This window comes from Mastigoproctus giganteus, chromosome 2 (assembly GCF_048544385.1).
Source record: "Mastigoproctus giganteus isolate SK-2022 chromosome 2, ASM4854438v1, whole genome shotgun sequence".
In the NCBI taxonomy this organism is placed as follows: Eukaryota; Metazoa; Arthropoda; class Arachnida; order Uropygi; family Thelyphonidae; genus Mastigoproctus; species Mastigoproctus giganteus.
The window spans coordinates 11,994,038-12,556,286 of NC_143576.1; the positions used below are offsets into that span (position 1 = coordinate 11,994,038).

The following is a 562,249-nucleotide window of genomic DNA, read 5'->3' on the forward strand; positions in this document are numbered from 1 at the left end:
TCCTGAATCCAAGGGTGCCCTCAGTATTACAGATGGTTTGAATATCTCTTTTGGCTTCTTTAATATAATTAATGGATTCCATCAATCAGATACCTTTTCAACAATTTCTCTAATGTTAATTTATATTTTAATGCCAGAGAACTTGTGTTAATACAAAAAGAATTCTTTGCATGCTTGGCAGACTTCTCTCTAATATGCTAAGGCAGATTATGAATTAAGGCATGCCAATAATTTTTTTTTTTCTTCTTCTGTAAGGCATAAACTGTAATCCCATAATCTAAGGAGGATTTGATCCATTCCCAGTGTTGGTAGCACACTATGATCAGTTTCTCATGTCATGGAGGAGATAAATTTTAAGTATATTCAATGTTAAGCTTGAGAACTGGGTATTGTTGGATGATAGAATTGGTTGAGTTCTCAGCTGTTTTGCAAGTTCAGGAAGCACAGAGGCAATGGCCATTATGTGATATATCCATAAGTATATTTTGTTTATTCATATCTGAATTTTGTTTATTGGTATTGGGCATATGTTCTGTTTAGTTGGGAAGGGTGCAGAACTGAGAACCAAATCAGTTTTGCAGGAACACCTTCCTGGGTGTAAGAATAAGCATTATTGGACCTGAAAGGCTTAGTTACTTTTAATAATCACCGGTAACTTATCCAATAGTTCTGCTGTATAATAGTACCAAATATGTTTTTTAAATTTTTTAATAATATTTGTATACATAATAAACAGAAACATATTTGAAATTTCACACACTTAATGCTCTTTCAAACTGTAAAATAGAAGAGTAAGAGATTGATGTTTCTATTTTTTTGACTTAAATGTTTTTTATTAGACATAAAACAGAAACAATTTTCAGTAGAATTTTTTTAAATAAAAGGCATAAAACACAGCGTGTTTTATGCCTTTTATAACACGCTGTGTTTTTATGCCTTTTATTTAAAATTTTAAAAAAATATTTAAAAAATTAAAATTAAATTTTATTTAAAATTTAATTTTTTAAATTAAAACTTAAAAGCACATAAAATAAGTACTGTACTACATTCCATTAAGAAATATTGGTACCGTTTAAGTAGAAATAAAAAAAAACTCAAAATATTTTCCAAAAATTAAAAAGAAAGTTGGGCACCTGTCAGTTATTCTTCTTTTCTTTTCTTTTTTTTTTTTTTTTCATTAAACAGTATTTCAATATAAAATTAAAAGAAAGCATGGCAAGTTTTTCTTTTTAACATTTTTTGCATATTGTTTGGAATTTTGACTTTGTTATAAAACAAAAAAACTTAAATGAAACACGACATAATGATAAACATGACTAACAGTAATAGGATAATCTGTTTTTTTTTTTGTTTTTAGTGTAAAATGAAATTTGATTTGTACCTGTAATGGGATCTTTGAGTTCCTATGGTTAACCAAAGTGAGAATTTTATTTAAATTAAAAATGAATTAGATTTATTTGTGCATTATTTTTTATGAAATAATATTAACATTACCAATATTAGAATGCCCAAGAAAAACCAAAGAGGTAAAAATTATCACTTTGACTCCTAATAGCTGGGTCCTAGCAATGTCCTTAATTTTTTTTTCCATTTCAGAGAGCATTTCTTTCTTTCTTTTTTTTTTTTTTTTTTTATTAAAATCTGTACCTAAAAATTTGGTCAACCCTGGATAAGACCAAAAGAAAATCATCCAGTCAATTAAAAACATGAGGTGTCAGCAGCTCATGCCAAAAATGATTTGTACATGGCACTTTTTGGTAATGTTAATATAGTAATGCAATAAATAGTGAGTAAAGCAAATATATAATAAAAAGGTAAAACATAATAGTTATGCTTTTAGATAAGAAATACATTGAGCCAGGAAGGGTTGTTCTCTCTAGTTATTCTTTCTATAGAAAGAAAATTAGTTGTGAACATAACAGATTTTAATCAGAAGATTACTGACAAATTTGCTTAAAGAAAGGAACAGAAGATGGATTTTTTCCTTAAGTAGGTAAGCTTCAACAAATATTTGTTTTATTTTTCATTGATTCTTTTTTCATAATTCATAACCTAGAACGTTTAAAAAAAAAAAAAAAATCAGAATTTGAGTTGCAACTGCCCCTCTCTTATACTATGTATTTCCACTGGACTGGAGGTGTACTGCTTACTGCTGTTAAAATATGTTTTTCAGGTGCTTAATGTCAGTTATGGAACGAAATTTGATGATTGGCCACTGCTAAATAATGGTAAGAAATTTGTCACTGCTTTGTTAAATTTCATTTTGTGCAGGTTTCTGTAAGTGAAGTAAGAGTTGTTTGAAGTAAAATATTAAATAGCAATCACTACTGAGTGGGTTTTTTAAAACCGCCTGCTCAACGATAAGTAGTATTGGTGAGTAGATCAGCTCATCAGCAGCTGTCCTAATTGGGAATGTGAATAGAATGTGAATATGAATATAAGTATTAGCTCCAGTATTTGGTAAGATAAGCTTATTTAGAACAGATTTTTAATTTTTTTTTTTTTTTAATTCTGCTTGGAGTAGTTGACCTTTTACTAATGGATTGCAATACAGTAGGCCCTCGATTTAACGGACAAAAAATTACTTTCGTAATGGAAAAATTTAGAACCTATTTATATCTGTAGCATCTCACATCTGTCTAATGTGCAATGCTATCAGACAGATATGCTTAAAATTCCTTCTATTGAAATAAAGGCTGTTTTACTGCTAGATAATGTACCTGCTCACCCTTATGCTGAGAGGTTAATTAGTAGGGATAGGAGAATTAAATGTGTTTTTCTGCCTCCTAACACTACTTCACTGATGCAGACGATGGATCAGGGTGTAATTGTTGCTTGTAAGAGGTTGTATAAGAATAAGTTTTTGGAAGAGGTGATGGTTGTTTTGGAAGAAACAGAAGATGTAGAAGAAGACACAAGAGGCACCAGGACACAGCAAAATTTGCTCACATCAGATCTGCTATCTTCAACTTAGCAGCTGCGTGGAAAGATATCAAGATTACTACCTTGGCCAATGCTTGGAAGTTGTTATATGACGTAGAACCTGAAACGGACTTTGATGGAGTTGAGCCATCTAATTTTCTGGACACTCTTCTGGGGGACGGCAACAAAAATGCAGTTGAGAATAATGTGGAACAGTGGCTCGAAAATGATGAAAGTGATCCGGGCTATCAAATTTTTTCTGAGGGAGAGATTGCAGAAAATGTTTTTATGGAGAACAAGAGGACGATGATGATGATAACAAAGAATCAGTTGTACCTCAACCTAAATTGTCTGTTATAAGACAACATACATTATATTGAATCATCATCACACCCTTTCATATGAACATTTTAGAGAATTTCGATCTACAGTAGTAAGGAAGCAGCACCAAGGTGTAAGGCGACTGAAGCTTGATGATTTCTTCAAGACCCCTTCATCAACTGGACCTGTTTCACCAGAACCCTCTACCAGCAAGGAATTAGCACTTCCCCCTCCAATGACAGTTGTTTCTGACTCTGAAAATTGTGATTCTTTCACTTAAGTTAATATTAATATTGAATATTATGTATCTTTTTTTAATGTTTTTTATTCAATGGAGTTCAAGTATTTTTTCCCTCTAAAATGGATTTAAATGAAAAAACTAATGTTCACATTGAAAACAACTTTATGTGAGCTTTAAGGGAAAAAAACTCCATTAGTTACATTGTATAGTTTTTGACGTGTTTAATTAAAATAAAGTTTGGTTCCTGTCGTAAATTTTATCTATATATTTTTAACAGATGTTTTAGTATAAATTACTCAATGTACATTATAATAATATTTTATTCATACTTATACATTATAATAACATTTCAGTACATCTTGTACATTGTAAGTTTGTTAATAATATATGTTTTTAAAACACATTTGATTTAATGGACTTTTGGCAATAGCAGACACCCTTTCTCCCAATTCGTCCGTTAAATCGAGGGCCGCTGTACCTATTATATATATTTGTTTATTTTTTAATAAAAAATAAACAAATATATATTGCAAATTTAAAATTGTCATGCTACTTGTCACAGCACTTCCAATGAAAAAAAATATTAATTACAACGAATGTTAAAAAAAAAAAAATGTTAGTTATAAACATAAACATTAGTTCTTTCCCTTTTCATAAAACTTACTTGTATACAATTAAAATGAGCAGATATCATCTTTTAAGGGCACAAAAGGTGATATTCTTTTACATGTTGGCACTAATGACATTAACAGTTGGAGATCTGCAGACTTACTTAACAAGTACTTATTGTTCAAGATTTAGACCTAAATGGATGTCAGATGAACTAATGAGGCTTGTGGAAGAGAAGAGAATACATGAGATGCATATAAATTATCAGGTGACACAAAGGCCTCTCGTAGCTATAAGCTGGTCTGTAATCAGGTCACAAAGGAGGTTACAAAAACAACAAAGACTTCTTTACTTATGTAAAATCTAGAAAGAAGGGGATGAATCAGATTGGCCCACTTGATATTGATGGTTCAACTGTTGATGACCTAATCAGATAACTGACAAACTGAATGAGTATTTGGCATCCACATTCACACAAGGAATTCTGTGGGAAAGGGAGTGCAAAAGTTTATCAAACTCTTAACAGGGAGTTAAATGATTTTGTAATAACTGAGAGCTAAGTGGAGGAGAAATTGTTGAAGTTAAAGATAAGCAAGGCACCTGGGGTGGATGGAATCAATGGGAAGTAAGTATGTGGAGGGAAGTAAGCAAACCCTTGGCCATAATTATGACAGCATCCTTAGATTCAGGAGAGTTCTCCATGGATGGGAGATGTGCAAATGTATCCCCAATTCACAAAGGGGGATTGATTGATTGATTTAGATTTTATTGGCGCATTAGCAGCTATGACTGTAATGCGCCATCAACCGATGGATCTAAGGGTGACACAAATAATTACAGACCAATTAGTTTAACCTCTGTTATGGGGAAAATAGTGGAGTCACTGGTTAAAGAAGAACTGTAGGATCATCTAGACAAGATTGCAGTAATAATTCAGATGCAGCATGGGTCTGACCAATATGATTGGATACTACGATGCAACCACAAAGGAACTGGATGCAAAAAATAATTTTGATATCATAGTATACTTGGATTTCAGGAAAGCTTTTCATACAGTTGCACATGGAAGACTGCTGTACAAATTGGAGCAGTATGACATTAAGGGCAAGTTGCTACAGTCGATAAAGGGATGGTTGAGTGGGAGACGACAGAGAATAATAATGGACACTGCTCTTTGTGGACTAAAGTTATTAGTGGAGTTCCCCAGGATTCAGTGCTGGGTCCAATGCTGTTTAGTGTATTTATCAATGATATCGATGAAGGTATATCACGCTTAATGTACAAGTTTGCAGATGATACAAAGGTTCACAAGATTGTTAATGACAATAAATACAGTATGCTACTGCAACAGGATCTAGAAAAGTTTGGCAGATGGGCTGAGAAGTGGCGACTGAAGTTAAACATTGACAAATGCAAAGTATTGCATATGGGTGGCAGTAACCCAAGAGAAACGTATCAACTGTGGGAGTACGTTTCGCTTGGGTTACTGGAAAGCTTTACCCCCAAGTCTTTTTCGTTCTCCACTCACGGAAGTGAAGAACGAAAAAGACTTGGGGGTAATTGTGCAGTCAGATTCTCTGAAGTTCTCTTAGTGGTACAGACAGGGTGTCAGAGCAGGTCATGGAGTCTTCTCAATTATATATAGGAATTTTGGTAGCAGAGACAAGGAGGTGATTATCCCTTAGTATAAGGCAATGGTCAGGCCACATCTTGAGTACTGCATACAGGTCTGGAGGCCTTATTTTAGGAAGGATGTAGAGTTGCTACAATGAGTACAAAGAAGAGCAACAAGATTGGTGAGAGAAACAAAGGGGCGCTCTTACCAAGAAAGGCTTAAGTTCTGCAAGTTGCAACATCTGGATACTAATCACATGCGAGGTTTTTGTTTTTGTTTGGTTTTTTAGGAGCATTAGCAACTGAGGCCATATTGCTCCGGGATATGCGGTGGTCATTTTCTGACCTTTCCGCATCCTCCGTATTCGGTGGTGACGGGCTCGAACCCCGGTCTAATCAAAAAGCGTGTGCTACGCACTGCTGCTCCTTCCCACCTGGCTACAGAGACGCCTACATGCGAGGTGATCTGATTAAGATGTATAAGGCCTTGAATGGTTTGAGCAGGCTCAGTGCTGATGCGATTATTCCACTTGCTCAGATTACGAACCTGAGGGGGGCATAGATTCAAATTGAGGAAAGATAGTTGTAGAATAGATGTGCAGAAGTTTGCCTTTAGCCAGCAGGTATTTGATTGCTGGAAGACTTCCATCTGTTGTTGTGGAAGTTGATAGTTTAAATAAATTTAAGGCTGAACTAGACAAACATTTGGAGTGACTGGGTGGGTGAAATGGGAAATTTTATTTTTGGCTGATGCTGTATAAGCTTGCTTTGTTGCATTGTATGCCTCAACTAATGCTAAGTACTGCTCAATGTTGAAAACTTGTTGTAAGTTAGGGTTAAATTTGAAAGTGTCTGCATTTCTGCCCAGACATGATAGGAGGGGGTACATGATGAGCGATATCAATCAATTAGGCACTGGAAAAATTGTGCAAGGCTCATGGGGTGAAATTTTTCTCTGAGTGGTCTGGGTTTCTTAAGAGAAGAGACTGCTTTTACAGGGTGGGATACAATTAAATAGAATGGGTGCAAGAATATTTGCTAATGCTATCAAGGCAATGTTAGATGGGTCAGGAAACTGCTAACTTTGGGGGGGGGGTTCACAGACTAATAGATTAACAGTAGCCACAGGCAGAGGTGAAAATGATTCTTACACTGCTTCTATTTGAATGAGCTGCAGCCTGGAAGGCACTGTGCTAGGGATTTCATGGACTGCTGGGAAATATCATGGAACAAATAAATACACAGGCTGTGTAATGGCAACTAATTGTAACAACGGTGCATGTATACGAATGCAAGGAGTATAGTAAATAAATTTGATGAATTCAAAGTGCTGATCAAGACATCAAAGGCACATATTTTTGGGAAATCAGAGACATGGTGTCACACAGGTATAATGAATGCAGAATTGGAATTTGGGGAGTACAATGTGTACAGAAATCTAGGAAGTGAATAGGGATTATGCTATTAGTTAAGAAACACAAAATGTAAGGCAGTGCATCCAGTTGACATGGGTGGACAGTGCAATATTCAGTAAGTTTGGTGTGATGTAAGCACTGGGAAAGCAAAATTGAGAGTAGGAGTGTGTAATAGGCCAAATGATGCTGAATGGTACAAATAATTGTATAGAAAAAGTGTGCCAGTAAATCAAAAGGTCTTATAATGGAGGATTTAGCTTCCTAGATATTGACTGGAACTTGTGGATTGGTCACACACACACACACACACACACACACACACACACACACACACACACACACACACACACACACACACACACACACACACACACACACAAGCAAAATTCTTGTGGATTTATTAGATGATTGTTTTCTATTTTCTACAGCATGTTAGAGAGGCAACTATATACCAACTAAGAAATACTGTTCAAGATTTAGGTGTAAATAGATGAAAGATGAACTAACGAGACTTGTGGCAGAGAAAAAAATGCATGGGATGCATATAAATTATCAGGGGATGCAGAAGCCTATGGTAGATATAAGCTAGTCTATAATCAATTCACAAAGGAGGTCAGGCAAGAGAAGGCAGATTAAAAGAAATCTTTGGCAAAGGATGCAAAATAAAACAGCAAAGACTTCTTTACTTATGAAAACCCTATTAGGAACAGGCGAGTCAGATTGGTCCACTTGATATCAATGGTTCGACTGTTGATGATCCTGCACAGGGAGTTGACAAACCGAATGAGTATCTTGCATCCACATTCACACGAGGAATTCTGTGGGAAAGGTAGTGCAGAAGTTTATCAAACTCTAACAGGGAGTTAAATGATTTTATAATAATTGAGAGCAAAGTGGAGGATAAATTGTTATAGCTAAATATAAGAAAGACACCTGGGGTGGATGGGCTCTATCTGGTTATATTAAAGGAGACAGCAAAGGAAGTAAGCAAAGCCTTAGCCATGATTCTGAGAGCATCCTTGGACTCAGGGGAAGACCTCATAGACTGGAGATGTGCAAATGTGTCTCCAATTCACAAAGGGGGATCAAAGTGTGACACAAGTAATTACAGACATATTAGTTTAACTTCTGTTCTGGGGAAAATAATGGCGTCACTGGTTAAAGCATTGCAGGATTATCTTTTTTTTTTTTTTTTTTTTATTTAGACCCCAAACACGAGAGGTATTAGAACCTATAGTACTTAGTACCGTGCTTTGGGTTGGAGGTTGGGAAGACGAAAGATATTTGTTGACATTGGACTTGAACTTCTGTAGACTGTAATTTTCAGGAAATACATATGAAGGAAGGTTGTTCCAGAAAACGGCAGTTGAATGAATAAACGAGGAAGATGAAAAGTTGGTTCTGTGAGTTTGAAGTTGGACAGTAAATGGATGTTGGGTGGTGGCAGCACGTGTTCAGACTGTTTTGAAAGAGACGGCGGGAATTATAAAAGCCAATTCAGAAGAACAGTGCCCATGGAAATATCTGTAGAAGAGGCATGCAGCAGAAACTACGTCTATGAGACAGCGAGTGGAGAGAGAGAGACTGTTAGAGATGAAGCATTAATTAACCCAACAGACCTCTTCTGAATGGAATCAAGAAGCCTGAGAGAGGTTTTGGGGGCACCACCCCAGATGTGGGGAACAATATTCCATGGTAGGATGGATTTGCGATTTGTACAGAGTGAGCAGCTGTTTGGAAGAAAAGTAACGTCGAGAGTGAAAGAGAAAACCAAGTTTTTCTAGTTGCAGAGGAAGCAATATTTGTAATGTGCATGTGCCAAGAGAGAGAGAGAGAGAGAGAGAGAGAGAGAGAGATTAGAAGTCAGGGTAATGCTCAAAAGAGATATATCATTTTGCCTAGAAATTGGAGTGTCACTAAAGATAAGCATAGGAGCAGAAGAATCCTTTTTGCGAGATATAAGACAAGGCTGAGTTTTAGAAGGATTGAAATCAACTAAGTTGTCTCTGCCCCACTTGAGAATTACCTGAAGATAGGCATTTAAGGAATTGGTAGCAGATTTTTGAGAAGTTGAAGCTGATTCAGCGGGGCAAGGTTTCTCAAAATGGAAAGTCGAATGCAATGTGCTATCATCGGCAAAATTATGGATAGGATTTCCAGTCAATGGAAGAAGGTCATTAATATACAAGAGGAAAAGAGTGGGGGGAAAGAACTGAACCTTGGGGGACACCAGCATTAGTGGAGAAGTTAGAAGACAGAGAGCCATCTACCATCACCCTCAGTGAGCAATCAGAGAGAAAACTGGATAACCAATTACAAAAAAACAGTTGGCAAACCATAAGATGGAAGCTTGTTTAGAAGACCTTTATCAAAAGCCTTTGAGATGTTAAGAGCAACTACTATTTTGATGGAAGACTGAACCTTTCCATTGAATTAGTCCATAAATGGGTAACATAAGCCAGAATATCACCAGTGGATTGACTGACACTGACAATCCATACTGGCGATCATTGATCAGACGGAACGTTTCTAGGTAGTTTAAGAGTTGGTGGTTAATTGATTTCTCCATTACTTTAGAAAGTGTAGAAGTAATTGCAATGGGACAATAATTGGATGGGAGGCATTTGTCATCCTTTTTAGGAACTGGCTGGATATGAGCAAATTTCCAAGCAGAAAGAAAAACACTTTTGGAAAAAGAAAGTGAAAAAAGGCGGCAAAGAACAGGAGTAAGTTCAGGAGCACAGGTTTTGAGAACAAGTGGAGAAATGCCATCAGGACCTGGAGCTTTCTGAGAATCAAGTTTCGTAAAAATCCTTATGAGATCCTTTTGACGGAAGACCACAGGAGGCATGGAATGGAACGTGTTAGGAATGGTGAGAGGAGTTTTACCAAGGTCATTAATACATGAGTTGGAAGAAAAATGGGATGCTAACAGGTCAGCTTTATCCTTGGCTGAAGTGAAAACAGAGGTGGGAGCAGAGATGGGCAAAAGTTGTGGCCAATAGCTTTGGCAAGAGACCAGAATGGTCGGCTACCATTAGGGCAAGAAGAAAGTTTTCTATTCTTTGCCTGTTGAAACTCTAGTTTGGACTGATTAATAACTGCTTTACAATTGTTGAGAGCTTTGGTGTAGGCAGAAAATGAAACTGAAGAATTAGAAACTAGCCAATTACGATATGCAACGTTCTTCTCTTGAACAGCCTTAGCACATTTATTGGAAAACCAAGGTTTAGATAAAGGATGAGATTTTAAAGTGGAGTGTGGCATAAAGGATTCCATTCCTGCAAAAGAATAATTTCACTGACACGATCTGAGCAAATGTTGACATCAGAAGTTTTGAAACAGTAATCCGACCAAGGAAAAGAAGAAAAGAAATCTCGCAGTTCATCCCATTTTGCATTCTTGTAATGACAAACAACACAAGGTTGGGAATAGCCATGAGATAAAGACTCCATTGGAGAAGAGACAATCAACAAGTTGTGATCTGAGGTGCCTAACGGACCTCTCAATTCGACCATGTACTTAGAAGGGTTGTTTATGAGAAAAAGATCAAGCGTGTTGGCGGTATGATTAGGATTGTCTGGTATTCTTGTAGGTAAATGAACACTCTGTTGAAGGTCATTAGTAATTGGAAAAGCCTCAGCATCTCGACCAGCTGGGTCAGTATGACTAGAAAACGGAAGCCAGCTGGAGTTGTGAACATTAAAATCACCAAGGAAAATTGCCTCACTATTAGGAAAGTCTAGTTGAAAAGAGAGGAAGTCAAAGAGCTCCAAGTAATTAGTGGAGTTGGGAGAACGGTAGAGACAACAGATGAATTTTACACAATAAGGTAGAGAGATTTTAAGCCAGAGAAGATCGAAAAGAGGAGATTCCAAATTACCAAGTCTTTGATAGGGAATATCAGGACGGACATAAGCACAGGTACCACCTTTGAGGCGGAAGGAATCATACAGTGAATAATTTGGGAACTGAGATGAGCAGTAGTTGAATCAACCGATAACTGAGATTCTGTTAGAAAAAGTACATGGGGTTTTGGCAGTGGAAATAGACATTGTTGAGATTAGAATTGAGACCATGTATATTTGTGAAATAAATTAGGAAGTGTTTGGGAGGTTTAGATCTTTTCGCAGATAAGCTTGTTCTATTAGTTTAACAATTCATGGTGTATTCAATAGTAAGAAAAAGTGGGTGGGACATGCTGTATGAAGTAATGAAATTTTTGGATATGGCGTACACATGGTAAGAATAGACTCAGATCCTTGACATAACGTGGCCTCGACAATTTAACTTTTCAAGAAAGACGGCAAATTTACTGACAAAATCACTTGATCAAAAAATTGCTTGGCATTTAGGATCCTGGAGTTTGTGGGTATCTCATTATGTCCAAGTATTCAGCTTATGCTCACTTATATAGAGATGCTACTGGATAGTACAGCCTATTTATTACAAGACTTGGTCTCTGGAAAATGAAGTCTTGAAGGAATTAATAAAGGTTAGGAGATTGAGAAATAGATCTGAATGTTCTTGATGCAATACTAATTCTGGTCACTAATTTTATAAGAATGTGTGATCAAACTAAGGTAAAATAATGATAGGCTGGAGTAGCCATCAATTTGTTCATATTGGAACACGATGCCTCTGAATAGCTGGGGTTGATGTCCTGGCAAAATTTAGAGACCTATTCAGTGGGTCCCTATTACCTACAGGGAAAACACACAGGTAGGTAGTTTCCTTTTTTCCTGTGTGAAAAGCCTCTGGCTTCCTTCTACTGCAGTGTTTCTCAACCTTTTTGAATCCACGTCTCCCTTTCAATTAACATAAAAATCTCATGCCCTCCCAATATTATTTAAAATGTGAAAATTTATTAATTATCATTATGGGGACTAAAAGCAAATCAACACAACTGTTATTAATGTAAGTATTGGGCTTGCTTGTTTGCAATAATATTTTCTGTGTTGGGTGTTGTGGAAGATAAGGCACAACATAGGTCACTTTCAATGTTGAGTCTTGTTTTTATAGCCACAAGTGCAGAAAACCAGCTTCACAAATGTGAAGCTGGTTTTCTGCACTTGTATGTCGATGAAAATGGGATAAGGACATGCAAAGCCTGTTTACACTTGTTTTGGAGTAATTAGGGAGATATTTTACCCAAAAATTATTTTTCATCACATTACCTTTGGCAACTGAATCAAACTTGAGTTCCAAAAATTCCTCCTAGATATCTTCTGGCAAAGATTGAACATCACTGAGAAAAGGATTCCTCACAAGTTTCCAAATAGAATATTCAGTCATGACATCAAGAAAATATCATCTGAATTCATTCTGAAGACAAATTATTAAGTGGGATTTTATTTTCTTGGAAATTATTTCAACTTGTCTTGGAGAGATCCATCAAGTTGAGAAAATGAAGCAACGTTTTTAGCAAAAACATACTGAATCCATAATTCAGATTTGGCTATAAATGCCTGCAATTCAGATAGGTCAGAAAGCTTCAAATAAGTTAAAATCAGCTGAAAGCTTTCATTTTTGAAGGCTTTAAGAAATTGGTATATGCTTTGAAATTCGAAACTAAGGTTTTGAATTTCAAGGCCTTTCTCAGCTCATAAACCTGACCAAGTATTCCCTTCGATAACCAAAAAACCTCAGTATAGAACAGAAGAGCTTTATGCTCAGCATTTGAATGAATTGATTTGATTTTAATCTTCATAAAGCAAAGAAAATAATCTTGAGTTTAATGGCCTGTTTTTCACATAATTCAGTACCTTAATGCACAGGTTGAGATCTTCACATATTGCTAGGAACAGTTTTAGAATCTAATGCTTGATGGCAAATTACACCGTCCCGAAAACTGACAGTTTTTCCCTTTAATTTTTTACAAAAACTCCGATTACGAGCCTAGTATTGCTGGTGCACCATCAGTATACACTCCAATCAGTTTGTCCCAATTCATGTTATTCATTTTGGAGAATTTTGAAATAGCTTAAAAAAGATATCATCAGCTTTAGTAGTGGTTTCCAAGGTGCAGGAAAACAAAATTTCTTCTTCCACAGTATTGTGAGCTACAATCACGGATAAACAGGTAACCCTCGTATAACACGGTAGTTAGGTTCCCATAAAATGTTGCGTTGTGCGAAACCATGTTATACGGGACTAAGAAAAAGTAAAAAAGGGGGGGGCTTATGTTCCAAAAGCTAACAAAAATACAGTTTCGTTAACAAAACAAACAAAAATACACCATTCTAGATTTCGTGTATCTTTTACTCTCTTTACAAAATCATTAATCTGGGTTTGTTTGCTTTTGCTTGATAAATCTTTGTGAATTTCATCATATGGAACTAAGCATTTTTGAAGCTTCCTTTTGAACTTTGGGCTCCTTCCAGTCGAAGAATCTGCATTCAAAAAATAAGATTCTAATTGCTTGGCTAACTTTATGCCTTCCATAAAGTTAGCATAAAGCTTCCTAAAATGCCTTTTAGTGTAAAATTTGGAAAATTAGAATTTTTATCTGTGCTATCATCCTCTGAATTGATTTGGTTTTGCCTCTGATGCCATTTCCACCAAATCTACTTCGCCAGCCTCTTTTATCTACCAGTAATTCTTGAACATCTTCAGTAATCATATCTTTTTTAAAATTTTTTTTAGGAGCATAGGCAACTAAGGCCAAGTTACTCTGTGTATATTGTTGATAAATTGCGTGTCCTGAGGTTGATTTTCTGTTTTGCTGGATGAAAAACCCAAGTTTCCGGCAGGAAAAACCATGCTACTTTCGCCTGACTAACTCAGCCACATTATGAAAAAGACCCATAAAAGTTCCTCCCATCATTGAAGGGATTTGAACTCGTCTTTTCCACCCGGTGTGGGGAGGAGGGCAATTCTATGCTGTGCGATTCAACTGTGCTACCCACTAGGGCTTCAGTAGTGATATATTAAAACCTTCCCCTCCTACCGATGTAGCAAGTTCTACTATCTCACCGATTCCCTTTTCTGCCGGTTTGACCATATTTCCTGAATGAACTGATTATGGCCATATATTTTTCAATACGCATTTACTGTTGACAGTTTTAGTTCTTTCAGCGATAAAGCTATGGTTCTGATACAGTTTATACTTGAGAAATCCATGCCTCCATTACTTCAATAGATTCGGAATCAATTTTTTTCCAAAATCCATTGTAACGATTTTCTAATGTAATGAGTTTTAAAGATGGATATAATGCCTTGATCTAATGACTGAATATAAGAAGTTCTATTAACCTAGTAAAACTGTGATGGTAGGAAGAAAACTTCAACGTTTGGATGGCCTCGTTATCCAATAGTAATAAACTTTGAAATCTAGATTTTTCCACAAGTTCAATAGAACAGAACGTAACACAGGGATTTTCCAACAAAATAAAATACAGGGATTTCCCAATGTCTTTTTTTGACTAGCGAGTCAACAGTGGGGATTCAAAAAGAGTGGAATTACATCCAATGTAATAGCAGGGTACACACACAAAAGCTCAAAAATACCGTTATGCAAGGATTGCTGCAATTTATCAATCGTGTTAGAGCGAAACCACATTGTGAAAAAAAGCTACTGACGCATTTTTTTTGCTACTAATAGCAAAAAAAAGGACCATGATCTTTTGCAGATGATATCCTCAGATAATTCATCTATTTGGCACATCACTGTAGATCAGACAGGAAATATTCTGTAATTATTTTCTCAATTTCCTCCCCAAGTAAAATTTTGGTAGCAGTGAGACTGTAAGGCTTTACAAGAGTTTCTCCAATAATATGTTTCTTTGCTTTGCAATTAAAAAAAGTTTTCAGAGCCTTCACAGATTCCTGAAAGTATGTTTCATTACTGTCCAATCTCATATGCTGCAGGAAATCTCACTCTGCCAGTTTTTAGCTAGATTTGGGTGATTTCGGTTCAAATGTCATTCTAGTTGAGAAAGCTGCATGGCATCATTGCTCGGTGTTTTTAGGTATCCAATGCACTAGGAATTTGTAGCCCAACTTTTGCAATACAGTAAACCCCCGCTATTCGCGGGGGTTACGTTCCTGAGAAATGCCGCGAATACCGAAAACGCGAATACTGAGTTATGGCTCCCACAGTAATAAAGGGGTTCTGTTCCAAAGTATGAAATATATAAGAAAAACTAGTATAAAATTTTGTCTATGTATGTATTATATATACCTTCATAATATGACTATGTACACAGACAGTACATAGTGAAAAATCGAAATGAAAATAAGAAACAATTTAATATTAAATGTAATATTTATTAGAAATTTCAAACCAGCGCCTTTGCTAGCTAAAAAACTTATCCCGCCAGTTCTATCAAGTTTCGGTAAAGTGTTGATAAAGGAGTTTTGCCTTTTCACGAATGATGAGTGAACTTAACGGAGTTTTATTTTGAGTTCGGTCTTCTATCCACAGATTTAAAGCTTTTTCCAATTTTTCTAATTTAACATCACGAGTTACAGAGTAAATTTTTGAAGCAATTAGTGCGTTTTCAGGGACACTTCGGCGGATTTTTTCTTCCAATTTCTTGATTGATCGTACCGTTGACTCATTGATTTTATAATGTTTTGCCACTGAGGAGACATTTTCACCATTAGAAATTTTATTCGCTAATGTCATCACCTTCTTTGATCTTTTCACATTTCCCTTGTTATTCGTAGCCATATTTTTGTACGGGTTAACACACTCGAAAAAGTCTGTTTTACACTGCAAAACGGTAGATTTATCACTTTTGTAAGCATATCAATATTAATAAATTGATAAATTTATTCAATTTATAAGCATATAAATTAAAAACAAACGACGAAACTTCCCATGGCAAGCGCATAACACATACTGAACAAGGATTAGCGAGAAACATACACGCTCGCGATTTTGTCACCCCTCTCCTCCCACCCACTGAGCGCTGTTTTGACTGGGGAAGATAATTTTAGCCACGCCCATGTTTTTTATGACGGAAAATGTTCACAGCGCTTTAAAATTCACAGTTTTTTTAGGTTTCATTTTATATTAAATCAGCGATCGTGAATACAGATACCGCGAATAGCGGGGGTTTACTGTATATGTAAAACCATACTTGATATAACTGTAACTCATATAATATTAATTTTTTGGGGTCATCAGAATGCACTAACCAGTATTCTCAGAATGTCATATTTTGTATCAGTGACACTATAGTTGCACATGTGCGGAGTAATGAGACAAGCTATTCACAGTGTACTACTGAATCACAGATGATGGCATTAAAATCGTCATTATTTTCGCAATAAGATAATCTTAAGTACAGGTAATCCCCGCTTAATGCTGATAATTCGTTCTGGAAAAACAGAGCGCTAAATGAATCCACACTAAGCAAGCTCCGCATTCCCATAAGGTAACATATGTATTTGTAAGTTGCAGTCGGTGCCATAGGATATTTCCTAATCAATAATAAATGGTATGAAAAGATGCACAAATGTCGGTCAAAATATTCTGCATTACATATGTATGTAATTATGTGGTAACTACTTACGTATCAAAATTAAACTTAAAATTCCAATTAAAATCATGAATTTAATTGATTTAATTTAATTGATAATTTTAATCATGAAAAATGTGTCGATTTTGGGTTGAACTTTGGTCCTATTCCAAATAAACTAAAAGGGGTATTAATTTTAAATCCCCCACAGCATTACCACCCAACAATAAAGCCAACCGATCCTTCCCCGCTTTGAAACCTAGCATGTTTTTTTTTTCTTTCAACATGAAACTTCTTTTAGGCATTTGTTTCCACAAAAGTTGTGCTTCATCTATGTTAAAAGCTTATTGAGAAGTATAACACATAATACCCCTCTTCAATAATTTTAACAAGTTCTTTTTTGAAAGTTTTGGCTCCTTCATCTGCACTTGCAGCTTCTCCCTGGATTTTAAATCTATTCAACCAGCCCTTACCAGTTTTAAATGGTTCCACATTTTTTTTTTTTTTTAGGTGAGTTTTCTTCAGATCATCATATTGGCTAATCTCTCTCTCTCCCTCTTTTATAATATTTAACTTAACTGAATTCTGCATTGGATATTATCTTCAATAAAATTAGTTAAAAGTTTTTCCATTTCAATCCTAATAGTCGGCCTAGTCCTAGTTGCTTGCAGTGGAACAGCTATCTTTCCTGCTGCTAAAATTAATTCTTTATTTTTTTATAATTGTTCTTACAGTTAAACTTGCAAGTCCTAAATTATGGCACACATCCACTTGTCGTTGACCGGAATTGATTCGCTTCAAAACGTCTAATTTAATTTTCAAATCTTTGAAATTCTAATGATAATCTTTGTACTGCACCCAGATGTTGCTTTTTCATTCTTATCAGCCATTATTAACTCTTTGAAAATGTAACTGCGTTGGTTGCCTTAATTATGATACAATGTTCAAGTCAACTGTCCGTTACGCACGATGTCTAATACTGTACTGAGTGATGACCAGAATTCGGATAAATGCATATAATGAAAATATTACAAGCAATATACTTGATCATTTTTTAAAATGTTGATCTCGGAACTATGTAACAAGTCACTGTACTGCAATTAATTTCAGCATGCGAGAAAATTTCACTGAGCATGGGAAACATTTTACTGCGGTTTTGGTATTCATTTTCAAGCTATCGACTCCATCAAATGAAACAATTTCATTAAATATGCCAAAGATGCAATCTGTAAAAGAGCGTTATAGTGATCTGTGACAGTGTTATAATCAGGGCCTGCTGTACATATTTCTGTGGATTTGCAATTAAAAAAAAATATATATACAGGGTCATCGAAAAAGGTGTCCGTGATTTCCCCTTTAATTATTTTCCAAAACATTCGATCGATTGCTGTGATCATAGCAGCAAACCGTGTGGTAATTCACTAAGTTTTATTTGACACCTCAACAATGACCTTGGCTGCACCATGAGTGTGCACAGAATGATTCCTATGTGCACTGCCTCAGTCAGTGTCAGTAAGATGACCACCAAGAAGTCCTGACCTGACACCATTAGACTTTTTCTTGTGGGGTTTAAGGAACATTGTCTATGCAGAAAAGATTCACAATTGCACCATTTAAGAGAGAGGATCACAGCTGCAATAGCAACCGTTACGCCGGAAATGATTGAGTGCACACAGAAGAAGATTGACTACCACTTGGATGTTTGCTGAGCAACGAACGGTGCTCATATCGAAACATACTAAGGTATGAAGTAAAACTTGAAATATTCCTGTAGAAATTAACAAATAAATCAATTGATTAATTGATGTAAGTATTTGCATTGTTATTTTATCATGAAATCACAGACACCTGATGGTAATTAAATCAAAGTTTTAATTACCATCAGGGGTAAAGGAAAGGGTTTTTGCATCCATAAGGGTGAGTACAGTGGTCTCCGACAGTTCATAAATTCTGTACAGTGGGATCAACTGACAATGTTACCAACAGTAAACTCTAAGTGGGAAGCATTCAAGGAATTAATCGTGGATGCTACTAAACGTTTCATACCTATTAGGAAATATTGTTCAAGGTTTATGCCAAAATGGTTATCTAATGAACTAATGAGACTCGTACAGAGAAGAAAAATGCATGGGATGCATATAAATTATCAAGCAACTCAGAAGCCTATGGCAGATATAAGCTAGTCTGTAATCAGGTCACAAAAGAGGTTAGGCAGGCGAAGGCAGATTACGAGAAATCCTTGGCAAAAGATGCTAAGAAAAACAGCAAGGATTTCTTTTCTTATATAAACTCTAAAAGGAAGGGGATGAATCTGATTGGCCCACTTGACATCAATGGTTCGACTATTGATGATCCTGCTCAGATAGCAAACAAACTGAATGAGTATTTTGCATTGACATTCACACATGAGGAATTATTAAGGTTTGAAAATGGCAGAAGCACCTGGGGTGGATGCGATCGATCCAGTTATATTAAAGGAGACGGCAAAGCAATTAAGCAAACCCTTGGCCATAATTATGAGAGCATCACTGGACTCAGGGGAGGTTCCCACGGACTGGAGATGTGCAAATGTATCCCCAATTCACAAAGGGGGATCGAAGGGCGACACGAGTAATTACAGACCAGTTAGTTTAACTTCTGTTCCGGGTAAAATAATGGAGTCACTGGTTAAAGATGCATTGCAGGATCATCTAGACAAGACTGCAGCAATAATTCAGACACAGCATGGGTTTGTTAAGGAAAGTCTTGTCTGACAAATTTGACAGGATATTATGATGTGGTTACAAAGGAACTGGATGCAAAAAATAATTTTGATATCATATATTTGGATTTCAGGAAAGCTTGTGACACTATTGCGCATGGAAGACTATTGTACAAATTGGAGCAGAATGGTATTAAGGGTAAGTTGCTACAATGGATAAAAGGATGGTTAAGTGGGAGAAGACAGGGGGGTAATCAATGGGTGCTGCTCTTCGTGGACTAATGTTATTAGTGGAGTCCCACAGGGTTCAGTGTTGGGTCCACTGTTGTTTTGTATATATTTATCAATGATATTGATGAAGGTATATCAGGATTAATGTCAAAGTTTGCAGATGATACAAAGGTTGGCAGGGTGGTTAATGACAGTAATGGCAGCGTGCTACTGCAACAGGATCTAGATAATTTGGGCAGATGGGCTAAGAAGTGGCAACTGAAGTTTAACCTTGACAAATGCAAAGTACTGCATATATGGGTAGAAGTAACCCCAGAGAAATGTACCAACTGTGTGGTACTACACTTAAGGTGGTAGAAAATGAAAAAGACCTGGGAGTAATTGTGCAGTCAGATATGAAGTTTTCTGAGCAATGCAGACAGGCTTCCAGGGCAGGTCATGGGGTTTTGTCAATGATATATAGGAATTTTGCTAGCAGGGAGAAGGAGGTGATTGTCCCTCTGTATAAGGCAATGGTCAGGCCACACCTTGAGTACTGTGTACAGGTCTGGAGGCCTCATTTTAGGAAGGATGTAGATTTACTTGAGTGTGTACAGAGAAGGGCAACAAGATTGGTGAGGGGAATGAGTTTGGGTTTGGGTTTTGGTTTTATTGGCGCATTAGCTACTAAGGCTATAATGCGCCAAGACCACAGGGGAATGAAGGGATCCTCTTACCAAGAGAGGCTTAAGTTCTGCAAATTGCAGTGGCTGGAAACTAGGCACCTGCGCGGTGATCTGATTGAGGTGTATAAGGCCTTGAATGGGTTGAGCACACTGAATTCTGATGGAATCCTTCCACTTGTTCAGATTATGAACCTAAGGGATCATAAATTCAAATTAAGAAAGGACAGATGTAGAATAGATGTACGGAAATTTGCCTTTAGCCAGCGGGTGGTTAATTGCTGGAATAAACTTCCCTCTGCCGTTGTGGAAGTTGATAGGTTGAATAAATTTAAGGAGGAACTGGACAGGCATTTGGAGGGAATGGTGTGATTTTTTTTTTTTTTTTTTGGCTGATGATGCATAAGCAGCATAATAAAAATTAAAAATAAATTTTTTTTTATGGTATTCAATATGCTTTTTCAAAACTGCAGATGTGCCCCAGTTAAGAATCACTGTTCTACTATGGTCAGTATTAATACAAGCCAATACATTTAGGTCTGACATTTGAAGACTTTCCTCCTCTGGGCTGTAACAAATAAGAAAGGGAATCTTATAATCTCTCTTTCACAAGCATCCAAAGAAAGAATCCTTTAATTTTTTCTCCAGCCATGAGTGAAACATACTTGTAGACTCAAGAATACAAGAGATGTTTAAGTCTTTATTATAAGTCACAAAGGAGGCAAATGTGTGATCAGCACCAAAGCAATTAAGGATATAGGGCAGTGTGCTGTGCATATAACTACATGTATTCTTCAGCTCATTTGTTGGACAAAAAAAAAAAAAAAAAAAAAAAAACACACTCAGGGAGTGTTCCCCCCCCTCCCCCCAGGTAAAAAAAGAAAAATGTGCAACCCTCACATGAGATTAACCGATCCACACTGTAAAAAAAAAAACACATAAAAGTTTCTCCTCATCATCAGGATCCTCTTCTACCTAAACCTATCATGGTGGAATAGTATTCTGTCGATGATGAGAGACTGTAATTACCATGAGAGACAGCTTTGTTTGTTTGTTTGTTGTTTGGTTTTTAGGAGCATTAGCAACTAAGGCCATATTGCTCCGGGAAATGCGGTGGTCATTCCCTGACCTTTCCGCATCTTCCGTATTTGAGGGTGACGGGCTCGAACCCCAGTCTAATCAAGAAGCGTGTGCTACGCACTGCTGCTCCTTCCCACCTGGCTACGGAGGCGCCTCCATGAGAGACAGCAGTTACAACCACTGTACTACCTGTGAAGCCAAAACATATGGACTTATTATAACTCATAGCTTGCTTAAATTTCGAAATTTTCTAAAATTCTATGTTAGTGTTAGTTTATACTTTATCTATCTTGGTTGAACAGTTAGTTATTTTTACATTAAATTATTTGTTACTTTCACACAAGTTTTTTTTTAATTCACATCATAATTAATACCTCTGTGCTTAATATGCCTTTCAACATGGCAGAAGTGCATGTTGAAAGGCGTATTGGTTTATGCTTATGGTTTCCATCTATACTCATTATTTACGATTAAATTAGGACCAAACTTCTATTCTGCAAGAAGAGAAACAAAACATGAAAATGAATTTTTTTTAAAAAAATTTTAAACTAAATGAGCACGTTTCTTGAAAGACTTCATAATTTATTTTGTTCTCATTCATTTATCTGCATTTCATATGCCTAAACTAAAATGTATTTAATAATGTGCATGTGTAAAACTTATTTAACAGATTATTCAAGTTACAGAAATATCAACCATGGCACAGTGAAATGACATGAACTGATAAGTGAAATTTACAGATCTTTGGTCATGTCAATGGCAAAAGGAACTTTTAAGGGCTTTTTTAAAATGTAGCTGGGTTAGGCAGTCTCAAGTGAGCATTACTTGCTTTTTCTACCTCTCAGCACATGCCTTTAACACAAAACTTAATATTGCAAGCTCAATCTGTTAATAACAGGTAAGACTGTAAACAAATAATGCTAATTCTTTAGTGTTCAACTTTTAGTTGCAAAATTTAACCTCTGTTGATTAAGGAAACATGAAATTTTATAAATATAATTTATATAATTAAGGTTCTTAGAGATAGTTTTATATAATTTTATTATATAAATTATATAAATAACTAAATACATTTTGTTGATTTACTACTACTTATTAAAATTCTAGATTATTTACAGTTTACTATAAAGTAAGGTCATTTCTCCAATTCTTAAAAAACTGATACTGCAATGATTAGTGTTTTAAAATAACTATACTGTTTGAATAAAGAAGAAATTAAAAATGATGAAATTCACAAAATAGTAATGATGATGTTTTACAAAATAAAAGTATCATAAAAAAAAGTGCACAATCATATGTAATTACAGATAACAGACAGATTTCAGAATAATCACTGTCCAGTATTTACTGGATGTCAACAGCAACAAGCATCTTCTGTGATTTTAATCTATATATGAGAACTGTAGGTTCCCATTAAAAAAAAAATAATAATAATCACTATCATTAGTTTTACATGATTTTTCAGCTTCCAAATTTAAAATAAATGTACATTACATCAACAAAGTACAAACATATGTAAGTTATGGTAATTCATTGTTGGAGTTGTTTAATCTTCTAAAAAAACTTGGTTGAAATTTATTTTATTGTGCTTACCCATGAACCTTTGCAACAAGGAGTGAAGAGCTGGCCTAGCTCTGCCCACTGGTTCGCAGATTGGACAATCTATTCGTGTGCATAACTTTGTTTCCTGATTTGGCACTGGTTTAAAATCGGGAAACAATTTTCTCCCCTTTGCAACTGGTTTTAAACCAGGAATAGATTGGCCAGTCACTGCAAACCAGTGGGCGGAGCTAGGCCAGCTCTTCATTCCTTGTCGCAAACATCCATAGGTAAGCACCATAAAGTAAATTTCAACCAAAATATCTATTAGTTTTTATTCTGTGGATTGATGTATTGAGTAATTATTATATTCATATTATCTTTTAAAAGCATATTTATGTAGCCAACTGTTTAAACTGAAGTAATTAAAAGCACATGGCTATTGGTTTTGCTGCCACTTGACAGCATCGGCGTGATTTTTCATCCATCCAGATGGAAAACTACTTGACTTTAAGAACCAATTTTGTGTAGTTTTGGTGGGAGGGGGGGACCTCAGATTTTTCCAGTAACCTCTCTGAAAACTGACAAACTCAGCTGCAGTGAGAAGAAAACCCAAAAGAATGTCTCTCTCCTCCCAGTTAGCCAAGTCTTTGAACTTGATATGAAAGGTTAATGATGGTAAATCCATGGATGGACTATAAAATCAGTGTACTAATTAAAGTCCATCTGTACAAATACAGAAGGACTATAAAATAAAACAATCTGCTCAATAATATGAAGAATAATATTAAGAAATTATTTTCAATTTTTTAGAGGGTGGGGTGGTGATGATGGTGATTCAAAATTGCATGTAATAAATTCTACAATGGGTTCCTGACAAAAAAAGAACTTTTTAAGAACAATGTTAAAATTTCATGACACTTCCAGAATTAGAGAAATAGATACAAAAACAACATGTTACACTGAATACAGTACACAGCTTTAAAACACATTCATAACTCAAATGATGTGAATTCAGAAAATAAAATTTATAAAAAGAAAAAACATGAAATGCAATTGGTTCACAGGGTACTACAACCAGCATTTAATCTGTAACATGACAGTACAGGTTTCAGCAAAAACTTGCACATGATGAATAATCATTGCACTATCACATGCAATTATTACTTGCAATGGAAAGAAACATGAGAATCATTCACAAAGGGTATGGAAATTAGAGAAAAAAATACTAATTGGGATGCTGCCTTAATCCATCCCACCTGAAAGCTGCAGTTGAGTTAAATTATGGTAATGCAATTCGTGTTCCCATATTATTATGTGGTTTCATCTTTCCATGTAATTTCTTGATATTTAAACTGACTGAAATTATTATGGAGTATTCATATAATGAACTAACTAATGTGCTGGTATTGGGGTGAATGCATGGAAATGGTTCTTTGACTGCCACATGTTATGCACGGAAATATCCAAATATGTGTATGTGTACAATTCTTCTCAGTCACTCAGAAACTATGTGAGATTGGTAGATTGTAACACCATCATGTGGATGCGGGCACATAAACAAGCTACAGAAAATGTAATAGATGCTGTTAACCGTGAATCAAATACAAAGACAGTAGCAGCACGTTGGAACATTATATTCTTTTGTGTAGGAAACAGTATGGAAACAGAACATATTAAAATATCCAGAATTTATGCACTGATGTCTACAGACTTTCCACCATTAGAGAGTCTACTATATGTATTACAGAAGCATGCAGATGATCCTATGTTCCTTACCAAGATTCTGTAGATGAATAAAGCCTGCTTTTCAAATATGTTTCATAACATTCACAACCAATATATGTGGGTACAACTTACATAACATGCATATCAGATACTATCATCAACAGTGTTTCTCTGTCAGTTTCTAGACCAAAATAGAGGGATATGATTATTAGTCCATGTACATGTTTTGCTGGATTATCTTCATGGTAACGAGTACCTGGACTTTCTCATCCATCCTGATGTGCTTTTGGAAGTGTTACCCTCGATATGCACTGATGAATGTAGTTCAACCACTATGGTGCACCTGCACACCTGATTCTATCAGTAAGGTAAATTCCGAACAACCATTACTCTGGATGTTGGACGAGTTGCAGGTTTGATGCTCCAACAAAATGGCCTGCCTGGTCATCAGATCTGAATCCCATCAACTTTTATTTTTGGGGTCACATTAAAGGCACGGTGTACCCTGCTGAAGTAAACACTAATCAGGAACTTCGGATGATTTTCAAGAGGTTAGAAATATGCCACAAATTCTGGAGTGTGTATGAGTTTCATTTGTACAGCATGCAAATATTATGTGCTGCTGCAAATGGCACTCACAATGAACATTTACTGTGAATAAAAATTGCATTGTTACACAACAGGCAGTTTTGCACTGAGACCTGCACCTTTGTCCCAGATAAATGCAAAAGCAATACCACATAAACATAAATGAATAAGTATGCAAATGATATTTTCTGAATTTACATCAATTGTGTCATGTGTGCGTGTGTGTGTGTTATTTAAATGTAATCATGTTATTTTACATCCATTTATCTAATACACGAAGCCAAGCAATTCTGAATTAACTTGCATGTCTAATCCACAGCACAAAAACTCTCAGAAATGTTCATTTAAAGTCTAGTAATATATAAGGAATCATCTTCATTGCAACATTATCTATCATGCTAAATTTATAATGATGGAAGTTTCATGGTGCTGTATTCAGAATGTTGTTTGTTATTTGGTTTTTAGGAGCATTAGAACTAAGGCCATATTGCTCCGGGATATGCGGATTTCCGCATCCTCCGTATTTGGTGGTGACGGGCTCGAACCCTGGTCTAATCAAGAAGTGTGTGCTATGCACTGCTGCTCCTTCCCACCTGGCTACGGAGGCACCGTATTCAGAATGTAGGATGTAGAAGGGAAAAAGAAACTGTCATTAGCACCATGGCAAGTACTAACATCATTTGCGGATAGATGCATAACACAGGAGTAATACTTATCACTGCTGTATGATATTTAGAGTGGCATGAAGACCAACCATTTGGCATACTATGATGATGATGGAAAATTCTAAAAAGAAATGAAATTAGACTACATCTTCTTTCCTGGGAAGGAAAGGTTGAGGTATGAAAAATTAATGAGTAATATAAGAGCATTCCCAACAGTGAAGGTGGCAGAGTTGTGTGGTTGTTTGACAGTGATTATAAAATATATAAACAATATAAACTGATATTAATTTTGCAGTTGCACAACTTGCACTTAATAGTTTTATTACTTAATATCCTTTTGCTTCCATACCTGAATCCTTTTTTTTTCCCTTTTAATTTTTATTTTTTAAAAATAAGGTGACCAAGGCTGGTGCAATTTTTCTACACAGGTGTTGAATATCAATATTTTCACAGTTATTTTGGTTTAATATATTTGTGTAAATGAGGGTTAATCTTATTTTGGACCAATAGAAATATATGTGTCAGTGATTCAGAAATACTGAATCATTGCCACATTATATTTTGAATACTGATTCTTAAAATTGAAGAATTTTCCTCAAGATGCTTTCTGGCTCATGGTTATTTTTAAATGTTTATTGGTCTCAGCACAGTGTCCAACTAATTTTGATATAGGGGGTACAATTAGGGTACAATTTGTGAAGTATTTCATTAAAGGAAGCAAATCCTTTAGTAAAATACTCAAAAACAATATATGGAGTAAAAATGAGATATTAATCTGAAGCAGTGACAGAAAAATGTAATATAGTTACAATGCAGCATTTATGAATTTTACTGGAAGCCAGCAGTTTGTGGCTGGCACTGGATGGTACTAAGCTAGATTGGGAGGAAAACAAACTAATGTAGGGTGTTGGCAAAGAACTGTTATGCTGCTGGATAAGATACTGAGTTAGACAATATTTCAAAAGGACCTTCCTTTTTCACCAGTGGTAAGTGCTAGCATTTAGAGTCAAACAAACACATGCCAGCTGCCACTAGTGATTGTCATGGTTAACCTGATCAATTTCTGTTACTAATGGCAGTAACAGAAATTTACTGCCGTGGTTATTTTAAAGTTCATTAAATACTGCCTTGTTACTGTCCGCCACCAATACTACTGGTTAAAGTCTTCACTTGTGTAGTATTTTATGTTGGACTTCACATGCAATAATATTTACTTATTATGTCATGGTTTATTATTAGTCAGCCAGTCTCACTCGGCCAGTTTTAAAACTTTTTGTTCATTAAATAAATTGATCATTATCAATAAATTTAACATACTTTAAATAAGGGCTAAATTAATCTGTATCTGATCTAGTCTTTCTTAGAAAAAATGTTATATATCAAAATAAAATCTACACATCACAGGTGTTATCACCACCACTACTAGAAATGAGAAAATGACCTCCCAATGCCCATGAGCAAGATGCCTCTTGCTGCTTAAATTCCAGTGGTTCACTTTGAAGAAGAACTTCCCTTTTTCTTGGTTTTTGACCTTACTGGCGGTGGTGGTGGTGCTGCTGCTGCTGCTGCTACTGTTGTACCTGCTGATGAAGATGATGATGACGATGATGATGACTGAGAAGACTGAGACTGATGTTGTCGAATATGCTGTTGTAACTGTAACTGTATTTGCTGTTTCTGAAGGGCCAACTGGAGATGATGCTGTTGAGAAGTAAGCGGGACAAGAGCTGGTGTAACTACACCCGGTGAAACAGAGGGTGGTGGTGTTCCAGCTAAGAATTTATAAAGAAATGCGTAAAAGTAATTTTAATATTACATTATTAAGATGTTATAGCAAGAGGTTCAAAAAATACATTATCTATTCATTGAAAATAAAAATTTTACTAAGAACCACGAATTATCAAAGTACATAATACGATTTATAGGTTGACAGGAATTACAGTATAAATGATAAAAGTGCAATAGTTCTCAAAATAATAATAGTCAATTGATATACAGTATCTTCTGCTGCAGCAATGCTTTGTATGAAAGTATGGTTAAAATATGACATTAGCTCATAAATTCCTGGAAGTGAGTATACATTAAAGGAAATGATAGATTTTAATAGGAGATCAGACTGTAAGGATTCTTCTCATATGCAAAGGAGAAGACACTATAAGAGTCACATCAAACAAAAAACTTACTTATACAGTCAAAAATAGATGCATAAGGGTAGTAAAAAGGTAGAAAATTTAACCTGTTTAATTATTTTGCATTACTCACAAAGTTTTACCTGAACATATATATATAATAAAGAAATACAACCATCGCTACCTGGTAATTTTTTTAGTATTAGTATTGGTATACAATGCAGTGCAGCAAGTTTGTGAGGTTTGGCTAGCGTGTTATGAAGGTTATTTGTATATACAAGAAGAAAGGCACATTTCCTTTCTTTTCTGGAAAGCTAACTTCTTTACTTAGAAAAGCAGAAATTAAATAACTATGTAAATGAAGACTTTCAAATTTGCTTAGAGACTCGCTTTGTACTCGAGGCCAAAATCGTAGTAAAGGAGTAATTTAAGTACCCTAATATATCTATAGCATATAGATATATTAGGGTACTTAAATATATATCTACTTATAATTTTGGCAGGAACTCTATGTGGTTATTAAGAATTCACTTACTAAAGATTTACGTAACATACTAAAACTATCCAGATAAATCATAAATTCTCATAGATATACAGTTATGGCTAGAACTAAGACTATTAAGAAGCCAACAGATTGGAAGCATAACACAGTGTATGACAGCCTGGTGGCTTGTCATGACTGTGGTCTTTGGCAAATCTGCACTCTCCTTGTTACAGTCCTTTGACTGTAAATGATAATGATACATTTTTATGTATGACAGATATAGGGAATACTCGATATACCGTATACACTCATATGCATAGCAAAAGACACTAAGTGTCACATCAACCAAAAAATTTACTTAAGCAGTCAAAAATGGATACATAAGGGTAAAAAAACAACTGCATTAAAACTTTACACATTAATGAATAAAACTGAGTTGCTGAGAAAACAAATAACTGCTTAAAAGCATATTAAACTGATGGATGGCAAATACACTTAATAGTAATGTGATAAGTCATGCATATCTGATCCTATGAATGAATCATCAGGGCTTGGGTGTTTTGGTTCAAAATGAGTTAATTTCTTGGGAAATTCAATTATAAGATAAACTGGGGAAATTTTATGTATTAAAAAGAGATTGGATTGGATTGGTTTGGAGTTTATTGGCGCATCAGCAACTGAGGCTATAATGCGCCAAATACCGGTCATATATAAAAAGTGATAATATTCAGTGACCTAAGTAGTTAGGCCACCATGTCGAGATATAAAAGGAGTAAAAGTACAAAACATATGAACAAAGGAATGCCAAATGAATTTTAAATTCGATTAAAAAGGTTTACTGATTTTAAAAAGTTAAAAACAGCAGACACATTGTCATTGTCGGATAAAATCTGACTGAGTGTATAAGGCTCAGCCAGAGGACTAAAAGCAGTGAAATAAAAATCACGTTCGTGTCTAAAACGTGGACACTCGGTTAAAATGTGGCGTATGCTTAAATAGGTGTCACAATTCTCACACATAGGACAGTCATCTGCCCTCAGCAAAAAAGCATGTGTAAGATGACTGTGTCCTATGCGGAGCCGAGCTAAAACAACTTCCTCTCTGCGATTCCTGCGCAGACAAGACTGCCAATGTCGGATTACAGGCTTTATCTGATAGAGCTTGTTTGTGACTTGCTCATGCCAGGATTGTTGCCATTGGGACAGTAATTTATCGTGTATTAACTGCCTGTAGTCTGTATAGGGGACTAACAGGCAATAACTGTTGTGGGGTTCGGGTGACCTGGCCGCAGCATCTGCCAGTTCATTTCCCGCTATCCCAATGTGGCTTGGAATCCAGCAGAAACGAATGTCAAATGAACACTCAAACAAGGAATGCAACGTCTGCTGAATCCGGGTCACAAATGGATGAGGATTATACCTCCTACCCGATAAAGCCCTGCAGCGTACTTAGAGAATCACTGTACACCATACACTTTTGATACCTATGGGTTTTAATGTGGTCCAAGGCTAACTCTATAGCATACAACTCAGCTGTATATATGCTGCATTGTTGGGGAATCTTTCCAGATATAGAAAGACCTGGGAAGATAGCAGCAGATCCAACAGACAACTCCGACTTCGAGCCATCAGTGAAGACAGGCAGGAAGTCGGAGTATTCGGCCCGGTGGGCAGCATAGAGTTGGTGGTAGATAGAAGATGGAGTTATGGACTTACCCCAATTTTTAAGGGAGAAGTCGCACGATGGTAGGCGAGCATGCCAGGGTGGAAGTGGTTGCCTTGGTGACTGGGCAACATTGTCTACCATGATGTTGAGCTCTCTGAGCAGCTCTTGGACACGGATACCAAAAGGCCGATTGGCAGTCTGACGAGTGTTATATAGGTTTTCCCATCGTGGCTTGAAAACGGATTTCCACGTAGGGTTAGGGTTGTCTGGCAGGGATTTTAATTTAAGCGTATATTTTAAAGACAATTGCTTTCGTTGAAATGACAGTGACGGTTCAGTTCCTTCAACATATAAACTCTGGACAGGGGATGTTCTAAATGCTCCAGTAGCGATACGAATGGCTTGGTGGTGAACTGGGTCCAGCCACCTAAGTACACTGTTCCTAGCCGATGCGTACACTTGGGACCCATAGTCTAGTTTAGATCGGACAAGTGCATGGTAGAGGCTGAGTAAAGTGGAGCGGTCTGCTCCCCATTTATTCGAGGAAATAGAGCGTAGAAGATTCAACCCTCTTGTGCACTTTGTCCGCAGTTGACGAATATAAGGTAAAAATGTCAACTTCTTGTCGAAAATGAGCCCCAAGAATTTTGTCTCGGGTGCTACTGGAATGATGTTTTGTCCGAGTTTTAGTTCTGGTTCAGGGTGAAGGTTCCGTTTGCGACAAAAGTGCATGCAGACTGTCTTCTGTGGCGAGAACCTAAACCCATTAATCACTGCCCAAGAGTTGACGTGGTCTATGGCATGCTGCAATTGCCTTTCAATGACCCTCATATTGCATGATTGCAAAAAGATGCTAAAGTCATCTACAAAGAGGGCACTGTTTACGGTTGGAGGAAGTTGTTCAGTTATAGAGTTAACTTTGATTGCAAAAAGCGTAATGCTTAAAACTGATCCTTGTGGAACTCCCTCTTCTTGGCAGAATGGCCGGGAGAGGGTGGATCCTACACGAACTTGGAAAGACCGGTCTGTAAGAAAGTTTTTGATAAAGAGGGCAATGTGTCCTCTAAGACCAAAGTTATGTATGTCTTTTAGAATTCCATATCTCCAAGCCGTGTCGTACGCTTTTTCCATATCAAAGAAAACCGACACCTGGTGCTCACGTTTCAGGAAAGCATCACGTATAGATGTTTCCAAGCGGATTAAATGGTCAAGTGTTGACCTGTTCCTTCGGAAGCCACACTGTATTCTGGAAAGAAGGTCGTTAGCTTCTAAATACCACAAAAGACGAGCATTGACCATTCTTTCCAGAATCTTGCACAAGCAGCTCGTCAGAGCAATAGGACGATAATTTTTTGGTATTTTTGGATCCTTTCCAGGTTTCGGAAAGGGAAGGACGGTTGCCATATGCCATGAGTCCGGAAATGTCTCTTCAATATATATTCTATTATAGAGACGGAGCAAATGAACCATAGATTCAGATGAAAGGTGTTTTATCATCTCATAATGGATGTCGTCCGGCCCAACAGCACTCGCCTTGGATAGCGAGAGTGCTGCTTTCAGCTCCCATTGTGTAAACGGCTGATTGTATTCCTCGCGATTGTTAGAGGACAGCTTCAGGTGATGTTTTTCTGATCGTTGTTTGTGTGCGAGGAACTCTGTGGGGTACGATGTTTCTGAAGACACTTTAGCAAATGTCTCCCCAAGAGTATTAGCAATTGCAGTTAGATCTGCAATTGTACATCCATTATGTTCCAGGATTGACGAAGGATGTGAGGTGTATTTGCCCTTCATTTTCCGAACTTTGTCCCAGATGGCTTTGGGATTGGCAGCCCGAGTAAGGGAAGATGAAAATTTGATCCAAGATTCCTTTTGGCTCTGACGTCTAATGTACCGTGCTTTGGCACGTGCACGTTTAAAGGCTATTAAATTATCTGTCATGGGGTAACGACGAAATATTCCCCATGCTTTGTTTTGAGCCTTCCTAGCTGTTGTGCATTCTCCATTCCACCATGGTTTTGGAAAACGTGGAAAGCGGGACGATGTCCTTGATATTGCAACTGTTGCTGCCTGGACTATACTTTGTGTGATATGTTTTACTGACTCATTGATTGGCTCCTGGTCGACTATAGTGGTATTGAACGTTGCCAGTTGACGAAAGGCATTCCAGTCGGCGTGATCGATCTTCCAACGTGGGATCCTCGACTGGTGACATTGTCTCCCATTTGAAATGGTGGATAACACGGGGAAGTGATCACTGCCATAAACGTTTTCTTCAACCTCCCATGTACTCAGAGGCAGGAGGGAAGGGGAGCAGATGGAAAGATCAATGGCAGTAAATGAACGGGTAGCAGAGTGAAAAAAGGTGTTAGATCCCACATTTAGAAGGGCCAGATCATTGTTTTCAAGCAATCGCTCGATAATCTGACCTCTTCTGTTGATGTCAGAACTACCCCACAGCGGATTATGTCCATTGAAATCCCCCAATAATAGAAAAGGGGGTGGCAGTTGCTTAATGAGATCATCAAGGTCTGCCTGGGCGGTGTCGTTCCCAGGTGGCAAATAAATGGAGCAAACAGTTAAAAGGAACCCAACTGTAAGACGAACTGCTACAGCCTCCAGATTAGTGGTGAGAAGCACAACTTGAAAGGGGTTATGGTTACCCACAAGGAGAGCGACTCCTCCGTGGGCAGGTCCATCCCCAGCTCTGTCTCTGCGAATAACTGAGCAGTTACGTAAGTAAGGGTCCTCGTTTGCCTTTAAATACGTCTCCTGTAAGCAAAAGCAAGTTGGTTCATGCTTACTCAGGAGAGCCTTGATGTCATCTCTATTTCTACGAAATCCACGGCAATTCCATTGGAGAAATTTAAATGTACCCATTATTTTGATTTACTGGGTCCGTCTGGTGGCTTCCGAAGGGCTGAGGGCTTCATTTTCTCAGTCCTGGGTTTATCTCTCTTTGGAAAGACTGGACGTTGGCCTGTATCCATTTCTTCTTCGTCTTTCACAAAGAGTTCCAGGACAGGGTCGTCCTGTACCTCCTTATTTTCGACATCCATTGTCTCTTGAATTGTAGATGCCTGTTCCCCTTTCTTCTTGGTTTCTTTAGTACTCTGTTTTGGAAGTGGTGGAGCACTAGGAGGTACGGATATAGCAGTGGCGGCTGACTGTGATTTTTGGGTGGGCTTTTCGGAACTTAATAAATAGCGCGCAATGGGGGTAAAAGACTCCCTTGGTGGAATACTCATATCAGTCTGAGTACCAATGATACTTTCCCCAGAAGCTTTCTGGGCATATGAGGGCTTGGCGCTATTTATAGGTTGGATGCGTCTTCTGGCCTCCTGATAGGAGATGTTTAGCTCTGTTTTTAGTTTCTGAATTTCCTTCTCCTCTTTCCACCGCTGGCATGCTCGAGAGTATGCAGGGTGTTCCCCTTGGCAGTTTGTACAACTTGGCTTAGAAGCTAAACATTCCTTGCTCTCGTGGTCTTTAGCACCACAGCGAGCACAGGCGGGGTTGCCACGACAAGCTGTTTGAGAGTGGCCATACTTTTGGCATTTAAAACACCTCAGTGGGTTGGGGATATAAACCCTCACTGGGCAGTTTAAATAGCCTGCTTTTATGGAACTTGGAGGCTGTGGGGTGTTAAACGTTACGATGAGAACTCGGGTAGGGACGAGATTCCCATCCTTCCGCATCGATATTCTCTTGACAGCCGTCACTCCTTGGTCTTTAAGTTCAGAGCAGATCTCTTCTTCAGAAACATGAAGAAGATCCCACTCTGATATGACACCGCGTGAGAAATTCAAGGTTTTATGGGGAGTAACGATGATCGGTAATCCCCCTAATGATGTGGCTTTCAGTAGTTGCTGCGCATGTTTTTGGCTTGCAGCCTCAACTAAAATGTCTCCAGAACGTAGCCTTTTGACAGATTTTGGAGATCCTGTCAACCCTTCTAATCCTTTCTGGATGAAAAAGGGTGACATTTTCCCGAGTGCCTGCTCTCCGGTTGAATGGAGAATGAGGAAAAGTGGTGTCACAGATGGTGGTGTATCCTCAGTTCTGGCTCTTTTTGCAGAGGTATTTTCTGTGATTTCATCTCAGTTAGGTAGGGGCCTTGTTGGGGCCCCAGAAGAAAGATTTAAATTACTCATGAGAGTAAAGGAAAAGTGTCTGATGCCTAAGTACCTCACCCACCACGGAGCCCTACGAGGGGGCGCCCACTCGTGAACTAGCAGGTACTGCGTACACGAATGGGACGCCGAGTTCGCTTAGAACACCATACCCACGTTACCAATAAGTCTTTATCCCGTCCCAGGACCAAAGGGAGGGAGACTTATTGGAACGCAGTTGACCCTAGCAGTATAAAACCACCTGCCGATTGATCCCAGTCGAGCCGGTCCGGGACCACCCGTCTCGTCGAAGCAGGGGCCAAAGTGGTGTATTAAGGCTGGGCCCCTCAACCACCAGGATCCCCCTTTCCGCTTCCACGGGTCGCGGCGCATGGCTGCACACGCCGGATTCCAATGGTGTAACCCTGGAACCAAGGTATGGGCGTTGGATCCCAGTGATGCTAATCTGGAAAACCAGCAGCATCACTGGGAGGTCCCCTCACCACGTACAGGTGCCCACGTTGAGGGGTATTAAAAAGAGATGAAATAAAACCAGTGTCTCAGCCTATTGCAGAAGTATAAGGTCATGGTGCAGAAATGTTCTGTGTAAGATCAAAATGTTTTGTGTCTGCAATTTTGTCCAGAATGATGTTATGATGAGAACATATCAATTAATTCCAGACTTGATGGGTTCTACAGTTATGGATTATAGAGCCCATCAATTTGTAACCTTATGGTTACAAATTTTTCTCAGCATGGCTTGTACTAACTGGTAAATCAAATTTAATAGGTGATGCTCATTTGAAGAGGATGTGCAAAGCTCTTCTAAAGTCAGAGGATTTAAGGGGAAAATGCTCACTGAAAAGGAGAGGGGGAATCTTCATCAGTGGCATGCATTAAGTTTACTTGCACTCTCCTCGAGAACATTTGTTGGAAACTTCAATATATCATATGATATGTGGCTATTAAATAACGAGACTATGTGCAGAGCAATTATTGTTAGGATATCAGAGACACGGTGTCACACAGATATAAGCAGTGCAGAATTGGAATTTGGGGAGTACAAGCTATACAGAAAGGATAGACAGGGTAGGAAGGGAGGAGGGGTTATGCTGTTAGTTAAGAAACACACAAATCTAAGGAAGTGCATCCAGTTGACATGGGTGGACAGTGCAGTGTCGAGTCAGTTTGGTGTGATATAAACACTGGGAAAGGGAAAATGAGAGTAGGAGTATATAGGCCTAATGATTCTGACGAGTACAACAAAAAATTGTGCAGAGAAATAGAGTGTTGCAGTAAATCAGATTGTCTTAAATGGGAGTTTTAACTTCCCAAATATTGACTGGAACTTGTGGATTGGTCAGTCGCACACTAGCAAGGCTTTTACTGGATGATTTTTTTCACAGCAGCATGTTAGAGAGGCAACAAGACGGAGTAACACTCTTGATCTGATTATCAGCAGTGATTATTCATGCATTAAGAATTTACAGATAAAGGAACCACTAGGTGGCAGTGATCACAGTGTACTGATTGGGATTTACTTAAAGATGTAACTGCCATCAAGGGTAAAGGGAGGGTTTTTGTTTTCGGAAAGGTGACTACAGTGGTTTCAGACAATTTTTAAATTCTATATAGTGGGATCAACTGATGTTACCAACGGTGAATTGTAAAGGAGAAGGCTTCAGGGACTTCATCTTGGAGGCTACTAGGCTTTTCATACCAACTAAGAAATACTGTTCAAGATTTAGACCTAAATGGATGTCAGATTAACTAATGCGGCTTGTGGCAGAGAAGAAAAATGCACGGGATGCATATCATGTGACACAGAAGCCAGTGGCAGATATAAGCTAGTTTGTAATCAAGTCACAAAGGAGGTTAGGCAAACGAAGGCTGATTACAAGAAATCCTTGGCAAAGGATGTAAAGAAAAACAGCAAACATATGCAAACTCTAGAAGGAAGGGGATGAATCAGTTTGGGCCACTTGATGTTGGTGGTTCAACTGTTGATGATCCTAATCAGATAGCTGACAATGGTATGGGTATTTTGCATCTACATTCACACATGAGGAATTCTGTAATGAAAGGGAGGACAGAAGTCTATAAACTCTAACAGGGAGCTAAATTATTTTGTAATAACGGAGAGCATAGTGGAGGAGAAATTGTTGAAATTAAACATAAAAAAGGCACCTGGGTGGATGGGATTTATCCAGTTATATTGAAGGAGGCAGCGAGGAAAGAAAGCAAACCCTTATCCATAATCATGAGAGCATCCTTAGATTCAGGGGAGGTCCCAATTGACTGGAGATGTGCAAATGTATCCCCTAATTCACAAAGAGGGTTCAAAGGGTGACACAAATAATTATAGACCTGTTAGTTTAACTTCTGTTCTGTTCTGGGGAAAATAATGGAGTCGCTGGTTAAAGAAGTGATGCAGGATCACCTAGGCAAGACTGCAGTTATAGTTAAGACACAGCATGGATTTGTTAAGGGGAAGTCTTGTCTGACCAATTTGACTGGATAGTATGATATTGTCACAAAGGAACTGGATTCAAAAAATAATTTTGATATCATATACTTGGATTTCAGGAAAGCTTTTGATACTGTTGCATATAAAAGACTGCTATACAAATTGGAGTATGGCATTAAGGGCAAATTGCTGCAATGGATAAAGGGATGGTTGATTGGGAAATGGCAGAGAGTGGTAATAAATGCACACTGCTCTACGTGGACTAATGTTATTAGTGTAGTCTCCCATTGTTCGGTGCTGAGCCCATTGTTGTTTTGTGTATTTTTAAATGATATCGATGAAGGTATATCAAGCTTAATGTCCAAGTTTCCAAATGATACAAAGGTTGGCAGGGTTAATGATAGTAAAGATGGTATGCTACTGTAACAGGATCTAGAAATGTTAGGCAGATTGGCTGAGAAGAGCAACTGAAATTTAACATTGACAAATGTAAAGTAGAGTTGCTAGAACAAGTATTGAGAAGGGCAACAGAGAGGAACAAAGGGAGTGCTCTTACCAAGAGAGGCTTAAATTCTGCAAGTTGTAGCATTTGGAGACTAGGAACCTGAAGGCTTCAATGGTTTGAGCAGGCTCAATGCTGATGGAATATGTCCGCTTGCTCAGATTAAGAACCTGAGGGGGCCATAGTTTCAAATTTAGGAAAGACAGTTATAGAATACATGTGCAGAAGTTTGCCTTTAGCCAGCAGATAGTTGACTGCTGGAAGACTTCCATCTGTTGTTCTGGAAGTTGACAGTTTAAATAAATTTAAGGCTGAACTAGACAAACATTTGGAGTGACCGGATGGGTGAAATGGGAAGAGTTTTTTTTTGGCTGATGCTGTATAAGCTTGCTTTCTTGCATAATATGCCTCAACTAATGCTAATGCTAAACCTACACACCAAAAGCCACCCGTGAAACAAAGATCTTGAACATTTTCCTTGTTATCTGCCAAGTTGTGTTCCAACATGCTCATTCAGTATTATTAAAGAGGGCTGTGTACTCTGGATTCATTATTACTATTGGATTACTGCGGTCACAGAGCGAAATGGAGAAAGAAAAAATTATGACAAGTTTAATAATAGGAAAAACATGTTTTCCTATTATTAAACTTGTCATAATTTAGCATTAGCATTAGTAGAGGAATATGATGCGACAAAAACAAGCTTATGAAGCATCAGCCCAAAAAAAAAAAAAAAAAAAAACGCTCCCATTTCACCCCTCTGTTCGTTCCAAATACCTGTCCAGCTCAGCCTTAAATTTATTAGGCTATCAACTTCCACAACAAAGGATGGAAGTCTGTTCCACCAACCAACCATCTGCTGGCTAAAGGCAAACTTCCACACATCTATCCTACATCTGTCTTTCCTCAATTTGAATTTATGCCCTCTCAGGTAATTATTCTATGCAAGAGGAAGAATTTCATCAGCATTGAGCATGCTCAAACCATTCAAGGCTTTATACACCTCAATCAGATCACCTCGCATTTGCATAGTCTCCAGACACTGTAATTTGAAAACTTAAGCCTTTCTTCTTAAGAGCAACCCTTTGTTCAATTTACTAATCTTGTTGCTCTTCTCTGTACTCATTCCAACAGCTCTACATCCTTCTTAAAATGAGGCCTCCAGACCTGTATACAGTACTCAAGGTGTGGCCTGACCATTGCTTTATACAAGGGGTTAATCACCTCCTTATCCCTGCTATAAAAATTCCTGTATATATCATTGTACATATCCAACTCTGTGTTACTATACCACTGTCAGTGTAGTACCACAGAGTTGATGTGTCACTCTGGGGTTACTGCTTCCCATATGTAGTACTTTACATTTTTCAATGTTAAACTTCATTTGCCACCTCTCAGCCCATCTGCTCAACTTTTCCAGATCCTGTTGCAGCAGCATACTGTCATTAACAACCCTGCCAACCTTCGTGTCATCTGCAAACTGGACATTAAGCTTGATATACCATCATGAATATCATTTATAAATAAAGAAAGCAACAATGGACCCAACACTGAACCCTGAGGGACACCACTAATAACATTAGTCCATGATGAGCAGGGTCCATTGATTACCACTCTCTGTCTTCTCCCACTCAACCATCCCTTTATCCATAGCAGCAATTTGCCTCCAATGCCACAATGTTCCAATTTGTTCAGCAGTCTGCCATGTGCAACAGTATCAAAAGCCTTTCTAAGATCCAAATACATGATATCAAAGTTATTCCCTGCATCTAGTTCCTTTATAACCACATCATAGTATCCAATCAAATTGGTCAGGTAAGACTTTCCCTTAACAAACCATGTTATGCCTGAGCTATAACTGAAGTCTTGTCTAGATGATTCTGCAGTGCTTCTTTAACCAGTGCCTCCATTAACTTTCCTGGAACAGAAGTTAAACTAACAGGTCTGTAATTACTTGTGTTGCCCTTTGATCCTCCTTTGTGAATTGGGGTCACATTTGAACATCTCCAGTTCATGGGTACCTCCCCTGAGTCTAAAGAAGCTCTCATAATTATGGCTAAAGGTTTGTTTACTTCCTATGCTGCCTCCTTTAATATAACTGGATAGATCCCATCCACCCTGGTGAGTTTTTTATGTTTATCTTCAACAATTTCTCCTCCGCTTTCCTGTCAGTTATTACAAGATTATCTAGCTTACTGCCAGAGTTGAATACACCACTGGCATTTCCCTCCCTGAATAACTCCTCATGGGTGAATCTAGAGGCAAAATACTCATTTAGTTTGTTAGCCACCTGAGAAGGATCATCAACAGTTGAACCATCAATATTCAGTGGTCCAATCTGATTCATCCCTTTCCTTCTAGAGTTTACATAAGTAAAGAACTCTTTTTTGTTTTTCTTTGCATCCTTTGCCAAAGATTTCTCATAATCTGCCTTTGCCTGCCTAATCTCCTTTGTGACTTGCTTATATCTATCATAGGCTTCCATGTCACCCATTAATTTATATGTATCCCATGCATTTTTCTTCTCTGCCATATGTCTCATTAGTTCATCTGACATCCATTTAGGCCTAAACCTTGAACAATATTTCTTAGTTGGTATGTAAAGCCTAGTAGCTTCCAAGATAAATTCTTTGAATGCTTCCCATTTTGAATTTGTTGTCTCAGACCACCGTAGTCACCTTTACGAAAGCAAAAACCCTTCCCTTTACCCCTGATGGTAGTTACCTCTTTGAGTAAATCCCACTTCAGCACACTGTGATCACTTCCACCTAGTGGTTCCTTTATCTACAGATTCTTAATGCATGAAGAATCACTACTCATAATCAGATCAAGAGTATTACTCCCTCTAGTTGCCTCCCAAACATGCTGATGTAGAAAACAATCATCCAATAAATCCACAAAAGCTTTGCTAGTGTGTGAGTAACCAGCCCATAAATTACAGTCAATATCTGGGAAATTAAAATCCCCCATTATAAGACTCTCTCTGATTTACTGGTCCACTCTATTTCCCTGTACAGTTTTTTATTACGCTCATTAGACCTATAACACAATCGTACTCTCAATTTTGATCTCCCAATTCTTATGTCACACCAAACTGACTTGACACTGCACTGTCGAGCGATGTCGACTGGCTTCACTTTCTTGGATTTTATGTGTTTCTTAATTAATAGCATAACCCCTCCTCCCTTCCTATCCTACCTGTACATATTGTACACCCCAAATTCCAATTCTGCATTCCTTATATCTGTGTGACACCACGTCTCTGATATCGCAACAATATCTGCCTTTGATGTTTTGAGCAATATCTCCAATTCATCAAATTTATTTACCAAATTCCTAGCATTTGTGTATATGCAAGTATACATGCACCTGTTCCTATTCTTAGCTTCCCTAACACAACCCATGTGTTTACTTGTACCGCAATGACTCCCAGCAGTCTGAAATACCCTGCATCTTGTTTTCCAGGCTGCTGCTCATTCCAATTGAAGCAGTGCAAGAATCGCTTTCACCTCTGCCAGTGGCAGAGGTGAAAGCGATTTATCTATTAGTCCTTGTATCTCCCCCCCCAAGCTAGCAGTTTTCTGACTCGTCTAACACTGCCTTGATGGCATCAGCAAATATTCTTGCACCCTTTCTATTTAAGTGTATCCCATCCCTGTAGAAGCAGTCTCTCATGTTAACAAGTACAGACTAGGCGGAAAAAAATTCTACCCCTTGAGCCCTGCACAATCTTTCCAGGGCCAATTTGATCGACAAGGCTCTCATCATATATTCCCTACCATCGTGTCTGGGCAGAATTGCAGACACTTTCAAATTCAACTCTAATTTATGACTTTTTTTTCAACAGTGACCTGTACTTGTTAAGTAATTCAACCAGTCTCCTACTGTTAATATCATTAGTGCCAACGTGTACAATAATAATATCATGTTTTGTGCTCTTAAAAAAATGATATCAGCTCTACAATGTCATCAACCACTGCCCCCTGGCAGACATACCCTGGTCCTGTTCCACCTATCCTTTTTACATAGCATGTTCCCTATTTCCCTGACAATAGAGTCACCAACAACTACTAGTTCCTGTGGGACCAGCGCATTCTTCCTTGGGGGTTTTTTCTGTATTGCGTGATGATCAAGTGTTGTGTGATGATCAGCGCTCTGGCATTGATATGGGCAGCTGAGAGCTTGATGGGCCCCTCAATTTAGATCCTTCGAGGGCATCCACCCTGTCTTTCAAGCTCTCATATAGGCCCATAACAATGCTGAGTTATCGCCTGATTTCCTCACACTCCTTACATCGCGCACAATATCATGTCCCGTACCTAATTGCTCCACAAACATCAAGCAAGCAAGCAGTGCATTTTAAAAGGCTGTGATTCAGAGGGCAACTGCCCACCTCAGTTTTCCCCTGAGCCACAGCACTCCATTTAGCTTTTGCCTTGCTGCTCGGGTCTGAGTCATGATTTCGATTCAATTTCAATAAAATTTCAATTTTAGTACAAAATTATAACCCTAAACTTGTATCCCAACGCAGTTGTAACACTATATATCTATATATATTTTTTCAGTATCGAGTATTATCTTCGAGTTTCGTTATATAACTTGCGTATCAAGTTATGTATTAATTAATTATATTACGTTTGTAAAATCTAAGTCATATGTATTTAGTTAAAAAGTACAATTTAATTGACAATGAAGTTTAACAAGATTAATAAATTTTACTGATTAATTGATAATATTATGTACTACACTATATTAAGCTAACGCTATCTAGTTCGGGATATAACGTATCGTGTAACAATGGCGGCAAATTACGAACAGTAAACCTACAGACACTTAGTATTAATTAACTTCCAAAATCTTGCTGTCTCAATTCAGAATAAGCCCAGGATCCTGACTAGGTCTATAAGCTACTTATAGAAAATAATTTAATATAACAATTAGTCAATAAAGCGGCTAAATATAGCTAAAAAACTTCCTGTTCGCCGGCTCTGCAAAATTTGTAAAACACGTGAATTGGATACCCTTAACATACAGAGTGGACACTCCCATGATTTTTTTTTTTATTCTGTCTCCCTTTTGCTCTGTGTCTGCAGTAATCCAATAGTAATAATGGTCTTTCAGGTTTCTCATTCAAGTGAGACAAGTTTTTATTAGGTGTTTTTGCAGTTTGCTGTAAAAATGACAGACAAAAGAAGTGACAAATGAATCAACCTCAAATTTTTAACAAAACTAAAGAAAACACCAACTGAAAGTTATGAGTTGTTACATAAAGTTATGAGGAAGATACTATGTCAAGAACTTGCATGTTTGAATGACAAAAAAAAAAAGATTTTTTAGAAGGAAGAGGGAATGTTGAAAATGATGAATGACCAAGCTGCTCGGTATCCATGAAAACTGATGAAAATGTGAAACAGATAAGGACATTGATTATAAGTGACCGTCATTTAAGCATTAGAATGATTGCAGCAGAACTCAATATGGAAAAAGAAATAGTTAGATAAATTTTAACTGAAAACTTAAGCATGGGTAAAGTGTGTGTGTGTGCCAAGATGGTGCTAAAAATTCCGAATGAAGACAAAGAATGAGAAGACTTCAAATTTGTAAAGATGTTTTGAAAAAAAAATGAAGATACAGACTTTCTGAGTACTATAATTACTTGTGATGAAAGTTGGCTATTCTAGTACATCCTAGAAACTAAAAGACAGTCAGTATAATGGAAGACAAATGTATTCAATCCAATAAAAAGCAAGAATGTCAAAATTGAAAATAATGCTTCTTGTTTTCTTTGATATTAAAAGGATTATTATGGCTGAATACATCCTACAAAATCAAACTATCAATCAAACAAGCTACACTGAAGTTCTCACAAGTTTGCATGAGAAATAATTTGAAGCAAGAGACCTGAATTGGGGAAGGGTAGTTGGATGCCCCCATCAAGACAATACTACAACACACAATGCATGCTCTGTGTGCCACATTCTACTGACCATAAAATGAACATGCACCTTACCTGCTAAACTTAGCCTCTTGTGACATTTTTCTCTTACTATTATTATTATTATTAGTGGCATGTAATGCAAGGAAGCAAGCTTATAAAGTATCAGCCAAGAAAGGAAAAAAAAAAAAAAAACCCACCACTTGTCCATCTCCCTCCAATAATTTCTCTAGTTCTTCCTTGAAATTATTCAAACTGCTACTGTGTTGCTTGATGCACAAACTTGAGCTCTGGCATTCAGTTGGGCAGCTTAGATCTTGATGGATCACCCATTCTAATTCTTTCGAGGGCATCCACCCTACTCTTAAAAGTCTCATAAAAGCACATCAGAATGCAAATTGTCACCTAATTTCTTCACACACACTGGAAACACACAGGTCTGGACACATTCCACAAGCAGCATATTTAATTAGGCCATGATTCATAGGAGAATTGCCCCCTTCAGTTCTTCACTGAGCCACAGCACTCCCGCTACTTTGGGCCTGCTGCTTTGATACTCAAGTCCTCCTACGGAAGAAGGAAAATGCATGGGTTGTCTATTTCCTTTTATTATTATTTTACTCTTTTTTTTTTTTTTTTTTGGCTGGTGCAGCATAAGTCTTGGGCTTCCTTGCACCATATGGCCATTACATTAGCCATTAAGCTTATCTGCGAAAAGATCTAAACCTCCCAAACACTTCCTAGTTCATTTCACAAATATACGTGGTCTCAGTTCTAATCTCAACAATGTCCATTTCCACTTGCAGTCTGCCAAACCCAATGTACTTCTTCTGACAGAATCTCAGTTATCGGTTGATTCAACCACTGCTCATCTCAGTTGCCCAAATTATCGCTGTATGATTTCTTTCATCTCAAAGGTGGTACTTGCGCATATATCCATTCTGATATACCCTGTCAGAGATTTGGTAATTTAGAATCTTCTCTTTTCGACCTTCTGTGACTTAAAATCTCTTTACCTCATTCTGTCAAATTCATCTGTTGTCTCTATCATTCTCCCAACTCCACTAATCACTTGGAGCTCTTTGACTTCCTCTCTTTGCAACTTGACTTTCTCCAGTCCAACTTTCCTAACAGTGAGGTAATTTTCCTTGGTGATTTTAATGTTCACAACTCCAGCTGGCTTCTGCTTTCAAGTCACACCAACCCAGCTGGTCGAGATGCTGAGGCTTTTGCAATTACTAATGATCTTGCACAGATTGTTCATTTACCTACAAGAATACCGGACAATCCTAAACATACAGCCAACACGCTTGATCTTTTTCCTCACAAACAACCCTTCTAAGTACACGGTCAAACTGAGTGGTCCTTTAGGCACCTCAGATCACAACTTGGTGATTCTCTTCTCCAATGGAGCCTTTATCTCATGACTATTCCCAACCAACCTCATGTTGTTTGGCATTACAATAATGCAAAATGGAATGACCTGTGAGATTTCTTTTCCTTGGTCAGATTACTGTTTCAAAACTTCTGATGTCAACGTTTGCTCAGATTGTGTCAGTGAAATTATTCTGGTAGGAATGGAATCTTTTCTTGACCTTTATCTAAACTTTGGTTTTACAATAAATGTGCTAAGGATGTTCAAGAGAAGAACGTTGCATATCCTAATTGGCTTGTTTCCAATTCTTCAGTTTCATTTTCTGCCTATACCAAAGCTCACAACAATTGTAAAGCAGTTATTAATCAGTCCAAACTCAATTTTGAACAGGCTAAGAGTAGAAAACTTGCTTCTTGCCCTAATGGTCTCCTGCATTCTGGTTTCCTGCCAAAGCTATTGGCCGCAACTTTTGCCCATCTCTGCTCCCACCTCTGTCAAAACCAGATGGTTCTGTTGTCACTTCAGCCAAGGATAAAGCTGACCTGCTAGCATCCCATTTTTCTTCCAACTCATGTATTAATGATCTTGGTATAACACCTCCCACCATTCCCAACATGCTCCATTCAATTCCTCCTGTGGTCTTCCGTCAAAAGAATGTCAGAACGATTTTGACAAATCTTGATGCTAAGAAAGCTCCAGGTTCTGATGGTATTTCTCCACTTGTTCTCAAAACCTTTGCTCCTGAACTTATTCCTGTTCTTTGCCACCTTTTTTCACTTTCTTATTCCAAAGGTGTTTTTCCTTCTGCTTGGAAATTTGCTCATATTCAGCCAGTTCCTAAAAAGGGTGACAAATCACTCCCCACCTTACGTAATACTCGACTTCCATAAATTCGACTTTATGTAAGTTTTTGCTGGCCAGTGCAAACCTAAAGAAATCGCGGAAATGTATTTTGCACCCCATAGGAATAAATGCAGGTATTGTGAAAATATCGTAATGTGAACCCAATAACATTTTTTTTTTTGGTAATTAGTTCCAAGACCTCAAAGTTGAAATTTTTGCTATAGAACTAAGTTATTTATCTCTCTAAAAGCTAATTTTTATAATGGAGAACTATCCTTTCATCATTATCATATGTTCTGTTATAAGAATCAATTTTGAAGATATTTTTCTAAAGAATATTTCTGGAGGTCACAACCATAAAACAATAAAAACAATTTGCACTTTCCAGTTTATAGGGCTTTTCTGTTAGTGCAGTCTATTTAAAATAGACTGCACTAACAGAAAAGGGAGTAAATGGGAGTAAACTCGATCTTATTGCAGTTGCGATAATAACAATAACTGGAATTGTGTGGGTTTTTATGTTGTTATGGTGAAATGCATTCCCCTTCATTGAAATCCTCAATCATATAAAAAAAATAAATTGTCAGAATCTTCTCTTCATTCCTATTTACTTATTACAATGATGAAGGGAAAATGACCAATGGAAAGTGCAAGTGGTGGCAGTGCTAGGAAATGAAACAAAATTGATTTAGAAATGAAGATGATTAATTAAGAAGTACGAAGCAGGACAAAGTTTGTCATCTATTGCACAGGAATTAGGTCTCGCTGCTTCAACAGTGAATACTATTTTAAAGGACAGTGTATATAAAAGAACATGTTAAAGGATCAACACATTTAAGATTAACAGTGATCACAAAACAGCATTCAGGTGCTATATCAAAGATGGAAAAGCTATTAATAATATGGATGGAAAATCAGATCCAGAAGCGAGTGCCCCTGAGTCTAATGGCCATTCAAGCAAAAGTAACAAGTATTTATGAAGATATTAAGGATAAGCACGGCGAATCCCAAGTCAAGTTCATGGCAAGCAATGGGTGGTTTAATAGGTTCAAGCATCATGCTGGGTTCCACAACGTTAAAGTATGCGTGAAGTCACCAGTGCAGATTCTGCAGCAGCAGAGAAATTATGATGTGTTCTAAAAAACCCCTTCTAAATTTCCGAAGCCATTAACCTCTGCAGCAGCGTACTTATCAGCTGGAGACGTTGATTCTGGCAATGATGCTCAAAAGGTAAAACTTGCCTGTCCCCTCCCTTTTTTTTGTAATTTTAAAAATTTGAAATTTTTGTAATTGCACACTTTTGTAATTTTTCCTATGCATGAGATAAAAAAAAAAATTGAATAAATAATTCTATTTACATGTTCGTTGAAAAATATTTTTTGCTTCAATCAAATTGAGCAAGCATAGTTGTGAGTGCTGCATAAGCACTCACAACTCACACATTTTACGACTTACATAAAATTTGATTTACGCAGAGTTCTGCGAAACGCAACCCTTACGTAAGTTGGGGAATGCCTGTATATTCAATTTAAAAATAAAATATCATATTCAAAATGGCAATAATTACGTTTCAATTTTTGTAACTTACAACGGCATATCAAAAAACTTTTCTCTTGACCGTGCTCTATGTGTTCCAGGAGGCTGAGGTTTGGAGCATATATTACTGCTTTTCTATGTAGTCACCACCAAAAGCGACACCTTTCTCCCATGTTTTGCAGAACTTCTGTATGCCATTTTTATAGGTCTCACTTTGCTCTTGAAGCCAAACTTCTGTCACAGAAATTACCGCTGCATTGCCAAAAAAAAAAAAAAAAATGCTTTCCATGCAAAAATGATTTTGGCTGTAGAAAGGGAAAGAAATCAGGTGCTAAGTCAGGGAAATAATACTGGAGTGGCAAGATATGAAGTCCTAACTTCCAGTCAATGTTTGCAACAGCAATGTGGGCTGATGCATTGTCATGAAGCAACAGCACACCTTTGCTGAGCACTCCTGTCACTTTTCCTTAATGTTGCATGTATCTGCTTCAGTAAGTTATACCTTTCTTCAAGTAATATGTAAAAATAATGCCCATTTCATCCCAGAAAACCGACAGCAACACCTTTCTTGCAGATGGTTGCACCCTGGCCTTTTTGGGTGTTTGTGATGATGGATGTTTCCACTGTTTCAAAACCTGTTTTTTTTTTTCTGGGTTAAAGTAATGTATCCATGATTCATCCATAGTCGCCAATCAGAAAGAAAAACGTCAGGATCGCTGTCACATGTGGCAATCAGATCAGCAGAGCAGGCTTGCTTTTTTTCTTTCTGAAGATATATGAGCAAGCAATCATAGTGCTAAAACTATTCATATTAAAATAATTGTGAATTATGCCCTCCACTGATCCATAACTTATTACAGTCTCAGCAATTATCTGAGTAGTTGTTATCCAGTGGTCACTGAGAATCAGCTGTTCAATTCTCTCCACAAATTCAGCAGTGTGAGATATGGATGGCTGCCCATTTATTTCCTCATCATTGATGCTCTTCGAGTTGCATTCAGCTGTCTCTGTCAATGTTTTACAGCATATGATGGACAGATATTCCCAAGCATCATAGACATCTATTCCTGGATAGTCCTTGGTTATTTACCACGTAAAAATAGGAATTTGATAATGGATCGATATTGAAATTTATCCATGATGACACTATCACATATTCAGCGATGTAACAAAAGAGTTATATCAATGAAACTTCTGTCATATATTACTAGGTAAACAAGCAATACAGTTAATAAAACATGATGTTCATAGAATATACAGAAGAAGGTAAGGGGAAAAACTTTTTGATATCCCCTTACATGATCTTGCATATCAATTTTCACACCTCAAACTGTAATTGTAGTTACAATTTCTCATTAAATTTGTTTTTGGGTCAGTAACATTATTGGGACTGCAAAACTAAAATATTGTTTCTAGTAACAGCTCTGAAACACCCCCCCCCCCACCCACCTTGGCACTTTTATAATATGAGTATTTCTGAACAGTGATGTAATCTCTAAAAAAATAAAATATTGTGTTCCTATTTTGACATTAGTTATTTATTTAAGTAAATTTCATCACTCTTCTCAAGTTGCTGTGAAAGTTATTCAAGGTTTAAATAGTCTGAACGCTAAATTTTTGTGGAGAAAAGACAGAATAGTCCTCAAGCACCTGCTGTGGGATAAATTTACCCATGCTGACATCAGCAATTAACTACTACTAATAAACACATAGCACACACAAATTGTTGAACCTTACCAGAGCTAGGTGACACATTACTAGTTGAAGTATTAGGTGTTGAAGGCCTCTGTTGGTTGCTGCCCTGGGTAACAGCAGTAGATGATGAACTTCGACTTGTTTGGTTGAGAGGCCTTTGCAAAGCACTGATTAGAGGTACAGGCTGTTGACTTCCTGACACCTAAGAGGGAATTTCACATTAGATTAAAAAAAGGAAAAGAAAATCAGAAAAAAAAGGTATTAAAGCCTTACATTAAACAATTTGTACTCTAACCTCAGAAATTCTAGAATCCAGCCCTGCACCTCTGCTTACCTTCTATAATACCTGGATTTCTAGAAAAGAGTAGGCTTATTTACTTGGAATAACTATACCTGATTTTTTTTTTTTTTTTTAAATATTGTAGACAATTTCTATCTCTAAAAAAAATTAAGGTTATCTCTTTTTCTCCAATTATTACTCATAAAAATTTCAAATCCCATATGATGAAATACTGATCTCAGAGACAGGGAAGTGCTGCCTCTAAAAATCCTTGACATCGAAAGAAGGTAATATTAATAACCTCCGCTCTCACAAAACTTACGCCACTTCCTGCCAAAGTGCAGGCATTTTCTACAGATATTTCCATGAGACTGTTCTTATGAACTAGCATCTCTAATTCTACTGCTTTCCTCTCAACCAATGAGAAATGCACAGGAGCAGCCATGATCCACTCAAAGTTCAACATAAAACTTATGATTATGATTTTATGATTAGGATCACCATAAAAAAGTAATTAAGCAAAGAATAAAATAAATAATCAGGTATGCTACATTATGAGACAATTTTTCTGACAGTCTATCTGGAATCCTTCAAATACCATAAATCCTTTCTGTTCTGATTAGTGTCTGTGACTGACCATGCATTTTATTTGCATTAACCTCACACATTATTCAAATAATGTGTGAGGACCAACAGTGGGACCAACTGATGATGTTACCAACAGCAAACTCAAAATGGGAAGCATTCAAGGAACTAATCTTGGAGGCTACCAGGCTTTACATACCAACTAAGAAATATTGTTCAAGGTTTAGGCCTAAATGGTTGTCAGATGAACTAATGAGACATGTGGCAGAGAAGAAAAATGCATGGGATACATACAAATTAATGGGGGACATGGAAGCCTATGATAGATATAAGTTGGTCTGTAACCAAGTCACAAAGGAGATTAGGCAGGCAAAGGCAGACTACGAAAAATCCTTGGCAAAGGATGCAAAGAAAAACAGAAAAGAGTTCTTTACATATTTAAACTCAAGAAGGAAAGGGATGAATCAGATTGGTCCACTGGATATTGATGGTTCAACAGTTGAGGATCCTGCTCAGGTGGCTAACAATCTAAACGAGTATTTTGCATCTACATTCACGCATGAGGAGTTATTCAGGAAGGAGAATGATGTAGGTAAAGTAAACATTGGTAGTGAGCTGGATGATTTTGTAATAACTGAGAGGAAAGTGGAGGAGAGATTGTGGAGGATAAACATAAAAAAGGCACCTGGGGTGGATGGGATCTATCCAGTTATATTAAAGGAGGCAGCAAAGGAAGTAAGCAAACCCCTAGCCATAATTATGAGAGCTTCTTTGGACTCAGGGGAGGTACCCATAGACTGGAGATGTGCAAATGTAAACTCCAATTCACAAAGGAGGATCAAAGGCTGACACAAGTAATTATAGACCTGTTAGTTTAACTTCTGTTCCAGGTAAATTAATGGAGGCACTGGTTAAAGAAGCACTGCAGGATCATCTAGACAAGAATTCAGTTATAGCTCAGACGCAGCATGGTTTTGTTAAGGGCAGGTCTTGCCTGACCAATTTGATTGGATACTATGATGTAGTCAAAAAAGAACTGGATGCAGGGAATAACTTTGATATTATATATTTAGATCTTAGAAAGGCTTTTGATACTGTTGCACGTGGAAGACTGCTGCACAAATTGGAGCAGTGTGGCATTGGAGGCAAATTGCTGCTATGGATAAGGGGATGGTTGAGTGGCAGAAGACAGAGAGTGGTAATCAATGGACACTGCTCAACGTGGGCTAATGTTATTAGTGGAGTTCCTCAGGGTTCAGTGTTGGGTCCGTTGTTGTTTTCAGTGTTTATGAATGATATTGATGATGGGATATCAAGTTTAATGTCCAAGTTTGCAGATGATACAAAGGTTGGCAGGGTTGTTAAGGACACTGCTGACGCTATGCTGCTGCAACAGGATCTGGAAAGGTTGAACAGATGGGCTGAGAGGTGGCAAATGAAGTTTAACATTGACAAATGTAAAGTACTACATATGGGAAACAGTAACCCCAGAGCAACGTATCAACTCTGCGGTACTACACTGACAGTGGTGGAGAATGAAAAGGACCTGGGGGTAATTGTGCAGGCAGATATGAAGTTCTCTGAGCAGTGCAGATGAGCTGCAAGAGTAGCTCATGGTGTCTTGTCAATGATATACAGGAACGTTTCTAGCAGGGATAAGGAGGTGATTATTCCCTTGTATAAGGCAATGGTTAGGCCACATCTTGAGTACTGTATTCAGGTCTGGAGGCCTCATTTCAAGAAGGATGTAGAGCTGCTGGAACGGGTACAGAGAAGGGCAACAAGATTAGTGAATGGAACAAAGGGTTGCTCTTACGAAGAAAGGCTTAAGTTTTGCAAATTACAGAGTCTGGAGACTAGGCTCCAGCGAGGTGATCTGATAGAGGTGTATAAGGCTTTGAATGGTTTGAGCATGCTCAATGCCAATGGGATTCTTCATCTTGCTGAGAATAATCACCTCAGAGGGCATAAATTCAAATTGAGGAAGGACGGTTGTCGGATAGATGTGCGGAAATTTGCCTTTGGCCAGCGGGTGGTTGGTTGGTGGAACCGACTTCCATCACTTGTTGTTGAAGTTGATAGCCTAAACAAATTTAAAGCTCAACTGGACAGGTATTTCGAACGAACGAACGGAGGGGTGAAATGGGAGTGGTGTGTGTGTTTTTTTTTTTTTTTTTTGGCTGATGCTGAATAAGCTTGCTTTCTTGCATCATATGCCTCTACTAATGCTAATGCTAAATAAAATGCATTTGCTGTATATGTGCCACTTAACTAAATATACAACCTTCATCTAGTCTCTTGATCAAGGAATACTGTGATTATTTGAGTCAATATGGGTGAATTAAAAAAAAAAAACAAGTAAAATATTCTAACCGAATGAAGTAAAGGAATTTCAATGTAACTTTAATGTCAAAGACACCATCTGGAATGATAAAAAGGCACAGGACGAGGTTGATAAAGAACTTTACACTTTAATTCATGGATGGCACATAATTTGTGACCATCAACAAGTATATACAAATTACACCGGTTGGGGAAAAAAAAATTTTTTTTTTTTTACTCCCTGTTAAATTCAGGCTGATTCTTGTAGGATTTTACATTGCCAAACTCAAATATGGAAACCATATTTCTGTAACACCCACCAATTTTAAGGAAGGATGGATTACAGTAAAAAGGTTTTCATATAGAGGGTGTCTCAAAAATTTGGTACAAACATTTAGGGGAGGTAGGTAACATCTAAAGGAATGTGAATCGCATAGGAACCCATAACCGGAAATGTCACGGGAAAGTAGTAGCAGAGGCACAAGAAGCAGAAATGACACAAGACAGTAATTAGTGGCAAACATTTATTTGACATAATATTAACAATGGAGTACGAGATGAATGCATTTCATGATGTTACAACAGATGCTCAAAGGTTCCACCATGAGACGCGATGCATGCATGACACCGACGCAGCATGGATTGGCGGACACAGTCGAACAGACCTCGAGTTTCTTTGACAGTAGCAGCAGTGTAGACGAGTCTCGGCCTAAGATCCATTTCCGTCTCCATAGGCAATTCATACACGATAGATCTGAGGGCCCCACAGAAAGAAATCAAGACTCGATAAATCAGGTGAGTGTGGGAGCCAGGCAACGGGTCCACCACGGCCAATCCATCAACACCCAAAAACGCCTGTTCAAATGGTCATGAACACCTCTTCCATAATGGGCAGGCGCCCTGTCATGTTGAAAGCAAATGTTGTGTCTCACATTTGCTGGAACATCGTCAAGTAACCCTGGTAGAACTTGTCAAGAAAGATAGTGGAGTTCATGCAGGATGGTAACAGGTATGGGCCGACTAAGCAGTCACTGACCATACCTGCCCACACATTTATTGCGAAGCGATGTTGTGCTGCATGGGGACGCACACCATGTGGTCTGTCGTGAGCCCACACACGAGCATTGTGCTGATTGAATAAGCCTCATCCGTGACCAAAACATAGGCTGGAAAATTCAAGTCTTGAACACTTTCTTGGAGAAACCACTGCGCAAAAGCCACATGTGCAGGATGATCTTGGGTGAGCAGTAACTGAACCCTTTGGAGATGAAAGAGGTGTAAGGAATCGTTGTGCCAGACACGCTGTACACTGCAACGAGACACTCCTAAGGCAGAAGCAATGGCACGTGTGCTGGTAGTAGGATTATTCTGGACGGCATTCAACGGCATTGTTATGGGTTCCTCTGTACAAATGTTACCTCTAAATGACCAATAATCGCACAAATTTTGATGCACACGCGCAAATAAACAGTGGTCCGGTACATGTCTGTCTGGGAAGCGTCCTCCATAAATTCATTGAGCGGCTCGTCCACTGCCCTCTGCTAATCCATACACTAGGTGCATGTCTGCCAGCTCACAGTTCACATATCGATGTATGCTCTTTGTGGCGACTACTGCTTGAATGAGTAAACCAGAAATTTTCCCTCTCGCGAACTGATGAACAGCGTCGTGTACCGACTTATGGTGACGTTTCTGGTTATGGGTTCCTATGCGATTCACATTCCTTTAGGTGTTACCTACCTCCCCAAACGTTTTTACCAATATTTTTGAGACATCCAGTATTTTAAGAAAATGTTACATACAGTATTAAATACTGAGCAATGAGTCTATTAACCTTATTCTATTTACAAAAATGTTTTCTGATAAAAATTACTTATTTTGTCGTTTTTTGCCTTTTATAGTTGTTGGCTGGTGTCACCTGTATGAAATTCCAGCAGTAGTCTGCCAACATATTTGGACTCCATTTTCCATGGTATCTCTTTTCCACTTGAGAAATATCTTGGTGAAACCTTTCATTGTGTTCATTAGAGACCACTCCCAACTTTACAGGGAAAAAGTCTAAATGGGAATGTAGGAAATGAAGCTTTAATGACATGTTACATCCCAATTCTGTACACTAAAATTAGTTCATCCACAATTTCACTGTAATTTTGTGCTTTCTCATTGCCTAAAAAATTCCGCCAGATGTGTTCAAATGCTTTCCAGGCTCTTATTTCTGTAGCATTTAATTTTTTAGTGAATTCCTCATCATGGAATAGCAGTTTGATTTGAGGACCCACAAAAATTCCCTCTTTTATCTTGGCCTCACTGATTCGAGAAAACTTTCTCCTTTTTTGTCCATCATTTTCACAAACCTAGCTTGATGTGCAATGGTGGTAAATAGATTTTTGAATTATTCACCAAAGGAGGATGTACTACATTTTTCTGGCCTGGTGTAGTTTCTGAATAGTCTGGTCAATTTTTTTACCCTGTAGTGGCAATCCTTCACTCGGCTGTTCCACTGACATAAAAAGCAGCAGTATTTATGCATCCACCTTGCAACCCAGTCAGCAAAGCTACCACTTTTAGGTCAGCATAGATATTCCATTTGTATTCTTCATAGCATTTTTTTTTGCAAAAGAACCTGTGGGGATCTCATACATTTCCTTCATGTGAACTGCATGGACCAATGGTATAGATAGATACTTATTTCCATTATGGAGTACAACTGCTTTCGAACTGACCTTGGACGAATCAATGAAAAGCCTCCACTGCTCAGGGACACATTCCAGATGTAAATCTTTCATTAATTCATGGACATTGTTACAATAAGCCGAAGCACCATCCATGGAGTAATAGATCATTATGTTAGATTACCTCTTCCTATAAAAAGACACTTGACACCCTTTTCATGAAGATTCCCCTGCTGAAGCAATGATCCTAGTAATTAAGCCTTGGTTTGGAGAGGTCCAAATTGTTCAATTCTGCCTGAGTGAGTGATTAGATGCGGCTTTGCATCATCAAGCCTGAATCTGTACTTGTTCTGGGTTCTGCATCTTCTGGAGACTCCTTTTCTGATCCTGAATCAGTTAAGTCCATGAGTTTCTGGTGGCTTTGTATCATCGTGAGGAACTAGCCTTAGAGCAGAAGGTATTAGTGAATGGAACAAAGGGTTGCTCTTACGAAGAAAGGCTTAAATTTTGCAAATTACAGTGTCTGGAGACTAGGCACCTGCGAGGTGATCTGATTGAGGTGTATAAAGCCTTGAATGGTTTGAGTATGCTCAATGCTGATGGAATTCTACCTATTGCTCAGAATAATCATTTGAGAGGGCATAAATTCAAATTGAGGAAAGACAGATAAAGGATAGATGTGTGGAAGTTTGCCTTTAGCCAGCAGGTGGTTGGTTGGTGGAACAGACTTCCATCCTTTGTTGTGGAAGTTGATAGCCTAAATAAATTTAAGGCTGAGCTGGACAGGTACTTTGAACGGAGGGGTAAAATGGGAGCGTGTTTTTTTTTTTTTTTTTTTTTGGCTGATGCTGCATAAACTTGCATTCTTGCATATGCCTCTACTAATGCTAATGCTAAAGGTTAAACATCAATATGGAGTGAGGAGTACATGTGCAGTGTGTACTTGTGAAAGGGTTAAAGGTAACTTGGAAATAAAAAAATAAAAAAAACTAATTTTGAAGAACCTACTTGTAGAAGGGAAACTGGAGTGGTACTTCTTAATCCTTGAGCAGTATTCTTTAAACTAGTAGCCATTAGCTGGGCTGCCAAATTTTGAGCATTCAGTCCTCCTGATACTCCTAGTGGCAAAGATAACACACTAGGAGGGCTGGTCATCATAGTAGGTGGAGAAGTGATGACACCTAAAATCAGAGTATGCATTAGAAAGGGAGAAAGGCATATATGCAAGTATATGCAATTTTGCATATAGGATAAAAAAGTGATTTTTTTTATTCTATAAAACCCATAGTATAGGGCTGTTTTGCTAAATAAATGTATGCTCAAAACATAATTTATGCACATGGTAAGTCATTCTTTAAATGGCATGTACTAAAATATTATTATTTTTTGAACAGTTCCTTCCATTTCATAACAAAAAACAAAACAAACAACTGTACATTTGAGTTGATCAAAACTTACATTGTTAAAACATTCAAAATCTAAATGATAAATTAATAAGGTGATTACTGCCAACTTCCGAAAAGCAATCTAAACCATGCAGCTGATACAGTTTACGCTATAGTAGCTACATATTTTTATTAAGTGCTATTTAAGTTTTGCTAAATATATTTTACTATGGTTAATGAGATTAATTTGTATTTTTTAAAGTAATTTTTAAACAAATTGCAGAAATGATTAAAAGCATCTATACTTTTCCTTTCAACTGAGGTGTAATTGTTGATAAACATCTCCCTACCCAAAAAGCTTGGCAGAGTCCTTCAAGCCTATAGTTAATTGACCAGGGTTTTGCATCATAAAATCACTCTGTATTAGATGGGACTGCAGACAAATACATTTTGCCTTGGCTCATGACATTTTTATAACATAACTGTATGCATCAAAGAAGATACTGTTTCAGACTTTTCTCTCTTTAGAAATGTTAAGTCAAAGTTTTGTTTATACTAATAGTCCCGGTGTCTCAACTTGGCTGTCAAGAGCATTTCCAGTTTCATCAAAAAGAAAAGATCAAAACTGATCTGCAAGAGGATATTCAATCAGTTTACAGACAGAGTATCCCCTCATACTCAGCACTGCAGTACCCTTTGGGATGATATGGTAATGGAGTTGCAACATCAACTTGGAAAGGCTCTGATCTAGGGCTTGTAATAAAAAAAAAAAAAAAACCCTTTTTTTTTTAAAAAAAAATTTGTTGAAATTTTTCCAGACTTGCTCTGTGTAGGGATCCATACATGGATGGGGCCTGCAAATTTAATGTACCTCTGCTAACAATAATCCAAAACTACACACAGAGTATGAAATAATCTAGAAAAGGGAAGTGAAAAGACAATTCTTATGAAAGAATATAATGCTGGTTTGTCAATGATACATCATTAAATCACAGAAGTAAGATTTAATTATGAAGTTTGCTGCTGCCTCTGATATTAAAAAGTCATTAGATAAAAGGCAATGTTACATAAACCACAGCCAGAAAACTTGGATTTGTTTTATATGGTTTATGCTCATTCTATAAGATGTGTTTTGATAGAGAAGGCCAAGAACTTTTTCGAGCACAACAGTGTTTATATGTTGTGTGTATGTGAAACTCAATGTTGGTTAATTGAGATAGGATAAGTATTGGGCCAGGGGTATAACTCCCCATATAGCTGGACTTTGTTGTTTATCCAGCCCCATTAACATCCCAAATGAAGCAGAAAAAAATTAATGTTTTCTGTTAAAAAGGGAAAAAAAAAAAATTATAGGAAACTCAATAGGTTCACTTTGAAGGGAATGAACATCAGCCTTTGTGAATTTCAAAAGGATCATACTCCGTAGCCGAGTGGGCAGGAGCGGGAGTGCAGTAGCACACGCTCTTTAAGTAGACCGGGGTTCAAGCCCCTGACTGCTGAATACGGTCGATCTGCCAACCCGCACTGGACCAGCGTGGCAGATTATGGTCCATTTCCCTCAGCATGAATTGTTGAGGAGGCTTCCATCCTGCAGTGGGTTGATAATGGCTGCACTTTACTTTTTTTTACTCCCACCACTGATTGCTACCCAGCACAAGTAAATGAATGATTCAAATATATCAGAAGAAAACCGAATTTAAAAATGTAATATACAAGGTATGGCTATTAAATAATGGGACTGTTGCAATAAAATAAATATAATGAAATACTTCATAGCTTATAAGTTATACCCTTTAAAATAATTGCTCCAGGATTGCACACACTGTTTCATACATTTCTTCCAAACACAGAAACATTTCTGGAAGTCATCTTCTGTAAGCCCTTTTAATGCTTCGGTTGTTTTTCTCTGAATGTCTTCAATGGACTTAAATTAGTTTCTCTTAAGTACACTTTTTCAGTTTAGAAAGAGAAAAAAAGTCACAGGGAGCCAGAGAGTAGGGTGCATTTGTCAGTTTTTAAATTATATGCAGTGGAACCAACTGATGAAGTTAACAACAAATTCTAAATGGGAAGCATTCAGGGATGTTATTATAGAAGCTACTAGGCTTATTATGTCAACTAAGAGAAACAGTTCAAGGCATAAACCTAAATGGATGTCAGGTGAATTGATGAGATTTGTGGCAGAGAATAAAAATATCTAGAAGGATGAATTAAAAACAAGGGATTTAGGAGACATGATTCAGGAATATATGAAGTTCTCTGGTCAGTATATAAAGGTGTCAAGGATGGTCCATGTGTCTTAACAATGGTTTATCCAACATTCGCTTGTAGAAAGGCCACAATCTTGCTGTATAAGGTAAATGTACAACATACTAGGAATATTGTATCCAAGTACAGAAACTGCATCTTAAAAAACAGTTACCAGTACATGCAGTTTATTTTATGATTTATGTTTTAAATATTTGCTGATTGGAAAACAAAATTACTTACCTGATGATACAACAACAGAAGGTGATCCGCTTGAGGCTACAGTACTAGTAGAAGAAGTTGAAATATTGTTACCTTCAGCGCTTATTGATTCTCCAACACCAACCTATGAAATTAAAACTATCATTGGTGAATTACGCTTATTTGAAATGTAAATTCTGAATATGAGTTATTTTTCCAAGTTCTAACTTTAACCATAAGAATTTTATGGTATAAGTGTGATTATACCATACTTATATAATAATTTCCTATCCTATTCATTATATAAGTATTACAATTAAGTGATACCCTTTATAAATGGCTGTAATCTTCACTTTTACTTCATTGAAAAAAGTGAAGTAAAGCATTCTAGAAAGAATGCTTTCATCAATTCACCATCTCACAACTCACACTTCATAATGGTTGCAATCATTAATGTGGATTTAGGCAAACTTGCTATATCAGGTATAGGATGGCTTTTTGCAGATGGAAGACATCAACATCTCTAGAAATTGGTGATTGGCTGCAGATAAATAGATGTAATGTTCCTTTGTGCACTGTAAGATGTCTTAAAATATATGAATTTTATGAATCAGGCTGTGATAAAAGATTCTGAGAATGTCCAAATATTTGATGAAATCGATTTTACTGCAATTTTACATGGGAATTTAACTCTAAAATTGATTAGTATATATTCATTCACAAAATATGTTGTTTGTTTGTTTGTTATTTAGTTTTTAGGAGCATTAGCACCTAAGGCCATATTGCTCCGGGGATATGTGGTAGTCATTCCCTGACCTTTCTGCATCCTCCGTATTTGGTGGTCACAGGCTTTAACCCTGGTATAATCAAGAAGCATGTGCTACGCGCTGCTGTGCCTGCCAACCTGGATACGGAGGCGCCTTGCAAAATATCCAAAACAGAAATAGTAACAGTAAAGTAGAAGGGTATAAATACAGGACTTGTCTGGCTAGTCGAAGTATGAAGTTGTCACTTTGTGATTGCCTATATTGTGATTAGCATCAGAATTAAAAAGAAAATCAATACAATTCAGAAAAACGGAGATGAAATGATAACAGTGTTATTTTAATAATTAATTGTAAATTAATTTTCAGTGTTAGTGAAGTTCAAGCATAAATTCAGTTGCTCTTGTTGTTGTTTTTTTGGGTTTTTTGGCACAAGGGCCTCCTGGGCCATATTGTGCCTTTTCATTATTAACTTATGACTGAGTTATTAATATAATTGTTGTCAGAGGCCATTGTATACATTTATGCTCTTCAAGTATCTAAACAGCGCTTCAAAATTTGCATTATTTCCCAGTATGTGTAGTAAATTTAAAGGTTCCAGCAGATTGGATGCAGAATAAAAAGTGGATTTCTGGTTACTTGAATAATTAGGGCATTCTATTAGAATATGTTTGATTGTTAGCTGAGTCTGACAGAATGAACATTGAGGTGGGTTTTCTCCCATAAGCAAGAACAAATGAGTTGTATGTGTGTGTCCAATACGGAGTCTTGCCAAAATCACTTCTTCACGTCTGCTTTTCCTGAAACTAGAAGTCCACAACTGAGGTTCTTTTTTAATCTGAAACAGTTTATTATTCACTTGTGTTTGCCACAGATTAGTCCATTGAAGCCTACATGCTGTTTTAATAGTGGATTTATAATCAATGTGTGGGACTTTCAGATGATAGAGTGATCTATTTGTAGGATGTTTAGCAGCACGATCTGTACTTTCATTACCTGGGATGCTGACATGCTCAGGGATCCAGCAGAAGGTAACCAACTGTTTGGATGTTTGATATTGGTATAATTGAGACCGTATCTGTTTCAGAATGGGATGTTGGGAAGAAGTAGTAGATTGAATGGCAGTGACGGTACTTAAGGAGTCGGTGTATATAAGAGCTTTTTTGATTTGCTGTTTGGTTATATTATCTAGAGCTAGTTTTATTGCATAGAGTTCTGCGGTATAGATACTGCATTCTGTTGGAAGAGACACAGCTATTGAAAAAGCAGAAGAAATTGCTGCAGCACCTACAGCTTCATCTGTTTTGGAGCCGTCTGTATATATGTGAAATTTCTCTGCGTTTTCTAAGGTGTGGGCTTTATGCAGCTGCTGGAAGTTGTTGTTTGGCAGGGAGCCTTTTCTCCATCTCAGAAAGAAATTATCACAGAGATGTGAGTAATGAGACCAGGGATGTTCAGAAGGATCTACGTCTTCAAGGATATGCTGGAAGTTAATATTCCAAGTGAGCATCAGTTCTTGCAATCTAATACCCACAGGGCGGTTTTCATTAGGTTTATTACGATATAGCATTTCATACTGAGGGTTAAACAGGTATTCCCAGCAAGGATGAGATGGAATACTTTTTATTTTTGCAGCATAGCTACATAGTAAGGATTTTCGTCTAAGGTGTAATGTCGGTTCATCTGCATCAATATACAGGCTATGGACTGGAGATGGCCTGAAGGCACCTGTGGCTATCCTTAGGGCACTACGTTGAACAGTATTTAGACGTAGCAAGGAATTGTTTCTTGCAGAGTCATAGACAGGTGACCTGTAATCTAAGCGGGACCGGATAAAACTTTTATAAAGATGTGTGAGGGAGTGTCTGTCAGCACCCCAGGAGTTAGATGACACAGCTCTTAAGATGTTTAATTTCTTTTGACAGGCCATTCTAAGGTAGGCTACGTGATTGGAAAAATTAAGTTTACTGTCTAGATATAAACCCAATAAACGAAAATTGTTGGTAAGAGGAATCCGATTGTTTTTTAAATATATTTCAGGATCTGGATGTAATTTTCGTATTTTACAGAAATGAATTGCAGTCGATTTATTTTCTGCTAATGAATAGCCATTCCGTTGCACCCACAATTATATTCTGGCTATGGACATTTGAAGTTGCCTTTCAATGGAAATCATGGTTAGTGATTGGCAAGAGATAATCAGGTCATCGACAAACATGTATGATTCAACTGTCTTTGGTATGTCTTGTGTTATATTTGTAATTCTTATTGTGAATAGTGTTGCACTCAGGATGGAACCCTGCGGTACACCCTCCTCTTGTTCAAATGATTTGGATATAGCGTTCCTATATCTGACCTGAAAAGTTCTGTAGTGTAGGAAATTTTGTATAAATTGTGGTAACTGCCCCCTCAGACCGAATGATCAAAGATCCTGAAGGATATCATATCACCAAGTGGTATCAAACGCTTTCTCAATATCGAGATTGACCATAACCAGATGTTGTCTCTTGATGAAAGCATTGTGGATATTTGTTTCTGCTTTAATCATCACATCTAAGGTTGAGTGATTTTTCCGAAAACCATACTGATTTCGGTTTAGCAAATTGTTTGTTTCCAGAAGCCACGTTAACCGCCCGTGCACCATTTTTTCTAAGACTTTGCCTAAACAGCTAGTCAGCGATATCGGCCTGTAATTATTCGGTATGGTATGATCCTTACCTGGCTTCGGAAAGGCTAGTACAATTGAGTGACGCCATGAGTGTGGATAAGTATTTTCTAAATAAATTTGATTGTAGAATCTCAATAGGGAACTTATTGCTTTATTATTTAACTTTTTTAACATTATATAGCATACTCCATCCAGGCTGGCAGCAGTACTTGATGTTTTGTTTAGAGACTCAGAAAGTTCCTTTAACATGAATGGCTGATTGTACGGCTGAGATGCCTTAGTATAAAAATTTATTTTATGTTGTTCTGCAGATGCCTTAATTTTTTGGAAGGTTTGACTGTATGTGGACACTGCTGATATACTGGCGAAAGACTCAGCTAATGCGTTTGCTATTTCTTTTGGATCAGACAATTCTTGCCCTTTCCAGTTCAGGATTGAGGCTGGAGACTGCACAAATTTACCGTTAAGTGCTTGAATTTTCTTCCAGACGAGTCTGCTGTCCGTATCCTTGTTTATGGTGGAAGCAAAATCTATCCAGGCATCTTTCTTTGCTTTTCTTCTTTTTCGGCGGAAATTGGTCTTGAGTTTTTTAAAGTTAATAAAATTAGCAGTTGTAGGAAATTTTCTAAACAGATTCCAAGCTCGATTTTTTGTCTGTTTAGCATGTGTGCATTCCTGATTCCACCAGTAATGTCTTTGTCTGCGTTTCCCAGGTAAAGATTTTGGTATTGCAGAATTTGCAGCTTGTAATATTTGATTTGTCATATGATCGTTGACACTATCTATGGGCTGAGACTGGACTATCTCATCATCAAACTGGATTAGGGAGGAAAATTTATGCCAGTTTGCCCTATAGAATTTCCATGTGGATCGCTGCAATGGAGATAAGTTTACTTGTGTTTGAATACTGCAAAGAATCGGTAAGTGATCACTGTTTAGCGGGTTATCGAGAACTGACCACCCCATATTGGCATAAATGGAGGGAGAGCAGATTGAAAGGTCTATTGCAGTCATGGATCCTGTAGTAAAATGGATATATGTGGGTTCACCAATGTTTAACAGAGTAAGGTTATGAGTATCAAGCAGCAATTCTATTATTTTACCCCTTTTGTCAATTTTTGGCGATCCCCATAGAGGATGATGAGCATTAAAGTCACCCAGTGGTAAGCAGAAAGGAGATGGCAGCTGATCTACTAGCTTTTCTAAATCATCTGCGGAGAAAGCAAAATTAGGAGGGAGATATATAGAGGCTATTGTAATGGTGATACCAATTTCAATGCACACTGCCACTACTTCAAAAGGAGTCTGAAGGGATACATGCTTGGATGGAATGTTATTTCTGACAATGATAGCCACCCCTCCATGAGCTGGCGTGTCAATGCTCCTATCTCGTCTAAAGATGGTATAATTTTTGACGGACGGGCACACTCGTGAATTTAGAAGAGTTTCCTGTAAGGCTATGCCAGCTGGTTCATACCGATCGATTAGATACTGCAAATCATCTTTTGAATTTCGAAATCCTCTGCAATTCCACTGAAGGATTTTTTCCATTATGTGGTTTTTTGTGTTGTTTTTGATTCTGACTGTTTTTTAGTTGCAGCTTGCTTGTATCGATCAATTTTTGCTTTGCCTTTCCTAGGAAAAACGGGTCGGGTCACATCCATCTCATCACTTGCATGTAGTTCTAAAATTGTATCTTCTGCTTCGTGATGTTCATCAATGTCCATTCCGGTGGTCGATGTTTGAGGTTTTTTGGTTTCTATTACTTTTGGTTTTATTGTTGAGGAGGCCTCCGTTGGTATGGTGATTGGGGTATTATTGGACTGTTCACTTGTTTTTTGTGTAAGACACTGTTTTGAAACAGAAAGCAACGAACGTGCCCAGTTCACAATTCATATATTTGGAGGAATCGATACTTCAGTTTGGATCCCTACAGACTGTGAAGATTGAGTTGCTGCGGCATGTTTGCTTTGTCTCTGTTTTGATTATCTGTCTTCTTGCCTCTGAGTATGTCACTTTGTTCTCTACTTTATATTTTTGAATTTTTTTTCCTTGCTTCCATAATTCACATGTTTTTGAGAAAGCTTGGTGGTTACCCTTACAATTTGGACAATGCGGAGTGGTAGTGGCACAATCAGATTGGTTATGGTCTTTTGACCCGCAGATGGGACATACTGCCTCACCTCGACATGCAGTCTGGGAGTGTCCATATTTTTGGCATTTGTAGCACCTGATGGGATTCGGAATGTATGGTCGGACACGGCAATGCAGGTAGCCTGCTTTCACAGATGTTGGCAAGTTAGGAGTACTAAAGGTAAGAATTATGCTTCTTGTTGGAACGAGTGTACCGTCTTTTCGGGTCATGATTCTCCTTGCTTGGATGACTTTTTGATCATGTAATTCTTGGACAATTTCCTCCTCTGGTACAAGTAATAAGTCCCATCCTGTTATTACTCCCTTTGAGGAGTTTAAGGTGGCATGGGGAGTAACTTTTATTTGGTGTCCTCCAAAAGTTGTGAGCTTTAATAGCTTTACAGAATGTTCAGGTTGAGTTGTTTCTATTAGAAGATCACCTGATTGAAGTCACCTTACTGATTTAGGTGAACCAGCAGCAGACTCAATGCATTTCTGCACTAGAAAAGGTGATAATTTGCTCAGAGGCTGATCTGATAGAGAATGCAAGATGAGGAAGGCTGGTATCTCCTCTTTAGGTGTTGTTTTCAACCTCTTTGCTTGAGAATAGTCATTTTCATTGTCACTTTTATTTGCTAGTCTTGAGCTCGATGGCTCTAAAGGCGGAAATGAACTGTTTTCCATCTTTTCTCCTTTCAGGCCTGGGAGAGTGGATTTCTTCTCCCAGGTTACCGGCCCCGCCACGGGGAGACAGGAGCAGTGCCGCTAGAGTGATCAAGCGGTATAAGGGTTAGTACGTTAGTTTAAAAAGAAAAAAGAAAGGTGGATTTCCTTTCTTAAAACTTGCTTACAATTTGTAAGACTAAGTTATTAATTAAAGACAATGTAAAAAACTTTTTAAACTAAATAAGAACTTTGGCTCTGAGTAAACGCTCTATGAATCACTCTGAAATTCGCTTGATCACTATAACGCTTGGCACCCAGGGCTTCAGTTGCTCTGTTTTCAAACTTTATCAAAGAAAGCAAGCAGAAAAGGGCATTTTGGTTATGGTAGCCAACAGTAACCTTTTTAGTTACACCACACTCTCATCAATAGGGAAAGTACACACCACACTCACTAGTTTTTACCAATGGTTTGTGTGAATATCTACTTCACTTGAGTCATTGGAAAAAAATAAATAAATAAAGGCTTTAATTTTTGTACCTTTGGCCATTCATCAACTTCCCTAATTGTATTGCTCAAATTGGTATGAAGTACAAGAAATATATGTGAGCAGAGGCACAGAACACACTTTGTCAATGTTTCCATAAGACATGGATTATACCTGTTTCACATATAGACCAGCTTCAATAAAACAGTCAAAGCAGTTGTAACTGCTTTGGTAACCATACTTAATATAAATGGAAATTTATGTATTTGCAGGCTTATTAAAGGAGATTACAGGCATTAAATTCTAAGCACTACAGAATGGTAATATTATTTAAAAAAATTGTAATTGTTTTAAAATTACAATTTATAAGCCATCAATCTGATTGTCATTAATGATGTACTTGCCTCCCATTGGTTTTTAGTAACTGTGATTGACAGAGAAAGTGATCTTTACTAATTACTGACAGGAGAGTATGATTGCTTTGTTTAGTTTTTGTTGTACTGGCACAAAAAAATGACTAAACTGTAATACCAAGTCCACACCATGAAAAGTAAAGAAAAGGGTCTTCAGTAAGCTTTAAGAGAGGTTAACCTCTCAATGATATACTAGTATAAAATAGGCTAAAAGGCAGCATATGGACTAAAAATAAATGTTCCATATTTGTACTAATTAATAATTTGTAAAAATTTAAAACATCTGACATGTAGTCATTGTCAATAAAATGTGGCTGAGTGTATAAGGCCTGGTCAGATTGGTAAAAGCAGTAAAACATATTTTGTGCAACGGTAAAATTAGTCGTCTCTGAAAATATGTTTGATGGTTAAAATGGTGTCACAAGATTCAGGTATAGGAGTGTCATTAGTGCTAAAAAGGCTGACGCCGTATTCTGTATGTGAAGTTGAGTAAGAACAACTTCCGCTTTATGATTCCTGAGCAGTCTAGATTGCCATATTTTAATTATAGGCTTTATCTGATATAATTTATTTGTTTTTCCATTCCACAAATATTGCCATTGAGAATATATCTTAATGTGTATTATTTGCCTGTAGGCTGTATAAGTGACTGATAGGCCAAGGTTATTTGTGGGAATTGCTGATTTGTCTGCAGTTTTTATGCATTAAATGACTTGTTGCAGGGATAAACACTGTTTGATGTGAAATTAAATACCTTTATCTTTTTAAGTACCTATTAAAATATTAATCGTAAATACGAATGATTTTAATTTCAGTAATCTACAATATTTCAATTCTTCTACTACAATAATAGTACTAAGAAATGAAATATTGTAGATTACTACTATGAATCAAATTTATATTCTTGAAAGAACATAAATTTGATTCACCACTCTGATTCTCACTGGTTCAAATACAGAATGATTATTTTAAAAGAGAGCCCATGAAAATGCAAATAACAGAGAAAATGAGTGCTGGAGCATAAAATTTACAAGTAAATTCTCTGATGTTACAAAAAATTATCACCATCATCATCCAAATATAACTGAGCAAGACAAAGCAAAAAGTATGTTGGGAGTGATGTGGTATGATGTGGTATGTAGTATGTTGGGAGTGATGTGGATGTGACGTTACTTTTCAGTTCACCAGAGTAGATGGATTACTGTTGCTGGAGCATGACATTTACAAGTAATCTCTATTCTCTGATGTTACAAAAAAAAATGTTGAAAATGATTATTATCATTATCAAAATATAACAGGACAGGACAAAGTATGTTTGAAAACACTGTTGGAAAAATTGATAATGCATGTGATGTTGCTTTCACTTCATCCAGTGAGCGTGGACTACTGTAAGTATTCTCTTTGACACAGACCCACCAAAAGAAGTCTAATGGCAACAAATCTGGTAAATGTGATTGTCACATTCCTTTTGAAATCATCTGATCTTCATAAAAAAGAGACAGCTCAGCCATAGAGTGTAGTGTGATTTGTGCTATCTTGCTGAAACCACATGCTAACAATCTCCTCCTCTTCCTCATCATTAGATAACCAGCAAGTCACAAACCAAAGACACGGTCCATGACCTCCTGCTGAGAGGTTATTGCTTCTTTGAAAAAAATATGGGTCCAACAATATTGAGCTGGGGTATTGCATGTTTGTTTTGTTTGTTTGTTATTTGGTTTTTAGGAGCATTAGCAACTAAGACCATATTGCTCCGGGAATATGTGGTGGTCATTCCCTGACCTTTCTGCATCCTCCATATTTGGAGGTCACGGGCTCAAACCCTGGTCTAATCAAAAAGCATGTGCTACACACTGCTGCTCCTTCCCACCTGGCTACGGAGGTGCCGGTATTGCATGACACACACTCTAATCATCACTGGGTATAAACAAATTTCATGTGCTATATGGTGATTTTTCATACACCACAGATGAATATTCTGTAAGTTTGCATGTGCAGTCAAATGAAACTAGGCATCATCAGAGAACAAAGTCCAGTTTAACATCTGAGGGTTTTCATCCACTCCTTCCAGTAGCTATCCTCAGGGATGGCTTAATTTTCTACAGTCTGGTAGCAAAAGTTGCTACAAGACATGCACTTTGTAAATACAGTTTTCATTTCTTCACACTTCTACACAACAACTGATATATGGTATTCTCTTTTGTTGTGTAAGCTTCCATAAGTTAAGTTGACTTTCGGCGAGACTCTCTCTCTAACATGTCAGAAATAATACTCAGTTACAACAGATGACATGCTAACATGTTCACAACATTCACATTCCCAAGCCCCCTAAAATTTTTTTCACAAGGTTCCACATCATTGATTTTGATGGTGCATTTCAACACCAATATCGCCTATAAAAATAACATTAAGTAGTTTTAAATGACGTTGTTCTGAAGTAATGTTCCATTCATAATGAACACATGTTCCTCTAAGCTGAATGCCAAGTTCATTTATTGCATTCCCATTGTTTTACAGGCTGTTGACAATAAAGAGTTACTTGTAAATTTCACATTTCTAATATTTTTTTACTTCAATTTCATTGCATTTTCATGGGATCTCATTTAAAATGATACAAGGAAAGAAAATCATATATTGGGCCATTAAGTAATGGATACGTGAGAAAGTAGAAAGGGTGAGACAAGACTGTAGTCCCTCTGCCAACATTGTCCAATATGTAGAGGTTTGTTTGTTTTTGTTATTTGGAGCATTAGCAACTAAGGCTATATTGCTCCGGGAATATGCAGTGGTCATTCCCTTGACCTTTCCGCATCCTCCGTATTTGGTTGTGATGGGCTCGAACCCTGGTCTAATCAAGAAGCATGTGCTACGCACTGCTGCTCCTTCCCACATGGCTATGGAGGCACCAATATGTAGAGGTAATAGTAAGAGAAAGAGGTCTGAAGAAAGAAGGAGAGAGAGAGAAAGAAGGAACATGTCAAGATAGGGGATAAAACTGAAAACACATGAGTGAGATTTTCAGATGATATCTGATATCAAAGTTACAGATTTTTGTCAGGAAGACAAAAGAAATCTTTTGGACAGTAAGAAATGATAACTTTAGCATTTAGCATTAGTTAAGGCATATGCTGTAAGAAAGCAAGCTTATACAGATTCAGCAAAAAAAAAAAAAAAAAACCCTTCCCATTTGACCCATCTGGTCACTCCATATGTTTGCTAGTTCAGCTTTAATATTTAAGCTATCAACTTCCACAACAACAGATGGAAGTCTTCCAGCAATCAACTACCCACTGGCTAAAGGCAAACTTCGCACATCTATTCTACAACTGTCTTTCCTAAATTTGAATACATGCCCCCTCAGGTTCTTAATCTGAGCAAGCGGAAATATCCCATCAGCATTGAGCCTGCTCAAACCATTCAAAGTCTTGAACAACTCAATCAGATCACCTTGCAGATGCCTAGTCTCCAGATGCTGCAACTTGCAGAATTTAAGCTTCTCTTGCTAAAAGCACCACTTTGTCCCACTCACCAATCTTGTTGCCCCTTCTCTCTATTCATTCTAGCAACTCTACATCCTTCCTAAAATGAAGCCTCCACATCTGTATACAGTACTCAAGGTGTGGCCTAATCATTGCCTTATTCAAGGGGATAATCACCTCCTTATCCCTGCTAGCAAAATTACTATATATCATTGACAAGACTCCATGAACTGCTCTGGCAGCTCATCTGCACTGCTCAGAGAACTTCATATCTCACTACACAATTACCCCCTGGTCCTTTTCATTCTCCACTTCCCTGAGTCTAGTACCACAGAGTTGGTATGTTTCTCTTGGGTTACTGCTACCCATATGCAGTACTTTGCATTTCTCAATGTTAAACTTCAGTTGTCACTTCTCAGCCCATCTGCTCAACTTTTCTAGATCCTGGTGCAGTAGCAGTTGTCTTTACTGTCATTAACTACCCTGCCAACCTTTGTATCATCTGCAAACTTGGACATTAAGTCTGATATACCTTCACTGATATCATTGATAAATACACAAAGCAACAATTGGCCCAGCACCGAATCCTGGGGGACTCCAAGAATAACATTAGTCCACATTCTCCACTTCCCTGAGTCTAGTACCATAGAGTTGGTATGTTTCTCTTGGGTTATTGCTACCCATATGCAGTACTTTGCATTTCTCAATGTTAAACTTCAGTTGCCACTTCTCAGCCCATCTGCTCAACTTTTCTAGATCCTGGTGCAGTAGTAGTTGTCTTTACTGTCATTAACTACCCTGCCAACCTTTGTATTCATCTGCAAACTTGGACATTAAGCCTGATATACCTTCACTGATATCATTGATAAATGCACAAAACAACAATGGGCCCAGCACTGAACCCTGGGGGACTCCAAGAATAACATTAGTCCACATATACAGTGTCCATATACAAAGGGTACTAGGAAAGTTTTGCAATACAGCTTTGTTTATTTAATTTTTTCAAAGTAATTTCCTCTACATTCAATACACCTCTCCATCCTCCGAAACCAATCTTTAAACCAGTTCTGCCAAGTTGTCAGCTTTTTATTTGTAAGCATAAACAGTAAATTAAGTTTACTGTTTATGCTTACAAATGAGGTGCAAGGAAGATAATGTACTGAATTTATTTTGTTCTCAAAGCATAGTGAAAGAAACTATACCATTTAAAGTTACCTAAAATTTAATTTTCCTACGTTGTTAAAAGATTTTACCTGCAAAGTTGAAACAGTAAGGGTTGTAGGAGTTGAACTAGTTGTTGTTGTAGCATTATTTCCATGACTACTGACTGCTGGAACAGATCCAACCACCATACCAGCAGGAGATGTAAGGAAGGTTGACTGCCCAGAGTTTACCATAGTCAATGATATAGGTACTGCAATACTCTGAGAAACATTCATACCTGTTAATGATACCTAGAAAGGAAAACAAATTAAAATTAATTTTACTTTTAAAAAACTGGAAAGAAAACAGCAAACTATTAGTGTATTCCTTTGTTATAATACAATTTTGTAAAACATATATAACATATTGCAAAAGAACCCAAGAAATAGATCAAAAATACAGAGTAACTTAATCATTAAGCTGGTGATTGTGAAGTGTGCACCTCCATATTCTACAACCATTATGTTAGTTATATGCAAACCATTTTACAGCAAAGACCAAAGATATGTCATTCACAAATATAATGTGTATTTATTATTGAATATTATACATTATTTCTTGTTTAGGATATCAGAACATACACATAGGCATTTTCATAGTGTCTGGCTCTGAATAAATTGGCAATATGCTGACTCATTGGTGTTAGTGCAAGATGGGGGTGTACTGATAACAGGAACCAATCTGAATAACCATTACTGGAATGGTAAATAACATTTTTCGATATCTTTGGCAATCTTAATTAAAGCATTTCTCTGGCATAGGTTAAAATCATTGAATTTGTCTTCTTTTATATCTTGGGGGAGGGCGGACATACTCTGTAACAAGAATAGTGGATGTTTTTGCCCTTTTATGAGTAACATGTCTGTAAATAAAAGGAAGTGTCTATCTATTCATGAAAAATTTAAGATAATTTGTGAGTTAGAATGTGCTAAAAAGAATGTTGAAGTGTGCAAAAATTTAATTTATCATCATATACAATTTCAACTTTATGGATAACAAAAAAGCAATTTTATCTACATAAGAAAATGAGGAAATTAATTTAGTGATAATAATCAAGCACTGCCAGAATGATTTAAAGCACAGAAGAATGCTGATTCCGCCATCAACAGTCCTATTTTAAAAACAGGCAGAAAAATTTGCAAAAACAATTAGGCCATGAGAATTATCTGCATAAAAACAGATGGCTTGATTTTTTCAAAATAATCAAGCCATAACACTGTTTATGCAATAGTTGGTGGAGAAGCCCTGTCAGCAGATTATAAAATGATAAGTGAATGGATGAAAACTGAGCAGAATGTAAGAAAGGGTAAACAGAAGAAGACATCTAAAATTCAGATGAAACAGGAGTTTTATAACATGGCTGAATGCTACTTTTAAATTTAAAAGTGAAAAATGCATTCATAGAAAACAACTTTAACTACCAAAAAACTTTTTTTTATTGGAAGTTCATAAAAATTACTGTTTCAAAACCATAAAGAAGCTTTCCACTGAATATGCTGATAACTAAAAGGAACAAAATTCCGATTATTTTCATGTGGAATGAGTTTTTTTTTTGGGGGGGGGTAAGAAAAAAACTTTTACTCCTGGTAGATAACTGTTCAGTGTACCCTCACAATTGTAGGATTTATTAAACATAAAACTGGTGTTTCTGCCTCCAAATGAAACCACAATTTGCAACCAATGGACATGGGGTGTTATTAAAAGCTTCAAGGGTTCTTTCAGGCAATTTCTGGTTCTCTAGCTGGCTGACTGAAGAGAACAAGGATTAGATGAGTATTTCTGTATTGGTTACATTCTTTTTGACAAAAAGTTGAATGGAATACATTTACACCTAACATAACAAACTCTCTTTGGAAATATGGCCAATCATTGGGAGAATTTTCCACTTATATGACATTGACAATTTTGTTCATGTGGATGATTTCATAACTTCTGGAATTGCTAAAGAAAGAGATATAATAAGAGATTCCACAAAACAAAGAAGACAATGTTAAATTTGTTGTTCAACAAATACAATCACTACAAAATCATTGTCAACTTGTTTACAAGATCTTGGTGTTAGTGCAAGATGGGGGTGTACTGATAACAGGAACCAATCTGAATAACCATTACTGGAATGGTAAATAACATTTTTCGATATCTTTGGCAATCTTAATTAAAGCATTTCTCTGGCATAGGTTAAAATCATTGAATTTGTCTTCTTTTATATCTTGGGGGAGGGCGGACATACTCTGTAACAAGAATAGTGGATGTTTTTGCCCTTTTATGAGTAACATGTCTGTAAATAAAAGGAAGTGTCTATCTATTCATGAAAAATTTAAGATAATTTGTGAGTTAGAATGTGCTAAAAAGAATGTTGAAGTGTGCAAAAATTTAATTTATCATCATATACAATTTCAACTTTATGGATAACAAAAAAGCAATTTTATCTACATAAGAAAATGAGGAAATTAATTTAGTGATAATAATCAAGCACTGCCAGAATGATTTAAAGCACAGAAGAATGCTGATTCCGCCATCAACAGTCCTATTTTAAAAACAGGCAGAAAAATTTGCAAAAACAATTAGGCCATGAGAATTATCTGCATAAAAACAGATGGCTTGATTTTTTCAAAATAATCAAGCCATAACACTGTTTATGCAATAGTTGGTGGAGAAGCCCTGTCAGCAGATTATAAAATGATAAGTGAATGGATGAAAACTGAGCAGAATGTAAGAAAGGGTAAACAGAAGAAGACATCTAAAATTCAGATGAAACAGGAGTTTTATAACATGGCTGAATGCTACTTTTAAATTTAAAAGTGAAAAATGCATTCATAGAAAACAACTTTAACTACCAAAAAACTTTTTTTTATTGGAAGTTCATAAAAATTACTGTTTCAAAACCATAAAGAAGCTTTCCACTGAATATGCTGATAACTAAAAGGAACAAAATTCTGATTATTTTCATGTGGAATGAGTTTTTTTTTTTGGGGGGGGGTAAGAAAAAAACTTTTACTCCTGGTAGATAACTGTTCAGTGTACCCTCACAATTGTAGGATTTATTAAACATAAAACTGGTGTTTCTGCCTCCAAATGAAACCACAATTTGCAACCAATGGACATGGGGTGTTATTAAAAGCTTCAAGGGTTCTTTCAGGCAATTTCTGGTTCTCTAGCTGGCTGACTGAAGAGAACAAGGATTAGATGAGTATTTCTGTATTGGTTACATTCTTTTTGACAAAAAGTTGAATGGAATACATTTACACCTAACATAACAAACTCTCTTTGGAAATATGGCCAATCATTGGGAGAATTTTCCACTTATATGACATTGACAATTTTGTTCATGTGGATGATTTCATAACTTCTGGAATTGCTAAAGAAAGAGATATAATAAGAGATTCCACAAAACAAAGAAGACAATGTTAAATTTGTTGTTCAACAAATACAATCACTACAAAATCATTGTCAACTTGTTTACAAGATCTAGATGTTGTGGAGACTTTAACTAAATTTTCTGAAAACAGTGCACTTCTCATGGTGTTTTTTATATTTTGAGTGCAATAAAATGAAACCTAAGAGATCTCAAAGTGAAATCAATGAACCAAGGCCACATTTCTAAACTACCACTGTGAAAGGAGAGTGATTCTAATGATGCATCTGTAAGTAACTTTTTTTATGTTATTCTCGTATGTTAAATATGTAAACTCTTTATTTATTTACTTTTATGTATTTATCTGTACCTATTCACTTTTACTTATTATATTGACACTATAATGGCTATATCGAGCAAAACTACTCAGTCCTGTAGTCTTCATTATAACTGAGTTTGCGTGTACAGTCAGTTCTGTTATAATGCAGTACATGTATTCCTAAAAATCTCTGCATTAAAAACAATAGGGCTTATGGGAAAAATGGGGATAGGGGCAGAGCACTCAAAAATTTCAGTGTGGTAAGTAAAATACTAAAGAAAGTTAGAAACACAATAAAATTGCTAACACAGGTTTAAACAAATTAAATTTCTAATAAATAAATAAATATTATAGTAAATACAGCACTGTAATATATACATACTAATTGATATTTCTGTTCACTGACATTTTTTTTTTGGACTGTAAAATTTAAAACAGTAAAAAAGATAAGCAATCAATAACGAGCACAGCATGCACAAGTGAGATACGCAGTAGCAATTTCACACATTAAAAATAGGAAGCTTAAAAAATAGGAATCAAGAGAAGATTTCATGGAAGTGGAAACACATTTCGCCATAATAATGTAAAAACCCACACAATTCCAGCTATTGGTATTATCTCAAATGCAATAAGATCGATTTTACTACCCATTTATAATTAGATTGCACTAACAGAAAAGCCCAATAAACTGAGAACTGTAAATTGTTTTTGTTTTGTGGTAGAGGATACATTTCTGGAGGAAATGTATCCTCTGCTCATGCTATTATGCCTCACAAAATTTCTGTTCGAACTTAAAAATGTGAGCTCCTGGAAACACGAGTCAGCCTACAATATCATCTGTTATGTTGTGAATACAGCGAATGACAACAGTTTGTTGTCATTTGCTGTATTATATAGCTCTCACACCTTTGACATTTTTAAGTTTCGTACACTTGTATGTATTGCTGTGCAGGTCACTATGTTCAACTTGGTGGCGAGTTTTGTGTTCACCTGACGTTACTTGAAGACAAAATCACGCATAAGCCAAAATCGCGCCCACATTGTTCCCTAATATATCAGTCATGTTGGAGCAAATTCGCGTTGCCAAAAAAAACGTTATAGCAGAACTGACTGTATATGTATATAGTAATAATAAAAATAATAAAATGAAATAAAATAAAATACATTCCAAAAATAATCCAAGGAAGCAAGCTTTCCTTTGAATCATTTTTGGATGTCAAAACATCACAATCCAAAAAAAAATTCCACTTCATTTATTTACCTGTTTTTTTAATAATCTGTCTAAATATATTAATACTATCCACTTCCACAATACCAGGTGGAAGTTATGGCAACAATCAATTAATCCTCAGCTGAATGCAAATTTGTGCACATCTATTCTGCTTTTCTCAATTTAAATTTAGGTCCCCTTAAGTATATCATTTCAGAAAGAGAGAATAAAAATGCCAAACAATAAGATAAGGCTATAAAAATGCTGAACCCTTTTATAGCCTGTCATTTCAGAAAGAAAGAGTAAAAATGCCAAACAATAAAATAAGGCTATAAAAATGCTGAACCCTTTTATAGCCTTATATACTTCACAATTAGGTCACCACACATATGCATAATTTTCAGGTGCTACAATTTCCAGAACCCAGTACTCCTTAAGAATATTCTTTTATGATCCCAACTAATCTTGTTGCCTTTCCCATACCTATGTCCTTCCTAAAATGGGGATTCCAAACTCATATGTAGGTTCAAGATATGTTGCCTAACAATTGCTTTATAAAAAAGGATAATCACCTCTCTATTTCTGCTGGCAAAGTTCCTGTATATTATTTAAAAAACTTCATGAGCCATTATAGTAGATTTCAACAGCCCCAATTTCTCTTCAGCTTTCTTTCAATTATCATAAAATCATTAAATTCCTAATTCAAATTAGGTATACTTCTGGTATTTCCTTAAAAACTTCTTTGATGAATGTAAATGCAAAATATTTATTCAGCAACCTGGGGGAAAAGTTGATGAAGTTGTAGAGCAGATATCTTTTAAGGGCACAAAAGGTGATATTGTTGTACAAGTTGGAACTAATGACATTAAGAGTAAGAGATCTGCAGATTTACTCAACAAGTACAGGTCAATGTTGAAAAAAAGTCGCAAGCTAGGATTGAATGTGAAAGTGTCTGCAATTCCCTCCCAGACATGTAGGAGGGAGTATATGATGAGAGCCTTGTCGATCAATTCAGCCGTGGAGAGATTGTGCAAGGCTCAAGAGGTAGAATTTTTTTCAGTCTGGTCTGTGGTTGCTGACAGGAGAGACTGCTTCTACAGGGATGGGGTACACTTAAATAGAGAGGGTGCAAAAATATTTGCTGATGCTATTGAGGCGGCGTTAGGTGGGTCGGAAAACTGCTAGCTTGGGGAGATACACAGACTAAAAGGTTAACAGTGGCTGCAGGCAGAGGTGGAAGTGATTCTTCCACTGCTTCTATTAGAATAAGCAGCATGGAAAGCAAGGAAATGGAGATTTCCAGGACTGTTGGGAGTCATAGTGGAACAAATAAATACATGGGTTGTGTTAGGGTAACTAACAGTAGAAACAGGGGCATGTATACTTGCATGTACACCAATGCTAGGAGTATAGTTAATAAATTTTATGAGCTTGAAGTGCTAGTCAAGGCATCAAAGGCAGATATTGTTGAGATATCAGAGAGGTGGTGTCACACAGATATAAGCAGTGCAGAATTGGAATTTGGGGAGTACAGTGTGAACAGAAAGGATAGACAGGACAGGAAGGGAGGAGGGGTTATGCTGTTAGTTAAGGAACATAAAATTTAAGGAAGTGTATCCAACTGATATTGGTGAACAATGCAATGTTGAGTCTGTTTGGTATGACATAAGCACTGGGAAAGGAAAAATGTGAGTAGATGTGTGTGTGTTATAGGCTTAATGAATCTGACGAGTATAATGGGCAGTTGTACAGAGAAATAGAGTGGGCCAGTAAATCAGAATGTCTTATAATGGGGAATATTAACTTTATTGACTGGAACTTGTGGGTTGGTCACTCACACACTAGGAAGACTTTCTTTGGATTTATTGAATGACTGTTTTCTACAGCAACATGTTCGAGAGGCAACCAGAGGAAGTAATACTCTTGATCTGATTAAGAATTTGCAGATAAAGGAACCACTGGGTGACAGTGATCACAATGTACTGATGAGTGAATTACTTAAAGATGTAACTCCCATCAAGGCTAAAGAGAAGGGCTTTTGCTTTTGTCAAGGTGGCTACATGGTTCTCAGAGAGTTTTTAAATTTTGTACAGTGGGATCAACTGATGATGTTACCAACGTTCAATTCTAAATGGGAAGCCTTCAGCGACTTAATTTTGGAGGCTGTACAAGGTTTAGGCCTAAATGGATGTCAGATGAATTAATGAGGCTCGTGGCAGAGAAGAAAAATGTATGGGATGCATATAAATTATCAGGTGACACAAGAAGGCTATGGTAGATATAAGCTAGTCTGTAATCAAGTCACAAAGGAAATTAGAACGGCAAAGGCAGATTACAAGAAATATTTGGCAAAATATGCATAGAAAAACAGCAAAGAGTTCTTTACTTATGTAAACTCTAGATGGAAAGGGATGAATAAGATTGGACCACTTAACAGAGATGGTTGACTACTGATGATCATGCTCAGGTAGCTGATAAAGTGACATGAGGAGTTATTCAATGAGGGGAATGCCAGAAGTTTATCAAACTCTAACAAGGAACTAAGTGATTCTATAAAACTGAGAGCAAAGAGGAGTAAAAATTGCTGAAGTTAAACATAAGAAAGGCACCTGGGGTGGACTGGATCTGTCCAGTTATATTAAAGGAGGCAGCAAAGGAAGTAAACAAACCGTTAGCCATAATTATGAGAGCTTCCTTGGACTCAGGGGAGGTCCCCATTGACTGGAGGTATGCAAATGTATCACACAAGTAACTATAGACCTACCAGTTTAACTTATGTTCCTGGGAAAATAATGGTGCCACTGGTTAAAGAAGCATTGCAGAATCATCTAGACAAGACTGCAGTAATAGTCAAAACACAGCATAGGTTTGATAAAGGGAGGTCTTGTCTGACCAATTTGATTGGATACTATGATGTGGTCACAAAGGAACTGATTGTCACAAACAATTTTGATATCATACACTTGGATTTCAGGAAAGCTTTTGATGCTGTTGCACATGGAAGACTGTTGTACAAATTTGAGAGGTATGGCATTAAGGGTAAGTTGCTACAATCGATAAAGTAAAGGGATGGTTGAGTGGAAGACGACAGAGAGTGGTAATCAATGGACACGGCTCTTCGTGGACAAATGTTATTAGTGGAGTTCCCCAGGGTACGGTGCTGGGCCCATTGTTGTTTTGTGTATTCATCTTTGATACTGATGAAGGTATATATGAGGATTAATGTCCAAGTTTGCAGATGATACAAAAGTTGGCAGGGTTGTTAACGACAGTATGCTACTCCAACTGGATCTAGATAAGTTGTGCAAATGGGCTGAGAAGTGCCAACTGAAGTTTAACATTGACAAATGCAAAGTACTGCATATGGGGTAGCAATAACCCAAGAGAAACATACCAACTGTGTGGTACTACATTCAGGGAAGTGGAAAGTGAAAAAGAACTGGGGAGTAATTTGCAGTCAAATATGAAGTTTGCTGAGCAAAACAGATGGGCTGCCAGGGCAGGTCATGGAGTCTTGTCAATGATACATAGGAATTTTGATAGCAGGGACAGGGAGGTGATTATCCCGTTGTACAAGGCAATGGTTTGTTTGTTTGTTATTTGGTTTTTAGGAGCATTAGCAACTAAGGCGATATTTCTCCGTGGATATGCAGTGGTCATTCCCTAACCTTTCCGCGTCCTCCGTATTTGGTGGTCACGGGCTCGAACCCTGGCCTAACCAAGAAGCGTGTGCTACGCACTGCTGCTCCTGCCCACCTGGCTACGGAGACGCCATAGGCAATGGCCAGGACATTGCCTACACGTCGAGTACTGTGTACAGGTCTGGAAGCGTCATTTTAGAAAGGATGTAGGGTTGCTAGAATGAGTACAAAGAAGGGCAACAAGATTGGTGAGGGGAACAAAGGAGTGCTCTTACCAAGAAAGGCTAAAGTTCTGCAAATTTCAGCACCTGGAGAGTACGCACCTGTGAGGTGAACCGATTGAGGTGTATAAGGCCTTGAATGGGTCGAGCAAGCTGAATGCTGATGAGATTCTTTCTCTTGCTCAGATTAAGAACCTTCGGGGACATAAATTCAAACTGAGGAAAGACAGTTGTAGAATGGATGTGTGGATGTTTGCCTTTAGCCAGCAGGTGGTTGATTGGTGGAACAGACTTCCATCTTTTGTTGTGGAAGTTGATAACCTAAATAAACTTTAGGCTGAGATGGACAGGCATTTGGAACAGATGGAGGGATGAAATGGGAGGTTTTTTTTTTTTGCTGATGCTGCATACACTTGCTTTCTTGCATCACATTCCTCTACTAATGCTAAAAACCTAGCAAGATCATCAATAGTTATGCCACTCATATACAGTGGTAGCATATGCTGATTAATATCATTGATAATAAAAAAGATTAATATGAAGTGGGCCAATACGATTTTTCTTTTCGTCTATATTATGTATATTCCTGTATTTCATGTACCCTTTCCCTGTATTCTCTGCTACTTTTCTGTGCACTTTTAGTCAGACTTCTCATAATACTGTTGCACATGGAAAACTACTGTACAAATTGGAGCAGTATGGCAATAAGGGAAATTTGCTACAATGGATAAAAGGATGGATGAGTGGGAAAAGACAGAGACTGGTAATCAATGGATACTGCTCTATGTGGACTAATGTAATTAGTGGTGTCCCTCAGGTTTCAGTGTTGGGCCCATTGTTGTTTTGTATATTTATCTATGATATTGATGAAGGTATATCAAGCTTAATGTCCAAGTTTACAGATAATACAAAAGCTGCCAGGGTTGTTAATAACAGTAATGACAGTATGCTGCTGCAACAGAATCTGAAAATGTTGTGTAGATGGGCTGAGAAGTGGCAACTGAATTTTAACACTGACAAATGCAAAGTACTGCATACGGGTAGCAGTAACCCCAGAGAAATGTACCAACTGGGTGGTGTTACACTCAGGGTCGTGGAGAATGAAAGAGACCTGGAGGTAATTGTGCAATCAGATATGAAGTTTTCTGAGCAGTGCAGACAGGCTGCAAGAGTAGCTCATGGGGGTCTTGTCAATGATATACATGGATTTTGCGATAAGGTCTGGAAGTCTCATTTTAGGAAGGATGTAGAGTTGCTAGAACGAGTACAGAGAAGGGCAACAAGACTGGTGAAGGGAACAAAGGGGGCTCTTACGAAGAAAGGCTTAAATTCTGCAAATTGCTGCTTCTGGAGAATAGTGCACCTCATTGAGGTGTATAAGGCCTTGAATGGATTGAGCAGGCTTAATGCTGAGGGGATTCTTCCTCTTGCTCGGATTACAAACCTGAGGGGGCATAGATTCAAACTGAGGAAAGGCAGTTGTAGAAGTGTGCGGAAGTTTGCCTTTAACCACTGGGCAGTTTATTGCTGGGACAAACTTCCATCTGTTGCTGTCGAAGTTGATAGCTTAAATAAATTCAATGAAATGGGAAGGGTTTTTGTTTGGCTGATGCTCTCTCTATAAACTTGGTGTCTTACACCATGTGCCTTGTTAACTCTATTGCAAATTAATTTATACTAATTTGCAATAGAGTTAACAAGGCCTATGTCAGCTGATAATTCAGAATCATTCCTCACAATTTTCTTCTCTGCCACCAGTCTCAGCATTTCATCTAACATCCAGTTAGGTATAAACCTTGAACAATATCTCTTAGTTTTATATAAAAAGTTTACTAGCTTTTATGAATACTTCCCGAAACATTCCCTTCCATTTGTATATATTAACATCAGTTGATCCCACTGAAAAAAGTTTAAGCAAGTTAATGGATGCAGTGCATTACACTTTAGGCCCATCAGCAAACAATAATAATTCATGATTTATAAAAAAAAAAATGGGGGGGGGGGGGAATTATCAACAATTTTATGCATGAATCTATATTTTGCTTTTGCCATCTGCCAAATTTCCCATTTATTCCTTCGACCAGTGCACAGCAATAGACAAAATACTTCGGCTACAGTATACAATATATAGATTGCTTATCCAATATGTATGAGAAAAAAAAAAAAAACGCATATGCTAACATGTCTGTGTCCAAAATAATCCAGACATTTAAAATTTGTCATGATAAGACATTCCAATTTACTGGCTTGCTCTATTTGTCTATATAGTTGTTTGTTATACTCATCACAGTCATTTGGCCTATAGCAGGCTCCTACTCTCATTTTTGCTTTCCTTCCTAGGAGTGTCACTGACTCAAAATAACACTAGTAATTTATGCAGAGTCCCATGACAATACAGAACTTTTTCTTGTCAATTTTAAATTTGTATTAATTGATATGTCCACTAAATTTTAATTTTTTCTGCTATCTGAAAAGAATGTTCTGTAAAAAAAAATTCTTTATTAAGATATTGTGACACAGTGAGGCAAATCTGGATTCATCCTAAGTATATGAGTAACAAATGGACAAGGACACCAATTGTTTATTTTCCAACTCACAAAGGAATGTTTTGTTTTGAAAATATACAGTATACAGGACACCTACCAAATTATGCAAACCTATATTCTGAGGCAGTCCTAATCCACTGATATTGACACTTGATGTTAGGTTCCCAGGAGGAGAAAGTGGTTCATTAGAAGATCTGTTTAACCCAGGAGGACCTCTTGTAGGTAATGTAGAATCAGTAGATGTAGGAGGACTATTTGCTGCTAAAAAATAAAACTTTATTGAGTTCAGTTTTTTTTTTTTTTTTTTTTCCTCTCTTTCATTGTACCCATGGATGTTACTTCTTAAATGTACTGCAAAGGAATGATGCATAGAAATTTTACTCGTCTTACTTTTTTTTTTTTTTTTTTTTTTTTTTTTACTAATTCTATTTAATAATACTGGTTCAGGCTATGAATAAAATTGTAACTAGTACATCATTCTTTTGTGAGCCTTATTTCTTTTATTTACGAGTTATTTCTTAATTATATATAGCCTTATTTCTTTTATTTGCAAATTAACGTAAAATATATATCCTTCTGCAAGTAATCATGCTTAGATGATACATGTTCTGTGTTATTATCAGATGACACGGGCTTATGAGAGGCAAAACCAATTAACAGGTAAAGCAAAATTGTTGGGTAAAACAAAACAAACAAACAAAAAACACGGAAATTACAATATTAAAAAAAAAAAATTTACACTTACACTGCATTATGAAAACCAGACTTTTTAATTAAACTATAATGTATTCTTATTTATGATGTAATTAAATCTGAACATTCCCACTGGATTCTCTTACAAGTCTTCTGGACAGAATAAAAAAAAAATAAAAATAAATAAATAAAATAACTGTCCTCCATGGCAGTTTAGTGGTTTTACCCCTTTCACTCATTTGGAGATCTCTTTATTATTATTATTATTATTTTATTACTATGGTAATAATAGGTTTGAATTCTGTTGGAGGCTGGAGAAGTTCTTAGAGGTCTAATTATTGAAATCAGGATGATATTTGGCAATCCATAATAAGTGATGTTAATACAAAGGAAGACACTATAAAACGACAAGCAAATGTTAAGTTTATTGGAACAAAATTACAAGATGACTAATTTTGATATTACTCATTTCAAAACTTAATTGATGAAACAAGCTCTCATGATGTTACTCAGAATAAAAATTAAAATATACAATAATAAATAACAAAATAAATTTGCAATTAGAATTGAAGAAAGGTGTTTTAATTCAGAAGAAGACAGTGTAATCCAAGTTAATAACAAAGCTACATTACAATTTTTATAAAGGCACTGTTTTTTTTTTTTTTTTTTTTTGTTTTTTGGAGCATTAGCAACTAAGGCCCTATTGCCCCAGGAATATGCGGTGGTCATTCCCTGACCTTTCCGCATCCTCCGTATTTGGTGGTGAGGGGCTTGAACCCCGGTCTAATCAAGAAGCATGTGCTACGCACTGTCGCTCCTTCCCACCTGGCTATTATAAAGGTGCAGTTCAAAAGTTAAAGGTAAACTAGAAAAGGGTTATAAGGAAAACACCTGATGGAGATGGATAGGCACAAACCACAGGTGATGTCTGCCACTGTTTTCAAGTGCATGGTCAAGAACTTCATGCATGAAACAAAGCTGAGATAAACTAACTAAAATAAGCACGGTATGGAGAGAGAAAATAATGTTAAACTTAAAAGGTATAAAAGTTATAAACAAGTACAAGTAAGATTGGGGAGGATACCACAACACAGAAACATCCATGTATAATTAGGATAGCAAAATTGTATAGAGGAAAATAAGATAAAGCAAGTGATTTGCTAACAGATTTCTTAATAAGAAAGCAAAAGACTGTGAGCAGCATGAAAGATACTGAGACATTGTAAATGTGGTAACTGGTGACCATCTACATGGAATAGATGGAGAACCCATAGTACACAGGAGACAAACTCCCAAGAGTTATTAGGAAGAGATAAAACATTGCAACTTGATTAAAAATAAATCACTGCTAAAGTGGGCTGACTAGGCTAGCTGGGTGGGTAAAGTGCCTGCCTGGCAACCCAAAGGTCATGGGTTCGAATCCCGCCTTGGGCTTGGATATCACGATGGTGCCGCACTATCCGGTTGGATCTCACGGCCATGATACACGAAGAAAGCAGGAAAAAACTGGTTCCTTGGTGTATTGCTCACATCATATGATAAAAAAAAAAAAACTGCTAAAGTTGAGCCTGGAAATTGCAAGGCTGCATAGAGCAGAGTAAAACTAATCCATGACAACATACATCCACAGCGAACTAAAAATCTGAGGAGGAGGGGTTGTAGAACAGTATGTGAAAGTCGTGTGTTTGATCCTGAAATACAGAGAAAATGGGGGGGGGGAAGGTTTGGCATGGAAGATTAACTTGTGGAGATCACCAGGCAAACTGAAACATATGAACATAGAAATTAGATGTCCAAAATGCATGTGCACTGAGAAATATGAAAAATGATAATATATAAAGTTCCAAAATCACAGATAAATAATCAAATGTGTTGTGGAGGAAATGATAAGAGGCAATGATGGGGAATTAAGCCATTGTAAATATTTAACAAGCACAGGTAATATATATATACTTCATGAAAACCAAGAAACTGGGGGAGTGGGTACTACACACACACACACACACACACAAGTTCCTGTTCAATAGTCACAAGATAACCCTTTTTTAGCCATGCTGGACATTATTTAAAATTTCATTTCACTGTATATTCTACTTGCTTTTGCCATAATTGTTCTTGTTGTTTAGGATTTCTATGCAATCTAGCATATCATTTTTACTGTTTAAATTTGTGATATTTCACTCTATCTCTTTCTCTTTCTCTCTTGAATCTTCTGCTAATCTCTCCATCATATAAATTTATCCCTTTAGGTTTTAAATATATTTTTGGCTTTTGCCATTTTACAATTGAAAATTTATTATTTCAATTTCTATATCACTATAGTTATTGGTTATACTATTCCTTGTTTATATATATATATGTGTATATATATAGTGTGTGTGGGTGTGTATAAGAAAGTGAAGTGGAGGGAAGGAAAACAGGCAAAGAGGTGGGGGACTGGACAAGGAAGAACTAGAAAAACTTTTGGAGCGAATGGATGGGTGAAATGAGAAGACTTTTTTTTTTAGCTGATGCTGTGTAAGCATGCTTTCTTGCATCATATGCCTGTGCTAATGCTAACTGTATAGGTACATGGGACCAAGTACAAGGAACCTTGGAACCTTGTACAAAGGTAATGCATTACAGTATATTACCTTAAAGAACTATAAATAAAACCAAACACTACACCCCTTCTCAGAGAGAGAGAGAGAAAGAAAAAGCGAGAGAGATGATATAAAATATAAGGAACCCCATGGGATGTACTAACAAGAAACAAATAAATATTTGTTGCATGTACATATTTTATGTGCTTTTTAACTAAGAGTTATACATACATACATATGTATGTATGTATAACTTAATTTCCAATTCACGGTTGTTACGGAGGGAATAAAAGCGTAGGTTTCCCTGCCTTTACAAGAGTTATTCCATTTAGTTTCCCGAATATTCATTAACTCATCATGTATCCTCCGTCTCTCGACCACAAGCAGCCGCCCCACAAGCACCCCCCTCCCCCGGGCATGACCGAATATGTAAAATCTCCACGGAGCTGCCTCTTCTAAGACAGTACCTCAAGCCTGTGCAGATTACCAATAAATCCACAGGCATCTTCCCAGATATTGCATTCAGAGCGGCAGTAGAGACTGGTGATACCTAGCAGACCTTGGTGATACCTAGAAGAGCGAACCTTTGGGCAGACATTAATCACTTTATGATACCAAGCTCCAGCAGCATATGTGATAATGGGGAGAAATACACACTCATATAGCATATTTAATGATCGTCCTTTGATTCCCCATTTCACCCTTATTACTCTGCAGAGCTTGGCATAAAGGAGTTTAAGTTTCTAGTGAACTGAAAATTTGCCCACATCTTCAATGACATTCTTGCATACATCATATGTCACACAACCTCATTCATTTGCCTACACTAGCATAAACCTCTAACACACAAGTCCTAATTGGTCCTTACCAATGAATGACTTGTGTTTGTGTTAATATGTATTTCTTTTATTATAGGGCATCACTTTATAATGCAGAGAGCAAGTATATGCTATATACTTGCTCTATATCAATATATGCTATATACTTGCTCTCTGTTTCAACACTGTCAAAATGCTTTTCATGAGTAAATGTTCCCCTTTTTTAAAAATTTGAAATTTTACACTGATAAATTAGCAACGCACAAAAATAATTTATAAAATTTAAAGCCTTCATTTTCTGAATCCCATCACCAATATCTATTAGTTACAGTTAGTTCCAAATCTTGTTTTTTATTTGAGTCCACAGGTTTGTAGCAAAGCTTTCTTATAGGCAACTTACCTAAGTTAGTTAAATTTTGTTGTTCAGCTGCTGATGAAGACTGAAATCATTGCTTTACATTATGATTCCAGTCTTCATTTTTATTAAACGTGAGTTAGTTTCCCAAATTTATTAAACTGAAGGACATATGCAGCAAAGTGTTGTTATTCCATAGTAATAGTAATAATATTATCTTTGACTCTTGAAACAGGTGAGAGACTTTGTAGACATTAGTCCATATTTCTATCAGTTGTGTAGACTGGTTTTTCGGAGGTTCCATGATGCATTGGCCATGATGGTTAGATTCATAAATAACTAGGTGTGATTTTTTTTTTTTATTGTCCATCGTGTGTGTTCAAGGTCCAATTTTCATGCAATGTGTGCATTCAAGGAATAATTTATATGTTGGGGACCAAAAATCATGGAATAACTTAGGGGAAGGACAGATTCCCACCACCTGGTTAACTACTGCCTCAACAGAAGCAGACTTCTAAAAATTCCCCAGTTTCTGATGGGATTTTTTAAAATCACATTCACAGCTTTTTATGTTCTAATAAAACACACAAATTCAGTCACATCTTGAAAATTCAACGGGAAATATCTGGTGTGATCAGCAGGCATGAAAGGAATTAAATTATAGTGGAAAGTGGATTCAAGCCTTGTTCAAACTTCTCATGCAGTAAATTTTTTTTTTTAAACTTTTTATAATACAGTAAACCGTCGATTTAACTGACTAAAAAGGAAGAAGGGATGTCCGTTAATGCCGAAAGTCCGTTAAATCGAATGTAACATGGGGGGGGGCATTTTTTATTGTTCTTAATGTAAAAAAAAAGCTTTAAAACAATATATAGTACTGTACGATATAAAATTATGTTGCAATTTGGCCTTTGATTTACGGATATCAGAAACTGTTTTTTACGCTGTAAATTTCACAGACACGTGCTACTGTGATGCCCTTTTCTAATTTCTCAATTAGCTCTAATTTCTGTGCCACATTTAAGTTCACACGCTTTCTTTTAACTCCTCTATCATTTGATGCCATTTTAAATTGTAAGGATTGCAAAATTATTTAATAAATAAAGCCACAATTCAGAAATCACAGAAACACTCTGTATACAACCTGACCGCACGATAGCTTGAGGCAGACTGAGACCGAAACAAAGCGAGTTGGTAGACCTGCAGTTTAGTGTCCCGAGTCATGTTCAGCTCGCAAGTCACTGCCTGCTATTATCTGTTATCTGTAATCTGGGAAAACAACTATTTGAACACGTTTTCATAAAGAATAAGAAACAATTTCATGACTAAAATTTTATGAATTGGATTATAAAAATAAAAGTAGGTAATTATCAAAACAATAATGGAAATAGATAATTATTATTAATTTTTAATTAATAATAAAACTTTATACAGAATGAATTTTGTATAAAAGTTTTGTATAACCTAAAAAAAATAATATGGTCGAGATTAATATGTACATTACTGTATTATTATTTGTCCAGTCCGTTAAATCCGAAATCCATTATATTGGGGTCCATTAAATCGAAGGCTTACTGCATTAACATTAGAAAAGCGACAATATATTAATTAATGCTCATTTCAATCAACTTTTATAATACATATAACAATTTAAATAAATGTAAAAATATATATGAAAAAAAAAAAATACTTATCCTAACCATTAGAAATAGGAGAGGGACTTCTAGGCCTGCAAGAAAAATTACAAAAAAGATTACACAGTCATCAAAATTTATTTACTAATAAAATCAAACATTTTTTGAAAACTTAAGAACTTTAAAAGAACAATATTAATCATTAAAAATAAATAAGGTTATAAACTAAGACTTCTTAAAACCAATTTCAAATCTATTTCAGATTTATTATTTATATAATTAAAGTTTCTGCCATTTCCAGTTTACATCATCTTAACAATCACCCACAAGCAAAAGAAAACAGTTTACTGTATACAGTCAAAGCTCTTTATAGCAGCCCTCTTTTTAATGTTGCGGCCCATTAAAACAAGGTCCTGGCTGTTTTCTCATAAATGTAATACTATTTTACACTTGTTGTGACCTTGAAAGACAAATGAATTCTTTATAATGACTCAAAAATTTCCAGCACTGTGTTTTGTTTATTACAATATCCAAATTTAAAAATGAAAGAATGCTAATTTATTAACACTAATGATGCATATGCAGGCTGACCACGAGAACTCATTCGTTGAAATTAACATAACGAAATTAACTTCAAATTAACTAATGTAACGAAATTGACTACTTCAACTAGAAGTTCATTTCATTATAAAGTATATATTTTTCATTTGTCATGTATTTTCATTATACAGTATACGACAAAAGAGAAGACTATAACTTTGAAATAATATACCTAAGCAATTGGAGCTCCAATATACCAGATACAGAGAAATGTTATCACTCCACAAGCAATAACAATATGCAATAATAATAAAAACAGATCTGAAGCACTGAAGATATTAAAAGATAAACTCTTAAGAAGAGATTAAGAATTCCTGATAGATTCATCAAATATTACTTAAGTAAAGTAGTTCATAATGGAATAATAAAAAAAAAACAGGGTCCATATAGATTAACAACCAAACTGCAAATATCAAGACAGTGCCATTATATGGAATTTTGTAAATAAATTAATCCAGCTTTCATGGGCTAGTCTAAACCCTGTACCATGTAAAGAGAACACCCTCCAGTGGGGAGGGGAGAGGGGCAGCTTTGTGAAGGCAATAGGTTAGTTTCATCATCATCATCATCAGCCATTTTCAATCCACTGCAGGATGAAGGCCTCTCTAGCAACTTTCCAGTTCCTTCTATTTTGAGCACTGGCCATCCATTTACTACCCACAAACTCGTGAATTTCATCTATCCATCTCCACCTTTGTCTTCCAGGTTTTCTTCTAGCTCCTCTTGGATACCATTCTGTTATTTTCTTAGTCCATCTGTCATCATGTCTTCGAGCTATGTGTCCTGCCCAAGACCATTTTAGTTCTTTAGTTTTGATAAGAATGTCCTTTACTTGAGTTTGCTGCCTAATCCATGTGTTTCTCTTCTTATCTAACAGTCTGATTCCCAATATGATTCGTTCCATTCTTCGCTGTGTAGTTCTCAGCTTCTCTTCCATTCTTTTGGTGAGTGCCCAAGTTTCACTTCCATAAATCATGGTGGGGAGTATACATTGGTTCATTATTTTACGTTTCAGACAAACTGGGATATTGCTCTTCAGTATGTGACTATATTTCCTGAATGCTATCCATCCAAAATTTATTCTTCTCTTGACTTCCAGCCATTTATCATTATTACAGCTAATAACTTGTCCCAGATAAGTATATGACTCCACCTTTTCAATTACTGCTCCTTCAATCATTATTTCCCTTTCTGTGGCATACTTGTTCATCATTACTTTTGTTTTAGCCATATTCATCTTTAGTCAAAAATCCTTACTAACTGTGCATAACTGATTAAGATTTTCCTCTAATTCTTTGGAATCGTGGCTTATGACCACAATGTCATCTGCAAATCGTAAATGGTTTAGGTACTCTCCGTTCACATTGACTCCTTTCTGCGACCAGTCTAATCTTCTGAAAGCTTCCTCAAGGGCAGCAGTAAACTGCTTCGGAGATATTGTGTCTCCTTGCCGAACTCATTTCTCAATTTTAAATTTCCTACTGTCTTTGTCTAGTCTAATAAAGGAGGTAGCATAGGTTAGTTTAGTATAGTTTAATTAGTCTAATTCAATTTAATGTAGTTAGGTATATAGACATAAGATGTATATAGAATTAGTTAATATAGGTATATATATATATATATATGTTCAATTCATATATTGTTGTATTAGGCTTTTTAACTTTATTTTTGTAATATAATTTTTTTTTATAAGAGGTCACCCCTTAAAGCCCGCGACAGGAGGCAACGATCTTGAAATTAAGCTCTGAAAAGTAACTGAATCATTTTTTGATTCAATGGCAATGTGCAGTTTGCTACACTTATTGTTTTCATACTATTTTTTTTTTTTAATAACTAGTAATTAACAATTGATGAACTGTTACCCAACTGTATAACATTTTCAGTAAAAACTTATTTACTGAATTTACTTATTTCAAAATAATAGTTCTTACTTATATAAAATTAAAGGTAACATAACGTAGATGACAGTTACCTGCACATATAAAAAAACCTATAAAAATTCATTCCGTATAAAATTAAATTACACTAAATTAAATTTATTGGCTATGCTGCAAGGGTATATGTACAGGAAACTATTGAAACGTTATAGGATGTATATATGGACTACTTCAGCATATTTTGAAATGTGGCATCCTGAGGAGATACTGTTTCATAGAGATATATCAGCCAGTCACTTACGAGTTTAGATTATAATAACAAAAGTTTAAGTATAAGGCAATATTGTTAAGTGGAAGATTAATTATAAGATTATTACATATTTGTATACATACAACTACTTACGGATAACATATCTACCATGTCCAGGGCTGTTACTAGCATGGATGGAAAATCGAACTCCCAGATAACCCGAGCACTAACTTTATATTCTTCAGTCATATACTGTTCACTTTCCTCTAATTCTTTACAACTAAAATTTTACACTGGGCAATTAGTGTAATATAAGGGCAGGAGTGTCTATTTCTTTCCTAATTACTTACTTAATATTAGGTAAGTAATTAGAATAAGGAGAGAAATAGGATATTGCTTCCTGTTAGCTAAACCACTATACAATTTCCTATAACCACAAAACACAACATGAATGCAAAAAATATAAATATATACTCCATATATACAGGTTATACTAACAAGCTCTATCTTTTCAGCCAGTCACAAGATAGGCAAGTCGATATACATACACAAATACAAACACAGATATAAAAAAACACATATACAGGAACCCCATAAATAACACGCGCACGTGTGTGTTATTTATGGGGTTCTATATATATGTGTATATATACATTGTATATTTATGGTTTCTACAAAATTGGTATCTTTGCCAATGACAGCCAAAATTAAGATTTTACAAGCTGTAGATAAGGGCATGAATTCTAAAACCAATATTACTGAACACTTGAACATTCCTAAGGGTACAATGTTTGCCATTCTGAATGACTGAAAAAAGATTGAAAGCTTAGAGAGAAATCTGCTGCACCAGGTAGGATAAGAGCATGAAGGGCAAAGTTCGGATATTGAAAACGTACTCTTGGAATGGCTAATGATGATGTGTGCAAAAAAATACGACTAGTAAATATGGTAACGTTTTTTGTATTCTCTCTATTTTGTGAACTCCTCTGACCTTGAGGTCATTCTGAAGTATAAAGAGAAATTTTATTTATTTAAGTATCAAGCAAACCAAAAGGCTTAGATGTCATCTAAAATATACGAAGAATGGATCAGAGGCTTAGATTGTAAGATGACCAAGGAGAATGGAAAAATTTTTCTGTTTGTGAATAAATGCATGCCTCCTTACCTATGTGCAATAAGGGTTGGGTACCTATCGCCTCTTAAGGCCTCCGTAGCCGAGGGGTCAGGAGCAGGAGTGCAGTAGCATACGCTCTTTGAGTAGACCGGGGTTCAAGCCCCTGACTGCTGAATATGATCGATCTGCCAACCCGCACTGGACCAGCGTGGCAGATTATGGTCTGTTTCCCTCAGCATGAATTGTTGAGGAGGCTTCCATCCTGCAGTGGGTTGATAATGGCTGCACTTTACCTTTTTTACCTACCAACTAATAAAAAACAGTTTTTCTGCCAAGCTATAAGCTAGTGCTTTATCAAAGAATGCTATTAAACAAAATCCTGCTCTACCTCATAGGCAAAACTGATGTGCTATACAGGTAATACATTTGTGTTTCAGCATGGAATAATGTTAACAAAAAAAGTGACTGCCAACTGCTTCAAATATCCTGGATTTGCTCCTTTGAATGAAGCTGCAAATGAAGTTTTGCACACTTCTTCCTATATTAATCAGAAAGAACAGTCTGATAACAGTGAAGAAATTTTTGAGGATGTGCAACATTCTCTTCCCCCATATGTAATTCATAATTAACCTTACTAAACCATATAACCATTGTAAAATGTATACAATCTTTGTTTTCTTTTGTTTAATATTGTGGTACATATTCGTGTGGTACATATTCGTATTAAATGTTAAAACACTTTTCTTTGTTCGTTTGCTGATTTTGTGAACTATCAATATAACAACCATTTATCTCATTCCCTTCAGGAGCTATATAAATAACTTCAACTGTAAGATATGAATAACACTATAAATAACTTCAACTGTAAGATATGAATTCAAAGTGACCATTTCTGAAGTGTTTCCCTCTATTTCTGAATATGTTCAACACCATTCATAACAAAATAAATTTCACTTTATTAATATATTAAGCTAAAGGCAAATTTCCGCATATCTATTCTACAACTGTCTTTGCTCAATTTGAATTTATGACTTCTCAGGTGAGTCCTCTGAGCAAGAGGAAGAATTCCATCAGCATTGACCTTGTTCAAACCATATCAGGCCTTATACCTCAATCAAATCACCTTGAATGTGCCTAGTCTCCAGATACTGCAATTTGTAGAACTTAACCTTTCCTGGTAATAGCGACCCTTTGTTCCATTAACCAGTCTCGTTGCCCTTCTCTGTACTCGTTCAAGCAGCTCTACATCATACCTAAAATGAGGTATCCAAACATATATATAATACTCAAGGTGTGGCCCAACCATTGCCTTATACAAGGGGATAATCACCTCCTTATCCCTGATAGCAAAATTCTTGTATATCATTGACAAGACACCATGAGCTACACTTAGAGCCTGTCTGCTCTGCTCAGAAAACTTTATATCTGACTGCACAATTACCCCAAGAGCTTTTTCATTCTCCACAGCCCTGATTGTAGTACCCCACAGTTGGTACGTTACTCTAGAGTTACTGCTACCCATATGCAGTATTTTACATTTGTCAATGTTAAACTTCAGTTGCGACCTCTCAGCCCATCTGCTCAACTTTTCTAGATTCTGTACTGTCATTAACAACCCTGCCATATCATTTGCAAATTTAGTATCTCAATATTTGTAGTTGGTATAGTATGAAAAGCCTAGTAGCTTCCAAGATTAATTCTTTGAATGCTTTCCATTTAGAATTTGCTGTTGGTAACGTCATAAGTTGGTCCCAATGTATAGAATTTAAAAACTGTCTCAGACCACTGTAATCGCCTTTACAAAAGCAAAAACCCTTTCTTTAACCCTGATGGTAGTTATCTCCTTGAGTAAATCCCACATCAGCACACTGTGATCAATGCAACCTAGTGGTTACTTTATCTGCATATTCTTAATGCATGAAGTATCACTACTGATAATCAGATCAAGAGTATTACTCCCACTTGTTGCCTCTTGTTGAGTCAGTTTGGTGTGACATAAACACTAGGAAAGGGAAAATGAGAGGAGGAGTTTGTTACACTGACTCCTATATGGATGCGGCACTGTTATATGGACACCGCATGGGTTTGTTGGGGGGAGGTCTTGTCTGACCAGTTTCGTTGGGTACTGTGCTGTGGTCGCAGGGGTGAGGATGCAGGGAATGGTTTTGATGTTGTGTGCTTGGATTTCGGGAGGGCTTTTGGTGCTCACACATGGGGGACTGCTTTACAGACTGGAGCAGTGTGGCATTGAGGGTGGGTTGCTCAGTGGATGGGGGATGGTTGGGTGGAGATGGCAGGGAGCGGTGATAGATGGATGCTGCTCTGTGTGTATTGATGTTGTTGGTGGAGTCCTGCGGGGTTCAGTGCTGGGCCCATTGTTATTTTGCATGTTTATCGGTGATGTCGATGAGGGTGTGTCAAGCTTGGTGTTTGGGTTTGCAGGTGGTGCGGGGTTGTTGATGGCAGTGAGGTTGGTGTGCTGCTGCAGTGGAATCTGGGGTTTGCATTGACAAGTGTGGGATGCTGCGTGTGGGTGGTGAGGTGGGGCGGAGAGTGTGTATGGGGTAGTTGTGTGGTCGGATGTGGAGTTCTTTAGGCGGTGTGGACAGGATGCCGGGGTGGGTCGTGATGTCCTTTGTTGTTTGGTTTTTAGAAGCATTAGCAACTAAGGCCATATTGCTCCGGGATATGCGGTGGTCATTCCCTAACCTTTCCACATCCTCCGGATTTGGTGGTGACGGGCTCGAACCCCGGTCTAATCAAGAAGCGTGTGGTACACACTGCTGCTCCTTCCCACCTGGCTACGGAGGCGCTGGTGGGTCGTGAAGTTTTGTCTGTGATGTGTAGGAGTTTTGCTGGCATGGGCAGGGAGGTGATTGTCCCCTTGTGTGGGACGGTGGTCGGGCTGCACCTTGAGTGCCGCATGCGGGTCTGAGGGGGTTGCTGTGGCAGGTGCGCTCTTGCTGGGGGAAGCTTGGGTTCTGTGGGTTGAAGCATCTGGAGACCGGGTGCCCGCTGGGTGACCTGATTGAGGTGTACCAAGCCTTGAATGGCTTGTGGAGGCTCAACACTGATGGGATACTTCCACTTGCTCAGATTAAGAACCAGAGGGGGCATAGATTCAGATTGAGGAAAGACAGTTGTAGAATCGATGTGCGGAAGTTTCCTTTTAGCCAGCGGGTAGTTGATTACCGGAAGAGACTTCCATCTGTTGTTGTGGAAGTTGATAACTTTAATAAATTTAAGGCTGAATTAGACAAACATTTGGAATGACCAAATGGCTGAAATGTAAACAAAGGTTTTTTTTTTTTTTTTTTTTTGGCTGATGCTATATAAGCTTGCTTTCTTGCAATATATCTGACAAACTGAATGGATATTTTGCATCTACATTAACATATGAGGAAATCTGTAAGGAAGGGGACCCAGAATTTTACTAAACTCTAACGGGGAGCAAATGATTTTGTAATAACGAAGAGCATAGTGGAGGAGAAATGGCACCTGGGGTGGATGGGATCTATCCAATTATATTGAAGGAGGCAGCGAGGGAAGTAAGAAAACCCTTATCCACAATTATGAGAGCATCCTTAGATTCAGGGGAGGTCCCCATAGACTGGAGATGTGTAAATGCATCATCAATTCACAAAGCAGGTTCAAAAGGTGACACAATTACAGACCTGTTAGTTTAACTTCTGTTCCAGGAAAATTAATGGCAGCACTGGTCAAAGATTATTTATTTGTTAGTTTTGGTTTTAGGAGCATTAGCAACTATTGCTCTAGGGATATGCGGTGGTCATTCCCTGAGCTTTCCGCATCCCCCATATTTGGTGGTCATGGCCTTGAACCACGGTCTAATCAAGAAGTGTGTGCTATGCACTGCTGCTCCTGCCCACCGGACTACGGAGGTGTCTGGTCAAAGAAGCACTGCAGGATCATCTAGACAAAACTTCATGTATAGTTCAGAAACAGCATGGGTTTGTTAAGGGGAAGTCTTGTCTGACAAATTTGACTGGATAATATGATGTGGTCACAAAGGAACTGGATGCAAAAAATAATTTTGATATCATATAATTGGATTTCGGGAAAGCTTTTGATGCTGTTGCACATGGAAAACTGCTGTACAAATTGGAGCGGTATGGCATTAAGAGCAAGTTGCTGCAATGGATAAGGTGATGGTTGAGGGGGAGATGGCAGAGAGTGGTAATATACGGACACTATACATGTGGACTAATGTTATTAGTGGAGTCCCCCAGAGTTCGTTGCTGGGCCCATTGTTGTATTGTGGATTTATTAATGATATTGATGAAGGTATATCAAACTTAATGTTCATGTTTGCAGATGATACAAAGGTTGGCAGGGTTGTTAATGAAAGTAAAGACAGTATGCTACTGTAACAGGATCTAGAAAAGTTAGGTAAATTTGCTGAGACGTAGCAATTGAAATTTAACTTTGACAAATGCAAAGTACTGCATATATGTAGCAGTAACCCAAGAGAAATGTACCAACTGTGTGGTACTGCACTCAGGGTGGTGGAGAATGAAAAAGACCTGAGGTAATTGTGCAGTCGGATATGAAGTTCTCTGAACAGTACAGTCGGGCTGCTAAAGCAGGTCATGGAGTTTTGTCAATGATATCTAGGAATTTTGCTAGCAGAGTCAAGGAGTTGATTATACCTTTGTATAAGGCAATGGTCAGGCCACACCTTGAGTACTGTGTACAGGTCTGGAGACCTCATTTTAGGAAGAATGTAGAGTTGCTAGTTCGAGCACAGAGAAGGGCACACATAGTCTTCCTTTCTCATAATTATGACACATTCATAATTATGGCTAAAGTTTGTTTACCTTGCTGTTTCTTTCAATATAATTCGATATATTCCATCAGCATCAGGTGACTTATTTACTTTGATGTTCCTCTCAACTATTTCAAAATACACTGCTCTCTGGTTTCACAAGGCAGGCTGTGACCTGTGTTATAGGACAGCCGTAACATAACCAAAGTCTACAATTTTTCTCTAATTCATTGATTCTATAATAGTCTAAGAATCATTTTAATGTTACACTACCGAGCACAATAAACATAGTTTTTCATTCAGTATTTTTTAATAACTAAAAAATAAACCCACGTGAAATGAAGTAAAATAGAAAAGTACTTTGCGTGACATGAACTTGTTTAAAGCACATATTTATATTGTATGACCACAAATACAAGCATGTTACCATGATAATGATGATAAAACAATTACAATGTTTAATTGTTTTATTAGTCAGACAAAATTTTCAAAAATCATTTATTTTCATAAAAATATATAATAAATCAACAAAAAAATTCAAGCAGTTTATTTTATCACTACTTTAAAAAAGTCTGTAATTTTTTGTTATTTTTTATGGGAGAATCTTTTTTGTAAGATCATATTTTTTAACAAAATTAACTGTAAAAACTTTATTTGCTCAACTTCCTGCTGTGCCTCTAATCACCCAATCATAGTCTTTAAGCCTTCTAGTGCTTTCTGATCTGTGGGAATGTCAACAGGCTCCTCCACTAGTTCTTCCATTTCCAAATCACTTCCCTCTATCCTTTTCTTGCTAGTGACACTTTCAACAATGCTTTTATCTGTTAATATGTGACACATTACTCTTTCAATTACAGTCAGCATTTCCTCGATAGCGTAAGGCTTTCTAAGCTAACAGAAATGTAAAAATTCACTGATATACACCAAACAGTTACAAAAGAGCCAACTCGCGCAGGTAAATTCTCAAACTACAGATTGCCTTTTTCCATATGCAGTGACAACCCTCACACAACCAACAGACACTCGATACTAACTACAGTCGGTAAAACAACCTGACATCTTTCAAATGCAGTGCTCCTCCTCTGTTTCATGTTTGAGAAAACCATTCTTTTATGGTCTTGGAGGAGATAAGCAATTCACATCACATCACTCAACCAAGCTATGGGTGTGGCGGTTAGTGACCTTGAAAAAGATTAGCAAATCCTACCACTCAAAGAAAGGGTAAGGTAGGAGAGGATATCACTGCATTAAAAAAAAAAAAAAAAAGAAGAAGCAGGAGGGTGTATGTCCTTGGGATTCCAGAGAAACCCAGCATTTTCCCTCTCTTGCCAAGACTTGGTCATTTGAGTGGGGAAGCCTCATGCAACAAGGTTTGCAGAAGTAATATTTTTCTCAGAATTTCTTTCAAAGGCAGGGTAAGGCAGAAAGACCTGTAGTATATCCAAATGTATGATACAAATGGCTGTATTAGGGGAGTGGTGTACTTTAAAGGTAAGTCTTATACATATTTTCCACTTTTGTAATCCTTGTAACAGACTTTCTAATTTAGTGCAATATGGTCAAAGCAGACTGCATTATAAACCTCCAAAGGACAACATCAATAATCTGGAATCCTTTTTTTTTTTTTTTTAACCTCCTTTGTACCAAATTTGTTTGTCACATCTACAGCTCTCCCACTTGAGACAAAGTCAAAAACTGCTGAGTGAAATTTTTCTTTCATTCTTTCAAGTTTAACTTTCTTCAGTCTCAAAAACTTTGTCAGGTTAGATATAAATGAGCATCCCCAGGGAGGTACAAATTTAAAGTACTTAATGAAAGCTCAAATTTTTTCAGTTAGATACTGAAAGTTTCAGCACGACTGACCTGGGGAATAACATATACTACATACACATCTACTTACAAGTTAATAATGGTTTCAAACCAAAATAAAAAATATATATACAAAAAAAAAACAAAAAAAACACTGGTGTTCAAAAAGCCACACATCTATAATGAGGTTTGTGCTTCTTTAGCATATTTCATTTTATGTGACACAAAATGAACACTGCCCCACAAGGCACAAGGGTACACTAGCATGCCCATTTGAGCAGACCATAGTTCAAGCCCACAACTGGTAAATATAGTTAACAATTGTATTCACTGTTGAAATGATTAATTGTAAACTCCTTTGACCATGGTCATGCAAGAGTATAAACAAAACTTTTATAATGCAAAATGAATAAAACAATAAAAGGGTTTGGGAAGTTTTCTTAAATTATATGAGGTGCATTCAGAAAGTTCAACCTGTTAATTTACTTTATCTCAGTATTTCAAGGAGGGCTGAACTACAATAGAAGATGATCAATGTCTGTTGAATCTGACACAAATGAATGCAGATGATAGGCACAAAATAGAGAGCCTTGTGCAAAGTCATTCATGATGTTTATCATTTGACATGTTGCATAAAAAACCAAAAAGGGATGCAATACAAAATGATCATTTTGGTTCACCATACCCCTAGAAATAAATAATCACTTAGTTTTTAAAATAAATTCACTTTCTGCATGTACCTCACTAAAATTAGAAAATTCAAGTAAGCACATAACCTTTTATTTGTGATAGAACCAGGAATGTCTGAGTTTTTCTGAATTGTTCCTTCTAAAATGGAAGACTTAGGACCTAAATAAGAAAAGGAAGATTTATGATACCTTTAAATCAGTTAAATACTTAATCTAATTATAGCAAATCAATTTCTAACTTGTTTATAAACTTGTTTAACCTAACTTGATACTATGACCCAAATAACTTCAACACAAATAACTAGAGAAAACAGGTAAAAGAAAATATTCCCACAATATAGGCTATTATCTTTCAGTGGAAGCATTGAAATAATTTCAAATTTATACACATTGTCTGATGAAAGACCACTAGTTTTGAAAGTTACCATATGTTGGTACATTTTTCTTAAACAAATGATAAAATATTGGCTTTACAGAAATATTCACGAGGCTATTATTTGGGAAGGCTATTATTATTTTTAAACAAATTTAACCTATTTGTTTAAAAAGATAATAAGCAATTAGGTAAGCAAATGGACTTTGTTTCACAACAGTTCACAACCAGACAGGTACACAGGTAGAAGAAAAAATATGTAAAAAGGCTGTACCATCTATCTTAATTATTCATAATTTAAAAATAACTTTATACAAAAAAATTGTTGGACATATCCTGTGTTAATTAAGGTATACAAGAATAATGCTTCATCCATTTGTTTAAGTTGTGATATCACTCAGAGGTTTTTAAAAGTAATGTCACGATGGTATCTACCTTACGTGTTAGGCTATTGTGTGGATTTTGTTAAAAAAGCTGTCAATTAGGAATGTTTAAAATCAGTTATGTTAGAATAAACAAGACTTTTTGAAATTTTCAAGATGCTTGCAGACATCATGATAGGTAGTAGTAGTAGTAGCGGCATGTGATGCAAGAAAGCAAGTGTATGAGCTTATGCAGCATCAGCCTAAAAAAAAAAAAAAAAAAAATCACACCATTCCCTCCAAATGCCTGTCCAGTTCCTCCTTAAATTTATTCAGCCTATCAACTTCCACGACACATGGAAGTTTGTTCCAGCAATTAACCATCCGCTGGCTAAAGGCAAATTTCCGCACATCTATTCTACATCTGTCCTTTCTTAATTTGAATTTATGCCCCCTTAGGTTCATAATCTGAACAAGTAGAAGGATCCCATCAGAATTCAGCGTGCTCAACCCATTCAAGGCCTTCATCATCAGCCATTTTCAATCCACTGCAGGATGAAGGCCTCTCCAGCAACTTTCCAGTTCCTTCTGTTTTGAGCACTGGCCATCCATTTACTACCCAAAAACTCATGAATTTCATCTATCCATCTCCGCCTTTGTCTTCCAGGTTTTCTCCTAGCTCCTCTTGGATACCATTCTGTTATTTTCTTAGTCTATCTATCATCAAATCTTTGAGCTATGTGTCCTGCCCAAGACCATTTTAGTCTTTAATTTTGATAAGAATGTCCTTTACTTGAGTTTGCTGCCTAATCCATGTGTTTCTCTTCTTATCTAACAGTCTCATTCCCAATATAATTCTTTCCATTCTTGCAGAATGGAATTGCAATTTGCAGAACATAAGCCTCTCTTGGTAAAAGGATCCCTTCATTCCACTCACCAATCTAGTTGCCCCTCTCTGTACACGTTCAAGCAAATCTACATCCTTCCTAAATTGAGGCCTCCAAACCTGTACGCAGTACTTAAGGCGTGGTGTGACCACTGCCTTATACAGAAGGACAATTACCTCCTTTTCCCTGCTAGCAAAATTCCTATATATCATTGACAAAATCCCATTACCTACCCTGGCAGCCTGTCTGCATTGCTCAGAAAACTTCATATCTGACTGCACAATTACTCCCAGGTCTTTTTCATTTTCTATCACCTTAAGTGTAGTACCACACAGTTGGTACGTTTATCTGGGGTTACTTCTACCCATATGCAGTACTTTGCATTTGTCAAGGTTAAACTTCAGTTGCCACTTCTTAGCCCATCTGCCCAAATTATCTAGATCCAGTTCCAGTAGCACACTGCCATTGCTGTCATTAACAACCCTGCCAACCTTTGTACCATCTGCAAACTTCGACATTAAGCCTGATATACCTTCATCAATATCATTGATAAATATACTAAACAACAGTGGACCCAAAACCGAATCCTGTGGGACTCCATTAATAACATTAGTCCACGAAGAGCAGCACCCATTGATTACCACCCTGTGTCTTCTCCCACTTAACCATCCTTTTACCCATTGTAGCAACTTACCCTTAATACCATTCTGCTCCAATTTGTACAATAGTCGTCCATGCGCAACAGTGTCAAAAGGTTTCCTGAAATCCAAATATATGATACCAAAATTATTTTTTGCATCCAGTTCCTTTGAAACCACATCATAATATCCTATCAAATTTGTAAGACAAGACTTTCCCTTAACAAACCCATGCTGTATCTGAATTATTGCTGCAGTCTTGTCTAGATGATCCTGCAATGCATCTTTAACCAGTGACTCCATTATTTTACCCGGAACAGAAGTTAAACTAACTGGTCTGTAATTACTCGTGTCACCCTTCAATCCCCCTTTGTGATTCGAGGATACATTTGCACATCTCCAGTCCGTGGGAACCTCCCCTGAGTCCAAGGATGCTCTCATAATTATGGCTAAGGGTTTGCTTAGTTGCTTTGCCGCCTCCTTTAATATAACAGGATAGATCCCATCCATCCCAGGTGCTTTTCTTATGTTTAACTTCAACAATTTCTCCTCCACTTTGCTTTCAGTTATTACAAAATCATTACATATCCTGCTACAATTTGATAACCTTCTACCATTTTCAAACCTTAATAATTCCTCATGTGTGAATGTAGATGCAAAATACTCATTCAGTTTGTTTGCTATCTGAGCAGGATCATCAACAGTCGAACCATCGATGTCAAGGGGACCAATCAGATTCATCCCCTTCTTTTTAGAGTTTATATAAGTAAAGAAATCCGTGCTGTTTTTCTTACCATCTTTTGCCAAGGATTTCTCGTAATCTGCCTTTGTCTGCCTAACCTCCTTTGTTACCTGATTACAGACTAGCTTATATCTGCCATGGGCTTCTGAGTCGCTTGATAATTTTTATGCATCCCATGCATTTTTCTTCTCTGTTACGAGTCTCATTAGTTAATTTGATAACCATTTAGGCCTAAACCTTGAACAATATTTCTTAATAGGTATGAAACTTTTAGTAGCATCCACGATTAATTCCTTGAATGCTTCCCACTTAGAATTTACTGTTGGTAACATCGTCAGTTGATCCCACTGTACAGAATTTAAAAACTTTCTGAGACCACTGTACTCACCTTTACGGAAGCAAAAACCCTTTCCTTTACCCATGGTGTCACACAGATATAAGGAATGCTGAACTGGAATTTGGGGAGTACAATGTATACTTAAAGGATAGACAGGATAGAAAGGGAGGAGGTGTTATGCTGTTAATTAAGAAAAACATAAAATCAAAAGAAGTGCATCCAGTTGATATGATGAACAGTGCACTGTTGAGTCAGTTTGGTGTGACATAAGCACTGCGAAAGCAAAAATAAGAGTAGGAGTGTGTTATAGGCCTAATGACTCGAATGAGTACAATGAACAATTGTACAGAGAAATAGAGTGGGATAGTAAATCAGAATGTTTTATAATGGGGGATTTTAACTTCCCAGATATAGACTAGAACTTGTGGGTTGGTCACTCACACACACTAGTCAGAATTTTGTGGATTTATTGGATGATTGTTTTCTGCAGCAGCATGTTCGGGAGGCAACCAGAGAAAGTAATACTCTTGATCTGGTTATCAGCAGTGATCATTCGTGTATTAAGAATTTGCAGATAAAGGAACCACTAGGTGGCAGTGATCACAGTGTACTGATGTGGGATTTACTTAAAGATTTAATTACCATCAGGGGTAAAGGAAAGGTTTTTGCTTCCGTAAAGGTGAGTACAGTGGTCTCTGACAGTTTTTAAAGCATTCAAAGAATTAATCGTGGAAGCTACTAAAAGTTTCATACCTATTAAGAAATATTGTTCAAGGTTTAGGCCTAAATGGTTATATAATGAACTAATGAAACTCGTAATAGAGAAGAAAAATGCATGGGATGCATATAAATTATCAAGTGACTCAGAAGCCTATGGTAGATATAAGCTAGTCTGTAATCAGGTGACAAAGGAGGTTAGGCAGGCGAAGGCAGATTACGAGAAATTCTTGGCAAAAGATGCTAAGAAAAACAGCAAGGATTTCTTTACTTATATAAACTCTAGAAGGAAGGGAATGAATCAGATTGGTCCACTTGATATTGATGGGTCAACTGTTGATGATCCTGCTCAGATAGCAAACAAACTGAATGAGTATTTTGCATCTACATTCACACATGAGGAATTACTAAGGTTTGAAAATGGCAGAAGGTTATCAAATTGTAGCAGGATACGTAATGATTTTGTAATAACTGAAAGCAAAGTGGAGGAGAAATTGTTGAAGTTAAACATAAGAAAAGCACCTGGGGTGGATGGGATCTATCCAGTTATATTAAAGGAGGCAGCAAAGCAATTAAGCAAACCCCTAGCCATAATTATGAGAGCGTCCTTGGACTCAGGGGAGGTTCCCACAGACTGGAGATGTGCAAATGTATCCCCAATTCACAAAGGGGGATCGAAGAGTGACACGAGTAATTACAGACCAGTTAGTTTAACTTCTGTTCTGGGAAAAATAATGGAGTCACTGGTTAAAGGTGTGAAAAGGAAGCATCCTGGTGAAGACACTACAGATTCAGAGAGAAAAAGAAAAACAATATCAATAAACAGAGGTGGACTGGATCAAAAATTCTTACCCGGGAAAATCTGTAGTGGCCTCATACTAGCGATTATGGCCAAAATCACAGCGGCCTCCGGCCCACCGGGGTTTCCCCCGTAAGGCTTATGGCCAGTCCACATCTGTCGATAGAGAAAAAATATGAAATTGTGAAACACTTTGAGCGAAATGAAAGATCGTGTGATACTGCACATGCTACAGGCCTAAATGAGGCAATGCTGAGAATTACAAAGAATGCAGAGAAAATAAAAATAACTTTCGTAGCAGGAACAACTCAAAGTGTAATTAAAATCCATTAGATTAAGACACAAAGAATTGGAAGAGATGGAATGGCTGTAATCTGTTTGGATAGAAAATCAAACAAAAAACAAGTTTGCTTACGATAGAAGCAAAAGCATTAGCAATATTTTATTATGTAATAGTCGTAATAAAATATGTAAGTATTTTATTACAATTATTTATTGTTTGGTAATGTTTTGGTTAAAAATGTGTGTTCAATCTTGGGTGGTCGGCACCTAACCCTATTTTTCCCACAGGGCCTGTTGTTTATATTGCACGATTTTGCATTGCACGAGGGTTTCTAGGAACACAACTATCGTGCTATACGAGGACTGACCGTATATATATATATATATATATAAAAGTGGATGAACACTAGACTTTTGGAAAGGCCAAAAGAGGTTTACGAGAAAGCGGTTGAATTTTTTGACACTGATTTGAATTTAGTGGTATTGTTAGGGGGGTACTCATTCAGTTTAGTTATAGAGTTGGGGGGGAGACTGGGGAAACAGGTAGAAGGATGGGGATAATAGAGTAGGCATCCCCAAAGAGGTCAGTGGGGACAAGCCCCACCAGGGGATGGGCGAGGCAGGGAGGGACAGAGAACCAACTCCTCCTTCCCCTGCCTGGGGATGGAGTTTTAAAGGGAACCGGGTTAGAGTACCCAGTTCAGATCGTCAAATGGCGTGTTGGCAGCAAAGCTGCAGTATGTCTTTATCAGTGATGGTTGTCAAGTCCATGTCTTGTCGAATCTGGTAGGAAGGTCAAATTGCCCATCCCCCTCTGGGGGTGAGATATGTTAGCTGGCAGTGGGGAACCCACCAGGTGAAGGGAGGTGGGAGAGACACACATTAGAATATATATATATATATATATATATATATATATTTTTTTTTTTTTTTTTGTTAGGTTATATTTATATATAACCTTAATTTTTTAAATATAATACCAACTGGATATATTGTCTGATACTATTTTTTTTTTTCTATTTCTATTCCTCATATTCTTCTGCATAACTTCATATATACAGGGTGATTCACTACCAGTGCAACAAACTTGCAGGAGGCGTAGGGGGCACAAAGACGAATCGGAATCACATAGCATTGCAGGGTCCGAAATGCCTTCGGCATGCGGTAGAGGACGTTGAACGGGAGGTTGCGTGAACAGCGATTCCGCTGGAAGTCAGCATTTGCGAACCGGTTCCCGAGGCAGTAGGATGGACGAGTATTCAAGCGTTGAACTGGCCAACATGCACCCTGCGTATGGAGCTGCGGACTCTAATGGGCACGCCGCTCTGCGCTTGTACCAGGAACGTTTCCCGCACAGGCATGCTCCTCATCATACGATTTTCGCACGTGTGCACAGAAGGTTATGTGAGACTGGTTGTTTCATGAGAGGTACCATGAATCAAGAGCAAACGACGAGGATGCCAGACAATGAGGAGAATGTCCTACATCTTGCAGAAGGCAATCCGAGTACGAGTACTCGAGCGATAGGCCAACGATTGGGTATTTCCCAATCCATTGTATGGAGGATACTGTCAACAAACCAAATGAGTTCATACCATCTGCAACGCGTCCAATCATTGGAGCCTGCGGATTATCCACTCCGGAAGACTTTTGCTACTTGATTTCTTCAACAGAAACGGTTTGCAAATGCTGACTTCCAGCGGGATCGCTGTTTCACGCGACCTCCCATTCAACGTCCTCTACCGCATGACAAAGGCATTCTGGACCCTGCAATGCTATGTGATTCTGATTCGTCTTTGTGCCCCCTACGCCTCTTGCAAGTTTGTCACACTGGTAGGAATCACTCTGTATATATATATATATATATATATATATATTTTTTTTTTTTTTTCCACTCACTCATCTCTTTCTCCCACACCAGGTGGGGATGCAGTGGTGTGTAATGTAATTTAAATACTAATGCTTAATAATTAAGCTAAATAAGAAAGAATATAAAAGATTAAAACTAGGGTTAATATGAACTTAACTGTAACATTTATGGTTTGTGTTCTTATTCACTCTTATTCATTCTTCTGGCTTTTATTTCATTTGTTCGACTCTTGCTTTCTGTACTGCACTTTCTGGGCACCTCAACTTACTGTTATTCTTCAGTTGTGGTGCAGGCCTAGCTGCAAGTTTTTTTCAGGCCTGGGGAGAACGTAGTGATAGTGTTTGCGTTGTTAGTAAATGTTTGTTAGTATATATAAAGTGATGTAAGTTATTATTAATTTTGTATTCTTTCAGCCAATTACATTTACTTTTCCGCTCATTCCCATTCACCATAACACTCATTCCTTCTTTCACCAAAACTGACATTTATTCCCTTTTACCATAATTCCTAATTTACTCTTTCACTCAGTGACCAGCCTATTCATCCTGTCTTTCAGTCTACATTGCATCTCCTTGCTACCAGCTTACTGATATTTTTCAGCTAATCTGCTTCCCTGGCTGCCTGTACATCTACCTCCCCCACATGGTTACTCATTTGGTGTGGGGTCCCCAGGTTCCTACTCATGGCAGGGTACCCAGGTCAATCCATTTTTGTCATGTCAGGGCACAGAATCTTCTGTCCTGACAGTTATTAGGTCATCGTCTGGGCGTGGTGGGAGATGTAGGCGATTTTAACTATTGATTATTATTTAGCTGGGGGGCTGAATTGCCATTCTTTGAATAGTTCTGCGCATTTCGAATACTTTCTGTGTGAAGGTTGTAAAGGCTTTATAATTTTCTTCTTCTATAATGAATAGATGTTCTTCTCCCCTTGGAAGGGGGCCAATCTGTGCTATTAGCTGTGTTCTGGGGATGTCATAAATTATACATTCATATAGAATGTGTGCCCAGTCTTCACTCTTGCCACAGGTGCAATTTGGGTCATCAGTGTTTCAGCAGTGTGAACAAAATGGATTACATATGCACTGGTATGAGTTGAGGTATGTAAATTCTCTAATTCCACATGTAATTCCGGAAAGAGCAAATAGAAATGTAAGATTTAAAGGTTGCATATACTGTGTAATGATCCAGTTTCAGTATCTATGCATTTGTATAACATCTACGCAATTCTGCATCTATGTAATATAGTATAACAGTGAATTTTCATTATAATGATGTTTTGACTTTAGTTACCTACGGCAGTCTTTGAAAATTTCATAAGCTAATTATAAGTTGTGGGACACAATTCAAACTTTGAATTTCATTGTGATGGATTTCAAATTATCCATATTAAAATGCACATAAAATCCTATATCATTAGTCAGGGAATGGTAGAGACTCTTCAAAATACATCACATTTTGAATAATCAATCAAATTAATAATGAGGTGCTGTACTAATACTAATTTCTAGTATTGAGTCATCTTGTGATCATCTACATCCATTTCTAGGACCGTGTCTTTTTTTTAAACTTTTTTTCAGACCTCAGCACTTTTTCTGGTATTTTAGGTATGAATCAGCATTCATGGGAATTGAGATAGGTGAATTTAAAGCCTATATTTGTCTGATTTTGTGAAGGGATCAGTTCATTCTTAATGAGCAGAGTTCATACTCAATTGATTATAGGTATATCTGGTAGTGGAAACATCTCTAAACTGCTATTGTACATCACATTTTGTACTATGGATATGCAGGTGTGAACATTGGTGGATGATAATATTTGTTTTCTTTGTTTCTGATGTTACTTTATTTTGGACTTTGAATCCAGTCTGAATCCAGCTTTCTGTTTTCCAACATTCACATTCTTTTGAATAAGCAGAGTGAATTCCTCTACAATTTGGAAATGTTTGTGATTCAGCTGGGCTGTCTGCCTTAGTATGTTCCTTAGATTCACATGAGGCACACACAGAAACTTCTCTAGAGAAGTTGTTGTATGTGCCTCATACTGTTATGAGTGACCAAATTTCTGGCAATTGAATCATCTTACTGGATTTGGAATATGTGGTCCACATCACAGTTCAAGTGTCTGCTTTCGCATGAGGGGATATTTGGTGTATCAAAAGTTAAAATGATGGCACAGGGGTAAACACTCCAAACTCATTTAGTAATTATTTTTTTTACTTAGGCTATATTTTGCTCTTGCAGTTCATGCTCTATTTCTTCCTTAGTAACATGTAATAAGTCCCATTCAGCTATTATACCCTGGAGGTGGCATATGGTATGATGTGGATGATGATTACAGTGAAAGTGTCTGCTAATGTTGTCAATAGCGTCAATATTCTGTTATTCCACGAAGTAGGTTACCTGATTGGACACCTGAGGACAAGCAACATTCTCAGCATTTCTAAATCATGGATGGTGATAACTTGCTAAAAGGTTGATTAGTTAAGGAGTGCAATGAGATAAAGAATTAAGGTGGCTCAATGTTGTTAATTTCTTTTTTTTTTTTTTACACTAGAAGGACTTAGAATTTCTTGCCCACCTTAGATAAAAATCAAGAGAGTTATATAGTAATGAACTAGTATGATTCGTAGCTGTTCCTTTTAGCCCTTGGAGTGAGAATTTTCCCCAGAGGCTTCTGGCCCCACTGTGGATAGGTAGAAATGGTGCCATCTAGTAACCAAGCAGCTAAGAATGAGATTATGAGAGATCTGCCTTTAAGGTCTGTTTTAGAATGATATAGAATACTACTTTATAGAGAGCTCCCTCCAAACTGCACTATAATCATTTAGTGACCAAAGATGGCTTGGCACTTGAAGCCAAAGTGGATCAGACTTCTTTCTTCAGTTCAGGTCAAACTTCACTACTTCTGATTTTCACAAATTTGATTAATTTTGTATTTTTTGAACTAAAGTTAGTTGGTTAGGTCTGATGGCAGGATCCAAAACAAAATCCAGACCTGATGCCAAAATTAAGATGATACACTCTGTACACACCTAGAAAAATAAATTCACTTTATAAATATACACATGGCTCATTAGTGTCATTTTTTCTCAGTAATATAGTATGAATAATTATGTATACAGTAGTTTCCTTTTCCTAACATATCAAAATATGTTGGTTCCTTCTTACCATCAATTTTTTTAGTAAATTCAACATTTTAACTTGGAGAAATTTGAAAAAATACAAAAAAGAGCTCACTGGAAACACTACTGACAGAAGAAACCATCGACACATTGGCTGTGGTACAGGGAATCAGTTTAGGGGGGTGGCTGAACTTTTTTACTGATGATGCCGTTGCATCTGAGGGCTCATTCTGTAAAAAAAAACATTTAATCAGTGACATTGTGAAATTAGCATTTATTTTAAACCTTATTTTACATATATTGTTCTTGTTTTTTTTTTTTTTAACATTAACAAAATTAATTACAGTTCTGCAAGAAATAATTACAGGCCTTAACACTGCAACAACATATTCCAATGTATTACCATATTTTTGTGGTAATCTCAAAATCAAAAGTGTTGTATCTTCTGATTTTATTTATTATTCATTGAATGATAAACCTTAATTTAATAAAATTATATAAAATAAACCATGAATTGTAAAGAAATTATAAAAATACCTATTGAAATTATATTTTAATATGATACAATTAACAAACGTAGAAATGTTACGAAATGAAAGTTTATTTATTGTGGCGAGTGTACAAAATGAAACTCCCACCTTTTTTAATCCCTAATTTCACACTCATCATGAATATACAGGGGCAGACAAAAAAAACTGCATCACTTCTGAATTTTGCAAATAATGTGTTTTGCCCTGCACTGTGGGTTGCAGAAATGTTCGAAATGCATTTGTTAGATAGGATATATATCTCTGTGAATAAAATCCAATAAAAAGACTCCACCTCATATACCTAATTGCCATAAATATCTTCCCAAAGGGTAAAATGCGTAATTAATGGGAATATGAGAAATTATGCAAATGGCAATCATGACAACCAAACACACATTTTATTGCATTTGCGTGTACAAACTGAAATGACAAGTTAACGTAATAGTATTATGTACTATAAATTAGCAAAATAATTCTTCAATATTTTGTTGTGCCTCCTTGAGTTGCAATTGCAGCCTTGATCTAGCATAGCATTATCAACTGCTGGATATATGGTTGCCCAATTTCGTGGTATCACACTCTTACAATGCTTTCCTGCAGCTGAATCTTACTTGTTGGCTTCTTCTGAGCAATTTCAGATTACATTATGTACCAGCAATTTTCAATAGGATTCAAATCTACACTGTTGCCAGGCCAGTCGAACACTGTAATGCCATTTGTGAAGTATGACTGCACCTTAAGGGAGAAAAACGAAGGAAAACATTCGTGTAAGTATGTTTTAAGCCTAGTGAGACAAGAAGACAAACTCATCATTAAATCTAAATAGAAAAAAACTTACCAATTTTGCTGTGTGGCAAGGTACTGAGTACTGTTGAAAAATGCAGATTTGGATCTGTGTGGTGATCCCTAATAACAAGTTTCAGGCACTCCTCCAAGATAGCAGTGTAGGTTTCTGCATTCACCATTCCATTAATAAACTTAATTCGCCCCACCCCTTTGCTTGTTATGCATCCCCAGACCATCTAACTGATGGGGAACTTTACAGCCGGTGCAGTCAGGATGGTATGCCTCCAATTTTTGTCTTCTGACATATCGCTTCCCATCCAAGCCATGCAGGTTGAATTTCGATTCGTCAGAAAAGATGATGGTGTCCCATTGCTCTTTTGTTCATGAAACATGCATTTTTGCCCAAGCAAGTCGCTTCTTCCTCATTTGTTGGGTCAACAAAGGCTTCTTCTTGGGCCGATAGGAGAATGCAGACCACATTCCAAAAGCCGTCTTTGGATAGATGCCAGAGGCCATCTCAAAGTCCAGTTTTAGATCAGGAGCACTAGCATGGCACAATTACAAAGGCATAGCCATTTGAAATATCGATCTTGGGAAGGTGCAGTCACTCTCTTACAGCCTGATCCAGGACTTTTCTTCACATCACCGGTTTCACTGTTTAATTTCAGCACCTGGGATACTGTTGATCGGTGGCAGCTTATTTTATCAGCAATGGTATGCGTAGAAAGCTCTTACTGGGATGTAGCAACAACTACCCTTTTTTTCCCTTGGTGTCAATTGAACATATGGAGCAATGCTTACACTCCCACAAAACAGGATACTAATGAGTGTATACCTTTCCAATGCCATATTTATAGAAACGGCTAATGCAATACCTTGCAATTACTGTCTGATGCAATACAAGTGTTATTATTATTTTTATTATTATTTTTTTTTATATAAACCCCAAACACGAGAGGTATTAGAACCTATAGTACTTAGTATAGTGCTTGGGTTGGAGGTTGAGAAGACGAAAGAAGATATTTGTTGACATTGGATTTGAACTTCTGTAGACTGTAATTTTCAGGAAATACGTATGAAGGAAGGTTTTTCCTGAAAACAGCAGTTGAATGAATAAACGAGAAAGATGAAAAGTTAGTTCTGTGAGTTTGAAGTTGGACAGTAAATGGATGTTGGCTGGTGCACGTGTTTGGACTGTTTTGAAAGACAGAGCGGGAATTATAGAAGCCAATTCAGAAGAACAGTGCCCATGGAAGTATCTGTAGAAGAGACATGCAGCAGAAACAGAATGCAGCAGAAAGCAGAAACATCCTTTTGACGGAAGATCACAGGAGGCATTGAATGGAGCGTGTTGGGAATGGTGGGAGGTGTTTTACCAAGATCATTAATACATGAGTTGGAAGAAAAATGGGATGCTAGCAGGTCAGCTTTATCCTTGGCTGAAGTGACAACAGAACCATCTGGTCTGGACAGAGGTGGGAGCAGAGATGGGCAAAAGTTGCGGCGAATAGCTTTGGCAAGAGACCAGAATGCTCGGCTACCATTAGGGCAAGAAGCAAGTTTTCTACTCTTAGCTTGCTCAAACTCTAGTTTGGACTGATTAATAACTGCTTTACAATTGTTGCGCGCTTTGGTGTACGCAGAAAATGAAACTGAAGAATTAGAAACAAGCCAATTAGGATATGCAACATTCTTCTCTTGAACAGCCTTAGCACATTTATTGGAAAACCAAGGTTTAGATAAAGGACGAGATTTTAAAGTGGAGTGTGGGATAAAGGATTCCATTCCTGCAAGAATAATTTCACTGACATGATCTGAGCAAACGTTGACATCAGAAGTTTTGTAACTAATCCAAACAAGGAAAAGAAGAAAAGAAGTCTCGCAGGTCATCCCATTTTGCATTCTTGTAATGCCAAACAACACGAGGTTGGGAATAGCCATGAGATAATGGCTCCATTGGAGAAGAGACAATCACCAAGTTGTGATCTGAAGTGCCTAAAGGACCTCTTCACTTCGACTGTGTACTTAGAAGGGTTGTTTGTGAGAAAAAAAAAAGATCAAGCGTATTGGCTGTATGATTAGGATTGTCCGGTATTCTTGTAGGTAAATGAACAATCTGTGCAAGGTCATTAGTAATTGCAAAAGCCTCAGCATCTCGACCAGCTGGGTCAGTGTGACTAGAAAACAGAAGCCAGCTGGAGTTGTGAACATTAAAATCACCAAGGAAAATTACCTCATTGTTAGGAAAGTTGGACTGCAGAAAGTCAAGTTGCAAAGAGGGGAAGTCAAAGAGCTCCAAGTGATTGGTGGAGTTGGGAGAAGGGTAGAGACAACATATGAATTTGACACAATGACGTAGAGAGATTTTAAGCCAGAGAACATCAAAAAGAGGAGATTCCAAATTGCCAAGTCTCTGACAGGGAATATCAGAACGGACATATATGCACACGTTTATATCCAACTTTGAGGTGGAAGGAATCATACAGTGAATAATTTGGGCATCCGAGATGAGCAGTAGTTGAATCAACCAATAACTGAGATTCTGTCAGAAAAAGTACATGGGGTTTGGCAGACTACAAGTGGAAATGGACATCGTTGAGATTAAAATTGAGACCACATATATTTGTGAAATGAATTAGGAAGTGCTTGGGAGGTTTAGATCTTTTCGCAGATAAGCTTGCTCTGTTAGTTTGACAATTCATGGTGTATTCAATAGTAAGAAAAAGTGGGGGGACATGCTGTATGAAGTAATGATAATGAAGTAAGTAATGGTAAGAATATACCCAGATCCTTGACATAACGTGGCCTCGACAATGCTCCCTGCATACACACTACTCGGACTCCCTCCAGTCACTATCTGGCAGAGTAGTGGTAGCAAGATTATACACTAGCTGATCCGGAAGCCTCCTAGAGAGTTACCAATAGGTTTGGTCCGGTGTATTAATTAGCGGCCGGCCTGCGAACACCGTTTTAGAGCTGTACCCTCGAAATGTAAGGAATATTGGATTTCGCCACAATGTTCATCATAACCTCAAAAGTCATCAATCATACTGCATGATGGAAGAGATAGGGAAGGGTTGACTGGAACTTAGCTCTAGAGACTAAACATGGGTTCCACCACTTCAATAAGCCTTCAATAAGCAAAGTGGTGGTTTTGCACCGGTTGATAAGTCATCTACCACCTAGTACTGCCTGGTAACATAGAGGGGCGGTGTTCCTCCATGTGGTGTGGGTGCCACACCTCGACCCCTGCTTACGTTGGTTCACACCTGGGTGGTCAAACACCATGTACTTGTGCATGGAGGTTATACCCGGGATTACTAACAGTCCCAACATCATGAAGGTGCAAGCAGAGGATTTGGCTGTCACAGACCGTCCGGAATTCGCCGAAATTGGGTCCACTTGACTTGAGTGTCACCCGAATATCAGTTCCATCAGCGTGTTGTCAGGCTATTATTAATTGAAGGCTAGTATTATTACTACTAGCCATGTAGTGCAAGGAAGCCTGAGGCTTATGCTGCACCAGCAAAAAAAAAAAAAAAAAATTTCCAAGTTACTCTGAGTGAGAGAGAGAGAGAGAGAGAGAGAGAGAGAGAGAGAGAGGGTGGGAGAGAATCACCAAGAGAATCACTAATGTAAAGAGAAGAATGATGATATCCAGCTCAGGACCCTGGGTTTGCCAAGCCCATACTCACCAGATGTGAGCCCCTGGGACACAATACCTTTGCTTTGCGACAAACAAAATGACTGTAATCAAACAATATCTTATACTTTTCACTACAAATGTTACTTTTTTTTAAGGTGATGCAGTTTTTTTGTCTGCCACTGTAGATATGCTTTTATAAGTATCAACAAAAATGCAATGCTTTTAAAAATTGTTATTGGTCCTGATATAGATACAGAAAGAATAATATGATGCAATAGGGATTACCCTTATATTTTTGCTATAGGATGGCTTCTTTTGACCAACTCTCCTAGTCTAACGCGTTAACAATTAATTTGTAACAATGATATAATTATAAGATGGGACAACCCCATGATACCATGGATTTTGTCTCACTACGTTCTGATGGTGGGGAAGACGTTTAATTAATCTTATAATTATATTGTTGTCACAAATTAATCATCAACATGTTGGACTGGGAGAGTCGGTTGAAAGAAGACATCCTATAGCAATAAAATAAAGGTAATTGCATCTTATAAGATAATAGAATATAGGAATAACTGAGCATTTAATAGCTCTCTATTGTCAAAGAAAGAATAATGTATAATTTAAATTTTCATTGAAACTGCATTTCTGGTACTTTCTTTATCTTGAATTCTCAATCATGCAACTGCCATGTTTTATCATGCATGGGAAAAAAATTTGTCTAAAAGGTTTCTGTGATATTTATAACATCATTCAGCACTTGATAACTTAAACAACATGAAACTCTAACCAATTTTTTTACTATTCTTCTAGCATTAGTGTATAAGAAAGTAAATGTCATCCTGTTTTTTCTCTAACACAGCCCATGTAACTGCCAGTTCAATGTGGATCTTCATCAGGCCATATAACATACCTCTTACTAGGTTATTCATGCTACTGCATGTCACAAAAGATGCAATGCAAGGATCTATTCTATCTCTGCTTATGGCTATTATTAAGTTATAAGTCTGGGTATCACCCCCCTCCCCGCCTCCAAACTAATAGTCTTCTGACCCTCCTAACACCATCTCAATAGCATTAGCAAATATTCTTGTACCTCTTTTATTTAAGTGTATCCCATCTATATAAAACTGCCGCATCTGTTAGGAAGCACTAGCCATGCCAGGAAAAATTCTACCCCTTGAACATTGCACAAACTTCCTCCTATTGTGGCTTTTCTCAATATCTCCTCATACTTGTTAAGTAAAGCCTCAGATTGCCCATACTTAATATCATTACCAACACAACAATATCCCCTTTTGTGTTCTTCAAAGATGACAGCTATTCAACAATATCACCATTTGCCTCTGGCAAGCATATCACAGTCCAATTTCACTTATCCTTATTGCATAAATATTCCTTCTTTACTTGGTAATAAAGTCACCAATAATAACAATTTCCAGTGGTGGTGGTGGTAAGGTTAGGAGAGACTTGTCCCACTTGGGGTTTCCTAGTGTTTCTAGTTTCCTATTTCCTAGTTACTTCACCCAGGGCTGACTGTTCCCAGCTGGTTTGCCACAATTGTTGGAGAGCTATGGCTATTTTCTTCTTTTCCTGTCTGATGTTATTAGTCAAGTCCAGAGTAATACCCAAATTTTGAGGGAATATTGTTTTTTGAGTCTGTAATGCAAGCCTCTTTGAGTAATTTCCAGATATAAGGGCATGGTTCTGGCTAATACTTGCAGGGCAGGGATACTTATAGTATGCCAGGCTCTGGTGATGGCAAGTAGAATAGCTCTTTGAATTGTATCTACTTTTGATTTGTTTCTAACCAATGATGTTCTACTGTACCAAATTCCAGCTCCATAAGAGATAACTGGAAGAAAAACAACTTTATATATAAGAGCAAGGGTTTTTCTTTTTAATCCCCAGTCAGATTCACTGATTCTGGAGATGTTATTTGTTATTTGGTGTTTTAGGAGCATTAGCAACTAAGGTCATATTGCTCCGGGATATGCGGTGGTCATTCCCTGACCTTTCTGCATTTTCCGTATTTGGTGGTGACGGGCTCGAACCCCGGTCTAATCAAGAAGCGTGTGATACGCACTGCTGCTCCTTCCCACCTGGCTACGGAGGCGTGATTCTGGAGATCACAGCTGCATAGTTTCTTCTTTTTCTTTAGAGGTACAGTCAGTCCTCGTATAGCACGATAGTTGTGTTCCTAGAAACCCTAGTGCAATGCAAAATCGTGCAATATAAACAACAGGCCCTATGGGAAAAATAGGGTTAGGTGCCGACCACCCAAGATTGAACACACATTTGTAACCAAAACATTACCAAACACAATAAATAATCGTAATAAAATACTTACACATTTTATTATGACTATTACGTAATAAAATATTGCTAATGCTTTTGCAAATCAGGGGATGACTGTACAGTCAGTCCTCGTATAGCACGATAGTTGCGTTCCTAGAAACCCTCGTGCAATGCAAAATCGTGCAATATAAACAACAAGCCCTATGGGAAAAATGGGGTTAGGTGCCGACCACCGAAGATTGAACACACATTTGTAATCAAAACATTACCAAACACAATAAATAATCGTAATAAAATACACATTTTATTACGACTATTACGTAATAAAATATTGCTAATGCTTTTACTTCTATTGTAAGCAAACTTGTTTTTTGTTTAATTTTCTATCCAAACAGATGACAGGCATTCCATCTCTTCCAATTCTTTGTGTCTTAATCTAATGGATTTTAATTACACTTTGAGTTGTTCCTGGTATGAAAGTTGTTTTTATTTTCTCTGCATTCTTTCTAATTCTCGGCATTGCCTCATTTAGTTCTCTAGCACGTGCAATATCACATGGTCTTTCATTTCGCTCAAAGCGTTTCACAATTTCATATTTTTTCTCTATCGACAGAGGCGGACTGGCCATAAGCCTTACGGGGGAAACCCCGGTGGGCCGGAGGCCGGTGTGATTTTGGCCATAAACCAGAATATGAGGGTACTATAAATTTTTCCGGGTAAGAATTTTTGACCCAGTCCGCCTCTGTTTATCGATATTGCTTTTCTTTTTCTCTCTGAATCTGCAGTATCTTCACCAGGACGCTTCCTTTTCACACCTTTTAAGCATTTTACTCATTTTTAGGGAATAAAGCACAATTACAAAACGAGGAGGCACACTTGATACACATAAACAAAGCTGCGCGCGTGTAACAACTGAATAAACAACAGCGTAAAGGCAGAGATACACTATTAACACCTCACATTTTACTAAAGCACATTTCTAGGGGTTACTACCATAAAACAATAAAACAATTTCCAGTTGCGTTTCTGCTAGTGGAATCCATTATAAACTGGTAGTAAACTCGATCTAATTGCATTTGCGATTATACCGATAGCTGGAATTGTGTTGGTTTTTATGTTATTATGGTGAAATGTGTTTCCCCTTCACTGATATAAAAACATAAATATGTTTTCAGAATCTTCTCTTCATTCCTATTGTGTTGCGTTCGGTTGGGGTGATTCTGCGTTCGACTGCCATTTCTCATAAACACAAAGGTGAATCGTGCATAAGCAAATTTAGTTCGTGTTATATAAGATATCGTTCCCCTATTTATAAATCGTGTAGTGTAAACATGTGTTATACAAGGACTGACTGTATGTCAAATGAGAGTAGAATGACAGTTTACTATCAAATACTATCCCCAGGTATTTTAGTTCTTTTACCAGTTTAATTGTGGTATTATTGACTCTGATTTGAGGTCTCCTGTGTTTAAATGTACCTTTAAGCAATATGGATTTGTCTTCTCTGAAGAAATAGTGAGTTGGTGGATTTTTGCCCATTTTTGAAGTTTCTGTAATGCTTGATTTGCTTGATGTTCTAGATTTGCTCTGGAATTTGCTTGGACAATCATAACTAAGTCACCAGCAAAGACTATTGTTTCAACTCGTCCAATATTTGCATTTAGGAGCTCATCCAGCACTGAGTTCCAGAAAAATGAGCCCAGTACGGAACCTTGTGGGCATCCTTTTATGATAGGATGTTTAACTTCTTATTATTTTGTTCTTACTACGATTTGTGTTTTGAAGGTAGCTTTTATACAGTAGAATAGGTTTATAGGTACATTTGCATGGCATAGCCTTCTGAGATTGCAAGGCCACCTCAGTGCATCAAATACACCTGTAAAGTCTATGTAGAAAACCAGCATGTATTGTTCCTCTGTACTATTCGCCAAGCTCTGGAGGGTTGTAAGGTCTGATTGGGGTATAAGAGGCCGAGAAATAACCTTTTGTATGAATGACTATTTGTCCCCATCATGACGTATGCCTCAGGAGCTTGGGCACATAGAATAAGTAAGGTGGAAATGCAAAAATATATTTGGCAGGCACAGAGATTTGCCTTATTGGGTGTGACTAGGGCATGTAGAACTTACTCCTCAGAGGTCCTACAGATAATATCTGGGAAAATGCCTGTTAAGTATGTTATACTGTTGAGCAGTTTGTTATAGTATACCAAGAAAAATATAAGAAAGACTATGACTATTCTGGGAGTGTCATCTTGCCCAGATGAAATTAAAGTTTATGTGCAATCAGATCTTAAAACTGAGAAAGCACGAATATTACAAGAACTGATGACTTTATGGCAAAATTCTAATAAAGAAAGACAGACATATCTGCTCTTCCCACAAGTTGGATTAGCAAATAAAAAGAAGCTTTGGCTGCAGTTCAGCTTAAATGCAACATTCCTTGTAACAGGACACGGCTTGGCATATAGATTGTTCCAAATAGGTTTAAAAGAGCAAGAAATTTGTCAATACCAGAGGAAGATTCTCAATGTACTATGTTGGAACGTGAAAATTATGTCGATTTAAGAATAACCTTGGAGATGTCTTCTGGCGTGGACTTAAAAGAATCTCTCAGGGTATTGTTTACAGAGAAAAGATTAAGTATTTTAATGACTTTCTAAATGCTGTGTTTAGAAGATGGAAAAACTTATTACTAGACAGTAGAAGCCAGCCACTTCATGGATGGGATGGAAACTTCTTTGACTCAAATATATGGATTAAAAAGTTGTCAAGACATATTCTCTTCAGAGAAGGCTAACTGGCAGTTTCTTTTCGTTTCATTTGTTTATGTTAAAATTTTTATAACTAACCATTTCTGAACTCTAAAACTCAGATTAAGAAAACAATATGTCCCAACCCATGGATAGGCTTCAGTCTAGGGACTGGTTGAACATATGGTATCTTAAATGGAATGTACTATTAGCTGTATATATATATATAGTCCCACTGATTTTCCATGTATCGTTCCTCTGTACTATTAGCTTGAACATTGTACGCCAAGCCCCGGAGGGTTATATGGTCTGAATGGGGAAAAAAAAGGCCAAATCTTGTGTATGAATGACTATTTGTCCCCATCATGATATATGCCTCAGGAGCTTGAGTACATAGAATAAGTAAGGTGGTAATGAATAAATATACTTTGCAGGCACATAGATTTGTCTTATTGGGTGTGACCAATAAGGCGAATCTCTGTGCCTGCAAAATCTCTGTGAAAGGGAGAATTTCCTGCATTTCTCTGATTTGACTGATAGTGTGTTAGTGATAGTGAAAATTATTAGGAGACAAAAATGCATTGTAAATGTCAATCCTTAATGAGGTGTTAACACCAAAGAGTTTATAAGGTTTTACTTGGCTCTGAGTTTCGCTGAGTCTTATATTGTAAGTTGTTCTTAAGAACCATTGTTAAAATTAAATCTTGTGTATATGAGAGGTTAATGGTTATGTCTTTACAGGAAAATAAGTCCTGTTAATGATATACATTACAGGTATCGAATTTTAATGACTATGTACAAGATATTAACTTGCAGGAAACTATGTTTTAGAAAAGTGTCAAAAACACTGTTTTCTTTCTTTTGACATTTATTATGAATATTTTTCTCTTGGAGACTTATATGGCTATTGTTATTGTTATTATTATTTTTGGTGAAAGGGCTGTTCAGGCCATATTGCACCTATCAATGATGTGGAAGATACTATGATGACTGTTTTGCAAACAGTCAGATACAATCATATAAGTTTATCCGTTTGAGAAAGGAGAAAAATTCTGTGGGGTTGGCATTGTTATCTATGATATGACAGAGCTTTAAAGATTCTTTAAGATTAGGAAGAAAACTGAATGAGAGTTGCCGGGCATGCGAGTACAAGGTGCATTCAACAAGAATGTGCTTCACTGTGAGTTGAGAATACAGTGTGTACACTGTGGAGGATCGTTGCCCGTGAGGAGAAATAGGTGAGTAACGTGACTGCAACCAATTCTTGCTCTGGCTAGGATTACTTCTTCCTTTCTGTTTTCCCAGAAACTAGAGGCCCATAACTGTGGATCTGGTTTTATCTGAAAGAGTTTATTATCTGTTTTAGTTTGCCATAAGTGTCCATTGTTCCTTACATATTCTTCGTATATTAGATTTGTAGTCAACATATGGAACGAGAGAACATGATGACTTTAAATTAGATGGATGTTTGGCGGCATAGTCTGCACATTCATTTCCAGATATCCCAGTGTGGCCTGGGATCTAGCAAAAGATGGCTATTAGCTGGCGTTCCTGAATATGTATCAACCTACTTCTTATAGTTTTTATCAAAGGATTCATTGGTGAGGAGGTATTTTCTAAGGCTATAAATGTACTCTGCGAGTCCATATATATTATACTCTTTTTGATGGACAGATGGAGAATATTTTCTAGGGCAAGCTTGATGGCAAATAACTCAGCTGTATAACTGATGTATTCAGTGGGAAGTGATACAGAGATGGTGTTAAAAGGGAAAACTACTGCGGCACTTACTCCACTATCAGATTTTGATCCATCAGTATATATTTTTGTAAAACGAGTATAATTTTCTGTGTGAGCAGTATGGAGTTGTTGAATATTTATATTTGCAAGGGAACGTTTTCCCTAGTTTAGGAAGTAATTGTCGCAGGATGATTTAATATAGGACCATGGGGGTATTGAACAGTTTGGATCTTGGAGGACTTTTTTGAATTGTATATTCCAAGTTTCTGATAGTGCCTATAATCTGATACCAGTAGGCTGAACTGCGCTGGGTTTATTTCTATAGAACATTTTAAACTGTGGATCACTAAGTATAGGCCAAATGGGATGGGTAGGAATGTTTCGAATTTTAGTTGCATAATTCAGAAGTAACACCTTTCTTCTGAGACAGAGTGGACCTTCATTAGCTTCAATATAAAGGCTTTGTACTGGTGATGTTCTATATGCTCCTGTAGCAATCCTGAGGGCAGAATGTTGAATAGGAGCAAGGCGTGTTAGCACGCTCTCCCTGGCAGAGTCATACACTGGGGCACCATAATCAACACGGGACCTATTTAGAGTTCTATACAGTTGAAGCAGGGTACAGCGGTCTGCACCCCATGTTGTCGAAGAAAGAACTCTGAGTATATTCATTTTTTTCTGGCAAATAGGCCGCAAATATTTGACATGTTCTAGGAAATTAAACTTACTATCAAAAATCAGGCCGAGGAGGCTATTTGTTTTTTTTTTTTTAGGAGCATTAGCAACTAAGGCCATATTGCTCCGGGGATATGCGGTGGTCATTCCCTGACCTTTCCATATCCTCCGTATTTGGTGGTAATGGGCTCGAGTCCCGGTTTAATCAAGAAGCATGTGCTACACACTGCTGCTGCTCCTGCCCACCTGGCTATGGAGGCATTCTAGCCAAGGAGGCAGATGACTGTTATAGGATGATTCGTTAAGTGCAGCTCTGGGTCAGGATGCATCTTTCATTTGTTACAAAAATGAATGACACTAGATTTCTGATGTGATAGTCGGTAACCATTCTGCATCATCCATGGCTCAATATTGTTAAGTGAGATTTGTAGTTGCCTTTCGACGAAGTTCATATTCTGTGAACTGCAGGAAACAGTCAGGTCGTTGGCATAGAGATATGAATTTATAGGGTTGGGTATACATTTGGTTATATTATTTATTCTTATTACAAATAAGGTAGAACTGAGCCTTGAGGAACTACTTCCCCTTGTATATAGATTTGCGAAAGGACTTGACAATAGCAGACTTGAAAAGTTCTATGCTAAAGGAAGTTTTGTATGAAATATGGTAAGTTGCCTTTCAGGTCAAGGGAATGGAGATCTTTCAGGATGCCAAAATTCCAAATGGTGTCAAAGGCCTTCTCTATGTCGAGGCATACCATAACGAGATGCTCGTTTCAGATAAACACATTCCTGATGTTCGTTTCAGCTTTTACCATGAGATCCAGGGATGATCAATTTTTTTTTTAAACCAAATTGATTATCATAGAGTAGATGTTTGGAGTCGAGATACCAGGTCAGTCAGCAGTGTATCATTTTTCCCAGGGTTTTAATCGAGCAGCTGGTAAGATAAATAGGTCTATGGTTGTGAGGGATAGAGTGACCATTCCAGTTGAAAATTGGGGAGGACAGAGGAGGAAATTTACCATTTAATTGTTTTATTTTCCTCCATATTATTCTAGAATCTGTGTTTTTGTTAACTGAATTTGCAAATCGGACCCAGGAGTCTCTTTTTGCTTTCTTCCTGATATGGCGAGCCTTGGCTCTGAGTTTCGTAAAATTTATAAGATTATTGGTAGTAGGATGTTTGCAGAATGTATTCTAGGCTCGATTTTTTTATTTTTTGGAACTTTTACAATCCTCATTCCACCAATAATTTATGGATCTACAGGAGTTTGACTGTGAATGTGGGATGGCAATAGACACAGCTGCTAGGATTTGTTTAGTAATGTGGTTGGTGACTATGTCAATTGGATAGATCTGATTATCAAAGGATACGTGATAAGTGTACTTTGCCCAATCAGCCTTGGAAAATTTCCATTTCACGCGGTTTTCTGAAGTTACAGATTGTGAAGTTTGAATTTTACAGATCAGTGGATAGTGGTCACTGTTAAGTGGATCATCAAGAGCTGTCCACTCAATATAAGGAAAGAGGATCGAAGAGCATAGCTGGTAGTATGGTGACTGGTGTGTTGTTAGCCCCGCTTGAAATATGTTGCTTTGATGAGTGAGGTACAGAAGAGAGCAAGGATCGAACCAATTCAGAAATGGAGATGTTTGGTGGAACCATTTCATTCAGTATCAGTTTGGACTGATACCAAATGAAATTGTTTAGAGGCTTCGGCATATATATATGTCTGGGCAGCTGTAGTTGTAAATGATTTCTTGCTTCTGGGAATGAGACTTTCTTTTCTATTTTGTATTTTTGGATTTTTTTCTCGTATTTCCACTGTTCACAATTTTTGGAGAAGGCTGGATGGTTGCCTTTACAATTAGGACAAAACGAAGACCGGGCATTACAGTCAGCTTGGGTATGCTCTTTCGATCCACAATTTGGACATACTGAATCACCTCGACAGATCCTGTCTCTGTCCTCAGTCTCTCTGGATTGGAAGAGTCACTATTAGGTTGATGCAAATCCATATGATTCGGATTTGCAGTTTTAATCGGTGGAAAGTTGTTGTATTCCCTGTTTTGCTCCTTTTTGCCCTGAGGGTTTGCTTTACCACCAAGGTTTCCGGCCCCGCCATGGGGAGGCAGGAGTAGTGCCACTAGGTGACCAAGCGGCTGAGTTATTTAGTTAGTACTGTTAGAAATAAAAACAGAAAGGTGGCCTTCCTTTCTGGGCCTTTGTTTGTGAGGGTCCAAATTTCTGACATCTTATTGGGTTCGGTATATATGGGCAAATGCGACAATGCAAATACCCTGCTTTCACTGATAGAGGTAGGTTGGGTGAGCTGAATGTTAGTATAATGCTCTGAGTCGGAACAAGCTCGCCATCTTTTTTCATCATAATTCCTTTGGCCTGTGTGACTTTCTGATCCTGCAGTTCCTGAACAATTTCTTCCTCTGAGACATTTGTTAGGTCCCATTCTGAAATTACGCCTTTGGATGTATTAAGTGTGGCATGTGGGGACACCTTAACTAGAACTCCACCGAATGAGTTGAGTCTGAGTAGAGACTCAGAGTGTTTAGAGCTGGTGGTCTCTACAAGCAGGTTGCCAGATTTTAGTCATCTCACCATTTTTGGGGAACCAGCTATGTTCTCAAGACATTTTTGAATGAGAAATGGCGATATATTGCTGGTGTGTTAGTGAGTGCAGAATCAGAAAACTTGGGTGTTCAATTCGAGGAGCATCTGTCCTCAGTCTCTTTGGATTGGAAGAGTCACTATCAGGTTGATGCAAATCCATATGATTCGGATTTGCAGTTTTAATCGGTGGAAAGTTGTTGTATTCCGTGTTTTGCTCCCTTTTGCCCTGAGGGTTTGCTTTACCACCAAGGTTTCCGGCCCCGCCATGGGGAGGCAGGAGTAGTGCCACTAGGTGACCAAGCGGCTGAGTTATTTAGTTAGTACTGTTAGAAATAAAAACAGAAAGCTGGCCTTCCTTTCTGGGCCTTTGCCTACTTCTTGTAGTGCAAAAGTGCTGCAGTAATTTATAAATAAAGAAAACGGTAGTTGGAACAAAATATAATTTGTTCAAAGGCTCTTTGGATATAACACTTTTTGGAATGCACAGAAATCAATTGGTCACGGAACGCTCGGCACCCGGGCCGACTTATATGGCAGTTAATGAGATAAACTTTAAAGTGTTAGGTCTTGGAACATTTGCACAGCTTGGATTCCTTTAGCCACACTTTTTGCTGCTGTAGTTGACAGTCGGTTTGTGCTGTCACATAATTGGATTTCAGTTGATGGATGTTTGAGGTTTGTTGGATGTGGTTGAGAACTGAATTAGGATTCTATATGAAAATTACTTTCAGAGACTTGGAATGGAGGACTTGAATTCTGATTCAGTCATGGAGACTCCTCTAAATGGGGGTTGTTTCCCTTCACTACTTCATCAGAATAAAATTGTTTCTGGCACTCTCATTGCTTTGATTGTGACACTCATTACCTTGATGTGACACTCATTACCTTTATTGAATTTAATTGAACTTACTGCAATTAAATTTCTTCCAAATTACTTCATCGTGCATGAAGTAATCTGGAAGAAGATTTGGTGTTATCAACCTGTTGCCATAGGTTTTGGTGGAAACTTAAAAACAAGAGAGTTGTTGACTAAGTTACAGCTAAACTGAAAAACTGGATGTCCAGATGTCTCGGGTTGGAGAAAAATTTAACTCTATTCATGAGATATTTATTTTAAAACAAATTGTGGCAGTTTGTTATATTACTTATTATTCTGGTTTAGAGTCTGAACCAAATTTTGTAAATAGGTTTACTAAAAGTTAAAATTATTATTATGCCAAAAAAGGCATGCGACTGGGTTTCTGTTGGATACTGCAGTCTTAACTAAAAATCATTGAATTGTTTGGTTACAAATTTTTGCAATTATATCCTGAATAACTGTTAAAATTATAAATTTAGATAAGTTTTTGTTCACTGGTACTTTCACTTCTAATTCTTTGGAAATGTGGCTGAAATCAATTGTCTGTTGATGGGAAGAACTGAATGGTTAGATTGTTACGGTTTTGGTATTTAAATAGTAGCTATTGATGGATTGGTAGCAAAAACTTGTTAAGCATTTTCATTTCAAGACTGCGTTTTATTATATTACTTGCTGTCTATTGTTTGTAGACTTGTATATAATTTTCATTTGATACTGTTTGGTTGCTAGCTTTGCAGCTCTAATCAAATATGTCTAAGAATCTTAACCCTTCCAATCCCCATACTTCTCATTCTTATCTCCACTTCTTTTCCCTAAACACCTTGGGGCTCCCAGGCTTGCCTGATAGCCCCAGTAAGAGTCTTAGGTAAAAAATAGTCTCTGGCGTGCCTCCTCGTGGCCAAGGTTGGGAGTTAGGGGACCAGGTGTCCCCTGCCTGTGAAGTCACCAGGTGCTGGCACTCAACATAACAACACACATACTTACTCACCTACATACACACTTGCTGGCCTTAGCCTTTTGCCATTTCAGATGCTACAGCAGCATATAGGAGAAACCCTGGAGACTGCAATTAAACAAACACATCTTGACACCTTGTACTATTAGAGGTAGTCACTATGTAATTCAGGGCATCTTCAGTGGAGGAGTCTGGTTTAAAACCATATCTGCATCTAATTGTAAGTCTGCCTGCGTGTAAAGTGTACTGATGGCTAGTGGCACCAGGGGTTTCCCCTATCTCTGTGTTGCTTTCATTGTGGGTGTACCAGTTGGCTGGAAGGGTCAGAGATTTAAAAGTGTATGGACATTGTCTACATGTAGTGGTATGTACCATTGTTCATCTGGCCATTTAGCCACTGGACCCTCCGCTGAGGCCCAAGATTGCTCCACTTTTGCCCAGTGGAAGCAGACCAGGAATCCAGTAGTTTTATATTTACTCTGGCAGGCCCTGCCACCTAATTTCCTGAGATTTCAGTAGCTAGGACCTAAAAAAAAAAAAAAAAATGCATGCGCTCTTTTATATGCACGTACATATGGACAGATCCATACATATGCGATACATATATCCATCATCGTTGGTTTTGATGATTGTTACATGAGAGGGATACCACTTGCATAATAAAGGCTGAAAATATGGGCGAACAGTAATTTGGACATAATTAAGTTTTTGTGCATGGGGAATTTGCTGGCATAAAGATAGATTGAGTGGAAGAATGAAGGCTGGAGGGTTAAAGCAGAAAGATGGAGATGATAGTGTAGTGTGGTTTTGATGATCATTACGTGAGGGGGGATAGCGCTTGCATAATAAAGGCCGAAAATATGGGCAAACCGTAATTTGGACATAAATTAAGTTTTTGTGCATGGGGCATTCGCTGGCGAAAAGATAGAGTAGATGGGAGACTGAAGGCTGAGGGGGTTAAGGTAGAAATATGGGGATGATAGTGTAAGCAACCCCAGAAGTCAGTGAGGCAGGCCCATACCTCACCAGGAGAAAGTAGAGGGTGCCAGAGGGGGACCATCCCCCATATGTGCAGGGGGAGGGGGTGGAAAGGCACCAAGCAAGGGAGCCCGGTGCGATCACCAACAGGCATCTGTAGGAAAACTATACATAGACCCAGCTGGTGGTGTCCAATCTGGTGTCATTCCAAGTTGTCATCCGTGGAACCGGGGTCCCGTCCATGTTAGTTCTTTACCTTAGTGTGGTTTATTTGCTAAGTCTTCCAGTCCTCAGGAATGTGTCTTGTTCACATAGACCCAGCTGGTGTAGGTATCCAAGTTTGGTAGTCATCTCCATTTGTCATTCATTGGACATGAGTCCCATCCATGTTAGTCTACTTTGGAATAGATTGTTTCCTGAGTTTTCTAATTCTTGGGGGTAGGTCATTTCTAGTGTCCCAGTCCAAGTGAGCTGAAGAACAGATATTCTCTGGTTATAGTGGTAGTGGCAATTTGGTTTCTCCTCCTCGTGAACAGTGCCTGCGTGTAATCTGAGAAGGCTTGATACATCTCCTTTGTGTCTAGGAGGTGATGTTCTTGTCCTTGTGGTAAGTAATGGATCCTGGTGAATAAAACACCATGTAGGCCTTCATAGAGCCGGCAGTCATACATGAGGTGCTGCCAGCTCTCCAGCCCACCGCAAGCGCAAGTTGGGTCATCCTGGAACCCGAGTAGAGCGCATAGTGAGCCATCAGTCTGTACAAGAGTAATCTTTCAATGAACTAGCTCTAGCTCTTTGAAAAAAATTTTTCTGTCTTGGTGGACCCAGCTATGTCCAGCTACAGTCAAATCTGCATATATACCACACAGTTCAGGCAATAAGGCCTTGATTTGAAGAAGTGCAATTAGAAATTCCCATCCCCTAAATGAAGCCATCATCACTGCTTTGGGTTATATGCTTTGTTGTACTATTCCTAGGATTAAATTTAGTTAAAAAAATCAAATTAGTCCTACAACACAGGAAACTCAATTTTCAGGAAAACAGGATATATATTATGCAAAAAGGATAGGTGGAAGAGGACTAGGGTATGTCTGCCAGGGGCAAAAGCTGATTACATTTTACAGAAGATGTAATCTTTTAAGGGCACAAAAGGTGATATCGTTGTACACGTTGGTACTAATGACATTAACTGTAGGGCTCTGTGGATTTGCATAATAAGTACATATATGAATGATGGAAAAAAGTCACGAGTTAGGGTTAAATTTGAAAATGTCTGCAATCCTGCCCAGACATGATAGGAGGGAGTATGTGATGAGAGCCTTGTCAATCAATTCGGCCCTGCAGAGATTGTGCAAAGCTCATGGGGTAGACTTTTTCACAGCATGGTCTGTGCTTGTTAACAGGAAAGACTGCTTTTACAGGGATGGGATACACTTAAATAGAAAGGGTGCAAGAATATTTGCTGATATATCAAGGCAATGATAGGTGGGTCAGAAAACTGCTCGCTTGGGGGATTTACAGACTAATAGATTAACAGTAGTTGCTGGCAGAGGTGGAATTTATTCTTGCAATGCTTCTATTGGAATGAGCAGCAGCTTGAAAAGCAAGTTGCTGGGGATTTCAGGAACTAAGAGTCACAAAACAAGTAAATATATGGGCTGTGTTAGAGTAACTAAGAGTAACTTAGTTACTCTAACAACAGGTGCATGTATACTTGCATGTACACCAATGCTAGGAAATAGTAAATAAATTTGATGAATTTGAAGTGCTGGTCAAGACATCAAAGGAAAATATTGTTGGGATATTAGAGACGTTGTGTAGCAGATATAAGGAATGCAGAATTAGAATTTTGGGAATACAATGTGTACAGGAAGGATAGATAGGGTAAGAAGGAAGAATGGTTATGCTGGTTGTTAAGAAAAACAAAATCTAAGGAAGTGCATCCAGTTGACATAGATGGACGGTGCAATTTGAGTCAGTTTGGTGTGACATAAGCACAGGGAAAGCAAAATTGAAGGAAGCAGTTTGCAATAGGTTGTTTGTTTGTTATTTGGTTTTAGGAGAGTTAGCAACTAAGGCCATATTGCTCTGGGATAAGCGGTGGTCATTCCCTGACCTTTCTGCATCCTCCATATTTGGTGGTCACGGGCTCAAACCCCAGTCTAATCAAGAAGTGTGTGCCACGCACTGCTGCTCCTGCCCATGTGTTGCACCAGGGGGATCAAAGGGTGACTTTTGTTTGTTTGTAGGCTTTACGGCAGAAGAGCAGCAAAGGCCATAATGGGCCTAACTATGGTGAAGTTAAATACGTAGTTCTGTCTGTATAGATATTATTCAAGTTTATACCGCGTTGTACAGTTTTATCTGTTTGAGGAAATCAAAAATTTTGGTCAGGTGTCGTGTCTGCTAGGAGGTCAGAAATGGTGAAAAAGGTGTTCATCGTGGAAAATGAGGTAAACATAGCTTGTCGCTCAGTATTGTATTTGGGGCAGTCAATAAGTAGATGTTGGACAGTGAGCTAAGTGTTGCACTTTGTGCACTGCAGGGGATCAGTGGCCACAAGCAGATAAAGATGGGTCAGATGCGTGTGTCCTATCCGCAATCGGGCTAATACGACTTCTTCATGTTGGTTCTCCCGTATGCTAGAGCTCCAAGGTTTTAGATCTTTTTTAATGCCGAGTAGCTTATTGTTGCCTTGGTTCTGCCAGATGTGTTGCCATTGTTCAAGACATCACTTCTGTATAACGTACTTGTAGTCAGATGCAGGTGTAGTAAATGATTGGTCTATAGGATCGGTAGCAGTTTTGGCAGCTAGGTCGGCCTGTTTGTTTCCAGATATTTCCGAGTGACCAGGGATCCAACAAAAGAGAACTTGTTGCTTCTTCTGCTTTAACTTAGTCAGAGTATTCCAGATCTGTATGAGTAAGGGGTTATCATGATTTTTATTCTGCTGTATAGCTTGAATGGCACTAATGGAGTCGGTATAAATAACACTGTGCACTATTGCTGTTGAGAGTATGCAATTTAAGGCTATGCAGATAGCACAGAGTTCTGCGGTATATTTGCTACATTCGGTTGGGAGCTTCTTGGATATGACAATGTTGGGACAAAGGGTGACGCGAGTAATTACAGACCTGTTAGTTTAACTTCTGTTCCAGGGAAAATAACAGAGTCACTGGTTAAAGAAACATTGCAGGATCATCTAGACAAGAAAGCAGTAATAAATCAGACACAGAATGGGTCTGTTAAGGGGAAGTCTTGTTTGATCAAGTTGATTGGATACTATGATGTGGTCACAAAGGAACTGGAATGAAAAATTTACCAATGATAAATTTTGTACATTTATCAATGATATTGATGATTGAATTTTGTATATTTATCAATGATATTGATGAAGGTATATCAAGCTTAATGTCGAAGTTTGAGGATGATGGAAAGGTTGGCAGCGTTGTTAATGACAGAAATGACAGTATGCTACTGCAACAGGATCTAGAAAAGTTGGGCAGATGTGCTGAGAAGTGGAAACTGAAATTTATGAAGTTTTCTGAGCAGTGCAGACAGGCACTGCCAGAGCAGGTCATGGGGGTCTTGTCAATGATATACAGGAATTTTGCTAGCAGAGATACGAAGGTGATTGTCCCCTTGTATAAGGCAATGGTCAGGTCATACCATGAGTACTGCATACAGGTCTGGAAGCTTCATTTTAGGAAAGATGTACAGTTGCTAGAATGAGTATAGAGAAGGGCAACAAGACTAATGAGGGGAACAAAGGGATGCTCTTAAAAAAATTGGCTTAATTTCTGCAAAGTGCAGCATCTGGAGACTAGACACCTGTGAGGTGATCTTATTGAGGTGTATAAGGCCTTGAATGGATTGAGCAGGCTCAGTGCTTTAGCATTAGCATTAGTAGAGGCATTTGATGCAAGAAAGCAAGCTTATGCAGCATCAGCCAAAAAAAAAACCCACTTCCACTTCACCCCTCTGTTCGTTCAAAATACCTGTCCAGCTGAGCCTTAAACTTATTTAGGCTATCAACCTCCACCACAAGGGATGGAAGTCTGTTCCACCAACCAACCACCCGCTGGCTAAAGGCAAATTTCCGCACGTCTATCCTACATCTGTCTTTCCTCAATTTGAATTTATGCCCTCTCAGGTGATTTTTCTGAGCTAGAGGAAGAATCCCATCAGCATTGAGCATGCTTAAACCATTCAAGGCTTTATACACCTCTATCAGATCACCTCGCTGGTGCGTAGTCTCCAGACACTGTAATTTGAAAAACTTAAGCCTTTCTTCGTAAGAGCACCCCTTTGTTCCATTCACTAATCTTGTTGCCCTTCTCTGTACTCGTTCCAGCAGCTCTACATCCTTCTTGAAATGAGGCCTCCAGACCTGTATACAGTACTCTAGGTGTGGCCTGACCATCGCCTTATACAATGGAATAATCACCTCCTTATCCCTGCTAGAAAAATTCCTGTATATCATTGACAATACTCCATGAGCTACTCTTGCAGCCCATCTGCACTGCTCAGAGAACTTCATATCTGCCTGCACAACCACCCCCAAGTCCCTTTCATTCTCTACCACTGTCAGTGTAGTACCAAAGAGTTGATACGTTGCTCTGGGGTTGCTGTTTCCCATGTGTAGTACTTTACATTTGTCAATGTTAAACTTCATTTGCCACCTCTCAGCCCATCTGCTCAACCTTCCCAGATCCTGTTGCAGCAGCATAGTGTCCGTAGTGTCCTTGACAACCCTGCCAACCTTTGTATCGTCTGCAAACTTGGACATTAAGCCGGATATACCATCATCAATATCATTTATAAATACAGAAAACAATAATGGACCCAACACTGAGCCCTGAGGGACTCCACTAATAACATCAGTCCACGATGAGCAGTGTCCATTGATTACCACTCTCTGTCTTCTCCCCCTCAACCACCCCTTTATCCATAGCAGCAATTTGCCTCCAATGTCACACTGCTCCAATTTGTGTAGCAGTCTTCCATGTGCAACAGTATCAAAAGCCTTTCTAAGATCCAAGTATATAATATCAAAGTTATTCCCTGCATCCAGTTCTTTTGTGACTGCATCATAGTATCCAATCAAGTTGGTCAGGCAAGACTTCCCCTTAACAAAACCATGCTGTGTCTGAGCTATAACTGAAGTCTTGTCTAAATGATCCTGCAGTGCTTCTTTAACCAGTGCCTCCATTAATTTTCCTGGAACAGAAGTTAAGCTCACAGGTCTATAATTACTTGTGTCAGCCTTTGATCCTCCTTTGTGAATTGGGGTCACATTTGCACATTTCCAGTCTATGGGTACCTCCCCTGAGTCCAAGGAAGCTCTCATAATTATGGCTAAGGGAATACAATGTGTATAGAAAGGATAGACAGGACAGGAGGGGAGGAGGGGTTATGCTATTAATTAAGAAACACATAAAGTCCAAGGAAGTGAAGCCAGTCGACATCGATGGACAGGGCAGTGTCGAGTCAGTCTGGTGTGACATAAGCATAGGGAAATCAAAATTGAGAGTAGGAGTGTGCTATAGGCCTAATGACTCTGATGAGTATAATAAGATATTGTACAGGGAAATAGAGTGGGCCAGTAAATCAGAGAGTCTTATAATGGGGGATTTTAATTTCCCAGATATTGACTGGAATTTGTGGATTGGTCACTCGCACACTAGCAAGGCTTTTGTGGATTTATTGGATGATTGTTTTCTACATCAGCATGTTCGGGAGGCAACTAGAGGGAGTAATACTCTTGATTTGATTATCAGCAGTGATTCTTCATGCATTAAGAATCTGCAGATAAATGAACCACTAGGTGGCAGTGATCACAGTGTGCTGAAGTGGGATTTACTCAAAGAGGTAACTACCATTAGGGGTAAAGGGAAGGGTTATTGCTTCCGTAAAGGCGACTACGATGGACTGAGACAGTATTTAAATTCTATACAGTGGGACCAACTGATGATGTTACCAACAGCAAACTCAAAATGGGAAGCATTCAAGGAACTAATCTTGGAGGCTACCAGGCTTTACATACCAACTAAGAAATATTGTTCAAGGTTTAGGCCTAAATGGTTGTCAGATGAATTAATGAGACATGTGGCAGAGACGAAAAATGCATGGGATACATACAAATTAATGGGTGACATGGAAGCCTATGATAGATATAAGTTGGTCTGTAACCAAGTCACAAAGGAGATTAGGCAGGCAAAGGCAGACTACGAAAAATCCTTGGCAAAGGATGCAAAGAAAAACAGAAAAGAGTTCTTTACATATTTGAACTCGAGAAGGAAAGGGATGAATCAGATTGGTCCACTGGATATTGATGGTTCAACAGTTGAGGATCCTGCTCAGGTGGCTAACAATCTAAACGAGTATTTTGCATCTACATTCACGCATGAGGAGTTATTCAGGAAGGAGAATGATGTAGGTAAAGTAAACATTGGCAGTGAGCTGGATGATTTTGTAATAACTGAGAGGAAAGTGGAGGAGAGATTGTTGAGGATAAACATAAAAAAGGCACCTGGGGTGGATGGGATCTATCCAGTTATATTAAAGGAGGCAGCAAAGGAAGTATGCAAACCCCTAGCCATAATTATGAGAGCTTCTTTGGACTCAGGTGGGTACCCATAGACTGGAGATGTGCAAATGTAACCCCAATTCACAAAGGAGGATCAAAGGCTGACACAAGTAATTATAGACCTGTTAGTTTAACTTCTGTTCCAGGTAAATTAATGGAGGCACTGGTTAAAGAAGCACTGCAGGATCATCAAGACAAGAATTCAGTTATAGCTCAGACGCAGCATGGTTTTGTTAAGGGCAGGTCTTGCCTGACCAATTTGATTGGATACTATTATGTAGTCACAAAAGAACTGGATGCAGGGAATAACTTTGATATTATATATTTGGATCTTAGAAAGGCTTTTGATACTGTTGCACATGGAAGACTGCTGCACAAATTGGAGCAGTGTGGCATTGGAGGCAAATTGCTGCTATGGATAAGGGGTTGGTTGAGTGGCAGAAGACAGAGAGTGGTAATCAATGGACACTGCTCAACGTGGACTAATGTTATTAGTGGAGTTCCTCAAGGTTCAGTGTTGGGTCCGTTGTTGTTTTCGGTGTTTATGAATGATATTGACGATGGGATATCAAGTTTAATGTCCAAGTTTGCAGATGATACAAAGTTTGGCAGGGTCGTTAAGGACACTACTGACGCTATGCTGCTGAAACAGGATCTGGAAAGGTTGAACAGATGGGCTGAGAGGTGGCAAATGAAGTTTAACATTGACAAATGTAAAATACTACATACGGGAAACAGTAACCCCAGAGCAACGTATCAACTCTGCGGTACTACACTGACAGTGGTGGAGAATGAAAAGGACCTGGGGGTAATTGTGCAGGCAGATATGAAGTTCTCTGAGCAGTGCAGACGAGCTGCAAGAGTAGCTCATGGTGTCTTGTCAATGATATACAGGAATTTTTCTAGCAGGGATAAGGAGGTGATTATTCCCTTGTATAAGGCAATGGTTAGGCCACATCTTGAGTACTGTATACAGGTCTGGAGGCCTCATTTCAAGAAGGATGTAGAACTGCTGGAACGGGTACAGAGAAGGGCAACAAGATTAGTGAATGGAACAAAGGGTTGCTCTTACGAAGAAAGGCTTAAGTTTTGCAAATTACAGAGTCTGGAGACTAGGCACTGGCGAGGTGATCTGATAGAGGTGTATAAGGCTTTGAATGGTTTGAGCATGCTCAATGCCAATGGGATTCTTCATCTTGCTCAGAATAATCACCTCAGAGGGCATAAATTCAAATTGAGGAAGGACGGATGTCGGATAGATGTGCGGAAATTTGCCTTTGGCCAGCGGGTGGTTGGTTGGTGGAACCGACTTCCATCACTTGTTGTAGAAGTTGATAGCCTAAACAAATTTAAAGCTCAACTGGACAGGTATTTCGAACGAACAGATGGGTGAAATGGGAGTGGGTTTTTTTTTTTTTTTTGGCTGATGCTGAATAAGCTTGCTTTCTTGCATCATATGCCTCTACTAATGCTAATGCTTACTTCCTTCGCTGCCTCCTTTAATATAACTGGATAGATCCCATCCACCCCGGGTGCCTTTCTTGTGTTTATCTTCAACAGTTTCTCCTCCACTTTACTCCCAGTTATTTCAAGATTCTGTGGCTTACTGCTAGAGCTGAATACACCTCTGGCATTCCCCTCGCTGAATAACTCCTCATGTGTGAATGTCGATGCAAAATATTCATTTAGTTTGTTGGCTACCTGAGCAGGATCATCAACACTTGACCCATCAAATATCAAGTGGACCAATCTGATTCATCCTCTTCCTTCTAGAGTTTACATAAGTAAAGAACTCTTTGCTGTTTTTCTTTGCATCCCTTGCCAAGGATTTCTCGTAATCTGCCTTCGCCTGCCTAACCTCCTTTGTAACTTATTTGCATATCAACTTGTATCTATCATAGGCTTCTGTGTCATGTGTTAATTTGTATGTATCCCATGCATTTTTCTTCTCTGCCATATGCCTCATTAGTTCTTCTGACATCCATTTTGGCCTAAACCTTGAACAATACTTCTTAGTTGGTATGTAAAGCCTAGTAGCTTCCAAGATAAGTTCTTTGAATGCTTCCCATTTTGAATTTGCTGTTAGTAACATCATCAGTTGGTCCCACTGTATAGAATTTAAATACTGTCTCAGTCCATCGTAGTCGCCTTTACGGAAGCAATAACCCTTCCCTTTACCCCTAATGGTAGTTACCTCTTTGAGTAAATCCCACTTCAGCACACTGTGATCACTGCCACCTAGTGGTTCATTTATCTGCAGATTCTTAATGCATGAAGAATCACTGCTGATAATCAAATCAAGAGTATTACTCCCTCTAGTTGCCTCCCGAACATGCTGATGTAGAAAACAATCATCCAATAAATCCACAAAAGCCCTGCTAGTGTGTGAGTAAGTGCTGATGGGATTCTTCCTCTTGCTCAGATTACAAACCTGAATGGGCATAAACTGAAATTGAGGAAAGACATTTGTCGAATAGATGTACGGAAATTTGCCTTTAGCCAGTGGGTAGTTGATTGCTGGAACAAACTTCTATCTGTCGTTGTGGAAGTTGATAGCTGAATAAATTCAAGGAAGAAGTGGAAAAACCTTTGAAGCAAAAGGATGGGTCAAATGGGAAGTTTTTTTTTTTTTTTTCTATGCCGTACATGCTTGCTTTCTTGCATCATATGCCACTACTAATACTGCTAATGCTAAATTTGTATCTGAATACTAAACTATAATGCTATATGATATGCTAGTACAATAGTAATAATGTTATTCTCATATAATATGGCAATATATATTACTCAATATTTATAAAGCATTACAGTGTTAATTATATTCTTTCAAAAACTCACAAAAGTAAATTTTCAAGAGGTATACTTACCTCTGGATATGGTTAAAAACTTCCAGTGACAGCAATATTCTAATAGCAACAGCCAGTTTTGCTTTAATGTTCAATTTTACACTTAAAACTATTCCTTTACTACAAATTACATTGTTTGTTAAGCATAAAAAAATATATACAGTATATATGAATTTCTGCGCAAACTAATGAATGTCTGACACAGAACAGAACAGCTTCATTCCCAAATATACTAGGAATAGTAGAAACATGATGGACAGTATCAGAAATATTTGAAAAACAACGATTCAAATTATGTTAAGTAGAACACAAAAATTGCAGTTGGTAAGTTCGTATAATAATGAACAAAATTCCAAAATCTATAGTAATATGTGCTCCATTTCAGACAGAATAATGGTAATCAAATGAAGAATACAACCGTTTTACATAAATATAATACAAATATATGTCCATCCATACATACATACATATGTATTCATTATGCGAAGCTTTGGTATTCAAATCTCCATAACACTCTGGATATTTGTTATTGTTGGAGTGGAGGTTAAATGGTGCACGGCTACTGTAGCCAAATTAACTCTGATAAACTGGGCTCATCTCTAATAATATGAATTAGGTGTGTGTTATAGGCCTAATGATTCTGATGAGTATAATGAGCAATTGGGTAGAGAAATAGAGAGGGCCAGTAAAATAGTGTCTTATAATGGGGGATTTTAATTTCCCGGATATTGATTGGAATTTGTAGGTTGGTCACTCGCACACTAGCAAGGCTTTTGTGGACTTATTAGATGATTGTTTTCTACAGCAGCATGTTTGGGAGGCAACTAGAGGGAGTAATACTCTTGATCTGATTATCAGTAGTGATTCTTCATGCATCAAGAATCTGCAGATAAAGGAACCACTAGGTGGCGGTGATCACAGTGGGCTGAAGTGGGATTTACTCAAAGAGGTAACTACCATCAAGGTTAAAGGGAAGGGTTTTTGCTTTCGTAAAGGTGACTACGGTGGTCCGAGACAGTATTTAAATTCTATACGGTGGAACCAACTGAAAATTCAAAATGAGAAGCATTCAAAGAATTAATATTGGAAGCTACTAGGCTTTTCATACCAACAAAGAAATATTGTTTAAGATTTAGGCCTAAATGAATGTCAGATGAACTAATTAGACATGTGACAGAGAAGAAAAATGCATGGGATACATATAAATTAACATGTGACACAGAATCCTATGATAGATATAAGCTGGTCTGTAACCAAGTTACAAAGGAGGTTAGGTAGGTGAAGGCAGATTATGAGAAATCCTTGGCAAGGGATGCAAAGAAAAACAGCACAAAGAGTTCTTTACTTATGTAAACTCTAGAAGGAAGGGGATGAATCAGATTGGTCCACTTGATATTGATGGGTCAACTGTTGATGATCCTGCTCAGGTAGCTAACAAACTAAATGAATATTTTGCATCAACATTCACACATGAGCAGTTATTCGGGGAGGGGAATGCCAGAGGTGTATTCAACTCTGGCAGAAAGCTAGATAATCTTCTAATAACTGAGAGTAAAGTGAAGGAGAAATTGTTGAAGATAAACATAAGAAGGGCACCAGGGGTGGATGGAACCTATGCAGTTATATTAAAGGAGACTGCAAAGGAAGTAAGCAAACCCTTAGCCATAATTATGAGAGCTTCCCTGGACTCATGGGAGGTACCCATGGACTGGAGATGTGCAAATGTGACCCCAATCCACAAATGAGGATCAAAGGGGGAGACAGGTAATTACAGACCTGTTAGTTTAACTTCTGTTCCTGGGAAATTAATGGAGGCATTTGTTAAAGAAGCATTGCAGGATCATCTAGACAAGATTTCAGTTATAGCTCGGACACAGCATGGGTTTGTTAAGGGGAAGCCTTGTCTGACTAATTTGATTGGATACTATGATGTAGTCACAAAGGAACTGGATGCAAAGAATAACTTCTTTGATATATATCAAATTATGAGAGCTTCCCTGGACTCGCGGGAGGTATCCATGGACTGGAGATGTGCAAATTTGACCCCAATCCACAAAGGAGGATCAAAGGGGGAGACAGGTAATTACAGACCTGTTAGATTAACTTCTGTTCTTGGGAAATTAATGGAGGCATTTGTTAAAGAAGCATTGCAGGATCATCTAGACAAGACTTCAGTTATAACTCGGACACAGCATGGGTTTGTTAAGAGGAAGCCTTGTCTGGCTAATTTGATTGGATACTATGATGTAGTCACAAAGGAACTGGATGCAAAGAATAACTTTGATATCATATATTTGGATCTTAGAAAAGCCTTTGATACTGTTGCACATGGAAGGCTGCTGCACAAATTGGAGCAGTGTGGCATTGGAGGCAAATTACTGCTATGGATAAAGGGATGGTTGAATGGGAGAATACAGAGTGGTAATCAATGGACACTGCTCTTCGTGGACTAATGTTATTAGCGGAGTCCCTCAGGGTTCAGTGTTGGGTTCATTGTTGTTTTCTGTATTTATAAATGATATTGAGATGATGGTATATCAGGCTTAAAGTCCAAGTTTACAGAAGATACAAAGGTTGGCAGGGTTGTTAATGACACTAATGACAGTACACTGCTGCAACAGGATCTAGAAAAGTTGAGCAGATGGGCTGAGAGGTGGCAAATGAAGTTTAACATTGACAAATGTAAAGTACTACATATGGGAAGCAGCAACACCAGAGTGAGGTATCTCTGTGGTACTACACTGACAGTGGTTGAGAACGAAAAGGACCTGGGGGTAATTGTGCAGGCAGACATGAAGTTTTCTGAGGAGTGCGGAGGGTCTGCAAGAGTAGCTCATAGTGTCTTGTCAATGGTATATAGGAATTTTTCTAGCAGGGATAAGGAGGTGATTATCCCCTTATATAAGGCACTTGTCAGGCGACACCTTGAGTATGTATACAGGTCTAGAGGCCTCATTTTAAGAAGGATGTAGAGCTGTTGGAACGAGTACAGAGAAGGGCAACAAGATTCGTGAATGGAACAAAGGGTTGCTCTTATGAAGAAAGGCTTAAATTTTGCAAATTACAGTGTCTGGAGACTAGGCACCTGCGAGGTGATCTGATTGAGGTGTATAAAGCCTTGAATAGTTTGAGCATGCTCATTGCAGATGGGATTCTTCCTCTTGCTCAGAATAATTGCCTGAGAGGGCATAAATCAAATTGAGGAAAGACAGTCATAGGATAGATGAGTGGAAGTTTGCCTTTAGCTAGTGGGTGGTTGATTGGTGGAACAAACTTTCATCTGTCATTGTAGAAGTTGATAGCTTAAATAGATTCAAGGCAGAACTTGACAAACATTTGGAGCGAGTGGATGGGTGAAATATGGTTTTTTTTTTTTTTTTTTTTTTTTTTGGCTGATGCTATATATAAGCTTACTTTTTTTTTACATCATGTGTCTTTGCTAATGCTAATTAGCTGCAAAGGTTTGTGCACATTAAACAGTGATCTGAAAGACATAATTCTGGCTGAATGGTAATGTGTAAGCACTCAATGGGAATACATTTAATGAGTAGAGGATCCTTCCCTAGCAGTAAAAAGAGGTGTATTATATGCATATTAACAATTCATGCTCTCACAAGCATGATTTTTTTCATGTATGTTTAATTGGAAACCGGATCTTCACAGCTGTGGATTCCATTTCATTTCAATCATAGCTTGTTATAGGACTGGGTCAGTTTATTTTCATTGAGATGAAGTAACTGAGATCTGATTTGTGTCAGAAATTTTGCATCCTATTTTGTAGGGCCAATACTGCACTTAAAGAGTATGTATATATTATAACCTGCGAACACCAAAGGTTAATAAGGAGAGTCAAAGCCAACTTGACTACACAGAGTTGACTTGTAAAAACATTGTATTCAAGCAGTTATAAGGCAGAGACAGTGGATATAAGAAAGATCACTGCTGCTTCCACAGATGTGACAGTTTTTGAGCCATTTATATAGCAATACTCTGCATAGCACTGATAATTGGTACCAAAACTGTTCCATGTTATGTGAAACCATGCTGATTGAGGTATAATTATAATGGGTTTTAATTGAATGCATACCAGAGAAACAGTTTATAAACAAATTATAATAAATCTATAAATAATTTGCACTTGATAGCCAATTAAAAGGATTTGAAATAAAAAATATTGCAAAAATTTTATTAATGAAAAGGTAACATCATGAGAGATGAGAAAAAGGCTTTATTGTTTATTTAGGTGTTTCAATAATAAAGTCTGGTGAAGTCGTCTCTTCTTTTTCTCAGCATACAATCTTTGTGGCATTGAATCCCATCTTGTAAAATTTGCCGTATCTTGATGCTACATTCAACATCCAGATCTCCATTCATAATCACCTTACAGGCCATGTCAATCCCCCAAAAAACTTTCTCCAATTATTCTGGTGAAAATTCTTTTGGTTCCACTTCAGAATTGTTTTCCTCTTCTTCATGTGCAGTTTGCTCGTCAATTTCAAGGAGAGTAGCACCACCTAAGTTATTTGCATGTGAGTCAATGCAGTCACGTGCATTGGCAGTGTCCAAAGTTTCAAATCAAAAACAATGAAATCATTTGCCAAATGGGACAAAACATGCTGCCACACAGAAAGCATATTGTTGGCAGTGATTTCTAGCCAAAATGAAAATATATTTTCAATCGTATTTAAAGGGATAAAAAATAAATTGTGCCAGGTGGTATCAAACACTTTTTCAATGTCCAGAGAGACCATGACAAGGTACTCATTTCAGATAAAAGCATTCTGTACATTGGATTCTGCCTTGATCACAAGGTCCAGCACTGGCTAATTTTTTCAGCTTATTATTCATCACCGATTGAGATTCTAGAAATGATACTGATCAATTTTGAAGAATTTTTTCTAATGTCTTACCAAGGCATCTGCTAAGAGAGATATTGGTCAATAGTTTTGTGGATCTGAGTTATCCTTTCCAGGTTTAGGAAAGACAAAAACTATTGAGAGGCATCAAGAAAGAGGGCAGTGGCTATCTGAGAATATCCAATTAAAAGACTTCAGTAATGAATTCAGAGTTTTCTTGTCAAGGTGCTGAAGCATGAGATAATGTATCCCATTAGGTCCTGGTGCACTGTTTGCTGATCTGTTCAGGGAACTCTTTAGGTCAAAAATTGTAAAAGGTCAATTGTGAGGAAGTTGTGCCATTGTATTGAAGTTTTTAGCTTATACTGTTCTGTGTTGGGTTCTTATTTAAAGGTTGACTGATATATGCTGGTGCAGCTGAGATTTGAGCAAAGGATTTTGACAGGACATATGCAATTTCTGCTGGAGAAGAAAGTCTATCATTTTACCTTAGAATAGGCATTGATACAGGAACAGATTTACCAGTCAGTTTTTGATTTTTTTCTAGATGTTTTTTACTGTCTGAATAGTTTAAGCAAATCAGATCCTTGGGCTGAAACGTGGGCAAAGGTTTTGCCCAAGTTTCAGCTTTTGCTATGTCCTCAGGAGTAGAGAGTTCTTGCCCTTTCCATGAAAAAATTGGGTGAAGGGGTGGTTGGAAATTTGCCGGAAATCTGCCTGATTTTCTTCCATATTAACCTGGAGTTAGTGTTTCTATTTATGGTAGATGCAAACCGAATCCAAGAATTCTTCTTTGCTTGTCTTTGAATGAGACATGCTTTTGCCCTTAGCTTCTTGTAGTTAATAAGATTAGCTGTGGTTGGGGATCTACAAAATAAATTCCATGCTTTATTTTTTAACTTCTTTGCATTTGTGCATTCTACATTCCACCAATAGTTAAGGTGCTGTCGGGACCGAGGGTTCGACAATGGAATTGAACATTTAGCTGCAGATAGTAGGTGTGAAGTGATATAATCTGTGGCTTCATCTATTAATTGTGCTCGTATAAATTTCAGCTGACTGAAATTTGACTCAGTCGGCTTGAGAGAATTTCCATTTCCTGCAGGGTTGGGCTACTGGTGGTTGTGCAATGAGCAGATCACAAATAACCTGAAAATGGTCACTGCCCATGGGGTTGTCCATAACAGACCATTCCATGATTGGAAACAGAATCGGGGAGCATAGCACGAGATCGATTGCAGACGTTTGTCCAGTAGGTAATTTTATGTGAGTGGGTAGACCTGTATTAAGAATGGTAAGATTTTGCTTATCCAGAAATGTTTCAATTAGTCGACCATGCCTATCTAATTTAGTCGATCCCCATAAGGGATAGTGGCTATTGAAATCCCCCCAAGAGACAGACAGGTGAAGGTAACTGTATTAGGTTTTGAAGATCTCGGTAAGAGAAGGTATGTCTTAGTGGGAGATAGATTGATACTAGTGTTAACGCAATCTGGACTATCAAATGTACGGCAACAACTTCAATTTCAGTTTGTAGAACAATCTGCTTGGTTGGGCTAACTAATCTGTGAGCTAACCAAGATAGCCACACCTCCACGGGCAACATTTGAAGAATTACGATCTTGTCGATAAATAGAATAGTTCTTTATGGTAGTAGAAATTTGAGGAGTTAAATATGTTTCCTGTAGACAAAAACTGACTGGTGAGTAGCAGTTAATTAAATCTTGAATATCATTAAGGTTGCTACGAAATCCTCTACAATTCCATTGTAGAATATAGGGCATTAATGGTGTTTAGCAGAAGACGCTGCATCTGACTGTTTTTTTGATGTGACTGATTTATGGCATTCAGGCTTTGGTTTTTCTTTTTTGGAGAAGAATGGCCAACCAGTGTCCATATCTTCTTCCACATATATTTCTAAGATTGGGTCTTCCTGTCTGGATGAGTCAATTGTATCCATGGATGTGTCCTGAATATTCTTTTTTATGTTTGAGCTCGGTTATTTGATGTAGCATCAATCATTGGAGGAGGAGGAGATTTCACAGGTATTGTTAGAGCAGTATTGCTTGCCTGGTTCAAGTGCTTGGGGATACTGGACTGTTGCTGAGAGAGAACAGTCCAAGCCCAGTCAGAAAGTGAAGTGTTGGAGGGGACTGTAACATCAGTTTGGGAAACCACTGATTGATATTTTTGTGTCACACTGGAGTATGTACGTTTAGAAATACTGGGAGCAATTAATTTCCTTGCTTCTTGAAAGCTTACTTTATTTTCAATCTTGTATTTTACAATTTTCTTTTCAGTTTTCCATTTGTCACATGTCCTAGAATAAGCATGATGGTTGCCCTTACAGTTAGGACAGGTCATTTCTGTTGCCGAACAATCACTTTGAGTGTGATCGGAAGACCCAGAGTTGTTTGTTTGTTTGTTTGTTATTTGGTTTTTAGGAGCATTAGCAACTAAGGCCATATTGCTCCGTGAACATGCGGTGGTCATTCCTGACCTTTCCGCATCCTCCATATTTGGTGGTGACGGGCTCGAACCCCGGTCTAATCAAGAAGCGTGTGCTACTCACTGCTGCTCCTTGCCGTTGAGAGTGGCCATATTTTTGGAACTTATAACATCTCAATGGATTAAGTATGGTTGAATGTGGCAAAGAAGATAACCTGCTTTTATGGAAGAAGGTAGATTTGGGGTATTAAAAGTGAGTATAATATTCCTTGTAGGTGCAAGTGAATTGTCCTTTTTAATTCTGATTCTTTTTACTGCAATTACATTTGCTGATGAAGTTCTTGACTTATCTCCTCCTCCTCCGAGACATTCAATAGGTCCCAGCTGGATATAACATCCTTAGATGTGTTTTAGGGTACCATGGGGAGAAACTTACTGAAATTCAGGTCTCCTGATTGCAGTCGCTTGACTGTTTTAGGAGATCCTGCAAGACTTTCGAGGTGTTTCTGGATAAGAAATGGAGACAAGTGAGAGGCTGATTTGTAAGAGAGTGCATTATGAAAAATGCAGGAAAATCTGTCTGAGAAGTTGGTTTTAAACCTCTTGGGTTGAGAAATGTCATGTTCATTTTCTATGTCTGGCCAAGAGCTTGTCGGCTCTAGAGGAGGAAACTAATTATTCTGTTCCATAATTGCTCCTTTTGGCCCTTGGCAGATTAACTGTTCTGACAAGGTTTCCGGCCCTGTCATGGGGAGGCAGGCGCAGTGCCTGGTGTGACCAAGCAAGAAGTAGTAGGTGGTAGTAATAAATATATAAGAAATAAAGAAAGATGGCTTTCCTTTCTTGCTCTGTAAAGTACTTTTTTAACAAGAGCTGTTATTAAATAAATAAATTTTTTAAGGACAGGAACGTAAAAGAACTATGAATCACGTTTTGTAAAATCACACTTTAAGCACAGAGAATTCACTCAGTTACAATTGCTTGGCACCCGGAACCACAGTGCTGTGCCCGTTTGCGTCATCTGACCCGGCGCTCACCTCTAACATCAACCTTTCGCTGACCTTTGCAGTTTTGCCATTAGGTCATTGTTTGACCATTTTGATGCAAGTCCTGGTACACTTTAACTACAGCGGCTCTCAAACACCCCACCAGTTCAGCTGTTTGGGAAATAGAGGCACCAGCTCGTAGAGCACCCACAATCTGTCCTTTATCAAAGTCCGAAATCCTTCCTTTTACCCATCATGCTCGGAATTTAACTGCCTACTGACACCTTACCTATGCTACGTAGGTTGACTAACTCCACACTATCATACCTCATATGGTCAATGGGTCGCATTCAGTTTTCATAGGGATGGTCATAACTCAGTGATCACTCAGTGTATATGGGGGGAAAGGAGTTTATGCAGGCAAAGGCAGATTATGAGAAATCTTGGCAAAGGATGCACAGAAAAATAGCAAAGAGTTCTTTACCTATATAAACTCTAGAAGGAAAGGGATGAATCAGATTGGCCCACTGGATATTGATGGTTCAACTGTTGATGATCCTGCTCAGGTGGCTAAAAACTAAATGAGTATTTTGCATCTACATTCACGCATGAGGAGTTATTCAGGGAGTACAAGAGGCGAGTTAAACTCTGGCAGTGAGCTAGATGATTTTGTAGTAACTGAGAGCATAGTGGAGGAGAAATTGTTGAAGATAAACACAAAAAAGGCACCTGGACTAGATGGCATCTATCCAGTTATATTAAAGGAGGCAGCAAAGGAAGTTAGCAAACCCTTAGCCATAATTATGAGAGCTTCTTTGGACCAGGGGCAGTACCCATGGACTGGAGATGTGCAAATGTGACCCCAATTCACAAAGCAGAATCAAAGGGTGAAACAAGTAATTATAGACCTGTTAGTTTTACTTCTGTTCTAGGAAAATAAATGGAGGCACTGGTTAAAGAAGCACTGCAAGATCATCTAGACAAGACTTCAGTTATAGCTCGGACACAGCATGGTTTTGTTAAGGGAAAGTCTTGCCTGACCAATTTGATTGGATACTATGAAGAGGTCACAAAGGAACTGGATGCAGGGAATAACTTTGATTTCATATATTTGGATCTTAGAAAGGCTTTTGATACTGTTGCACATGGAAGACTGCAGAACAAACTGGAGCAGTGTGGCACTGGAGGCAAATTGCTGCTATGGATAAAGGGATAGTTGAGTGGGAGAAGACAGAGTGGTAATCAATGGACACTGCTCATCGTGGACTAATGTTATTATTGGAGTCCCTCAGGGTTTAGTGTTGGTCCATTGTTGTTTCCTGTATTTATAAATGATACTGATGATGGTATATCAAGCTTAATGTCCAAGTTTGCAGATGATACGAAGGTTGGTAGGGTTTGTTAAGGACACTAATGACAGTACGGTGCTGCAACAGGATCTAGAAAAGTTGAGCAGATGGGCTGAGAGGTGGCAAATGAAGTTTAACATTGACAAATGTAAAGTACTACATGTGGGAAGCAGTAACCCCAGGGTGACATATCAACTCTGTGGTACTACACTGAAAGTGGTATAGTACCACAGAGTTGATATGTACAATGATATATACAGGAATTTTTCTAGCAGGGATAAGGAGGTGATTAACCCCTTGTATAAGGTAATGGTCAGGCCACACCTTGAGTACTGTATATAGGTCTGGAGGACTCATTTTAAGAAGGATGTAGAGCTGTTGGAACGAGTACGGAGAAGGGCAACATGATTAGTGAATGGAAGAAAGGGTTGCTCTTACGAAGAAAGGCTTAAGTTTTGCAAATTACAGTGTCTGGAGACTAGGCACCAGCGAGGTGATCTGATAGAGGTGTATAAAGCCTTGAATGGTTTGAGCATGCTCAATGCTGATTGGATTCTTCCTCTTGCTCAGAATAATCACCTGAGAGGGCATAAATTCAAATTGAGAAAAGACAGATGTAGGATAGATGTACGGAAGTTTGCCTTTAGCCAGCGGGTAGTTGGTTGGTGGAACAGACTTCCATCCTTTGTTGTGGAAGTTGATAGCCTAAATAAATTTAAGGCTGAGCTGGACAGGTATTTGGAACGAATGGAGGGGTGAAATGGGAGTGTTTTTTTTTTTTTTTGGCTGATGCTACATAAGCTTGCTTTATTACATCATATGCCTCTACTAATGCTAATGATACTGATGAAGACATATCAGGCTTAATGTCAATGTTTACAGAAGATACAAAGCAGTGAGAAAACTATGCATTCTGACCCCTCACCCCACTGTTAAATTGAAAAACAGCTCCACATGTTCTTTAACAGCCATACCTAAACAGCCATCAGGACATCTGGCTGCTTGGACCTTCCTGTGGTGACCTTGCAGTATGGTAGTTTCAACACTGATACAAGGGTTAGTAGGGTGGTTAACAAATCAGGGTATACTACTGCAACAAGATCTAGAAATATTAGGCAGATGGGTTGAGAAGTGACAAAGTAGTGGGGAATGAAAGAGATAGAGTAATTGTGTAGTCGGATATGAAGTTCTCTGATCAGTGCAGACAGCTCATGGGATTTTATTAATGATATAAAGGAATTTTGATAGCAAGGATAGGGAGGTGATTATCCTGTTGTATAAGGCAATTGTTAGGGCATCTTGAGTACTGCAAACAGATTTTCCAGGTTTTTTATTGCATTTTCCCCTTCAAATAAAAAAGTAATAAATATGAGGAATTATAATAGTAAATGGTGAAATAAAAAGAAATGTTTGTAGTATCATATTAAAATAATCATAATAATAAGTAAAATTTTTCTCTGGTTTCATATTTTATCTACTCAAAAATACAGGGTTGTTAAAATTAAAGTACCCCTATGTAGAAGGCTCTGGAGTGAGTTCTAAGGCTCGTACTGAAGAGAAATTTGGAAAACAAGGTCAATAAAGAATGCTTTCCCCATTTATTGGGAAAAAAAAATAGTTACAAAATTTGTCACTATATGGCACTGCAGCAATACAAATCACTTGAACAGTGCTATAAATGTTCAATGTGTCCTCCATTTTGATCAACAACAGCTTCCATTTTGAAGAACAGCATTTTCTACAGCAGAACATAACATATCAACTGGAATAGCCGGCACGTGACATCTAATGCTGTCCTTCAGATCTGCCAGAGTTTGACATCCTTCCCGATACACCTGGTTCTTCAAAAAACTCCACAACCAGAAGTCGCATGGAGTGAGGTCTGGTGATCAGGGTGGCCAAGATGTCTGGAAACAATGGCTGATGACCCGTTTGTCTGTAAAGTGTTGCCTCGGCAATCTTGGACACAACGGTGAATGTGGGGTGGTGCACCATCTTGCAATGAATAGGGTATCCTGAAGGCACCCATGTTGTCGCAGCTGTGGTATTGTGAAATTTGCCAACATTTCATAATATTGCTGTCCAGTGACGGAACAGGTGCAGGGTCCAGTCAGTAGTACCTGTTCAAAAAAATATGGCCCAATCATGAATGTGGCCGTAAATCCACATCACACTGTCACTTTTGGAGAATGCAACGGGACCTCTTGGATAACTCAAGGATTTTCTGTTGCCCAAATGTGACAGTTGTGCATATTCACTTGTCCATTTAAGCAGAAGTGGGCTTCATCACTCCAAAGGATGTTCCACAGCCAAGTGATATCAATTGTCATTCATGCCAGAAACTAAAGTATGTATGTGAAACATACATACTTTAGTTTCTGGCATATCTGCATCACTATGCTTTAGCTGCTGTAGCATGTGCATCTTTTAAGGATAGCATCGCAACACCTGACGCATTACTAGCCTTACAGTGGAATATGGCATGTCCACTTCATGCGAAACAGCTGGCACACTTGCACTACCACATGGAGATTGACTTGATAAATCCATGACAGCCATAGCCACATCTTCAACACAAGAGGAGTCCACTTGCTTTCGACTTCTACCTAGTTGAACACCAAGATGTCCTGTGACTTCAAATTTTGCAAATCATTTTGCAGACAGCACAAACAGTCATAGGTCTATGCCTTATTCACTTCTGACGCCGGAATTCTCTGATAGCCGCAGCTGCATTGTTGCCGTTCTGATAGTACTGCTTCACTAATAGCGCCTTTTGCTGCAACGTTGTTGGCATTGCTGCTTTAGTGCAGGCAAACATCTACTGTATGATTTTGAAGAGACTGCTTTGCTTTTATACAGTACAGTAGAGCTGAGTAGTGGCGCTGTGGCAATAACTTACGATTAAGCAAATAACGTAAGTTATTTGCATAATCGTAACTAAGATATTTAAGTGCAATACAGTGACAAATTTTGTAACTAATTTTTTTCCCCAATAAATGGCGAGCACATTCTTTATTGTACCTGTTGTCCAAATCTCTTCAGTACGAGCCTTACAACTTGCTCCCGAGCCCTCTACATAGGGATACTTTAATTTTAACAACCCTGTATTTATTTAATTTTCTTTTTAAATGTACATAAGTTCTCTGATTTCAGAAGGCTAGGTGGTAACTTGTTCTAAATAACTGATTATGACCAGAAGGCAAATTTTCTTACATCCGGTCTACAATTATCTTTCCTGTTGATATCACTCCAGATGTTGTTCGGAGTTTTATGGATACTAAAGCTACTTTGGCTATACTGTATCTTTTAAAATTTTTTAATCATGGCAGTTTTGCTCTCCCTGATATCAAGGTTGCATTAATACAGTTAATGATATTAATTTAAAGAAAGTTAAAAGGTAATTAATGTTTGATCTCTTTCTCATGACTGTACATGTCTGAAAAGCTGTTTATCAAACAGTTTGACAAAACAAACATTCTATTATGCTTTATTGTTAAGTTGAAATCAGCAACACTGAGGGAGATCAGTTTTAATAGAAGGTATGAATGTATTAGCATTAGCATTAGTAGATGCATAAGATGCAAGAAAGCAAGCTTATGCAGCATCACCCAAAAAAAAAAAAAAAAAACCCATTTCCACTTCACCCCTCCATTCGTTCGAAATACCTGTCCAGCTGAGCCTTAAATTTATTTAGGCTATTAACTTCCACGACAAGGGATGGAAGTCTGTTCCACAAACCAACTACCCGCTGGCTAAAGGCAAATTTCCACACGTCTATCCTACATCTGTCTTTCCTCAATTTGAATTTATGCCCTCTCAGGAGATTATTCTGAGCAAGAGGAAGAATTCCATCAGCATTGAGCATGCTCAAACCATTCAAGACTTTATACACCTCTATCAGATCACCTCGCAAGTAGACTAGTCTCCAGACACTGTAATTTGCAAAACTTAAGCCTTCCTTTGTGAATTGGGGTCACATTTGCACATCTCCAGTCTGTGGGTACCTCCCCTTAGTCCAAGGAAGCTCTCATAATTATGGCTAAGGGTTTGCTTACTTCCTTTGCTGCCTCCCTTAATATAACTGGATAGATCCCATCCACCACAGGTGTCTTTCTTGTGTTTATCTTCAACAATTTCTCTTCCACTTTACTCTCAGTTATTACAAGATTCTCTAGCTTACAGCCAGAGTTGAATACATCTCTGACATTTCCCTCACTGAATAACTTCTCATGTGTGAATGTTGATGCAAAATATTCATTTAGTTTGTTAGCTACCTGAGCAGGATCATCAACAGTTGACCCATCGATACTAAGTGGACCAATCTGATTCATCCCCTTCCTTCTAGAGTTTACATAAGTAAAGAACTCTGCTGTTTTTCTTTGTATCCCTTGCCAAAGATTTCTCGTAATATGCCTTTGCCTGCCTAACCTCCTTTGTAACTTGATTACAGATCAACTGGTATCTATCATAGGCTTCTGTGTCCCGTGTTAATTTATATGTATCCCATGCATTTTTCTTCTCTGTCATATGTCTCATTAGTTCATCTGACATCCATTTAGGCCTAAACCTTGAACAATATTTCTTAGTTGGTATGTAAAGCCTAGTAGCTTCCAAGATAAGTTCTTTGAATGCTTCCCATTTTGAATTTGCTGTTGGTAACATCTTCAGTTGGTCCCACTGTATAGAATTTAAATACTGTCTCAGACCATCGTAGTCGCCTTTACGAAAGCAATAACCCTTCCCTTTACTGCTGATGGTAGTTACCTCTTTGAGTAAATCCCACTTCAGCACACTGTGATCACTGCCACCTAGTGGTTCCTTTATCTGCAGATTCTTAATGCATGAAGAATCACTACTGATAATCAAGTCAAGAGTATTACTCCCTCTGGTTGCCTCCCGAACATGCTGATGTAGAAAACAATCATCCAATAAATCCACAAAAGCCTTGCTAGTGTGTCAGTGACCAACCCAAAAATTTCAGTCAATATCTGGGAAATTAATATTTTAAGACTTTATTTAAAGACCTCATTATATAACTCTATTTAAAGAACCCATTATAAGACTCTCTGATGTACTGGCCCACTCTATTTCCCTGTACAGTTTCTTATTATACTCATCAAAATCATTAGGCCTATAGCACACTCCTACTCTCAATTTTGATCTCCCAATGCTTATGTCACACCAAACTGAGTCGACACTGCACCGTCTAGCGATGTCGTCTGGCTTCACTTCCTAATAGCATAATCCCTCCTCCCTTCCTATCCTGTCTATCCTTTCTGTAGAAGTTGTACTACCCAAATTCCAGTTCTGCATTCCTTATATCTGTGTGACACCACGTCTCTGATATCCCAACAATATCTGCCTTTGATGCTTTGAGCAATACCTCAAATTCATCAAATTTATTTACCAAATTCCTAGCATTAGTGTACACGCAAGTATACATGCACCTGTTTCTATTCTTAGCTACCCTAACACAACCCATGTGTTTACTTGTACCGTAATGACTCCCAGCACTCTCTGAAATATCGTGCATCTTGTTTTTCAGGCTTCTGCTCATTCCAATAGAAGCAGTGCAAGAATCACTTTCACCTCTACCAGTGGCTACTGTTAATCTATTAGTCTTTGTATTCCCCCAAGCTAGCAGTTTTCCGACCCACCTAACACTGCCTCGATAGCATCAGCAAATATTCTTGCACCCTTTCTATTTAAGTGTATCCCATCCCTGTAGAAGCAGTCTCTCCTGTTAATGAGTACAGACCAGGCTGAAAAAAATACTACCCCTTGAGCCTTGCACAATCTTTCCAGGGTTGAATTGATCGACAAGACTCTCATCATAGACTCCCTCCTATCATGTCTGGACAAAATTTGCAGACACCTTCAAATTCAACTCTAATTCACGGTTTTTTTTTAACAGTGACCTCTACTTGTTAAGTAATTCTGCCTGTCTCCTACTCTTGATATCATTAGTGCTAACGTGTACAACTATATCACCTTTTGTGCCCTTAAAAGATGATATCTGCTCTACAACTTCAACCTTTGCCCCCAGCAGACATACCCTGGTCCTGTTCCACCTATCCTTTTTACAAAGCATGTTCCCCGTTTCCCTGACAATAGAGTCACCAACAACTACTAGTTCCTGTGGGACCAGCACATTCTGTCTTAGGGGTTGCCACTGTGTTGTGTGATGAACAAGTGCAAGCTCTGGCGTTGATGTGGGCAGCTGAGAGCTTGATGGTCCCCTCAATTTAGTTCCTTCAAGGGCATCCACCCTGTCCTTCAAGCTCTCATTTAGGCCCATAACAACGCTGAGTTGTTGCCTGATTTTGTTGTTTGTTGTTGTTTATTTGTTATTTGGTTTTTAGGAGCATTAGCAACTAAGGCCATATTGCTCTGGGGATATGCGGTGGTCATTCCCTGACCTTTCTGCATCCTCTGTATTTGGTGGGCACGGGCTCGAACCCCCGGTCTAATCAAGAAGCGTGTGCTACGCACTGCTGCTCCTGCCCACCTGGCTATGGCCCTGATTTCGTTACACTCCTTGCATCACACACACACACACACAAAGACATCCCCCATGGCAATATCATGTCCCGTACCTGATTGCTCCACAAACATCATGCAAGTAGTGCATTTTAAAAGGCTGTGATTCAGAGAGCAACTGCCCCCCCTCAGTTCTCCTCTGAGCCACAGCACTCCCATTAGCTTGAGCCTTTTGCTTTGCTGCTCCGGTCTGAGTCATGATTTCGATTTAATTTCAATAAAATTTCAATTTCAGTACAAAATTATAACCCTAAAATTATAACCCTATCTCAACATGGTTATAACGGTATATATATTTTTCAGTTCAAGTATTAATTATCTACGAGTTCCCTTTATATAACTTCCGTATCAAATTATATATTAATTAATTATGTTACGTTTGTAATCTAAGTCGTTATATATATTTAGTTAAAAGTACAATTTAATTGACAACGAAGTTTAACAAATTTAATAGATTTTACTGATTAATTGACAATATTATACTATACTAACGCTATCTAGTTCGGAATATAACGTATCGTATAACAAAGGCGGCAAGTTATGAACGGTAAATCTACAGACACTTAAGTATTAATTAACTTCCAAATCTCGCTGTCTCAATTCAGAATAAACTAACGATCCTGACTAGGTCTATAAGCTACTTATAGAAAATAATTTGATGTAAAAAAAAATGGTCAATAAAGCAGCTAAATATGGCTAAAACACTTCTCGTTCAGCGGAGCTGAAACTTGTAACATGTGGATTTGATACCCTTACCGATACTTTTATGCAGTTACAAGGCCGAGTAAAGAATAAATACACCAGATTAATCAGAAAATCACAAAATAATTTTCTTTATTGTTAAGTTGAAACCAGCAACACTGAGGGAGATCAGTTTTAATAGAAGGTATGAATGTGTTATATGTGTACCTCCAATATGTAACCTAGCAAAGATAACTTCTTCAAGTCTATTTCACAGAAAACTTAATTTCTAGTATTTGCATTATTGTTTATTTGTTATTTCCAGATTTGAATGAATTTCGCAGACTTTTTATAATAACAGAGCCATTATACCATACTCTGTGTATTGATATCATCCTACTTGAAGGATTTCTGGCAGACTGACAACTCTGTTCATGCATGGTATTCCAGAATATCCAGAAATCAAAAGAACCAGCTGCTGAATTCCTTCTAAGAGAGATAAACAGGAACGAATGTGTAAAGTATTGTAGATTCAGATTATGGGAAAGAGATCCTCTCACTGTAAGGCATATATTACATTTAATGAGTGTCTAAAATTAATGGTTTTTGAAAAGAAGGATTCATTAATGGTGGGGAGTAGTGTTACACAATTTTTTTTGCCTTGGGTGATTTTGATCATACTTATTTGCTATTGTGAGAGTAATCCTTTAAGCTGAATACTTGCTCTTTAGTTTATTTCTATATAAGACTTGGCATCTAGGATTATGTTTTTGTTATTTTTGTTATTTTGGTTTTTTTTAGGAGCATTAGCAACTAAGGTCATATTGCTCCGGGATATGCGGTGGTCATTCTAGGATTATGTATTAGTAAAATAATCTAATAGGATTATGTATATATTACAAATTGAATGACTGAGAAGGCTTTATCTTTTTGCACCACAAAGTAATGTAGAAGAAATTGTCTGCAAGGACTAAGGAGAGATGGGGAACTTTTAGTGTATAAATTTTGCACGAGTGACATTAGGCCTTATCTATCATAATCATATTTAGCAGTCAAGGAGAGTGGACCATATCTATCATAATTGTATTTAGCAGTCAGGGTTCATGCCCATGACTGCAAAATATGATTAATGTTAGTATTCATAATTTATTGTAAACTCCACTAACCTGGTGGCCATGCCAGAGTATAAACAAGAATATTTGAAAAGCTTCTGAAGCAAGATGATGGACAGGATCTAATCATTTGGGCAGAGTCCATAGTTTTTTAGTTTTCTGATTGCTTGAATGTGCAAGTGGGTTATATCAGTAGTAGTTTTGTGTGGCTGTTGGCTAGCAAAGTGGCTTGAATTTCAAGTTATGGATGCCACAGTAAGAATGGATAAAGTGTTGAAGTGTAACAGTAGGTTATATTCATGTTCATAGCAGAATTGATGAAGAAGCTAACCATGGAGAGATTGTTCCAGAATTCTGGAAATTGCCAGTAGTTTTTTTTTTTTTTTTTTGGTAGTTGTTGGCGCATAGGCTTCTGTGGCCATGATGCACCTCCCAAGGTTTTTGCAGTAATTTGATCCAAGCCCAAGGCGGGAATTGAACCCACGACCTTTGGGTTGCCAGGCAGGCACTTTACCCACCCGGCTAGCCCAGTCGGCTTGCCAGTAGTATCGCATGTAGGTACGAGAGCCATACAGAAGGATGGGAATTCATGATTAAAAGGTATTTTTTCAATGAATAAAGGGAAGGGAGGGAGAGAGAGGGACTCTTGGATTGGAGAGGTGCCGATGTATCACCAATACATAAAGGCAGTCCTAAGAATGATGTCGGAAAGCACCGACTAGTCATTCTGACTTCGGTGCAGTGGCAGATACAGAAAAAAAATGACAGGAGGGGCACCATTCCGTTAACTAGAATGGTGATCCCATTAGCATCATGGCAACTGTAGCTGAAAGTCAGCTGAAAATAGCTGAGCCACAATGCAAAAATAGATAAAATCCTATGTTAACAATGGGGGGGGGGGGTGGAACTTTTTTGTAGCTAAAGGAAATTTAAACAATTGGTGTATATTTTCCAAAAAATGACAGGTGGGGCATGTGCCCTTACTCTGAATCTGCCATTGCTTCCATGGTATGCAAAATCACGGAGACAATGATCAAGTGCAAAAATAGGATCATTCAGGTAGAAATGGAATTCTGAACGAAACACAGCAAGGTTTTGTAAAGGAAAATCATGTTTAATCAATCTGGTTAGCTATTTTGATAGAGTTACTCATGAGCTGGATGTAGGAAACAATTCTGTCATCATTTATCTGGATTTCAGCAAAAGATTTGACTCGGTCCTACATGAGAGATAACTGTATAAGTTGGAACATGTTGGAATCACAGGAAAAATTTTAGATGGATAGCAGGTGGGCAGGAGGCAGAGCACTGTAATTAATGGTAACTTTTCAAATTTGGCTAATATAAAAAGTGGAGTTCCCCAAGAATCGTTACTGGGAACACTTTTCTTAAATTATATCAAAAAGGGGTAAAAGGCATGATGTGAAAATTTGCAGATAATGTTGAGATCCGATAGAGTAGCTAATGATCAGCACCAAGCAGAGCTTCTTCGGGAAAACTCTGATAGACTTCGGGGACGGGCAGAAAATTGGTGGCTATGTTTTAATTCGGTAAAATGGAGGGTCTTGCCTGGGGAACAGCAACTCCAAAATAACTTATATGCTTGATGAGGCTGAACTAAAATCAGCGGAGGAAGAAGGGGATTTAGGAGTTACAATATGGCTCAATATGAAATTCTCTGAGCAGTGCAGGCATAGCAAGGAAGATTATGGTGTCCTATACCATTTGCTTGAAAAGATGGGGGAGGAATCCCACTGTATAAAGCAATTATAAGGCCACACTTAAAATACTGTGTTCAAGTATGGAGATCACATCTTAAAAAAAAATCAGGCTTCTTCAAACGGTCCAAAGATGGGCAACATACCTGATGAGTTTGGTAAAAGGGTGTCCATGTCCAGGAAAGACTTTGAATATGAGGACTACACAGCTTGGAAACTAGGCACCTTAGATACTTGAATGAGGTGAATAAGGCTCTGAAAGGTGAAAGTAAACTAAACGATGTGAAAATTTTCAGTTATAAATTATTCCAGAAATAGGGTCATAAATCCAAATTATGGGGGAAAAGGTTTAGGCTGGATTGCAGGAAGTTTTCTTTTAACCAGTGTGTTGTTAATTGCTAATAAATTGCCTCTATGGGTAATTGAAGAAAATTCAAAGGTCAGGTTGAATTTTATTTCATTTTATTATTTTATTATTTTTTTTATGTAATAAAAAATACTAATTTTTGGATATGGGGGTGGGTCCCATAATCTAATCTAGCTCTTTTTTTTTTTTTTTTTTGATTTGGTAGTTGTTGGCGCATCGGCTTCTGTGGCCAAGGTTTTTGCAGTGTTTTGATCCAAGCCCGAGGCGGGAATCGAACCCGCGACCTTTGGGTTGCCGGGCAGGTACTTTACCCACTCGGCTAGCCCGGTCGGCTAATCTAGCTCTAATCACAGCATGAAAGACGTGCAAATGTAAACACAGTCATCCACTGATTTGCACAGGGGTTAAGTTCCAGGAAAACACCGCACAGTCCAAATCCACGCAATGCAAAACTTAGTTTATATGACATAATGAGGGTTTCGTACCTGTGCACAAAAAAAAAATGTGCAAAAAAAATTAAATTGAAAAAAATTGTCTTCATTCGGTAAGAAAAAACGAAAAAAAATTAGAAACATGTCCATAAAATTAATCTGCTAATACTTACCTCTAGATTTTTAATCCAAATTCATTGCTTCTTCGTCACTGTTTTCCTGTGATAAACTTGCAACAGTATCCGGCACTTTTTGGAAAAAAATTAGTTAAAATTGTTTGCTTAGAAGCATGCTATTTTTCTCTATAAATTTCTTCATAAGGAACTAAAGCTAATGATAAAGTTTTGTGAAAATTTAAACTCCTTTCCAAATTAGGCTCGATATCCAGAGTTTCTTGGCTAAGCTGATTTGCAAGTCTTAAAAACTCAGCTAGTCTCTTTGCAGTCAAATTTTTGTGTGCATCTTCTTCGTTTTTATCATTTTTGTTATCTTTTTCACATTGTGAAAAAATATCATCCACTGATAATTGTTCTCTATGAGATTCAAGGACTTCTGTGATATCTGCTGGTTCCAGTTCTTCAAATCTCTCTCTCTCTGCTAACCATTTTGCCAATTCTCACAATCTCAACTACCTACAGCATTTCGGCCATTTAGTGCAGCTTTGTGGCCACAGCTTTTCCACACTGCATTCTTCGTTGAGTTCTTAACTTCACCCCACGCGAATTCAATATTTTTTACAGCATCAAGAATGTTATTATTCTGCCAATAATCTCAAATTGAAAGACTGCCTATTCCATCAGTAGCTGCCACCAATTGTTAAAAAGATCTTCTTAGGTAATAAAGTTTAAAGGAAGTTATAACACCTTGGTCCAGCTGAATTAATGAACTTCCATTCACTGGAAGAAAGGTAGCTTTCAAATTTGGGTACAGATCACACAAATGCGCAGGATGACTGGGCACATTGTCAAGAATGAGCAATATTTTGAATGCTATGTTCTTCTTCAGGCAATATCTTTTTTGTTTTGACATAAAAGCAATTTAAAAACCAATCCTCAAAGATTTTAGCTGTCATCCAGGCTTTTCTGCTCGATTTCCAGTGAACGAGTTTTTTGATATTCCTTTAAAAACATGAAACACTTAAAGTCACCCTCTACATTGCCATATAACAAAAGTGTTAACCTATCTTTTGCACCTGGGGCGGTTTTCTCTTCTTTTGAAATTAATGTTTGGCTTGGCATACGTTCCAAAATAAGCCAGTCTCATCAGCATTAAACACTTGATTTGCTAGATAGCCCTCAGTTGCAATAACATCCTTTAAAGTTTTCAGATACAAAGAAGCAGCTTCTGTATCTGCACTGGCTGCTATGCATGTTAATTTTAGATTGTGAAGACTTTGACATTTTTAAAATTTTCTCAAACTATGGTTTTCTCAAACTTTCTGCTGTGCAGAAAGTTTGAGAAAACCATTCATCAATAGAAGCTGCTAACTTCCAATATAAAAATTTTTATATTAAATAACAGCTACTCAGGTATATATACAAACATCCATTACTGAGACTTATATACAGAACTAGGATACATTGAAAAGAAACAAACATGCTTAGATTCTCCTTAAATGTAATCTGCATGCTGAAACAAATAATTGGTTTGGAAATGTGTAATAATTATTTTCAGTAAATTACCAGAAAATGCTACCTCTTCTTCTATAAGGTTGAAGGAGTTAAAGTAATAAATATTTATATCTCATTATTTTTTTTATAAATTAAACAGTTGAAGTTTTTGTGGTTCCTGCCATGTTTGACAGCATCATATGAAATGAAATTACTAACCACTGCACCAGAACCAGACACTTGGATAGCATTTTCCATCATTTCTTTTGCTCCTTGAGTAAAGGTCACTTTTGGTGGTTGTCCAGAAACTAGATGAGTGATTTTGACAGACTTGCGACCTTCTTCAGTAAATATTTTTGTAAACTGGTCAATATACCTGAAACATTACATACTTCAGATTATTATCAATTGAAAAATGCATGAGAAGGGATCATTAAGTCAGCTAAATTTTTTATTTCATTCCAGATAACATGCCAACTGAATCAACTAGTAAAAAGTTGTTTGTTATATGTGTATACTGAATCACTAGGTAGCAATACCAGGCATGTTTTTAACAGCAATTTGAAAATGATAATGCCAAGGTCAAAGTGTTTATTTTTTGTGTAACAAAAGAGGTCAAACCTATCGAAATTCATCAACCTTTGATAAATGGTTATACCATGGATACTATAGACTCTGGTACAACTATGAACCCCAATATAACATTGCATACCCTGAAAAAATGATATGCAATGCTGTCTAAGGAAGTGATTCTGCAGAACAATGCAGGTTGTTAGTTACTTTGTTACTTTTGTGAGCCATCGCTATTTCCCTATGAGTCAAAGTATCCTTGTGCTACATGCCTGTGTGCCAAACTCCTGTAAACTGAAAAATAAACTTAACTATTTTTTGATAAAATTATAAAAGTTTAATACTGAACTTCAAGTATTCTTAACATTTTACCAAGCAAACAAAACTAATGACATATCATCAAGTGTCAGTGGCATCACCTGCCAACATTTTTAGTGTTAAATAGGATGAATTTATTATGATGCCATTGCAGGGCCAAGTGAGACAAATTAAAATTTTAACAAGAAAAATTTCACTCATTGTACTCATTTCAATTCATAAGGAATGTTGGCTCACAGCTTTTATCAGATTATGGGAAATTTTGCAAATAAATGAGTTTCACCTTGGGACATGTTAACAACATCTTTTTTAACATAGGGGCTCAATCAGAAACATGACTTGATGATGCCAATAACTTAAATTCACTACACTCTGTCTCTTTTCTGCAATCGGTGTGAACAGGAAGGTAAATGGGGTGGTAGAGTTAAAATATAATCAAAAAGTAGAAAATTAAATTTAAAATTACTTTATATAAATATCAACAGTGAAATGTTTACAGATACCATTTAAGGTAACAAAAGTAGAGGATGGTTACAAAAGTTTAGAAGCTATCCTTGATGGCAGTATACCATTTTCACCATTTGTCACTCATTCAGAGAGATACAAGTTCAAATCCTGTTGGAAACTAAAAGAATTCTTAAAGGACTCTTTAATCACAGCTGCAGGTAGCCAAACCTGGAGGGAGAGAGAGAGAGAGAGAGGAAGCAGTGTTTCACACACACACACACACACACACACACACACACACACACACACACACACACACACACACACACACACACACACACACACACACACACACACACACACACACAATATTAAATCAAGTTACAGACTGAAATTATTATATGTACCAACATATTACAGAAAGCTGTAGAAGTCAGGATATCAGTGAGGACAGGATATTAGAGCTGGAAAAGGAATTAGAAAATGTGAATTGGAATATCATCAGTTTGGTTGAAACAAGAAGAAGAAATGAATCACTTATAAGTTTATTAAGTGGAAATCTGCTGTACACCAATGGAAACAGTGAAAAGGAGTGAAGGTGGCGTTGGGTTTCTGGTCCATAAAGATTTAAAAAACAACATTTTGGAATTTAAAAGAACATCACCAAGGGTGTCAAGACTAATACTCAAGATTTCTAAGAGGTACAATCTAAAGGAGGTTGAAGAAATGTACACCGAAATTGAGAGTTTTCTAGATGAGCAGAAAACCCACTACACTATTATTATGGGGGACTTCAGTGCTAAGGTTGGAAAAAGACAAAACAGCGCAGAAAGTGGAACTATAGGAAATTTTGGAATTGGGGAAAGAAATGAAAGAGATATATTGTGAATGATGTTACCGTCCTGAATAAGGTAAATGTTGGAAGTGATCACAGAATGGTAATATGTACACTTGATATAGATGTAGAAAAGGAAAGGAAAAAACTGACTCGAGTAAATAATACAAAGGTCTTTGAGATAACAGAAGAGGAGAAAAAGCAGTATGTACTGGAACTTAAGAACAAGTTTGAGCTTCTGCAGACAGCTCAGGACCAAGATATCGATGAGGAATATTACAACTTTCTGAAACTGATAAAGCCGAAGAAACCTATAGGGAAAAAGAAATCCAAAGAAGCAAAAATTAGTCAAGAAACACTTGTTATGATGAACCGAAGGTGAAAAATGAAAAGCAAGATAAACACTGACAAGGAAAAAAATTGAGTATACTGAGTTATGCAAAACCGTTAGAAAGAGACTCAGAGAGGACATAAGAAGATTTAACACAAGAAAAGTAGAACAAGCATTAAGGGGAAACAATAAATCAGCAGCCATGAGCAGTAATACAGAAAGACAAATGATACTGAAACTGAAGAATAGCGATGGTGTACTTATAAACAGCAGAGAAGGCATAATTCAAATGGCAGAAGACTACTATAGAGAATTATACAAGGAGCGAGGGAATGATGCCAGCAGTGGGGAAGATAGATTGCAAATGAGCAACACATACCCAATATTCTTCCTGATGAGGTAGAAAATGCATTGAAGAAAATGAAGAATCAGAAAGCCCCGGGGAAGATGAAGTTACTGTAAAGTTGTTAAAATTTGGAGGAAGAGACATAACACAAAAACTGGCAAGGCTCTTCACAAAGTGCATTAGAAAAGGTGTGACACCTAAGGAGTGGAATAATGCAATCATAGTTTTGTTGCATAAGAAAGGAGATAAATCAGAAATTGGAAATTATAGACCAATTAGCTTGTTATATCCCACAACTACAAGTTGTTCACAAGAGTCATTACTAACAGATTAGAAAGAATACTTGATGAGAACCAACCAAAAGAGCAAGCTGGCTTTAGGACAGGATTCTCAACTATGGATCACCTTCACATAATATCACAGCTAATGGAGAAAGCAAATGAATATAAAACACCATTATGCCTGGCATTTGTGAATTATGAAAAGGCATTTGACTCCATACAACGTAAGGCAATGTTTCGGGCACTGGAAAGACAAGGCATAGATCCCCCACATATTATGATTTTGAAGAAAATATACGAGAATGCTACCTCCTTTATTAGACTAGACAAAGACAGTAGGAAATTTAAAATCGAGAAAGGAGTTCGACAAGGAGACACAATATCTCCGAAGCTGTTTACTGCTGCCCTTGAGGAAGCTTTCAGAAGATTAGACTGGTCGCAGAGAGGAGTCAATGTGAACGGAAAGTACCTAATCCATTTACGATTTGCAGATGACATTGTGGTCATAAGCCATGATCCCAAAGAAATCTTAATCAGTTATGTACAGTTAGTAAGGATTTTTGACTAAAGATGAATATGGCTAAAACAAAAGTAATGATGAACAAGTATGCCACAGAAAGGGATGTAATGATTGAAGGAGCAGTAATTGAAAAGGTGGAGTCATATACTTATCTGGGACAAGTCATTGGCTGTAATAATGATAAATGGCTGGAAGTCAAGAGAAGAATAAATTTTGGATGGATAGCATTCAGGAAATATAGTCACATACTGAAGAGCAATATCCCAGTTTGTCTGAAATGTAAAATAATGAACCAATGTATACTTCCCACCATGACTTATGGAAATGAAACTTGGGCACTCACCAAAAGAATGGAAGAGAAGCTGAGAACTACACAGCGAAGAATGGAACAAATTATATTGGGAATCAGACTGTTAGATAAGAAGAGAAACACATGGATTAGGCAGCAAACTCAAATAAAGGATATTCTTATCAAAACTAAAGAACTAAAATGGTCTTGGGCAGGACACATAGCACGAAGACATGATGACAGATGGACTAAGAAAATAACAGAATGGTACCTAAGAGGAGCTAGAAGAAAACCTGGAAGATAAAGGCGGAGATGGATAGATGAAATTCATGAGTTTGTGGGTAGTAAATGGATGGCCAGTGCTCAAAACAGAAGGAACTGGAAAGGCTTTCATCCTGCAGTGGATTGAAAATGGCTGATGATGATTACAGAAAGTACTAGGGATGAGAATATTCTTGACATCATCATAACTAATGAATCAGATGATATTACAGGGCTTAAAATACAGGAACCATTGTTAGGAAGTTATCATGAAATCGTCAGCTGGAAGATGAAGAAAAATGGTGCAGTAGTTAAAGAATAAGGCATGGATTTTAACTTTAGATTTTAACTTTTGAAAGTTTAAGGCACTGTATTGCATCTATGAATTGGGTGGATTGCCAAGGGATGGTGAATACATTTGAAGTATGGAATACTTTTAAAGCAAAAATTACAGAAGCCATGAACACATACATACATTTAAGGTAACAAAAGTAGAGGATGGTTACAAAAGTTTAGAAGCTATCCTTGATGGCAGTATACCATCAAAAATACAGAAAGAGGAGGATGCCAAAATGGATGACTGCAGGCCATAGCAGAAAAAGATAACATGGGACAGTTACAGAGTACTGAAGCCTACAACAGGTACAAGTTTATCTGTAATAGTACCACAAATAAAGTCAGGGAGGCCAAGGCTGCATATGAGAAAGCATTGGCTAAGACAATGAAGAATTGGGACATGGAATTTTTTATGTATGTGAATACAACAAAGCAGAAAGCTAATCAGATCGGACCCTTGTGCACTGGGTGTGGAAAAGGCTTAGATAACCCAACTGATGTTGCAGATGAACTGAATAGGTATTTTACATTGGTCTTCACTGACGAACCGTACTTCATGCCAAGAAGAGGCTGTGCGAGTGAGGCAACCATATGAAATTAGTGATGTCATAATTACAGATGATTGATTATTTGGATTTTAGCAAAGCATTTGACTCGGTCCCTCATGAGAGGTTACTGTATAAGCTTGAACAGGTTGGGATTACTGGTAAGATTCTAATGTGGATTGCTGGGTGGCTGCAGGGCAGAAGGTTATGATTAATGGATATTCTTCAGACTGGTGTAACATCAAAAGTGGAGTCCCTCAAGAATTGGTTCTTAAAACACTGTTTTTTCTCATTTTCATAAATAACATTGATGAAGGTAATAGAAGCTGTGATGTCAAAATTTGCAGATGACGTAAAGATTGGCATAGTCGTTAATGATCAGTGCCAAGCAGCACACCATAAAGATAGCTTGAACAGACTTCAAATATGGTCAGAGAAGTGGAAGCTGCTTTAATGATGCTAAATGCAAGGTCTTAACACTTGGGGAACAGCAACCCCCAAATAAATTATACACTCAGTGGGGTTGAATTAAAAACAGTGGTGTCGTACTGATGATTTATCAAATATTATCCTGTAGAGATAGCGAGAACATAATCCCACTGTATAAGGCAATTGTAAGATCACATTTGGAATATTGTGTTCAAGTATGGAGCCCTCATCTGAAAAAAAGACATGGGCATCTTGAAAGGGTCCAAAGGTAGGCAGCTCGAGTGGTGAGATCGGCAGAAGAATGACCGTATGAGGAGACTCCGATTATGTGGGTTACAGAGCTTGGCAACCAGACACCTCAGAGGTAACCTCATGTGAGGTTTATAAGGGATTAGTAAAATGAATGAAGGTGGAGTTCTTACTGTTATAAAGAATTCCAGAACTAGGGGTCATAATTCAAATTACAGGGATTGAGGTTTAGATTAGATTGTAGGAAGTTTTCTTTTAGACAGTGAGTCGTTGATTGTTGGAACAAGTTGCCCTCACAGGTAGTCGAAGCTGACAGTTTGAATAAATTCAAAGGTCAATTGGATTTACCTGTGAGATGAGGTAAGCATATAATTTGTATTTTCTTATCTACTGGTTTTTTTTTGCCAGTGCAGCAAAAGCCTGTGGCTTACTTGCTTGTTTGTTTGTTTGTTTTAGAGTTTTATGCCGCATTAGCATCTAAGGCTATAATGCGCCAGGCTTACTTGCACTATATGGCAAATACTATTACTATTACATAGAGAAATCAGTGCCCAGAGCATAAGCTTTTTATTAGCTTGCTTAACTTTATTTCACATTGTTTCTGTAATCTACAGTAAAGATCCTATAACTATATACCTTTTAATCCAACTGCGAAGATGTATTTTATTTTTGATATTGTTCAATTTATTTACTTGACAGAGCTTGTTCAAAAGTACTATACTCATTTTGGACAATAAAAGAAATTATATATGTATCATCTGTTGCAGAATACACAAATTCAAATTATTATTCAATGGTAGCAAAGCTTGTTGCTCATATCCATACATGTTTTTTGTCTGTGGAAGTGTGTGTTCACTGACTAATTCATGTTGTGTGGGCTGAAAAACCCAAAATAACTCATGCAAGGAACCCTACTTCCTCTGCCTAAGCTCGGCAACTTAATTAAGATTAATTATGAGCTCATCACTGGATTCAGAGAAAGTTCCTTTGTATTGGAGAAATGCCCAATGTAACTGCCAATCCATAAAGGTGATTCTAAGAGTGACGTGTTTAATTACAGAGAAGTCAGTCTAACTTCAATAGTAGGGAAAATCATGGAGATGCTGATTAAGAAGGTAATACAAGGGCAGTAGACAGAAGCGGTTAAAGAAGCACAGCACAGATTTATAAAGGGAAAATCTTGTTTAATTATTCTCTAGCTTTTTGAGAGTTGCTCATGGGTTGGATGTAGGAAATAGTTCTGGAAAAACCTATCAACTTCATCTATCCAGGGCCTCCATTTCTACAACATCAGGTAGAAGTTTATAACAACAATAAATCTGTTTTTCATGTACTTCCAACACAAACTTTGATACTTTTGATTTATAGTTTATGCTCTCCCATTTGCCTATTACAATTGTTTGAACTTCCTGACTGTTCGAAAGACAAAAAAAAAAAAATAATAAAATAAAAATAAATGCAATTTTGTTGTTTGTCAATTTACCGAATCAATATGTTAATGTAATATCATTCACTAATCTGTATGTGGTATATTTATCGTCATGTAAAAACCTTTACTTTAATTGCTGAGAATATAACTCAGAATTTATCTTCACTTGTTTTTGTTTACAGTTATCCTGAAGCACATGTTTAGTGTTTGACTCATACACTGTTAAAGAAGACACATGCAAACGTGAACAATGCTTCATGTAGTTCACCAATGTAGAGGGAGCTTAGAAGCTTATGCAATTGGAACTATAATGAAAAAAATAGTAAAAAAAGCTACCTTGCCAAGTTTAGGATATTAAGTGAGGAATTTTTTTATTGGATTTAAAAAATAAAAGGACTTTGATATGGATATAATTGGCTAACTTATAGAAATAAATGCACCAAATTGATTGAGGTGTATAAAGCCTTGAATGGTTTGAGCATGCTCAATGCCGGATGGGATTCTTCCTCTTGCTCAGAATAATCACATGAGAGAGCATAAATTGAGGAAAGACAGTTGTAGGACAGATGTGTGGAAGTTTGCCTTTAGCCAGCAGGTGGTTGATTGCTGAAACAAATTTCAATCTGTTGTTGTAGAAGTTGATAGCTTAAATAGATTCAAGGCAGAACTTGACAAACATTTGGAGCGAGGGGATGGGTGAAATAAGGGGGGTTTTTTTGGTTTTTTTTTTTTTTTTGGCTGATGCTATATAAGCTTGCTTTCTTGCATCATGTGCCCTTGCTAATGTTAATTCCTATTTTAATTTGTTGCATTTATTTCTGTAAATTTGTGTTTTATGCAGAAAGTTAATTGTGAAGTAGCAACCTAAAGTTTCTATTCTGAAAATGGAACATTGTTTGAATGGATTAAAAAAAAAAAAAAAAAAAAAAGAAAGAAAGAAAGAAAGAAAGAAAGAAAACTGCTAGTGATGAATAATCCCAATAAAGTTAATTCCAGAGATAGTGATGAAATATTTAAAGGGCCAACTTTGTAGAGATAAGATAAGAGACTTCTTGATTTATAATACTAACTTCTATCAGAAACGAAAACCATTATCATCAATGTTAAAGAACTAAAAGAAGAGTGCAACTCTATATTAATATCGCAAATTAATGAAGTTTTTTTTATTAGTGACTTGAAAATGGCCCACAAGGCATACAAGTACAAAAATAAAAGCTTAAAAAACAGATATTAAAAAGAATGATTTCTAACTTAATAATTTTTTTTAAAAAGAATGAGATTTAATTTAGATATTGTGTTATTAAAAAAAAGATTTCAAAGTTTTAGCAATAGGGAAAAATTGTTTTAATCATAGTGGCCATTGTAGCTTAAAGATTTTAGGCTTTAAACAAAAAGGTCAAGCTAACAAATAACTATAATTGCATTGTCTATAGTCACGCTGTCTGTAAATGCATTGTCATTGTGAATAGGAGAGGCATTTGTACATCGCCATTCCATAGGTACTAAACAGAATCCAATGATGTCTCATATTCATAGCCAAAAGTTTTTTAACCTCGCTTGATTCTTATTTTAATGTGGTTGGATAGATTCCATCAGCCCCAAGTGATTTTTCTTATCTACTTTTAGCTTCAGAAATCTGTTTCATTCTCTTCTCTGCACAAAATCACTTAGCCCTCAGTTATAACTTGGCATGCTTCTGGTATTCCCATTCTTAAATGCTTCTTGACATATAAATGTAGAAGCAAAATATTTATTCAGTTTCTCACTGTCCTGAACAAGATCAATAGTTGTGCCATTCATATCTAGTGGGCCAATGCTGTTCATCCCTTTCCATCTAGTGTTAACATAAGCAAAGAATTCTTGATATTCTTCTTTGCATTCTTAGCCAAGGACTTCACATAATCTACCTTAGTTTCCGTAATCCCCAACGTGACTTGGTTGCAGACTAGTTCGTACTTATTACAGGTTTCTGTGTCTTCTGATAACTTATAATCATCCCATTAATTTTTCTTGTTTCCTTCTCAGTTCACCTGACATCCATTTAGGTGTCAATGAACAATACCTCTTAGTTTGCATAAAAAGCTCAGTGGTTTCTATGATTACTTCCATGAATCCTTCTCAATTAAAATTTGCAGTTTGTGACGGTTGCAAGACAGATGTGTAGAAATTTTGTTTCAGCTAGTGGGTAGTTGTTTGTTGGAACGAACTTCCATCTTTCATTTGTGTTGTGGAAGTTGGTAGTTTGAATAAATTTAAAGAAGAACCAGACAAATTATTAGAGGGATTGGATAGGTGATGTGGAAAGAGTGGTTTGTTTTATTTTGCTGATGCTGTATAAGCTTGCTTTTTGCATCATTTCCCAATACTAATACTGCTCTATATAAACTAAGATAAGCTAGAAATGGCAGTTGAGTTTATAATATTGATAAATGCAGGGTGTTGCATTTGGAAATTAGTGTTTTTCTTTCTTTTCATTTTTTATGGCACATGGGCAATGAAGAACATAATACGCCAAATTCAAAGTTAAAATAAATTAAAACCAGTGGTAATCTAGAAATAAGCTACCATGTCAGTGTATAAAAAACAAGTGAAAAAACAAAATAATATGATAGGTACAAAAAACAAAATAATATGATAGGTACAAAAAAACAACTTAGATATATATATATTTTTTTTATGTAAACCCCAAACACGAGAGGCATTAGAACCTATACTACTTAGTACCGTGCTTGGGTTGGAGGTTGAGAAGACAAAAGAAGATATTTGTTGACTTGAACTTTGAAGATATTTGTTGACTTGAGCTTCTGTAGACTGTAATTTTGAGGAAATACGTATGAAGGAAGGTTGTTCGAGAAAACGGCAGTTGAATGAATAAATGAGGAAGATGAAAAGTTGGTTCTGTGAATTTGAAGTTGGACAGTAAATGGATGTTGGCTGATAGCAGCACGTGTTCGGACTGTTCTGAAAGAGACAGCGGGAATTCTAGAAGCCAATTCAGAAGAACAGTGCCCATGGAAGTATCTGTAGAAGAGGTATGCAGCAGAAAGAGTATATCTATGGGACAGCGAGTGGAGAGAGACTGTTAGAGATGAATCATTAATTAACCTAACTGCCCTCTTCTGAATGGAATCAAGAAGCCTGCGAGAGGTTTTGGGGACACCACCCCAGATGTGGGAACAATATTCCAGGGTAGGGCGGATTCGCAATTTGTACAGAGTGAACAGCTGTTTGGAAGAAAAGTAACGCCAAGAGCGAAAGAGAAAACCAAGTTTTTTAGATGCAGAGGAAGCAATATTTGTAATGTGCTTGTGCCAAGAGAGATTAGAAGTCAGGGTAATTCCCAAAAGAGATATATCATTTTGCCTAGAAATCGGAGTGTCACCAAAGATAAGCATAGGAGCAGAAGAATCCTTTTTTGCGAGATATAAGACAAGACTGAGTTTTAGAAGGATTGAAATCAACTAAGTTGTCTTTGCCACACTGGAGAATTACCTGAAGATCGGCATTTAAGGAATTGGTAGCAGATTTTCGAGAAGTAGAAGCTATTTGAGCAGGGCAAGGTTTCTCAAAACAGAAAGTGGAATGCAATGTGCTATCAATGGCAAAACTATGGATAGGATTTCCAGTCAATGGAAGAAGGTCATTAATATACAAGAGGAAAGAGAAAGAACTGAACCTTGGATGACATCGGCATTAGTGGAGAAGTTAGAAGACAGAGAGCGATCTACCATCATCCTCAGTGAGTGATCAGAGAGAAAATTGGATAACCAATTACAAAAAACAGTAGACAAACCATAAGACAGAAGCATGTTTAGAAGACCTTTATGCCAAACACGATCAAAAGCCTTTGAGATGCTTGAGTTTCACCGAAATTTCCATTGAATTAGTCCATAAATGGGTAACATAAGCCAGAATATCACCGGTGGATTGACACTGACGGAATCCATACTGGCGATTGTTGATCAGACAGAAGGTTTCTAGGTAGTTTAAGAGTTGGCGGTTAATTGATTTCTCCATTACTTTAGAAAGAGTAGAGGTAATTGCAATGGGATGATAATTGGATGGGAGGGATTTGTTCCCCTTTTTAGGAACTGGCTGGATATGAGCAAATTTCCAAGCAGAAGGAAAAACACATTCGGAATAAGAAAGTGAAAAAAAGGTGGAAAAGAACAGGAGTAAGTTCAGGAGCACAGGTTTTGAGAACAAGTGGAGAAATACCATCGGGACCTGGAGCTTTCTTGGCATCAAGATTCATCAAAATCCTTCTGACATCCTTTTGACGGAAGACCACAGGAGGCATTGAATGAAGCTTGTTGGGAATGGAGGGAGGTGTTTTACCAAGATCATTAATACATGAGTTGAAAGAAAAATGGGATGCTAGCAGGTCAGCTTTGTCCTTGGCTGAAGTGACAACAGAACCATCTGGTTTTGACAGAGGTGGGAGCAGAGATGGGCAAAAGTTGCGGCCAATAGCTTTGGCAAGAGACCAGAATGTTCGGCTACCATTAGGGCAAGAAGCAAGTTTTCTACTCTTAGCCTGTTCAAATTCTAGTTTGGACTGATTAATAACTGCTTTACAATTGTTGCGAGCTTAGCAGAAAATGAAACTGAAGAATTAGAAACGAGCCAATTATGATATGCAGCATTCTTCTTTTGAACAGCCTTAGCACATTTATGGGAAAACCAAGGTTTAGATAAAGGACAAGATTTTAAAGTGAAGTATGGGATAAAGGATTCCATTCCTGCTAGAATAATTTCACTGACACAATCTGAGCAAATGTTGACATCAGAGGTTTTGAAACAGTAATCTGACCAGGAAAAAGAAGAAAAGAAGTCTCGCAGGTCATCCCATTTTGCATTCTTGTAATGCCAAACAACACGAGGTTGGGAATAGCCATGAGATAAAGGCTCCACTGGAGAAGAGACAATCACCAAGTTGTGAACTGAGGTGCCTAATGGACCTCTCACTTCGACTGTGTACTTAGAAGGGTTGTTTGTGAGAAAAAGATCGAGCATGTTGGCTGTATGGTTAGGATTATCCGGTATTTTTGTAGGTACATGAACAATCTGTGCAAAAGTGCAAAAGTACAAGTGCAAAAGCCTCAGCATCTCGACCAGTTGGGTCAGTGTGACGAGAAAATGGAAGCCAGTTGGAGTTGTGAACATTAAAATCACTAAGGAAAATTATCTCACTGTTAGGAAAGTTGGACTGGAGAAAGTCGAGTTGCAAAGAGAGGAAGTCAAAGAGCTCCAAGTGATTAGTGGAGTTGGGAGAACGGTAGAGAGAACAGATGAATTTGACGAAATGAGGTAGAGAGATTTTAAGCCAGAGAAGATCAAAAAGAGGAGATTCCAAATTACCAAGTCTCTGACAGGGAATATCGGAATGGACATATGCACAAGTAACACCTTTGAGGCGAAAGGAATCATACAGCGAATAATTTGGGAAAATGAGATGAACAGTACTTGAATCAACTGATAACTGAGATTCTGTCAGAAGAAGTACATGGGGTTTGGCAGACTGCAAGTAGAAATGGACATCGTTGAGATTAGAATTGAGACCACGTATATTTGTGAAATAAATTAGGAAGCATTTGGGAGGTTTAGATCTTTTCGCAGATAAGTTTACCCTATTAGTTTGACAATTCATGGTATATTCAATAGTAAGAAAAAGTGGGTGGAACATGCTGTATGAAGTAATGAAATTTTTGGATATGGTGTGCACATATCATGTACCCAGATCCTTGACATAACGTGGGCTCAAAAATGCCCCCCACATACACACTACTCGGACTCCCTCCAGTCACTATCTGGCACAGTAGAATTAGCAAGATTATACACTAGTTGATCTGGAAGCCTCCCAGAGAGTTACCAATAGGTTCGGTCTGGTGTACTAACTAGTGGCCAGCCTGCGAACACCGTTTTAGAGCTGTACCCTCGAAATGTAAGGAAGATTGGATCTCGCCACGATGTTCATCATAACCTCAAAAGTCATCAACCACACCTCGACCCCTGCTTACGTTGGTTCACACCTCAGTGGTCACCCACTGTGTGCTTGTGAATGGAGGTTAAACCCAGCATTACTAACAGTCCCACCTCGTGAAGGCAAGCAGAGGATTTGGCTGTCACAGACCATCCGGACTTTGCTGAAATTGGGTTCACTTGACTTGAGTGTCACCCGAATATCAGTTCCATCAGCGTTTTAGACTCCCAGGTAGTAAGTACAGCTTGTCTGGCATATCTCAGAGAATGTCTGTGACATCCTCAAGGACCAGATATATTTGTACAGATACACGATGTGATGGTCACAATGTGATGGTCAGATTTATCAAGTGCATATAGCACTTGATAAACCTCTGGCATCCTCTTTCCTAAAGAATTCCTCATGTATGAATGTAGATTCAAAATAGCTATTCAGTTTGTCAGCAACCAGAGCAGGATCATCAACAGTTAAATCTTCAATATCAAGTGAATCATTTTGATTCATCCCCTTCCTTCTAATGTTTACATAAGTAGAGAAGCATTTTCTACTCTTCTTTGCATCCTTTGTCAAAGACTTCTCATAATCTGCCTTAGTATGCCTAACTTCATTTGCAACTTAAATAATCTGCAACTTGCAGACTAGTTTATATCTAGTATAGGCTTCTGTATTACTTGATAATCTGTGTGCATCCCATGAATTTTTTTTATCTTCCATGAGTCTCATGAATTTATCTGACATCCATTTAGGCCTAAGCCTCCGTAGCCAGGTGGGCAGGAGCAGCAGTGCGTAGCACATGCTTCTTGATTAGACCTGGGTTCGAGCCCATGACCACCAAATACGGATGCGGAAGATCAAGGAATGACCACCACATATCCCCAGAGCAATATGACCTTAGTTGCTAATGCTCCTAAAAACCAAATAACAACATTTCCAATTTCCACACTGCATAATATGCTTCTTAACTAAGAGCATAGCCCCTCTCCACCCTCCTGTGCCACCTGTTCTTTTTGTATACATTGTACTCCCCATATTCAAATTCCGAATCTCTTATATTTGAGTAACACCTTGTCTTCAATTTCCCCACAATGTCTGCATTTGATGACTTGAATGGTACTTCAAATTTATCAATTTTTATTTAGTAGCTAGCAGCATTAATGTACACACAAGTATACATGCACCCTGTTCTTATACTTATTTAAGTAAAAGAACACAGCCCATATATTTGCTTGCAGCAGGTCTTGAAATCCACGAAACCTTGCTTTCCAGGCTGGTTCATGTTCCAATAGAAGCCATGCAATAATCATTTTCACCTCTGCCTTTGGCTATTGTTAATCCATCATATCTTTGGGCATGCTAATACATATCTTTTTGTATGTTTCACAGTTTCAGAACCACTACTCTACACAAAAAATGAACAGATATGGGTGATGTCACAAATGAATACTGCATTTTAAAATTCTGTTAAGTGAGCTAGGCACTTATAGTTTCAGTATCAAGAGCTGAGATTTATGGTATTACATTTGCATTTTGGGAAACCAAGATTTTCTTGAGAAAGAGAAAGGAGGGATGGGGTGTAATTTACATTTCATGTTCTTGCGTAATTAAAAATTGTACGAGACAACAGTTTGGCAACTATTGTTTCTAAACAACTTTTAGACTGTTGTGTTCATAAATGTCAATACAACAATCTATAGAAAAATACATTCAGAGCCAACTGTTATTGAAATGTTATTTTGCCACCTCCCCATCATTGTATAGTATGCACTTTTGCTTTTATTAATATTAGTACAAAGAAAGAAATAAAACTGTTGTAAGATGTACTTACTTATCAGCACATCTTCTGTTACCAAGGGAAAAGCTACAAAAATAAATAAAAATTAGTATACAAAAGCAGAGGATGCAAACTGGAAGAAATAGTGCTTTTGTTCTTCTTTTATTTGGTTTCTCTATTAAACTTTTCTCTATTAAAATTCAAAATTAAACTTGAATCAATGAAAATACTACTGTGATATCCAGACATATGTAACTTGCTCTGACTAAAATCAGGCCAGGTTGATGAACAGTTTTTAATAATTCCTTTTTTAATGATTCTACTTTTCAAATTTATTTTACTTTCTTATTAATAGTCAAAGCTAAATTATGTTTTTTGACCTTCGTGGCTTTTTCATTCCATCATGTGACATTTATCTATAAAAAATGTACACTGCTTCCCTTACTTGACACCTGTAAATGCCTATTACCCCCCCCCCCCCCTAAACAAAGAAGCAAATAAATATAATGCTAGCAGTATAAATAATGTTATGGTGGTGGGATTTTTTTTTGGCATGAACTTAAAAACATGTTTAAGTCTTTTAAAAAGTTTTGTGTTTGAAGTATTATTAAACAAGTTAAGCTAATGTACATGTGTGTTACTTTTCATATGCATTCAATTTTTTTTTCTTAAATAACTGAATTTTTGTTCTTTTTCTGTGATCAACAGAAGTGAAAAGTAAATATAGTTATCTCCTTATCAATTAATAATTAAGATTATAACTTTACAGAACGCTTAATAAAGCTCTACAGTTTTACATTCTCAAAACATAGCCATTCAGTTTAATAACAACTATATAATATTTATTACTTTCCTTCCATATACTTTTAAATCTCTTCACGAGTGACATCACATTCACAAGTCTTATTATAACAATACAAACAAAGTGTGCATGGACTGTCTAATGCTAATGCTAATACTGTATTAAAACTACATTTAATCAATGAATTTTTTCTCATACAAATTGTATGGAAAAAATAATAACTACCTGATTTCTATTTGTCAAATTTTAAAGAAAATCCATCCAGTGGATGGATTTTCATTAAATTGGATGGATTTTCAAATTCTATTACATACAGAGAGGAGAGAGATGGACATGGTTAAGAGAATAGGTACATATAAGTGTACGTGAACATGCCTAAAAAGATTTAGTATTTAAACATGCATCATCTATGTTAATTTGTATATTTTTACTTCAAAATTCTTTTTCACTGTTGATGGACCCACCCTTCAATGAATTTTGACTTTAGCATCCACACTGCAATCCATAAGAGCTTTTTTTCAACAGGCCAAACACATGGAACTCGTGTATTAATAAATCAAGATCGTATACAGACTATCATGGTAATGAAACAGGCCTACGCGCTCTGGATTCATTAAGAAATTTATTATAGTTGCACACAGAGCGTATAAATAAAAGAAGAAATATATTAGCTTTCGGCTATATGGTAGCCTTCCTCAGAATTAAAAAGACACGAATGGCAGTTGGAATAGAGATGTGCACTGCCAGGTGCGTGAGACGCGAGATTTAATTGTTTGTTGACGTTTGTGGCTGTGACGCATGATGACGTGGCCAGCGTTTGTCCAATGATAGAACTACTGACTCTGTGATCGGGTTGACTTGGCAACCACTGTTCCTGTTCAAGGATTTATCCGAAGATTTTATATTTAACGATTCCAACCAGGTACGCTTTAGGTAATGGTGGGATCTGTCTACCACCACGACATCGCGGTGTGGGTCGATGTCGTGGTGGGTTGTCCAGACATGCTCGGCGATAGCTGAGTGTTCCACATCCGCTAAACGGATCGCTCTTTTGTGCTCCGAGAGACGTTTCTCGAGTCGACGACCAGTCTCTCCAAAGTAGCAGCTAGTGCAGTCACGGCAAGAAATGCGATAGACCAAACCGCTCTGTAGAAGGGTGGGGACAGGTGTTTTCACGTTGGAAATGAAAGAACGCAGTTTCTTGCCTGGGAGTTGGATGCACTTTATCCCGTGTGTTCTTAGGATTCTACCGATCTGTTGTGACAGGTTGGGGTAGTATGGGATAAATGCCCTCGTGGATGGCTCGTCACTGTTGGTGTTGCAGTTGGTCGTCACGTTGTCACGTGTCTGTAGATCACACCTGTCGAGGACGTCAATGGGGTAGCCACACCTCGTAAGGTCTACTTTGACCCTGGTGATCTCTTTGCGTCTTTCATCGGCGGAGCTGGAGTGTGTCCAGGCGCGAGTAAGCAAGGTTCGGGCAGTGGAGAGGAGGTGGCCTCGCGCGTGTGCTGACCGGAAGTTGGTAAACTGGCCAGCACACATGGGCTTTCGATAAACTGTCGTCCTCAGGCATGTGCCTTCACGTCGGACAAGTGTATCTAGGTATGGTATAGAGTTGTTCGACTCCAGCTCAATCGTGAATTTTATGAAGGGCGATAGTGAGTTGAGGTAGGATAGAAGTCGCTGACCTGAGTCTCTAGGGATGACCACGAACACATCGTCAACATAGCGACACCAAAAGGCGATGTGATCTGGTGCGTGTGTAAACGTACGTCCCTCTAACTCCTCCATCACGATGTTTGCTGTGACTGAGCTGACAGGGGAACCCATGGCCGTGCCATGTATCTGCTGGTAGACTGAGTCATTAAATATGATCGCACCCCCTGTTAAGCACAGTCTGAGGGCGGCGGAAATGTCATCGGGTGTGAGACCAGTTCTTTCGTTGAGGGTTCTATCATTGTCCAAGAGTTGTCTTGCACAAGAAATGGCAAGTTCCACAGGGATGGAGGTAAAGAGCGATATGACGTCGAACGATGCCATAACTTGATCCTGCGAGATGGATACAGCAGTGTTGAATTCATAAAAAGGATTCGCACTGTATCCATCTCGCAGGATCAAGTTATGGCATCGTTCGACGTCATATCGCTCTTTACCTCCATCCCTGTGGAACTTGCCATTTCTTGTGCAAGACAACTCTTGGACAATGATAGAACCCTCAACGAAAGAACTGGTCTCACACCCGATGACATTTCCGCCGCCCTCAGACTGTGCTTAACAGGGGGTGCGATCATATTTAATGACTCAGTCTACCAGCAGATACATGGCACGGCCATGGGTTCCCCTGTCAGCTCAGTCACAGCAAACATCGTGATGGAGGAGTTAGAGGGACGTACGTTTACACACGCACCAGATCACATCGCCTTTTGGTGTCGCTATGTTGACGATGTGTTCGTGGTCATCCCTAGAGACTCAGGTCAGCGACTTCTATCCTACCTCAACTCACTATCGCCCTTCATAAAATTCACGATTGAGCTGGAGTCGAACAACTCTATACCATACCTAGATACACTTGTCCGACGTGAAGGCACATGCCTGAGGACGACAGTTTATCGAAAGCCCATGTGTGCTGGCCAGTTTACCAACTTCCGGTCAGCACACGCGCGAGGCCACCTCCTCTCCACTGCCCGAACCTTGCTTACTCGCGCCTGGACACACTCCAGCTCTGCCGATGAAAGACGCAAAGAGATCACCAGGGTCAAAGTAGACCTTACGAGGTGTGGCTACCCCATTGACGTCCTCGACAGGTGTGATCTACAGACACGTGACAACGTGACGACCAACTGCAACACCAACAGTGACGAGCCATCCACGAGGGCATTTATCCCATACTACCCCAACCTGTCACAACAGATCGGTAGAATCCTAAGAACACACGGGATAAAGTGCATCCAACTCCCAGGCAAGAAACTGCGTTCTTTCATTTCCAACGTGAAAACACCTGTCCCCACCCTTCTACAGAGCGGTTTGGTCTATCGCATTTCTTGCCGTGACTGCACTAGCTGCTACTTTGGAGAGACTGGTCGTCGACTCGAGAAACGTCTCTCGGAGCACAAAAGAGCGATCCGTTTAGCGGATGTGGAACACTCAGCTATCGCCGAGCATGTCTGGACAACCCACCACGACATCGACCCACACCGCGATGTTGTGGTGGTAGACAGATCCCACCATTACCTAAAGCGTACCTGGTTGGAATCGTTAAATATAAAATCTTCGGATAAATCCTTGAACAGGAACAGTGGTTGCCAAGTCAACCCGATCACAGAGTCAGTAGTTCTATCATTGGACAAACGCTGGCCACGTCATCATGCGTCACAGCCACAAACGTCAACAAACAATTAAATCTCGCGTCTCACGCACCTGGCAGTGCACATCTCTATTCCAACTGCCATTCATGTCTTTTTAATTCTGAGGAAGGCTACCATATAGCCGAAAGCTAATATATTTCTTCTTTTATTTATACGCTCTGTGTGCAACTATAATAAATTTCTTAAGACTATCATGGTGCTTCCCAGTACATCTTTTGAAAGAATATCTTCCTGAATCGGGGTGGCAACATGTGGGTGTACATTATCATGAAGCAGGATGATCCAGTCTGTCAGCTGTCCTGGTAGCTTGCATTTGATACTGACATGAAGCAGGTATTGTTATGAACTACCATTCAACATCAGGTTCTTTAAAGTCTAACAGCAAAAGATCAGTATTCAAATAAAAATGGATGTATAAAGATTTGCCCAATAACTAGTAACTTCCAGCTAATAGTGATCCCGTGAATGGAAACGGCTTGTTGATATGAGAGACTAACAGAGGCTGACAAGGCTTGTGCAGAGTAATGGAAAGGCTACAGTAACCTAGTACAATAGCAGTAATCAACAAGGCATTTCAGAAAGCACAACTCATTGTACTTTGTCATGTATGTGGTATCACAGCCTATGAACCAAACTGGATTGAACTCTTGTCAGCAAAAAAACAAGAAGGTACAGTTACAGTGGGGTCAGAAACACTAACACTAGACAGTGAAGGGAATGGAAAATATTTCCTGCTGTGACATCCCCCAGTTCTCACTGTTTCTCGCTGTTGGGAAGATTAGAATATGGCAATAATACAGCACAAGTCCATAGACCCATTCCAATGGTGTGGAGAGTGTTTCTGTGTGGCACATTGATAAGAGTGGACAAAAATTTGATGCCACAGGTTATCTGTAAATTGTTTCTCACCAGACACGTCCCTTCGTGGTTGTAGGTATCAATCTGAAAACAGGTTCTTCCAAATGGGATAACAAGCCATATCACTATGCGAGAATTATACAGAACTGATAACAGGAACAACTAGTTCAGCCAACTGCAGTGGCATCCCCAGGCACCAGATCTCAGTCCAAGTGAGCACCTGTAGGATAAGGTGAAATGAGCTACTCAGAGTAGAAAGCTATGACCAACAAATCTACCATGACTAGAAAGAAACTGAACCAAGAACTAGAAAGAAAATGGACTGGCATTCTTGTGGCACACTTTTGACACATCATTGAGTCAATGCTATGATGAATCCAGGCTCTCCTGAGGGGGAGGGCTACTCACTATTATGTATGTGTAAAGTGGCCTTATAAGTGTACATTTTAATTCAATTAGTGAAATGAATTAAAATGTACACTTATGCAGATACTCTTTCTTTTAAAAGTTTGCATTGTGACATTTAATTTTAGTGTATAGTTTGTTTGTTATTTAGTTTTTAGGAGCATTAGCAACTAAGGCCATATTGCTCTGGGAATATGCAGCGGTCATTCCCTGACCTTTCCGAATCCTCTGTATTTGGTGGTGATGGGCTCGAACCCCGGTCTAATCAAGAAGCGTGTGCTACGCACTGCTGCTCCTTCCCACCTGGCTACGGAGGCGCTACAGTGTATGGTAACCTTAAAGAAAGCAATACGAGGTGTAGCTGTTAAATAACGAGACTGCACATGCAGCCACTATAAACCAAGTGCCACCTGTGAAACAAAGGCACAGAAGTTGACCATGAAACCTTTCCCTAGTTGTCTATCATGTCATATTCCAACATACTCAATTCACGTTGCAGTGAGGCAGATTTTCATTACCTTGGGTTTTCGCAGTTTTCTGGAAAAATTACAGACAAAAGAACCAAACAAAGAATCAATCTCAAATTTTTAACAAATCTAAAAACATCAACTGAAAGTTATGAGTTGTTACATCAAGTTAATAGGGAAGATACTATATTAAGAGCTTACATGGTTCAATGGCATAAAAGGCTTTTAGAAGAAAGAGAAAATGTGGAATGCAATGAATCGACCAGGTTGTCCAGTATAAAAAAACCAAAAAAAAAACCTGACAAATATGTGGATCAGGTAATAACACTGATTAGATTATTGTTTAAGAATTAGAATCAGAACTCAATATGGAAAAAGAAACAGACAAATTTTAAATTTTAATTAAAAATTTAGGCATGAGAAAAGTGGGCACCAAGCTGGTGCCAAAATTTTTGAATGAAAATCAAAGAATGAGAAGACTCCAAGTTAGTGAAGACGTTTTCAAAAAAAACTGAAGAAAATTTAGATTTTCTGGGTACTGTAACAATTCTTATAATGAAAGTTGGCTGTTCCAGTACAACCCAGAAACTAAAAGACAGTCAATGCTGTGGAAGATGTCTTTGTGTTTTCAAATGCTGGAGCATTGATTCAAGCATTAGGCTCTGTGGCTGAGTGCTTGATGCATCCCCCTCTTTTAATCCTTTGAGGGTATCAACTTTATTCTTCAAGCTCTCATATAACCTTAACAGAATGCTGAGTTTCTTAACTGGTGGTCTAGTCTGAGGCATGATTTTGGTCTAAATTTAATTTAAAAATAACATATGAAAGATCAAAAAGAATAATTTTTTTTTTTTATGAGAACCCCAAACACGAGAGGTATTAGAACCTATAGTACTTAGTACCGTGCTTGGGTTTGAGGTTAAGAAGACGAAAGAAGATATTTGTTGACATTGGACTTGAATTTCTGTAGATTGTAATTTTCAGGAAATACGTATGAAGGAAGGTTGTTCCAGAAAACAGCAGTTGAATGAATAAATGAGGAAGATGAAAAGTTGGTTCTGTGGGTTTGAAGTTGGACAGTAAATGGATGTTGGCTGGTGGCGGCACGTGTTCGGACTGTTTTGAAAGAGAGAGCAGGAATTATAGAAGCCAATTCAGAAGAACAGTGCCCATGGAAGTATCTGTAGAAGAGGCATGTAGCAGAAACAGTGCGTCTATGAGAAAGCGAGTGGAGAGACTCTGTTAGAGATGAATCATTAATTAACCTAACTGCCCTCTTCTGAATGGAATCAAGAAGCCGGAGAGAGGTTTTGGGGGCACCACCCCAGATATGGGAACAATATTCCATGGCAGGGCGAATTTGCGATTTATACAGAGTGAGAAGCTGTTTGGAAGAAAAGTAACGCCGAGAGCGAAAGAGAAAACCGAGTTTTTTAGATGCAGAGGAAGCAATATTTGTAATGTGCTTGTGCCAAGAGAGATTAGAAGTCAGGGTAATCCCCAAAAGAGATATATCATTTTGCCTAGAAATCGGAGTGTCACTAAAGATAAGCATAGGAGTAGAAGAATCCTTTTTTGCAAGATATAAGACAAGACTGAGTTTTAGAAGGGTTGAAATCAACTAAGTTGTCTTTGCCCCACTGGACAATTACCTGAAGATTGGCATTTAAGGAATTGGTAGCAGATTTTCGAGAAGTTGAAGCTGATTGAGCAGGACAAGGTTTCTCAAAATGGAAAGTTGAATGCAATGTGCTATCATCGGCAAAACTATGGATAGGATTTCCAGTCAATGGAAGAAGGTCATTGATATACAAGAGGAAAAGAGTCGGGGAAAGAACTGAACCTTGGGGGACACCGGCATTAGTGGAGAAGTTAGAAGACAGAGAGCCATCTACCATCACCCTCAGTGAGCGATCAGAGAGAAAACTGGATAACCAATTACTAAAAACAGTTGGCAAACCATAAGATGGAAGCTTGTTTAGAAGACCTTTATGCCAAACACGATCAAAAGCCTTTGAGATGTCAAGAGCAACTACTTGTGTTTCACCGAACCTTTCCATTGAATTAGTCCATAAATGGGTAACATAAGCCAGAATATCTCCAGTGGATCGACACTGATGGAATCCATACTGGTGATCGTTGGTCAGACGGAAGGTTTCTAGGTAGTTTAAGAGTTGGCGGTTAATTGATTTCTCCATTACTTTAGAAAGAGTAGAAGTAATTGCAATGGGATGATAATTGGATGGGAGGGATTTGTCACCCTTTTTAGGAACTGGCTGGATATGAACAAATTTCCAAGCAGAAGGAAAAACACCTTTGGAATAAGAAAGTGAAAAAAGGCGGCAAAGGATAGGAGTAAGTTCAGGAGCACAGGTTTTGAGAACAAGTGGAGAAATACCATCAGGACCTGGAGCTTTCTTAGGATCAAGATTCATCAAAATCCTTCTGATATCCTTTTGACGGAAGATCACAGGAGGCATTGAATGGAGCGTGTTGGGAATGGTGGGAGGTGTTTTACCAAGATCATTAATACATGAGCTGGAAGAAAAATGGGATGCTAGCAGGTCAGCCTTATCCTTGGCTGAAGTGGCAACAGAACCATCTGGTTTGGACAGAGGTGGGAGCAAAGATGGGCAAAAGTTGCGGCCAATAGCTTTGGCAAGAGACCAGAATGCTCGGCTACCATTAGGGCAAGAAGCAAGTTTTCTACTCTTAGCCTGTTCAAACTCTAGTTTGGACTGGTTAATAACTGCTTTACAACTGTTGCGAGCTTTGGTGAAAAAGCTCGCAACAGTTGTAAAATGAAAATGAAACTGAAGAATTAGAAACAAGCCAATTACGATATGCAACATTCTTCTCTTGGACAGCCTTAGCACATTTATTGGAAAACCAAGGTTTAGATAAAGGACGAGATTTTAAAGTGGAGTGTGGGATAAAGGATTCCATTCCTGCAAGAATAATTTCACTGACACGATCTGAGCAAACGTTGACATCAGAAGTTTTGAAACAGTAATCCGACCAAGGAAAAGAAGAAAAGAAGTCTCGCAGGTTATCCCATTTTGCATTCTTGTAATGCCAAACAACACGTGGTTGGGAATAGCCATGAGATAAAGGTTCCATTGGAGAAGAGACATTCACCAAGTTGTGATCTGAAGTGCCTAAAGGACCTCTCACTTCGACTGTGTACTTAGAAGGGTTGTTTGTGAGAAAAAGATCAAGCGTATTGGCTGTATGATTAGGATTGTCCGGTATTCTTGTAGGTAAATGAACAATCTGTGCAAGGTCATTAGTAATTGCAAAAGCCTCAGCATCTTGACCTGTTGGGTCAGTGTGACTAGAAAACGGAAGCCAGCTGGAGTTGTCAACATTAAAATCACCAAGGAAAATTACTTCACTGTTAGGAAAGTTGGACTGGAGAAAGTCAAGTTGCAAAGAGAGGAAGTCAAAGAGCGCCAAGTGATTAGTGGAGTTGGGAGAACGGTAGAGACAACAGATGAATTTGACACAATGAGGTAGAGAGATTTTAAGCCAGAGAAGATCAAAGAGAGGAGATTCCAAATTGCCAAGTCTCTGACAGGGAATATCAGAACGGACATATGCACAAGTACCACCTTTGAGGCGAAAGGAATCATACAACGAATAATTTGGGCATCTGAGATGAGCAGTAGATGAATCAACCGATATCTGAGATTCTGTCAGAAAAAGTACATGGGGTTTGGCAGACTGCAAGTGGAAATGGACATCGTTGAGATTAGAATTGAGACCACGTATATTTGTGAAATGAATTAGGAAGTCCTTGGGAGGTTTAGATCTTTTCGCAGATAAGCTTGCTCTATTAGTTTGACAATTCATGGTGTATTCAATAATAAGAAAAAGTAGGTGGGACATGCTGTATGAAGTAATGAAATTTTTGGATATGGCATACATGTGGTAAGAATATACCCAGATCCTTGACATAACGTGGCCTCAACAATGCTCCCCGCATACACACTACTCGGACTCCCTCCAGTCACCATCTGGCAGAGTAGAGGCAGCAAGATTATACACTAGCTGATCCGGAAGCTTCCTAGAGAGTTACCAATAGGTTCTGTCCAGTGTACTAACTAGCGGCCAGCCTGCGAACACCGTTTTAGAGCTGTACCCTCGAAATGTAAGGAATATTGGATCTCGCCACGACGTTCATCATAACCTCAAAAGTCATCAATCATACTGCATGATGGAAGAGATAGGGAAAGGTTGACCAGAACTTAGCTCTAGAGACTAAACATGGGTTCCACCATTTCAAGCCTCCAATAAGCAAAGTGGTGGTATTTCACCGGTTGATGAGAGTCATCTACCACCTAGTACTGCCTGGTAACATAGAGGGGCGGCGTTCCTCCATGTGGTGTGGGCGCCACACCTCGACCCCTGCTTACGTTGGTTCACACCTGGGTGGTCACCCACCATGTACTTGCGCATGGAGGTTATACCCAGGATTACTAACAGTCCCACCATCGTGAAGGTGCAAGCAGAGGATTTGGCTGTCACAGACCGTCCAGACTTCGCCGAAATTGGGTCCACTCGACTTGAGTGTCACCCGAATATCAGTTCCATCAGCGTTTTAGACTCCCAGATAGCAAGTACAGCTTGTCTGGCATATCTGAGAGAATGTCTGTGACAACCTCAAGGACCAATAATGGTCCTTGAGGTTGTCACAGACATTATGCCACACATAATGCCACACTAATCTCACTTATTTACCGGTATTACAAACTACATTCTTTCAAATTACATTATATACTAAGTGATAAAGTCATGTTAATAAAACACATCTGTATTGCTATAAATTATAATTTTATAGGTCCCTTCTGATACCGATAACACTGTTACACAACTATGTAGGAAACTTCCAATCGCCTAATTGATACAACACAATTGCGGCAAAATTCAAACATTCTTATCAGTACAACACAGGCAGCAAAAGTTGTTTTTCTTAAGCAATTACAAAGACCAAGTTCACCATGTTAATCCGAAAATCATAATCAATAACTACACTACTGATTATAAATTAAAAGTAAAAAAAAACAATAATTTGTAAGCAATAAAGTTCTAGTTAATGATTCCGGAAAAAGAGATTATTAATGATTAATGAAAATTAATGATTAAATTAGCATCATCAGTAAAGATTAAGGTAACTGAAAACTAAAATTAATAATTTAAGTAAAAAAAATTAAGATTTTAAACCACCTTTAATTTTGCATGTAGTGATGAAGTGAAGTAGTAAACATCTGGGAAATGAATTATTTTTTATTTTATTAGTAATAAATATATTCTAAACCATACACAGGTGAAGTGATTTCATTTCAAGTATTCTGATCACGATAATCAGTGCAACATGCCATTCAAACATTATATAACGGAATAAAAAACGGGAACTACTTTTACTTATATTTTAAAAGCTATAAATATATGGCATATAAAAAGTCTGTGACACTGCAGAATAGTGATTTTTAAGAGTGTTGGAATAAATCAGCAACAAATTTTTCCTACTACAATCCAGATTTTTGAAAAACAGTTGCCTTATTTGGCTCAATGATAAAGAAAACATACACAGAGGTTTCGAAGAATATGCCTTTCCAAAGAGATTCATATTCTTTGCATATTCTGCATTTCCAAAGAAAGGCCAAGGTTCCAAAGAAAATAAATTCAAGGCAGAACTAGACAAACATTTGTATTGAATAGATGTTTGGGAAGGTTTTTTTTTTTTTTTTTTGGCTAATGCTATATAAACTTACTTTCTTGCATCATATGCATGCCTCTACTAATGCTAATATAAATAATCCAAATCTTATATCATTTTATCATTATCATTTAACAATTGGTTGTGTTTTCAATCTATATTAAGCAGAGTAAAAAGTTATTATAAATTTAGAAAAAATTAAAATTATTGCAAAATGATAACTTACTAGCAGCTTGTTCCATTCTGTTGACCATCCCTGCCTAAAAATAGCCTTCCAAAGTACTGTTCATCTACTGGGCGCTGAAGTATAGTGACCTGAGTGTACTGGACCTTATTAGGAATCCGATCCACTTCCATAATGTATTCTTCTTCTGTTACCTTATACATGTAAACAACTATATATATATATATTTGGGAAACAAATTTAAAAAAAAATAAATAATAATGATTATAAAAAGTTTGATTGCATCACCACAAATGAAACAGTATAACCCTGAGTCTCAGATCTGGAATCATAACTGCACAACAAGGTAGCAGTCCAATATGAAATTTTAGCTGATTAGGACTAATCACTGTTATAAAGTCAAAGAAAAAATGAATGACTATAACTTTCAATAACAGATGGTGTCATCTTTGCTTTCTTTGACACTGGAGACCTTCACATTGAGCTCTGCTATTTGCAATCTAAAATGTAATGTTGCAGTCACCATTACTGTTGTCATATCTGGAGTTGGCTGGTAACAGCCTAGTGTCGAGCAATTTTGGTTAATCTTTAGTAAATGGTTACACCTCGGTCATGCTGAGGTGTGGCACAAAGTAGTGATTGGCAAGGCTAGCCCTCTGCATAATTTGCCACTTATTTGCATTGGGATGTGTTTGATAGGCTGCTTTTGCATCAGAGTGGTAACTGATAGCCTATCAAACACATTCCAATGCAAATAAGTGATAAATTATGTAGAGTGACTAGCCCTGCTAATCACTAGCAATGGCTAGTGATTAGCCGGGTAGCAGAAGCTACGCTTGCTGATCACTGCTTCATGCCATGCCTCAGCATGACTGATCGAAGCACATACCATACACTCAAGATTAACTGTAATATTTTCAATATTAACTGCAATGGCCATCCATTTACTACCCACAAACTCATGAATTTCATCTGTCCATCTCTGTCATTGTTTTCCCGATTTTCTTCTAGCTCCTCTTGAGTACCATTCTGTTATTTTCTTAGTCCATCTGTCATCATGTCTTCAAGCTATGCCTGCCCAAGACCATTTTAGTTCTTTAGTTTTGATAAGAATGTCCTTTACTTGAGTTTGCTGCCTAATCCATGTGTTTCTCTTCTTATCTAACAGTCTGATTCCCAATATAATTCATTCCATTCTTCGCTGTGTAGTTCTCAGCTTCTCTTCCATTCTCTGGACGAGTGCCCAAATTTCACTTCAATAAGTCATGGTGGGGAGTATACATTGGTTCATTATTTTACCTTTCAGACAAACTGGGATATTGCTCTTCAGTATGTGACTATGTTTCCTGAATGCTATCCATCCAAAATTTATTCTTCTCTTGACTTCCAGCCATTTATCATTATTACAGCCAATGACTTGTCCCAGATAAGTATATGAATCCACCTTTCCAATTATTGCTCCTTCAATGATTATATCCTTTTCTGTGGCATACTTGTTCATCATTACTTTTGTTTTAGCCATATTCATCTTTAGACCAAAATGCTTACTAACTCTGCATAACTGATTAAGATTTTCCTCTAATTCTTTGGGATTGTGGCTTACGATCACAATGACATCTGCACAACTTCGGAGATATTGTGTCTCCTTGTTGAACTCCTTTCTCAATTTTAAATTTGCTACTACTTTTGTCTAGTCTAATAAAAGGAGGTAGCATTCTCATATGTGTTCTTCAAAATCATAATATATGGGGTATCTATGCCTTGTCTTTCCTGTGCCCAAAACATTGCCTTATGCTGTATGGAGTCAAATGCCTTTTCATAATCCACAAATGCCAGGCATAATGGTGTTTTATATTCAATTGCTTTCTCCATTAGCTGTGATATTACGTGAAGGTGATCCATAGCTGAGAATCCTGTCCTAAAGCCAGCTTGCTCTTTCAGTTGATTCTCACCAAGTATTCTTTCTAATCTGTTAGTAATGACCATTGTGAACAACTTTTAGATGTCAGATAATCTAAATGGTCTATAATTTCCAATTTCTGATTTATCGCCTTTCTTATGCAGCAAAACTATGATTGCATTATTGCACTCCTTAGGCGTCAAGGCCTTTTCTAATGTAACTTGTGAAGAGTCTTGCCAGTTTCTGTGTCATGACTCTTCCTCCCAATTTTAACAAATCTACAATAACTTCATCTTCCCCTGGGGCTTTCTGATCTTCATTTTCTTCAATGCACATTCTACCTCATCAGGAAGGATATTGGGTACATTGCATGCGTTACTAGTTTGTGATCCATCTTCCCCACTGCTGGCATCATATATCTTGATTTCATTAGTTGTTAATTCATTTGGGCTCTTCCAGGTCCACTTTCTGTTCACCCTTTTCTTGAAAAAAGTGTTTATTACTAACTCTCCATGCTCCTTGTATAATTCTCTATAGTAGTAGTAGTAGCAGTGGCATTTGATGCAAGAAAGCAAGTGTATGAGCTTATGCAACATCAGCCAAAAAAAAAAAAAAAAATCACACCATTCCCTCCAAATGCCTGTCCAGGTCCTCCTTAAATTTATTCAACCTATCAACTTCCACAACGACAGATGGAAGTTTGTTCCAGCAATTAACCACCCGCTGGCTAAAGGCAAATTTCCGCACATCTATTCTACATCTCTCTTTTCTTAATTTGAATTTATGCCCCCTTAGGTTCGTAATCTGAACAAGTGGAAGGATCCCATCAGAATTCAGCGTGCTCAAACCATTCAAGGTGGAGACTAGGCACAGCGCAGGTGCCTAGTCTCCACCCACTGCAATTTGCAGAACTTAAGCCTCTCTTGGTAAGAGGATCCCTTCATTCCCCTCACCAATCTTGTTGCCCTTCTCTGTACACGCTCAAGTAAATCTACATCCTTCCTAAAATGAGGCCTCCAGACCTGTACGCAGTACTCAAGGCGTGGCCTGACCATTGCCTTATACAGAGGGATAATCACCTCCTTTTCTCTGCTAGCAAAATTCCTATATATCATTGACAAAACCCCATGACCTGCTCTGGCAGTCTGTCTGCATTGCTCAGAAAACTTCATATCTGACTGCACAATTACTCCCAGGTCTTTTTCATTTTCTACCACCTTAAGTGTAGTACCACACAGTTGGTACGTTTCTCTGGGTTACTTCTACCCATATGCAGTACTTTGCATTTGTCAAGGTTAAACTTCAGTTGCCAATTCTTAGCCCATCTGCCCAAATTATCTAGATGCTGTTGCAGTAGCACACTGTCATTACTGTCATTGACAACCCTGCCAACCTTTGTATCATCTGCAAACTTCGACATTAAGCCTGATGTATCTTCATCAATATCATTGATAAATATACAAAACAACAGTGGACCTAACACCGAACCCTGTGGGACTCCACTAATAACATTAGTCCAAGAAGAGCAGCACCCATTGATTACCATCCTCTGTCTTCTCCCACTTAACCATCCTTTTATCCATTGTAGCAACTTACTTAATACCATTCTGCTCCAATTTGTACAATAGTCTTCCATGCGCAACAGTGTCAAAAGCTTTCCTGAAATCCAAATATATGATATCAAAATTATTTTTTGCATCCAGTTCCTTTGTAACCACATCATAATATCCTATCAAATTTGTCAGACAAGACTTTCCCTTAACAAACCCAAGCTGTGTCTGAATTATTGCTGCAGTCTTGTCTAGATGATCCTGCAATGCATCTTTAACCAGTGACTCCATTATTTTACCCGGAACAGAAGTTAAACTAACTGGTCTGTTATTACTCGTGTCACCCTTCGATCTCCCTTTGTAAATTGGGGATACATTTGCACATCTCCAGTCTGTGGGAACCTCCCCCAAGTCCAAGGACGATCTCATAATTATGGCTAAGGGTTTGCTTAGTTGCTTTGCCGCCTCTTTTAATATAACTGGATAGATCCCATCCACCCCAGGTGCTTTTCTTATGTTTAACTTCAACAATTTCTCCTCCACTTTGCTTTCAGTTATTACAAAATCATTAAGTATCCTGCTACAATTTGATAACCTTCTGCCATTTTCAAACCTTAATAATTCCTCATGTGTGAATGTAGAAATATTCATTCAGTTTGTTTGCTATCTGAGCAGGATCATCAACAGTCGAACCATAGATGTCAAGTGGACCAATCAGATTCATCCCCTTCCTTTTAGAGTTTATATAAGTAAAGAAATCCTTGCTGTTTTTCTTAGCCATAGGCTTCTGAGTCGCTTGATAATTTATATTCATCCCATGCATTTTTCTTCTCTATTACGAGTCCCATTAGTTCATTAGATAACCATTTAGTAGTCTTCTACTATTTGAATTATGCCTTCTCTGCTATTTATAAGTATGCCATCGCTATTCTTCCGTTTCAGTATCATTTGTCTTTCTGTATTGCTGCTCATGGCTGCTGATTTAAATCCTTTGTTTTCCCTTAATGCTTTTTCTACTTTTCTTGTGTTAAATCTTATGTCCTCTCTGAGTCTCTTTCTAATGGCTTTGCATAACTCAGTATAGTCAATTTTATACTTGTCAGTGTTTATCTTGCTCTTCATTTGTTGTCTTCGGTTCAATCATGTGTGTTTCTTGACTAATTTTTTCTTCTTTGGATTTCTTTTTTCCTATAAGTTTCTTGGGCTTTATCACTTTCAGAAAGTTGTAGTATTCCTTGTTGATATCTTGGTCCTAAACAGTCTATAGAAGCTCAAACTTGTTCTTAAGTTCCAGTACATACTGCTTTTTCTCCTCTTCTCTTATCTCAAAGAACTTTGCATTATTTGCTCAAGTTTTCTTCTTTCTTTTCTTACATCTATATCAAGTGTGCATCTTATCATTCTGTGATCACTTCCAACATTTACCTTGTTCAGGACAGTAACACCATCCATGATATATCTTCCGTTAGTGAGGATGAAGTTGTTAATCCACTTGGGCTCTTCCATGTTCTGTTCATCCTTTACTTTAAAAAAAGTGTTTATTACTGATGTTCCTCAAGATTCTGCAAATTCTACATCTTTCACCAACAAAATTTCCTATAGTTCCCCTTTCTGCACTGTTTTGTGTCTTTCCAACCTTAGCATTGAAGTTCCTCATAATGATAGTGTAGTGGATTTTCTGCTCATCTAAAAGACTCAATTTCGGTGTACATTTCTTCAACTTCTTCATCATTGTGGCTCGATGTTGGTGCATAAATCTTTATAATCTTTAGCTTGTTCCTCTTAGAAATCCTGAGTAGTCTTGTACATCACCAAGGGTGTCAAGACTTCTACTTAGGAATCTGAATACTGGTATTGGTGGGAGAATATTTTGCTAACTCTCACTGTTTTTATGAGGCCTCTCCCTCACTTCCACATTGGCCAGGTCATTACTTTGTTTACATCTCACATTACATCTCGCATAGGCAAAGGAATTCCTTTGCCTATGTTAACACTAGAAGAAAAGGGATGAATCATATTGGTTCAGAGGATATGAATAGAATAACTATTAATGATCCTGCATAAGACTGCCAATAAAATGAACAAATATTTTGCATCTATATTCCCACATGAAAAAATTTTTAAGTTTGAGGTTAACAGAAGCCTATCTAATACTGATTGGGAGGTAAACGATTTTATAATGGAAAGGAAAAGAGAAACTGCTGCAGCTAAAAGTGAATATGAAAATTATATATCAATTATATTAAACGAAGATGCACTTTTGTTATAATAATGAGCACATCCTTAAATTGAAAAGTCCCTGTAGATTGGAGAAGTGCAAATGTACCTGAGGGTTGTTCTGTAAGTTTGGCCCCTGTGGCAATAAAAATGGAAGCAACAGTGAAAGAAATAATGCAAATTCATCTTGATAGGGGTGAAGCTATAAGGTAAATTGCAGCATGGATCTGTTAAAAGTAGATCATGCTTGATCAATCTGATTAACTACTATGAATCTGTTATAAACAAAATGGATGCAAAGACTAATTTTCACATGCTATATGATTTCAGTAAAGCCTTGAATACTACATATACAATTGGATATGTAGTATACTACATATACAATTGGATAAATTAAAACAATTTGGCACTAGGTATAAGTTACTACTGGTAGAAGACAAGAGAAGTTATAAATGGTCACTGTTCTTCATGGACTAATGTGATGATAAGGGTACCACTGGGATAAGTGTTTGATCCCCTTACTGCTTTGAATATTTATTAATGATATTGAGGTAGATATTTCAAGTTTACCATCTAAGTCACTGTTTGCCACATTGAACTCAGTAGTGGATCAGGACAAAAATCTGGACACATTCTAACATGAAATTCTCTGAGAAGTGCAAACAGGCTGATAAAACAGTGGATTCTCTCAATCTTATACTGATTTTTGTCAGCAGGGACAAAGAGTGAACATCCTGTTGTACAAGGCACTGGTTATACCACATCTGGAATAATAAATACAGGTTTAGAAACCTCATTTTAGAAAGGATTAAGTAAAGAACATCATGATTAGTTTGGGGCACAAAAGAAAATTAAAATTATGCATCTGGTGATCTAATGGAAGTGTATAAGGTTTTAAAAGGGTTAAGAACACCAAATATTCATAGTTTCTGCTCTTTTTCAGGTGACACATAAACATGGGGACATAACTTTAAATTTAAAAAGGTTGGTTGCAGAACAGATATATGGAAATTTGCATTCAACCAAAGAGTAATTGATTATTCGAATATACCTCAACCTAATGTTGTGGAAGTGGGTAGTTTGAATAAATTTAAAAGGTTTGGACAAATACTAACATAACAGAAGTGCATAGAAACTTTACCTGAATGAAAGGATGCTCTCTATATTACAGATAAAGGTCTGCTACCCCTTTTGTTGCTACTTTTAATATAACTGGATTGATTCTATCAACTGCAGTTGCCTTGTTCACTTTTAGCTGCAATGATTTCTCTTCCAGTTTCTTTTCCACTATCATAAAATAATTTAACTCATAATCAGTACTGGATAGGCATCTGCCATCCCTATCTCTAAAATCATGCATGAAAGTAGATGTAAATCATTTATTTGGTTTATAAGCAAGCAGTACAAAGTAATCAACAGCAATGCCAATTCATATTAAGTGCACCAATCATTCTTTCTTTTTTGTGTTACCATAAACAAAGAATTACTTTCTATTTTTCTTTGTACACCTAGCTAAAGACTTCTCATAACCTGCCTTGGCATGTCCAACTCCTTAGTAGTTTCATTACAGACTAATTTATACGGTAAAATCTTGGGTGAAATCTCTATAACTCAGACTGCCTTCTTTTATATGTAATCTTTTATTTATTCAGATTTTTCCTAAGCAAGAATTTAATGATACAACTGAGAACTTTCTTCAGAATGGTTTCATAATAATTTGGAAAAGACATAAAATTAATATAAAATTAATGATTTGCATTTAATATTTAATAAAATATTAAATACAAATGAAACAAGGCACTGTTACTGTTAGATAATACACCTGCACATCCTTCTGCTGAAATTTTATCAAATGATGATGGCAATATCACATGCTTTTTTTTAGATCAAGAAGTCATACTCAGCTGTAAACATTTGCATTAAAGGAAATAAGTGAAAACTGCTTTTTTTTTTTTTTTTTTTTTTCATTGAAAGCAGAAAGCAAGTCACAAGAGGTAGAAAAGCTGATGGCTAATATTAAAAATTAAAAAACAAAAATTTCTATTAACAAATGGACTGAAAATCAGAGAAAAGCAGAACATAAGTAGAAGTGCACAGAAAAAAAATTATTAAACAATGATGATCTGGATGTAAGAACATGGACAGCCAAAATGAAGTGAGGTATCACATGGTGATGAAAGAAGAAACAGCAAGAGCATTTCAAGGGAAAAATCTGCAGGTGAAACAAGAACTGCAGAAATAGAAGAAATAAAGAAGAAAAAAGTTAAATAATATGAAGTCTTGATACTCTAAGTTCATTGTTAAAAACATTGTATTATTTTGTTCACTCTGATCTCAAATATGTATTAAATTTTGTTTTGTATAAAAACATTTTTGTAAAATTTTCTTTTACTTTTCATTAAAACAATCTAAGTTAACTTGTATTGTGGGAGTGTGAATAAATGTTTCTTTTTTTAAACTTTCACTTAAAATTATTTACATACCATTATATTTACAATTGGTTGGACTTTTCACTAATTTGGACTACCCCTTCCACCTACTAGTCCAAGTTATTATTGCAATATTACTCTAGTGATCACTGTCCCTTGTCAATTACAATCATCCCATGCATTTTTCTTTTCTACCACTAAACCCATCTATTTTGGTCCAAACCTTGAACAGCATCTCTAAATAAGTGCGTAAAGCTTAGCAGCCTCTATGATTATTCCCTGACACTTCCCATTTGGCATTTTTAAAGTTTTTAATATCATTTGGGCCCACTGAAAAGAATTTTAAAAATGTCTGAGCTCATAAGACCTTTTCATAAACAAAATATTTACCATTTACCACAGACAGTAGTTACTTCTCTGAGGAAACACTACATCAATATCCTAAACCACTACCGAATATTTCTTTCTCACAATGGCTGTCTAATAAGTTTGTATATAATTTATCTAACACCTAGAAACATCTAACATTTACCTGTTTCCGTAGATGCTAGATGTTTTCCACATCTTGAGTTCTACATGGGTTGCAGTCAGTACCTAGAAACCTAAAATCCCAATTGATAAGATACTCTGATTGTTTTGTCCACTTTATTTGTCTGTACAGCTGTTCATTATAATTACCAGAGTCATTTAGCCTATAACATACTCCTATTTTGATTTTTATTTTCCAGGTACTTAAGTAATACCAGACTGAACTCAATATTAAATTAGCAACCCATGTTTACTGGTTGTATTGTTTTAGCAGATACAAGGCAATGCATGCACAAAACGTTGACATATATGCATCATCAATTAAAATTGAACAATTAATGGAATTTCATTTAACAATGTCAGCAGTATTTTTCAGTTCTCTGGCTAATTTCTAGACAAAAATTTGCCAGAGAGCAGCAGTAAATCACAGCACCTTACATGCTCACGAATTCCACGTGCTCCCATTAATAAGCAAAATTGCTGAGAAGTCATGCCTCATACCATGGAAACTAAAGTTCCATTTTTTTACATCAAAACAAGGAGCATAACTGCTGCTCTGAGATTTCAAGCTTTTTGACACTTTGGACACACATAAGAATGTGATACCTCATTTAACCTGGCAATCTGAAGAGGAAAGATGTGTAAAGGAGAAAAAATGGCCTCACATAGTCAGTGTTCATTTTACAGAAAATGTCAAAGCCCCCAATTCATAATGCATTGTAATCCCAGAAAGTCAACAAGAAAAAGCTTCTGAATTTGGAATATCTTGGTATTCTGGTCAATGAATGCTTTAATTGGATCTAAAAAATGTCCCCATATGATTATATTTCTCCATAAACATTCCAAAACTGTTTAAGTGAAGACTTCAATTCATTGCACAGTCAGAAATGCATTGTTACACAATTTTCAGATGAAACTTATTCTTATTTGCATGAGACTGTGAACAAGCAGAATGTACAATTTTGAGCAAGAGAACTGACCCAGAAGCTTAATGAGGAAAGTACCCATATAGGTAGCACTGTTATCACATGGTTTAACCAGACCCTTCTTGTTCAATGGAACACAACAGCAACTTAACTTTCTACTCATGCAACCCTGTTGTAAATAGTGAATGACTTCATTATTGAAAATAACAAAAAATTCAAAAGAACTCGTCTAACTGAGTTAGGAAAGATTTTTTTTTTTTTTTTATTCAAAAATTTTTTATAAACAATATTAATAGCAAAGTCACCTTTTCTAAATGCCTGACAAGAAAAATAAAAAGATTCTCATAATTTAACAATCATTAATTTTATAACTTACTGGAATATTGTCAGCAGGTGAATCTGGTTTCCGCTCCATGACTTTACAAAATTTTTCAACCTGTGAAATTAAATAATCCATTATGCTGATCCCATTGTGAAATATAATAAAAAAACCTTTTTTGGTTTACAAAAATAACAAAAAATAACACTTACATATTTTTTTTTTTTTTTTTTTTTTTTTTTTTTTAATTTTAGCCACTGGTTACATAATTAGCAATGCAAAATGTTGCATATAAATCTTAATCTGTGTTTCAGCATAAATACAAGTTGAGGCAATAAGTTCCTGGACTGGCGCTGTTGTGGTCATGTTCGATGAGCCTGAACATAAATGGAAATAGCATGTTGTAGTTCAAATTTCTTCCCACAGGTAGTGTTACAGAAATTGTTCAGTAGGCTGACAAGTTGCGAGTAACAACCAGTTCGTTAGTAATTTTAACTGTGTCATGATTTTCCAGTGGAGAAACAACCAAGTATCAAACTTTTCTCTAAGCTGGGAAAATCTGCAACATAAACATATGAAATATTAAAAAACTGTTTATGCTGATAAAACGTTAAGTCACACAAGTGTGGATGAAAAGTATAAGCAATTCAAAGATGGACATAAGAATGACCCAAGAAGTGGGAATTAGTCAACCTCTCTCCAGAAAGGAAGAGAGAGAGAGAGAGTTGCAAAAGTTTGGGAAATTGTGGCAAAAGATTGTTGTTTGACCCTTAGAATGATCGCTGGTGAGTTGGATATGAACAAGGAGATGATTTGTCAAATCTGCATGAAGGTTTAGGGAAGGTCTGTGCAAAATTTAAGTTGCACACCCTCATGGCCAAGCAGAAATAATGAATAGTGTCATTGTGAAAAGTTCCTAGACTTATCAAGACACATAATTTCCTCGATTGCACTGTCACTGTCAGATGAGTGCTGAGCATTTTGGTACAACCCCAGAGAAGAACCATCAAAGTATGCAGTGGACTTTAAAAATCATCACCAAGAACAAAAAGGTTCTGTTTACAGAAATCCAAGATCAAAATAATGCTGACCATGTTTTTGACAATTAGAGTGTGATTCACAAGGAATTTATACTTGAAGAGTAGAGAGTCAATGCTGAGTAATTGCTGTATAGGGGGCTTGAAAGACTACTTGAAGTGCATTTACTAATGACCACACACACAGACTGTTTATTTACCTATCAGAATACCGGACAATCCTAACCACACAGCCAACACTCGCAATCATTTTCTCACAAACAAATCTTCTAAGTACATGATCAAGGTGAGTGGTCCACTAGGCACCTCAGATCACAACTAATTAGTATTAGTAGAGGCATATGATGCAAGAAAGCAAGCTTATACAGGGCCAGCCAAAAAAAAAACACACACACACTTCCTATCCATCCATTCACTCCCATCAGCATTTGCCTGCTCCCACCATAAAAGGCCTTCAACATGTTAATCGGATAATCACGCAGGTGCCTAGTCTCCAGATGCTGCAATTTGCAGAATTTAAGCCTTTCTTGGTAAGAACACTCCTTTGTTCCCCTTATCAATCTTGTTACCCTTCTCTATACTCATTCTAGCACTCTACATCCTTCCTAAAATGAGGCCTCCAGACCTGCATGCAGTACTCAAAATGTGGCCTGACAACTGCCTTATACAGAGGGATAATCACCTCCTTATCCCTGCTAGCAAAATTCCTGTATATCATTGACAAGACAACCATGAGCTACTCTCGTAGCCTGTTTGCACTGTTCAGAAAACTTCATATCTAACTATGCAATTACCTCCAGGTCTTTTTCATTCTCCACTACCATGAGTCTAGTACTGCAAAGTTGGTATACTTCTCTCGGTTTACTGCTACCCTTATGCAATACTTTGCATTTTTCAATGTTAAACCTCAGTTGCCACTTCTCAGCACATCTGCCTAACTTTTCTAACTCCTGTTACAGTAGCATACTGTCATTAACAACCCTTCAAACCTTTGTATCATCTGTCAACTTCAACATTAAGCCTGATATAACTTCATCAATATCATTGATAAATATACAAAACAATAATGGGTCCAACACGGAATCCTGGAAGACTCCACTAATAACATTTGTCCACGAAGAACAGTATCCACTGATTACCACTCTCTGTCATCTCTCACTCAACCATCCATTTATCCATTGTAGCAACTTGCCCATAATGCCATACTGCTCCAATTTGTACAGTAGTCTTCCGTGCAACAGTATCAAAAGCTTTCCAAAATCCAAGATATCAATATTATTTTTTGCATCCAGTTCTTTATGACCACATTGTAGTATCCAATCAAATTGATCAGACAAGACTTCTCCGTAACAAACCCATGCTCTCTATGAATTGTTATTGCAGTCTTGGCTACATGATCCTGCATTGCTTCTTTAACCAGTGACTCCATTATTTTCGCCAGAACAGAAGTTTAACTAATAGATCTATAATTACTCATGTCACCCTTTGATCCCCCTTTTGTGAACTGGCAATACATTTGCACATCTCCAGTCCATGGGGACCTCCCCTGAGTGCAAGGATGCTCTCATAATTATGACTAATTGTTTACTTACTTCCTTTGCCACCTCCTTTAATATAACTGGATAGATCCCATCCATCCCAGCTGCCATTCTTACTTTTAACTTCAACAATTTCTCCTCCACTTCACTCTCAGTTATTACAAAATCATTAGGTCCCTGTTAGAGTTTAATAAGATTCAATCTTCTACTTCAATTACAGAATTCCTTATGTGTAAATGTCCATAAAAAATCAGCTATCTGGGCAGGAGATCATCAACAGTTGAATAATCAATATCAAGTGATCCAATCTGATTCATTCCCTTCCTTCTAGAGTTTATATAACAGTATATAGCAAATCTATGATGCTCGATAAGTTCTACTTTGATATCAATATTTGAAGAAGAATAAGAGAAATTTACCTCACTATGATATGTAGAACACTTCCGTATGACACTCTGAAGAAATTAAAACAAATAAAAGACAATAGTGAAATTATAGTAAACTTATTAATGCAAAATGATCAGAGTAAAAAATCAATTAAAAACAATTAAAATTAATTTTAAAAAACGATTTCCTTCCTGAAGATGACAGTGCTTTAAGACTGCATGTCATGATCAGAGGAATGGAAATTACTGAGTATGTGAGCTTGGATCTTAAAAAAAAATTTTTTTTTAATGAAAACCCCAAACTCGAGAGGTATTAGAACTTATAGTACTTAGTAAGGTGCATAGGCTGGAGGTTGAGAAGACGAAAGAAGATATTTGTTGATATTAAACTTGAACTTCTGTAGACTGTAATTTTCAGGAAATACGTGTGAAGGAAGGTTTTTCCAGAAAACAGCAGTTAAATGAATAAACAAGGAAGATGAAAAATTGGTTATGTGAGTTTGAAGTTGGACAGAAAATGGATGTTGGCTGGGTGCTGGCACATGTTCAGACTGTTTTGAAAGAGAGAGAGTGGGAATTATAGAAGCCATTTGGGGAGAACGTGCCCATGGAAGTATCTGTAGAAAAGGCATGCAGCAGAAACAGAATGTCTATGAGACAGAGAGTGGAGAGAGAGAGAGACTCTGTTAGAGCCGAGTCATTAATTACCTAATTTCTCTCTTTTGAATGGAATCTAGAAGCCTGAGAGAGAGATTTTGGGGGCACCACCACAGAACAATATTCCATGGTAGGGAAAGATTAGCGATTTGTACAGAGTGAACAGCTGTTAGCAGGTCAGCTTTATCCTTGGTTGAAGTGGCAATAAAACCATCTGGTTTTGACAGAGGTGGGAGCAGAGATAGGCAAACTTTTTGGCCAATAGCTTTGGCAAGAAAATAAAAAATGTAGGCCTATGCAGAGCTCTATCATACATTCATATTAATGAAATTTATCTAAATTGTTATGATCAACCAATGCAGTGTAGGTGTTTGTTTACAAATTGTTCACTCTTGTATGTTTTATTATGTTCTTCATCTCTTTCATGTTGTAAAATATGTCGCAACATCCTTCTCTGTAAATTACTATGATTCTGTCAAAGTTATGTTAGTTAAACTGTTGATTAAAATTCCTTCAGCAGTGCTGTGACCATAAAGTCCACACAAACTATGCATCAAAATACAATGATCATCAGAAACTCAAGACAGGTAACTGCAGACATAGAAAAGAATGTGGTGAGAAATTTTATCTGTTAGAGCTTGAACTGAAATGGGAAATTCAACAGAAATCCCTGTACATCCTAACAAGCAGAATTTACATGAACTACAAAGACATGCAGCAAAATTGCAATCCTTTTTCATAAGCTTCATTACAGGCAAGTAGCCAATCTTCATAGACCCGTTTCCCCTCTTCCCCAGGTTTGAGCAGTGCAACAGTAACAAACATTAATTAAAAAGATGGCAATATGATTTATGATTTTCAAAGAAAGGACTTTAGAGATTTTGGTCCATACTGCACATCACATTACACAGCACACTAGATTCTCCCCTTCCTTCCAAGACTTTGGCAACGTCAACAAATAGCTTGTTGATGCATTCAGACTGGGCGCTACTGAGTTTCTCACAGAGAACAATCGTCATAATTACACTTCCTAACCCTCTCTATCAGGAAATAAATTCAATTATCCCTTGATCACTACGATAGTGCAATCACTATCGTAGTGATCAAGGGATAATAGAAAATAAGGTGGTCAGAAATGTAAGTATAAGGTGGTGAGTATTTGAAGACAGCAAAAAAAGGTAACTTTCTTACTCTCTTTAAATACTTTTGAAAAAAGAACTGCCTTCCAAATAAAGAGGTTTTAATAAGATCTTGAACATAAAAGAACAGTATGTAATCTCTCTACAAAATCACAATTGAAGAGCATGCAGATATCGCTCATTCATAAAAAAAACACCTGGCAACAGGAACAATTCATATGAGATCTCTACATTGCAAGGAAACACTTTTCGCTTGGAGCCATATAATTACAGAGGCATATTATTCGAAACATTACTCTTAATATGATATGCAAAAGAACACCTTTGGTTATGGCTCTTTTTGTGAATAATAAAATTAAAACTGATAACATAACATTACCTCAATCATTTCAGGTGGGGACAATGGTACTTCTTTTTGTTTTCCAATGTCAAAAACCTATAAAAAAAAAGTTCTGTTTAATGTGCGTACTTTATATTAATAAATAAATATATCAAAAAATTAAACAAAATTGAAATAAAAAATTTCAATGAGAATGCAAGAAGAATAAAAAAATAATTTTCTTCAATATATTAAGGAATATAAATATAAACAAAATTTCCATAAATAAATTTAAAAAATTAGTTCAGATTATAAATGAAAATTTCTGGTGAACTGATTATTTCAACCAATAACATTATTTGCAATAATGCTGGTAAAACTAAAAACTTTGATACTAATTATTCAAATATATTTTCAATTACATAAAACTCATAGATTGTGTAAGTAACATAAATCAGAATAATTCTAAAGACTGTGAAAATAACAAATAAAATTTGTGTAAATGTTATGCTTAATATTCACTTCAATGAAACTGTATTGGATCATTTAAACAAATTCTTCAAACTAAACAATGAAGGCACAATTATTTGTCTATGTTTTGGAGCTTCTTTGAGAATCTCTTTCAATACCGAATGAAGTTAATTTCAAGCTGCATTCTTCAAAGACTAAATAACCGACGTTTTTTAGTGAGTGGCATTTCCTGTCAGAGTGTATCAACACGAATTATGGGGTTGCTTCAGAATTGGTCCATTATGGTAGTACCTGGGAAGTCCAGGACCTACTTTTTTTTTTTTTTTTTTAAATGTGAACCCCAAACATGCGAGGTATTAGAACCTATAGTATTTAGTACTGTGCTTGGGTTGGAGGTTGAGAAGACGAAAGAATATATTTGTTGACATTGGACTTGAACCTCTGTAGATTGTAATTTTCAGGAAATACATATGAAGGAAGGTTGTTCCAGAAAACGGCAGTTGAATGAATAAATGAGGAAGATGAAAAGTTGGTTCTGTGGGTTTGAAGTTGGACAGCAAATGGATGTTGGCTGGTGGCGGCACATGTTCGGACTGTTTTCAAAGAGAGAGCGGGAATTATAGAAGCCAATTCAGAAGAACAGTGCCCATGGAAGTATCTGTAGAAGAGGTATGCAGCAGAAACAGTAGGTCTATGAGAAAGCGTGTGGAGAGCTCTGTTAGAGATGAATCATTAATTAATGGAATCAAGAAGCCTGAGAAAGGTTTTGGGGGCACCACCCCAGATGTGGGAACAATATTCCATAGCAGGGCAGATTTGCGATTTATACAGAGTGAGCAGCTGTTTGGAAGAAAAGTAACACCGAGAGCGAAAGAGAAAACCATGTTTTTTTAGGTGCAGAGGAAGCAATATTTGTAATGTGCTTTTGCCAAGAGAGATTAGAAGTCAGGGTAATCCCCAAAAGAGATATATCATTTTGCCTAGAAATCGGAGTGTCACTAAAGATAAGCATAGGAGTAGAAGAATCCTTTTTTGCAAGATATAAGACAAGACTGAGTTTTAGAAGGGTTGAAATCAACTAAGTTGTCTTTGCCCCACTGGAGAATTACGAGAAGATCGGCATTTAAGGAATTGGTAGCAGATTTTCGAGAAGTTGAAGCTGATTGAGCAGGACAAGGTTTCTCAAAATGGAAAGTGGAATGCAATGTGCTATCATCGGCATAACTATGGATAGGATTTCCAGTCAATGGAAGAAGGTCATTAATATCCAAGAGAAAAAGAGTGGGGGAAAGAACTGAACCTTGGGGGACACTGGCATTAGTGGAGAAGTTAGAAGACAGAGAGCCATCTACCATCACCCTCAGTGAGCGATCAGAGAGAAAACTGGATAACCAATTACAAAAAACAGTTGGCAAACCATAAGATGGAAGCTTGTTTAGAAGACCTTTATGCCAAACACAATCAAAAGCCTTTGAGATGTCAAGAGCAACTACTTGTGTTTCACCAAACCTTCCATTGAATTAGTCCATAAATGGGTAACATAAGCCAGAATATCACCAGTGGATCGACACTGACGGAATCCATACTGGTGATCGTTGATCAGACGGAAAGTTTCTAGGTAGTTTAAGAGTTGGCGGTTAATTGATTTCTCCATTACTTTAGAAAGAGTAGAAGTAATTGCAATGGAACGATAATTGGATGGGAGGGATTTGTCAACCTTTTTAGGAACTGGCTGGATATGAGCAAATTTCCAAGCAGAAGGAAAAACACCTTTGGAATAAGAAAGTGAAAAAAGGCAGCAAAGAATAGGAGTAAGTTCAGGTGCACAGGTTTTGAGAACAAGTGGAGAAATACCATCAGGACTGGGAGCTTTCTTAGCATAAAGATTCATCAAAACCCTTCTGATATCCTTTTGACGGAAGACCACAGGAGGCATTGAATGGAGCATGTTGGGAATGGTGGGAGGTGTTTTACCAAGATACATGAGCTGGAAGAAAAATGGGATGCTAAGGTCAGCTTTATCCTTGGCTGAAGTGACAACAGAACTATCTGGTTTGGACAGAGGTGGGAGCAGAGATGGGCAAAAGTTGTGGCCAACAGCTTTGCCAAGAGACCAGAATGCTCGGCTACCATTACGGCAAGAAGCAAGTTTTCTATTCTTAGCCTGTTCAACCCATGTTTAGTCTCTAGAGCAAAGTTTCTGGCATCCCCCCCCCCTCCCCCCATACTTCTTCTTCAACCCATGCACGGTACTAAGTACTATAGATTTTGATACCTTTCGTGTTTGGGGGTTTCATAAAAAAAAAAAAAAACCCCTCTAGTTTGGACTGATTAATAACTGCTTTACAATTGTTGCGAGCTTTGGTGTAGGCAGAAAATGAAACTGAAGAATTAGAAACAAGCCAATTACGATATGCAGCATTCTTCTCTTGAACAGCCTTAGCACATTTATTGGAAAACCAAGGTTTAGATAAAGGACAAAATTTTAAAGTGGAGTGTGGGATAAAGGATTCCATTCCTGCAAGAATAATTTCACTGACACGATCTGAGCAAACGTTGACATCAGAAGTTTTGAAACAGTAATCTGACCAGGGAAAATAAGAAAAGAAGTCTCACAGGTCATCCCATTTTGCATTCTTGTAATGCCAAACAACACGAGTTTCGGAATAGCCATGAGATAAAGGTTCCATTGGAGAAGAGACAATCACCAAGTTGTGATCTGAAGTGCCTAAAGGACCTCTCACTTCGACCGTGTACTTAGAAGGGTTGTTTGTGAGAATAAGATCAAGCGTATTGGCTGTATGATTAGGATTGTCCTGTATTCTTGTAGGTAAATGGACAATCTGTGCTAGGTCATTAGTAATTGCAAAAGCCTCAGCATCTCGACCTGCTGGGTCGGCGTGACTAGAAAATGGAAGCCAGCTGGAGTTGTGAACATTAAAATTACCAAGGAAAATTACCTCACTGTTAGGAAAGTTGGACTAGAGAAAGTCAAGTTGCAAAGAGAGGAAGTCAAAGAGCTCCAAGTGATTAGTGGAGTTGGGAGAACTGTAGAGACAACAGATGAATCTGACACAATGAGGTAGAGAGATTTTAAGCCAGAGAAGATCAAAGAGAGGAGATTCCAAATTGCCAAGTCTTTGACAGAGAAATCAGAATGGACATATGCACAAGTACCACCTTTAAGGCAAAAGGAATCATACAGTGAATAATTTGGGCATCTGAGATGAGCAGTAGTTGAATCAACCGATAACTGAGATTCTATCAGAAAAAGTACATGGGGTCTGGCAGACTGCAAGTGGAAATGGACATCGTTGAGATTAGAATTGAGACCACGTATATTTGTGAAATGAATTAGGAAGTGCTTGGGAGGTTTAGATGTTTTCGCAGATAAGCTTGCTCTATTAGTTTGACAATTCATGGTGTATTCAATAGTAAGAAAAAGTGGGTGGAACATGCTGTATGACGTAATGAAATTTTTGGATATGGCGTACACGTGGTAAGAATATACCCAGATCCTTCACATAACGTGGCCTCGACAATGCTCTCTGCATACACACTACTCGGACTCCCTCCAGTCACTATCTGGCAGAGTAGAGGTAGCAAGATTATACACTAGCTGATCCGGAAACCTCCTAGAAATTTACCAACAGGTTCGGTCCAGTGTACTAACTAGCGGCCAGCCTGCGAACACTGTTTTAGAGCTGTACCCTCGAAATGTAAGGAATATTGGATCTCGCCACGACATTCATCATAACCTCAAAAGTCATCAATCATACTGCATGATGGAAGAGATAGGGAAAGGTTGACCAGAACTTAGCTCTAGAGACTAAACATGGGTTCCACCACTTCATGCCTCCAATAAGCAAAGTGGTGGTATTTCACCGGTTGATGAGAGTCATCTACCACCTAGTACTGCCTAATAACATAGTGGGGCAACGTTCCTCCATGTGGTGTGGGCGCCACACCTCTTGGATGTTTTGGACTATTACCCACACTATGGCAGTACTACAGAATAGATACAGGCCCCCATCAGTATCATTATGACTACATTACTTGCAACACAGTATTGGTTTGTGGATAATGACATCAAAAGGTTGGACTAGTTAGCTCAGAGACCAAACCTCAATTCCACTAAACACCTGTGGGGCAAACTGGAGTTTCAAATCCGACTGCACCAAACCATCTTTCAAACTGGCTTCAGCAGCTACTTTAAAGAGGAAAGGAAGAAAATTTGGAAAGTTGATAGAAAGTATGCCCAGGAAGGTTTAGCCTGTCACAGAGAGCAAAGATGATTGTTGCTGCTGCTGCTGCGATCCTTGGGTTTTAGGCATATCATGTTCGTGGGCCAATTTGCATATCATGCAGGCTGAAAAACCCACAATAACTCCTGGGAAACCCCTTCTCATTCTGCCTGAGATGGCTACAGCCTCAAATGAAGAGGCTTGAATTCAATTTCTATCCATGACTGGAGGAATTTGCAATCAATGATTGGGAATTTCTCCAGTCATTGACAAGAAAAGAACCCAGACTTCCCAAAATGAAACAAGTGGCGAAACCACTATACAGTCATGGGGAACTGCACAGAAAAAGTGAACCTACTATGTATTAGGTTTTGAGTTAAAAATCAACGGTGTGTATCTGAATATGTTTGGTCATATACTGTATGTGAAGGATTAGATAACATACAAGTATAAAATTACAAGAAAAACAATTTAACATATGGTTAGTAAAAATGAAAAGAATAAATGCTCTGAGCTTACAGCTAAGCTTAAATGTAGAATCTTGAATTTGGAGCAGCAGTAATTTAGTATAAAAACAGATAGACCATACTTTACAGACTGCTTCTCAGACTTTCATCACTATAGCAAAAATAACAAATAAAAATTTCTAAGAAGGCTTCCATGATCAACTTCACCTTCAAACCAGACCCTACCTGCACCAGTCAAGACAAAGCTGATTGTAGAAACCTTCTTAGAAAATGTGAAAACCTTCCTACTTTTATTCTTTCTCAATGGCTAGTACAGATATACTTGCACTAGCCACTAAAGAAAGAATGGGTTTTGGTGTAAGTGTACACACAAGAAGTTACTGATGGAAGTATATTGATTGTGACCTTGTATGTTATGTGAAACCATGTGTCTGTTACTAGAATTGTTGAACTAGTTGTGGGAGACTGCCCTCCTGACTGCTATTCTATGGAATCTTCTAAGGTCACTGGGTGTTGGAGGGAGAGACAGAAGGGAAGATGAATTGGTGGCAGAACAGAAAGATACTTTTAGTACTATATGCTGACTGATTGCCATAATTAGTATACTGGACAGATCAGTTAAAATGGGAACGAATGGGAAAGAAGAGAGGGGTGGGGTGAATCTCCTCCCCACCCATCCATGTCTATTTACATTGGAGTCAGAGCTTTGCTGGGTGGCCTCGGCCTACATCTGCCATAATGCTTAAACATTCAGAATGTGTGGTTGTTTCAGAGTAAACAGCTATACCTTAAAGTAATGGAAAGAAATGTTTTTCTTACCATGTTTTCTTACATTTCTTACCAAGATGCTGTTCACTGATGCTGGCCATCATAACCCATCAGTCATACTGCATGATGGAAGAGTTGGGGAAGGATTGACCATAACTTAGCTCTAGAGACTAAACATGGGTCCACCACTTCAAGCCTCCAATAAACAAAGTGGTGGTATTGCACCGGTTGATGAGAGTCGTTTACCACCTAGTATTGCCTGGTAACAGAGGGGTGGCATTCCTCCATGTGGTGCCACACCTTGACCCCCGCTTACATTGGTTCACACCATGGTGGTCACCCAGAGTGTGTTTTTGCATGGGGTGTTTTTACAGAGTGTGTTTATACCCAGTATTACTAACAGTCCCACCATCATGAAGGCACAAGCAGAGGATTTGGCTGTCACTGACCATCCAGACTTTGCAGAAATTGGGTCCACTTGACTTGAGTGTCACCCTAATATCAGTTCCATCAGATATGATGGAACTGATATTAGAGTGTGTGTCTGTGGCAACCTGAAGGACCATGTTCATTGATGCCATTAGACCATCACCATCCTTACAAACAGTGAGGTCGCCTTCTGTTTGATTGAATTTAACATAATCTTTATTTCAAGTACGAAATGTTGTCACTTTCACAGAATGATCTAAAATAGCGTTTCCCAAACTGGGGTCCGCAAATCGTTCAGAAAGGGTATCAAGTAATATGTGTTATATATGAGGGGTTTCCGAAAAGTAAGGTAACACATTTTTTCTCTTGATGATGTTTATTATACGAAGTTGAAATTACACACCAAGAAATAAGTGAACATGCACTACTTCTCCACAAAGTCTCCAGTTTTATTGATGCACTTGTCCCAATGATGGATAAGTTTATCAATACCAGTACTGAAGAAGCCTGTGCCTACATGCAGTAACCAACATCACACAGCCTGACAAACTTCCTCATCCATCGTGAAATGCTTTCCGAAAGGTGTTTTTTCAAAGGGCTGAACAAATGGAAGTCTGACGGCAATAAGTCTGGGCTGTACAGGGGATGTGCCAGAGTTTTACAACGAATATAGCACAATGACTCGCAAGTAATGTGCGCAGTGTGTGGAGTTGCATTGTCGTGATACAAAATTACGGCACTTGTCAGGAGTCCTGGTCGTTTGTGTCAAATATTGGCTTTCAGTTTTTCCAAGGTTGCACAGTAAAGGTGTGCATTGTTTGTTCCTACCTTCGGAAAGAAATCCATCAACAGAATGCCTTGGTGATCCCAGAACACTGTGGCCGTGACTTTTCGGACACTGGGAACTGTTTTAATTTTTTGCACACAGGAGACTGTGGAAGTTTCAAGGTCATGGTGTCATGTTTTCTCTCTGGGGTAAAATGATGAACCCACATTTTGTCTGCTGTGACTATGCAAGCGAGAAAATCATCTCCTTCGTCACTGTACCACAACAGGTTCTCTAGACACATTTGCATGCATTTTGCTTTGTCCTCCCCTCTGACAATTGTTGGGGCACCCAGCGGCAGCACACCTTTCGAAAGCTAAGGACATCGTGAAAAATTTTGTGAACAATCAACTTACTCACGTTCACTATTTGTGCAATTTCACGCAGTTTCACTCACCTGTTTTCAGGAACGATGCCCTTAATGTGCAAAATATTGCCTTCTGTCTTGCTTGATGAAGGGTTGGCTGTCCGATGTCGATCTTCAATGTCAACACATCATGGGTTTGTTACGGAGAAGTCTTGTCTGACCAATTTGATTGGATACTACGATGTGGTCACGAAGGAACTGGATGCAACAAATAACTTTGATATCATATACTTGGATTTCAGGAAAGCTTTTGATACTTTTGCACATGGAAGACTGCTGAGTGGGAGACAGCAGAGAGTGGTAATAAATGGACACTGCTCTACATGGGCTAATGTTATTAGTGGCAGCCCCCAGGGTTCGGTGCTGAGCCCATTGTTGTGTTGTGTATTTATCAATGATATAGATGAAGGAATATCAGGCTTAATGTCCAAGTTTGCAGATGATACAAAGGTTGGCAGGGTTGTTAACGACAGTAAAGACAATATGCTACTGCAACAGGATCTAGAAAAGTTAGGCAGATGGGCTGAGAAGTGGCAACTGAAGTTTAACTTTGACAAATGCAAAGTACATATGGGTAACAGTAACCCAAGAGAAATGTACCATCTATGTGGTACTACACTCAGGGAGGTGGAGAGTGAAAAAGACCTGGGAGTAATTGTGCAGTCAGATATGAAGTTCTCTGAGCAGTGCAGACAGGTGGCCACAGCAGGTCATGGAGTTTTGTCAATGATATATAGGAATTTTGCTAGCAGAGACAAGGAGGTGATGATCCCTTTGATGTATAAGGCTTTGAATGGTTTGAGCAGGCTCAGTGCTGATGGGATACTTCTGCTTGCTCAGATTAAGAACCTGAGGTGGCATTGATTCAAATTGAGGAAAGACAGTTGTAGGATAGATGTGTGGAAGTTTGCCTTTAGCCACCAGGTAGTTGATTGCCGGAACAGACTTCCATCAGTTGTTGTGGAAGTTGATAACTTAAATAAATTTAAGGCTGAACTAAACAAACATTTGGAGTGATTGGATGGGTGAAATGGGAAGGTTTTTTTTTTTTTTTTTTGGTGACGCTGCATAAGCTTGTTTGCTTGCATCATATACCTCAACTAATGGTAAACATGGCCCACTTTAAATTCATTGCACAAAAAACCACACCTGCTTCTTTGTCATCACCTTTTCGCCATTTCACGGTGAATATTACTTGGTGAAGACCCTTTTTGCTTGCAAAAAGCTAATAACTTCACACGCACAGTAGCCACCATTTTGCAACTGGAATCTGCTGTGAGGCAACAGTAATGTAACAGTGCACTAGCGGTCTTTTTAAACATTATTAATGGGTCTATCTGTTCACCGGGTTTCATTTCATTCCCTTTCACCATTATTAAGAAAAAAAAATGTGTTACCTTACTTTTTTTGAAATCTCTCATATATGTGCAGTAATATTTATATGCAGGTCCATAGATCTCAGAAGTTTGGGAGCCACTGATCTAGAAGATTCCACTGTTTAGCCTTGTGGCCAAAAGCTCTGCCTTATTCTTTGGCAGTTTTAGATCCCTAATGAAGTCATTAAGCTCACTTTCTGTGATCTTATGTGGTTCAGAATAATAAAGGTTTGGAGAAAACGGTGGACACACTGATGTAGATGGCTGCCGTACTTCTTCATGTATATCAAGTTGATGTTCATTAGTGTCTTCATCAGAGTGCACAGAAAAACGGTCAACTGGTTCAGGAATAGGTAGTACTTCACTGTGAGGCACGGGACGAATTGCAGATTGTATATTTGGTTATGTTACTGTCCACTTTTCTTCAATTTCATCCCTTTTCTAAGAGGAGTCACCATACAGAAGAAATAACAGTCTGTGATGTGATTTGTTGGCTTCCTCCATATCACTGGCACTGTGAAAATCATAAAACGTCACTCACTTTCGATTCACCTACGCAGTGTGTTTGATGAACAGGTAGTGCAGCATATGCGTGGAGCCCAATTCTTTTCCTGGTCACCCATTTTACACCCAAAGTGCAAGAAGTAGGCCTTTTTCATGGCTCGAGTTGAGGGACGCGAGCTAACGTGACTTCTCTACATAAGTAACAGAAGTCATCCAGATATTCACACAATTACGGGACATATTAATCTTACACAACACAAATACTGCACAAAATATAGGAATCTCACAGGGAACAACAGTTAACTGAGAACAAATCACCCAGTACTTAGTCACAATCGAGGATTACTGCAACAGAGTTGAAGACGCATTTGAGGCGACAACAGTTTATCATGTGATGCAGAGTGAGGCAACAGTTGCCGACCATGTGATAAGAGCGTGGTGGTCCTGAAACTGTGGTGTTGCCACATTTGATAATGTAGAGTAACTCGCTAATATGAGACCCCAACTGTAATTCAAAAATAAGAACCAATTGACAAATTTTAATGTGATTTTCATGTTCAGCAGCATGAAATTAGTCAAGATTGGATATTTTATTTTCGTTTTCGTAACATTTTACGTATTGACCAGTGTAATATAAGGAAATTCAAAATACAGTAGGGCATCGAAAATCCGAACGTCAATAATTTGAAACATCAATAATCTGAACAAGCTAGCATTTATTTATTTTTTTTTTTATGCTGTTTTATTTTGATTTTATTAAATGAATTTTGATTCTATTAAATGGCAATTCTAATAAGCAAAAAATGGAGGAATATTATCCACATGCTATAAAAATGAAGATATAATGCATAAACTTACTCTTTTATTAGCTTACCAATTACCAAAATTAAATTATATGTGAAAACTGGAAGAATGTTATCCACAGGTTAGCAAAATAAAAATAAATTTATGCTTATGTACATAGCTTAATTAATACACATACAGTACTAACTAAATATAACTTTATAATCTGAAATGGTTTACCAACGATTTTATTCCGTATGTCAAGTATTGTGAACGAGAAGGCGAAATGGGCACGGTTTTGCTTATCCTAGATAATGAGCCATCACATCCTTCAGTGAAAACATTAAACAAAATAGACAACGGATTCGACATCATGTTTCTTCCATCAAAAGTTATTGCGCTTCTCCAACCGATGGACCAGGGAGTCATCAAAAAGTTGAAGAGAATCTACAAAAAACAAGTCTTGCGTCGTTTACTTTTAGCAGAAAGCAACGAAGAAAGCATCGTAGCTTTTTCGAAAAAGCTCAGTCTCAAGGACAGCTGCTATATGTTAGCTGACGTGTGGGAACACTCACTGCACAGAATTTAAAAAATGCTTAGAAAAAACTGTGTCCTATTGTAGAAGAAACCGTAGGAAATGAGCAGAATCAAACTGAAGGAGATAAGGGAAAAATTCTGAATGAGACGATCAACTTGTTTCAGTCAATCCCTGGGTTTGAAGATTGCGATGGAGGTGATGCAAGGGTGTGGATGGAAAATGATATTGATGCTATAGGGTTTCCTGTTTTAAATGAAAACGAAATTAAATTGTGAAGGTAAAAGAAACTGGAGCTTCTGTAAATGATACGAACGAAGGTGACGACGAAGAAAATGACATCAACACTGGGCCTACACATGCTACAAGCAACAAACTAAATGTTATCCAACTCAACTACTCTTGCTGAAAAGAGTGAGAGAGCAAAGAAACGAAGTTCGAAAGTTATGCAGCAAAAAAATAAGTAATTATTTTTGTTAAAGCCTATACATATATGTGATTGTGGCTGAAAGTTCCATTTGTTTCATTACCTATGAATAAATATATGCAAGGAAAATTTAGTGATTTCATTTTTAAATTTACTAAACATGTTTTTTTGCTAAATTCAAAAATTCAAACAAATCAGAAGTCCAAACTACCACCAGACCCAATTATTTTGGATTATCAATGCTCTACTGTAATATCAATGCAGTGATAAAAAATTAAACAAGCATATTGGGATAGGTTTCCAAGAGAATTAAAGTATGAATTTTGTAAGGCACCGAAAAAAAAAAAAAAAAAAGGAAAAAAAAAGGCAAATAATACAGAATTAAAGAAAAGAATTAAATGAATGTGTTAAAACACAAGTAGGTATATAGATCAACTGTTTTAAAAAAATTATATGAAAGTAAAGGGTAGCAAATATTAGAAAACAAAGAAAATAACAATGAAGAAAGAATAAGTAATAAGAAAATTTAAAAAAATAGGAAAAGTGCAGATAGTCACCTCTTCATATACCATTCTTCTCCTTTTCCCATTAAACATTCTGCATGTTGAGTTTAGAATATAATATAATATTTTTTTCCATATTCTTCTGGGTCTTCCTCCACTTTGTTTTCCCACAGGTCTACAGTTCTTTAATATTTTTGTCCTTCTTCATTTTATCTATACAATTTTCCCATTCATTTTTCTTATATATTTACTCTCTAACAGACTGTATTTTACATTGTTTCCTAATTTCCTCACATTTAACTTTATCTCTTAACATCATATTAGTTAATTTCCTTATTTTTTTCATTTCTATAGTTTATTTGTTTTATTCTTACTGTTGTACCTCTGTCTCAGTCATATCTTGGAGGAAATGAATCAGTGAGGTAGATAGGTTGTTTTTTTGTTTTTTTTTTGGCTGATGCTCTATAAGCTTGCTTCCTTGCATCATTTGCACTACTACTAATAATATGTTATTATAAGATCTTAATATAGTTTTATATATTTTAACATGCTATCATGATTAATATTTGGAATGCACCAACTTAAATTATTTAACCCCCCCCCCCCACAATATTCTACTTACTTTTAATGCTTGTTCTTGTATTTCTTCTTGAGTTATTCCTAAACTATTTACAATGCAAGAAATCAGTCAAAAAAAAAAAAAAAAACCCTACCATTTCGCCCCTCCATTCGTTCCAAATGCCTGTCCAGCTCAGCCTAACATTGTTGTGAAAGTTGATAGCCTAAATTTATTTAGGCTATCAACTTCCACAATAAAAGATGGAAGTCTGTTCCACCAATCAACTACCCGCTGGCTAAAGGCAATTTCCACACATCTATTCTACAACTGTCTTTTCTCAATTTGAATCTATGCCCTCTTGAGTTCTTAATCTGAGCAAGAGGAAGAATTCCATCAGCATTCAGCTTGCTCATCCCATTCAAGGCCTGATATACCTCAATCAGATCACCTCGCAAGTGCCTCTCTCCAGGCACTGCAATTTGCATAACTTAAGTCTTTCTTGGTAAGAGCACCCCTTTGTTCCACTCACCAATCTTGTTACCCTTCTTTGTACTCGTTCTAGCAACTCTACATCCTTCATAAAATGAGGCCTCCAGACCTGTACACAGTACTCTAGGTGTGGCCTGACCATTGCCTTGTATAACGGGATAATCATCTCCCTGTCCCTGCTAACAAAATTCCTATATATCACTGACAAGATTCCATGACCTGCACTGGCAGCCTTGTCTGCACTGCTCAGCGAACTTCATATTTGACTGCACAATTACCACAGGTCTTTTTCACTTTCCATTTCCCTGAGTGTAGCAGGTGTACATTTCTCTTGGGTTATTGCTACCCATATGTAGTACTTTGCATTTGTCAATATTAAACTTCAGTTGCCACTTCTCAGCCCATTTGCCCAACTTATCTACATCCAGTTGGAGAAGCATACCGTCTTTAGTATCGTTAACAACCCTGCCAACCTTTGTATCATCTGCAAACTTGGACATTAAACTTCATATACCTTCATCAATATCATTGATAAATATACAAAACAACGATGGGCCCAACACTGAACCCTGGGGAACTCCACTAATAACATTTGACCATGAAGAGCAGTGTCCACTGATTACCACTCTCTGTCATCTCCCACTCAACCATCCCTTTATCCATTGTAGCAACTTACCCTTAATGCCATACCTCTCCAATTTGTATAGCAGCTTTCCATGTGCAACAGTATCAAAAGCTTTCCTGAAATCCAAGTACAGGTCGACAATCATTAATCCATCCACCGGTAATTCAGACATAATTTCCGCAAATGTAATTTCAAATTTCCCAGTTTGGTGCACCGACCTGCGACTACTGTTTTGGTGGCATTGGTTACAGCATCAGCTGTTGGTGCGAAATCGTAAACATTGGCAAGCCACTCCTACTTGTTTTTCTGCATTTATTATTATAACCTGCTCACATTTAGCCCCAGCCATGGTTCCAATGCATAAAAGAAGTGCTTTTCGTGGTGTAAAACACAAACACCATACACTGTCCATAACAGATAAAGTTGAACTTTTGAAAAATCTCGACACGGTGTGTCTGTGAGAAGCTTAACTCTGCTTAGTTGTAAATTCCAGCAATTTCTCTCAGTTCTTCTTATTATAGTAATTTTCTTTTAGCAACTCCTTTATATATATATATATATATATATTTTTTTTTACGACACATTTGTACAAACTTGCAGAAAAACCCAACACAATATGATGGATAATACAGTGCACTAACAAACTTGTTTTCACAAAATCTCTAACAATACTGACAAACTTATTGCAACGTTTGAGAGTTTATTTTATCATAATTAGTTTTACTGCAGTGCTCGCCACGCGAGCAATAAACTAATCACAAACAACCTTCATATGTAGGCTGTAATAGCTTCACACGTATGTGGCCGATACGGCTTCTCTAGAAATAAAATAACCTACTGGGCCACATTGGCCACATATATGTGACACAAAAAAAGATTCTTTTTTTTTTTGACATTTTAAGCGAAAACATGACAACACTAACATTACAATATTTATTTTAGAATTACTAATCACATTATTTGCTAAATATTTTTTGCCCCCTGGGGAACGTTTTCTCTTAAACTAGCTTGGCACTCAAGGATGAGGTAGTTAGCTGTTGGGTACGTGCTAATCTAACCACCGGTGATCTGGTAAACTCACTAATCTGGCACACACAGGTCCCAGTGCTGCTGGATTAGTGACAGTCGATCTGTATATGATATCAAAATTATTTTTGGCTTTCTGTTCCTTTGTGACCACATCATAGTATCCAATCAAATTGGTCAGACAAGACTTCCCCTTAACAAACCCATGCTGTGTCTGAACGATAACTGAAGTCTTGTCTCGATGATCCTGCAGTGCTTCTTTGACCAGTACCATCATTAATTTTTGTGGAACAGAAGTTAAACTAACAGGTCTGTAATTACTTGTGTCACCTTTCGAACCTGTTTTGTGAATTGGTGATACATTTGCACACCTCCAGTCCATGGGAACCTCCCATGAGTGCAAGGAAGCTCTCAAAATTATGGCTAAGGGTTTGCTTACTTCCTTTGCTGCCTTCTTTAATATAACTTGATAGATCCAGTCCACCCCAAGTACCTTCCTTATGTTTAACTTCAACAATTTTTCCTCCACTTTGCTCTCAGTCATTACAAAATCACTTAGCTCCCGGTTAGAGTTTGATAAACTTCTGGCACTCCCCTCATTGAATAACTCCTCTTAGATGAAAAATACTAATTCAGTTTATCAGCTACATGAGCATGATCATCAATACCATCTACGTTAAGTGGTCCAATCTGATTCATCGCTTTCCGTCTAGAATTTACATAAGTAAAGAACTCTTTGCTGTTTTTCTTTGCATCCCTTGCCAAAGATTTCTTGTAATCTGCCTTTGCCTGCCTAACCTCCTTTGTGACTTGATTACAGACTAACTTATATCTGCCTAGGCTTCTCTGTCACCTGATAATTTTTTTTAGCAGGTGACACAGAGAAGTATTAGACACGAGAGGTATTAGAACCTATACTACTTAGTACTATGCTTGGGTTGGAGGCTGAGAAGACGAAAGAAGATAATTGTTGACATTGGACTTGAACTTCTGTAGATTGTAATTTTCAGGAAATACGTATTAAGGAAGGTTGTTCCAGAAAACGGCAGTTGAATGAATAAATGAGGAAGAGGAAAAGTTGGTTCTGTGAGTTTGAAGTTGGACAGTAAATGGATGTTGGCTGGTGGCAGCATGTGTTTGGACTGTTTTGAAAGAGAGAGCGGAAATCATAGAAGCTAATTCGGAAGAATAATGCCCATGGAAGTATCTGTAGAAGAGGCATGCAGCAGAAGCAGTACGTCTATGAGACAGCGAATGGAGAGACTCTGTTAGAGATGAATCATTAATTAACCTAACAGACCTCTTCTGAATGGAATCAAGAAGCCTGAGAGAGGTTTTGGGGGCACCACCCCCAGATGTGCGAACAATATTCCAAGGCAGGGCGGATTTGCAATTTATACAGATTGAGCAGCTGTTCGGAAGAAAAGTAACGCCGAGAGCGAAAGAGAAAACCAAGTTTTTTAGATGCAAAGGAAGCAATATTTGTAATATGCTTCTGCCAAGAGAGATTAGAAGTTAGGGTAATTCCCAAAAGAGATATATCATTTTGCCTAGAAATTGGAATGTCACCAAAGATAAGCATAGGAGCAGAAGAATCCTTTTTTACAAGATATAAGACAAGACTGAGTTTTAGAAGGATTGAAATCAATTAAGTTGTCTTTGCCCCACTGGAGAATTACCTGAAGATCGGCATTTAAGGAATTGGTAGCAGATTTTCGAGAATTTGAAGCTGATTGAGCAGGACAAGATTTCTCAAAATGGAAAGTGGAATGCAATGTGCTATCATCGGCAAAAGTATGGACAGGATTTCCAGTCAATGGAAGAAGGTCATTAATAAACAAGAGGAAAAGAGTGGGGGAAAGAACTGAACCTTGGGGGACACCAGCATTAGCAGAGAAGTTAGAAGACAGAGAGTCATCCTACCATCACCCTCAGTGAGCGATCAGAGAGAAAACTGGATAACCAATTACTAAAAAGAGTTGGAAAACCATAAGATGGAAGCTTGTTTAGAAGACCTTTATGCCAAACACGATCAAAAGCCTTTGTTGTTGTTGTTGTTGTTAGGTTTGTTGGTGCATCAGCAACTGTGGCTATAATGCACTGATTTCTAACTAGTATATCTTTGTTGTTGAGGCTGATTCTGATAAAAATTTAAACAATGTGATATTTATCAATCAATTTTAGGAAAATAAAAACACCGTCCATATCTTGACGATCTTCTAGAACATTACGTAGTGTTAATTGATTGCAATTTTTGAAAAGTAAGGAGAAAGCAGTTTTTCGTTCTCTTATATATATTGGGCATTCAATAATGATATGCTTTACAGTGAGTGGACATGAACAGTTACTGCATTGTGGGGCATCTTCCTTTCTTAATAAATAACTGTGAGTGAGGTATGTGTGACCAATGCGCAGTCCCTTCCCTATCTCTTCCATCATGCAGCATGATTGATGATTTTTGAGGTTATGATGAATGTCGTGGCGAGATCCAATATTCCTTACATTTCGAGGGTACAGCTCTAAAACGGTGTTCGCAGGCCGGCCGCCACTGGTCCTTGAGGTTGTCATAGACATTCTCTCAGATATGCCAGACAAGCTGTTCTTGCTACCTGGGAGTCTAAAACGCTGATGGAACTGATATTCGGGTGACACTCAAGTCAAAGTGGACCCAATTTCGGCGAAGTCCGGACGGTCCATGACAGCCAAATCCTCTGCTTGCACCTTCACGACGGTGGGACTGTTAGTAATCCTGGGTATAACCTTCATGCACAAGTACATGGTGGGTGACCACCCAGGTGTGAACCAACGTAAGCAGGGGTCGAGGTGTGACGCCCACACCACATGGAGGAACGCCGCCCCTCTATGTTACCAGGCAGTACTAGGTGGTAGATGACTCTCATCAACCGGTGAAATACCACCACTTTGCTTATTGGAGGCTTGAAGTGGTGGAACCCAAGTTTAGTCTCTAGAGCTAAGTTCCGGCCAACCCTTCCCTATCTCTTCCATCATGCAGATGGAAGAGATAGGGAAACAGATTGATGATTTTTGAGGTTATGATGAATGTCGTGGCGAGATCCAATATTCCTTACATTTCGAGGGTACAGCTCTAAAACGGTGTTCGCAGGCCGGCCGCTAGTTAGTACACTGGACTGAACCTATTGGTAACTCTCTAGGAAGCTTCCGGATCAGCTAGTTTATAATCTTGCTACCTCTACTCTGCCAGATAGTGACTGGAGGGAGTCCGAGTAGTGTGTATGCGGGGAGCATTGTCGAGGCCACGTTATGTCAAGGATCTGGGTATATTCTTACCACATGTACACCATATCCAAAAATTTCATTACTTCATACAGCATGTCCCACCCACTTTTTCTTACTATTCAATACACCATGAATTGTCAAAATAATAGAGCAAGCTTATCTGCGAAAAGATCTAAACCTCCCAAGGACTTCCTAATTCATTTCACAAATATACGTGGTCTCAATTCTAATCTCAACGATGTCCATTTCCACTTGCAGTCTTCCAAACCCCATGTACTTTTTCTGACTGAATCTCAGTTATCAGTTGATTCAACTACTGCTCATCTCAGATGTCCAAATTATTTGCTGTATGATTCCTTTCGCCTCAAAGGTGGTACTTGTGCATATGTCCGTTCTGATATTCCCTGTCAGAGACTTGGCAATTTGGAATCTCCTCTCTTTGATCTTCTCTGGCTTAAAATCTCTCTACCCCATTGTGTAAAAATCATCTGTTGTCTCTACTGTTCTCCCAACTCCACTAACCACTTGGAGCTCTTTGACTTCCTCTCTTTGCAACTTGACTTTCTCCAGTCCAACTTTCCTAACAGTGAGGTAATTTTCCTTGGTGATTTTAACGTTCACAACTCCAGCTGGCTTCCCTTTTCTAGTCACACCGACCCAGCAGGTCGAGATGCTGAGGCTTTTGCAATTACTAATGACCTAGCACAGATTGTTTTACCTACAAGAATACCAGACAATCCTAATCATACAGCCAATACGCTTGATCTTTTTCTCACAAACAACCCTTCTAAATACAAGGTTGAAGTGAGAGGTCCTTTAAGCACTTCAGATCACAACTTGGTGATTGCCTCTTCTCCAATGGAACCTTTATCTCATGGCTATTCCCAACCTCGTATTGTTTGGCATTACAAGAATGCAAAATGGGATGACCTGCGAGACTTCTTTTCTTCTTTTCCTTGGTCTGATTACTGTTTCAAAACATCTGATGTCAATGTTTGCTCAGATCGTGTCAGTGAAATTATTCTTGCAGGAATGGAATCCTTTATCCCACACTCCACTTTAAAATCTCGTCCTTTATCTAAACTTTGGTTTTCCAATAAATGTGCTAAGGCTGTCCAAGAGAAGAACGTTGCATATCGTAATTGGCTTGTTTTTAATTCTTCAGTTTCATTTTCTGCCTACACCAAAGCTCGCAACAATTGTAAAGCAGTTATTAATCAGTCCAAACTAGAGTTTGAACAGGCTAAGAGTAGAAAACTTGCTTCTTGCCCTAATGGTAGCCGAGCATTCTGGTCTCTTGCCAAAGCTATTGGCCGCAACTTTTGCCCATCTCTGCTCCCACCTCTGTCCAAACCAGATGGTTCTGTTGTCACTTCAGCCAAGGATAAAGCTGACCTGCTAGCATCCCATTTTTCTTTGAGCTCATGTATTAATGATCTTGGTAAAACACCTCCCACCATTCCTAACACGCTCCATTCAATGCCTCCTGTGGTCTTCCGTCAAAAGGATATCAGAAGGATTTTGATGAATCTTGATGCTAAGAAAGCTCCAGGCCCTGATGGTATTTCTCCACTTGTTCTCAAAACCTGTGCTCCTGAACTTACTCCTATTCTTTGCCGCCTTTTTTCATTTTCTTATTCCAAAGGTGTTTTTCCTTCTGCTTGGAAATTTGCTCATATCCAGCCAGTTCCTAAAAAGGGTGACAAATCCCTCCCATCCAATTATCGTCCCATTGCAATTACTTCTACTCTTTCTAAAGTAATGGAGAAATCAATTAACCGCCAACTCTTAAACTACTTAGAAACCTTCCGTCTGATCAATGATCGCCAGTATGGATTCCGTCAGTGTCGATCCACTGGTGATGTTCTGGCTTATGTTACCCATTTATGGACTAATTCAATGGAAAGGTTCGGTGAAACACAAGTAGTTGCTCTTGACATCTCAAAGGCTTTTGATCGTGTTTGGCATAAAGGTCTTCTAAACAAGCTTCCATCTTATGGTTTGCCAACTGTTTTTAGTAATTGGTTATCCAGTTTTCTCTCTGATCGCTCACTGAGGGTGATGGTAGATGGCTAAGAGATGGTAGATGGCTTCTCCACTAATGCCGGTGTCCCCCAAGGTTCAGTTCTTTCCCCCACTCTTTTTCTCTTGTATATCAATGACCTTCTTCCATTGACTGGAAATCTTATCCATAGTTTTGCCGATGATAGCACATTGCATTCAACTTTCCATTTTGAGAAACCTTGTCCAGCTCAATCAGCTTCAAGTTCTCGAAAATCTGCTGCCAATTCCTTAAATGCCGATCTTCAGGTAATTCTCCAGTGGGGCAAAGACAACTTAGTTGATTTCAACCCTTCTAAAACTCAATCCTGTCTTATATCTCGCAAAAAGGATTCTTCTGCTCCTATGCTTATCTTTAGTGACACTCCGATTTCTAGGCAAAATGATATATCTCTTTTGGGGATTACCCTGACTTCTAATCTCTCTTCGCACAAGCACATTACAAATATTGCTTCCTCTGCATCTAAAAAACTTGGTTTTCTCTTTCGCTCTCGGCGTTACTTTTCTCCCAAACAGCTGCTCACTCTGTATAAATCGCAAATCTGCCCTGCCATGGAATATTGTTCCCACATCTGGGGTGGTGCCCCCAAAACCTCTCTCAGGCTTCTTGATTCCATTCAGAAGAGGGCAGTTAGGTTAATTAATGATTCATCTCTAACAGAGTCTCTCCACTCGCTTTCTCATAGACGCACTGTTTCTGCTGCATGCCTCTTCTACAGATACTTCCATGGGCACTGTTCTTCTGAATTGGCTTCTATAATTCCCTCTCTCTCTTTCAAAACAGTCCGAAGACGTGCCGCCACCAGCCAACATCCATTTACTGTCCAACTTCAAACCCACAGAACCAACTTTTCATCTTCCTCATTTATTCATTCAACTGCCATTTTCTGGAACAACCTTCCTTCATATGTATTTCCTGAAAATTACAATCTACAGAAGTTCAAGTCCAATATCAACAAATATCTTCTTTCGTGTTCTCAACCTCCAACCCAAGCACGGTACTAAGTACTATAGGTTATAATACCTCTCGTGTTTGGGGTTCTCATAAAAAAAAAAAAAAAGTCGCGCTAGTACGGTTTCTTCTTTTCTATTTTCGCTTAGACTGGATCGCCACTGTTTGGGTTCTTTCCTTATTTCAAAAAGTTTATTATTTATTTCTTTTTCCCATATATGTTTCCACTGTTCTTTAGAGGTCTGCTGTATAATGGATTTAAAGTCAACATAAGGTGTCCTGAAATTGGAAGAAATAGGATTTGAAGCATTTTTGGCGGCTAAATCTGCCTGTTCATTTCCTGGGATTCCAGAGTGACCAGGAATCCAACAAAAAATTATGCGGTGACCACGTGCATGAATTGCCATTAACTGAGTCCAGATTTGTTGTACCAGAGGATGACTGTTGGGGCGTTTACATTGCATACAATTCACGGCACTTAATGAATCGGTATATATTATGGATTGAGTATATGAGGCTTCTTTTATTTTCTCCAGGGCTAGTAAAATACCATACAACTCAGCAGTATAATTACTACATTCTGAGGGGAGCTGTTTGGCGATGATAACATCTGGCAGGACTACAGCTGTACCAACTTTACTAGCAGTCTTGGATCCATCTGTATATAGCTGCACGTAACTGCTAAACTGAATTGAGTGGGCCAGATGTAATTGTCTGATGTTAATATCTGGAAGATTATTCTTTCCCCATTTCTGATAGTATTTTTCAATATCTATCGTGGGTATTTGCCATGGCTGGATTTGCATGCTAGTATCCTGCATTATGTTATTCATGTTGAGTCCCCAGCTAGTGTTTAGAGCTTGAAGCCTAATGCCAGATGGTTTGTTGAGACGTGATTTAGTATGATAGAGGTTTTCCCATTTTGGTCTGAAGAGATATTGCCATATCGGATGATGTGGAAAGCTGCTGATTTTTGCGGCATAATTTAGGAGAAGAATTTGTCGCCGAAGGTCTAGCGGCGGTTCATTGGCTTCCATATATAGACTTAATATGGGAGATGTACGAAAGGCACCCAGTGCTATTCGAAGTGCACTATGATGAATGGGATCAAGCCATTTCAGTACACTTGTCCTGGCTGAGGCATATGCAGGAGATGCATAGTCTAAGCGGGATCTAATTAATGAGCGGTATAAATGTAGCAACATGTACCGATCTGCACCCCACGACATAGAGGAGATTACTCTGAGAATATTTAGTTTCTTAAGACAGCTGGTACGAATATATTTTATATGTTCAAGGAAGTTTAATTTTTTATCAAGTATTATACCAAGAAAAAGAGTGCTTGGTTGAAATGTAATACAATGTGAGTCTAACTGGAGGTTTGGATCAGGATGCAATGTACGTTTACGACAGAAGTGTACTGCAGTTGTTTTCGGTTTAGAAATTCTGTAGCCATTGTTTTTGGCCCAAGAGACTATTCTATTAATGGTGACTTGTAGTTGTCTCTCAATAAGTTGCATATTTTGAGAATGACATGAGATGGCAAGGTCATCAGCATACAGGTATGCATCAACTGTGTTAGGTATACTATTAGTTATAGAATCGATCCTGATGGCAAAAAGTGTTGCACTCAGCACTGAGCCCTGGGGAACTCCCTCTTCTTGAACATATGTGCCAGAAAGTGATGAGTGGTAGAGGACTTGGAAGGATCTGTTAGATAGGAAGTTCTGAATGAATTTCGGGAGATGACCCCAAAGACCAGATTTATGTAAGTCCCGAAGAATCCCATAACGCCAAGTTGTATCAAATGCTTTCTCGATGTCAATGCATATCATAACAAAGTGCTCATTTCTTAGAAAGGCGTTCTGAATATTTGCTTCTGCTTTGATAATGAGATCGAGCGTCGATCTACTTCTCCGAAAACCATACTGGCTTGGACTCAGAATGTTTTGAGTCTCCAAATACCACGTTAGTCGGGTGTTAAGTATTTTTTCCATTGTTTTTCCCGAGCAACTTGTTAAGGAGATAGGTCGATAGTTTGTTGGATCTGTGTGGTCTTTTCCTGGTTTCGGGAAGGCTAGCACATAAGAATGGCACCAGCTGGTGGGGTAATATTCCTCTAAGAAAATTCTATTATAGAGTAGTAAGAGAGCACTTAATGATCTTTCACTTAAATGGGAAATCATTGAGTAATAAATTCCATCAGGACCTGGAGCACTGTTTTTCACTTTTGTGAGCGCATTAAGCAATTCAGTCATGGTCAACGGCAGATTGTATGAATGTTGGAGAGCGGTATTAAAATTCAGTTTATACTTTTCTGTATCGCGTTTTAGGATCTGAAAGGCTGGTTCATAGGCGGAAACAGCTGAGAGTGATTCAAAAGACGAGCCAAATGCATTAGCAAGTTCTTCGGGTTCAGAAATTTCCTTTCCTTTCAGAAATAGAATTGGGGAAGTAACAAGTGGGTATTTGCCATTGATACGTTTGATTTTTTTCCAGACTGTAGCAGTATCTGTGAATCTGTTTATTGTGGCAGCATAGCATGCCCATGCTTCTTTTTTACTTATCCGTCTTATATAACGAGCCTTAGCCCTTGCTCTTTTAAACTGTAGGAGGTTGGCCGTGGTTGGATGTTTTCTAAACTGATTCCAGGATTTATTTCTTTCTCTTTTAGCAATGCTACATGCTTCGTTCCACCACATTTTTGGATGGAGTCGGATTTTAAATGATGATTTCGGGATAGCGGATTCAGCTGCTGTCATTATTCGTTCTGTGATATAGCTTACTACAGAATATATCTTGTCAGTAGCAATGATAGTGACAAGAATCTAAATGAGCTATTTCTTGATATTTAGCCCAGTTGGCCTTGTCAAATTTCCAAATTGTTCTAATTCTGTTGATCGGAGGAGAACTTGTACAGAAATTACAGATGATCGGAAAGTGATCACTACCAAGAGGGTTGTCAGTAACTGTCCAGTCTATGAAAGGAAATATTGTTGGAGAACATACTGTTAGGTCAATGGCAGAGCTTGAGCCAGATGGTACATGAACATATGTGTGATCACCTGTGTTTAAAATAGTTAGATTGTGTTTATCCAAGAATTTCTCAATTATTTTCCCTCTGCAGTCAAGTTGTTGAGAACGCCATAGAGGGTTATGGCCATTCCAGTCACCCAGAATACAGAAAGGAGCGGGTATTTGTCCTACTAGGTCATCTAAATCAGCAAGGGTGAAAGCATGGTTTGGTGACAGATACAATGAGACTAATGTTATCGTTATGCCAATGGTGATACGGGCTGCAACTGCCTCCAACGGTGTTTGCAAGGGAACAGGTCTGGAGGGAATTGAAGAGTTTACTAACAGCGCTACTCCTCCGTGTGCTGCATTAGAGCAGTTTCTATCTTTTCTATACATGGTGAAGCGTTTAACTGTTATAGATACTGCATTCGTCAGATTTGTTTCTTGTATGCATGCTGCGACGGGCTTATATTCACTTAGCAGATCGTAGAGGTCATCTAAATTAGCACGAAATCTGCGACAATTCCATTGAATCACTGTCTGCATTGTTTGGTTTTAAAAGGAGGGTTTGGTTTCTTACGGCGGATTTTTTTGTTTGGGCTTGTCTACTTTTGCTTTTTCTTTTTTTGGGAAGACTCGCCTACCGGTGTCAATGTCATCCTCTGGATGAATCTCAAGAATTGAGTCATCTTCATCTATCTTTTCATCAATATCCATGGTATCGGATATAAATTTAGTAGTGTTGCTTCTTTCAGGGGTCTTGGCTCGTTCATTTGGTTTCTCATTAGGCTTCTTATCCGGAGGTATTGTTACAGGAGTATTTGCTTCTCGAGTAGCATATTTAGGAATAGGTTTTTCCTTTGATGAGGAGAGGAGCGATTTAGCCCAACCAGATATTGAGGTATTTGGAGGGACTGAGCAGTCTGTCTGAGTTTCTACTGAGCGTAGCCGTTGGGTAACTGAAGCATATGTAGGTGACTTAGCAGGTACTGCAAAATTTTTTTTAGCTTCTTGATAGGATACTTTCTGCTCAATCTTATATTTTTGAATATTCTTTTCTCTTTTCCATTGATGGCATTCCTTAGAGAAGGCAGAGTGGTTACCATGGCAGTTAGGACAAATTTGCACTTCAGTGTTACAGTTTGTGTGTGTGTGCTCTTTTGATCCGCAGTTAGCACAAGTGGCTACACCTCTGCAGACAGATTGGGAATGACCAAATTTTTGGCACTTAAAGCACCGGACTGGATTTGGAATGTATGGTCTTACTTGGCATCTAAGATAACCAGCTTTAATATAAGTAGGTAGATTTGGTGTTTCGAATGTTAGAATCACCGTCCGTGTGGGAGCAGGTTCTCCATCTCTTTTAATAACAATTCTTTTGGCTTGTACCCCGTTTTGATCTCTTAGTTCATGCACAAGTTCATCCTCTGATACGTTTAATAGATCCCACTCTGATATTACCCCTTTAGAGGAGTTTAAGGTGGCATGTGGGGTAACCTTCGTGGGAATTCCACCGAAAGTAGATATTTTCAATAGCCTCTCAGCATGTCTATGTTCGGTCATTTCGATCAATAAATCTCTGGATCTTAATCGCCGAACCATTTTTGGAGGGCCAGCCACATTTTCGAGACATTTCTGTATCAAAAATGGGGACAGCTTACTCAATGGTTGGTCTGTGGAGGAGTGTAGTATTAGAAAGAGTGGTGTGGTCTTATCCATTCCTTCTTTTTTTTGTCTCTTAGCATGGGATACATTTGTGTCGTCATGATCTGGATTATGTTTGTCCAGTTCTGAATCATAAGATCCACACGAGGACTGTTTATTTTTGTCCATCGTTGCTCCTTTTAGCCCTGGGAGAGTGGATTTCTTCTCCCAGACTTCCAGCCCCGCCACGTGGAGGCAGGAGCAGTGCCACCTAGTGGCCAAGCGGTTGGAGAGGTTAGTTTGTTAGTGCGAAAATTAATAAATATACTAGGAAAAGAAAGGTAATTTTCCTTTCTGGGTTCTTACTTAGGATCTGTTCAGTACAGAACCACTTATAAAGAAATAAGGATGAGAAAAGCACTGGAAAGAAAATATAACGAAATCACTTAGAAAGAGCACTATATATCACTTAGGAAAATCGCTTGGACACTATCGCTTGGCACTCGGGGCCTCAAAAGCCTTTGAGATGTCGAGCAACTACTTGTGTTTCACCGAACCTTTCCATTGAATTAGTCCATAAATGGGTAACATAAGCCAGAATATCACCAGTGGATCAACACTGACGGAATCCATACTGGCGATCTTTGATCAGACGGAAGGTTTCTAGGTGGTTTAAGAGTTGGCGGTTAATTGATTTCTCCATTACTTTAGAAAGAGAAGTAATTGCAATGGGACGATAATTGGATGGGAGGCATTTGTCACCCTTTATAGGAACTGGCTGGATATGAGCAAATTTCCAAGCAGAAGGAAAAACACCTTTGGAATAAGAAAGTGAAAAAAGGCGGCTTAGAATAGGAGTAAGTTCAGGAGCACAGGTTTTGAGAACAAGTGGAGAAATACCATCGGGAGCTGGAGCTTTCTTAGCATCAAGATTCATCAAAATCTTTCTAACATCCTTTTGACGGAAGACCATAGGAGGCATTGAATGGAGTGTGTTAGGAATGGTGGGAGGTATTTTACCAAGGTCATTAATACATGAGTTGGAAGAAAAATGGGATGCTAGCAGGTCAGCTTTATCCTTGGCTGAAGTGACAACAGAACCATCTGGTTTGGACAGAGGTGGGAGCAGAGATGGGCAAAAGTTGCGGCCAATAGCATTGGCAAGAGACCAGAATGCTCGCCTACCATTAGTGCAAGAAGCAAGTTTTCTACTCTTAGCCTGTTCAAACTCTAGTTTGGACTGATTAATAACTGCTTTACAATTGTGCGAGCTTTGGTGTAGGCAGAAAATGAAACTGAAGGATTAGAAACAAGCCAATTACGATATGCAACATTCTTCTCTTGAACAGCCTTAGCACATTTATTGGAAAACCAAAGTTTAGATAAAGGACGAGATTTTAAAGTGGAGTGTGGGATAAAGGATTCCATTCCTGCAAGAATAATTTCACTGACAAGATCTGAGCAAACGTTGACATCAGAAGTTTTGAAACAGTAATCCGATCAGGGAAAAGAAGAAAAGAAGTCTCGCAGGTCATCCCATTTTGCATTCTTGTAATCCCAAACAACACGAGGTTGGGAATAGCCATGAGATAAAGGTTCCATTGGAGAAGAGACAATCACCAAGTTGTGATCTAAAGTGCCTAAAGGCCCTCTCACTTCAACCGTGTACTTAGAAGGGTTGTTTGTGAGAAAAAGATCAAGCGTATTGGCTGTATGATTAGGATTGTCAATAGTAAGAAAAAGTGGGTGGAACATGCTGTATGAAGTAATGAAATTTTTGGATATGGTGTACACGTGGTAAGAATATACCCAGATCCTTGACATAACGTGGCCTCGACAATGCTCCCCGCATACACACACTACTCGGACTCCTTCCAGTCACTATCTAGCAGAGTAGAGGAAGCAAAATTATACACTAGCTGATCCGGAAGCCTCCTAGAGTTACCAATAGGTTCGGTCCGGTGTATTAACAAGCAGCTGGCCTGCGAACACCGTTTTAGAGCTGTACCCTCACAATGTAAGGAATATTGGATCTCGCCACGATGTTCATCATAATCTCAAAAGTCATCAATCATACTGCATGATGGAAGAGATAGGGAAGGGTTGACTGGAACTTAGCTCTAGAGACTAAACATGGGTTCCACCACTTCAAGACTTCAATAAGCAAAGTGGTGGTATTGCACCGGTTGATGAGAGTCACCTAACACCTAGTATTGCCTGGTAACATAGAGGGGCGGCGTTCCTCCATGTGGTATGGGTGCCACACCTCGACCCCTGCTTACTTTGGTTCACACCTGGGTGGTCACCCACCATGTACTTGTGCATGGAGATTATACCCAGGATTACTAACTGTCCCATCATCTTGAAGGTGCAAGCAGAGGATTTTGCTGTCACAGACCGTCCGGACTTCGCCGAAATTGGGTCCACTTGACTTCAGTGTCACCCAAATATCATTTCCATCAATATTTTAGACTCCAAGGTAGCAAGTAGAGCTTGTCTGGCATATCTGAGAAAATGTCGGTGACAACTTCAAGGCCAATTTATACGAATTCCACACATTTTTCTTCTCTGCCACGAGCCTCGTTAATTCATCTGACATCCATTTAGGCCTAAACCTTGAACCGTAGTTATTAGTTGGAATGAAAAGCCTAATATCCTCCAAAATTAAGTCGCTGAACGCTTCCCATTTATAATTCAACATTGGTAACATAATTAGTTGATCCCATTGTACAGAATTTAAAAACTGTATGAGACCCCTGTAGCCACCTTTAAAAAAGCAGAAGCCCTTCCTTTTAGCCTTGATGATAGTTACATCTTTAAATAATTCACACATCAGTACATTGTGATCACTGTCACCCAGTGGTTCCTTTATCTGCAAATTCTTAATGTATGAATAATCACTGCCGATAATCAGATCCAGAGTATTATTTCCTCTGGTATGGGTAGTGACCTACCCACAAGTTCCAGTCAATTTATGGAACGTTAAAATCCCCCATTATAAGACATTCTGATTTACTGGCCCACTCTATTTCTCTGCACAATTGCTCGTTATACTCATCAGATTCATTAGGCCTATAATACACACCTACTTTCATTTTTCCTTTCCCAATGCTTATGTCACACCAAACAGGCTCAATATTGCATTGTCCAACAACATCAATTCAAATTTATTAACTATACTCCTAGCATTGGTAAACATGCACCTGTTTCTCCTCTTAGTCACCCTAACACAGCCCATGTATTTACTTGTTCCACTATCACTCCCAGCAGTCCTGGAAATCTCCATTGCCTTGCTTTCCAGGCTGCTGTTCATTCCAATAGAAGCAGTGCAAGAATCACTTTTGCCTCTGCCTGCAGCCAATGTTAACCTTTTAGTCTGTGTATTCCCCAAAGCTAGCAGTTTTCTCACCCACCTAGCACTGCCTTTATAGCATCAGCAAATATTATTGCACCCTTTCTATTTAAGTGTACCCCATCCCTGTAGAAGCAGTCTTTCCTGTCAACAAGCACAGACCAGGTTGAAAAAAAAATCTATCTCTTGAACCTTGCACAAATTCTATCCCTTGAGCCTATCTCTCCAGGGCTGAATTGAATGAAAAGGCTCTCATTGTATACTCCCTCCTATCGTGTCTGGGCAGAATTGCAGACACTTTCACATTCAACCCTAACTCGTGACTTTTTTTCAAAATTGAATAAATTTATCTGTATACGAGATAGTTAAAGTTCATTACTTGTTCTATTATTTTCCCTTCTAATTCACATGTCCATGATTCATTTGCTATTAATCCATTTTGGTTTCCCCTATGGTTGTTTCCATCATTATACTTGCAAACTGTTTTCATATTCTGCCATTAATACTGCATCATTAAGAATGAGAGAGAATACAAAGAAGCAAAAAAAAAAGGGATGCAAGAGAATAGCTGAAGAAGAAAAGAACTGATTGGAGAGTTGGGTGCAAGATCTGCAGGATGTTAATAAAGGGAAAAAGATGTTATATGGATTAGTCAAGAATAGGAGAAGGGAGAGGAAGGTACAATATTACCCATATAACGAGATGGGAAGAATAATTACAAAAGAAGAAAAAGAAATAAGTTTGTTTGTTTGTTATTTGGTTTTTAGGAGTATTAGCAACTAAGGCCATATTGCTCCAGGGATAAGCGGTGATCATTCCCTGACTTTTCCGCATCCTCCGTATTTGGTGGTCACGGGCTTGAACCCTGGTCGAATCAAGAAGTGTGTGCTACGCACTGCTGCTCCTGCCCACCTGGCTACGGAGGCGCCATAGAAATAAGAAGGAGGCAGAAAGACTCTTTTAGGAGCCTACTGAACATCAGAGAAAAAGGAGATAATCTAAGAAGAGGTAAAGGAAAGAGAAGTGGAGAGAGTGATATCAAGAAGTGAAGTGTTGGCAGCAATTTTTTTTTTTTTTTTTTTGCTGTGAGACAAATGATGAAAAAGTATTATGAGTATGGAAGGGATCTGTGCATGGCTTTTTTGGATATTGAAAAGGCATATGATAGTGTAGAGAGAGGAAGGGTATAGGAAGTGTAAGAAAACAGGGAGTATGAAAGCTGTTGATAGAAAGAGAATAATGAAAGTCTATACAGAGGGACTGAAAGTGTGTGAAAACAATGGTTGGAAACACAGGCTGCTTTGAAATTAATAATGGACTGAGACAGGGTAGTTCCCTCTCGCCTCTTCTTTTTACTGGTAATGGATGATACAGTGAATGCTGTGAAGAAAAGGACTGGGACAGAAAAATGAAAATGATGATATTGGCTGATGTACTGTTGATTTATGTGGATGGAGAGGAGAAGGTTCAGGAGCAGGTGGAAAGCTGGGTGAAGGAAGTAAAGAGATAAAATTTAATGTTTAGTGATGCTAAGAGTAATGCAATGAGAATGACAAGGAGAGAGGGAGAGGAGGGATTAACATTTTTATTGAGGAAAGAAGACAGAAGCGGACAGTTTCAGATATTTAGGGAGTAGAGTAAATAAAGAAGGGAGAATTAATAAGGAGGTATGTAGAAGAGCAGATCAAGGAAGAATGTTTTATAACTGTGTAAAATATCTAGTTTGGAGAAAGGCAGGACCTGAGAAGCGCAAGATGGTACTCTATAGAGCTTATTAAGGACCAATAATAACCGAAGGATGAGAATCACGAGTAATGTGGAAGGATATTACCAGAATGCAAGCAATGGAAATGAAGTTTCTGAGGGTGTGTATGGAAAGACCAGAGAGATAAAGTAAGAAACATGGCCATTTGGGAAAGTATAGGAGAAGAACGATTACAAGATATGACTGAGAAGAACAGACTGAGATGGTTTGGTCTTTGGTCATGTAAAGAGAATGGAGGATAACAGCTTGCCAAGGAGGTTATTAGGAATGAAAATGGATAGTAAAAGATCAAGAGGAAGACCGAGAAGAAGATGGCAAGGAGCGGTGGAGAGAAGAGACATTTGATGGGAGGAGAGAGAGAGAGGGAGAGAAATGGTGGGAAGGTAGAGTTAAATGGAGAGGACTGGTTTCCTTATCAACCCAGTAAGAAGCTGGAATGACAATGGATAAAAAAGTAATACTGCATCATATGCATAGCAGATTATATTTCATTTTCATTCATATTTCTTAATTCATCCATTATCAGGCTATTGAGAACAGGACTCAACAAGTTGCCTTGTCTTTATTCCTTTAGCTGAAATAACTATGGGAATAAGACAAGAAATAAGGAATAACACAATTTATATTTCTTATGTATTTCCTTAGTTTGTTTTAATTATGCACTTATTATCTATATATATATTTATAATTAATTTTATTAATTGTTGAGGAAGTTTCCATAGTTTAAAATCTCTATTATATCTTTATTTTTACTTTATCAAAAGATTTTGTTAAATCTGAGAAATACTTAAATTGGTCTGTTATACTCTTAACTCTATATATTAACTCAATGTTTATGACAAAGCAGATAACTCTATTATCTGCTTTGTCATAAACATTGCATCTGTACATGATTTATTTTTCCTAAATCCTTTCTTTTCATTCCTTAATTATATCACTGTATTTAATTTTTGACATTACCTTTGGATAGAGTTTCAGTGACATATTTAATAGCCCTATAATTTTCAGGTAATTGCTTATCTGCTTTTTATATACTGTTCTGTGTTTTATGCCAATCATCTGGTATGTTTTTTCTTTAAAAATTTTCTTCAATATTTCTTCAATAATAATTGTATAGCAAACTTTTCTTCTCCTAATTTACTGAAATAAACTAACAGATGAAACAAGAGATACAACAGCAAAAAGAAAATAAATAAATTAAACTATAGAAACGAAAACATTAAGGAAAACAACTAATAAGACATTAAGAGATAAAGCTAAAAATGAGGAAATAAGGAAACAATATAAAATATAATCTATTAATGAGTAGATTTATATAATAGGAAAAAATATGCAAAAAACATATAGACATGATGAAGAACAACATGTGGATATAAATATTAAACTAGAAACCTGTAAGCAAACAAAGTAGAGGAAGACAAAGAAGAAGAATATGGAAAGATGATTAATCCTAACTACAATGTTTAATGGGAAAATATGAAGAAGAAAAAGAAAAAAAATCGTCCAATGTTTCACTTCCTTTAACTATCAATCTCATAAAATGCCTTTCAACATATTTTTAATTTTATAAAATATGTTAAACTGTGCAAAGGCTGTATCCATAATAGAAATAAGTAACAGTTTTCATTACATTTAATCATAAAATTACATTATTGTTGATAATCTGAAGTTATCTTACCTGTTTATTTAGCTTCAAATTAAATGTCGGCTGACTACGTAGTTTGCTCTTTCGCTTTGCCAAAAAATCATATAATTTTAAGGTAGGAGGGGCTGCACAGTGTTCAAACTTTCTTTTTTTATTTACAGTAGCCTGGGAGTGTTTTCTTGCCATTCTGATGAATAAATTTACAAATTATGTAGATTCCATTTCTTTACATTCAATGAATAATAGAAATACAGTAAAATCCAATTTACCTGTACAGTCAACCCCCATATAACACGGCTTCTACAACAAGGTTTCACTCTAACACAGTTTGAGAATTGCAGGAAATCTTGCATAACAAGGTATTTTTGAGATTTTGTGCTGGATAAACCCTGCTATTAAGTTAGATGTAATTTTCAACATTTCCATTCCTTTTTGTGAATCCTTGCTGCTGACTTGCCAGTTGTTATTGCCTTTGTGATATTTTTCTAAAGCTCATTTCTGGAGGTCATTACCAAAAAACAATAAAAACAATTTACACTTTCCGGTTTATTGGGCTTTTCTGTTAGTGTAATCAATTATAAACGGGTAGTAAACTGGATCTTCTTCTATTTGCTATAGTACCAATAGCTGGAATTCTGTAGGTTTTCATGTTATTATGATGAAATGTGTTTCCCCTTCCATGAAATATTCAATCATATAAAAAACATAAATAAATTTTCAGAAACTCATTACTCCATATTGTGTTTGTTGCAACTTGTGCATGCCATGTTCTTTGTTGTTGGTTGCTTATCATTTTTACTGTTTTAAATTTTACAACAACAAAAAAAAATGTCAGTGAACAGAAATATCAGTTAGCATGTACATATTACACACGTATTAATTAAGTTACAGAAATATCAATTAGTATGTACATTCTTCATATGTATTAATTAAGCTACAGAAATATCAATTAGTATGTACATATTACATACGTATTAATTAAGCTACGTCTGTAAGCGTAAATTTATTTTTATTTTGCTAACTGAAAAATATTCTTCAGATTTTCACGCATCATTTAAACTGGGGATCAACTGTATTTTGTTGGGAGATCCCTGGGTTAGGTTCTGTGCTATTGAACTTGTGCTTATTTGAGAGCATAAAAAAATAATTGTGACTTCAAAGAGTGCAGTTCGTGACTTTTAAAGAAAGCAGAAGGTACACGAAATCTAGATGCTGCAGAAGAGATTGTGCTTGGCAGCGATGAAGAGGAAGAAAATTAAATGACCGTACATTATCTGACATATAAGTATCACGGTTTGTAAGGTAAGAGGTTTGTTCAGTTATTACTATTTAAGTTACTACTATTATAAAAATTAAAGTTAAAATATTAAGTTATCACTACTATAAAAATTAAGTTTGTGATAGTTACAAAAAAAAAGGGAGGGGGGATATTTTTGTTAGCTTTTGGAACGCAATCCCCCCTATTGTACTGGTTCTTAGTCCCATATAACATGGTTTCGCATTACACGAGATTTTGTAGGAACCAAACTACCGGGTTATACGAGGGTTACCTGTATTTATATCACCCATGCAATGATTTCTCAATTTTTTTCTTTTTGAATTTTCATTAACTGAAGAAATAATAAATATACATGAAAGTGCATAATTGTTATATTAGTGCACAAATTTTCAATCATATTCTTTCAATTTTCATTATGCTATGAATTTGTGGTTTTTAAAATTGCACCTTGTCCCTTGTAAACTAACTGTACATACTGTGCTTTCTCTCTCACACTTCCTGTTAATTTCCAGATGCTAAGTAACATTCTACAACCTGTTGCTGAGGGATTCATCAAGTTAAAGACAAGACAAAAAATACTGCACCTTCTCTAAATTTTTTTATCACAGTAACAATCTGCAATTGATCTTATAAATGCTATTTAGTATTTATGAATAAAATTGACTTGACATCAGGGAAAAGTATGCAAAGAAATTGTGTACCAGTCTGATTTTCAGACTAGTATAAAAGTTTTTCATAAATCTAGACATTTCATGTAACAGGAATGGTATTATAACTGCATATATAGTCCTAATATATGATGTACTGCTATGTCCTACTATATGAGGTCCTATTAACAAGGCTTTGTGTAGATCATTAAATACATTTTTATTTTGTGCTGTACAGGAAAATGTTGTTATTTGGTTTTTAGGAGCATTAGCAACTAAAGCCATATTGCTCTGGGGATATGCAGTGGTCATTCCCTGACGTTTCTGCATCCCCCGTATTTGGTGGTCAGGTTCGAACCCCGGTCTAATCAAGAAGTGTGCTATGCACTGCTGTTCCTGCCCACCTGGCTACGGAGGTGCCTGTACAGGAAAAAAAGATTAAGAAATAATACAGAAATACTTTACTATTCTTATGCAGCACATTTCTTGATATTTAATTGTGGAATCAATCCCAAGGTGAAATGGCTAAAAAAATTTTAAAAAATGCTGTGCTAATAATCATATAAAAACTGGATCTGTAAAATAATTGATATATAAAAAAGTGGAGAATCAGTAAATAAATTGGCTGAAGAGCTATGATGCTGAACAGATATGACTGAAATGCATCTCAAGAGAGATACCTGCAGCTCTTTGATGCTTGAACTGCATCTCTCTTATAGAAATATGGACTTGAAAAATTAACACCCTAAAATAATATTCTGATTGGCAGAGAATAAAAAAAAAATAAATGAGTAGCAGTTGAAAATCTAATCATTTTAATACCAATTATCATTTTTCAAGAAATTCATGCACCGCTTATCATTATTAAATGCATTTATTTTCCACAACTCCAGAATGGGAGGGAGCTATTTTGCAATATATGGTGTGAGGTACCACATGTACACTATGCTACATACACAGGACATGTAACTACAACCAGAAAAGATATACACCCTGCCCTTCATATTTGTGAGAGAAAGGGTTCTAGGGTGATCATGAACATAGTCACAGACTCAAACATATCCTTTTAATGAATTACACAGACACTACAGTGAAATTACCCTTTAACAAAATTTGTTTCAAAATAAAATGCAACTTTCAAGTCAATCAGTTAAACAAGTACATCATTACTGTTCTTGCAATACAGTATATATTGATTTTGATGCACTTTTCCAGACAAGTCAGTATTTTTATTAATTTTATTACACCATTCAACTGTTCAATATATAGTGTATGATAAACTACACTACAAGAATTCACCTTCTGTTCAAATTTACCAATTGGCTTTACTGTTTTTAGGTTAACGCATTGTTAAAATGGAGAAGACAAAGCACAGAACTTGCATCAATCACCCAGAAAACTTCTGCTATGTTTGTTGACACTTATCCCCAAAAACTCAGTGTAATATACAATGTCACAAAAGTTGCATATTCATTGCACTTCGGCTGCAAGATCGGTGACCAAGAAAAAAATGTTGACTCCACATATCTGGTGTATTACTTGAACAACGAACTTAAGGCTGTGGTTATATGACAAGTTGAGAGCATTACCTTTTGCATCCCTATGGTGTGGCGCGAGCCCAAGAATCACTTCGACAACTGCTATTTCTGCATGACAAAAATAAAAGGTATTTCCAAAAAGAGCAAGCACTGCATCAAATATCCAAATATCCAGCAATTAGGCCAGTGCCACATGGTAAAGAACTGCCAGTACCTGTGCCATCAAAATCTGTACCTTCATCACTACTTCCAATAGGAAGTAGTGATGAAGGTACAGAAGAAATCGTTTTACCAGATGTCATGGAGCTATGTACTTCCCATGATTTGGACTATGAGCCAGAAAAAGAAAAGACCCCACACTACATTGAACAAGAAGAATTATGCAACTTGATCAGAGACTTGGGCTTACCCAAAGAGAAGGCTGAATTACTCGGATCCAGACTACAAAAGTGGAACTTACTCGCGAAAGGTACAAACATTACAATATACCGTAAGCGAGATGAAGAGTTTTGAAGATATTTTGCAATGGAAAACAACGAGTGTCTGCAAAGACATCATTGGTCTTATTCATGAACTTAACATTGATCACAATATATCTGAATGGTGTTTGTTCATTGATGCGTCAAAGCTAAGTTTGAAAGCAGTATTGCTTCATAATGGAAATTCTTTACCATCAATTCTTCTTTGTTCATGCTGTTGGCCTGAAAGAAACTTACAATAGTATGTCCCAGATTCTTGCTGCTATACAATGACTATGGTTGGAATATTTGTGGTGATCTCAAAGTGATTGGACTGCTTTTTGGGTTGCAAGGTGGTTTCACTAAATACTGTTGTTTTCTGTGTTTGTGGGATAGTCGTGCAACAGCCAAACACTATCATACAACACTGGGACAAGGGAGATGAATATATTCCGGGCAAAAGCAACGTAAAGTACGTTCCACTGGTTGATCTACAAAAGCTTTTTTTTCCACTTTACACATCATGCTTGGACTGATTAAGAATTTCACTAAGGCACTGGATAAAGAAAGCAGAGGATTCGCATATTTAAGGAAAATGTTTCCAAATTTATCTCATACAAAGATGAAGGAAGGAATTTTCATAGGTCCTCAAATAAGAAAGCTCCTAAAAGATGAAGAATTTCAAGGAAATCTGAATGATGTTGAACTGGCTGCATGGAGATCTTTAAAGGCTGTGGTACACGGATTCCTCGGAAAGAGAAAAGAACTATGAGCAACTGGTGACAAACCTGCTGAAATGTTACATGAACATAGCGTGCCGAATGTCATTGAAAATGCATTTCCTTCATTCCCATCTGGATTTCTTTCCTGAAAACTCAGCAGATGTCAGTGATGAACAAGGAGAGCGCTTCCACCAGGAAGCATCTGCAATGGAAAAACGATACCAAGGTCGCTGGGACTCTGCCATGATGAAAGATTACTCTTAGTTCCTTAAACGGGAAAGCAATCTGGAGTATAAAAGGAAATCATTGAGTGGGAAACATGTCTAAGTAACATATATTGTGTGTAATAATTACAACCATGTATGCTGATATTGCATAAAAACAAGGAATTAAAAAAAATGCGTATTTCTTTTGATGTAGATGTGACAGAAGTAAAAGATTGATATTTTCATATAATCAGGACATAAATTTTGTTCAGAATAACCAACTTTCATTCCAGAAGTATGATGGGAAAAAAATTTTGTTGGTTCTTAATATTAGGCTGACATCAAACAACTTTGGGAGCTTTTACGCTATATTGCTTGTTCATAAAAGAATATTACAGAAATAGTAGTAGTAGTAGTAGTGGCATTTGATGCAAGAAAGCAAATGAGCTTATGCAGCATCAGCCAAAAAAAAAAAAAAACACACCATTCCCTCCAAATGCCTGTCCAGTTCCTCCTTAAATTTATTCAACCTATCAACTTCCACAACGACAGATGGAAGTTTGTTCCAGCAATTAACTACCCGCTGGCTAAAGGCAAATTTCTGCACATCTATTCTACATCTGTCCTTTCTTAATTTGAATTTATGCCCCCTTAGGTTCGTAATCTGAACAAGTGGAAGGATCCCATCAGAATTCAGCGTGCTGAACCCATTCAAGGCCTTATACACCTCAATCAGATCACCGTGCAGGTGCCTAGTCTCCAGCCACTGCAATTTGCAGAACTTAAGCCTCTCTTGATAAGAGGATCCCTTCATTCCCCTCACCAATCTTGTTGCCCTTCTCTGTACACGCTCAAGTAAATCTACATCCTTCCTAAAATGAGACCTCCAGACCTGTATGCAGTACTCAAGGCATGGCCTGACCACTGCCTTATACAGAGGGATAATCACCTCCTTTTCCCTGCTAGCAAAATTCCTACATATCATTGACAAAACCCCATTACCTGCCCTGGCAGCCTGTCTGCATTGCTCAGAAAACTTCATATCTGCCTGCACAATTACTCCCAGGTCATTTTCATTTTCTACCACCTTAAGTGTAGTACCACACAGTTGGTACGTTTCTCTGGGGTTACTTCTACCCATATGCAGTACTTTGCATTTGTCAAGGTTAAACTTCAGTTGCCACTTCTTACCCCATCTGCCCAAATTATCTAGATCCTGTTGCAGTAGCACACTGCCATTACTGTCATTAACAACCCTGCCAACCTTTGTATCATCTGCAAACTTCGACACTAAGCCTGATATACCTTCATCAATATCATTGATAAATATACAAAACAACAGTGGACCCAACACCGAACCCTGTGGGACTCCACTAATAACATTAGTCCAAGAAGAGCAGCACCCATTGATTACCACCCCTGTCTTCTCGCACTTAACCATCCTTTTATCCATTGTAGCAACTTACCCTTAATACCATTCTGCTCCAATTTGTACAATAGTCTTCCATGCGCAACAGTGTCAAAAGCTTTCCTGAAATCCAAATATATGATATCAAAATTATTTTCTGCATCCTTTGTAACCACATCATAATATCCTATCAAATTTGTCAGACAAGACTTTCCCTTAACAAACCCATGCTGTGTCTGAATTATTGCTGCAGTCTAGTCTAGATGATCCTGCAATGCATCTTTAACCAGCGACTGTATTATTTTACCTGGAACAGAAGTTCAATTGGGAGAATTGTTTTGTTGTTCTGCATGTTTTTTTGCAGACAACAGGATTTAAACTGCCTAGTCAATGAATTAGTCCTATCACAAACAGCAGAACAAGCTCTGGCCTCACAAGTTAGCATTTTCAAACAAATGGCAACCTCAAAAGATTAACATATATTTAAAGGAAACCACCTAATATTTGATGAGGGACCAATAAGTCTTGGAAACAGTTTGTCATAACAGTATCTCATCTTTTAAATAAATGGCAAATTACCCTTTTGGCAACATCCCCTGAATCCAAGGATGCTCTGATAATTATGGCTAAGAGTTTGTTCACCTCCTTTGCTGCCTCGCTTAATATGATTAGATACTTCTCATCCACTTTTCTCTGTTATTACAAAATCATTTAGCTCTCTGTTAGAGCTTGGTAAAATTCTGACATCCCCTTCCCTTAAGAATTCTTCATGTGTGAATGTAGATGCAAAACATCTATTCAATTTCTCAGCACCCTGAGCAGGGTCATCAACAGTTAACCTATTGATATCACATGGCCCGATGTGATTCAATCCTTTCCTTCTACTGTTAATATAAGCAAAAAGTCTTTGCTGCTTTTCTTTGCATTCTTTGCCAGAGACTTCTCATAATCTGCCTACCTTGCCTAAACTCCGTTACTTGATTATAGACTAGTTTATATCTACCATAGGCTTCTGTATCACCTGATAATTTATATGCATCCCATGCACTTTTTTTATCTGCCATGTGTCTAAATAGTTTATCTGACATACAATTAGGTCTATACCTTGAAGCGTATTTCTTGGGTGGTATGAAAACCCCAGTAACTTCTTTGAGTACTTCCCATTTAGAATTTGCTTCTTATTGTTATTGTTAGGTTTTTAGGAGCATTAGCAACTAAGGCCATATTGCTCTATGATATGCGGTGGTCATTCCTTGACCTTTCTGCATCCTCCGTATTTGGTGGTGACAGGCTCAAACCCTGGTCTAATCAAGAAGCGTGTGCTACGCACTGCTGCTCCTTCCCACCTGGCTACGGAGGCACCTAGAATTTGCTGATGACGTTGGTAATGTCATCAGTTGGTCCCAATGCATAGAAGTTAAAAACTGTCTGATACCACCATAGTCATCCTAACAAAAGCAAAAGTCTTTCCTTTTACCCATGACAGTAGTTATGTCTTTGATTAAATTCTGAATTAGTACACCATGATCACTGCCAACCAGGGGGGGGGGGGGTCTTTTACCTACAGCTAATGCATGTAGAATCACTGCTCATAACCAGATCAAGAGTACTGCTTCCTCTTACTGCCCATCTAACATGCTACTGTAGAAAAAAGGTCATCCAATAAATCCACAAAAGTCTTGTTAGTGAGTGTGAGTTACCAACCCAAAAATTCTAGTCAATGCCTGGAAAGCTAAACTCCCCCATTATGAGACATTCTGATTTACTGGCCCACTCTATTTCTCTGTATAGCTGTTTGGTTTAGTCATCACAGTATTTAAGCCTATAACACAATCCTACTCTCAATTTTGTTTTCCCAATGCTTATATCACACCAGACTGACTTAATGTTGCACTGGTCACTCATGTTGACTACATGCACTGCCATAGATTTCATATGCTTCTTAACTAAGGGTATAACCACTCCAGTCATCGTGTCCTGTGTGTTATTTCTTATACATTGTACTCCTCATATTCAAATTCAGCATCAGATGTGTCTGGGTGACACCATGTTTCCGTTTTTCTTACAATGATTGTATTTGATGACTTAATCAGCATGTCAAATACATCAAATTTAGTTATAATGTTCTGAGCATTAGTGTATATGCACATGTTCTTACTCTTACTTACCCTTATACAGCCCATGTATTTACTGGTTCCATGATGATCCACAGCAGGGAATGAAATCCCTAACCCCTTGCTTTCTAGGCGGCTGTATATTCCAATAGAAGCAGTGCAAGAATCACCTTCACCTCTGCCTGCAGCTCTAGTTAACTTATTAGTCTGTTTATCACCCCAACCTAGTAGTTTTCCGACCTACCTATCACTCCCTTGTTATGCTCAGCAAATATTCTTGCGCCCCTTCTATTTAAGTGTATCCCATCCCTGTAAAAACAGTTTCTCCTGATAACAAGCAAAGACCAAGCTGGAAAAAATTCTATCCCAAGACCCTTGTACATTCTCTCCAGGGCCAAACTGATTGACAAGGCTCTTGACATTTACACCCTCCTGTCATGTCTGGGCAGAATTGCAGACAGTTTCAAATTCAATCCTAACTCACAACTTTTTTCCAACATTGCCCTGTACTCGTTAACTAACTCCTCCGATCTACCAATCTTAATCATTAATGCCAACATGTTAAACAATATCACCTTTTGTGCACTTAAAAGATGATATCTGCTCTACAACATCATCTACTTTTGTCCCTGCCAGACGTACCTTGGTCCTATTCTTCTTGCACAATATATTTTCCATTTTAGCATTAGCATTGTCATATGATGCAAGAAAGCAAGTTTAAACAGCAACAGCCAACAAAAAAAAAAAAAAAAAAACCCATTACTTCACCCATCCACTCGCTCCAAATGTTTGTCAAGTTCTGCCTTGAATCTATTTAAGCTATCAGTTTCTACAACGACAGATGAAAGTTTGTTCCACCAATCAACCACCAGCTGGCTAAAGGCAAACTTCCACACATCTATCCTACGACCGTCTTTCCTCAATTTGAATTTATGCCCTCTCAGGCAATTATTCTGAGCAAGAGGAAGAATCTCATCCGCAATGAACATGCTCAAACTATTCAAGGCTTTATACACCTCAATCAGATCACCTTGCAGGTGCTTAGTCTCCAGACACTGTAATTTGCAAAATTTAAGCCTTTCTTCGTAAGAGCAACCCTTTGTTCCATTCACGAATCTTGTTACCCTTCTCTGCACTCGTTCCAACAGCTCTACATCCTTCCTAAAATGAGAACTCCAGACCTGTATACAGTACTCAAGGTGTGGCCTGACCATTGCCTTATACAACGGGATAATCAGCTCCCTATTCCTTCTAGCTAGAAAAATTCCTGTCTATCATTGACAAGACACTATGAGCTACTCTTGCAGACAGTCTGAACTGCTCAATAAACTTCATATCTGACTGCAGAATTACCCCAGGTCCTTTTCATTCTCTACTACACTGAGTGTAGTACCACACAGTTGATACAATACCCTGGGGTTACTGCTACTCATAGGCAATACTTTATAATTGTCATGTTAAACTTCAGTTGCCACCTCTCAGCCCATGTCCCCAACTTTGATCCTGCTGCAATGGTGTACTGTCAATAATGTCATTAACAACCCTGCCAACCTTTGTATCCTCTGCAAACCTAAACATTAAGCCTCATATACATTCATCAATATCATTAATAAATAGAGAAAACGACAATGGACCCCAATACTGAATCATGGGGAACTTCACTAATAACATTAGTCCATGAAGAGAGTCCACTGATTACAATGCTCTGTCTTTTCCCACTCAACCATCCCTTTATTCAAAGCAGCAATTTTCCCCCAATGCCACACTTCTCCAATTTATACAGCAGTCTTTCATGTGTAACAGTATCAAAAGCCTTCCTAAGATCTAAGTATATGATATCAAAATTATTCTTTGCATGCAGTTCTTGTGTGACCACATCATAGTATCCAATCAAGTTGGTCAGGCAAGACTTCCCCTTAACAAACCCATGCTGTGTCTGAACTACAACTGAATTTTTGTCTAGATGATCCTGCAGTGCTTCTTTGACCAGTGCCTCCATTAATTTTCTTGGAACAGAAGTTAAACTAACAGGTCTGTAATTACTTATGTCACCCTTTGATTCTCCTTTGTGAAATGGAGTCACATTTGCACATCTTGTCCATAGGTACTGCCCCTGGTGCAAAGAAGCTCTCATAATTATGGCTAAGGGTTTGCTAACTTCCTTTGCTGCCTCTTTTAATATAACTGGATAGATCCCATCCACCCAGGTATCTTCCTTATGTTTATCTTCAACAGTTTCTGCTCCACTTTGCTCTCAGTTATTACAAAATCATTTAGCTCACTGCCAGAGTTAAATACACCTCTGGCATTTCCTCTCCCTGAATAACTCCTCATGCATAAATGTAAATGCAAAATACTCATTCAATTTGCTAACTACCTGAGCAGGATCATCAACAGTCGAACCATCAATATCAAGTGGACCAATTTGGTTCATCCTTCTAGAATTTACATAAGTAAATAACCTCCCTTCCTATCCTTTCTATATTGTACTCCCCAAATTCCAATTCTGCATTCCTTATATCTGTGTAACACCATGTCTCTGATATCCCAACAATATCTGCCTTTGATGTTTTGACCATCACTTCAAATTCATCAAATTTATTTACCAAACTGCTAGCATTGGTGTACACACAAGTATACATGCACCTGTTCTTATTCTTAGCTACCTTAACACAGCCCGTGTATTTACTTGTTCAGCGATGACTCCCAGCAGTCTCCGAAATCCCCCACACCTTGTTTTCCAGGCTCTTGCTCATTCTAATAGAAGCATCGCAAGAATAACTTCCACCTCTGCCTGCGGCCACTGTCTGTGTATCCCCCCAGGCTAGCAGTTTTCCAACCCACCTAACACTACCTCGACAGCATCAGCAAATATTCTTGCACCCTTTTTATTTATGTGTACCCCATTCCTGTAGAAGCAGTCTCTCCTGTCAACAAGCACAGAACAGGCTAAAAAAAAATTCTAACCCCTTGAGCCTTGCACAATCTCTCCAGGGCCGAATTGATCAACAAGGCTCTCATCATATACTCCCTCGTATTGTGTCTGGGCAGAATTGCAGACACTTTCACATTCAACCCTAACTTGCAACTTTTTTTCAACATTTGAGTAAATCTGCAGATCTCTTACTCTTAAGGTCATTATTGCCAAAGTGTACAACAATATCACATTTTGTGCCCTTAAAAGATGATATCTGCTCTACAACATCATCAACTTTTGCCCCTGGCAGACATACCCTGGTCCTGTTCCACCTATCCTTTTTGCACAATATATTCCCCATTTCTCTGAGAATAGAGTCACCAACAACAACTAGTTCCTTTGGGACCAGCGCATTCTGCCTTGGGGGTTTGCTGCTGTGTTGCTTGATGTTCAAGTGCAAGCTCTGGCGCCGACTGGGCTAGCTGGGTGGGTAAAGTGCCTGTCTGGCAACCCAAAGGTGGCGGGTTCAATTCCTGCCTCGGGCATGGATCAAAGTACTGCAAAAACCTTGGGAGGTGCATTATGGCCACAGAAGCCTATGCGCCAACAACTACCAAAAAAAAAAAAGGAAAAAAAAGCAAGCTCTGGCATTGATGTGGGCAGCTGAGAGCTTGATGGGCCCCTCAATTTAAATCCTTCAAGGGCTTCCACCCTGTCCTTCAAGCTCTCATATAAGCCCATAACAATGCTGAGTTTGTACCTGATTTCCTTGCACTCCTTACATTGCACAAACACAAAGACATTCCCCTTGGCAATATCAAGTCCCATTCCTGATTGCTACACAAACCTCAAACAAGCAGTGCATTTCAATATACAGTCGGTCCTTGTATAAAACGTGTTTGCATTACACGAATTCGATCATACACGATTTATAAATAGGGGAACGTTATCTTATATAACACGAACCGAATTCGCTTACACACGATTCGCCTTTGTGTTTACAAGAAATGGCAGTCGAATGCGGAATCACCCCAACTGAACGCAACACGATAGGAACGAAGAAGATTCTGAAAATGCATTTATGTGTTTTATATCAGTGAAGGAAAAACATATTTCACCATAATAACGTAAAAACCAACACAATTCCAGCTATCGATATAATCGCAAATGCAATTAGATGGAGTTTACTACCAGTTTATAACAGATTCCACTAGCAGAAACGCAACTGGAAATTGTTTTTATTGTTTTATGGTAGTAACCCCCAGAAATGTGCTTTAGTAAAATGTGAGGTGTCAATAGTGTATCTCGGCCTTTACAGTGTTGTTTATTCAGTTGCTACACGCGCGCAGCAACGTGTAGCAACACGTTTCTTGATACACGTTTCTGTGTATCAAGCGTGCCACCTCGTTTGTAATTGTGCTTTATTCTCTAAAAATTAGTAAAATACTTAAAAGGTGTGAAAAGGAAGCGTCCTGGCTAAGACACTGCAGATTCAGAGAGAAAAAAAAAAGAAGCAATATCGATAAACAGAGGCGGACTGGTTCAAAAATTCTTACCCGGGAAAATTTGTAGTGGCCTCATACTACGGTTTATGGCCAAAATCACACCGGCCTCCAGCCCACCGTGGTTTCCCCCTTAAGGCGATAGAGAAAAAATATGAAATTGTGAAACGCTTTGAGCGAAATGAAAGACCATGTGATATTGCACGTGCCACAGACCTAAATGAGGCAATGCAGAGAATTACAAAGAATGCGGAGAAAATAAAAACAACTTTCATAGCGGGAACAACTCAAAGTGTAATTAAAATCCATTAGATTAAGACACAAGAATTGGAAGAGATGGAACGGCTGTCATCTCTTTGGATAGAAAATCAAACAAAAAGCAAGTTTGCTTACGATAGAAGCAAAAGCATTAGCAATATTTTATTACGACTTACGTATTATAATTTATACTTACATATTATAAAATACGTATTTTATTACGACTATTTTATTTAATATAATAAATTTTTTACGAATAAAATACGTATTTTATCCGTAAAAAAATACTTTTTTAGTATTAAAAAATACTAAAAATACTTTATTATAATATAATATTATTTTTATTACGTATTTTAATCGTTATAAAATACATAAGTATTTTATAACGATTAAAATTACCCGATTATTTATTGTGTTTGGTAATGTTTTGGTTCCAAATGTGTGTTCAATCTTGGGTGGTCGGCACCTAACCCTACTTTTCCCATAGGGCCTGTTGTTTATATTGCACGATTTTGCATTGCACGAGGGTTTCTAGGAACGCAACTATCGTGCTATACGAGGACAGACTGTACTGTGATTCAGAGGACAACTGCCCCCCTCAGTTCTCCCCTGAGCCACAGCACTTCCATTAGTTTGAGCCTTTTGCTTTGCTGCTCTGAGTCATGATTTCTATTCAATTTCGATACAATTAAAAACATAACACTAAACTTATATCCCAATGCAGTTATAACACTATATATTTCAGTATCGAGTTTTATCTCCTATTTCCCTGAAACAAAGTCACTGACAATAATCACCTCCTCAAGGACAAGTGAATTCTGCCATGGAAATTGCCATTACTTTGCCTGATGCAAGTGTATTCTCCAGTGTTGAGTTGAGCAGCTGAGAGCTTGATGGGTCCCCTATTTTAATTCCTTCAAGCACATCTACCCTAATCTTCACTCTCATAAACATCCCTCAGAACGCTGAGTTGGTGCCTAATTTCTTCACACTCTCTGCACTGAACACACACACACAATGACATTCCTCTTGGCTGAATCATGTTCTGTTTCAGAAAGATCTGCAAACATTGCACATTCTGTTAGGCTGCAATTCGCAGGAGAATCGCCCCCTTTGGTTCTACCGTGAGTCAGCATTTCTGCTATCTTGTACCTGTTGCTGTGTTGCACTAGTCTGGGGCATGATTTCCATTTAAATATAATTTAATTGATCAACAATGAAAATTAATAAAATTAATCAATTAATTGACAATACTACACTAAGCGAATAGATTCTTAAATTAAGTGATACATATTACACTGACAATTTCACATTATACCTTCTGCTATCAAGTTCAAGATATGTGTTATCCTATATCGATACGATCACAGTTTTAAATTAGCTATATCCTTACTAAAAGTAAAATTTCTTAACTAAAAAAAAAAAATAAATAAATATGCCTAACAAGTAATTAGAACCTTTGTAAATTATAAAATCATTAACTAAATTTAAAAATAAGCTAAAAAATCTGGTTAAAACTATATGTAGAGAATATTGTCACATCCGAAAGAGCAGGAACTAAAATATTTAATAGGTAGGATACAAATACACAAATTATATAAACAAAAATAAACAAGCAGGAGCTTTCGGAACGATGGGTTCCTTCATCAACTAACGTTAATATACAAATATGTTACAATGGAATATCAAATAATGCCTGATGTGCCATGTATTAGACAAGTGAAGCACATGCACAAGGTGGTTGGTGAACATTAAATGGAAGGAACATCAAATTGGTTACTGGGCAGTAACTTGGACACTTGCTGCTGAGAATGTAGGGTGCATACGTGGACGAATGCCAACATTCGGTGCATTGCAAGACAACTGCCTCCACAATTGGGTGTATGCGTACACCTCTGTTGCGACTGAATACACTACGGTAACTGGTTTTATGTAGTGCTTCAAGCCAAGATCGTTGGCGGTAGTTATGTGAGTGGTCAACGATCTCAACATCTTGTTGAGGGGTCAAGGTTGTGTTGCTCAAACCAATAGTGTTCAGCGATTGCAGAGTGCCCGGAGTCAACAAATCGGCGGGCCCTTTCATATTAGCATTAGCATTAGTAGAGGCATTTGATGCAAGAAAGCAAGCTTATGCAGCATCAGCCAAAAAAAAAAAAAAAAACCACTTCCACTTCACCCCTCTGTTCGTTCAAAATACCTGTCCAGCTGAGCCTTAAACTTATTTAGGCTATCAACCTCCACCACAAGGGATGGAAGTCTGTTCCACCAACCAACCACCCGCTGGCTAAAGGCAAATTTCCGCACGTCTATCCTACATCTGTCTTTCCTCAATTTGAATTTATGCCCTCTCAGGTGATTTCTCTGAGCTAGAGGAAGAATCCCATCAGCATTGAGCATGCTTAAACCATTCAAGGCTTTATACACCTCTATCAGATCACCTCGCTGGTGCCTAGTCTCCAGACACTGTAATTTGCAAAACTTAAGCCTTTCTTCGTAAGAGCACCCCTTTGTTCCATTCACTAATCTTGTTGCCCTTCTCTGTACTCGTTCCAGCAGCTCTACATCCTTCTTGAAATGAGGTCTCCAGACCTGTATACAGTACTCTAGGTGTGGCCTGACCATCGCCTTATACAATCGAATAATCACCTCCTTATCCCTGCTTGAAAAATTCCTGTATATCATTGACAATACTCCATGAGCTACTCTTGCAGCCCGTCTGCACTGCTCAGAGAACTTCATATCTGCCTGCACAACCACCCCCAAGTCCCTTTCATTCTCTACCACTGTCAGTGTAGTACCACAGAGTTGATACGTTGCTCTGGGGTTGCTGTTTCCCATGTGTAGTACTTTACATTTATCAATGTTAAACTTCATTTGCCACCTCTCAGCCCATCTGCTCAACCTTTCCAGATCCTGTTGCAGCAGCATAGTGTCAGTAGTGTCCTTGACAACCCTGCCAACCTTTGTATCGTCTGCAAACTTGGACATTAAGCCCGATATACCATCATCAATATCATTTATAAATACAGAAAACAATAATGGACCCAACACTGAGCCCTGAGGGACTCCACTAATAACATCAGTCCACGATGAGCAGTGTCCACTGATTACCACTCTCTCTCTTCTCCCCCTCAACCACCCCTTTATCCATAGCAGCAATTTGCCTCCAATGTCACACTGCTCCAATTTGTGTAGCAGTCTTCCATGTGCAACAGTATCAAAAGCCTTTCTAAGATCCAAGTATATAATATCAAAGTTATTCCCTGCATCCAGTTCTTTTGTGACTGCATCATAGTATCCAATCAAGTTGGTCAGGCAAGACTTCCCCTTAACAAAACCATGCTGTGTCTGAGCTATAACTGAAGTCTTGTCTAAATGATCCTGCAGTGCTTCTTTAACCAGTGCCTCCATTAATTTTCCTGGAACAGAAGTTAAGCTCACAGGTCTATAATTACTTGTGTCAGCCTTTGATCCTCCTTTGTGAATTGGGGTCACATTTGCACATTTCCAGTCTATGGGTACCTCCCCTGAGTCCAAGGAAGCTCTCATAATTATGGCTAAAGGTTTGCTTACTTCCTTTGCTGCCTCCTTTAATATAACTGGATAGATCCCATCCACCCCGGGTGCCTTTCTTGTGTTTATCTTCAACAGTTTCTCCTCCACTTTACTCCCAGTTATTTCAAGATTCTGTAGCTTACTGCTAGAGTTGAATACACCTCTGGCATTCCCCTCGCTGAATAACTCCTCATGTGTGAATGTCGATGCAAAATATTCATTTAGTTTGTTAGCTACCTGAGCAGGATCATCAACACTTGACCCATCAATATCAAGTGGACCAATCTGATTCATCCCCTTCCTTCTAGAGTTTACATAAGTAAAGAACTCTTTGCTGTTTTTCTTTGCATCCCTTGCCAAGGATTTCTCGTAATCTGCCTTCGCCTGCCTAACCTCCTTTGTAACTTGGTTGCATATCAACTTGTATCTATCATAGGCTTCTGTGTCATGTGTTAATTTGTATGTATCCCATGCATTTTTCTTCTCTGCCATATGCCTCATTAGTTCATCTGACATCCATTTTGGCCTAAACCTTGAACAATATTTCTTAGTTGGTATGTAAAGCCTAGTAGCTTCCAAGATAAGTTCTTTGAATGCTTCCCACTTTGAATTTGCTGTTGGTAACATCATCAGTTGGTCCCACTGTATAGAATTTAAATACTGTCTCAGTCCATCGTAGTCGCCTTTACGGAAGCAATAACCCTTCCCTTTACCCCTAATGGTAGTTACCTCTTTGAGTAAATCCCACTTCAGCACACTGTGATCACTGCCACCTAGTGGTTCATTTATCTGCAGATTCTTAATCCATGAAGAATCACTGCTGATAATCAAATCAAGAGTATTACTCCCTCTAGTTGCCTCCCGAACATGCTGATGTAGAAAACAATCATCCAATAAATCCACAAAAGTCCTGCTAGTGTGTGAGTAACCAGCCCCCAAATTCCAGTCAATATCTGGGAAATTAAAATCAACCATTATAAGACACTCTGATTTACTGGCCCACTCTATTTCCCTGTACAGTTCCTTATTATACTCATCAGAGTCATTAGGCCTATAGCACACTCCTACTCTCAATTTTGATCTCCCAATGTTTATGTCACACCAAACTGACTCCACACTGCACTGTCCAGCGATGTCGACTGGCTTCACTTCCTTGGTTTTTATGTGTTTCTTAACTAATAACATAACCCCTCCTCCCTTCCTATCCTGTCTATCCTTTCTGTAGACGTTGTACTCCCCAAATTGCAGTTCTGCCTCCCTTATATCTGTGTGACACCACGTCTCTGATATCCCAACAATATCTGCCTTCGATGTTTTGAGCAATACCTCAAATTCGTCAAATTTATTTACTAAACTCCTAGCATTGGTGTACACGCAAGTATACCTGCACCTGTTTCTATTCTTAGCTACCCTAACACAACCCATGTGTTTACTTGTACCGCAATGGCTCCCAGCAGTCTCTGAAATACCATGCATCTTGTTTTTCAGGCTTCTGCTCATTCTAATAGAAGCAGTGCAAGAATCTCTTTCACCTCTGCCAGTGGCTACTGTCAATCTATTGGTTTTTGTCTCCCCCCCAAGCTAGCAGTTTTCCGACCCACCTAACACTGCCTCGATAGCATCAGCAAATATTCTTGCACCCTTTCTATTTAAGTGTATCCCATCCCTGTAGAAGCAATCTCTCCTGTTAACAAGTACAGTCCAGGCTGAAAAAAATTCTACCCCTTGAGCCTTGCACAATCTTTGGAGGTGTAATCTTGGAGTCTTCTAGCAGTTTCCCCAATGTAACAACTATCGCAATCAGGGCAAGTAATACGGTATAGAGAACTGCAGTGTAAAAAGGAGGGATAAGTGTTTTCTCCCTCAAGATAAGCAATCATAGTTTTCTGCCTCAAAGTTGTAGACATTTTATATTATAACCGTGCAGAATTCTGGAAATGCAGTCGCCTGGATAATAAGGGATGTAGGTGGTAGAAGTGGTTCGTTAACTCAGGTTAGATTGGGGTGCGCAGAAGTTCACATGCCTGTAAGAAGTTCACTCAGGTGTGCAGAAGTTCACATGCCTGTAAGTTGCGCTTGTCTAGGATATGAGCGGGATCGCCACAACTTAAGAGGTCAGTTCTTATTTTCGAAATTTCCATCTGCCCGTCATCCATAGAGCTACAGTAGGTCCAGGTGCGAGTGAGTAGGGTGCATGCAGTACTAAGTAAATGGCTGGGAGCATACACTGACCTATAGTTTGTAAACTGGCCAGTACACTTGGGTTTTCTATAGACTGAAGTTCTTAGTTGTGAGTCCACGCGTCATAGTAAGATATCTAAAAAGGAGAGGGTGTTGTTAGATTCTAGCTTGACGGTGAACTGAATGAAGATTGACAGGGAGCTGAGGTGTTGTAGTAGCTGGGTTTCTGAACCCTGGGGGATAACTGTAAAAACGTTGTCCATGTACAGGTGCCAAGGGGTGATGGGCAGTTTGAAAATATGTGGCTTTATTAGCATTAGTTAAGGCATATGATGCAAGAAAGCAAGGTTATGCAGTAAAAAAAAAAAACCCTCCCATTTCACCCATCCATTCACTCCAAATGCCTGTCCAGCTCGGCCTTAAACTTATTTAAGCTATCAACTTCCACAAAAAGAGATGGAAGTCTGTTCCAGTAATCAACTACGCAATGGCTAAAGGCAAATTTCAGCACATCTATTCTAGCTGCGCAGCACAGATATCTTCTGTTGAGAGCGAGGTTCTATCAGATAAGGTGGTATCATTATCCAAAAGTTGTTTAGCACAGGTAATGGCTTGCTATAGTGGAATAGAGGAAAATAACGAGACTACATAAAAGGAAGTCAAGACTTGGTCTCCAGAGATGGTCAGATCTTTAATAAGATGCAGGAATTCCACACTGTTGGAAACATATGGTTAGTATTCCTTACAAGGGGTGTTAACAGTCTGGCAATGTACTTTGAAAGTTCATATGTTGGAGAGTTGCATGAAAGGGCCCTCTGATCTATTGACTCTGGGCACTCCGCAGTTGCAGAACACTATTGGTGCGAGCAACACAACCATGATTCCCAACGAGATGTCGAGATCACTGACCAGTCACATAACTCCGGTCAATGATCTTGGCTTGAAGCACTACATATAACCAGTTGTAATAGTGTTTTCAATCAAAACAGAGGTGTGAACATGCATCCAATTATGGAGGCAGTTGTCTTGCAATGCAATGAATGTTGGCATACAAACCAAGTATGCACCCTAGGTTGGTTGGTTTGGTTTTAATGGGAGTTTATTGACACAAGAGCAAATAAGGCCAAATTGTGTCTATCTCAGTAATTCTGCAAATGAAATTTTTTTTTCCCTTTTCCCATTCATGTGTCAGATAAGTTCAAATAAATGAGTTTGTTTTAAAAAATTAAATAAGTCGGTCAGATTTGTCATCACTGAGAATATGGTTCATCTCTAATAAATTGTTTTGGGTTAAAGCTGATTTAAAATTTTCAAACGAACAGCATGATTTTGGAGACACTCGAGGAGGATATGTTTCATGTTAGTAGGGCATGACAATGACGGTAGTGAGGAGATTCCTCACTTAACAAGTTGAGGTGGATGAGATGGGAATGCGCAATGAGTATCCTTGCAAGGACAACCTCTTCTCGTCTGTTTAATTGTGAATTAGATTTCCAGTATTGTGGTTTTTTCTTATTTGGAAGAGTATATTATGAGTTTGTTGCTGCCATACTGATTCCCATTTGTCAATACATAACTGTTTTATAATGTGTTTGCAGTCCATATAAGGAATCGAGGCAAGACAGGGGTTGACTGGATTTTTTGCTGCTTGATCTGCTTTCTCATTTCTCTGGATTCCAGCATGCCCAGGAATCCAGAACAATCCAGCGGTGTAAATACTGCAACTAGGGAAAAATATTTCAGAGAGAACACAAGTGGGAAGAACCACTGCAGCAGCTACACCAGTATCAGATTTGGAACAGATGTGCGGAAATTTGCCTTTAGCCAGCGGGTGGTTAATTGCTGGAACAAACTTCCATCGGTCGTGGAAGTTGACAGGTTGAATAAATTTAAGGGGGAACTGGACAGGCATTTGGAGGGAATGGTGTGATTTTTTTTTTTTTGGCTGATGCTGCATAAGCTCATACACATGCTTTCTTGCATCACATGCCACAACTACTACTACTACTACTACATTGACAGTACATATGAAATGCAAGCATATGGCATCGAAATGAAAATAAGAAACAATTTAATATTAAATGTAATATTTATTCGAAATTTCAAACAAATCTTTCAAAACAGCACCTTTGCTAACTAAAAAAACTTATCCCACCAGAGGTATCACCAGTTTCGCTAAAGTGTTGATAAAGGAGTTTTGCCTTTTCACGAATGATGAGTGAACTTAACGGAATTTTATTTTGAGTTTGGTCTTCTATCCACAGATTTAAAGCTTTTTCCTTTTTTTCTAATTTAACATCATGAGTTACAGAGCAAATTTTTGAAGCAATTAGCGGGTTTTCACGGACACTGCGGCAGACTTTTTCTTCCAATTTTTTGATTGATCGTACTGTTGACTCATTCATTTTATAATGTTCTGCCACTGAAGAAACATTTTCACCATTAGAAATTTTGTCTAATAACTCAATTTTATTCGTTAATGCCATCACCTTCTTTGATCTTTTCACATTTCCCTTGTTACTCGTAGCCATATTTTTGTACAGGTTAGAAAGAACTTGTCCACAATAAAGTCACTTTCTTCCATTAACACACTCGAAAAAGTCTGTTTTACACTGCAAAATGGTAGATTTATCACTTTTGTAAGCATATCAATTTATAAATTGATAAATTTATTCAATTTATAAGCATGTAAATTAAAAGCAAACGACGAAACCTCCCATGACAAGCGCATAACACACACTGAACAAGGATTAGTGAGAAACATCCACGCCGGGATTTTGTCACCCCTCTCCCCCCACCCACTGAGTGCTGTTTTGACCAAGAAAGATAATTTTAGACATGGTGGAAAATGATCATGGCGCTTTAAAATTCACATTTTTTTAGGTTTCATTTTATATTAAATCAGCGACCGTGAATACGCGAAACTGCGAATACAGATACCGCAAATAGTGGGGGTTTATTGTATATGATATCAAAATTATTTTTTGCATCCAGTTCCTTTGTAACCACATCATAATATCCTATCAAATTTGTCAGAGAAGACTTTCCTTTAACAAACCCATGCTGTGTCTGAATTATTGCTGCAGTCTTGTCTGGATGATCCTGCAATGCATCTTTAACCAGTGACTCCATTATTTTACCCGGAACAGAAGTTAAACTAACTGGTCTGTAATTACTCGTGTCACCCTTCGATCTCCCTTTGTGAATTGGGGATACATTTGCACATCTCGAGTCCGTGGGGACCTCCCCCGAGTCCAAGGATGCTCTCATAATTATGGCTAAGGGTTTGCTTAGTTGCTTTGCCGCCTCCTTTAATATAACTGGATAGATCCCATCCACCCCAGGTGCCTTTCTTACATTTAACTTAGACAATTTCTCCTCCACTTTGCTCTCAGTTATTACAAAATCATTAAGCACCCTGCTACAATTTGATAACCTTCTGCCATTTTCAAACCTTAATAACTCCTCATGTGTGAATGTAGATGCAAAATCCTTTTAAGGGCACAAAAGGTGATATAGTTGTACACGTTGGCACTAATGATATTAAGAGTAGGAGACCGGCGGAATTACTTAACAAGTACAGGTCACTGTTGAAAAAAAGCCGTGACTTAGGGTTGAATTTGAAAGTGTCTGCAATTCTGCCCAGACACGATAGGAGGGAGTATATGATGAGAGCCCTGTCGATCAATTCGGTCCTGGAAGGATTGTGCAAGGCTCGAGGGGGTAGAATTTTTTTCAGCCTGGTCTGTACTTGTTAACAGGAGAGACTGCTTCTACAGGGATGGGATACACTTAAATAGAAAGGGTGCAAGAATATTTGCTGTTGCTATCGAGGCAGTGTTAGGTGGGTTGGAAAACTGCTAGATTGGGGGGATACAAGGACTAATAGATTAACAGTAGCCACTGGCAGAGGTGAAAGTGATTCTTGCACTGCTTCTATTGGAATGAGCCGCAGCCTGGAAAATAAGATGCAGGATAGTTCAGAGACTGCTGGGAATCATTGGGGTACAAATAAACACGTAGGTTGTGTTAGGGTAGCTAAGAAAAAGAACAGGTGCATGTACACTTGCGTGTACACCAATGCTAGGAGTTTAGAAAATAAATTTGAGGTATTGCTCAAAACATCAAAGGCAGATATTGTGGGGATTTCAGAGACGTGGTGTCACACAGATATAAGGAATGCAGAACTGGAATTTGGGGAGTACAATGTCTACAGAAAGGATAGACAGGGTAGGAAGGGAGGAGGGGTTATGCTATTAGTTAAGAAATACATAAATTCCAAGGAAGTGAAGCCAGTCGACATTGCTGGACAGTGCAGTGCCGAGTCAGTTTGGTGTGACATAAGCATTGGGAGATCCAAATTGAGAGTAGGAGTGTGCTATAGGCCTAATGACTCTGATGAGTATAATAAGAAACTGTACGGGGAAATAGAGTGGGCCAGTAAATCAGAGAGTTTTATAATGGGGGATTTTAATTTCCCAGATATTGACTGGAATTTGGGGGATGGTCACTCACACACTAGCAATGCTTTTGTGAATTTATTGGATGATTGTTTTCTACATCAGCATGTTCGGGAGGCAACTAGAGGGAGTAATACTCTAGATTTGATTATCAGTAGTGATTCTTAATGCATTAAGAATCTGCAGATAAATGAACCACTAGGTGGCAGTGATCACAGTGTTCTGAAGTGGGATTTACTCAAAGAGGTAACTACCATTAGGGGTAAAGGGGTGTTGCTTTCGTAAAGGCGACTACGGTGGACTGAGACAGTATTTAAATTCTATACAGTGGGATCAACTGATGATGTTACCAACAGCAAATTCAAAATGGGAAGCATTCAAAGAACTTATCTTGGAAGCTACTAGGCTTTACATACCAACTAAGAAATATTGTTCAAGGTTTAGGCCTAAGTGGATGTCAGATGAACTAATGAGACATATGGCAGAGAAGAAAAATGCATGGGATACATAAAAATTAACACGTGACACAGAAGCCTATGATAGATACAAGTTGATCTGTAACCAAATTACAAAGGAGGTTAGGCAGGCGAAGGCAGATTACGAGAAATCTTTGGCAAGGGATGCAAAGAAAAACAGCAAAGAGTTCTTTACTTATGTAAACTCTAGAAGGAAGGGAATGAATCAGATTGATCCACTTGATATCAATGGATCAACTGTTGATGATCCTGCTCAGGTAGCTAACAAACTGAATGAATATTTTGCTAGGTAGCTAACAAACTGAATGAATATTTTGCATCGACATTCACACATGAGCAGTTATTCAGCGAGAGGAATGCCAGAGGTGTATTCAACTCTGACAGTAAGCTAGAGAATCTTGTAATAACTGAGAGTAAAGTGGAGGAGAAATTGTTGAAGATAAATACAAGAAAGGCACCTGGGTTGGATGAGATCTATCCAGTTATATTAAAGGAAGCAGCAAGGGAAGTAAGCAAACCCTTAGACATAATTATGAGAGTTTCCTTGGACTCAGGGGAAGTACCCATGGACTGGAGATGTGCAAATGTAACCACAATTCACAAAGGAGGATCAAAGGGTGGCACAAATAATTATAGACCTGTTTGTTTAACTTCTGTTCCTGGAAAATTAATGGAGGCACTGGTTAAAGAAGCACTGCAGGATTATCTAGACAAGACTTCGGTCATAGCTCAGACACAGCATGGTTTTGTTAAGGGGAAGTCTTGCCTGACCAATTTGATTGGATACAATGATGCAGTCACAAAAGAACTGGATGCAGGGAATAACTTTGATATTATATACTTGGATCTTAGAAAGGCTTTTGATACTGTTGCACATGGAAGACTGCTGCACAAATTGGAGCAGTGTGGCATTGGAGGCAAATTGCTGCTGTGGATAAAGGGGTGGTTGAGGGGGAGAAGACAGAGAGTGGTAATCAATGGACACTGCTCATCGTGGACTAATGTTACTAGTGGAGTCCCTCAGAGTTCAGTATTGGGTCCATTATTGTTTTCTGTATTTATAAATGATATTGATGATGGTATATCAAGCTTAATGTCCAAGTTTGCTGACAATACGAAGGTTGCCAGGGTTGTCAAGGACACTACTGACACTATGCTACTGCAACAGGATCTGGAAAGGTTGAGCAGATGGGTTGAGAGGTGGCAAATGAAGTTTAACATTGACAAATGTAAAGTACTACATATGGGAAACAGCAACCCCAGAGCAACGTATCAACTCTGTGGTACTGCACTGACAGTGGTAGAGAATGAAAGAGACCTAGGGGTGGTTGTGCAGGCAGATATGAAGTTTTCTGAGCAGTGCAGACGGGCTGTAAGAGTAGCTCATGGAGTATTGTCGATGATAATTAGGAATTTTTCTAGCAGAGATAAGGAGCTGATTATTCCCTTTTATAAGGAATGGTCAGACCACACACCTAGAGTACTATATACAGGTCTGGAGGCCACATTTCAAGAACGATGTAGAGATGCTGGAACGAGTACAGAGAAGGGCAACAAGATTAGTGAATGGAACAAAGGGGTGCTCTTACGAAGAAAAGCTTAAGTTTTGCAAATTACAGTGTCTGGAGACTAGGCACCGGCGAGGTGATCTGATCGAGGTGTATAAAGCCTTGAATGGTTTGAGCATGCTCAATGCTGATGGGATTCTTCCTCTTGCTCAGAATAATCACCTGAGAGGGCATAAATTCAAATTGAGAAAAGACAGATGTAGGATAGACGTGAGGAAATTTGCCTTTAGCCAGTGGGTGGTTGGTTGGTTGGTGGAATAAACTTCCATCCCTTGTCGTGGAAGTTGATAGCCTAAATAAGTTTAAGGCTCAGCTGGAAAGGTATTTCGAACGAACAGAGGGGTGAAGTGGAAGTGGTTATTTTTTAGTTATTTATTTATTTATTTTATTTATTTTTTTTTGGTTGATGCTGCATAAGCTTGCTTTCTTGCATCAAATGCCTCTACTAATGCTAATGCTAAAATACTCATTCAGTTTGTTTGCTATCTGAGCAGGATCATCAACAGTCAAACCATCGATATCAAGTGGACCAATCAGATTCATCCTATTCCTTTTAGAGAGGTGTTTCCGAACGTGGGTCCCACTCCCCACATGGGGGAAATTTGATTGTTGGGGGGGGGGAATTCAAAAATTGCTTGTCTAGAGTTTAAAACAACCACCTACTATGATTTAACTTGTACAAAAGAAGAATTGTTGGTATCTCAATTTGAAATAAGCATTCGTTAAATGTTGTACTTTCTATAGAGCCACACTTGAATGTTTGGAGTAATATCAACTACAGTTTGCTCGGAGAGTATTGTTTACTATGCCTAGTGAAGGAATAGTATGTATTGTATTGGACGATTGCTTAATGCGCAATGCGCAAGCAAAGTGGTTGTCTACTGTAGCCTACCGCAAACTCCGCATGTTATATGAAATAGGTAATTCCTTTCATACAAATGCTTGTTTGGACTGTACATTTGGATAGGTTTGGCGATCTCGATTAATATAAAAAATTACTTTGTCTGCGCACAGAATTATTATTAATGAAGAACCGTGATACACAATGGTATGTATTTGTCGTATATGTATATTTCTATGGTCTCAGTAAATAAGTCCAAAAACTCAAATTTGCAGGAGAGCAAAAATAAACTTCACACTCTCATATAAACATGCATATATTCGAATATACAAATATTTATTATTCACACTAAAACTACAATAATGAAGATATATGCATGTTACATAATATTAAATAATAAATACTTTATTATAGTGCACTTATCTCATTTTTGACAAATTAGACTTATCTGTTTGTTCACAGAGACCACAGATTTAATAGCCAGAATTCAGTAATTTGTGTGATTTATTCATTCAGAAAGCATACTAATAATTAATTTTGATATATTTAAATAAAATTAAATTAACTTTAATGCATAGTTTATTTTTAGTTTTTGATTTATCTTATATTTATTTCTTTCAGTTGCACAGTAAAATGAGTAGTGCAAGTAAAAAAAAAGTTCGTCAGTATTCAGAGGAATACTTAAAATTTTGTTTCATACTCACTGTCCACGATCAAAGGTCACCTTTTTGTCTTTTATGCCAACAATGCTTGACCAACGAATCAATGAAGCGAGGTCGTCTTGAAGCGCATTTGAAGGCGAAACATAATGCTCATGTAAATTCAGATTTAAATTACTTTCAAACTTTAAAGAAGAATTTTGAAAAAAGAGCAACATTAAAGTCTTTGTTTATTGCTCATACTGCAACTGTCAATCATACTCTTGAGGCTAGTTATGAAATTTCTTTACTCATTGCTAAATCTGGGAAAAATCAAACTATAGGAGAGAATTTAATCAAACCGTCAATATCAGCATTTCTTAAAACAGTTCTGGAAAAATATGACAAAGATGTGAAAGCTATGCCACTCAATAACAATACTGTTAGCAGAAGAATAGATGAAATGAGTGAAGATATTGAAATACAACTTGTTGGAAAGCTGAAAACAAGAAAATTCTCAGTGCAAATGGATGAATCAACTTTGAGAGACAGTGAAGTTGTACTGATAACTTATGTAAGATATATTGATAAAGGTAATTTTGCTGAAGAAATGTTATTCTGTAAATCATTAGAGAGCACCAATACCTCCAAAGATAAATATAATAAGCTAAAAAATTACTTAGATGACAATAATATACCAATGAAAAATATAACACCTTGTGCTGCAGATGGTGCTCCTAATATGATGGGCAAGAAAAATGGCTGCTTAAAATTGATGAAAGATGAGAATCCAGAAATGCTTCTTGTGCATTGTGTTATTCATAGGGAAAACTTGGTAGCTAAATATATTTCACATGTTATGGCGAAAATGAAGTACTAAAATCAGTTATAAAGTGTGTCAATGCTATTAAAGCTAATGCCAAATGTGAGCATCTCTTCAAGCTTTTTTGTGAAGAACAAAATGCAGACCATGTGAGACTTTTACTTCGCACTGAAGTAAGGTGGCTCTCGAAAGGGAACTGCTTGAAAAGATTTATGGAACTATTCGATACTATTAGTGACTTTTTAAGTGACAAACCTGAAATGAAGCATCTGTTAACGGTCGATGGTAAAGCATTTGTGAGTTATTTAGCCAATATCTTTGAAAAACTAAATATATTAAATAAACAACTTCAAGGAACAAATAAAACTCTCGTCGATGCAAAAGCGAAGATATTTGGTTTCATTACATTTATTGAATTATGTCAAAAATATATTTGTAACAAAAATTTTGAACAGTTTCGTTGGCTGCAAAAATGTGAAGTGACTGATACCGCTGTACTTGTTATTGTAGATCATCTGAAAATTCTGTCCGCTGATTTAAAAGAAAGGTTTTCTGATTTAAAACAAATTGATTTTCCAACCTGGATGATGCAACCAATGTTAGTGGATTTGTCTGATGTATCAATGCAGTACCAAGAAGAACTCTCAGAAATGCACAATGATGAGTCAGTTAAAACTTTATTCAATATAAAAGGAGCAATGGCATGGCTTTGTGATGAAACAGAAATTAAATACCCAAATTCAACCAACTTTGCAAGAGAGCCGTTTCCATCTTCATATTTAGCTGAATGTGGATTTAGTGCCATAAATGATTTGTTACTAAAGAAAAGAAATCGACTGGATATCACAAAACGGGGAGACTTGAGACTGAAGCTGACTAAATTAGAGCCCAATATAAAATCTCTCTTGCGGCAAGCATCAAGCACAAGGGTCTCACTAAATTTAGTGCACTCATCTAAAAGTGACTTCACATGGAATGTTGAAATTATTAAACAATTAAATAATAATTACTAAAAATTAAAATATTATAGAAAAATCGTTCATATAAGTTATTTTGTACTTGAATTTTAGTTGTCTATTATATGTTTGAAAATTTACTTACAGTTTTTTTCTTAATAATTTCCTAATGATTTCTTCCTAAAACCTAAATCTTGTGTCCTGAACAAGTTATAATTAGGCTTCATTTAGGGAATAATTCAATTTTTGAATATAAAAAATATGTATATGTTACATAAGGGGCATCAGAATTTTAGAAAGACTTATGTGGGGCAGGGTAAAAAAAAAAGGTTGGGAAACACCGTTTTAGAGTTTATATAAGTAAAGAAATCCTTGCTGTTTTCCTAAGCATCTTTTGCCAAAGATTTCTTGTAATCTGCCTTCGCCTGCCTAACCTCCTTTGTGACCTGATTACAGACTAGCTTATATCTGCCATAGGCTTCTGAGTCGCTTGATAATTTATATGCATTACATGCATTTTCCTTCACTGTCATGAGTCTCATTATTTCATTTGATAACCATTTAGGTCTAAACCTTGAACGATATTTCTTAATAAGTATGAAACTTTTAGTAGCATCCACGATTAATTCCTTGAATGCTTCCCACTTAGAATTTACTGTTGGTAACATCGTCAGTTGATCCCACTGTACAGAATTTAAAAACTGTCTGAGACCACTGTACTCACCTTTTCGGAAGCAAAAACCCTTTTCTTTACTCCTGATGGTAATTATATCTTTAAGTAAATCCCACATCAGTATACTGTGATCACTGCCACCTAGTGGTTCCTTTATCTGCAAATTCTTAATACATCAATGATCACTGCTGATAACCAGATCAAGAGTATTATCCTCTCTGGTTGCCTCTCGAACATGCTGCTGCAGAAAACAATCATCCAATAAATCCAAAAAAATCTTAGTAGTGTGTGAGTGATCAACCCACAAGTTCCAGTCAATATCTGGGAAGTTAAAATCCCCCATTATAAGACATTCCGATTTACTAGCCCACTCTATTTCTCTGTACAATTGTTCATTGTACTCATTTGAGTCATTAGGCCTATAACACATTCCTACTCTTATTTTTGCTTTTGCAGTGCTTATGTCACACCAAACTGACTCAACAGTGCACTGTTCATCTATATCAACTGGAGGCACTTCTTTTGATTTTATGTTTTTCTTAATTAAGAGCATAACACCCCCTCCCTTCCTATCCTGTCTATCCTTTCTGTACACATTGTACTCCCCAAATTCGAGTTCTGCATTCCTTATATCTGTGTGACACCACATCTCTGCTATACCAACAATATCTGCCTTTGATGTCTTGACCAGCACTTCAAATTCATCAAATTTATTTACTATACTTCTAGCATTGGTATACATGCACCTATTCTTATTCTTAGTTACCCTAACACATCCCATATACCCACCTGTTTCATGATGACTGCCGTCAGTCTCTAAAACCCCCAGCACCCCTCACTCCAGGTCGCTACTTATTCTAATAGAAGTTGTGCAAGAATCACCTTCACCTCTGCCTGCAGCTACTTTTAACCTTTTAGTCTGTGAATCCCCCCCAAGCTAGCAGTTTTCCGACCCACCTAACGCTGGTTCGATAGCATCAACAAATATTCTTGCACCCTTCCTATTTGAGTGTATCCCATCCTTGTAGAAGCAGTCTCTCCTGTTAACAAGTTCTGCACATTGCAGTGGCTGGAGACTAGGCACCTGTAAGGTGATCTGACTGAGGTGCATAAGGCTTTGAATAGGTTGAGCAACCTGAATTCTGATGGGATTCTTCCACTTGCTCAGATTACGAACCTAAGGGGACATAAATTCAAATTGAGGAAAGACAGTTGTAGAATAGATGTGTGGAAATTTTTCTTTAGCCAGCGGGTGATTAATTGCTTGAACAAACTTCCATCTGTCGTTGTGGAATTTGATAGCTTAAATAAATTCAAGGAGGAACTGGAGAAACATTTAGAGGGAATGGTTGTGTGAATTTTTTTTTCGGCTGATGCTACATAAGTTCATAGGCTTGCTTTCTTGCATTACATGCCTCTATTACTATTACTATTATTAACAGGACATGGATCATTCCAGCGTGTTTTAATCCCCTTCCCTACCCCTACTTCTCCTAAATCCATGTTAGATTGTCTTCACTATTAGTTCAACTTTCTTACACACCAGGGTTTGACCTCCTCCACTCTTAATTCCCTGTGAACTCTCTTCAACAAACAAATATATTTATTTTATTTTATTATTTTTTTTTGTGACCTCTGTCAGGAAGGTTAAGCAACCCCCTGGCAGAGGCCAGCCGGAGTATGTTATTGTTATTTGGTTTTTAGGAGCATTAGCAACTAAGGCCATATTGCTCCGGGATATGCGGTGGTCATTCCTTGACCTTTCCGCATCCTCCGTATTTGGTGGTGACGGACTCGAACCCCGGTCTAATCAAGAAGCGTGTGCTACGCACTGCTGCTCCTTCCCACCTGGCTACGGAGGCGCCAGCCGGAGTATGATGGCTCACCTTCCTGTGGTGGCGGTGGGTAACATAGGGTCCCATTAGAGACCCAGCGGCCAAGAAGCCAGGGGAAACAACAGAATCTAACACAATACTATACACATAGAATATGCCCCCCCCCCCCACACACACACACACACACTTCTGGCATTTACAGTGTTCTGTATACTTCACAAGAGTACAGATGGTGCAGTTGTGGGAGACCACAGGTGGCACCTTACCATAACACATATGCCACTGTCTTTTGTAGCTGATTGGTCGTGAGCCTGGCAAACTCATTATGTAGATCGATTGGGGATGTAGTGTTTCTCAGGCCTGGCAGAATACATTGTCGCCAGTTGATGTAAAGTCCACTGATGTCAGTTATGTATGACAGAGTGACATAAAACCAGCTGCTGTTCATGTCCCTCTTTGTACTCATTATCCACTGTAATGTGAGGGGGCTTAGAGGGGAACAGGTATCCTGTGTGTTATCAGACACTCAGCCTAAAACACTGATGGATCCAATATTTCTCTATTACAGAAGATTTAGGAGAAGTCCGGTTGGCCTGCCTCCCTAAAATCCACTCATGCACACCTTCTCGGTGGTAAGCCCTGTTACGTCACTTAGGTGGCAACGAACATGTAGAGTGGTTCTCTTCAAGACGCCTGGTCAGTGTGAAGAGGAAAACACCAAACCCTCCAGCATATGACAGCATGACAAAAGAAATGGCCCTCAGTCCCCAGCAGCTTTCACTCTCCCTCTTACAGCAGCGAGAGGATCAGAGTGGAAGCAGAGGGTGCTAAGAATCTCTGGGTACAGCCAGGCTGCCATGCACGGAAACTGAACTTGGCCTGTTATAACGTAAGATCACTCATCGGTGAAGCCAGGATATTAGAGCTGGAAAAGGAATTAGAAAATGTGAATTGGAATATCATCGGTTTGGCTGAAACAAGAAGAAGAAATGAATCACTTATAAGTTTATCAAGTGGAAATCTGCTGTACACCAATGGAAACAGTGAAAAGAGTGAAGGTGGAGTTGCGTTTCTGGTTCATAAAGATTTTAAAAACAACATTTTGGAATTCAAAAGTACATCATCAAGGGTGTCAAGACTAATACTCAAGATTTCTAAGAGGTACAAGCTAAAGATTATAATGATTTATGCACCAACATCGAGCCATGATGATGATGAAGAGGTTGAAGAAATGTACACTGAAACTGAGAGTCTTCAAGATGAGCAGAAAACCCACTACACTATTATAATGAGGGACTTCAATGCTAAGGTTGGAAAAAGGCAAAACAGTGCAGAAAGAGGAACTATTGGAAATTTTGGAATTGGTGAAAGAAATGAAAGAGGTGAAAGACTTGTGGAATTTGCAGAATCTCAAGGACTGTCAGTAATGAACACTTTTTTCAAAAAAAGGGTGAACAGAAAGTGGACATGGAAGAGTTCAAATGGATTAACAACTAATGAAATCGACTTCATCCTCACTAACAGAAGATATATTGTGAATGATGTTACCATCCTGAATAAGGTAAATGTTGGAAGTGATCACAGAATGGTAAGATGTACACTTGATATAGATGTAGGAAAGGAAAAAACTGACTCGAGTAAATAATACAAAGGTCTTTGAGATAACAGAGGAGCAGAAAAAGCAGTATGTACTGGAACTTAAGAACAAGTTTGAGCTTCTGCAGACTGCTCAGGACCAAGATATCGACGAGGAATACCACAACTTTCTGAAAGTGATAAAGCCCAAGAAACCTATAGGGAAAAAGAAATCCAAAGAAGAAAAAATTAGTCAAGAAACACTTGTCATGATGAACCGAAGACGACAAATGAAGGGCAAGAAAAACACTGACAGGGAGAAAATTGAGTATAACTGAGTTATGCAAAGCGATTAGAAAGAGACTCAGAGAGGACATAAGATTTAACACAAGAAAAGTAGAACAAACATTAAGGAAAAACAAAGGATTTAAATCAGCAGCCATGAGCAGTAATACAGAAAGACAAATGATACTGAAACTGAAGAATAGCGATGGTGTACTTATAAACAGCAGAGAAGGCATAATTCAAATAGCAGAAGACTACTATACAGAATTATACAAGGAGCGAGGGAATGATGCCAGTAGTGGGGAAGATGGATTGCAAAGTAGCAACACATACGACACACCCGATATCCTTCCTGATGAGGTAGAACATGCATTGAAGAAAATGAAGAATCAGAAAGCCCCGGGGGAAGATGAAGTTAATGTAGAGTTGTTAAAATTGGGAGGAAGAGACATAACACAAAAACAAAGTGCATTAGAAAAGGTGTGACGCCCAAGCAGTGGAATAATGCAATCATAGTTTTGCTGCATAAGAAAGGAGATAAATCAGAAATTGGAAATTATAGACCAATTGGCTTGTTATCCCATATCTATAAGTTGTTCACAAGGGTCATTACTAACAGATTAGAGAGAATACTTGATGAGAATCAACCGAAAGAGCAAGCTGGCTTTAGGACAGGATTCTCAACTATGGATCACCTTCACGTAATATCACAGCTAATGGAGAAAGCAAATGAATATAAAACACCATTATGCCTGGCATTTGTGGATTATGAAAAGGCATTTGACTCCATACAGCATAAGGCAATGTTTCGGGCACTGGAAAGACAAGGCATAGCTACCCCATATATTATGATTTTGAAGAAAATATATGAGAGTGCTACCTCCTTTATTAGACTAGACAAAGACAGTAGCAAATTTAAAATTGAGAAAGGAGTTCGACAAGGAGACAACATATCCGAAGCTGTTTACTGCTGCCCTTGAGAAAGCTTTCAGAAGATAAGACTGGTCGCAGAAAGGAGTCAATGTGAACGGAGAGTACCTAAACCATTTACGATTTGCAGATAACATTGTGGTCATAAGCCACGATCCCAAAGAATTAGAGGAAAATCTTAATCAGTTATGCACAGTTAGTAAGGATTTTGGACTAAAGATGAATACGGCTAAAACAAAAGTAATGATGAACAAGTATGCCACAGAAAGGAAAATAATGATTGAAGGAGCAGTAATTGAAAAGGTGGAGTCATATACTTATCTGGGACAATTTATTAACTGTAATAATGATAAATGGCTGGAAGTCAAGAGAAGAATAAATTTTGGATGGATAGCATTCAGGAAATATAGTCACATACTGAAGAGCAATATCCCAGTTTGTCTGAAACGTAAAATAATGAACCAATGTATACTCCCCACCATGACTTATGGAAGTGAAACTTGGGCACTCACCAAAAGAATGGAAGAGAAGCTGAGAACTACACAGCGAAGAATGGAACGAATTATATTGGGAATCAGACTGTTAGATAAGAAGAGAAACACATGGATTAGGCAGCAAACACAAGTAAAGGACATTCTTATCAAAACTAAAGAACTAAAATGGTCTTGGGCAGGACACATAGCTCGAAGACATGACAGATGGACTAAGAAAATAACAGAATGGTACCCAAGAGGAGCTAGAAGAAAACCTGGAAGACAAAGGCGTTGATGGACAGATGAAATTCATGAGTTTTTGGGTAGTAAATGGATGGCCAGTGCTCAAAACAGAAGGAACTGGAAAGTTGCTGGAGAGGCCTTCATCCTGCAGTGGATTGAAAATGGCTGATGATGATGATGATGATGATCCACTGTAATGAATGCGCTGCCTTGCAACTTGTGTATCATCATTGCATAAGCTGGTATGAGAGGAAAGCGATTTCTTTTGGCACTGATTGTGTGGTTGTTGTTCAACGATATATTCGCGGTTTGTCTTGCAAGAGGCACAGCTGCGGGATTGATATTGTTTGATTGCATGTATTGTTTGCTTTAACTCGTATGAAAGCTCACCGCTTTCATACGAGCTAACTTTTTGATTTAGTTTGGAATTGTCCTTAGGAAGGCCAAAATGTTTTCGATGCAGCTGTTAATGTATTCTTTGGATGGAACTTGCTCGTAGGTCAGTTTAGTATCTTTACCTATGTATTTGAAAACTACTATCAAAGAGTCTATCGTTCTCAATCTCATTATCCTCACAGCTACATAAAGGAGATGATATGGAGTAACACTGCATCGAACAAATGAGCCCAGATCAGATAGTCTGGGCTCACTTGTTGCCATCATGAATGGAGTCATATGAAAATTCTCTCTGAACACTCTAAATTGTCCAAGATAAATACTGGGAAAGGACAGTTCCTCTGCACGCTGGTCAAACAGTAAGATCTGCTGTACTTTAGTTTTTCCTAGCGCAATTCTAAGATATTTATTATTGCTCCACAACAACGTTTGCTATTGGTCAATGAGACTTTCTTCGATTGGAACCACTTTGCTTATGCCATCTTTAGCCAAATTAATTTCCATGCAACTATCATCAAAGAATTACTGATCTATCATGATTTGATACAATTGACAGAGAGGTGTGTTGACCAAAGACTCAAGTCATGCTTTAACCACTTTCTTTCTTATTAGCCTGATCAAATATATGCATGTTTATGCAATGATTGACATCAATCTCCCTTGGCAAGCGATGGACCATCGTGTTAATTGAAACAAGCACATTGATCACTTGGCCCAGAATGCTCTATTGTCCATATGCGTGTCTCGGGCGCATTATCTGCACGAACGGTAAGTGAGGAGAAATGAGCCTCTCTGACACTAAATCCAACTTCAGTAAATGCAATGGAATTTCTGGGTAGACAAAGCTGTTCGACTTAGATAATGCTGGAATGATGTTGTTCTTAAGTGATCCTCTACAGCTATTACACACAAGAATCCCATCGAAGTCAACATTGGGAAATGCAGTGCGTATCAATGGTGTATCTTTAGCAGCTCGCTTTTTTCTGTGTCGTTTTTGAACCATATACGATCACAAATGCAGCATACAGAATAGAAATCTCCTTTCAAACTCTCGATGCGTGTTCTTATGTAAACAGTAGTTGGCATAAGGAAAAGGAGCTTGATCATTTAAACTCATCTGCTCCAAAATTGGAGAAATGTTCCAGTGTACATAATTAATACTAACATCGGGTACGTCATTGTTAGACAGAGCAATGGCATTGCTGGTTGAAGGCACTGTTATATCCAACGCTTGATTTTCTTTTAAGCAATCTCAATAGTACTTTTCTTTCTCGTGCACTCATTATCTAAGTTGAACAGCTTTGTCTACCCAGAAATTCCATCATATTTACTGAAGTTGAATTTAGTGACAAAAAGGCTCATTTTTCCCAGCTTAGCAGATAAGGCACCTGAGACATGCATACGGACAATACAGCATTCTGGGCCAAGTTTTTTTTTTTTTAATGAAAACCCCAAACACGAGTGGTATTAGAACCTCATAGTACTTAGTACTGTGCATGGGTTGGAGGTTGAGAAGATATTTGTTGACATTAGACTTAAACTTCTATAGACTGCAATTTTCAGGAAATATGTATGAAGGAAAGTTATTCCAGAAAACGGCAGTTGAATGAATAAACGAGGAAGATGAAAAGTTGGTTCTGTGAGTTTGAAGTTGGATGGTAAATGGATGTTGGCAGCATGTGTTCGGACTGTTTTGAAAGAGAGAGCGGGAATTATAGAAGCCAATTCAGAAGAACAGTGCCCATGGAAGTATCTGTAGAAAAGGCATGCAACAGAAACAGTACGTCCATGAGACAGAGGGTGGAGAGACTCTGTTAGAGATCAGTCATCAATTAACCTAACTGCCCTCTTCTGAATGGAATCTAGAAGCCTGAGAGAGGTTTGCCTGTTTGAGTCAACACAGCTTGCTAAGGATAAATTTTTCTCCCAAACTTTTCCTTCTGTATATTAATGACCTTATTCTACTGAATGAAAATCCTGTGCAAGCTTTGAAGATGATAGCACACTATATTTCTATCTTGAAGAAATTAAAGCTGTTTTCACAAACAACTTCAATTTCTCAAATATCTGTCATTAGTTCCTTAAATTCCAGTCTTCAGAATCATTCTTCAATGGAGATGGGCATTTAAGAAACTGATGACAGACATTTGAAATCTTACCTTCTAAAAGTTATTTGTTATTTCTTGGAAAAAAAAAAAGTCTGCTGCTTGCTCCCATTGTCATCTTTAATGCTACTCAGATTTCAAGACAAGATCATATTGGAGCTGACCCTGACTTCTGCTGATATAAGGCACATCACTAATATTGATTCTCTACATCGAAAAAATAGGGTTTCTTTTGTTCTCAGCAGTAGTTTTCCTCCAAATAGTTATTGATTCTGTACAAATCCTGAATTCATCCTAACATGAAATACTGTTCCCACATCTGGGACAATACCTCTAAATCCTTCCTTAAGTTCCTAGACTATATCAAAAGAGGGCAGTCAAGATAACTGTTAATCCTTATCTATAAAGCTCTCTCCACTCTGTCACATAGATGCTTAGTTCGTGCTGCATGCATTTTCTACAGATATTTCATGGGCATTGTTCTTCTGAATTGGCAACTGTGATTGCCTGTCTGTTCTAAACCAGTCTGAATACATGCCTGGACTTGTCCACATTCATTTGCCATTCAACTCCAAACTCACCAACATTTTTTCTGCCTGATTTATACCTTCTACTTCTGTTCTTTGGAACAATCTTCCTTCATGTGTGTTTCCCAAAAATTAAAATCTACAGAAATTCAAGTGTAATGTTACCAAGCGAGTATCTTCTGTCTTTTCAGCTTTCAACCCATGCACGGTAATAAGTACTAAGCATTTTTATACCTTTCATTTATGGTTCAAAAAATAATAATAATAATAATAAATAAAATAGAAAATAAAAGAAAGAAAAGGGAAAAAAATTTAAACACATTAGCCATTAACAGTTAAATAAATGAAAACTTATGCATAAAGTTTATTGCATTAAATGATAAACCTTTCACTATACTCAAATTGATCGGTGCATAATAAAACAGTGAATTTACATATTAGGCTTAAACATTATATGTGCATATCTATAATGAATGTAAATCCTTCCACACCAGCACAGACTTCAATTCAGAATGCTCCCCCAAGTAAGCATAATGAATTTGAAGGTGCTGATGAATGAAGATGAAGAAATGTCAAATAAGACATCATTTTACAGATAATGAACTGAAAAACTTGTATGAAACTTGGATCAACAACAATATTTTTAAGCTCTAGGTTAAAAGAATCTTTTAATAACTCATTTTCTTGGTACAGATAGAGAAAAAGGATTCATTCCTTCTATGCCAAGGAAGACCTTGTGTTCTGTCCTAACATTAATGGTATAATTAATGCTTTTGGAGTTACATAATCTCCATCCAAATGGAGATTCTTAATTGATTGCATGATTACTATCTTTACCCTGTAGTGGTCAGTGAAAATATGAAATTCTTCTGTGCCCATGATAATTTGAAAAATCACTAAAAAATAATTCAAAATTGTTAATTTTTTTTATGCCACCTAAATAATTTCAATCTTTTCTGAACACAACTCTGAAAAGTCCATATTAAAAACTTATATCTTTAATTAATATCTGAAAATTAAAACCTACTCTGGACCTGTCAAGAAAGCGAATGCAAATTTAAAAACAGCACCCTTCACAAACTATGTTTTGATCCAAGTAGCATGCCTCACTAACAGCAGTGCTTGCTGCATGAAGCATGAAGGGTGCACATAATCAGTTTGATTCCAGACAATGCATTAATATCACGAAGCCAGAGGGCATTACTAATTGGAGGAAAGTGGGCAGCACAAGAACAAAATTACTATCAGTATCTCTTTGTGAAATATGTCAATCAACTTGTGCACATAATTAGGTTTAATTTAACTGCAAATTTTTACTAATTGTGTGATAATTATCACACAATTCTAGAATTTTCTATGACCAATTAAAAGAAACCATTTTCAATAACAGGTATTAGGAGTTTCAGTTGTGTAGACAGAGTAAATGAATTCAGCACAAATTGCTGTCAGCCATGTGGGATCGAACTGACCACATGCAACAAACACAGAGTTAAAAGGAGTTCAGCTGCACAAAAGAAAGATTGTTTCTTTCAATTTTAGCACTTACTGAATTAGAAATATATAGCTATAAAAGGGCTAACCTTACACTTGGAAGCAAAAATGAGCTAATTGTTTATGCTGTGTAAATTTCATACTTAAATGATGCTGACTAAAAACTTTTACTTTCTGTGGTCAATGGGAGGCATCAGAGACACGAAATATCTCATATGTTAAAAACAGAACTGCAGTAATCATCATGTGATCTTACATGAAAGTGATACTGTTTTATAATAAGCCTAAATCAGTTAATTGTGAATAAAAGCATTTTATCTCAAAGTGGCATTCCTACTCCTAAACATTTCAGAGTTCAATTCATTTTAGAAATGAAAAGCACAGAGGAAAAATAATTATAGTCACTAAAAGAACAGCTTTCCAGAATTAAAAAAAAAAAAAAAAAAAACCTCTCAACTTATCACTTACAAACTAACATGCATAAAATGATCTGATCTGTTTTTCTTATTTTAGATCATGTTTGGACTCTGATTTAGGACTCTGAACATTATTGCCAACAAACAGAAGAAATTTTGAAATAGTATGCTTATTTGAAAGATAATAAGATACTTATAACACTTTATTATTTAAACAATTTGACAAAAATGTGTTATGCTGAATGTTCATCTAAACAGGGGCAATCAAACTCAGAATTGCTTGGTGCTGCACGGTTCTGGTGTGCAGGCTGCACTAACTTGCATGAAGCACATCACTGGCATTACTGAGAAATACATTAAATAATTTCTTCATGTATTTCCCCTTCAACAAAACCATGTAATCTCATGACCATCAACATTTATGATAGTTCTATAAGTTATGGATTTTATTTAAATCTTATATTAGTATATCTCCTTTAAGTATCACCATTTATTATTATGGTGGGAATGAAACTTTGAAATTTACAACATTTCAAGATTGTGGGGAGAGGGACACCACTTCAAAGGAGCTGTATGAAGCTCGTGGACCACTAGTTTGTCATGCCTGTTCTAAATAAAAATTTTGGTCATTGATTCTTTGCAATTATTATATCCTGTTAGTAGCAAAACAGCAAAATTTCAAAAAATTTATTTCTCTAAGGATTTGAGAACTGTTTTCGATGTTGAATATTCTAATACCTTGCTCACTTTAAATAAGATAGCATGCAATCCTTTTAGTTCATTAACACTTTTAGCTACACCTAATATTTTTTGATATTACAATATATAAAATAAAGCAGCTGAAGACACTTTATCCAGTTCTTCAACGTACTGGAAGTGCAGCTGATGACCATAAATGGTGAATCCTGCTTCCTACTTTTTTGTATTGATTCTCTGTAATCCTCTGACAATTCTGAACAAGTCAAATTAGCATCCAATGTTTACATAAATAATAAACTCTGATTATTCTTGGACAGCACACTAATATTTCCCAAATATTTTATTCCTGTCTGTTATTGGTGTTTCCATTTTATTAAATGTCTGTTAAAACCTTTCTTGTTGTGCCATTAGATGGAGCTATTAGTTTAAAATGGACCAAAACCAGATTGAATCATTTTTCCCCTATGCCCTTTGCCATGTGATTTATAAAAGTGATAGTTTCATAATAATTCCTAAAAATAATTAATTATGAACAAAAGCACTTTAACTGGCAATATTATAAACTGATATTACTACTCCTAGGCACTCTAGAGTTCAATTCATTCAGTAATATTCACTCCCGAAAGAGTGATTCAACATAAATTTTTATGTACCTTTTTAAAGATGCTTTGCCCAAAAGTTGCTTTCGATGTTGAAGATGATTTGCTACTAAAGTAACTGCAAATGATGGATCGAGACAGAGTGGCTCAGATGTTGCAAGAAGTAATGCCGATTCCAAGGCATGCCTATCTTCCCAAGTCCACCGCTGACTATCATTAGTTAAAAGCCCTACATCACATACCAGCGACTAAAAGAACATAAAAAGAATGTATAATCATTTATACAGCTCTATCATAAATCTCTAATTTCAACACAGAAATACAAATGGCACTGAATAAGGTGCTTTCACAATTGCCCTCATAAGTAAATTTTTAGATATAATACAAGAAATGAGACTATTTGCAATGAAACCATGACACACAAAACTGATTAATAAGAAAAATTTCCCATTTATTAATAGGTGCTGATCATGGCATAAATCTTTTACCGCACCTTGGCTACATATAGAAAATGTATTTGTACTAACTTATACTGATGGTATAAATTGTAATACAATATCATTATACTAATATATTATCTATAAAATAAAGAGAGAATCACCTTATTCTGCATGGAGAAAAAATTTCTATTTCTTTATAAAATATATAATATTACCTGGGTTGTAGGTTTAAGTAGTACATGATGATAATCACAAGTGGAAGGATTTGAAGACCTTCGATAATCTCTAACTTCTACGATAACACATCCATTATAAAAAGCGCTTGCCTAATATAAAAAAAATTGTATTCTGAAATTATTCTATATATTTTAAAATGGTATTTTCAGTATTCAAAACAGTATATTAAAATTACTCTAAAGTTAAAAGGAAAATGCCTCATTCCATGTATCATAATTATAATAGGGAACCAACAAACTGTAATTACTACTACTGCACAGTTTATAGGTACCAAAATGTTGTTGTTGTTGTCGTGGAAATTTTACAGCACAAAAGCAACGTAGGCCATAATGCATTTAACCTGTGGTAATCAGATAATCGAAAGGTCTTTCCAGCACTTTTCCTATCTATCAGAAAGTCATGAAGTATGCTTTAATGTCCAGATATATTATATCTGGTTGTGTTCAACTATCAGTAGCAATCCTTATAGCATGTTCTAGAGTTGAATGGTTTGTGGTTGCTCTAGAAAATTATTTGTGGTTGTGGTTGTGGTTGCTCTAGAAGCCACAACGAATGTTATTCTTTTTGTTCTTCAGAAAATTTCTAATTTGTAAACATTATAAATTCAATCATCTTTGCCAATGTACTGGATTAACATACTGACCTGCATGAAGATGGAAATACTTTTATTACTTTTGGAAACATTAAATCTGTTTCTTTTAATGAAAACCCCAAACATGATAGGTATTAGAACCTAGTAGTTAGTACCATGCATGTGGTGAAGGCCAAGAGGATGAAAGATATGTGTTGACATTAGCCTTGAATTTTTGTAGCTTATAATTTTCAGGAAATACAGGTGAAGAAAGATTCTAGTTCTAGATCCATTTACAACAGTGAAAATTTTGTATTCATTCATTTTACTTATGCTCTCAGAGCCTTAAACACCTTAATCAAGTCCCCTCTAAGGTGCCTAGTTTCCAAGCTCTGCAACCCACATATTCGAAGTCTTTCCTCACATGGACACCCTTTTTGCCGATCCCACCAGGCGAGTTACCCATCTTTGGACCCTTTCAAGAAAAACAATGTCTTTCTTTAGGCGTGGTCTCCATACTTCAACACAGTATATCAAGTGTGGTCAAACAATAGTCTTATATAATGGGATTATGAAGTCTCTATCTCTACTAGCAATTGTTCAATAAATCATCGATAGGACACCATGGGCCTTCCTTGCAACCAACCTGTCTACAATGCTCGGAGAACTTCATGTCTGACCATATCGTAACACCCAAATCCCTTTCCTCCATTACTGGCTTTAGTTCAATGATAAATGTATAAGGTTACTATTCTCCAGATGAATACCTTACACTTTGCTGGATTAAAGCATAGTTGCCATTTTTCTGACCATCCCTGAAGTCTATCTAGGTCACTCTGAAGAAGTTCTGCTTGGTGGTGATTATTAACTACTCTACCAATCTTTACATCATCTGCAAATTTAGACATCAATCCCTCTACCCTTCATCAATGTCATTTATGAAAATCAAAAACAACAGTGGTCCTAATACTGATCCTTGGGGAACCCACTTCTTACATCAACCCAAACTGAGGAATAACCATTTATCACAATCCTCTTCTTCCTGCCGGGAAGCCATTGTGCTATCTAGCTAAGGATTTTCCCTGTGATTCCAACCTGTTCCAGTTTATAAAGTAACCACTCATATGGGTCAAATTCTTTGCTGAAATCCAAATAAACAATGTTGAAATTAATCCCTAAAGCTCTTCAGTGACCCTGTCGAAATAGCTAACCAGATTAGTTAAACACGATTTTCCCTTTACAAAGCCATGCTAAGTATCCTTTAGAATTCCATTTCTGTCTAAATGATCCTAAATTCCACCCTTTATCATTGTTCCCATGATTTTCCCTACTACTGAAGTTAGACTGACCGGCCATAATTTCCCACTTCACTCTTAGAACCGCCCTTATGTATTGGAGATACATTGGCACTTTTCCAATCCAACAGCATCACTCCCGAGTCCAATGATGCTCTCATAATTAGCCTCAATGATTCAATGTACTCACTTGCTGCCTCCCTTAATGTTATAGGGTATATGCTATCAATCCCAGGAGCCTTGCTGGTCTGTAGGCTCAAAAGATTTTTCATTATATAAACGTAAAATTTCATCATCATTAATTACATTTTTGTCAACTTCACTCCCATTATTTCTCATTGACACAAAGGGTTTTTCTTCTGTAAATATCGATGCAAAGCAACTTCAGCTGGGTATCTAATACTATCTCACATCCATTACATAAGGGTACGATCTGGTTTGTCCTTCTCTTCTTTGCATTTATATATATGAAGGATTCCTTATCCCCACTCCTTGCTCTCTTTGCCAGCCTAACCTTTTCTGTGTCACAATTACAGATCAATTTTTCAGCTGTTATAGGCTTCAGTACCTTTTATTGCTCTGTATTTTTCTGTTGAAGTAACCTGGCAGCTTCCTTATTCATTGAAGAGATCTTATGTGTTTCAATTGTGTCTGAGACCTTAGGTGTTTCAATTTTAAATCTTTCTTTCTTTTGGAAAAAAGAGTTTTCCTAAGTCACATCTTCCTGTGTGACTAATTATAATATCTAATCATCAGGTGCATCTGTTTTTACATCCATTTGTTTTGTAACAATATATTCCTTAGTACTGCATTAGTTTTTACCTGTACCTGGTGTAAAGAATTCATATGTATGGGGAATCTCAACTTGTAGCTTCATTGTATTTAGTTACTATTTGGGAATAGGACAGTTTGTTTAGGCAGTGAAAAAAGTGAGCCCAGGCCATTTTCCTTGCTACATGGTATACTTTCTCTCTTATACGCTTGTAATGTTTTTAACTTGTAATGTTGCTAATTACCAAATATTCTCTAGTAGAGTGTGTGGGGGGCAGTGCAGTCACCTCTCATGTTTTTGGACCTACATTTTGCATGTATGAGAGCAGCTCTACATGCTGCTTAGAGTAACCACAATTTTCGCACTTGTAACATCTGAGTGGATTAGGTATGTACAGCCTGACTTTTCAAATGATCTGTTTGGGCAGTCTTTGGGAGTCTTGGTGTGCTGAATGAGAAAATTAAATTCTTATTTGGTAAAATTTCCTTCCTTATGCCAATTCTTTTCATACTTGTCCCTCCTTGTTCTTTAAGTTCTTCACTTATTTCTTCCTTTGATATACGCAAAAGTCCCACTCAGGAATGATTCCTCTTAGGTTGTTCAGGATATTTTAGGGTATTATTATTACTAGTATTGCAGAAATGTTCACTTACATTTCTTTGTTTCTACACCAAATAAGGATCTCCAAAGAGAGGTCTGAGTGTCATTAAGGAATGAGGGCCTCAAGTTAATTATATAGCGATAGCTTAATTTTATCAGTACTTACCTCAGTGAGCAATGAGAGCCTTAATTATCTGGTTAGAATGGAATTTTTTATGGAGGGCATCTGTTTTAAGAAACAAATAAATTTAATTTTACCAAAAAAAAAAAGGATCAATTAGAAGATTAATATCACATATACTAATATAGGACCCAAAGACAAGCAACTCAAATGGTGAGATCAGCAGAAGGACGACCATAATAGGAAAGACTCAGATTATGTGTGGCTACAGAGCTTGGCAACCAGGTACCTCATAAGTGACCTTATTGAAGTTTACAAGCCTTTGAGAGCGATTTGTTAAATGAATTAATGTGGAATTCTCAGTGTTATAAAGAATTTATAAAGGAAGTTAGGCAAGCAAAGGCAGATTATGAGAAATCTTTGTTAAAGGCTGGAAAGAGGAACAGCAAAGACTTCTTTATTTATATAAATTCTAGAAGGAAGGGGATGAATCAGATTGGCCCATTTGATATTGGTGGTTCTATTGTTGATGATCCTGCTGAGATAGCTGACAAACTGAATGAGTATTTTGCATCTACATTCATCCATGAGGAATTTTGTAGGGAACTGGAGGCCAGTAGCTTATCAAACTCTAGCAGACAGCTAAATGATTTTGTAATAACTGAGAGCAAAGTGGAGGAGAAATTGTTGAAGTTGAACATAAGAAAGGCACCTGGGGTGGATAGGATCTATCCAGTTATATTAAAGGAGGATGCAAAGGAAGTAAGAAAACCCTTAGCCATAATTATGAGAGCTTCCCTGGACTCAGGGGAGGTACCCATGGACTGGAGATGTGCAAATGTGTCCACAATTCACAAAGGGGATCAAAGGGTGACACAAGTAATTACAGACCTGTTAGTTTAATTTCTGTTTCAGGGAAAATAATGGAGTCACTGGTTAAAGCAGCACTGTAGGATCATCTAGGAAAGACTGCAGTTATAGTTCAGACACAGCATGGATTTGTTAAGTGGAAGTCTTATCTGACCAATTTGATTGGTTACTATGATGTGATCACAAAGGAACTGGATGCAAAAAATAACTTTGATATCATATACTTGGATTTTAGGAAAGCTTTTGATACTATTGCACATGGAAGACTACTGTTCAAATTGGAGCAGTATGGCATTAAGCGCAAATTGCTGCTATGGATAAAGGAATGGTTGAATGAATAGAAGACAAAGAGTGGTAATCAATGGATACTGCTTTTTGTTGACTAATGTTATTAGTGCAGTCCTACAGGGTTTGGTATTGGGTCCATTGTTGTTTTCTGTATTTATCAATGATATTGATGAAGGTATATCAGGGTTAATGTCCAAGTTTTTAGTTGTTGTTGTTATTTGGTTTTTAGGAGCATTAGCAACTAAGGCCATATTACTCCGGGGATATGCGGTGGTCATACCCTGACCTTTCCGCATCCTCCGTATTTGGTGGTCACGGGCTTGAACCCTGGTCTAATCAAGAAGCATGTGCTACGCACTGCCGCTCCTACCCAACTGGCTATGGAGGCGCCCCAAGTTTTTAGAGAAATACAAAGGTGGGCAGGGTGGGCAAATGACAGTAATGACAGTGCATTACTGCAACAGGATCTAAAAGGGTTCAGCAGATGGGCTGAAAAGGTGGCAACTGAAGTTTAACATTGACAAATGTAAAGTACTGCATATTGGTAGCAGTAACCCCAGAGTAATGTAACAACTGTGTGGTACTACACTCAGGGCAGTGCAGTGTGAAAAAGACCTGGGGATAATTGTGCAGTCAGATATGAAGTTTTCTGAGCAGTGCAGACAGGTTGCAAGAGTAACTCATGGTGTCTTGCCAATGATATACAGGAATAAGGAGGTGATTATCAGGATACAAGGATAAGGTGATTATCAATCACCTCCTTATCACTGTATCTTGTATAAGGCAATGGTCAGGCCACATCTTGAGTGGCCTGACCATTGCCTTATAAAATGTGACCTCTAGAGCATACAGCTCTAGAGGTCACATTTTAGGAAAGATGTAGAGTTGGTAGATGAATACAGAGAAGGGCAATAAGATTGGCAAATGGAACAAAGGGTTGCTGTTACCAAGAAACGCTTAAGTTCTGCAAATTGCAGTGACTGGAGACTAGGCACCTGCGAGGTGATCTGATAGAGCAGTGGTTTTCAACCGGGGTGCCACAACAACAACGTTCTTGGGGTGCCGTGTAATTTGGGTTTAAGTTACTTAAAGTTATTATTATTATTTTTTTTTAATTTATATATTTATTTCATTATAAAAAGGGTACAATACAATATCCATTGTACCGTATCTTTTTAATTTTGTGGTGATCTATAATTGATCTTTATTTAATACCTCTATATAAAGAATAAAATTATTCTATAGGTATATATTAAAAGGTCGAAAACCACTGTGTTAGGTATTTCTTTTGGCCTAGAGGTGCCGTGAAAAAATTACTGGGACAGTAAGGGCACCATGAACTGAGAAATGTTGGGAACCTCTGTGATAGAGGTTTATAAGCCTTGAATGGTTTGAGCAAGCTCAGTGTTGATGGAATTCTTGCTCTTTCTCAGATTACTCACCTGAGGGGACATAAATTCAAATTTAGAAACGACAGTTGTAGAACAGATGTGAGGAAATTTGCCTTTAGCCAGCGGGTGGTTGATTATTGGAACAAACTTCCATCTGTCGTAGTGGAAGTTGACAACTTAAATAAGTTCAAAGCAGAACAAGACAAACATTTGGAATGAACGGATGGGTAAAATGGGAAGGGGTTTGTTTTTTTTTTTTTTTGGCTGATGCTATATAAGCTTGCTTTCTTGCATCATATGCTTCTACTAATGCTAATTCTAATGCCAGAACTAGGGGTGATAATTCAAATTAAAGGGTTTGAGGTTTAGATTATATTGTAGGAAGTTTTTTTTCAGCCAGCGAGTTGTTGCAAGAACAAGTTGCTCTTGCAGGTAGTTGAGGCTGACAGTTTGAGTAGTACAAGGGGTCAAGTGGATAGTTACCTGTGTGAGGAGGGAAGCATATAATTTGTTTTCTCTTATCTACTTGTTTTTTTTCCTTTTTCTTTCTTTTTTTTTTTTTTTTTTTGCCAATGCAGCAAAAGCCTGTGGCTTTTGCTGCATTGGCAAAATTATTTTTAATTTCTTTTAGCACAAATATGTAATAGTAATAGTATTTGCCATATAGTGCAGCAAAAGCCTGTGGCTTTTGCTGCACTATATGGCAAATACTATTACTATTACATGTTTGTGCTAAAAGAAACTGTCAGGCAAGTTAAATATGAAAAACTAGCACAAAATAAATACTGTATACAACAACTTTTATTTCAAAAAATCTTACCTGAGATCTCTCCAGTAAATCAACTAGAAGCGGAGGGAGCTAAAAACAAAAAAAAGCATGCAACCTTAAAATATTTTCTGACTATTTATATTATTTCGAATTCAAAGTTCTGCATGCTATTGTTATAAACGATTCTTTAAAATAGGCACAACATTTACTTAGTTCAGTTTTATAAAACTTTGATAGTTATACTAGAAATGTAAACCACAAATCAATTATAGGTTCAAGGTATTACCAAGTAAGAGTAAAATTCTACTTACCAAATGTAATATATTTAGAGAATGCTAAACAGAAGCATAGTGCTAACCCTTTACACTTTCATTCTAAAATATCTTTGAAAAGAAACAACTTTTCAAAAATATTTAATTATCAAATGGAATCATATGGAATCACGTGATTGCCATTGTTTCTGGTGGAGATTCTTTTGACTTAAATTACTTCTTGATTTTTGAGTTTTTCTAACATTTACTCTTCAGATACAACTAATAAATCCCAGACTGAGATCACTCCTTTAGAGGTGTTTAGTGATCTGTGGGGTGTCACAGTTACTGGTAAACCTGCAAAGAGATTGATGCTCAAAAGTCGCTCAGAATGTTTGGCACTGGAGGTCTCAATAAGAATATCTCCTGACCTCAGTCTCTTGACGGACTTGGAGGATCCAGTTCTACTTTCTAGTTCCTTTTGGACTCTGAATGGTGAGAGTTTGTCAACTGCATTTTCACCAGTTGAGTGAATGATCAAGAAAGTTGGAATTGGATGAGTCTCTGTCTCAGTTTTCTGGCGTTTGGAAGTTCCTGCAATGGAACTATCTTTCTTTTTAGATGTCTGGGGTGTGTCTGGCAGCCCAGATAAATCATAGTTTGATTTACTCATGATGTGCTCTTTTTGGCCCTGGGAGATTACCTTTTTCTCCCAGGTTACCAGCCCTGTCACGTGGAGACAAGAGTGGTGCCACCTAGTGACCCAAGCGAAGGGAAGGTTAGTATGTACTAAAAAATAAAAAAGGGGGGTTAAAGAAAGGTACTTTCTTTTCTAAATTATACTATTTGAATAGATCTATTTAATTCTAATACTCAAGAGTTAACGGACTTGCAAAACTCAGGAGAAATGTATTTATAGTAAAGCTTACCAGATAATCACTATGAAAAAGCACTGTGGTCACTAATATCGCTTGACACTTGGGACCACTCTATGGAGGGATTGTGAAATATCTATTTGGGTTTATATAATAAGCCAATTTCTAATGATCTGTGCACAGGAGGGTTCTCTTGGCTTCTTGGTATGTGACACAATGTTCTGCTTTATATCATTGTATCTGCTTTTCTCATTTCCAACATTCACAGTTGTCTGAGTAGGCAAAATAGTACTCCCTTCACAGTTTGGACATTTTGGATTTTTGGCCTGGCAGTTCTGACTAGCATATTCCTCAGATTTACAGATGGAACAGGCAGCAACTCCATGGCATGCCATTTATGAATGAATTCAAATGCATATTTTTGGCATTTGAAGCAACAAGGGATTCGGAATGTATGATCTGATGCTATAATTTAAATAACTGGCCTTGATTAAGATAGGTGGTTTGGAAGTGTTAAAGGTCAGAATGAGATTTCTGGTTGGAGCAACTGTCCCATCTCTAGCTACTTTAATTCTTCTCACAGTTATAACATGTTGTTCTTCTAACTCATTTTTAATTTATTCTTCAGAGAAGTTGATAAGGTTCCATTCAGAAATTACTCCTTTTGATATGTTCAGGGTATTACAGGGAGAGACCATTACTGGAATTGCACAAAATATTGTCATTTGAAAGCCATTTGGCGTGTTGGTGTATTGGGTCAACGAGAATACAGCTAGATTTAAATCACCTGACATTTTTGGGTGTTCCAGCCACACTTTCTATACATTTCTGGATGAAAAATGGCAACAAGTTTCCTAATAGTTGATCTGTCATAAAATGAAGAACTATAAATGTAGGCAAGTGATGCAATGTCATGTCTTTTGGTAGCAAAGGTGTCATTATCCTCATTCTTCCCATTCAGTAGTGTTAGATCTTTGGGATCTGTGATTGTGATGTTTGGTTCACTCATGTATGCTTCTTTTGGCCCTGGGAGTGAGATCTTTTCCTCCCAGGTTTCAAGCCCCACCATGGGGAGGTAAGAGTAATGCCACCTAGTGACACAGGCAGAAGTACATTAGTAGTTAGTGGGGTTAGTGTTTAAATAAGAAAAAGGTGTCTTTCCTTTCTTCAGCATTAGCACAAGATGCAAGCAAGCAAGATTATACAGCATCAGCCAAAAAAAAAACCCTTCCCATTTCACTGATCCATTCATTCCAAATGTTTGTCTAGTTCTGCCTTGAATTTATTTAAGCTATCAACTTCCACAACAACAGATGGAAGTTTTTCCAGCAATCAATTACCCACTGGCTAAAGGCAAACTTCCGCACATCTATACTACAACTAACTTTCCTCAGTTTGAATCTGTGCCCCCTCAGGTGTTTAATTGGAGCAAGAGGAAGAATCCCATCAGCACTGAGCCTGACCAATCCATTCAAGGCCTTATACACCACAATCAGATTGCCTCGCAGGTGCCTAGTCTCCAGCAGCTGCAATTTGCAGAACTTAAGCCTTTCTTCATAAGAGCACCCCCTTTGTTCCCATCACCAGTATTGTTGCCCTTCTCTGTACTCATTCTAGCAACTATACATCCTTCCTAAAATGAGACTTGCAGACCTGTATGCAGTACTCAAGGTGTGGCCTGATCATTGCCTTATACAAGGGGATAATCACCTCCTTATCTCTACTTGCAAAATTCCTGCATATTATTGACAAGACCCCATGACCTACTCTAGCAGCCTGTCTGCACTACTCAGAAAACTTCATATCTGACTGCACAATTACCCCACAGGTCTCTTTCATTTTCCACTACCCTGAGTGTAACATCATCCAGTTGGTACATTTCTCTGGGGTTACTGCTACCCATATGCAGTACTTTGCATTTGTCAATGTTAAACTTCAATTGCCACTTCTCAGCCCATGTACCCAACTTTTTTAGATCCTATTGCAGCAGAATACTGTTATTAACAACCCAGCTAACCTTTGTATCATCTCAGTTAGCAACTTCAACAGTTTCTCCTCCACTTTGCTCTGATGGTGAGCAGTATCCATTGATTACCACTCCCTTCTTTTTCCTACTCAACCATCTTTTTATCCATTGTAGCAACTTGCCCTTAATTCCATTCTGCTCAAATTTGTACAGCAGTCTTCCATGTGCAACAATCAAAAGCTTTCCTGAAATCCAAGTATATGATATCAAAATTATTTTTTGCATCCAGTTCCGTTGTGACTACATCGTAGTACCCAATCAAATTGGTCACACAAGATTTCCCCTTGACAAACCCATGCTGTGTCTGAATTATTACTGTTGTCTTGTCTAGATGATCCTGCAATGCATCTTTAACCAGTGACTCCATTATTTTACCCGGAACAGAAGTTAAACTAACTGGTCTGTAATTACTCGTGTCACCCTTCGATCCCCCTTTGTGAATTGGGAATACATAAGCACATCTCCAGTCCATGGGGACCTCCCCTGAGTCCAAGGATGCTCTCATAATTATGGCTAAGGATTTGCTTAGTTGCTTTGCCGCCTCCTTTAATATAACTGGATTGATCGCATCCACCCCAGGTGGATGGGATCAATCCAGTTATATTAAAGGAAGCAGCAAAATGTTTAACTTAGACAATTTCTCCTCCACTTTGCTCTCAGCTATTACAAATCATTTAACTCCCTGTTAGAATTTGATGAACATCTGTCCCTCTCCTCCTTGAATAACTCCTCATGTGTGAATGTAGATGCAAAATACTCATTTAGTTCAACAGCTATCTGAGAATGATCTTAGGAGCTTTTGTGCTTATACTTTAGATCTTTATATACTAGAGAATTTGCTTTAAATTCTAATAATATATAGCATTCTCTTCACTACAGAAATCACCTTACATTCACAGAGAAGTCGCCTGATCACCAGAAAGGCATGGCACTCCGAAACCAAAAATTCTGTATGTGATGGCAAAATGCAGATATTTTTTGATCATGCATCAAAATAGCATACAAAATTTCTGTACAACAGCTAAACAACTTAAAACGATAAAATTGTCAGAGGCCTGTGTGACTAATGATGGAGAACTAAAAGTTTCTTGATTCTCTAATTCACATGTGAAGCATTAGGCAGATGTAACACACTTAGCAACTTTTTGGTTGTGTCACATTTATAATTAACAATGTTCACCCTTTTGTATTCAGTGTGAAAAAAAAAATTCAAAGATTGTTCATTTGTAATGATAGAATAACATCATTGAAGGATATGATATAAAGTGCTATGTACAGTAAGCTGCAGAAATTATAGAAATTCTTTTTTCATTTTTTTTTTACTTGAAATCTAATAAATTTTAAGATCTAGCAAGAACCAGTTGGCAAAGTTTCAGGATCCAGTAAGTTTGACTGTACAATATAATATAAAATCATTTATACTAATTTATGAGAAACTGCATATGCAAGTAAAATTGTATGATTATTAAATAAACAGGAATTACCTCTTCATTATCAATATACTGCAACAATTCACCTTCCTGAAAAAAAAATTCATACAATAAGTATTATTACTCATACAAGTTTAACTAAACTATGCATTAAAAATGTATAATAACCTTTAGAGTGTAAATAAATAAGCTTTGCTGTACTCAAACTGTAACCGAGTAGAGGAAGCAATATAGCAATTTTAAACTATTTTTAAAAAGAACTGAAATTAATTTTAGACCTTATTTAAAAATATATACATTAGTAAAAATGGTACTGGATAACATATATGGGCATAAATTTTACACACAGTGGATCAAGCCCATATGCTTCCACAAAGAATGCATAGCCCATTTATGTCTTGTGCTAGTATACTGGCTGCCAAAACAGTTACAATGAAGTAAAACATCCTCCATCCACCAGAATATACACTGAGTGATCACTGGATTATGACCACCTACCTAATACCATGATGGGCCACCATTCACACAGATGCAACTGCTATTCACCTAAGTGTTGACTCTACTAGACCTCTGAAGACGTCCATAGGAATCTGCAGCCATGTTGCCTGCAAGGCTTTCCACAATGTCTGAATAGATGACAGTTGCATGTCCATATGCCTCACTTGCTGTTTCAAAACATCTCAAAGGTGTTCAACTGGATTGAGGTTAGGCAAATGTGGAGGTCAATCAAGATGGGTGTGATAGCTTCACTGTGTTCTTCAAACCACTCATGTACAGTGCAGGCCTGATAACATGGCAAATTTATCATCTTGGAAGATCCCATTTTTGTCTGGAAAAAATGAAACATGACATGGCAGGGTGCAAATAGTCTCCTAAGAGTTGCCAGTAGACCTCACCAGTAAAATATTGGTCTATATGCAGAAAAGCATGCCCCATATTAAGCAACCACTGCCATGTGCCTGGATATTGGTTACCATACACAATGGGGCCATCGACTCGTGTTGCTTGCACCAGATATTTGAACTCATTCAACCAGCACACATTTTCTTTCAGTCCCCCAGTGTCCAAATGTATTGTTAACACCACATCATTTGCCATTAACAATGATCATGAGTGAGAGAGGGTGTCTCTTGGATTGTCTGCAGAAGAACCTTATGCATCCGAGTGTGTGACATATTTGTCATTTGAGATATTGTTCTTGCATTCCCCATATTGTATCGTGATGTCAACAGTCACACAGTGACCTGCTGTTGAGCCAGTACAACACGCTGCACCCTTCACTTACCATGAACATCTATTGTGCATAATCCTTTATAGTTGTCAGTGGGAGGTGGTTTGGCCCATTCAAACCCATTCTTTGTACTCTTTAACCACAGTGAGCTGTGAGAAACTGCCAAAAAATGCTGTTTCCAATATGGAAATGCCTGTTGCATGAGTTCCTGGAATCACGCCATTCTGAAACTCCATGATATCTTTATTATGTCCCCTAACTGCTACTTTATCACTTTGATTTGCACAATGAGATGCAAATTCCACTGCGCTAGCATAGGAAGTGTTTGGCTTTTTATACTACGAACTGTACAGCATAGTCCATTACGGATGAGGTGGTCATAATTCAGTCATCACTGACTGTATATAATATACAGTAAACTCTAAATTGTGGATCCTTAGGGAATGAGAGGTGCTGGATTTTAAAATTTTTGGGATTTTATGAGGAATACCTGGTGATTGAGAAATTCTGGAGAGGCACATTTTAATCAATATTAAGCACTAAAAAATGAACTCATTTACATCTGTAAATGAGTTCAATAAAGATGCCAGTGTTTAAAACATAAATAATAGTTGATTTGTTAAATGTAAACAAATGAAAATAAAAAATGTCACAACGATTTTGTCATGAACTGCAATGGCAATTTTAAATGCATGGCTAGTAGAGTATTGGGGAGAAAGATTGTTGTTGTTTAAGGGTTTTAAGACACAAGGGCATCAAAGGCCAAGATGTGTCTTTCCATGTTTTATTTTAATATAAATTAATTTTTTTCAGATTTGTTTGTCAAATTGGATTTGCCGATTAAAATTGAACAGTTCATCTAGATTGGCAGAGTTGTCTAATATCTGTTGAAGAGTAAGTGGATTCTGATTATTGCAAAAATTCTGGAAGCAAAGGAATCTGGAATTTCTGAAACGCAGGTATACTAATAGGATGTGTTTCACTGTAAGCTGAAGTTGGCATTGAAAATAGAGAGGGGGATTGTCATTTTGCTCGGTGAAAATTCCACGTAATTCGTTGGTTGGAGGCATAGTTTGTATCCGTCTGTATTTTGCAAATTATAAGAAAGTGATCACTGTTGTGAAGGTCATTTAGTACTATCCACTCAAGGCTAGGATAAATGGACGAGGAACAAATGGACGAGGAACAAATGGACAAGTCCAGAGCAGAGCTTGATCCTGTGGGCAGGTGGATATACGTATGTACACCGGTGTTCAGCAATGTTAAATGATGGTTATCAAGTACAGCTTCGATAATTCTCCCTCTATGATCTATGTTCGGGGACCCCCCCCCCACGAAGGATGATGAACATTTAGATCACTAGAAAGCATACAGAATGGGGCAGATGGTTTAGTAAATTGTTAAGTTCTGCAGTGGAACATGAAGCGTTTGGTGGAATATAAATAAAGACAATAGTGGGAGTAATGCTAACAACAATACGAATGGTTACTGCTTCCAGAGTAGTGCAAAGCTGGATAGATTTGGAGGGTACATTACTGCAAACTAAAATGGCTACTCCTCTTGCCGGAGATTCAGAACATCTGTCACATCTATATAGTGTGTGTGTGTCCTGAGAAGTGTGGAGTATAATTTAATGACATATGTTTTCTGTAGACAAATGCTTGCAGGATCATGCTGGTGCATTAAATATTTTAATTCATCAAGACTGTTCCTTAGGCCTCTACAATTCCACTGATGCTACAGCCTCTATGCTTTCTGTACAAGAAATGGAGATAAGCTACTAAGAGGTTTCATTGATACACAGTATAAAATCAAAAAAGCAGGCAGATCATGTGAAGAATCATCTTTTTTGATTCTTTTTGTTTGAGATGACTCAAGTTCATGCGAGCACATAGGCTCTACAATCAGTGATATTAATGGATCCATATGATGTTCTGCATTACTTGGGTTTAGGTTAGGTGGACTGGTCTGATCGTTTGGTTTTCCCTCGATCCTGTTTATATTTTTCTCATTTTGGAAAAACTGGATGAGTAATATCCATCTCATCATCAGCATGTAGTAGGAGAACTGCATCTTCATTATCTGACTTTTCATCAATTTCCATAGTTCGATCAGTTGGTTTATTCTGCGTAAGGTGTGCATCTTTCTCCTTTGTTAGCATTCCTGATTTGGGGGCGTTCTCTTGTTGTGGCGTGGATGGTTTTGTATTAGAATTTGATGTACTCTTGCTCTTTGTTGCTGTTAGTGTCTCACCATCTGTCAGGATGGATCTGGTCCATTGAGCAAGAGATAATTTAGGGGGAACTGTAATGTAAGTCTGCGATGAAATCTCTTTAGTGTTTTTGACTGCATTGGAATATGATTTGGAAGGCACTGCATTTAATATCTGTTTATGTGCTTCTTGGTATGATACATTTTTCTCTACCTTGTACTTCAGTATTTTTTCCCCCATTTTCCATGATTCGCAAGTTCTAGAATATGCAGGGTGAGCACCCTGGCAGTTGGGACACTTTGGTACATTCAGTTTTGGAGTGGTCTGGTGAGCCACACAGGGGACAAATGGCCTTACCTTGACATGCTGTTTGAGAATGACCATACTTCTGGCATTTAAAGCATCTAAGTGGATTTGGAATATATGGTCAGATCTTACAGGAAAGGTAGCCAGTTTTAACTGTTCCGGGAGATTCAGAGTATTGAAGGTAAGGATAACATTTCTTTTAGGTGTAAGCACACCATCTTGTTTGGTCATTATTCTTTTGGCACTGATGGTGCATTGTGCCTTAAGTTCTTCAGCAATTTCTTCATCAAGAACATTAAGGAGATCCCATTCTGAAATGACCCCTTCTGAGGTGTTTAATGTTCTGTGTGGGGTTACAGAAATGGGAAGATCTCAAAAAGTCGTTTGTTTCAGGTGCTGTCTAGAATGACTGGGAATGGAAGTTTCTATAAGATCTCCTGAGTGAAGTCGTTTGACAATTTTTGGAGTACCTGCTACAGCCTCTATGCTTTCTGTACAAGAAATGGAGATAAGCTACTAAGAGGTTTCACTGATAAACAGTGTAAAATCAAAAAAGCAGGCAGGTCATGTGAAGAATCATCTTTTTTGATTCCTTTTGTTTGAGATGACTCAAGTTCATGCAAGCACATAGGCTCTACAATCGGTGATATTAATGGATCCATAATTGCTCCTTTTTTTGCCCTGAGTATTGAATTTATACTCAGGTTACCAAATATATACACAAAAGAAAGGTGTCTTTCCTTTCTTGGTACAAAGCTTACTTCTTTATTTAGAAAAAGTCAAAATTAGATAATGTTATAAAGGAAGGGTTTTAACAATCTCTATAATCAGTCGCTTAGAGAAAAGGTGCATTCAAATCAGTTTGGAAATATCGCTATGATGACTCGCTTGGCACTTGGGGCCCGGGGAGAAAGAGATTATTATTGAATGTGCTTCACTAAAAAAATACTTTCAGACTAGAGGATAAATATTGATATATCTTATTATAATTATAAAAATAATTATAATGAGGTATGTGCAATCTTTATCAATTTATAGAAAATTTTGATTTTATTAATGCACTGTTGGAGAAAATAAATCAACCGTTTTTCTCTTTACTATAACCTATAATGGCAGCAAAACCTAAACTAAGGTCAAGTGGTTTAAAGGTCAATCATTAGGTCTTCTCTACCTTATCATTAAGCATATGGAAAGCCATGTGAGTGACCTTGCCTGCCTGTTGTATTTTCTCTACTTCAGTCATGCAGCTAACATTTTGTATGACTATAATAGGGAAAAAACCTTGGTTGTGTGGAATTAAACCAACTGTTTGTGTACGTCAGAAAGCCACTGTTTATGGAACTGATTAACATAGATTTAATGAAATATACATTTTTCCAGCTGTACCAACACTGGACATTTTCTCTGTTTGCTATCAGTTGTGCTAAATGACATCACTGGTCACCAGCTCATGCAAGCTCTGTATGCCTAGCCACACAGCTGTAATTTTCAAGAACAATTTGTGCTAAGTTACAAAGTTTGCTAAATAATGAAAAATTGATAAGAGATAGCACTAAAAGAGAGATTCATGTTTATGATATGGGTAAATCTATAAGGCCTCAGAGAAATTATAAGAGATTTGCAAAACTATCTTGTTCTTTCATCTGTTTTTATAGCCAGCAGGATTTTTAATGCACAGATAATGCAATGGTCTCAATTCTCACTCCAGAACAAACTTGCCTTTGCAACGAATTGCCCTGGTATTGCATAACTTTCAAACAGACCGCCTTGCAAAAATCTGCTTCTACTAGTTAGTTAGCACAACTGCACCAGAAAAACAACTGAATGCAGGATAAACACTTCACAGGTTATACTATAGTTACTTAACATGCAGGTTTTGATGTGTCTGGGCATGTAGTAAGAAAGTAAGCAATCATGCATATATAAAATGTGTATAAAATTATTCTAAGAAAACAGCAAAAAAACAATAAAGTTTGTAAAAAAAACTGTATGTGATGGATAAAAATGGTTTGGATTTTTAGAATTGGCACTAAAAGTATGCCCAGAAGTACCATGAATTTTGGAAACATCAAAATTAATGCAGACCAGTGTTATCAGAGAGTAAGAACAGATATGGTGGCAGTTTTTTTTTTTTTTTGTTTTTTTTTGGCTGATGCTGTATCAGTTTCCTTCCTTGCAGCACTTTCCACTACTTATACTAAATCAAATTCAGATTCATATCACACATACACACACATCATAAAAAGATATATTCTTTAAGTTTAGCATTATGATACATTTAACACAGTGAAACCTACACTGTGTGATATGTAACATATCATTTCGCACATACTGCACATATTTTCTGCAAGAGAGGCTAAGCACACCTAATGGCTGAATAATGAAGAACAAAATTAGACAAATATTCCCAAAAATAAAAATAAAAAAATCTGATTTAATGGCAAAGACAGATTTTTGCAAAAGAAATGGGGAAAAAAGGCTATGTTAGAAAGGAGAAGGGAGTTAAAAAGATGGAATCTCTATCAAAAATATGGAGAGCTGGCAGCTGTGAGCAAGACATGGTTGTTTGAGGAGAATAATATTGTGATGAAAAAGCTATTTCTGGATGAAGGACCACCTCTAAATCCAACTGATTACCTTTAGGATGTTTTGTAACAATAACTGAGGGCCAGAATAAGACATCCCACTTCATGAAGAGAATTAGCCACAGCATTATGGGAGGAGTGGAGAAAGTTTACAATTCACACATACCAAAAACTTGTAGGAAGTGTCTTCTAAAGGGTTAATGATATCATTGATATCAGTAACCCTTGAAGATTATGCTAAAGATTAAAAATTTATTTATTTTTTTAATCAGAAGTCTTTTCATTTAGTGTCTCAATTTTAATCTCTATTTTGAACCTTTGGATTTATTGAACAATATAGGTTATATTCATTGTAGAGGCAATGAATTGCATAGCCCTACTGAAATATAAATAGTTTGTGTGAGCATGGGAAGCTTTACAGATAGACATCAGTTACTTGGGCATTCCAGGTGGTAAAATGCCAGATAAAGCTTTTATATAAAAAAACTTGTTGCTTTCAAAAAATCTGTCTGAACAGATGTAAGCATTAACTACAGTCTGTTTTTTTTTTGTTTATTTATATTTTTATTTTTTGATATAGTATACACATTTCACACACAGATACAGAAATAGATTCTACAGATTTTCTAAAAGATTTTCAACTGATTTTTCTATATGATTCTATGGCTATTTAAAATTTTAGAAAAGCCACTGCTTTGGAATATCCATTTTCCATTATATATTTAATAAACTAGCAAACAAAAGGAATACCAAAGATACCGTACTTCATATGGAAGTCGAATAGTTTCAGTATCACTACCAGTTCGGGTCTTCAACATCAGGGAATAGCCTTCATTTCCTGGATATAAGTTTACAACTAAGCAATTTAACTTTTCCTTACTTACAAGTTTCTCTAAAATTTTGGAGCCAGGAAAGAGATCCTAAAAAAAAGGAAAATTTCTTTTTTAAGCAGTGAGCAATATAAATGTACAGAATAAAGATTACTGAATTGAAAAATAATAACTACAAAAGTCAGAAATATTTTCATAAAAAAACCAAGTAAATAAACCACCTTAAATCATAGAGTTTGTACAATTCTAAAAAATTACACCGGTGGAGAGCCCTTTGATTTAAATCAATATCTTTTTTTTTTAACTGTAGATCTTGGTTAGGTACATCTGACTGTGTAAGCTTCCTATCTCTTTAAATGCTGCTCAAATGCAAACATCAAGTTCAGCAGCATTTCTTTCAGTACGCAGTTTAGTAACATCTTCATCATAATTTTTCACAACTGGAACCAAATGTGAACATTCTTTTTTTTTTTTTTTTTTTTTTTAATTTCATTTCCATTTTTTTTAAAAAAACTGAAACTACTAAGTGAGCATTGTATTTCTTTTAAATATATACAGGAAACCCCCATATAACACGGTACTTCTACAACACGGTTTCATTCTAACACGATTGATAAATTGCGGCAAAATCCTCGCAAAACACGGTACTTATATATATATATATATATTTTTTTTTTTTTTTTTTTATGTAAACCCCCAAACACGAGACGTATTAGAACCTATAGTACTTGGTACCGTGCTTGGGCTGGAGGCTGAAAAGACGAAAGAAGATATTTGTTGACATTGGACACAGTTTTGCTCTAACACGGATTGAGAATTGCGGGAAATCTCACATAATGTGGTATTTTTGAACTTCTGTGCTGGGTAAACCCTGCTATTATTTTAGATGTAATTTTTAAACATTTCCATTTCTTTTTATGAATCTCCGCTGTTCACTTGCTAGTCATTATTGCCTTTGTGTTATTTTTCTAAAGCACATTTCTGGAGGTCACTACTATAAAAAAATAAAAACAATTTGCAGTTTCAGGTTTATCAGTCTTTTCTGTTAGTGTAATCAATTATAAACAGGTAGTAAACTTGATCTTCTTGCATTTGCTATAGTACCTATAGCTGTAATTCTATGGGTTTTCACATTATTATGGTGAAATCCCTTTCCATGAAATATTCAATCATATAAAAAACATAAATAAATATTCAGAAACTCATTATTCCATATCTCACTTGTGTGTATCATGTTCTTTGTTATTAATTGCTTATCATTTTTATTGTTTTAAATTTTACAACAATGAATAGAAATATCAATTACTTAGTAAGTACATATTACAGTACGTATTAATTAAGCTATATGCGTAAGCATAAATTAATTTTATTTTGCTAACTGGAAAATATTCTTCAGAATTTCCCATATCATTTCACTTTGTTAATGGGTAAGGTAATAAAGTTAAATTTGTGCTTGATATCTTTAAAGTGGGGGTCCAGTGTATTTTGTTGGGAGATCCCTAGGTTAGGTTCTGTGCTATTGAACTTGTGCTTGTTTGAGACTATAAAAAATTGTGACTTCAAAGCATGCAGTTCGTGACTTTTAAAGAGAGCAAAAGGTGCATGAAATCTAGATGCTGCAGAAGAGATTGTGCTTAGCAGCAATGAAGAGGAAGAAAATTAAATGAATATACATTATCTGACATATAAGTATCATGGTTTGTAAGGTAAGAGGTTTGTTCAGTTATTACTATTTAAGTTACTACTATTATAAAAATAATAGTTAAAATATTAAGTTATTACTACTATGAAAATTAAGTTTCTGATAGTTATTAAAAAAATGGTGTATTCTGTTAGCTTTTGGAACGTAACCTCCCCTTTTTGTACTGATTCTTAGTCCTGTATAACATGGTTTCACACTACACAAGATTTTATGGGAACCTAACTACCGTCTTATATGAGGGTTGCCTGTATTTATATACAATATATTAATAATTGCATATAATTATGGAAAAATCTACTTTCTAGATAAAAAAATACTCTAATAAAGCAGCAAAAATAGGTGAATATATTAAGCATGGAATAAGTTAATATGGATTAGATTCCATGAAATTTGATATAAAATTTATTTTATATCAAATTTCATTCCTTTATTTAATTGATACTTTGAGGCATCAATTAAATAAAGGAATGGGGCTGCATTTCAACGTATGCTAATATGGTTTAATAAAAACACTTCATTGTATTATATTTTTCTATCTTGCCACCTTAGAAAAACTGTGTTCTCTTTAAATTAAGAGTGACATGCTTGGACTTTTGGTCACTTTAAAAATAGCACTGTTATCTATGAATCAACCTAAGCTTACTAATATCATTTTTAATCAAAAATCACCAAGAAGGTGAATATGTTATTCATTAAAAAATTATAGCCATCACTATTACAAAGCTTCTCCATGACAGCAAGACAAAAAAATAAATAAATAAAATAAAATAAAAATAAATCATGCTGTAAAGCATTTTTAATAAACTGTCTCAAAGTATATTCTAAATAATCCTGAAAACTGAAATGGGTCAGTACTATTATTCCAAAACTACAAAAAAAAAAAAAATTGAATTTGAAAAACAAAAAATTCAAATTAAACAAAAAAAAAGTAATGTAAATATCAATTTTAATATTCCTTTAGTACAAATTTTGACTTTCAATCGGCATCCCTGATTTTCTTGGAATCCAAGAAGTACATACAAAAACCAGACTAAGTTTTAGGAATTCTGCTTATGACTATGTGCAAGTTCATGTAATAATAAGCTTAAGCATTTCTTGAGAATGCTATGTTTGTAATAAAAATTAACAACAGGTCAGAAAAATTACTTATAGCGGAACATAGGCAACAAAAATCATCTTATTTTTGGTTTTTAGTTCATATCTCACATGTCATTGTTTCAGTTTAATTAGTTGGATTATAATTTGCCAATGAAATTCTGTTTAATTTGAATTCTGTAATTCAAATTAAACGTTTTTGGTCAATATTGTTTGGTCGACAGTTGTTAGTATTAGCTCACTAATGCTAATAGGTTTCTGTGTCAGGTGTTAATGTATATGTATCCCATGCATTTTTCTTCTCTGTCATATGTCTCATTAGTTCATCTGACATCCATTCAGGCCTAAGACTTGAACAATATTTCTTAGTTGGTATGTAAAACCTAGTAGCTTCCTAGATAAGTTCTTTGAATGCTTCCCATTTTGAATTTGCTGTCGGTAACATTTTCAGTTGATCCCACTGTATAGAATTTAAATACTGTCTCAGTCCATCGTAGTCGCCTTTACGAAAGCAAAAACCCTTCCCTTTACCCCTGATGGTAGTTACCTCTTTGAGTAAATCCCACTTCAGCACACTGTGATCACTGCCACCTAGTGGTTCCTTTATCTGCAGATTCTTAATGGATGAAGAATCGCTACTGATAATCAAATCAAGAGTATTACTCCCTCTAGTTGCCTCCCGAACATGCTGATGTAGAAAACAATCATCCAATAAATCCACAAAAGCCTTGCTAGTGTGTGAGTGACCAACCCACAAATTCCAGTCAATATCTGGGAAATTAAAATCCTCCATTATAAGACTCTCTGATGTACTAGCCCACTGGCGCCTCCGTAGCCAGGTAGGAAGGAGCAGCAGTGCGTAGCACACGCTTCTTGATTAGACCGGGGTTCGAGCCCGTCACCACCAAATATGGAGGATGCGGAAAGGTCAGAGAATGACTATCGCATATCCCGGAGCAATATGGCCTTAGTTGCTAATGCTCCTAAAAACCAAATAACAAACAATAACAAACTAGCCCACTCTATTTCCCTGTATAGTTACTTATTATACTCATCAGAGTCATTAGGCCTATAGTACACTCCTACTCTCAATTTTGATCTCCCAATGCTTATGTCACACCAAACTGACTCAACACTGCACTGTCCAGTGATGTCGACTGGCTTCACTTCCTTGGATTTTATGTGTTTCTTAACTAATAGCATAATCCCTCCTCCCTTCCTATCCTGTCTATCCTTTCTGTAGATGTTGTACTCCCCAAATTCCAGTTCTGCATTCCTTATATCTGTGTGACACCACGTCTCTGATATCCCAACAATATCCGCCTTTGATGCTTTGAGCAACACCTCAAATTCATCAAATTTATTTACAATATTATATACCAATTTATAGTTATATAGTTGCCTTTTTGTGATTGTGGGCTGGCAGTATACGTAGCTGCTAGCATTCGTTTCATAATGGATTGGTGACTGTGTCAATGGATTTGATGACTGATCATCAAAAAGATACGTGGGAAATGTACTTTGCCCAATTTGCTTTGAAAAATTTCCATTTATGCGGTTTTCTGAAATTATGTGATAGGATGTTTGAATTCGACATATTAATGGGTAGTGATCACTATTGAGGGTCTATCTTAGAGTAGCACAATTTGCTGCTGCCAACAACTTTAAGGTCATGAGTACCTGGTTTCCAAGAAAGAATATTCATAAACATAAATGGATAATCCCTGGTAAAAATCAGGCTAATCAGGTTGATCTGTACTGGTCCCTAAGAGGTGGGCTACTGCAATTGAAAATGTCTGTTCTTTTCAGGGCACCAGCTCTGATTCTGATCATTTTCTAGTCAGAGCCAGACCGAAGTATAAAATAGCCCTAGAAAACGCTGAGAAAACTAAGTGGTGGAATGTAGAGAAATCAAATGATAGACTTGTTGAAACTAAGTACCAGGCAGAGTTGGCCCAAAGGCTGCAGGAATAGGAAAACAGTGACAAAACTGAAGATGAATGGACTTGCATAAAGGGAGCAATTCTGGGTGGAGAACGTGTAACCTTGGGTGAGACCTCAAGGCCAAGAAATGAGGAATGGTATTATGATGAGTGATGAATAGCAGTAGAATTGAAGACAAGCGAGGGTGAAATGTTTGCAGCAGAATAGCAGAGCAAATAGTGAACACTGCAAGGAAAAATGGATTGCCACAGCTAGGATATATAGAAAGAAAAAGAGAGAAGCTTTGAGGAGGAAGGTCAACGAAATGGTGGAACATTACAACAAGAAGGAAAGTAGAAAGTTTCATAAGAAGAAAGTACACAGGAATTCCAATCAAAAGTTACTGCATGTAGAGATAGTGAAGGAAACTTGCTGGCTAAGAGAAAGGAGGTTGTGAAATGGTAGAAAGAGTATTTTGAGGGCATCTTGACAGGAGGTAAGACTGAAACAAAACAGCTATTGTACTATACAGTAAAACCGTGCATTGAAGACCCTAGCTTTGAAAAAAGTTATTAAGTGCTTAAAGAACTTTAAAGCACTGGGAGCTGATGGAATAACTGCAGAGTTGCTCAAGAATGGTGGAGTGACACTATGGATAAGAATACATAACTGATACTATTAATATGGAAAAAATCCCGGATGAATGGACACTTGGAATCATACAGCCGAATCACAAGAAAGGTGATAAACTGCTTTGATCTAACTATAGAGGTATTACATTGCTTAGCATTACTTACAAGGTTTTGTCTGGATTTATTTATAACAGACTAGCAGCATATTTAAATAAAATCATTGGAGAATATCAGTGTGGTTTTAGACCCAATTGCTCAACAACTGACCAAATCTTCATCTTGAGGCAGATACAGGAAAAAACATTTGAGTGCAGTATAACTTATTAACCTATATATAGATTTCAAACAAGCTTTTGATTCTCTCAACAGAGAAAAAATGAGCTGACCAGGTTAGCTGGGTGGGTAAAGTGCTTGCCTGGCAACCCAAAGGTCATGGGTTCGAATCCCACCTCAGGCTTGGATCAGAGTACAAAATGCAAAAAACTTTGGAAGATGCGTTATGGCCACAGAAGCCGATGCGGCAACAACTAACAAACAAAAAAACAAGAGAAAATGATAAATGATCTTCTCTTGGGCATACCACAAAGATTGTAAGGCTCATAAAAGCAACCCTGGAGCTCTAAAGCAATGGTGAGAATTGACAAAGAGGTGACGACTGCCTTTGACATTAATGTTGGTGTTAGACAAGGTGATGCACTCTCTACTATGTTATTTAACTTGGTTTTAGAAGCAGCTGTCAGAAAATTAGAAGTGATTGGACACATAGGCACAAAGACAGTGCAGGTCTGGGCATATGCTGATGATGTTGCTATTATCGGTAGAACTAAAGGAGCACTGGAGGAAACAGTGGCCAGGCTGGATACAGAAGCACAAAGAAGAGGACTTAGGATAAATGAAGCAAAGACAAAATATATGGAATTCCGGAGAACAGTAGATAAATAGAAAATTTAAGAACCAGCAGCTTCTCATTTGAGCATGTTCAGAATTTCATTTATCTATGTTCACAGATAAACCAGTCCAACTCTATTACTAATGAAAATAAGTTCCATATCCTGAGTGGAAACAGATGTTTCTATGCACATGAAAAATTAATGAAGTCCAGAGTACTGAACAGACATTTAAAATTAAGAATATACAAACGCCTCATTAGACCAGTTGTGACATGCGGTTGTGAATCTTGGAATTAACAAGTAAAGATGAGCAATTGTTGAGTGTTTGAGCGTAGAATTTTATGAAAAGTTTTTGGGCCAGTACATGAAGAAGTTGATGGATCCTGAAGGATCAGAATGAACTATGAACTTGACCATCTTATTCAGGGTACAGATACCGTCAAATTTGTGAAGAGCCAGAGACTTGCCTGGTTGGGACATGTTATGAGAATGGATGACAGCAGAACAACTAAGAGTATAATGAAATGAAAACCTACTGGAAGGAGGGCAAGAGGAAGACCACGGAAAAGATGGATGGATGACATAGAAGAAGATTTAAAGATCATGAGAGTAAGAATTTGGAGAATTTTGACTTCTGGGAGGGCTTATTGGTGGAACATTGTTGAGAAGGCTAAGACCCACCGTGGGTTATAATGCCAGAAGAAGTGGATCATCAAGAACTATCCACTCAATATTAGGAAAGAAGGTCAGAGAGCAAACAGTGATCTATTGCAGAGATTGATCATGTAGGAGATGGATGTAAGTTGGTGAGCCAGTATTTAGTATGGTTAGATTTTGTCTGTCAATGAGTAGTCCTCATCCATCTGCAGTGGAAGAACAAACCACATGATGGATGGTGTCCATTGAAATCACCCAATAGACAGAAAGGAGTTGGCAACTGCAGAATAAGATCTTCACGTTCAAGGCCAAAATGGTACAAGGATGATTGTGTGGCAAGTAGATCAAAACAAGGGTCAAAGTAATATCAATCACTATACACACAGCAACAGCTTCAACGGAGGTTTGTAAAGCAATGCCTTTGTAGAGGACTCGTGAATCTAGAAGTATGGCTATCCCCTCTGTGACCACCATTATTTGTAACAGGTCTGTCTTATTGAATGACAATATAATTTTTTTTATCGAGAGAGAGATACATGAGATGTTAAATATGTCTATCATAAACAGATTCCAGCTGGATTATGATTATTAATTATCTTATGGATGTCATCAATATTGCTGCAAAAGCCTCTGCAATTCCAATGGATGACAATGGTCACTCTTTGAATTCAAATGAAGAAGCTGAATATGTCTGCTTTTTGGAAGTCTGCTTGAGTGTCCATAAGGAAGGTGTCAATGTGTTTCTTCCTAGAAGAATTTGTGTTTTCAATTTGAACAGGTCCTACAGGAGTCTGTTGTTAGTCCTACCTGCAGTCGGTTGTTTTAAAGATTCAGTTGTAGAAGACAGCAAAGGCTGAGACCATTCAAAAATAGATATTAGTGGAATTTATGTATCAGTCTGAACTGATGCTGAATGAAATCTTTGGGAAGCTTCAGCATGTGTACACCTTGGCATATGTTGTTGTAATTGTTTTCTTGCTTCTGAATATGAGACTCTTTTTCTATCTTATATTTCTGGATTTTTTTCTCATATTTCCACTGCTCATAAGTTTTGGAGAAGGCTGGGTGATTACTTTTACAACTGGGGCAAAGCGAAGAATGGGCATTAAGGTCAGCTTGAACATGCTCCTTCAATACAGAATTTGGACATACTGAGCCACCTCAGCAGACCATTTTAGAGTGTCAAATTTCTGACACTTGATAATATCTTATGGAGCACAGAATATAAGATTAAATGCAACAGTTTAAATACATGATTTTCATTGATGAAGGTAGTTTCGCTGAGCTGAATATTAATATGATGCTGCAAGTTGGTATAATCTTCCATCTTTCTTCAGTATAATTCTTTTTGCCTATGTGATCTTCTGACCCTGCAGTTCCTGGACAATTTCCTTCTTTGAGACATTCATTAGGTACCATTTTGAAATTACTCCATTGGAGGTACTGAGTATGGCATGTGGGGGCATCTTAACTGGAACTCCATTAAATGAGGTGAATTTGAAAATAGATTCAGCATTTGTGGCTGGTAATCTCAACCAGCAGGTTGTCAAATTTAAATCTTTTCACTATTCTGGGGGAACCAGCTACATTTTCAAGAAATTTCTGTATGAGATATGGCAATAGATTGCCTGTGTACTGATTTGTTAAAGAATGTAGAACCAGGTAACTTGGATGTTCTAGTTGGGGAGCACCTGTCTTCAGTCTCTTTGGGTTGGTTAAGTCATCATCACATTGATGCAAATTCATGGCTATCTTATGGAAAGCTGTCACAGTTTATGTCTGCTCCTTTTGGCCCAGGGCATTAGCTTTACCACCCAGGTTTCTGGGCCCCACCACAGGAAGGCAGGAGCAGTGCTACAAGGTGACCAACCAGCTGAGTTAGTTTGTCAGCACTGTTAGGAAAAGAAACAGAAAGGTGGATTTCCTTTCTAGAACTCTGCCTACTTCTTGTAGTACAAAAGAGCTACTCTAATTTATAAATAAAGGAAAACAATAGTTGAAACAAAACAGAATCCATTCACTGAAAAGCTCTTTAGAAATAATGCTTTGAGGAATGCACTGGAATCTCTTGACCACAGAACGTTTAGCACCTGGGGTCAGGCTACAATTCAAATGCTGTACAAATACACCGTTTCTCAAAAAATAATATTCAAAATAAAAAAGGACAGAATGGCCAAATACCAGTGCTTGAAGAAAAGATTCCTTTCCCTCAAAAAAATGTAATCTGGTATCTCAATAAGTACTAAGTGGCCAAATTTTACACTAGAGCTTACTGTCGTGCATTGCATTTGCAAAAATGGGATCAGCAACAGCAGATGGTAGTTTTTCTTGGCGATTCTACTATCTGTAATCTATGTAATCTAATGTTGATTCTACTATCAGCAGGTAATTATGCTTGGCGATTCTACTATCTGTAAAACTGGAAATATGTTATACAATAAGAATATATGGAACAGAACCAACGTATGTCTGAAGGAGTAAGAGGTAATGATATTATAGAATAATTACCATTTTTTTAAGCACATGCAAGTTGATATTATTGTACATGGATGGATGACATAGAAGTCCTCTCCTATGTCATCCATCCAGAAATGATAATGTTATGCATTAGTACCAACACAACAATTTTAGGCTTTATTTAACAAGTGTCCAGTGTTGGTCCCCTCACTGTTTTTAATATATATTTATGATATTGATATAGGAATTCGGGTTTCATGTCTAAGTTTGCTGATGATACAAAGGTGGGCAGAGTGGTTCTTTTCTCTGTGTGCCATCTCCTAACGGGGGCCGGTGACCACCACAGCAAATGTCTCTCTGTCTCTGGTATTTCTGAACAGCTGCTCAGTGTTCAGTTCTGTCCAATTCTTAATGTTATCAAGTCACAATGTACATCTTCTCCCTGGCTTTCGTCTTCTTTTTCCTTCCATTCTCCCCTCAATAATTAGCTGTGGAATTGTGTATCTGTTGTTCCTCATCAGGTGTCCAAATAAGCAGTTTTTCTTTTCTTTATGTCCTTCAGCAATTCACAGGGTTTTCCAATTCTCTGCAGGACACTCTCATTGGTCACTCTTGCTGTCTATGGTAACTTTAACATTCTTCTGTATATCCACATTTCAAATGCTTCTAGTTTTTTCGAGATGTTGGTTTTCAGTGTCCTGTCTTGGCACCATACAAAAAACTGACCAAAGGTAACATCTCATTATCCAGATTGTAAGGTGGAGATCCAGGTTTCCGTTGCACAATGTAGGTCTCATTTTAGGAAAATACTGCCTGGCCATTTCAATCCTTGCTTTTATTTCCATATCCGGTTAGTTTTTGTCATTGATTCAACAGTCTAGAGATTTGATTTTGTCAACTCTCTCTATCAGCCTTCTGTTTAACATGAGGGGAGGTGTTCGCATAACCCCATTAAGGACTATGGCTTTAGTCTTGTTGATATTAATCCCGAGGCCCATTCTTTTACTTTCCTCACTGACATGATTGAGGAGTATTTGTAAGTCCTGCATATTGGTTGTAAAAAGCAGTGTCATTAGCATTACCATTAGTAGAGGCATTTGATGCAAGAAAGCAAGCTTATGCAGCATCAGCCAAAAAAAAAAAAAAAAAAAACCCACTTCCACTTCACCCCTCTGTTCGTTCAAAATACCTGTCCAGCTGAGCCTTAAACTTATTTAGGCTATCAACCTCCACCACAAGGGATGGCAGTCTGTTCCACCAACCAACCACCCGCTGGCTAAAGGCAAATTTCCGCACGTCTATCCTACATCTGTCTTTCCTCAATTTGAATTTATGCCCTCTCAGGTGATTTTTCTGAGCTAGAGGAAGAATCCCATCAGCATTGAGCATGCTTAAACCATTCAAGGCTTTATACACCTCTATCAGATCACCTCGCTGGTGCCTAGTCTCCAGACACTGTAATTTGCAAAACTTAAGCCTTTCTTCGTAAGAGCACCCCTTTGTTCCATTCACTAATCTTGTTGCCCTTCTCTGTACTCATTCCAGCAGCTCTACATCCTTCTTGAAATGAGGCCTCCAGACCTGTATACAGTACTCTAGGTGTGGCCTGACCATTGCCTTATACAATGGAATAATCACCTCCTTATCCCTGCTGGAAAAATTCCTGTATATCATTGACAATACTCCATGAGCTACTCTTGCAGCCCGTCTGCACTGCTCAGAGAACTTCATATCTGCCTGCACAACCACCCCCAAGTCCCTTTCATTCTCTACCACTGTCAGTGTAGTACCACAGAGTTGATACGTTGCTCTGGGGTTGCTGTTTCCCATGTGTAGTACTTTACATTTGTCAATGTTAAACTTCATTTGCCACCTCTCAGCCCATCTGCTCAACCTTTCCAGATCCTGTTGCAGCAGCATAGTGTCAGTAGTGTCCTTGACAACCCTGCCAACCTTTGTATCATCTGCAAACTTGGACATTAAGCTTGATATACCCTCATCAATATCATTTATAAATACAGAAAACAATAATGGACCCAACACTGAGCCCTGAGGGACTCCACTAATAACGTTAGTCCACGATGAGCAGTGTCCATTGATTACCACTCTCTGTCTTCTCCCCCTCAACCACCCCTTTATCCATAGCAGCAATTTGCCTCCAATGTCACACTGCTCCAATTTGTGTAGCAGTCTTCCATGTGCAACAGTATCAAAAGCCTTTCTAAGATCCAAGTATATAATATCAAAGTTATTCCCTGCATCCAGTTCTTTTGTGACTGCATCATAGTATCCAATCAAGTTGGTCAGGCAAGACTTCCCCTTAACAAAACCATGCTGTGTCTGAGCTATAACTGAAGTCTTGTCTAAATGATCCTGCAGTGCTTCTTTAACCAGTGCCTCCATTAATTTTCCTGGAACAGAAGTTAAGCTCACAGGTCTATAATTACTTGTGTCAGCCTTTGATCCTCCTTTGTGAATTGGGGTCACATTTGCACATTTCCAGTCTATGGGTACCTCCCCTGAGTCCAAGGAAGCTCTCATAATTATGGCTAAGGGTTTGCTTACTTCCTTTGCTGCCTCCTTTAATATAACTGGATAGATCCCATCCACCCCGGGTGCCTTTCTTGTGTTTATCTTCAACAGTTTCTCCTCCACTTTACTCCCAGTTATTTCAAGATTCTGTAGCTTACTGCTAGAGTTGAATACACCTCTGGCATTCCCCTCGCTGAATAACTCCTCATGTGTCATCTGCATAGTGAAGGTTGTTAATCACTCTACCATTGACAGATATTCCTTCATTTCTTCCATCTAATGCTCTCTTGAAGATAATGTCTGAGTAAATGTTAAACAGGAGGGGGAAGAGTACATATCCTTGCCTAACTCCACGTTCAATGTTGATGTTTTCAGTCTTTCTGCCATCAACTACAACAGATGCTGTTTGGTTCCTGTATAGGTGTTTGATTATTCGGATGTCCTTTTCCTAGAGGATCTCGATGAGCTTGGTGTGTTGAATTCAATCAAAGGCCTTTTCAAAGTCAATAAAACAAAGATAGGCATCAATCTGTTGTTCTCTGCACCTTTGCATCATGGGCACAAAATAGTGCTTCTCTTGTACCCAGCCCTTCCCTAGATCCAAACTGCACTTCATCCATCGACTCCTCACAATTCCTGAAAATCTGATTTAGAATTATTTTTAGGATCATTTTGAGAACTTTTCTCATCAAGCTGATTAGTCTGAAGTCTCCACAAGTCCTGGTGTTTAGTTTTTTGAGAAGAGTGATGAACATTGATGTCAGCCAGTCCCAAAGGATGTTGCCCATGTCATAAATACTGTTAAATAATTCAACAAGAATGTCGATGTTTTTGTAGTCGAGCAATTTGACTATTTCCACTGCGATTTAATCAGATCCTTTTGCTTTTCCCTTCTTCATTGATTTAATCACTATCACATCTTAGGATGGATGGATGGCCCTACCACTGCATCATTGTCAACTAACTCACATTCCCTGTCAGCAAAGAGGTCTTTTATGTATTTAGTCCACGTGTCCAATTTTTCTAATTCTTCCATGATAATTTCACCTTTGTCATTTCAGATTGAAGTCGGTCGTTTCCTTCTATTAATTCCAGAAATCTCTTTAATCTTTTTGTGAAGATTGAGTTCTTCATTTTTCTGTGATATAGTTCCTTTTAGCTCCTTTAATTTTGTTCTTAATCAGTCTATTCACCTCCTTGTATCTTAGTGCATTGCAGTTCTTAAATGCTCTGCGCTTCTCCACAAGCGTCAAAATTTCATCTGCCATCCAGTCCTTCTTCAGACATTTTCCGTAACCTAGAACTTCTGAGCTTGTTTCAGTCAAGACAGATTTAAAACTTTTCTAAATATCTTCCACTCCCCTGTCCTCCTGCCTATGAATGTGTTGCTTTCTTTCGTCAAGGCATGTCTTACATTAACTGATACATTTCTGGATTTCTTAACTTCTCTAAGTCAACTTTCTTCATTGGTTGCTTTCTCCTAGTAGCCTTTGATCTCAGCTTGATCTCGGTTATGACTGGATTGTGGTGGGAATCAACATCTGCACTGGGATATGTCTTGGTGCTTTTAATACTGCTCTGGAAACACTGATTAATCATGATATTCATGATTAATCATGAATCTCTTTAAAAGTTACAGCTGTCAGTTACAGGCTCCACAAAAACGATAAGTTTGCCTTTTATTTACATGATTGTTATTTTATATTGTACTTAATACGTAGTCATATAGTTATAGTTACGCTGGTTATTTTTTATTTTTAATTTAGATAAAGAGTTTTTGTGGATTTTACTTACGATAGGTAAAACCGTTATTTCGTTCCATTTTTGTAGCCACTGTTTTTGGATATAGTGGTAGGGAATTCAAATTTTTTTAATTGAGGTAGCTAGGTAGCTCTAACGCATAATTATATAGTAATACGCTTCACTGTTTCTATTTAATAGTTTCTATTCAAATACTATTGACATTTAATTTATTGATTTTATTAATTTAAACTACCATGCCCCAGACTAGAGCAGCAAAGCAACGGGCACAAAGTGGCAGGAGTGCTGTGACTCTGGGGAGAACTGAGGGGGACAATTCTCCAACACATCACAGCCTAAAAAAATGTGCAACTTGTGAAATGTTTGCCGAACTCTCTGGAACGGAACATGATATTGCCATGGGGGATGTCTTTGTGTGTGCGCGATGTAAGGAAATCAGGCGACAACTCAGCGTTGTTATGGGCCTATATGAGAGTTTGAAGGACAGGGTGGATGCCCTCGAAAGATCTAAATTGAGGGGCCCATCAGGCTCTCAGCTGCCCACATCAACGCCAGAGCTTGCACTTGGTCATCACGCAACACAGCGGCAACCCCTAAGGCAGAATGCGCTGGTCCCACAGGAACTAGTAGTTGTTGGTGACTCTATTGTCAGGGAAACGGGGAACATCCTTTGTAAAAAGGATAGGTGGAACAGGACCAGGGTATGTCTGCCAGGGACAAAGGTTGATGACGTTGTAGAGCGAATATCATCTTTTAAGGGCACAAAAGGTGATATAGTTGTACACGTTGGCACTAATGATATTAAGAGTAGGAGACCGGCGGAATTACTCAACAAGTATAGGTCACTGTTGAAAAAAAGCCGTGAAATAGGGTTGAATTTGAAAGTGTCTGCAATTCTGCCCAGACACGATAGGAGGGAGTACATGATGAGAGCCTTGTCGATCAATTCGGCCCTGGAAAGATTGTGCAAGGCTCAAGGGGTAGAATTTTTTTCAGCCTGGACTGTACTTGTTAACAGGAGAGATTGCTTCTACAGGGATGGGGTACACTTAAATAGAAAGGGTGCAAGAATATTTGCTGATGCTATCGAGGCAGTGTTAGGTGGGTCGGAAAACTGCTAGTTTGGGGGGATACAAAGACTAATAGTTTAACATTAACCGCAGGCAGAGGTGAAGGTGATTCTTGCACAACTTCTATTAGAATAAGAAGTGACCTGGAGCGAGGGGTGTTGGGGGTTTCAGGGACGGATGGCAGTCATCATGGAATAGTTGGGTATATGGGATGTGTTAGGGTAACAAGGAATAGGCATAGGAGCATGTATGCTTGCATGTATACCAATGCTCGAAGTATAGTAAATAAATTTGATGAATTTGAAGTGTTGGTCAAGACATTAAAGGCGGAGATTGTTGGGATAGCAGAGACGTGGTGTCACAAAAATATAAGGAATGCAGAACTGGAATTTGGGGAGTACAATGTGTACAGAAAGGATAGACAGGACAGAAAGGGAGGGGGTGTTATGCTGTTAATTAAGAAAAACATAAAATCATAGGAAGTGCACCCAGTTAATATAGATGAACAGTGCTCTGTTGAGTCAGTTTGGTGTGAGATAAGCACTGCGAAAGGAAAAATAAGAGTAGGAGTGTGTTATAGGCCTAATGACTTGAATGAGTACAATGAACAATTGTACAGAGAAATAGAGTGGGCCAGTAAATCAGAATGTCTTATAATGGGGGATTTTAACTTCCCAGATATTGACTGGAACTTGTGGGTTGGTCACTCACACACTAGTCAGACTTTTGTGGATTTATTGGATGATTGTTTTCTGCAGCAGCATGTTCGAGAGGCAACCAGAGAAAGTAACACTCTTGATCTGGTTATCAGCAGTGATCATTCGTGTATTAAGAATTTGCAGATAAAGGAACCACTAGGTGGCAGTGATCACAGTGTGCTGAAGTGGGATTTACTCAAAGAGGTAACTACCGTCAGGGGTAAAGGAAAGGATTTTTGCTTCCGTAAAGGGGAGTACAGTGGTCTCAGACAGTTTTTAAATTCTGTACAGTGGGATCAACTGACGATGTTACAAACAGTAAATTCTAAGTGGGAAGCATTCAAAGAATTAATCGTGGAAGCTACTAGACTTTATATACCGATTAAGAAATATCGTTCAAGGTTTAGGCCTAAATGGTTATCAAATGAACTAATGAGACTCGTGACAGAGAAGAAAAATGCATGGGATGCATATAAATTATCAGGTGACGCAGAAGCCTGTGGCAGATATAAGCTAGTCTGTAATCAGGTCACAAAGGAGGTTCAGCAGGCGAAGGCGGATTACGAAAATCTTTGGCAAAAGATGCTAAGAAAAACAGCAAGGATTTCTTTACTTATATAAACTCTAAAAGGAAGGGGATGAATATGATTGGTCCACTTGACATCGATGGTTCGACTGTTGATGATCCTGCTCAGATAGCAAACAAACTGAATGAGTATTTTGCATCTACATTCACACGTGAGGAATTATTACAATTTGAAAATGGAAGAAGGTTATCAAATTGTAGCAGTGTGCTTAATGATTTTGTAATAACTGAGAGCAAAGTGGAGGAGAAATTGTTGAAGTTAAACATAAGAAAGGCACCTGGGGTGGATGGGATCTATCCAGTTATTTTAAAGGAGGCGGCAAAGCAACTAAGCAAACCCTTAGCCATAATTATGAGAGCATCCTTGGACTCAGGGGAGGTCCCCACGGACTGGAGATGTGCAAATGTATCCCCAATTCACAAAGGGGGATCGAAGGGTGACACGAGTAATTACAGACCAGTTAGTTTAACTTCTGTTCAAGGTAAAATAATGGAGTCACTGATTAAAGATGTATTGCAGGATCATCTAGACAAGACTGCAGCAATAATTCAAACACAGCATGGGTTTGTTAAGGGAAAGTCTTGTCTGACAAATTTGATTGGTTATTATGATGTGGTCACAAAGGAACTGGATGCAAAAAATAATTTTGATATCATATACTTGGATTTTAGGAAAGCTTTTGACACTGTTGCGCATGGAAGACTACTGTACAAATTGGAGCAGAATGGTATTAAGGGTAAGTTGCTACAATGGATAAAAGGATGGTTAAATGGGAGAAGACAGAGGGTGGTAATCAATAGGTGCTGCTCTTCGTGGACTAATGTTATTAGTGGAGTCCCACAGGGTTCGGTGTTGGGTCCACTGTTGTTTTGTGTATTTATCAATGATATTGATGAAGGTATATCAGGCTTAATGTCGAAGTTTGCAGATGACACAAAGGTTGGCAGGGTTGTTAATGACAGTAATGGCAGTGTGCTACTGCAACAGGATCTAGATAATTTGGGCAGATGGGCTAAGAAGTGGCAACTGAAGTTCAACCTTGACAAATGCAAAGTACTGCATATGGGTAGAAGTAACCCCAGAGAAACGTACCAACTGTGTGGTACTACACTTAAGGTGGTAGAAAATGAAAAAGACCTGGGAGTAATTGTGCAGTCAGATATGAAGTTTTCTGAGCAGTGCAGACAGGCTGCTAGGGCGGGTCATGGGGTTTTGTCAATGATATATAGGAATTTTGCTAGCAGGGAAAAGGAGGTGATTGTCCCTCTGTATAAGGCAATGGTCAGGCCACGCCTTGAGTACTGCGTACAGGTCTGGAGGCCTCATTTTAGGAAGGATGTAGATTTGCTTGAGCGTGTACAGAGAAGAGCAACACGATTGGTGAGGGGAATGAAGGGATTCTCTTACCAAGAGAGGCTTAAGTTCTGCAAATTGCAGTGGCTGGAGACTAGGCACCTGCGCGGTAATCTGATTGAGGTCTATAAGGCCTTGAATGGGTTGAGCACGCTGAATTCTGATGGGATCCTTCCACTTGTTCAGATTACCAACCTACGGGGACATAAGTTCAAATTAAGAAAGGACAGATGTAGAATAGATGTGCGGAAATTTGCCTTTAGCCAGCGGGTGGTTAATTGCTGGAACAAACTTCCATCTGTCGTTGTGGAAGTTGATAGGTTAAATAAATTTAAGGAGGAACTGGACAGGCATTTGGAGGGAATGGTGTGATTTTTTTTTTTTGGCTGATGCTGCATAAACTCCTACACTTGCTTTCTTGCATCATGTGCCAATACTACTACTACTACTATAGTCAATTTCTTTTCTGATCACGTTTGTGTGCTGTCTAGAGGAAAACTTCTGTGTATAGAGCCTTCTCTTGGGTAATTGAAACCAGGTGTTAGCAATCACCAAGTTCTCCTCTTGGCAAAATTGTATCAGCCAATCCTCTCTTTCATTCCTTGCTCCAAGACCAAATTCTCCTACAGTTTCACTAGATTTGCCTTTTCCAACCTTAGCATTCAGTTCAGGGGAGAGTGATTAATATATGCTACTTCAGTGTATGCTACTACTAGGCAGATGGTCTTAAAAATGGAAACTGAGGTTTAACGTTAATAAATGCAAAATGTTATACATTTGGGTAGCAATAATCCTTGAATAATATACCATTTGAACAGCATGAAACTCAAAGTAGTTAATAAGGAAAAAGTCCTATAGGAAATTGCACAGTCTGACATGAAGTTCTCTGAGCAGTGAAACAGGCTACTATAACAGCCCATGAGGTTCTGTTAATGACACACAAACACACACAAGAACTTTACCAGCATGGACAAAGAGGTGATTATCCCATTGTATAAAGCAATGTTAGGTCACATCCTGAACACAGCATACAGACTTAGAAACCTGATATAAGGGAGATTTAAATATAATGGAAAGAGTGCAGAGAAGAACGAAAAGATTGGGGAGGGGGAATAAACAGTACTCTCACCAAAAAAAAAGACTAATTCTGTACACTGCACACTCTGGAAACTAAGTATCTGCAAGGAATCCTGACTGAAATTTTTAAGACTTAAAATGGGTTAAGTAAACTAAATCATGACATCCTTACTCACTTAATCTTTCTTAAATAGTACACAAGGGTACTTAAATTTAAACTGGAAAAGGATGGTGGTATGATAAATGTACAGAAATTTTCCTTCAGCTAGAGAGCAACTACACTGCTAGACAAAATTAGTAAAACACAGGAAATGTGGTGTAACTCATGCAGCTTGTGATGGAGCTGGGCAAATTTTGGAATGATGGTGTACCACAGAATAACGATGAAATGGGAAGACAGCGAGAAACTTCAGACAGGTATAAGGAACATTTATAGGGGTTGTATAAGAATTACCAAAAAAGTCACATTACAGAAGTCAATACAAGATGCTCAAAAATATGGTCACATGATATCAGTACAGCTTATGATCCCCTCCAATGGCTAAACAGACCTGACAGCAGTGAACGTTGCTCGACATAAGGGAGCCTATAAGATTGTGTGCAAACCTTAGCTCATCAAGTGAACAAGGAGTTGGCTGTCGGAGTGCAATGCAATGCCCAAGGGTAATGCCACACATTTGATTGGATTTAAGTCTGGTGATTGTGCTGGCCACAGCAGTCATTGGGTATCTTCATTTTCAAGATATTTCTCCACCACTTAAGCTCTCTGTGCAGTTACTTTATTGTGAAAAGAAAATCTGGGCCAACCACACCAGCCCTCAAAAGTCACAAAAAGGTTCTAGAATCTGTTCTCAGTACTTCTGTGCAATCACAGTACCTCAACAAAAACAAAAACACACATAATAATGGCTGTAACCATTATTATATCCCACACGAGAACATAGCCTCCACCATAAGTGTCCCTTTCTCTGATGTTGGAGGGATGGTACTGCATTCCTCTTTGTTTCCAGATGAAATAATGTAGAATCTGTTTGTAGGCTAAAACAGAACTCATCAGAGAACAGAATAGAACCCAATTTGTCAAGGCCCCAAGTCACATATTCATGGCACCAGTTTCAACGACCTCTGTGATTGCTTGGGATTATTATTATTATTATTATTATTAGCCATATGGTGCAAGGAAGCCTGAGGCTTATGCTGCACCAGCCAAAAAAAAAATTCCCAAGTTACCCTGAGAAAGAGAAAGAGAGAGAGAGAGAGAGAGAGAAGTAGAAAGGCATCACCAAGAAAGAGAAGAATGATGATATCCAGCTCAGGACCCTGGGTTTGCCAAGCCCATACTCACCAGATGTGAGCCCCAGGGGTAAATTAATGGGACACAAACCACTGGCTTCCTTGTCTAGAGTCCACTTGAATTCAACGTTCTTAACACAATCTGGTTGGAAATGTTTTAACCTGTGGCCACAGCAACCTCAAGAGACAGTTGAATAAAGTTTTTATTTTTACAAAATGTTCACCTTCCATAAAATTTACTGAGGGGGAGAGACCCATCCATGGGTAGAAAACTCACTGCTGAAAGAGTAAATATAAAAAAAAGAAAGAAAAAAACATGATAAAATATAAAATAAAAATAAAATTTGTCTGTAAGACTTATTTGGAAAACTTATTTCCTGGATAATACCACTATTTTAATTTTAAATGAAAATGATTTACCTTATTGCTTATGGGAGTAGAACAATTCGATAAATACAATTCAGTGAGTTTATGATGAAGTGATTTCCTAAACAAAAAGAAAGTCAAAGTTTTATACATTAGTCATCATTATAAGGGCAGTTCAAAAAGTTTGTAGAATAACCATAAAGAAAAAGTTTTTATTTCTGTGTTTAATATAGTTCCTCCTCAATTAAAATATCTTTCTCAATACTCAAATCCTTTTGTACTTCAGTATTGAGAAAGATATAAAAAAAGTCTCAATCCTCTGCAGTCCTCAATCCTCTGCAGCAATTAGTAAGAGCTAAGGAGGGGTGCAAAAGAGGATTCCATGTTGGTGTGTTGTCCTAATCAGAAAGGACACAATAATGCTGCTATCTTGCCAGTTCACTTTACTAGCTTCAAATGGTCTCACTATTACTTGTGCATAACATTGATTGCGATTGTAGCTGCATGCTCAAAGTAGCCAATGTTCACCACTCCTTAAACAACCCAAAAAATAATGGACAATAGGGAACAGGCAATATGGAATTCCTTGGGTAGTGGTGTAGACATGTGTTTCCAGGCCACAGACTGAGGAGACCGTGGTCTGGACTCAGACGTTTGGACTCAGAATAAAAGTGGAACAGGCTGGAGCTAGAACCCAGCTATGGACTGTTGCTACACACATATCCTTCACAATTGCAGATACTTTTAATAGCACATAATTCAGATTTCTCCATTTTGAAATTTTCAACAGAAATTACAAAAATCGCAGCAACAAAAAAATTGTTAGTAGAGTGATATTATTATATAAAGATGCATCTATGTCTCACGCTAGCAAGATTCTTCTTAAAATCATATTGAACAGAATCTCAAGAAAACTTAAAGAAGAAATGCCAGAAAAGCAAGCAGGTTTCAGAAGGGGTAGAGGAACCAGAGATTAGATCTTAAGCCTATGACTGATTATTGAAAAATGCAAAGAATTCAATGTTCCAGTCGTTTTGTGTTTTATAGATTATGCAAAAGCATTTGATTGTGTTCAACATGAGAAACTATGGGAAACGATGACTATTATGGGTTTCCCAATCCACATAATTCAGCTGATTAAACTACTGTACCAGGAACAGGAAGGAACTGTGAGAAAGTTGGGAAACACCAACTTTTTCACAATAGGTAATGGTGTCAGGCAGGACTGTATTTTGTCACCTCACCTTTTTAATCTTTATGCTGAAGATATCATGCGTGAAGCTTTGGAAGATTTAGAGATTGGCATCAAAATTGGAGAACTGAAGATAAACAACCTTTGTTATGCAGATGATACTGTGATAATTTGTAATTCTAAGGATCATCTTAAAGAAACTCTGAGGAGAGTATGTGAAGCAAGTAAGAAAAAAGAATCATTTCTGAATGTGTGTAAAACTAAAATTATGATGATTGGTAAAAATCTCGGTTCCAGTAAAGTGGAGATTAATGGGCAAGATATCGAAGAAGTTGATGAATTTGATTACTTAGGGTCAAGAATAAATAAAAATAGTGACTGCTCAAACGATGTAAAGAGACGACAGGCAATTGCTAAAACGTTGGTTGCTGATCTGATAAAATTATGGAGAGATCATGATCTGCCCCTAAAGACGAAACTGAGAATCATTGATTCGTTAATTTTTCTAGTTGCCACTTATGGATGTGAAGGATGGAATCTGAAACGAGTCGACAGGAAGAAAATTGAGGCATTTGAAATGTGATGTTACAGGAGAATACTGCATATTTCTTACTTGGATCGAAGAACAAATGAGTGGGTATTGAATAAAATTGGCAGGCCTAAAATTCTTCTTCATAGCATCAACAAAAGAAAACAAGTTTTTTGGTCATATAGTAAGAAGGGGAAAACTTTCTGTTGAAGAATATAATGGAAGGAAAAACTGAGGGGAAGAGGTGCAGAGGAAGACCTGCAACTAGGTGGAAGGATGAGATCAGTGAACTTCTGGACATGATACTTTGCAATACTGCTCGTATAGCACACGATCGATGCAGTTGGAGGAATTTGTTGGTGGCCACAACAGCTCCTCAGGGAGCTATGTGACTGGAAGTAGAAGAAGAAGAAGTCTGAATGATACTTCCTATACATAAAATTTCAGGATTGTCCAAATAACACATCCAGGTAATTGTATAAAGTTCTCGAACCAACAAATTAATAAAAAAAAACTTTTCAAACAATTTTATGCACATGCTACTAGCTACATATTACTCTAAATTAAAAATTTTTATTTTTAATTTTTTACTTGCCAACTTACTCATATTACAAATGATTACAGCACAAACTCCAAGAACATAATAGTCAACTATGGGGCTATTATGTTCTTGGAGATTAAGAACGTGAGAGAAAAGTAGGGTTAGGGTTCCATCTAACAAGGTATTTCTGTATAAAATATATTTTAGTGTTAGAATATACTTTATACATAGTGAATTTATTTTTTCCAGGTTTATGCTGAGTAGAACACAGAGGTCATCTGACTGTAGAGTAAATTTGAACATTTGAAATTTTTATTTTTGATTTTTAATGATGTTATTAATATTAGTTATATAGTGCAAGGAACACAAGCTTTTGCTGTATTAGCAAAAAAAAAAAAAAAAAAAAAAAAAAAAAACGAAGTAAACAGTGTATAAGAAAATTACAGATTATGTGCTTCCCTCCTCAGAAAAAACTATCCAGTGTAACCAACTGTAATTATCCAGTTGACTTTAAATTTTTTCAAACTCTCGTTCTCAACTACCAGCGGAGGCAACTTTTCCCAATAATCAACAACTTCCTGGAAAAAAGAAAACTTGCTACAATCTAGTTTAAACCTTTTCCTCTCTTAATTTGAATTTACAGCCCTAGTTCTGGAATTCTTTATAACAGTGAAAATACTGCCTTCAATCATTTTGCTAACCTCTATCAGAGCCTTATAAAAACTCAATCAAGTCCTCCTCTAAGGTGCCTGGATGACGTTCTCTATATCTCACATATTCAGTCCTTCTCTCATAGGAAGTGGCCCTTCTGCCAATCTCACCACGATTTGCCTGTCCTTCAACTCGTCCAAGAAGCTCAATGTCTTTTTTACAGATGGGGTCTCCATAATTGGACATAGTATTCCAAATGGGGTCTTACAATTGCCTTACACAGTGGGATTATAACCTCCCCAAACTGACCCAAAGGCTTAACAAATAAAGGTTGGCTGTATCCATTAAAAATTAGTTTAATTAAATTCAAACCACAATTTTGTAACCTGCAGTATAAAATTAAAGAATATTATATAAACTTTGCATCTCCACCCTGCATAAATTTAAATAACATGATTTTGGCAAGCTGATGCATGCACGCACGCACGTGCACACACACACACACGCGCGCACACACACACGTAAAAATTATAGCATAACCATAGCATAAACCGGTGCAAGTGAAATATATAATAAATGAATAATATTCATTATTTACAAACAACTAAGAAACAATTATAAAATTAACAGTTTTTCACTCTTTGATTCTAAAAGTTCATAATGAAATACTCAGTCCACTGAAGAAAGTTCATTAGAATAATGCACTGCTTTTTTTTCAACTCTACGAAATGCAAATTCAGCATGATCTAATCTAAAAATTTAGCAATATTAAAGCACAAACACTACATTTTGAAGACTGGTCTGAGGGAGACTGATTTAGTATTAGTATGGTGCAAAAAAGCCCTGTCCTTTTACTACACTAGTCAAAAAAAATAAATCAATTAATTAAATTAAACAACCTATTTCACTCCCTCCTCACATAGGTTCAGTTCTGAATTTCCCCAAGCTGTCAGCCTCAACTACCAATGGAGAAAACTTATTCCAATAAATAACAATTTGCTGACTACATGAAAACTAATAAATTAGCATTCGCAAAGGCACATGATGCAAGAAAGCAAGCTTATATAGTATCAGACAAAAAATAAAAAAATTTCACCTTATTTCACCCATCCACTCACTCCAAATGTTTGTCAAGTTCTGCCTTGAATCTATTTAAGCTATTAACTTCTACGACAGATGGAAATTTGTTCCAGCAATCAACGACCCGCTGGTTAAAGGCAAACTTCCGCACATCTATCCTACAACCGACTTTCCTCAATTTGAATTTATGCCCTCTCAGGCGATTATTCTGAGCAAGAGGAAGAAACCTATCCGCATTGAACATGCTCAAACATTTAAGGCTTTAAACACCTCAATCAGATCACCTCGCAGGTGCCTAGTCTCCAGACACTGTAATTTGCAAAACTTAAGCCTTTCTTCATAAGAGCTACCCTTTGTTCAATTTACTAACCTTGTTGCCCTTCTCTGTACTCATTCCAACAGCTCTACATCCTTCTTAAAATGAGGCCTGTTAACAGGAGAGACTGCTTCTACAGGGATGGGATACACTTAAATATGCAGTACTCAAGGTGTGGCCTGACCACTGCCTTATACAAGGGGATAATCACCTCCTTATCTCTTCTAGAAAAATTCCTGTTTATCATTGAGCCCTGTTTATCCTGTTTATCATTGCAGATGGTCTTGCAGACCATCTGCACTGCTCAGAAAATTTCATATCTGCCTGCACAATTACCCCCAGGTCCTTTTCAATCTCTACCTCTTTCAGTGTGGTACCACAGAGTTGATACGTTACTCTGGGATTACGGCTTCCCATATGTAGTACTTTACATTTGTCAATATTAAACTTCATTTGCCACCTCTCAGCCCATCTGTTCAACTTTTCAAGATTCTGTTGCAGCAGTGTACTGTCATTAGTGTCATTAAAAACCCTGCCAACTTTCATATTGTCTGCAAATTTGGACATTAAACCTGCATCATCAATATCATTTATAAATACAGAAAACAAACATCAATATCATTTATAAATACTTCAACAATGGACCCAACACTGAACCCTGAGGGACTCCACTAATAACATTAGTCCACGAAGAGCAGTGTCCATTGATTACCACTCTCTGTCTTCTCCCACTCAATCATACCTTTATTCATAGCAGCAATTTGCCTCCAGTGCCACACTGCTCCAATTTGTGCAGCAGTCTTCCATGTGCAACAGTATCAAAGTGAAAGCGTCTCATCAGTGGCAAAACATTATAAAATCAGTGAGTCAGCGGTATGATCAATCGAGAAATCGGAAGAAAAAATCCGCTGTAGTGTCCGTGAAAATACTCTAATTGCTTCAAAAATTTTCTCTGTAACTCATGATGTTAAATTAGAAAAAATGGAAAAGGCTTTAAATCTGTGGATAGAAGACCGAACTCAAAATAAAATTCCGTTAAGTTCACTCATCATTCGGGAAAAGGCAAAACACCTTTATCAATGCTTTAGTGAAACTGGTGATAGCACTGGTGGGATGTTTTTTAGCTAGCAAAGGCTGGTTTGAAAGATTTAAAAATTGATATGGCCTTCATAATGTGAAATTTTTAGGCGAGTCTGCATCAGTAGATTTGGTGGCTGCAGAAAGTTTCCTGACTGAACTAAAAAAATTAATTACGGACAAAGGATATGTTCCCAAACAGATGTTCAATGCAGACGAAACTGGGTTGTTTTGGAAGAGAATGCCAGCCAGAATGCAAAATGAAAAATCTGCTCCTGGATCCAAAGCTTCCACAGATAGGCTTACTCTTTTGTTTTGTGCAATGCAAAAGCTAGTGCACACATGATCACACCGATGCTTGCGTATAAATCGCAGAATCCATGTTCTTTGAAGGAAAAGAATAAAGATCATCTTCCAGTTTATTGGAAATCCAATAAAAAAGCCTGGGTAACAACTACACTTTTTAGAGAGTGGTTTAATGATAGCTTTGTGCGAGAGGTGTAAAGTTACTTAGCTTCAAAATCTTTGCCTTTCAAAGTTCTGCTTCTTATTGATAACGCACCAGGACATCCAAGCAGTCTAGAATTTGACCACCCAAACATTGAAATTGTGTTTTTGCTACCCAATACCACATCACTTTTACAATCGCTAGACCAAGGTGTGATTTCTGTATTTAAGTCCTACTATGTTAGGAGAACTTTTAATGGCTTAATTGAAAAAATGGAAAGGGAGTCAGACTTAACTGTAAGTCAAAGTTGGAAAAATTATAACATTGCAGATTGCCTGATCAACATCAAGGCATCAGTTGATGAGATAAGTGCATTGACAATTAATGCGTGTTGGCAAAAATTGTGGCCAGAAGTGATTGTTGCGAAAACAATCCCTAATGTCAATGAAGTGGTTGCCGATATTGTAGAAATCGCACAGGGAATAGAAGGTGGGAGCTTTGAAAACATCGATGCAACAGACATTCAGGAACTTATTGAGACTCATGCAGATGAACTTACAATAGAAGAGTTGGATGAATTAGTAACAAGGTCAAATGAAAACCAAAATGATCCTGAGGAGGATGATCTCAACGTTGTTAGACCAGAATTAAATAGCAAATCATTAAAGGAAATCTTTAGCCTCTCCATACAACTTTCAGAAAAGATGGTGGAAATGGATCCTAATTTGGAAAGAAACATCAAGTTTAAATGAGATCTAGAACAATTACCCTTGCCTTACAGGGAAATTCAAAAGGAACTCAATAAAAAAAATTAAGAAACAAACTTCGATTACGAGTTATTTTTCGACCGGCAATCCATGTTCTTGATATGGTTTTGAAAGATTTGTTTAAAATTTCTAATAAATATTACATTTAATATCAAATTGTTTCTTATTTTCATTTCGATGCCTTATGCTTGTATTTCACTATGTACTGTCTATGTACATAGTCATATTATGTAGATAAATACATATAATACATACACAGACAAAATTTTAGACTAGTTTTTGTTATATATTTCATACTTTGGAACGGAATCATTTTATTACTATGGGTGCCATAACTCAGTATTCGCGGCATTTCTCAGGAACATAACCCCCGCGAATAGCAGGGGTTTACTGTATTTGTATGAAGAAAGTGTGAAGAAGCTTTTGTGCTTAATACTATTGAATCTATGGTATACACGAGAAATGAACTCAAAGAAATGGATACAAAATGTAGCGATATATATGGTAGGATGAAGTGACCAAGTACGATATGAAAAAGAGACATATAGTTGGCAAAATAAGACTACATTGCAGTGTTTTTCACAATTTCAGTGTCTTCGTTAGAGGTCATCTACAGAAATTATGATGTGAAAAAGATGATGTGAAATTATGATGAGAAATTATGTGAAATTATAAAGAAATTATGATAAGAAAAAATGTCGGAAACAGAAGCAAGAACATTGCCGTCTTTCTCATAATTTCTGTGGATGACCTCTGATGAAGACACTGAAATTGTGAAACATGAATTCACAATTAGATCTTGCTGCTTCAACAGCGAGACTGAATTCCATGCAATAGATGACAAACTTTGTCCTGCTTTGTACTTCTTAATTAATCATCTTCATTTCTAAATTAATTTTGTTTCATTTCCTAGCACTGCTAGCACTTCCACTTTCCGTTGATCTCTTTCCCTACACCATTGTAATAAGTAAATAGGAATGAAGAGAAGATTCTGAAAATTTATGTTTTGATGTTAAAAACGTCTTTACCAGCGTTATTTTGAAAAAAGCATTACGTTACCTAGAAATCATTATATAAAATCGTCACGAAACCCGATGTGCATGCATTGTACTTGATGTAAAAAACATCTTTTCTTGGGCGCATGCATTGTACTTGTTGTGTTCAGTGACGCAACAAGTTCAGTGATGCAACGAGTACAACACATGCGCCCAAGAAAACTCATTGTACACAAGTGCAGCGACGCAACAAGTACAAATGAGTAGTGATGCGCTACTTTATACCATTATATCAGCATAATGATTAATACACGAGTGACTGTGCCAAAATCTACAGCCTAGCGTTCGAAGGAATATCGTGAAAGAAAGAAAGGGAAATTGCACAGAAATGTGAATCCAGATGAAATTTAACAACAGTGTTTCGCTGTGCTGGAACTTCTGAAACTGCTCACAAGAAAACTCAAGCTCAAAATATGAAGGAATATCGTGAAAAAAAGTAAAGGAATTGGACAGAAATGTGAATCCAGATGAAATTCAACAAGAGTGTTTCGTTATGCCTGGGGCTTCTCAAACTGCACATAAAAAACTCGAGCTGAAATAACGAACAAATATTGCAAATGGAAGAAAAGGAAATTAGAAATTCAAACTATTCCGAATCATAATGAAATTCAACCACAGAGTTCTACTATTCCTGATACTTATCAGGAATCTAAAACTCCAGCAGAACGAATGAAGGAATATCATGCACGAAAAAAAAATAAAAAAAATTAGAAATGGCTAATAATGAGATTACTGATTACATCCCTATAGTGTCCACAGGAGCGGACAGTGAGTTTGAAAAACTAGTGTACGAAAACCCATTTGAACTTAGTTGTAATGTTTGTGATTGTTTAAGGTTTCAATTAGATTTGAAACCATTTCCAACAACTTCATATGAATTACTTCAAAATGAAGTTCATTTAAAAGAAGGGAGTACTTTCATGATGTGTAATACATGTCATACTTCATTAAAAGAGGGATAGATACCAACTAAGGTCACATCAAATGGATTTATATATCCAACATATCCTTCTGATTTTCCTCCATTGGAAGTTGTAACTGAGCGTTTGATATCACCACGATTATCCATTATGCAAATTTGTCATTTACGTTATGAACATGGACAATATGGGATCATTGGACAAGTAATAAATATATCAGTTAATGTAAATATGATAGTTCCTCAACTACCTAGAGAATTAGATGACAATTATGCCATTAATATACATATAAAACAAAGACTCAAACATAAATCATCATATCTATAAGGATGTGTGTGCAGAAGAAAATATTGAAAATATGGTTACAGTATTTGATAAATTCACCTTTGTAAATATTCTACGCCATAAAAGTGAGTGACAATTTCTTGGGGACAAATGATGATAGCGAACAAGAACATTCAGATGAAATTGCGGAACCTGTCAACAATGATGATGAACTATTGTTAATTCAACAACAAACATTATTATTATGGTCTGAAGATAAATATTTATGTATAGCACTGGGTCAGAAATCATCTCAAACAAGTTTCATATTTGATATACATGCAGAAGAACTTTCTTTTCCAGCTATATATTTGGGACATGCACGAAAATTTAAAAATGGATTGAAAATTACTCCCTTTATGATGGAATCGAGTGAAATTCGTAGATCTGATCGTCGTGGAATAACTCCCCAACATTTGCCATGTATGGCAATGAAAATTATGTGAATGCATACAGCAGAAAATTTACAAATTGCATTTAAATCAGTAGGAATAATAGCTACTCATTCTATATTGGAATCGAAAGAATTTATAAACAAGTCATTAGAGTCTAACTTGGCATTTCTAAAATCAATTCCCAATTCAGCATATTATTGGAGTCAACGTAAACAAGATGTGTTTGCCATGATTCGTCAATTAGAAAAACCTACAATGTTCTTGATGTTGAGTGCATGTGAACCAACATGGCCTATATTACTATTTATGTTATACAAATTCAGATATAAACGAGAAATTACAACTAACAAAGTTGTAATTACCTTACATGGAAAGAGTTACATTAATAAATGAAGACCCCGCAAAGTGTGTCATACACTTTAATAAAATTGTTGAGAGTACACTCAAAATTTTAAAATCGAAAACCTATAGTCCTTTTAGGAAATATTATGTTGTGAATTTCTTTAAACACATTGAATTTCAACATCGAGGAAGTCTACATGCACATATATTATTATGGATGAACAATGCACTCTCTGCACCATTAGAAGAAAAAGAAGGTGGGATGGAAGAAGCAATCCAAATGATAGATGCATTATGTTCTATAGAGAAAACTTCAGATTATTCAAATTTACAGCAACATAAACATACTTTTACCTGTTATAAAAATAATAATGCAAACCAACACGAATGTTGATTTGAAGCACCTTTTTGGCCAATGTCACAAACTAGTATATTGATACTGATGGCCACAGATGACAATCGAAGATCAGCTTATCGTAAAACACACAACTCATTAGAATTGGATAATCATGTTAATTTCGAAGTATTCCTTAAATCAAATCAATGCCAATCAGAAGAAGAGTATCTAAATATTTTGAGGGCTGGTATCAAACGACAAAGTGTATTTCTTAAATGCAAGATAGAAGAAAAATTTATGAATAATTACAATCCTTGGATTTTAGGAGTGCTCAAGTCTAATTCGGATTTACAATTTATCATAGAAGAATATTCATGCGCAGCATATGTGGCGCCTCCATAGCCTGGTGGGCAGGAGCAGTGCATAGCACACGCTTCTTGATTAGAACGGGGTTTGAGCCCGTGACCACCAAATATGGAGGATGCGGAAAGGTCAGGGAATGCCCACTGCATATCCCCGGAGCAATGTAGTGTTGCTAATGCTCTTAAAACCAAATGACAGCAGCAGCAGCAGCATATGCAGTTGAATATGTGAATAAAACTAACAGAGGAATAAGCAACCTGCAACAGAAAATTATAGAGCTACAAGAAGAATATCCTGATATGGATATAACTGATCTAACAGAAGCATTAAATGTAGATGTATTGAATTCTGTGGAGATGAGTTCACAAGAGGCAGCTTGGTATTTATTACGATACCCAATGTCCGTGTCTTCAAGATCGATTGAATACGTGCCAACGGTATGGCGACATGAGCATCAGAAATTACATAAATCAACAGCTGAATTGAATGAACAACAAGTTTATAGTGAGTCTTTGGATATATGGAAAGATATTTTTGATAAATATGAAAAACGGGGCAAAACATTAAAAGATATAACTCTTGCACAATTTACTGCTCATTATCGAAAAGAAATGGGGGATGGGTAAAAAGACAATTTCTTAAAATAATTAGGTATCGGAATTATAATACAACGTGTCTTCATGAACATATACGCGAAATGGTAACTTTACACATTCCATTTATCAATGAGGAGAATGAAATTTTGAATGAAAATAAATATTTTGAACTTTATGAAACCAACAAAGAGATAATTACCTTGAGAAGAAAAGAGTTTGAGTTTGAATCTGATATTGATATTGAAAACACGCTAGCAATTTGTAGGCAACTTTGTATCGAACTTGATAAGAATGATGAAAATGGACTGGAGGTTGGGAAAAAAATGAAGAATTTCTTAAATCAAAAGAAATTGATGATGATTTCGTTACCGACAAGGAAACTATTGATGAGGAGATGGGAATGGCGATGATGGATAAATTATCATCTGTCATTAGGAAGCGAGAGAATGTCTTACCATCTGAAGAATATTGTCGTTTGATGAGTAATACTAATAAAGAACAATGCGCATTATTACTTGATGCTATCGTCAAATTGATATTCAGATACATGAACTGATACAAGTGTTTCTCACTGGACCTGCTGGCTGTGGAAAGATATTTACTCTTAAATTATTGATGGAAACGTATAATCGCTTTTGTAATGCATTACATATTCACAACGCATATGTTACTTGTGCCTCCATTCTTGTAACACTGCTGTGGCAATCGATGGTACAACAGTGCATTCTGCTTTCCGTATATGTCTGTCAAATAACTTCAACTTACTAATGAAATTCATCAACAATATAGTTTAACTGCATTTCATCATGCACATACTATTATAATCAATGAAGTTAGTATGATTAGTGCAGAACAATTATCGATTATAGAAATGCCTTTAAAGCAGATAACTGGTGTTCATGAAATACCATTTGGAGGTATGAAAATATATACTTCATTGGAGATTTATAGCAATTGCCTCCAGTGCATGCTACACCTATATATAAACACCTGAAAAACTCAATGATTGCTCCAGAATTATGGCATTCACTACAGTTTCATGAATTAGTACAAGTTGTTCAACAGTCCGATAGTACATTTTCTAAAATTCCTGCAAAAATAGGCAACGGAGAAGCGTTATTACCAGATGAACTTAAAATCACAGAATCGAGATTTGTTACCAAAGAAGATGCTACAAATTTAAGTCCACAAGGGATTCGACTATTTTTAAGAAACAGTGATTTAAATGCCTATAATACAAATGCTTTAGTTGCTGGATATCATTTTGATACCAAGGATATCATTTTGAAGTACAATTAGCAAGTATGTGAAATAAAATTCATATTATATCAGTGGCCGAAACTGCAGGACTTCCATACATTCTACCATTATTGAAAGGAAAACTGTACATGATTACTATAAATATAGATGTGGTTGACGGATTAGTAAACAGTGCAATCGGTACTTTAGTATATTTCAAATGTGAGGGTAATGAAACTGTTAAACGAGTATGGATGAAATTTCCTGATTCAGAAATAGGACATAACCTTCAATCTCATCATAAACAATATGTGAAAGATAAACATTTACCTAGTCAATCCGTTAGAAAAAGATCAACCTGTTAGAAAAAGATCAACTACGATTCCATTCAAGAAAAATAGGAAATTAACATGTAGACATACACAATTTCCTTTAGTGTGTGCTTGTGCTTTGACTATACATAAATCTCAAGGAGGGACCTTCGACAAAGCTGTATATAATTATGAGAAAGATCATCAACAGCAACTTGTATATGTGGCAATATCTCGAGTGACCTCATTGCAAGGTTTATATATTACAAATCCCCATGACAATTTCACATTTCACTGCGGCAAGGCTACTAGTAATATAGAAATTTTTATCGCCAATGAATATACAAAGTTTACAGGCCCATGTTCAAGTTATTGGAACGGACACAATCTTACAGCAATCCAAAATATTGATATTAAGTGAAACATAGTTGGATAATGATGAACATATATTACTTAAACCATTCCAATGTGTGACTCAATTTAAAAGGTTGGATGTTCATAGTGGCGGTGCTGCAACTATCATCAATACACCCCATATTTTTGCACAACATAAAGCAGTAATGCAACAGCAGTGTAAGATGAAATTGGAGACATTTGTGGATCTTTGTGCAAATTCAATAGTGAATCTATTTTCATCGTTGTCATATACATCACTCCAGGGATGTCGTTAGATATAATTAAAAAATTTATAAACAAGAATTTGATGCCGTATTCCATTGAAGGTGCAAAATTATTGGAAGAGCTGCTGGATTGTATACCTATAGTTCTCCCTGGTGATTTCAATCTAGAATTAAATTCTAAGGCTGAAAAAAAGTTTTGTAAATTTAAGAAAGATGTCTTCAATTTAGATATTAAGTGAAATACTTTAATAAATACTACGTGTAACGGAACAACAATCAATGGAGTATTCACTCGGGAATTAAAATCATTTGAGTGTCAAAATTATATATCTTATTTCAGTTACCATACACCAACAATTTAAGTGTTATTATAATATATTTTATATAAATTATTTCATTATACACTAGTACAATGAAAAATTCCATTCATTGTATTTCATTGTGCTGAAATTATTTTTTCGATAAAAATAATGCAGCAATACTTTTTTTATTTATTTTACTATACCAGTTTCATAGTGAATTCCTACAGTAAAGACGTTTTTAACAGCTGCCACTGTGACATTATCAGTGACACTATCAGTCTCAGAGTAGAGCGGCGGCAACTCATTATGTACCTGGTATGTGATTTCGTTCTTTTTTTATATGATTGAAGATTTCAGTGAAAGGGCACTCATAATATCATAATGTAAAAACCCACCAAATTCCAGTTATTGGTATTATCGCAAATGCAATAAGATCGAGTTTACTACCCGTTTATAATGGATTGCACTAACAGAAAAGCCCAATAAACTGTAAAGTGCAAATTGTTTTTATTGTTTTATGGTAGTGACCTCCAGAAATGTATTTTCGAAAAATATCATAAAGGTGTTCAAAATTTATTCTTATAACAAAATATGAAAGTGTGGTGTCATTTCCATTATAAAAATGACCTTTTAGAGAGATAAATAGCTTAGTTATATAGCTAGAATTTCAACTTTCGAGGTCTTGGAAAGAATCATCAAAAAAAAAAATAATAATAATAATTTTTTTAAGTTTGCACCGGCTGACAAAAACTTACGTAAAGTTGAATTTCTGTAAGTCGGGTATTATGTAAGCCGGAGAGCGGCTGTATATATATACATATATATGCACCAATGAGCCAAAAGATTATGACCAGCCAGTCGTTATGCAAATCAAAGCAACTGCAGGTGAACTGCAGCGATTGCACTGGTCGGGACATGGTATAAAAAACACCTGATACTGAGCTCCGTTAATCAGTGTTACTCTTTTTCTTCAGATGGGAAAGGCAGCGAACTTAAGTGAGTTTGACAAAGGCCAAACAGTAATGGCCAGACGACTGGATCAGAGCATATCCGAAACGGCATGGCTGGTGGGATGCACACGGTCAGCTGTGGATAGTACCTATCGAAAGTGATCTGAGGAAGGGAAACCCACAAACTGCTGGCGAGGTGTTGGACGACCACGGCTCATCGATACTCGAGGTGAGCAAAGGCTCTCCCAGATGGTACATGGCAACAGAAGGGCGACTGTGGTGCAAGTCACCAGTAATTGGAATGCTGGTGATGGGAGTAATGTGTAACAACACACAGTACATTGAACCCTGCTGAAAATGGGGCTGTATACCTCCAGGCCACTCCGAGTGCCCAAGCTAAGCAGGGTTCACCAGTGATAGTGCCTACAATGGGCATGCGAGCATCGAAACTGGACCTTGAGCGATTGGAAGAAGGTCATCTGATCTGATGAATCACATTTCCTGTTGCACCATGTGGATGGCCGGGAAAGTGTGCATAGTTTACCTGGGGAAGTGATGGCACACCTGGATGTTTGTTTGTTTGTTTGTTATTTGGTTTTTAGGAGCATTAACAACTAAGGCCATATTGCTGCGGGATATGCGGTGGTCATTCCCTGACCTTTCCGCATCCTCCGTATTTGGTGGTGATGGGCTTGAACGCCGGTCTAATCAAGAAGCGTATGCTACACACTGCTGCTCCTTCCCACCTGGCTACAGAGGCACGTGCCTGGATGTACCATGGGACGAAAACAAGCCAGTGGCAGCGGTCATTCTTTGGGCAATGTTCTGCTGGGATACCCTGGGTCCAGTCATCCATGTGCCAGGCACTCTGACATCTACCACCTACCTAAACATCATTGCTGACCAAATATACCCTTTTATGGCAACGGTCTTCCCCTCTGGTGGTGCCCTCTTTCAGCAGGATAATGTGCCATGCCACACCACCTGGATTGTTCAAGACCGGTTCACAGAACATGAGGAAGACTTCCAGGTATTGCTCTGACCTCCAAATTCCCCAGACATCGATCCCATCGAGCATCTGTGGTTTGTGTTGGAACAGCAACTCTGATCTGCAGCATCTCAACCACGGACCTTACAGGAGTTAAAGGACCTGCTGGTTACGTGTTGGTACCAGATACCACAAGACACATTTAGAAATCTTATAGCATCCATGACTCACCGGGTATGAGCTGTTTGGGCTGCACGTGGAGGACCAACATCATATTAGGTAGGTAGGCAATGTTTTGGTTCATCAGTGTGTGTGTGTGTGTGTGTGTGTGTGTGTGTGTGTGTGTCTAAAGGGTGATTCACTACCAGTGTGACAAACTTGCAGGAGGTGTAGGGGGCACAAAGACGAATCGGAATCACATAGCATTGCAGGGTCCGAAATGCCTTCGTCATGTGGTAGAGGACGTTGAACGGGAGGTCGCGTGAACAGCGATCCCGCTGGAAGTCAGCATTTGCGAACCGGTTCCCGAGGCAGTAGGATGGACGAGTATTCAAACATTGAACTGGCCGACATGCACCTCGCATATGGAGCTGCAGACTGTAGCAGGCGCGCCACTCTGTGCTTGTACCAGGAACATTTCCCGCACAGGCGTGCTCCTCATCATACGATTTTCGCACGTGTGCACAGAAGGTTACGTGAGACTGGTTGTTTCACGAGAGGTACCATGAATCGAGAGTGAAAGACGAGGACGCCAGACAATGAGGAAAATGTCCTACGTCTTGCAGAAGGCATTCCGAGTAAGAGTACTCGAGCAATAGGCCAACGATTGGGTATTTTCCAATCCACTGTATGGAGGATACTGTCAACAAACCAAATGAGTTCATACCGTCTGCAACGCATCCAATCATTGGAGTCTGCGGATTATCCACTCCGGAGGACTTTTGCTACTTGGTTTCTTCAACAGAAACGGTTCGCAAATGCTGACTTCCAGCGGGATCGCTGTTCACGCGACCTCCCGTTCAACGTCCTCTACCACATGACGAAGGCATTTCGGACCCTGCAATGCTATGTGATTCCGATTCGTCTTTGTGCCCCCTACACCTCCTGCAAGTTTGTCGCACTAGTAGTGAATCACCCTGTATATATGTGTGTGTGTGTGTGTGTGTGTGTGTGTGTGTGTGTGTGTGTGTGTGTGTGTGTGTGTGTGTGTGTGTGTGTGTGTGTAGGGTGTCCGTAAATGATGTTTCCCAATTTGATATTTTTTTATTCGGAATTACCTTGGGCTACACTCATGAAACGCCTACCAGCTGAAAGATCAATTCAATGTTTTATAAAGGTACATAAAGTCATTGGTAAAGTTCAATGTGGGCACCATGAGTAACTTGAATGATATCACAGCGAATATTCAATCTCCTGCCACATGCTGTGCTTAATTTCGCAATAATTTTATCAAAGGCCTCTGTGATACATGCCTTCAGCTGCTGCAGTATTATTAGTAGTGGAGGGATGTACACACATTGTCCTTCGCATAATCCCACAAAAAGAAATTCACTGGCGTCAGATCATCAACCTCGAAGGCCATTCCATATGGCCTCCAAGGTCGCCTGCTCAGCATTTAATCCGAGGATTACATGCTGAGGAAGATGTTTTCAGGTACGATTTCACTGCACTGTGAAAATGCAAAGGGGCACCATGTTGTTGATAAATCAATCTGTAACGTCCTCCAGCAGGTGTGGCATTAACCGTTCACTGACCATGTATAAGTAGACGAACCCTGTCACCATCGGTTCGATGAAGAAGAATGGCCTGTACAGCTTTTCTCGAGACGTTGTGCCAAAATTGTTAACTTTGAGACTGTAGCTCTGTGTAATGGGTAGAATGCAAAACCGGTAGTCAAGTGCCAATTTAAAAAAACTTATTTAATTGATCTTTCAGCTGGTATGTATTTCTTGAGTGTAGCTTGAAGTAATTCTGAATAAAAAAATATCAAAATTGGAAATACCATTTACGGACACCCTGTATATGCACAAACACTGAGTTTTTCTTAAAAAAAAATTCAAAGTTTTATGTGGGAAACAACTCAACTTTATTCTTATTTTTATACAGATATATAATAATAACTATATAATAATATAATAATCAATGCTAAGGTTGGAAATAGGCAAAACAGTGCAGAAATGGGAATTATAGGAAATTTTGGAATTGGTGAAAGAAATGAAACAGGTGAAAGACTTGTGGAATTTGCAGAATCTCGAGGAATGTCAGTAACGAACACTTTTTTTTTTTTCAAGAAAAGAGTGAACAGAAAGTTGACATGGAAGAGCCCAAATGGATTAACAACTAATGAAATTGACTTCATCCTCACTAACAGAAGATATATCGTGAATGATGTTACTGTCCTGAACAAGGTAAATGTTGGAAGTGATAACAGAATGGTAAGATGCACACTTGATATAGATGTAAGTAAAGAAAGGAAAAAATTGACTCGAGTAAATAATACAAAGGTCTTTGAGATAAGAGAAGAGGAGAAAAAGCAGTATGTACTGGAACTTAAGAACAAGTTTGAGCTTCTGCAGACTGCTCAGGACCAAGGTATCGACAAGGAATATTACAACTTTTTGAAAGTGATAAAGCCCAAGAAACCTATAGGTAAAAAGAAAACCAAAGAAGAAAAAATTAGTCAAGAAACACTTGTCATGATGAACTGAAGACAACAAATGCAAGAAAAACACTGACAAGGAGAAAATTGAGTATACTGAGTTATGCAAAGCCATTTTGAGTTATGAAAGAGACAAAGAGAGGACATAAGAAAATTTAACACAAGAAAGTAGAACAAGCATTAAGGGAAAACAAAGGATTCAAATCAGCAGCCATGAGCAGTAATACAGAAAAACAAATGATACTAAAACTGAAGAATAGCACTGGTGTACTTATAAATAGTAGAGAAGCCATAATTCAAATAGCAGAAGACTACTATAAAGAGTTATACAAGGAGCGAGGGAATGATGCCAACAGTAGAGATGATGGATCACAAATTAGCAACACATACAAAATCTCTGATATCCTTCCTGATGAGGTAGAACATGCATTGAAGAAAATGAAGAATCAGAAAGCCCCAGGGGAAGATGAAGTTACTTGTAGAGTTGTTAAAATTGGGAGGAAGAGACATGACACAAAAACTGGCAAGACTCCACAAAATGCAATAGAAAAGGTGTGAGGCCTAAGGAGTGGAATAATGCAATCATAGTTTTGCTGCATAAGAAAGGAGATAAATCAGAAATTGGAAATTACAGGCCAATTAGCTTGTTAACCCACATCTACAAGTTGTTCACAAGGGTCATTATTAACAGATTAGAAAGAATACTTGATTAGAATCAACCGAAAGAGCAAGCTGGCTTTAGGACACGATTCTCAACTATGGATCACCTTCACATAATGTCACAGTTAATGGAGAAAGCAATTGAATATAAAACACCATTATGCCTGGCATTTGTGGATTGTGAAAAGGCATTTGACTCCATACAGCATAAGGTAATGCTTCGGGCACTGGAAAGACAAGGCATAGATACCCCATATATTATGATTTTGAAGAAAATATATGAGAATGCTACCTCCTTTATTAGACTAGACAAAGACAATAGTAAATTCAAAATTGAGAATGGAGTTCGACAAGAAGACACTATCTCCGAAGTTGTTTACTGCTGCCCTTGAGGAAGCCTTCAGAAGATTAGACTTGTCACAGAAAGGAGTCAATGTGAATGGAGAGTACCTAAACCATTTACGATTTGCAGATAACATTGTGGTCATAAGCCACGATCCCAAAGAATTACAGGAAAATCTTAATCAGTTATGCACAGTTAGTAAGGATTTTGGACTAAAGATGAATATGGCTAAAACAAAAGTAATGATAAACAAGTATGCCACAGAAAGGGATATAATGATTGAAGGAGCAGTAATTGAAAAGGACATACTTATCTGGGACAAGTCGCAGATAGGTATGCTAATGACTTGTCCCATATACTTATCTGGGACAAGTCATTAGCTGTAATAATGATAAATGGCTGGAAGTCAAGAGAAGAATAAATTTTGGATGGATAGCATTTAGGAAATATAGTCACATAGTGAGGAGCAATCTCCCAATTTTTCTGAAACGTAAAATAATGAACCAATGTATACTCCCCACCATGACTTATGGAAGTAAAATTTGGGCATTCACCCAAGGAATGGAAGAGAAGCTGAGAACTACACAGTGAAGAATGGAACGAATTATATTGGGAATCAGATTGTTAGATAAGAAGAGAAACACATGGATTAGGCAGCAAACTCAAGTATAGGATATTCTTATCAAAACAAAGGAACTAAAATGGTCTTGGGCAGGACACATAGCTCGAAGACATGATGACAGATGGACTAAGAAAATAACAGAATGGTACCCAAGAGGAGCTAAGAGAAAACCTAGAAGACAACAACGGCGATGGACAGATGAAATTCGTGAGTTTGTGGGTAGTAAATGGATGGCCATTGCCCGAAACAGAAGGAACTGGAAAGTTGCTAGAGAGTCCTTTATCCTGCAGTGGATTGAAAATGGCTGTTGATGATGATAATAATAACATTATTTATCATCAATTTGCTATACATAGAACAAATAATTTGAAATATGTATATAATTATATACAGTGAAACTTCCCTTTAACGGACAGCCATGGTGAACGAAAATGTGTCCGTTAGAGAGAAGTGTCCGCTAACAAGAAGTCTGAGGGAGAAAAAAAAAAGAAAGAAAGAAAAATCGTTAAACGTTTAATGTAAAATTAAATTAAAATATATACAGATTTTGAACAATATTTTCATAAATAATATACAATTACATACACAAGAGATAAAGAAAAATCGTTAAACGTTTAATGTAAAATTAAATTAAATTATATACAGATTTTGCACAATATTTTTGTAAATAATATACATACAATTGTGCTATGCATATTATGACTTTATCTTAAGAAAAATACATACAGTAATCACTTATTTTCTTCTGCACCTTCTTCCGGCTGATAATTTTGTCTTCAACATTTGTTTGGAGTGAAGAAACCATCAAAACTCCTTCAGTATCTTCTTCAGCAGCGAAAAACATTTTTAAACGATTGATTTGTATGAGCGCTTCTATTTTCATCGGTGGTTCGTCGTTAATATGTTCTTCGACAGAATGACCTCCTTCCATTTCTTCATCCTCATGAGAAACTTCTTGAAAAATATCGATGATAATGTCGTTGATATCTAGAGCACCATCTTCTGTAGTGAGGTTCGAGTCTATATCTTTGTAGCCAGGGTCACTTGTAGCTGAAGTATCGTACATTATCAATAGATGTTGAAGTTCTTGTTCTTCTTGGTGCTCCGCATTGCTGTTCACAACTTCAGTTTTTGCGTTTGAGAAGCCAGACTTTACAAAACAGTTCACCACAGTTTGTTTTCTAATTGCGTTTACTGAAGAGGAAATCCATTGAATCGCATCTAGGATGCTGATTTTCTTTGCAAGGTCATTCGCACATGTTACATCGTTCATGTTTGCAATGAGATGTCTTAAAACTCATTTTCTCTAGTGAATTTTAAAATTTTTTATTATCCCTTGATCCAAGGGCTGACACTCTGCAGATGTGTTTGGTGGCAGAAAAACGATTTGAATGTTGGACAACTCAATGTGCGGGTGAGATGCAGCATTATCCATGAAAAGAATAATTTTTCTGTTTTGACGAATCATGTTTTGGTTAAAGTGACTTATCCGTTCGCTCATGATATCTCGTGTCATCCACGCTTTTTTATTAGACTTCCAGTCAACATCCAAAAGATTCAACTTTATGCTCTTGAAACAACGAGGATTTTGTGGGTTTCCTATAACAAGAGGTTGTTCAAAGTCTCCCAGCATATTTGTACACAATAGTACAGTCAAGCGTTCCTTAGAAATTTTTCCGCCCTGGCGCTTTTCGTTTTTTAGACTCATTGTTTTTTCAGAAAGAGCTTTAAAAAACAACCCTGTTTCGTCACAGTTGTAAATATCCTTAGCTTTAAAATCACGACATAAATCTTCCAATTTGACGGTCCACTCTGTTACAACCCCAGTATCAACAGATCCACCTTCACCACTTACGGTTTTCCAAGAAATTTTATGCCGAGTTCTGAACTTGTCTAGCCATCCCACAGAAGCTTTGAACTCATTTACTCCCATAGATTTCGCAACCTCCAAAGCCTTTTCCATAATAATAGGCCCATTAATGGGAATTTTTTTAGCACGTTCGCGACAAAACCACTCATACGTAACATTGTCAATTTGAAGTCCAACAGTTTACGGGAATGATTTTGAACCTGATCATTTCCGTGTTGCCAAAATTGTTTGAGCAATTCATTTTTTTTTTCTTTAGGATGTCACTTACCTGCGTCTTCCCGATTTTGAATTTTGCAGCGAGATTGCGAACGCTATTTTTTTTGCCGATCATACACATTAATGAGTTCGACTTTATCTTTTAAAGTTAAATGTTTACGAGAAGACATTGTGCACTTCACACGACACTAAACAAAACTGAAAACCGAAACTGAAAAGACGAAAGGCTGACCATATTCCCCCCCCCCCCCTGCAAACACCGAATTCATCAGAAGTTTTACACACGTGCCTTAAAATTCTTGAAAAAGGGTTTAGAACCGCGACGTAAACCTTGATAAAATTCAGAGAATCGGAAATAGAAAATAAACACACCATTGAGGCAATACGTGGAAGAAACGTTCCTAGAAAAAGGGCCGTGAGCTTGCCTGCTGTCCGTTATGGGGAGATCAAATTAAGTGCTAATCTAAACAAAACCGTGCAGATTGCCTGTCCGCGTCCGTTACAGAGAATGTCCGCTAGACAGAAGCTGCCAACACGTTAAAACCAATGGAGGTGAGTTGGGGAATTTGAAAATGTCCGTTGTAGAGAGATGTCCGTTAGGAGAAGTTTCACTGTATACTAATTATATCTAAAATAACTAAATGCAACAAGGCATGATATGTTAAGAGTAAGAGTTTTATGTCTATATAATATCAGTGTAAATAGATAACTCTTAAGAAAAAATTACAATAGTAGTGTGGGAGGCATCATTTCCTCTGTATCTCATATTGTGCTCATCCTTCATGAGTTATAGGCCAATAGCTTCGAAACAGTGCCGTCTGGGTGGTGGTGCCCACCGAGAATAAGTAACAATAGTCTTCTCTATTAGTGAAGCGTTACTTATTTGAAGTAGTGCAATACATGGCAACTCGTTGTGAAGGATCAGCACAATATGAGATACAGAGGAAATGATGCCTCTCACACTACTATCATAGTTTTTTCTTAAGAGTTATCTATGGTGTATCCACACTGATATTATATAGATATAAAACTTAAGCGTTATTTGTGGTGTATCCACACCGATATTATATAGATATAAAACTCTTAATCTTAACATATTATTCCTTTTTTCATTTAGTTATTTTAAATATTACTATATAAATCTTTTAGCATCTCTCATATTGTGTGATTATCTTCACAACTGGGTCGTCATGTTTGCAATACCAGGGTACCTGCCCACCCACCAATGATAGGCCAATAGACTTGAAATGGTGGTGCCCACCGAGAATAAGTAACAATAGTCTTATTGTTACTTATTTATTAGTGAAGCATTACTTATTCAAAGTAGTGCAATACCGTGGCAACTCGTTGTGAAGGATAAGCACAATATGAGATACAGAGGAAATGATACCTCCCACATTACTATTGTAGTTTTTTCTTGAGTTATCTATGATGTATCCACACCGATATTATATAGATATATACTAATTATATTGAAAATAAGTAATGTTTTATAACGAAATTCGTGTGATTCTACCAGTATATTTTATAAGAAAATAAACACGTATTACCTGATACCTTCTGAATGTTTTGGGGACCTCTTGGAACTGGTCTTTTTTTTTTTTTTTATGAAACCCCCAAACACGAAAGACGAAAGGTATCAAAACCTATAGTACTTAGTACCGTGCATAGGTTGAAGGAGAAGTATGGGGGGGGGTGCCAGAAACGTTGCTCTAGAGACTAAACATGGGTTTCACGGACCCCCCCCCCCCAGCAGTCCACGTACCTCAGTTTGGGAAACGCTGTCTTAGGGGATTTTAACTTTAAAGATATTGACTGGAACTTGTGGTTTGGTCACTCAAACAGTAGTAAGACTTTTGTGGATTTATTGGATGACTGTTTTCTACACCAGTCAGAGAGGCCACAAGAGAAAGCAATACTGTTGATTTGATTATCAGCATCAGCAGCAACCCTTCATACATTACGAATCTGCAGATAAAACACCCTAAGTGGCAGTGATCAGAGTTTATTCATGTAGGATTTACTTAAAGATGTAACTAACATCAAGGATAAAGGGGAAGGTCTTTTGCTTTCATAAAGGTGCCAATAGCAAATTCTAAATGGGAAACATTTGGGGAAGTAATCATAAAAGCTACTAGGCTTTTTATACCAACTGAGAAACTCAGTTCAAGGAACTGAGATGAACTGATATGACTAGAGGTGAAAAGAAAAATAGATAGGATACATATAAATTAGCAGGTGGATAAAGACACATTCAGTAATTATAAGTTAGCCTGAAATCAAGTCATAAAGAGTCAGGCAAACTAATACAGATTATAAGAAATATCTGGCAAACAATGCAAAAAAAAAAAGAAGCTTCTTCTTGGGGAGATGTGGAAAGGGGGTTTTTTGGCTGATGCTGTATAAGCTTGCTCTTTTGCATCATTTGCCACTACTACTATTTTGTGATTTATGATTAGAACTTGACTTTACAGATTGCAAATCATTTAATGTATTAAGCCATATTGAGTGATGCTATAATTCTTTCTTTTTAATTTATTTCTGATGTACACAAAGGGAGGCATACAGTCACCTTAGTATAGTGAATAAGCTAAGGCAAAGATATCATTTACAGTTATTCCAGCATATGAAGCAGCCACTTGCAGGAGTGAAAGCAATTTCCATTTCTTTAAATCAGAAGAAAACTAAAACAAAAGAGAAATAAGAATATTTTCAGAATATTCCCCAAAATGAAAATATTCTTCAAAAGATATTTCTCAAGAATGAACTAGCATTAGCAATACAGTAAACCCCAGCTATTCGCGGAGGTTACGTTCCTGAGAAATGCCGAGAATACCAAAAATGTGAATACTGAGTTATGGCTCTCATAGTAATAAAGGGGTTCCCGTTCCAAAGTATGAAATATATAAGAAAAACTAGTCTAAAATTTTGTCTATGTATGTACCTTCATAATATGACTATGTACATAGACAGCACATAGTGAAATGCAAGCATATGGCATCGAAATGAAAATAAGAAACAATTTAATATTAAATGTAATATTTATTAGAAATTTCAAACCAGCACCTTTGCTAGTTTAAAAACTTATCCCGCCAGTGCTATCACCAGTTTTGCTAAAGTTTTGATAAAGGAGTTTTGCCTTTTCACGAATGATGAGTGAACTTAACGGAATTTTATTTTGAGTTCGGTCTTCTATCCACAGATTTAAAGCCTTTTCCATTTTTTCTAATTTAACATCACTAATTACAGAGCAAATTTTTGAAACAATTAGCGCATTTTCAAGGACACTAAGGCAGATTTTTTCTTCCTATTTCTTGATTGATCGTACCGTTGACTCATTAATTCTATAATGTTTTGCCACTGAGGAGACACTTTCACTATTAGAAATTTTGTCTAATAACTCAATTTTATTCGCTAATGTCATCACATTCTTTAATCCTTTCACATTTCCCTTGTTATTCGTAGCCATATTTTTGTAGGGGTTAGAAAGAACTTGTCCACAATAAAGTCACTTTCTTCCGTTAACACACTCGAAAAAGTCTGTTTTACACTGCAAAATGGTAGATTTATCACTTTTGTAAGCATATCAATTTATAAATTGATAAATTTATTCAATTTATAAGCATATAAATTAAAAGCAAACGACGAAACCTTCCATGGCAAGCGCATAACACATATTGAACAAGGATTAGCGAGAAACATCCATACTCGCGATTTTGTCACCCCTCTCCCCCCCACCCCACCCAGTGAGCGCTGTTTTGACTGGGAAAGATAATTTTATGGTGGAAAATGCTCACGGCACTTTAAAATTCACATTTTTTTTTTTTTAGGTTTCATTTTATGTTAAATCGGCGACCGCGAATAGCGGGGGTTTACTGTATTACACAAAAGTAGTCTCCAGTCCATGATTAGCCACATCATGCAAAAGCAGTCTGCAATCCATGATTAGCCACATCATGCAAAAGTAGTCTTCAATCCATCATTAGTCATATCATGTAAAACTATTAAGTAATCTATCATTAGCCACATCATATAAAAGTAATCAGTAAACAACATGCAACCAGTTGGACATTTCAACTTTAGCATTATTAGAGAAACATACGATGCAAGAAAGCAAGCTTATGCATCAGCCAAAAAAAAAAAAAAAAAAACTTCCATTTCACCCTTCCATTCGTTGCAAATGCCTGTCCAGCGCAGCCTTAAATTTATTTAGGCTATCAACTTGCGCAACAAAAGATGGAAGTCTGTTCCCCCAATCAACCATCCTCTGGCTAAAGGAAAATTTCCTCATATCAATTCTACAACTGTCTTTTCTTAATTTGAATCTATGACCCCTCAGGTTCTTAATCTGAGCAAGAGGAAGAATTCCATCATCATTCAGCTTGCTCAACCCATTCAAGGCCTGATACATCTCAATCAGATCGCCTTACAGATGCCTACTCTCCAGGCGCTGCAATTTGCAGAACTTAAGCCTTTCTTGGTAAGAGCACCCCTTCGTTCCCGTCAACAATCTTGTTTCCCTTCTTTGTAATCGTTCTTGCAACTCTACATCTTTCCTAAAATGAGGCCTCCAGACCTGTACACAGTACTCTAGGTGTGGCCTGACCATTGCCTTGTACAACAGGATAATCACCTCCCTGTCCTTGCTAGCAAAATTCCTATATATCATTTACAAGACTCCATGACCTGCCCTGGCAGCCGTCTGCACTGCTCAGCAAACTTCGTATTTGACTGCACAATTACCCCCAGGTCTCTTTCACTTTCCACTTCCCTGAGTGTAGTACCACTCAGATGGTACATTTCTCTTCGGTTACTGCTACCCATATGCAGTACTTTGCATTTGTCAAGGTTAAACTTCAGTTTTCACTTCTCAGCCCATTTGCCAAACTTGTCTAGATCCAGTTGGAGTAGCATACTGTCTATACTGTCGTTAACAACCCTTCCAACCTTTGTATCATCAGCAAACTTGGACATTAATCCTGATATACCTTCATTAATATCACTGATGAAGGTTTATCAGGATTATCACAAAACAACAATGAGCCCAGCAACGAACCCTGGGAAACACCACTAATAACATTTGTCCATGAAGAGCAGTGTCCATTGATTACCATTCTCTGTCATCTCCCACTCAACCATCCCTTTATCCAATGTAGGAACTTACCCTTAATGCCATACCTCTCCAATCTGTACAGCAGTCTTCCATGTGCAACCGTATCAAAAGCTTTCCTGAAATCCTAGTATATGATATCAAAATTATTTTTTACATTCAGTTCCTTTGTGACCACATCATGGTGTCCAATCAAATTGGTCAGACAAGGCTTGCCTTTAAAAACCCATGTTGTGTCTTAACTATTACTGCAGTCTTGTCTAGATGATCCTGCAATGCTTATTTAACCAGCGACTCCATTATTTTCCCGGGAATTCAAGTTAAACTAACAGGTCTATAGTTACTTGTGTCACCTTTTGAACCCCCCCCTTTGTGAATTGAGGATACATTTGTACACCTCCAATCCATGGGGGCCTCCCCCCTGAGTCTAAGGATTCTCTCATAATTATGGCTAAGGGTTTGCTTACTTCCTTTGCTGCCTCCTTTAATATAACTGGATAGATCCCGTCCACCCCAGGTGCCTTCCTTATGTTTAACTTCAACAATTTCTCCTCCACTTTGCTCTCAGTTATTACAAAATCACTTAGCTCCCGGTTAGAGTTTGATAAACTTCTGGCACTCCCCTCATTGAATAACTCCTCATGTGTCACGTAGATGCAAAATATTCATTCATTTTATCAGCTACCTGAGCATAATCATGAACTTTGGCAATATAATTAAATATATATGTTCAAAGAGATTTCAGTCCTGCTTATATCTAAAGAGGATACACAATTTGAAATCACCTGATAAGAAAAAAATTATTTATTTAAGCTAAAATTGTGACCCATGAAAAATAAAGCAACCTACCATTTCATATCTTGCTTTAGCTGTTTGATCAATTTTGATGGCCTCTGTTTGGCTGTCTGTAGCAGATACTGAAAAATACATAAATCATATTGCATTAAAATGATGAATAAATTAAATACAGTAAAAGTAAAATAAAAAAAAACAAATAAACACATAAACAAATCTTGAGCAGTAAGAAAAGCATATGACAATTCCAGCTCAATTTCAAGGTTTTATATGGTAGCATATGAGTCAATAAGTCTGAATATGCAGCTTATCTGGTATTAGATTCGGGGCATTTTCAAGGCTAGTAATTTTATTGTGACTAAAAAAGATACATAGTTTCAATTCTTGTACTACTTAATTCTAATGAGACAAGCAGCAACTTGGAAAGTTATGTGGGAAGTACAAGGCCTGCCTGGGGTTCTTATAGCACAGTAACAGCTGGATCTGAGAGTTTTGTTGAAGTTAACTTACTTAAGTATTTTTAATTTTTACAGTATTCTTTGTTAATTAACATAGTACATTTGTGTTTTACAAAGATATTAAATAGGTTTAACAGCGTTCATTAGCTTCTTATTTTGAATTTAACCAGTGATTTTTGGAAGTTACAACTCCCGGTGTTGGTGCCAATATTGTTGAACTAGCTGCCATATTGTAGTCGATAAGAAATAGCTTAACGTATATATATCTCGAACTGATAGTGTAAGGTATAAAGTAAAACTAGACAGCATAATAGGAGGCACTGTATTATGAATCTGTTAGTTTATTATAGTATTATCAATTAATCAAAAATATTAATCTCATTAAAATTCATTGTTAATTAAATTGTATTTAAACAGAAATCATGACCCAGACTAGAGCTGCAAAGCAAAGATCACAGACTAGTGAGAGTGCTGTGGCTTGGGAGAGAAACGAAGGGGGTGATTCTCCAACAAATCACAATCTCAAAAAATGTGCAAAATGTAAAATGTTTGCTGACCTTTCTAAAACAGGACATGATCTAGCCAAGGAGGATGCCTTTGTGTGTGTGTGCTAGGTGTCTAGAGTGTCAAGAAATTAGGTGCCAACTCAGCGTTCTGATGGGCGTCTATGAGAGCTTGAGATGTAGGGTAAATGCCCTTGAAGAAATTAATATTGGCATTAGCATTAGCATTAGTAGAGGCATTTGATGCAAGAAAGCAAGCTTATGCAGCATCAGCCAAAAAAAAAAAAAAGAAAAAAAAAAGAAAAACCACTCCCACTTCACCCCTCTGTTCGTTCAAAATACCTGTCCAGCTGAGCCTTAAACTTATTTAGGCTATCAACTTCCACGACAAGGGATGGAAGTCTGTTCCACCAACCAACCACCCGCTGGCTAAAGGCAAATTTCCGCACGTCTATCCTACATCTGTCTTTCCTCAATTTGAATTTATGCCCTCTCAGGTGATTATTCTGAGCTAGAGGAAGAATCCCATCAGCATTGAGCATGCTCAAACCATTCAAGGCCTTATACACCTCTATCAGATCACCTCGCTGGTGCCTAGTCTCCAGACACTGTAATTTGCAAAACTTAAGCCTTTCTTCGTAAGAGCACCCCTTTGTTCCATTCACTAATCTTGTTGCCCTTCTCTGTACTCGTTCCAGCAGCTCTACATCCTTCTTGAAATGAGGCCTCCAGACCTGTATACAGTACTCTATGTGTGGCCTAACCATTGCCTTATACAAGGGAATAATCACCTCCTTATCCCTGCTAGAAAAATTCCTATATATCATTGACAATACACCATGAGCTACTCTTGCAGCCCGTCTGCACTGCTCAGAGAACTTCATATCTGCCTGCACAACAACCCCAGGTCCCTTTCATTCTTTACCACTGTCAGTGTAGTACCACATAGTTGATACGTTGCTCTGGGGTTGCTGTTTCCCATGTATATGAAGGGCCCATCAACCTCTCAGCTGCCCAGCTCAACGACAAGCTCACTCCTGTGCATCAGGCAAAACAAAGGCAATCTCCAAGGCAGAATGCACTGGTCCAAAAGGAACTATTTATTGCTGGTGACTCTATTGTCAGGGAGACAGGGAATATATTCTGTAAAAAGGATAGATGGAACAGAACCGAGTTATATCTGCCAGGGGAAAAAGTTGATGACGTTGTAAAGCATATATAATCTTTTAAGGGCACAAAAGGTGATACTGCTGTACACGTTGGCACCAATGACATTAAGAGTAGGAGATCTGCAGATTTACTTAACAAGTACAGGTCAATGTTGCAAAAAAGTCGTGAATTAGGGTTAAATTTGAAAGTGTCTGCAATTCTGCCCAGACACGATAGGAGGGAGTATATGATGAGAGCCTTGTCAATCAATTCAGCTCTGGAGAGATTGTGCTAAGGCTCTTCAGCCTTGCACAATCTCTCCAGGGCAGAATTTTTTTCAGCCTGGTCTGGGCTTGTTGACAGGAGAGACTGCTTCTACAGGGATGGGGTATACTTAAATAGAAAGGATGCAAAAATATTTGCTGATGCTATCAAGGAAATGTTAGGTGGGTCGGAAAAGCTAGTTTGGTGGGATACACAAACTAAAAGGTTAACAGTGGTCACAGGCAGAAGCAAAACTGATTCTTGCACTGCTTCTACTAAAATCAGCAGCAGCCTGGAAAGCAAGGTAATGGAGATTTCAGGAACTGTTGGTAGTCATAGTGAAACAAATAAATACATGGGCTGTGTTAGGGTAACTAAGAGTAGGGACAGGTGCATGTATACTTGCATGTACACCAATGCTAGGAGTGTAGTTAATAAATTTGATGAGCTTGAAGTGCTAGTCAAGACATCAAAGGCAGATATTGTTGGGATATTTGCGTGGTCATACAGACATAAGCAGTGCAGAATTGGAATTTGGGGAGTACAATGTGTACAGAAAGGATATACAGGACAGGAATGAAGGAGGGGTTATGCTGTTAGTTAAGAAACACATAAAATCTAAGGAAGTGCGTCCAATTGATGTTGGTGGACAATGCAGTGTCGAGTCTGTTTGGTGTGAAATAAGTACCGGGAAAGGAAAAATGAGAGTAGGTGTGTGTTATAGGCCAAATGAATCTGATGAGTATAATGAGCATTTGTGCAGAGAAATAGAGTGGGCCAGTAAATCAGAATGTCTTATATTGGGGGATTTTAACTTTACTGATATTGACTGGAACTTGTGGGTTGGTCAATTGTACACTAGCAAGACTTTTGTGGATTTATTGGATGACTGTTTTCTACAGCAACATATTCGAGAGGCAACCAGAGGGAGTAATACTCTTGATCTGATTATCAACAGTGATTATTCATGCATTAAGAATTTGAAGAGAAAAGAACCACTGGTGACAGTGATCACAATGTACTGATGTGGGAATTACTTAAAGATGTAACTATCATCAAGGCTAAAGGAAAGAGCTTTTGCTTTCGTAAAGGTGACTGAGTTCACAGACAGTTTTTAAATTTGTACAGTGGGATCAACTGATGATGTTACCAATGTTGAATTCTAAATGGAAAGTCTTCAGGGACTTAATTTTGGAGGCTACTAGGCTTTTTATTCTAACTAAGAAATATTGTTCAAGGTTTAGGTCTAAATGGATGTCAGATGAATTAATGAGGCTCATGGCAGAGAAGAAAAAGTATGGGATGCATATAAAGTATCATGTGACACAAAAGCCTATGCAGGTATAAACTAGTCTGTAATCAAGTCACAAAGGAGGTTAGGCAGGCGAAGGCAGATTATGAGAAATCTTTGGCAAAGGATGCAAAGAAAAACAGCAAACAGTTCTTTACTTACTTAAACTCTAGAAAGAAAGGAATGAATCAGATTGGACCACTTAACATAGATGGTTCAACTGTTGATTATCCTGTTCAGGTAGCTAACAAACTGAATGGGTATTTTCATTTACATTCACACAAGGAGTTATTCAATGAGGGGATGCCAGAAGTTTATCAAACGCTAACAGGAAGCTAAGTGATTTTGTAATAACTGAGAGCAAAGTGGAGGAGAAATTGTTGAGGTTAAACATTAAAGGAGGCAGCAAAGGAAGTAAGCAAACCCTTAGCAAACCCAAATGTATCACCAACTCACAAAGGGGGTTGAAAAGGTGACACAAGTAACTACACCTGTAGTTAAACTAACATACACCTGTTAGTTTAACTTGTGTTCCAGGGAAAATAATGGAATCACTGGTTAAAGAAGCATTGCAGGATCATCTAGACAAGACCGTAGTAATAGTTAAAACACAGCATGGGCTTTTAAAGGGAGGTCTTATCTGACCAATTTGATTGGATACTATGATGTGGTCAAAGAGGAACTGAATGCCAAAATTAATTTTGATATCATATACTTCGATTTCAGGAAAGCTTTTGATACTGTTGCACATGAATGACTGCTGTACAAATTGGAGAGGTATGGCATTAAGGGTAAGTTTCTACAATGGATATAGGGATGGTTGAGTGGCAGACGACAGAGGGTGGTAATCAATGGACAAATGTCTAATCAAATGGACAAATGTCAATGGACTAATGCTATTCATGGACAAATGTTATTAGTGAAGTTTCCCAGGGTTCGGTGAAAGATATTCAGGGAAAGATAGTTGCCCATTGTTGTTTTGCATATTTATCAATGATATTGATGAAGGTATATCGAGTTTAATGTCCAAGTTTGCAGATGATACAAAGGTTGGCAGGGTTGTTAACGACAGTAAAGACAGTATGCTACTCCAACTGGAACTAAATAAGTTGGAAAAATGGGCTGAGAAGTGGCAACTGAAGTTGCCACTTCTCAGCCCATTGACAAATGCAAAGTACTGTATATGGGTAGCAATAACCGAAGAGAAACATACCAACTGTGTGGTACTACACTCAGAGAAGTGGAAAGTGAAAAAGACCTGGGGGTAATTGTGCAGTCAAATATGAAATTTTCTGAGCAGTGCAGACGGGCTGCCAGGGAGGATCATGGAGTCATTTCAGTGATATATATAGGAATTTTGCTTTCTATAGGAATTTTGCTTTCTATATATATAGGAATTTTGCTTTGATATATATAGGAAGCTTGCTTTCTTGCATCGTATGCCTCTACTAATACTAATTTCTTTAATGACATACAAGTTAATGCAATAGCATCATTTCTGTACTTAACTTGTTAAGAATTAGCATCATTTAAGTATATCTACCTCGATTGCACTATTGCACTACCTCGAATAAGTAACACTTATTCTTACTTATTCGAGGTAGTGCAATAGTGCAATCACAGGAGAAGACTATTGTTACTTATTCTCAGCAGATACCACCACCCATGCAGCACCGTTTCGGAGCCTATTGGCTCCTCATCGGTGGGTGGGCAAGTATCCTGGTGTTGCAATGATGACAACTTAGTTGCCAAATATAACTCCACAATATATGAGAGATGCCTGATGGTGTAAGGTAATTACGTTGTAATCTAGTTTGTTGAAATTTATTCAGAGTATTCCAGAACTAACGAAATATCCAATTGGAAAATTCCTGGGGAAAGTGCTGCTATTAGCAACTACAGGTAATTACCTCTCTTAGCACGGCTTCAAACAGCACAGGTTTCACTATAACACAGTTTTCAATTAAGTTTAAGTCAAAAATTTACTGTACATATTAAAATTCATTCAATAGTCTATATACGTGCTTTACATATATTCTGCATTGTCATAGCCTAGATATGTGTACATATATGCTGTGATGCCAACTCTATTGTCTCACATGCATATGTGCCAATGGCTCCCCTCAGGCAGTCAGTGGCAATGTGCAAGTGTTCAGTATTCTTAATTATATCCTGACGAGATGACGTGATAGGTTTTCAAACTTTTCTTTTCACAATTTATTTTTTTACCCCTTTAAATACGATTGAAAATATATCTGCATCTTGACTAGAAATCACTGGCAACAACATGCATTCTGTTTGGCAGCATGTTTTGCCCCATTTGGCAAATGATTTCACTGGTTTTGAATCGCAAGTTCAGACAACTGCCAAAGACATTGCGAAGATTGGAAAAGACTTGGGATTCAAAACTTTGTATACTGCCAATGTACGTAACTGCATTGACTCACATGCAAATAATTTAATCAGTGGTTCCCAAACTACTGAGATGTACGAACCCCTTCAAAAATGAAAAAAAGTTCATGGACCCCCCCCCCCATATATATGCATACAGTAATACCCCGACTTACGCTACCCCGACTTACGCGAACTCGGAGTTACGCGGTTCTTGATTTTTTCGTTTGGCAACGCTGCCGCCCACTATCTTCAAGGTCGTTTTTCATATGTTATCGATATACGGTGCGACGGCGGAGAATGAGAGCGAAAGATGAACAAAATTCAACTTTGCTGCTTTTATGTTTTTTATATCAGTGAAGGGGAAACACATTTCACCATAATAACGTAAAAACCAACACAATTCCAGCTATCGGTATAATCGCAAATGCAATTAGATCGAGTTTACTACCAGTTTATAACAGATTTCACTAGCAGAAACGCAACTGGATTTTTATTGTTTTATGGTAGTAACCCCTAGAAATGTGAGGTGTTAATAGTGTATCTCTGCCTTTATGGTGTTGTTTATTCAGTTGCTACATGCGCGCAGCTTTGTTTATGCGTATCAAGCGTGCCTCCTCGTTTTGTAATTGTGCTTTATTCCCTAAAAATGAGTAAAATACTTAAAAGGTGTGAAAAGGAAGCGTCTTGGTGAAGACACTGCAGATTCAGAGAGAAAAAGAAAAGCAATTATCGATAAACAGAGGCGGACTGGATCAAAAATTCTTACCCGGGAAAATTTATAGTGGCCTCATACTATGGTTTATGGCCAAAATCACACTGGCCCACCGGGGTTTCCCCGGCAAGGCTTATGGCCAGTCTGCCTCTGTCGATAGAGAAAAAATATGAAATTGCGAAATGCTTTGAGCGAAATGAAAGACCATGTGATATTGCACGTGCTACAGGCCTAAATGAAGCAACGGCGAAAAGCACATGACAATTGCAAACTTGACAGGTTGAAAATTGAAAAGGGCTCAATTGTAAAGGGCTTAAAAATTTTAGAAAATATAGACTCCAACGAAGAACGCGTTATAGCTATAAAGCAAGGAATAAAAAAATTATTAGCTTGCTACGACGAAATTCTGCGTGAAAAAAAGAAGGCGCTGTGTCGTCAGACGAATTTGTTAGATTTTATGAAGCCATCGACATCGAAATAACTTTTTTACGTAAGGCGCATTTAGGGCTAGAGCCTCAAGCTGCGAACAAATTTAGACTATGTATATAAAGTGCTTAGCATCATAATACACAGCCATTTCTGAATAAACAGAAAATTTTTAAGGTGGCATCGTTTTAGGTTATATCTCATATTGTGAATACCTTCACAACGAGTTGCCATGATATTGCACTACTTCGAATAAGTAACGCTTCACCTAAGGAGAAGACTAGTGTTACTTATTCTCAGATAGGTACCACCACCCAGACAGCACTGTTTCAGGGCTATTTGGCCCTTCGTCAGTGAGTGGGTAGGTACCCAAGTGATGCAATGATGGCAAAAACAGTTATGAAGTATAACTCCACAATATGAGAGATGCCTGATGGTGTATGATGTATTTAGACTAAGGCGCATTTAGGGCTATATACATAGTCTAAATTTGTTCGCAGCTTGAGGCTCTAGCCCTAAATGCGCCTTAGTCTAAATACATCATACACCATCAGGCATCTCTCATATTGTGGAGTTATACTTCATAACTGTTTTTGCCATCATTGCATCACTTGGGTACCTACCCACTCACTGACGAAGGGCCAAATAGCCCTGAAACAGTGCTGTCTGGGTGGTGGTACCTATCTGAGAATAAGTAACACTAGTCTTCTCCTTAGGTGAAGCATTACTTATTCGAAGTAGTGCAATATCATGGCAACTCGTTGTGAAGGTATTCACAATATGAGATATAACCTAAAACGATGCCACCTTAAAAATTTTCTGTTTATTCAGAAATGGCTGTGTATTATGATGCTAAGCACTTTATATACATAGTCTAAATTTGTTCGCAGCTTGAGGCTCTAGCCCTAAATGCGCCTTAGTCTAAATACATCATACACCATCAGGCATCTCTCATATTGTGGAGTTATACTTCATAACTGTTTTTGCCATCATTGCATCACTTGGGTACCTACCCACTCACTGACGAAGGGCCAAATAGCCCTGAAACAGTGCTGTCTGGGTGGTGGTACCTATCTGAGAATAAGTAACACTAGTCTTCTCCTTAGGTGAAGCGTTACTTATTCGAAGTAGTGCAATATCATGGCAACTCGTTGTGAAGGTATTCACAATATGAGATATAACCTAAAACAATGCCACCTTAAAAATTTTCTGTTTATTCAGAAATGGCTGTGTATTATGATGCTAAGCACTTTATATACATAGTCTTTTTTACGTAAGTCATTTGTTTTTTTAATACATATTTTGTATTAATATGTATAAAGAACTGCAATTTTATTAATATTTTTCTTCTAAACTAGTGTTTTTGTTAGTCCTTGGTCCCAATTAAGCAAAATTTATATGTATTTATATGCAAAGTTGTACCCCGACTTACGCGAATTCGACTTACGCGATTTTCGTCGGACCCACCTATCGCGTAACTTCGGGGTATTACTGTATGTTCCTGTGTGAGTGTATATATATGTACGAACACAGTTTTCTGAAAAAAAAATTCAAAGTTTAAAACAACTCAACTTTATTCTTATTTTTACATAAATATATAATAATAACCTTATTTATCATCGATTTGCTATACATAGAACAAATAATTTGACCAGCTCCAGCCAGTTGTTTCGTGGACCCCCTGGAACTGGTCTACAGACCCCAGTTTGGGAACCACTGACTCAGATGATGCAACTGAAGTGGCCAACACTGAAGTGGCACCGAAAAAAAAAAATTCTGAAGTGGCCAACATTGAAGTGGCACCACAAGAATTTTCAACAGAAGAATTGGAGAAAGTTTTTTGGGGGGTTGAAATCCTGTGAGGCAATTATGAATGGAGATCAGAAGAATGTTGAACGTAGCATCAAGGTATGGTCCATTTTACAAGATGGGATTCAATGCTACAAAGACTTGTATGCCAAGAAAAAGAAGAGACAACTTCACCAGACTTCATTATTGAAATACCTAAATAAACAATAAAGCTTTTTTTCTCTTCTCTCATGATGTTACTTTTTCATTAATAAAATTTTTGCAATATTTTTTATTTCAAATCCTTTTAATTAGCTTGATAGTGCAAATTGTTTATAGATTTATTATAATTTGTTTATAGACTGTTTCTCTGCTACGCATTCAATTAAAACCCACTATAATTATACCTCAATCAGCACGGTTTCACATAACATAGAAAGTTTCAGCAACAATGATGTGTGGGGGTATTGTTGTACAATGTAGTGTTACGATCACATCCAGCTACATTAGATGTGTTACAAAGGACACAAGACACTACTGCATGTTTACATGTATACTAATGCTAGAGTATAGTTAATAAATTTAATGAAGTACTGGTTAAATTGACTAATGCGAACATGGCAGAAATATATCAGAATCATGGAATATCGGTTGCATATACTGAATGCAGAACTGAATATGCTAAATGCAATGAACACAGGAAAGAGAGACATGATAGAAGGAGAAGAAAACACATTGGTTCAAGTAGAGTATATCCATTAGGATGTCCTCTATGACAGAATTATGGTTTATCTACTTATTCATTAGTGTCCCCTGACAGTGTTCGGAGCAGTTTCAATTCAAATCCCATAATAGACTGGAAGAATTTTTAAAGGCCTCATAGCTAGAATTTAATGTGATTAATATGAAATTTTGGGCAATGGAAGTAGGGGAATTTTTTCCATTACCTATACCTTGTTTCTTTTCAGCCTGAAAACATTCAAAATTGACATGTTAATGCACACTGGAACAGATAAAACATATGACACTGGTGTGGAAGGCAATGGGAAACTATTGCATTAAGCCTGTGTATAATTTTTTCTAGACCGTTTAAAATGCATTTTTTAAAGTAACACTAAGTCAGCCTGGTGTTGATATAAACAGAAGTACAACAAAACTGGGAATTGGCAGATGTGTATTAGGATGCATTAAATATAATGATCATCTATAAGTGTAACTAAAACAGACAAACAAATCAAAATGGTCATTATGTGCAGGGCCGTGCGAGGCTATATAGCCACTCTGGTGCAAACTTCTTATTGCTGCCCCCCCCCACGGTCATTTTTCTTATATCAATTTTTTTTGGGAATTTAAAATATATATATATACAGTCCATTCCGGTTATTTGGGACACATCGGGACTAGTGCATTTTGGCCCGATTAAACAGCTGCCCCAATTATCCCAAGTTTCACATAAATAGTTAAAAATACAATGTACCCCCCTTTACAATTGGTTCACAGTACAATCAAATCACGTTACGATGGAGTCATCATCGTAACGTGATTTGATAGGTAGCATAGTAAAATACCATTCACTATACAATGTGCAGTAAGTGCTGGTCATTGTGATCACGTTTGTGAATTGAATTTAAATTCTATTAAACAGTGATTCTAATTAGCGAAAATAGAAGGAATATTATCTACAGGCTATAAAAGCAAAGATATATTAAGCACAAATTTTATTACCTTACCAATTAATTTAATTACCTTACCAATTAAAAAATTAAATGATACGTGATAATCGGAATAATTAATACATACTGTAATAAGTACATACGAACTAGTTGACATTTCTGTTCACTGACATTTGTGGGTGGGAGTTAAAATTTAAAACAGTAAAAAGATAAGCAATCAATAACAAAGAACATGGCCACACAAATTGTAAGTAACACGATATGCACAGGTGAGAACGGAGTAATGAGTTACAAAGCTTTAAAAATAGCAATGAAGAGAAGATCTGAAAATTAATTTTTTTATATGATTGAAGATTTCGTGCAAGTGTAAACACATTTCACCATAATAACCCACAGAATTCCAGCTGTTGGTATTATCGCAAATTCAGTAAGATCGAGTTTACTGTCCATTTATGATAGATTTCACTAACAGAAAAGCCCCAATAAACAGGTGACTGCTAATTGTTTTTATTGTTTTATGGTTGTGACCTCCAGAATTTCGACCAAACCACGTGGTACCGTCAGAGACAATCGTAAGGTAATCTCCAATGCTGCGGTCTCCTGCCCCGATTAAACGACATGCTGTCCCAATTAAGAGAAGTAAACCCTGGCTATTTTCTCGATTGGTTTCTGTTTTTTAAGATTTGCCCCAAATAACCGGAATCCACTGTATTTCCAAAATAATGTATTTTATTTTTTAAACACAAAACATATACACCGATTAGCCAAAAGATTATGACCACCTACCTAATATGATGTTGGTCCTCCATGTACAGCCAAAACAGCTTGTACCTGGTGAGGCATGGCCGCTACAAGATTTCTAAATGTCTTGTGGTATCTAGTACCAATGCGTAATCAGCAGATCCTTTTAACTCCTGTAAGGTCTGTGGTTGAGACGCCACAGATCGGAGTTGCTGTTCCAACACAAACCACAGATGCTCGATGATTTTTTTTTTTTTTTTTTTTTGATTTGGTAGTTGTTGGCGCATCGGCTTCTGTGGCCATATTGCACCTCCGAAGGTTTTTGCAGTACTTTGATCCAAGCCCGAGGCGGGAATCGAACCCGCGACCTTGGGGTTGCTGGGCAGGTACTTTACCCACTCGGCTAGCCCGGTCGGCGATGCTCGATGGGATTGATGTCTGGGGAATTTGGAGGTCAGGGAAATAACTGGAAGTCTTTCTCATGTTCCACGAACCAGTCCTGAACAATCAGGATGGTGTGGCATGGCGCATTTTCCTGCTGAAAGAGAGCACCACCAGAGGGGAAGATCATGCCATGAAAGGGTGTACCTGGTCAGCAATGATGTTTAGGTAGGTAGTAGACACCAGAGTGCCTGACACATGGATGACAGGACCCAGGATATCCCAGTAGAACATCGGCCAATTCATGACACTGCCGCCATTGGCTTGTTTTTGTCCCACAGTGCATTCAGGTGCCATCACTTCCCCAGGTAAATGATGCACACATATCTGGCCGTTTTGTAACTTTTTAGTGTAATATTCAATAGAAAAGTTTCTTCTATTATTATCTTTCTCTTTTGAAAAATCAATTTTTTTAAATTCTTCTCTTTTGAACTAACATCATGGTGCAACAGGAAACTTGATTCGTCGGACCAGACAACCTTCTTCCAATCACTCAAGGTCCGGTTTCGATGCTCACATGTCCATTGTAGGCACTGTTCATTGGTGAACTGTGGCTAGCATGGGCACTCGGAGCAGCCTGCAGCTACGCAGCCCCATTTTCAGCAGGGTTCGATGTACTGTGCATTGTGACACATTACTCCCGTCACCATCAATTTGTGGGTCCCCCCCCCCCTCGGACCACTTTTGGTAGGTACTAACCACAGCTGACCGTGAGCATCTCACCAGCTGTGCCATTTCGGATATGCCCTAACCCAGTCATCTGGCCATTACAATTTAGCCTTTGTCAAACTCGCTTAAGTCCGCTGCCTTTCCCATCTGAAGAACAAGAGTAACACTGATTAATGGAGCTCAGTATCAGGTGTTTTTCATACCGTGTTCAGACCCGCACAACCGCTGTAGCTCACCTGCAGTTGCTTCGATTTGCACAATGACTTGTTTGTCATAATGTTTTGACTCATTGGTGTATTATGATACATGAAATAAATATGTTAAAAATAAAATAACGAAAATACATTAATTTACTTTGGCTGCAGACAATAAAAGTTTCAGAGAAAGATTTGAAACTTTCTTCTTTAATACTGCCCACCGTTTAGTACTACTAGAAAAAAAATTATAAAGTTCCTGTATAATTCCAAAAAAATCAATTGTCACAAAAGGTACAAAAAAGGCTCAGGGGTTTATATCCAAATTTTTTTCCTGAAGACCGTTATGTTTTCCTTTCATATTGACCCCGTTGTCGTAGCATTGCCCACATATATTTTGAATATTAATGTTACATTTTTCCAAAAATTCTAAAATGAATGTAGTTAGCCCACTACCAGTCATATTTTCAATTTCACAGAAACCTAAAAAATGTTCCCTAATTTCAATTTTTTGTTTCATCATTATAAATTACAAATCTTAAAATAATTTTCCATTGTTCCTGATGACTGGCATCAGGTGTACAATCTAAAATCAAAGAATAATATTTAGGTTACTGTAACTTACCTAAAATTTTTGTCCTTATATTATTTCCTATTATATTTTAAATATCATTTTGAATTTTGTTTCCTAAATAATGCGGCATATGAAGTTTATCAATCTGAATATGTTGGATGTGTGCCGATAAATTGGAATCAAATTTGGAAATCATTTGTATTAATTGAGAAAAGTTTCCGTTATTGTTGTTGAATAATTTTGAATTAGTACCCCTCAAAGCCAAATTTGGTTTTGCCAAATATTGAATGCAAAGAACAATTCTCTTTAATACTGATTGCCATCTTATTTTTTCTTGATTTATCAGGACTTTGATGATGTGCATCTACTGTATTTTGTAATTCTAAGATTTTATGCAAATTGATTAACTTGTTAGTACATTCGACATGCATATTGCTTTTTTCATGAATATTTAACTGTCTCGTTAAATGTTGCCAATCTTTGAATCCACCATTTATAAGTGGAACTGAAACAGTACTATTTAAAAATAATTTACAATTATAACAAAAGACAGCATTTTGCGAAATCGAATGCAGTAACCAATTATGCGAAAGTGATTCACCGTTTTGTAATTTTTTAGTATATATTCAATAGAAAAGTTTCTTCTATTATGCGAAAGTGATTCACCATTTTGTAATTTTTTAGTATATATTCAATAGAAAAGTTTCTTCTATTATTATCTTTATATTTTGGAAAACCAATCTTTTTTAATTGTTCTGTTTTGTTTTCAACTAACATCATTCTTATTTTATTATTTAAAATTTGTGGCTATTTACCGGGATCACTAAATGAAATTAGTTGATCTTGTATACCATTATTGTGAAGGCTCTGTAGCTGAGTGGTCAGGAGCAGGAGTGCAGTAGCACACGTTCTTTGAGTAGACCGGGGTTCAAGCCCCTGACTGCTAAATACAGTCGATCTGCCAACCCGCACTGGACCAGCGTGGCAGATTATGATCCATTTCCCTCAGCATGAATTGTTGAGGAGGCTTACATCCTGCAGTGGGTTGATAATGGCTGCAGTTTACTTTTTTTTTTTTTTTTTTTTTACCACTATTGTGATCTTAACTTTCCTCTTCATCTGAATTTGCTTCATTTGCACCTGGTGTTTCTTTCTGAATTGGAATGTCAACACCTTGGACAGGTGATAATTCATGTGTTTCAGTTTCTTCATCAAGAGTAGTAAAGTTAGAGGAAATTGAAGTCGATGGACCTGGCTGTGGCCGGAAATCTAGAAACTTGGTAATCAAACTTGTTCCTTTTTTATTTGGCCACTTTTCATTTTTTTTTTTTTCTTTTTCTGTGTTCATAACCAGAGAGTCATTTCCTTACTCATAGACATGTAGAAAACAAAAGTTTTAAATTTAAAATTCATTATTTGTTAATATAAAATATGACAAAACACATTCTTTCATACATTGAACTTTTAGTCTCCTTAGTCTTTGCCGTCTCTTTTAGTGTTTACAAAACATTGGTCTTTACCGACTCTTAGTCTCTACCACCCTGGTGCAGTACACCACTTGCACCACCGGTTGGAACGGCTCTGATTATGGGATACTTTCATCTACCAGACAGACTTAGATAGGATGCGCCTAGCAACAATCAGTTGTTGGATAACACAAATGGCTGGCGCCTCCGTAGCCAGGTAGGTGGGAAGGAGCAGCAGTGCGTAGCACATGCTTTTGATTAGACCGGGGTTTGAGCCCGTCACCACCAAATACGGAGGATGCGGAAAGGTCAGGGAATGACCGCCGCATATCCCGGAGCAATATGGCCTTAGTTGCTAATGCTCCTAAAAACCAAATAACAAACAAACAAACACAAATGGCTGTTTGATATACATTAGAAATGTCACAATGGAGGTAACAGTCACTGATTTAGAAATTAATAAAATAATTCACAAATTTAATTTTTAAATAGGGGAATCAGTGTATATCAGTGGCCAATAGACCTGGTCATTATAAAAGATGCACTTTTCATTAAAAATATTGGAGTAGAGCCTTTAGCAAGCGGTGAACGTAATACAGGATTATCTGGATAGGAACTGTCTTCTCAAGAAAGTACAAATGGAACATATGCATTTATATTAAAATGTGATATAGGACTGTTTATCAATGCAGCATGTTTTAAACATTAGCACACCCAGGATTTTTCTACTTGTGGATTTCTGTCTTAGATTTTCCATTACACATACCACTAACTGATTATCATAGCTTCGAGGAAGATACTGTTACAGATTTTACTCTCCTCAGAAATAGATGCATTGAGTTAAAATTTTTGTTTATAACCATGTCCCTGCTACCTAGACTTGACTGACAAGATCATTTCCAAAGTTTAATCAGAAAGAGATCTGAACTGAGTTTTTGCTTTTTCTTTTCACCTGGCTGAATGTCCTCTTACACTGGGCATTGATATGAATTGCTAGCCAAGCGTGACTTGAGATATTTTTGTTATACAACAGTTTACTGATTGTATAAAAATCATATAAAAAAGAAATCTGTGAAATCCATTATGGGTGTTATTTGTTTAAATTTTTTTAAAGTCATAAACCATAAACAAGACCCCTGAATTTCTCAGAAATCTGATCTCCATCTTTGCTTTCTGAATACTAGCCACTCCAGTCATATTTCCATAATCCTTTAGTTTTACTATTGTATGGTTAATTTTAAAATTCGTCTCAAGAGATTTTTTAAACTGCATTTGTGAGCATCCACCATGTCAAAACTGAAATGGACTGTAACTCTTCTTTCTGTTCAACAAAAATTTCATCTCAAAAAACATGAAAAAGGTGCCAAAATGTCAATTTTGTTGCATCCCTACTCAATTAATTGCATGAAACAACAAGGAGACTCAGCCCTTGGTTTGCCATTCACAGGAATGGCAAACCAAGATTAAAAGCCAATTTCGTAATTTTTCTTTTTAAAAAATATAATATTCACATATCAAATTTTATGTTGATTCTTCTAATACTGTAATGTAGTTTTATAAATACAAATACAGTATGTATGTACATAATTATGAACTTTCCTTTCAATTCATGGAATATCTGAGGTTTCAAATCGTCAAGGAAAATGTATTAGTATTAGCCATATAGTGTAAGGAAACCCAGGCTTTTGTTGCACTGGTGAAAAACGAAAAAAAAAAAAAAAAAAAAAAGAAAGAAAGAAAAAGGAGATAAGGAAAAAGAAAACACAAGATAAATTATGCAACTGTCCAGTTGAAGGACTCTGCAAGGCTTTAGGGGGGAAATTTCTATCAGCATGGCCCATACTTGTAGGTAGAAGGAATTTGTTTTGTAGAGACAGGATACACTTAAACAAAGGTGGTGCAAAAGTTTTTGCCAGTATTACTGAGGATACCTTAAAGGTTCAGGGAAAATGCTAGTTAGGGGGATGTGGGTAATACTGACACGCATTTATCTGATAATATTGGTCAAAGTAACTCTTGCACATACCTCAAGAGTTCTTATCTGTTACCCCAACTGAACATATTATCTAGATGTTCTGGTGGCAGAAATGTTTCAAGTGAGTGGGTAGCTAATGCCAGGGAGGAGAGCCTAAAAAACTTCAAGGGTTGAGTTAAATATACAAGAACAGTAAGTCTTAATTGTTTATATAGTAATGTTAGAAGTGTCGTCAATAAAATAAGCGAATTCGAACTGCTGGTTAAAACAAGTAACGCGGACATAATAGGGCTTACGGAGACGTGGTGCCACACGGAAATTGGGGATGAAGAGTTTCAGTATGGCTTGTATAATGTATTTAGGAAGGATAGGGTAGATAGAAGGAGTGGTGGGGTAATGCTTCTTATCAGAAGCAGCCTGAATGCGACGATAGCTTTCCCGGATTCAGACGTTTCACGTGCTAGTGTAGAATCTGTATGGTGTGAGATAGTTGGAAACAAAGGTACAGTCGATTCCGGTTATTTGGGACACATCGGGACTGTGCATTTTGGCCCGATTAAGCGGCTGCCCCAATTATCCGAAGTTTCACGTAAATAGTTAAAAATACAATTTACCCCCCACCTTTACAATTAGTTCACTGTACAATCAAATCACGTTACGACGAACTCAAAATAGTAAAGTACCGTTCACTATACGATGTGCAGTAAGCGCCGGTCATTATGATCACGTTTGTGAATTGAATTTTAATTCTATTAAACAGCGATTCTAATTAGCGAAAATAGGAGGAATATTATCCACAGGCTATAAAAGTAAAGATATATCAAGCACAAATTTACCCTTTATTACCTTACCAATTAAAAAATTAAATGATACGTGAAAATCGGAAGAATATACGTGATAATCGGAATAATTAATACGTACTGTAATATGTACATACTAACTAAACTAGTTGACATTTCTGTTCACTGACATTTGTTGGTGGGGACTGAAATTTAAAACAGTAAAAAGATAAGCAATCAATAACAAAGAGGGCACACACAAATTGCAAGTAACACAACACGCGCAAGTGAGAACGGAGTAACAAATTAGGAAGCTTTAAAAATAGGAATGAAGAGAAGATTCTGAAAATTATTATTTTTTTTTTTTGATTGAAGATTCCATGGAAGTGTAAACACATTTTACCATAATAACCCACAGAATTCCAGCTGTCGGTATTATCGCAAATTCAATAAGATCGAGTTTACTGTCCGTTTATGATAGATTGCACTAACAGAAAAGCCTAATAAACAGGTGATTGCTAATTGTTTTTATTGTTTTATGGTTGTGACCTCCAAAAATCCGACCGAACTATGTGGTACGGTCGGAGACAATCGTAGGGTAATCTCCAGTGCTGAGGTCTCCTGCCCCGATTAAACGGCATTTTGTCCCAATTAAGCGAAGTAAACCCTGGCTATTTTCTCGATTGGTTTTTGTTTTTTAAGATTTGCCCCAAATAAACGGCTGCCCCGATTAACCGGTGGCCCAAATAACCGGAATCCACTGTATAATGCGAGTAGGAGTAATCTACAGACCAGGTGATTGTGAAGATTATGACGAAAGCCTCTACATGCAAATGGAATGGGCAAGTAAGCGTCAATGTCTTATTATTGGTGATTTCAATTTGCCTCTAAATGATTGGAGTAAATGGGAAGGAAACTCGACACGGGGAACAAAATTTTTAAATCAACTAGATGACTGTTATTTGTATCAACATATCAGGGACAGTACTAGAGAAAAGATTATCCTAGACCTCATCATCACCCATGAATCAGATGACATAACGGCTGAAAGTAGAGGAACCAGTAGCAGGAAGTGATCACGGAGTTCTACGGTGGATGATGATGAGAGAGGTAGCAGTAGTAAAAGGCAAATGAATGGGTTTTAATTTCAGAAAAGGAAATTACGATGCCTTAAGGTACTACATGGCCTCTATTAACTGGGTAGATATCGCACAGAGAATAAATAAAATTCAACTGTGGTATGCTTTTAAAACATTAATCGCAGATGCCTTGAATACATATTTACCATTAAAAAAAATACTCCACGAGGAGGGTTCCAAGTTGGATGAATAGTGAAGTTGCCACATTACTTGAACAGAAAAAGGTGGCATGGAAAGGTTACAGAGCAATAAAAAGTACTGAAGCCTATAACAGCTACAAGATGATCTGTAATAGAGCCACAGAAAAGGTTCAACAAGCAAAGGCAGTTTATGAGAAATCACTAGCAAACAGAGCAAAGAGGGGGGGGGGGGATAAGGAATTCTTCACATACATATATGCCAAGAAGAGCAGGACAAACCAGATCGGACCTTTACGTAAGGAAAAGGGGACAGTATTAAATACACCAGCTGCCATTGCAGATGAACTCAACAGTTATTTTGCATCGATATTTACAAATGAAAAACCTTTTGTGGCAATGGGAAATTGTGGGAGCGAAGCTGAAACATATGTAATTAATGATATTGAAATTTCGCAAGATTATTTAATGAAAAAACTTTCGAGCCTACAGGCCAGTAAGGCTCCTGGAGTTGAGGGAATATACCCTATAATCTTAAGGGAGGCGACAAGTGAGTGCATTGAACCATTGGGGCTAATTATGCAAGCATCACTAGACTATGGGGAGTTCCCTTGGATTTGAAAAGTGCCAATGTATCTCCCATACATAAGGGTGGCTCTAAGGGTGAAGTGGGAAATTATCGACCTATCAGTCTGACTTCAGTGGTAGGGAAAATCATGGAGGTAATGATCAAGGGAGGAATTCAGGATCATTTGGATCGAATTGAAATTCTCAAGGATATTCAGCACGGTTTTGTAAAGGGAAAATCATGTTTAACAAATCTGGTTCGCTATTTTGAAAGGGTCACTCACGAGCTGGATTTAGGGAATAATTTCATCATTGTTTATTTGGATTTCAGCAAAGCTTTTGACTCAGTCCCACATAAGCGGTTGCTTTATAAGCTGGAACAGGGTGGAATCACTGGGAAAATCCTTTGATGGATAGCAGGATGGCTTCAGGGCAGGAGGCAGAGGGTTGTGATAAATGACTATTCCTCAGATTGGGTTGATGTAAGAAGTGGGGTTCCCCAAGGATCAGTATTAGGACCACTGTTGTTTTTAATTTTCATAAACGACATCGATGAAGGGATAGAGGGCGTGATGTCTAAATTTGCAGATGATGTTAAAATTGGTAGAGTAGTTAATGATCACTGTCAAGCTGAGCTTCTTCAGAGAGACCTAGATAGACTTCAGGAATAGTCAGAAAAATGGCAGCTATGCTTTAATCCAACAAAGTGTAAGGTATTACACCTGGGAAACGGTAATCCCAAAATAACTTATTCACTTGGTGGGGTTCAACTAAACCCAGTGCTGGAGGAAAGGGACTTGGGTGTTACGATACGGTCAGACATGAAATTCTCTGAGCATTGTAAACAGATTGCAAGGAAGGCCCATGGTGTCCTATCGATGGTCTATCGAACTTTTTCAAGTAGAGATAGAGATGTGATAATCCCATTATATAAGGCTTTTGTTAGACTACACTTGGAATACTGTGTTCAAGCATGAAGACCACACCTAAAGAAAGACACTGAGCTTCTTGAAAGGGTGCAAAGATGGGCAACTCGCCTGGCGAGATCGGCACAAGGGCGTCCTTATGAAGAAAGACTTCGAATATGTGGGCTACAGAGTTTGGAAACTAGACACCTTAGAGGAGATTTGATTGAGGTGTTTAAGGCTCTGAGAGGCATCAGTAAAATGAATGAGGACGAAATTTTCAAGATTATAAATGATGATAGAACTAGGGGACATAAATTCAAGTTATGGGGGGAAATGTTTAGATTGGACTGCAGGAAGTTTTATTTTAGCCAGCGAGTTATAAATTACTGGAATAAGTTGCCTACATGGATGGTAGAGGCTGACAGTTTGGGGAAATTCAAAGGTCATCTGGATAGTACCTTCGGGTGAGGGAAGCGCATAGGATGATAGGTTTAGTTTCCTTTTCTTAATTATTATTTTTTTTTTTTTTTTTTATATCATTTGTTTTATTCGGATTTCCGGTTTTTTTTTTTTTTTTAGGCTGGTGCAGCATAAGCCATAGGCTTTCTTGCCATGCGGCCATTACTAATACTAACTTTGAATTCGTTCAAACTGTCAGCCTCAACTACCTGCAGAGGCAACTTGTTCTAGTAATCAATGATTTGCTGACTAAATGTATTTCCCCACTACCACAGACAATCAGGAGTCAACTGTATTTTAAGTTTCCTTCTGTACTCTTCTAATAGGCCCACATATGAAACTGACTGACTGATACTACTAAACATCCGTTTCATCTATTTCTTATGACACTGAGTACTGGAAATTGCCAAAAAATTTTTCAAATTTGAAAATGATGCACTGCTAATAGATGAAATTTGTGCTGTCTCAGCATTTAGAAGAACAATTTTCAGTGGGAACTTATATGGAGCAGCAAAGTACTTCCTCACTGAACGAAAGAACAGAATTAAGAACCTAGAGGAATAAAGTACTTTAATGTTAGAATATTTGTGTATTTTCAGTTGTAAATTATATAGAGAAGAGAATCAAATGTTTTGTGGCATATTCTTACCACTCCATCAATGACTGCTAAATGCTTAGCTCATTACTAATTCACCAGCACACATATCAGAAAGGCCAAACATTTGACTTATGAAACTAAATGAATAAAGCACTCCAACACACATTAGAACATCTGTCTATTTCTAGTTGGAAATTCCATAAAAAAAAGGAATCAGATGTTTCATCGTATGTTCTTACCACATCATCACTGATTGCTGTCTTTGCTACTTCACCTTTAGTTAGATCAGAAAAGTCAAAGATTTGACTTATGAACCTATAGTTCATAAAAACACCATGATTTTTGTTTACTTGTTTATAGGCTTCATGGTGCAAGGGCAACAAGGCAATAATGTGCCTAACTATGGTAAAGTTGATTGTGTAGTTTCGTCAATATAAATTGTGGTTGAAGTTCAGACTGCACTGTAGAGTTGTATCCATTTGAGGAAAGTAAAAAATTTTGGCCACATATAGTATATCCGCTAGAAGGTGAGAAATACTGAGAGGTGGTGATCTCTCAGTATTTCTCACAATGTTGATCATGTAAAACTTCCTGTCACAACGTCCTCCTGATTCAGTTTGCTATAGTAACCAACTTCTAAAAGGGAAGAATTAACAACTGTTGGTCTAACAAATCTACACAAGCATTCTTCGATATATCAAGGAGTAACAAACTCAGTAAATGGATACTGCCCATTTGATTTAAGAACTATGTTTGGATTTTCAAACACTAGCAGAACTAGCATTTGAAAGGAACATGCAAAATCCTTTATTCAAATCAGAAGCATGAAAACAGCTTTTCTGTTAAGTGTGACGGTAAGTTGCCTATACTCTTATCGCAACTGCTTGAACTGTTTTGGATATCTTGCAACAGATGCTTGTAATTTTTCTAATTTTTGTGAAGAATTCAATAACTGTCTTTCATCAAGGGTTCTTCAGATAATGAAATGAATTTGCATGAGTCAGTGCACTCACCAGCCATTATTTGTAATTTTTAATTTGTTTGAATTTAAGTGCTTCAAGTGTTCATATAGCATTTCTCAGCACTTCCTTAAATAAGCTTTCCAATATTCTACCAGTCTAGTTAAACATTTAGTCAAAACAGTAGCAAAATTAACATACCTCTATAGCTATGGTGGGGGGAGAGATCAAGGGGACTCAACAACTATTATTGTATGATTTTAACTAACATATGGGAGACTTTCTCACAGGGTGGGGGACAGAATTTGTAGTTTCATTATTGACCCCTGATGTATATGCACTTTTTCAAAAATATATTCACTTCAGTGGTATACATTAATTGAAACCATATCAATGTCTTTCCTTTTTTGCATTTCATTCCATAAAAAAAGAATCAAATATTCACAAAATATTCATCTACTTGCAAAAGAAGGTACGCAGATGACAAAAAAAAGTTTATTACTGCCTAGTGTCGAATCTCCTCTCTAAACACCCTTTATACTGCAGTTGCAGGCCTTTCATAAGAGAGAGATTAAAATAAAAGTGAAATAGCTCTAACTTACATTTAACTTAAAGGGAGATTTCAGGGTTGAAATCCACTCGATCTGGAAGTGATTACATTCTAATAGAATATGCTTTACTGAAAACATTGAGTCACAGTGCATACACCGGGGTGGAATTTCCTCTGTAAGAAGAAGAAAGAAATGCATTGTGAGTATGGCCTACTACTACTTCTCATATGTTTCGTCTGAAGCTGGAGTGCCATAACTGGTGTTCATGTTTAATCTGAAAAATTTTATTACTTATCTGAAATTTCCAGAGTAATGTCCCCTATTGTTTACAAGATCTTTGTGTGGTGACTTTATAATCACAATATGGTGCATAAAAATGAGTTGAATAGAGAGAATGCTTGTTTAGAGAATGCTTTGCTGATTGGTAGTAGTAGTAGTGGCACATGATGCAAGAAAGCAAGTGTAGGAGCTTATGCAGCATCAGCCAAAAAAAAAAAAAAAAAAAAATCACACCATTCCCTCCAAATGCCTGTCCAGTTCCTCCTTAAATTTATTTAACCTATCAACTTCCACAACGACAGATGGAAGATGGTCTGCTCTCTCATTGCCCAAAATGCCAGCATATCCCAGTTTCCAGCAAAATTTAACTGCATGCCTAATATCATGGAGATCCATCAAATGTAATCTTAATTTATTTATAATTAGATGAGGTGATGGGCATTTGTTTTGTATTGCAGTTACTGCACTTCTGGAATCAGTATATATAATGACTTGTTTATTAGTGACAGAGTCAACATTTTCTAAGGCTAAATGGACTGTATAAAATTTTGCTGAGTACATATTGCATCTGATCAGAAGAAACACAGAGATAGAAAAGTCAGAAGCTATCACTGCTGCTCTGACTGCCAATTCTGTTTTAGAACCATCAGTGCACATTTGATAGTATTGTGAATTGGCAAATGAGTGGGCTGCATGCATCCATCTATATTACTGATTTGGTAAGGAGTGTTTTCCAAATTGTTAAAAATAGTCATCACAGAGAGAAAGGTATGTATGGATCATGGAAGACCAGACATTTCTGCTTCTTGGAACAGGTTGTCTAGTTTGACTCCAGGCAAGAGTTAAAGCGGTTCGCTGATTTGACTGCAGTGTCTGCCAAATCATTTCCTGAGATCCCAATGCGACCTGTGATCCAGCAGAAATGAACATCAAATTCAGATTGTGCAAAGAAGTGCAGCTTCTGCTGTATCTGGATCAGGACAGGATGAGGGTTGAAAGGATTTGAACTGTGACAAATAGTGCTGAGCTTTACAAGAATACTTTCCCTAGTGCAGTCACATATAGGAGAACTGATACCTGACTAGCACACAATATAAGCAGGGTGTACCCACCAGCACTCCACATCATGGCCCGAAACTGCACCAAGTACATTTAGTTTTTTCAAACATGAAGTTCACAAATTCATACATTATGAATTTGTGAATGAAATTATGTGCTCTTAGAAGTTTAGTTTAGTGTCAAGTATCAAACCATGAAAACAGATTATGTTAGTAAGGACTTTTTCTCAGAAATACAATACCCATTATTTGACTTCCAGAGTTCTATTTTGTTTACCAAGATTTAAAGTTGTCTTCTAATGGTGCTCACATTATGTGAATGACAAAAATTAGCTAGAAAGCAGCATATAAATATATGTCAATAGTCTTTATAAAAGTATAATAATATCTCTATTATTATAAAGATTGTTAGATATCGAGTTCAAAAAAGAGAATTTACTAATTTCTAATTAATACCTACATTAGAATATTGCCAAGCTGCATAAAATGACTGGGACTGCATTATCAATGAATAATTTCATGCTGGATCACTAACAATTAGTCTTACACGGCCATTTCTTATATCGATCCGACTTCGTTAATGAATATTCTTGAATGAATCTGCATCAGAGTGAAATGTTCACCTAAAAATTAAATAACTATTTTTAAATTGGTCAAATGCATTTGTTAATAATATACCCATATTATTCGAATGAATTCTAAGTGAGTGTCAATGTTATTAAAAAAATATCCTATGTATGAGGTGTGACTCAAAGTTCCAGGAATGCCTTGCTAAAATTAAACTTTCCAATTAACTGCCTTTATTCCCTTCAAAGAAGTTCCTCTGTACAGCATTATTCAGAGCCATTTTCTTCTGGCACAATTGGAAGTATTTCTGGAACTTGTTTACTATATCAATTTTAGTGCTCTCAACATATAGTGCTAGTCCTATCACTATACGTTGCTAGATGGATGGAACATTTTGGGTCCAAAGACCCAAAATATGTCTCATTCAGCAAAGTTTTCAGTGAGGCAATTTTTGATTGGGGTGAGGGAGGGAGAATCATCCATCTCATGAACCTATATTTCTTTAAAAAAATTGCGGCACTGACAATGTGCCAATTTACATTTCACTATCAGAGAGAGAATTTCTGAGGGAAAAACTAATTGACTTATTTATATTCTAATATATCAAAACTTTGCTGAAAGAGACATTTTCAGTCTTCGGAGGTAGTCGAGTAGTACATATTGAGAGCTAAAAAGAATATAAGTAAATGGCATCCTGTAGAGCTGCCAGGGGAAATCATTTCAAGGACACAAAAGCAAATACCGTAATTGGCAAATTCAATTTTTACTTTATAAATTTTTATTTAAAAATTATTTTAATTTTTACTTACTTTAAATTTAGCAGAGCTGGCTCAAAGAGCTGTGGCACTCTGAGGCAACTTTGCACCCCAACCCATTCATATGAGCTGAAAAAGTTTTTTCAGTTAAAAAAATAAAATATAATTTTTTGATATAATTTTACTGTTTATTTCATTCAGTTCTTTTCATTAAAATCTTAAAATAAAAAAATAAAATTTATTAATTTACATTTAATAAACAAGTAGCATGAATTATACACTCATTAAAATTTTGGCTTCAAAGATTAGCTTTTCCCAAAATGAACAGGTGCAAACCATTGAATCACTTTATCCAGGTTCCAACCCATCCAGCCTCTTATGTTACTGTGGAATGCAGACAAGTTTTCATTAATTTAATCTTTGAAAGACTCTATTTTGTGATGGCCACTTATACTGGCAATGCTACAGGAATTCTCACATTTGATAACAATGCAGTCAAACAGTTTGAGCACAAGAATTGCAAGATTTAAGGTGGAAAATAACTGTCTTTGAAATGGTTTCAAAAATGTTTTAATTCTTCATATAAATCAATGCCAAAAATGTCTTTCTGATCACTATCTGAAAGCACCATCTGTTAGGCAGCTCTTCATAATTTCTTTCTGTAAAATAATTCAAATTGTATAGAAACTGGAATTAATTGTTAGGCTTCATGATCAACTCAAACATGTCTTTCAATAATTAAAATGCATTGTCCAAATTTTTGAAAAAGTAGCCACTAATTCCTTCTCTATCATTCCAACTCCATCTTCATCTTCATCCTTTTCTCTAGCATAAATTCTTGATAGCACAAATTCAGGGTCAATTTCCAGATAAACTGCCAACTTTTTTTATCATCATTTAGAAGGCACTTAAATTGCATCATTTAGAAGGCATCATTTAAGTGTATCATTTAGAAGGCATCATTTAAGTGCATCATTTAGAAGGCACTTAAATTTATTATCTGTTCTGCAATTTTTAAGGTACTCGATTGATTCTGAAATAAGGGACACAGCTTGTGACATTTAAATTGCCCGTTAGAGGGATCTCTAACAGGCAATTTGAATATGCCTATTTTGTTTTTTTGTTTATTTGGCTCAATATATGCTTAATGATCTGACATCAGTTAAATTTCTTTGAAAGTTTTTTCAATATAGAACTCATTCTTTAAATTGTTCCCTGGTTTCTTGATTGATGTTTTCTTTTATTATTTTCCCCCTCTTGTTCTATCAATTTTTGGTACCCCTATAAACTTAAGCACTCTGAGCCATCACATTGGCTTGCCCCTTAAGCCATACAACACTTTTGTGCTATAAGGTTCGTGTGTATACATGAATATTTCACTATTACAGTTCAGATGCAACAAGGGATGTGAATGAATATATCATAACGAGCTATCCTAAAAAAATTTTACTATATCATCATCATCATCAGCCATTTTCAATCCACTGCAGGATGAAGGCCTCTCCAGCAACTTTCCAGTTCCTTCTGTTTTGTGCAATGGCCATCCATTTACTTCCCATGAACTTGTGAATTTCATCTGTCCATCTCTGTTGTTGTCTTCCAGGTTTTCTTCTAGCCCCTCTTGGGTACCATTCTGTTATATTCTTAGTCCATCTGTCATGTCTTCGAGCTATGTGTCCTGCTCAAGACCATTTTAGTTCTTTAGTTTTGATTAGAATGTCCTTTAATTGAGTTTGCTGCCTAATCCATGTGTTTCTCTTCTTATCTAACAGTCTGATTCCCAATATAATTCATTCCATTCTTTGCTGTATCGTTCTCAGCTTCTCTTCCATTCTTTTGGTGAGTGCCAAAGTTTCACTTTCATAAGTCATGGTGGGGAGTATACAATGGTTCATTATTTTAAGTTTCAGACAAATTGGGATATTGCTCCACAGTATGTGACTATATTTCCTGAATGCTATCCATCCAAAATTTATTCTTCTCTTGACTTCCAGCCATTTATCATTATTACAGCCAATGACTTGTCCCAGATAAGTATATGACTCCACCTTTTCAATTACTGCTCTTTCAATCATAACATCCCTTTCTGTGGCATACTTGTTCATCATTACTTTTGTTTTAGCCATATTCATCTTTAGTCAAAAATCCTTACTAACTCTGCATAACTGACTAAGATTTTCCTCTAATTCTTTGGGATCGTGGCTTATGACCACAATGTCATCTGCAAATCGTAAATGGTTTAGGTACTCTCCATTCATATTGACTCCTTTCTGTGACAAGTCTAATCTTCTGAAAGCTTCCTCAAGGGAGCTGTAAACAACTTCGGAGATATTGTATCTCCTTGTCAAACTCCATTCTCAATTTTAAATTACCTACTGTCTTTGTCTAGTCTAATAAAGGGGGTAGCATTCTCGTATATTTTCTTCAAAATCATAATATATAGGGTATATATGCCCTGTCTTTCCAAAGCCCGAAACATTTCCTTATGCTGTATGGAATCAAATGCCTTTTTATAATCCACAAATGCCAGGCATAATGGTGTTTTATATTCATTTGCTTTCTTCATTAGCTGTGATATTACGTGAAGGTGATCCATAGTTGAGAATCCTGTCCTAAAGCTAGCTTGCTCCTCATCAAGTATTCTTTATATACTTCTATATACTTATATATTTATAGAAGCAGTGCTTTTTTTTGGGACGTACACAACGGTACGGTGTACCATTCCAAAAAAAGTACGGCATCTTTATTAACAGTGATGTGTGACATTTGGATACAGTGCACTTCGAAATTCATAATATTCCGTAAATTTTTTTCACATGTTTACCTACTATTCAAAACTTAAAATTATTTAACTAAATTTGCATTTTTCACTGTCTATTGTTAAGTTATTTTCTACATAAAACTGTATAACCATTTTTATAATTCTAAATTATTCAGTCGAACCTCTGTTTAATGATGTCCTTTTATAGCGAATTATTTTGAATTCCCCTTGGAAGTTACATTTAAAATACTTTCCATTGAGCAAAAAAAATTTTAATATAGTGAACGAAGAATTAACTTGGTACGCACTGTTCGCATTTCTGGTCTTCGGGCAATTTAGGCAATTAGTGCTGCTGTGCAAATTAAGAGAGCTAAAGGGTTTACCATTCTACAACTTAGTGGTACCTGGTAAAACCTATCCGACCACCTATCCCACATATGGAGAAGGTGCTGGTCTGCAGTGAGCAGAGAAGAGCACCTTCTACTGGCGCCTCCGTAGCCAGGTGGGCAGGAGCAATAATGCGTAGCACACGCTTCTTGATTAGACCGGGGTTCGAGCCCGTGTCCACCAAATATAGAGGATGCAGAAAGATCAGGGTATGACCACCGCATATCCCCGAAGCAATATGGCCTTAGTTGCTAATGCTTCTAAAAACAAAAATAACAACAAAATAGCAACACCTTCTACTGCAGTGGTGTCCAAACTTTTCCCGTACAGGGACCATATTCAAAAAAAATTCAAAGTTAGATTTCTTTATGCTGTTTTAGTTAACTTTCCAGGCGGGCCGAAGGTTGGACACCCCTGTGAATCAACTATAAGTGCCCCATTCGAGAATTAGGAGAGCGTGATTTTCTTTTACCCCGAAAAATAATAAATAATCATCTGTTCTTTCGCAGAAGTGCGTTATCGACATTTTTCCGTAAATTTTCCCTATCTCTGTTTACATGGTCACAGTACTTGAATATCCGAATGACACTGACATTTTGGACAGTTTCAAAAAAAAAAAAAAAAAAGAAAAGAAAAAATTCAAATTTAAGAACTAATGACAACATCGATGACGAAAGAAGAAAAATGAAGACAACAAAGGTATTAAACCTTCTAAACGTGAAATGATGACATTTAGTGAAATGTGAAGTTAGAAAATTGTCAATTAGGTTACAGTTAAATGAAAGAGATACAATTCGTGGATTTTGGGAATACCTAATTGAAAAGATTGTTTCGGAAGAACTGAAGCATTTGATGGACACTCTGAGTACGATACCAATTTCATCGATTCAATGTGAACAAGGATTTTCACAAATGAATCAGATTGCCAGCAAAATAAGAGCTTCGTTGATGACAAAAACAGTTTCTTCACTACTGTTTCTTAAAATTGTAGGCTGCCGCTGACCCGCTTCAATCCAGCAAATATGTCGATTCGTGGCTGCTTCGGACAACTGACACACAAAGAGGAAGAAAAGAAGTTGCATAGAGTGTCAGATGAGAACTTAATAAAAATTTGAATATTCTACAAAAAAACTTTATTATGGAATTATTTTTACTTATTATTTTTAGAGTCCGCAGTCTAACGAAGGGCCCTTATAATGTCACTCGGATGTCTGTCTGTCACAGCATTGTATCTCTGGAACCACTCAACCTATTGACTTGAAATTTTGCATGGGTTTGTACATCATGTGGGCCAACATAACGCCATATTGATCGTTGTTGACAAAAATTTGTCTGAGAAATGGAGGGGTAAAATGTGGGGGGACAAAAAATGTCGACAACCTACAGCTTATTATAAACCATTGGAAAGAGCTCAACGAGTAGGTTTAAAACATAATTTTAAAATAATTTTAAAATTAAAAATGGTGGCGCCAGACAGGAAAATGTGACAAATTTTCGTGTCCCCCCCCCTATTTCCATTGCTAATGTTTGTTTTTGATTTTTAGGAGCATTAGCAACTGAGGCCATATTGCTCCGGGATATGCGGTGGTCATTCCCTGACCTTTCCGCATCCTCCGTATTTGGTGGTGATGGGCTCGAACCCCGGTCTAATCAAGAAGCGTGCTACGCACTGCTGCTCCTTCCCACCTGGCTATGGAGGCACCACCATTGCTAATGGAGCTAAAAATTTAAAAATCAGATTAGCTACGCTTTATTCGATGCTTATGAAGGGAAAATTATTCCCACTGAAATCTATCATTTACTTTTTGTGTTAAAAAAAAAAATTTATTGCACTTCGATAGCCCGCTTCTTTGTACTCTCCTTTTCGTGACAAAAAGGTTGCTAAATAGTTAATAAATGGCCTCCATAGCTGAATAGTCAGGAGTGGGAGTAGACCGGGGTTCAAGCCCCTGACTGCTAAATACAGTCGATCTGCCAACCAGCGTGGCAGATTATGGTCCATTTCCCTCAACATGCATTGTTGAGGAGGTTTCCATCCTGCAGTGGGTTGTTAATAGCTGCAGTTTTTTTTAGTTAATAAATGACCTTTATAGGGCATTTACAAATTTTGCGACAAGAAGTATTTTTTAAAAATTTCCGAAGCTGGAGTTGTCCCGGCAAGGAGAGCCAGTGTTAAGGCGACAGTGGTGGGTAGGCACCTGCATGGAGCCTTGTACGGCCCTCACCTGCCAGTCGCTTCTCCCCCAAGAGTTTAGTCGCTTCTCCAGGAAGAAGTCAGAGTCGCTTCTCCTACCCTTTTCATTCACAACAACTGGAAAGACTCAAATAGACAACATTTTTGTTAGTTCCTCAGTTTTAGGTCAAGCCAGGGTACTAGAAACTTTTTTTCAGTTACCATAAAGCTCTCTATTTGAGATACTACACTAACGACCATTAGTGACTACGGACCCTTCATCCTGAGTGCCCGGAATTCAGTAGTTGACCGATTTATTTACTTATTTTACTCACATTTTACTTATTTTTTTATATACTTAAATAATAAATTTATGCTTAATAAACTGTGTTAATATACTAAATTTGTTGTTCTCAATCCAAATTCCCACTAAAGTAACAATATCAGGAAAAAAAAAAAAATTTCGAGTACTTTTCATATCCTTTTAATTTTCAATTTTTCCTGATGGCAAAGAATGAGTACCGGCACCTATTCTTTTACAAAAAAAGCACTGTATAGAAGTATATACTTCTATATACTTGTAGAAGTTACCACCACCGAGAATCCACTGGCAAAGTGTTGCCTATTCGAGAATCCACTGTCGAAGAATTCCTTATTTGAGATAGTGCAATATCAGGGCAACTAGTGAAGGCATTCACAATATGAAATATCACCAAAACGATGCCATTTCACCTACTTCACCGATTTACTACGAACTAAAATGATGCTTGACACTGACTTGTTTGATTAGTGAATTTTCCATAGTCTGAAGCTTTCAGCGCTAAATCCTGTTTAGTAGAAACATTTTGATATAATGGAAGTGATATATTGCAATTGTTTTCATCGATATCCATTAACTGGAAATATCGCCCACATGAAGCACAGTGATGCACATGCCGTTAAGTTCTGATGTTCAACTTTCCAGTTCTGAACAGCTGTCAACTGTTCTGAATTACTTAGTGGATTGTTGCTCTGTCTTATTGTAATTGTGACCTTTTAAGGTATGTTGGAACTCTCAAGGAGCTCATCCTTCCAACTTGGTAATGAGTATTTGGTAAGGAGTTTAATGAACAGAATGTTAAGCAATTAGAAATCCTCAGTTTAAAAATGTTTCCCAAAGGCAAAGTGAAATATATATAAATTCTGAAATAGTACTTAAAAATGATCTTTAACTTATGTATGTTGTCTATTCTTTCATTTTTATTTGTGTAGTTAACATTTTATACTCTTAGGTCTTTTCCCTTTTAAGAAGTTCTAAACATCCGGTCCCTTGGAAAACTTCTTATCCGGGTTCTACTGTATTTATTACATTTCTCAGTGGACATCACAGAATTTACTGTTCAAACAAATTTGCTGAATAATTTTTCTTATAAACCATTCTTTCTTCTATTTTTTTTTTTCCTTTATTAATCCAAATGAATTTCTGGAGAGTATAATAGCTGTCTGCCTTTTTTGCAGAACTTAAAAAATTGTAAAAAATAATATTATGTACATAAATAAATACTTATTTATTTCTAAATTAATAAATTTACAAGATATCCAGCCACATGTACCCTGCACAGCAAAGGCCAGAAAGGATTAAACAGATCTTAACATAATGTACAGGTAATATATATATATATATATATATATGAGTTTTGAGTAAAATTTAAAGATGGTTTGGCCAAATTATTGGAATGGATGAGAAAATGAAGTGATTTTTTTTTTTTTTTTTTTTTTTGGCTGGCACTATAAAATTTGGCTGGCACCATAGTAGATCTCTATAATGACACAAATAAACATTAAAGTTACAGGTCCTGAGTTTTTGGAGTCAAGTATTAAAAATAAATTTTTCATCATGCATACAAATATTAAACACCAATCAATGATAAATACTGAACATTAATACAAAGTGCAATGTCAAAAAAAAAACTCATAAATAGTAAAGGATTAATATTAAATGCATTAATAAGCTCCACAGATAGCCCTGGGAAAAAAACTAACAAAGAATTTAATCCCATTGTCCAGTAGGGTTTGCAAGGAGGGTTTGCACCTGATATTTTAAGAAATACACCAGCCAATTCTGCTCCAAACAGAAAGAGGGAGCAGAATTGGCTGGTAAAGTCAAAAAAAAATGGAAAAAGAGAACTGGCTCTTTTTTTCGTCTTATGCTGTATAAGCTTGCTTTCTTGCAGCATATGCCTCTACTAATGCTAAAACCCATTATCCAGTTTCAGAACAAGTCAGTTCTAGATATTCCGTAAACAAAACCAGATTTAAAATTAGCCCATTTCAAGAGCTGATAATTTACTGCTATTCACTGCTAGAAGGTTCTTCAGACTGGAATGGGCAGCACCGGACTAAACTTCAGAACCACAGTGAACAAAAGAGTAAACAAATACCTTGATAAATTTTTGAATAACAGCTGTATTGTTATTATACCAGATTTTGTCTTAATAGCCATGCTTTATTTGTTTATTTATTTTTTTTTTTTTTAAGATAGAAGGTTCAGAGTTTTTGGAGTCAAGTATTAAAAAGAAAGTTTTCATCAAAGTAGTTGCCCAAATCTTTATGCACAAGGACTTTTGAAATTGTCTGGCTTAAAATATTTGGGGAAATTAGGAAGGGAGTCTTGTTTTTGGAAGTAGTAAGATAGTGGGATTTTTGTGTGTTTATAGACCAAAAGTCAAGAAATAATTTCTGTGATTTCTAGGTAATGATTACGTAATTGGTTGTTGACAGTGGCCTCCTCAAGGGTTAGATATGGCCCAGACTTTTAGGTCGTCTGCATACGAGACAAACTGCACTCCAAGAAGAAGCAAAGAGGAATTAAGAAGAAAAGCAAGGCCAAAAGAGTTCATCCCTGTGGAATTCCATAGAAATAGTTTTGTTATATACATCTGGAATATATAGTCATTATTCCTTTCCTGTCCAGTGGAAAGGAATAATGACTTGTCAATAAGGAACGCTCTAATAAAGTAGAAGGGTGGGGGTCACCCAAAATTGCATAGAATTGATTATGTAAGGAAATGAGTCTGGAAACAGTTACTGAATCAAAGGCAGCAGTGATATTAGAATAGACAATATCAAGTTGTACCTTTTGATTGAGAGCCCTAGTGGCAAGAAAAGAGGTTTCCAACAGAGTTGTGACAATGGAGATTACCTTCTCCTATAATGTATATTTGGAAACTAAACCAGAAGGATCTGTTCAGCGAGGACAGGAAGCCATGCTTTTCTGCATAAACTTTAAAATAAAAGAGGAGATAGAGATGGGATGGAAGTATTTAGGAGCTAAAGGAGTTTTAACTTTGTGAAGAGAAAATACTTTATATTGTAGCCAAAACTGAGGAAAGAATATTTTTTTCAAATACCTACTGAAAATGGAGGCAATGGAGTCAGAGATGCAGACATTAGCACGCTTGATGATAAAACTGGAATAGTGTCCGGGCCAACTGCACAGAATAAAAATGACTGGTTAACTGTCTTTTACAGATGCCATGTTTTGAAATTAAAGGAACTGAAGGGGCATTTTTGATTGCTATTATTTAGTGGCCAACATGGGGTTTCAGGTCACCAAATAAAATCCATAATACATTTTTAAATACTTTTTTTTAGTCCATATATACTTAATTTAACCCCAGGGGCTCAACATCTGGTGAGTATGGGCTTGTCACACCCAGGGTCCTGAGCTGGATATCATGCAATTGGCTAGCATCCAAATCTCCGGGTTCATTTTCTGCCTACACCAAAGCTCGCACCAACTGTAAAGCAGTTATTGTCCAAACTAGATTTTGAACAGGCTATGAGCAAAAAACTTGCTTCTTGTCCATACAGTAATTTGCTCTCTCACCAAAGTTACTGAGTGCAACCAACTCTGTCAAAACCTGATGGTTCTATTGAAATCTCAGCTAAAAATAAAGCTGAATTAGTAAGCATCCTACTTTTCTTTTAATTCTTGTATTATTGATCTTGATAAACCATTCCCATTACACTCCATCACTGCCTACTGTGGTTTTCTGTCAAAAGGATGGCAGAAGAATTTTGAACAGTCTTGATCCCAAGAAAGTGCCAGGTCCTACTGGTATTTCTCCACTTGTTCTCAAAACTTATGCACCTCAGCTAACTCCTATTCTGTGTCACTTTTTACACTTTTCTTTTCTACTAGCTAAGATACATTCTTCAAGGCTTAGAGCTAAATGGAGGTCAGATGAACTGATAAGACCAGTAACAGAGAAGAAATATATCAAGGTGTGGCAATAAAGTTGATGGACTTGTGTTGTTGCCATCATGTTCAATGAATTTGAAACCTTAATGGTATGTTGTAGTTCAAACTTCCTCCAAAATACGGTTTTGTGGTACAGAGACTGTTCAGTACTGACAAGTTGCAAGTAATAAGTTTAGTAGCGTTGCCATTCCATGTCACAATTTTGCAATGGAGCAATGAGCAAAAAATGTTGCTTTAAAATGAGAAAATCTGCAAGGGAAATGTATGAAATGTTAAAAACTATTAATGGTGATTAAACATTAAGTTGTGCTAGTGTATTTGAATGATAAAGTGGTTCAAAGATGGAGGACACGGGGATGTCGGAATAACTCAAGAAGTGAGAGTCTGTAAACCTCTCAAAATGAGGACAGAGTTGCAAAAGCTTGGGAATTGTCATTTGTCAACGTTGATGGTCAAATAGATCATTGTTTGACCCTCAGAATGACGGTTCTTGTTTATACTCCGGCACGAAAACCAGGTCAGTGGAGTTTACAATAAATCATCAATACAAATATTAATCATATTTAGCAGTCACGAGCTTGAACCCCGGTCCACTCAAAGAATATGTGCTACTGCTCTTATGCTCCCGACCACTCTACATCAGGTCTAGTTATGAGTTGGACATGAATAAAGAGATGACCAGTCAAATTATGCATGAAGATTTAAGGAAAAGGAAAGTCTGTGCTAAATTTCGCCACACAGTATCACAGCATGAGCAGTTTTTCAACAAAGGATCTAGCTTAATGTCTAAGTTTCAAAATAAAATATAAATTGGCAGAGTGGTCAATAACAGTAGTCAGGTGTGACAGTTTTATGCTATTAGTAGTAGTAGTAATAATGGCAAATGATGCAAGAAAGCAAGCTTATGTAACATGGGCCAAAAAAAAAAAAAAAAAACTACTACAGTTTGCCCATCTGTACCCTCCAAGAATTTGTCTAGTTCTACCTTGAATTTATTCAACAAATCCACTTCCACAACAACAGATGGAAGCCTGTTCCAACAATCAACCACCCACTAGCTGAAGGCAAACTTCTGCACATCTATGTGTGTAGTCTCAGCAAGTAGAAGAATGCCATTAGCATTCAGCTTATTCAATCCATTCAAGAATTTAAACACCTTCAACATATCTCCCCACAGCTGTCTAGTCTCGAGATGCTGCAATTAGCAAAACTAAAGCCTTTCTAGATAAGAGCACCTTTTTGTTCCCTTCACCAGTCTGGTTGAGCTTTTCTCTGCAACTGAACCAGTAAATCTACATCCTAAAGTCAGGCCTCCAGACCTGTATACAGTATTCAACATGTGGCTTCACCATGACCTTATACAAAAGGATAATCACCGCCTTTTCCCTGCTAGCAAAGTTTCTGTATATCATTCACAAAACCCGAGTTCTAGCAGCAAGCTTGCACTGCTCAGAGAATTTCATTAATAACTCCACAATTACACCTATGTATTTTTCATTCTCCACTACCCTGAGTGTATTACCACATGGTTGATAAATTACTCTGGGGTTACTACTACCATATGCAGTACAGTAAACCCCCGCTATTCGCGGTATCTGTATTTGCGGTTTCGCTTATTCGCGATCGCTGATTTAATATAAAATGAAACCTAAAAAAATGTGAATTTTAAAGCGGCGTGAATATTTTCCGCCATAAAAAATCATGGGCGTGGCTAAAATTATCTTTCCAGGTCAAAACATCGTTCAGTGGGTGGGGGGAGAGAGGGGTGACAAAATTGCGAGCGTGGATGTTTCTCGCTAATCCTTGTTCAGTATGTGTTATGCGCTTGTCATGGAAGGTTTGGTCATTTGCTTTTAATTTATATGCTTATAAATTGAATAAATTTATCAATTTATAAATTGATATGCTTACAAAAGTGATAAATCTACCATTTTGCATGTAAAACAGACTTTTTCAAGTGTGTTAACGGAAGAAAGTGCCTTTATTGTGGACAAGTCTTTTTTACCCGTACAAAAATATGGCTACGAATAACAAGGGAAATGTGAAAAGATCAAAGAAGGTGATGACATTAGCGAATAAAATTGAGTTATTAGACAAAATTTCTAATGGTAAAAGTGTCTCTTCAGTGGCAAAACATTATAAAATCAATGAGTCAACGGTACAATCAATCAAAAAATCGGAAGAAAAAATCCGCCGTAGTGTCCTTGAAAACGCGCTAATTGCTTCAAAAATTTGCTCTGTAACTCGTGATGTTAAATTAGAAAAAAATGGAAAAAGCTTTAAATCTGTGGATAGAAGACCGAACTCAAAATAAAATTCCATTAAATTCAACTCACCATTTGTGAAAAGGCAAAACTCCTTTATCAACACTTTAGCGAAACTGGTGATAGCACCGGCGGGATAAGTTTTTTTTGCTAGCAAAGGCGCTGGTTTGAAATTTCTAATAAATATTACATTTAATATTAAATTGTTTCTTATTTTCATTTCGATGCCATATGCTTGCATTTCACTATGTACTGTCTATGTACAGTCATATTATGAAGGTACATATAATACATACATAGACAAAAATTTAGACTAGTTTTTCTTATATATTTCATACTTTGAAACGGAACCCCTTTATTACTATGGGAGCCATAACTTAGTATTCGCAACATTTCTCAGGAACGTAACCCCCGCGAATAGCGGGGGTTTACTGTACTTTGAATTTGTCAATGTTAAACTTCAACTGCCATTTCTCAGCCCATCAACCCAATTTTCCTAGATCTTTTTGCAGTAGCTCACCCTGATGACTGTCATTAACTACTCTGCCAACCTTTGTATCATCTGCACACTTAGACATTAAGTCTGATATACTATCATCAATATCATTAGGTGCCTCCGTAGCCAGGTGGGCAGGAGCAGCAGTGCGTAGCACACGCTTCTGGATTAGACCGGGGTTTGAGCCCGTCACCACCAAATACGGAGGATGCGGAAAGGTCAGGGAATGACCACCGCATATCCCGGAGCAATATGGCCTTAGTTGCTAATGCTCTTAAAAAAAAAAAAAAAAAAAAAAAAAACCAAAATCATTGAGAAATACCGAAAACAACAATGGGCCAGCACTGCACCATGGGGAATCCCACTAATAACTTTAGTCCACAAAGAGTAGAGCCCATTGAAGACTGCTCTCTGTCTTCTTCCATTTTATCAAGAGCAGTAACTTTCCCTTAATGTCACTTTGCTCCAGTTTGTACAGCAGTCTTTTATGTACAACAGTATCAAAAGCCTTCCTGAAATTCAAGTATAAAATTTCAAAATTATTTTTTGTATCCAGTTAACTTGTCACTGCATCATAATAACCTATCAGACTGGTTAGACGAGACAATCCTTAATAAATCCATGATGTGATTGTAGTATAACTGCATGCCTATCCAGATGATCTTGCATTACTTCTTTAACCAGTGATTCCATCATTTTCCCTGGAACAGACATTAAACTAACAGGTCTGTAATTACTCACATTACATTTTTATCCCCCTTTATGAATTGGGGATACACTGGCACATCTCTAGTCCAAAGGAACATCCCCTGAATCCAAGGTAGTGTCATAATTATGGCTAAGGGTTTGCTTACCTCCTTTGCTGCCTCCCGTCAATATAATTAGACTCCATCTACCACATGCACCTTTTTATATCAATCTTCAACAATTTCTCCTCAACTTTCCTTTCAATAATCAGTCATTTAGCTCCTCGTTAGAGTTTGATTAACTTCGGGCATCTCCTTTCCTCAAGAATTGTTTATGTGTGAATGTAGATACAAAATACTTATTCAATTTTTCTGCAACCTGAGTAGGGTCATCAACAGTTAACTTTAGACATCGTGGCCCAATAAGATTCAACACCTTCTTTCTACTGTTAATATAAGCATAAAATTCCTTGCTGCTTTTCTTTGCGAGAGACTTCTCATAATCTACCTTAGTTTGCCTAACGTCCTTTGTGACTTGATTACACACTAAGTTATATCTACCATTGGCTTCTCTATCACCTGATAATTTATATGCATCCTATGCACTTTTCTTCTTTGCCACATGTCTCAATTACTCATCTGATATCCATTTAAGTCTAAAGCTTGAACTGTACTTCTTCTGTTATTAAAAGCCTAGTAACTTCTTTGATTAGGCATGAGCCTGACCATTGCCTTATAGAGAGGGACACTCACCTCCTTTTCCCTGCTAGCAAAATTCCTATATATCATTAACAAAACCCCATGACCTGCCTGGAAGCCTGTCTGCATTGCACAGTAAACTTCATATCTGACTGCACAATTACTCCCAGGTGTTTTTCATTTTCTACCACATTAAGTGTAGTACCACACAGTTGGTACGTTTCTCTGGAGTTACTTCTACCCATATGCAGTACTTTGCACTTGTCAAGGTTCAACTTCAGTTGCCACTTCTTAACCCATCTACCCAAATTATCTAGATCCTGTTGCAGTAGCACACTGCCATTACTGTCATTAACAACCCTGCCAACCTTTGTATCATCTGCAAACTTCGACACTAAGCCTGATATACCTTCATCAATATTATTGATAAATATACAAAACAACAGTAGATCTAACACCGAACCCTGTGGGACTCCACTAATAACATTAGTCCATGAAGAGCAGCACCCATTAATTACCACCCTCTGTCTTCTCCGACTCAACCATCCTTTTATCCATTGTAGCAACTTACCCTTAATACCATTCTGCTCCAGTTTGTACAATAGTCTTCCATGCACAACAGTGTCAAAAGCTTTCCTGAAATCCAAATATATGATATCAAAATTATTTTTTGCATCCAGTTCCTTTGTAACAACATCATAATATCCTATCAAATTTGTCAGACAAGACTTTCACTTAACAAACCCATGCCGTGTCTGAATTACTGCTGCAGTCTTGTCTAGATGATCCTGCAATACATCTTTAATCAGTGACTCCATTATTTTACCTTGAACAGAAGTTAAACTAACTGGTCTGTAATTACTCGTATCAACCTTCGATCCCCCTTTGTGAATTGGGGATACATTTGCACATCTCCAGTCCGTGGGGACCTCCCCTGAGTCCAAGGATGCTCTCATAATTATGGCTAAGGGTTTGCTTAGTTGCTTTGCCGCCGACTCTAATATAACTGGATAGATCCCATCCACCCCAGGTGCCTTTCTTATGTTTAACTTCAACAATTTCTCCTCCACTTGGTTCAAAGTTATTACAAAATCATTAAGCACCCTGCTACAATTTGATAACCTTTTACCATTTTCAAACCTTAATAACTCCTCATGTGTGAATGTGCATGCAAAATACTCATTCGGTTTTTTTGCTATCTGAGCAAATCATCAACAGTCGAACCATCGATATCAAGTCGACCGATCAAATTCATCCCCTTCCTTTTAGAGTTTATATAAGTAAAAAAAAATCCTTGCTGTTTTTCTTAGCATCTTTTCCCAAAGATTTCTCGTAATCTGCCTTCGCCTGCTGAACCTCCTTTGTGACCTGATTTCAGACTAGCTTATATCTGCCATAGGTTTCCGAGTCGCTTGATAATTTATATGCATCCCGTGCATTTTTATTCTCTGTCACGAGTCTCATTAGTTTATTTGATAACCATTTAGGCCTAAACCTTGAATAATATTTCTTAATACATATGAAACTTTTAGTAGCATCCACGATTAATTCCTTGAATGCTTCCCACTTAGAATTTACTGTTGGTAACATTGTCAGTTATCCCACTGTACAGAATTTAAAAACTGTCTGAGCACTGTACTCACCTTTACGGAAGCAAAAACCCTTTCTTTTACCCCTGATGGTAATTATATCTTTAAGTGAATCCCACATCAGTACACTGTGATCACTGCCACCTAGTGGCTCCTTTATCTGCAAATTCTTATTACACGAATGATCACTGCTGATAACTAGATCAAGAGTATTACCCTCTCTGGTTGCCCCTCTAACATGCTGCTGCAGAAAACAATCATCCAATAAATGCACAAAAGTCTTACTAGTGTGTGAGTGACTAACCCACAAGTTCCAGTCAATATCTGGGAAGTTAAAATCCCCCATTATAAGACATTCTGATTTACTAGCCCACTCTATTTCTCTGTACAATTGTTCATTGTACTCATTAGGCCTATAACACACTCCTAGTCTTATTTTTGCTTTCGAAGTGCTTATGTCACACCAAACTGACTCAACAGTGCACTGTTCATCTATATCAACTGGATGCACTTCTTTTGATTTTATGTTTTTCTTAATTAACAGCATAACACCTTCCTTCCTATCCTGTCTATCCTTTCTGTACACATTGTACTCCCCAAATTCCAGTTCTGCTTTCCTTATATCTGTGTGACACCACGTCTCTGCTATACCAACAATATCTGCCTTTGATGTCTTGACCAACACTTCAAATTCTTCAAATTTATTTACTATACTTCTAGCATTGCTATACATGCAAGTATACATGTACTTATCCTTATTATTAGTTACCCTAACACATCCCATATACCCACCTGTTTCTCAATGACTGCCATCAGTCCCCGAAACCCCCAACACCACTCGCTCCAGGTCGCTACTTATTCTAATAGAAGTTGTGCAAGAATCACCTTCACCTCTGCCTGCGGCTACTTTTAACCTTTTAGTCTGTGAATCCCCCCCCCAAGCTAGCAGTTTTCCGACCCACCTAACACTGCCTCGACAGCATCAGCAAATATTCTTGCACCCTTTCTATTTAAGCGTATCCCATCCCTGTAGAAGCAGTCTCTCCTGTTAACAAGTACAGACCAGGCTGAAAAAAATTCTACCCCTTGCACATTCCCTCCAGGGCCGAATTGATTGACAAGGCTCTTATCATATTCTCCCTCCTATCGTGTCTGGGCAGAATTGCAGACACTTTTAAATTTAACCCTAATTCACAACTTTTTTGCAACATTGACCTGTACTTGTTAAGTAAATCTGCAGATCTCCTACTCTTAATGTCATTGGTGCCAACATGTACAACAATATCTTAAAAGATGATATAGGCTTTACAACGTCATCAACTTTTGCCCCTGGCAGACATACTCTTGTCCTGTTCCATTATCCTTTTTACACAATATATTCCTTGTCTCCCTGACAACAGAGTCACCAACATTAACTAGTTCCTTTGGGACCAGCGCATTCTGCCTTGGAGATTGCCGCTGTGTTGCCTGATGTCCAGGAGTGAGCTCTGGCATTGAGTTGGGCAGCTGAGTGCTTGACGGGCCCCTCAAATTAATTTCTTCGAGGGCATCTACCCTACATCTCAACCTCTCATAGACGCCCAGTAGAACACTGAGTTGATGCCTAATTTCTATACACTCTCTGCACCTGGCACACACAAAGACATCCTCCTTGGCTAGATCATTTTCTGTTCCAGAGAGTTCGGCAAACATTTCACAAGTTGCACATTTTTTTAGGCTGTGATGCGTTGGAGAATTGCCCGCCTCAGTTCTCCCTCGAGTCACAGCACTCCTGCCACTTTGTGCCCGTTGCTTTGCTGCTCTAGTCTAGGGCATGATAATTTAAATTAATAAGATCAATAAATTTAATTAATTAATTGTCAATACTATGCTATCTAATAGAATCCTAAATGCAGTGATGCGTATTACGCTATATAATTATACGTTAGCGCTACCTAGTTACCACAATTAAAAATTTGAATTCCCTACTACTCTATACAAAAACAATGGCTGCAAGATACGAAAATAACGGTTTTACGTATATTAAGTAGTAATCTGCAAAAACTCTTTATCAAAATTAAAAATAACGAGGGTAACAATAACTATAAGACTACGTATAAAGTACAATATAAAATAACAATTAGGTAAATAAAAAGGCAAAAACTTATCGTTTTTTTGAAGCCTGTAATTTTTAAAGAGAGTCAGTGCCCTATCTATAAGGCAATGGTCAGGCCACGCCTTGGGAACTGCGACAGGTCTGGAGGTCTCATTTTAGGAAGGATGTAATTTTTTTTTTTTTTTTTTTTGGTAGTTGTTGGCGCATCGTCTTCTGTGGCCATAATGCACCTCCCAAGGTTTTTTGCAGTACTTTGATCCAAGCCGAGGCGGGATTCGAACCCGCAGCCTTTGGGTTGCTAGGCAGGCACTTTACCCACCCGGCTAGCCCGGTCGGCAATGTAGATTTGCTTGAGCATGTACAGAGATGGGCAACAAGATTGGTGAGGGGAATGAAGGGATCCTCTTACCAAGAGAAGCTTAAGTTCTGCAAATTGCAGCAGCTGGAGACTAGGCACCTGCGCGGTGATCTGATTAAGGTGTATAAAGCCTTGAACGGATTGAGCACGCTGAATTCTGATGGGATCCTTCCACTTGTTCAGATTACGAACCTAAAGGGGCATAAATTCAAATTAAGAAAAGACAGAGGTAGAATAGATGTGCGGAAATTTGCCTTGAGCCAGCGGGTGGTTAATTGCTGGAACAAACTTCCATCTGTCGTTGTGGAAGTTGATAGGTTGAATAAATTTAAGGAGGAACTGGACAAGCATTTGGAGGGAATGGTGTGATTTTTGTTTTTTTTTTTTTTGGCCGATGCTACATAAGCTCATACTCTTGCTTTCTTGCATCACATGCCACTGCTACTACTACCTCATTTGTAACTTTATACAGCTTTCGTGGATTGAGGCTTTTTTGCCCTCACCATGGTTATAATTTTTTTTTTATAATTATGTTATCAAAAATCCACATTTCATCCTGAAAAAGGCTGCGCCTTTTTTCAATCATAAAATGCGTAACCCTACTACCCACTGGATTACTTAAAATGCGGTCCATGTTAAAACAATCAACCTTTTATTTTAATTGCTAAAATGTAACTAAATACTTTATGAGGATTTCATATGTATATCATAAGGAATCATTGAATGTAAAATAGCAAATAACATCACCAACTTTATTTGCATTAAGGACCGCTCGTACAAAATACTACACGTTGCACAATACACATTCTAAAAGTACGTTCATTTAATTCATTAAAGAATATCATTAAAAAAACATACACAAACAGTTGTCTTCTTGCATTTTAAAAACACAAGCACTTAAGCATCGTGTAACAACTTCTTATTTCCGCCACAAAATTAAATGTGGCGTTTCAGAAAAGAGCATATAACACAGTTTACAGCAAATAAAATGTGTTGAAGGGTGAGACGTATAGTTCATGAACGGGCTACTCACAGGTACTCTGTAAAGTTACTAGCCGATTGTGCCGACTTAAATAAAAATTTCAGCCAGCACCAAATTTTCCAATTAAGCCAGTATAATCGCAGCCACCGCAGAATAAAGTTGGTTCGAGAAATCACAAACTAGCACTTTGTGAACTGAAAACGTCGCAGACCTACCGCAATTAAAACTAATAACACAGTAACAGACTGCAAAGAAATCACAATTATTGTGGTTGTAACTCAGCGGCACCTAGGTAGTGGAAATGCAGAGGTGACGTTTTTAACTGCAGTACATTATTTTATTATTATTATTATTATTATTATTATTATTATTATTATTATTAGCTATATGATGCAAGGAAGCCTAAGGCTTATGCTGCACCAGCCAAAAAAAAAAAAATTCTTTAATACCCAGAGAGAGAGAGACAGAGAGAGTAGAAAGGAATCACCAAGAAAGAGAAGAATGATGATATCCAGCTCAGGACCCTAGGTGTGCCAAGCCACACCTAGGGTCCTGAGCTGGATATCATCATACTCACCAGATGTGAGCCCCTGGGGAGAAATTTTCATTATTACTTTCGTATGCCCATAAATTTAACTACATATGTAGCGTAAAGGCATCGTTTAATTTTATCTCATATTGTGGCTGCCTTCACAACGAGATACCAGAGGTGTGATTTTTTTTTTTTTTTTTTTTGGCTGATGCTGCATAAGCTCATACACTTGCTTTCTTGCATCACATGCCACTACTACTACTAATACTACTACTACTACTAATACTACTACTACTACTACTTCGAATAAATAGCGCTTCTCTAGTAGAGGAGGCTACTGTTATTTATTCTTAGTGGGCACCACCACTCAAACGCGTTTCGAAGCTTGTTTGGCTTACTCATCGGTGGGAGGGCAAGTGCCCTGATAATGCAAACATGCCATCAGAGTTGCGAAGTTCATTCCACAATATGAGAGATGCAAAATGGTGAACAGAATGATACTGTATTTAAAGAATAAATGCACAAAGCATAATATGATATGGGTTTAAATTCACTATATAATACGGTGTAAATACACCATAGTTTACCCATTACTCCAGGAGCACACATCTGGTGAGTATTGGCTTGACATACCCAGGGTCCTAAGGCGGATATCATCATCCTTCTCTTTTTTTATGATTCCCTTCTCTCTCAGGGTAATTCACAATTTTTTTTTTTTTTTGGCTGGTACAGCATAAGCCTCAGGCTTCCTCGTACCAATGACTTTTTTTTTTTTACTTTTTTTTTTTTTTTTTTCATGATAACCCCAAACACGAGAGGTATCAAAACCTATAGTACTTAGTACCGTGCATGAGTTGAAGGAGAAGTATGGGGAAAGGGGAGATGCCGGAAACTTTGCTCTAGAGACTAAACATGGGTTTCACCACTTCAAGCCTCCAATAAGGAAAGTGGTGGTATTTCACCGGTTGATGAAAGTCATCTACGACCTAAAATAATAATAATTAGTATCACTTAACAGTATCATTCTGTTCACCATTTGGCATCTCTCATATCGTGGAATTAACCTTTTTTTGTGGTTTGCATTATCAGGGTACCTACCCACCCACCGATGAGTAAGCCAACAAGCTTCGAACCGTGTCTAGGTGGTAGTGCCACTGAGAATAAGCAGTAGCCTCCTCTACTAGAGAAGCGTTATTTATTCGAAGTAGTGCAATATCTGGTATCTCGTTGGGGAAAAATATCAAATTATTGTATTAGGGCTACCCATAATCCCTTACATATACCCATATATGTATAATGACTGTAAATTGCGTGTGTTAACTAGTCGATTTTCCTGTTTTGCTGGACGAAAAATAAACCGTTTCTGGGGGAAAAACCTTGCTATCTACGCCTGAGACCGGTCTCAGTGAAAAAAGCCCACTAAAGTTCCTCGCATCATCGACGGCATTCGAACCCGGGCCTTTTCCATCCGGTGTGGGGAGGACGGTGACGATACCACTGTGCCACCGCGCAGACATCGCGTTGTGAAGATAGCCACAATATGAGATAAAATTAAACGATGCTTTTACCCTTGGTATTTAGTTAAATTTATGGTAAACTATGATGTATCTACGCCGATATATAGTTAATTTAAACCTATATCATATTATGCCTTGTGCATTAGACATTATTACTTTCGTGTGGGATAAATATTTGTTACTATCAAAAGTAACATATTTACTTCAAAAGTAACAAAAGTAACATATTTGTTACTAACGATAAATATTTGTTACTATCAAAAGGAGTACCGATAAACTCGATTGTTTCAGTACCGATAGTTTGTGTACTGAAACATTGATTGTACTCCATAGTTTCGAGTACCATTAAACTCGATAGTTTCAGAACTAACACTCTTTACTTTCACACAACCGAACAAAAGTTAACGAGTTTACAGAAGGGTCTTTTTAACAGGAGGGATGTTTTTACAGAGATAGGACAGAAGGGGTGCAAGAATATTTGCTGATGCCATCGAGGCAGAAAACAGGAATCTTACGCGATAAATATGACTATACCCTAAACCCGCATGCAGACGTGAATTGATTCTTGTATTGCGTCTATTGGAAACCAAGTAGTTAACCCACTTCTCTTAGTACACCGGTGTGCAAAATTTAAGGACCAGTCACGTTTTCACCTGTAGCTTCTCATAGGAGTGGCCTGGATATGGGAAAAGCATACCAAATGAACCGTGTGAGGCACAGAAATGATGAAGGAAATAACACCGACACAACAATGGAAACAAAACGGTACAGAGGGAATTTATTCAAAAATGGCAAATAGCACTGGCTGCCATGATACAGATACATCACTGCCAATGATGGAACAAAGAGAAGAGGTAGTCCTCAGTAGGAGGTATGGCCACCCCTAATGTCGATGCAGGCTTTGCACCGCCTATCCATACTTAGAACAATGTTGTTGATATGTTCTTGCGGTAACATCGTCCATTCCTCTGTCAGCGCCATCTTCAGCTGGTGAACATTTTCTGGTGGGTGTGGAATTATTATTATTATTATTAAAAGCCATATGATACAAGGAAGCCTGAGGCTTATGCTGCACCAGCCAAAAAAAAAATTCCCAAGTTACCTCCTAAGAGAGAGAGAGAGAGAGAGAGAAAGAGAGAGAGAGAGAGAGAGAGAGAGAGAGAGAGAGAGAGAGAGAAGTAGAAAGGAATCACCAAGAAAGAGAAGAATGATGATATTCAGCGCGCAGGACCCTGGGTTTGCCAAGCACATATTCACCAGATATGAGTCCCTCGGATTTGCCGCCAAGCGTCTCCCCAGAGCGTCCCATATGTGTTCGATGGGATTTAGATAGACGGAATGGGCAGCCTAATCCATACGAACAAAATATTCTCACTTATCAAAAGCATATCAACAGCTGCAGTGCGATCGGGTTTGGCGTTATAATCCATAAACACGAACTCGGAGCCAAATGCACTTCGGAACAAACGAACATAGAGAAGGATTACTTCATTAGTTTCCTGTGCGGACGTGCCTTTCTGCCGCTCTTGGAATAGAGAAGTTTTTTCTGATTTATTTTCTGCTTTATTAGTTTAAATTGACATATTAACTTATTTCTAGAGTAGCTTTATATTCCTATTTACGGTACTTAAAGTTAAAATAACTTAGATAGAGATTTTGTAGGTATTACTTAGTATCGGAAAGGGTATCAAATCCACGTGTACCGTTCATAAACGGCCGCCATTGCTACGTGAAAATTAATCAGTAAAATCTATTAATCTTGTCGAACTTCATTGGCAATTAAATTGTAATTTTAACTATACATATAACCACTTAGGTTATGGAACATAAATAATTAGTAAAAATAAATAATTAATACATAACTTGATACAGAAATTATATAAAGGGATTTCGTAGATAACACTCGTTACTGAAGCGCGATACAGCATATCCGGAATTCGATAGCATTAGCTTTGTATAGTATAGTGCAGTGTTTCTCAATCTTTTTACTCTCGCGGCACATTTTCCAAAGAAGAAAAATTTCGCGGCACACCTACGTAGTCATAGAAGAAGAAATTTCTAAATTTCGCGGCACACTTGGAAAATTTTGCGGCACACTAATGTGAAGCGGCACACCCTTTGAGAAACACTGGTATAGTGCATAATATAATATTGTCAATTAATCAGTACATCTATTAATCTTGTTAAACTTCATTGTCAATTAAATTGTACTTTTAACTATATATATATAACGACTTAGAGTACAAACGTAACAAATAATTAATACATACTTGATACGGAAGTTATATAAAGGGAACTCGTAGATAACACTCGATACAGAAAAATAAATATAGCGTTATAACTGTGTTAAGATACAAGTTTAAGGTTTTAATTTTGTTCTGAAATTGTAATTTTATTGACATTTAAATCGAAATCATGACTCTGACCAGAGCAGCAAAGCAAAAGGCTCAAGCTAATGGGAGTGCTGTGACTCAGGGGAGAACTGAGGGGGGCGGTTGCCCGCTGAATCACGGCCTTTTAAGATGCACTGTTTGCTTGATGTTTGCGGAGCAATCGGGTACGGGACATGATACTGCCATGGGGGATGTCTTTGTGTGTGCACGATGCAAGGAGTGCAAGGAAATTAGGCGACAACTCGGCGTTGTTATGGGCCTATATGAGACCTTGAAGGACAGGGTGGATGCCCTCGAAGGAAATAAATTGAGGGCCCATCAAGCTCTCAGCTGCCCACATCAACACCAGAGGTTGGACTTGGTCATCTTGCAACACACAGGCAGCCCCCAAGGCAGAATGCGCTGGTCCAACAGGAACTAGTAGTTGTTGGTGACTCAATTGTCAGGGAAACGGGGAACATGCTTTGTAAAAAGGATAGGTGGAACAGGACCAGGGTATGTCTGCCAGGGGCAAAGGTTGATGACGTTGTAGAGCAGATATCATCTTTTAAGGGCACAAAAGGTGATATAGTTGTACACGTTGGCACTAATGATATTAAGAGTAGGAGACCAGCGGAATTACTTAACAAGTACAGGTCACTGTTGAAAAAAAGCCGTGAAGTAGGGTTGAATTTGAAAGTGTCTGCAATACTGCCCAGACACGATAGGAGGGAGTATATGATGAGAGCCTTGTCGATCAATTCGGCCCTGGAAAGATTGTGCAAGGCTGAAGGGGTAGAATTTTTTTCAGCCTCGACTGTACTTGTTAACAGGAGAGATTGCTTCTACAGGGATGGGATACACTTAAATAGAAAGGGTGCAAGAATATTTGCTGATGCTATCGAGGCAGTGTTAGGTGGGTCGGAAAACTGCTAGCTTGGGGGGAGACAAAGACTAATGGATTAACAGTAGCCACGGGCAGAGGTGAAAGAGATTCTTGCACTGCTTCTATTGGAATGAGCAGAAGCCTGAAAAACAAGATGCAGGATATTTCAGAAACTGCTGGAAGTCATTGCGGTACAAGTAAACACATGGGTTGTGTTAGGGTAGCTAAGAATAGAAACAGGTGCATGTATACTTGCGTGTACACTAATGCTAGGGGTTTAGTAAATAAATTTGATGAATTTGAGGTATTACTCAAAACATCAAAGGCAGATTGATGGGATATCAGAGACGTGGTGTCACACAGATGTACGGAATGGAGAACTGGAATTTGGGGAGTACAACGTCTACAGAAAGGATAGACAGGATAGGAAGGGAGGAGGGGTTATGCTATTAGTTAAAAAACACATAAAATCCAAGGAAGTGAAGCCAGTTGACATCGCTGGACAGTGCAGTGTTGAGTCAGTTTGGTGTGACATAAGCATAGGTAAATCAAAATTGAGAGTAGGAGTGTGCTATAGGCCTAATGACTCTGATGAGTATAATAAGATACTGTACAGGGAAATAGAATGGGCCAGTAAATCAGAGAATCTTATAATGGGGGGATTTTAATTTCCCAGATATTGACTGGAATTTGTGGGTTGGTCACTCACACACTAGCAAGGCTTTTGTGGATTTACTGGATGATTGTTTTCTACACCAGCATGTTCGGGAGGCAACTAGAGGGAGTAATACTCTTGATCTGATTATCAGTAGTGATTCTTCATGCATTAGGAATCTGCAGATAAATGAACCACTGGGTGGCAGTGATCACAGTGTGCTGAAGTGGGATTTACTCAAGGAGGTAACTACCATCAGAGGTAAAGGGAAGGGTTTTTGCTTTCGTAAAGGCGACTATGCTGGTCTGAGACAGTATTTAAATTCTATACAGTGGGACCAACTGATGATGTTACCAACAGCAAATTCAAAATGGGAAGCATTCAAGGAACTAATCTTGGAAGCTACCAGGCTTTACATACCAACCAAGAAATATTGTTCAAGGTTCAGGCCTAAATGGTTGTCAGATGAACTAATGAGACATATGGCAGAGAAGAAAAATGCATGGGATACATACAAATTAATGGGTGACGTGGAAGCCTATGATAGATATAACTTGGTCTGTAACCAAGTCACAAAGGAGATTAGGCAGGCAAAGGCAGATTATGAGAAATCCTTGGCAAAGGATGCAAAGAAAAACAGAAAAGAGTTCTTTACCTATTTAAACTCAAGAAGGAAAGGGATGAATCAGATTGGTCCACTGGATGTTGATGGTTCAACAGTTGAGGAGCTAGCTCAGGTGGCTAACAATCTAAACGAGTATTTTGCATCTACATTCACACATGAGGAGTTATTCAGGAAGGGGAATGTCGTAGGTGAAGTAAACATTGGCAGTGAGCTAGATGATTTTCTAATAACTGAGAGGAAAGTGGAGGAGAAATTGTTGAGGATAAACATAAAAAAGGCACCCGGGGTGGATGGGATCTATCCAGTTATATTAAAGGAGGCAGCAAAGGAAGTAAGCAAACCCCTAGCCATAATTATGAGAGCTTCTTTGGACTCAGGGGAGGTACCCATGGACTGGAGATGTGCAAATGTAACCCCAATTCACAAAGGAGGATCAAAGGCTGACACAGGTAATTATAGACCTGTTAGTTTAACTTCGGTTCCAGGAAAATTAATGGAGGCACTGGTTAAAGAAGCACTGCAGGATCATCTGGACAAGAATTCAGTTATAGCTCAGACACAGCATGGGTTTGTTAAGGGCAGGTCTTGTCTGACCAATTTGATTGGATACTATGATGTAGTCACAAAAGAACTGGATGCAGGGAATAACTTTGATATTATATATTTGGATCTTAGAAAGGCTTTTGATACTGTTGCGCATGGAAGACTGCTGCACAAATTGGAGAAGTGTGGCATTCGAGGCAAATTGCTGCTATGGATAAAGGGATGGTTGAGTGGCAGAAGACAGAGAGTGGTAATCAATGGACACTGCTCAACGTGGACTAATGTTATTAGTGGAGTTCCTCAGGGTTCAGTGTTGGGTCCATTGTTGTTTTCTGTATTTATAAATGATATTGATGATGGTGTATCAGGCTTAATGTCCAAGTTTGCAGACGATACAAAGGTTGGCAGGGTTGTTAAGGACACTACTGATACTATGCTGCTGCAACAGGATCTGGAAAGGTTGAGCAGATGGGCTGAGAGGTGGCAAATGAAGTTTAACATTGACAAATGTAAAGTACTACATATGGGAAACAGTAACCCCAGATCGACGTATCAACTCTGTGGTACTACGCTGACAGTGGTAGAGAATGAAAAGGACCTGGGGGTAATTGTGCAGGCAGATATGAAGTTCTCTGAGCAGTGCAGACGAGCTGCAAGAGTAGCTCATGGTGTCTTGTCAATGATATACAGGAATTTTTCTAGCAGGGACAGGGATGTGATTATTCCCTTGTATAAGGCATTGGTCAGGCCACACCTTGAGTACTGTATACAGGTCTGGAGGCCTCATTTCAAGAAGGATGTAGAGCTGCTGGAACGAGTACAGAGAAGGGCAACAAGATTAGTGAATGGAACAAAGGGTTGCTCTTACGAAGAAAGGCTTAAGTTTTGCAAATTACAGAGCCTGGAGACTAGGCATCGCCGAGGTGATCTGATAGAGGTGTACAAGGCTTTGAATGGCTTGAGCATGCTCAATGCCGATGGGATTCTTCCTCTTGCTCAGAATAATCACCTGAGAGGGCATAAATTCAAATTGAGGAAGGACGGATGTCGGATAGATGTGCGGAAATTCGCCTTTAGCCAGCGGGCAGTTGGTTTGTGGAATAGACTTCCATCGCTTGTTGTTGAAGTTGATAGCCTAAACAAATTTAAGGCTCAGCTGGACAGGTATTTCGAACGAATTGAGGGGTGAAATGGGAGTAGTGGTTGTTTTTTTTTTTTTTTTTTTTTTTGGCTGATGCTGAATAAGCTTGCTTTCTTGCATCATATGCCTCTACTAATGCTAATGCTAATGCTAATTACAGCAGCGTGCACTGGTTACAGTACCGCCTTCCAGTACCTGGAGTTGTGCACGTCCATCCAAGATAACGCTTCCCCAGACGAGAACATCTCGACTGCCATATCGATCCCTTTCAGTGATGTTTGCGGGTGATACCGTGTGCCAAGCTCTCGCCAGATTAGCTGATGCCCAGAATCGCTGCTGAGACTGAATCTACTCTCATCAGTAAAGAGTACCTTAAGTAAAGATTTGTGGTTGTAACCTTTAGAAATAGTATAGGTTCATATGTTTTGTACACCAGTATAGTACTGGGAATTTTAATATTGACATAACTCTTACCATTCGAGGTTTCCATAATCACGTTAGCATTAGCATTAGCATTAGCATTAGCAGGGGCATTTGATGCAAGAAAGCAAGCTTATGCAGCATCAGCCAAAAAAAAAACCACTTCCACTTCACCCCTCTGTTCGTTGGAAATACCTGTCCAGCTGAGCCTTAAACTTATTCAGGCTATCAAATTCCACGGCAAGGGATGGAAGTCTATTCCACCAACCAACCACCAGCTGGCTAAACGCAAATTTCCGCACATCTATCCTACATCTGTCTTTCCTCAATGTAAATTTATGCCCTCTCAGGTTATTATTCTGAGCAAGGGGAGAATCCCATCAGCATTGAGCATGCTCAAACCATTCAAGGCTTTATACACCTCTATCAGATCACCTCGCTGGTGCCTAGTCTCCAGACACTGTAATTTGCAAAACTTAAGCCTTTCTTCGTAAGAGTACCCCTTTGTTCCATTCACTAATCTTGTTGCCCTTCTCTGTACTCGTTCCAGCAGCTCTACATCCTTCTTGAAATGAGGCCTCCAGACCTGTATACAGTACTCTAGGTGTGGCCTGACCATTGGCTTATACAAGGAAATAATCACCTCCTAATCTCTGCTAGGAAAATTCCTGTATATCATTGACAATACTCCATGAGCTACTCTTGCAGCCTGTCTGCACTGCTCAGAGAACTTCATATCTGTCTGCACAATTACCCCCAGGTCCTTTTCATTCTCTACCACTGTCAGTGTAGTACCGCAGAGTTGATATGTTGCTCTGGGGTTACTTATTCCTATATGTAGTACTTTACATTTGTCAATGTTAAACTTCATTTGCCACCTCTCAGCCCATCTGTTCAACCTTTCCAGATCCTGTTGCAGCAGCATAGCGTCAGTAGTGTCCTTAACAACCCTGCCAACCTTTGTATCGTCTGCAAACTTGGACATTCAGCTTGATATACCATCATAAATATCATTTATAAATACAGAAAACAATAATGGACCCGACACTGAATCCTGAGGAACTCCACTGATAACATTAGTCCACGATGAGCAGGTAGACATTGCCCATTTCATCCAGCCATTCACAGAGAGTGAATGGCTGGATGAAATGGGAAGGGTTTTTTTTTTTTTTTTCGGGTGATGCTATATATAAGCTTTCTTTCTTGCATCATATGCCTCTACTAATGCTAATACTGTTCAACATGAAACTACTTTCCCAGGTGACTGTATCAACAGCACCTGTAACTCTCATAGGTGGTCAGACGAAAATCCACATGGCACTGTAGAAAAAAATTTCAACTTTGCTTCTCTGTAAACGTGTGGTGCGGTTTCATCGACAATGAGTTGATTGGGCCTGTTTTTGTTACAAAAACTTTATACAGGGCCCATTTGTTAAAAGAACTTCCACTAATATAACGTGTACTTGTAAAATAGGCAGCACAGAGGCACTCCAGGTTCTGGTGGGAGTTGTCGCTGGATCTGGAAATCATTAGATGTGGCTTGGCATAGTACACAATGAAAGGGATTACCATTACCTTCTTGGGGCATAAAACAGAACCGGAAAACGGAGAAAAACAAGATAAAACACGATTGCAGTCACACCTGACACAAACGTGGCAGACCAGATGGTCCACCTCGCACAAGGGAAAGGTGACGAGGAAATTCGCCCACCCCAAAAAACCCTACCCGAAGTCAGGCGTGGCTCCACCCGGGCTGCTACACAGCCTTCATGCTGACTGACCACGGGCCCTTTAATGAGAAACCCGCCATGCTGAGTATACTCAAAGATCCAAACTGTCCTTGTGGAGAAAGAGAAAGCTGGGAGCATCTGATATACCAGTTCCCCATATACGAGGACCTGCGGGGAATCTTCATAACAACACTAAGATTCATACTCCAAAGGCAAGAACATCACCTATTGGTTTCAAGGGATGAATACCAAATCCTGACCAGATTTTCCTGGGACCTCTTCACAAGAACAACTCGAAATGCGATCAGTAACTGATGAGACCCACTGAAGAGAATGTCGTAAGAAAACCACACGAGGACAAGATATCCCAAGAGACATCGAGTATGACTCTCAACTACAATGATCAATCCTCCTGAGTACTCAAAGACAAATTGAGATAACCTGAGCAAGCCAAACAATGAAGGTGGACGTAGCACCTGGCTGACGGTGATTCGCGACCGGCTGAGACAAATAAGGAACCAATCTCCCAAAAAAAACACCCAAGCAGGAATAAGAAAATACAAATGACAGGGCTAACCCCATAAAAGATGCAACTAAAAACGATGAAACAAAGTGCAGTTTAGTTGTCAAATGCCATATGGCGACCTGAAGAAGGCACCCTAGTCCCCTTCATCTTTGAATTACATTTTTCTGGGGGGGGGGAAGGGAGGTGACAATTTTTTTTCACCTCCTCCCCTCGCCAACCCCTTTTCCTCTCTATTGGTGCATGGGCCTTCCCCACTGAAACCTGGGGCCACCTTCTCTATTGGCCCCATACTGCCTTTCTTCCCCCAGTCTTCAGTCTCCCTCCCTCACCATCTATATGCCAGCAAAAGCCCACAAACCTAAATTTAATGGTGCGCTATGATCTCCATTGTCAATGCGCCAATAAACAACAAAACAACCAACCTAAATTTGAGCATGTCAAATCACCTTTCGCCCATATTTTCGACTTTTAAAATTCAAGAGACACCACCCTCACGCAATCGATTAGTAAAAAGAAAAAAATTTTTTTTAGGTCCTAGCCGCCAAATTACATGGCAGGACCTGCCAGAGTAACTGAGTCTACTGGGTTCCTGGTCTGCCTCCATGCGGCGACGGTGGGGCAATGTTGGGCCTCGGCAGAGGTCCAGCGGCTAAATGACCAGATGAACAACGGTACATGACATCACACAAATACAAAGCCCACACACTTTTAAATCTCTGGCATTCCCAGCGAACTGGTACAACCACAATGAAAACAACGTGGAGATGGGGGGAACCCTTGGTGCCATTAGACATCAATACACTTTCACTATTGGAAGATGTTCCCTTGACTACAAGGATTTTCATCATAATGGAGCTCCTGCACATTATACCCATCTGGTGATACAATATCTAAATCGAACTTTCCCTGAATGATGGATCGGCCGTGGTGGTCCTGTTCATTGTCCCCCAAGGCCTGCAGACCTCACTCCATTAGATTTTTGTTTGTGCAGGTGGTTGAAAAGCGCATTATACAAAGAAAAAGTGAATACAAGAGACGAATTGGTAGATAGCATTTTGAGTACTGCTGCACTCATAAACGAATGCCAAGACAACCACAAAAGAACAAGGCATATTACCACAAGAGTTGCAAAGTGCATTGAGGTTGTGGTGGAATTTTTGAATATTTACTGTGAACTGTAAAAAAAATTGTAAATTATTTAGGTTCTGTATCATTCAAAAAGTCAATGAATACAAACAATGTCATTCAATCGTTCTTTAATATCTCTCATAATGGCTTTGTGCACATCAGTTTCAAACAGCTGTATCTCCATATCCATTGAGAATTGGACACGTTTATGCGAACTTTTTTACTCAGAATAATCGGCACTATAACCTCTCAAAATATTTACTGTTCCTTCTGAATCACCTTGTATAATAAAAAGATTAGCATTAGCATTAGCAGAGGCATATGATGCGAGAAAGCAAGCTAATGCAGCATCAGCCAAAAAAAAAAAAACTTCCACTTCGCCCCTCCGTTCGTTCGAAATACCTATCCAGCTGAGCCTTCAATTTATTTAGGCTATCAACTTCCACAACAAGGGATGGAAGTCTGTTCCACCAATCAACTACTCGCTGGCTAAACACAAATTTCCGCACATCTATCCTACATCTGTCTTTCCTCAATTTGAATTTATGCCCTCTCAGGCGATTATTATCAGCAAGAGGCAGACTCCCATCAGCATTGAGCATGCTCAAACCATTCAAGGCTTTATACAGCTCTGTCAGATCACCTCGCTGGTGCCTAGTCTCCAGACACTGTAATTTGCAAAATTTAAGTCTTTCTTCCTAAGAGCAACCCTTTGTTCTAATCACTAATCTCGTTGCCCTTCTCTGTACTCATTCCAGCAGCTCTACATCCTTCTTGAAATTAGGCTTCTAGACCTGTATACAGTATTCAAGGTGTGGCCTGATCATTGGCTTATACAAGGGAATAATCACCTCCTTATCCCTGCTAGAAAAATTCTTGCATATCATTGATAAGACACCATGAACTACTTTTGCAGCCCGTCTGCACTGCTCAGAGAACTTCATGTCTGCCTGCACAATTACCCCCAGGTCCTTTTCATTCTCTACCACTGTCAGTGTAGTACCACAGACTTGATACGTTGCTCTGGGGTTGCTGCTTCCCATATGTAGTACTTTACATTTGTCAAGGCTAAACTTCATTTGCCACCTCTCGGCCCATCTGTTCAACCTTAACAGATCCTGTTGCAGCAGCATAGCGTCAATAGCGTCCTTAACAACCCAGCCAACCTTTGCATCGTCTGCAAACTTGGACATTAAACTTGATGTGCCATCATCAATATCATTTATAAATACAGAAAACAATAATGGACCCAACACTGAACTCTGAGGGACTCCACTAATAACATTAGTCCACGATGAGCAGTGTCCATTGATTACCACTCTCTGTCTTCTCCCCCTCAACCACCCCTTTATCCATAGCAACAATTTGCCTCCAATGCCACACTGCTCCAATTTGTGCAGCAGTCTTCCATGTGCAACAGTATCAAAAGCCTTTCTAAGATCCAAGTATATAATATTTCTTTAACCAGTGCCTCCATTGGAGGCACTGGTTAAAGAAGCACTGCAGGATCATCTAGACTAGACTTAACTTATAGCTCAGACACAGCATGGTTTTGTTAAGGGGAAGTCTTGCCTGACCAATTTGATTGGATACAATGATGCAGTCACAAAAGAACTGGATGCAGGGAATAACTTTGATATTATATGCTTGGATCTTAGAAAGGAGTACTACACTTAGTTGAGGTGATTTTTTTGTGGGAATTTGGAACATTGTTTATTTTGAATTTTAGTCTTTTACTACCTAACGAGTGCCACATTTAGTTGATATGATTTTTTTTGGCATATATTTTTGGAATTCGTGTTTTAGAATTACAGCGCATTGTATAAACTGATAATTTTTCCCCTAAAGAGCGCAGAAAGAAGAAATTTCAATTAACATTAAACAAAAATATGTGCAAAAATTTCAATGTCCAAGGTCTTTCAACAAATATTAAAATAAAAATTACTATTTTTCGCTGGGAGATTATAATTTTATTCCAACTGGGGTGGAACTCACACCCCCCTGGATTTAACACTAATCATTACTCCAGGGGCTCACATCTGGTGAGTATGGGTTTGGCAAACCTAGGGTCCTGAGCTGGATATCATTCTTCTCTTTATTGGTGATTCCTTTCTGCTTCTCTCTCACTCACTCATGGTAACTTGGGAAATTTTTTTGACTGGTGCAGCATAAGCCTTGGGCTTTCTTGCACCATGTGACTAATAAAAATAATAATAATTGCTGTACACCTCAATCAGATCATCTTGCAGGTGCCTAGTCTCCAGATTCTGCAACTTATAGAATTTAAGCCTCTCCTAGTAAGAGAGCCCCCCTTTGTTCCTCTCACCAATCTTGTTGCCCTTCTCTGTACTTGTTCTAGCAACTCTACATCCTAAAATGAGGCCTCCAGATCTGTATGCAGTACTCAAGGTGTGGCCTGATCACTGCCTTATACAAAGGTATAATCATCTCTTTATCTTTTCTAGCAAAGTTCCTATATATCATTGACAAAATTGCTGTATATCATTGGGAGAACCCCCATAAACCATTCTCTAGCGACCTTAGAGTTTGTTAGAGTTTACATAAGTAAAGAACTCTTTGCTGTTTTTCTTTGCATCCCTTGCCAAGGATTTCTCGTAATCTGCCTTCGCCTGCCTAACCTCCTTTGTAACTTGGTTGCATATCAACTTGTATCTATCATAGGCTTCTGTGTCATGTGTTAATTTGTATGTGTCCCATGCATTTTTCTTCTCTGCCATATGCCTCATTAGTTCATCTGACATCCATTTTGGCCTAAACCTTGAACAATATTTCTTAGTTGGTATGTAAAGCCTAGTAGCTTCCAAGATAAGTTCTTTGAATGCTTCCCATTTTGAATTTGCTGTTGGTAACATCATCAGTTGGTCCCACTGTATAGAATTTAAATACTGTCTCAGTCCATCGTAGTCGCCTTTACGGAAGCAATAACCCTTCCCTTTACCTCTGATGGTAGTTACCTCTTTCAGTAAATCCCACTTCAGCACACTGTGATCACTGCCACCTAGTGGTTCATTTATCTGCAGATTCTTAATGCATGAAGAATCACTGCTGATAATCAAATCAAGAGTATTACTCCCTCTAGTTGTCTCCCGAACATGCTGATGTAGAAAACAATCATCCAATAAATCCACAAAAGCCCTGCTAGTGTGTGAGTAACCAGCCCCCAAAATCCAGTCAATATCTGGGAAATTAAAATCTCCCATTATAAGACACTCTGATTTACTGGCCCACTCTATTTCCCTGTACAGTTCCTTATTATACTCATCAGAGTCATTAGGCCTATAGCACACGCCTACTCTCAATTTTGATCTCCCAATGTTTATGTCACACCAAACTGACTCCACACTGCACTGTCCAGCGATGTCGACTGGCTTCACTTCCTTGGTTTTTATGTGTTTCTTAACTAATAGCATAACACCTCCCCCCTTCCTATCCTGTCTATCCTTTCTGTAGACGTTGTACTCCCCAAATTGCAGTTCCGCATCCCTTATATCTGTGTGACACCACGTCTCTGATATCCCAACAATATCTGCCTTCGATGTTTTGAGCAATACCTCAAATTCATCAAATTTATTTACTAAACTCCTAGCATTGGTGTACACACAAGTATATCTGCACCTGTTTCTATTCTTAGCTACCCTAACACAACCCATGTGTTTACTTGTACCGCAATGGCTCCCAGCAGTCTCTGAAATACCATGCATCTTGTTTTTCAGTCTTCGGCTCATTCTAATAGAAGCAGTGCAAGAATCTCTTCCACCTCTGCCAGTGGCTACTGTCAATCTATTGGTCTTTGTCTCCCCCCAAGCTAGCAGTTTTCCGACACACCTAACACTGCCTCGATAGCATCAGCAAATATTCTTGCACCCTTTCTATTTAAGTGTATCCCATCCCTGTAGAAGCAATCTCTCCTGTTAACAAGTACAGTCCAGGCTGAAAAAAATTCTACCCCTTGAGCCTTGCACAATCTTTCCAGGGCCGAATTGATCGACAAGGCTCTCATCATATACTCCCTCCTATCGTGTCTGGGCAGAATTGCAGACACTTTCAAATTCAACCCTAATTCTCGGCTTTTGTTCAACAGTGACCTGTACTTGTTAAGTAATTCTGCCGGTCTCCTACTCTTAATATTATTAGTGCCAACGTGTACAACTATATCACCTTTTGTGCCCTTAAAAGATGATATTCGCTCTACAACGTCATCAACCTTTGCCTCTGGCAGACATACCCTGGTCCTGTTCCACCTATCTTTTTTACAAAGCATGTTCCCCGTTTCCCTGACAATAGAGTCACCAACAACTACTAGTTCCTTCGGGACCAGCGCATTCTGCCTTGGGGGTTGTCTCTGTGTCACGCGATGCCCAAGTGCAAGCTCTGGCGTTGATGTGGGCAGCTGAGAGCTTGATGGGCCCCTGAATTTAGTTTCTTCGAGGGCATCCACCCTGTCCTTCAAGCTCTCATATAGGCCCACAAGAACGCAGAGTTGTTGCCTGATATCGATACACTCCTTGCATCGCGCACACACAAAGACATCCCCCTTGGCAGTATCATGTCTCGTACCCGATTGCTCTGCAAACATCAAGCAAACAGTGCATTTTATAAGGCTGTGAGTCAGAGGACAACTGCCCCCCTCAGTTCTGCTCTGAGCCACAGCACTTCCATTAGCTTGAGCCTTTTGCTTTGCTGCTCTGGTCTGAGTCATGATTCTATTAATTTATTAATTAATTATGTTATGTTATTAATTATATTACGTTTAATAATCTAAGTCGTTATATGTATTTATTTAAACGTACAATTTAACTGCTAACGAAGTTCAACTAACGCTATCTAGTACGGTATATAACCTACGGTATATCTAGTACGGTATCACAATGGCGGGAAAGTTCCTAACGGTAGCGGTAGTTACGAACACGTGGAAACCCTTACCGATACTTTTACAAGGCCGAGTAAAGAATAAAAACCAAATTAATCAAAAAATCACAAAATAATGTTATACTACTAAATTTAAATCAAAAGTTTTAGAAAAACAATAATTTCAAATCAATAAATAAGAAAAATCCACTTAGCGGCTTGGAACACGACCGTCACTCGAAGATAAGTGGACCATTTCATAGGTACACAGGCTAACACTTGTCAGCCTGTGTACCTATGAAATGGTCCATGCGATTTAACAGTAAAACAGTGATGGAAAATACATATAACAAACTAATATGATTTACATAAAATATATAAATTTATTATGAATTGCATTACTATACTAATGAAATGAAATCATTACTAACTAACACGAAATATATTAATAACTATTTGTATTTAACAAAATTATTAATATATATCATGTTAGTTTAATTTTTTTTGTAGTCAGTTGCTTCTACAAATATAAAAGTGATCCATTTCTGAAAATGTTTGGAAAACAGTTTCTAGACGATGTAAAAAAAAGTTGGCAATTGAATTGTAAATTGAACCTGAATTTCAGCAAACAAGAATTTCCTCAATAGAGAATATTTGATACTTAATATTAAGACAAAATTAGAATGATAGAGAATTAAAATTAGTATTAGTATTGATTATGGCAAATTATACAAACAAGCAACCTTGAACAGCAACAAAAAGAAAAAAAAAAAAAAAAACCACCTTCCCACATCACTTGTCTATCACCTCCAATAATTTGTCTATTTCTTTGCTGAATTTATTAAAACTATGCACTTCCACAAAAAAAAAAAAAAAAAAAAAATTGTTCCAACAATCAACCACCTGCTGGCTGAAGACAAACTTCCCCACAGCAATTATGCAACCATCCTTACTCAATTTGAATTTATGTCTCCTCATATGCGTAGTCTCAGCAAGCCATTAAAATTGGGCATACTTGATCAATTGAAGGCCTTAAAATCACCCACCCTTCTTTTTTTTTTTTTTTTTTTGATTTGGTAGTTGTTGGCGCATCGGCTTCTGTGGCCATATTGCACCTCCCAAGGTTTTTGCAGTACTTTGATCCAAGCCCGAGGCGGGAATCGAACCCGCGACCTTTGGGTTGCCAGGCAGGTACTTTACCCACTCGGCTAGCCCACCCACTCACCCTTCTATTCCTTTTACCAATCTCACTGTTACTCTCTGCAACCACTCCAGCAGATCTACAACCTTCCTAAATAGGGGCCTCGAGACCTGTATGCAGTACTCAAGGTGCAGCCTAGTAAATAATTACACAAAATCATTCAGATCCCTGTTAAATTTGAGTTTAATACACTTCTGGCATCCCCTTCTCTAAAGAATTCCTCACATGTGAAAGTAGATGCAAATTACCTATTCAGTTGATCAGCAATCTGAGCAGGACTATCAACAGTTAAACCACTGATATCAAGTGGTGCAATGTGATTCAATCCCTTCCTTCTACTGTTAATGTAAGTAAATGCTGCTTTTCTCTGCCAGACTTATCATAATCTTCCTTATCTTGTCTAACATCATGTGATTTGATTACAGCCTAGTTTATATCTAACACAGGCTTCCGTATCACCCAATAATTTATATGCATCTCATGCATCCTTCTCTGACACAATAAAAAAAAAAAAAATCCTGTTTGCTAATTCTTCCTTAAATTTATTCAAACTACTCACTTCCACAACAATGGATGGAAGCTTGTTCCAGCAATTAAACACCCGTTGGCAAAGGAAAACCCCTGCATATCTATTCTGCAACCATCCTTCCTCAGTTTGAATTTATGTCCCATGTGCACAGTCTGAGCAAGAGGAAGAATCCCATCAGCACTGAGTTTGCTCAAGCCATTTGAAGCCTTAAACATTTCTTAGATCACCTTGTTGGTTCCTAGCCCTCAGATGCTGCAATTTGCAGAACCGAAGTCTTTACTGGTAAGATCACTCCATTGTTCCCCTCACCAATCTCATTGCCCTTTTCTGTATCTGTTCCAGTAGCTCTACATTCTTCTTAAAATGAGGCCTTCAGACCTGTATGCAGTACTCAAGATGTGGACTAACCAGTGCCTTTTTCAATGGGATAATCACCTCCTTTTCCCTGCTAGCTTTTGTTTTTGAAATTGAAGGGTGGCCAGAGTGAGGATCATCTCCAATGGATAAGCAGCCTTCTTTAAACTTTGCAAACCACCTAAAAGTGTATGATATACAGCATCTTCTCTGAAATCTGTTCTTAACATCTTGTGAGTTTCTATTGTACTATACACTAATTTCAAATATTTTTGATGCAAATTCATTGCTCAGCAGAATTGCTCATTTTAAAATGAGATGAAACCATATAAAACATTTTCTATTCAGTGTGCACTAATTCAGGCTGAATGCAGATAAATTCAGACATAACTATGTGTAGATGAGTCACTGAAGATGCCATGATGTCACAGCTTGCTAATGATGCTGCAGTTTCAAGATACAAAGTTGGTCCTCCCTGAACCTTTTGATCACATATCATATATATTTTGCCGACTGGGCTAGCTGGGTGGGTAAAGTGGCTGCCTGGCAACCCAAAGGTCGCGGGTTCGATTCCCGCCTCAGGCTTGGATCAAAGTACTGCAAAAACCTTGGGAGGTGCATTATGGCCACAGAAGATTATGCGCCAACAACTACCAAAAAAAAATATATATATATTTTGTTTAAAGCTCATTAATTTCTTTAACAATACTACAGAGCTATTTTTAAAGTACAGGGTGTTGTTACCATATTGCCAATTTCACTGGAAAATTTCCAATTTTGACTTTTTCTCCTTACAGAAATTTTAAATAATACTGAAAGTAGTTCTCATATTAAAAATTATATTTTTGTGCAAGTAAAGCAAGGCTTTTTATTTGTGAAATTTGTCACTCATAGACTATGAGAATTAGCACAACTGTTGATTTAATGATTCAATTGAGTGTCGTGATTCAAAGCCTAATACATATTCAGCGATACTTATTTGTCAGATAGAGTATAAGGAATTCCCACATAAAAAGTTTTCCCCTGTATTAGGTTTGGTTTCTTAATTCCCAATTTCACCTCTATATATTTAATGTATCATTTTCCTGCATAAGAAGTTTCCTGGGTAAAAACTTTCCCACATAAAAAGTATGTGAGAAAGAATACACGGTGTATTATTATAATGATGTTTCCCCATTTAATGTTTTTTAAATATATAAATTCTTTATTTTTATATTAAAAAAATGTACAACAATATAAACATTTTAGTAATCAAACAAGTTGGTGCATAGCATCACTTTAATTCGTAGTAAATCACCGAAGTAGGTGAAATGGCATCGTTTTTTATGTTTCATATTGTGAATGCCTTTGAAGCAGGTTTCCCTAGTATTGCATTGCTTCAAATAAGCAACACTTCACCACTGGAAAAGACTAATGTTACTTATTCTCAGCAGATACCACCATTCAGGGGTGATGGTATCCACTGAGAATCCACTGGTGAAGTATTGCCTATTCGAGAATCCACTGTGGAAGGTAGTTCATCATCAGAGCAACTCGTTGTGGAGGCTTTCACAATATGAGATATAACAAAAATGACACTATGCACTAACTTGTTTAATTAGTGAATTTTCCATAGTCAGAGGCTTTCAGTGCTAAAACCTTTTTAGTATAAACATTTTGATATAATGGAAGTGACATATTGCAATTGATTAAATCAACATCCATAATTGGATACGTCAACCATGTTAGGCATTAAATTCTGGTGGTTGTGAACAGTTCTGAACTTAGTGCATTGTTGTTCTGCCTTATTGTAATTGTGACCTTTTAAGGAATGTTGAAGCTCCTTCTAACTTGGTAATGAGTTTAATGAACAGAATATTAAAATATTCTAATATTCAGTTTAAAAATGTTTCCCATAAGCAGAATAAAATATTTATAAATTCTGAATATTAAGAACAGAATATTAAGCAATTCTCAGTTTAAAAATGTTTCCCATAAGCAGAATAAAATATTTATAAATTCTGAAACAATACTTAAAAAATGATCTTTAACTTATGTGTGTCTTTTCATTTTATTTGTGTAGCTAATATTTCATACCCTTAGGTAATTTTCCCTTGTAGTAAGGAGTTCTAAACCTCCACTCCCTTGGAAAACTTCTTATCCGGATTCTACTATATTTGTTTGCAAATGAACAATTAAAGTAGTTTATTCCTAGACTGCTGTGACTATTTTTCTAATTTAATTTGTTTTATGCATCTCTGTATCTAAATACTAACCTTGCACATAACTTTTTTTTTTTTTTTTTTTGGATTAATCATATTTGTTCAAAACCAAGATCAGTCTATTGTTTAGTTTTGAGAAGTATTTACCTTTCAAAAACCTGTTTGTATCTTACAGAAACCTATTTCTGTAATATATAAATCAGTAATTTTCAATGCAGATATTAAAAATAAAATTCAGTAATGATCATATTAAAGATTACATTGTGAGCATGAAATATACATGAAAAATCCATTCATTCATACACTCATGCCAGCTTCTACTCTCAGATATATGGCCTTATGGTAGAACCAACAAGAATAGATGACACTGGTCCCACAGAAAGTAGTTATTCATGTTAGCTCTATTTTCAGAAAAATGGAGAATATTTTATATGATGAGGATAGGTGAAATATTATTATTATTACTAGCCACATAGTGCAAGGAAGCCTGAAGCTTACGCTGCACCAACCAAAAAAAATTCCGAGTTACCCTGAGAGAGAGAGAGAGAGTCAGAAGTAGAAGGGAATCACCAAAAAAAGAGAAGAATGATGATATCCAGCTCAGGACCCTGGGTGTACCAAGCCCATACTCACTAGATATGAGTCCCTGGGGTATAGGACTATGTTTCCAAAGGTCAGAGTGAGTGATGCAAATGGTGATAAATCAATTGTTTACTGTTCAATCTTAACTAGCAAGAAACAAAGAACCTTAACTAGCAAGAAACAAAGGTTTTTTGTTTTATTCTGTTGTTTATTGGCACATTGACAATAGAAATCTTAGTGCACTAGTTCATTTGTTATATTATGTTCTTTGTATAAAGAAACAGGATAGCATTACTGAAGATTGTTGAAGTTGATAGCCTAAACAAATTTAAAGCTCAACTGGACAGGTATTTCGAACGAACGGAGGGGTGAAATGGGAGAGGGTTTTTTTTTTTTTTTTTTTTTTTTTTTGGCTGATGCTGAATAAGCTTGCTTTCTTGCATCATATGCCTCTACTAATGCTAATGCTAATTACGATTATTAGTATTAGTAGTGACAAATGATGCAAGGAGTAGTATCAGCAGCAAAAAAAAAAAAAAAAACTGCCCAAGTAATTTGTTCAACCCCTTAATTTGTGTAATTCTTCCTCATATAACTAACCAACACACGTATGGTTTTGGTGATATAAGAAAGTTATAACTCAAGAAGCTTATTGGTTGCTTACAACTGCTATCAGTTGGTAAGAAAGTGGGGTGAAGCCAAATAGTCACAAACTTTGATTGATTCCCCCACCATGACCATTCTTTGAGTATTCATTCTTAAGCATAACATGCGAGTCAGTGCAGAAGCATTTAGCCAGTGGTTAACTAGGGTAATGGTAACATAGAAGAATTTATTATCTCTCCCAAGATGTGTAAGGAGAGGAGGACTTGGTCAATGATATGGTGATGCCATAACTGAAAAAATGTTGAGGAACAGCATCCTTCTTTCACCAAGAAATGATAAAGTAAACACATTCAATTTGAGGCTTCTCAATAGATAATTAGGTGATGAAATAGTGTGTGAGGTTACAACTGGGTTGCTGTCGGGAACAGGACAGAGAATAGTGCAGTGATGACTATCCTGTCCCTGTAATTTTAACATTTAAAGTTTTTAAATTTTATTTCAGTAATTTATGTGAAATTGATTTCAGCAATACTATGAAAATTTATTTCATAACTTTTCTAAGAGCTTTTTCTGCTAAGTAACATTTTTTTCAGTAACTTCAGTAGCTTAATTTATACTTTGCTAGTGGATAAAGTTTCGGTAACAGTTTAATTTTTGTAATACTTTGTTAAATTAACCCCAGGGGCTCACATCTGGTGAGTATGGGCTTGGAAAACCCAGGGTCCTGAGCTGGATATCATCATTCTTTTCTTTCTTGCTTTCTTGGCGATTTCCTTCTACTTCTGACTCTCTCTCTCTCTATCAGGGTACCGTGGGAATTTTTATTTTATTTATTTTTTTTTTTTGGCATAAGCCTCAGGCTTCCTTGCACCATATGGCTAATAATAATAACAATAATAAAGTCTCATCAGTTCATCTGACATCCATTTACATCACCTCCTCGAACAATATTTCTTAGTATGAAAAGCCTAGCAGCATCCACAGTTACTTAACTGCTTTCCATTTAGAATTTGCTGTTAGTAATATCATTAGTTTAATCTAAAAATATTTCTTGACTAAATGTCTTAAGAGTATGTGAAAGAAGTTGTTTATGCATGGGTACTGCACTTCCATCATTTCCATTACCTAGATAGTATGAATGCATTGTTTATTCATATCTCATTAGTTGTTCCTACAGAATTTAAGCTGTCTAAGAACACCTAGTCACCCTCACAAAAGCATGTACTCCACTGGACTTGAGCCATTATAGCATAATTATATCCTTGATAATAGATATATTTTTAAGTAAATCCTCATTAGTATACCATAATTACTGCCACCCAGTGGATTTTTACCTATAGATTCTTAATGCATGAAGATTTAATGATGATAACCAGATCAAGGGTATCATTTCCTCTTGTTGCACAACACTGCAGCTGTAGAAGTCATCCAATAACACCAAGAAAGGTTTTACTAGTTTGGGAGTGACAAACTCAAGTTCCAATCAATATCCGAAAAGTTAAAATTCCCCTTACACCTGATTTACTGGCCTACTATTTCTCTATGCAGTTGTTAGTTGTACTCGTCAGAGTCATTTATCCTACAACACACCCACACTCCTACTCTCAATTTTTACTTTCCCTGTGCATCAACAGCAAACTAACTCAACATTCCACTGGCCACTCATTGACGGGATGCAATGCCTTAGATTTAATGCTTACCTTAAAACATAACCCCTCCTCCCTCCTGTGTCACCTGCACCCCCCATATTCAAATTCTGCATCAATTGTCTGAGTAACACCATCACCAATGTTCCTACAATAAATGATGACTTAATCAGTTCAATTTTTTTTTGGTGTTCTCCTATCATTAGTGTATATGCATGTATACATGCACCTGTTCTTACTCTTAATTAATAGTATTTTATTAATTGTTTATAAATTTATTATAAATTTATAATATTATATTATTTATTATAAATCTTGAAATAACTGGGAGTAAAGTGGAGGAGAAACTGTTGAAGATAAACACAAGAAAGGCACCCGGGGTGGATGGGATCTATCCAGTTATATTAAAGGAGGCAGCAAAGGAAGTAAGCAAACCCTTAGCCATAATTATGAGAGTTTCCTTGGACTCAGGGGAGGTACCCATAGACTGGAAATGTGCAAATGTGACCCCAATTCACAAAGGAGGATCAAAGGCTGACACAAGTAATTATAGACCTGTGAGCTTAACTTCTGTTCCAGGAAAATTAATGGAGGCACTGGTTAAAGAAGCACTGCAGGATCATTTAGACAAGACTTCAGTTATAGCTCAGACACAGCATGGTTTTGTTAAGGGGAAGTCTTGCCTGACCAACTTGATTGGATACTATGATGCAGTCACAAAAGAACTGGATGCAGGGAATAACTTTGATATTATATACTTGGATCTTAGAAAGGCTTTTGATACTGTTCCACATGGAAGACTGTTACACAAATTGGAGCAGTGTGACATTGGCGGCAAATTGCTGCTATGGATAAAGGGGTGGTTGAGGGGGAGAAGACAGAGAGTGGTAATCAATGGACACTACTCATCGTGGACTAATGTTATTAGTGGAGTCCCTCAGGGCTCAGTGTTGGGTCCATTATTGTTTTCTGTATTTATAAATGATATTGATGATGGTATATCAAGCTTAATGTCCAAGTTTTCAGATGATACAAAGGTTGGCAGGGTTGTCAAGGACACTACTGACACTATGCTGCTGCAACAGGATCTGGAAAGGTTGAGCAGATGGGCTGAGAGGTGGCAAATGAAGTTTAACATTGACAAATGTAAAGTACTAAACATGGGAAACAGCAACCCCAGAGCAACGTATCAACTCTGTGGTACTACACTGACAGTGGTAGAGAATGAAAGGGACTTGGGGGTGGTTGTGCAGGCAGATATGAAGTTCTCTGAGCAGTGCAGATGGGCTGCAAGAGTAGCTCATGGAGTATTGTCAATGATATACAGGAATTTTTCCAGCAGGGATAAGGAGGTGATTATTCCATTGTATAAGGCAATGGTCAGGCCACACCTAGAGTACTGTATACAGGTCTGGAGGCCTCATTTCAAGAAGGATGTAAAGCTGCTGGAACGAGTACAGAGAAGGGCAACAAGATTAGTGAATGGAACAAAGGGGTGCTCTTACGAAGAAAGGCTTAAGTTTTGCAAATTACAGTGTCTGGAGACTAGGCACCAGCGAGGTGATCTGATAGAGGTGTATAAAGCCTTGAATGGTTTAAGCATGCTCAATGCTGATGGGATTCTTCCTCTAGCTCAGAAAAATCACCTGAGAGGGCATAAATTCAAATTGAGGAAAGACAGATGTAGGATAGACGTGCGGAAATTTGCCTTTAGCCAGCAGGTGGTTGGTTGGTGGAACAGACTCCCATCCCTTGTGGTGGAGGTTGATAGCCTAAATAAGTTTAAGGCTCAGCTGGACAGGTATTTTGAACAAACAGAGGGGTGAAGTGGAAGTGGGTTTTTTTTTTTTTTTTTTTTGGCTGATGCTGCATAAGCTTGCTTTCTTGCATCAAATGCCTCTACTAATGCTAATGCTAAATGCTAATGCTATTTAGAGTAACTGATGTTTTATTTTTTTACAATTTTGTCCTCAATCAGAATGCCCCATTTCACACTAATATGCACATTCCTATCAATCATGACCACTGTCAATAACATTTTAAACCTGCTAATGAATATCTTTATACATATTTCTATGGCTTGCAGATGATTTTCAGAGTTAAAACTGATTAAGCAATTACTTTATACTATGATAGCTTTGTTTCGATTAGGCATTTTATTTTTTTGCACATTCAGACAATTAACAGCATGAGGCAGCAATACTAGAAATGGGTGGGTCAGTTGTTCCAGATACCACAGATAATTTGACAGAAGTTACTATTTAGGAAAACACTTATGTTATGCTCTATTCACTGAATTATGACCACTTACCTGATATCATTTTGGTCTACCATTCACACAGATAACAGATACTATACACCTAGCTAGTGATTTCTTTACACATCTGAAAGACATCCATAGAAATCTGCAGCCATGCTGCCTGTGAGGTTGTTCAGCTTCTTATACTGTGAACTATTCAGCACAGTCCATTATACGGATGGGGGTGGTCATAATTCAGTGTTCACTGAATGAATATTGCTATCTTAAAGGATACCCTGAGCAGATTGTTAAAAAAAATAATAATAATAAAAGTAACAAGTACTGTCCCTATTTTTGGGATTGGAGTCTGATGAATTTCCAACTTCACTGTTTCACTGCAGCTAATATATCCTGCAAAAGTCAGCAATCTCCAATGTGATACCAATTTAGCATACATAATCCCAAACTACAGCCAATCCTATTCAGTTTTGCCTTGCAGCTTTTGGAGTTTATAGCAAAAATTTACAATGTGTATGTAATTTTGGCAATTTTCAAAACTATATCATTTTTGCAATTGATTAAATATTTTCATCAACATTACTTGTGTAACAAACAAACTGATTTAGATTTATATAATGAAATTGTTTTCTCTATAAAATGCCCAAGTAATTGTTTACCATTGAACCTAATGAGATATTCTAGTAATCTCTCAGCACTCCTGAGAGAATTTTGCAACAGAATGAGTACAAGCTACCTATGCCATTGTTTTTGCCTTATTAACCATTAATTAAACCAGTCTGAGAGGTTAATTTGAAATTACAGCTACACAAACACAAGACTACAATTGCTAAAACTAATTATAAATAATCACTTTTCAAAGTTGAAAACTTCTGCTATCATCTACCTTGTTCACCTTCAACACCATAAAAAAAAAAAAAAACTTGCAATATATTTAAAATTCCTTTCTCAACATTATTGAATGTCAACAGTGTATGTAACGTATCTAGTGACAACCTACCAATTTATCTATGTTTGACTTTATATGACAGATCGTTCCTATTTTCCAGTCACTGGACTTGGGCATCTTCAACTTTCAAATTTCTCTCTCTCTCTCTCTCTCTCATAGTTGATATTGCACCCTTCTTCCATGATTTTCTAGGGTATCCCCACCTTTTCTTCGCTTGTGGTATCCACTTATAAAATTTTAGGCCATTTCTCTTCATTTATGCGTAAAAGATGTCCAACCCATCTCAGCCTTCTATTTGCAATTCACTCTAATATCATCTGCATGCTAATTTCCTCATTCATAATCCTCTCCAACTTGGAAACTCTAGCACTCTGATGAAGGTAGTCCATCTCTAGGGCCCTAAATTTCTTTTTGTAACTCTCTTTCAGTGTCCACACCTCACATCCATAGCAAAGTACCAATTCCACTAACGACTGTCCGATACGTTTTTTTTTCTAAGGGAGCTATTGTTGTCCCACCAGATAGCACTGAGGGCACAAAAAAATCTTCCTACTTTGGTGAATTTGTGGCTGACATCCTCTTTCCCCAGCCCTTCCTTAGTTATAATACAGCCAAGATACTTGAAGTCAACAGGTTTTAGATGTATAGACTGTGTGAATTTCAATTCTCTAGATGCTCTGCTGTGCTTAGAAATTCTGTTTTTGTGAAATTGATATTGAGGCCTTATTGGTTATATGTAAGATGCAGTTTTCTTAACATTCCAAATCATATGCTTCTTATACTATGATGACCCAATCATCGGCAAAATTGAGATTCAATTTGAGGTAGTACAATAACATGGCAACTCGTGAAGGCATTCACAATATGAGATATAACCAAAACGATGCCAATTCAATTAATTAATTTAACTACTTTGGTAGATGGCTACGTTAAATTGATGCTTTTGCACTAACCTATATATTAGTCATTCTACCTCGTAGCATGAGGCCTTTGCCCTTAAATATTTTATAAATGTCATTAATTAGTTCTCCCATTCCACAACAGCTTTTTTTCTTTCTTGCAAGGTGCATTCCAAGAAAACATTAAACAATAAAAGTGATAAGCTGCAGCCTTACCTCAGCCCCTTTATTGGATAGATTGGGTTAGATAGACTTCCCAACTTCAATAAATGCCATATTGTTATCATATAATTCTCTAATTAATTCAACAAGTTCTGTATCAAATGACATCTGTTGTAGGGTTTTCCATAATTCCTTCCTTGGTACAGAGTTGTAAGTTTTTTATAGATCGATGAAGGCAAAGTAGGTATCTTTATTCCTTGCTCTTCTTTTCTCCACTAGTTGCTGCAGAATAAACAAATTGTCCACACACGAGCAATCAGACCTAAATCCACTTTGTTCTTCGCTAATCTTAACCTCTTGTAACTGAAGCACTTCGAGTACAATCTGGACATAGTGCAATTCACAATTAGGCCTATACAGTTCCCAGGATCCTGCCTGTTTCCTTTTTTATAAATGGATGATATACAGCTAATTTTCCATTCCTTCAGTGTTTTACTTAGCTGTACACATCTGTTGAACAGCTGTGCAATCTTACAATTTAAAAATACCATTAATTTCTGAAATGTAGTTCGTAAATAATAACATTTTTAAATCACGAGTTGGTTTTTGATAAAATGAGGATGTGTTACAAAAAATAAAACATTCACCCTCAAAAATGCATGGCAACTGCAAAAACCAAGATTTATATAAGATAAATTTTATTGTTTAACAGTAATATTTTAAAATAGCTTTACTGCAATATACAGGCGGATTGCAGTTGAGAAGCAATACTTGAGTTAATTAAGAATAAAAAGTGCATCATTTTAATTGAGGCAGAGAGAGAGAGAGAGAGAGAGAGAGTGAGAAATTACTATAGAACCGGAATTTGGCTCAATGCCTTGGAGTTAGAGAACAATTATTACTGTATAATTTAAATAGAAATAAACCCTTGTCAGGTTCATCAATAAAACTTAACTCCACCCCATCCCCTTTCTGCAAGTTATATTGCCACGTACTAACGTTTTGCATAACTAACATTTTGCATCTTATTAACATTACCATTAGTTGAGGCACATGATGCAATAAAGCAATTTTATATAGCATCAGCCAAAAAAAAAAAAAACATTCCCCTTTCACCCATCCAGTCACTCCAAATGTTTGTCTAGTTCAGCCTTAAATTTATTTAAGCTATCAACTTCCACAACAACAGACAGAAGTCTGTTCCAGCAATAAACTACACACTGGCTAAAAGCAAACTTCAGCACATCCATTCTAAAACTGTCTCAACTCAATTTGAATCTATGCCCCTTAAGGTTCTTAACCTGAGCAGGAAGAAGTATCCCATCAGCATTGAGCCTGCTCAAACCATTCAAGGCCTTATACACATCAATCAGATCACCTCGCACGTGCCTGGTCTCCAAATGCTGCAACCTGAATACCTTAAGCCTCTCTTGGTAAGAGCACTTCTTTGTTCCTCTCACCAATCTTGTTGCCCTTCTTGGTACTCGTTCTAGCAACTCTACATCCCTCTTAAGATGAGGCTTCCAAACCTGTACACAGTACTCTAGGTGTGGCCTGAACATTGCCTTGTACAATGGAATAATCACTTCCCTGTCCCTGCTAGCAAAATTCCTATATATCACAGACAAGATTCCATGACCTGCCCTGGCAACCAGTTTGCACTGCTCAGCAAATTTCATATTTGACTGCACAATTACCCCCCCCCAGGTCTTTTTCACTTTCCACTTCCCTCAGTGTAGTACCACACACACACAGTTAGTACATTTCTCCTGGGTTATTGCTCCCCCATATGAATTAATCTGCACTTGTCAATGTTAAACTTCAGTTGCTACTTCTCAGCCCATTTTCCCAACTTATCTAGATCCAGTTGGAGTAGTATACTGTCTTTACTGTCATTAACAACCCTGCCAACCTTTGTATCATCTGCAAACTTGGACATTAATCCTGATATACCTCCATCAATATCATTGATGAATACACAAAACAATGGGCCCAGCACCGAAGTCCATTACCACTCTCTGTTGTCTCCCACTCAACCATCCCTTTATCCATTGTAGCAACTTACCCTTAATACCATACCTCTCCAATTTGTACAGTAGTCTTCCATTTGCAAAAGCTTTCCTGAAATCCAAGTATATGATATCAAAATTATTTTTTTTTACATTATTTCCTTTGTGACCACATCATAGTAGTCAATCAAATTGGTCAGACAAAGACTTCCCTTAACAAACCCATGCTGTGTCTGAACTATTACTGCAGTCTTGTCTAGATGATCCTGCATCACTTCTTTAACCAGTAACTCCATTATTTTCCCCAGAACAGAAGTTAAACTAACAGGTCTATAATTATGTGCACCTCTTTGAACCCACTTTGTGAGTTGGGGATACATTTGCACATCTCCACTCCATGGGAACCACCCCTGAATCTAAGGATGCTCTCATACTGTAATTATGGCTAAGGGTTTGCTAACTTCCTTCGCTGCCTCCTTTAATATAACTGGATAGATTCCATGCACTCCAGGTACCTTTTTTGTTTAACTTCTACAATTTCTCATCTACTTTGCTCTGTTATTACAAAATCATTTGGCGCCTCCGTAGCCAGGTGGGAAGGAGCAGCAGTGCACAGCACATGCTTCTTGATTAGACCGGGGGTTCGAGCCCGTGACCACCAAATACGGAGGATGCGGAAAGGTCAGGGAATGACCACCGCATATTCCCGGAGCAATATGGCCTTAGTTGCTAATGCTCCTAAAAACCAAATAACAAAATCATTTAGATCCCTGTTAGAGCTTAGTAAACTTCTGTCCTCTCCTTCCTTACAAAATTTCTCTTGTGTGAATGTAGATACAAAATACTCATTCAGTTTGTCAGCTATCTGAGCAGGATCATCAACAGTCGAACCACCAACATCAAGCGGACCAATCTGATTCATCCCATTCCTTCTAGAGTTTACGTAATTAAAGAAATCATTGTTTTTATTTGCATCCTTTGCCGATGATTTCTCATAATCAGCCTTCTTTGTGGCTTGATTATATCTGCCATAGGCTTCTGTGTCACCTGCTAATTTATATGCATCCCACACATTTTTTTTTTTTTCGGCCACAAGTCTCATTAGTTTATTTGACATTGATTTAGATCTAAATCTTGAATGGTATTATCTTATATATCTTAGTTGGTATGAAAAGCCTAGTAACTTCCAAGATTAATTCCTTGAAGACTTCGCATTTAGAATTTGCTGTTTTAAACATTATCAGTGGAACCACTGTATAGAATTTTAAAACTCTGAGACCACTATAGTCACCTTTACAAAAACCCTTCCCTTTACCATTGATGGTAGCTACATCTTTAAGTAAATCCCACATCAGTGCACCGCATTCACCATCACCTAGTAGTTCCTTTATCTGTAAATTCTTAATGTATGAATAATCCCTTCTGATAATCAGATCAAGAGTATCACTCTTTCTGGTTGCCCCTCAAACATGTTGCTGTAGAAAACAATCCTCCAACAAATCCACAAAAGTCTGGCTAGTGATCAACTCACAAGTTCCAGTCAATATCTGGAAAGTTAAAATCCCCCATTACAAGATATTCTGATTTACTAGCCCTCTATTTCTCTGCACAATTATTTGTTTTACTCAGTCATTAGGCCTATAACACACTCCTACTCTCATTTTTCCTTTCCTAGTGCTTATGTTACATCCAACTGATTCAACATTGCACTGTCCACCTATATTAACTGGATGCACTTTTTTACATTTTTTCTTAAATAACTGTATAAATAAACCCTTCTCCTTCCTACCCTTTCTGTACACATTGTACTCCCCAAATTCCAATTCTGCATTGCTTTTATTTGTGTGACACCATGTCGCTGATGTTTGTTATTTGGTTTTTAGAAGCATTAGCAACTAAGCCCATATTGCTCAGGGGCATATGCGGTAGTCATTCCCTGACCTTTCCGCATCCTCCATATTTGGTGGTAATGGGCTCGAACCCCGGTCTAATCAAGAAGCGTGTGCTACGCACTGCTGCTCCTGCCCACAGAGGCACCATGTCACTGATATCCCAATATCTGCCTTTGATGTCCTGATTAGCACTTAAAATTCATCGAAATTTACTATACTTTTAGCATTGGTGTATATGCAAGTATACATGCACCTGTTCTTACTCTTAGTTACCCTAACACAGCCTATGTATTTACTTGTTCCATGACTCCCAGCAACCTGCTCTCTAGGCTGCTGCTCATTACAATAGCAGAGCAAAAATCAATTTCACCTGCCTGCAGCTACTGTTAGTCTTTTTGTCTGCAACCCTCCCCCCAAAAGCTAGCAGACTATTATATAACTGTTTTCCAACCCACCTACCACTGCCTCAATAGCATCAGCAAATACTCTTGCACCCTTTCTATTTAAGTGTATCACATCCCTGTAGAAGCAGTCTCTGCTGTTAGCAAGCACAGACCACACTGAAAAAAAATTCTAACCTACGAGCCTTGCATAATCTCTTTATGGACAAATTGATTGGCAAGGCTCTCGTTATATACTCCTCCTATAGTGTCTGAGCAGAATTGCAGACACTTTCAAATTTAACCCTAACTCGCAACTTTTTTTCAACATTGACTTGTACTTGCTAAGTACATCTGCAGATCTTACTCTTAAGTTCATTAGTGGCAATAAGTTCATCAAAAAAACTGCTTATTTACTCAGTGAAACCATTACTAGAGAGTATCAGTTTCCCCTGGCAATAAAATTAAACTAATCTGAATAAAGATCACTTTTATCTAAAAAGAGAATATTGCTAATTTACATTTGTCACATACTCGATAGTGCATTTCACCAAACAGTTATCTTAAACCATATAGTTAAATTTAGAACAGAAAAAAATCAAAATACAGCAGACTCTTGATTTACCGGTACACTTCAGTACACTTCAAGACTCCAAATTAAAAAAAAACAAAAAAACATCCAGAAATTGTAAAATTCAAGTAATAACTAGAATAGTTAAAACATAATTTGCAAGTCGTAAATAATGGACAAGCAGCACCATTAAGTAGTCATTGGGAGATTAGTGTGTCTATTATCTTGCAATCCCCACTGCCTTCACACCCACTGTTCCAAAAAAAAAAAAAAAAAAGACCAAATGTTTAGTTTATTTTAGTGTCGCATCAATTGTTTTGTCACACCACATAAGGCAGATTGTTTCATTATGTCAGGAATGTCTTAATTTTTTTTTAATAATAACTTTTTTTTTTTTGTTTAGAAGTCGCAAAAATGATGGGCAAAAGCAAGAGTTGTCAAATTTGAAATTATTCATAAGTTTGACAACTGTGCATCTGTTAAATCTCTAATGAACCATTATGTTGATGACCAAACCATATGTGACACTGTAAAAAATAAAGGGAAGCTATTAGATTTAAAATTGACATCTTAAATAAAGGGAAGCATCATATTGGACACAAGAGTAGTGCGTGGCAAGTTTTTTTATCTATCACCATACTAAACATTTTTCGATACAGTAAGTCCCTGACTTATGTAACTTCGATCTTGCATTACGTTATTTATATGACTGAAGATTTCAGTCAAGGGGGAAACATTTAACCGTATTCATAATACCATAACTTAAAAATGCACAGAATGCCAGTTATTGGGATTATCGCAAATGCAATAAGATGGAGTTTTTTTTGTTTTTTTTTATGAAAACCCCAAACACGAAAGGTATCAAAAGCTACAGTATTTAGTACTAAATACTATAGGTTTCCAACCTATAGCATCCCCCTCCCCCATACTTCTCCTTCAAATGTTGAAGGAGAAGTATGGGGGGAGGGGGATGCTGGAAACTTTGCCCTAGAGACTAAACATGGGTTTCGCCACTTCAAGCCTCCAATAAGCAAAGTGGTGGTATTTCACCAGTTGATGAAAGTCATCTACCACACTACCTGTTTATAATTAGATGCACGAACAGAAAAGCCGAATAAACTGGAAAGTGCAAATAGTTTTTGTTTTATGGTAGTAACCTCCAGAAATGTGCTTTATTAAAATGTGAACTCTCGTGAGGTGACAATAGTGAGTTTTTGCCTTAACCCTGTAAAGTTCTTTACAAAAAATTTTATTTTGACCATTATCATAGTGCCAACTAGCAATAAGTGACAGCGGTACTAGTAAACTTATCAAGAAAAGGAAAGCGATTGAGTTGGATCAGAAAATTAAAATAATAAGGATGTATGAAAATGGCCAAACATTAACAAGTATTGTGCTGAATTCTGATTTGTCAGTAGTGAACACAATAAAGGAGAAAGACAGAACACAAGAAGCAGTGAAGTGATCAGCACCAATGAAGTCAACTATAATAAACAAGGCTACGAAATACATATCACTTTTTACAATACAATAACATGTGTTTTCTTCGTTTTATGTTTTCTTTTATATGCCACTCTGGTAACTTCACCACTGTACCCAGATAATTTTTTTAATTGAACTAATTAAAAATATAACTGTTTTTCTTCATTCTGAGGATATTGTTTGCTTTTTGTAATTTTGGCAAATCAGAGATATAGTAGCAATATTTTGTTAGATGTTCCCGGGTTACGTAAAACTCTACTTACATAAGTCTTGGAATGTATCTGTTACATATGTCGGGGACTTACTATATTTTTGGATAAAGCGGGAATTCTTTTTTTACCATCCATCCCAGGATGTATGAAAGTCATTAGGGAAAAATTGGTAAGAATGAAATACAGTAGACATACAGTCTACCGTATTTCATTCTTACCAATTTTGTTTTTAGGTGAGCTTTGTGAAGTTATAGATAAGTTCATAAGATTGGTGCAAGTTGGTAAATCCAGTGTCAAAATTATTTTTTCATAAGATCACGTTCACAAAATCAGATTCTCTAAAATAGGGATTGGTTGTCAGTAACATTCACACCCAAAGTACCAGATGAGTAATGTTCTGCCAATGATGTGCAAAATGCTTCTCTGTGGACATAAGCTTTACTTTATTTTTCAAAGAAAATAACATCAAGTGCAATTCATATCAGTTTGTTTTATATTGAAAAGTAAAAAAGAAGCAAAGCCTGAATAATAAATTTATTTTATATTTTTTTTATTAAATACAAAGTATAAAATGAAAACATATCTGACAATAGAAAGGCATTACAGAAGGAGTCTTACAATACACACAAACATTAAAAACAAAAGCTGATTAGGCTTGGGAAAAAACTTCACTGGTACAGTTAAGGAGGGACAGACCACAACTTTTTCAAGGGACAAATGACAATCATGACTGACAGTTTAACTTAATCATTAGGGAAAACAAAGTTTACAAGGATTTTAACTTGTCTACACTTTTTACAAAATTCATGTGTGGATAAATTCTTTTTCTGTAACTTAATCTCCATGAACGGAAATTAAGTATTTAGAACCCAGAGAGTAAAAACTAACTATTTAAAGTAAATCAAATGTAAATTTAATTTTCCTATCAAGCCAATTTAATTTTTCTAAAGTGCATTAAGTTTTCAGTCATTCAAGCATATATTAGTATTTACATTTGCTTAAAACAAATAAATACTAATTACAAAAATTAAAAATCCTTCAATGAGTGAATGGGTGTGGATTAAAATATTTAAGAAAAATATAATTCCAATCACTGCTAGTAACTAACCCTTGAAGAGAAACAATAAATTGAATGGAACTAAGTGGTCTAATATACTAAAAATAATAAAGCAAATACAGTATTATATAATGTCACAGACTTGAATGCACTGAAAGAAAGGCAACTTGGAAACTTTAAATAAAGTCATTAAAAATTACTTGATTATTTCTTTTAATAAAAATTGGCATTCAGTTTGATAGTATATTAGGTTCAACTAATGTATGATTCAAACAATCTGCTAAAAGAGCCCATGAGGTTCTGTCAATGATATAAAATAACTTTGCCAGTATGGATAAAAAGGTGATTATCCCATAAGGCAGTGGCAAGGTCATCTGAAATAATGAATACAAGTTTGGAAATCTCAATATAGGAAGGTTATAGATCTTATGGAAAGAATGCAGAACTAGGAAACTAATGCAGAACTAGGAAAGAATGGAAACTAGGAATCTAGAAAACTAAAAACTAGGCATCTGTGTGATGACAATTAAAATTAGGTCACCATCGATATATATAAAAAAAATTATATATATATATAGCTCACTACTTCAATTGATTACACCTAATATAAGGCTTAGAAAGAGTTAAGTAAACAAAATGCTGATGGCATCATTACTCTCTCAGATGAACCTTGCAAGAATAAACTTTCACCCAGTTTTGTGGATAGTTTAAGTAAACTTTAGGTTTGGACAAGTTATTTAATAATGGGACAACATTACAGGATCACATGTACAAGCTTATCATCAGGAATAACAAAAATGGGTAGTTAAGTGCAAAATAACAGTGAAGTGTAATATTATACTTTCCTCCCTTCTGGTAAATTTTCCTGTAGTTAGTATTAACAGTTCTTTCCCCACTGTTTATAGAGGAGTGAGTAAAGACATTAAATGTAACAATAACTAATCAGAAGTGATTTATGACAAAGTATTACATTTTTTCTGTTATTTTTACACTTTCCTCCTTATTTTCATTATTATAAGTCTAATGATCTTTTTTCATTAGATAACAGGATTCCAGTGAAATGTTGCCCCATATTTGATCAAGGAATGATATTAAGGCTAGGATCTCACACTTTCTTCAATGTTAAGATATAAAATGATTTTTACACTGGAAGTAACAGCTCTGTTTACAATTACTGTATTGAACAAATTCTTGTGTAGAAAAGAATGCTGTCTTATGTTTTACTGGGGATATTGTCCTTCCAGAGAGTGACAGAGGTTGGGCTTACTCATTTCATAAAAAATTATGTTATCCACAATTCAACCTAATGTTGTTACTAATATCATACCATTTTTACTCAAATTCATCAATAAGATAATCTGTTATTCATTAAAAAAAAACTCAAAAGGCACCAGTGTGACTGGTTTCAGATGTATTTGGCTCCTTTTAAAAACTAGTCACATTTAATGTCTATAAACTAAATAAAATTTATAATTTTATTTAGTTTATAGTTTTATTTTTATTTAGTTTATTTATAATTTTATTAATAAAATTATAAACTAAATAAAACTAGTCACATTTAATGTCTATAAACTAAATAAAATTTATATAAACAAATGCAATACAAAGTGTATTACATATACACACTTTTTTTTTTTTTTTTTACATTCTTGATATTGATTTTGTTTAGAACAATATAGCAAATTGGTAAAGAATTGAAGCACTATTAGATTGTTTTTCTGTGTTAACTGTTGTCCACGAGTTAATCTAAAATTACTTTTATCATTTTTAATAAGATTACCAAGAGGGCAAATTGGTTATTCATTAAAAACTCAAAAAGGTACTATTGCATTAAAAGGAGCCAAACATCACTGAAACACTGCAGGTTTTAAGGAAGAACATGATTTGCCTTCTTGGTGATATTATTCAGTTAAAAATAATGTTTGTAATTTAAGACTGACCCAACGTTAAGTAGTTTATGAAAAAGTGCATGTTTTTCATAGTCACTGGAAGGATAATATTATCCCCATGCAATAAAGGCAAACATTAAACAATAGCATTGTTTTCTGCAAAGAAATTTGTTCAACAGAACAAAGACCAATATTGTGTGTAAACACGATTTTCTATTTAGAATAGTTTATGGAATAACAAGAAATAAATTAGTCTGAAATGGCTCCAATTTAAAAAAAAAAAACTTATCTAACAGCCTACAAGTAATTTTCACTGATATATTAACACTATCAATTAAAGTGACTTCATAATGCAAATTTATTTTTTATAAATTTAAACTGTCTGACTAAACAGAAAATCATATCGCTGTTAAATATAACAATGAACCTGTATGATAACAGAAAAAACGTTTTATGTACCACAGGACTATATTATAAAATATAAATTCATGTGTTTTGTATAAACACTGACTATATTCTACAAATGTAGAAACTAAAATTCCTTTTGATCAACATAAAATATCTATTCAAGTTAAAATTTTTTTTCTCCCTTAAAAATGAATATTAAAAGTTTCTTATGCTAAGTTAACTTATGCAAAATACTGCATTTACATTTTTGGTAGGTGTAATGCAATCAAAAATAAATTCTATTACAAGAGAAACAGTATAATACATGACCTAACAAAGCAGGACAAAATTCATCCAAACTTCTGTTTAGGAAATAAATATAAGATGTAATTATGCATAAAATTTTAATGTTTTGCGTTTTATCTTCATATAATTTTTAAAAAAAATATTTAACTATTAACTACCAATTAAGGCTCATTAACTTTCTTTGGTAATATGCATGTGATTGTTATTATATTTCTATAAATTATTATTCCAGGAGATATCATTAAACCAGATGTTATGAAATTTATTTTATTATAAACTTATTTTCCCCTGAACACTTCACATATCCACATTCTTAATATGATGATACAAAAGACAATGAATAACAAATATGGAATAATAAAAACAACGAGACTCCATACAAAAAAAAAAAGCCACATAACATCACTTCAACACAACACATTTCCACTTCAACACAGCACATATCACATTACTCATGCGACTTCAAATCATCAACAAAAGACAAATAATAAAAACATTCAATGAAAATTATGTACTATAACAATGAAGTGAAATACAATAAAGAAGATGAGTACATATCAATTCACTTTTGTCTCTGAATTAAACTGGTTTATCAAGTAATTTGCATCACACACTTTTACTGCATAAAATATGCAAGTGTAAATCTCAGTTTAAAACTTCAAACAAAATGCACGATACATTGGTTGAGTTTTAAGGTAGCTTGGTAAGACAAGCTAACTTGTTCTGAACTGCAATAAATATATACATTATAAAAAGCAATTACAGCAGATTAAAATTTATTAATAATCCACCAAACAAAGAACGCAGAATATATATTGCAGATACTGTTTTCATATTAGTAAGGATGTTGATTAAGAAACTATTGTGTTGGAGTAGGACTGATATATGGTGCGAGATGAGCAGGACTCCCAAATAGTGGTTGAGCAGTAAGATGAGGTGGAGGCGACTGAATAACAGATGGTGGAAGAGGTGGTGCTAGTACTGGTGCAGAACTAACATTCTGTGTTGAAGAAAGAAGCTGAGGTCCTGGGCTAGAAAGGGAAAAGAAACCTGAAAGAGAGAGGGAGGGAGTTTCTTTACCATACACTTTTAAGATAAAAATCATTGACATAATTAAAGTGTTACAAGTCAACTACAAATTTCCACTTTCAGGAATGGTTTTCTGAGCAAGTTTGTTATAGGTTGTTAAAAAACATTATAGAAAACATTTTGCGCTGAGTAGTAGTAAGCTGGAATAATAATAACAAATTACAGAAAATAGCTAGATACCAAAAATATGCATTTACATGAAAACTAATAAGAAGCACAAATTTTTCAGAAAATGAAATGAGCTTATTACCTGTTACATGAAGTACAGCAAGTTCCAGAAGTACACTAAAAACTGAGGGAAACATTTCAATCATATAAAATATATTTTACTTTATTGGTACATAAACCCAGCCCAGTATGCTGGGCTGGGTTTATGTCTTCTATGGGCAAATGGGGAAAGCTGAGTAACTCCTAAGCAGTATGAACATGCATAGTGTAGAACAAGACCCTAATTCATCATGCTGGACTGAATGGGAACACTGCATTCCAAGAATGCTATGTCACTGAAATATCCTTTATTAACTACACTGAGTAGTTTCTTAAGATATGAAGTTGCCTCTGCATGTCCTCAAAATGAGTATTTGTATTTAAAGGAGAAAATACTGATATTACACAGGGTAATTTTATTCTGTTTTTTTTTTTTTTTTTTTTTTTACTAAATTGGTAAATATACACATTTTTAATCTTCAGCTGTTTCAAAGCCTCATTTCCTATATTCATTACTGTTTACAAGTTAGGGAACATGAGCTTTTGTACACCCATAATAGGTTTTATAATATGAAAAAGAATCCATCTCCTACTTAAGTATAATATCATTTGTTACTTTTCTAATTTAAAGAATGATTTAATATCAGTCATAGGAGATTTTTTTTTTTTTTTAAAGAAAAGGTAAATTATTACATACACATTTCAAATAAAAATTCTTTCACATCACTGACACCTTTCACTGCCTAGTCCATAACTCCAAAATTTAAAGATTAATTCAGGTGTGTATCAGGGTAGCAAACTACAGAAGAATACTTAGTCTTAACTGTGTCCACAGTAATGTCAGGACTGTTGTCAATAAAATGGCTGAATCTGAACTCCTGGTTAGGAAAATTAATGCTGATATAATAGGGTTAACAGAAATCTGGTGTCACACAGAAATTGGGGATGACTAGTTCCACTATGGTATGTATAATGCATTTAGGAAAGACAGAAGGGGGTGGTGGTGGCCTGACCATTGCCTTATTCAAGGGGATAATCACCTTATCCCTGCCAGAAAAATTCCTGTATATATTAACAAGACCCCATGACCTATTCTGGCAGCCTGTCTGCACTGTCCAGAAAACTTCAATCTGACTGCACAATTACCCCTAGGTCACTTTCATTCTCCACTACCCTGAGTGTAATACTGCACAATTGGTACATTACTCTGGGGTTATTGCTACCCATATGCAGTACTTTGCATTTGTCAAAGTTAAACTCCAGTTGCCACCTCTCAAGCCAATCTGCCATGCATACTGTTGTTACAGTCATTAACAAACCTGCTAACTTTTGTATCATCTGCAAACTTGGACGTTAAGCCTGTTATACCTTCATCAATATCATTGATAAATACAGAAAACAACAATGGTTTCCTAAAGAACCCAGGGGGAATCCAATAATAAAATTAGTCAATGACAAATAGTGTCCATTTATTACCACTGTGTCTACTCTGCCTCAACTATTTTTTTTATCCATAACAGCAACTTTCCCTTAATGCCATACTGCTCCAACTTCGTACAAAAGCCTTTATATGTACAACAGTATCAAAAGCTTTCCTGAAATCCAAGTATATGAAATCCAGGGTATGTCTGCCAGGGGGGCAAAGGTGAATGACGTTGTAGGGCAGATATCATCCTTTAAGGGCACAAAGGGTGATATTGTTGTACACATTGGCACTAATGATATTAAGAGTAGGAGAGGGGCAGAATTACTTAACAAGTACAAGACAATGCTGAAAAAAGCTGTCAGTTAGGGTTGAATTTGAAAGTGTCTGCAATTCTACCCAGACATGATAGGAGGGAGTATATGATGAGAGCCTTGTCAATCAATTCGGCCTTGGAGAAATTGTGCAAGGCTCAAGGGGTATAATTTTTCTCAGCCTGGTCTGTGCTTGTTAACAGGAGATACTACTTCTACAGGGATGGGATACACTTAGAGAAAGGGCGCAAGAACATTTGCTGATGCTACCTAGGCAGAGTTAGGTGAGTCGGAAAACTGCTAGCTTGGGGGGGGGGGAGATACATAGACAAATATATTATCAGTAGCCGCTGGCAGAGGTAAAAGTGATTCTTGCACTACTTCTACTGACATGCAATTGAGCAGCAACCTGGAAAGCAAGGCAATGGGGAACAAGTAAATACATGGGCTGTGTTAGGGTAACTATGAGTAAAAACAGGTGAATGTATACTTGCATGTACACCAATGCTAGGAATATAGTTAATAAATTCGATGAGCTTGAAGTGCTAGTCAAGACATCAAAGGCAGATATTGTTGGGATATCAGAGATATGGTGTCACACAGACATAAGCAGTGCAGAACTGGAGTACATGTACAGAAAGGATAGACAGGACAGTAAGGGAGGAGGGGTTATGCTGTTAGTTAAGAAATAAAATTTAAGGAAGTGCATCCAATTGATGTGGGTGGACAATGCAATGTTGAGTCTGTTTGGTGTGACACAGGCACTGGGAAAGGAAAAATGAGTAGGTGTGTGTTATAGGCCTAATGAATCTGATGAGTAGAATGAGCAATTGTGCAAAGAAATACTGGGCCAGTAAATTAGTGTCTTATAATGGGGGAATTTGTGGGTTGGTCACTCACACACTAGCAAGGCTTTTGTGAATTTATTGGATGATTGTTTTCTACAGCAGCATGTACAGGAGGCAACTAGAGGGAGTAAAACCTTGATCTGATTATCAGTAGTGATTCTTCATGCATCAAGACTCTGCAGATAAACGAACCACTAGGAGGCAGTGATCAGTGTGCTGAAGTGGAATTTCCTCAGAGATAACTACCATCAAGGGTAAAGGGAAGCGTATCTACTTCCGTAAAGGTGACTATGGTGATCTGAGAGTCACAAAGGAGGTTAGGCAGATATGAGAAATCTTTGGCAAAGGATGCAAAGAAAAACAGCAAAGAGTTCTTTACTTATGTAAACTCTAGAAGGAAGGGAATGAATCAGATTGGTCCACTTGATATCGATGGTTCAAATGTTGATGATCCTGCTCAGGTAGCTAACAAACTAAATGATTATTCTGCATCGACATTCACATATGAGGAGTTATTCAGGGAGAGGAATGCCAGAGGTGTATTGAACTCTGGCAGTAAGCTAGATAATCTTGTAATAACTGAGAGTAAAGTGGAGGAGAAAGTGTTGAAGATAAACACAAGAAAGGCACCTGGGGTGGATGGGATCTATCCAGTTATATTAAAGGAGGTGGCAAAGGAAGTAAGCAAACCCTTAGCCATAATTATGAGAGCTTCCTTGGACTCGGGGGCGGGGGGTACCCATGGACTGGAGATGTGCAAATGTGACACCAATCCACAAAGGAGGATCAAAGGGAGCCATGGGTAATTACTGACCTGTTAGTTTAACTTCTGTTCCAGGGAAATTAATGGAGACACTGGTTAAACAAGCATTGCAGGATCATCTAGTCAAAACTTCAGTTATAGCTCTGACACAGCAAGAGTTTGTTAATGGGAAGTTTTGTCTGACTAATTTCATTGGATACTGTCATGTAGTCAAAAAGGAACTGGATGCAAAGAATAACTTTGATATCATATATTTGTATCTTAGAAAAGCCTTTGATACTGTTGCACATGGAAGACTGCTGCACAAATTGGAGCAGTGTGGCATTGGGCAAATTGCTGCTATGGATAAAGGGATGGTTGAGTGGGAGAAGACAGTGGTAATCAATGGACACTGCTCTTCGTGGACTAATGTTATTAGTGGAGTCCCTCAGGGTTCAGTGTTGGTTCCATTGTTGTTTCCTGTATTTATAAATGATATTGATGACGGTATATCAGGCTTAATGTCCAAGTTTGCAGACGATACAAAGGTTGGAAGGGTTGTTAATGACATTAATGACAGTACACTGCTGCAACAGGATCTAGAAAAGTTGAGCAGATATGAGAGGTGGCAAATGAAGTTTAACATTGACAAGTGTAAAGTACTATATATGGGAAGCAGTAATCGCAGAGTAACATATCAACTCTGTGGTGCCACACTGACAGGTAGAGAATGAAAATGACCTGGGAGTAATTGTGCAGGCATATATGAAGTTATCTGAGCAGTGCAGATGGTCTGCAAGAGTAGCTCATGGTGTCTTGTCAAGGATATACAGAAATTTTTCTAGCAGGGATAAGGAAGTGATTATCTCCTTGTATAAAGCAATGGTCAGGCCACACCTTGAATACTGTATATAGGTCTGGAGGCCTCATTTTAAGAAGGATGTAAAGCTGTTGGAAAGAGTACAGAGAAGGGTAACAAGATTAGTGAATGGAACAAAGGGTTGCTGTTATGAAGAAAGGCTTAAGTTTTGCAAATTACAGTGTCTGGAGACTAGGCACGTGCGAGGTGATCTGGTTGAGGTGTATAAAGCCTTGAATGGTTTGAGCATGCTCGATGCGGATGGGATTCTTCCTCTTGCTCAGAATAATCGGCTGAGATGGCATAAATTCAAATTGAGGAAAGACTGTTGTAGGATAGATGTGTGGAAGTTTGCCTTTAGCCAGCGAGTGGTTGATTGGTGGAACAAACTTGCATCTGTCGTTGTGGAAGTTGATATCTTAAACAGATTCAAGGCAGAACTGGACAAACATTTGGAGCAAGTGGATGGGTGAAACAAGGGTTTATTTATTTATTTATTTTTTTTTGGCTGATGCTAGATAAGTTTGCTTTCTTGCATCATGTGCCTTTGCTAATGCAATATAAAAATTATTCTTTGCATCCAGTTTCTTAGTGACCACATTGTAGTATCCAATGAAATCAGTTAGGCAAGATTTTGCCTTAACAAATCCATGTTGTGTCTGAACTATAGATGATTCTGCATTGCTTCTTTAACCAGTGAATGAATTATGTTTCCCGGAAGAGAAGTTAAACTAACAGGTCTGTAATTACTAATGCCACCTTTTATCCTCTCTTTGTGAATTGGGATAATTTGCACTTCTTCAGTCCATGGGGTCCTCCCTGAATCCAAGGATGCTGTTATAATTAGGGTTAAGGGTTTCCTTACTTCCTTTGCTGCCTCCCTTAATATAACTGGATAGATCCCATCCACCCTGTGCCTTTATGTTTAACATGAAAAATTTGTCCACCACTTTTCTCTCAGTTTATTACAGTCATTTAGCTCCCTATTAGAGTTAGAGGAACATCTAGCCTTCACTTCTCTACAGAATTCTTCAGGTGTGAATTTGGATGCAAAATACACATTCAGTTTGTCGACTACCTGAACAGGATTATCAACTGTCTCCTTCCTTCTGGATTTTGCATAAGTAAACAAATCTTTGCATTCTTTGCCAAAGATTTCTCTTAATCTGCCCTCGTGTGGATAACCTCCTTTGTGAGTTCATTGAAACTGGTTTATATCTACCACAGGCTTCTATGTTGTGTGATAATTATATGCATCTTTCTTCTCTGTTACAAGTGTCAATAGTTCATCTGACATTCATTTAGGCCTCTATTTTGAATATTTCTTAGTTGGTAATAAAAGCCTGGTAGCTACCAAGTTTACTTCCTCGAATGCTTTCCATTTAGAACTTGCTGTTGGTAACATCATCAGTTGGTCTCACAGTATAGAATTTAAAAACTATCTGAGACCACTGTAGTCTCCTTATTAAAAAATAAAAACCTTTCCCTTTGCCACTTATTATAGTTAAGTCATTAAGTAAATCCCACATCAGTACACTGATCACTGCCACCTAGTGGTTCTTTTATCTGCAGATTCTTAATGCAAGAATAATCACTACTGATAATCAGATCAAGAGCATTACTCCCTCTGGTTGGCTCTCACATGCTATTATAGAAAATTGTCTCAGGTAAATCCACAAAAGTCTTGCTAGTGTGCGAGTGACCAACCCACAAGTTCCAGTCAATATCTAGGAAGTTAAAATTCCCCATTATAAGACATTCTGGTTTAGTGGCCCATTATTTCACTGTACAGTTGTTCATTGTACTCAGTCATTAGGCCTATAACACACTCCCTCACATTTATGCTTTTCCTGTGCTTATGTCACACTAAACTGACTCAACATTGCACTGGCCATTCATATCAAATGGAAGTACTGCCTTAGATTTTATTTGTTTCCTAACTAACAGCATACCCACTCCTCCTCCCTTCCTATCCTTTCTGTACACATTGTACTCTCCAAATTCAAATTCTGCATTCCTTATATTGGGTAGTACCAAGTCTCAGGTCACTGGATATGCTGTGTACTGAAGCCTATAATAGCTACAAGTTGGTTTTCTTTTGAGCATAAAAAAAAGGAAGGCTCCTGGAGCTGATAGCCTATATTCATACATTTTGAGGAAGGCCATCAGAGTGTATTGAACAATTCAGGTTAATTGTAATGGCATCTTTGGATTCTAGGAGTGCCAACGTGTTGCCAATATGTAAAGACAGTTCTGAGAGTGAAGTTAGTAACTATAGACTGGTTAGTCTAACTTCAGTGTTAGGGAAAATCTTAGAGGCAATGATTAAGAGATCCACTGACATTTAGATAGATAAGGCATTCTGAATAGCACACATGGTTTTGTTAAATGAAAGTCATGTTTAATGAACTTAGTAGGCTATTTTGGCACAGTTACTCATTAGTTGGATGTAGGTAATAATTTTGACATAGTTCATTTGGATTTTTGCAAGACATTACTCTGTCTGTTCAAGAGAGTTTACTGTATTAAGTTAGAAGATTACTGGAAAAATTCTGCAATGGGCTGCAGGATAGAAGGCAGAGAGATGTGATTAATGGATATTCTTTAGATTAGTGTAAAATCAGAAGTGGGGTATCCCAAGGATCGGTTCTTGACCCACTGTTTCTGATTTTAATAAACTACACTGATGATTGGATAGAAGGTTTGATGTCAAACCTTCTATCTTCTAGTTTGTGCAGACGACAAAGATTGGTGGATAATTAATGATCAGTACCAAGTAGTGCTCTTTCAGAATAACTTGAACCGCCTGCACAAACTGTCACAAAAGTGGCAGCTATATTTTAATTTAAGGTTGTACACTTGGGGAATAACAACCCCAAAATAAATTTTACATTGGTGGGGTTGAATTTGAAACAGTAGAGGAAGAAAGTGATCTGGGAGTTATAATACAGACAGATATGAAGTTTACTGTGCAGTATACACAAGCAGCCAGGAAAACCCATGGTGTCCTATTGAGGATTTATCAAACATTATCCTGTAGAGATATGGAGATAGTCAATATACCCAGAGGAGCAGCCCACACACAACCCCTTCGAGGCACCAGAATCAGCCTGATGTTCGGAATACGAGAGCAAAAGTAATCCGAGGCTTTCACTACACAAGAACCACCGGATCCAGGGTAGAAAACTTGGCACCATTCCATTGGCTAATGGTTTTAATCTCTTACCTATAAATTAAATAATAGCAGCACCCCTTGCCTGCATGCACAGCAGGTTTTTGGGAGCATCAGCAAGAGGAGTGTCAGCATATAAGAATTTAATCTATGTATTGGGCTTCACTTAATTTAATATCTGTTTACTATTGTAACGGTAACTTAATACTTTAGCCTTATAATTCGCAATTAATTAACTTGTATGTACAGTAGAGTCAAAAATTTGAACTAATTGGGGCCAGAGACAGTTTGGAATTCTGATTAAGTATATTCTTCCGGAGGGAGGGGGAAGTTTAGTAATAAAAACACTGTTGTATTTTTATTCATGGGTAACAAAAAAACAAACACTTTCAGCCACAATGATGACACTTATGTATAGGCCTTCAACGAAAATAATTATTTTTTGCTGCATCGTTTTTGAACTTAGTCTCTCTCTCTCTCTCTCTCTCTCTCTCTCTCTCTCTTTCTCCAGCAAGAGTAGTTGAGTTGGACAGCATTCGGTTTGTTAATAGTTCGATTTTCATGTATCATTTAATTTTGTTAATTGGTAAGGAAATAAAAATGTAAATTTGTGCTTTATATCTCCATCTTTATATCATCTGGATAATATTCCTGATTTTCGCTTATTAGAAATGCCATTTAATAGAATCAAAATTCAATTTGCAAATGCAATCACAATAACTGGCACTTACTGTAATTCTTTTATGGCACCAGCATAAAAAATAAATGCTGGCTCGTTCAGGATTACTGATGGTTGAATTTGACACTACTGTAATTGTAATATTGGTAATTGTTATTGTATTTATTGTAATATACAGCACTCTCGATTCACCAGGACCGGATTAACTGAGACAGTTCAAGACTCAATTTAAAAAAAAAACCTCCGAAATCATAAAATTGAAGTAATAACTAGAATAAGTATAAATAGATGTTTTGCAAGCTGTAAATAAGTGGCGTTGTAAGTGGTCATTGGGAGATAATGTACCCATTACCTTGCAAACCCTGCTGTCTTCACACCCACCACTCAAAAAAAAAAAAAAAAAAAAAATATATATATATATATATAGTTTGTTTTAGTGCATTGCATCGATGCTTGTGTTCCATTGCACTGCAAAATTATTGTCGGGGATGTCAATTTTTTTTTTACAGTAAATATTTTTTTGTTTAGAAATTGCAAAAATGATGGGTAAACGCAAAAGAGTTGCACTTGCAATTAAACAAAAACTTGAAATTATTCAAAAGTTTGAAAATGGTGCATCTGTTAAATCTTTAATGAACCATTGTAATGTTGGTGACCAAACCATATGCAACACTGTAAAAAATAAAGGGAAGCTATTAGATTTAAAATGGACATTGTAAAAAAATAAAGGGAAGGATCATATTGGACACGCAAGTAGTGTTTTGTAAGTTCTTTTGTTTTTTTATATATTGCATATTTTTATGTAGGTTGCTGAAAATTTTTCGATACAGAAAATCCCCAACTTACAACTTCAGACTTGCATAAATTTTTCTTAAAAAAAAAAAAAAAAAAAATTTTTTTTTTCCCCATATGGCTGAAGATTTAAAGTAAAGGAGACACATTTCATCATAATAACGTAAAAACCCACAGAATTCCAGCTAATGGTATTATGGAAAATGCAATAAGATACAGTTTACTATCCGTTTATAATTAGGTTCACTGACAGAAAAGCCCAATAACACGGAAAGTGCAAATTGATTTTGTTTTATGACAGTGACCTTCAGAAATGTGCTTTAGTAAAATGTGAGCTTATGTGGGGGTGATAGTGAGTTTTCGGCTTAACCCAGTAAAGTTCTTTACAGAAATTTATTTTGACCATTATTATGGTGCCAACTAAGAGAATAAGTGACAGCAGTACTAATAAATCTACCAACAAAAGGGTACCTCCGTAGCCAGCAGCAGCAGGGCGTAGCACACTCTGCTTGATTAGACCGGGGTTAGAGTCCGTGGCCACCAAATATGGAAAGGTCAGGGAATGACCACCGCATATTCCCCGGAACAATATGGCCTTAGTTGCTAATGCTCCTAAAAACTAAATAACAAACAAACAAAAGCAATTGATTTGGATCAGAAAATTAAAATAATAAGGATTAAAATAAGGATAAAAATAATAAAGATTAAAATAACAAGTAACGCCGAATTCAAATTTGTCAATAATAATAGAGTAGCAATATGTTATTAGTCATTCCAGAGTTACCTAAAACTCAACTTATGTAAGAAGTCCTGGAACGTATCTCTTACGTATGTCGGGGACTTCTGCATTTTTGGATTAACCGGGAAATCGATTACCCGGGATTTCTTTTTTACAATCTATACTGGAAAATCAAGAGTCTACTGTATTCAAATTTGTAACTATATTTTTCTAGCCCCAACAGCATGGTCTAATGATGGTATCGGTAAGATGCCTGAAACTGTCACCTTAAACGTATAGCAGTTTAGAAGATTACCTAAATAAACTATATTACAATGCAAATTTAGGGCTATAGCCTCAAGGTTGCAAAAGAAGTTAATGTAATTACATCATTTCTGTACACAGCCAACTACTAAGTAGTTAAAAAAAAAAAAATTGGCATAATTTAAGTACAGCTAGTTCCCGACTTTACAAGTTAATTCATTCCTAGTGCGCACTCACGAAGCGGGAATTTATTTCCCATAGACAATGTCAAAAATAGGGGTTACGTTCTCAACAATGAAATTAGTTAGCTAATTAGTTTATGTTTAAACAATGATTGATTTATTCAAAGAAATGAAAACTTAGTCTGTAAAATCAAGCAAATTATAATAATAGAGAAATTATTTGACTTACAAATGTTAAAGAATGTTTATTCTTCACCATCATCATCGACTAAATGCACACTTGTTGATCACTCATTATTGGCTCGGCACTCATTGGTTTGTTGCACAAGGAAGCATTTCTTCAGAAATGCTTCAAGAGGTGTTTATTTCCAAGATAATCTTCTCTTCCTTTTAAATTTCAATAGCATGCATAAGCATTTTTTAACGCAATGCACAAATTGAAACTAACATGATTTTTTTGGAGTAACAAGTGCAAAAAAGCTTAAAAAAAAAAAAAATGAAGAGAAGATTCTGAAAATTTGTTTTATATACAATTGAAGATTTTGGTAAAGGGGAAACACATATCACCATAATAATGTAAAAAAAACCACAATTCTAGCTATCGATATTTTTGCAAATGCAATAACATCTAGTTTACTGCATATTTATAATTGATTGCATTAACAGAAAAGCCCAATAATTCGGAAAGTGCAAATTGTTTTTGTTTTATGGTCATGACCTAGAAAAATGTGCTTTAAAAAATTCTTATAACAGAACATATGATAATAATGAAAGTGTAATGATTTGAACTGGTAATTAGTACAATTACATGATAAAACAAACTTTTAGAGAGTCACATAGCAAAAATTAACTTGCAAGGTCATGAAATGAATTACCAAAAAACAGTGTTATTGGATTCACATTACGATATTTTCATGATACAATGGGGTCTCTGGAACGGATTAATATCGTAAAGCCGGGTACACTGTATTGTACAGCTATGCATGTGGTTTGAAATGCAATATTTATGAATGTTTAACATTAATTTTTTACAATTAAGTGTTCATATTTTCGATTTTGTTGATACTTGGGGGAGAACTCAAACCCAGGAACTCTTAAAGCAAAAACTCGTAATGCGGAAACTACCTGTATATCTCATATTGTGAATACCTTCATGACGAGTTACCATGATATTGCACTACCTCAAATAAGTAGAGCTTCACCATAGAAGACTATTGTTATTTATTCTTGGCAGATAGCACCCTCCATACAGCACCGTTTTGGAGTTTGTTGGCTCATCATTGCAACACGGGATACCTGCCCACCCACTGAAAATTTTAATTTTATTATTTCTTTATTGACTGAACTTTTACATGGATTTATTTTAGATAGTGTAATGCTCAATACATTCTATGTTTATATCAATATTTGTAAAATAATAAGAGAAGTTTTCCTCAATATAGTATGTAGAACACTTCCGTATGATACGGAAGGAAAATAGTTTTGCAATTTTTTCGTTAAAATTCTTTTAATTAATTTTCTTATTTTTAATTGTGTTAAATAGAGTTTTATTGGGTTAAATTGATTTTTAATCATTTGTTACTTTAATGCAAGTTTTTCAATTTTTTCGTTTTAATTTCTGGAGAGTATCATACGAAAGTGTACATACTATATTGAGGTAAACTATTATTTTAAAAAATAGAATTTATTTTATAAATTTTAAATTTTCCTACATTAAATTAATTTCATTGTTATTTTTGTGTAATTTTGTCAATGTGTTTTACAATAAGTCTGTTTTTATCTATTTGAAACTTTTCGAAAAGTACCTACCCTGAAATAATGTGTGGAAGCATGAAAAGAAAACCTAGCAGCTTGGAGAACATCAAAAAGAAAAAATTCAAAAAGGAGCAGAATGAAAAACAGTCAAAAGCTATGAAACACTTTATATTGAGGAAAATTTCTACAACAAATAAAACTTCTTGTGAAACTGATGTTCTCCCCTTAATCTTCAACTTCTCTGTTGTGAACAGAGAATCGAGAAAACAAATCTCCAATATGTTGTGTGCAAGATATAGAAAATGTATTGGTAATAATTAAGTGTTACTGTTCAAATTTCTAATGATCCATTTTTTTTGTGGTCAACTGGTTTAAATGATAATGTTAGACAACTTATTGTAAAAAAAAAAAAAACCTGTGAAAGTGTCAGATTCAGATTCAACAAATTTTTATAACAGTCTTAAGGAATAATGAAGTGATTGAAAGATCTTGGCTTGTTTACTCCACAACAAACAATGCAGTTTATTTTTTTTTGTTGTAAACTTTCTTCCAACAAGTGCATTTGGCAAAATAAAGGCTTTTTTTTTTTTCATCCACGTTGAAAAAACACAGCAAATCTGTTAAAGTTTGGAAAGAATTACATTGCATTTGAAAACAAAAAACTATAAGTTGTGAAAATCAAAGATTAATTGATGCTTAAGAAGGCATTGGCATGGTGTTTTAGAGACTAATTAGTGTTGTGCAATTTTTGACAGGGTCAATCACCAGGACTGATGAAAATTGGATAAATTATTCCATCGATAATGGAAACTTTTAAAAATTAGTGGAAATTATGGAAAAATTTGATAGTGATGCCAGAACATTTACTAAAAATAAAAGACAATACCACACACTCATTATCTTAGTAAATGACCTACAAAATGAACTAATTAATTTATTGGCTAAATTGGTGCAGATTGAATTCTTAGAAATGGTATTAGAAGAAAAATACTCTATTTTACACTGCATAACCAATAAAAGTTATACTGAACAGATTATTATTATTACTGGATTTGTTGTTTTAAATAAAGAAAGCAATAAATTTGAAATTAGTGAGCATTTTTTTGTGTTTTATACTATCATCTGATACCACTGGTTTGGGACTACTGGCAGTTTTTAATTATTAAAATAATAAGTTTTGGTTTTCCTTAGGGTGATCTACACAGGCAAAATATGATAATGGGGCAAATATGAAAGGTAAAAATTTAGGTGTACAGCAGTAAATATTAAATTTTAAATCCACATGCCTTAATAGAAGGAATACTTTTATTTAATACCATCCAAGAGCTTTATATATATATATATATATATATATATATATTTCTGGTTCTAATTTTAGGTGGGCATTATTAAAAAGATGTTCCATCAGTAACTTTAAAACCTGTCTGAAACATTGGTCAAGTTGCCTAAATCCCTCAAGCCAATGCGATATCATTTATTGGTATATATGATTACTATATTCCAGCACGTATCCCCTCGAGTAAGTAGTTTTCCAACCCACCTATTGCTGCCTCTAGCATTAGCATATGATGCAAGAAAGCAAGCTTATGCAGCATTAGCCAAAAAAAAAAAAAAAAAAAAAACACACACCACTCCCATTTCAACCCTCCGTTTGTTCGAAATACCTGTCCAGCTGAGCCATAAATTTATTTATGGCTATCAACTTCCACAACAAGGGATGGAAGTCTGTTCCACCAACCAACTACCCGCCGGCTAAAGGCAAATTTCCACACATCTATCCTACATCTGTCTTTCCTCAATTTCAATTTATGCCTTCTCCGGTGATTATTCTGAGCAAGAGGAAGAATCCCATTGACATTGAGCATACTCAAACCATTCAAGGCTTTATACACCTCTATCAGATCACCTCGCCAGTGCCTAGTCTCCAGACACTAATTTGCAAAACTTAAGCCTTTCTTCATAAGAGCAACCCTTTGTTCCATTCACTAATCTTGTTGCCCTTCTCTGTACTCGTTCCAGCAGCTCTACATCCTTCTTGAAATGAGGCCTCCAGACCTGTATACAGCACTCAAGGTGTGGCCTGACCATTGCCTTATACAAGGAAATAATCACCTCCTTATCCCTACTAGAAAAATTCCTGTATATCATTGACAAGACACCATGAGCTACTCTTGCAGCCCATCTGCACTGCTCAGAAAACTTCATATCTGCCTGCACAATTATCCCCAGGTCCTTTTCATTCTCTACCACTGTCAGTGTAGTACCAGAGAGTTAACACGTTGCTCAGTGGTTACTGTTTCCCCATATGTAGTACTTTATATTTGTCAATGTTAAACTTCATTTGCCACCTCTCAGCCCATCTGCTCAACCTTACCAGATCCTGTTGCAGCAGCATGACATCCTTAACAACCCTGCCAACCTTTATATCATCTGCAAACTTGGACATTAAGTTTGATATACCATCATCAATATCATTTATAAATACAGAAAACAACAATGGACCCAACACTGAACCCTGAGGGACTCCACCACGACTTACATCGGGGACTAATAACATTAGTCCATGATGAGCAGTGTCCATTGATTACCACTCTGTCTTCTCCCCCTCAATGACACTTTATACATAGAAGCAATTTGCCTCCAATGCCACACTGCTCCAATTTGTGCAGCAGTCATTAGTTGTGACAGTATCATAAGCCTTTCTAAGATCCAAATATATAATATCAAAGTTATTCCTTGCATCCAGTTCTTTTGTGACTGCATCATAGTATCCAATCAAATTGGTCAGGCAAGACTTCCCCTTAACAAAACCATGCTGTGGTGTCCGAGCTATAACTAAAGTCTCGTCTAGATGATCCTGCAGTGCTTCTTTAACCAGTGTCTCCATTAATTTTCCTGGAACAGAAGTTAAACTCACAAGTCTATAATTAATTGTGTCAGCCTTTGATCCTCCTTTGTGAATTGGGATCACATTTGCACATCTCCAGTCTGCGGGTACCTCCTCTGAGTCCAAAGAAGCTCTCATAATTATGGCTAAGGGTTTGCTTACTTCCTTTAATATAACTGGATAGATCCCATCCACCCTGGGTGTCTTTATGTTTATCCTCAAAAATTTCTCCTCCACTTTTCTCTCAGTTATTACAAAATCATCTAGCTCATTGCCAGAGTTTACTTCACCTCTGGCATTCCCCTTCCTGAATAACTCCTCATGTGTGAATGTAGATGCAAAATACTCGTTTAGTTTGTTAGCCACCTGAGCAGGATCCTCAACTGTTGAACCAATAATATCCTGTGGACCAATCTGATTCATCCCTTTCCTTCTAGAGTTCACATAGGTAAAGAACGCTTTTATGTTTTTCTTTGCATCTTTTGCCAAGGATTTCTCATAATCTGCCTTTGCCTGCCTAATCTCCTTTGTGACTTGGTTACAGATCAGCTTATATCTATCACAGGCTTCCATGTCACCCATTAATTTATATGTATCCTATGCATTTTTTTCTCTGCCATATGTCTCATTAGATCATCTGACATCCATTTAGGCCTAAACCTTGAACAATATTTCTTAGTTGGTATGTAAAGCCTAGTAGCTTCCAAGATAAGTTCTTTGAATGCTTCCCATTTTGAATTTGCTGTTGGTAACATCATCAGTTGGTCCCACTGTATAGAATTTAAATACTGTTTCAGACCATCGTAGTCACCTCTACGAAAGCAAAAACCCTTCCCTTTACCCCTGATGGTAGTTCCCTCTTTAAGTAAATCCCACTTCAGCACACTGATCACTGCTACCTAGAGGTTCCTTTATCTGCAGATTCTTAATGCATGAATAATCACTACTGATAATCAGATCAAAAGTATTACTCCTTCTAGTTGCCTCCTGAACATGCTGATATAGAAAACAATCATCCAATAAAAACACAAAAGCCTTGCTAGTGTGTGAGTGACCAACCCACAAATTCCAGTAAATATCTGGGAAATTGAAATCTCCCATTATAAGACTGGTTTATTGTTTGTTTGTTATTTGGTTTTCAAGAGCATTAGCAACTAAGGCCATATTGCTCCGGGATATGCGGTGGTCATTCCCCGACCTTTCCGCATTCTCCGTATTTGGTGGTGACGGGCTCGAACCCCGGTCTAATCAAGAAGCGTGTGCTATGCACTGCTGCTCCTTCCCACCTGGCTACGGAGGCGCCGCGACTGGTTTATTGGCCCACTATTTCCATGTACAGTTTCTTATTATACTCATCAGAATAATTAGGCCTATAGCACACTCCTACTCTCAATTTTGATCTCCCAATGCTTATGTCACACCAAACTGACTTCACTTGCTTGGATTTTGTGTTTCTTAACTAATAGCATAACTCCTCCACCCTTCCTACCCATCCTTTCTGTACACATTGTACTCCCCAAATTCCAGTTCTGCATTCCTTTTGTCTGTGTGACCCCATGTCTCTGATATCCCAACAATATCTGCATTTGATGTTTTGAGCAATACCTCAAATTCATCAAATTTATTTACCAAACTTCTAGCATTGGTGTACACACAAGTATACATGCACCTGTTCCTATTCTTAGCTACCCTAACACAACCCATGTGTTTACTTATACTGCAATGACTCCCAGCAGTCTCTGAAATACTCTGCATCTTGTTTTCCGGGCTCCTGCTCATTTCAATAGAAGCAGTGCAAGAATCACTTTCACCCCTATAGCATTAGCAAATATTCTATACACACCTTCTATTCAAGTGTATCCTAACCCTGTAAAAACAAAGTCTCTCCTATTAAGAAGCACAGACCACACTGCGAAAAATACTACCCCCATAAGCCTTGCACTTTTCCATGGCTGAACTGATTAACAACCCTCTCAACATGTACTCCCTGCTTTCATTTCTGGGCAGAACTGCAGACACTTTCAAATTCAATCTTAACTCATCACTTTTTCCCAACACTGCATTGTATTTGTTAAGCAAGTCTTCTAATCTCCCACTCATAATATATTTAATGTCAAAGTGTACAACAATATCACCTTTTGTGCCCTGAAAAGAAACATCTGCTCTACAAGGTCATCTACTTTGGCCCCTCACAGACATATCCTGTTCCTATTCCACCTATCTTTCTTGCACAATATATTTCCTATTTCCCTGACAAACAAGTCACTGACAGTAACCACCTCCTGTGGAACCAACACATTCTGCCTGTGAGATTGCTGCTTGTTGCCTGATGCACAAGTCATTTCTGGCATTGAGTTAGGAAGCTGAGAACTTGGATCTACCCCCCCCCCATTTTAATTCCTACGAGGTTATCTACCCTACTCTTCAAACTTCGATGAACACCGATCAGAATGCAGAGTTTGGCAGCTAATTTCTTCCCACTCTCTGCACCAAACACACAAAGACATCTCCCTTGGCTGTATCACCTGTTCCAGAGAGAGAGATGAACCAACATTGCACAAATTGTTAAGCCATGATGTAGCAGAACTGACACAGTCGGTTCTCTTCCAAGCCACACCACTTTGTCCATTGCTTTACCGCTCTACTCTGGGGCCTGATTTCCATTTAGATAGAATTTAATTGATCAAAAATGAAAATTAATCAATTTAATTGATTAACTGACAATACTACACTAAGCTAATAGATTTCTAAATGCAGTTATGTCTTATGCTATCAAGTTAAACATGTACGTTATGCTATACCTTTAAAATCAGTTTTAAGTTAGTTATTTCCTTACTGAAAAAGGGAAATTCCTTAGCTTTAAAAAAAAAAAGGCTAACAAGTGATTAGAACCTTCAGAGTACTAATTTATCATAACTGAACCCTACAAATCCACAGCACTACTAGTTACATATGATCTTCGCAACAAAACACTGATGCAAAAGCAGTAAAAGTCCTAATTTACAAAATCACTAGCTAAATTTAAAAATAAGAAATGTGACTAACACTATTAAACTATTTGTCAAACACCATTTGATATGTTAATTAATAAAAAGATGGTAAAAATTTCCAATAAACATCCATTCCCATACCAGGTTAGTCAAAGTGTTGACTGTTTTAAATATATACCAACACAATAGTAATAAGAGTTAGAAAAACATTTTATTTCAATCATTGCAAAATTTGATTAAGATGTGGGGAAACCTTTGTATCACTGTGTAAACAAACCTCCAAAATAATTAATATTCAGTATTAAATAAGTTTTTTCCAATTTATGATAATCAAATTTAATGTTTGACTTAAAATCCTTGGAGAACAGAAAATTCATAATGATATATTGAAATTATGCATAGTGTGCATAGTATTACAGTCAGGCACCACCTTGAAATTATGCAGTGATAATTTAGGAAAATCAAAATACCATTCAGCGATGTTCTAGAGGATGAGTCTGGTATTGAACTGAAATCTTGAGATAGAGGAGCTGTAACAGGAGTTCCTTGCCCAACTGGTCCATAGGTGTAACCAACATTTCCATTACATGTCCAAAGTGAATATGTCGGTGGTGCTGGCAGTGGAACAACAGATATCATTCTGAAATACTAGAAATAAAAATTAAGTGTATAAGTAAATTTTAGGGATGAGGAATTTAACTTTATGCTATCTGTTTTCCATGTTTCTAACTCATTGAGTTCCTATGTGGGTACTTTTTTTTTTAATCATTGAAAGAAATTAATGAAATCAGAAATTCGTACAGTGTAGCTAAACCTAGTTCCAACTCAAGGAAATTTAATATAGGAGTACACTGTAAAATTTCACTTACACAAAAATTAACTCCCATATCAATTTTCCTAATGAATCTGTTGGTTGAATTGTGTTAAGGTCTTGCATATCCCCGCCATAAAATAAATACACAAATCAAAATACTTTTAATACAATGTCAATACATACCAAAAAAAAAAAATAAATAAATAAATATGACTTAAAATAAATTCCAAATAAGATAACATTTAAATTTTTTATCCATGGTTTGATGATACTACTGGATTCCATCTTCCAGTTGGAGAAAACTTGCCCTGCACTTGAATATTTGAGAAGCTTCAACTTCTCAAATATTCACCACAAATTCCTTAGCATTAGCAAAGGCACATGATGCAAGAAAGCAAGCTTATAAAGCATCAGTCAAAAAAAAAAAAAAAAAATCAAAACCCTTATTTCATCCATCCACTCACTCCAAATATTTGTCAAGTTCTGCCTTGAATCTATTTAAGCTATCAACTTCTACAATGACAGATGGAGGTTTGTTCCGCAATCAACCACCCGCTGGCTAAAGGCAAACTTCTGCACATCTATCCTACAACTGTCTTTCCTCAATTTGAATTTATGCCCTCTCAGGCGATTATACTGAGCAAGAGGAAGAATCCCATCAAATCTTAAGCCTTTCTTCATAAGAGCAACCCTTTGTTCCATTCATTAATCTCGTTGCCCTTCTCTGTACTCATTCCAACAGCTCTACATCCTTCTTAAAATGAGGCCTCCAGACATGTTCTACAAAAATAACCTTAAATGCTGTTCTCCATGTAATCATTCAATGGTGCAAAAATAGAAGTTAATTTCAATCATTCTTAAAAAAAAAAGAAAAAAAAAGAAAAAAAGTCCTATCTTATATCTTGCAAAAGAAATAGACTACTGTCCCTATGAGTCTACAATGATATTAAGATTTCTAGACATGATCATCTATCTCTATTAGCCATTCCCCCGACTTCTGTCAGGTAATATTGAATCAATAAATATTGATTCTTTCTACGTCTAAATAACTTGGGTTTTTTTTTTGTTTTCAATCTCAGTTATTTTTCTTATAAAAAACTACTCTGTACAAATCTAAAATTTGTACTACCATGGAATATCATTCCCACTTCTTGGGTTGTGCATTTATATAATGCTATCAACTACCAGATGACACATACAATGACAGATGCAAGTTTGTTCCAACAAACAACCACCCTCTGGCTAAACACAAATTTCTGCACATCTATTCTACAACAGTCTTTCTGCAACTTAAATATGGCTCCTCAGTTGAGTAATCGAATCAAGAAGAATCCCACCAACTTTGAGCTTGCTAAAATCATTAAAGGCTTCATACACCTCAATCAGATCATCGAACAGGTGCCTAAGTCTACATATGCTGCAATTTACAGAACTTAAGCCTTTCTTAGTAAGAGCAACCCTTTGTTCCCCCTCAATCTCACTGCCATTCTCTATACTCAATTCCAGCAGTTCCGTATCCTTCCTAAAGCAAGGCCTCCAGACCTGACACAATACTTTAGATGCAGCTTAACCATGACCTTATATTAAGGGATAACCACCTCCTTATCCCTACCAGCAAAGTCCCTGTATATCACTGACAAAACCCATGAGCTGTCCTGGCAGGATGTCTGCACTGTTCATAGAATTTCATATCTGATTGCACAATTACTCCAAGATCTTTTTCACTCTCCACTAGATTGAATTGAATTAGCATTAGTAGAGGCATTTGATGCAAGAAAGCAAGCGTATGCAGCATTAGCCAAAAAAAAAAAACCCACTTCACCCCTCTGTTCGTTCAAAATACCTGTCCAGCTGAGCCTTAAACTTATTTCGGCTATCAACCTCCACTACAAGGGATGGAAGTCTGTTCCACCAACCAACCACCCGCCGGCTAAAGGCAAATTTCCGCACGTCTATCCTACATCTGTCTTTTCTCAATTTGAATTTATGCTCTCTCAGGTGATTATTCTGAGCTAGAGGAAGAATCCCATCAGCATTAAGCATGCTCAAACCATTCAAGGCTTTATACACCTCTATCAGATCACCTCGCTGGTGCCTAGTCTCCAGACACTGTAATTTGCAAAACTTAAGCCTTTCTTCGTAAGAGCACCCCTTTGTTCCATTCACTAATCTTGTTGCCCTTCTCTGTACTCGTTCCGGCAGCTCTACATCCTTCTTGAAATGAGGCCTCCAGACCTGTATACAGTACTCTAGGTGTGGCATGACCATTGCCTTATACAAGGGAATAATTACCTCCTTATCCCTGCGGGAAAAATTCCTGTATATCATTGACAATACTCCATGAGCTACTCTTGCAGCCCGTCTGCACTGCTCAGAGAACTTCATATCTGCCTGCACAACCACCCCCAAGTCCCTTTCATTCTCTACCACTGTCAGTGTAGTACCACAGAGTTGATACGTTGCTCTGGGGTTGCTGTTTCCCATGTGTAGTACTTTACATTTCTCAATGTTATAAACTTCATTTGCCACCTCTCAGCCCATCTGCTCAACCTTTCCAGATCCTGTTGCAGCAGCATAGTGTCAGTAGTGTCCTTGACAACCCTGCCAACCTTTGTATCGTCTGCAAACTTGGACATTAAGCTTGATATACCATCATCAATATCATTTATAAATACAGAAAACAATAATGGACCCAACACTGAGCCCTGAGGGACTCCACTAATAACATTAGTCCACGATGAGGTGTCCATTGATTACCACTCTCTGTCTTCTCCCCCTCAACTACCCCTTTATCCATAGCAGCAATTTGCCTCCAATGCCACACTGCTCCAATTTGTGTAGCAGTCTTCCATGTGCAACAGTATCAAAAGCCTTTCTAAGATCCAAGTATATAATATCAAAGCTATTCCCTGCATCCAGTTCTTTTGTGACTGCATCATAGTATCCAATCAAATTGGTCAGGCAAGACTTCCCCTTAACAAAGTCATGCTGTGTACGAGCTATAACTGAAGTCTTGTCTAAATGATCCTGCAGTGCTTCTTTAACCAGTGCCTCCATTAATTTTCCTGGAACAGAAGTTCAGCTCACAGGTCTATAATTACTTGTGTCAGCCTTTGATCCTCCTTTGTGAAATGGGGTCACATTTGCACATTTCCAGTCTATGGGTACCTCCCCTGAGTCCAAGGAAGCTCTCATAATTATGGCTAAGGGTTTGCTTATTTCCTTTGCTGCCTCCTTTAATATAACTGGATAGATCCCATCCACCCCAGGTGCCTTTCTTGTGTTTATCTTCAACAGTTTCTCCTCCACTTTACTCCCAGTTATTTCAAGATTCTGTAGCTTACTGCTAGAGTTGAATACACCTCTGGCATTCCCCTCGCTGAATAACTCCTCATGTGTGAATGTTGATGCAAAATATTCATTTAGTTTGTTAGCTACCTGAGCAGGATCAACAGTTGACCCATCAATATCAAGTGGACCAATCTGATTCATCTCCTTCCTTCTAGAGTTTACATAAGTAAAGAACTCTTTGCTGTTTTTCTTTGCATCCCTTGCCAATTATTTCTCGTAATCTGCCTTCGCCTGCCTAACTTCCTTTGTAACTTGGTTGCATATCAACTTGTATCTATCATAGGCTTCTGTGTCATGTGTTAATTTGTAAGTATCCCATGCATTTTTCTTCTCTGCCATATGCCTCATTAGTTCATCTGACATCCATTTTGGCCTAAACCTTGAACAATATTTCTTAGTTGGTATGTAAAGCCTAGTAGTACTACACTCGGGGTAGTACTACACCAACTGTGTAGTACTACCCCGAGTGTAGTACTACACAGTTGGTCCATTATTCTGAGGTTATTACTACATGTGCAGAACTTTGCATTTGTCAATGTTAAACTTCATTTGCCATTTCTCAGTCAATCTGACCAACCTTTCTAGATCTTATTGCAGTATCATACTATCATTACTGTTACTAGCAAAACTATCAACTTTTGTATCGTCTGCAAAATTTGAAAAAAAAAAAAAAAAATCTGATATAACCCCATCAATTCCATTGATAAATACAGAAAACAACAATGGGCCCAACACCGAACTCTGGGGGACTCCACTAATAACATTAGTCCATGAAGAGCAGTGTCCACTGATTACAGCTCTGTCTTCTCCCACACAACCATCCCTTTATCTGTAACAACAACCTGCCCTTTAATGCCATACTGCTCCAAAATGTACAGTAGTCTTACATGTGCAACAGCATCAAAAGCTTTCTTGAAATCTAACTATATGATATCAAAATTATTTTTTGCATCTAGTTCCTTTATGACCACATCATAGTATCCAATCAAACGGATCAGACAAAGACTTCCCCTTAACAAACCCGTGCTGTGTCTGAACTGTAACTGTAGCCTTGTCTAGATGGTCTTGCAATGCTTCTTTAACCAGTAACTCCTTTATTTCCCCCAGGACAGAAGTTAAACTAACAAGTCTGTAATTACGTGTCACCCTTTGTGAATTGGTGTGACATATGCACATCTCCAGTCTGTGGAGACCTCTCTTAAGTCCAATGATGCTCTCATAATTATGGCTAAGGGTTTTTTTTTCTTTTGCTGCCTCTTTTAATATAACCTGATAGATCCCCATCATGCAATGTGCCTTTCTTATGTTTAACATGAAAAATTTCTCCTCGACTTTCCTCTCAGTTATTACAAAATCATTTAGCTCTCTGTTAGAGTTCAATAAGTTTCTGGCTTCCACCTCCCTACAGAATTAATCAAGTGTGATTGTACATGCAAAATACTCCTTCAGTTTGTAAGCTGTCAGAGCAGGATCATCAACAGTCGAAACATTGATATAAATGGGATCAATCTGATTCAAACCCTTCCTTCTACAATTTATATAAATAAAGAAGTCTTTGATGTTTTTCTTTGCATCCTCTACTAATGATTTCTTGTAATCTTACTTCACTTGCCTAACCACCTTTTTGACTTCATTACTGACTAGCCTATATATATATATATATACACACACACACACACCATAGGCTTCTGTGTTTCCTGATAATTTATATGCATCCCATGCATTTTTCTTCTATGCCACGAGTCTCATTAGTTCATATAATATCTATTTAAGCTTTACCTCACACAGTATTCCTTAGTCTGTGTGAAAAGCCTAGTGGTGTCCAACATTAATTCCTTGAACACTTCCCATTTAGAGTTTGCTGTTGGTAACATCATCAGTTGTTCCCATTGTATAGAATTTAAAACCTGTCCAAGACCACTGTATTCACTGAGGGCGCTGACTCTCTTTAAAAATTACAGCTGTGAATTACAGGCTCCGAAAAAGTGATAAGTGTTTGCCTTTTTATTTACCTAATTGTTATTTTATATTATACTTTATATGCAGTCTTATAGTTATTGTTACGCTGGTTATTTTTATTTTTAATTTAGATAAAGAGTTTTTGTAGATTACTACTTAATATACGTAAAACTGTTATTTCGTTTGAATCTTGCAGCCATTGTTTTTGTATAGAGTAGTAGAGAATTCAAATTTTTAGTTGTGGTAACTAGGCAGCTCTAAGGTATAATTATATAGCATAATACACATCACTGCATTTAGGATTCTATTAGATGGCGTAGTATCGACGATTAAATTATCGATCTTATTAATTTAAAATATCATGCTCCAGACTAGAGCAGCAAAGCAACGGGCACAAAGTGGCTGGAGTGCTGTGACTCGGGGGAGAACTGAGGGGGGTCAATTCTCCAATGCATCACAGCCTAAAAAACAAATGTGCAAGTTGTGAAACTCTGGAACAGAACATGATCTAGCCAAGGAGGATGTTCTTGTGTGTGTCAAGTGCAAAGAGTGTCTAAAAATTAGGCATCAACTCAGCATTCTACTGGGTGTCTATGAGAGCTTGAGGTGTAGGGTAGATGCCTTCGACGAAATTAATGAGGGGACCGTCAATCTCTCAACTACACAACTCAATGCCAGAGCTCACTCCTGGGCATCAAGCAACAGCGGCAATCTCCAAGTTGGAATGTGCTGGTCCCAAAGGAACTAGTTATTGTTGGTGACTATTGTCAGGGAGACAGGGAATATACTGTGTAAAAAGGATAGATAGAACAGGACCAGGGTATGTCTGCCAGGGGCAAAAGTTGATGACGTTATAAAGCGTATATCATCTTTTAAGATATTGTTGTACATGTTGGCACCAATGACATTAAGAGTAGGAGATCTGCAGATTTACTTAATAAGTACAGGTCAATGTTGCAAAATAGTCGTGAATTAGGGTTAAATTTGAAAGTGCCTGCAATTCTGCCCAGACACGATAGGAGGGAGTACACGATGAGAGCCTTGTCAATCAATTCGGCCCTGGAGGAAATGTGCAAGGCTCAAGGGGTAAAAATTTTTTTCAGCCTGGTCTGTGCTTGTTAACAGGAGAGATTGCTTCTACAGGAATGGGATACACTTAAATAGAAAGGGTGCAAGAATATTTGCTGATGCTATCGAGGCGGTGTTAGGTGGGTCGGAAAACTGCTAGCTTGGGGAGATTCACAGACTAAAAGGTTTAAAGTTTTTTTTTTTTTTTTTTTTTGATTTGGTAGTTGTTGGGGCATCGGCTTCTGTGGCAATATTGCACCTCCCAAGGTTTTCGCAGTACTTTGATCCAAGCCCGAAGTGGGAATCGAACCCACGACCTTTGGGTTGCCGGGCAGGTACTTTACCCACTCGGCTAGCCCGGTCGGCTGAGGTTTAAAGTAGCCACAGGCAGAGGTGAAGGTGATTCTTGCACAACTTCTATTAGAATAAGTAGCGACTGGAGAAAGGGGCGCTGGAGGTTTCAGGGACTGATGGCGATCGTCGTGAAACAGATGGGTATATGGGATGTGTTAAGGTAACTAATAATAAGAATAGGAACATGTATACCAATGCTAGAAGTATAGTAAATAAATTTGAAGTGTTGGTCAAGACATCAAAGGCAGATATTGTTGGGATAGCAGAGACATGGTGTCACACAGATATAAGGAATGCAGAACTGGAATTTGGGGAGTACAATGTGTACAGAAAGCATTAGCATTAGCATTAGCATTAGTAGAGGCATTTGATGCAAGAAAGCAAGCTTATGCAGCATCAGCCAAAAAAAAAAAAAAAAAAAAAAAGTAACATAAATAAATAAAAATAACCACTTCCACTTCACCCCTCTGTTCGTTCGAAATACCTGTCCAGCTGAGCCTTAAACTTATTTAGGCTATCAACTTCCACGACAAGGGATGGAAGTCTGTTCCACCCACCAACCACCCGCTGGCTAAAGGCAAATTTCCGCACATCTATCCTACATCTGTCTTTCCTCAATTTGAATTTATGCCCTCTCAGGTGATTTTTCTGAGCTAGAGGAAGAATCCCATCAGCATTGAGCATGCTCAAACCATTCAAGGCTTTGTACACCTCTATCAGATCACCCCGCTGGTGCCTAGTTTCCAGACACTGTAATTTGCAAAACTTAAGCCTTTCTTCGTAAGAGAACCCCTTTGTCCCATTCACCAATCTAGTTGCCCTTCTCTGTACTCGTTCCAGCAGCTCTACATCCTTCCTGAAATGAGGCCTCCAGGCCTGTATACAGTACTCTAGGTGTGGCCTGACCATTGCCTTATACAAGGGAATAATCACCTCCTTATCCCTGCTAGAAAAATTCCTATATATCATTGACAATACACCATGAGCTACTCTTGCAGCTCGTCTGCACTGCTCAGAGAACTTCATATCTGCCTGCACCACCACCCCCAGGTCCCTTTCATTCTCTACCACTGTCAGTGTAGTACCACAGAGTTGATACGTTGCTCTGGGGTTGCTGTTTCCCATATGTAGTACTTTACATTTGTCAATGTTAAACTTCATTTGCCACCTCGAAGCCCATCTGCTCAACCTTTCCAAATCCTGTTGCAGCAGCATAGTGTCAGTAGTGTCCTTGACAACCCTGCCAACCTTCGTATCGTCTGCAAACTTGGACATTAAGCCTGATATACCATCATCAATATCATTTATAAATACAGAAAACAATAAAGGCCCCAATACTGAACCCTGAGGGACTCCACTAATAACATTAGTCCACGATGAGCAGTGTCCATTGATTACCACTCTCTGTCTTCTCCCCCTCAACCACCCCTTTATCCATAGCAGCAACTTGCCTCCAATGCCACACTGCTCCAATTTGTGCAGCAGTCTTCCATGTGCAACAGTATCAAAAGCCTTTCTAAGATCCAAGTATATAATATCAAAGTTATTCCCTGCATCCAGTTCTTTTGTGACTGCATCATAGTATCCAATCAAATTGGTCAGGCAAGACTTCCCCTTAACAAAACCATGCTGTGTCCTAGCTATAACTGAAGTCTTGTCTAGATGATCCTGCAGTGCTTCTTTCACCAGTGCCTCCATTAATTTTCCGGGAACAGAAGTTAAACTCACAGGTCTATAATTACTTGTGTCAGCCTTTGATCCCCCTTTGTGAATTGGGGTCACATTTGCACATCTCCAGTCAATGGGTACCTCCCCTGAGTCCAAGGAAGCTCTCATAATTATGGCTAAGGGTTTGCTTACCTCCTTTGCTGCCTCCTTTAATATAACTGGATAGATCCCATCCACCCCAGGTGCCTTTCTTGTGTTTATCTTCAACAATTTCTCCTCCACTTTGCTCTCAGTTATTACAAGATTCTCTAGCTTACTGCTAGAGTTGAATACACCTCTGGCATTCCCCTCGCTGAATAACTCCTCATGTGTGAATGTCGATGCAAAATATTCATTTAGTTTGTTAGCTACCCGAGCAGGGTCATCAACAGTTGACCCATCGATCTCAAGTGGACCAATCTGATTCATCCCCTTCCTTCTAGAGTTTACATAAGTAAAGAACTCTTTGCTGTTTTTCTTCGCATCCCTTGCCAAGGATCTCTCGTAATCTGCCTTCGCCTGCCTAACCTCCTTTGTAACTTGGTTACAGATCAACTTGTATCTATCATAGGCGTCCGTGTCACGTGTTAATTTGTATGTATCCCATGCATTTTTCTTCTCTGCCATATGCCTCATTAGTTCATCTGACAACCATTTAGGCCTAAACCTTGAACAATATTTCTTAGTTGGTATGTAAAGCCTAGTAGCTTCCACGATAAGTTCTTTGAATGCTTCCCATTTTGAATTTGCTGTTGGCAATATCATCAGTTGATCCCACTGTATAGAATTTAAATACAGTCTCAGTCCATTGTAGTCGCCTTTACGAAAGCAATACCCCTTCCCTTTACCCCTAATGGTAGTTACCTCTTTGAGTAACTCCCACTTCAGCACACTGTGATCACTGCCACCAAGTGGTTCATTTATCTGCAGATTCTTAATGCATGAAGAATCACTACTGATAATCAAATCAAGAGTATTACTCCCTCTAGTTGCCTCCCGAACATGCTGATGTAGAAAACAATCATCCAATAAATCCACAAAAGCCTTGCTACTGTGTGAGTGACCAGCCCCCAAATTCCAGTCAATATCTGGGAAATTAAAATCCCCCATTATAAGACTCTCTGATTTACTGGCCCACTCTATTTCTCCGAACAGTTTCTTATTATACTCATCAGAGTCATTAGGCCTATAGCACACTCCTACTCTCAATTTTGATCTCCCAATGCTTATGTCACACTTATGAAAGGATAGACAGGATAGGAAGGGAGGAGGTGTTATGCTGTTAATAAAGAAAAACATAAAATCAAAAGAAGTGCATCCAGTTGATATAGATGAACAGTGCACTGTTGAGTCAGTTTGGTGTGACATAAGCACTGCGAAAGCAAAACTAAGAGTAGGAGTGTGTTATGGGCCTAATGACTCGAATGAGTACAATGAACAATTGTACAGAGAAATAGAGTGGGCTAGTAAATCAGAATGTCTTATAATGGGGGATTTTAACTTCCCAAATATTGACTAGAACTTGTGGGTTGGTCACTCACACACTAGTAAGACTTTTGTGGATTTATTGGATGATTGTTTTCTGCAGCAGCAGCATGTTCAAGAGGCAACCAGAGAGGGAAATACTCTTGATCTGGTTATCAGCAGTGATCACAGTGTACTGTGGAATTTACTTAAAAGATAATTACCATCAGGGGTAAAGGAAAGGGTTTTTGCTCCCGAAAAGGTGAGTACAGTGGTCTCAGACAGTTTTTAAATTCTGTACAGTGCAATCAACTGACGATGTTACCAACAGTAAATTCTAAGTGGGAAGCATACAAGGAATTAATCGTGGATGCTACTAAAAGTTTCATACCTATTAAGAAATATTGTTCAAGGTTTAGGCCTAAATGGTTATAAAATGAACTAATGAGACTCGTGACAGAGAATAAAAATGCATGGCATGCATATAAATTATGAAGAGACTCAGAGGCCTATAGCAGATATAAGCTAGTCTGTAATCAGGTCACAAAGGAGGTTTGGCAGGCGAAGGCAGATTACAAGAAATCTTTGGCAAAAGATGCTAAGAAAAACAGCAAGGATTTCTTTACTTATATAAACTTTAAAAGGAAGGGGATGAATCTGATTGGTCCACTGGATATCGATGGTTCGGCTGTTGATGATCCTGCTCAGATAGCAAACAAACTGAATGAGTATTTTGCATCTACATTCACACATTAGGAATTATTAAGGTTTGAAAATGGCAGAAGGTTATCAAATTGTAGCAGAGTGCTTAATGATTTTGTAATAACTGAGAGCAAAGTGGAGGAGAAATTGCTGAAGTTAAACATAAGAAAGGCACCTGGGGTGGATGGGATCTATCCAGTTATATTAAAGGAGGCGGCAAAGCAACTAAGCAAACCCTTAGCCATAATTATGAGAGCATCCTTGGACTCAGGGGGAGGTCTCTACGGACTGGAGATGTGCAAATGTATCCCCAATTCACAAAGGGGGATCGAAGGATGACACAAGTAATTACAGACGAGTTAGTTTAACTTCTGCTCCGGGTAAAATAATGGAGTCACTGGTTAAAGATTCATTGCAGGATCATCTAGAAAAGACTGCAGCAATAATTCAGACAAAGCATGGGTTTGTTAAGGGGAAAGTCTTGTCTGACAAATTTGATAGGATATTATAATGTGGTTACAAAGGAACTTGATGTAAAAAATAATTTTGATATCATATATTTGGATTTCAGGAAAGCTCTTGACACTGTTGAGCATGGAAGACTGTTGTACAAATTTGAGCAGAATGGTATTAAGGGTAAGTTGCTACAATGGATAAAACGATGGTTGAGTGGGAGAAGACAGAGGGTGGTAATTAATGGGTGCTGCTCTTCGTGGACTAATGTTATTAGCGGAGTCCCACAGAGTTCGGTTTTGGGTCCACTGTTGTTTTGTATATTTATCAATGATATTGATGAAGGTATATCATGCTTAGTATCAAAGTTTGCAGATGATACAAAGGTTGGCAGGGTTGTTAATGACAGTAATGGTAGTGCGCTACTGAAACAGGAGCTAGATAATTTGGGCAGATGGGCTAAGAAGTGGCAACTGAAGTTTAACCTTGACCAAAGCAAAGTACTGCATATGGGTAGAAGTAACCCCAGTGAAACATACCAACTGTGTGGTACTACACTTAAGGTGGTAGAAAATGAAAGAGACCTGGGAGTAACTGTGCAGTCAGATGTTTTGTTTGTTTTAGGGCTTTAAGGCACAGGGACAGCAAAGGCCATAATGTGCCTGTGCAGTCAGATATGAAGTTTTCTGAGCAATGTAGACAGGCTGCCAGGGCAGGTCATGGGTTTTGTTAATGATATATAGGAATTTTGCTAGCAGGGAAAAGGAGGTGATTGTCCCTATGTATAAGGCAATGGTCAGGTCACGCCTTGATTACTGTGTACAGGTCTGGAGGCCTCATTTTAGGAAGGATGAGGATTTGCTTGAGCATGTACAGAGAAGGGCAACAAGATTGGTGAGGGGAATGAACGGGTCCTCTTACCAAGAGAGGCTTAAGTTCTGCAAATTGCAGTGGCTGGAGATTAGGCACCTGTGCAGTGATCTGATTGAGGTATGTAAGGCTTTGAATGGGTTGAGCACACTGAATTCTGATGGGATCCTTCCACTTGTTCAGATTACAAACCTAAGGGGGCATAATTTCAAATTAAGAAAAGACAGATGTAGAATAGATGTGTGGAAATTTGCCTTTAGCCAGCAGGTGGTTATTTGTTGGAACAAACTTCAATCTGTCGTTGTGGAAGTTGATAGGTTAAATAAATTTAAGGAGGAACTGGACAGGCATTTGGAGGGAATGGTGATTTTTTTTTTTTTTTTTTTTTTGGCTGATGCTGCATAAGCTCATACACTTGAATCACATGCCACTACTACCACCTTTACAAAACTATACTGTGATCACTGCCGCCTAGCAATTCCTTTATTTGCAGATTCTTAAAGCATGAATAATCACTGCTGGTACATCCTTGCCGCATCGGGAACACTACCGCAAAATGCGGCACCACAGAAACTTCCAATGCATGTGCTTATTACCATCATAACTTCAGAACTAATCAAGCCAGCACCGAACTTACACAACACGTATACTCTCACAACCACAATATCCTATTCGATTCAGTTATTTCAATTATTAAATTAGGATCTAGTTACAAAATCTTCCAACATGAGGCACTTGTCATAGAATGGTATCACCACAACACTAAATTTAACATTCTAAACACGAAACTGCCAACCAACCTTTCACCGGTCTGGAACCTTACGCATGTAAAGTTTCCATGTCTTGAAATGCATTATGGGAACATATGAATTGTTTAAATACAATTCCTTTTCTCCTATCATTGCCAACCGAAGATGTTTTACACGAAAGTTGCTTGTTGTGACTATTGGCTTCACCGTCTCATATTAATATTTTATAAATGACAAGCAGGGATGAGGTAGTGCACTTCTTCCTTGAGCAAATTTTAATTATAGGTTTTAACAATTCTGTATTTATTTATTTTAAATTATTTTAAACTTCATTTCCACTTCAATACCATCTAACTAAGCAGATCAATTGAGGTGAGTACCGTCAATTAAGCTCTTATTGCTATTTTCATTATAAAGTCGATTACATAATGGTACATTAAGAAGCTCTATAAATCATATAAATATCATATGAGCTAATGAGACTCGTGGCAGAGAAGAAAAATGCATGGGATGTTTGTTTGTTTGTTTGTTTGTTTTTTTTTAGGAGCATTAGCAACTAAGGCCATATTGCTCCGGGATATGTGGTGGTCATTTCCTGACCTTTCCTCATCCTCCGTATTTAGTGGTGACGGGCTCGAATCCCGGTCTAATCAAGAAGCGTGTGCTATGCACTGCTGCTCCTTTCCACCTGGCTACAGAGGCGCCGGGGGGGGGATGTTTGTTGTACTCATCTGTCATTAGGCCTAAAACACATCCCTACTCTCATTTTTGCTTTCCCACTGCCTATGTCTCGCCAAACTGCCTCAACATTTCACTGTCAACCCATGTTAGCTGAATGTATCGCCTTAGATTTTATTTCTTAACTAACACCATAACCCCTCCCTATCCTGTCTATACCTGAAATTCCATTTCTGCATTCATTATATCTGTCTGACTCCACATCTGTGATATCCCAACAATATCAGCCTTTAATATCTTGACCAGCACTTAAAATTCAAATTCATTTACTATAATCTAAGCATTGGTGTATGTGCAAGTATGCATGCACATGTTCTCGCTCTTAGTTACTCTAACACAGCTGATGTATTTACTTGTTCCATGATTATTTCCAGCAGTCCTTCAAATCCCCAGCACCATGCTTTCCAAGCTTCTGCTCATTCCAGTAGCAGCGCAAGAATCTCTTCCACCTCTGCCTTAGGCTACTGTTAATCTATTAATCTGTGGATCCATCCAAGCCAGCAGTTTTCTGACCAACCTAACACTGTCTCGATAATATCAGCAAATCCTTGCTCCCGTTCTATTTAAGTGTTCCCATTCCTGTAGGAAGCAGTCTCCTGTTAACAAGCACAGACCACACAGAAAAATTTTACCCCATGTGCCTCGCATAATATCTCCAGGGCCTAATTGATTGACAAGGCTCTTTTCATATACTCCCTATTGTGACTGGGCAGAATTGCAGAAATTTTCAAATTTAACCTTATCTCTCAACTTTTTTTTCAGTTGACCTGTACTTGTTAAATAAGTTCAGAGATCTACTCCTAATGTCATTAGCACCAACTTGTACAACAATATCACGTTTTGTGCCCTTAAAAGATGATATCTGCTCTACGTCACCAACTTGTGCCCCTGGCAGACATATCGTGGTCCTATTCCACCTGTCCTTTTTGCACAATATATTTTCCTTAACTACCCACATTAGGGGGCATAAATTTAAGTTGAGGAAGGATGGTTGCAGGATAGATATGAAGACGTTTGCCTTCAGCCAGCATTCAGAATCTGCAGATAAAGGAATCACTAGGTGGAAGTGATCAGCGTGCTGAAGTGGGATTTACTCAAAGAGGTAACTACCATCAGGAGTAAAGGGAAGAGTTTTTGCTTTCGTAAAGGTGACTACGGAGGTCTGAGATAGTATTTAATTCTATACAGTGGGACCAACTGATGATGTTATCAACAGCAAATTCAAATGGGAAGCATTCAAAGAAATAATTCTGGAAGCTACTAGGCTTTTCATACTAACTAAGAAATATTGTTCAAGATTTAAGTCTAAATGGTTGTTTTTTTTTGTTTGTTGTTGGCACATCAGCTTATGTGGCTATAATACACCTCCCAAGGTTTTTTGCACTACTCTGATTCAAGCCCTAGGCAGCATTCAAACTCGCAACCTTTGAGGTGCCAGGCAGGCAACCCAACCCAAAGGTCGGACCAGACCAGCCGGGTTGGAAGCAGAGTAGTGCAAAAAAACCCTTGGGAGGTGTCAGATTTAGGTTCATCTGACAACCTAAATGGTTGTCAGATGAACTAAGTTGGTTATCAGATAGGCCGGTCGGCCCTATATGGTTGTCAGATGAACTAAGTACACATGTGGCAGAGAAGAAAAATGCATGGGGTACATATAAATTAAGATGACACAGGCTTATGATAGATATAAGCTGGTCTGTAACCAAGTCGCAAAGGAGGTTAGGCAGATTATGAGAAATCTTTGGCAAAGGATGCAATGAAAAACAGCAAAAAGAGTGCTTTATATAAACTCTAAAAGGAAGGGGATAAAATCAGATTGGCCCACTTGATATCGATGATCCTGCTCAGGTAGCTAACAAACTAAATGAATATTTTGCATCTACATTCACACATGAGGAGTTATTCAGGGAGGGGAATGTCAGAGGTGTATTAAACTCTGGCAGTAAGTTAGATAATCTTGTAATAACACGAGTAAAGTGGAGGAGAAATTGTTGAAGATAAACATAAGAAAGGCACTCTGGGTGGATGGCATCTATCCAGTTATATTAAAGGAGGTAACAAAGGAAGTAAGCAAACCCTTAGCCGTAATTATGAGAGCTTTCTTTGACTCAGGGGAGGTACATATTGACAGGAAATGTGCAAATGTGACCCCAATCCACAAAGGAGGATCAAATGAAGAGACAGGTAATTACAGACCTGTTAGTTTTACCTCTGTTCCAGGGAAATTAATGGAGGCACTGGTTAAAGAAACATTGCAGATCATCTAGACAAGACTTCAGTTGTAGCTCGGGCACAGCATAGGGTTTGTTAAGGGGAAGTCTTGTCTGACCAATTTGATTGGATACTATGATGTTCTCACAAAGGAACTGGATGCAAAGAATAATTTTGATATCATATTTGGATCTATCTCAGAAAGGCTTTTGATACTGTTGTACAAATTGGAGCAGTGTGTCATTGGAGGCAAATTGCTGCTATGGATAAAGGGATGGTTGAGTGGGAGAAGACAGCGAGTGGTAATCAATGGACACTGCTCTGCTTGGAGTCCCCAAGGGTTCAGTGTAGAGTCCATTGTTGTTTTGTGTATTCATTAATGATATTGATGATTGTATATCAGGCTTAATGTCCACGTTTGCAGATGATACAAAGGTCAGCAGGGTTGTTAATGACACTAATGGCAGTACGCTGCTGCTCCAACAGGATCTAAAAAAGATGAGCAGATGGGCCGAGAGGTGGCAACTTCAGTTGTAAATCCAAATGTAAAGTACAGCATATGGGAAGCAGTAACCCCAGTTGATACGTTACTCTGGGGTTACAGCATATGGGAAGCAGTAACCCCAGAGTAACGTATCAACTGTGTGGTACTACACTGACAGTGGTAGAGAGTGAAAAGGATCTGGGGGTAATTGTGCATGCAGATATTAAATTTTCTGAGCAATGCAGATAATCTGCAAGAGTAGCTCATGATGTCTTGTCAATGATATACAAGAATTTTTCTAGCAGGGATAAGGAGATGATTATCCCCTTGTATAAGGCAATGGTCAGGCCACACCTTGAGTATGGTATACAAGTCTGGCGACCTCATTTAAGGAAGGATGTAGAGCTGTTGGAATGAGTACAGAGAAGGGCAACAAGATTACTGAATGGAACAAAGGGATGCTCTTAAGAAGAAAGCCTTAAGTTTTGCTGCTGCTGTTATTTTGGTTTTTAGGCAACTAAGGCCATATTGCTGTGGGGATATGCAGTGGTCATTCCCAGACCTTTCTGCATCCTCCGTATTTGGTGGTCACGGGCTCGAACCCCGGTCTAGTTAAGAGTGTGCTACACACTGCTGCTCCTGCCCACCTGGCTATGGAGGCACCTTAAGTTTTGCAGATTAGTGTCTGGAGACTAGGCACTTGCAAGGTATATAAAGCTTTGAATGGTTTGGGCATGCTCAATGCTGATGGGATTCTTCTTCTTGCCTGAGAGGGCATAAATTCAAATTGAGGAAAGACAGTTATAGGATAGAAGTGTGGAAATTTGTCTTTCGCCAACAGGTGGTTGATTACTGGAACAAACTTTCATCTGTCATTGTAGAAGTTGATAGCTTAAACAGATCCAAGGCAGACAGGATAAACATTTATATATATATTTGAATGATGCTATATAAATATTTTTATTTTTTTTGCTAATGCTATATATGCTTGCTTTCTTACAGTTTTCCACTACTACTACTATTCAATAGAGGACAGTCAGGTTAATTAATGACATCTCTTACAAAGTCACTCCACTGCCTCATTGATGTTGATGATCTCTTGATCTCAATGGGTCAACTGTTGATGATCCTGCTCAGGTAGCTAACAAACTAAATGAATATTTTGCATCGACATTCACACATGAGGAGTTATTTAGCGAGGGGAAAGCCAAAGGTGTATTCAACTCTAGCAGTAAGCTAGAGAATCTTGTAATAACTGAGAGTAAAGTGGAGGAGAAATTGTTGAAGATAAACACAAGAAAGGCACCTGGGGTGGATGGGATCTATCCAGTTATATTAAAGGAGGCAGCAAAGGAAGTAAGCAAACCCTTAGCCATAATTATGAGAGCTTCCTTGGACTCAGGGGAGGTATCCATAGACTGGAGATGTGCAAATGTGACCCCAATTCACAAAAGAGGATCAAAAGCTGACACAAGCAATTATAGACCTATGAGTTTAACTTCTGTTCCAGGAAAATTAATGGAGGCACTAGTTAAAGAAGCACTGCAGGATCATTTAGACAAGACTTCAGTTATAGCTCGGACACAGCATGGTTTTGTTAAGGGGAAGTCTTGCCTGACCAATTTGATTGGATACTATGATGCAGTCACAAAGGAACTGGATGCAGGGAATAACTTTGATATTATATACTTGGATCTTAGAAAGGCTTTTGATACTGTTGCACATGGAAGACTGCTGCGCAAATTGGAGCAGTGTAACATTGGAGGCAAATTGCTGCTGTGGGTAAAGGGGTGGCTGAGGGGGAGAAGACAGAGAGTGGTAATCAATGGACACTGCTCGTCGTGGACTAATGTTATTAGTGGAGTCCCTCAGGGCTCAGTGTTGGGTCCATTATTGTTTTCTGTATTCATAAATGATATTGATGATGGTATATCAAGCTTAATGTCGAAGTTTGCAGACGATACAAAGGTTGGCAGGGTTGTCAAGGACACTACTGACACTATGCTGCTGCAACAGGATCTGGAAAGGTTGAGCAGATGGGCTGAGAGGTGGCAAATGAAGTTTAACATTGACAAATGTAAAGTACTACACATGGGAAACAGCAACCCCAGAGCAACGTATCAACTCTGTGGTACTACACTGACAGTGGTAGAGAATGAAAGGGACCTGGGGGTGGTTGTGCAGACAGATATGAAGTTCTCTGAGCAGTGCAGACGGGCTGCAAGAGTAGCTCATGGTGTATTGTCGATGATATATAGGAATTTTTCTAGCAGGGATAAGGAGGTGATTATTCCCTTGTATAAGGCAATGGTCAGGCCACACCTAGAGTACTGTATACAGGGCTGGAGGCCTCATTTCAAGAAGGATGTAGAGCTGCTGGAACGAGTACAGAGAAGGGCAACAAGATTAGTGAATGGAACAAAGGGGTGCTCTTACGAAGAAAGGCTTAAGATTTGCAAATTACAGTGTCTGGAGACTAGGCACCAGCGAGGTGATCTGATAGAGGTGTATAAAGCATTGAATGGTATGAGCATGCTCAATGCTGATGGGATTCTTCCTCTCACTCAGAATAATCACCTGAGAGGGCATAAATTCAAATTGAGGAAAGACAGATGTAGGATAGACGTGCGGAAATTTGCCTTTAGCCAGCGAGTGGTTGGTTGGTGGAACAGACTTCCATCCCTTGTCGTGGAAGTTGATAGCCTAAATAAGTTTAAGGCTCAGCTGGACAGGTATTTTGAACGAACAGAGGGGTGAAGTGGGAGTGGTTTTTTTTTTTTTTCTTTTTTTTTTTTTTTTGGCTGATGCTGCATAAGCTTGCTTTCTTGCATCAAATGCCTCTACTAATGCTAATGTTCTGTTTATGTTGCATGCCTTTTCTATAGATACTTTCATGGGCACTCTTCTGAATTTGCATATTTAATTCCTCCAATCTATCAAACTAGTGTGAACAAGTACTGCAACCAGTCAGCATCCATTTATTGCCCAACTTCATTAGCAGTCAGTATCCATTTATTGTTCAGAGAACAAACTTTTCTTCTTCCTTGTTTATTCCATCAACTTCTGTTTTCTATGATAGTGATGATAGTGTTGACCACTATCATCATCATCACTAATAATATGAAGCAAGTTGTCAATACTATCATCAGCATCATGACATCTCAATTTGATATAAGAAATAAGCATGGTAATGGCTCATTTCTTGATATCCTGCCAGTGCAGAATATCAAGAATGCTATCCTGTTTAAGAATTACCAATTGATATCTGAGATAAATGCAATGTCCACAACTCAATACAATATTGCTAATATGTATATATGCACAAGCCATTCTTCTTTTGAAGAATATGATTAAAGACATCAGCCACATCAACCACTGCAGTTATTGACCAGCCAGAGATTCTTTTGAAGAATCTTTGGCTGGTCAATAACTGCAATCTTAGTATACATCTGGCAATTTCAATAACAAAGTCTGTATCAGAGAGGAAAAAAAAAAAAAAAAACTCTTAACAGAATGGGTTCTCATGGTCAGACAGCTGCTTTAACCTAAAGCCATCTTCCTGTTGTTTAGAGACGACTTTTACTTAGAATGTGGCAGATGTAATGTCCCTATCAATGCCCAGATGAATCAAGCAATTCTAGTTGCTGAGTGGAGCACAGTCCTGAGCCCTGCCCAGCAATGCAAGTTTTCAGGATCTGATGAATGAGTTGTGCTCAACAGTCTGTATGTCATACTGACACACTTGGGTGTGGCCTATGTCTAAACAATTTCATTTCATTCCAAATATAGCATCAAATTTGGTGGCAGTAGTACAATGGGTATGGATGTTCTTTTCACAGTTTATACTTGGTTTACTGATATTTTTGAAAGCATAAACGAAGTTCCATCATGACATTCTGAACAAGTCAGCCGTTCTGGCATTGTTACAGGCCTTTGTAGAAGGATCTTATATGTATCAAAATTAAACATTTCACATTACAAAGCATGGCCATTACAATAGTGGTCTATGGAGAACAGTTTGGCAAACCCTATTTCCAGCCCAGAATTGAATCCAAATGAAAGCCTTTCGGATGTTTTTGGGGAAATAACAAAATCAGAACAAGGGATTTAGCCTAAGAAAACAACTGGTTATAGCCTTACACGTAACACAAGATTAGTCTCATATACAAAAATCGAATGTATTCCCAAGAAGGTTACTTATGTCATTACACACATAGGAGGGAGGATCATGTTAATTTTTTAATCACATTTATTTCATGTCCAAAACCAATTAATGTTGGAGAATTGTGTATATTCTATCCTAACTAAGCCATTGGAATCTCCTGATTGTAAAAATCTGCATGTAATTCTGAAACACGTAAATTTTTTGAAAGCAACCTTCATTTAATCCAGAATTCCATTTAGAGTGTGGGTGTGGGTCCAACAATGAGCACATAAATAATTAAGTTTCAGAGGTAAATGGCAGTTGAACGTCATATGGAAAGAATGTCTGTGTGTGTGTTACTGCACCAGTTAAACTGGCAATATGCTGATGAAATGAAATCAGTGAGGCCAAGAAATAACCAGGCAAGGGTAAAATAGTGACCAACAGGAGGAGCCAGTGTACCTTAAGATGGTTGGTTACCTCATCTTGCCATCAGACTCTAGAAAATGTATGCAACTGTGCATTTCATGGCAGAGCTGCATGCCATGAATTTACATGTAATAGCTGTAGCCAAAAGCATTTGAAAACCAAAAGAATGCACGCTAATTGGCTTGATTCAAGGCTGAACTAGACTGGAGATCAAGTCACGTTACATATTGTTCCAGTCTAATGGAATTGCTTGGGTATAGAAAGCCTGCATAATAATATACTTACTGAGCATTATTCCAACTGAAGTTGGAGGAAAAATGCTGCAGTCCACAGTGATATTGCCCTGGACAATTCCAAATGATCACATTAAATCTTATATTTTTGGTACATTTTCTATGTGATAAAGCACAAAGAGTCAGTACAACTTTTTTTTTTTTTTTATTAGTTGTTGGCACATCGGCTTCTATGGCCATAATGCACCTCCCAAAGTTATTGCATTTTCTACTCTGATCCAAGCCCGAGGCAGGATTCAAACTCACAACCTTCGGGTTGCCAGGCAGGCACTTTACCCACCCATTTAATCCGGTCAGCAGTCAGTACAACTCTTCATCCATTTCTCTCCCCTCCCATTCAACTAGCATACCAAATTGTTACCCCTTTTATTGATAAAATGGCAACAGTAAACACCACAAAATTTCACTTTTATCAGATTTTGGTTTTCATTCTATGAAAACCAAAATCTGATAAAAATTTATCTTAATTTCTTATAAGATATGAAATACTAAGCCGTTTTCCCTCCCTTTCCATGAAAGGAAAAGTGAGGGTTCCAGAGACTCAAAAAAGGAACTAAAACAGTGAAATGTTGAGATCAAGAAACGTAACACATACATTTAATAGCTTATAGCAGAAAAGCAATTTTAAAAATCAAGCATTTTCATGAATCTCAAAATGTTAAAATAGAGATAATTTAATGCACATTATACACTTGAATTTTCACAACATGATTAAGTTTCAAATTTTTCTTGGCTTTTTGAAATTCACTGCATATTTACTTTTGGAATAAGTAAATAAAGACTAATGAAAATAAACATAACACTTACATCACATCCAAGGTTATAAAAAAATCGTACTGTTGGTAGATCTGAAATGAAAGGAAGAGGAGTCACTTTTGTTTTTTTTTTTAAAACAGATACCAGCTTTCATAATGATATCTAAGGGAGATAGATATTCAGAACTTTATAGTTCATGTTATTTTTGCATCATATTCAAACAGCAGGTTTCTTTTGTACTTTAATACCCTTTAGGTCTTAGGATGCCCATATAGTGTCTGACAAAAACCACTTTTTAATTTTTTTTTTTAATCTAGTAATAAAATCAAAATCCTCCTTTATATCTTTCCCCCAAATTCTATAAATAATGATATTGAATTTTCTCATTCATCTTACTTCACCCAAGCTATGAAAAGCTTAACTATTTGACATCTGACAATTAATATTTTCAATAATAAAATAGCTACTTTTTTTTTTTTTTTTTTTTTTTTTTAAGAACCATGCAAATGGATGCATACCATTTAGGAGCAGAGTAGGTTATAGAATTTATGAAATTTTAGATCAAAAATAGAACTATATAACAAATTACTAATAAATTACAGCAAAACTATTATATAAAATGAAAAACTGGCAAATCTCGAATAGCATATCTGATAGTATTATAATTATTTGGAGAATAATCTAACTACTATTTACAGGCCACTAAGTTAATTTAACAATGAACTTAGCTATTTAAATTGTGTGCTGTTAATAACAGGCTTCTGAGAGATAAAGGGATCAGACTGCTGTTTCATGGTAGAGTTGATTATAATTTATACATTTAATTCCTGCTAAAGTTAGTCTAATTATGATCCAGAAGTTATAACTTCTAAAAATCAAGTTGATTCTTATTCTCAGCTTCTTTTGTCACATTCTAATGATAGATTAATCTTATGCCCTGAGAATTACTGAAAAACACTGCCCCATCAGAGAAACTGCTCCATCTAAAGAGTGAACTCTCAGTTTAAATTACACTGAATGACAACTATCGATGTAAAGAAGAAATTAAGTTTGTATATCATTTTAACAGTACCTACAAAAATGCAGTGCATATCAATATGAGGTAGGCTACAAATAACAACACAAGTGGTAGGGAAGTCAGAGGTGGTGAATGTTACCTGGACAAATAGCATCATGCTTCATGTACTTGTGTTGTAAGTTAGGCTAACACTGGTAGAGCTGAGAGACAGAGGTCAATGAATATTCCATCATATCTTAATGTGTTCATATGGATGAGAGATCCATTGAACATGTGGACAAAAGAGCATGTCCACGTCACATAGGCACGAGTCAAATATGAGCAAGTATGGTTCTGCTGCAAAAACAGAATTTAGGATGAAGCATATAAAGTGCAGCACTAGTCTTAGAATGATTTCAACATAATGATTTGCTGTCAACAATAACAACCAAAGGTGAATGGCTATTATAACTGATGGCTTCCATACCACAATTCTGGATGTTGGACAAGTAAGCTAATCCTGGTGTTGGCAGGATTAACTATTGTTATATGCTTATGGGATGGCATCAGAGGCAATAGAAAGCAAGAATACGGCCCCAATTATTGCAGGAGTATGATAATCATGTTCCCTAACATAGGTACAGAAATGGCATTATGCTGTAAATCTGATGAATCACAAATGATATGTTTTCTGTTGCTAGTTAGTGGAACCGTTCTGAGATTTTTTTGATGCCACAATTCCTGGAAACATGTCTGAGTATTTCCCTGTATCTACTATTGCTAACAGCATCCAATTGTTCAGACACTACAACCCACATGAATGGAGATTTCTCCACTGACCAATCAGTGATCTGACCCTTTAAAAGTCTGTCAGCTATATATAACACTGCCTTATGCAAGTTAAAGGAATTACACACCCAGACACTGGCATTTATTCGCTGTTTTGTTTGCCTGATAATATTTACATGTTTTTTGGAACCTTCAGACTTCCATGTCAGAGTGTAAACGGATGTTACTGGACATTATACTGTACTGCTGACCTTACTGTATGCATGAAAATTATGATAAATCCAACCACTCTTTTTAGGTGGGTCAATTTCAATGAAAAATAAGCAAAAATCATTGGCTGTCATTGCTTCAGAATGAATTTAATAAAAGAAGAAAATTATTAGTATTAGTAGTGCAAATGGTGCAAAGAAAGCAAGCTTATCCATCAACTAAAAAAAAAAAAAAAAACACACTACTCACACAGCCTGTCTAGTTTTTCCTCTGAATTCATTCAAACTATCCACTTATACAACAACAGATGGAAATTTGTTCAACAAATCATCCACCCACTGGCCAAAATCTCTGAATATCTATTTAGCAACCATCAGCTCAATTTCAATTTATGCCCCACAAATGCATAGTCTGTGCACAAGGAAGACTCATCAGCTTGATTAATCCATTGAAAGCCTTAATTCAAATCAATCAGATTTGATCCAATCTGATCAAATCACAGGTCTCCAGATGTAAATTGCAGAACTGAAGCCTTTCTTATATGAGTGTAGGTAACAACACAGATGGGGCATTAATCTGCATATCTGATACCTATAAACAAGGACTTCATATGGGTATTGTAACTGATACCCATATGAAGTCCTTGCATTTGCAAATATTAAATTTCAATTTCTCAACCCAACTGTCGAATTTTCCAAGATCTTATTGCAGTAGCACACCTTGATTACTTTCATTAAACACAATTTAAACCTTTGTAAGACCTGCAGACTTAGAAGTTAAGCCTGATATACTCCATCAATATCATTAATAAATAAAAAAACTGGCCCATAACAAAAACCTGGAAGGAACGCCATGAAGAGCAGTGTCCATTAATATATATCCACAGTCTTCTCGCACTCAAACATCCCTTTATCCATAATGCCATAACTTCCATTAATGCCAAACTGCTCAAAATTTTTACAGCAGTTTTATTTGCAACAGTATCAAAAGCTTTTCTGAAATCCAAGTACATAATATCAGTTATTTTTGCATCAAGTTCCTTTGTTACTGCATCAGAGTATCCAATCATATTTGTGTACTTTTTGTACTACTGTGTTTTGTGATACTGCATCACATTATCACAACAAATCCATGTTATAACAGAAGTATAACTGCACTCTTGTCAACATAGCCATTACTACTTTAACTCCATTATTTTCCCTGGAGAAGTTAAGCTACGAGGTCTGTAGTAGTAGTAGAGGCATGTGGTGCAAGAAAGCAATCTTTTGAACATCAGCAAAAAAAAAAAAAAAAAAAAAAACCACACATTCGTTCTAAAAGTTTGTCCAGTTCCTCTTTGAATTTAAGATATCAACTTCCACAACGACAGATGGAAGTTTGTTCCGCTGGTTAAAGGCAAATTTCTGCACATCTATTCTATAACTGTCTTTCCTCAATTTCAATTTATGTCCACTCACGTTCGTAATCTGAGCAAGAGGAAGAATCCCATCAGAATTGAGCCTGCTCAACCCATTCAAGGCCTTAATCAGATCAGTTCGGAGGTGCCTAGTCAATCAGATGCTGCAATTTGCAGAAGTTAAGCCTTTCTTGGTAAGACCAACCCTTTATTCCCCTTTTCTGTATACACACCAGCAACTCTACGTCCTTCCTAAAATGAGGCCTCCAGACCTGTACATAGTACTCAAGGCATGGTCTTACCATTGCCTTATACAAAGAGATAATCATTGCCTTTTCCCTATTAGCAAAATTCCTGTATATCATTGACAATACCCAATGACCTACTCTGGTAGCCTATCTACACTGCACAATTACTCATGTTACCCATTCATCCCACTTTGTGAATTGGGGATACATCTGTACAACTCCAGTCAACGGAGACCCTCCCTTGAACCCAAAGAAGTTCTCATAATTATGGCTGAGGGTTTGTTTACCTCTTTTGTTGCTTTAAGTAATTGGATAGATCCCATCCACCACAGGTGCCTTTTTTACATTTAGTTCTTTCACTTTCCTCTCAGGAAACGGAATGATTTTGTGTAATCACAAAATCACTCAGCTCCCTTTAGAGTACGATAAGCTTCTGCATCCCCTCCCTAAATAATTCCTCATGTAGGAATGTAGATGCAAAATACCTTCTGTTTGTCTGTAACCTGAACAGGATCATCAACCATTAAACCATTGTTATCAAAGTGGACTAACGTGATTCAACCCCTTCTACTGTTGACACAAGTAAAAAAAGTATTTGCTGTTTTTCTTGGCATTCTTTGCCAGAGACTTATGTAATCTGCCTTGGCTTGTCTAACCTCCTTTGTGACATGATTGTAGGATAATTTATATCTACTATTGGGCTTCTGTATCAGCTGATAATTTATATGCATCATGTTTTTTCCTTCTCTGCCACAAGTGGTATTAGTTCATCCAACATCAATTTAGGGCTAAGCCTTGAACAATATTCCTTAGTTTGTATGAAAAGCCTAGTAACCTCTGATTATTTCTTCACAATACTACTTATTAGTATTTGCTCTTGGTAAGATCATCAGCTGGTGCCACTGAAACTAATCACTTTTAGTCACCTTTATGAAAGCCAAAGTCCTTCCCTTTACCCTTGCAATTAGTTACATCTTTACGTAAATCCCACATGAATTAACTGTGATCACTCCCACCTAGTGGTCCTTTTATTCAGTTCTCTCTCTTAGGGAATCCTTCAAACTGCATTTGGCACATACAATAAAACTACTTGTTTAAAATATTATGGGAGTAATTTACAAGTTGACCTACTACCAAATAGTTGTAGTCAAGATTTGAATTTTAATTTAGTCTGGGTATTAGCAACATCCTTTCTAGAATTCCTTGCTTTATACAGCCTCTTAACAGACTATTTTCTGTATACTTTTCTTGGAGGGGGGGGGGGGTGTTTAATCTGCTTTGTAATAATATTCATATCTGGTAATAATTTTTGAAAAGTCTACTGTATTAGGAGATTTCAGAATACATGTTATAATATAAATAAAGAGTTACTATGATTACATAATAGTATGTTCCTACACCACATATGCAAAGTTTTCATTTTACTTTAAGTGAATTATGCTGGATTCTATGATCTACTTATCTGTGATCCAAGTAGACTGCAGAACACTATGAAGGTTAGTTAAGGATCAACATAGGTTCTAGGTCAACATTGTGTTTATTTTGTTTCATCAGTAAATTCTCTTCCTGGTGTCATGCTTTTTTTTTATTTCTCTTTATCTCTTTCATTTCATTTTGCTCAATTTTTCTTCAAAATAATCAATGGGTGGGAGGGAAAACCACAACTGGATTTTGGTCACATATACCCAAAATAAAAAAAAAAACTCATGAAACTCTTATCCATTATAATACTAGTTCAACTGTCATCTTTATGCTTATAATATTCTCATTTGCAATGTCAGTTAGTCATTCTGACAATGACTAAATTAGTTAATTCCTTATTCAAAAATTAGTATGTTAAATTCCAGTTATATCATAAGCTAGTTATAATATATCAATATCAATTCCTGGTTGACACTTCACATGATGTTTTATCTTAGTAGAAGCAAAACAAGGCCAATATCATGAACATATTCAAGAACTGCTTTAATAACTTATAATAGATGAGATTTAATGAATGAAAGATCTTAAGTAACATATTTAAATTGTTTTATTTATTATTTTTTTAAATAGGTCAAACTTTCAGTTTTAATTTCAAAATTCTTATACTGCATATTCCCACAATTATGTCACATTTGCCAAGTCATAAAAACAAAGAAAATTTCATATCCAGTTACAGTATTCCAAAAATAAGACTAACCAGTACATCAAATTTTTCCACAAATAAAACTTCAGTTCTTACCTCCTAATGGTAAGTCACTGCCTGATGGATCCTCTGATCTCCAAGCATTTAGATTAACAACAACTGAAGTTCCTCCTCCACACGGTATCATCACGTTTGAATACATGGGAACTGGAAGAAATGTTACTGGTGGTGTTGGGGTTGGAACAGATGGAAAAATAGGCTGAGAGGAAGGGCCAGTGTCATCAGAGGATGAAAGACTAGTGTAAGGTTGAGAGAGTGAAACCTGGGAAGGAATAACAGGTGTATTAGTACAATCTTGCTCATCTGTGTCAGAGATTTGGGTAAAACAGACATTGGAATCACATGGAGAACATTCAGTAATCATGAATGGTAGAGGTGATGTGTCTGTGATCATCTCTAGTAATGATGAATTGGTTCTATCTGCTCCAAAACTTAGGGGCTGAAAATTCATACAGACAATCAGAATCTTAAATATGAAAAAACATTAAGGAAATTACTCACAATCAAACTTTTAGTTGTTAACTTAAATAAATGAAAACAAAAATTCAATGCAATAATCAAATTTACCAAAACTATATCATCATTAAGGGATTAGTAGAAAAGTTACTAGTATTACCTAATACAAAAAAGTTATGGAATGGATATGTAACAACACTAATAATAGTATAAATTTTTCTAGCTGGTGATAGCTTTTTTTTTATTTCACAACAGCTTTACTCACTGTATACCACAATTCAACAATGTATAAACTGAACATAAATTTTATAATTAGCCATATTTCTTATTGACACAATCACAAACCATTGAAATATTCTAAGTTCAGCTGTTAGTATAAAGTCACCTGTATTATGAATCCATTCAGTTTTAAATGAGTCCTTTTAATTCCTCTATATTAAAGACCATTAATTAGTTGAATAAATTTGCACATATGCATGCATTATGAAACCCCTTATATGGCAAACATGAAGTATGAAATTTTTTTTTTTTTTGTAATTTCCTAATTTTTTTTGTTGGACTCAAAGAGACATGCTATGCTCACTTTTTCTCCCCTTTAATCAACAGCACAAGCGGAATGCAGGGAATCATATTTGGTTATTCTTCAAGGTTTCCTGTAAATTACTTGGAAGTTTTCAATTCTTCTGTACAAGAAACGCGCATGAAAGCAGAGGTACAAACTGTGCAAAATCAAACCCATATGTTTACTCAATAAATGTGGCCCAGTGCTGTTGCACTGGTGCAATAACTGCAATAAAACAGTTGAAATTTAGCTCACTGCTAACTAACCGATTTAGTTTATTAATGATAATTTATTTTATTAGAAATTTACAAGAGAGGGAAAAAAAAAAACATTTGTGTGCGTGCACAAACACAATGCACACTTCTTTATTTGTGGGTGTCCAATAAGTGATTAATGGCCTCACTGTGTGGTAAAATCTTATTTCAAGATAGTCAAGGCCAACAATCATTTTCACAATTTATTTATTTTAGCTATTTTATCAAATTCGAGAAGTAAAAATTACTATTGAAACAGCACTGTAGCTTATCACTTTTTTTTTTTAATCTACAAATGTGTTTACAGGCCAATTTGCATGTTGTCCAGACTGAAAAACCCACAATAACTTGCAGAAAAAACAACAATTCCTTCCGCTTGAGACTGGCTAAATAAATCTCCAACTAAAGGGCATTTTTTAAATTAATCTGATTTTATATAATAGATTAATATTCATAAATGCTACCTGACAGTGAAATGAATTTTGAAAGGACAGAAGGTTAACTGGACCCCATGTTAATTCTCACAGGTCTGCATACCAAGTATTCAGAAGAATGTAACTACAGTATATGGTTAATATCAGATAGTATAAGTAGTTGAAATAAATGTTTCAAGATATGGATATATTTTGTCATAACAAGCCAAATGATGAGACTGATAGCAGAACTGCTAGCAACAATTCTGAGAGTTTGTTTGTTTGTTGTACTTAGTTGTTGGCACATCGACTTCTGTGGCCATAATGCACCTCCCAAGGTTTTTGCAGTACTTCGATCCAAGCCCGAGGTGGGATTTGAACCCGCGACCTTTGGGTTGCCAGGCAGGCATTTTACCCACCCGGCTAACCCAGTCGGCATTCTGAGAGTTAACCTTTTTGCTTGTATTCATCACATGTGTGGTGATAATACAAAGGTCTCTGGGATAACAGAAGAGGAGAAAAAGCAGTATGTACTGGAACTTAAGAACAAGTTTGAGTTTCTGCAGACTGTTCAGGACCAAGATATCGACAAGGAACATTAACTTTCTGGAAGTGATAAAGCCCAAGAAACCTATAGGGAAAAAGAAATCCAAAGAAGAAAAAATTAGTCAAGAAACACTTGTCATGATGAATCGAAGACTACAAATGAAGAGCAAGAAAAACACTGACAGGGAGAAAATTGAGTATACTGAGTTATGCAAAGCCATTAGAAAGAGACTCTGAGAGGACATAAGATTTAACACAAGAAAAGTAGAACAAGCATTAAGGGAAAACAATGAATTTAAATCTGCAGCCATGAGCAGTAATACAGAAAGACAAATGATACTGAAACTGAAGAATAGTGATGGTGTACTTATAAACAGCAGAGAAGGCATAATTCAAATAGCAGAAGACTACTATAGAGAATTATACAAGGAGCGAGGGAATGATGCCAGCAGTGGGGAAGATGGATTGCAAAGTAGCAACACATACGACATACCCAATATTCTTCTTGATGAAGTAGAACATGCACTGAAGAAAATGAAGAATCAGAAAGCCCCGGGGGAAGATGAAGTTACTGTAGAGTTGTTAAAATTGGGAGGAAGAGACATAACACAAAAACTGGCAAGGCTCTTCACAAAGTGCATTAGAAAAGGTGTGACGCCCAAGCAGTGGAATAATGCAATCATAGTTTTGCTGCATAAGAAAGGAGATAAATCAGAAATTGGAAATTATAGACCAATTAGCTTGTTATCCCACATATACAAGTTGTTCACAAGGGTCATTACTAACAGATTAGAAAGAATACTTGATGAGAATCAACCGAAAGAGCCAGCTGGCTGTAGGGCAGGATTCTAAACTATGGATCACCTTCATGTAATATCACAGCTAATGAAGAAAGCAAATGAATATAAAACACCACTATGCCTGGCATTTGTGGATTATGAAAAGGCATTTGACTTTGACTCCATACAGCATAAGGCAATGTTTCGGGCACTGGAAAGACAAGGCATCGACCCCCCCCCCCGCATATTATGATTTTGAAGAAAATGAGTGCTACCTCCTTTATTAGACTAGACAAAGACAGTAGGAAATTTAAAATTGAGAAAGAAGTTCGACGAGGAGACAATATAACCGAAGCTGTTTACTGCTGCCCTTGGGAAAGCTTTCAGAAGATTAGACTGGTCGCAGAAAGAAGTCAATGTGAACGGAGAGTACCTAAACCATTTACGATTTGCAGATGACATTGTGGTCATAAGCCATGATCCCAAAGAATTAGAGGAAGATCTTAATCAGTTATGCACAGTTAGTAAGGATTTTGGACTAAAGATGAAATGGCTAAAACAAAAGTAATGATGAACAAGTATGCCACAGAAAGAGAAATAATGATTGAATTAGCAGTAATTGAAAAGGTGGAGTCATACTTATCTAGGACAAGTTATTAGCTGTAATAATGATAAATGGCTGGAAGTCAAGAGAAGAATAAATTTTGGATGGATAGTATTCAGGAAATATAGTCACATACTGAAGAGCAATATCCCAGTTTGTCTGAAACGTAAAATAATGAACCAATGTGTACTCCCCACCATGACTTATGGAAGTGAAACTTGGGCACTCACCAAAAGAATGGAAGAGAAGCTGAGAACTACACAGAGAAGAATGGAATGAATTATATTGGGAATCAGACTGTCAGATAAGAGAAACACACGGATTAGGCAGCAAACTCAATTAAAGAACATTCTTATCAAAACTAAAGAACTAAAATGGTCTTGGGCAGGACACATAGCTCGAAGACATGATGACAGATGGACTAAGAAAATAACAGAATGGTACCCAAGAGGAGCCAGAAGAAAACCTGGAAGACAAAGGCGGAGATGGCTAGATAAAATTTACGAGTTTGTGGGTAGTAAATGGATGGCCAGTGCTCAAAACAGAAGGAACTGGAAAGTTGCTGGAGAGGCCTTCATCCTGCAGTGGATTGAAAATGGCTGATGATGATGATAAGGCAATGGTCAGGCCACACCTTCAGTACTGTATACAGGTCTGGAGGTCCTATTTTAAGAAGCATGTTGGAAAGAGTACAGAGAAAGGAAACAAGATTAGTGAATGGAACAAAGGGTTGCTCTTATGAAGAAAGGCTGAAGTTTTGCAAATTACAGTGTCTGGAGACTAGGCCCCTGCGAAGTGATCTGATTGAGGTGTATAAAGCCTTGAATGGTTTGAGCATGCTCAATGCTGATGGGATTCTTCCTCTTGCTCAGAATAATCACCTGAGAGGGCATAAATTGAAATTGAGGAAAGACTGTTGTAGGATAGATGTGTTGAAGTTTACCTTTAGCCAGCAAGTAGTTGGTTGGTGGAACAGACTACCATTCTTTGTTGTGGAAGTTGGTCTGGACAGGTATTTGGAATGAACAGAGGGGTGAAATGGGAGAGTTTTTTTTTTTTTTTGGCTGATGTTGCATAAGCTTGTTTTCTTGCATCATGTGCTTCTACTAATGCTAATTAGGCAATGGCATCTCTTGTATTGTGTAAATAAGCCACAACTAGGTTGTCAACTAGTATACTTTGGGTACCTACCCATGCAACAAGGAGAGGCCACATGAACTTGAAATGTTGGAGAGGGGGATTAAGTACTCTACTGAATTGGCATTGTCTAAGTGGTGGTATACTACTGAGAATAAGTGACAGACTTCTCTAATGAAGGAACATTACCTATTCAAATTATAACAGCCAGGCAATTAGTTATGAAGGATTTCACAACATGAGATGTATAATTATGCCTTATTCACAAACTTCAGTTTGTTTTAAAGTTCTTCTATGTTACAATGATGCTTATGAACAACTAGTCTGCGTCTAGAGAAATAGAAGTAGATTCATTCAATTCCTCAAACATCTCTGGTATTGTATGTTTATTACACAGTCAGTACAATAATCCTGTATTTCAGCAAAACAGTTAAAGTTGTTTTGCTGGACAAAAAAAACCTGAACAGCCAGGAAGAAAACCCTTCCTATCTTCACCTGAGACCAACTAATTCGGCCACTGAGCAAAAAGGCACACTAATTAAGGTACAATAAATTACCGAATGAATATAGAAGGCAAAGTGAATTCAGCACTGTTAAGATCTTTAAATGCACAAATGATGTATTAAATAAAATCTAAAAAAACTTAAAAGGATCAAGATCCAGATTCACATAGAAGTGGTACATCAGTGCAAATTACAGCTATTTATTTCCATATCTTTATAGTAGTACCTTAATACTGTAATAAGTGATCCCATACAGAGATGTTTAATTTTAAAAACCAAATAATTTATCTAGGTCTCGCGTAGACACGACATACTTTGATTACTATTATCAACCATCCTTTCCATTTCCGTATCATCAGCAAACAAACTACTTGAAATAGCATCTATTATCAAAGCTAATGATTTTGAGAATTATGAAATCAGAACCAATCAGGGAGATTCTCTCTAAGTGAATATTTTATATTTATTCATGTCTATTTTGTGCAGCCATTGTTGCTGTTCAACAGAGAGAGAGAGAGAGAGAGAGAGAGAGGGGGGGGGGGGAATTGTAATCTGATTAAATATTAGGATTAGCAAGCACAGCCATAAAACAAACATGAAGTAACAATTTGCTAAGTATTTAAGTAATTCATGGTATCTGTACTCTGGAAGAAATTTATTGTGGCACATTGTCATATATGTTTCCCCATTTTACATCATTAAAAATATCAGATGGTCCCATAAAAAATTAGAGGGGACTATTTTGGGTCCCCTCTACAAAAGTAGAATTTTTTGAATAGTTGTTTCTTCTAATAAATCTGACATTGATACACCATTAATCAGTTCTTGCTGGTAGCTTACTTGAGGATTCCTATTGTCTGATGAATCCTTTTTGATTAACAAATAAGTATTGTACTCCTTTGTGATATTAACATGTTAATAAAAACTAGCAAATCCAGAAATTTTCTGGATTTGCATAATAGAATGATGATTATAATTTCAGGCTGAAACACTAACTAAAGAGTTAATATAAATTTTAAGCTACTTTTAATTGTTAATTCACATGACTTTCACTTGAAATATCAGATTTGATATACATTCTAATCTGCTGGCTCACTGTCAATATACTCAGCCATTCATGTATAACTTGATCTATTACAAAATCCTAAATTTCATTTTTAGATTTGTGTGGAAATTCATTCATTATCTGGCCAAATGTGTTCCTATTAGATAAAATCTCTTGCTATATTAAATTTTATTTTATTTTTCTAAAAATGGCATCACGATACAGATATAGTGTTAGGATCCCTCTCTGCAAACTTAGTTTACTTTATTTATGGCTACATACGAAAATACCAGTATTATTTTTATGACAGAAAAAAAAAAAAATCTAAATAATTAGTTAAAATAACTTTATTCATTGTCAAAATGATTAACCATAAAAAAATTGGGCTCCATAACCACTGGCTTCTCAAATCCAAATATTCCTGCACTCAAAAAGAAGCAATATACTTCCGAGGAAGTACTACTTATCTGAGGTTCACAGGTAAGGAAACTGACAGATTCACAATATGATATGTATATGATTCTTTTATACAAACTTTTGTTTCCTTTATTTATGGCTACATATAAAATTTTGCCACTATGCTACTTGCATGTTCAGATTTTAAACAAAAAGCAAATTAAAGAAAAGCTTACAAAATTCTTACCTTTACATCGGATGTAAGAGGCTTCATTAGTGATTGTTGTGGGGGATTTTTAACTGACCCTGCAATGGAAAGTTTGCTGTGATACAAATTTTAAAAATTCTTGTATATTTATTAACAAAAATTATTTAAACAAAAAGTTGAAAGCAACATGAGCTAAGGAAATATGGATCACACAACTCTATAACATTTGGAGAATTCCAATCAAAATTTAGATCCATTCTGCATTAAAATCTGTCACAGTTATATCTGCTTTAAGAACAAAGCATTCAGCCAAATTTGAATTATCTCCCATAAGATGGGAACGCTACAATCTCTTACATCTGAGAAAGGGATACAAGGACATCGAAAACCATGTCCCAGATTTTTATGGGACATGGTTTTCAATGGCCCATAACATCTGCAACATCATTTTAACTGCCTGTAATCTAGGCTAGCAACATGAAAATATATATGGTATGGCTAATCAGTTTACACCAACAATTACCAATTAATTGTTAAGTAATTATTTCAGTTTTGCATTAGAGTTCCCTTAATTTGGCATGGAACGTTATGGGGAAAAAAAAAAAAAAAAAAAAAACTTATGCTATGATGAGAATTAACCACTCTTTGCATTCTGAAATGGAAGGAAATAAAAATGTTACATTTAATTTACTTTACTTTACCAATGACTTACACATTTCCTAACACAAACCATGACGAAAATGAACTGGCAATCCCTGGTTTATACTATAAAAAAAATAAGGGGTTTTTTTTTTTTAAAGATAAATTTGTTTTATGGTCTATCAGACACTTACTAGAGAAAACAACCAGTGTAATAACTGCCTGCAAAATTAGTAGCAAAGTAGTTTGTATTAGAAATTCGATGTATTTACAATGTTAATAAAGACTTTTTACTTCATTTTAATCTGTTTCCCTGCATTTCACACATTGCGACAAAAGATTGCTGCAATTTTATTTTGGCATGCAGGCAAAAATATTTTTACCACCAGTGGTCTATAAGAATGCATTTTCGGTAAGGAGTTGCCCTCAAACAGATAAGTCCAATCTGAGTTATGATAGGATTATCTCCCTTTGCTTAAGCTTTGTCAAGATCCAGTTCTTATTTAAAGTGGAACAACCTGTTACACCTAAGCTTCCAAGACTTACACCATTGTTCTTTACAGACTTTTTATAAAACATTACTATTTGATAGTGAACTGAATCTTGAATGGATAAATATTTATTCTTGAACTCCATATTTCATTCCCCTAGATACTTTACATGCCCTGGTATCCAGCAGAATGTAATTGTACAACTAATATCATGCAGTGCAATTGGCTGAGATCTAATTTGTTTCGAAACAGGGTAGCTTTGAGAGAGAGAGAGAGAGAGAGAGAGAGAGAGAGAGAGAGAGAATCTTTTTTGCAACATCTGATTGTAACTGGTTACAAGGCTAAGTGTTGCAGCTTTCCCTTCATGGCTAAAGTGCCAGGGGTTTACAGATAAGAGGTGTTACAAAAACATTAAATACCATAAGAGATTCAAGAAAAAAAAACAAGATGACATTAAATGATATAGGGATAAAATGAAAATGACACATACATTTTCATGACACATTACTGAATATACAATTTACAGTAATGACTTCATGGGTGTATTCCACATATTGCTAATTGTTCATTGGGTTTACTGCTTTAAAATATGGTCCACTGCAGTTCAAACATGCTGTATAACCAGATGGAATGAAACAGACTACTGTATTTTTACTGCACAGCTGAGTGATGACATTTTCCTCCACAAATGGAATGGGAGTCAGCATTCCTCTATATACAGATTGTGAAAAGTGTTCCAAATATTCTTAGGAAATCCTTCAATAGTATCAAGTTGTATGAGTACACTTTCTGGCAGATTCACAGGTAGAATCATAAACCAGGTGAGATCTGATTAAAGTTTAATATACAAGGTGTGATCATAAACTTCTGAGCCTGAACTATCCTTGAATTGGAAACAACTTTTCTGTTTGGTTGTATCAAATCTATGTATATAAATAGAAGTTATCTGGGTGTTTAGGCATCACTTGAGAAGAAAGTTAGATTGACAATTTCAATTCTTGTACTGCCAGTCTGATAAGCTCTCAGGGAATTCATTTCTGAATTCCTTCGTCTGTCACTTCCTGGAGAAATTTTTTATACAAATTTGGAATTGTCAGATTCATCTAAAAGATGAATTCTTAATGACTCCTAAATTTCAAGTTGACAGGTAATATTAATACTATTCATATATATATATATATATATATATATATATATATATATATATATATATATTGCAGGGTAGCTCCAAATATCTGAACTTAAATTTTTTTTTTTTGGCTGATGCTCTTTAAGCATGCTTTATTACATCATTTGTTGCTACTAACACTATTTAATTTCTACATTCAAGAAATTCAGCACATGTTAAACATGAAAATTCCAAACAAACACTTTACACATGCATGCAAAAATTTAAGGATTGCTATATATACTCCAATAATCCACAAATTCTCAGATATTAGGCCACTAAGAAGACCACCCTGCAATTCAATACATTTGTAGCAATTATACACCTTATGTACACCATTTGCCAGAGCAACGTAGCATTCAAGATTTAGAAAAAATCTAAATTACAATATAGCCAGACTTTTAACCATAACCCTCAAAATATTTAACACTTTATCTTCCCTCTACTATTTATTACAAACATAACCATCTTTTACAAAGCCTTTGATAGTTATACAAATACAATGAATAAAGCCACCACCTATAATAAAATCTTACTGCATCAGGCTTGTCAAATAAGAAATATACTGTTTTGATGTATTACAAAATCGGGGGGGGGGGGGACAATTTATGGAATTACAGGAGACTAATAGAGTTAACAGCAGGTAAATAACAAAAATCATAATGAGAAAGCAACCCTCCCCTTAATTCTAAATGGATATGAAGGGATGAAATGAATTAGTTATACATCTAATGGATTTTCCCGCTTGTAAACATCTGAAATCTAGTAGTGATAACCATATTGTAATCAGTTCAACTGAAGATTACAGTTCAATGCCCTTGGTTTACTTGTTGACAACAACAACAACAAAAAAAAAAAAAAAAGCAATTTCCTAGGAGCAGATATGAATTTCAGTTTCTCACATGTGTGATCTAGAACAATGTCTGTATTACCATTGCTCAGCTTCAACTAAGGAATGTTAGTCACTCTTTAGTTGAACTAAGGCAGGTCTCATGCATAGCCACAGAAATGAGAGTTCAGTGCTGCTATCACCAAACTTGACACTGTGTCATACTCAGTGTGACCCATTACTGGACTCACCATTAGATTCTGTAAAATTGATTATGGAAAAGATATCTTTTCCAGAATCTATACAATTTTTGATGTATTCTGAGTATGAGCAATTTTATATTCCTCATACTCAGCACAGATACCATAGATGTCATTTTGCAATAATTTCACCCTAACATACAGTTTACAGCAGGATGGACAAAGACAAGCACTCTTTTCCTCGATAATTTATTTGGAGATGCGATCACTTTACATAACATTCTATAGAAAGCTCACATCAGCATATCAATGCATAGTTTACATATTGACATACAGCCCATCAGAAAATGCCATTAATCTTTAAAATGGAGCAGTCACATCAAATTTTGGAATAATCAATCACGTGGGTTTAATTTTAAGTCAACTTATGCCTCCATTTCATGCATAGGGATTGGGCCAATCCCCAGTGCTAAAACACCAATTTAAAATGCAAAACTATTTTGGTCAGTTCAACTGAAATCCTGAGTACCTTCAAATGAAGTGGCAAAATATACTGACATTCAGTCAGTGAGGGGGTGGCCAAGTTGCAAGTTCTCTGTGGTTTCATATTTTAAGATGCTCTCTCTCTCTCTCTCTCTCTCTCTCTCTCTCTCTCTCTCTCCCTCTCTTCCCTCCCTCTCTTCCCTCCCTCTCTCTCCCTCTCCCGCTCCACAGGAGAGAGAGAAGCAAAGTGGGCACACTGCTGGAAAATGATGTAAACACAGAATATTTTTATTTATCTTTAGCCCTGAGAATGCAATAGATAAATTTATTTTCAAAGCAAATACAATTTTTTTTCTTTGATCGTGCTATGAGTCAACTTTAGTTCTTATATACAGTGGGACCAACTGATGATGTTATCAGCAGCAAATTCTAAATGGGAAGCATTCAAGGAATGCTACTAGACTTTTCATACCGATTAAGAATTACTGTTCAAAGTTCAGGCCTAAATGGATGTCAGATGAACTAACGAGAGTTGTGGAAGAGAAGAAAAATGCATGGGGTGCATATAAATTACCAGGTGACACAGAAGCCTACGATAGATATAAGCTAGTCTGCAATCAAGTCAAAGGAAGTCAGGCAAGTAAAGGCAGATTATAAGAAATCTTTGGCAAAGGATACTAAGGAAAACAACAAGGACTTGCTTTAGTTATATAAACTCTAGGATTGATTTTTTTTTTTTTTTTTTTAGGAGCATTAGCAACTAAAGCCATATTGCTCTGGGGACATGCGGTGGTCATTCCCTGACCTTTCCGCAACCTCCATATTTGGTGGTCATGCTCTAGAAGGAAGGGGATGAATCAGATTGGTCCACTTGATATAAATGGTTCAATGATCCCAACAGACAGCTGACAATCTGAATGAGTATTTTACCTCTACATTCAGACAAGGAGTTAAGGGAGGAGAATGCCAGAAGTTCAAACTGTAACATGGTACTTCATGATTTTGTAATACCGAGAGCAAAGTGGAGGATAAATTGTTGAAGTTAAACATAAGGCACCAGGGAGGATGGGATCTATCCATTTATATTAAAGTAGGCAGCAAAGGAAGTAAGCAAACCCTTAGTGATAATTAAGAGAGCATCCTTGGACTCAAGGGGAAGTCCCCACAGACTCGAGTTATACAAATGTATCCCCAATTCACAAAGGTGGATCTAAGGGTGACACAAGTAAATACAGACCACGTAGTTTAACTTCTGTTATTAGGGAAAATAATGGAGCCACTGGTTATAGATGCATTGAAGTATCACCTAGAAAAGACTGCAGTAATAATTCAGACACAGCATGGGTTTGTTAAGGAAAAGTCATCTGACAAATCTGATTGGATACTATGATGTGGTTACAAAGGAACAGGATGCAAAAAATAAATTTTGATTTGATATACTTGGATTTCAGGAAAGCTTTTGACACTGTTGCACATGGAAAACTACTATACAAATTGGAGCAGTATGGTATTAAGGGCAAGTTGCTACAATGGATAAAAGGGTGGCTAAGTGGGAGAGGACATTTAGAAGACAGTGATTATCAATGGATTTCTGTATTTATCAACGATATTGATGAAGGTATAACAGGCTTAATGGGAAGTTTGTAGATGATACAAAGGTTGGCAGAATTGTTAGTGACAGTAGTGGTAGTTTGTTTGTTATTTGGTTTTAAGGAGCATTAGCAGCTAAGGCCATATTGCTCCGAGGATATGCAGTGGTGATTCCCTGACCTTTCTGCATTCTCCGTATTTGGTGGTCACGGGTTCGAACCCCAATCAAGAAGCATGTGCTATGCACTGCTGCTCCTGCCCACCTGGCTATGGAGGCGCCAGAAATGGTAGTGTGCTACTGCAAGAGGATCTAGAAAAGTTGGGCAGATGGGCTGGAAGTGGCATCTGAACATTGACAAATGCAAAGTACTGCATATGGGTAGTAATAACCCATGAGAAACTTACCAACTGTGTGGTACAACATTTAGAGTGGTAGAAAATAAAGATCTGGGAGTAATTAAGCAGTCAGATATGAAATTTTCTGAGCAATGCAGATAGGCTGCCAGAGCAGGTCATGGAGTATTGTTAATGACCTGCTCTGGCAGCCTGAGCAGGTCATGGAGTATTGTTAATGATGTACAGGGATTTTGCTAGTAGGGAAAAGGTGGTGATTATTACTTTGTATAAGGCAATGGTCAGGCCACACCTTGAGTACTGTGTGCAGGTCTGGAGGTCTCATTTTAGGAAGGATGTAGAGTTGCTTGTGCAAGTACAGAAGGGCAACAAGATTGGTGAGGGGATTGAAGGGGCTCTGTAATATACCAAGAAAGGCTTAAGTTCTGCATATTTCAGCATCTGGAGATTAGGCACCTGCGAGATAAACTGATTGAGGTGTATAAGATCTTGAATGAGTTCCTCCTCTTGCTCAGCTTACGAATCTATGAGGGCATAAATTCAAATCAAGGAAAGATAGTTATAGAATAGATGTGCAGAAATTTGCCTTTAGCCAATGGGTTGTTGATTGTTGGAACAAACTTCCATCTATCATTGTGGAAGTTGATATCTTAAATAAATTCAAGGAGGAAGTGAAGACATTTAGAGGGAAGGTCTGTGTGAAATGGTGGTTTTTTTTTTTTTTTTTGTTTTTTTTGCTGATGCTACATAAGCTTGCTTTCTTGCATCACATGCCTCTACCCCTACTATACAGTAGCCCATAAAGGTCAACACTAATGGGGGGGGGGGGGTAAAATGGTAAGACAGATACAAGGGAGTCATTTTAATTGAAATGGGTACATGTTGACAAACTGTCCTGGGAGATCCTCTACTGTGAGGGTGAGGAAGAAATTAATTGCTGTATAAGACTAGACACCAGAAATTGTTCTCAGGTAGGGGCACTAGTTCCAAGACTCATCTTTACATTGACTAGAGGAAGGGGGAAATAACTGCTCTGTAACATATTACAGCAATTGACTTATGTCCTCTCAAAGAGAGCTCATCCTTGTTTTCTCTTAGAAAAAAAAAAAATTCGCCTGTAGAGTTTTCACAGGTCTCAATGAGATTACACTTGCAGAGTACCCCCCCTTTCTGGATGCTCACTCATAGCAATGCTAATCAAGAAGGATGATGGCACTTCATTTTCTTTAGAAGCCTTTGTGAACTTACCATGTTGGAAAGAATATTTTTATATCTATCTTCTACTTGCACTGCTGAAAAAAAATTATGCACTTCCCTCCTGATGAAGGTAACTATCCAGTTGACCTTGGAATTTCTTCAAATTGTCAGCCTGAACTAACTGCAGAGGTAATTTATTTCAATAATCCAATTATTCGCTGGCTAAAAGAAAACTTCCTACAATCTAAACCAACCATTTCCCCTGTAATTTGAATTTATGGACCCTAGTTCTAGAATTCTTGATAACACTGAAAATTCCACCTTCATTCATTTTACTAATCCCTCAGAGCCTTATAAACCTCAATCAGGTCCTCTCTGAGGTGCCTGGTTGCAAAACTCTGTAGCACAAGTAATCAGTCTTTCCTCATATAGTCACCATTCTTTCTGATCTCAAGAAGTGATCTGCCTGTCTTTGGACCTTAATGAAGCACTGTCTGTTCTCCCCCCCCCCCCAGATGGGATCTCCATACTTAGACAGTATTCCAAAACCAGGTCTTGTAATAGTCTTATACATTGAGTTTATGACCTCCCCCATCTCTATAAGATAATGTTCAATAAATAATCGGCAGGACACTATGGGCTATCCTGGACACCTGTTTACACTGCTCAGAAAACTTCATATTTACCTGTTTTAACTCACAGATCCCTTTCTCCCTGTATTGTTTTTAATTCGACCTCACCAAGTGTATAATTTATTTTGGGGTTGCTATTCCCCAAGTATAAGCATTTTGCTGTGTTAAAACTGAGCTGCCACTTCTGACCATTCTTGAATCCTGTTCAAGTCACCCTGAAGGAGTGCTGCTTGGCACTGATCCATAACAACTATCAATCTTTACAACACTGGCAAATTGACATCATGCCTTCTATCCCTTCATTGATGTAGTTTATGAAAATCAGAAAAGTGGTCCAACAAGAACTGATTCTTGGGGATCCCACTTCTGATGTAATGCCAATCTGAAGAATATCCATTAATCACAGCCCTCTACTTTCTGCCCTGCAGCCCCCAGCAACCAATCTCCAAATCTTTCCAGTAATCTAAACTTTTTTTTTTTTTTTTTTTTTTGGGCTGATGCTCTAAGCTTGCTTTCTTGGATCATATGCCTCAACTAATACTAATGTTCCAGCTTACGTGGTAAGCTCTCGTGGGGACCAAGTCCAATGTTTTGCTGAAATACAAATAAGCTATGTTGAAATTGTTCCTTGCATCCAGCTCATGAGTAACTGTCAAAATAGCTATATTACTGCCAACATGCTGGGAAGGGGAGTTCCCACAGTAATTCAGTTTCAATGAGCAATTAGAAATGAAATCATGTTTGTTTGTATATGATGATATTGGTTCCACAAGGGCTCTCCACCTCAGCATGCCAGTGTGAACAGTAAGTAACAGCTGCTTGACAGCATAAATTAGTTTTTCTTTCCAGCTACCTGGAAAGGTGTTCTCCTAAGTTCTCACAAAGTAATGACCCCTGTAATTTATGTCTCAATGAGATAATGCTTTTAAGATCATGCATGTTTCCCTTATGTTACTAAATCTCAATCATGTTAAAAAAGTTAGATGTTAGTTCCAATCAATTATGTTACAAAAGCCGACGCACTCTTCTGATGGACTAAACAGTTCAATTTAAAAAAATTGAACAACTATTGCATTTCTGAATTACACAAGGTAATCTGATACTACTGTTACTCAGTGAAAAAATGTTTTTAACAAGAAATATTCAAAAATGACACTTCTGTAAGCATTTAATTTGGGGGGGGTCAATTCAACACGCTTGATTCTGTTACAAAAGCTGATGCACTCTATGATCGGTTAAATGCAAACAGAACACTTATTCAAATATTTCTCACTAATTTTTTTTTTCAAAAATCCTGTAGACATAAAACTATATGCATATCAAGTCACTTAAAAACTGCCTTTTACACAGATTTCATTTTGCATCATTAAACACATACAACACTATGGAATTTAAGGGGTGGTCTTCTCTGACCAATCAGATTGGAATGATGTAATAACAAAGGAACTAGATGCAAAAAAATTTATTTTAACATTGCATACTCAGATTTCAGAAAAAAGACTGCTGTACAAATTGAAGCAATGTGGCACTAAAGAAAAGTTACTGCTATGGATAAAGGATGGTTGAGTGGGAGAAGACTGGGAATTGCTATCAATGGAAAGTGCTCTTCTTAAAGAAGAGAAATTAATGGAGTCCTGCAAGGATTCAGTGCTGGGTCCATTGTTTGAAATATTTATTAATGATATTAATGAGGGCATAGATTAATGTCTAGGTTTGCAAATGATACAAAGGCTGGCAAGGTGTTTAATGACAGTAATCAGGATAAACTGCTGATCTAAAGTCAGGCACATGGGCTGAGAAAAGGCAGGTGAGTTTAAACGTTGACAAATACAAGGTACTTCATACGGGTAGCAGTCATCCCAGATTAACATGCCAACTGTGTGGTACCACTTATGATAGTGGAGAATAAAGATTTGCAGGATTTTATGCAGAGAGATATGAAGTTCTCTGAACACAGCAGACAGGCAGCCAGCACAGCTTATAGGGTTTTTCAATGATTGAAAAAACCCTATTTGCAGTGTCTGGAGACTAGGCAACTGTGAGCAGAACTGACTGGAGTGTTTAAGGCTCTGAATGGATTGAGAAGTGCAATTCCAATGGAATCTTTCCTGTTGCTTAGATTACATATATGAGGAGGGAGGGCATAGTTCAAACTGAGGAAGGATGATTGCATTATAGATGTGCAGAAGTGAAGAGTTAGAATAAATTCAAAGATGAATTAAAACTGTTGGAGGAGACTGACGGATGATAACAAGGTGTTTGTTTCCCCTCCCCTTTTTTGGTTGATGCTGTATTAGCTTGCTTTCTTGCATCATGTGGCACTACTAACACCAAGCGGTTTAAAATTTACAGCCTAGCTGAAGTTGGACATTACTTTTTGAAAGTAGCACTGTAAACCTATGTGCCACTAGTAGTTGAAACAAAATTTGTCACCCTAAATGTTGAATACTAATAAATGTTAACCAATCAAAGTAATATTAAAAAAATAAAAAAAAAACCTAGTATCCACCGCATACCTTGCCTACCCCACTTGCAGTGGCCCTGCTTTTTCAAAGTGTTTAAGGACTGGTTAACTTTGCATACAAAGAGGGTAAGTCTTGGTAAGGGATTATTTGCACATGCACTGAAATTAAATATGGACACTATTAATTAATCTGCTATGTACTCTAATTTGTAAAGTTTTGGAAATCAAGCAGGTAGACCAAATCAAGTCTGGTATAATTATGGTGAGTATCCATTATTGCCAGTTTTCTTAAAAGCAAATTTGTAGCCCACAGTAATTGCATGGAATGCCAACTCAGACTCTTAGTCAAATTGACAATGCAGAATTTACATGTCATTGCAACCTTTGTTCAAGCATTCATCTGGTGGCAGGAAATAAATGCTGTATACAAAGTCATAGTTCTTGAATCATTCTGGGGAGCAATTGTGATTTAAAAATAGTGTGAGTTTTACAGATAGGTTTAAAATTTTATAGTTAAGTTTTGTAACAATTTTATATTCGGCTTTTTAAATATTTTCCCCAATGTTTTGTACTATTGAGAAACAGATAGAATACAAATAAAACATTGCTTGTGATTAATTTGGATGGTTTACTGCAGAACTTCCTTGCAACTAACTTGCTTCTGCATGTCTAGAATCAAACTATTATAACAATTTCAACTTAGAAACCAATATGTAAGAATATGAATCCTTGTTCAAGGCATACTGCTCAAATGGTATAAAACTTTGATGTAAATATTTTAAAATATTTGTATTTAACAAATTGATAATTAACACCTTGTGTACAACATAACATGCAGTTTCTCAAACCAGGATTACACCAATACAAATGCCATATCTAGTTATCACCTGGGAGCATTTGAGTTGGCTTATTACACAATTACTGACTACAAATTTGCTGACAAAAATTGCCATAATGGATACCAGCATAATTATATCAGACTTAATTTCTGAAACTTTAAAAATGACATTACATCACAATTTGATTAACATTGAACATCCATATTTAATTTGAGTTCTGGTCTTTTCATCATACACACAATGTCTTCAATTGCTACTGAGTAATCTATAACTTCCAACTTTGTGTACAAGGTTAAGCAGTCTTGAAAACTTGCATCTCTCTCTCTCTCTCTCTCTCTCTCTCTCTCTCTCTCTCTCTCTCAGGGAGACTCAGGAATTTTTTTTTTTTTGGCTGGTGTAGCATAAGCCTCAGGCTTCCTTGCACATATAGCTAATAATAATAAATAAAATAATTTATGTCCAACTTCAGGTTAGGTTGTAAATTTCCATTTCAATATTTATAATGATAGAGTAAACATTTGTTTTTAAATAGAGGATAAAGAATTTGGTTGGTTTTTGGGCCCTAAAATTCATAGTTTAAACTTAATTAGTTTTTAAATTGAGTGCCAATTTAAACAGTATCCTGGGAAAAATAAAACATGTAAACCTTTGATTTAATCAAAATATTTCCCAACCCAGATGTACTGAACTTTTATGAAGTTGTCTGATCAAATAGGGGAATTAAAACTAGTCATCCAAATAATAATAAAAATTACGCATTATATATGTATAGAGAAAAAAAACACAAGTACCTGATAAATTTGACTGCATATGAGACATATAAGGGGTCTGATGTGGTAAACTAGACCAGAACTGCTGAGGAATCTGACAAGGGGTATCAGGCTGATTATTCTACATCAGAGATGAGGCATTTTTAAGAATGTTTAAGAATTAAAGAACTTGTGAAAAAAAAAAATAATAAATAACATCTTCAAAATTATATAAGGAAAAGAACAAAAACAAAATAAATAACTTTGCTACATTTTTTTAAAATTTGTATTCAGTACCTTTTTGTTACTATAATGCTTTGTATGATTTATTCTTTTTCAATATTCTTGGGCATTTTTTTTTTTTTTCAGTAGTATTAATGGTGTAAAAAAAAGACTATGTGAAAATGCTTGTAATTACACCTTGGAAGTACTATCTTAGAGAAAAGAATTTTTTTTGGTTAACTAGTGAAACTGAGAAGTAGCTATAAAATTAAGAAATTATACAAATTTTTTTACAATAAATAATGTATAACAAATGTCACATCACTGTTGCTTTTATTATTCAGTCAGTTTATAATTACTTTTTATTATTCTTTCTGTAATTATTTTTCAGTTACATGGCTACACCATGATTAAGCCACTTAGTATTAGGAATATGACACAAGGAAGCAAAACTTATATTGTACTAACAAAGAGGAAAAAACTTTAAAAAAAAACTTAATTTCTCCAAACCTTATTAAATTTATTCACACTATCCACCGCCACAATATTAGGTGCAAGTTTATTCCAACAAATGATTCTGGATTGATTGCCAATTTCTGTGCATCTATTCTAATAACAATCCTTGTCAATGATATACAGGAATTTTGTTAGCAGGGATAAGGAGGTGACTATCCCGTAGCAAGGCAATGGTCAGGCCACACCTTGAATACTGTATACAGGTCTGGAGGCCTCATTTTAGAAAGGATGTAGGATTGGTAGAACAAGTACAGAGAAGGGCAAAAAAACTGGCGAGGGGAACAAAAGGGTGCTCTTAACAAGAAAGGCTTAAGTTCTGCAAACTGCAGTGTGTGGAGGCTAGGCACCTTCAAGGTGATCTGACTGAGACGTATAAGGCCTTCAATGGTTTGAGCAGACAATGCTGATGGGATTCTCCCTCTTGCTCAGATAACCAACCCGAAGGAGCATAAACACATTTAGGAAAGGCAGTTGGAGAACAGATGTGCAGAAATTTACCTTTAGCCAGTGGGTAGTTGATTGCTGGAACAAATGTCTATCTATTGTTGTGGAAGCTGATAACTTAAATAAATTCAAGAAAGAACTGGACAAACTTTAGGAGCAAATGGATTTTTTTTTTTTTTTGCTGATGCTGTATAAGCTTGCTTCCTTGCATCATATGCCTCTGCTAATGCTAAAATAACTAAAGATGGGTGAAACATTCACCAACAAATTTGTTGGGTAAACGGAATGGTTTTTGCTTTCGTAAAAGGTAGCCCGAGACAGTTTTTAGTGTATACAGTGGGGCAAGCTGATGTCACCAACAGTAAATTCAAAATGGGAAGCATTCAAGGAAGTAACCTTGGAATGCCACTAGGCTTTTTATCCCAATTAAAAAATACTGTTCAAGGTTTAGGACTAAAAGGATGTCAGATGAACTATGAGACTAGACTGGTGGCAGAGAATAAAAATGCATGGGATACATATCTTCCTTGGACTCTGGGGAGGTCCCATGGACTGGAGATGTGCAAATGTATCCCCAATTCACAAAGGGGGATCAAAGGGTGACAGGAGTAATTACAGACTTGTTAGTTTGGCTTCTGTTACAGGGAAAATAATGGTGTCACTGGTTAAGGAAGCAATGCAGGATCATCTATACAAGACTAAACTTCAGTTATAGTTCAGATGCAGAATAGGTCTGTTAAGGGGAAGAGACTTGTCTGACAACTTTGATTGGATACTCTGATGTAGTGACAAAGGAATTGGATACAAAGAATAATTTTGATATCATATACTTGGATTTTAGGAAAGCTTTGGAAACCGTAGCACATGGAAGACTACTGTACAAATTGTAGCAGCATGGTATTAAGGGCAAGCTGCTACAACAGATAAAAGGATGGTTAAGTGGGAGAAGACAGAGTGGTTATCAATGGACACTGCTCTTCATGGACTGATGTTATTAGTGGAGTCCCCTTGGGTTTGGTGTTGGACCCATTGTTTTGTAATGGTATTTATCAATGATACTGATGAAGGTATATCAGGGTTAATGTCTAAGTTTGCAGACGATACAAAGGTTGGCAAGGTTGTTAATGACAGTACACTACTGAAACAGGATCTGGAAAAGTTTAACAGATGGTCTGAGAGGTGGCAAATGAAGTTTAACATTAACAAATGTAAAGTACTACACTCAAGGTAGTGGAGAATGAAGAGGTCTGGGGGTGATTGTGCAGTCAGATATGAAGATTTCTGAACAGTGCAAAAAAGTTTGCAAGAGTAGCTCATGGTGTCTTGTCAATGATATAGAGGAAATTATCTAGCAGAGAAAAGGTAATTATCCCCTTGTATAAGGCAATGGTCAGGCCACACCTTGAGTACTGTACAGAGGTCTGGAGGCCTCATTTTAGGAAGGACGAGGAGCTGCTTAAACGAGTGCAGAACAAGACTGGAGAGGAACAAAAGGTTGGTGTTACCAAGAAAGGCTTAAGTTCTGCAAATTGCAACTTCTGGAGACTAGGTACTTGTGAGGTGATCTAATTGAGGTGTATAAGGCCTTGAATGGATTAAGCAAACTCAATGCTAATGGGATTCTTCCTCTTGCTCAGATTACTCATCTGAAGAGGCATAAATTCAATTTGGGGAAAGACAATTGTGGAATAGATGTAGAGAAATTCTCCTTTAGCCAGTCGGTGGTTGACAGTTGGAACAAACTTCCATCTGTCGTAGTGGAGATAAGCAATTTAAATAAGTTCAAGGTAGAACTAGACAAACATTTGGAGTGAATGGATGGATGAAATGGGAACGGTGTCTTTTTTTTTTTTTTGGCTGATACTATATAAGCTTGCTTTCTTGCATCATATGCCACACTAATGCTAAATCATCAGGTGACACAGAAGCCAACGGTAGATATAAGCTGGTGTGCAATCAAGTCACAAAGGACATTAGGCAGGCGAAGACAGATTATGAGAAATCATTGCAAAGGATGCAAGGAATTTTCTTTGCTTATGTAAACTCTAGAAGAAAGGGGATGAATCAGATTGGTCCACTTGATTTCAATGGTTCAACTGTTGAGGACCCCCTGCTCAGGTAGCTGACAAACTGAATGAGTATTTTGCATTTACATTATACACGAGTTATTCAGAGAGGGGGGAATGCCAGATGTTTATCAAACTCTGGCGGGGAGCTAAATGATTTTGTAATAACTGAGAGCAACGTGGAGGAGAAATTGTTGAAGTTAAACACAAGAAAGGCACCTGGGTGGATGGGATCTATCTAGTTATATTAAAGGAGGCAGCAAAGGAAGTAAGCAAACCCTCAGACATAATTATGAGAGCTTCCTTGGACTCAGGGGAGGTCCCCATGGACTGGAGATGGGGAAATATGACCCCAATTCACAATGGGGGATCAAACAGAGACAAGTAATTATGGACCTTTTAGTTTAACTTCTGTTCCAGGGAAGTTAATGGGGGTACTGGTTAAAGTAGCACTACAATATCATCTAGATAAGACTGCAGTTATAGTTCAGACACAGAATGGGTTTGTTAAGAGGAAGTCTTGTCCTCTTCCTCTTAACAAACCCATTCCTCTTAAGAGGAAGTGTTGTCAGACCAATTTGATTGGATACTATGATGTGGTCACAAAGTAACTGAACGTCAAAAATAATTTTGATATCATTACATGGATTACATGAAAGTTTTTGATACTGTTGCACGTGGAAAACTACTGTACAAGTTGGAGCAGTAAGGCATTAAAGGCAAGTTGCTACTATGGGTAAAGGGATGGTTGAGTGGGAGAAGACAGAGTGGTAATCAATGGACACTGCTCTTCATGGACTAATGTTATTAGTGGAGTCCCTCAGGTTTAAGTGTTGGGTCCATTGTTGTTTTCTGTATTTATATACCTTTATCAGGGACACTGATGAAGGTATATCAAGCTGAATGTTCAATTCTGCAGACGATACAAAGGTTGGTAGGGTGGTTAATGACAGTATGCTACTGCAACAGGATCTAGAAAAGTTGAGCAGATGCGCTGAAGTTTAACGTTGACAAATGCAAAGTACTACACATGGGCAGCAGTAACCCCAGCGTAATGTACTAACTGTGTGGTACTACACTCAGGGAAGTGGAGCATGAAAAGACCTGGAGTTAACTGCACAGTCAGATATGAAGTTTTCTGGTCAGTGCAGACAGCCTGCAAGAATAGCTGTGTCTTGTCAATGATATACAGGAATTTTTCTAGAAGGGATAAGGAGATGATTTTCCCTTGTATAAGGCAGTGGTCAGGCCACACCTTGAGTACTGTATACAGGTCTGGTGGCCTCATTTTAGGAAAAAATGAGGGGCTGCTTGAATGAGTACAGAGAAGGGTAATGAGGTTGGTGAATGGAAAAGGGGGTTGCTCTTACAAAGAAAGACTTAAGTTCTGAGAATTTCAGTGTCTGGAGACTAGGCACCTGGAAGTGATCTGATTGAGGTGTAAGGCCTTGAATGGTTTGAGCAAGCCTCATTGCTGATGGGATTCGTCCTCTTGCCCAGATTAGTTGCCTGAGGGGACATAAATTGAAATTGAGGAAAGACAGTTGTAGAATAGAAGTGCAGAAATATGCCTTTAACCAATGGGTGGTTGATTGCTGGAACAAACTTCCATCTGTCACTGTGGAAGTTGGCAGCTTAAATAAATTCAAGGCAGAATTATACAAATATTGAGTTAATGGATGGGTGAAATTGGAAGGGTTTTTTTTATTTGACTGATCATATGCCTCTACTAATGCTAAATCTATTTTTATTTCAATGTTCAATAATAAAGGAATATCCTGGACAGTCCATTTATAGTAAATTAAAACTTCAAATGTAAACTTTATAATTTTAAATAAGTGTAATATAGAAGATTGTAATATCTAATTATTTTGGGGGAAAAATCAACTCACCTGTGCAGATATCAGATGTGCACTCTGTTGTGGTACTGCAACATTATCACTGTTTTGTCCACTGAGAAATCTGGAACCAGGAGCAGCATCTTTTTGAAAAGATTGGCCAAACAATCTACATGCAAATTTGGGCAAGAAATTAAAGATTCTTATTTGTAATCTAAGACTTCTTGAATTTGTTACGACTGACAATCATTGAATTTTTAGAATAATATTTGTAATTAAAGTGATATTTCCAAAAATACACTTATAATTAATGTTTCAGTGGCTAAACTATTCATTAATAATAAAGTAAATAAAGCCAATCTGCAAGTGTACTCTCTGAAGAGTAAGACTAATTTTCATTATTATATAGCAAGAAAGTTTTACAAACTCAGCTTGAGATTGGCTAACACTTACATGGGAAGATCAGAAATAACACATTGATCAGAAATTAATGTTTTGCAAATATTCACCTCATATACCTGCACTAAAAAGAGAATGTCCAAAGTTAAATAAATTGCCTGTTCCTCTTTATTATTATGTGGTGTGCTTGTATCTTTCATACATAAGATTATGAACAATGTTTGTTGACATTCCTGGTTAGAATTTCTCATTAAGGATCTCCTATTCTTCTGCTAAATCAAATGGGAAAGCTACCTACCTATAGCAGGACAATATACAGCCAAAAGTCATGCCTTTGTGTGTGTGCACATGTTCTTTGCAAGGAGTGAGGAGATTAAAAGAAATGTTCTTGATTATACTCTGGCAAGACCACCAGGTCAGTGGAGTTAACAATAAATCATCAATACAGATGTTAATCATATTTAACAGTTAGAAGATTGAACCCCAGTCCATTCAAACATCACGTGCTACTGCACTCACGCTCCTCAGCACTCTGCTACATCAAGTTTACCATTCTGAAAGACAAATATAAGAAGTTAAAGAACAGAGTTGAATCCCCCAAGCATTTAGCTTGACGAGACCCATTAAGCATTTAGCACTGCTCAACACTAGATCTTACACACAAGCATTACACAACATAATGCCTTCAGGAGAAAAAAAAAGAACTGGTTTCACAAGAGGTAACTACTATGTGACTATCATTGGGGAAATACATTGCATAAAAAGGATAGGTGGAATAGAACCAGGGTAAATCTGCCAGTGGCAAAAGTTAATGATGCTGTCTTTTAAGGGCACAAAGGGTGATACTGTTGCACATGTTGGTACTAATATTAAAAATAGTAGACCTAAGGATTTACTTAACAGGTACTGGGAAATGTTGAGAAAAATGCAACAGAGGACTGAATCTGAAAGTGTCTGCAATTCTACCCAGACATGACGGAGTATATAAAGAGTGCCTTGTCAATCGATTCAGCCATGAAGGTTCACCTAGTAAGTGTCGTATTAGGACCACCCAAGAACTAACTCATCTGCCCATATGTAACATGTCCATAAATAGTATGCATTCTCTGGACAATTTACCCCTTTTTGTTGGGAAGAGAGATTCCAAGAGAAAAATCTCTACTACCCACAGAGGCAGACTAACTCAGCCATTAAGTGAAAAATAATATTCATTGACGATATTCAAACCCAGGCCTTTTCCACCCAATCTGAGAAGGATAGCAATTATAACCAATTGCCAATAACTGTTATGCTACCCATAAAATCAGACTCGCATGGTAGAATTTTTTTATCAGCATGGTCGGCACTTGGATGACATGAAAGTATGTCTAATGGATGAATTTGAATTCACTCATTTTAAGCTATATGGTGCAAGGAAGCACTGGGCTTTACTGACTGGCCAAAAAAAATAAATAAACTGCTTATTGACTATCCTCACATTGGTAACTATTTAGATAGACACCTGAACTTTGAATTTCTCCAAGCTGTCAAGCCTCAAAACCATGAAGGAAATTTATGTCAATAATCCACTACTCCTTTCTTGCTGTTTCTCTAATATGCTGCTGCAAAAAAGTATTCGTCCAATAAACTCAAAAATCAATGCAACTGTGCAACCATAAGTTCAAGTCAATATCTGATGTTAGTCCTCCATAAGACACTTAAATTTCAATAGCATGCATAAGCATTTTTTAACGTAATGCACAAGTTGCAACTAACGATTGGCACTGAGTAACAAGTTTAGGAAGTTAAAAAAAAAAAAGGAATGAAGAGAAGATTCTGAAAATTTGTTTTACACAATTCAAGATTTCAATAAAGGGAAAACACATTTTACCATAATAATGTAAAAAAAAACCCACACAATTCCAGGTACTGGTATTTTCACAAATGCACTAACATCAAAGTTTACTTTTATAACTGCTTGCAGTAACAGAAAAGCCCAATAAACCAGAAAGTGCAAATTGTTTTATGGTTGTGACCTCCAGAAATGTGCCTTAGAAAAATATCACAAAGCCATTTGAAATTAGTTCTTATAAAGGAACATAAGATAACGACGAAAGTGTAATGCATTTTAATTATTTGCATTGGTAACTAATACAATTTACACTATAAAAACGACCTTTTAGAGAGTTATATAGCGAAAATTTCAACTTGCAAGGTCATGGAATGAATTACCAAAAAAGTGTTATTGGGTTCACATTATGATATTTTCACAATACAATGGTGTCTCTGGAACGGATTAATATTGTAAAGCGGGGTGCACTGTATTGTATGGCTACGTGCATGGTTTGAAATGTGGTATTTATGAATGTTTAACATTAATTTTTTGCAATTAATGTTCATATTTTCAATTTTGTTGATACTTGATTTAAAAAAAAAAACCCTCTTAAACCCGGGAACTTGTAAAGTGAAAACTCAAAGCGGGAACTGCCTGTATACATGAACCTGTTTTTGCCTTTAGTAATTCTAATACAACACAAGTATGTTTGTCTCAAGATGACCTCCAGCAGACTATGTAATCCACAACACCTTGTTTTTCAGGCTGCAGAATGTTCCAACAGAAGCTATGCAAGTATAACTTACACCTGTGTATGTAGTAGATTAATAGATTGGCTACCGTCAATCTATTAATCTACTACATACCCACCTTAGCTAGCAGTTTTCTGACCCACCTAACAATGCCTTGATAGTGTCAGCAAATATTCTTGCACCCCCTTCTATTTAAGAAGTATCTCATCCCTGTAAAAAACTCCTGTTAACAAGCACAGACCATGCTGAGAAATATTCTACTCAAAATTAATCATTTAACCTTATGTGTAGCTTAGCTTAATTTTCAGCACTCACCTCATAGTAATCCACTTAGCTGGTGGAATGTTTTACCACATACATAGTGGTTATAGGATTGAACTTTATCGAACGTGATTTCGAAAGTTGCTCGTGCGCAGCTATTAGCTTTCATCTTTCTTCATTTAATTTATTTTAATTAAGCAATCATAGAATGGAAGGTGCACTTTCCTTTCTTAGCAAAATTTTTATAGCCCATAACTTAGTTTATAAACCCATAATCCCCATAAGTTATTAGAATCCTATAACCACTATGTATGTGGTAAAACTTTCCACCAGCTAAACAGATTACTATGAGGTGAGTGCTGAAAATTAAGCTAAGCTATACATAAGATCTAGTTATTACAATACAGCACTAGCACATAAGGATTCCTTAAAAATCAAGAGTCATTTAACCTTTTAATACAAAAATGATAGTGGATTATGATAAACTAAGTCAAGGCAAACACAAAAATCAAGATTTTTACTTCCTTTGCCAAACATTTTATGCATGCCAATGTAACTGCTTAAAGAATGTGTTTATTATAATGAGAGCATACGATAAGCAAAGCATGACTGCATGTTGGTGTGTATTATTATTATTTTTTTTTTTGCATTCATTATACACTGTACTGAAATTAGAGCACAGTAGAATTTCAAAATTCAGAGAGAATTTTAGAATCCTTAATCACCAGTTTAATAAAGAAAAAATGGGAGACAGAAAAAAACGGAAGAAAAAAAAATGGAGAACTCATGTTACTAGATTGGTCCAGTGAGTAACATGCTTGCCAAAGGAAAAGGCTACATATTCAAGTCCCACTCTAAGTGGGAGTGTTGCAATTATCCAATTTTTTTTTTTATTTCCATTCCATTTGGCACATTTCAAATGAGAGTATTTGAATTACTTTCATTTAAAATTCACACTGAATGGTAAAGAAACTGTTTAGAACTCTTTGAAATCAAGCTCTGAGTCATTTTTTATGATTGCAGTGAAGACAGTTATGGAGGTAACTAATCTGTTTTTGATGTCTCAATTGACTTAGAGCTAACTCAGAGCTTACTTTTAGCTATGTCTTGATTTTTTCTTGAAAAGTGCACATAACTTAAAGGGTATTTTTTTTTTAACCTAAAATGTTCTACACAGACAGGGCCTGATTTACACAAGCTAAACAAGCTACAGCTTAGGGCCTTGCTCCACCTTAAAATTTCTTTTTTAATATTACCACAGTGAATGGCATCATACATGTTATAGCTTAGGGCCACAAGTTTAAATCTAGGTCTGTACACAGAGAATTCTCTGCTTTTATTATTAGTTGTCAACTTTAGCTAAAAAGTTGACATCTGTTAACATTGTATTGAATTTTGTTGGCAAGATGATCACTTTGTGTTTGCTAATTAGTCTATCTCTCTCTCTCTCTCTCTCTCTCTCTCTCTCTCTCTCTCTCTCTCTCTCTCTCTCTCTCTCACATGGTTCAGTTATAGTTATCAAAAATCTTGACGTAAGATCATCAGCAAAAAGTACTAATCTTTATTTAAGGTTAAGACTATTCCATATAATAGCCCCTAATACTGAGTTTTCAGGATGTCTAACTTTTTTCTCTACATTGTAGAAAAAAAAAATGTTAGTGGAAATGTATTGCAATTTACAGGGACTACATGGAGAATTTTATTCATTGGGACAAAGCTTGTACAAACTACCATGAAAATGTGTTTAAGAAAATTCAAAAATCATTAATATATTGGACATTATTAGCTGGAGACTGAGAGAGGAAGAGTAATATGTGCCACCTCACTGAAGATTAAAAAAAAAAAAAAAAAAAAAAAAAAAAAAATGTGGGGGCACTAAGTGAGGCTTTGCTGTAGTCACCTTTCCTCTTCAAGAGCATCTCGTGGGATGCATGATGACTCTTCCTATGAATAAAGCCGGCCCCTTTCAAAATCGGCCAGGTGGTAGGCAATGGCATACCACCACATTATCTGATGCCACAGAGACCATAACAAAACCAACTCCAAAATCTGCTGTTAAAGGAAGACATGCAACTAGGTGAAAGGATAGGATCAGTGAACTTTTGGGCATGTCATTTTCCGATGCTGCTCGTATAGCATATGATCAATGCAGTTGGAGGATTTTGTTTATGGCCACAACAGCTCCTCAGGGAACTGTGACTGGAAGAAGACATGGAGAATGCCTCATCTCTGTTATGTATATAATTTTCCAGTAAAAGTCACTGCTTTGGACTTGAATTTCTTGAGAAAAAAAATGAAACAACTTTCAATATCAATCATTATAACTACTTTTGTTTCCAACTCATTTTTTCAATTAAAACACTGCTTGCTCTATTTTTTAATTATAAAAAGTTAAAAAATATGGAATCAAGGATGAATGCCGATGTTATAATTATATTCAAGCATTTACACCCTTCAGACCTTTATGTCATCAAGGCATCTTGACATGAAGTGCTATTTCAGGTATCACTGACCAATAAAACTGGTTGCACAATATAAAGGAAAACCATGAATATTTATTTAGTAGATAGATAGTGTATGCACTGATGCCTAACCAGTTAAAATTGCACGTGTGTGTGTGTGTGTGTGTGTGCATAAAATAAAAAAAAATCAATTACTGCACAACTACCTACCTTTCACTATTAGGTGAGCACACTGACTGCAATTCCTGTGATTCCTAAATAAAATTAAGACTCAAATTTTAAATTATTTTAGCAAAAGGATGCAATATCAAAAGCAAAGACAAACAAATTAAGATAGTTTGAAAGCAAATCACCAAAGATTTCACTGATTAAAGAGGATGTGGCACTTATGAATTTGAAACAATGCAAATCTAAAGTTTTAAAACATCATGGCAAAAGTAAGACATTATGATTGGTAGTATCTACTCTAAGTCTTAAATCCTTGTATAAAATTACATTAATATGTTAAGATTTTGATAACCCATTAAAAGGGAAAAATTACTGCAAAAGAACAGTTTCATATTTTAATTTGAAATCTATCAATGTACAGAGGTAATATACTAAATATTTTAAATGAACTTCCAAACATACTAGAAAGACCAAGAAGGTGGGGGTGTTAAACATTGTTGCATTATATTTTCTTGTTATCTATCAAATAAAAGCAAAGTTTTGTCAAACTGTCCATGAAACAAGAGATCCAAAAGGGAAATAAATTACACTTCATTAACAAACAATAATAAAATTCTCAGTAGTGATAAATCAGGCTGCCAAATGACAGAAATCAGATCAGTCTATTTCAAAGCATAACTTTTGAGAAAAATATTTTCTGGGAAATACTAATGCCAAAAAAAACTATTTAGTTTATTAAGTTTTACTTAATTTTATACATGTATCTATATTTTTTATAATTAAAAAAATGAAAATTCTAGAACAGAATTATCATTTTATTTAAAACAGTACAGGCAACCCCTGTATAACACACAGTACTTCTACAACACTGTTTTTCTCTAACACAATTGATAAATTGCAGAAATCCTTGCACAACACTACTTATATAACATGGTAAGAAAACTGTGGCAAACCTCATAACACAGTATTTTAAAGATTTTGTGCAGGGAAACTCTGCTATTATGTTGGATGTAATTTTTTTGTGAATCCCAGGTATGGAGAAAGAAATGAGCTTTTCTTAAAGATTCATCAGTTTTTCATATATATATCTTGTCCCAGAAGATTGCAATAATAAAGCAGTGGTGTTTCTTTTTCTTTTTGACAGTACAGCAGGAGCTTAGCATCCTTGCACCATATGACCAGTATTAATACTAAAGATTTATCTGCAGAAAGCAAGATTATGCAGCATCAGACAAAAAAAAAAAAAACCAACCCTTCCCATTTCACTGATCCATTCATTCCAAATGTTTTAGTTCTGCCTTGAATTTATTTGAGCTATCAACTTCCACAACAACAGATGGAAGTTTGTTCCAGCAATCAACTACCCACTGGCTAAAGGCAAATTTCCACACATCTATTCTACAACTGTCTTTCCTCAGTTTGAATCTATGCCCCGTCAGGTTTGTAATCTGAGCAAGAATCGCATCAGCACTGAGCCTGCTAAATCCATTCAAGGCCTTATACACCTCAATCAGATCACAGGTGCCTAGTCTCCAGAAGCTGCAATTTGCAGAATTTAAGCCTTTCTTCATAAGAGCACCCCTTTGTTCCCTTCAGTCTTGCTGCCTTTTTCTGTACTCATCTAGCAACTCTACATCCTTCCTAAAATGAGGTTTCCAGACCTGTATACAATACTCAAGGTGTGGCCTGACCAATGCCTTATACAAGGGGATAATCACTTCCTTATCCCCGTTCCTGTATATCATTGACAAGACCCCATAACCTACTTTAGCAGCCTGTCTACACTGCTCAGAAAACTTGATATCTGACTGTACAATTACCCCCAAGGTCCCTTTCATTCTCCACTACTGATTGTAATACTGCCCAGTTGATACATTTCTCATATGCAGTACTTTGCATTTGTCAAAGTTAAAAACTTCAGTTGCCACTTCTCAGTCCATCTACCCAACTTTTCCACATCCTGTTGCAGTAGCATGCTGTCATTAACAACCCTGCCAACCTTTGTATCTGCAAACTTTGATATTAAGCTTGATATACTTTCATCAATATCATTGATAAATATACAAAACAATGAACCCAACACCAAACCCTGAGGGACACCACTAATAACATTAATCCACATAAAGCAGTATCCATTGGTTACCACTGCCTTGTCCCACTCAGTCATCCTTTTATCCATTGTAGCAACTTGCCCTTAACGCCATAGTGCTTCAATTTGTACAGTAGTCTTCCATGTGCAACAGTATCAAAAGCTTTCCTGAAATCCGAGTATATGATATCAAGTTTATTTTTTGCATCTAGTTCCTTTGACTATATCATAGTTTTCAATCAAATTGGTCAAAGATTTCCCCTTTACAAACCCATGCTGTGTCTGAATTATTACTGCTCTCTTGTCTAGACTATTCTACAATGCTTCTTTAACCAGTGACTCCATTATTTTCCCTAGAACAGAATTCAAACTAACAGGTCTGTAATTACTTGTCACCCATTGATCCATTCCCCTTTGTGAATTGGCCATACATTTGCACATCTCCAGTCCATGGGGATTTCCGAGTCCAATGATGCTCTCATAATTAGGGCCAAGGGTTTGCTTACTTCCTTTGCCACCTGCTTTAATATAATTGTATAGATCCCATCTATCCCAGGGTAGAATTCAGATCTACCCCATAATTCAAAAACAAAAGTTGATGAAAAAAATCAATGTAGCAATATATATAAATGTAGAAGATACTTCAGCATAAAAAAATAACTATCTTTCACATGAAAATAAAATTAGATGATATCATATAATGTATAATGAAGTAATATTTTAAATTTAATTCTTGTCACTGTTAACCACAGTTGAAGCTTTATAAACTGAAAGTAAGGAGAAAGAAATGTGCTTTTCTTAAAGGTTCAGTTTTTCATATATATTTTGTCACAGAAGATTGCAATAATAAAGCATGTTTTTTTGGCAGTATAGCAGAAGCTTAGCATCCTTGCACCATATGACCAGTATTAATACTAAAGATTTATCTTGCTAGTAGTTCTTTTATATACACTATAAATTTACCAAAATGCAACATCAAGGCTCACCAACAGTTAGGTTAAGAATGTTTCTGTGGTAACTGTGTAGTGAGACCTGAACATCATCATCAGTGCTCTGCCAAGGGTCCATGCATAGACTCCAAAATCAATCACTTCTCCACAATCCTCAAGTCATCCTCTTCCTCCCACATACAAACCATTCCCTCTCAAGCTCCCCTCTGGGCCTCGTCTCAGCTCTCCTCTCCATCTCATTATGAACCAATCACCTTACAACCCCATGTCCAATTTAATTTGCCTTCCACCTTCTTATTATTTCATTCAAATATCTCTTCTCATCCACCCTTCTTAACTTCCTAGTTTCCACTGTATCAACCCATCTCATCTTTCCCATCCTTCACCATACCAACTATAAAAATTTTAAACATTTTAATATCTTCCATTCTCAGAATCTGCACTCCATGAAGAACCACACTTCATACCAACCTTTAACTTAAAACTAAATCTAATATTCTTCTTCGCATCTGAAACTTTTTTACCCATTACTGTTCTTATTCCTCTGCTGTTCTTAACTGTTCTTTGCTTCTTCCACCATTAGCCTTCTCAAATATACTTTACTCACCCATTCTGTTTTCTCTCCTTCAATTTCAATACAGGTGACCCCCGCTTAACGCTGATAATTCGTTCCAGAAAAACAGAGCAGTAAGCGAGCGCCATATTCCCATAAGGTAACATATGTATTTGTGATTGATACCATAGGATATTTCCTAATCAGTAATAAACGGTAGTGAAAAGATTCACAAATGTCAGTCAAAATATTTAATATTCTGCATTACATAGATATATAATTATGTGGTAACTACTTACGTATCAAAATTAAACTTAAAATTCTAATTAAAATCATGAATTTAATTTATCTAAATTGATTTTAATTGATGAATTTAAGCATGAAAAATGTGTCGATTTTGGGTTGTACTTTGGCCCTCTTCCTGGAAAACTAAAAGGGATTTTAATTTTAAATCCCCCGCCACGTTACCACCCAACAATAAAGTCAACCGATCCTTCGCCGCTTTGAAACCTAGCATGTTTTTTTCTTCTTTCAATATAAAACTTCTTTTAGGCATTCGTTTGCAAAAAAGTTTTTTTTTTTTTTTTTTTTTTTTGGTAGTTGTTGGCACATAGGCTTCTGTGGCCATAATGCACCTCCCAAGGTTTTTGCAGTACATTGATCCAAGCCCGAGGCGGGAATCAAACCCGCGACCTTTGGGTTGCCAGGCAGGCACTTTACCCACCCGGCTAGCCCGGTCGGCAAAAAAAAAAAAAAAAAAAAGTTCTGCTTCATCTATGTTAAAAACTTGTTGAGAAGTATAACACATAATACCCTTCCTCAATAATTTTAACAAGTTCTTTTTTGAAAGGTTTGGCTCCTTGATCTGCACTTGCAGCTTCTCTCTGGATTTTAAATCTATTCAACTAGCCCTTACTAGTATTAAATGGTTCCACATTTTTTTTTTAAGGCAAATTTTCTTCAGATCATAAAGACTAATATCTCTCTCTCTCTCTCTCTCCCTCCCCCCCCTTTATAATATTTAACTGAATTCTGCATTGAATATTATCTTCAATAAAATTAGTTAAAGTCACCATTTCAATCCTAATAGCCGGCCTGGCCCTAGTTGCTTGCAGTGGAACAACCATCTTTCCTGCTGCTAAAAATTTATTTTTTATAATTGTTCTTACAGTTAAACTTGCCAGTACAAAATTATGGCACACATCCTCTTGTCATTGCCTGGAAACAATTTGCTTCAAAATGTCTAATTTAATTTTCAAATTGTCTTTTTCTTATATTTATAGTTTCCATACTGCATCCAGACGTTGTTGCTTTTTCATTCTTATACGCCATTATTAACTCTTCAAAAATGTAACTGTGTTGGTTGCATTAATTATGATTCAATGTTTGAGTAAACTGACAATTACGCACGATGTCTAATACTGTACTGAGTGATGACTAGACTTCGGATAAATGCATATAACGCAAATATTACAAGCAATATACTTGATAATTTTTTAAAATTTTGATCTCTGAACTACGTAACAAGTCACTGTACTGCAATTAAATTAGCAGTGCGAGAAAATTTCACTGAGTGTGGAAAAATTTCTCAAGTTGGCATGGGAAATGTTTTAATGCTGTTTTGCTATTCATTTTCAAGCTATTGACTCCATCAAATGAAATGATTTCGTTAAATATGCCAAAAATTACTATAACGCTCTTTGTAAAAGAGCTTTACAGTGATTTGTGACAGCGTTATAGTCAGATACGGGTTATAGCGAATCAGCATAAAGCAAACTGTGTTATAATGAGGGCCTGCTGTATTTAATTCACTTCTTTCTCTTGTCAATTTTTTACTCAGAATCTGTCACCAATGCCATATCTACAAATTAACACAAACCTTTCTCCTTCATCCATATTTCCCCTATCAAATGTCACTTTAACCATTTCTTCTACATAAATATTAAATATAGTCTGAGATTATACCTGTCTCACACCTCTTCCTATCTACACTTTCAGTATTACTCTATCCTATCTTAAATAGCTATTTTTCTGTCTTCAATATAATCTACTAATTATTCTCCTGTCCTTCCAATCCAGTCATATCCTTTTCAGTATATTCAATATTTAACTGAATCCAAAGCCTCTTGCAAGTCTATAAAACATGTAGATCTTTGTTGCTGCATGCAATAACAAATGTTTTACAAACTTAACATTTCACTGCATGGCTTCTCTCTTTCACTGGTATCATTACTGTAGTCTTAAAATCTTCTGGCCATTCTCTTTTCTCATATTAACCTACATGATTCTATTCTGTTAATTCCCTTAAGTCCACTTCCTCTAGTAGCCTTATAAAACTCCACAAACATTCCATCAATATCTATCACCTTATTTGCTTCAGTGCTCTTGCTCCATTATGAGCAGCCAGCTCCACCATCTCCATATTATCAAAATCTTCCTGCCACTTGTTTAACTCCTACAGCTCACATTCCACCTGTCTCCCCTTATCTCGGCTAGTTTTTTACTGCCATTCCATTCCTTCCCTTTATAACAGCCTGAACTGTTCCCTTTTTCTCCAAGGTCACATTCCTCACTAACACATTAAATCAATTTTATAACTTTTCTAATATACTTTAATTCTTTAGAAAATCCATCCCACCATTCCTCCCTTGCTTTATATGTTACTTGTCTAAGCTATTGTTAATTTCTCTATATCTCCTCCTGCCATTTTTGATTTTATAGTAAACTCTTGAAAATATAGCACCCATGGAGATTGAGGAGCAAGATTTTAAAAGTTTCTGTATTTTTGAGAGGTATACCCAGCTGAAGTTACATTTGTAACTATTTATTTGTAATTATTATTATTATTTGAAAGTATTATCTATTTGCAAATCTTGTATTTTAATGCTTTTGCAGCCAGCAAGATTTAAAGAATTAAGACCATCTTATTTCTAAGAGCAAAACTAACTTTCCTGCGATTGCACCACTTTTAACAGACAGCTTTGAAAACTAATTTCATATGGTGCATGGCAACTTGTATAGAGCATCTCCTGTCTTATGACATCAATCAGTACTGAAAATTGCTTCCATAACAGTCTCATCTTTTAAACAAATTGACAATTAACCTTTTGGGGAGGACATCTGTTTGAAAGTAGTGTAATACCAGAGCAACACATTACCTTTGCAAAGTTTGTTCTGTGAGAATTAAGACCGCTACACAACTAATGCACTGGAAAAAATAAGTTAAGTTATTTTAATAATATATCCTAAAAATTACAGTATTTTTAAATTTAAATTTTATTTAGAGGAAAACTTTTATTAAAAAATTTAAGTTCAATCTACTTCAATTCATATGGTTTGTGTGCACATCTCTTAAATATTTTTTAAGATTGTAAATATTTATGTTAAATTTAAATGTCATTTATGATACTAACAACTTTCCAATTTCATTCTGCTCTTATCTTTTTAAAAAAATAATGATTGTTTACAGAACTTAACTTTCTAGCTATTAACAAGAGCAACGGTTTGACACTTATATCAACTTTCAATAAGTGGACATAACTGTATTGTATTTAGAACCTAGTCAGAAATATACAAAATAAATCAAGATGACAGAGCACACAAAAGCCATCAGGAACATTTAACTCATCTGTCTATTGATGAAACAACAAATAACATGCAAGTCCTGGACAAATAAAACTGTCTAAGATATTCTGCATAAGCCAAAGGCTTATGCAAAATATCTGGAGCCAAAATTGATAATTTTAAAGGAAATTGATCCAATAATACCAAAAATTTCAAAATCTTCGTCTCCAAAAGAGATATTGAAATTTTAATAACTTAAAACAACCACTTTCAAATCATACAAAGCACATGCTATCTTAAAAATGAGTAATTCATTTCAAAATACTTTAATCAAACAATGTACATATGTTGTATTTCCTTAGAAAGGTCTGCCACTCAGTTTCTTAGTGCATTTTGCTTTCCCTCTTAAAAAACCAGCAGTAATTTCCCATCGTGGCAGTATTTCAGCAATCTTTGTGCCACTTTCCTTCAAGAATTATTCCGATGAAACACATTCCCTTTGCTCATCACTTACATCTCCTACATTCTGAGTGGGAATGTTGTTGTTTGGGTTTTTTTTTAGGAGCATTAGCAACTAAGGCCATATTTCTCCGGGGATATGCGGTGGTCATTCCCTGACCTTTCCGCATGCTCTGTATTTGGTGGTCATGGACCCTAACCTCGAGGCACCTCCGTAGCCAGGTGGGAAGGAGCAGCAGTGCATAGCACACGCTTCTTGATTAGACCGGCGTTCGAGCCCGTCACCACCAAATATGGAGGATGCGGAAAGGTCAGGGCATGACCACCGCATATTCCCGGAGCAATATGGCCTTAGTTGCTAATGCTCCTAAAAACCAAATAACAAACATGGGCTCAAACCCCGGTCTAATCAAGAAGCATGTGCTACGCATTGCTGCTCCTGCCCACCTGGCTACGGAGGCACTGAGTGGGAATGAAGAAATGAATTTAAAGATATCTTTATAACACTGCAGTAAAGTTAATGTCAAAAATTCCTAATTTTTATTTTGTTCTTCCAAGAAATCCATTCACAACTGCTTTAAATGATCATTAAACTTATAATTCATGATCCTGTGTTCTTTACCCCCCCTCCCCCAAATAAATCATCTTTGAGGCCCAATGAAAATTTGTCTATACATCTCCTAAATGAGAAAAACACTTTCTTATCAAGAGCCTTAAAATTCTTCAATAATCCAAACTTTATATGCAAATGTCAAAGTAATTTTTTGGTTCTTCCACATTTGTATTACTGGTTTTACATTACTTATTTTAATATTATAATGTTTTCGATTGCATGACTGTCCCATAAACATAGGTATTTCATGAAACCTCCCTGTAGATAACCAGCAAGCAATCCAATTACCTTAAGATCACCACAGACATCCCAACCAAGGTCATGGTACTTTACTGTATTCAGGAGCTTGGACATACTTCCATGTTTCTTTCAAGACAACAGCATGAAGTGGAGGAACTGATAAGAAGACACATTTCCATTGTGTAGCACATTAATTTTAAACTTAATTTTGAGGCACCAATAAATATATGCCATTCATTACAACTGTGTTCAATGCCCACTATATTCATAAAAAACTAATATCTTTACAGGACATGCAGTCTTCCATAATGACTATATTTGAAAATACTTGACATTTTTGTTATAATATAATTTAGTTCCTGCTTCTAGTAACTTCCACTGCTGTAATCTTGAACCAAAGATTGCTACACTCTGTTCAGGTAAGTTTAAATCAGAAATTAAGTCATTCAACTCTTAGGTGTGATAATTTTATGGTTGGTAGTAACAATATATTAAAGTGGATGGTCCAGCAAAGTCTACAATACAAGAATCCTTACTATGTTCATTAGTGCTTCATTTATCGATTTTTGGGGATATGGTATTGAAAAGGTTTTCATTATGTGAAACGGGTCTTATTGCAGATATGCTGTGATATTTGATGCAGTACTTGCTTTTTCTGGATACTGCTGATATTTTTGCTGTGTAGAAAGAACAATCATCGGTATTATTGTGTGGTTCTCGTCACATCGTAGGAACAGCAAAAAGCATACTTTTAATTTTCTCAGTTACATCTTGAGATTTGTGGTGCAGGTAATACAGCACATATGTAAAGCTCAAGTTTCATCCTGATCATCAATCTTGCAAACAAAGTACAATGAATATGCATGTTTAGTAACACTGCAGATTTTCTTCTTTTGAGTTTTTGGCACACACACACACACATGCGTGCGTGCGAAATTGTCAGGGTGATGCAGGCATTTCCTTTGTTTCTGCTTAAACATTTTAACAACAAGACACTACACAAAACACAAAGGAATAAATAGAGAAACTACACATGCCATGCCATGTATTTGCACAAAAACATTTCTTTCTATTATTGAAATGGCGAGGTGGAAGGCAGGCAGCATATACATAATACTGAACATGTTAACCCTCTGACAACATTACTGCCATTTATGGGCACATGAAAACATTATTTGCAGGTAATAAGACAAGTCAGTGTTACATCTACTTATCTAAACTGTAGTAAGGTATACATATTATGGGTAAACACAAAATACCTGCATACGAAATTAACAATTATTTTTGAAATCAACATATAAAAACTGATTGCAAACAACTGATGTATTAGTGGAGGTAAAAATATTATATTGGCCCTGTAATTTATATGCTGGAAAAGTTGATCAGAAAAATAATTGTGCACCAGTGTGTAGAAAATGTGATGAGCATGCTATATTTTCACAAACTGAGATGCTCATTCACTTAAGCAATGGTTTTACAGCTAGTAGTGACTTGAGGAGCATGAATTCTGATTGTATGTTGAGTGATAGCCTGGTTCAGGTGATCACTTAATACATTACAGAAACATGACTACACTGTTCAACTTTGCTAAGTACAGTATCTTCACAAAGACACACTGGAGTTGGCATAGTCTGGCATGGGACTGCTCTCACATATGGAAGTGGGATTTGCTGTATGATATTGTTTGCATGACACTGTATTTCATTCTCTGTATTAGGCTGTCTGTATAATACTAAATGTATAAGAGGGTTGCCAAAGGTTGGCTAGGACCAGTCAGTACATTATAAAAAAAAAAGAAAAAAAGTTAATGAAAACAGAACTGAAAAACATACACTGAAATGAAGTTAACAGCAACAATCAAAGGATTCTGACAATTAGAGACAATACAAATGGCAATGTATAATTTTTGTCAACATGGCAATCAGTGCATTATCACTGGGAGCAACTATATTAATGTAAGACCAATTTTGAGGCCTCCTATCAGGAAAAAAGATTCACATGAAAATGGTCTGATGCAACACTATTTTATGTTGTATTTTTAATATGGCTATGACCAACACCTGCATTTTAACAGTGCTGTTTGTAGGGCAAGGAACCCACAAATGCATTGGAGTAACTTTCAGCAATACCAATTGCCTGTATGAATTTACACATAAGAGGAGTTAAACACAAGTACATCCCATCATTACTGTACAACGCATCTAGAATGATGCAAAAGTTCATCTAAAAAGTTCATATAAAACTAAGAATTGTAGCACTTAACTGATAAGTTTTGTAAAAATTGAAACTTCGCTTCATGCAACGAATGTTTGCTTTCATATTATAAGCTGTAATTGTGTGAAGAATACAGAATTAGAAGAAAAAAAATTTTTATTTGTTCAGTGTCCTATATACAGGTCACCCAAACCTAGAATAATAAAAAAACAAAAACCATACAATGCAAAACCAGTTTGTGAACAGTAATGCAAGGATGCCCACAAATTTAATTCTGGAACAAATATCAGCAAAATTTAAGGTATTTTAATAATACTGGAAGTTAAAAATGGTACACACATGTAAACAACTTACTATTAACTGTCCTCTTTTGGGAAACTTCTGCTTTGACTTGATTTTCCCTATGGCTTACAGAAATTAAACTATAATTATTAAATACTATCCACTGGAACTAAGAAAGAATAGTTTACATTGCAATAAGGAGTATGATAATGAGCATTTAACAATTTTCTCAACATATAGTTTTCTATCACTCAAATACTCCTTTAATAATTTATTTAGCAGCCTTATATTATGTAAATAAAAGGCTGCTAAATAAACATGATTTGCTTATGAAATGGAAAGGTTTTTTTTTTTTTTTTTTTGGCTGATGCTATATAAGCTTCTTTCTTGCATCATATGCCTCAACTAATTGCTAATTTGAAAGTGTCTGCAATTCTGCCCAGACAATAGAAGAAAGTATATGTCGAGAGCATTGGAGAGAATGTGCAAGGCTCATGGGGTAATATTATTCTCAGTACAGTCTATGCTTGTTAACAGGGGAGAGTTTTTATAGGAATGGGATACATTTGAATAGAAGGGGTCCAAGAATATTTGCTGATGATATCGAGGCAGTGATAGGTGGGTCAAAAATCTGCTAACTTCGGTGGGGGGGGGTATAACCCAGCCTAATAGTTTAACTAGTCATAAGCAGAGGTGAAAGTGATTCTTGCATTACTACTATTGGTACATGCAGCAGCCAGAAAAGCAAGGAGTCTGGAATTTCAGGCCGTGCCATGAATAAAATGAATAAAACATACATGTGTACTTGCAAGTACACTAATGCTAGTAGCATTGTAAACAAATTTGAAATAGTGATTAAGTCATCAAATGCAGACATTGTAGGAATAGCAGAGACATGATGTCACTCAGACATAAGTGGTGCTGAATTTGAATATGTATACAGGAAGGAGTTATGCTCTTAGTTAACAAGAATATTAAATCTAATAATGCATTCAGCTAAACATTGGGTGATGAGCAAAATGTTGAGTCACTTTGGTGTGATATACGCACTGGGAAAACAAAATTGAGAGCAGCAAAATTGTTAACAGCTATACAAACAAATAGTGGTCCGGTAAATCAGAATGTCTTATAATGGGGAATTAACTTTCAAAAGCTTTCCTGAAATCAAAGTATATGATATTAAAATTAATTTTTTTCATCCAGTTCTTTGTGACCACATCATAGTATCCAATCAAATTGGTCAGACAAGATTTCCCCTTAAACTCATGCTGAGTCTGAACTATTACTGTAGTCTTGTTTGGGTGATCCTGCATCACTACTTTAACCAGTGACTCCATTATTTTCCCCAGAATAGAAGTTAAATTAACAGGTCAATAATTATTTTTGTCACCCTTTGTGAATTGGGGATACATTTGCACATCTCCAGTCCACAGGGACCTTCCATGAATCTTCATATGCCCTCATAATTATGGCTAAGGGTTTGCTTACTTCCCTCGCTGCCTCCTTCAATAAAACTGGATAGATTCCATCCGCCCCAGGTGCCTTTCTTATGTTTAAGTTCAACAATTTTCCCTCCACTTTGCTCTCAGTTATCATAAAATCATTTAGCTCCCTGTTACAGTTCAGTAAATTTCTGTCCTCCTTCCTCTTCCTTACAGAATTCCTCATGTGTGAATATAGATGTAAAATACTCATTCAGTTTGTCAGCCATCTGAGCAGGATTCAAAGTCGAACCATCAACATCAACTTTACCAATCTGATTCATCCGCTTCCTTCTAGAGTTTACAGAAGGAAAGAATTTTGTGGTTTTTCTCTGCATCCTTTGCCAAGGATTTCTTGTAAATCAACCTTCGCTTGTCTAACTTCCTTTGTGATTTGATTACAGACTAGCTTATATTGTCCATAGGCTTCTGTGTCACCTGATAATTTATTGCATCCCACACATTTTTCTTCTCTGACACCAGCCTCATTAGTTCATCTGACATCCTTAAGTCTAAATCTTAAACAGTATTTCTTAGAGCCTAGTAGTTTTGAAGATTAATTCCTTGAAGGCTTCCCATTTAGAATTCCCTGTTTTTAACATCCATTGATCTACTGAATAGAATTTAAGAACTGTCTAAGACACTAGTCACCTTTAAGAAAGCAAAAACCCTTCCCCCTAATGGTAGTTACATCTGTAAGTAAATCCCACATCAGTACCCTGTGATCACTGCCACCTAGTGGTTCCTTTATTTGAAAATTCTTACTGTATGAATAATCACTGCTGATAATCAGATCAAGAGTATTACTCCCTCTGGTTGCTCCTCTAACATGTTGCTGTAGAAAAACATCCTCCAATAAATCCACAAAAGTCTTGTTGGCGTGCAAGTGACCAATCCACAAGTTCCAGTCAATATCTGGAAAATTAAAATCACCCATTACAAGATATTGATTTATTGGCCCACTATTTCTCTGCACAACTGTTCATTGTACTCAGTCATTAGGCCTATAACACACTGCAACTCTCAACATTGCACTATCCACCCATGTCAACTAGATGCACTTCCTTAGATTTTGTGTGTTTTATAACTAACAGCATAACCCCTCCTCCCTTCCTACCCTTTCTGTACACATTGTACTCCCCAAATCTCACAGCTATAAGCAGTGTGACACAATATCCCAACAATATCTGCCTTTGATGTCTTGATCAGCATTTCAAATTCATCAAATATATTTCCTATACTTCTAGCATTGGTGTAAATACAAGAATACATGCACCTGTTCTTACTCTTAGTTACCCTGACACAGCCCATGTATTTACTTGTTCCACGACAACTCACAGAAGCTCTTGAAATCTCAAGCAACTTGCTCTCTGGGCTGCTGCTCATTACAACAGAAGCAATGCTAGAATCGCTTTCGCCTCTGCTTGCGGCTACTGCTAATCTTTTAGTCTGTGAATCCCCCAAGCTGGCAGTTTTCAGACCCACATAACACTGCCTTGATAGCATCAGCAAATATTCTTACACCCTTTCTATTTAAGTGTATCAAATTGCCTGTAGAAGCAGTCTCTCCTGCTGGCAATCACAGACCACACAGAAAAATATTCTACCCTATGAGCCTTGCACAATCTCTCTAGTGCCAAATTGATTGACAAGGTTCTCATCATATACTCCCTCCTATCATGTCTGAGCAGAATTGCAGACACTTTCAAATTTAACCCCAACTTGCAACTTATTCAACATTGACCTGTACTTGTTACGCAAATCTGCAGCACTCTTACTCTTGAGGTCATTAGTGCCAACCATACTAAAACCATGGCAAAAGATGCTAAGAAAAACAGCAAGGATTTCTTTAAACTCTAAAAGGAAGGGGATGAATCTGATTGGTCCACTTGACATCGATGGTTCGACTGTTGATGATCCTGCTCAGATAGCAAACAAACTGAATGAGTATTTTGCATCTACATTCACACATGAAGAATTATTAAGGTTTGAAAATGGCAGAAGGTTATCAAATTGTAGCAGGATACTTAATGATCCTGTAATAACTGAAAGCAAATTGGAGGAGAAATTGTTGAAGTTAAACAAAAGAAAAGCACCTGGGGTGGATGGGATCTATACAGTTATATTAAAGGAGGCGGCAAAGCAACTAAGCAAACCTTTAGCCATAATTATGAGAGCATCCTTGGATTCAGGGGAGGTCCCCACAGACTGGAGATGTGCAAATGTATCCCGAATTCACAAAGGGGGATCGAAGGGTGACACGAGTAATTACAGACACCAGTTAGTTTAACTTTTGTTCCGGGTAAAATAATGAAGTCGCTTGGGTTTGTTAAGGGAAAGTCTTGTCTGACAAATTTGATAGGATATTATGTGATTACAAAAGAACTGGATGGAAAACATAATTCTGATATCATATATTTGGATTTCAGGAAAGCTTTTGACACTGTTGCGCATGGAAGACTATTGTACAAATTGGAGCAGAATGGTATTAAGAGTAAGTTGCTACAATGGATAAAAGGATGGTTAAGTGGGAGAAGACAGAGGGTGGTAATCAATGGGTGCTGCTTTTCTTGGACTAATGTTATTAGTGGAGTCCCACAGGGTTCAGTGTTAGGTCCACTGTTGTTTTGTACCTTCATCAATGATATTGATGAAGGTATATCAGGCTTAATGTCGAAGTTCGCAGATGATACAAAGGTTGGCAGGGTTGTTAATGACAGTAATGGCAGTGTGCTACTGCAACAGGATCTAGATAATTTGGGCAGATGAGCTAAGAAGTGGCAACTGAAGTTTAACCTTGACAAATGCAAAGTACTGCATATGGGTAGAAGTAACCCCAGAGAAACATACTAACTGTGGTACTACACTTAAGGTGGTAAAAAATGAAAAAGACCTGGGAGTAATTGCGCAGTCAGATATGTTTTCTGAGCAATGCAGACAGGCTGCCAGGGCACGTCATGGGGTTTTGCGAATGATATATATGAATTTTGCTAGTAGGGAGAAGGAGGTGATTGTCCCTCTGTATAAGGCAATGGTCAAGCCATGCCTTGAGTACTTGTCTGGAGGCCTCATTTTAGGAAGGATGTAGATTTACTTGTGTGTACAGGGAAGGGCAACAAGATTCGTGAGGGGAATGAAGGGATCCTCTTACCAAGAGAGGCTTAAGTTCAGCAAATTGCAGTGGCTAGAGACTAGGCACCTATGAAGTGATCTGATTGAGGTATATAAGACTTTGAATGGGTTGAGCACGCTGAATTCTGATGGGATCCTTCGACTTGTTCAGATTACGAACCTAAGAGGGCATAAATTCAAATTAAGAAAAGACAGATGTAGAATAGATGTGCGGAAATTTGCGTTTAGCCAGTGGGTGGTTAATTGCCGGAACAAACTTCCATCTGTCGTTGTGGAAGTTGACAGGTTAAATAAATTTAAGGAGGAACTGGACAGGCATTTGGAGGGAATGGTGTGATTTTTTTATTTTATTTTTATTTTTTGGTTGATGCTGCATAAGCTCATACAGTTGCTTTCTTGCATCACATGCCACTACTACTACTACTACCACCACCAACATGTACAACAATATCACTTTTTGTACCCTTAAAAGATATCTGCTCTACAATGTTATCAACTTTTGCCCCAGGCAGACATACCTTGGTCCTGTTCCACTTATCCTTTTTTGCATAATATCTCCCTGATAATTGTCACTGACAATAACTAGCTCCTGTGGGAGCAGTGCATTCTGCCATGGAGATTGCTGCTATTTTACCTGATGCACAGGAGTGAGTTCTGGCATTGAGTTGGGCAGCTGAGAGCTTGATGGGCCCCTCATTAATTTTTTCGAGGATATTACACCTCAAATTCTCATAGACACCCATCAGAACACTGTGTTGGTACCCAATTTCTTCACAATCTCTGCACCTAGCGCGCGCACACGCACACACACACACTCCTTGGCTAGATCATGCCTTGTTCAAGAAAGGTCAGCAAACATTCACTTTTTACACCTTTTTTTAGACTGTTGGGTTGGGAATTGTCCCCCTTTGGTTTTCCCCAAGCCACAGTACTACTGCTACTTTGTGCTCTTTGCTTTGCTGCTCTAGTCTGGATCACAATCCATTTAAGTGCAATTTAATTAACAATGAAATTTAATAAGATTAATAAATTTTACCGATTAATTGATAATACTATATTAAGCTAACAGATTTATAATACAGTGCTACGTATTTTGCTATCTAGTTTTACGTTAAACCTTACGCTATCAAGTTCGGGATATATATTATGCATTCTGTATCGTGTAACAATGGCAGCAAGCTGCGAACGGTAAAATTTACGGACACTAAGTTTTTTTTTTATGCCATAAGCTTAGTTATTTGCCTCGCTCTGCTGACATTAATACTAAAAAGATGAATGAAAACACAGGAGATAAATAAAAATTAAAGTTTAAAAGATTTTTGCAAAAATCTTTGAAAAACTACTTTGAAGACAGATGAACTGAATGGCTATCAATAAATGAAGTTTCTTTTTTTTAACTTTTCCATTAAAGTATATCTGTCACAATTAACCCATATATTTGGAGCACAATTATAATGATGTTTTTGTAAAAATAATTACAAAAACAAACCAAGATATATTTTAGTTCTTTTAAATATGTATGTATAGTTACAAAAGATACTTCCTTGTATCTAAATTATCATTATTTCAAATAATAAAAATGAAATGGATATTCAAACATTTCAATAGAAATCTGTTGAGATGGCAAGTCTATTAATGTAAGAGTAAATGAGACAGAGCCCTGGAATTTTAAACATTTGTGTATGCGTGTGCATTATTTCCATAATGTAAAATTAACACAACACTAAATTATGCACTTACCTGGAAGGGAAGACTTCAGATAATTTCCCCACATCTTGTACGACTTTCCTCCATGCCATGTCAATACTAAAATATTTAAAAGAAGATGAGGCGGAAACAAGTACTTCAAACATTATACAAGATGTTCAGAAATTTTAGTAAAAGCAAAGTGGCTCAGTTAGCTTCTAAACATTAGAAATTAACTAATCTCATTACTCAATAAGGTATATACAGTGAAACTTCTCCTAACGGACACCTCTCTACAACAGAGATTTTCAAATTCCCCAACTCACCTGTATTGGTTTTAACGTGTTTGCAGCTTCTGTCTAGCGGACATTCTCCGTAACGGACGCGGATAGGCAATCTGCACTGTTTCGTTTAGATTAGCACTTAATTTGATCTCCCCATAACGGACTGCGGGAGAGCTCACGGCCCTTTTTCTAGGAACTTTTCTTCCATGTATTGCCTCAATCGTGTGTTTATTTTCTATTTCCGATTCTCTGAATTTTATCAAGGTTCTAAACCCTTTTTCAAGAATTTTAAGGCACGTGTAAAACTTCTGATGAATTCGGTGTGTGCGTGGTGGGGGGGGGATTTTGTTGGCCTTTCGTCTTTTGAGTTTTAGTTTTGTTCAGTATCGTGTGAAGTGCACAATGTCTTCTCATAACCATTTAACTTTAAAAGATAAAGTTGAACTCATTAATGCGTATGATCGGCAAAAAAAGTGTTTGCAATCTCGCTGCAAAATTCAAAATCAGGAAGACGCAGGTAAGCGACATCCTAAAGGAAAAAAATGAACTGCTCAAATAATTTTGGCAACACGGAAATGATCAGGTTCAAAAATCATTCCCAAAAACTGTTGGACTTCAAATTGACAATGTTACGTATGAGTGGTTTTTGTCGCGAATGTGCTAAAAAAATTCCCATTAATGGGCCTATTATTAGGGAAAAGGCTTTGGAGGTTGCGAAATCTATATGAGTTCAAAGCTTCTGTGGGATGGCTAGACAAGTTCAAAACTCGGCATAAAATTTCTTGGAAGACCGTAAGTGGTGAAGGTGGATCTGTTGATACTGGGGTTGTAACAGAGTGGACCGTCAAATTGGAAGATTTATGTCGTGATTTTAAAGCTAAGGATATTTACAACTGTGACGAAACAGGGTTGTTTTTTAAAGCTCTTTCTGAAAAAACAATGGGTCTAAAAAACGAAAAGTGCCAGGGCGGAAAAATTTCTAAGGAACACTTGACTGTACTATTGTGTACAAATATGCTGGGAGACTTTGAACAATCTCTTGTTAGAGAAAAACCACAAAATCCTCATTGTTTCAAGGGCATAAAGTTGAATCTTTTGAATGTTGACTGGAAGTCTAATAAAAAAGCGTGGATGACACGAGATATCATGAGCGAATGGATAAGTCACTTTAACCAAAACATGATTCGTCAAAACAGAAAAATTATTCTTTTCATGGATAATGCTGCATCTCACCCGCACATTGAATTGTCCAACATTCAAATCGTTTTTCTGCCACCAAACACATCTGCAGAGTGTAAGCCCTTGGATCAAGGGATAATAAAAAATTTTAAACTTCACTACAGAAAACGTGTTTTAAGACATCTCATTGCAAACATGAACGATGTAACGTGCGAGTGACCTTGCAAAGAAAATCAGCATCCTAGATGCAATTCAATGGATTTCCTCTTCAGTAAATGCAATTAGAAAACAAACTGTGGTGAACTGTTTTGTAAAGTCTGGCTTCTCAAACGCAAAAATTGAAGTTGTGAACAGCAATGTGGAGCACCAAGGAGAACAAGAACTTCAACATCTATTGATAATGTATGACACTTCAGCTACAAGTGACCATGGCTACAAAGATATATACTCGAACTTCACTACAGAAGATGGTGCTATAGATTTCAATGACACTATCATCGATATTTTTCAAGAAGTTCCTTGAAATGGAAGGAGGTCATTCTGTCGAAGAACATATTAATGACGAACCACCGATGAAAATAGAAGCGCTCATACAAATCAATCGTTTAAAAATGTTTTTTCGCCGCTGAAGAAGATACTGAAGGACTTTCGATGGTTTCTTCACTCCAAACAAATGTTGAAAACAAAATTATCAGCCGGAAGAAGGTGCAGAAGAAAATAAGTGATTACTGTATGTATATTATTTACAAAAATATTGTGCAAAATCTGAATATAATTTAATTTAAATTTTACATTAAACGTTTAACGATTTTTCTTTATCTTTTGTGTATGTAATTGTATATTATTTACAAAAATATTGTTCAAAATCTGTATATAATTTTAATTTAATTTTACATTAAACATTCAACGATTTTTCTTTCTTTTTTTTTCCCTCAGACTTCTTGTTAGTGGACACTTCTCTCTAACGGACACATTTTCGTCCCCCATGGCTGTCCTTTAAAGGGAAGTTTCACTGTAATTCAATTAAATAAATTGTAGGATTCGATTTAATTGACTTAATAAATAGTAGCAATAGCTTAATTTTCAGTACTTACCTTAATATAATCTGCAGTTGGGCTTAGTGAATAAGGTGGAAATAGGCTAAAAATTGAATTTAATGTAGATTAGCTTAAATTTTTGAACGGAGCTAAAATATGCTCAAGGAAATAGAAGTGCACGTCTTCATCCTTGGTTGTCATGAATTAAAGTTAAAAAGAATTGGAACTAAGAGTATAATCAAGAGACCAATGGCCGTAATGATAGGCTTTCGTTATTAACTTCTTTAGTTAGTAACAGTGAAGAAAGAGAGGGCATGTATTTAAAAGAACTAAGTTCCCATGATGCTCTTTGATGCACGTGGGAATCTCAGGTGCATGAGATTCCAGACAGGGGAGAGGTTGTAGGGCAATTTTGCATTTAATAAGTTTAATTTAGATTGATGCCGAAACCATTCTATGATAAGGGCTTCATACTGATAAATTCTGAAACTAGATTTAATTTAATAATGGGGATTGCTGAATCTACTAAAGGTGTGTGGTTATGGGACTGTACATGTAAAGTTAGTTCTGTATTTGCTTGTCCAGTTCTAAAGCTATTATAAATGATAGTATTCTTGTGTATTTGATGTTTTTGTAGAGCCGTATTTTGAAGTAGTGCTTTCGATATAGAATGAATTACATTTTTGCTGGTATTTTATTAAGTATACTATGTTGTTTAAATCACAGATCTGGTATTTATAAGAATTAAACATGGATCCTGGTTTATTGTATGTTGAAAATGTGAGCGTAATGTCGGTATTTGCAAATATTCAACGAAACTGTCTAGCAAGGTCACTGTGATAAGGAAGAATTACACATAAATTGTTATGTGTGTTATGTTTGGATGGATTATTAATATTATTTTGGACATTGGAAATAGTTTTTTGAATTAGCTGTAAAGGGTACAGTCAGTCCTCGTATAACACGTGTTTACACTACACGAATTCGGTCATACAAGATTTATAAATAGGGGAATGATATCGTATATAACACAAACCGAATTCGCTCATGCACAATTTGCCTTTGTGTTTACAAGAAATGGCAGTCGAACGGGGAATCACCCCAACTGAACGCAACACGATAGGAATGAAGAGAAGATTCTGAAAATGTATTTGTTTTTTTATATCAATGAAGGGGGAAACACATTTAACCATAATAATGTAAAAACCCACACAATTCCAGCTATCGGTATTATTGCAAATGCAATTAGATAGAGTTTACTACCACTTTATAACAGATTCCACTAGCAGGAATGCAACTGGAAATTTTTTTTATGGTAGTAACCCCCAGAAATGTGCTTTAGTAAAATGTGAGATAGTGAGGTGTTCATAGTGTGTCTGCGTTTATGGTGCTCTTTATTCAGTTGCTTCACGCGTGTATCAAGCATTCCTCCTCATTTTGTAATTGTGCTTTATTTCCTATAAATGAGTAATATACTTAAAAGGTGTGAAAAGGAAGCATCCTGGTGAAGACACTACAGATTCAGAGAGAAAAAAGAAAAGCAATATTGATAAACAGAGGCAGACTGGATCAAAAATTGTTACCCAGGAAAATTTGTAGTGGCCTCATACTAGCATTTTATGGTTAAAATCACACCAGCCTTCGGCCCACCGGGGTTTCCCTGGTAAGGTTTATGGCCAGTCCACCTCTGTCGATAGAGAAAAAAAAATATGAAATTGTGAAATGCTTTGAGCAAAATGAAAGACCATGTGATATTGCACATGCTACAGCCCTAAATGAGGCAACGCCAAGAATTACAAAGAATGCAGAGAAAATAAAAACAACTTTCATAGCAGGAACAACTCAAAGTGTAATTAAAATCCATTAGATTAAGGCAGAAAGAATTGGAAGAGATGGAACAGCTGTTATCTGTTTCGATATAAAATTAAACAAAAAACAAGTTTCCTTACGATAGAAGCAAAATCATTAGCAATATTTTATTATGTAATAGTCATAATAAAATACTTACGTATTTTATTACGATAATTTATTGTATTTGGTAATGTTTTGGTTACAAATGTGTGTTCAATCTTGGGTGGTTGGCACCTAACCAACAATATTGCACAAGGGTTTCTAAGAAACAAACTATCATGCTATATGAGAACTGACTGTATTTCCTGGATATAAATTTTTCTGTAAGATATTGAAGTTCATTAGATAAGTCATTTTGTGTTGAACTGTATTTGATGGCATTATATATTTGATTGTACAGGTCAGCTTTTTTGTGCTAAAAGGGTGGTGTGACTCATAATGCAAGTGTTTTCTGGTGTGGGTATTTTTTCTGAAAATTCAAGTTCTGAGTTGAGTATCAGTTTTATATATGGTAAGGTTAAGAAAATTTAATTGTCCATTTTCTTCTAATTCAAGAGTACTTTAATCTATCGTGAAAGGAATTAAATTTAGTAAAAAAGGTTATCAATTATAGTTTTATTACCAATTATAAGGATGTCATCAGCATAGGGCGTGTATAATTTTAACTCTGTAGGGTGAGGTTGTAAAATTTGGTTTTCTATGGAGTCTAAGTATATTTCGGATGGGGGGCTGAGATCCCTAATCCCATAGGGATTAGGGATCCCTATTGATATATTTGGTTATTGAAATTGAAATGTCTAGTATCTAAGAGAAATGAAGTTCCAATATGCTATTGAACGAGAGAGAGGTACGACTGATTATGGTGCTATCATCAGTTAAGAAATCACGTAGAGCCTGTAGAGTGGTTGGTAAACGTACATTAGTGTATAGGGATACTATATCGAAGGATGCTAAATTATCTGTGTTGGAAATAGTAATGGGATTTATTTTCTTAAATAATTGGATGGTATTATTAACTTTAAATTTAGAAAATTTAGTAAGTGGGGGGGGAAATAATCTTAACCAGAGAGGAGGAAAGATTAGCAAAAGCTGATTTATTTAAAGAAATAATCGGTCTTAGTGAGTGGTTAGGTTCATGCAGTTTGTAATGCCAAACATGTGCGGAAGAATGTTGTTTCGTATACCGATTTGTTGCAAGGTGTGCAAGTTGATTTCTTTGTCTTTAGGTTTCTTAAAATAATATCAAGTCTATTTTTATGTTTGGTAATGTTATATGTATCTGGGTATATGTATATCTTATATGTAGCTTATATGTATCTGGGTCTGAAAGGATTTGGTTCATTTTTTCCATATATATGTACTTTTATTAATGATCACTATGGTGTCTTCTTTATCTGCTTTCTTAATAATAATATTTGGGTTATTTCGTAATTTATGTATGTCTGTTAGCTGCTGTTTATTAATATTAGATTGCGATTGGAATTTTGATTTTAAAATGGAGTTAGACTGATGTATTATGTGCCATTTATCAGGGTGATGTTCTAATTTGGTCTGCAGTTCTATAATACAATATTTAGAAGGATAATTGTTGTCTTTAATGGCAAAATTAAAACCATATTCAAGACCAGCAAGTTCAGTGGAGGTGAAAGGTTGTGAAGAAATATTGATGGTAAATATTTTTTGAGGATTGTGTTTTCTGAGTAAGGGTGCTCCATTTTTTACTGTGCCTTTGTTCAATATCTTTTACTGCAGCCCTAATGCGTGTTTCATTATATGTGGTAAATTCTAAACAGGTTTGGGGTTCCATGTCTCTTTTAAGGCTAAATTTTAGAAAGTGTATTTGATGAAGGAGTCGGTATTTTTTGTTATATCTTTTTGATAATTCTTTTCATATAATACTAATATAGGTTTGATGAACAATGTATGGATATTTTTTGCAAATATCCATACATTGTTTGGGGAATATACAGGCAAATTTAGGAATATTGTATGTAAGGCATTTTTTTTTAAGAAGGAAATGTGGGTTTTATTAGTGAAATATTTTACAAGGATTTTTGAAAATTGTATCTCTTTATTTAATATGATCAGAGACTAAGAGTTGACAAACAGGTGCAGATAAGGTATATTTAGACTTAAGTTATTTTTAACTTCTGACACTTAAATAAATTGTAGGATTCGATTTAATTGACTTAATAAATAGTAGCCATAGCTTAATTTTCAGTACTTACCTTAATATAATCTGCAGTTGGGCTTAGAGTGAATAAAGTGGAAATAGGCTAAAAATTGAATTTAATGTGGATGAGCTTAAATTTTTGAACGGAGTTAAAAATTTAAGCTCTACAAAAACATCAAATACATAAGCATACCATCATTATAATAGCTTTAGAACTGGACAAGCAAATACAGAACTAACTTTACATGTACAATCCCATAACCACACCCTTTAGTAGATTCAGCAATCCCCATTATTAAATTACAATCTAGTTTCAGAATTTATCAGTATGAAGCCCTTATCACAGAATGGTTTCAGCATCAATCTAAATTAAACGTATCAAATGCAAAATTGCCCTACAACCTCTCCCCGGTCTGGAACCTCATACACCTGAGATTCCCACGTGCATTAAAGAGCATCACGGGAACTTAGAGTTCTTTTAAATTCAAGCACTCTCTCTTTCTTCACTATTACCAACTGAAGACGTTAATAACGAAAGCCTATCGTTACGGCTATTGGTCTCTTGATTATACTCTCATAGTTCCAATTCTTTTCAACTTTAATTCACGACAACCAAGGATGAAGACGTGCACTTCATTTAATTGAGCATATTTTAACTCCATTCAAAAATTTAAGCTCATCCACATTAAATTCAATTTTTAGCCTATTTCCACCTTATTCACTCTAAGCCCAACTGCAGATTATATTAAGGTAAGTACTGAAAATTAAGCTATTGCTACTATTTATTAGATATATAATTCAGCATTATGTAATAGCAGCAAAAAATGAAACAACATCATTTGGGAGATATAAAAATTAACATGGGTAGGACCTGGCAAGATTTTGAAACATCACACTGTATTAAATTTAGTGCAATTAGATCACTTAGTAAAAATAATCTTCAGCTATTCACATAGTATGGATTGTTTTATATTATTTAATCTATGGAAGTTAATGAAATTTCATTGAAGAAACATGACATTTCATTGTTTAATAATATGAAATAAAACAAGCATTTACTCAATATTTAAAATGATTATTAAGCAAACAAAGGCTATAGTGACTATATAACCTTTCCATGCAAACTGAGCAGATGATTTTCTTGTGTAATGATACTTTGACAGCCATTTGAAGGTATCCAAAATAAATGAAATAACTGTCAAATATGCAGACAAATCAGTGTAGAACATTTTATTATCCAAAGCTCTGTTTCAATTTTAAACCTTAGTTTAAAATTAAGTTTCTTCTTTTAGGTAAGTCTGTATGATATTTGTTTTAAATGACTACTATTTTGCATAATAAAGATGAAACTAAAGTAGAAAGAAAATATTAATGAAATTACCTCTAGATATTTCAAATTTTCTTTTTGCTCTTTAATGTCATAACAGAAGAACCAATAACTCAACCATAATACTGCTTTTTAGCAAGAGTGTGCTTTTTTTGGTCACATTGAAAACCTTTGCTGTGCCTCCCTGATGCACAATTAATGACATGACTGGGTAGTCATATCACAGCTAATTAAACTCTGGAAATTAAAACCTATTAAATTCCTTTACATAATTAACTTTGATTTTATACTCTAAATTAATCATAAAGTATACATTTATTATCAGGGTCTCAAAAAAAAAATTAGAACATCATAGCATGCATGTAATGAACCAGTGCAACAACATCATGGCCCTTTAAATACAATAACCTTCAAGTATCCCTAACATCATTACTTTGAATTAATGAGTATAGATGAGTGCACCATGCAGTATAATTCATATTTTCAAAGGCTTCTTTGTAATAACTTAAGCAGATTTTATCAACATTTTGTTATGTCTTCTGTATTCTTGGAAAATTATTGAAATTTTCCTGGACTAATAAATTAAAAAGATAACTTTCCTCAAAATTAAAGGAAAGAAGTGCAACAGTGTTAGCATTAGCATATGATGCAAGAAAGCAAGTTATGCAACATCATCCAAAAAAAAAAAAAAAAAACAAACCACTTCCATTTCACCCCTCCGTTCGTTCGAAATCCTGTCCAGCTGAGCCTTAAATTTATTTAGGCTATCAACTTCCACGACAAGGGATGGAAGTCTGTTCCACCAACCAACTACCCGCTGGCTAAATGCAAATTTCCGCACGTCTACGTTGGCACTAATGATATTAAGAGTAGGAGACCGGCGGAATTACTTAGCAAGTACAGGTCACTGTTGAAAAAAAGCCGTGAATTAGGGTTGAACTTGAAAGTGTCTGCAATTCTGCCCAGACACGATAGGAGGGAGTATATGATGAGAGCCTTGTCGATCAATTCGGCCCTGGAGGGATTGTGCAAGGCTCAAGGGGTAGAATTTTTTTCAGCCTGGACTGTACTTGTTAACAGGAGAGATTGCTTCTACAGGGATGGGATACACTTAAATAGAAAGGGTGCAAGAATTTTTGCTGATGCTGTCGAGGCAGTGTTAGGTGGGTCGGAAAACTGCTAGTTGGGGGGGATACAAGGACTAATAGATTAACAGTAGCCACTGGCAGAGGTGGAAGTGATTCTTGCACTGCTTCTATTCAAATGAGCAGAAGTCTGAAAAACAAGATGCAGGATATTTCAGAGACTGCTGGTAGTCATTGCGTTACAAGTAAACACATGGGTTGTGTTAGGGTAGCTAAGAATAGAAACAGGTGCATGTATACCTGCGTGTACACCAATGCTAGGAGTTTGGTAAATAAATTTGATGAATTTGAGGTATTTCTCAAAACATCAAAGGCAGATATTGTTGGGATATCAGAGACGTGGTGTCACACAGATATAAGTAATGCGGAACTGGAATTTGGGGAATACAATGTATATAGAAAGGATAGACAGGACAGGAGGGGAGGAGGGGTTATGATATTAATTAAGAAACACATAAAGTCAAAGGAAGTGAAGCCAGTTGACATCGATGGACAGGGCAGTGTCGAGTCAGTTTGGTGTGACATAAGCATAGGGAAATCAAAATTGAGAGTAGGAGTGTGCTATAGGCCTAATGACTCTGATGAGTATAATAATATATTGTACAGGGAAATAGAGTGGGCCAGTAAATCAGAGAGTCTTATAATGGGGGATTTTAATTTCCCAGATATTGACTGGAATTTGTGGGTTGGTCACTCGCACACTAGCAAGGCTTTTGTGGATTTATTGGATGATTGTTTTCTACATCAGCATGTTCGTGAGGCAACAAGAGGGAGCAATACTCTTGATCTGATTATCAGTAGTGATTCTTCATGCATTAAGAACCTGCAGATAAATGAACCACTAGGTGGCAGTGATCACAGTGTGTTGAAGTGGGATTTACTCAAGGAGGTAACTACCATCAGAGGTAAAGGGAAGGGCTTTTGTTTTCGTAAAGGCGACTATGATGGTCTGAGACAGTATTTAAATTCTATACAGTGGGACCAACTGATGATGTTACCAACAGCAAACTCAAAATGGGAAGCATTCAAGGAACTAATCTTGGTGGCTACCAGGCTTTACATACCAACTAAGAAATATTGTTCAAGGTTTAGGCCTAAATGGTTGTCAGATGGACTAATGAGACATGTGGCAGAGAAGAAAAATGCATGGGATACATACAAATTAATGGGTGACATGGAAGCCTATGATAGATATAAGTTGGTCTGTAACCAAGTCACAAAGGAGATTAGGCAGGCAAAGGCAGACTACGAAAAATCCTTGGCAAAGGATGCAAAGAAAAACAGAAAGGAGTTCTTTACATACTTGAACTCGAGAAGGAAAGGGATGAATCAGATTGGTCCACTGGATATTGATGGTTCACCAGTTGAGGATCCTGCTCAGGTGGCTAACAATCTAAACGAGTATTTTGCATCTACATTCACGCATGAGGAGTTATTCAGGAAGGAGAATGATGTAGGTAAAGTAAACATTGGCAGTGAGCTGGATGATTTTGTAATAACCGAGAGGAAAGTGGAGGAGAGATTGTTGAGGATAAACATAAAAAAGGCACCTGGGGTGGATGGGATCTATCCAGTTATATTAAAGGAGGCAGCAAAGGAAGTATGCAAACCCCTAGCCATAATTATGAGAACTTCTTTGGACTCAGGGGAGGTACCCATAGACTGGAGATGTGCAAATGTAACCCCAATTCACAAAGGAGGATCAAAGGCTGACACAAGTAATTATAGACCTGTTAGTTTAACTTCTGTTCCAGGTAAATTAATGGAGGCACTGGTTAAAGAAGCACTGCAGGATCATCTAGACAAGAATTCAGTTATAGCTCAGACGCAGCATGGTTTTGTTAAGGGCAGGTCTTGCCTGACCAATTTGATTGGATACTATGATGTAGTCACAAAAGAACTGGATGCAGGGAATAACTTTGATATTATATATTTGGATCTCAGAAAGGCTTTTGATACTGTTGCACATGGAAGACTGCTGCACAAATTGGAGCAGTGTGGCATTGGAGGCAAATTGCTGCTATGGATAAGGGGATGGTTGAGTGGCAGAAGACAGAGAGTGGTAATCAATGGACACTGCTCAACGTGGACTAATGTTATTAGTGGAGTTCCTCAAGGTTCAGTGTTGGGTCCATTGTTGTTTTCGGTGTTTATGAATGATATTGATGATGGGATATCAAGTTTAATGTCTAAGTTTGCAGATGATACAAAGGTTGGCAGGGTCGTTAAGGACACTACTGACGCTATGCTGCTGCAACAGGATCTGGAAAGGTTGAACAGATGGGCTGAGAGGTGGCAAATGAAGTTTAACATTGACAAATGTAAAGTACTACATATGGGTAACAGTAACCCCAGAGCAATGTATCAACTCTGCGGTACTACACTGACAGTGGTGGAGAATGAAAAGGACCTGGGGGTAATTGTGCAGGCAGATATGAAGTTCTCTGAGCAGTGCAGACGAGCTGCAAGAGTAGCTCATGGTGTCTTGTCAATGATATACAGGAATTTTTCTAGCAGGGATAAGGAGGTGATTATTCCCTTGTATAAGGCAATGGTTAGGCCACATCTTGAGTACTGTATACAGGTCTGGAGGCCTCATTTCAAGAAGGATGTAGAGCTGCTGGAACGGGTACAGAGAAAGGCAACAAGATTAGTAAATGGAACAAAGGGTTGCTCTTACGAAGAAAGGCTTAAGTTTTGCAAATTACAGAGTCTGGAGACTAGGCACCGGCGAGGTGATCTGATAGAGGTGTATAAGGCTTTGAATGGTTTGAGCATGCTCAATGCCAATGGGATTCTTCATCTTTCTCAGAATAATCACCTCAGAGGGCATAAATTCAAATTGAGGAAGGACGGATGTCGGATAGATGTGCGGAAATTTGCCTTTGGCCAGCGGGTGGTTGGTTGGTGGAACCGACTTCCATCACTTGTTGTTGAAGTTGATAGCCTAAACAAATTTAAAGCTCAACTGGACAGGTATTTCGACCGAACGGAGGGGTGAAATGGGAGAGGTTTTTTTTTTTTTTTTTTTTGGCTGATGCTGAATAAGCTTGCTTTCTTGCATCATATGCCTCTACTAATGCTAATGCTAATATCTGTCCTTCAATTTGAATTTATACCCTCGCAGGTGATTATTCTGATCAAACAGGAAGAATCCCATCACCACTGAGCATGCTCAAACCATTCAAGGCTTTATACACCTCTATCAGATCACCTCACCGGTGCCTAGTCTCCAGACACTAATTTTCAAAACTTAAGCCTTTCTTCGTAACAGCAACCCTTTGTTCCATTCACTAACCTTGTTGCCCTTCTATGTACTTGTTCCAGCAGCTCTACATCCTTCTTGAAATGAGGCCTCCAGACCTGTATACAGTACTCAAGGTGTGCCCTAACCATTGCCTTATACAAGGGAATAATCACCTCCTTATACCTGCTAGAAAAATTCCTGTATATCATTAATAAGACACCACGAGCTACTATTGCAGCCTGTCTGCACTGTCAGAGAACTTCATATCTGCCTGCACAATTACCCCCAGGTCCTTTTCATTCTCTACCACTGTCAGTATAGTACCAGAGAGTTGATACGTTGTTCTGGGGTTGCTGTTTCCCCATATGTAGTACTTTACATTTGTCAATGTTAAACTTCATTTGCCACCTCTCAGCCCATTTGTTCAACTTTTCCAGATCCTGTTGCAGCAGCATAGCATCAGTAGTGTCCTTAACAACCCTGCCAACTTTTGTATCGTCTGCAAACTTGGACATTAAGCTTGATATACCATCATCAATATTATTTATAAATACAGAAAACAATAATGGACCCAACACTGAACCCTGAGGGACTCCACCGATAACATTAGTCCACGATGAGTAGTGTCCATTGATTACCACTCTGTCTTCTCCCCCTCGACCACCCCTTTATCCATAGCAGCAATTTGCCTCCAATGACACACTGCTCCAATTTGTGCAGCAGTCTTCCATGTGCAACAGTATCAAAAGCCTTTCTAAGATCCAAGTATATAATAACAAAGTTATTCCCTGCATCCAGTTCTTTTGTGACTGCATCATAGTATCCAATCAAATAGGTCAGACAAGACTTTCCCTTAACAAAACCATGCTGTGTCCGAGCTATAACTGAAGTCTCGTCTAGATGATCCTGCAGTGCTTCTTTAACCAGTGCCTCCATTAATTTTTCTGGAACAGAAGTTAAACTCACAGGTCTATAATTACTTGTGTCACCCTTTGATCCTCCTTTGTGAATTGGGGTCACATTTGCACATCTCCAGTCTATGGGTATGTTCCCTGAATCCAGGGAAGCTCTCATAATTATGGCCAAGGGTTTGATTACTTCCTTTGCTGCCTCCTTTAATATAACTGGATAGATCCCATCCACCCCAGGTGCCTTTCTTGTGTTTATCTTCAACAATTTTTCCTCCACTTTACTCTTAGTTATTACAAGATTATCTAGCTTACTGTCAGAGTTGAATACACCTCTGGCATTCCCCTCGCTGAATAACTCCTCATGTGTGAATGTCGATGCAAAATATTCATTTACTTTGTTAGCTACCCGAGCAGGATCATCAACAGTTGAACCATCGACATCAAGTGGACCAATCTGATTCATCCTTCTACAGTTTTTCCCCTTCCTTCTAGAGTTTACATAAGTAAAGAATTCTTTGCTGTTTTTCTTTGCATCCCTTGCCAAAGATTTCTCGTAATCTGCCTTCACCTGCCTAATCCCCTTTGTAACTTGGTTACAGATCAACTTATATCTATCATAGGCTTCTGTGTCATGTGTTAATTTTTATGTATCCCAAACATTTTTCTTCTCTGTCATATGTCTAATTAGTTCATCTGACATCCATTTAGGCCTAAACCTTGAACAATATTTCTTAGTTGGTATGTAAAGCCTAGTAGCTTCCAAGATTAATTCTTTGAATGCCTCCCATTTTGAATTTGCTGTTGGTAACATCATCAGTTGGTCCCGCCGTATAGAATTTAAATATTGTCTCAGACCACCATAGTCGCCTTTAAGAAAGCAAAAACCCTTCCCTTTACCCCTGATGGTAGTTACCTCTTTGAGTAAATCCCACTTTAGCACACTGTGATCACTGCCACCTAGTGTTTCCTCTATTTGCAGATTCTTAATGCATAAAGAATCACTACTGATCAAATCAAGAGTATTAACCCCCTCTAATTGCCTCCCGAACATGCTGATGTAGAAAACAATTATCCAATAAATCCACAAAAGCCTTGCTAGTGTGTGAATGACCAACCCACAAATTCCAGTCAATATCTAGGAAATTAAAATCCCCCATTATAAGACACACTCTGATTTACTGGCCCACTATTTCCCTGTACAGTTTCTTATTATACTCATCAGAGTCATTAGGCCTATAGCACACTCCTCTCAATTTTGATCTCCCAGTACTTATGTTGCACCAAGCTGTCCAGCGATGTCAAATGGCTTCACTTCCTTGGATTTTATGTGTTTCTTAACTAATAGCATAACCCCTCCTCCCTTCCTATCCTGTCTATCCTTTATGCAGATGTACTCCCCAAATTCCAGTTCTGCATTTCTTATATCTGTGTGACACCATATCTGATATCCCAACAATATCTGCCTTTGATGGTGGAGTGTAGCTGCTGTATATTTTGATTGTTCAGCAGCTGTTTTTCCCACTTCCGGAAAAAAGTCATCACATAAAGGTATGAATATGGACCAAGGTGGCTTCCATTTCTCTGGTGTCTGGGTGGATACTGTCTAGTGGGACACTCCAATTCTGTGCTACATCCTTCGATCTGATTCCAGCCGGTTTAGTTTCATTTGGTTTATTCTGTAGAAATTTAGGAAAGACAGGGTAAAAAAGGTAAGGCCAGATGGGATTTGAGGGCATAATTCGAAGTTTAGCTGCATACGTAAGCAGCAGCAGCATCTGTCTCCGAAAGGATAATGGAGGTTCATGTGCATCAAAATATAGACTCTGGACTGGCGATGTTCAGAAGGCACCCACAGCTATTCTAAGTGCATTGTGTTGAATGGTATTTATTGACTGTAATGATGATTTTCTAGCTGAGTCATATACGGTGCACCATAGTCCAGTCTGGATAGGATTATAGTTTTATACAGGTGAAGAAGGGCGTATCGGTCAGCTCCCCATGACATTGCAGAAAGCACTCTAGGGATATTCGTTTTCTTCAAACAAATAGTTCGTATATGCTGTATGTGTTTCAGGAAGTTTAATTTCTTATCTAATATTAAACCTATGAATCTAATGTTGTCATTGACTGGAATAACATGATTTCCCTAGTGCAATTCAGGATCATGGTGCAGTTTTCACATGTTGCAGAAGTGTATAGCAAATTTTTTCTGTGGAGATAGCATTCTGTAACATCCATCCAAGGCATGGCCTGACCATTGCCTTTTATTTATTGATAGTTGGAGTTTCCTTTCAATGGAGTACATATTTTGGGAGCGACTGGATATAGTGAGGTCATCGGCATAAAGATAAGTATCTACTGAATTAGTGATGTTTGGTGTTAGAGTGTGTTTCTAACTGCGAAGAGTGTGGCAGTGAGGACCGACCCTTGTAGGACTCCTTGTACAGAGAGTGCACTTCGATAACGGACCTAGAATATTCAATATTCGAGAGAGCTCAGAATTAATGATGGTAAATGTCTTCTTAGTACTCAGGCATCTAGGTCACGAACGATGCCTTGACACCATGTGGTTTCAAAAGCTTTCTCTATATCTAAGCTCACCATGACCAAATTTTCATTCTTTATGAATTCATTTCATACATTTGCCTCAGCCTTTATCATAAGGTCTAGGGTAGATCTGTTTTTATGAAATCCAAACTGATTTTTGTTCATAGTAGTTTCCAGATACCAGGTGAGGAGACAATGTACCATTTTTTCCAGTCTTGCCTAAGCAGCTAGTAAGTGAGATTGGTCTATAATTATGTGGGTCTGATTGGTCTTTTCCTGGCTTTGGAATCGGTAATACTACAGAATGCTACCAGGATATGGGAAAGTAATTTGCAACAAATATTCAGTTGAAAGATTTTAGGAGAGAGTAAAGAATTCTCCCATTTAAATTCTTTAACATTAGGTATTATATGCCATCTGGACCAGATGCACTATTGTCTGATTTTTTTAAAGATTCTTCGAATTCATACATGATAAGTGATTCGTTACAAGAGAGGGTTGACTTTGTTCTGAAATTTATTTTATATTTTTCAGCTATTGATTTGGCTTTTGGGAAAGTTGGATGATATGCGGTTGATGCAGAATGGTGAGCAAAAGATTCCGTGAGGCTGTTTGCAATATCCTTGGGAAGGGTTATCTCCTGTCCTTTATAGACGATGATTGAGGAAGGAATTGATGGAAACTTTCCAGTAAGGCATCTTATTTTCCATGATGATTAGTCCTGCACTAGTGTCTTTAGTGACAGATGAAGCAAAACGAATCTAAGATTATTTTTTTAATTTTTCGCCAGATGTAACTGGCATGACCTTAAGGTTTCTTAATAGTAATAGAGGCATCTGATGCAAGAAAGCAAGGGTATGAACTTATTTAGCATCAGCAAAAAAAATTTCACACAACAATTCCCTCTAAACGTTTGTCCACTTTCTCCTTGAATTTATTTAAACTATCAACTTCCACAACGACAGATGGAAGTTTGTTCCAGCAATTAACCACCCGCTGGCTAAAGCCAAGTTTCCGCACATCTATCCTGCATCTGTCTTTTCTTAATTTGAATTTATGCCCCCTTAGGTTCGTAATCTGAACAAGTGGAAGGATCCGATCAGAATTCAGCATGCTCAACCCATTCAAGGCCTTATATACCGCAATCAGATCACCACGCAGGTGCCTAGTCTCCAGCCACTGCAATTTGCAGAACTCAAGCCTCTCTTGGTAAAAGGATCCCTTCATTCCCCTCACCAATCTTGTTGCCCTTCTCTGTACACACTCAAGTAAATCTACATCCTTCCTAAAATGAGGCCTCCAGACACGTATGCAGTACTCAAGGCATGGCCTGACCATTGCCTTATACAAAGGGATAATCACCTCCTTTTCCCTGCTAGCAAAATTCCTGTATATATCTCTTGTGACTGAAATATTCTTAAGTGTATTTCCTTCACTCTGCAATCCACCCAATTAATAGATGCCATATAATACCTTAAACTATCAAAGTGCCCTGTTCTGAAATTAAAACCTAAATTTATTTAGAAATTTTTTCCTCACGGTGAGTTTCCCTCCCACTTATTCCAATCAATCTGGGGCAGTTGAAGTCACCCATAAAAAGACATTTGCACTTGCTTGCCGATTCCATGTGCATGTAAAGACTCTCACTGTACTCTACAATCTTCTGGTCTGTCAGTTACTTCCACTCTCATTATACCTATGCTTTCAACTAACTCACTGCACATTCTATGCTAACAGACAACTTCAAACTCAGCAAGAGCTCTTTTCGTGTTCAAGCTGCTTTTAATAAGCATGGCACCACAGCCCACCCCCCCTATTTCTATCTTTCCTATCACAAGTTTAGTCCAAATTATGAATATCATACACACAAAAGAAGGCTCCTTAAGTATATGTAAAGCTTCCTTTGTTTTCACGAATGAATGATCTTTATATATATTTATTTTAAAAATTGCATATACCACTGATATTAATTTCTGCTTTGGAGATGCTCTGGCCCTTCCAGCCAAAAGTCAACTTTTATATATCAAAACTTCGATTTAACTGGAAGCTTTGTTTGTTATTTTTGGTTTAGGAGCATTAGCAACTAAAGCCATATTGCTCCAGGATATGCGGTGGTCATTCCCTGACCTTTCCGCATCCTCCGTATTTGGTGGTGATGGGCTCAAACCCTGGTCTAATCAAGAAGCGTGTGCTACGCACTGCTGCTCCTTCCCACCTGGCTATGGAGGTGCCAATTTTAACAGTAAGTGTTTCCATCATAAACTACTTGGATGCTTATGCAATTCACCATTCAGAATTATATAAATTTCTTAAACCTGTCGAGTGATAAGAGAATAGCAAATGTCAAAACAATGTAATAATGGTACCTTGAGTTTTGGACAAATACAGATTCACCTTTCAGTGATTGTTATTTATACAAAACACAGTTAGCAATTTACACTGATGTACAGATTTAGAGATTAAAAACAAAATTAAGGGTAATAAGTTTACTAAAGATAAATTTTTCAAATTCTTTTAACTGATAGAAAATTTTTGTTCATGTGTTGTTTTTTGACTGGTACACCTAAGCCCATAGCAACTGTTTTTGCTTTTTGTTCCACATGTCTGCATATAACAGAATGGAAATGAACTGTTTTATTCCACTTTTCTTAAAATTTGTTCCAACTAGTTATATACAGTAAAACTTTCATTTATCCAAATGCTGAATACACAAATTAACATTAGCATTAGGAGAGGCATATGATGCAAGAAAGCAAGCCTATTCCCTTCTCATTCATTTCACCCATCCATTCATTCCAAATGTTTGACTAGTTCTGCCTTGAACTTATTTAAGTTGTGGACCACTACAACAGATAGAAATCTGTTCCAACCATCAACCACCCGCTGGCTAAAGATGAATTTCCGCACATCTAATCTACAATTTTCTTTCCTCAATTTGAATTTATGCCCCCTCAAGTGAGTAACCTGAGCAAGAGGAAGAATCCCATTAGCAATGAGCTTGCTCAATCATTCAAGGGCTTATACATTTCAATTAGATCACCTCGCAGGTGCCTAGTCTCTGGAAGCTGCAATTTGCAGAACTTAAGCCTTTCTTGGTAACATCAATCCTTTGTTCCATTTAACAATCTTGTTGTCCTTCTCTGTACATTCCGGCAGCTCTACATCTTTCCTAAAATGAGGCCTCCAGACCTGTATACATTACTCAAGGTGTGGCCGGACCATTGCCTTATATAAGGGGACAATCACCCCCTTATCCATGCTAGCAAAATTCCTGCATATCATTGACAAGATACTAAGAGCTACTCTTGCATCCTTTTTGCACTGGTCAGAAAACTTCATATCTGACTGCACAATTACCTCCAGGTCCTTTTCATTCTCTACTACTCTGAGTGAAGTACCACCCAGTTGATACGTTACTCTGGGGCTAAGGCTATATATGCAGTACTTTACATTTGTCAATGTTGAACTTCAATTGCCACCTCTCGGCCCACCTGCTAAACTTTTCCAGATGCTGTTGCAGTAGCGTACTACCATTACTGTCATTAACAACTCTGCCACCTTCATATTGTTTTGTATTCTTCGACATTAACCCAACACATACCTTCACTGATAAATACCGAAAACAACAATGGGCCCAACACCGAACCCTGTGGGACTCCACTAATAACATTAGTCCAAGAAGAGCAGTGTCCATTGATAACCACTCTGTCTTTCCCACTCAACCATCCTTTTATTCATTGTAGCAACTTGCCCTTAATGCCATACTGCTCCAATTTATGCGGTAGTCTTCCATGTGCCACAGTATCAAAAGTTTTCTAAAATCCAAGTATATGATATCAAAATTATTCTTTGCATCCAGTTCCTTTGTAACTACATCGTATCCAATAAAATTTGTCAGAAAAAGACTTTCCCTTAACAAACCAATGCTGTGTCTGAACTATAACTGCAATCTTGTCTAGATGATTCTGCATTGTTTCCTTAACCAGTGACTCCATTATTTTCTCCAAAACAGAAGTTAGACTAGCAGGTCTGTAATTACTCTTATCACCCTTTGTGAACTCAGGACAAATTTGCACATCTCCAGTCCATGGGGACATCCTTTGAGTCCAAGGAAGCTTTCATAATTATGAAATATTTCATAATTATTCATAATTATGCATTTGGCTGATGCTATATAAGTTTGCTTTCTTGCATCATAGATGACTTTCATCAACCGGTGAAATACCACCACTTTGCTTACTGGAGGCTTGAAGTGGCAAAACCCATGTTTAGTCTCTAGAGCAAAGTTTCTGGCATCCCCCCCCTCCCCCATACTTCTCCTTCTACCCATGCACGGTACTAAGTACTATAGGTTTTGATACCTTTTGTGTTTGGGGGTTTTCATAAAAAAAACCATGTGCCCTTGCTAATGCTAATAAGGGTTTGCTTACTTCCTTTAATATAACTGGATAGATCCATCCATTCCCAGGTGCCTTTCTTATGTTCAATTTCAACAATTTCTCATCTAATTTGCTCCCAGTTATCACAAAATCATTTAGCACTCTGCAAGAGTTTGATATGTATCTGGTCTTCACTTCCCTACAGACCTCCTCATTTGTGAATGTAGATGCAATATACTCATTCAGTTTGTCAGTACCTCAGTAGGTTCATCAACAATCAAACTGTCGATGTCAAGTGGACCAATCTGATTCATCCCCTCCCTTCCAGAGTTTACATAAGTGAAGTCTTTACTGTTTTTCTTTGCATTGTTTGCCAAAGATTTCTCAAAATCTGCTTTTGCTTGCCTAATATCCTTTGTGGCTTGATTACATACATACTATCATATATCTAACATAGGCATCTGTGTCCCCTATTAATTTATATACATCACATGCATTTTTCTTCCCTGCCACAAGTCTCATTAGGTCATTTTACATCCATTTAGGCCTAAACCTTGAACAGCATTTCTTAGTTGGCATGAAAAGCCTAGTAGCTTCCAAGATTAATTCCTTGAATGCTTTCCATTTAGAATTTGCTGTTGGTAACATCATCAGTTAGTCCCACCATTGTATAGAATTTAAAAACTGAAACCTCTGTAGTCACTTTAACAAAGCAAAAACCCTTCCCCTTAACCCCGATAGTAGTTACATCTTTAAGTAAATCCCACATCAGTACACTGTGATCACTGCCACTCAGTGGATCCTTATTCTGTAGATTCTTAATGCTTAAGAATCACTGCTGATAATCAGTTCAAGAGTATTACTCCCTCTGCTGTAGAAAACAGTCATCCAATAAATCCACAAAAGTCTTGCTGATGTGCGAGTGACCAACCCACAAGTTCCAGTCTATATCTGGGAAGTTAAAATCCCCCATTATAAGACAATCTGATTTACTGGCCCATTATTTCCCTGTACACTTGTTCATTATACTCAGAGTCATTAGGCCTATAACACACTCCTACTCTCAACTTGGTTTCCCCAGTGCTTATGTCACACCAAACCAACTCAACACTACAAATGTCAACTGGATGAACTCCCTTAAATTGTGGTTTTTTTTTTTTTTTTTTTTTTTAAATAACAGCATTACCCCTCCTCCCCTTCTATCCTTCCTGTACACATTGTACTCCCCAAATTTCAATTCACACTGATTATATCTGTGTGGCACCACATCTCTGATATCCCAACAATATCCACTTTTGATGTCTTGACCAGCATTTCAAATTTATTTACTTTACTCCTAGCATTGGTGTACATGCAAGTATACATACACCTATTCTACTTTTAGTTACCCTTAACTACCGATGTATTTACTTGTATTTTGTACAATATTCAAATCTGTTTTTTAATGCAGATACAGTTTACACACTGGAATATTCATATATATTTAAATGATTTTATTCAATGCATCTCACTGGTTTTACACTATGATCATTCTTAAGGTGTCCCAAGTGACATTTTGTTTACCAGCCATATATGTCAGGTAAACAAGTGATACTCTGGTCAAATGATACTTTACATGCCATACAAATAAATGATACTTTCTGCTGCATATCATTTGTTTTCAATGCCCCACCCCATCTATTAAGAGTGAACGGCCTCCTTAAACAGAGTGGTCAGGAACAGGAGCAGTAGCACACGCTCTTTGAGCAGACTGGGGTTCAAGCCCCTGACTACTAAACACAGTCAATCTGCCAACCAGCACTGGACCAGTGTGGCAGATTATGGTCCATTTCCCTCAGCATAAATTGTTGAGGAGACTCCCATTCTGCAATGGGTTGATAATGGCTGCAGCTTACCTTTACCTATTAAGAGTGAATATAATGCTGATGATCAAGAACAAATTTATAACTTACACAACAATGTAGCCCCGAATCAGGCATGACCCATGATAACCCCAAACCTACAGAGTGTTGCATTTAATTATATTAACTTTTGAAGAGGATATAAAAAGTCTTAAATAAAATTTGGCAAAGGTAAAGAAGGCCTGCACAAGAACGGCGAGAAACATCTGATAACTTATGCGGAAAATTAGTTTGCCGATACGGCACTCTAGCGCTGCTCATTCTATAAACAGACGGTAGGTGTAATCGGTCTGGAGCAAAGTAGAGAACGATATACTGATTGACAAGTAGGCATGGCAAATGACATGCTGATTGGTGCTCGAACACAACACACGATAACATCGGTTTAGTATCACTGTAGCAGTACTAATGGTAACTTGTCCTAATCACACATGCCCTAACATTTACTGTAATGGTGAAAGAAGGTCAGGTTACCTGGACTTGAATCCCATGGGAGCTTGAACCCCTCCCGACGTGGAGGGACTAACCTAACCTTTTTTCTTTAAAATCATGAGTGGACTAGCACAAATTGTTTATTAATAAAATATTAATTTTTTTTATTACTGTACTTTTATTTTTTAAAGACACTCATGCAGATACCCACATATCATAACGCCAATCAGCACCTAAATAGCTATTCAGTGTGTGTGTGAGTATATACACACACAAAGAATCTTTCTTTTTCTTTTATTTCCCAACCTAACATTTAGGTTTAGGTTGCAAAATACAAGGAAACCTTTTTTTATTTCCTAACCTACAATTTAAGCTCAGGTTATGAAATACAACAAAAAAACAAAGAAACAGTTTCCTTTTTTTGTAACCAAACCCAAATCAATAATACAGCAAAAGCACTTAACTCCAAAAATCTGCTTTAATAATGAGAGAAAAAAAAACACAATGAAGAACATAAAAATGAACAAAACTAAAAACTTTCTCAGAAAAAAAATTCACGAGTACAAATCACACAGTTGGACCTGAATAGCTATTTGCAATTTGAGTATCAGTATTGTGAAAAGTATCTTCATAATTTTTCCCATAAATTTGACACCACATATTCATTAATGTGACCTGTCAACATATGTTTACAGCTGCCATTTACTCCTTTAGTTACACTTTAGTTTCTTCCACTGGGCTTCGATATTATTTGTATGTGCTCATGTATGTGGATCTACAAAAATGTTCCTTGTCTTTCACAGTTAGATGTTTGTACTTCTTTTTTTCTAAGGCTGTAATACGGCTACATGCACGCCATTCATCGGTTATGATGGTAGTATTTTTCTTCACTACTTTTCTAATAATGCGCAAAAGAGTTTTTGCTTTCTGATTTTTTATCAATTTCATGAAGACAAATTTAGATTCTCTTTCGAACACACCAAACGCCCATTTCTTCTTAGCAGTTAAATTTCGTCCTCTGTGATATTTTGGTTTTACAAATACAGTTTCGTCTGCTTCTACAATTTTCCTGATCCACCCAACTTAATGAGTTTTTTTTATTAACTGCAATCTGCAAATATCTCTTAGTTTCTTATAAAACTTAATTGCTGTCACTTTTGAAATTTCCAGATGGAATGCCGTCTTAGTTACTGGTGTGCACACTGACCAAAAGTATATAATGTACATTATCTTTTTCACCTGTTGTATTTTCCATAAAACTATGTTTCAATAAAGAAACTCGGGAAGAACATTTTTTGAAACACCACAACTTTCCACATGACTCTGTTCATAATTCAATTAGTTGAAAATAATCATTGCACTTAAAACAGTACAATTTCTGTCTTATCAATTTAGTTTTCATCAAAAAAAAAAATCAAGAAATTTATTTTTCTTACAAATTTCTTCCATCTTTAAAAGATTCATCACTACTATTACCTGTTCACCGTTCATTACAAAACTTATGCACCGTTCTTTACTGGTAAATATACATAATGCCAACCAATGACTACACAGTAGCTTGCCTTCTGTTGCACCCACCACCAATCATTTCATCGTTAGCCACGCCTACCTGTCAATCAATATAGCCTTCTCAATTTCTGCTCCAGACCGAACAGCGCTAATGCCGTATCGGGAAGCTAATTTTTTCCGCGTAAATTATCCGGCGTTTCCCTTTGTTCTCGTGCCGCCTTTCTTTACCCAAGCCTAAAATTTGTTTTGAGGTAAAATATCTGTATACAGATTGGTATTAGTGGTGGATAATGAGGCAAGGAAGCTTAAACAGCATCATCCAAAAAAAAAAAAAAAAAAAACTACCCACTTCATCTGTCCATCCCCTCTAATAATAATAGGGTAGAGATGCAAGGCATCTTTACTCCTATTAACTTTGTGACAATTGCATTCCTGCAGAAAATAAAATGTGAATATTCAACAACTGAGTAACAATGCTCCCAAATAACTTCTCCCACTCACATCAACCTATTCATAAGACAAATTTTTCTAATATGCTATAAATGAAAACAGAATGAAGAAATATTATGTTCCAGAAAATAATTTAATTGTGGCCATAAGCAGTTTAAACCCTAAGTTTTAAAATTTTGCTTTCATTCAAACAAGCTCAAATTTCACATTAAATTTGATATCTTATTTTTGGTCATTGTTCATCCTATTTGTAAAATCATAACTACAACAGCATGTTGTTGCTTAGTCTTTTTTTTTTTTTTTTTTTTTCTTTTCTAAAGGGGTATACTGCAGGGAAAAAAGTGGGCAGAGAAACACTGTCATACAATAATATATCAAAGTTAGAGTACATGTTATTTGTTTCACATGGATATGAACTAAAACTAAATTCTTTGGGTAGTTTTATTACATACTGAAGTAAATACCTTGAGTAAGAATACACCTGAGATAGTATAATGGATATAATTGAACAAAATAAAAACCTGCAAAAACTTATCCCTTTTGTTAAAAAAAAAAAAGGAACAATAATATATAAGAATGCTTGCCTTTATACGCAGGAACAGGCAGGGGCTCAAGACTCTCAAATGGTACTGTAAGTCTAAGGGGAAAACAAAAGAACATCTAATAATTTGAATTTTCAGTAAAGTAAATTACGGGTATATCAAAATTTTAAATATTTGTAATTTTTAGAATCACTGTCATTTAACTCATCATTTCAAGTAACTTTTTCTCAGTAAATTTACTCATCCAACAATGGCTTTTCTGTTACTATATACAATAATGAATACAGCAGGCCCCCGTTATAACACAGTTCGCTTTAAGCTGATTCACTATAACGCTGTTCATTTATTATAACCTGTATCTGACTATAACTCTGTCACAGATCACTATAGCGCTCATTTACAGATTGCATTTTTGGCACATTTAAAGAAATAGTTTCATTTGATGGAGTCGATAGCTTGAAAATGAATAGCAAAACAGCATTAAAACGTTTCCCACGCAGACTTGAGAAATTTTCCCACACTCAGTGAAATTTTCTCGCATGCTAATTTAATTGCAGTACAGCGACTTGTTACGGAGTTCCGAGATCAACATTTTAAAAAATGATGAAGTATATTGCTTGATATTTGCGTTATATGCATTTATCCGAAGTCTAGTCATCACTCAACATAGTATTAGACCGTGCGTAAAGGACAGTTTACTTGAACGTTGTATCATAATTAATGCAACCAAAGCAGTTACATTTTCGAAGAGTTAATAATGGCCGATAAGAATGAAAAAGCAACATCGTCTGGATGCAGTACGAAGACATAAATGTAAGAAAAAGACTGAATTTGAAAATTAAATTAGACATTTTGAAGCGAATCAATTCCGGTCAAAGACAAGCGGATGTTTGCCATAATTTAAGACTTGCAAGTTAAACTGTAAGAACAATTATAAAACAAAATAAAGAATTAATTTTAGCAGTTGGAAAGATAGCTGTTCCACTGCAAGCAACTAGGGATAGGCCGGCTATTAGGATTGAAATGGAAAGACTTAACTAATTTTATTGAAGATAATATCCAATGCAGAATTCAGTTAAGTTAAATATTATTATAAAAAAAAGAGAGATTAGTCTATATGATGATCTGAAGAAAACTCGCCTAAAAAAAAAAATGTGTAACTATTTAAAAATAGTAAGAGCTGGTTGAATAGATTTAAAATCCAGGGAGAAGTCGCAAGTGCAGATCAAGGAGCCGAAACTTTCAAAAAAGAACTTGTTAAAATTATTGAAGAGGGGTATTATGTGTTATAACTTCTCAACAAGTTTTTAACATAGATGAAGTAGGACTTTTGTGGAAATGAATGCCTAAAAGAAGTTTCACATTGAAAGAAGAAAAAACATGTCGGGTTTCAAAGAAGCAAAGGATCGGTCGACCTTATTGTTGGGTGGTAACGCTGCGGGGAATTTAAAATTAATACCCCTTTTAGTTTATTTGGAAGAGGGCCAAAGTTCAACCCAAATTCGACACATTTTTCATGATTAAATTTATCAATTAATTAAATTCATGATTTTAATTGGAATTTTAAGTTTAATTTTGATACTTAAGTAGTTACCACATAATTATATACGTAATGCAGAATATTTTATATGTACAAATATTTGAATATTAAATATTTTTACCGACATTTGTGCATCTTTTCACTACCGTTTATTATTGACTAGGAAATATCCTATGGCACCGACCACAATTCACAAATACATGTTACCTTATGGGAATGTGACGCTCGCTTAGCGTGGATTCACTTAGCACTCTGTTTTTCAGGAATGAATTATCAGTGTTTAGCAGGGGGGGGGGGGTCACCTGTATACATATTAACAGAATATATAATCATTCTGTGTACGAATGAATATACAAGAGGGGTTTTAAAAGTTTGTAGCCTGAGTATGAAATGGTGTAGTGAAAGTGGTACAGTGATAAAAAGTTTCTGTACTTTTTATCACTGTAATTATCAGTGTTTAGCAGGGGGGGGTCACCTGTATACATATTAACAGAATATATAATCATTCTGTGTACAGAATGAATATACAAGAGGGGTTTTAAAAGTTTGTAGCCTGAGTATGAAATGGTGTAGTGAAAGTGGTACAGTGATAAAAAGTTTCTGTACTTAATTTATAACACTACAAATGGTAACCCACCAAGTTTTATGCAGTTTCAATAATGAGGAAGGATAGACAAAAATCAGTCATTTTACAGTTATCCAATAAAAAAAAAAAAAAAAACTAATGCCAAAGGCAATTCATGAGGATGTGGTCATAATATTGGAGAAGATGCCCTTCCTATTCCATAGTTAAGAAATGGGCAGCAGAATTTAAATGAGGGAGGGAAAAAGTCCTATTCTATGGAAGACTTGCAACATTAATCACTCCAGTTGACAGTTTGCATGATCCGGTAATGAGCAACTGATGAGAACACTGTCATCACTGTCAACATTTCATCTGAACAGGTACAACACATAATAACAGAGGTTCTCATTATGAAAAAGGTGTTAGCATGATGGATCCCAAAGTTGTTGGCAGCAGATCAAAAATGCAAGATTTGTCAAGTGAACATTTGCATAATTTTCAAGCAGATGCAGCTATCATCCTTCTGTAACCATGGATGATATGTAGGTCCGTCACTTTCAGCCAGAGACAAAGGAGCAATCCAAACAGGGAAAACAGTTCTTTTCCTCCAAAAAAAGCTAAGTGCATTCCTTCTGCTGGCAAGGTGATGGCATCAATTGTTTTTTGGGATGCTGACTGGGTGTTCCTAGTCTATCTTTAGAAATGACAGAGTCACAGGAGCATATTAAGTAGACTGAGGTATTTTAAAATGCTAAGGAAAACTCAGCAGAGGAGTCTTGTTCCACCAAGAACATGTGAGCCCATAGGTCTGTCACTACTGTGGCTGTACTGCATGAGTACAGCTTTGAAAGCTCAGGCCATCCTCTATATTCACCAGCTCTAGCACAGAACTTGCCTATCTCATAATTTGAAAAAAATTACCTGGCTGGCATCCATTTTCCCATCAACAGTGACATCATTGCTGCAGTGGATGTATTGTAGTGGTCCAAAAGAAAAAAAAACTTTCTTTTGGGCCAGAGGGAGGGAATCAATGAATTTTTGGGCTGAAATCAATACATTACAGCATCAGTGCCATTTCTTTCTGGAGTACTCATATCTATTTCTTATATCATTTATGTCAAAAGGAAATCAAAGTTGGTCATTTACTTTTCATACTATTAATGTAAAGTGTGCAATTTCAATTTTTTGAAATTTCACAGACTAATTAATTAGAATTTATGAATTAATTTATTACCAAATGCTTAATTTTAACTTAAGATATAACTACTTGTTACCAACCCACAGGTCAATTGCAAAAGATAAAGAATTTAAATTTTTATACAAAGTCCACTGTAATAACATTAGCCAAATTACATGTTAAATACTGAGCAAAGAAAAAATATATAAATTGACATGATACTGAGAAAACACTCAGTATACTTCCCTTGTTATAATACAGATAGTTCACGATCTGTAGAGTTAATTCATTCCTAGTGCATGCTTGTAAAGCGGAAATTTATTTCCCATAGACGTTATGTTAAAAACGGGGGTTATGTTCTCAACGATGAAATTTGGCCATAGTAATGTTAGATAAAGGTCAACAAAACAATAGTTTATGCTTAAACAATGATTTATTTATCCAAAGAAATGAAATGTAGCCTTTACAATCAAGCAAATTATAATAATAAAGAAATTATTTATGTCATACAAATGTTTATTTTTCATCATTATTGATTAAATGCACGCTTGTTGAAGGTTCTTCACTCATTGATTTGTTGGAAGCATAAGGAGTCGTCTTCTTCAGAAATGCTTCAAGAGTAGTTGGTTTCCAAGACAACCCTCTTTTCTTTATAAATTTCACGATAGCATGCACAAGCATTTTTTTAAACCTGTAGCAACTTTTCTAGTGCACTTGAAATTTGAATCTTGACTCAAATCTCAATTACCTTTTTTCTGTGCTCAAAAGTTTCATCAAGATCTTTGAAAGTGAAGGAAAGAAGAGGAGTTTCAGCTGATAAACCTTCCTCAGCTTATTCACATTTTGCCATTTCAACAAGGTCTTCATTTGTGAGCTCTCAATTGTGTACTTGAAGCAGATCAGTGATCTGACTGATTGCAGCTTGAGATTTTATGTTGTACAAACCACAAGCTGAAACTGAGCAACATTTACGACCACTTCTGTTTCATTTTGTACAGTCTCTTCTGTTTCTTGAAATCCTTCAAGAATTATCAATAAACTGATAAGAGTTGATTCCAAACATTTCCATGTTCTTCTTTGTAATTTTGTCCCACACTAGTTTTGTTATTTTGATTGCATCTAAAATGTGGAATTCTTTAAGAGTTGGGCCTCCCTCCTTATTATGTTTATTAGTTAAGTACTGTGTTGTATAGCTATGCACATGGTTTGAAATGCCGTATTTATGAATGTTTAGCACTTATTTATTGCAATTATGTTCATTTTTTCGATTTTGTTGATACTTGGAAAAAAAAACTTAAAGTGGGAACTGTTCGTACTTATTTACAATCAAACAATAGGATGACAATATAAGTACTACAGATATATTATCTTGCAAACAAACATAACACAACCTAAATCCATGCTTTTCTTAAATTTTGTTTTCCTATGAAATGTAATTAAGACAATTTTATCACTTCTAATCTGAGCATTTTTACAAATGCACAGCTTATTTCACAATAAGCATGTTTCCAAATTACAAAAAACATTGATTTAAGTGAAACAAAGACAAGTTATTTGTACAGGTGATTTACTGATAACCATGCAGCTTGTGAAAAACTAAAGCTCTGATTTTTTTTTTGTCAGAATACTAGAACTTGATATGCAATTATGAATCATTCAACACCTTCCCCTGGTCTATGTGACATACACATGGTAGTCTGGTCATGGGTATGATATACAGATCTGACAAGTCTTCCTTTACACATTTCTTTAGTGGGAATGAAGTGATGTTAAGTCCAGTTCAGGTAATATTTTAATGAAAAGTTGAATAACATGTTAAAAAAAGGCAACCATGGACTGATTAACTTTTAACCACACACAAAAAAATTCTAATAAATTGATGTAACCAGTTAAGATTACATAAATGCACCAATTATTAGAAGAATGGGCAAAAATAATGTTTTTTTTTTTTAAGGTAAAAGAAATGGTACTCTGTTTTTAACATTCCTTCTAGTATTTTTTTTTTCCTCCTGAGAAAAAAAAGAATCCTAGAAATCTCAGGCCACACTTAATCCTGTTTACAAAAAAAAGTTCAAGTACTATCAAATACAAGAAAATAAAAAACCAAGTTTACCCATTCCTTGAGTTACACAGCAAATTGGTTCCACAAAAACCAGCATAAATCAAAACCTATTTTGTATTTAAAATAGGGGGATAGGTTCCAAAAAATTCCAAAATGGTATACGGTATTATAATTTTAACATTTATTTATATAAAGAAATATAATACATATGCAGAAACAAAATTTACACCCATTTTGTTAGGAAACAATAATACTATAAGTTCAAGTCAAATAATGTAAATTCAAGTTCTTCAAAAATAAAGTTTCACATGACATCTTGAAGATGATCTTTTATTATATATCATCATTGCTTGTTGACAGAGGTACAATTTTATTTTTTGGTTGATATTGGTCACACTTCATGCTACTTATTTTTTCAGCAGAATTCCTTTCAATAAAATCTGCTATCACTGTTTGCTTTATACTTTTTTCTAATTTTTTATAAAATCTTCTGGAACAATGTAAGCAATTTCTTAATTCTCTTTTAAAGTAAGAGAAAATCCATGGTTGGATCATTATCAATGAAATGATTTTCCAAAATTAGAGAAGGCCTCAAGCATTAGGGTTAAACATACTAAAACAATACTGCCTCAATCAACAACAAAATACAATAAAAACCAAAAGTTTATTGAAACAAAAATATAATTAAAAATTAAAGATGTATTTAAAAATTAGAATGTAAAAAATAAAACAAATTAAAAACATTAAAATACAAAGTTGGATTACAACAAAAACAAATGGGACAAGTAGTTTGAGGCAAACACTGTCAGCTTTTACTGAAGCCTAGGACAGCAAATCAACTATAATACAGAAAAGTAGCCTTGAACATGCATACAGATACCCAGATGTGGACTACACTTGGCAAAGAAAAAGAAAAAAAAAGGGGGCAGGAGGAATAAAAGAGGAGGACATTAACTGCCTGACTCAGTGTTGTTATTGTGACGGACATTAAGCAAGTTTTTAGGGTCACCACAGCTCATCATATTGTAAAATAACAATAACAGTAATAAAATAACAGCCTCTATAATGGGATGTATGTGGGTTCCAGCATTACAACTGATGGTGGAAGCCACCACAGCTATATGGAGGGCCTCAAACCATCAGGGATGGAAAGAATTATTAGCTCAATCTATTATTTCAAATGTTGCAATGGGGATTATAGTTTCCAGATTTCTAGACCTTTACTTATGTTTATTGTAAGTGTTGTAACTGGGTCATCACAATTGCTTTCAGATTCATCACTGGCATTGATAACCATGTCTATCAATTTTTCATTTCATTCCATCCATCACATCAATTCTTATATCACAAACAGACAAATCATTAAATCCATCTCCTTCCACTAGATGTGCAAACTGGCAACATTTCTTCCCTGCTGGCGAGATGCTTTTACAAGCAAAATACTACTTCTGGCCAAATAGGCAAAATGCTCTGGTCCCAAAGGAACTAGTTGATGTAGGCGACTATTGTCAGGAAAACAGAACTTATTGTGCAAAAGGGACAGATAGAACAGGACTAGGGTATGTCTGCCAGTGGCAAAGGTTGGAGACGTAGAGCAGATATCTTTTAAGGGCACAAAGGGTGATATTGTTGAACACGTTGGCACTAATGATATTAAGATTAGGAGACTGGCAGATTTACTTAAAAAGTACAAGTCAATGCTGAAAAAAAAAAAAAAAAGGCCATGAGTTTGGGTTGAATTTGAAAGTGTCTGCAATTCTGCCCAGACACAATAGGAGGGAGTATATGATGAGAGACTTGTCGATCAATTCGGCCCTGGAGAGACTGTGCAAGGCTGAAGGGGTAGAATTTTTCTCAGCCTGGTCTGTTCTTATTAACAGGAGAGACTGCTTCTACAGGGATGTGATACACTTATATAGAAAGGGTGCAAGAATTTTTGTTGATGCTATCAAGGCAGAATTAGGTAGGTCAGAAAACTGCTAGCTTGGGGGGGAGGGATACACGGACTAATAGATTAACAGTAGACGCTGGCAGAGGTGAAAGGGATTCTTCCACTGTTTCTATCCTGGAAAGCAAGGCAATGAGGATTTCCAGGACTGCTGGGAGTCACATTGGAACAAGTAAATACATGGGCTGTGTTAGGGTAACTAAGAGAAATAGGTGCATGTATACTTGCATGTACACCAATGCTAGGAGTATAATTAATAAATTCAATGAGTTTGAAGTGCTAGTCAAGACATCAAAGGCAGATATTGTTGGGATACCAGAGACGTGGTGTCACACAGAAATAAGCAGTGCAGAATTAGAATTTGGGGAGTACAATGTTTATAGAAAGGATAGACAGGACAACAAGGGAGGAGGGGGTCACACTGTTAGTTAAGAAACAATCTCAGGAAGCATATCCAATTGATGTTTGTGGACAATGCAATGTTGAGTGTTTGGTGTAACATTGGAAAGGAAAAATGACTAGGAGTGTGTAACAGGCCTAATGACTCTGATGAGTACAATAAACCACTGTACATAGAAATAGCATGTGCCAGTAAATCAGTCTTATAATGGGGGATTTTAATTTCCCAGATATTGACTGGAATTTGGGGGCTGGTCATTCGCACACTAGCAAGGCTTTTGTGGATTTATTGGATGATTGTTTTCTACATCAGCATGTTCGGGAGGTAACTAGAGGGAGTAATACTCTTGATCTGATTATCAGTAATGATTCTTCATGCATTTAGAATCTGCAGATAAAGGAACCACTAGGTGGCAGTGATTAGAGTTTGCTGAAGGGGAATTTACTCCAAGAGGTAACTACCATCAAGAGAAAAGGGAAGGGCTTTAGCTTTTGTAAAGATGACTATGGTGGTCTGAGACAGTATTTAAATTCTATACAGTGGGACCAACTGATGTTACCAACAGCAAATTCAAAATGGGAAGCATTCAAAGAATTAATCTTGGAAGCTACTAGGCTTTTCATACTAACTAAGAAATATTGTTCAAGATTTAGGCCTAAATTTAGGTCAGATGAACTAATTAGACATGTGACAGAGAAGAAAAATGCATGGCATACATATAAAATAACGGGTGACACAGAAGCCTATGATAGATATAAGCTGGTCTGCAACCAAGTCACAAAGGAGATTAGGCAGGCGAAGGCAGATTGTGAGAAATATTTAACAAAGTATGCAAAGAAAAATAGCAAAGAGTTCTTTACTTATGTAAATTATAGAAGGAAGGAGATGAATCAGACTGGTCCACTTGATATCGATGGTTCAACTGTTGATAATCGTGCTCAAGTAGCTAACAAACTAAATGAATATTCTGCTTCTACATTCACACACGAGTTATTCAGGGAGGGGAATGCCAGAGGTGTATTAAACTCTGGCAGTAAGCTAGATAATCTTGTAATAACTGAGAGTAAAGTGGAAGAGAAATCGTTGAAGATAAACATAAAAAGGCACCAGGGGTGGATGGAATCTTTTCAGTTATATAAAAGGAGATGGCAAAGGAAGTAAGCAAATCTTTAGCCATAATTATAAGAGCTTCCTTGGACTCAGGGGAGGTACCCATGGACTGGAGATGTGATAATGTGACCCCAATCCACAAAGGGAGCCATAGGTAATTACTGACCTGTTAGTTTGACTTCTGTTTCAGGGAAATTAATGGAGGCACTGGTTAAAGAAGCATTGCAAGAAAGAAGCATTAAAGAAGCATCTAGACAAGACTTCAGTTATAGTTCGGACACAGCATGGGTTTGTTAAGGGGAAGTGTTGTCTGATCAATTTGATTGGATACTATGATGTAATCACAAAGGAACTGGATGAAAAGAATAATTTTAATATCATATATTTAAATCTTAGAAAGGCTTTTGATACTGTTGCACATGGAAGACTGCTGCACCAATTGGAGCAGTGTGGCATTGGAGGCAAATTGCTGCTATGGATAAAGGGATGGTTGAGTGGGAGAAGACAGAGTGGCAATCAATGGATACTGCTCTTCGTGGACTAATGTTATTAGCGGAGTCCCTCAGTGTTCAGTCCATTGTTGTTTTCTGTTTTTATAAATGATATTAATGATTGTATATCAGGCTTAATGTCCAAGTTTGAAGATGATATGAAGGTTGGCAGGATTGTTAATGACACTAATGACAGTATGCTGCTGCAACAGAATCTAGAAAAGTTGAGCAGATGGGATGAGAGGTGGCAAGTGAAGTTTAATATTGACAAATATAAAGTACTACATATGGGAATCAGTAACCCCAGAGTAACGTACAACTCTGGTACTACACTGACAGTAGTAGAGAATGAAAAGGACCTGGGGGTAATTGTGCAGGCAGATATTAAGTTTTCTGAGTAGTGCAGACTACTCAGAAAACTCTGAGGTCTGCAAGAGTAGCTCATGGTGACTTGTCAATGATATACAGGAATTTTTCTAGCAGGGATAAGGAAGTGATTATCCCCTTGAATAAGGCAATGTTCAGGCCACACCTTGAGTACTGTATACAGGCCTGGAAGCCTCATTTTAAGAAGGATGTAGAGTAGGATGGAATGAGTAGAGAGAAGGGCAACAAGATTAGTGAATGGAACAAAGGGTTGCTCTTAAGAAGGAAGGCTTAAGTTTTGCAAATTACAGGTGTCTGGAGACTAAGCATCTGTGAGATGATCTGATTGAGGTGAATAAAACCTTGAATGGTTTGAGCATGGTCAATGCTTTTGGGATTCTTCCTCTTGCTCAAAATAAATCGCCTGAGAGGGCATAAATTCAAATTGAGGAAAGACAGTTGTAGGATAGATGTGCAGAAGTTTGCCTTTAGCCAGCGGATGGCTGATTGCTTGAACAGGCTTCCATCTCTCGTTGTGGAAGTTCACAGCTTGAATAGATTCAAGGCAAAACTTCAAACATTTGGAGCGAGTGGATGGGTGAAATAAGGGTTTTTTTTTTTGGCTGATGCTATATAAGCTTGCTTTCTTGCATTATGTGCCTTTGCTAAGGCTGAATACGTGTAGTTTTCCAGCAGGCATTTAACAATAAGGCTTTTATGCCATGAAGTGCCATTGCTGTTATTTTCACACAATCTAGAATTATAATTTTTGTCAAACACAGCTGACAGTAAGCATATTGTAAGAATCAAACTCAACCAGAATCTGTTGAAAAGTAAGTTTACGTAATAAAATTTAAATGCTAAAAATGATACCCTTATCAAGGGGTTGTTATCAATGATGTCATATTTGGTGGTAAGAATACTACCTAGAAATTTCATTACCCAAATCTGCAGGATGTCCTGGAACATTGTCTAGAAGTAAAATGTAAGTTTTGGGTTTTTTTTTATTTATTTATTATTATTATTTTATCTGCAAGCACAAGATGTAAAACTAATCTTCAAATACAGTCGGCTGTTACCACACTTTTTTATTGGTGCCCCAATAAACAGGTAGATTACTTTTAGAAGTAATCTACACATTGCATGTGGATTTAACCCGAGCCTGGTCCGCCCTGTTTTTGTCTAATTTGTAACCCTAACTTGAAAGTTGCTCCCCCCCCGAAGAAAATTAATAATTTCCACTCAATTTACAAAATTGAAACTCTCAATATACATAAACAGAAGTGTATTCTTTGATTTCCTACCTTTAGCACTCAGCAAAAACTATTAATTCACTCTAAAACAGCTAAAATGTACAATCACATTTCAATTTATTAAATTTTGATGTCGGCAAAACAAGATCCAAGCTTTGAAAATAAGACTTGTTACGGCATTAGTTCAAAAATTTGCACATCAGCTTGGCGCCTCTGGCTAAAACGAATCAACACACGCAGAGAGATAATTGACTGGTCAAGCTTACGTCATTAGCGTTACCAAGGTGATCCAAGGAGAAAATAAAAAAGTAAACAACTTTCGTGGAAAACAAACAGTTGAGCATCATTACTTGCGAACACTAATTTGCATGGCTCTCACAACAGTTGCTTTACTGCTTTTTGTAATTGTTATATGAAAGAATTGCAACGAATTGGTTTTGAACAACAAAAATTCAGTATGTATTGAATCTACTAACAAAAAAAAAAAAAACACCAAGGAAATTCATCTATTGGAAGCTATACTGGAAACAGAAGGAAAATAAACTGTCATAGAACTGATCACCACAATGTGCATTTCATAAAAAAAAAAAGAAAAAAAAAACGTTCGCCTTATTGTAATTGTTTCTAGAGGACTAAATCGGAACAGCAGTTTCATGTATGTATATTTGATCTTCTTACGAACTTTCAAGAAAATATTTCTATTCATAGCTGTGTTATAAACTTCGAAAACTTATGTCGAAGGAACTTCACCTGTATCTCACCTGGTATACAAACGGGAGTGGGGGAATGTGCTGTTAGTAACAGATTGTGAGAACAATCCATTACTCTTAGTGAGGGATTGGGAAATTGTAATTTGTTATTGAATACTTCAATATTTCCTTGATATGCATTTGATATCATCAAAAAAGTTCAAGAGAAAAATTGAATTATCACACAATGCCCAAAAAATTCGCCATAAAATGTCACGTGTTTCAATGCTTGAATTCCATTCTGACTTTATTACAACTGCAACTGTAATAAAGTCAGCTCACTTGCACTGACAGTAGCTGTTCACAGAATGAAGAAAAACAGGGTTCACTTGCCTGAAATTTCCAATTCCCTTATTTCACTTGAGGGGGGAAACTCCTTAGGGGAGAGAGTCCACCCTTTCTAGTCAGACCCTAGGGAAAGAGAGAAATAAAAATACCCTTTTGGTGGGGAGACGGCCAAGAGATTGTCAAAAGGTCCAGAGCACTAACTTTCATTTATTTTATTTATTATTATTTAAAATTTATTATTATTTATTTATTTTATTATTATTTTTTTTCTTGAAAAAAAATAATAAAATAAAATAATAAATAATGTGTTGTTTAGCAATCCATCCTGGATTGGGGCTTCCCTGGGCCGGGATAGTGCTTCTTCTCTTTTCTCCTTCCCTCTCTTCATCTTATACAAGTTTTTCTTTCCTCCCTGGGAAACTAGTTTCCCAGGGAGGAGGGCGTGCAGATAGTAGGGGGGACCTTGCCCTCCTGCTAGGGAGGAGTACCTGGAGGCAGTTGTCCAGGTGATCACTGCTTCCGGGTAGCCAAAATGCCCAAATACAACATCACACACAAGCTCACAAACAGTTTTTCTTTCCTATCACTTTCTCCCTTGCAGGATGAAAAATTTTTTTTCTCTCTTGCCTTCCTTTTCATCTGTCTTCATCCAACATGGGATATTCCTAAGTGGGACGATTTTTTTTTTTTTTTTTTTTCACGACACACTGGCCTTACCTTGACAATGCGTAAAAACTGAACAGAGCAACGAGGCCAAGATGAACTTTTGTTCTAGGAGCCGCCCATACAAAAACAAAAAAAAGAAAATAAATAATAATAATAAAAAAAAAAAAAAAGACAGCATTGCAGCTATAAGTCAGCTTCATCCTAAGATGCCGAAACTGCAATTGTTTTAGAGAACAATATTTTGCATTTTTACTTTCTAACATTTTGCATTATAGCTCTGTTACAATATTTTGCTTCATTTCTTTACATTATTGCTGTAGCAAACTGATATCAGTGTGCATGACGTTTCATCACAGATGCTAGAGTTCTAATTAGTCAGTTCATCCTAGGATGCGGAAGTACTAATTAGTCCGATTTTGGTCTGGCACGCATTTGAGAAATCCACATTGCTTTACTGCAATTGTTTTAGGAAACAATATTTTACATTTTTACCCTAAAGAGAGAGAAAAATAAAAGTATTTTTTCTTTTTTTGTGGGAAGGCCAGGAGGTTGTCAAAGGTCCAAAGCTAACTACTTGGCAATGTTATAATAAATGAAATCCAAATCTTTTTGAATTTTAGAAAAAAAAATAGTGTAATCATTAATTATTAGTAAACAATATTATATTATTACATGTATGAAATGAAAGTAATTTATAAATAAACAATGTTATCATGAATAATGTTTGTGTTCAGTGTATTCCTGTGCTGTGCTATTGAATTGCAATATGAAATGTTGCATGTGAAAGTTTTGTTCCACAGAATGGATGTTTCCTCTTACTGAGTTTGATCTGAAAAGATAAGGCTTTCCAAAATCTGATTGCGTTCTTTTTTTTATTTTTGATTAGGGTATACTACTTTTTTTTTTTTAATTTGTCTCTTGTTTATGACATTCTAATGGCTGTAATTTATTGATATTTTCTACCAAAAAAAATGAAAAAAGTAAATTTTGGCTTGTTATATTTTTAGCACAGCAAAGCAAAATGAAGTTCAAATAAATATTTTTATAATAATATGTTAACACTCAATATTTACATTCAACATAAAACATAATAGTAGAACTGAAACTAAGGTTCTGTCACCGAATGGTTCATCAGTACATATTTACATTCTGTGTATAACACACAAATAGTGGTCAGGTAAAAACAATCAGATGGTAGCAGTTTGTGTTTGTCCAATAGATCAGCATCTTTCGAAAACAAGAAGCAAAGTTCTGAAAGGTGGAATGAATTTCTTTGTTTTCCACAAGATGATGTTCCAATCCAGGATGAAAATCTCTAACACAATTTTTTTCTCAAGTCCTCATAAATGTCACAGTCAAATAACACATGCTGTCAGTCTTAACGTTGTCTGCAAGAGCAGAAGTTAGTATGAAAAAGTCCAAATATGCACAGTTTATCATTTAGCGACAGTGTCCAGTGATGAGATATGACTTCTGCATCGATAGAGAGAACCATTATCTTCTGCCTTTATCCGTTAGGTAGGTAACCTCTGGAGAAAACATTCTAGTAACCTGCCCGGTCAGCAATATGTCCCATTGTGTCTGTCATAAGGTAGAAATTTTGTTCCTGTTGTTTTTCTTCTCGCCTTAGATGCTATGATTATTCATGCTGATTCTAATATCAAAGAAGTCGGTTGGAATTGCTTGTTTTCAATCTGTAACACAACCCTCTGTAAACTACGTAAAGATTTAGTGGAATATATCCTGTGCAGCACTTGAAGAGCTGATAAAACTGTACAATAGGCACGCATCAGGGCTAGTAGTATTAATTTCCTTTTTATAGAAATTAATTTATTTTGAAATGTTTTATTCTGTAACCTCTGAAACCAGATTCCAGCGCTGAAGGTTACAATAGGGATGCCTTATTGGAACTTCAGCATCCACTGATGAAGATGACTGCCGAGAAAGTGAACATCACAACAGCACAAAGTGTTACTATATCGGAAAGAATTAAGTCACCGAATTAAGAAAAACTGCTGGCCTCCAAAATATCCACACAGCCCAGAACATTATATGTTATCTGCCAGGTACGAGGGCTGCAGCAAGAACACCAATCACCATTTGTCCTTTCGATAATGTAATATTAACCCAGATAGTGATTCACGCCAGATGTTAGGAGAACAGATAACAATGAAATTAGCTTTCTAACAAACTTTTTAGGAACGTATCATGCAGCAAGTTAAAACTTGGAAAACGTGGAATAATAATGGTTGATCCGAAGTAACAGACTCAAAAGAGAAAGAAACAGACCGATTAGCAGCATTTACAGATTTTTTGCTTTTTGTTTTTAGATAGATGCCGAAGAAATTACAGTGCTGTAATATCCTGAAGATAAACAGCTAGTTTCATTCAACGATAAATGTTCTTTTCCCAAATATGTACCAGTAAAATAGCAAAATGTGAACTGCATACTACATTATGCTATGCAAATATGATTTTATACACAAAGAATATGGAGATTAGCATTAGTAGAGGCATTTGATGCAAGAAAGCAAGCTTATGCAGCATCAGCCAAAAAAAAAAAAAACCACTTCCACTTCACCCCTCTGTTCGTTCAAAATACCTGTCCAGCTGAGCCTTAAACTTATTTAGGCTATCAACCTCCACCACAAGGGATGGAAGTCTGTTCCACCAACCAACCACCCGCTGGCTAAAGGCAAATTTCCGCACGTCTATCCTACATCTGTCTTTCCTCAATTTGAATTTATGCCCTCTCAGGTGATTTTTCTGAGCTAGAGGAAGAAGCCCATCAGCATTGAGCATGCTTAAACCATTCAAGGCTTTATACACCTCTATCAGATCACCTCACTGGTGCCTAGTCTCCAGACACTGTAATTTGCAAAACTTAAGCCTTTCTTCGTAAGAGCACCCCTTTGTTCCATTCACTAATCTTGTTGCCCTTCTCTGTACTCGTTCCAGCAGCTTTACATCCTTCTTGAAATGAGGCCTCCAGACCTGTATACAGTACTCTAGGTGTGGCCTGACCATCGCCTTATACAATGGAATAATCACCTCCTTATCCCTGCTGGAAAAATTCCTGTATATCATTGACAATACTCCATGAGCTACTCTTGCAGTCCGTCTGCACTGCTCAGAGAACTTCATATCTGCCTGCACAACCACCCCCAAGTCCCTTTCATTCTCTACCACTGTCAGTGTTGTACCACAGAGTTGATACGTTGCTTTGGGGTTGCTGTTTCCCATGTGTAGTACTTTACATTTGTCAATGTTAAACTTCATTTGCCACCTCTCAGCCCATCTGCTCAACCTTTCCAGATCCTGTTGCAGCAGCATAGTGTCAGTAGTGTCCTTGACAACCCTGCCAACCTTTGTATCGTCTGCAAACTTGGACATTAAGCCCGATATACCATCATCAATATCATTTATAAATACAGAAAACAATAATGGACCCAACACTGAACCCTGAGGGACTCCACTAATAACATTAGTCCACGATGAGCAGTGTCCATTGATTACCACTCTGTCTTCTCCCCCTCAACCACCCCTTTATCCATAGCAGCAATTTGCCTCCAATGTCACACTGCTCCAATTTGTGTAGCAGTCTTCCATGTGCAACAGTATCAAAAGCCTTTCTAAGATCCAAGTATATAATATCAAAGTTATTCCCTGCATCCAGTTCTTTTGTGACTGCATCATAGTATCCAATCAAGTTGGTCAGGCAAGACTTCCCCTTAACAAAACCATGCTGTGTCTGAGCTATAACTGAAGTCTTGTCTAAATGATCCTGCAGTGCTTCTTTAACCAGTGCCTCCATTAATTTTCCTGGAACAGAAGTTAAGCTCACAGGTCTATAATTACTTGTGTCAGCCTTTGATCCTCCTTTGTGAATTGGGGTCACATTTGCACATTTCCAGTCTATGGGTACCTCCCCTGAGTCCAAGGAAGCTCTCATAATTATGGCTAAGGGTTTGCTTACTTCCTTTGCTGCCTCCTTTAATATAACTGGATAGATCCCATCCACCCCAGGTGCCTTTCTTGTGTTTATCTTCAACAGTTTCTCCTCCACTTTACTCCCAGTTATTTCAAGATTCTGTAGCTTACTGCTAGAGTTGAATACACCTCTGGCATTCCCCTTGCTGAATAACTCCTCATGTGTGAATGTCGATGCAAAATATTCATTTAGTTTGTTAGCTACCTGAGCAGGATCATCAACACTTGACCCATCAATATCAAGTGGACCAATCTGATTCATCCCCTTCCTTCTAGAGTTTACATAAGTAAAGAACTCTTTGCTGTTTTTCTTTGCATCCCTTGCCAAGGATTTCTCGTAATCTGCCTTTGCCTGCCTAACCTCCTTTGTAACTTGGTTGCACTCTGTGTTCTCGTGTGAATACTGGACGGACCCTGAAATGGGCCACAAATAAGCATCGCCGACCCCCTCAATTGAGAACAACTGACATGGCTGAGCAGCTAAATGTACCCAGGATCCCGAGGTTAATTGACAGCAGGCGTTTAATGACTTCAGTAAAAATGTACACAGGAGTAATAAACGCCCCAAACATCTGGGATTTCTGTCAGTGGCACAATCCTACGCCATCCTTGAGGTCAGAGCCCACACTAATCCTCAAATACAACCGGTTGAAACTGTGTAGTCGGTTCCTACCTGCCCAGGCACTCCCCAAAATTCAGGCACTGCTCCATCTTGGAGTCGACCTTCAGAAATTAGCTACCGACTACAAATACCGTCACATGCTCTTCGAGTGGATTCCATCTGTGGAACTGGGATAATTTCCTCCATATGACGTTTAGTCCTCATTTTTCATTATTACAATTTACATGTTTGTAACTCATAATTTACATGTTTGTAACTCTTAATTTCCATGTAACAGAAATTTTTTTCCTTTTTGCCAATTAATTTAATTTATAATTTCATTTATAATGTAAAACTCCTGGCCATGTCGCCGTGTTGAGTATTATTGTCTCTAGTACATGTCCTGTACTTATTAGCAATAAAGAATTTATTTATTTATTTATAAGTTCTTTGAATACTTCCCATTTTGAATTTGCTGTTGGTAACATCATCAGTTGGTCCCACTGTATAGAATTTAAATACTGTCTCAGTCCATCATAGTCGCCTTTATGGAAGCAATAACCCTTCCCTTTACCCCTAATGGTAGTTACCTCTTTGAGTAAATCCCACTTCAGCACACTGTGATCACTGCCACCTAGTGGTTCATTTATCTGCAGATTCTTAATGCATGAAGAATCACTGCTGATAATCAAATCAAGAGTATTACTCCCTCTAGTTGCCTCCCGAACATGCTGATGTAGAAAACAATCATCCAATAAATCCACAAAAGCCCTGCTAGTGTGTGAGTAACCAGCCCCCAAAATCCAGTCAATATCTGGGAAATTAAAATCTCCCATTATAAGACACTCTGATTTACTGGCCCACTCTATTTCCCTGTACAGTTCCTTATTATACTCATCAGAATCATTAGGCCTATAGCACACTCCTACTCTCAATTTTGATCTCCCAATGTTTATGTCACACCAAACTGACTCCACACTGCACTGCGATGTCGACTGGCTTCACTTCCCAGGTTTTTATGTGTTTCTTAACTAATAGCATAACACCTCCCCCCTTCCTATCCTGTCTCTCCTTTCTGTAGACGTTGTACTCCCCAAATTGCAGTTCCGCATCCCTTATATCTGTGTGACAGCACGTCTCTGATATCCCAACAATATCTGCCTTCGATGTTTTGAGCAATACCTCAAATTCATCAAATTTATTTACTAAACTCCTAGCATTGGTGTACACGCAAGTATACCTGCACCTGTTTCTATTCTTAGCTACCCTAACACAACCCATGTGTTTACTTGTACCGCAATGGCTCCCAGCAGTCTCTGAAATACCATGCATCTTGTTTTTCAGGCTTCTGCTCATTCCAATAGAAGCAGTGCAAGAATCTCTTTCACCTCTGCCAGTGGCTACAGTCAATCTATTGGTCTTTGTCTCCCCCCAAGCTAGCAGTTTTCCGACCCACCTAACACTGCCTCGATAGCATCAGCAAATATTCTTGCACCCTTTCTATTTAAGTGTATCCCATCCCTGTAGAAGCAATCTCTCCTGTTAACAAGTACAGTCCAGGCTGAAAAAAATTCTACCCCTTGAGCCTTGCACAATCTCTCCAGGGCCGAATTGATCGACAAGGCTCTCATCATATACTCCCTCCTATAGTGTCTGGGCAGAATTGCAGACACTTTCAAATTCAACCCTAAAATTTATGTAACCCTAAGATTTATGTTGAAAGAAAACTTTTCAAGAACGTCCGGATGTGATGAATCAGCTTGTTTGCCCTATTGAAGAAACGAATCACAATATGCTCCTATAACAAATGGTTCTAGCATTATGTCTTTGACTACTAAAATTTTACGAGGAAACACTGTTGGCTCGCTGAAAAAAAAAAAAAAAAAAAAAACTGCCAGCTGAATATCACAAAAAAAAAACAACAAAAAAACAGAAATGTGCTCCTACATAACCCACTTTGACAGCTCTATAGATAGCAACAGTGGTGACAGTAGAAAGCCAGAAATTACGCTTCAATATGATCAAATGTGGAATAGACCCATAGGATGAAATGTGATCTACTTCATGTCTCAGGAAAGCAGAAAATGACCAATGGAGTTTTTTTTTTTTTTTTTTTTTTGGATTCCTGACGTTTCAGGAATTAATACCATAACCTGCAGAACAAAAATCCAGAACTGAATAATACACACAAAGAGCTTCTCATAGAGATTGGCATCAGTAGTGAAATCGCACAACTCTAAAAAAAAGAGTAGCCATTCGGTCTCTGCCAAAACTACTTCATGTAAAAGCTGCAGAAGTACAGTTGCATCCAGCCAAAAGAAGATTTCTGATCCTTCTGAAGTGTACACACCTAAACAAGAAGCTATGCTAATACTAATATAATCCCCAAATGAATTTAAAAAAAAAAAATTAACGTGTCAATCTAATCTCTAGCAATAAAAATAATGAGCTATGTTTAGCTAATCTCTAACTAAATAAGGAAGATGTGGTAAGTTACTAAACCTAAATGAATAAAAAAAAAAGTGTCAACTTAATCTCTAAGTGAATAAAAAAATAAATGTGCTAATGTAATCCTAAACGAATATATATATAAAAAAAAACTGCTAGTGTAATCCTAAAGGAATATAAGAAAAGTTGTGTAAATTTAATTTCTAACTGAATAAAAAAAGTGTGTAAATTTCCATTAGTAAACCAAACTGAAGGAAAAAGTTGTATTAATCTTATTCCTAAATGAATATATATCTGTAATATGGTGTAATCCCCAAATGAATATGAAGAAACTGAACAAGCTAATTTATAAATTAAAATAAAAAAATCTGAACTTATCTGCTTGAATAATGAAAAGCTATGCTGAATTCTAAATATAAACTAAATCTACTTTTGTCATAATGTACAATTGTACCTGGAAAATAGAATAAAACTAAGGCCTTCTGCATTATGTTGCTCAAAGTGTCTCATAAGTGACCTGCTGAAAAAGTTGTAGTAGCGACACACACATTTGTAGACTATTTTATTTAGCTGTACTGTTTTATATTAGCATACATAATTTTTGCTACGTTTGTGTACATAAATATACATATAAATTATGTATGCTAATATAAAGCAGTTTAGCTAAATAAAAAAAGCCAACTTGATAAGTGTGTATTTTTAGTCATCACTGTCACTACTTTGAACATTTTCTTTAGGTATCTTCCCAAAACATAATTCAGACAGTCTTCAAGTGCTCCTTACAAACTCGTTCTAAACATGCTTTGCAGAATTTTTGTTTTACGATCTTTCTTCCTGGGACACTTGTAACATCTACCTGGCTTAGGTGGACACTGCTGGGAAGGTCCAGGAATTTCTTCTGGTGGAATACAAGCATATTTCGCTGCTTTCGCACGAAGATATTTTGGAAGAGTTACCATGGCCACTCTTTTACAGAGCTGTGGATTCACTAAACTTTTTCCAATCTCTGCGAGAAACTCGCTTCGAGGGAGTCTCACTTCTGGATTATTGCTACGGAAAATAACCAAGGCATTTATTCCAGCAATGTTCAAAATCCTGTGGAAAAGTACCATTGGCCACCTTCTGGTTTTCCGATAAGTAGTATACGTTCCACACATTTCATCCAAGACATCAACTCCACCTTTGGTCATATTATAAAAATGTAATAATTTCCGGCTTTTTGTCACTACTGTCAGGATCTATAGTATCGTCGTGGTGCTTAGTCGATATTAGGATCACATTTCTGGGTTTTTTTGGTACATAGGACACAACCGTGGTCTGATCTTGGAATGCGAACAAACTACTAGTCGGCTCGTGTTCCTTCACATTGACCAATTCAGCTGGTAAGTCACGTTTATTTTTCTTTAGTGTGCCAACAAGAGTAATGTTTTTTTTCTCTTAATTTAAGTCAGAGGCACACTGGAGAACCAATTGTCTGTGGTCAAATTATGGTTGGTTC

The 562,249-nt window shown here is 37.2% G+C and overlaps 2 protein-coding genes and 1 long non-coding RNA gene across 4 annotated transcripts; all 3 read right to left on the reverse strand.

Moving 5' to 3' along the window:
* Positions 1–26,327: 26,327 nt before the first annotated feature.
* Spt20 (transcription factor Spt20 homolog) lies at positions 26,328–383,888 on the reverse strand. Of its 2 annotated transcripts, none has more exons than XM_090388213.1 (24): positions 383,686–383,888; positions 364,040–364,202; positions 339,482–339,549; positions 311,864–311,930; positions 291,651–291,806; positions 284,607–284,642; positions 280,022–280,060; positions 273,272–273,382; positions 272,671–272,864; positions 231,856–232,009; positions 199,789–199,845; positions 194,710–194,769; positions 184,826–184,977; positions 173,035–173,067; positions 158,260–158,416; positions 108,771–108,885; positions 98,613–98,685; positions 87,467–87,495; positions 81,416–81,579; positions 70,077–70,277; positions 58,258–58,360; positions 55,391–55,563; positions 48,566–48,725; positions 26,328–27,555 (listed from the first exon to the last, which is right to left on the reverse strand). In XM_090388213.1, exons 2-24 carry the CDS (start codon positions 364,079–364,081, stop codon positions 27,275–27,277), a joined length of 2,625 nt encoding a protein of 874 aa, XP_090244339.1. In that variant the 5' UTR covers positions 364,082–364,202; positions 383,686–383,888; the 3' UTR covers positions 26,328–27,274. The 2 variants fall into 2 exon arrangements, with proteins under 2 accessions (XP_090244339.1, XP_090244338.1); XM_090388212.1 differs by having other exon boundaries at positions 383,511–383,888.
* An 85,578-nt stretch (positions 383,889–469,466) lies between these two features.
* On the reverse strand, positions 469,467–488,117 carry LOC150089166 (uncharacterized). Its single transcript, XM_090389601.1, has 3 exons — positions 488,022–488,117; positions 476,384–476,442; positions 469,467–469,703 (listed from the first exon to the last, which is right to left on the reverse strand). Exons 1-3 carry the CDS (start codon positions 488,047–488,049, stop codon positions 469,467–469,469), a joined length of 324 nt encoding a protein of 107 aa, XP_090245727.1. The 5' UTR covers positions 488,050–488,117.
* A 5,010-nt stretch (positions 488,118–493,127) lies between these two features.
* Positions 493,128–510,000, reverse strand: LOC150089167 (uncharacterized). Its single transcript, XR_016548106.1, has 3 exons — positions 509,957–510,000; positions 498,963–499,006; positions 493,128–493,234 (listed from the first exon to the last, which is right to left on the reverse strand). It is a non-coding gene; the product is annotated as an uncharacterized LOC150089167 (long non-coding RNA).
* Between the last annotated feature and the right edge of the window lie 52,249 nt (positions 510,001–562,249).

Bases quoted from the DNA above. Each gene is read 5' to 3' on its own strand.
- LOC150089166 (XM_090389601.1), bottom strand. From the start codon at position 488,049: ATGTCTCATATGCAGTCAAATTTATCAG. The intron at 476,443-488,021 runs GTACTTGTGTTT...TTTCCATTGCAG, and splicing joins TATGCAGTCAAATTTATCAG to GGTCAGTTAAAAATCCCCCA. The intron at 469,704-476,383 runs GTAAGAATTTTG...ATTCCTTCCCAG, and splicing joins CTCTTACATCCGATGTAAAG to GTTTCACTCTCTCAACCTTA.
- Spt20 (XM_090388213.1), bottom strand. From the start codon at position 364,081: ATGCAGTCCCAGTCATTTTATGCAGCTTGGCAATATTCTAAT. The intron at 108,886-158,259 runs GTTAGTAATTTC...TTTTTTTTACAG, and splicing joins TGTCTGGTTCTGGTGCAGTG to AATGAGCCCTCAGATGCAAC. The intron at 81,580-87,466 runs GTTAGGATAAGT...TTTATTTTTTAG, and splicing joins TCCCTCTCCTATTTCTAATG to CAGCAAATAGTCCTCCTACA.